Source organism: Lepus europaeus, chromosome 18, assembly GCF_033115175.1.
Source record: "Lepus europaeus isolate LE1 chromosome 18, mLepTim1.pri, whole genome shotgun sequence".
Lineage (NCBI taxonomy): Eukaryota > Metazoa > Chordata > Mammalia > Lagomorpha > Leporidae > Lepus > Lepus europaeus.
This window is the reverse complement of record NC_084844.1, coordinates 24,074,296-24,644,601: the sequence shown is the minus strand read 5'-3', so window position 1 is coordinate 24,644,601 and position 570,306 is coordinate 24,074,296. Positions and strand designations below refer to the sequence as shown.

Here is a 570,306-nt window from a genome sequence, read left to right as displayed (position 1 = left end):
CGTTCTTCTTTCTCTAAAATACTCCTATTGGGCATTCGGGCGTCCTTTAAAAAAAAGAAAGAAAGAAAGAAAAGACACACAAAACCCATTCCGTTTGCTAGTCTCCTTCCCACGAAATCTCAGGAATAATTAAACTCTACGGGGGGCTTTCGTAAAAGGAACTAAAGGGACCTATTTTCCTCTTTTTTTTTAAGTTTTAGATTTTAGATTATTTATTAAAATTCTTTAATAGGAAAAGGGGAAAGTATTTATTGTATATTATTTTCATAGATTAAATAAATGTCTTTATCAAACGAAAAACGGGTGTGCGTGCGTGTGTGTGTGTGTGCGCCCGCGCGCCGGCATCCAGCCCCTTTCTCCGCGCCACCAAGGCCGGGCCTGCGTCCTTGAGGACCCGCGCGAGGTCCGAGGGCCGGCGAAGTCCGCCTGGGACAAATGGCCCCGCTGGGCGGCCGCCTCTCGGTTCGCGGCTCCGGGGAGCAAGCTGGGATCTGTTGGGAAACCGTTCACCTCCCTGCCCTGCGAGAGGCGGCCTTTGGCCCGCGTGGGTGTCCCCGGCCCCTGCTTAGAGACAAAGGTGGGCGGGCGGCCGAGGAGGGTGCGAGCGAAGGAGGCCCGGGGACGGGCTGCGGAGCCGCGGCGGGGCAGGGCTGGTCCGTGTCTCGCCTCCGTGGCCGGAGCGGGGTGGAAGGGCTTTTTCGCGACGCGGGAGGCCTGGGCATTGCAGGCCTGGGGCCAGTGGCCAGCACCTGGGGGCTGAGGGTGGCTAAGGAGTGGCGAGGGGGTTGGAAGTTTTCCAGCGCCTTGGGATGGCCACGGGCCTCCAGGTGGCCACTAAGAGAGGTCAGCCGAGAGACCTGGTGCGGCTGGACACCAGCACTCGGGACCCGCGGCCACCCCGGGGCTCCTGGGCGTGGGTGAGCATCCGGCCCAGGGAGGTCCCGGCAGCAACAGGAGACGCTGGGTCTGCCGCCGGGGAAGGAGGAGCGAGGAGAGCGGGAGGGAGACAGGGACGCCAGGAAGATGCTCAAAATGGCGCTGGAGTCGGCGGCGAGCAGGGCGCGGGAGGAGAGTGCGGCCGCCATGACAGCTGCCGCGGGACGCTCGGGGTGCGGCCGCCGAGGTCGCCCCGCTTCTGCGCGCCGGGGCTTCCCGAAGCCAGGGAAGAAAGCGCGCCTGGACGCCTCGTGTTAGTTTTCATTTTTATTTTCTAATTCTCATTTAAAAAAAAAAATTAGTCCAAGGATGCTGAGAACGCGAAAGAGAGCGGCGTGGGTGGGGCGAGGGGTAGGGGCGAGCCGGGGGGGTCTGCGGGCTGGGTCTGCCTCGCCGAGCCTGGCCAGCGGACCCACCTGTCCTGGTCGACAACTTCATTTCCCGTCTCGGCTCGGCTTCCTTACCCCCACGGCACCCTGCCTGGCTCCTGGCAAACCCGATAAGCGGGAAGCAAGGATCGATCTTCCCCATCTGCCTCGTGGTTTGTTCCCGGGAACGTGGAGATTTAAAGGGCCCTGGAAAGCCATCCATCCTCCTTAGGTTTATTTAATATTTCTCCGGCTCAGAAACAGACGCCGCAGAGCTGCCTCGCCGGCAGATGCTGCTGTTCTAGAAAACTGTTTATTTCCTGCGCTTTCTCGGACTTTCCCGGGTAGCAGCAGCAGCTCGGGGACCTGAGTGCCAGGCACCGAGAGGCTGCAACTGTCAGGATAAACCTGGGGCCAACACGGATCGTGACATACAGGACTAGACAGCACAATAGCGTACTAAAAAACCAAACCAAAAAAACAACAACCCAGTGCCTCAGTGTGGGGAAGCATGCATATTGTATTCAGCCGAAATTTAATCCCTTAAACTGCCTTAATGTAGAATTCATCCTGTGCACTAAATAATCTTATGTCATGTTAAATTGCACTTATTTCTCTCATAAATAAGTTAATATGGAACAATTAGATGTGCTATAATAATATCGTGTATCTTATTAGTTTATTTTCCCTCATAAAGTATATAGGTATGAAATAAATTCAATATATTAAAGTAATAATACACAGCTTATTGGCTTGTGTGTTTATTTTCCCCATAAATAAGTGGATATACAATATATTAAAACCACACTATACATCTCATTGGGCTGTGTGTTTATTTCTCCATAAAATATGCCCGCTGGCAGTGTTTAACGTCTTTTTTAAAAAAATCACAGCACAGAAGCCATCTCTACACTAGCACAATGAAAGAGACATTTCAGCTGGGGCTTTGATGGCTATGGACAGCCACACTAGATGATTTGGTCTAATTAAAGATGCTCTTGCAGGTACAGCAGATTGTTACAAAGCTCGAGACCTCCAGGAGGAGATCGCTAATTGCCCACCCTCCAGCTTTCCATGGTCAAAGGAGAGCACCCGTCCTCCATGCCAAGACGCCAGAATTCCCTTCCTAGCATCACTGGCTGCCGTACTCGCTGCAACCTGTGAGCTAGTTAGTAATGAAGACTCTTAGTCACGGCCCCTGCTACTGAATCAGAATCAGCAATTTCACAGATCCCCACACGATTTACATGCACGCGCTACTAGACCATCGTGCCACCGTGCTTCCTGCGAACTTAGGGCTCTTTGACCCACTTTACCAGATTGCTCTCTTCCAGTCCTCCCAGTGCAAACCAGTGGCTCAAAAGGGCAGGAAAGCTCAGCTGCTGTGTTAGGTGTCTGTCCTCATTGCTCCCTGCCAAAGTGAACAAGGAGCCAGGAGGGTGCAGCCAAAGGCTCCACCTGCCAGTTTAGATTCATGTGTTCAGGCACCCCCAGGCAGAAGCTGACAATCTGGGGAACCAGGGTGTCCAGCATTTCCCTTGGCTGATTGCTCAGAGGAGTTGGAATTCTTTTTATAGGAAGCACACAAGACTTGCTCACTCTCTCCCTTCCCCAGTTTCCAAACTCACCACCTCTGATAACACCATAGTGGGACAAAGAGCTAGTGCCTTTGCAGAAGGAAACAATGCTTGTCTTCCATCTCTCCGAGACTCAACTTGAAATTCAAGGGAATGCCTGGCTACTTGGGGTTTATAGGGATTGGGATGCAAGGTGTCCATGTGCCACATTAGCTCCCTTTCCCCTTTTCGTCTCTGGGTCATCTTTCGTAGCCTGAGTTTTCCTAGCTGGCCATGGAGGAGGAAGGGGAACAAGAGTGGTTCTCAGATGGGACAGCAGACTTCCCCCAGTGGAGGCAGGTTGGAGGGCAGCGCCAGGCAGCTGCACCTGCTTTTCCCCACCCTGACTGCGGCTGGGCTCCTCCGGGGTCAGGACTGAGTGTGAGTCTGTTATGTGGCACAGACTGGTTATAAATCAGCTCAGGTTGGGATGGGCAGGTTTCAGTGCAGCCCAGAAAGCTACTGGTCAGTATGCCCTGCTCTTGGCAAATCATTCTTTTAGGAATGGCACAGGGGACGGTGCTGTGGTGCAGTAGGTTAATCCTCCGCCTGCAGCACTGGGATCCCATATGGGTGCCGATTTGAGTCCCTGCTGCTCCTCTTCCAATCCAGCTCTCTGCTAAGGCCTGGGAAAGCAGTAGAGGATGGCCCAAGTGCATGGGTCCCTGCCCGCATGAGGAAGACCTGGAAGAAGCTCCTGACTCCTGGCTTTGGATTGGCACAGCTCCGGCTGTTGTAGCCATCTGGGGAGTGAACCAGCGGATAGAAGGCCTTTCTCTCTGTCTCCTCTCCCTCTCACTGTCTGTAACTCTACCATTTAAATAAATAAATAAATCTTTTTTTAAAGGCGCATTAATATCACGGTGAAAGCAAAGGACCATTAGAATGAGGAATTACTTGCAGTCATGATAACCCTGAATCATTAAAAAAAAAGTTAACTTATGTCTGGGCAAGTCCCTTCCCCTTTCTGGACCCCAGTTTCTCTATCTGTGAAATAAATGGAGGAATTAAATGCCTCTAATGTACTTTGCATTACTGTATGCCAAATGCATACTCATTCGTCTTCAGAACCAATGTATTAAATATTTATTATGGCTGGTGTCATGTGTTCTCAAGTGATTCTTAGTGTTGGACAAAAACCTGCCTCCCACATTTTAGTGGCACCATATTAACAAAGCTTAATTTGTATCTTTGCCCCAACAACCATTCTCCCAATCACTACTTAAACGGGGAGCAAGAGAGATCTTTACAACAGCAGGTCCCTGGGTGCAGTGCTGTGTGCCAGGTGCCAGGTATTTCATAAACAGGAGCATTAGGTAGTGTCCTTGCCAGCTTTCCCTCTGGCTTTTGTCCTCTGCCACTTTCCCCAACATTTGGCTATGTTCACTCTTGTTTTAAAAAAAAGAGTGGGTGTTTTAACATAAAAGAGCCACCCAGCTTCTTCCTGGGCTCAGTGTGCTAGACTTTCAAAGTCCAGTTTAGTCCCTCTTTATCTGGCTCCTGGGACATCAGAGCAGAGGCTCCAAGCTGAGTTGCCCTAAATCCCATAGAGCTGCGGAATTCCCTGAGTCCTCGGTCCTCTGGCCCCACCCCACATCTTCCTGAAAGGAGTTCAGCCCAAGGCGTGGCCTTGGGGCCCCACTGCATCCCTCCAGGCTGGGCCAGCCAGGGTCCTCCCAGGGCCTCCCCCATCCCAGCTGGGTCTGCCTTCCCTCCCTCTCCCTTCTACCCCATCTCTCTTCACACTCAGTGTGAGGCAGATTTTAGACCTTAAGGAGACCACACAGGACCCTCCTTAGCGGAGAGGGTGAACAGAGAAGCCCTCTTAAGAAAAATCAGCCTGGACAATCATTCAGATCCAGGCCCAGCTTGGTGAGTGTCTGATGAGGTTTCCAGAGTGGATATCTTGGCCACAAGTGTCATACCCTTCCTTTTAGAAAGATCTCAATCAGGATTTCGTCATGTCCCCTAATTGTTCATGCCAGACAAAAGCTTACAGCTTGTTGGGCCATCCAGATCCAGTAAGAGAGGGTTCTAAACTACACTCCTCCAGGAAGAAGAGGCAACATCCTCTCTGGAAAGCCTTCTCCAAATACCTGGAAAATCGGCAAGTTTCTTTCTTTCTTTAACTACCCAAAGGGTTTTTTTTTTTAAAAGATTTATTTTTTTGGGCTGGCGCCGCGGCTCAATAGGCTACTCCTCCGCCTGCGGCGCCGGCACTCCAGGTTCTAGTCCCGGTCGGAGCACCGAATTCTGTCCCGGTTGCTCCTCTTTTCCTCTTCCAGTCCAGCTCTCTGCTGTGGCCCAGGAGTGCAGTGAAGGACGGCCCAGGTCCTTGGGCCCTGCACCCCCTGGGAGACCAGGAGGAAGAACCTGGCTCCTGGCTTTGGATCAGTGCGGCCATTGAGGGGTGAACCAACGGAAAAAGGAAGACCTTTCTCTCTGTCTCTCTCTCTCACTGTCCACTCTGCCTGTCAAAAACAAAAAAAAAGATTATTTATTTATTTGAAAGGCAGAGTTACAGAGAGGGAGAGAGAGAGAGAGATCTTCCATCTACTGGCCCCAAATGTCTGGGCCATTCTGAAGCCAGGAGCCAGGAGCCTCTTCCAGGTCTCACATGTGGGTGCAGGGGCCCAGGGACTTGGGCCATCTTCCACTGTGTGCCCTGGCCATAGCAGATAACTAGATCAGAACTAGAGCAGCCGGGACTCAAACCAACACCCATATAGGATGCTGGTGCTGCAGGGTTTTAACTCACTGCACCAGCCCCGGGAAGTTCTTTCTAAAATCCAACCTCAAATCTTTTTTTTTTTTTTTTGACAGGCAGAGTGGACAGTGAGAGAGAGAGAGACTGAGAGAAAGGTCTTCCTTTTGCCGTTGGTTCACCCTCCAATGGCCGCCGTGGCCGGTGCGCTGCAGCCGGCGCACCACGCTGATCCGAAGGCAGGAGCTAGGTGCTTCTCCTGGTCTCCCCATAGGGTGCAGGGCCCAAGCACTTGGGCCATCCTCCACTGCACTCCCGGGCCATAGCAGAGAGCTGGCCTGGAAGAGGAGCAACCGGGACAGAATCTGGCACCCCAACTGGGACTAGAACCCAGTGTGCCGGCACCACAAGGCGGGGGATTAGCCTGTTGAGCCACGGCGCCAGCTCAACCTCAAATCTTAATACTGCAATTTTTATCATTTGGGTCCTTTATGGATTATAAAATAATCCTGGAAGAAAATCCTTTGCCTAAACAGAACCAACCTTCTCAACTGTCGATGAAATTTCCATATGATAAAGTACATATTCTATAATAAATGGTGATATGTTACATGAAAATACCTTCATCGGGCCTGATGCTGTGTTATGACGGGTAAAGCCACTGCCTGCAGTGCTGGCATCCCGTATGAGCTCCAGTTCGAGTCACGGCTGCTCCACTTCCGATCCAACTCTCTGCTATGGCCTAGGAAAGCAGTAGAAGATGGCCCAAGTGCTTGGGGCCCTGCACCCATGTGGGAGACCCAGAAAAAGCTCCTGGCTCTTGGCTTCAGATCGGTGCAGCTCTAGCCGGGAAGTGAACAAGCATACGGAAGATCTCGCTCTGTGTCTTCCTCTCTCTGTAACTCTACATCTCAAATAAATAGATCTTTAAAAAGGAAAGAAAAGAAACAACACTAAAACAATACTGATTCCATCCTTTTCTCCAACAAGAAGTCATTGCCTATAGTGAAAAAATTATAACCCTGAATATCCTTTTAGTTTTTTTTTTTAAATTACTTTATTTGAAAGAGAGCCAGACATAGAGAGACCTTGAATTCACTGATTCACTCCCCAAAGTCTAACAACAGCTCCCAAATGCCCACAAAGATCAGGGCTGGGGACAGGTCAAAGTCAGGAGCCTGGAGCTCAGTCCAGGCCTCCCACGTCTGCGGCAAGGGCCTTCGGGGGCTGCCTGCCAGGGTGCACACCAGCAGGATGCTGGATCTGAAGCCCGAGGAGTCTGGAGTTGAAGCTGGCACTCAGCGTCCTAAGAAGCAACTTAGCCACTGCGCCAAGTGCTTGTCAGCCTTCCAGCTCTTAAGCTCCCACTTTTGATCTTGGATTTGACCTCCCAAGATCTGGACCTAGGAGAGCAGATAGAGACACTGGAGGCCCAGGGAAAGAGCTCCGATTGCTTTGCAGCTTTCTCCAAAGAAAGGCCCAGACGGGGGTGTCAATGCCCATGTGTCTCCATTCTGCTGAGAAGGGCCCACTGCCTGCCCTCTCAGTGTGGTGCGGACCAGCACCTTCAAAAGTGATTGCACTTGTAGACACGTCCTCGCGCTCTTCCACATCCAAGCAGGAAACCAACTTCAATTCTCTGGTGTTGGTCCACCCAGACTCTTTCTGGTGAATTTAACTTGATCAGCAGGAAAACCCTGTGGTCTTCAGGTGCCTGCAGCTGGTGACATATTTTTTTTTAAAGATTTTATTTATTTATTTGAGAGGTAGAGTTACAGAGAGAGAGAGAGAGAGAGAGAGAGAGAGAGAGAATCTTCCACCCACTGGTTCATTCTCCAAATGGCTACAATGGCCAGAGCTGGGCTGATCCAAAACCAGGAGCCAGGAGCTTCTTCTGAAAGCTTCTTCAAAAGTGGAGCAGCCAGGACATGAACCAGCACCCACAGGGATGCCAGCATCACAGGCAGTGGTTTTACCGGCTACACCACAACAGCAGCCCCCGGTGAAATGTACTTTAAGGAGGAGGAAGCTTGCGCACCTAGGAAGCGAAGTTTCTTGGTTCTCTCGGTCCTTTCTGCTGGAGCTGGGAGAGCCAGCAGGAATTTGGGGAAGTTGTTTTTGTTTGTTTGTTTTTTGTTTTGAAGAGTTATTTATTTATTTGAAAGTCAGAGAGGGCAAGGTAGAGGGAGGGAGAGAGAGACAGAGAGGTCTTCCATCCTCTGGTTCACTCCCCAAATGGCCATAACAGCCAACGCTGGGCCAGGCTGAAACCAGGAGCCAGGAGCCAGGAGCTTCACATGGGTGCAGGGGCCCAGGCAGAATCCAGGAGCCTGGAACTCCATCTGGTTCTTCCATGTGGGTGGCAAGGGCCCCAGTACTTGGGCCATCTTCCACTGTTTTCCCAGGCTCATTAGCAGGTGGCTGGATTGGAAGTGGAGCAGCGGGGACTTAAACCGGCAGCCATATGGGATGCTAGCACTTCAAGCAGTGGCTTTACTTGATACACCACAGTGCTGGCCCCTGGGGAAGTTTTTAATATACTTGCTACACAAGCACCAAGACTCAGGGATGAACTAGGTGGCATAGTGAATTTGGAGAGCTCAGGCCAAAATAATCATTACTACTGATGCAAGGCGGGGACTTAAAAAATGCATGGAAAAACAGAATTAAAAGGTAAATTTATTGGGGCCAGCTTTGTGGCATAGCAAGTTGAGCTACCACTTGCCACGCTGGCATCCCATATAGGTATGCGTTTGAGCCCCCAACTGCTCCACTTCCAATCCAGCTCCCTGCTAATGAGCCTGGGAAAAGCAGTGGAAGATGACCCAAGTACTGGGGCCCTTGCCACCCACGTGGAAGAACCAGATGGAGTTCCAGGCTCCTGGATTCTGCCTGGCCCAACCCCAGCCATTGCAGCCATCTGGGGAGTGAACCAGTGAATGAAGGATCTCTCTGTAACTCTGCCTTTCAAATAAATAAAATAAATCTTTTTAAAAAATGATAAAGGGCCAGCACTGTGGCATAGTGGACTACACCTCCACTTTCAGTGGTGGCATCCCATATGGGTATCAGTTTGAGTTCTGGCTGCTCCTCTTCTGATCCAGCTCTCTGCTATGGCCTGGGAAAGCAGTAGAAGATGGCTCAAGTCCTTGGGCCCCTGCACCCACATGGGAGACCCAGAAGAAGTTCCTGGCTCCTGGCTTTGGCCTAGCCGAGCAGTTGTGGCCATTTGGGGAGTGAACCAGAGGATGGCAGACTTTCTCTCTGTCTCTCCCTCTCTCTAACTCAGCCTCTCAAATAAATAAATAAAATCTTTTTTAAAAACAATGTTTATTTTGGTGCAAAAAAAGTGAAATCTATGTCCAGTTTCTTCCTATAAGCATTTTCCATGAACTTTTTGAAGACTTCTTGTATAACCAGAGGCACTTTTCCCCCAGCCTTTTCTTCCTGTCATTGATGATAGACTATTGGTAACTTCAGCTGTTACAAGGGAAACATCTTCCCAATTCTCAGACAGACTCGTGCTTGGTTTTTAAACCCCTCCCCCCTTTTTTTCTTTTATTTGAGAGGCAGAGAGAGAGAGAGAGAAGGGGAGAGAGCTCTCATCCACAAGCTCACTTCTTAAATCGCCCCAAAGACCCCTGGCCGGACCTAAGCCAGAAGCTGGGAACTCCATCCCGGTCTCCCACGTGGGTGGCAGGGACACCCTTGCTGCCATAACCTGTTGCCTCCCAGGGTCCATACTAGCAGGAAGCTGGAATCAGAGTGCAACTGGGATTTGAACCCAGGTCTCCAAGATGGGATGCGGGTGTCCCAGGCAATGTCTTAACCATTGTGCCAAACACCAAACACCTAGCCCCTGTGCTGTTTTCCTAAACTGGATTTGCAATTGACCAAGTCTTCCTTTAGACCTAAATAGGCCCTTCACCAGGAGTCCAGTGATAGGATGAGGAGGTTCTCCCTGAGATGAGGGAAAGGTGCAAGGTGAAGAAACCCCAAGGCTCTGGGAAGTCCGCAGCCAGAGCTCCAGAGGTCTCAGCCTCTGGGGAGGACTTTGTAAAATGAGAGGGGAAGGCTGGGAGCATCTACCACCCCCCCAAAAGGTGAAACAGAACGGTCTTGAGGCATATTTCTCAGTCATCCTTTTGTCTTCAGTGTCCCCCAACCCCCCACCATTTCAATTCTTTCCTTTGTCTGCCCTTTGGCAAGTGAAGGGTCTGTCACCCTCCCCCACTGCTTCCCTCTTAAAGAAGTTGCTCTCTGGTCCCCCTCCACCCAACTTGTCCTAGAGCGGAGAAGGGAGGGGACGGGGCTCTGTGGAATGCTGTGCGCTCCTTCCTAGGTGGAGGCATGGTTATTAGGGAGAAGAGAGGCCTCGTGATTGCAGACCCAGAGAACAAAAACCAGGAGAGGTGGCCCCGGGGCAGGACTGGACACTACACGCAGGGGAAGAGGGGAAGAGGAAGGGCGGGCGGCCACAGGGGCCCTTGCAGAGGGAAGAGTGCTCACCAGGCCCTTTGTAGGGGTGGGGCGACCTGAGCAGCTTTCAGGGTGCTCCCTGGACCTGTCCCACCTGCTTCCTCTTCCTCTCCTGAGTGCGATTGTTTACAGAGCTCCTGCTCTGAACTCTTGCCCTTGTGGACTTGCCCTAGCCCCTGCCCCAGGCCTCGGCCAGGCAGACACCCTGACAGGTTACAAATGAGTGTGGGTGTTGGATTGCACCAAGCTCTTGTCCTCAGAGTCTGGAGGAGGAGGATCAATGTATTCCACCTAAGAGCTTCTCTTCCAGGCCTGAGAGCGAGAGGAAGGCACTTCCTGTTCCCCTCCCCCAACCCTAACAACACAGCAGACACACACACAGCAAAGAGGGGTGGACTGCACCCTGAGCCTGGGCATTCAGACGGAGCCTCGGGGCCTCAACACTCACCTGCCTGTTCTCTGAGCAAACTCCCTTTACCTCTTCTAGAGAAGTCCTGGGACTTTTGAGGGGTCTTTAGGATTTCACTGTTATTCAATGTATGGATTTGAGGCCTGGGGTTTTCTGCTTTTGGGAAGGGGAAGGAGGGTGATGAAAGAGAGAGGGGTGGGAGGGAACCAGGGGAGCACAAGGGTTCCATTGGTTTTGAGCCCTTGGGAAAGTGAGCAAAAGTCGCCCTCCTCGCCTCCCCCCTCCCCCTGCAGACATCACCTAGCTCTCTGCTCATTGTGGTTCTCTGGAGAGACATCCCGGAGTTATTTAAGTCTGAGTGAGTGAGCCAGCTACAGCTATGGATGGCTAGAGAGAGGATAAATACATCCAGAGAGATGAGTTGATGGATGGGTAGGGACCGAATATAAACATGGAGAGAGATGGACGAACAGAGAGATGGATTGAGACAGAGAGAATATAAAGAGAGGCAGAGGGAGAGAAATGGCTGTGGGAATGAGGCCTGAGTGCTTATGCAGAGATGGAGCGAGGAACCGGGGAACGGGGCCTCTCTCGTGCTCCGGCCACCGTTCTGCAGCCCTGCCTTGCTCCTTGACATGCCATTTCCCACCCCTGGCACACTGAGTTCTCCTGGAGATCCCAGGCCCGGCCTCACACCCTTCGGGTGTTTTTGCATCCCCCCCACCCCCTTCACAGTCATCCATTTGGTCCAAGATAACAGACCTCACCCGGCTGTCCCAGCTCATCGCCCCAAGACAAATTGGGAGAAAGAGACCCAGAGTGGGAGTTCTGGGCCAAGTGAGGAGGCCACATTCCCCACCCCAGGTCTACAGCCTTGGGGGAAGGCTTCTTGGAGGGGTGGGAGGAGTGAGGGACAGCTGGGTTGAATTTGTCCAAATCTAATAACCCAGGAGCCTATTGAAGGCCTTGGGGGCTGGGAAGGGAGGGAAGTCTTGAATATTCTTCCAACTTCCCCCCACCCCCTCTGGTCCCTTCTTTCCAAAAGTCTTTGAAGAAAGATGTTTTGAGGCGACCATGTCTCTCTCAGATGGATGGGCTGCGGGTGATTGAAGTGGCTTTGTCATGCTAATGCTTGGGGGGTGATGGATGGGCGCTGGGCTGCCAAACTCTGGCCGCTCAGCCCATTGGCCTGGGAGAGATCACATGTGCCCCCCTCACCCCCACGCCCTACCCCCTTCCTAGGGGAGCGGTGGCCCCCAGCAAGCTGGGCCAGGCCATGGACGCGAGCCTCAGCGCTGTGACATACTGCCGAAAGGTTGTAGGGCAAGAGGGTGTCTCCCCCAAACGGGCCGACCCTCCTGCGGCCTCCACGCATGGACTATAATAGGATGAACTCCTTCTTAGAATATCCATTCTGTAACCGGGGACCCAGCGCCCACAGCGCCCACAGCGCCCACAGCGCCCACAGCGCCCCGACCTCCTTCCCGGCGAGCTCTGCTCCCGCTGTTGACAGCTACACAGGAGAGGGCCGCTATGGCGGGGGTCTGTCCAGCCCGGTGCTCCAACAGAGCTCGGGCTATCCCACCCAGCAGCCGTCTTCAGCGCTGGGGATGCCTTTCCCCAGCTCCGCACCCACGGGGTACGCCCCGGCCGCCTGCAGCCCCAGCTATGCGCCTGCTCAGTACTACGCTCTGGGGCAATCCGAAGGAGGAGATGGAGGCTATTTTCATCCCTCGAGCTATGGGGCCCAACTAGGGGGCTTGTCCGACGGCTACGGAGCGGGTGGAGCCGGCCCTGGGCCGTACCCTCCGCCGCAGCCCCCGTACGAGCAGACGGCGACCATTGCACCGGCTTATGCTGCTGATCACCTGGAGGACAAGGAACCACCCTGCCCGTCGGAACCTAGCAACCCCGCAGCCCGCACCTTCGACTGGATGAAGGTCAAGAGGAACCCACCCAAGACAGGTAGGGCTCAGGCGTGGCCAGGCCCTCTGCCTGGGCGGGATTCTTTTCTCTGCACCGCTCGGGTTGAGGCAGGTAAAACGGCTCCTCCGGGTCTCGTCTCGGGCCAAGCCGTCTCTCCCTGCTTGCTTACACGTCCAGTCACCCCCAAGAATAAGTTTTCACACCCCTTCCAAGTCGGGATCTGTGCTCCCAGCACGTGCCCAAGATCTGGTGCGTGGGTGTGTGTGTATGGGGGCGGTGGTTCCAGATTTGGAGGTTACGTGGATAGGGGGTTGCCTTGTGGTGCCCGGGGTGGGGGTGGGGTGGCTTGGGAACTGAAATCCCCACTGGGGGGTTACAGAGCTGGTCTGGGAGGAAGGGAGGGGACGCGGAAAGCGGTGAGCGAACTGACGTGGCCTTTCTCCCCGCCCCGCCCCTAGCGAAGGTGTCGGAGCTGGGCCTGGGCGCGCCCGGCGGGCTGCGCACCAACTTCACCACCAGGCAGCTCACCGAGCTGGAGAAGGAGTTCCACTTCAACAAGTACCTGAGCCGCGCCCGCAGGGTGGAGATCGCCGCCACCCTGGAGCTCAACGAAACGCAGGTCAAGATTTGGTTCCAGAACCGGCGCATGAAACAGAAGAAGCGAGAGAGGGAGGGAGGCCGGGTGCCCCCCGTCCCACTCGGCTGCCCCAAGGAAGCGGCTGGAGACGCCTCCGACCAGTCTGCGTGCACCTCCCCGGAAGCCTCGCCCAGCTCGGTCACCTCCTGAACCGAACCTCCCACCGATGGGGGTGGCACTGGAGCACCCCTTGGGCCAGTCGCCACCTAGGCTCTCCCCAGCCCGGCCTCGAGGTCACCGTCCTGCGGATCCTCTCCAAGGACTCCCGGCATCATTTCAGACCTACCCCAGGGGTGCGGGGGGAGGGGAAAACAGTCTTCTAGATTTGCAAGGGGCACTGATGGCCGGGGACCCTACAGGACCAGACAGAGGCCTGGGAAGTCTAGCCCGCCTTTGATCTGGGGGATCAACTCAACTTCAACACGTGGCTGGGAGTGGGAGCCAGCACACCACCCCCGGTTTCTCCTTCCCCTTCGACTTCAGCTCATTATGTCCAGTGCCTTTGAGCTTGGAGAGTTCTCCCCCACACTCTCCTCGAGGCCCAGGGCGGAGAAAGCCTTGAACTTTCTTGTGTGGGAGGTGTTTAGGTGCAGGAATATTACTATCAATCCTTAATCCAGCCACCGAAGACCTTACAATAGCACCAGCTGCCTTGTGCCAGACCCAAAGCCCCCCCCCCCCATAACCCTATTAACCCTCTCCTGGCACATTTGTATTGCACTAATGCAGCCTCCAGAGGTTGTTTTCTGGGACCGGCCTCCTCCCACCAGTGACCGATCGTCACCAAAGCATTTTGGAACTCAGTACGCGAGAGACTTCTAGAACCCTGTGCAAGGCGTGTTCCTGGCAAGCCTCAGCCAGGAAGGCCCAGGCATGCACTCCCTACCTCCTCCTCTATTTATTGGCTCCTGGATAACACAGGACCCACTTCCCCACCTCCACCCCTGCCCCTGGGAGCAGCCCAGGGAGGCCCAGATGCTGCAAACATCTCTGGGAATCTTGGAGATGGTGGTGACACCTCTGAGTTCTGGAATTCTCACGCAACTACCTCATTTCAATAAAGCTCCTTCCTCCTCCCCTGCTTCAGCTCCTCCATCCAGCCGCAGAGCAAGTCTCCCCCTCTAGGAGCACGGGGTGAGAAGTGGGGACAGAGTGGGCACTGAGCGGTTGGGCTGGAAAGAGCTGAGCTTTAGGGTCTCAGCTGGATAAGGAGAGGGACTTTCAGCGTGTGTGGGGGGGTGTATTTTGCAAAATTGGGCTCAAGGCACCCAGGCCTGACAGTGGTCCCTGTGCTAGTCACTAGGGAATCCCCATAGAAAGGGACAGAGAAGCCCTTGGGGGAGGTGGCTTCCCAGAAGGAGAGGAAGTCTGGAAAGGAGAGATGTGTTGGGAGAGATGAAGGTGTAAGAGGAAGAAGAGCAGGAGAAAGAGCCGAGTCTGCCCCCTCCACTGGCTCCCTCCCACCCAGAGCAAGTCCCTAGCTGCTAAGGCAGTGATGGAGGCCCGCAGGGATGGGGCTGGGTGACGCCCTCGCCCTCAGAGTCGGAGGATGGAGCTCTGACAGACTCCAGACCCGCGCAAGGGTGCCCCACCCCACCCCCAGCCTGCAACTCCACGGGGACATCGGGCATCCGAGAGAGCGGCTGCGAGAGCCGGGGACGCAGCCGGCCGCCTCCAGATGCCTTTTGGCCCGGCTTAAGGCGAACGCCCTCAGTGTTCCAGGCGCTGGACTACAGGGCGGAGGTGGTCGCGCCAGGGCCCAGAGGCGATGGGGTGGGCACGACGTCTGGGGGAAGGGAAGGAGGCCGAGGCAAAGGCCCGCGCTGACCTTTTTACCTCGCTAAGAAGCCGACGGCGCGCCCCGGGGGGTGACATTGTCCCTGCGGGTTCTCACTGGCACAACTTTGGTTGGCGGAGGCAGGGGGCCCAGGACTCAGGAAGCTGGCGGGAGGCCATCGCTCAGGGTCCCCGCTGTGCCATCGAGCTGACGCACACCCCCCCACACCCTCCCCCCCCCCACTACCCCATCCCCACCCCCGCGCGCGGCTGTGCTCTGGTCCTGGCTCTTGGTTTGCAGTTACCCTGGGAATCCATATGCCCGGGCCAGGAGGGAGACCACGGTGACCCAGGAGGGACGTCTTACCCACCCCCCACCTCGTTTATTTCATAGTCTTTCCAAGCCCCTGGTGCCCTTACAGGGAGTGATGCTGCTCAGTTCCGGCCCAGCTGGAGGGGGAAGTGTGTTGCAGGACGAAGCCTAACTTGCCCCCTCTGGGGCAAGTGGGCAGGAAGGCCGGGAGGCGGTGGGGGGGAGGGAGCAGTGCTTAGAGCAAAGTCTGCCTCTCTGGCATGGTCCTGGCACTGGGGCTGACAGGTCCTGGGGGAGGGGTGACGGCAGGGCCAGGTGGAAAGGGGAAGCCTGGCCCATTTGATTTTTGGTCACCGAAGAAGGAACCATCAGATTTCCCCCCACCCAGGGAATGGGGTCAGAATAATTCTCGGTTAGCAGGAGGGCAGGTTCCAAACAACCCCGAGGAATCCGAGCTTTCCGTTTCTTCAGAAGCAAAGAGCCTTCCCCACCATGCGTTTCCCCGACTTGAATCCACTCTGAGGTCCTGGGCGGGTCTACACCGAAGGCATTTATTCGGAAAAAGAAAAGATCACTGGGTATTTTCCCATTACATGATGACGATGGAGAGGGTGGTAAACAAACAAACAAAAACACCTTCTGTTCCAATTGGACTAAATTTGTCCTCTTCTTTTAAACTTTCCAGGAAGCTTTTCTTATTCATAGCCTGTGTGTGTGTGTGGTGTGTGTGTGTGGTGTGTGTGTGTGTGTGGGTGTGTGTGGGGGGTGGGGGTGTGTGTGTGGGGTGTGTGTGGGTGTGTGTGTGGGGGTGTGTGGGTGTGTGTGTGTGGTGTGTGTGTGGGTGTCTGTGTGTGTGGGGGGGGGTGTGGGGGTGTGTGGGTGCACGCGCATGTGCATGCTTGTGGCTGGAGGAGTTACATTTACCTGGAAATCTAAGAGGCACTTTTTACAAAATATGAAAGCTTCTACTCTTATGCTTCATTTCATTTATCAGTTCTCAGAAAATACCTCCAGTTTTGAAAATAAAAATCTTAAAGAGATTTTTTTTTTCTTTCTCTTCTTTGTTTTGCATTTTCCCTGGGAAGGAGGAATCTCAGGGCTGGCTGAAAGTGTGTCAGGGTTTCTGCCACGCTCTGCTCCCCAAGCCCCAGCCGTTGGGTTGGGTGGGGGGACAATGGAGCTCCCACTCCACCCAACCATCTGCTAAAGTCTGAACTCTACCTCTTTCACTTGCCCCCCCCCCCAGTGTTTGCTCTCCCAACACGGGCCTTTGATCTCCTGCACAAGAGAGAAAGAAAGAGATTCTTAAAACCCTCAAGTTCTACTCGCTGTGATGCAGGCTTCTTTGTTAGGAACAGTCCTTATGCCAATGCCACCAGACTGTGGGGAAGGAGTGGGTGGGATGAGGCATAAAAGGGGGTGTCCTCCCAGGGAGGAGGGCCCAGGAGCTGGAGAAGATACCCGGAATTCTTGGGTTCAAGTCCAAGCCCTGCCTCTTGCTCTCCTTATGGCTTTGGGAAAGTTGCCTAATCCCTAGTGCCGGTTTTCATTAGGCACAAAACAGGGATAACATTGGTCCCTAGTTCATAGGGTTTGTGTCAGAGCAGAATCGGTTAGTCTGTGCAAAATGCTTGGGAAAGTCCCAAATAAATAAACAAATGTGCACTATAACGGTTACTATCATTATTAAGTTACATGGCCTCTTTCCTTTCTATAGTCCCCAGTCTAGCTCAGGTTGTAAATGGAACATGCCCACTTCTCACATTCACGTCTTGTTTGTTCCTGGATAGTTGAATGGGGCTGGAGACAGGTAGAAGGGCTTCCCTGCTTAGCAGCTGAAAACACCTTGGGTGCATCTGGCTGAGACTTCTATATCTATCTATGTATCTATCTATGTAACTATCTATCTATCTATCTATCTATGTATGTATCTATGTAACTATCTATCTATGTATCTATGTATCTATCTATGTGTCTATCTATGCATCTATCTATGTGTCTATCTATGCATCTATGTATCTATGTAACTATCTATGTAACTATCTATATATCTATCTATCTATGTAACTATCTATGTATCTAGCTATGTAACTATCTATGTATCTATCTATGTATGTATCTATGTATCTATCTATGTAACTATCTATGTATCTATGTAACTATGTATCTTTGTAACTATGTATGTATGTATGCATGTATGTATGTAACTAGCTATCATCTATCTAATCTATCTACTTTTGGTCTCAGCCTCCCCCTGCCCCGCCCCATCCAGTCTCCCTACACTCCCTCCCTCCCTGCTCTGCTATGGGAAGATGGGTGAGAAGTCTTGAAAGCAGGCACTTGAAGCTCCCGGCTCTGGAGTGGCAGAGAGCGTGGGTTTTGTAGTACAGAGCTGAGTTTTCAGTGTGTCCTTCCTCTTAACAGTGGGGTGAACCTCATGCCAATTTCCTGGTGTTTTCCCTGAGCTTCCATTTATTTTGCAGTAAAATGGAGAATGTTGAATGAGAAATGTTACATATTAAAAGTGCTGAGACATGGTGCCTGGCCCATGAGGCGTGTTCAGCAGGGATTCTCTGGCTTAGGTGTTCATTTACATAAAGACACTCTTCTAGTCACTTTCTGAATTGCTCTGGGTCTTGGCGTGATGGAAACAACCTCCAGCCTTGACCACCCTGCTATGGCAGCTGACGCACCTGACACCACGACCGTGGCATTGCTGTCAGGTAATAAAGCAATGATGAGTGGAAGGGCTCAGGGGAGTCCCATAGGACGCCACCTACAGCTTCACAGTGAGGGGTGCTCTCCGCCAGGCAGCCTCTGGGAGCACATGCACGCTACAGTCCACGAGACTGGTGCCCCCTGGAGTTGTCCCAGATTTTTTTTTCCTGATGACTCAGTCCTGGCTCTAAGGACTTCCTTGCAGGATTCCAGATGCCTTAGTGCTGGCTATTTCCTGAGTTCTCTATACTCCCTTGATGCAATCGGAGTGCGTCCTGATTGGAGATGCACACTGTTCCTGACTCCTGGGAGAACAGCGAGGCTCAAGCAGCTGTGAGCTGCAGCTCGGAGGCTGACCTGCTGGCCCTGGTCCTCTTTCATTCTCTGTATCAGGAAAGAATTTCTGTGGGAAGCCAGGAGAGCTGAGTGCACTCTCTGTCCTTGGGTAAGTCACTTAACCTCTCTGGGACTACTTTCCCAGATTTTAATAGAAGGGGACCTATTTCACTGCAGCTAAACCTGTCCTCTTTTTTCTGAGGCTAGGAGACATAGGTAAGAAAATGTAAACTTGGCAGAGAGGTGCATGTGTGGGAGGATGGGTAGGGCAACAGGCTATTGGGTGTGTACTACGGCTTAATTCCAGCTACAATCACTCTTTCTCTACCCCCACTCTCCCATCACGGGCCAGGGTCCCAGCAATTTCAATGCCACCCCCAGCAGCCTCTTTCTGCCTGGAGTGGAACCGAGTAGAGACGGAGCCCCTCCAGGCATGCGCCCTCTGCTCCTTGGAGGCCAATGCTCCCTTTAGTTTATTCTGGCCTGACAGCTCCATTTCGACCCCCACCCTGGAGACAAGGCCGCTCCGTATTTACTCAGCCAGAGAGGTTGGCCTCCCCAGCCTGCCCCTGCTGGCTCTGCTCTGTTGCCCCTACCCTTTCCCTTCCTGGTTCATGGAGAGTTCAGCCCTGAGATGGCTGGCAGCCCCCCATTCCCCAGGCGTGGCGGAGCCGCGGGTGCAGGGGCTTGCTGAGGCCAGAAGGGCGGGGAGGGGGAGGTGAAGGGCCCTGGTCCCGGGGTCATGCCCTGGTCTCTCCACTCTGGCTGGACCAGCAGTCTGGGCTTCCCGGAGGAGGGAGGCCTCGGCAGATGATTGTCTTTGGGGGGGGGGGGGGCGGGAGGAGATTGGCTAAATGGGAGCTGCAGGACTGCGGAGAGGTCAAGTGCCTGTTCGGAGTGAGCATGGTGAACCCCGTTTTGCGGTGCGGGGACTCGCACACTCCTCCCAGGTGGGACTGTCTTCCCAAAGCCACTGAAAGTGCTAATGCAATGAAGAAGTGGCACTAGTGTTTCGAGCAATCACGTATTGAAAACCCATCTCTCACCTCCTGTAACATCTAGAATGTAAGACCCATGAAGACAGGACTTTCTGTCTGTTTTATTCATTGCTCCCTTTCTAGGACCCACAGTAACGTTCAACACCTAGCAACTGTTCAGTAAATGACCACTGAAGCAAAATTCTCCCCTCCAGAAGAGAGGCACCCCAAATGCAGTCTCCTGAAATGGCGTTAGCTTCAGCTATTTGATCAGCCCAGCAGTGTTCTGATGACCCATGTATTCGTGTGAAAATAAAGCACTAGACACAGAAGGCAGCCTTCCGCTAATGACGCACTCACGGGGTGGCTTTAGGGCCAGTCTGATCCGAGTGTTCTCCCAGGGAGTTTTTGTTTGTTTGTTTGGTGTGTTCTTCCTCTACTTTAGCAAATGTAAACCCAAGAAAAGACTCAACTTTAGAAATGCAAAGGAGTTGAAGCTCCAGCTGAGTGTTTCCATAGGTAGAAAATGGACAGAGAAGCCATGTCGCTGAGAGCCCCAGGGGAGGTGCACCTGACTCAGCCTTGGAGGCAGCTTCCTTCACAGCAGAGTGCCAGGCTCTCACACAGGGTTGGGAGTCACTGTAGTTGGAGACATAAAGGAGACAGGGAGGAGAAGCGTGACTTTCGATGCTTAGTGGAACTAGAGGGCGAGAATAGCCACCTGCTGGAAGATCCCCTGGGGCCCGAGACGATGGCCCAGTCTGGTGTTGCCAGTCACCAGTGCTGGAAATCATTGGGAAATCGTGACGTCCCTGTGCTCCGTCTTCCCATAGAACTGAACACATGGATCCTGTTACCACGGAAACAGAACCCAGAAACTGGCTCCTCTCTGAGGTTAGATTTCTACCCTCTCCTGCCCCCTGGGGAGAAAGAAGCTGCAGAAGGGAATTGCTCAGCGGAGCCTTGAAGGAAAAGTTCCAGGAGCCAGGACGCAGACCTAGCGGTCTGGCCAGCGTTGTCTGATTCCACACTTCAGGCCGGCCCAAAGCCTCTGCCAGGAGCTGTTACTGTTTGGAACGGGGAGTCTGAAGAGGAGAAATTTGGACAACAAGCTGGGCAAGGGAAGCCTTCCCTGCCCCGAAATTCCCTTCTCCCGTGGCCTCCTGTTATCCCATTCTCTGATTTATACTCAGTCTTTATGCAGATCTCAATTATTTTTATTTATTTAAAAGACAGAGCTACAGAGAGAAGTAGAGCCAGAGAGTGAGGTCTTCCATTCCGCTGGTTCACTCCTCAGATGGCCGCAATGGCTGGAGCTGCGCCGATCTGAAGCCAGGAGCTTCCTCTGGGTCTCCCAGGTGGGTGCAGGGGCCCAAGGACTTGGGCCATCTTCTACTGCTTTCCCAGGTCATAGCAGAGAGCTGGGTCAGAGGTGGAGCAGCCGGGACTTGAACTGGTGCCATATGGGATGCCGGCATTGCAGGCTGGGACTTTAACCTGCTGCGCTGCAGCGCGGGTCCACAGATCTTTAAAAAGGACTTATTTATTTATTTGAAAGTCAGAGCTATAGAGAGAGGGAGAGATCTTTCATCACTGGCTGGTTCACTCCCCAGGTGGCAGATTCATTTCCCAAGTGCCCACAATGGCCAGGGTTGGGCCAGGCTGAAGCCAGAAGCCAAGAGTTTCATCTGAGTCTCTCGGGTGGCTGGCTGGGGCCCAAGCACTTGGACCATCTTTTGCTTTCCCAGTTGCATAACAGTGAGCAGGATCATAAGTGGAACAGCTGAGGACTCAAATCAGCAACCATACGGGATGCTGGCACCGGCTTTACCCACTACATCACAGTGCCAGCCCCCAGATCTCAATTTTCAACCCCCACACTTGAGCTTGGCTGCAGGTTGCTGGAGCTGGTTAGAAAGAGCCAGGAGGCAGGAAGCCACCAAGCTCCCCAGAGGCTGGGCGGCGGCGGAGTGGCGCGGGGCTCTATTCAGGACATTCAAATTCAGTAATTTAGAAATGGAGAATTGCAAAATAACCTTGAAAGGGTCTTGGGGCTTGCAGGCTCCCACCTAGGGCGCAAACTTGTCAAATCCCAGTGCGCAACCCATTGAAATCCACACCTTGACACAACCCCGCTGCGGGAATGCCTTTGGTCAAAAGTGGCTAAAAACTCAGGGGAAAATCAAGAATCAAGATAAAGCAAAGCAAAAACAAAAATCTCAAATAGGATCAGCCTTCCACATCTTCTTCCCAGAATTCCAAAGACAGCTTATTTCCCCGCCTCACTTTCACGGGGACCCAGAGTTTAGTAGGATTTACCCGAGTCCTCCTGCCTTGAGTCGGAAACGGGAAGAACTCGTCTTTGTCCCTAGAATTACATGACAAAGAACAAAGGTGCAAACACAAATAAAAGAAAATTATGGCCCAGTTAGTGCCCAACTCCATTTTTAATACGGGTCCTTCAATCTCCTAACCTATTTTGAAAAAAAAAAAAAAAAAAGTCAAAGGCATGTTAAATAAATCCACAAAAAGTGATCTTTTAAGTATCTTTTAAAAAGCCTCTCCTTATGAATATCTCCCTCTATTTCACTGGGGAAATTGTTTTTAAAAATATTGAATAACAATAAGAGTTTATCTGCAATGACTCCTTACTTCTGGACAAAGGGATATGAGAGGGAGAAAAAAATTCAGTGAAACTTTTGTTTTTCTCTTTCTTTTCCTCCTGCTCCCTTCTTTAAAAAAAATTACCTGTTTATTTGGTGATGGGAGCGGGGGAGATCTCATCTTCAAATGCCCACAACAGCCAGGGCTGGGTCAGGCTGCAGCCAGGAGTCAGGAACCCATCCAGGTGTCTCATGGAGTGGCAGGGACCCAAGAACTGAGTGTCTGAGACTCAAGGACTTGAGCCTTCGTCTGCTGCCTTCCAGGGTGCATGACAGGAAGCTGGAGTCAGAAGTGGAGCCAGGACTCTGATGTGGGGCGTGTGCATTTGAGAGGAGTCTTAACTGCTGGGCTGATCACCCAGCCCCTCCTCTGGCTGTTTTGTATCACGATTTCTGGAGAAATGCAGGGCCTCAGGTTTGAATACAATTTATTAGGAGTCATAGCCTCTTGATGGGTGTGGCCTCTGCACTGGGCAGGTGCCCAGCTGCTCCCAATATCAGATTTCTCCCTTAGGAAACAGGAAAATATGTGGCCCCTTTCTTTCTCCTTCCCAGAAACCTCAGGTCTAATTCTCCATTTTATTTTCAGTGACAAGCATAAATGTTTGCCTAGCCTCTGAGAAAGAACTCAGATTCTTGTCTTGGGTCACATAGAAGCCTGGAGGAGCCCCATCTTCCTCTCTCTTCACCTGAGAGAGTGAACCCACTCTCAGGACGGTTCCTGCCATCCAGGGTCTCCTTCAGCATCCCTGGAGCCCCTTCCCACTCCAGCTCGGAACTGGGCACGGTTTGCTGAATCACAGGGTCCACCCTCCAGCGAGGTCTGACACCCGCATTAGCAGCGGAGGGAGGGGAGAGAAAAGTCCACAGGTTCCTACTGGGTCTGAATAGGGTCCTTTTCAAAAGGTGTGTTCAGAAAGAAAGGACTTTCTCCTTCCAACACACACAAACACACCTGCCAGCTTCCTAGAAATGGGGACAGAAGGGGGTTGCCATTCTGCTTCCAGCCACAGGGAGAGGCGGTCTCCTCCTGGCCTTTGGGAGAACTCTGTGCCCCCAGAAGTGCACGCTGACCAGCCTCCCAGCTCAACACTGACTTTGGACTGCGGCTGACCCTCTGCCTGCCTCTGCAGAGCGAGCTGAGGAGAGTGCCACCCTGGACTCTCTTCTGTTTCTTCCTCCCCTTCCCCTAACACCTTCGAATTCTCATTCAGGTGAATGAATTTGCCAAGACGTTCCAATGTTCAAGGGGCTACCTGCTGGGATTGCCTACTTTTCTCAAGTTCACTGTTGCCCAACTGAGATGGACTTAGAGGCTGAAGGTGGAGCACATGGAAGCAGAAGAACAAGTAAACTAAACGTTTGATTGGCTGATGCAAGGAACAGAAGGACCTGAACCTTGGTACCCTCACCCAATCCTTGCTACAACATCCCACGCTCAGACGCCTCTGGGGTGGAGAGGTCACTGCAAGGAAGACTCTCCCAGCGCTGGACTGCTTTAAATGATAGAAAATCGTTCTTGGTGTGGGATAAGAGCTTAGTGTCTCTCAACTGGCATTCAGTGCTCCTACTTCTTTGCTGCCTTCTGGAGCCAACACAGTTCATTCCTGCCCCGCATGCTGTCTCTCCAAATATTTGAAGACCGTTAGCATGTGTTGCTGTCTTTCCTTCTCTAGACAAACACACATTCTCAATTTCTGCATTTGTTTCTTCCGAGACCTGATTTTCAGATCTCTCTCCATTTGACGCTTCCTTCCTTAGCTAATATTTTCCATAAAATGAGGTGTCCAGGACTGAACAGAAAATATCAAGTGTGAACACATCAGTCGGTTATTACATGTGGTCACTCTATGCAGAGGCTCTGAAAAGTTCATGGAAAATGGGATTAAAATGTAAAGCCTCTGTAGGGAAAGAGGGAGAGACAAGATGAGGGAGAGACCTGTGGTGAGAACTGGAAGGGACTCTCTTGCAAACTGTGATCACCCACTTGACCTTGAGGGCTTCAGCGGTCACTGATATCTTAATCCACACCAATCCCCAAGCTCAGGAGGAGAGGGGCCACACTGGCAGCCATGCGGATGGAGCAAACATTGGCTGAGCAGGCTGTGTAATCTGGGAGCGGGGCAAAGTGGCGTCAGGGCGGAGCAGTGGCACGGAAGGTAAGAAGGAGAGACCCTGTGATCTGCGGGCAGGAAGTGCAGGTGGCCTGGGTGCGCGGCTACTCCAGTTGCGCCCTTCTTTATCTCGCCGTCCAGGTAGCTGTACTTCCTTCCCGAGGCTTTGCCCTGACCTCCCTTCTTGGAGGCAGCTGTTACTAATTTGGCTATCATGGCTGTTGCTACTGCCATTTACACAGCACGTCGCTATTGGCCCTTATTCATCTGCACATCACGAAAAGGTTAGAATGATCGTTAGTCTCTGTGGATATGAAAAGCCTGAGGCTTGCAGAAAACAGACACGCACCCAAGACCACAAGTCTGAAAAGCGGTATATACTTTTCTCCCTTCCTTTCTTTCTTTCTCCCTCCCCCTCTCTCTCTTTCTTTCCCTCTGGTTCTCAAGAATTTGTATAAATCCTCATGTATGGAATATGGGATAGACTGGGGGTGGTGGCCTCTCTTCCTTCCTCACCCTACCCCCAGTCCCCATCCCCAACAACCAGGTCCTCAAGCATTGTTCAGGGTCTGAGGCCACTGCCACCTCTTTTTCCTTCTAGAAAAGAGAGATCAAGCAGGCACCCCAAATAGCCAAGGCCACCAGGGCCAACAAGGCCACATCCCTCCCTGAGTAACCCCTGCTGAGAATCCCTGCAAATGGAATCCGACTGATACTGGTCGACTCACAAATTTTGTGAAAACCTCTTATGGTCCAAAATTTGACCAAGATGAGAGGTTTTATTTTGGAGATCTTCTGCTTGGGGTGGTATCCTCCAAGTCTGGAAGGATGTAGGCACTTCCAAAGTATTTATTTATTTGAAAGAGAGAGAAGAGAGACTCTTCCATCCACTGCCCTCCCACCCCAGATGCCTGCAACAGCTGGGGCTGGGCCAGGCTGAAGTGAGTAGCTCAGAACACAATCTGGGTCTCCTACATGGGTGGTGAGGACCCCGGTACCGGAGCCCTCATTTCTGCCTCCCAGGATGCACACCAGCAGGAAGCTGGATAGGAAGTGGAGTGAGTAGACAGTTGAACCTAGGCATGCAGGCATCCAAGTGGGGATCTGGTGCCACAGACCTGCCCTGAGACGTAGGCTGCTGTTGAAGTCGAAGGGCTCAGGTTTGTATATTAGATAAACCTGGGAAAACGGGGAGGGTCATAATAAAGCGAATTTGGAAAGGTTCTCTTCGTGGACACCTCCTTCCCAATTCTTTTGAAGGCTACGGGAATGATAAGACCTCCTAAGCGGGAGTCGTGCTGCACGGATGGGTAAGAGGTGGAGCGTTTTCAGCGCTGCCCAGTTGCCTCTCGCCATAGCCCGTGCTGGATGCCGCTGTCATGGTAGACATAAGGGTTGGAGCTCTGACGAGTTTCGGGAAGAAACAGATCGAAAGTTCTAAATCGCCAACCTCTCCCACCCGTGAGTCTCCCAGCACTGGTCTGCAGAGCCAGGCAGAAGACCAAAACCTGGAGGCCACAAGCGCTCTCCATCCATAACTCAGCTCAGCTTCTGGGGGCACAGGGAGTGTCCCTCACAGCATCATTAACCTGATGGGGAGTTTGGCAGGGGGTGGGGGAAATGGGATGAAGAGGGGGCGGGGCGCAGAGCCAGAGGAGGGGCAGTAGATCAAGGAGCTCTGACATCTGCTCTCCTGCTTTATGCAAATGTTGCTTTAGCCCCCAAAGAAGTCACATTCTGGGACCAGCTCGGTGTTTATTTAAAAATCCGCAGACTTTGCAGCTTGTCTGGAAAGCTCTGGAGGGGCTCCTGATAAGGGCAGCTCGTCATACCCCAGCAGCAGGGCAGTAAATCGAGAAGATGCAGAAACATCAAAAAAGCCTTGCCTTCATCAGATGTTGTAAAGAATTTGCCAAGTCTGCAGATAAGGAGATCACAGGAGAGAGTGCTTGTGTGAGTTCCGCAGAGAAAGGCCATTTATTTTCTCTTCCCCTTTCCCTCTGCTCTCTAGGTGAGCGGGGCACACACGGGGAGGAGGGAGGCTGGCAGTGTGGCCACGAGGCCAGCCGGTGGCACACCAGGCCTCTCCCCACCCAGGGCTTGGAGAGAACAGCGTGGGAGGATGGTGCCGCTGCTTATCGGGTTTGAAATACTAGGCGCAGAGACTCTGTGGCTGCCAGGGTAAAAGGCTATCACGGAGCAAATACCTAAATATGAGAGACATATGTGAGAAAGACCAGATAGCATTCCCAACATATTTAGAGATCCCAGCATCCCCTCACCTGTGTGTTTACCAGGAAGAGGTGTCAAACAGATTAAACGGTTTGTGGGAAGGCAGGAGCCAGGCATCTCACCAGTCCTCTTTGCACGGGTCAGAGACGGTCTGGAGACAACCACACGGACATAATGGGTCTTGGTCATTTTCGCGAGCCATCGGGCTCCAGGGAGGCCATATTTCACTTATTCCGCTCATGGTCACTCAGCCCCCTGACCAACGGGAATATCAATGTTTTGCCGAGAATAAATAAAAATCGTTAAATCATGGGTTCCTTGTTAAAAGGCCACATTTAAGCGTCGTGATTCTTCCTGTCCATTCTCACTTTCACCCCTCCCATCACCAGCCCTGGCTATTAGCTAAAGAAATGGAGGCCAGTGTGGGGTGGTGTTTGGTGTGGTGCGTCAGATGCCACTAGGATGCCCACAGCCTATCAGGGTGCCTGGATTTGAGGCTTGGCTCTGTTCCTGATTGTGGCTTCCTTCTAAGGGCCACCCTGGGAGATAGTGATGATGGCTCATGCATTTCCTTCTTAAAAAAAAACCACTTTTTTTATTTACTTATTTTCATTTTATTTGAAAGGCAGAGAAGGGGGGAGCGGAGAGAGATCTTTCAGCTGATGCTTTATTACCCAATGCTCACAAGGGTCAGGGATGGGACAGGCCAGAGCCAGGAGGGGCCTGGAACTCCTTCCTGATCACCCAACATGGATACGGGGGTCCAAGCACTTGGACCATCTTCCACTGCTTTTCTAGGCACAGAAGCAGGGAGCTGGGTCTAAAGTGGAGCAGCTGGGACTGGAACTGGTGCCCATATGGGTTGCCGGTATCTCATACCTTGGCTTAATCCGCTGTGTACAACACTGGCCCCTGTCTTTTGTTCAAATTGTTTTAAAGTACACAGTTTAATTTTCAAATGTAGGGTTCAGTATTGTTGGGTACATTCACGTAATTGGGCAGCCAGCCAGTTTCCAGAAATCTTTTCATCTTGAAAAACTGAAACTCTGTAACCACTCAACAGCTCCATATTCCTGGTTCACCCAGTCCCCAAAGCCACCGCTTTCCTTTCTGTCTCTAAGAGTTTGATTATTGTAGGTGCCCTGTGTGAATGGAATCCTATAGTTCTTGTTTTTTTGGGACTCACTTATTCCACTTGGTGCAATGTTCTCAAGGTTCATCCACATTGTAGCATATGGCAGAATGCTCTTCATTGCAGACACACTACTTGTTTAGCCATTCATCGTGTGCTGGGCATTTGGATTGCTTGTGTCTTTTGGCTATCGATACTAATGCTGCTGTGAACATGGGTAAACAAAAGTCTGTTGGAGTCCCTGCTTTCAATTCTTTTGGGTATACACCGAGAGGTGGAATTATTGGATTATATGATAATTTTATATATATATATATTTTGACAGGCAGAGTGGATACTGAGAGAGAGAGACAGAGAGAGAAAGCTCTTCCTTTTGCCGTTGGTTCACCCTCCAATGGCCGCTGCGGCCGGCGCATCTCGCTGATCCGAAGCCAGGAGCCAGGTGCCTCTCCTGGTCTCCCATACAGGTGCAGGGCCCAAGGACTTGGGCCATCCTCCACTGCCTTCCCGGGCCATAGCAGAGAGCTGGCCTGGAAGAGGGGCAACCGGGATAGAATCCGGCGCCCCAACCGGGACTAGAACCTAGTGTGCCGGCGCTGCAAGGTGGAGGATTAGCCTGTTAAGCCACGGCGCCGGCCAATAATTATATTTTTAAATTTTTTTTTTAAAGTTTTTATTTATCTATTCATTTTGACAGCAACAACGTCTTTTTTTTTTTTTTTTTAAATTTTACTTGAAAGTCAGAGTTACACAGAGAGAGGAGAGGCAGAGAGCTGGATGGGAAGTGGAGCAGCCGGGTCTTGAACCGGTGCCCATATGGAATGCCGGTGCTTCAGGCCAGGGCATTAACCTGCTGCGCCACAGCACCGGCCCCTAAATTTTTTTTTTTTTGACAGGCAGAGTTAGACAGTGAGAGAGAGAGACAGAGAGAAAGGTCTTCCTTCCGTTGGTTCACCCCGCAAATGGCCGCTACTGTCGGCACTGCACCGATCCGAAGCCAGGAGCCAGGTGCTTCCCCTGGTCTCCCATGTGGATGCAGGGGCCCAAGTACTTGGGCCATCCTCCACTGCCTTCCCGGGCCACAGCAGAGAGCTGGACTAGAAGAGGAGCAACCAGGACAGAACCGGTGCCCCAACCAGGACTAGAACCCGGGGTGCTGGCGCTGCAGGCGGAGGATTAGCCTAGTGAACCGCAGCGCCTTTTAATTCTTTGAGGAACTGCTATATTGTTTTTCATAATGCCTCCTCCATTTTATATTCTCACCCAGAATACACAAGGATTCCAATTTGTTCACATCCTTGCCAATCCTGTTATTTATTTATTTTTTGGATAGTAGTCATCCTTGTGAGTATGAGGTTGTGTATCATTGTGGTTTGGATTTGCATTTCCTAATGACTCAGTGAAGTTGAGCATGTATTCATGTGTTTATTAGCCATTTGTATATCTTCAATGTCCATTCAAGTCTTTTCCTCATTTTCAGTGGGGTTCTTTGGTTTTTATTTTGTTCTTGTTGAGTTGGGGGAGTTTGCTATACAGTCTGGATATTAACCCCTTATCACATATATGATTTACAGATATTTTCTCCCATTCTCTGGGTTGCCTTTACGCTCAGTGTATGGTGTCCTTTGATACATAAGGATTTTTTTTGGCTCACAATGGCTTTACTGCAGCTAAACTTCACAGCTTTCTGAGTTCCCATCCCCGCCAAGAGGCCCTGCTCCCTTCCTCTGGTTTAGATGACCCCCATGCATCCAGACACCTCATGTAAGTCAGGAGCCCCGGAGCAACTAACATGCACACCTGGACCATAGCTTTTACTCCATGCATTATAATCCTCTGACTACCTTGAAGGCAGAGATGATATGGTTAGTCCTTATCTTCCCAGCACCCAGCAGAGTTTGGCTCATAGATGCCACCTGAACTAACGAATGCTCTCTGAAGCTGAGCATTCTGAACGAGGGAGAGCCAGAGGAAGTCGCCAGGATGGAAGAGAGTGATGACGATGGTAACAGAACCTACGTACAAAGATTTGTTAACATCAACTCATGCAGGCGTACACCGTCTCATTGAACCCTCTCGGCAGCACGTGAGGTGTGTGCATATTTAATCTTCCTATTCTGGAGGAGGACAGCAAACCTCAGAGAGGTTAGAGGACGTTCCCAAGGTCACCCAGCTGGTGACTGGTGGGGTTCGAACTTGAACTCAGGCCTTCCAACTCCAAGTTCATTGTTCTTTCCCTGTATGGGGAACTGTTGAAATAACCAGCAATGCTTAGCTGGGAGGAGAGAAGATCCAGTGCACATTCTAGATATTCTCAAAGATCTAAAGGAACGTACGTGGGATTCTTGGAAGAACTTTCGTTCGTCCTGCTCTGCATCTGTGAGTGAACTTAGGAAGCCAATAGAAAGAACTTTTCAAAACTGAATGAGCTGCTGAATGAGCTCCCTGTGGCTTGAGGTATGAAAGGTGTGTGACCGTCTCTCAGTGAAATGATAGCACAGAGTCCTGGGGCAGCTTTACAAGATGATCCCGCGCTCTCAAGGACTCGTTCTGAGTGTCCGCTGGACCTGGTCATGTGGACATCTGCAGGCCCGGCTTGACCACCCCCACCACCTCCAAAGACGGCCCTCACCTCTTTGCAGAGAGTAGAAAGCTCTTGCTCCTAGAAGGAAATAAAGGAAACAACTTCGAAGTAGAAAAAATGAAGACTTGCTCCCACCGTGTTCCTTCCCAGGGTGATGCTTGGGATTCCAAGGCCAAGAGAGCCCTCATCCCATTTGAAACCAGCAGCTCAAGAGCTGGAAAACTCAAAGGCATGACCAAATGGGAGTCGGGGGACAGGGACGCTGGGGTCAGGCCAGAGGGGGCTGCTGGGCAAGACTTCCCATCCGTGGGCCACATCCTTCTCTTGGAACTACTTTTTTGGAAAACTTGGCACTGTATTCTTTCTAGGGGAAAGCAGAAGGCAGGAACTAAATTTTTAGGACATGACCCAACTGTCAAATGTCCTCAGATCCCTCTGACAGCATAGAGTCCAAGCTTCCAGGAAAGCGGGAGCCCTGACTGCTCGGGGCAGCCCGGAGCCCCCGAGAGGAATGGGCGCCGAGGAACTCTGATGCCTGCGTGTCCAGGATTTAATAATCCAGACGCACCCTGCGCTAGCTCTGCTGTGAACTCCGACCTTCCTTTCAACTCCTTGGCTTCCGTGTTCATTAAAAAATCAGATCACCCGACCTGGGCCCTCGTGCAGCTGACCCCGCCCTGGTCCTTTCATTTCTGCCCTTGCCCTGGCGTGCTCCAGGGATGCAAACCAGCTGGGGCTCGGTGGTGAGACAGTCGCTGCCTGGAGAAATCTATCTGCAGCAGGGCTCTCAGTGTGGCGCGAGGACAAGGGGACAGGACAGCTGGAGAGAGGCGGTTTTGCCCTGCGGAGCAGGAAACTATTGTTTTCATGGGCCACCAGGAGGCAGAGGGTGGGACAAGGATGAAATTCTGAAATATTCTTCCCTGGAAGGGAAGAAAAACAAGAGAGAAATAGCTGTCTCCCGGTACTGCAAACATGGGAGCAGGGCCAACCCTGGGATCAGGCCTCCCCTGTCACCCCCATCACAGCTTTAAATTCTCTAAGACTTATCTCCAAATTCTTTTTTTTAAAATATTTATTTATTTATTTGAAAGGCAAAGTTAGAGAGAGGTGCAGGCAGAGAGATAGAGAGATCTTCTGTCTACTTGTTTACTCCCCCAATGGCCACAAAAGCCAGGGCCAGGCCAGGGCCGGGCTAGGCTGAAACCAGAAGCCGGGGTTTCCCATGTGAGTGCAGAGGCCCCAAGGCCCTGCTTTCCCAGGTGCATCAGCAGGATTGGAAGAGAGGCAGCCAGGACTCAGACCGGTGCTCCTATGGGACGCCAGGATGCCGTAGGTTAGCCCACTGCACCACAAAGCTGGCCCCTCCGAACACGTTTTGAACAGGTGATTTGGGTTGCATTCAACACAGCTTCTTTCTCAATATGTAATTATGAGATCTTCGCCAACCAGCTCTGTAATTCCTGCTCTGAACCTTAGTGGAGACACAGGGCCGGAGACTTTTGACATGATTTGACATTGTCCAGACAACTTCCTTGGTGAGACAGGATGTGCATGTGGAGGGGCTGTGTCGTGCTGAGCATCCACTCTCTCTGGCCTTGATTGTCTTAGTGGCCACAGCTGCAAAAGGACTACCTAGGCCTAAGACATCCACCCGCTAGGCCTAAGATACCCAGGTTTAAAAAATTTTGAGACTGTGGGGGTGGAGGGATGATCCAGTTCTTAACAAGGACCTCAGTAGATGCTCATTGAGTGCATCCTTGGTGCCACCCACAGGGGGAGGTGGGGCACTAACCAGCCAGCTTTTCTTAGCACTTCTTTTTTGGGGCCATTTCACAGGTATCTCACTTCCTCTGCCCAAGGCCTTGTGAAGTCTGTGTGGCAACTTCATTTTGCAAAGAAAGAAGCAGAGAATCCACAGTTAAGTGAGTTGACCAAGGTTCTCCAGATAACCAAGGATGGATCACAGTTTTATACTCTAAATCCCACGTTCCATCTCTTATAAGAAAATACTGGGGCCAGCGCTGTGGCATAGCAGTTAAAGCTGCCGCCTGCAGCACTGGCATCCCGTGTGGATGCTGGTTTGAGTCTTGGCTGCTCCACTTCCAATCCAGCTCTCTGCTATGGCCTGGGAAAGCAGTAGAAGATGGCCCAAGTCCTTGGGTCCCCACACCCGCATGGGAGACCCAGAAGAAGCTCCTGGCTCCTGGCTTTGGATCGGTGCAGCTCTGGCCATTGCAGCCATCTGGGGGGTGAACCAGCAGATGGAAGACCTCTCTCTCTCGGCCTCTGCCTCTGTGTAATTTTGCCTTTAAATAAATAAATAAATAAAGCTTTTAAAAAATCTTCTCTCATCCTCATAAGTATTGGCCAGTACTTGGCCTCTTTATTAAAAGAAAGAGAGAGAGAGAGAAAGAAAAGCAAATATCTACACTATGGCCCAAATAACTAGTTCAGAATAGACTTTGTGCAGCGGGTAGGAATGATATAACTTGGCCTTGATGGATCATTGTTGAAGCCAGATATTCGGTATGTGGAGTTCATGAGTTTTTCCAATGTGCGGATATATTTGAAATTTTCTAACAATTAAAAGTTTAGAAAAGAATTGACTTGTGTTCTGTGCTCAAATTCTACTCCTTTGAAGCTTTCTTAAGTCAACCCTGTCTCCAAGTGTGTGTGTGTGTGTGTGTGTGTGTGTTTAAGATCTATTTATGGGAGCCAATGCTGTGGTGCAGCGGGTTAAAGCCCTGGCCTGAGGCACCGGCATCCCATATGGGCACTGGTTCTAGTCCCAGCTGCTCCTCTTCTGATCCAGCTCTCTGCTATGGCCTGGGAAAGCAGTAGAAGATGACCCTTGGGCCCCTGCACCCATGTGGGAGACCCAGAGGAAGCTCCTTGGTTTAGCTCTGGCTGTTGCAGCCATCTGGGACGTGAACTAGCAGATGGAAGATCTCTCTCTGTCTCTACCTCTCTCTGTAACTCTGTCTTTCAAAATAAATAAAATAAATCTTTTTTAAACATCTACTTATGTATTTTAAAGGCAGAGCAACAAAAACAGAGGGGGAGACACAGAGATGGGAAAGATCTTCCCTCTGCTGGTTCACTTGCAAAACATTCACAATGGCCAGGGAACTTTCTCCATCCAGGTCTCCCACATGGGTGGCAGTGACCCAAGTCCATGTGCCATCATCTGCTGCCTTCCTAGGCACAATAACAGGAAGCTGGGTCAGAAGTATAGTAGCCAGGGCTGGAACTGGCACTCTGATATGGGATGCCAGCGTGACAAGCAGCAGCTTGGCCCACTGGACCAGGACGCCAGCCCCATTAGAATTTTCTTTGACTGGTTGAGAGTCCATTACTGGGCATTGATTGTATCACTGGGCACTGATTGTGTCTGACCACTTCCTACAACCACCCTGTGACTAGGTACTCCCCACCCCCCCCCACCCCTGCTCTGCAGATAAGGAAACTGGAGCTCAGCCAGGTGGCATAAGGTGCCCAAGGTGACGCCTTCAGGAAATTCCAGAGCTGATACTGAGCCCTGGTCTTGCTGGCCTGAAATTCTGAATGTGGAAGTGGAGACATGCCCACGCTCACGGCTAGAAAACCAGGCTACGGCCAGAACGGTTCATTCACTCCTCCAGGCCTGGCGGCCCCCGCTCTCCCCTGGGAATCCAGCACTTGATTTGTTTTGTCCTGGTAGGTTGACGGAGCTAGCATCCATCCACTATCCTAGCACAAGAGTTCCCGGCAGTTTTTCAGTTCCCATAAGAAAGGTGGGAAGAAGGGTGGGAAGCAGGGGAAGTGGGAGGGAAGCATCGCCTTCGAAAGGGATTTCAGTTCCATTTCTCATCTTGGATTTTTTTAAAAGTTTTTTAAAAATTATTATTTAATTATTTGAAAGTCAGAGTTAAATTATTATTTATTTATTTGAAAGTCAGAATTACAGAGAGAGAAAAAGAGACACTGAGAGAGAGGAGGAGAGGGGAAGAGAGAGATATATATATATATAGAGAGAGATATAAATATCTCTCATCCACTGGTTCATTCCCCAAACGGCTGCAACGGCCAGGGCCAGGCAGAAACCAGAAACCAGGAGTTTCTTCCAGGTCTCTCATGTGGATGGTAGGGGCCCAGGGACTTGGGCCATCCTCTGTTGCTTTCCCAAGGAGCATTAGCAGGGAACTGGATGGTAAGTGGAGCAGCTGGGACTTGAACCAGTGTCCAGATGGGATGGCAGCACTGCAGGTGGTGGTTTAAGCCCTCGCCTTGGGTTTTTACGGAGGACCAACCTTGGGTGAGAAAAACATTTGCCCCTAACTGGGCTGGAACGCCGCTGCCGCCTCCAGTCCTGGTTGACCTGAGCCCAGTCCAGTGGGGCTGGGCCGCTCTCCCCTCTCTGGGGGCAGCTTTCTCAACGGCCTGGGAAGAGCCCTGGGCTGTTATCTGATGGAGCATCAACTATTTAGCTGGAGAACCTTCAGAGCGCTTCAGGGACTGTTTAGATATCAGATTCTCTCCTGCCAGGTCAAGCGAACCCCCTGTTGACGAATGGCTGTGCTTCCTCAAGTGTCCAGCTATCTCGCGTGCCTTTGCCTCTCTGTCCAGCTGAGAGGCCCCAGGCCTGCAGAAGCTGTTCCTCTAATCCCTGTCTCCGCCTCGAGCCGCTGCAGCGGGCGATGGAAGGTTGTTTACAGAGGAGGAAGGCTCGCTGCCTCGCACCTGGTTTCTGTCTGGCCCACGCTGATGGGGATGAAGGATCCTTCATTTATCTCGGCCTCTCTTCTCAGGCAGCTCCCGCTGTCACGGCAAGCTTGGGCCAGTGTTTCATTCCCTGATAAGCAGCTTTCTGAGGAGCTGGGGCTGGGAGGGGGGCCTCTTACAGGCCATCCAACCCTCCTTGGGAGCCCACCCCGTCCCAGTTGCCAGGGGCAGCAGGAGTGGGCGGGGCATGGCTGCTGCAGGTTTCTTTTCTTTTCTTTCTTTCTTTTTTTTTTTTTTTAAAGATTTATTTATTTATTTGAAAGGCAGAGTTACACAGAGAGAGGAGAGGCAGAGAGAGAGAGGTCTTCTATCCAATGGTTCACTCCCCAATTGGCCACAATGGCCGGAGCTGCGCCAATCCGAAGCCAGGAGCCAGGAGCTTCTTCTGGGTTTCCCATGCGGGTGCGGGGACCCAAGGACTTGGGCCATCTTCTACTGCTTTCCCAGGTCATAGCAGAGAGCTGGATCAGAAGTGGAGCAGCCGAGCCTTGAACCAGCGCCCATATGGGATGCTGGCATTAACCTGCCGCGCCACAGCGCCGGCCCCTGCAGGTTTTTATAGAGGAGTTAAGTGGACCTTGCATCCCAGCAATCTGGTGGCCCCAGGTGCATTTCGCTTTCCTCACATACAGATTTTGGAAACAGGAAGTAATAAAAAAAAGATCTTTTTAGGCTGGCGCCGCGGCTCACTAGGCTAATCCTCTGCCTAGCGGCGCCGGCACACCGGGTTCTAGTCCCGGTCGGGGCACCGATCCTGTCCCGGTTGCCCCTCTTCCAGGCCAGCTCTCTGCTGTGGCCAGGGAGTGCAGTGGAGGATGGCCCAAGTCCTTGGGCCCTGCACCCCATGGGAGACCAGGAGAAGCACCTGGCTCCTGCCATTGGATCAGCGCGGTGCGCAGGCCGCAGCGCGCCTACCGCGGCAGCCATTGGAGGGTGAACCAACGGCAAAAGGAAGACCTTTCTCTCTGTCTCTCTCTCACTGTCCACTCTGCCTGTCAAAAATAAAAAAATAAATAAATAAATTAATTAATTAAAAAAAAAGAAAAAAGAAAAAAAAAGATCTTTTGTTGTTTGTTTGTTTGTTTGTTTGTTTTTGTCTCCAGGGAAAGAAGAGAGGACATGTGCTGGGCAAAGCGTATCAGAGATAAACCTTGTTTTATGAAGAAGTGGGACAGACAGACCAAGAGAGAAGGGTCTCCTGGAACAGCACAGCCTTCTGAAAGGATAGAGTGGGGGTGGGGTTAGAGTGGGAGGAAGCTCCCTCCCTAAAGGTCCCTAAAGATAAAGAGAAGCTGGTGATAACAGCTAACATTTATGGGGTGTTTACCACGCATCCAAGCCCTATGCTAAGCACTTGATCTCATTTAATCCCAAGAGGTAAATACTCTTGTTACATCCATTTAACATATGAGGAAATAAAGGCTTAGAGAGATTAAGCACATAACGAGTTGGAAGATGAGCTGAGATTTCAGGGCAGATAGCTGGGCTCCCGGGTCCCAAGCCCTGCACATCCTGGCTGTAGTAGAGCCACACCACGGCCGGCAGAGTCTGAGGCCCGGAGTTGCATGGACACTGAGGTGTCCCTTGGGGGCCCTTGTCCAACTGGCTCCAGGTTTTCTCTTGTGCAGTCTCAGGACATCATACCCTGTGTGTGGCTTGGTGGAGGTTCGGGATCCCGACCCATCCACCTCCTCCTTTTTTGCATCTCCATGGCTGAACAACTGTGACATGAGCCCAAGACAGTTGACCCTGACGCCCAGAGTGGGCTTCCCTGGCTTCTTCTGGAATAGCCTTTTTTTTTTTTTAAAGATTTGTTTATTTACTTGAAAGTCAGAGTTAGGTAGAGAGAGAAGGAGAGGCAGAGAAAGAGAGAGAGAAAGAGAGAGACGTCTTCCATCTGCTGGTTCACTTCCCAAATGGTCACAAAAGCCGGAGCTGGGTTGATCTGAAGCCAGGAGCTTCTTCTGAGTCTCCCACACAGGTGCAAGGACCCAAGGACTTGGGCCATCTTCTACTGCTTTCCTAGGCCATAGCAGAAAACTGGATGGTAAATGGAGCAGCCAGGACTTGAACTAGTGCCCATATGGGATGCCAGCACTGCAGGCGGTGGCTTTACCCGCTATGCCACAGCACCAGCCCCTGGAATTTCCTTCTTATTGCTTTAATAACGATAAAAATTTTCGATATGTCCAGCCGAGAAAAGCCCACATGTCGTGGAATTCACAACCTCACCCCTCCAAGGATTTTGCTGCTGAGGCCTTTGAGCCCAGCTGCCTCCCGGCCAAGCTATTGCTTCTCCCTCTGCCGTGACTCTGCCCTCCACCTGGGCACACACACTTGTGGCCACTTTCTCTACTAGGGAAAAGAAAATGGCTGGTCTTGGAGACTCGCAGAATTTCTCAAGAATGTGGTGCCTGGTTTCATTTGATGACAACCCTGGCACTTGAAGCTGGAGGGAGGCAACAAGCCCAGGTGGTGGGCTAAGGGGACACAGATAGCAAAGGCTAGGTGTGACCTGGCTCCTCAGACAGCTTGAACTTGAAGGTTGAGGTCCTCAGGGCCCTGGTGGCTTTGGAAGTTGAAGAGGCAGATTTCCGTAAAGCAACCTAAACAAATCCACTTTCTGCCTCCCACCTTCGTGGGGAAAAGTGAATGACCCCTTGGAAAACAAGCCCAACAGTAGGTACAGTGGTGGTACTCCTTGGAGAGAATACAAAGTCTGGAGAGTAGAGACTTGATTGATTCAGTCTTTTGAGTTTACTCCACATAATTGAATAATGCCCTGACAACCCAGGAAGGTGTCTTCCCCCCCCGGGGCAGGTGTTTTGGGTCGTTTGGACAGCTCACTTCCCACCCTGGAAGAACACTGGGCCTCTGAGCCCACGCAGACACCTGGAAACCCAGGTAGGAGCACGCAGTGGTGTAGGGGACACATCTCGGTTATCAGACAGTTCTCCTAAGAGCAGCTTCGCTTTTTAAAGCTGGCTGTAATCCCAGCAGCTGAGTGGAGAAGGACTGAGGCCCTTCTTCAGGGCCCAGGAGGGACTGTCCCAGGATCAGGGTGTGTCCCCTTGTTGATTCTTCCACTGTGTTCTTGTGCGCTATTAAGAAAGAACCTTGGCCGGCGCTGGCGCCGCAGCTCACTTGGCTAATCCTCCGCCTGCGGCGCCGGCAACCCAAGGTTCTAGTCCCAGTTGCTCCTCTTCCAGTCCAGCTCTCTGCTGTGACCCGGGAAGGCAGTGGAGGATGGCCCAAGTCCTTGGGCCCTGCACCTGTGTGGGAGACCAGGAGAAGCATCTGGCTCCTGGCCATCTGGGTTGGTGAACCAATGGAAACCAACGGAAGGAAGACCTTTCTCTCTGTCTCTCTCTCTCTCTCTCTCTCTCTCACTGTCTAACTCTGCCTGTCAAAAAAAAAAAAAAAAAAAAAGAACCTTACCAAACCTGGGCCTCCACTTCTGAACTTCGTCCTGTTCCCTTCGTGAATGTGTGACAGGTACAAGTGGAACCACTCATTACGTGTCACTAACATTCCAGGTAAGGTGGCTTTGATACAGGTGCGTCCACGCCTCTTCTCCCCTGGCTTCCCTCTGCTGTGGCCTGTGGTGCTGCACTCTCCACAGGGCAGAAAGTGCGGACAGCGGGCTCCAGGCTCCTCTCCTGCGCTCACACTCCTACCTGACCCCTGCAGATAGAGGTGGGAGGAGGAGAGGGGACACTCGGTTTCACACCCTTCCAACCTGACGCCGCCAGGGCTGGGATGGTGACAGGCCCTGGCCTCGGCGTGCAGAGCAGCTGACTCTGTGGACAAGAAGCAGATAAACTGCACCAGGTCTCTTAATGAACCCAGCGCCAGCCTCAGATAAACTGTCGCCACTTACTCCTCCCGGCCCGCCCTTCTCCAGGCAAGACTGTGCTTTGCATCAGCAGTGGGCTTGGCGCAGAGCTGGGGCCCTGGTGCCAGGGAGTTCTGGAGAGAGCACAGACCCCAGTGAGCTCTGATTAGAACCTTGTTTGATTCCTTTGAACTCCGATTGACCCAGCTCTCCAGTGCCAAAGCGAAGCAGGAAACCAGCGACTGTCTGGCCCCCACTGGTAGAAACCACTGGGGCGAGGTTAATGTAAAAGACTCGGTGGATTTTCTTTGCTTCGTAGCCTTCCGGTTTCTTTCCCAGCGTCTTTAAGTTGTGCATTCCTTCTATCCACAGGTGTGTGTGTTACAAGCAGGTGGACTCTGCTTAGCGGTACGGAGAGCCTCACCCCTGATCAGTAGGACAATGGCAAAATCAGATTAAACTCCGGAAGTCCTGCTTCCCACCCACGAGTATTTCATGATACTATTTCCCTCTCCCATGCTATCTCAATAATTGCTTCAATTATCTGTTTGTTTTGGCCCTGGAGGCCGCTGGTGCAGGCTGTAAGGAATGGATCGTCTCATGGAGGGCATCTGGGGCAAGCGGACTGAAGCTTGTTTCTTCCAGGTTGCGCACTGCTGGGATAACCCCATGAGCTCATTTCAGCGTTCTATAAATGGTGACTAGTTAATATTCCTCAGGGCGCGAGCCGGTGGCTACTTCTGTCAGGGAAGGGAAGAAGCCTTTTCCCAAGGCATTCGAGAGAAGAGAATCCCTCACATCTGGGGTCATGTCATTTGCCAGAAGCAGGTTGAGATGTCATCAAAGGGATCTTCCAACACTAGGATAAGGCCCAGTCCTCTCCACCCTCAAGCATATCTGTCCCGATGGTTTTTTAAAAACCATTTTAAAATTCATTTGAGGCCGGTGCCGCGGCTTAACAGGCTAATCCTCCGCCTTGCGGCGCCGGCACACCGGGTTCTAGTCCCGGTCAGGGCGCCGGATTCTATCCCGGTTGCCCCTCTTCCAGGCCAGCTCTCCGCTATGGCCCGGGAAAGCAGTGGAGGATGGCCTAAGTCCTTGGGCCCTGTACCTGCATGGGAGACCAGGAGAAGCACCTGGCTCCTGGCTTCGAATCAGCGCAATGCGCCGGCCACAGCGGCCATTGGAGGGTGAACCAACGGCAAAAAGGAAGACCTTTCTCTCTGTCTCTCTCTCTCTCACTATCCACTCTGCCTGTCCAAAAAAATAAAATGAAATGAAATTTCATTTGAGAGGCAGAGAGTGCACACAAGTGAGAGATCACTCATTTGCTGGTTCCCTCCCCAAATGACTGCAATGGCCAGGGCCAGGCCAGGCCAGGCCAAAGCTGGGAGCCAGGACCTCAATGCAGATCTCCCATACGGGTGGCAGGGACCGGCTGCTTGGGCTGTCCCTGCTGCTTCTTAGGGTCTGCGTTAGCAGAAAGCAGGAGTCAGGAGCCAGAGCCGGGGGTCAGACCTTGACAGTCCAGTGTGGTGATGCAGGCATCCTAACCGCTGGGCTAGAAGCCTGTCCCTGTCCTCAGGGTTTCCAGGCTGTGTCGGAGAGTAGCAGGAGGCAGCTAGGACGCCCAGGGTACACTCTAGCAGGACCAAAGCCCCTCTCACTGTTAGCTTGATGTTTTAGATCCAGGGTAAATGTTTTCAACTTAGGAAGAGAGGAGTTCCAAATCTTTATTTCACGTCTTGACTAGTTGCTGTTTGGATGGATTGGTATCATTCTCTAATGGTTTCACTTATGTAAACAAAGACCACGCCATACATTTCTTCTATGGGTTGCATCATGGCTGCTCAACACAGCTCTGACCCCTTACAGGGTTCTGTTGAGTTTTGAATGTGTTGTTAATGTTTACTTGGTGGTGCTCGTGGATACTAACATCCTTTCCATTTGACCATAGCCATCCACTCAGAGCGTGGTACAGGGACCATCATCAGGAGCATCTCCTGGGAGCCTGTCAGATATGCAAGAGCTGACATTGCATTAAGCCACCACTTAGGATGCCTGCATCCCATATCAGAGTGCCTGGGTGTGAGTCCTGGTTCCATTCCCAGTTTCAGTTCTTGCTATTGTGCACTCTGGGAAACAACAGGTGATGGCTCAAGTCCTTGGGTCCCTGCCACCCACGTGGGAGACCCAGACTGAGTTCCTGGCTCCTGGCTTCAGCCTGGTCTGCTCCTGGCTGCTATGGTTATTTGGGGTAGTGAACTAGTGGATGGGAAATCTCCCTCTCTCTGTCTCTGCTTCTCTACCCTTCAAATGAAGATAAGCTAATGAATTAGAGTAAAAAAGAAGTGAAGAATCTCAGGTTCATCCAGATCTACTGACTCAGACTCTGCCATTTAACAGCATCCCCGATGTGCACATTCATTTCTGAGACGCACCGGCCTATGTTACATCATCCCAGCCGAGTCTCTCTTCTACCTAGGAGGTCGGCTGTGCAAACGTTACCATCTCCACGTCACATCACTGGCAGCTGAGACTCTGAGGTCAAGCGACTTTACACAGTGCAGTGGAGGAGTTGGGATTTGAACCCAGTTCTTTTGATTCGTGATCCCAATATCTGTCCACTATGTCATGATTCAGAAGGAGGAGCGACAAGCTTCCGACTCGATGCAAATGATTTCTCCTCGCGCTGAGAGGATCTCTCTGCTTCTCTTTCTCAGGCGAGGCTGCTGTCTGGAAGAAGGAGAGCTGTAAGGATGAGCTTGATTCTCCCTTTACTCCTTTTTTTCCCTAGCCACCTAGTAGTGTCCTTAACCCTGGCCAACGACTTCACAAGTGCAGGCTGTTAGCAATTCTTGCCAGCACCTGTCACAGTGCCTGGCATTTAGTAGGCACTCAACAAATGTTTGCTGAGCCAAATAGAATGACATAGCATTAGCACAAGCTCTGAGCTGTTGATTACCAAGGGCGCTGGGTAAGAAGTGTTCTGGGTCCTTGTGACTCCTCTCTGGTCCTAGAGAAGCATGCAAACGACAGGTCCTCCAGACGAGAGGCAGATTTTTCAAAACAAATTCCACTGGTTGTGCCTGTCTTCTGAGCAGGGCTCAAGCCAGGAGCTGCAAAAGTCTGAAGCTGATGAGCGGGGAATGTACATGCTTCCTTGGAAAGCAGGCTGTGCTGCATCTTCTTCTGCTGTGAGCACAGAGTGTGGGAACAGTCAAGGACATGGACAGAGCCAAGGTTGGATCCAGGGGTCAGCAGGAGGAGACGACTGTGTGGCGGTGACTGGGGTCTGTCTGAATGCTGGCCCAAGTGTGGGGCTTTCTCTGAGACTGTTGAAGATGGGAAAACCTGAAGTTAACCAGGCAGGGGGTTTCAGTGCCTCCAACTGGACACAGGGCTGAAGGAAACGCCCAGCGTTGCTGCTTCCTCCTAGAAAGTAGAAAGGACGCAACACTAGGGGGGCTGTATTATGAACGCTGCAGGCGACCTGAAGTCCTGAGCTAGGAAGATGGAGCCCATCCGCAACCCTGTCAGCTACTCCATTCCTCCTGGCATCTTAGCATCTCACACCACAACATAAATAAAAGGAGTATGCTTAAAAAAAAAAAAAAAGAAGCGGTCACGTCTCATCCTTGCCAAGCAGGCATCGATGTGGGGTCCTTCTACCTGGGCAGGGCTGGTTGTGCCACTGTCTGACCCACATGTCCTCCCCCAGCCCCCTTGGTGCCTGGTGAGATCTGAGAGCCGTCAGACAAATCTATAGCTGACTTTCTTCGGGTGCATCAGAGCCCAAGCTACAGCACAAGAGTCCCACATGCAACAAGAGGCTCCGCGGCCTTTGATCATGGGGAGAGTGGAGAGGCTTGCTTCATCCTGGTCCAACTCCTTTAGAAGCCAGAACAGTGACAGTTCTCCTGCCATGGAGCAGTCCAGAGAGGCAGGGAGTCAGCTCGTCTGCGAGGGGTGGGAGGAAGCCCCCCCTTCTGCGCCTTCCCCACACCACTGGTTTCGGCCGGCACATGTGCAGCCTGGGGATCTTTGAAGAGTTGGATCAGAAAGCAAGCCCCAGCTTCAGGCTGTGTCTGTCTCCAGCTTCAAGGGGCTGTCTGCAGGAATGTAGAACCCTACGCCCCCTTCCTGTGGCGTAGTTTGTTTTTCTCACAGCACTGGTGCAGGGGGCGGGAGGGGTAGGGAGGCTTCTTTCCCTTCCTGCTATCCCCTCACACTCAGATCTTTTTTAATTGTTTTATTTATTTGAAAGGCAGAGTGACAGAGAGAAAGAGAGAGGGAGAGACCGAAAGAGAGAGAGAGCGCTTCCACCCTTTGGCTCACTCCTCAAAAATCTGCAACGGCCGAAGTCAGGCTGAAGCCAGGAGCTGGAAACTCCATCCTGGTCTCGGACGTCTGGGCAGCGGTAACTTGAACCAGGAACTCCAGCAGGGGATGCTCATTGCAGGGGCTGGCTTAACCCACTGGGCCGCAACGCTGGCCCCCACACTCAGAACCTGGACTGAGGGCTGCTCGCTGGTTCATTCGCTCATCTTCTACCAACAGTGTGCAGACACCGTTCAGACACGCGGGAGAAGCCGCGGCTTCCTCCTCGCCACGCCAGTGTCCCCTTCACAGCGCTTGAGTGCTTTGTTGCATGATTTCATGCGTTTTCATGCGTCTCCCCTCGAAATACAGTCAGCACCTTGAGCGAAGGCGTCTTGGTGGTATTTGGTTTTATGCTAAGCATCCAGGCAGGCCGTGTGGCACATGGGAAATAGTCACCCTGTGCCAACCGAATGGAAAGAACAAGGAGGGCAAAGCTGAACTCAACAGAGAGCTGCGGCTCTCAGGAGGAAACACAGCAGCTCTAAGTTCTTCTGAGCAGCCAGGATCTGGGCGAAACCTCCAGAATGATCTTAGGCTTAGACCTTTGCCGGGCCTGCCCTCTCTAGCTTGACATTGCTACAGCCGTGGTGTGATGGCTGTGCTTTTAATAAAGTGTCACAAAGAACTTTGTCCGGACGAGGACAGCTGATCACGCAGAGCTCATTTATCAAAGATGGAGCCCTGCTCAGAAACTGTCGCTGCAACGTATTCTGTTAATGAGTTGGTCAAGTTCACGATATCCCTATCAGTGTTCATGTTCACGCCTGCATTTAGAACGACGCTGCACTGAGGTACGATGGACGTACGAACAGCTTTACTTAGCTAGTGGGCCCGACTTGCTGAGTTTGGAGCCAAGTGTACACCTGTGAAACCGTAACCACGGTTGATGCCATAAACACGTCTCCCCGAGTGCATTCTGGGACAGAATCACAACGTGCCGAAAGGGAAAACATTGCAGGAAGAAGCTTGCCCCTACTTTTTATAGACAAGGAACCGAAGCCACAGACGGAACGAGGACTGTTACCAGCTAACGGGAGAGCAGGGGTCAGAACCAAGGCCTCCCAACTGGCCATCACATGCTTGGAAGCCACAGAGAAGGCGGCGGAGACTGAGCGAGAGTGACTTCTGTCTTACTCAGGGGACCTGAGCAGTTTGCTTGTTTCTGTCCTGCGGCTCTTCTCCCCTGTGCCCCTTGCCCGGCCGTTCTGATCTCCTCCCGTTCTTTCTGTGGCTCACATCTACTGGGCCCTTCCTGTGCCCCAGGAATTTGGTAAGGGTGTATTTGCATTCTCTCATTTAATCTCTGCTGCGACCCCGTCATAAGAACCGGACTGTTTGGGTTTTGCAGAAAAGGCTTGGGGAAGCGAAAGAGCTTGCCCACCGTTCCACGTTCGGGAAGGCGCAGAGTTGGAATTCCGACTCAACTCCGTCTTGCCACAGAGTGCATGCTCTTGACCATGGCTGTACAGTGTTCTCACAGCCTCACTCAGATGTCAGCCATGCCCCGCAGCGCAGAGCTGAGCTCCCTGGCTAATAAAGGGACCGCCCTGGCCAAGCAGGCACCAGGCTCTGTTCTGTAGCTCTCCGGAATCATACGTGCCTACACCCTTCTCTTACATGTGAGTGGAAGCTGAAGGGACTGAGTTATTCATTTTATTCCCAGCACCAAGCACAGTGCCTGGCACGGAGACTGTGCTTAGCAAGTTCCGAATAAACACACATGAACACAACTCTGAATTAGCTCCCAAGGTTGTTCAGGATGGACAGAGCGACCTAGGGCCCTCGGATTGGGGACTTGATCCACTGGAGCTGGACTCTCTGCTTGGTTACCTGTGGGAGGAAGAACAGCCTCTGTCGTATCTTAAAACCAAATCCCAGATGCTGGTGGGTAACCTTCCCGCCTCTGGGGCCCAGTGTGTCTTCGCTGGTGCCTCCTGGCATCAGGCAGGTAACAGCAGTGAGGATCCTCTTGCTAGAACCCAGGGACTGTAGGGCCTGACGCGTCCTCAGTGCTTCCTTCCATGTGGGCAGAAGGCTCTGCTCTCCGTGCAATGCAGACCTCTTGGGGAAAAGGGCAGCGTTGTGGGGGGAGGAGGGGCGCCCTTGTCCACTTCAGCACTGCTTTGATGTCTGGAGCCAGGAATCCCTTCCTATCCTATCCCCAAACCATGAATGGCCTAGGCTAACAGCAGGAGCCCTGTAAGAATGTGAAAAGGTTCCTTGCCTGTTGAAGGCTACCTTGCTATGTTCTCACAAGGCCCATTTCCCCAAACCCATGTTTCCAACTTGGGAGAAGGGACCCGGTCCCTGGTGGGAGACTGCTGAACTGGCTCAGGTGCCTGGTGCACAATGGTGTCCCGGTGGTCGCCTGCCTGCTGGCTTTGTCACCTCCACCTCTGGACAGCGTGCCAGCTTCTACTCAAAGCCCAGTAAGATCCAGTGCCTGCTCCTTGTCCCTCTTCCTGCCCAGGGAACTGGACTGACCCAAGCCTGGCTAGAAGGCAGGTTGCCATCCAGGTCTTTGCCCTTCTTAAGGGCCTTTCACACTCACCTTGGGAGGCAGGGCTGCCCTCCACACCCCTCTCCAAGAGGGGCACTCTCCCATGGGAATGCACGGGACCCTTCCACCCTGAGCCCCCAAGAGAGGCCCAGCTGCCGCACGAGGGAGACTGAAGGTCCCCATACTATAAATATTTCTCAAACGTCTCCTGTAAATCTGCAGACGTGTCAGCGAGGGGGAAGAGCGCTTGAGTTAGAGCCGATTAGAGACCGTTCTCTCCAGGAGGGCATGCCTGCCCGTCAGCGGAGCCCCGCGTGGGGCGGGCGGGCCCACCCCGGGAGGAAGCGTCTCCCGACAGCTGTGCGGGCAGCGGCCGGTGCCCGATCCCGGGTGCTGCGGGCTTCGGGAGGGACCGAGCCCCGTCCCCTTTGCCCCGCTGCCCTTGGGGGGGAGCGCTCTAGAGTCGTCCCCGGGTGTGCCCTCTTCCGAGGGGAGCGGGGGTGGGCCACGGGGAGGGTCGCCGAGGGAGAACCGAGACGTGGCAGAAGCAAACGGCCCGGGCCGGTGGGTGATTTATGAAGTGCTGAAAAGCATCGTCGAAGCTGTCATTTATCTTACAGCTCTCAGCCTAAATAAACACCGAATCCGCCTAATTATAGTTACGGTGGAAACCCAACACCCGAACCTCGTCGCCAGCGCCGCCGGCCCCCGGGCTGCGCGCGGCTCCGCCCGCCGCTCGGCTGCGCACCAGCCCACAGCTGCACCCTAGCGGCTGTCCGCGACGCCCGGGCCTCGCGCTCTCCCGCCGAGCCCCGGCTCGGCTTCTCCCTGGGCGCCGGGCCGCCCTCTCCTCAGCGTTCCCGTCTCCCGTCTCCCCTCCCTGCCCTGACTCCACGCAGGCACCTCCCGAACACAACCTCAAGGCACCTGCTGGGAAATTGCACCTGCTGCATCCATCCATCTGCAGCAGGGGCTGGAGAGGACCCTTGATGGGGGGTGTTGGGGAGAGGGTTCCCCCTTTTTGCCGGTCCTGGGAGCTTCCATGGGTTGTGGTCGCCTGGCCCAGCTTGGCCCAGGAGTCTCCTGCAAGGGCAAGAAGACTCACCCTGGCGTTGGCCAGATCAGGACCGGCAGTGTGTCCTGACGGATGATCCTTCCTTTGTCTACCCCGTTCCTGGGCTTGAACTTGGGACCTGTCTTTGGCATAGGGGAGGCTTCCTGCCTTTGGAGACCTTTCTAAGTTGGACTTTGAAGCAGAGAGGCAGCTGTTTCAAAAGCAACCGGGACAGAGATACACAGGGTGGTTCTGAAGGAAGCCCTCACCTACTAGGTGCCCTCTTAGTCTTGATCCTGGGGACCTGGAACTTGGGACCAGGGCTATTTGACACAGCTAAAGAATCCAGTTATTCTAACAACCAAGGGAATCAGCCCCGTGGTTGATAAAAAACATAGTCCCCGCTAGCTCTGCGGAAACCAGCTCCCTAAAGAGGAGAATTTCAGAGCCCAAGGCGGTGCACCAGCAGAGCAGCTCTCAGTTTCACCCACGTGGGGGTAACTTACACGCTAGCATATACATTACGCTAGACAGATAACTCACCCCTGAATTACCGCTGTCTTTCTGTGTGTGCAGGATCTTGTTCTTGTAGACAAATTTGAGGATCTAATAACAAAGGGAGGATGGCTCAAGGGCAGGTGTAACCTGAGCCGGCCCCCTGAAGGATGTGGACTTTGGGAAGGCGCATAAATAAAGAGATGGTTGCCACCTCCAAGTTGGATGGAGGGGGGGGGTGGGGGAGGCAAGGGGAGAGGCACCGGGAATGCACACAGAAGACAGAGCAAGAAGCAAGACGCAGAAGGGACTCCCCTTGCTCGTGAGCTCGTTACGAACAGCATAGGGAAGTCTCCATCCTGGTTTTGGCTTGCTCACTCAGCCCTAGCGTGTTCTATCAAAGGCAGCTATGGAATGTGGTCCTTCCTGCTTCAGTTCCAGAGCAACCAAGCCGTGGACCCACAAAACCATGAGGGACTTGGGCAGCTGGGTTCAGGTGAGAGGCTCTGGATTCAGGCTTTGTGATGGCACCCAGCAGCCTCCCTGCCAGCCCTGGGGGTCCCTCTCCTCCCTAATCAGCAGGATCCCCGCTTCCCCGAGATCCAGGCTGCCCAGCCTGGTCTCCGCGTCCTCCTCGAAGAAAGGAGACAGAGCTTTTTCCGTAGCACTCAGAGGAGTGTAACCAAAGAGAGATCCATTTTTTACTCGTTACACCACTGCTTATCCATTAAAGTAAGATAAAAATACCTGTTCCCTGCCTGGCTCCCAGAGCACCAATTCAAATGAATGAGGATGTAAAAGCTCATGGTAAGAAAATCTCTCCCTAGGTAGTTCCAGATGAAAGAACAGCTCTTTAGCACTTCTCGGGAGTTAGACAATGAGGCCTCTCCTTATAGCTCGGCTGGGGTAATCGCCGCATTTTTTCCCTTTTAAATAAGAGAGAGGCGTAAAACCTCAGTACCAGTTGAGTGGCTTTCCTGAAGTCACACAGTAAATCACTCTGGAAGATTTGATGCTTTGTTTGATCACAAATAAGTTTTAAGAACAGTTGGTTTGTGTTAACCCTTTGGTGGCCGACACAGCAGAAAAGCCCAATAAAATTGTTTAGTTGTTGTTGATTTTCACTTTATTGGAGAGAGAGAGAGAGAGAGAGAGAGAGAGAGAGAGAGAGAGAGAAATCCATCTTCCATGTGTTCACTCCACATAGGCCTACAACAGCCAGGGCTGGGCTAGGTCAAAGCCAGGAGCCCAGGACTCAATCCAGGCCTCCCATATGGGTGGCAGGGGCCTGAGTACTTGAGCCATCACTGCTGCCCCCTAGAGTGCACAGGAGGAGGTAGCTGGATAGAAAGCAGAGGAGCTGGGTTCCAGCCTGGTATAGGATGAGAGCATCCAAGGTGGTGTCTTAACTACTACACCAGACACCTGTTTCCAGAAATGCACATTTTAAAGTGGTGTAACCATGGGTGGCTGAGAAAACACATTTGTACCAGAAGGGGGAAGAACACTGCTTTGGGTTTCGCTGAGTCCTCAGGATCTGTGAAGCTCTATCTCTTCCCAGCTTCCCCCTCTCCCATTTCCTCTACTCCCTCTTCTTCCCTCTTACTTCTTAGCAGTCTGCACAGCATAGCTTTTTTTTTTTCCTGCCAACCAGCCCTTTCCTGCTACAGGGCCTCCAGACCCCTCTCCCCCTCAACTTCCTCAGTCGATCCTGTGCAGAAGTTGATAGCTTATCTTCACGCAGCAGCAAAGAACGTGAGATAGTGGGCTCGGAAGCCTGCAGCCCCAGAGCCTCTTGGGAAGCAGCCGCCACTGTGGACTGCTCCACCCTGGCATCCCATCCCATGCCCAGACCTACCTCTTGTCCCCCACCCCCATCTACTCTGTGACCCTACAATCAGATGGGTCACTGGATTAGGGAAGACCAGAAAACAGGCTCTGGTCAGCTGAGGGTGCACCTTGTCTCCCTGTCTTTCAAATGCTCAATTTCAAAGGAGTTCCAATCTCTGATGTGCCGAGCTAGTCTCTCTGGGCTGTAGCTTCTGCAGACAGGCGGGACCTAACCCGAGTGGACCTTCGTGTATCTGACCCCAGGTTCAGAGCCCTGACAGGGTGCATTGGGGAGTGGAGAGGAATTGTGGCTTCTGGTCACTTGTGCTGGGGCTCTCACTTACCACTTCCTTCTCTTGCCAGTTGGTGTTACACCCCAGTGATCTCCCATGGAAGTGTTGTCCCAGGCAGGGACCCTCTCTCGGGGGATTCTTCCTGTTTGCAGCCCTTGCACAACACAAGTGGCCTGCCAAGGGTTGAAGAAAGAGAAGGGAGCCTGGGACATGGTGTTCTCATCAATACTGGCATGAGAGGCAGGGGGCCCAGGACTTGATTTCTAGTTGTTCTGCCAAGAGCTTTAGACACATGAACACATTTCTTACACAGTGTGACACAGAAGAAACAGGCTGAAATGGGAAACAGTGCATGTATCTACCTAATAAATACTGAGCACCTACAATGTGCAGTTGCTCCGAACTTACGTGAGGCATTTATTAGTTTATTCACTAGCATCTATCCAACACCCATTGTATGCCTGGCACCATGCTAAATGCTTAGGATACAGAAATAAAACATGGTCTTTCACTTCAAGAGTCCAGTAAGGGTCATTTCTGAAATTTCTACCATGCACGAGGGCTTGAGCCAAGAGCTGCATGGACACAATTTCTTCAGTACTCACAACCATCTCAAGCATGTTTTATAGATGGGGAAACTAGAGGCTGCCCAACAATTTAAGTCAACAGTCTGGCGTCTGCACCAAAAATCAGACCTAGAGTTACTGTATGATTCAGTAATTCTACGGCTGGATATTTACCCAAAAGAATAGAAAGCAGAGTCTCAAAACGATAGTTGTACACCTGTCTTGATAGCAGCATTGTTCACGGTAGCCAAAAAGGCGGAAGGCACCCGAGTGTCCATCGTTATATAAATGCATACACAAAGTGTGGTGCATCTACGATGGAATATTATTCAACCTTCAGAAGGAAGGAAATTCTTTTTTTATTTTTTATTTGACAGATAGAGTTAGACAGTGAGAGAGAGAAAGGTCTTCCTTCCGCTGGTTCACCCCCCAGATGGCTGCCATGGCTGGCGCACTGCGCCGATCTGAAGCCAGGAGCCAGCTGCTTCCTCCTGGTCTCTCATGCAGGTACAGGACCCAAACACTTGGGCCATCCTCCAATGCCTTCCTGGGCCACAGCAGAGAGCTGGACTGGAAGAGGAGCAACTGGGACTAGAACCCGGCGTCCATATGGGATGCCGGTGCCGCAGGCGGAGGATTAACCAAGTGAGCCACGGTGCTGGCCCCAGAAGGAAGGAAATTCTGACACTTGCTGCAACAGGGATGAACACTGAGGACATCAGGTTAAGTTACAAGGAGACAAACACCGTGTGGTACCACTGATGGAAGTTGTCACATGGCTGGGGACAGACAGCATCATGGTGGTTTCTGGGGCCTGGGAGGAACAAGGAATGGAGATTGTGGGTTAGTGGGCACAGAGTTGTAGTTTCCTAAGATGACAAGAGATCCAGAGATTGGTTACACAATAATGTAAATACACCTAACACTACTGAACCACGCACTCTAAAATGAGCAAAATAGTGACCGGTGCTGCAGCATAGTGGGTAAAGCTGCCACCTCCAGGGTAGGTTTGAGTCTTGGCATCCATATGGGCCCCTGCCACCCATGTGGGAGATCTGGATGGAGTTCTGGCTCCTGGTTCAGCCTGGTCCAGCCCCTGCCTTTACAGCAATTTGGGGAGTGAACCAGTGGAGGGAAGATCTCTCTCTCTCTCTCTCTTTCCCCCTCTCCCCCTCTCCACTCTCCCCCCTCTCCCTCTTCCCCCTCCCCCTCTCCCTCTCTGTCACTTTGCCCTTCAAATACATCAGTTGTTTAGAGAACCAGTGGCAGCTGCCTACTGCTCCCTCCCTCCAGTCTTGCTCAGGAAGCTCTTCTTTCACAGCCAAGAACAGAGCTTCATGCCGGTGGACCCAGATCTGCGCTAGGTGGGAGGCGCCAGCTCCTGGCAGGCTCGTGAGGCAGGCGAGGTTTGTCCTTCAGGCCGTGGCCTTGCTTCTGCAGCTGGCTCGGGGCTGAGAGCCAGGAGCCCCACGTTCTGGGTTCTGCTGCCGCTGACGTGCTGGGTGTCCCTCTGCCTCTGGGCTTTGTTTGCAGCGACAGGAGGGGCTGTTCCGCTCGGCCTCCGAGGCTGCCCATCCAGCGCCAACTGTGCAGGAGTGCCGACCCTTTGCACCCCTGAACGCCACCCTGAGGACGCTGGATTTGCGGGATGTTGAGGAGCAGCTTTTCGCCCTCCCAGAGCAGCGAGGCTCCTGCGGCGGAGGGGCCTCGGACGTCAGCACCGTTAATGTGCAATTGTGAAAGGGTTCCTGGCATCCTGTGCTCCTGGGGCCTGGAGACAGGACAGGGGTGGCTTCGGAACACAGGGGAGGCCACGCAACAGGACAGGCATCCTGAAGGAGCCTCAGTAGCCAGCAAAGCACTGTCTTGGAGGCCCTGAGAGCCAAGACTTCCAGAAAGTTCTCACCTCTCAGGAACCTGAGTGTCTCGTGGGAGAACCAGGGAACTCTCCCCACCAGAAAACAAGTCCAGTGTAACACAAAACAAAACCGGCGGACAGCCAGGCCGGTTCACATGCATGTGTGGCAGGAGGAGAGAATTAAAAAGAGGTAGACACAGGTTGGTTTTGACTGGCTACAGAGACTGGCTAGAATTCCAGAAGGCCCAAGTTGAGAGCGACTTAGATCTGGCCTAGCGTTCGTATTTTCCAGATGGAGAAACGCTGGGAAAGGCTTGTCTGTTGTCTACACCGGGGATGAGATTCACCGGGGGGAGGCGTCTTCCGGCCCTCTGCATTCAATCACTGAGCCTCTGCTCCGCCCGATATTCTAGCACTCCAAGGGTCGCCATGTCTTGCCCTGCCTCCCCTGCACCCGCCTCCTTCCGTGTCCTCTGAGCCAGGCTGGTAAGTAGCCAACTCTTACACCAAGTCTGAACCCTCCCCTCGAACGCCCTCTCATATCTTCTCTGCCATAATGAGGTCAGGAGAAACAAAGGGCCCACACGGTCCGGAAGGGGCTGTTCGAGCACTGGAAGCAGCAGTCAAGGAAACAGCGATGGGGCAAGGTCCCGGGGTCGCTCCTCTCAGGCTAACACTGCTCGGCCATCGGCCATCGTCAGGGCTCAGCTCAGATTAGGCTTAATTTATAATTAGGATTAGGACTAGGAGTAGGGTTACGGTTGAGTTTCCAGTGAGGTTTCCCTTTTGAACCGGGATTCAGGTTTTGCTTAGGGTTAGAGCCGGGGTTGGGAAATCAGGTTTGGGTCATTTTAAAGTTAGGGTGAATACTGGTTTATTTTTGAGCTAGGTCAAGGTGACAACAGCCACGCTTCATCTTGACACGGGGGCAGGGTAGTTCTGCTACGATGGGGGTGCTCTGTGCATCTTAGGGTGCTTAGTGGCTTCCCAGACCTCCTCAGACTGGGTTCCCACAGCACTGGCCTTCTCTCTGCAAAGCAGGAACCAAAAATATCTTCAGTCTTTGTCAAATGTTCCCTGAGGTGCAGGTGGGGGGTCAACCCTGAGTGGGAACCCTTGAGTTAAAGTAAGGATTAGGGTTAATGTTAGGATTACGTTGGAGCTACAACTAGGGGCCAGGATCAGGTTATGTTTAGATTTTGGAGTTGGGTTCACATTTAGGATAGGATTAGTATAGAGTTAGTGTTGGGAAGCTATTTAGATTGAGGGTTGGGGTAAGGGGAAGGCTCAGGTTCAGGTCAGGCTGGGTTTAGAGTTTGTATTTTGGTTCGGTTATGTTAACACCACGCAGAGACAAATGCATTGCAGAAATGTCACACAAAGAATTTCAGGTCTAACCAGGAACAATGGCGGGGCTGTCCAACCACTGTTTCTCTCCAGCAGCAATGTGGGGGAGTGGCTGTGTTGCTGCACTACTGGCTCCAGGGCGGTGCCCCGCATTCCCACTGCACCCCACTGAGTCAGTGGAGAATGACTTCCTGCTGGCCTTCAAGTGTAAGCAAGGTGATAATCTCAGGTTCTTTTCTTTTTTTTAAAGTAAGTTTTTTAAAAGATTTATTTATTTATTTGAAAGGTAGAGTTACAGAGAGCCAGAGGCAGAGAGAGAGAGGTCTTCCATCCACTGGTTCACTCCCCAGATGGCCCCAATGGTCGGAGCTGTGCCCATCCAAAGCCAGGAGCCAGGAGCTTCTTCCGGGTCTCCCATGCGGGTGTAGGGGCCCAAAGAGTTGGGCCATCTTCTACTGCTTTCCTAGGTCATAGTAGAGAGCTGTATTGGAAGTGGAGCAGCCAGGATTTGAACCGGCACCCATATGGGATGCCAGCACTGCAGGCAGCAGCTTTACCAGCTACACCACAGTGCTGGCCCCTGGGGTTGATTTCTACTCTCCATGTGACATCAAGCCTGCTGGAAACTGACCCATGAATGTGCACTTGCACACACACACACATACACACCATACTCCTTCAGCCAACAGGTGATTTACATGTGATTCTGCATTATTATTTGCATACAAACACAAAGGCCCTCATGCCTCAAGATAAGAAACCAACATGTACATATGGAAGTTCTTCTTATTTTTTTATTTTTATTTATTTATTTATTTTTTGACAGGTAGAGTGGACAGTGAGAGAGAGAGAGAGACAGAGAGAAAGGTCTTCCTTTTGCCGTTGGTTCACCCTCCAATGGCTGCTGCAGCTGGCGCATCGTGCTGATCCGAAGCCAGGAGCCAGGTGCTTCTCCTGGTCTCCCATGGGGTGCAGGGCCCAAGCACTTGGGCCATCCTCCACTGCCTTCCCGGGCCATAGCAGAGAGCTGGCCTGGAAGAGGGGCAACCGGGATAGAATCCGGCGCCCCGACCGGGACTAGAACCCGGTGTGCCGGCGCTGCAAGGCGGAGGATTAGCCTGTTGAGCCACGGCGCCGGCCTTCTTCTTATTTTTTTAAAAGATTTATTTATTTATTTGAAAGTCAGAGTTACACAGAGAGAGAAGGAGAGGAAGGGAGAGAGAGAGAGAGAGAGAGACAGAGAGATCTTCCATCCACTAGTTCACTTCCCAGTGGCTGCAACGGCCAGAGCTGTGCTGATCCGAAGCCAGGAGCCAGGAGTTTCTTCTGGGTCTCTCACGTGGGTGCAAGGACCCAAGTACTTGGGCCATCCTCTACTGCCTTCCTAGGCCATAGCAGAGAGCTGGATTGGAAGAGGAGCAGCCGGGACTCGAACTGGCACCCACATGGGATGCCAACACCGCAGGCAGCAGCTCTACCCACTATGCGATAGCACTGGCCCCAGGAGTTCTTCTAGCAATCTGTGGGGGTGCAAGGAAGCACACCTGGAGGAAGGGGTTTGCAGGAATAGTGCAAAAAGATGACCCAAGAATCTTAGGCATGAGGAAGTCTCGCATCAGGAAGTTGAGACACTGACTTAATCTCACCTTTATTGTCCTAGCTATGCACCTGCAGTTAAGTTCTCCCTGCCTTGGTTTCCCTGTCTATAAAATAACCAGGATAAGCCAAACTTGAAATCCTCCACCCATCTCCAGTTTAGGCAGAGCTAAGTCCATTTCAATAGCTCTTAAGTTGTTTGGGAAGGAAGATGCCGGGTCGATGGCCGATCTTTGTAGGCGTCTCTGTTTGCAGAAGGAAGGGGTGCACAGAGCCTTGACTAGCACAGCACCCATCTGCCCACCTCTGCGAACACAGGAGGGTGGGGAGGCTGGAGGCAGATGCAACCGAGAGAAGCCACGCTTCACCAGCTTGTCAACGTGTCATCAGGGTGTTCCTGTGGGAACCAGGAGCAGAGGCAGGAGGCAGGAGACGTGGGAGGGAGAGGAGGGAGGGGAGGAGGAGGGAGGAAGGGAGAGGAATGGAGGAGATGAAGGGGTCCATGCCAGTGCTACATTCATCCCTGTCACAGGGAGAGCTCTATCAAACCAAGGCCAGGCCTATAAATCAGGCCATAATTAGTTGCAAAGAGAAAGCTTTAACATCCTCATCAAATTGATTAATACATCTTGCAGCTCAGGACAGGCTGGCCCTGCTTTGGAAGGCTGCAGGCTCGCCCAGCTAGGTGGGAATGGAGTGGGGAGAAGGGACATCTCGGGCCTGGCGGCGCGGAGCCAGGGGAGTTCTGCTCCTCTGTGTACCCACCGGAAGAAGGCTCTGACAGGTGGCAGGCGACACCAGCCCTTAGGCCAGGAGGTCCTCAGGAGTCTGGAGGCTGGAGACTCAAATGGGAATGAGTGTGTTGGTTTTCCAGGAAGTAGCCCTGATGCTACTGGCAAGTTTTTTTTTTTTTCTCCCTTTTGGGTCTCAGTTTTACTATCTATAAATGGGGCGTGTTGGGCCAGAGAAGTTGAAGTTGTCTTCTAGTTCTGACGTCATGAAGATCTGTGGGTCCAATGGACACGGATCTGGGGGATCATTGGCCCTGGCCTGCAGTACCAGCATCCCATGTGGGCGTCAGTTCTAGTCCCAGATGTCTGCTATGGCCAGGGGGGACCCTGACTAGAGGTTTAATTTCCAGGACATCCAACAGGGGCTCGAGAATTTGGGGTAATTGGAAATAGTTTATTCTTGTCCCAGGCTTGAGATTTCCACGCATGCCCTGTGAGTCCCCTCCTGAGACCTGAGCGGCAGATGGCCTTCATTTTCTGAGGCAGCAAACAGAGAGGACAAAAGGCCAACCTGGGTTCAGGTCCCGACTCAGGTTATTAGGGATGTGTTTTGGGAAAAATGATTTAATATCTTCAGCTTCCTCCCCTGCAAGGCAGGTGTAAAAACACTCACCCATGAGGATAGATAAAGGTTGCATGAAGTGCACAGCTTAGTGCCTGGCACAAGGGTAACCCGTGTCGTCATCGTGCACGTAGTTCTTGATGTCTTCATAAAGGCATCGCAATGATGTGGAGACTGAAAAAGCAAAGCCCAGGAAACATGTCAAGCCCTGGTTCCTTACAGAATGTCCAACTGGTCACCCTCCCAGGAGGGTGGCCTTGGGGTGTCACTTAGGTTGCTGTATCCCACATCAGAGAGCTTGGTTCAAGTCCCAGTTTCCCATCCAGCTTCCTGCTAATGCACCTGGGAGGCAGTAGGTGATGGCCCAAGTTCTTGGGTTTCTGGGAGAAGCTTCAGCCTGGTCTAGCCCCAGCCATTATATGTAGTAAAGGAGTGAAGCAGGGGCCGGTGCTGTGGCACAGTGGGTTAAAGCCCTGGCCTGCAGTGCCAGCATCCATGTGGGCATCAGTTCTAGTCCCAGCTGCTTCACTTCTGATCCAGCTCTTTGCTATGGCCTGGGAAAGCAGTGAAAGATGGACCAAGTACTTGGGCTCCTGCACCTGCATGGGAGACCCGGAAGAAGCTCCTGGCTCCTGGTTCCTGACTTCGGATTGGCTCAGCTCTGGTCACTGCAGCCATCTGGGGAGTGAACCAGCAGATGGAAGACCTTTCTCTCTCTCTCTCTCTCTCTCTCTCTCTCTCTCTAACTCTTTCAAATAAATAAAAATAAATCCTAAAAAAAAAAAATAAAGGAGTGAAGCAGCCCATGGATGATCTCTCTTTCTCCCTCTCTCTATCCCTCCACCTCTCAAATACATTTAAAAAGAATAAAATAAAATCAAATAAACTGGGGTCAGTGCTGTGGTGCAGCAGGTTAACACCCTGGCCTGAAGCGCTGGTATCCCATATGGGCACCAGTTCGAGACCCGGCTGCTCCGCTTCCGATCCAGATCTCTGCTGTGGCCTGGGAAAGCAGTAGAAGATGGCCCAAGTCCTTGGGCCCCTGCACCTGCATGGGAGACCCAGAAGAAACTTCTGGCTCCTGGCTTCGGATCGGCACAGCGCCGGCCATTGTAGCCAATTGGGGAGTGAACCAGCGGATGGAAGACCTCTCTCTGCCTCTCCTCTCTCTGTATAACTCTGCCTTTCAAATAAATAAATAAATAAATAAATAAATAAATATTTTTTAAAAAATCAAATAAACTGGACTTGAACCTGCAAGACTTGGGTTCAGATCTGACCTTTGCACCCTGGGAGTTGTGTGAACTTGCACAAGAACTTTCACCTCTCTGAGTCTCACTTCCCCAATGAGGAGTGCTTCTGGCATCTGATCAGATAATGTGTATAAATGGTCCCTGTAAAACAGAGAACATTATCCAAACACAAAGCATCTTACCAGCATTGTTCCGGGTCTCAGTCCCTCTCAGCTGCTACTGACTTCTGCTGAATTCTCCTTTCTGGAGAAACAAATACAAAACTTTTTTTTTCCAGGCCCTAGGACATGGTCCATTACTTGAGGGATTTCTGTGTCCCTGTGTCCCTTAAGGATGGTGCCTCTTCTTTTTCCTGCTTTAACAAAAATTCTGACCTAACTGCTCATAAGAAAAGGTGATCCTCTCCTAGGCGGTGTTTGGGTCACATATAGGTGGATGGAATGACACTCTCCAAATTCCATTCCTTCTTTCTCCTATCATGGTTGAAGTTTGGGGCACACAGGTGCCCGTGTGTATGTTTCCCAGCCTTCGCGGCCATTGGGGCGGCCATGTGGCCCAGTTCTGGTGATGGGATGTAAGCAGAAGTGACATGGGCTACTGGGGAGCTGGGACCTTAAGAAATGAGTGTGCTTTGTCCACCCTTTTTATCGTCTGGAGACCCAGGACACGTTGTGTACCTGCACCCTGGCTTGGACATGCAGACAAGGCCACACCCCAGGCGACAGGGGAACAGTAAGATGGGTGGGACCTGGGTGCTTGGATGACAGCAGCAGAGAGCGTCCTGCCTCCTGTAGCTTGGACGGTTGCGAGAGAAAAGTTAGCCCTCCACTGAGCGAAGCACTGCGCCTTGGGATTTCTTCAGTACAGGGCTGGGCCTTCCATTCTAATGAATTACTTCTTTGCACTGAATGTCCCTCCGGAGTCTGGGAGTTTTCAGGCCTATCCCACCATCTCTAGATCACATCGCCAATCCATGCCAAATAGACGCATTACTCCCTGGCTTTGGGGGTGGGAATTTGGTGTGGCAGCTGAATCTCCACTTGGGATGCCCACATTCCATCTCAGAGTGCCTGGGTTCGAGTCCTGGCTTTGCTTTCGACTCCAGCTTCCTGCTCATGTATGTCCAGGGGCACAGCAAGCGACGGCTCAAGTAGTTAGGTTGCTACCATGCGGGTGGAATGTCTGGATTGAGCTCCAGGCTCCAGGCTCCTGGTTTTGGCCTGGCCCAACCCCAGCTGTAGGCATTTGGGGAATGCATCAGTAGATGGGAGATCTCTTTCTTTGCCTTTCGAATAAAATAAACAATTTTTTTTAAAAGACATTCTCCAATTTTTTTTAAAGATTTATTTATTTACTTGAAAGTCAGAGTTACACACAGAGAGAAGGAGAGGCAGGGGGTGGGGGAGAGGTCTTCCATTCGCTAGTTCACTCCCCAATTGGCCGCAATAGCTGGAGCTGAGCTGATCTGAAGCCAGGAGCTTCTTCTGGGTCTCCCACGTGGGTGCAGAGGCCCAAGGACTTGGGTCATCCTCTACTGCCTTCCCAGGCCACAGCAGAGAGCTGGATCAGTAGAGGAGCAGCCAGGACTAGAACACATCAGGCCAGGGCTTTAACCCGCTGTGCCACAGTGCCAGGCCCCCAGAAAGACTTTTCAAAGACTGATTTCTGATGCTTTTCATCCCCAGGAAAACTGACCCCCCATTAACTGACCCATTGGCCCCCTCATCAGTTTGTCATCATCAGTAAGATTTTGGGGGTGGGTTAAGCTGCACTTGGGATGCCCACAGCCCATACTGGAGTGCCTGGGTGTGAGTCCTGCCTCCATTCCTACCCAGCTTTCTGCTATTGCACAACCAGAGAGGCGGCAGGTGATGGCGCAATGACCTGCATCCCTGCCTCTCCTGGGCGAGACCCAGATGGAGCTTCTGGTTCCTGGCTTCAGCTTGGCCCAGCCCTGGCTGTTGCAGGCATTTGGGGAGTAAACTAAGTGGATGGACGATCTCTCTCTCTCTCTCTGTAGCTCTGCCTCCCAAATGAAAAAAAAAAAAAAAGGCTTTGCTGGGCCCCTGACGTCATCCTTTTCCCTTTGGAATGTGGGTCTGGGCAGACTCTGGAATTGCTCTTAAAAATGTTTAACTGAGCAGAGGGTTTGGAATGTGAGGACCCAGCACCTCCTTTCAAGGGCAGCCAGGGAATCGAGGGAAGAGGAGACAGGCAGCAAGGACAGGATGCCAAGCAGCCACAGGTGGGGAGCGGGGCCCGCCTCACTCCTCACACCACTGGCCCGCAGCGCAGGGCAGAGCCCGAAGGGACGCGCCAGCTGCAAGTGCTCCCGCCTCATCTCACAGCTCACCAAATATTACAGCCCAGCACATAAAAGCCAGGGTGCTGAGCCGCCGGCAGCGCTAAACTCAAGGAGCTGTGACCAGAAGCAGGCGGGCTCCGGAGACACGATGGGGAGGCCCCTGCAGCAGCACTGGCGGCTCCCGGTACCCCCTCTTGGCTCTCAGGCAGTGACAAACTAAGCAGGAAGCTTGCTCCTCACCCCGAAATCTGCCTCTTGCCTCTCCCCAGTGAGAGAGCATTTAGGGGAGTCCCAAACCTCCTCAGCAGGAGCTGGGTGGCCTCCGAGCAGAAAATAAATGCCTCCAAGCCGCATAAATCAGTGAAAATTAGTAGGAGTCAAGGTAAAGATCCATTCTCCACCACTTGCGTGTTTCAGCCAAGGTTCTTCGCCGTGATTTAGAGCCGTGTAATTGAGTGACCTGATCTTGTTTTTTTTTTTTCCTTCCCAGCCTCCCTTCCCTTTCCAGACCAAGTCCTCTCCCAAGAGGCAGGTTCCTACTGGCCTCCCTCTCCTCCAGCTCCAGGCAGGTGTGTGCACCTGTCCGCCTGGCTCCCTGATGGATTTCTGCCTCTTTCCCGTCCGCCCCGGGCAAGGTAGGAGTTGCGGGTGGAGACCCGTTCTTCATCTGGCTCCCTGCCCTTCTGGCAGAGGGGAGAGGTGTGGCTGCTGACCTCCAGGTGAATCTCGGCATCATTCCAGTGGTGGAGGAGCGGGCAGGAATAGCGAGGACCTCTGATCTCTGACCTGGGTGGGGGGTGATGATCGATGGTGGCATGATGGTTGCCCAACCTTGTTGACCCCTGCCAGACAGGGAAACACAAGCCAGCAGTTGATGTGAGCTGGGGGCCAGAGATGGCAAGGACCTGCGTTCACATAAAAAAACCCTTGAGGCCCAGAAGGACAACATAGTATGGGGAAAGGAAGGTGGGATTAGAGTCCGAGGAGACACAGTTCAAATCCTACCTCTGTCTCCTATTACCCGTATGACCTGGAACAAGTCTTTTTAGCTATTAGTGCCTTAGTTTCCAGATTAACTTTATTTACAATGACTGATCCTATCTCACAGAGTTCCAGTGAAGATTAAATGAAGTAATCAGTATAGAGTTCCCAGTATGTGGTGCTGGGAACACAGCCTTTTTAAAAATGATTTGTTTATTTGAAAGGCAGAGAGAGAGAGAGAGAGGAAGAAAGAGGTCTTGCATAAACTGGCTCATTCCCCAAATGGCTACAATGACTGGGGTTGGGCCAAGACAAAGCCAGGAGCCAGGAACTACACCTGGGTTTCCCGCCCTGGGTAGCAGGGACCCAAGCACTTGAGCCATCATCTGCAGCTTCCCAGGCCATTAGCAGGGAGCTGGATTGGAAGCAGAGCAGCCAGGACTTAAACCAGCACTCAGATACGGGATGTAGGCATCCCAAGTGGCAGCTTAATCCACTGTGCCACAATGCCCACCCCTGGAACACAGCACACACACTCTGCCTCTTGATTGCCCCTCTTGCTCAAGGCTGCACAAAAAAAGCTACGAAAAGGATCAGAACTAACTTGGGTCTCCCAGCTCCTGACATGTAGCTTGGGAATGGACCCACTAGGGACTCTTAGTCTGATAGCTAAGTGAATGGGCAAACTAGAACTTACCCACCCTGGGGAAGGAAGCAGCATGCAGCATAGTGTTGTGCCAGCTGCACAGGCAGGTTCAAGTACTCACTTATAAGCCGGGAGCCTGTCACTTCCCCGGGCCTCGGCAGCCTCTGCTGTGGATTGGTTATGACTGTACTTGTCACAGGGTGGCTCTCAGATGCAAAGGAAATAGTGGATGGGAAAACCCTTTGAAAAGGACTCTGTATGCATCATGGAGTGGGAACAAGTTCACCAACAGGAAGGGAATTCTGCTTAGAAGAATGCCTGGGAATACACTTATCCTGTGGCAGAGGCCATCGATTCTTTACAGAAGGGAGAATATTGCTGTGCGTTGACAGAGAAGCAAGAAGACAAGACGGGGAAGGAGGTGCTACCAGGATGGAGAGGGGCCGGGCGGGCAGGTGCATGGAACTCCACGCTGTCGGGCTGGCTACGCCCACTGTGACCAGTCAAGTTGTGCTTCGGGATCTGAGCTCTTTCTCTGCACCCCCATACAATCCTGGCACAGCTCTACCAATCTCCCCACGTTTGGAGAACCAGTCACACAGTTTGTTGTCTGATACACGTCCTTCCACGTATTCCTTCCGTGATGTTCCAAAAAACTGAGGCTCAGGAAATGTGTCCCAGGTCACACAGCATGGCTAGAGGGGAAGGAGGGAGTTCAGGAGCACTTAGGTCTGGACACTGGACTGTGGCACCCCACTGGGCAGTTTTTTGAGGTTAAAAGGGTCACTTAGCCTCCCTGGGGCCCCCGGTTCTTCTATCTTAAAGAGCGTGTCTCTACTGCTTCTCTCCTTGGTCACTCACATACTTGATAGATGAAAGTGGTAATAGACGTAAAGTGCTTTGAGAGCTTTTAAGCAAACAACCTCATTGTGGAAGCGAGCTACTATTAATACACCATCCTGCATGGTAAGAGGGCTGCTTCATCCACCCTGCACTAAGGAACCAAAGGATTCCCCACCTTCCCCACCTGGCTTACCCTTTCTAGTCAAGTGTCAAGTTCTCTTCCACTTTGCTTCCTCTCAGTAGAAGCCAAGCACACGGACCTCTGCTGAAGCTATCCAGGTCCCAGCACCAGGATCATCTCAAGGACTCCCTCCTGTTCATCTCTCAGTCCCTCCCAAAGATAGAGTCTTTCCAGAAATAAAATTTTCACAGATCCTGATTTGTAGTCTTGGCCATTTTCCTTGGTGTAAATTCTCCCAACCTGATTTCAGACCATCTTCATGACATCATAGACAGCAGAATTGGCAAGAGATGGACAGCAGCACACCATTATATAGTCCTCCTACCACACAGGTGCAACACACATACATGACCCCAACAGGCTGGGGTAGTAACAGTGACATAATTAGGAAGAGATGATATTTCCTATCTATTCTGTTTTTCAATAAGATTTATTTAACTATAACTGCATAAGTTTTTTTTTTTTAAAGAAAACTATTTTGCTACTGCAGGTTAAGGCTTCATTCCTCATAGGGCAAGAATATAAAGACAAAGTTAGCTCTGTTCCCAAGCAGGAGGGGGCAGCCGTGCCTTTGTTTTGCTCTTGGACACTCAGTCTGGGAGCTTGGTATAAGAAGAGTTTATTTTAGGGATGTCATAAGCGCCAGTTGTGACGCAGGTGTGTGCACTGGTGGGTATGCGTGTGCGACGCATGTGCATTGGAGGGGGGACAACAGGTGAAACTGGAGAATGGGGCAAGGTGGCTTAAACACAACTTCTCCTTAGGAAGTGACAGTCTTCGGACAGGGCACACAGCAAGGAGAGCAGCAAGCACACCCAGAGCTCTTGAGACTTTCTTCTTTACTGCCTTTACCTGTGACAGTCCCCATGCGGGGTGATTTCCAAGCACGAGTCCAGGAAAAAGAGGCCCATGGTGCGAGGGTTGCCCAGGGATGGCTTGTGAGGAAGGTCAGCAGCAGAGATTCTGACCCCGCTAGAGAAAGACCCCCCCAAGGGAAGACACGAGTCCAGCAGCTGACAATCCCACCTGCTCCTTCTCCCCAGACGGCAGGAGACAATGCGGCCCCAAGCTCCTGGCTAGAGAATGAGCCAGCCCATGATACTTGCTGCACCATTTAATTGGCACCTACCATAAAACTGCCTGCCACCCATAGGAGACTAAGCCTCCACCCGGCGCCAGCATCCCATACGGGTGTCAGTTCTAGTCCCAGCTGCTCTTCTTCCAATCCAGCTCTCTGCTATGGCCTGGGAAAGCAGCAGAAGATGATCCAAGTACTGGGGCCCCTATACCTGGTATAAGGGAGACCCAGAAGAAGATCCTGGCTCCTGGCTTTGGATCAGCTCAGCTCTGGTTGTTGGGGAGTGAACTAGTGGATGGAAAACCTTTCTGTCTGTCTCTCTCTGTCTCTAACCTACCTCTCAAATAAATAAATAAATCTTAAAAAAATACCTGCCACCATAGAACAATTTACAGCTTATAAGGCATTCTTCAATAACATTATTGCCTTTTCGATTTTTACAACAAACCTGTGAGAAAGCGTGAGGTGGGTTTACCACCACCCTACACACCAGAAGCTGAGGTTCAGCGAGGGTAAATAACTGAGTTCAGGTCACCAGACTCTTAGGTAGCATTGCCAGGACTGGAGTAGGCAGCAGGGTTCCTGCCTCCCACTGCCATGTCCCTTCCTGAAGCTGCTGTCCTTCTCACACACTTGTCTAGAACCGCATTTGGTTATTTCTGGTTTTGTCCCCTTCCAAATGTGTCATGATCGGAGGGCATGGACTTTGTCTCTCTCTAGTTCACTGATACTTCCCCAACACCCAGAACAATGCCTGAGATGTAGCATGTACTTAATAAAATGATGCTGAATGTGTGAATAACAGCTACCAGAGGGGGCTTTACCTTGAACTTCGCATCCCTCTGCATACTTACACAGTGGGAGAGTAAACATTACTGATAAGAGAAACAACCTGCCATCCAGGGGCCCCATAACTCCTGCCCTGGAGGAAGAGGGTCCCTGCCGTGGCTTCCAGAATTCTGAGCACTGGGAGTGCTTGCCATTACCTCCAGGTGCCCCATCACCCTCAGAGTCGGACAACTGCCCCCCACCCCCACCCCCAGCAGGCTGCCCGCAGTCCGGGCCCTTGTCACCCTGATTTAACAAGGAGACGCTCGTGTCTCCTTACGCTCCCGCTGCCACCAGCAATAATAACATGGTTTGTTTCTCTCGGCAGCCTCCACCCAACAGTTCCCCATGTGTGTGTTGCTTTCTTCAATTTTCCCCTCTACAAAATCTGGTCATGTTTAATAACAATAAATCAGAGGAGAGATTGCAGCCCGGAAGAGAAGTCTGGGGCGGCCAGGGTTTCCACATCTGGGGCCCATTCGGGTTGAAGTGATGACAATTCTTAATAAATGTTAATGGACAGCCTCCTCGGATTCATACACTCCAGCCATAATTTAGCCTGTCTCCATGCCAATGACCTTTTGAACATCCAGAATACACCCGGCCTCGCAGCAGCTACAACCCTGGATTACTTCCGGCATAGGCAGTGGAAGAAAACAAGGCATGTTGTTATTGATGACATTTCTCCATTTCCCCGTCCCTGGGTTTTTCTTCAAAGGCTCATACGAGGCCTCGGGGGCCCCCAGCCACCCAGGCGGCGAGAGGCGAGGGAGCCTGGTTAAAGGATGTAAGTTTACGTTCCTGGAGGAGAGCTCCCTAAGAAATGTGACAGCCAGCTGCTCCATCAGACAGGCCTGCACATCACAATCGCCCCCTCGCTTGGCTTCAGAGACGCTTTGCTGTTCCTGTCTGCTCTGCTCCCTTCACCGGCCCCTCCCAAGCAGGCAGTGGGCAGGCTGAGTCTGCCTCCACCATGTCACCTTCGTCAGCCTAATGACCATGGGGGGCCTTCCCAGTTGTACCTGCTCTCCCAAGCCGCGGCCCTGAATTTCTTTCTTTTTTTTAAAAAAAAGATTATTTATTTATTTGAAGGTCAGAGTTACACAGAGAGAGAAGGAGAGGCAGGAAGAGAGAGAGAGAGAGGGAAAGAGAGAGAGAGGTCTTCCATCCACTGGTTCACTCCCTGGTTGGCCACAAGAGCTGGAGCTGTGCCGATCCGAAGCCAGGAGCCAGAAGCTTCCTCTGGGTCTCCCACACTGGTGCAGGGGCCCAAGGATTTGGGGCATCTTCTACTGCTTTCTCAGGCCACAGCAGAGAGCTAGATCAGAAACAGAGCAGCCGGGACTTGAACCGATGCCCATATGGGATGCCGGCACTGCAGGCAGCGGCTTTACCTGCTATGTCAGAGTGCCAGCCCGGGTCCTGAATTTCTAACTTGTGGGCTGGGCATTTTCAGGTGACAAGCAGCCATGGTCTCAGGTTCTCCTTGTCTGACCTAAATGATCACCTCTTCCAAACACAGCTGGTCCCTTCTCCAACTCCTGCATCTGTGCTAAGCGAACATCCTCTGCTCAGCTGTGCAGGTATGAAATCATGCTTCCTCCAACGCTCGCTCTCCTGCTCCCTTGCCACAGCTCATAGGGTTTTTGAACCTTCCATGCCAATTTCACTCCTTTAAAAAAAAAAAAAAAAAAAAACACAGGCTGGCGTCGCTGCTCACTAGGCTAATCCTCCGCCTGCGGCGCCGGCACACCAGGTTCTAGTCCCAGTCGGGGCGCCGGATTCTGTCCTGGTTGCTCCTCTTCCAGGCCAGCTCTCTGCTATGGCCCGGGAGTGCAGTGGAGGATGGCCCGCGTGCTTGGGCCCTGCACCCGTGTGGGAGACCAGGAGAAGCACCTGGCTCCTGGCTTCGGATCAGCGCGGTGCGCCGGCCACAGCATGCTGGCCGGAGTGGCCATTAGAGGGTGAACCAACGGAAAAGGAAGACCTTTCTCTCTGTCTCTCTCTCTCTCTCTCTCTCACTGTCCACTCTGCCTGTCAAAAAAAACAAACAAAACCACAAAGATTTATTTACTTGAAAAGCACAGTGACAGAGAGAGAAGGAGAGATAGAGGGAGACAGAGATCCTCTGTCTGCTGGTTCACTCCCCAAATGGCTGCAACAGCCAGAAGCCTGAAATTCCATCTGGGTCTCTTACATGGTGCAAGGACTTGGGCCATCTTCTGCTGCTTTCCCAGGCGCGTTAGCAGGGAGATGGATGGGAAGTGCAGCAGCCAGGACTTGAACCAGCACTCCAGCATGGGAGACGGTGGCTTACCCTGCTGCGCCACGATGCTGGCCCCAGTTTCACTCCGTTTACCTCCCACTGCCACCCTATACTTCAGGACCTTCCTAGTTCGTCACTTTGAAATTCCTTCTAGCTGGTGTGTCCCTGCTAAGCCACCCCAGGACACAGCACTCCTATCCACCACCCCAAGAAGCCGTCCTGATCATGTCCTTACTTGGCTCAAAAATCTGTCTACGACTCCCAACTGACTTATTAGTATTCAAAGGTTTTCACCAGGAGATGCTCATTTGCTGTGGCCTGAATGTTTATGTCCTGCCCAAATTCAAGTCCTGAAATCTTAGCCACCAAGGTGATGGCATCAAGAGAGAGAGCCTTTGGGAGGAGATCTGGTCATGAGGGCAGAGCTTTCGTGAGTGGCATTAGTTCCCTTACAAGAGAGGCCCCAGGGAGCTGGCCCACCCCTTCCATCAGGTGAGAACACAACGAGGTGCCACCTCAGAGTGGGTAAAGCAGCCGCCTGCAGTGCCAGCAATCCCGAATGGGCATCAATTCAAGTGCCAGCTGCTTCACTTCTGATCCAGCTCTCAGCTACGGCCTGGGAAAGCAGTAGAAGATGGCCCAAGTCCTTGGGCCCCTACACGCACGTGGGAGATCCAAAAGAAGTTCCTGGCTTCTGGCTCCTGGCTCCCGGCTTCAAATCGGCCTAACTCTGGCTGTTGTGGCCATCTGGGGCGAGAACCAGCAGATAGAAGACCTTTCTCTTCATCTCTGTCTCTTTGTAACTCTGCCTTTCAAATAAAAATAAATAAATCTTAAAAAAAAAAAAAAGGCGCTACTTACAACCAAGCAAGCCTCTACCAGACACTGACTCAGCAGGCACCCTGAGCTTGTCCTTCCCAGCCTTCGGAACCATAAGAAATAAATTTCCGTTGCTTAGAAGCCACTCCATCTACAGTATTTTGTTACAGCAGTAGGAACAGACTAGACACCACTGAGCTGTCAGGTCACATGGGTGTTGAAGCCAGATTTTGAGATTGTAAATCTCATCCCTCTTCCACTATTTCTCCCAAAGAAGGCATAGTGATATGCCTTACTAGAGTTCAGTTATTTATTTAATAGTATTTGAGCTATTGTTATGAGCCAGCATCTGCTAATTACTAGAGGATAAAGCAGTAGACAGGACAAAAGTTGTCCCTGCCATGTGACTAACTAGTGGGGGAGATGAACCAACCGAAAGAAGACAGCAAGTGAATAAAATAATTGCAAACTGTGATAGCAAAGAAAGCTAAGACAGCATAAGGGAGTTCTACAATATCTTAACCAGGTTCCTGTACTACTGCCTCCCATGCTGCTGGCTTCTCCAGTTCTTGAAGATGACTACTTCTTGGGGTCCCACCTTCCAATAGCCCCAGTAAAGACAAGCGCAGATGAGGCTTGGGGTATACAGATCACACTCCGCGTGCATCCCTGTTATACTGGCCTAAGTAAATAAATATTCAGCAAGCCAAATGACACTTCTCGGGCATTGGGAATCTAGGGTGTAATCTAAGGACCCCTTGTTTGAGACACAGATGGCACAGGTGTTTACATTAATGGATGAGGGACTTAGGCTAGCCAGAGTGGAGAACTTGCTGGTAAGAGTTCAGTGGAACCGGTGCCTGAGGGAGCACATAGGTCCACTTTGCTACAATTATGCTGCAAAACAGATAACCCAGACATCTCACAGGTCTACAACGGGCATTTCTGGCTCCCATGGTTGTGTCCTGGCTTCAGGAACTCTGCTCCAGGGGGTGGATCTTATTCGGGTCTGCTTCATATAGACGTTTGTTCTGGGACCCCAGCTGAAGTGACAGGGAAGGCTCTTCCCATTGGTCAAAACAAGGCACGTGACCAGACTCACCCTCAATGGGATGGGGACGTTCACCTCCCCTATGGAGGGGCACAGAGGAAAGTGCTTGTTTGCTGAACGATCGGGAGCGGCAGGCAGGGAGGTTATGGAGTTTCCTCCGCAAGTGGTCTTTACAAAGAGAAGAGATTGTTGTCTCTCTGGGCTCCTCTGGGTGCCATCTTACCTGACGTATAGCAAAGGAGGAGCGGAAGACACGATTTCTTAAAGATGCCTGTTTTGGTCCGAGGGCCATGTAATTTGTGTTTGCTGTCTGGTTGCCACTGAAGCCCCTGTCCTTTTCCACCAGAGCTGTGCCAGGGGGGTGATTTCCAGGCCAAGTCTCAATATCAGAGTCTATGTGTGATTGTATACAAGTGACAGTCACACAGCAAACATAAATACAGAAGAGGCTCTGATACCATCGGGGAGCAGTATTCCGGCCGCCGGGCCAGCTTTGTCTGCCACTGCCGTGCTGTTAATGCCGGAATGAGATTGGAAAGCTAACTGATGGTCAGAGGGGAGTGGGAAGATGTTCATTTGTAACTCAGACAGGTGGGGCTCCGCAGAAGGAGAGGCAAGAGCGGACGTTCCATAGGCTAGAACAGCTCAATCGACACTCATTCACACCTTGGATTGACTCACTCGCTGGTCTTGAGATCTGAATGTATTCAAAAGGGAAGACACAGCTGGTGCCGTGGCTCACTTGGCTAATCCTCTGCCTGCAGCGCTGGCACCCTGGGTTCTAGTCCCGGTTGGGGTGCCAGATTCTGTCCCGGTTGCTCCTCTTCCAGTCCAGCTCTCTGCTGTGGCCCGGGAGGGCAGTGGAGGATGGCCCAAGTGCTTGGGCACCTGCACCCGCGTGGGAGACCAGGAGGAAGAACCTGGCTCCTGGCTTCTGATCGGCACAGCGCACTGGCTGCAATGCACTGGCCGTATCGGCCACTTGGGGGGTGAACCAATGGAAAAAGGAAAACCTTTCTCTCTGTCTCTCTCACTGTCTAACTCTGCCTGTCAAAAAAAAAAAAAAAAAAAAAAGGAAGACACAGGCACAGCCCGAAGCTCACACCCTCAGCATACACTGCCCCCCTCACTCACCCTTGCTAACAGCCTCTCCCTCTCCTTGTCCCCCAGGGTCTCCTTCCACTACCTGCCATCTGGAGCCCTTCACTTAGGTCTTTACTTAGGTGCTACTCAAAGTGCAGTCCCCAGGCCAGGTGCCTCACCTGAGAGACTGTCAAAAATGCAAATTATTGGGCCCCTCTCCAAGACTTCTGGAATCAGAATCTCAATGATTGGGGTGGGGGATGAGTGGTTGTTCCAGGAAACTGTGTTTTCATTAACCCTTCAGGTGGTAAAATTTAACCACATACACTGAAGTTTGAGAAACCCAGTGATCGCCCCTGGTGGAACCCATGAGTTGCCTTTCTAACAAATGTGTGGATAACGCTGACGCTGCTGTCTGTGGGCTGCCCTTAGAGCACTACATTTTTGGAAGTCAAGCACATACACAGGAAATGGTGGCCAACCATTAAAAGCCTGTCTGGTCCTGAATGGATAGGATCAAAGTCTTGGTGGAAGAAATGAGACACTAATGGTGGATCTTCAGGCAACAGGCACCAGATTTTATTTTATTTTTTTTTAAGCATGATTTGGTTAGAGAATGGACCTGGGGCCTCCGAAGGCACAGCGCATGGGACTCATTTTCTTCCCATATGCAGAGCCAGCCCTGTCTGTGGATGATCAAAGAGAGAGAGAGAGAGAGAGAGAGAGAGAGAGAGTGCTATGGGGGATGGAGAGAGCACAGGACTAGGAGCCAGGAGGTCTGGGTTCCAGTTCTCGCTCTGTCGTAGAGTGTGGCCAAGCTTCAGTCCCTCATCGCTCTGATTGCCATCAATAAACTGAAGAAGGTAAGAGCTGTACAATCTCTAGCATCCAAACCATTTTAAAATTCCAGAAGAGGGGTGGGCATTGTGGCACAGTGGGTTGAACTGCCACTTGTTTCCCCTGCATCCCAAGTCGGAGTGCCTGTGGTTGGGTCCTGTCTCTGCTTCCCATTCAGCTTCCTGCCAGTGTGTCTGGGAGGCAGCAGAGGGCAGCCCAGGTGTTTGGTTGGAATTCTGCCACCCATGTGGGGGACCCGAATGGAATTTTTGTCCTGGTTTTGACCTGGCCCAGCTCTGGTGGCTGTGGGCATTTGGGAAGTGGACCAACAGATGGAAGATCTCTCTGTCTCTTTCTATCTCTCCCTCTCTCTGTCACTCTGCCTTCCAAATAAATAATTTTTTAAAAAGATTTATTTATTTATTTGAAAGAGTTACACAGAGAGAGGAGAAGCAGAGAGAGAGTGAGAGAGATCTTCCATTCGCTGGTTCACTCCCTAATTGGCCAAAATGGCCAGAGCTGAGTCGATCCAAAGCCAGGAGCCAGGAGCTTCCTCTGGGTCTCCCACGTGGATGCAGGGGCCCAAGGACTTGGGCCATCTTCTACTGCTATCCCAGGCCATAGCAGAGAGCTGGAACAGAAAGGAACAGCCAGGACTCGAACAGGCGCCCATACGGGAGGCCAGCACTGCAGATAGTGGCTTTACCCACTACACCACAGCACCGCCCCCAAATAAATAAATCTTTTCTCTAAAACTCCACGAGATTAGGATTGCCTTAGCAATGATTTTCTCTCTAGGGGCATAAGGAGGGGTCTCAAACTCACGGGAACTCCCAGCTGTGGGACTGCAGACACACAGAGTATGTGGCCCCCAGGCTCTGTGACACACAGTACAGTCGGCACTGGCTCTAACCATCGCACCCTCCCCTCCTTAGAGTATGGCTCGAGCATCCAGGCTCCCACTTCTCCAAATTGGGAACCTTGGGTAAGTTACTTTTAGGGCTGCCAGGATTTCCACTTCATAAAAGAGAGGAGACAGTGACACCTACCTGATAGGGTTGTTGTCAGGCGATCAGGGAAGCGCTTGGCGCGAGGAAAGCATTGGAGAAACGTCAGGGCCCATCAGAAGGAGGTCCAGGGCCCCTTCGCGCGCGACCCCGCCTCAGAGCCCCTGCCTTCGGCCGCGCAGGCTGCAGGTGTCCCTCCGTCCTGTAGGTGGCGCCTGCTCTCGCCGTGCGGGCCGCCCGCGGCCGACCGCGCGTAGAGGAAGTCGGGAGAGCGAAGTTTTCTCCTGCTGTTCCGCTCCGTCGAGGGCGGCTGGAGCGGGTTCTCCTGCAGCGCCCTGAAGCTTGCGCCCGCCACAGCCAGGTGTGGGGACCCCGACTTCCTCCCTGGATGGGCGCTGAGTCCGCGCCCCGTCCCGTGGGCGCCTCCCCGCACGTGCGACCCGGGGGGCCTGGCCCTGGCAGGTTCACAGCCCGCACCTGAGGCCGGCAGTTCTGTGGGAGTTTCTTTCCTGCTCGGTTAAAATGACAAATTGGTACATGAGCGCTTAATGAAAGATGCTGGAAACGTCCGTGGAGATCAGAAAAATCGCCGCTCGGAGCTGACAGCCGGGCCATCTGCATTCCCGCGTCCCTATTAATTCCTTAACAATAAACGACAGGAGCGCCTAGAGGGTTAACAGCTTAATTTAATCTCTGAGATGTCTTCCTGGAGCATCAAGAAACGTTATCTGCACACCTGATTTTTCCCCACTTGATGTGGCTCCAGGGTGGCCACACAGCGGCTCCGCCTGCCTCTGGCTGAAGGCTAATTACGCCCCCACGGACCCCGGACCGTGGCACTGGGCTCCTCGGGGCTCGAGATCTGGCTTCTTCGCCGTCACCCAAATGTTGCCTTCCATGGTTTCCAAGGACCTCCTGGGACAGAGCTGGCCGCCCCTGCTGGGAGTGACCTTCCTGCCTTGGAGGGAACCAAGGCCAAAATGAGGAAGGTCCCTGGGTGGGAGCAGGACCCAGGCTGCAGAGCTCTGGGGTCAGGCTTTGAGAGCCGCTGGCAGATCAGGAACTTCTTTGGAGATGCCCAACTCGGAGGCCAGGCCTCTGCCTTCCTAAGTAAGGAAACTGAAGTCTGACCATCTGTAATAGTTTGAGGCCACATGGCCAGCTGATGTCAAAGCCTCGAAGTGGGACTCAGCGCTCCTTATTCCTGGACACATGTCTGTTCAGCGACAGGAGTGGCAGATCCCACCCTTGGTGGGAGCTGCCCAGAGCCCTGTGGGCTTCTCAGCTGTGTCCAGGCTTAGCCAGGGAGGCCTCCGTGACCACTTGGAGATGGCTTCCAGGAACAGGAGCCAAGGTGCCAGGTATTTGCTCTCCTTGCATTTTTCAGGCTGTTTCTTTGGGTTAAGGCATTTAAAGGCTCTATTAAAATGGAATGTTATCTGGGAAGGGTAATGCATTAAGCCATTATCTGTCATTAACACCTGGGCTAGAATGCATTAGTTTGCTAGTTGCCCTGCAGGTCCCTACGGGGATGAGAGTTTTGACCCAGATACTGGCCTAGGAAAGGACACAGGACACTGCCCTAGAGGGGTGCAGTGTTTGGGGACCCAGGGAAGACAGAATAAAGACACTGGATGTCCAGTGGGAGGAGCTCTGAGGGGCTCAGTTATGGGACAGGAGTGACCCTGAAGCCAGCTTTGCACAATCCCTTCTTGGTCTGCCTTTGCATAGCATGGCTTGTACCAGTCACACCGCTTGGCCCTGTTTCCCCATCTGAAAAAGCAAAGCCTGGACTGGATCGGACGTTCCCGAGCTCACACGTTACAGCTGTGTCGGGAGGTGTCCTCTCTTCCTTAGGTGCCAGTGCTCGGGTCCTACCCCAGGCCAGTTAAAGCGGCCCGGCCGGGAACAGGACTCTGCTCCCTTTTCCCAGTGCTTCTCCACATGTCAATGGTCGACCGTCACACTGTCGTCACACACTCGTGTATTCTATATGCTTACAATCCCAGGTTCTGTATTTTATATTTTGGACACGTCACAGTGCAGGCACAGGAAAAATGCTGACCTAAAAGCCTCAGCAGGCAATTTTACGCTCTCACAAAATAAGGAGTACGGAGTCCCCATTGCAGCTCGTAAGCTGAACAAATACTGCAAGTGACTAAACTCCTTTCATCTTTTAATTATTTGTTCTTTAGCGAGAACACTCCTATCTACTAGTTCACTTCCGCAAATGCACCCAGTTGTTAAGGCTGGACGAGGACAAAGCAGAGCTGGGAACTCAGCCCAGCTCTCCCATGTGGGTAGCAGGAACCCTATCACTGAGCCATCATCGCTGCCTCCCAGGGTCAGACCAGGCACTCTGAGATGGGCGGCAGGCCTCCTTAACCGGTGGCCTAATTGCCAGGCCAAAAACCTGCCCCTTAACCTTTTGGGTTTGGGGCTGGCGCTGTGGCACAGCGGGTTAACGCCCTGGCCTGAAGCGCCAGCATCCCATATGGGCACTGGTTCTAGTCCCAGGCGCTCCTCTTCCAATCCAGCTCTCTGCTATGGCCTGGGAAAGCAGTAGAAGATGGCCCAAGTCCTTGGGCCCCTGCACCCGCATGGGAGACCTGGAAGAAGCTCCTGGCTTCGGATCGGCACAGTTCTGGCCACTGCAGCCAACTGGGGAGTGAACCAGCAGACAGAAGACCGCTTTCTTTCTGCCTCTCCTCTTTCTGTGTAACTCTGACTTTAAAATAAATAAATAAATCTTAAAAAAAAAAAACCTTTTGGGTTTGTTATTTTACCCTCAACCAAGGGTGCCTCTTGGTCTCTAAGCTTGTTGTGGCATGGCTGCTGTAGTTGGAGAAATCATGCGCCCATACTGTGTTCATAGATGAGAAGGACAGGGTCGGAGCCTCTTGTAGAGCCATCGTTTACAGGGAGGAAAACTGTTCCCAGACATCTCCCAGAAGCCTTCCTGCTACCTCTCACTGACCAGCGCTCGTCACGTGGCCGTTCTTAATCAGAAGGGACCCGGAAAAGCAAGAATCTGGTGTTTGCAGCCTCTGTCAGGAGAGGCAGCTTGGCCAGGGGTGTATTTGATAAGCAGTAAGTATATTTGGCAGGGCATAGGAGATAATTACATATCCATAATGTCAGCTGAAGGCTGAAATGCACCCGCCACTTCATATCCTACTTCCTTTACCAGCTCCAGCCATCTTCTGTGTATCTGCAGCTTCAGCTCCTGAGACCACATCCTCCTACCTAGGCAGGAAGTGTAAGAGAAGATCAAGGGCATTTGATGTGTCTGCGCTAGCTTATGCGCTGACTGCAAGTGTCTTCCTGAACAGCAGCCCCGTCGTCAGGGAGTGGATGCCTCTGCCCCATCTCGCTCCCTCACCCTCAGTGCCTGTTCAGACCTGGATCGTATTCTCGGCTGAGGGAGACCACCCACTTGATGGCAGGGCCTTCATCGCCAGAGCCCCACAGCGTGGGTGTCTGTCCATCCGTCTAGGCCATAGCAGAGAGCTGGATTGGAAGTGGAGCAGCCAGGTCTCCAACTGCACCTATATAGGGTGCTGACACTGCAGGTGGTGGCTTTATTAGCTACCACTTTCTGGCCCCATGAAAAAAAATTTGAGAGCAAATACCTCAAAGAAAAATCAATAAGAGGTAGAACAAGTGGGATCAGTGCTGTGGCGTAGTGGGTTAAGCTGCTGTCTGCAGTACCTGCATCCAATATGGGTAGCAGTTCGAGTCCCAGCTGCTCCACTTCCAACCCAGCTCTCTGCTAATGCACCTGGGAAAGCAGCAGAAGACGGCCCAAGTGCTTGGGCCCCTGCACTCATGTGGGAGACCTGGAAGACGTCCTGGGCTCCTGGCTTCGGCCTGGCCCAGTCCTGGCTGTTGTGGCCATTTGGGGGAGTGAATTAGTAGATGGGAGATCTCTCTCTCTGTGTCTCTCCTTGTCTCTCTGTAAATCGGCCTTTCAAATAAATAAATAAATGTTTTAAAAACAAATAGAACAGGGGCTGATGCTGTGGTGCAGCAGGTTAAGGCCCTGGCCTGAAGCACCGGCATCCCATATGGGCGCTGGTTAGAGACCTGGCTGTTCCTCTTCTGATCCAGCTCTCTGCTATGGCCTGGGAAAGCGGTAGAAGATGGCCCACGTGCTTGAGTCCCTGCAGCTGCACGGGAGACCGGGAAGAGAATCCTGGCTCCGGGCTTCAGATAGGCGCCACTCCTGCTGTTGTGGCCAACTGGGGAGCAAACCATCGGATGGAAGACCTCTCTCTCTCTCTTTCTCTCTGCCTCTCCTCTCTCTGTGTAACTCTGACTTTCAAATAAAAATAAGTAAATCTTTTAAAAAAAGAACAATTTATAAAATAAGTAATATACAAAGTTCATCCTTACCAATAATCAAATAAATACTAAGCAGTTTACCAGTTCTGTCAAGTGGACAAAGGTTTAAGAAGGTTCTAAAGGATAGAATATCTATACTACCTAAAATTCACTAGCGCTCGTGTCTGTTCCCACCGTGTCTGGCGTGCTTTTCCTTTCTTTGTGCTGCAGAGCCTGGAAAGCCAAAGGCCACGTTTTCCAGGCTTCCTTGCTGGTAGGATTCTGGATGTGAATATGATTTCCTAAGGAAACATGCTTTCCTGAGACCTGGGGGAGGCTGCTCGCCGCCGTCCAGATGCCTTGGCCACGTCTCCTTGGGTTGGACCTTCAGACTGCTCAACCCTGGGGCAAAGAATAACTTCTCCATGACTACCATGGGTATGGTGCTACAAGAATCTTAAATAAAGTGAGTGTCTCGAGTATCAACTCCAGGAAGTAAGGTGAGTGGCTCCAACCCTGGCTCTGGCTTCCTGGCCTGGTCTCTCTGCATCTTCCAGTTCCTCTTCTATACAGTGAAAAAGGTTGATTTGATGACTTGCTGCCAAGACCCATGCTGATCAAATACAGCACTGGCTCCTTTCTCCTTGGGAGAATCTGTCTTGTAGGTGACCTTAACTTGCCTTGAAGATCGCCAGGGAAATCCCAGGTCCCTGCGGCAGATCAAAGTTCGTCTCTTTGGTTTCAGTGTGGCTGCCTGCATGCGTCACCTCCTGTAGCTCTGCATAGTGGCTGGGTGACCCGTGGGGCCCTAGGTGGGGGTCCTTATAACTCTCCTGCCAGCTCTTTCCCTCCCTCATCCCACCCCGAATGCTGGCACACTGCACTCCCCATCAGGAACGGCCCCATCAGGCCTAGGAATTGTTTCTTGTTAAGGTGAAAACTCATTATCCAAAGAAGTCATGCATTCATTATATTAACCCCAGCTAACCTCAGGAGCACCTGATACACCTGAGGTTAGCCAGCTAGTCAGCAGCTCATAGGGCAGAGAGCAGGCCTGGAGAGGGGAGTGTAGGACCAACAAAGTGGGACGGGGAGAAGGGGGTCCCACAGAGGGCACGATTAGGGCGTGTGCCTCAGTGGGTCACACTGGGAAACTTGGGGGCAGCATGAAGACACTTCATTCGTTCATTCACCCAAACATTTGTGAAGCCTCCATTATATCTGGGTACTATGATAGCTGTTGTGGATACAGAGATGAATACTAATTAGTCCTGGTTCCTGAGACAGATGAACTGGTTAGGGAGAGGGAGGATTAATGTAAAATGGGCAAGAAAGTATCACACACACGCGCACACACACACACAATGTGTATATCTTCTGTGCACGCACAGAGGAAGGAGTGGTCACAGCTTCCTCAGGGCATCAGACAAATTTCATGGAAGCTATGTTGCTCTTTCCTGGTGTGAAAAAGGAGCTGCCAATAGATTGACAGGAGCAGGTGAACAAACTGCAATGACCTCGTCATTTTTCTGATTAACTGATTAATTTGAAAGGCAGAGAGAGAGTCCACACACAGACAGAATGTGTTCCCGTCTGCTGGGTCACTCCCCAGATGCCTGCACCATCTGGGGTGGGCCAGGCTGAAGCTGGAAGCTGGGAACTCAGGCCAGGTCTCCCACGTGGGTAGCAGGGACTCAACACCCGAGTCATCACTGTTGCCTTCCAGGGAGCACGTTAGCTTGGGAACTGGAATTGGTGGCAGAGCTAGGACTTGAACCCAGGCACTGCAACATGGAGTGCCCCTCTGTGGTTTGGATCCAGGGCCAGCCTTGATGAGGGACATGAAAAATCTTTGTGATCACATAATAAGGCAAAATTAATTTATAGAGGAATTGGAGGCGGGGTCCCATTTGAATCCCTTGACAATTGGAGGGCGGGCGAGCTGCGTACCCAGGAACTTGGGGTTGTGGGCTGGGATTGGGCCTTGGCTCTGTGGCCTTAGGCAAAGACCTTATCATCCTTATCTTATTTGTAAAATGGGGAGAAAAATCCTACCTGTCTCCCGGAGTTGGGAGTATTTAATGTAGTAATGCATGAAAAGCACTTGGCAGTTACGGCAATTACCATGTATTTTCTAGATGGGTTCTGTGACACAGAAATGACCTAATTAAATGGTAGAGCCCAGTAATTCTAGTGCTTTTACCTCACCGATGAAACCAGCGGCTACTCCGTGGTGTTCCAGGAATCTTGCAATTTTGTTTAATCACCCCTTTGCCTGTCTGAGGTTCCCATCCAATTCTTTTGTAATTACAATATGCCTGATGTTCAGAAAATTCAGGACAGGAAAATCTGAGTGTGTTAAGCAGCTACATCTAGGGGTTGTTGTTCTTATTACAAAATAATTATTTGTTTGAAAAGGAGAAGTAAGCTTTATGAGGTAATTTTCCTATGTACATGTAAAACTGAATGCAGACTATAGAAACTTATCTCACACACACCTTAGAATCATAGAGTTGTGAAACATTCAAGATAGAACCGGCCCCAGGAGTCACTGAGGTCACCAATTTTCATGTTTTTATTGTATCAGCCCTATTTCTTTTTTTAAAAAAAGATTTATTTTATTTATTTGAAAAGCAGAGTCACAGAGAAGCAGAGGCAGACAAAGAAACCACTGGTTCACTCATCAATGGCCACAAGGGCTGGAGCTGGGCAGATCCGAACCCGGGAGCCAGGAGCTTCTTCCAGGTCTCCTACATGGGTGCAGGGGCCCAAGCACTTGGGCCATCTTCCACTGCTTTCCCAGACCATAGCAGGGAGCTAGATCAGAATTGGAGCAGCCAGGACTTGAACTGGTGCCCATATGAGATGCCAGCACTGCAGACGGCAGCTTTACCTGCTAAGCCACAGCACTGGCCCCGTAGTCTTGCATTTCCTAGATGCACAATGCAGAGGAAGGTAGAGCCAGTCCCATTGGGTCAGGCTGGGGAGGAGGCAGTGCCGCTTCTTTGCCCACTTGCCCAGGGCTTCTAGACCTGGTCACCCTCAACTATCTCATTTTCTACATTTTTTTTCCCAAAACTTGGTATTCCTGCATTTCTCTTGATTCAAGTGTCTTCTTTTTTAAATTGTAGAAGGCAAGAACAGTTTTGTTTAGAAGAAAAAATTCTTAGTGTACTTTCTCTGCATATTAGTGAGTAGGTAAGGTCTTCTGAAAATTTTCCTGGGGGCTGATGCTGTGGCAAAGCGGGTAAAGCCACCAGCTGCAGTGCCAGCATCCAATATGGGCACTGGTTCAAGTCCTGGCTGCTCCACTTCCAATCCAGCTCTCTGCTATGGCCTGGGAAAGCAGTGGAAGATGGCCTAAGTCCTTAGGCCCCTGCACCTGCGTGGGAGATCAAGAAGCTCTTGGCTCCTGCCTTTGGCTCGGCCCAGCTCCAGCCATTGTGGCCATTTGGGGAGTAACCAGCAGATGGAAAGACCCCTCTCTTTCTCTCTGCCTCCCTTTAACTCTGCCTTTCAAATAAATAAATAAATAAATAAAATCTTTTTAAGAAAATAAAATAAAAAAGCATTTATTTAAAAAAAAAGGAAAATCTTCCTTTTAGTGCTAGAAATAACCAGAGATTGTAATTATATGGAAACATTCTTTATTGAAGCTTTGAAAAGTGATTTCCCAGGGGCCAGCGCTATGGCGCAGCCGGCTAATGCCCTGGCCTTAAGTGCCAGCACCCCATATTGGCGCTGGTTCTAGTCCCAGCTGCTCCTCTTCTGATCCAGCTCTCTGCTATGGCCTGGGAAAGCAGTGGAAGATGGTCCAAGTGCTTGGGCCCTGCACCCACGTGGGAGATCCAGAAGAAGCTCCTGGCTCTTGGCTCCTAGCTCCTGATTGGCACAGCTCCGGCCGTTGTGGCCAATTGGGGAGTGAACCAGCAGATGGAAGACACCCCCCCCCCCGCCTCTCCTCTCTCTGTGTAACTCTTGACTTTCAAATAAATAAATAAATCTTAAAAAAAAAAAAACAACACTAAGAAAAGTGATTTTCCAGAATCATAGTGTTTTCAGCTGGAAGGGGCCTAGAGAACATGTCCCTTACTGCTCTGGTTTTCTGTGTGTGGGAACAGGAGTCTGGATAAGTGATTTGGCTGCTGTTCTGTGGCAGGTTCATGGGAGAGCCAGGATGAGAGTGCTGGCTGCCTGACGCCTGTGTTCAGGTTGTTGCCACAGGAAGCTGCTCTCACAGTGCTGGCGTGTTATAGCCTGTGCTCCTGAGAACACACTTCAAAATCTACAATTCTCTCTGCCCGCTAGCTAACTCAGAGAGGCATCTGTGTAATCTATTGTCTGTGTCTCATTAGTTATATTTTAAAGGTTTTTTTGGTAAAGATTTATTTATTTATTTGAAAGTCAGAGTTACACATAGAGAGAAGGAGAGGCAGAGAGAGAAAGAGGTCTTCCATCTGCTGGTTCACTCCCCAGTTGTCCACAACAGCGGGAGCTGCACTGATCCGAAGCCAGGAGCCAGGAGCCCCTTCTGGGTCTCCCACGTGGGTGCAGGGGCCCAAGGACCTGGACCATCTTCCACTGCTTTCCCAGGCCATAGCAGAGAGCTGGATCAGAAGTGGAGCAGTCAGGACTTGAACTGGCACTCATATAGAATGCTGGCACTGCAGGTGGCTTTACTCGCTACGCCACAGTCCCAGCCCCAATATATTTTAAAATTTGTATTTATTTTAATCTACTTGAAAGGCAGAGAGAGAACTCCTCCATTTGCTGGTTCACTCCCCAAATGCCCCCAACATCCAGGCCTGGGCCAGGCCAAAGCCAGGAGTCCAGAACTCCAACTGGGCTCCACTCCAGGTGGGTGGCAGGGGACCATCATTTGCTATGTCTTAAGATGCCTTAGCAGGAAGGCTGGATTGGAAATGGAGCAGCCAGTATTGCAAACAGTACTCTGCTATGACATACAGATGTTCCAAGCAGCAGTTTAACCCGCTACGCCACAACACTCACCCCTACCTCATTCTTTTTAACTACTGCACAGTGTTATAGTGTATATACATCATAATTTACCTAATCTCTTATTGACAGCATTTAGGTCAGCCCCGATTTTTCAAAGAACTGCAGCGAACTTCCTCAGGCATGCATCCTTTAGTATGCATGTAAGCGTTTTTGTGGGGCAGAGTCTTAGAAGTAGAATTGCTGGCTCAAAGTTTTGAGACAGTATATCACATTCTTTCTCAAATTTTTTAATTGTTGCTGAACCAAAAAAAAAATAATAAGCTCCAGCATCTGTACATAATTTTGTAGTTTATTCAGGTTTCCACATACATGAAGCTGTTTGGAATTCTAAACAACCACGTTTATAGTTGGGGAGAACCAGGCTCAGCTTAATGAGTAATAAGTGCAGGTCCTGTAGCTGCAAAAGGGGCAGGCAGATTTGTAAAGTAGGTCTTCCTGCTTCCAGTGCAGGGCTGAGTCCCAGAGATAAACTGGGATGAGAGTGGGAAGCTGAACGCGTTCTCAAGCAGCAGAGACCACTACCTGGTGTTTCTGGTGGCCATCACTTGGAGCAGAAACACTGTCTGGCCCTCAGCCTGATGCCCTGTTGGAGAGAGCACCCGCTTTCCTCTCTGAGGCCATCTTCACAAGTGCATCTTTCCTGCAGTGTATCCTGGGAGACCAGGTGTCCCTGCCCATCTACAGCGCGATGCATTTGGTGAAATGTGGGGCCAGTGTCTGAGACTCTGACCGAGAATGGTTCGATTGCGTCTCTAGGAACCAACCCCGTCACAGTCCGCCCTGGCGAGGACAGCTTCCACAGGGCTTTGAGAAGATGCAGAGGAGAGAAGGCCCAGGCTCGCTAACCAGACTCCCTGCACAGACCTTTATGAGCGGCAAGTGGAGTGTATGTGTGTGTGTCATAAGGCACTTTTCTCCTGCAGACGGAGGGCTCTGTTCTGGAGCCCTGCTGCTCTGCCTTGCGCCAGGTCTGGAGTTGGGCCCGAGAATGCTGGAGACGGTGACTTCCTGGGATAAACATCCTTTTCCTCCACCAGGGCCCTGTCCACCCTGGCTTGTTTCAACTTTTCAAACCAACCATTGCTGCTATAGCAAGTATCAGGTCTTATATGGCACACTCGCCATGGATTGGGCACCAACTATCTGAAGGCGTTGGGAACAAGAAGCTAAGTAGTACAGGGACCCCTGAAGAATGGGCCGCCGTCGGCAGCACCTCCATTCTCAGCCACCCAACCCCACCATCTCTTGGGAGCAGAAGCTGATGACGCCGGCAGGGGCCGGGTGAGCTAAGGCTCGTCCTGTCATTCCACTGCCATGGGCTAGAAGCTGTAGAGGGGCCTGGGTGCCACCTTGCTGGTCTTGCCTGTGTTTGGCTTAGCCTCCTCTTCTGAGACCTCACCCCTCCTTCCACGATGCGCCTGTGCTACCCACAGAGATTTGTTCGGTGACCCTTCCGGATGCAGAATCCGAGCAGGGGGAGGGAGAGAGTCAGCTCCGAAGCGGTTAATTTTACTGGCTTCTAAATTGATAAGCGGCGAGGACGTCAGTCTGAAATGAACTCGCCTTGTTCGACGGGGTTCTGAGACAGCGGAACTCAATCAGCAGCGGGCCGCACGGTTCAAGGCTGCAATTCATCCCGCCGTGCCTCTGAAAAATGGGAGGTGACAGTTCATTTTGCCAGTGACAGTCTGTCGGTCTCGCTCGCTGCTCCTCGTGTCGATTGCCTGGCTGAGGTGCAGCGCGGCTCCGAGACACCCTCGTTTGGTATTCCGCTCAGCCGAGCAGGATGGTCCCAGGACCGGAGGTGTGCGGAGCGGACGGCCCCCGCGGCTCGTCTTCTCCCCTGCTCGGAAGTTCTGAGCTGCTCGCGCGTGACGGAGCGTCCCCGGAGCCATCTCCCCACTTCCGCTCCCTCGCGGCGCCCTCCAGCTTTCACTTCCGGGGCACTGGGCCTCCCGCGCTCTCTGGGACCTTGAGAAACAAAGCCGCCCTGGCCGGGAGGCTTCCAGACTCCCCGCAGAGGACTCAGGGCGAGGAGAGCTGCGGACGACGAAGGTGGGGAGAAGTTACTGGTGCCACTGGGGCATGGCTGGCACCCCAGACACGACCGGGAAGGCACCGCTTTCCCAGGCGCAGCGCGACTTTTTGAGGATGGCCCTGCACGAGGAGGGCAGACAGAAGGGGAGAGGGAGGTGACCGGGTGAGGGGCAGCGCTGATCCCAGGTGCCACCCTTCCCCGCCACTTCCTGCTTCATCAAAAACTAACACCCCAAAACAACACACTTTCAAATAGAATTCACGCATCTTCCCTTAACTTTCTTCATTTTGTGAAACTGTCCTGTGTGTTTCTTTTTAAATAATGTTATTCATTTTTATTTATTTGAAAGAGAGAGATTCCAACTGCTTGTTCACTTCCCAAATGCCTGCCGTAGTCAGAGGGTTGGGCCAGGCCAAAGCCAGGAGCCAGGGTCTCCATCTGGATTGTGCACATGACTGGCAGGGACCCAACTCTTAGAGCTGTCATCTCCTGCCTCCCAGAACTCATCAACAGGAAGCTGGATTGGAAGTCGGAGGCAGGACTTGAACCAGGAACTCTGATATGGGATGTGGGCATCCTAAGTGGTGGCCTAACCACCCCCCCCCCCAACACCTGCCCTTCTGGGTATTTTTTTAAGGCAATGCCCTTAGGAAAGATTACTGCAGGTTTTTTGTTTGTTTGTTTGTTTTTAAATAGGAAAAAGACTGGTGTCTGTAATTTGCTCTCAAATGGTTAAAAAAAAAAAAAAAACTAACTACATATACATGGAAAATAACCAAGCAAATGAGGCCAAAGTTAATGACTGAGAAATCCAAGTGAATGGTATATAGGAGTTCTAGATACTATGGTAACTTTTTGTAAATTTGAGATATTTCAAAATGAAAAGCATTTTAAAGCAGTGGACTTACTTTACAGCCCTTAATAGGAATTTGTTGAGGAGCTGGGGTGTTCTTTTGGTGCGGCAGTTAAGTCACCACTTGAGATGCCTACATCCCATATTTGAGTCCTTGGTTTCAGTCCTGACTACTCTGCTTCTGACCAGCTCCATGCTAATGTGTAGCCCAGGAGGCAGCAGATGAAGGCTCAAGTGCTTGGGTCCCTGCCACCCATGTGGGAGATCCTTGGCTTTTGCCTGGCCCAGCCCTGGCTGTTGCAGGCATTTGGGGAGTGAACCAGTGGATGAAAGATCGCTCTCTGTCTCTCTGCCATGCAAACAGAATGAAAATAAATAGGTACAAATTTTTTAAAATAATTTTTTTAGGATCCACTGTGCACCAGACACAGTAGGTGCTGGGGGATATAATGGTAATATAAGATAGGAAAGATCTAGACCCTCAGGGAGCCTACAGTTGGGAAGGGGAGACAGGTGGTAGGTAGACAAGGAATTACCAATGGGATATGCAGGTCCTAAGGGCTACTGGACTGTATGACAGGGCAACATTCTGCCTCCCAGAGAGCCGCGGCTGGTTACCTGAGGAAAAAACATTTAAATAGAGACTTGAGGCATGAGTAGGGGTCAGCTGAGTGAAGCGGAGGGGAAGAATGTTCTGTGGCAGACAGAGGGAACAGTAGCTATGAAAAAGTGAGAGTGGGAGAGTGTGGTGTGGCTCATTTGGAAGAATTCTGCTTACTGAAGATGACAGAGCAGGGAAGGGGCTGGGAGAGCATTGGGAAGTCAGCTGTGGTGGTGGTGATGGCCGTGGGGCTGCTGTCTGTACTGAGGAGCTATGAAGCAAAGCATTAGGAAGCACCTAAAGTTTTAATTAGGGGAAGGACATGAACGGAGCTTTTTAAAGGGAGCACTGGCCATAGTTTAGTGGGGCAAAAGACAAGAGGACTGCAAGGTGAGAGGCAATGGTGGCAGTGGGGCTGGAGAGTGAGAAAGAGGAATGACGGATGGCCCCCACGTTTCCAGACTGAGTAGTTGGATTATCCATGGTGCCATTTACTGAGCTTGGGAGCTGGAAGGAGGGAAGGCTTGGCCAAGCCGGGGTGAGTTGTTATTTCTAAACATTTCACAACCAGCGAGTAGAGCAGATTCCAGTCAGGCTGGAGGAAAGACTCCTGTTAGTCAAATAAGGATCTAAACTTATTTACCACATCTCTGATTTGCAAGGGCTCAGAAGTCCTGTAAGAAAGAATTTGGGCTTTTTCTGGGGTGATCCAGGCACATGCAAGAAAATCTGAAGACTAGCGCGAGGTGCTGGATGCGTCACGTTTCCTGTTCAGCACTTCTGCCTACTTGGAGGCATAGCAATCTGTGTTGTCTTGAAGTTTCTTCTCTCCCCCACTCCACCCACATGGTTTCTGTAGCAGCTGCTACAGTCATACATGACACAACCCCTCAGCCACACCTAACCCAGGGTGAGCCAGTGACGACCTGACCCATGGCCCAAGAAATTATTGAATGCAGAGACTCAGAGCCCAGTTGTATTTAAGGCTTCATTATAGTCCTGCCCCTCCACATTTAGTTATTCAACCTTTCCTTGGAATCTTGGTGATGATTAATATCCCTTTTTGCCTAAGGCTATTTGATTTGGGTTTCTGTCTCTTATAATCAAAAGAGTCTTGATTCATACAAGGGCCCTTAATGAAGCCAGGTTGTTGGCAAGACAATGAGGCTATTGAGATAGAAAATCTCATAAGTAGGGATGGAATCTGAAGATGGGCAAGACTCCGTGACAGAGTTGGAGTGGAAAGCATGATGTGGGTGTTCGTAAGCCCTCCTCACCCAGCTCCTAGGGGTACTAGAATCTCTCTATCAAGTGAAGATAGATAGTGGGCACACGACAAGAGTAGGCACTTTCAGAATGAGCCCAGAGAACAAGCAAGAGGCCATGGGAGGGCAGAGATAGAAGTAATGCGGATCTGTGAGATCACCCTGGACATTTCGGAAAGATACGAGAGGACTGAGATAATCCCATTTGACAAATGGAGGCTTTCAATACACTGGACTCAGTGTCAAATAATTAAAGTGATCTCACCTGGTAGTATCGGGGAGACAATCCAGACCACACTAAAACCTTTATTAGCACAAAGAGAAACTACTGAGGAAGCCCAGATCTGGGCCAGGAGTTTAGTAAGGTTGGTCAAAGAGGAGATGATTTCAGAGGGCAACAGTCAGAACTCACAGGGAAAAATTTTTGAAATAAACTTTGCTGGCATTCAGAATCCTTTTTGCATTTCCTTTTTTTTTGGACAGGCAGAGTGGATAGTGAGGAGAGAGAGAGACAGAGAGAAAGGTCTTCCTTTTTGCCTGTTGGTTCACCCTCCAATGGCCGCTACGGCTGGCACGCTGCAGCTGGCGCACCGCGCTGTTCTGATGGCAGGAGCCAGGTGCTTCTCCTGGTCTCCCATGCGGGTGCAGGGCCCAAGGACTTGAGCCATCCTCCACTGCCTTCCTGGGCCATAGCAGAGAGCTGGCCTGGAAGAGGGGCAACCGGGATAGAATCCGGCGCCCCGACTGGGACTAGAACCCGGTGTGCCGGCACCACAAGGCGGAGGATTAGTCTGTTGAGCCGTGGTGCCGGCCTTTTTTGCATTTTCATTCTTCCTTAGCACCAGGTCCTTCAAATTGATTTAAATATTCACCAGGCCTGAGTTCTCCTGGGTAACATTCAGTGTCCCAGACATTTCTTGCTTTTGTGTCCCATCAAAATGGACTTGTCTTTATCTTGTAGCAGCTCCATAGGGTGGCTACTAATCTAATAGACTGTTGTGCGTTAATGGGATAAAGAGCATGAATGCAGCGACACGTTAGACATCCAGCTAACTCATGTCTTATTTATTTATGAATTCTTACTGCCTGACACTGTTCTTGGCACATGCCAGGCATTATGTTAATGTCTGTTCAAATGAAATTCAGGGAGTGTGCTCCTTTTCACTCAGACTTTCTGGAGACAATACCTTGTTCAAAGTTGAGGCCCTTGTGGTAAGAATTCCAAGCATCATAGCACACCAGTATGTAGGAGGTTATTTGGGATCAGATGGTCTGTGGGCATTCCGCAAACCACACCATGAGGCCATTGGCCGATCCTGGCTCTGTATGGGAAGGACTTGGACCTTCGCCTTCTGGTCCACATAATTCTCTAACTGAACATTTACTCTGAGAGCCTCTGTTTTGGTACTGGCTGTCTTTGGAAACCCAGTTAATAGCAAGGCATTACACAGACAAGAATGTTGGTCTCTAAAGAGCATTGTGTTGGCCGGCGCCACGGCTCAACAGGCTAATCCTCCACCTTGCGGCACTGGCACACCGGGTTCTAGTCCCGGTCGGGGCACCAGATTCTGTCCCGGTTGCCCCTCTTCCAAGCCAGCTCTCTGCTGTGGCCTGGGAGTGCAGTGGAGGATGGCCCAAGTGCTTGGGCCCTGCACCCCATGGGAGACCAAGAGAAGCACCTGGCTCCTGGCTTCCGATCAGCGTGGTGTGCCGGCCACGGCGGCCATTGGAGGGTGAACCAATGGCAAAGGAATACCTTTCTCTCTCTCTCACTGTCCACTCTGTCTGTCAAAAAATAAAAATAAATAAAAATAAAAAAGAGCATTGTGTTGCCATCTCACATGAAGATATTATCAACACATTTGTAGGTCACGTGTTTGAGTACAATCATGAAAGTGGGAATATACAATAATTATTAGGTAATATATTTCTTGAGGGCACCAAATTGTCTGCATCCCAGTGTTTTGAACACAGTAACTGGTCAATAAATGTAGGATAAATGAAGGAATGAAGGAATCCACACTGTATTCCCGGCTTCCAGGACCCAATACTTTTTGGAATTAAGGTTAATGAAAGTTACAAGGAACACATATGCTTCATTCTTTTTTTTTAATTTTAATTTTTTTTTCTTGAATGAAGCTAATGGAAACTCCTTGTCTCCCAACAACAGAGTGCCCTGTATCAAGCTGTCCTATTAGCTGGAATATTAACAGCCTTGACTGGTATGAATAAAACATAATTGTTTGCCCCTTCCTCCTTAAAACGCTAGGAAGAAGTTCACTGTATGTGCCTATTTGGGCCTGAAGTCTGCAGGAACCCTAGGAGGGGGCTGTCCTCTTGGTGTTTGCCACACTGATGATGCGAAGCGTGGGGCAGGGGGAGCGAGCGGCTTGGAAGATGTGCATAATTAAATGCTGAAAAAAGACACTGGAAAAGGCTGAGGAAGTCTCCACTGTTAAAGATCATGGGATGTGACATGTCAGAGCTGGGAGGAAGCTTATTTCCTCATTTATAACCGAGGGACTACATCCTTTAATGAAAAGGAAAGACAATTAAATTACCTGTTCTAGGTAGTTTAGTTCCTCAGCAACCAGAAGACACGATGCCAGACCAGATGTTCTCTTGAGGTTGCTGTACAACCGAGTATTTTTTGATTTTGTGAGTCTGTGCTGGACACCAAATGATAAAGCCACTGTGCGGTCACATCCATGCCTGCCCAATGGCATGAAAGAGTGTGGACTGAGCGGGGCCGATGGTGTGGAAGCCCACAGTCTTGTCATTTGCCTGCTTTCTTTTCCAGAACCTTCCCTCTTTTGGCATAAGCTGATACAGGAAGTGGTAAAGCTATTATCTATAGATTCAGCCAAATCATCATTTCCTGATTCTAATGTTGAACAACCAGTTTTGAATCTTCCCCCACTTCCTCTCTATTTCAGTTTGAGGTTCAAAACCACCCAGGAGATAAATTAGTCCTGGCTGAGCAGAGTGGGGCCCTGATGCCCTTGTAGCTCCGCAGTGCCGTACCTGAGGCACATCCCTCCTCCAGGCTGGGCCTCAGGTTTTCCCCTCTAGGTCCAGGATTGCTAAAGTCCCTTCCAGCTCTGAAATTCCCAAAACTCTCTATTGAAAGTCTGGAAAGGAGACTTATGGACCAGTTCCCTCTGGGAAGAGAAACGTGTCCTCCAGCCCTCCAGGTCTGTCCTTGGCCCAAATCCTGTTGTTGTTGTCGTCTTTTTCCTAGAGTGCTGTGCCAGAACCGTAAAAGAATCAAAGAAGCAGGGTAACTTGGAACTGAAGTGTAGCAGTGTTTTCATGTGAGTTAGAAATGGAGTCTGAGGATGCCAGCAAGCAAGCGACCAGAGACTCTGCTGAGGCTGAGCAGAGTTGGGAGGGAACAGGTTTTGGGGTTCTCCTCGGATGTTGCTACCTTTCTCTAAGTCTATGTTTCCCATTACTTTAGTGCAAAACTCTAGTCTCCTACTCCAGGCCAGCGTAGAAAAAAATTGCATCCTGGTTTTGTTTGCAAATCAGGGTAGAGGTGAGGAAGTCCTGCGGAGCCCTGTACTCTCCTTGGTGGAATGACACCAGCGACCCGGCACTGGTGAGACTGAAAACTTACTTCCTGGGGTGAGCCTCCACCGGGGTGGCAGAATCCCCCCCTAAGCATCAACAGGCAGCATCCTCTCCCAAAGACTTTCCTTCCTCCAGGCATTTTCCTCCTAAGGTGAAGATGTTGAAAGCTGGAGGTTAAATGACTTGCCCAAGGTCACACTATTGGTGGCAGAGTAAAGATGAACACATTGGCCTATCTTGGGCGTCCTTGGTCTGGCTCTCATGCCTGAGCTGTTCCTCGCATAAGGAACAGTCCCACCTGCTGGGGATGCTGGGCAGGGACACCAGGCGTTGCTATGAGCACCATTCTGCTCCCCAGTGACCTTTTCCATTCCACAAGCTGCTCAGATGTGGAGGAAGCAGCTCTGGGGCAGAGGGGATTGCCATGTGCAGAGCTGCCCTGGCGAAGATAACAGGTTGTCTGTCAACATATGAAGCCTGTGTATGGCCTGGACCACAGAGCTTCCACGGGAGGAGAAATTAAACCTGTCTCACAGACCAACCCCTGTGCTCTGATTACATTTACAGAGGTCATGGCCTGCATTCTGTCACCATGGAAACGTCTCAGGCTGCCAGGGTGTTGTCTGTGTGTGTGGTTGATATTTAAAGGCAACGTCGCAGGCCGTGTTGCTGAACTATCAGCTGCCAGGGGCGACTGCCCTCCTCCATCAGGCTACATCCTGGTGCTTCATCCCGGGGGGAAGGGGCCACCTGTCTCTAACAGGGAGGTGGTGTTTTTGTTTTGTTTTTTAGCAGGGCCAGGTTTGCCAGGAAGAGGGCTTTGGGGTGGGGGCTCTGGAATGCAGGTTAGAGGGAACCAAAAAGGACCCCCATAGGGTGGGGCTCTGAGCAGCTTCTCCCAGGCACATGGGCCCAGCCGGTGAGAGGGGTCCCTTTTTTCCCCCCTCTGCTGCTTTCCCCAGCTCACGGCACACATCAGAGCAGCCAGATGGAGCCAGCAAGCCCCTTTTGCCTGCGTGCCCTTGGTGGTTTCGATTTTGCACATCTGGTAGCGGTGTGAATTGTGCTGATAACAATACGGATCATGGAGGATCCCCACTTCTTCCAGAGACCCCCAGCACTGTCCTGGAAAAAGCTACCAGGGGAGTGACTTATCAGGAGTCCCAGGTGTTGGAGGAGGTAAATAACACCTGATTCAACAGAGTGAGGAAAGAACACAAGTGCTGACTCGGCTCGTGACCATCAATTTTTTCTTTAGTCTCAAGACAATTATTTCCACACCATTGAATGGAGTGTAGATAACACAGGCACCTTAATAGGCTGGGAGCAGAGGCTGTTTAGGGGAGATTTTAAGCACTGTGAGCATAAAATGAACATGAATATTCTGCAATATGCATCTCACAACTTGCCATTAAGTGGATAGCCTCAATGATGTGGTGCAACAGGCTTTGATTGGAATATTGAGCTCTGAAAAAGGAAATTCTGCATCAATAGGCCCGCGATGTGGAATATCACATATTTTTCAATAAGACATGTCATCGTGTTGGTGGAGTGTATGCTAAACAGGGCGGCAGCAGCTCAGAACGGCTTGGATTTTCACAATGCACTTTTCTTTAGGAATTTATAGGTGCTCCCTGAAGCTTTTCCGTGCCCTTGGGGGTGGAACATGGTATCTCCTGAAATTGCAACTCAGGAAATGAAGTGGGTCTATTTGATTTAGTTTCTAATCCTCCAAACTATGGCAACTGCTTTATTTTCTGCTATGTCTTCTTTTTATTTCTTCATTTTTTCCCCCATCTGGTTTCACACCCACTATCCTCTTTTCCCTTCTCCTTTCTCACTGGCCTCATCCCAGGTGATCACTCTGCCCTGCACTCTCTCCCACCCACAGCCTGCCTTTCAGTAACCTTAGCCCTGCTCGGCAGCCCTCCAGCCTAAGAGGTTACTGACTCATGGGATGCAATTTGCTCCCTGATTGGGGATCTGTTTTTAGAGTGAAAACTTGGTTTGTGACACAATGAGTGAGAAGAGGAGTTAATATCTCACACCTTCCAGATCAGTGTGAGTCCGTGAGTCCGTAGCGGTTTGGAGAACACTGCACATACTCTTGAAGAGATCAGGCAGGGAGGGGAAGGGAGAATATGATAACCCTAATTTGTTAAGAGTCTGGTGCCAAGAAAGCCAAAGCTACTTTCTTTTTCTTTAAAGGCAAATTAGCTTCATAAAAAGGAAAACTCTCATCCTTAGGACCAATGACGCCCATGTCTTGGCGAAGCACTCTTTAAATATATCTGTAGGCCGGCGCCGTGGCTCAACAGACTAATCCTCCGCCTTGCGGCGCCGGCACACCGGGTTCTAGTCCCGGTCGGGGCACCGATCCTGTCCCGGTTGCCCCTCTTCCAGGCCAGCTCTCTGCTGTGGCCAGGGAGTGCAGTGGAGGATGGCCCAAGTGTTTGGGCTCTGCACCCCATGGGAGACCAGGAGAAGCACCTGGCTCCTGCCATCGGAACAGCGCGGTGCGCCGGCCGCAGCGCGCTACCGCGGCGGACATTGGAGGGTGAACCAACGGCAAAAGGAAGACCTTTCTCTCTGTCTCTCTCTCACTGTCCACTCTGCCTGTCAAAAAAAAAAAAAAAAACATATCTGTAATGAGCAAGGAGGATCAGTGAGAGATGATGTACAATGTGTGTGTGTGTGTGTGTGTATCTATGTATCTACAAAGGTTGGCACCTTTTCTTTTTATTGATTTATTTTCATTTTATTTGAAAGGCATACACACACACACACACACACCCCGAGAGAGAGAGAGAGAGAGAGAGAGAGAAAGAGAGTGAGAGAGAGAGAGAGGGAGAGGAAAGAGATCTATTTCCTGGTTCATTCCCCAAATGCCCACAACAGCCAGGGCTGAGCCAGGTTGAGTCATCCTCCACTGCATTAGCAGGAAGCTGGATCTGAAAGAGAGGCAAGACCTGATCCCAACTACTCCAGTATAGAATGCAGGTGTCCCAAGATACACCAAACACCTGTCCTGGTTTGCATGTATATTTATTGAGAATCTACTGAGTGCCCATGGTTGCCGAAAATACAAAGATCATAACAGTAGCTAACATTCATGAAGCACCTACCATGTTGCAAGCAGTTGTGAACACTATAGACAAATATGTACAGCCTCTCTGGGTCTTCACAACACCCTTGAGGAAACTGTTAGCATTGCCATTTTACAGTTGAGGAAACGGAGGTGCGCCGAAGGTCAGTAACTTGCCTGTAGTTGCTGCAGGCAGGCTGAACATGGCTCTGTGACGTCGCTCTATTCTATCGCCAGTCCGATGGCATCAGGACTAAGCCTTGGAGTGTGTTCCCTGAAGCTTGTATGGCAGGTAGCATGGGATGGTAGGGAGATTAGACATAGGACACTGGTGGAAGCCATTTCAATATCACTTCTCAGCAAAGATAATTAGAACCTGAACCAGAGTGGTGACATTCAGGATGCAAAGGAGAGGAAGGATTCAAAATCCACTGGGGTAGGGGGAATTTGGTTAAGAACAAATTTGGAATTTGGTTACTAATACCACTTAGAAGCCCACATCCTGTATCAAGGTGCCTGAGTTCAAGTCCCAGGTCTGCTGCTGATTCCAGCTCCCTGCTCATGTACCTGGGAAGGCAGCAGAAGATGGCCCAAGTACCTGGACTCCTGCCACCCACATGAGAGACTGGGATGGGGTTCCTGGGTCCTGGCCATTGTGGCCATTTGGGGAATGAACTGGCAGATGTCTGTTTCTGTGTGTCTTTCTCACTCTTGCTCCTGCTCTGCCATTCAGATATCAGATAAATAAATACATCTTAAAACAAACAAAAAGAATGTAGGGGCTGGTGTTGTGGCGTCCTGCAGCATTGGCATCCCTAATGGGTGCTGGTTTGAGTCCCAGATGCTCCACTTCGAATCCAGCTCCCTGTTAATGTGCCTGGGAAAGCAGCAGAAGATAGCCCAAGTGCTTGGACCCCTGCACGCATGTGGGAGACCTGGAAAAAGCTCCTGGCTCCGGCCTGGCCCATCCCTGGCCATGCAGCCATTTGGGGAGTGAACCAGTGGATGGAAGTATATGTGTGTGTGTGTGTCTTCCTCTCTAACTCTTCCTTTCAAACACTCAGGGGTATGCATTTGACCTAGTGGTCAAGTTGCTAGTTAGGATGCTGGCATCCCACACTGGAGCATTTGGATTCAATTTCTGGTTCCATCTCCTAATTCTCCTTCCTGCTCATGCAGACCCTGGAGGCAGCAGTATCAGTCCCAGTGATTGAGTCCTTCCAGCCCTGGGAGAGACCTGAATTGAATTCCTTGCTCCCGGCTTCGCCCTGACCCAGTCCTCACTGTTGCAGGTATCTGGGGAGTGAACCAGCAAATGGGAGCTCCTGCTCGCTCTCTCAAATTAATTAATTAATTAACTAAAAAATTTAAAAACGGTTTAGGGAGCTTTCACTTTTTTACTTTTTGAAATAGCAGATGAAAGGAAAGCAAAGAAACTCAGCTGAACTTTATAGAATTGCTGTCCTTCTATTAGTTTCCTTCAATTTATTTCATCCCTCCCACCCAAAGGGATGGTTACTTACTGCTTCCATACAGTTTCCCAAAGTTATCATGTCTGCAGATATCTAGTCTATAAAATTGGCCTTAGCCCCATCTGTCTCTCATGTAGATTAAGCACATGGATTGGCCCTGTGTCACACTCGGAGCCTGTACGGCCTCATCTGGCCACAGCTGACACACTCCTGCAACCTCCAGCCCCCTGCAGACTCTCAACAGAAGCGATTAAAGACAGAGAACATCAGAGTCAGCAACCTCTTGGGTCTTCACGTCTCTGCCAGGCAGTGCCCAAGGGGGATGTCTGATGTGGTCTAAGGGATAGGTAAAGAAACAAAAATAATAGGAATCAGGGAGCATCAGAGAGGGAGTGCGAGAAAGAAAAAGTAAACGACAAAGAAACGTCACTATTTAGACGGAAGAGGACCAGTAGAGATTGTTTCACAGAGCAGCCCAGGGGCCCCAAGGCTGTAACTACCCATCTCGCCATTGTTAAGTTCAGCAAGAGCTTTGGATCAGCACCAGAGAACCAGGATTCTAACTCTAGCGCCAGCACAGCTCCTGTGAGCTGGAGTGGAGGGGCCCTGGGTGGAACACTGGATCTGCTCCTCAGCTTGAATTTGATCTCCCTTTGAAGACTGAGTTTTAAAAACATTATTGTGTTTAACATTTTTATGTATTTATTTGAGAGGGAGGGAGGGAGAGAGAGAGCGAGCGAGCAAGCGAGCCCAGCCAATGGATCACTCCCTAAATGCCTGCAATGGCGGGTTGGGCCGAGGCTGAAGCCAGGAGCTAGGAGCTCAGTCCAGGTCTCCCACCTGGGTGGCAGGAACGCAGTCACTGGAGCCATCACGGCTGTCTCCCAGAGTGCACGTTAGCAGGAAGACAGAGTCAGAAGCCAGAGCCAGGGACCAAATCCATGTCCATTATGGGACTTGAGCATACCCATTTTTGACCACTTGGCTAACCTGCACTCCGTTTTGAATTGTAATAGTCCCTCACTCTGTCCTGAGCTTGTGCCTCACTGAGAACCTACTATGGGAATGTTCTCTGATTTGAGCTGAGCATCTGCTTACTGTGTTGTGTGTTAGGACAGAGGGTCTAGAAGTGTGAGCTGGAAGGGGAGACCATTGGAAATGTTTGGTGTGAGAGTGAACATAACAGGACCCTCCTAAGTCAAAGGGTCAGTTAATTAGCAAGAGCAAGGCTTCCAGCAAGCAGCAGAAACCCTGCACTTCAAGGCCACTGATGGGATGCACCCAACTTAGCATCTTCTCCATGTCCTCTGCCCCTGGGTGACAGGAGGCTTGGCTTCTGGGGCCTTGCAAAGCACGCAGTGAGCCTGGTTCTTGGCATCGACAGGAAGCATCATCTCTCCTTCCACATCCCTTAATGAAGTGTGCAGCCCTCATCCTCATTAGGCTCCAGCCTTGTCAATAAAAGAGTCAATAAACCCAGTTGATGGGGTTGGGACCAAGAAGCAGAGGCCACACATCCACAGGGCAGGCGTCAGCTCCGCCACGTGTCGTGACCCAACATCGAGGGATCAATAACCAGCCCGGAACACAGTCTCAGAGCCTGCCCTCCGCAGTCTCTTCGCCAGACCCGATCCAGCCAGAATGGAGCAGTGCCTGCTGGCCCCTGCTTTGCTCGCAACTGTTCCCACCCCATGCCACTCTGGGTGCCAGGTGCTTTTGCTTCTTCCTGATTGGACCCTCTGGACGCCCCAGGGGTGCATGTTTAACAAGAGCCCACCTGGCATGAGAACGCGTGGACAGCAGCTGCAAGCAGCCAGGAGGCCGGCCTGAGCCTGGTTTTCTGTGTCTTCTGTCTGCTGAGAGTGTGTGACTGGCCCCAGAGGACAAGGCGGCCCATTCCCTGCAGCCTGTGCTGCCCAGCTCCACGCCTGGCTTCCCTGCATCTCTTCAGATACCCTTATCTTATCTAATTACAAGGAATTTCAGATTAATTTCATGGCCTCTGCTCCCAAGGACCTCTTATCTGTGAGGGCCTTGTATTTTAACCTTGTCATTCTTTTGTTGTTTGCCTTTAAGGGGTGAGCAGCCCCAAAGGGGATGCTGAGATCTTGCAGGAAGTGGGGCTGGGAGGAGGGGAAGAAGAGGGAGGCAGGCAGACCTGGGATTTGTATGTTCTGCTGGTCCGCCTGCCTGTGCGCAGGGACAGCTGGCTGCATTCCTCCATGACAGCCACATGGTGCCCAGCCCCACAGAACAGAAGCTGGGCAGGGGCTCATCTGCTGCCAACCTCTCCAGATCGCTTTGATATTTCCGACAGAGCAGTAAAGGACTCTTGGCTATCACGTTTTGCCTTGCCTCTCTCCACCTCCTCCAAGACTCCTCGGTGTGGTTTCCATGGCTACCCCCAATCAGATTTGGCTTCCTGCGAAATTGGATTTCAAAGAAGGACAAGGCTTCAAAGGAATTTGTCCATTTAACAGAATGTCATTAGGGGTGAAGCTGACGGCTGCACCAGGGTCCTCAGATGATTAAGGAGGGGCCGTGCTCATGTGAGGAGGCAGGTTTCTGTCTGCAACGAGGAACCTTGATGCAACATGACAATACCGTATTGGAATCTGCCAGTCACTACGCATACTGCCTACCTCTGCACCCTGCTCTGCCTCTGTCTCTCTCCAACGCAGAGCTTCGAGGGCCAGGGGGCAGGGCGAGGGAAAGATGCAGAATACCCAACCCGCAAGTATCAGCTGTTCCCCGTGGTGTAAGTACGCCATAGCAGGCAGAGAGGCCTGTGAGTACTGCTCTTTCTCAAACAACTCATTAGCTCCTAGCCTGTGACACAATATCCTGGAAGAGGGGGAGGCTGGGGAAATTTCTCCCATAGCTGAGAAGAAAACCGAGGCAAAGCTTGAAGTGACATATGGGGGTCACTATTTCCCTTGCTGTTGCTTTTTTTTAATATCAGCTTTAGATTTGCAAAAACAACTGTGGCTGTAACACAGAGTCCCCAAATATTCTCTCTTGGTTTTCTGTTAGTCTTTATATATTTGAAAGAAAAAAAAAAAAAAGGAGGGAGAGAGAGAGATAATTGGTCCTCTACCTACTGGTTCACTCCCCCAAACGCCAGCCACAGCTTGGACTGGGCCAGCAGCCAGGAGAGCCAGGAACTCCACTCAGGTCTCCCATGTCAGTCACAGGGACCCAAGTAGTTGAGCCATCATCTGCTGTGTCCTAGGTGTGTTAGCAGGAAGCTAGTATTTGGAGCGGAGCTGAATCTTAAACTCAGGCCCTCCAGTTTAGGCTGCAGGTGACCCAGGTGGAGCTCTACCCACTGCACCACAATGTCCACCACTTCGCTGCTTTTTAACGTGCATCCTAGTACTTCAAAAATGACTCCAGAGCAATGACAATTTTATAGTGGGGAGATGGGGTTGGCAACGTTGCCCAAGGGGTACATGGTACTTGCTCCACTGAGCCCAGAAGGGGCAGCTTGCTCATTGTTCTACTTTCCCCCACAGCGAGGAGGATGAGCAAAACCAGAGTCCCCTGAGACTCATGCTAGCCCCTGTCCCTTCATCCCGATTTGCTGCAACTGGTAGGTGGGTCATGTGATCCTGACACCAAGGCACCATTCCTTCCAAATGCAGGATATGATCAAAATCACTGCATCGGGCCCGGCGCTGTGGCGTAGCAGGCAAGACCACTGCCTGTGATGCCCGTTCATGTCCTAGCTGCTCCACTTCCAATCTAGCCCCCTGCTAATGGCCTGGGAAAGCAACAGAAGATTGGGCCCCTGCTATCTCATGTGGGAGACCTGGAAGAAGCTCCAGGCTCCTGGCTTCAGTCTGGCCATTTGGGGAGCGAACCAGCAGATGGAAGACCTCTGTCTCTCCCACTCCCTTTCTCTGTAACTCTGTGTTTCAAATAAATAAATATTAAGAAGCACCACTGCATTCCTTAAAGAACCAAGCCCTCACCCTGAGGCTGTGCCAGGAGGCAGGCACTGCCACCACCTGTCTTCTGGACACTTTCTTGGTGCTACTCCTGCCCTTTCTCCCAGCTTGAGCCCATCATCATTTCTGCTGAAACTGCTGTTAAAAACCATGTCCTCTGTCTCCCATGTATCCCCTCTTAGCATCCCAAATCCTTCCTACATGTTCTATAGGTGGTCTCTGAGAACAGAAGCGTCGTTTTCGGGGCCAGTGTATGGCACTGTGAGTTAAGCTGCCGCCTGTGATGTTGGCATCCCACATGAGCGAATCCTAGCTGTTGCATGTGTTCCTCTCTCCCTGCCGACACGCCTGGGAAATCAGTGGAACAAAGCCCAAGTCCTTGGGCCCCTGCCACCCATGTGGGAGCCCCAGATGGAGTTCCAGGCTCCAGGCTTCGACCTGGCCCAGCCCCAGCTGTTGTGGCCATCTGGGAAATCAACGAGAAGACAGAAGATTTCCCTCTGTGTCTTTCCCTTTCTCTCTGTAACTCTGCCTTTCCAAGAAATTTTTAAAAATTAAAAAAAAAAAAACTTTTGGTAAAGAAGGAAAAACAGTAGCGGTAAAGAGATGTGTAAGGCCACATGCCACATAGGAGATCTGTTTAGGTCACTCCCCAGCTCAGAGATTGTCAGCGTCTCCCAGTTGAGTTCAAAATCCCCCACTCTGTTTTGCAAGCTCCTTTTATCCCCACACCAGTTTCCTTTCGTCATTGCCTGAGAGAGGCTCCCACGCTGTTCCTCCAGCAGCGGGGGCTTTTCCATCTTTGCTGGTCCTGTTTTTCTCACCGGAGAAGTTCCTCCTGCCCCTTTAAATCTGGTGTGGCCTTTGAGCTCATCTCAAAGACCACCCACACCTCTCTACTTAGAAACATCCGGTGTTGGCCGGCGCCGCAGGGTTCTAGTCCAGGTCGGGGTACCGATCCTATCCCGGTTGCCCCTCTTCCAGGCCAGCTCTCTGCTATGGCCCGGGAAGGCAGTGGAGGATGGCCCAAGTCCTTGGGCCCTGCACCCGCAAGGGAGATCAGGAGAAGCACCTGGCTCCTGGCTTCGGATCAGCAAGATGCGCTGGCCGCAGCGGCCACTGGAGGGTGAACCAACGGCAAAAAGGAAGACCTTTCTCTCTGTCTCTCTCACTATCCACTCTGCCTGTCAAAATAAAAAAAAAAAAAAAAAAAAAAAGAAACATCCAGTGTTGTCTCAGGACAGCAGGTCAAGCCACTGCGTGGGATTTGGGCATCCCATACTGGAGCACCAGTCTGATTCCCAGCTACATTTTCTGATCCAACTTGCTGCTAATGGAGGCAGTGGAAAATGATCCAAGTACTTGGGTGACCTGGATGGAGCTCCTGGCTCCCGGCTTTGTCCTGGCCCAGCCCCAGCTGTGTGTCCATCTGGGCATTGAACCAATGGGTGAGAAAATCTGATTCTCTGTCACTCTGTTTATGAAAATAAACGTTAAAAAGAAATAAAAAACAGTCGTGTATTTTAAAAAACTACACCCACTGACACCTCCATCACTTTCTTATATTCACCTCCCTTCTCTGGCCACCTTCCACCTTTTCATGGCAGTTGGTCTATTGTGCTAAAAAAAAAAAAAAAGCCACTACGTTGAGCTCACTATAAAAATCACAGCGGTGAGCCAACGGACGGTCCCAACCCTCCGCACTGACCTCAACCGGGGCGCTGAGCCTTCCCCCACAGACTCCTCCCTCCATCAGCTCTCAGAGGAGCGCGCTCTGTTCCCTCTCCCTTGCCTCCTGCCCACCTCCACCCCCCAGGCCACTCCTTCCTGCCCTGCGAGGACAGGGAGGGACACCTGGGCTCCCGTGTCCAAGGCTGTGGCCGCCCCATTCTCCCTCACACTGTTTCCAGGAGGTAGGGGGCGGGTTGGGAGCCCCTCTCAACCCGGTGTCTCCCCTGAGCGAGCGCCCGCCCTGCCGTCATGCTGAGCTTGGGCGCGGGAACCGAGCCGGCAGTTGCGGGGTGCGATGCTAAGCTCAGCTCCCCGCGCCCCGTGTCAGGCGCCCCCGGTGCAGCGATTAGGATGGAGCCCCTCGGAGCCGCGGCTCCTGGGCGCTGGGCGAAGGCGACGGCTCCGCAACCTTTGCACTGGGCCGGGCGTGGGCGCCACGCGCGCCGCGCAAGGCAGCCCCGGTGCCCCCCGGGCGGCCGCGCGCCACTTCCTGAGCGCGCCCCGCTGACCCCGCCCTGCGGCGGCCACCGAGGCGCAGGTGCCTGAGGCGCGCAGCCCGCGCCCGCCCGCCCGCCCGCCCGCCGGCTGCCTCCCGAGCAGGGCCCACGCCCCCTCTCCCGCCCCGCCAATGCAGGCCGTCGCCCTCCCGGAGGAGATCCGTTGGCTCCTGGAAGGTAACGATCGCCCTGACCCCTCTGGGAAGTCTCGCTGGGCTGAAGGCAGGAAAGGAGGCCCGAGGCCCGCCCGAGGCCCGGCGTTCGTGTCAGCTGCACCGCGCACCGCCGTGGAGAACCCGCAGGCTTCCAGGTCCCCTACCCCGGCCCGGCGGGCCTCCTCCACTCGGGGGTCTCTGGCTCCTTGTGTGCCACACCTGGGCGCCTCCGCTTAACCTCCCCGGCGTCTGAACTCCGTCCGGCCAGGTTCTCGGTGATGTGCGGCCTGTCCCTCGTTCAGGGCTGCCGCCGCCGGCATGGTTCTTCCTCCTCAGCCCTGAACTCATCACCTTTCACAGACACGCACCTGGCTGCTTGGAGGACCTCCAGGGGGCTGTGGGGGCTGCTGGGTGCTCCGGGCCCGGGCCTGTGAGTTTTTGTCGGTGTGGAAGCCCCAGCCTCCGCCCCTGCCGCCTTTCCCAGCCTACACCCTCCCGGGGATGTCCATATCCAATCCAGGAGGTGCACCCTCGGCCTTCCATCTCCTCCATCGCGCCTCGGCCTTCCATCTCCTCCATCGCGATGTATTCCCCTTCAGTCTGCAGCGGGCACGCAGCCCTTCGAGGAGTTAAGGCTGCGGGCAGCTGTTTGGCCTGCCCTTGGGATACCCCATCCCCTGTCCGAGTGCCTGGGTTCCGGTCCTGGCTCTGCTCCGGATTCCAGCTTCCTGCTAACGCACACTCTGGGAGGCGGCAGGGAGGATGACTCAAGTAGTTGGGTTCCTGCCATCCACATGGGAGGCTTGGATCCAGTTCCTGGCTCCTGGGGGTGGCACTCATTTGGGGAGTGAACCGGTGGATCTCGATCTGTCTCTCTCTCCCTTCCTCCCTTCCCTCTCTTTCTCTCCCTCCTCTCCCTCCTCTCTCTACTCTCTCTCCTCTCTCCCCTCCCCCTCCTCCCCTCCCCCCTCCTCCCCTCCTCCCCCCTCCCTCTCTCCCTCCCTCTCTCCTCGCTCCTCTCTTCTTCTCCCCCTCTCCCTCCCTCCCTCCTCTCTCCTCTCTCCCCCCTCCCTCCTCTCTCCCTCCCCCCTCCTCTCTCCTCTCTTCCTCTCATACTCACCAATACTCTGAAGAGGCTTCCCTAATGAGCAGTCTCGCCTGCTCATCACACTCTCCTGAGCGTTCACACGTCTCATCAGCAAAGTCCTTTTTACTTCTTCTCTGTAATCGACCTTTTACGGGGGCAGAGGCCTGGAATCTGCAGGTACAGGAGGGTCCCAGGAGGAAGCTGTCCAGAATGAAGCCTTTTGGCAACTAAGTGACATATTGGACACATATTTAACAGATGGCCTGCTTTGGGTAGGTCATATTTTTGGCAAGCTGCATTTTTTTTTTTCAGTTTCTCTCAATTTAATTGGTTTTATATCTCCATTACCTTGTTATCTTGGTATAAATGCCTCCTAATCAGATATTTGGCAAGTCCTTTTGGTCTGTGTTTGTGGCACTGTTTCCATTCTGGATCGCCTCTATATAAAAACTGTCAGCGAAGTATTTCTTTTTGAGGTGAGCTTTCCAAAATCCACTTTACTTATGACCTGACTCAATCTAAGCTGTAGGAGTGGAAAACAACTTGCAGGCTAAGAGAGAGTTCTCTGGGTGTCTGAGAAAAAGCAAGGCAGCCTCTGCCCGTGCGGTGGGTGCCCTGTTAGACTTGGGAAGGAAGGCTGCCATTGTCTTTGGCTTCCAGTACAAAAGGGCCTGTGGCAAAAACCTGAATTCTGCCTTTGCAGGTAAAGCTCTGAAGTGATTTTATGTTTATTGGGAGATGGAGGGATCCTACTTTACAAGATTGGTAGGTGGTTCTTCAGTGGAAAATCCCTTTTTATTTTCAGAGGCTTGCAATGAAATCTACTCCATTTTTGATGCACCGTGCTTTATTGTTCAAAACTGACACTTGCGTAAACAACTCATTTCTACACCTGCCACCTTCCTTTAGCTTAGATTATTTTCTTGTTAGCTGACTGTTTTTAATTGAAGTCTTCAGATCTCCTTCTAAAGTAGCACCTTTGTTTGCTGACAAGTGGAGCAGGGTATGAATGGAGATTAATTGCATGTCACATAACTTCTGTATCAAACCTGCTGTGTCTTAACAATCTCCATTGCTGCTCAGGTCTTTAGAATATCAGAGGAGTCGGGGTTTCAGTTTTAAGGTGCTTCTTTGGTTTCTTTAAAGCTGTTTTTTTTTTTTTTAAGTTTGTAATTAGAGTCTTGCATCTGAAGTAGAGAAGAAATATGAAGTGGGATTCAACCGATGCTTCTGTTGAAAAATGTTTGAAGAGTGTGTTTTTGAAAGGTGTGTGTAGTAATAGCAACATATTGGTTATTGGTTTTATTTTTAATGGAACGCAGTCTCTAGAAATATGGAAGAATTATTCACTGTGTTACAAATAATTTGTGGATATTAGAAGCCCAAAATGGCCATCAATTTGTCATCTGTTACAGTTTGCTTGTCTCTCCTGCCACATACTTTTTAAGGTTAACTATTGACAAACAGAAAATATGTAGGTCCTGATCTCTACACAGTCACACAGTGGGAGGGAACCATAGGATGTGAGAGCTGCAACCCCAGGGCTGCCACGTGGCCGAGGGGGCGGGTTTTCCCCAATGAATTACTACTTTCATAAACCAATGCATAAGCATTTGCACAGTGATTTAGCGCTGGCCATCATAGCCATAACTTAAGCATTTATTTATTTATAACTACACGAGAGTGTTTTTTTTTATCTGATGTGTGTGCTTTTAAAAAGAGTATGTGCAAAACATGGTAAAAGGTTTATATCAACATTTTGCATCATGAAGGGCACAGAAAGTCTGAATGACTAAAATTAATTATGTTTGAATATTAAAATTGTAAACATTTGAAAATGTTTTATTCGACTCAGAAACTCCACTTAAAGCACACCGAGTACATACATGCACTCGGATCCACCCTCAGAGTCCGTGGGTTAGGAATAGGGAAGCAGTGGTAGAATGTTTTGGCACATCTGTCTTATGGACTAGTTCGCAGCCATTAAAAAGGATCCAGTGGGGTGCAGGTTTAACTTGGCAGGTAAGGCAGCATGTAAGACACCCGTATCCCATGTTACCTGGGTTTGATACCAGGCTGTGGCTCTTGACTCCAGCTTCCTACCAATAGAGACCCTGGGAGGCAGCCATGATGACTCAAGCAATTGAGTCTCCTGCCACTCATGTGGGAACCCTGAATTGAGCAGCTGGCTCCTGACTTGCCGGGCCCAGCCGCAGCTGTTGTGGGCATGTGGGGAGTGAACCAGCGGATGAGAGCTGTTTCTCTGTCTCTCTGCCTCTCAGATAAGCAGATAAAATTAGATAGATAAAAGGTTGTAGTGGGTCTATATGAGGAGTCTTTAAAATGTTCAGGGAGGGCAGGCATTGTGGTACAGTGAGGTAAGCCACAGCTTAGGATGCCTGCATCCCATATCCAAGTGCCTGGGATCAAATCCCACCTTTGCTATCCAGCTTCTTGCTAATACGTCTGAGATGCTCCAGATGATGGCTTGAGTACTTGGGTCCCTGCCACCCACAAGGGAGACTCAGATGGACTTTTGGGCTGCTAACCTTGGCCTGTCCCAGCCCTGGCTATTGGGGCCCCTGAGGGAGTGACTCAGTAGTTGGAAGATCTCTCTATTTCTTTCAAATAAATAAAATAAACTTTAAAAATGTTCGTGGAAAATACATATTATGAAAAAACTATGCAAGGATTTCAGTTTTTAGTGCACTGAAATAAACTCATCTCTCTCTCTCTCTCTCTCTCTCTCTCTCTCTCTCTCTCTCTCTCTTTGACAGGCAGAGTTAGACAGAGAGAAAGGTCTTCCTTCTGTTGGTTTACCCCCCAAATGGCTGTTATGGCCAGTGCGCTGCGCAGATCCGAAGCCAGGAGCCAGGTGCTTCCTCCTGGTCTACCATGCGGGTACAGGGCCCAAGCACGCGGGCCATCCTCCACTGCCTTCCTAGGCCACAGCAGAGAGCTGGACTGGAAGAGGAGCAACCCGGACAGAACCTGGCGCCCCAACTGGGACTAGAACCCCAGGTGCCGGCACCACAGAAGGAAGATTAGCCTAGTGAGCCGCGGCACCAGCCTCTTATTTTTTAAAAAGTATTTATTATTTGAAAGTCAATTACACAGAAAGAGAAGGAGAGGCAGAGAGAGAGAGAGAGAGAGAGAGAGAGAGAAAGAGAGAGAGAGAAAGAGAAAGAGATCTTCCATCTGCTGGTTCACTCCACAAATGGCTGCAACATCTGGGGTTGGGCCAGACAGAAGCCAGGAGCCAGGAGCTTCTTCCTGGTCTCCCATGTGGGTGCAGGGGCCCAAGTATTTGGGCCATTTTTTGCTGTTTTCCCAGGCACATTAGCAGGGAGCTGGATCAGAAGTGGAACAGCTGGGACTTGAACTGGCATCCATATCAGATACTGAGACTGCAGGCAGAGGCTTAATCTTCTACACCACAGAGCTGGCCCCTAAACTCAGCTTTTAATTCCATTTTCCATGAACTTTTCGAAGTACCTTCATATATAGATATGTGTGTGTGCGTGCGTGTGTGTGTGTGTACGCATGTGTGTGTGTGTTTACACATACAAAGAGAGGGAGAGAGGAAAGAGAGAGAAGCAAGTGCTTGGAAAATGCCTGTGGCACATTTTTAAGATTAAAACAAAATGCACAGTAGTATGTTTAATGTCCCATTTTTGTTTGAAAAATAAAACAGAACATCCAAAAAAAAAAAAAAACCACCTCCATATGTTATTTGAGCATATGTTTGTATAAGTCTAGGCAGAAGTAAAAGTGAATGTATACCAAGGTATTAACGTTGGCTCCCTTAGGAGGAGAGAGTGAGTTTGGGAGAGTGGTATTTTTATTTCATACATCTTCATGTTGTGACAATGACCATGTATTACTTTTGTAATCAGGAAGGAACAACCAGTAAGGTTATTTAAAAGAAAAAGACACAAACAAGAGACAAATGGAAGCTCAAAGAGGTCGGAGTGGTTGCAGGCTTATTGCCTGTGGTTGTGATGATGTCTTTCTCTTTTTAGCCCTGGGAGACGAATGTGGGGAATTTAAAAAAAAATGCTCTGTCAGGTTTTTGGCAAACGTCAAAGCAGTGAGACTTCCAGGCTCGCTCAGGAAATGGCTTCTTCAGATAGACTCTGTCAAGCTCTCATTTTCAGAAGCAGTAACTGGGCCCCTATCAGCAAATGAGCACGTTACAGATAAGTGAACTGAACGGCATCTTCTGGCTTACGGAGAGAGGAGGAAATATTCGGGTCTGTTCTCCAATAATCGGGCTTCAGACGCAGAAGTTATCTTTTTGTTTTTGTTTTGCGATAACCAGCCTGAAAACAAAAAACAATGGCATGCTGGCAGTTTGCATAATCTTTGTTCCACAGATGTAAACATCACCAGCTGCCTCTTCCTGGTCTTCCTAGCCCTGCTTTTGAAGTCAGCAGAAGAAGCTGCTCTGTGTGTCCCCCATGGTGGGCGGGGACTGCTGACTCTCCCCTGATGGCTCATGGTGCCCCATGCCTACCTGGAGCCTAAATCCTGCGTGTAATATGGATTGAAGCCAACATAGCATCAACAACCTAGCTGCGTGTGGCAACAATTGCTACGCCAATGTGGATTCTGATATGCCCACGGTTACTTTATTTTTAAACTTCCTTGGAAAGAAGCAGTCATTAATCATTTCCTTCCAGATTGTTCTCCAGATCTGTATTGGTCGACACAGCCAACCGTAAAACCCTTTTCAATACAGTGAAACCCCAACTGTGGGGAACCTGCAGGAGTGAGTTGCTCTGGGTGGCTAAGGAGATTCTCTGTACTCACTCTTAACTTTTTACTGTAGACATTGTGATCAGTCCTTTTATTAGGAACTTTTTTCCCAAACAGTTTATATTCTTTTTTTTATTATTATTTTTTATTTATTTTTATTTTTTGACAGACAGAGTGGACAGTGAGAGAGAGAGACAGAGAGAAAGGTCTTCCTTTGCCGTTGGTTTACCCTCCAATGGCCGCCACGGTTGGCGTGCTGCGGCCGGCACACCACGCTGATCCGATGGCAGGAGCCAGGTGCTTCTCCTGGTCTCCCATGGGGTGCAGGGCCCAAGCACTTGGGCCATCCTCCACTGCACTCCCTGGCCACAGCAGAGAGCTGGCCTGGAAGAGGGGCAACCGGGACAGAATCCAGTGCCCCGACCGGGACTAGAATGCGGTGTGCCGGCGCCGCAAGGCAGAGGATTAGCCTAGTGAGCTGCGGCGCCGGCCCAAACAATTTATATTCTGGTAGAACTCTTTTGAACACTTGTAAGCTCAGGGTTGTTGTAGTGAATGTCTATGATCAGATCTTGTGGATCTATATGGAGTTGTTTATGGGTAGTTCTGCCATAGTTGCTCCTCAACTCCATCCTGAGTGTCTACGGCTGCCTGTACATTTTTGTCTTTGTTATAAATGCACACATGGCCTTTGGCTTACACTGGTGTTCCATTCTTGCTTTTCTCCATCAAAGGAGACTTGCAGGGATTCTTTCAAAGTCTCCTCTGCTTCTTTTCATTGGGGACTAGTGATCATTTGGCTTTTTGTTTTTTTAATTTGGAATTGTCATTTCAAAAATGTATTTATCTTTTTTTATTTGAAAGGCCAGATTGTCAGTAGGAGGTTGAGAAATGACGGCCTAGACAGAGGCTCTATCAGTTTGCACAGGGCCTGTTCCTACAAAAATCCCTGTTTGTGTAGAAGACATCAGAGGGCCAGGGACACAACAGGAGGAGGCGGGGTCTGCATTATAGTCACGCAAGTGATTGACAGTGGGAGCATGAGCAGCCCTGTTCCTAAACACCCTCCTGCCAGCCCAGTTAATCAGGGTACCCTGGGCCTTCACCTGATTTAGTGCCCAGCCTATGCCATCTCGGTGCCACTTTCTCCCTTTCTCCTGTATGGAGCAGCTGCCACCAGCCATGCCAGTTTTTTCCCACAGGAAAAGGCTGTTTAGATTCCTACCAATACACAACAAAACATCATTTTTAGGAGCCAGCATTGCCAGGATCCCACATGAGCACTGGTTCGAGTCCTAGCTGCTCCACTTCCGACCCAGCCCCCTTCTAATGCGCCTGGGAAAGTAGCGGAGGGTGGCCCAGGTACTTGAGCCCCTGCCCACCCACTTGGGAGACCAGGGTGAAATTCCAGGGTCCTGACTTCAGCCTGGCCCAGCCCTGGCTGTTCTGGCCATTGAGGGAGTAAACCAAGGGATGGAAGATCTCTCTCTCTGTTTCTCCTTTTCTCCCTGTAACTGTCTTTCAAATAAATAAATAGATCTTTTTATTTTATTTATTTATTTTTTAAAGACTTATTTATTCGAAAGAGTTACACAGAGAGAGGAGAGGCAGAGAGAGAGAGAGAGGTCTTTTAAGAAGTGTCATTTTGCTAAACAATGATTGTTCTGTCCCTAAGAATTCTAGTGCTATTAAGATATTTTTGTCCAATTTCTTAACTATAATACTTAAATAGCTTTTAATTATGTTACATATAGGAAAAAGAAGGTAAGTTTCAAATTTGACCATCATCTGAGAATCTTAACATATTGACATAAGTATCGTAGATCTAATTTTTTCATGTTATAAGCCATTACACCCACAGAAATCCTATAATTTCTGCTACATTTATTCATATTTATTTCCCCTGTGTTTCCAAGTTCATTGCTTGCTTTTCCAGTTTGTCAGTGCTGCGTTATAGGCTAGGTGATCATAACAGATGGCTTTTCAGGTTTGGAGTCTTTCCGTTCCACTTTTTAATTTTACTATCCAGTTTTTACATGGAAGGTGGGACAGATCTGGCTCAGGAGCAGAGTGGTTTTAGCATCCAGAGAGCAAGCTTTCCTGAGGGCTGCTGGCTTTGATAAAATAACTTACAAATTGCTCAAATTCTTATGTAGGGTCTCTTCCTAACATTTTTTTAAAGATTTATTTATTTATTTGAAAGTCAGAGTTACACAGAGAGAGGAGAGGCAGAGAGAGAGAGAGAGAGGGAGAGAGAAAGAGAGAGATCTTCCATCGCTGGTTCACTCCCCAGTTGGCTGCAATGGCCGGAGCTGCACAGATCTGAAGCCAGGAGCCAGGAGCTTCTTACAGGTCTCCCACGTGGGTGCAGGGGCCCAAGGACTTGGGCCATCTTCTACTGCTTTCCCAGGCCATAGCAGAGAGCTGGATTGGAAGTAGAGCAACCGGGACTGGAACCAGCGTCCATATGGGATGCCGGTGCCTCAAGCCAGGCCGTTAACCTGCTGCACCACAGTGCCGGACTCTCTTCCTAACATTTTCGACAATCCAATGTTAGTGTGTAATGGGAAAATAAGTTTTTAGTCAGATACTAGGAGATTTACAAGATGTACCAAGTAGCATATGTTTATACTTTTTTACACAAATATTGTAGTGGAGTTGGAATCTATTAAGCTACTGTATAATATAAAGCAGGTATGAGACATATGTTTGAGTACCTAGTTAGCTAGAGAAAATATCCCTTACCTACATTTTAAGAAGCTACATTTGTTTTTAAATGATTTTTCCTTTCTGATAACTTTTTGTGAGAGCTTCTTTATCTGTCTGGGGAGGAAGGAAGGAACATATATCCCTTAATGACTGGGTGTGGAATTTCTGATTAGAGATACATTATATTAGAGATACATTTATATTGGTGCAAAAATATTTGAAACCCATGAATATGAGGGGGCCTTAAAAAGTTCATGAAAATGTGTATTATGAGAAAACTATACATAGAATTATTTTGCACAGAAATAATCTTTTAATTCTATTTTCCATGAACTTTTTGAATTACACTTCTCCATTAGGTCCTTGACTTTTTTTTTTTTTTTTGGACAGGCAGAGTGGACAGTAGAGGGAGACAGAGAGAAAGGTCTTCTTTTTTGCCGTTGGTTCACCCTCCAATGGTCGCTGCGGTAGGCGCGCTGCGGCCGGCGCACCACGCTGTTCTGATGGCAGGAGCCAGGTGCTTATCCTGGTCTTCCCATGGGGTGCAGGGCCCAAGAACTTGGGCCATCCTCCACTGCACTCCCTGGCCACAGCAGAGAGCTGGCCTGGAAGAGGGGCAACCGGGATAGGATCGGTGCCCCGACCGGGACTAGAACCCGGTGTGCCGGCGCCGCAAGGTGGAGGATTAGCCTGTTAAGCCACGGCGCCGGCTAGGTCCTTGACTTTTTAATATAGCAGTGGTGGAGACTTTTCCATGTGGATGAATCAATCAGTCTACCTACCTACCGACCTACCTACCTATCTATATTTTTCCTTCCATCCATTCATATAAACTGCTGCACAGTATTTCACAATTTTAGCTACTCTGTTGATGGGTGTTTAGACTGTTTCCAAATTTTCAGTATTTCCACAGTACTATAGAGCACATCTCCATATATACATCTTTATGTACACGTACAGATATTTCGACAGGAGAGATTCTTAGACTCTCCATGAAGATTGTTTATCCTGGATTTCCAGGCAGGTGATTGGTGCAGCGTTAAGACACTGCTTGGGACACCTGCGTGGGAGTGCATGGGTTCAAGTTCTGACTCTGGTTCTAACTCCAGCTTGCTGCTGATTTGCTGCTGATGTGCATCCTGGGGGCCAGTGACGACGTAGGAGGGTGGATCCCTCACCACCCACATCGGAGGCCCAGACTGAGTTCCCAGCTCTTGGTTTCAGCCTAGTCGGCCCCAAATGTTATAGGCATTTGGGGAGTGAAACAACAGTTGGAAGATCTCTCCGTGGCTGTCTGTCTGTGTCTTTACCTTTCAAATAATTTTAAAATGTTTTTTCAAAACCTTGTTATGTATGAGAGTATTTCAGAAAGTCTAGAAAATGGAATTAAAAGACAAGTGTGTGTTTTTTTTTTTTTTTTTTTTAATTCTGGTGTAGTGCTATGGTGTAGTATAAAAAACCACCACCTGGGATGCTGGCATCCCATATGTGGGCCATTTGTGTCCTGGCTGCTCCACTTCTGATCCAGCTCCCTGCTAATGGCCCGGGAAAAGCAGCAGAAGATGGCCCAGTGTTTGGGCCCCTGATACCCAGCAGGGAGAAGCTCCTGTCCCTCTCCCTCTCCCCCTCCCTCTCCCTCTCCCTCTCCCCATCCCCATCCCCATCCCTCTCTCCCTCCCCCTCTCCCCCTCCCTCTCCCCTCCCCCTCTCCCTCCCTCTCCCCCTCCCCTTTCCCCTCCCCCCCTCTTTTCCCCTCTCCCTCTCCCTCTCCTAACTTTCAAATAAATAAATACATCTATTAAAAGAAATCCTGGTTTTCAAGGGTGGCCACCAGTACTTATACCTTTTTTTTAACTTCTATTTTTCATTTTTAGTTAAAACTTAAAGCACTCTCTATGTTTTAATTTCTGGTTTTTGTTCTGTGTTGTGACTATACAACTATTTTCATCTTTCCTCTCTAAGAGGTGGAAGACAAATTAAAAATACAAATAGCACACATTTCTTGAGCCATGGGGCAGAAACAGTCAGCAGGTTGAAGCTAACCACACCCAAAACATGCTGACAGTTTCTCTATTGTGTACTGACAACTTCCTGCAAGTCAAAACAAAGCAAAGCTGGTAGGTATGATTTTAGCCTTGCCAAGTTTTACCTCTTAACAAAAGGCAAAAAATATGTGCCTTCAGGATGATAGCTAATTGCCAGATTAAAAATTAAATGCAAGGCTTAAAACACATTGTTTTCAAAAAAATTTATTTATTTATTTGAAAGGCCAGAGTTAGAGGGAGGCAGAGACAGAGAGTGAGAGATCTTTCATCTGCTGGTTCCCACCCCAAGCAAAAGCTGGGACTGGGTTAGGTTGCAGCCAGGAACCTGCAACTCCATCTGGGTCTCCCATAGGGGTGGCAGGGACCCAAACACTTGGGCCATCTTCTGCTGGCTTCCCAGGCGCGTTAGCAGGGAGCTGGATTGGAAGTGGAGCAGCAGGAGCTAAAAGTGGTGCTCATATCAGATGGCGGTGCTGCAGGCAGTGGCCTAACCAACCATACCACAACGCCAACCGCTAAAACATTTAAAACAAACTGAAAGTCGTTTTTCTCCACTATGACACTTTTATTTAGTTGGCCTGAAAATAGAGAAGACAAGCTTTTCCTGAAGGCTTCCATTAATAGGGCAGGAAAATTAAACACTGAAGTGTTAGGGATTTGATTTCAGTGGGATAGCTAAGAGTGACGGCCGAAATCTCAGTGGTCTGATAGATCCAGTGTGCCGGTGACAAGAAACCAGGAATTATTATTTTCGCTTCTACCAGAAGCTGTCAGTGAGACTTTGTGGAAAAGCTGGATTACCAGCGAGGCTGGTTTCCTGTGTCAGACAGCAATATATAACTTACAGGGCAGCTGCGACGTTGAGTTAGACGGATAGCCTGCTCAGGTGCTGTGTTCTCCAGTGAAATGTGGTTTCCTGCTGTTTCCAAGGTGGAGATTGTTTTGACTTCGTGGGTGTGGTTTGCCGGGCTTGGGAATGGGGGCTGGGGTGGTGGTGCTGGTAGGCGGTCTGTGGGTGGAAAGGATGTCTTGGGGCCAGCATCATGCCATAACAAGTAAAGCCACCGCCTGCAATACTAACATTCCACGCAGGTGCCTACTCCCGTCCCGACTGCTCCATTTCTGATCCAGCTCTTTGCTAATGGCCTGGGAAAAGCTGTGGAAGATGGCCCAAGTATTTGGGCCCCTGCCACCCATGTGGGAAACCTGGAAGAAGTTCCTGGCTTTGGTCTGGCCATTGTGGCCATCTGGGCAATGACCCATGGAGTGGAAGATTTCTCTCTGTTGCTCCCTCTCTCTCTTTTAAATAAATGAATAAATCTTACAAAAAGGAAAGAAAGGGCAGCGCCGCTGCTCACTAGGCTAATCCTTTGACTGTGGCACCGGCACACCGGGTTCTAGTCCTGGTCCCTCCTCTTCCAGTCCAGCTCTCTGCTATGGCCTGGGAGTGCAGTGGAGGATGGCCCAAGTGCTTGGGCCCTGCACCCGCATGGGAGACCAGGAGAAGCACCTGGCTCCTGGCTTCAGATCAGCACGGCGCGCCGGCCGCAGCGTGCTGGCTGCAGCGGCCTTTGGAGGGGGTGAACCAACTGAAAAAGGAAGACCTTCCTCTCTGTCTCTCTCTCACTGTCCACTCTGCCTGTCAAAATAAATAAATAAATAAAAATAAATAAATAAAAAAAGAAAGAACATATTTTAGTCATATTTTGCTCATGGAAGGCCTGGGGATGTTGCCAGCAGATGCTGGCCCCCTGTCCCTTCATCAGCATAAGCAGAGAGCCCTGGGATGGGCGATTGAGAGCCTGTCCTCCCCCTGCCTTCCCTCCCTCTCCTCCACAATCCCAGCAAACCCTTGCTACTCTCTCACCCATCTCCACACAGGGCCCCTCGCCACCCTGGAAGCATCTTCTGATTGTTGAGGCTTTAACGGCTTCACAGAGTGTTCAGAGTGAAGCTACAACAAGATACACATTTTCTTCTTAATTAGAACGAAGTGCTAGGTAGGCACCACTGAAGATTTAGAAGAAGAGACTGCAGTAGCATCCTGCTCCTAGCATTTAAAAAAAAATCAGTAAATGGATTATTTTCCAATGTTCACTTGGGTATTTTCTTTTCTTTCTTTTTTTTTTTTCTTTTTGACAGGCAGAGTGGACAGTGAGAGAGAGAGAGACAGAGAGAAAGGTCTTCCTCTGCCGTTGGTTCACCCTCCAATGGCCGCCGCGGCCGGCGCGCTGCGGCTGGTGCACCGCGCTGATCCGATGGCAGGAGCCAGGTGCTTATCCTGGTCTCCCATGGGATGCAGAGCCCAAGCACTTAGACCATCCTCCACTGCACTCCCTGGCCACAGCAGAGAGCTGGCCTGGAAGAGGGGCAACCGGGACAGAATCGGTGCCCCGACCGGGACTAGAACCCGGTGTGCCAGCGCCGCAAGGTGGAGGATTAGCCTATTGAGCCACGGCGCTGGCCCACTTGGGTATTTTCTTATAAGAAAGAGTTTTTATGGGAAAAGAACCAAGTTTATTTAAATTTTTAAAAGATTTTATTTATTTGAGAAGTAGAGTTACAGACAGATAGAGGGAGAGACAAAGGTCTTCCATCGGCTGGTTCACTCTCCAAATGGCTGCAACAGGTGGAGCGGAGCCCATCTGAAGCCAGGAACCAAGAGCTTCTTCCAAATCTCCCACATGGGTGCAGGGACCCAAGCACTTAGGCCATCTTCTGCTTTCCCAGGCCATAAGCAGAGAGCTGGATCAGAAGAGGAGCAGCTGGGACACGAACTGGCGCCCATATGGGATGCTGGTGCCACAGGTGGAAGCTTAGCCTACTATGCCACAGCACCACTTCCCCCCCACCTTCAAGTTTATTTTTTAAGATTGATTCCTGTATCAGCCCATTCCTAACAACTGTCTTATGACTTATAACTGTGTTATACCTGGAGGAGAAGGCTATGGACTAATACTGATGGGGGCTGATCTTCCAACCTGGGCCTCCCAGAACTTGCCCTGTTCCTCCTTGTGGGTCAGGGGCACTCCATCTTCATCCCCCTCTTCCTCAACTCCAAGCTCTAGGGGGTGGTACTTGTGAGCAGGAAATGACTATAGTGGGCAGGGCTAGGGAGGACTGAGATACTGATGGGAGCCAGCATGGGGTTCTGAGGATTAGGGAAGAGACCATGTGAGGTGACAGAATGAGGGCGACAGGGGGTGTCCCTGGGGAGAGATGAGACCCGGTGGGGAGACCCGCAGGAGAAGGGCATCAGGATTTCCTTTCCTCTCATCGCTCTCTCCTTTTCCTCTCCAGCTCCTCCTCTTTTAGAGTGTGGCTACCAACATGCTTGGGGTGCTATGCTGAGAGGAAGGGGGTTAGGGGATGGAGTGAGGAATGATGAGAGAAGTCAGCAGAGGGCTGTTGAAGCACATATGAGAATTAAATCAGCAGCAACCAGAGAAAATGGGCATTTCTGCGGCGGTGCCCAGCCAGGACAGCCCTTCACACTGAAAGAGTATTTGCAAGTGCTTGGAGACTTCTTTGTACTGAGAGAGGGCCTGAGACACTGCTCAGCTGTATGCTCTATGGAGTTAATTTTGTAGGTCATTTTATCCTGTGCTAACCCTTTTGCCCATAGACAAAAATCTCAGATATTTCCTTGGGTATAATGCTAGTATAGGCAGAAATTGATGGCATTCTTCTTTTCAGAAATGTGAGTTGTGCCTTAGTAGCTCAAATACTTTTACAAAATATCCCCTCCAGGAACACTTTGATTGGTAGCTGGTTGGGGGAATTGTTCTCAGCAACATTTGCCCATTCATCCTGCTGCCAAATGAAAGGTTGATTGAAGCAAAGTTTTGAGTTTTAGAAACATGTATCAACAGAAGCATTCTCGGAGGTTAGGGAACACTGACTTCAGTATTTTTTTCTTTCGTGTGTTAGGAGCATTGCTTAGAAAGCAGAAGGGGCACATTTATCTTTTAGTAGTATGAAAAAAAAGTGGCCCATAAGATGCCATTCTCCTGCAAATAGAGAGAAGAGGAGCCTTGTCAGTGCACAAGGTCAGAGTCTTCAAACTAGCGGTCTGGGTGCATCCTTCCCAATCAGTCTTTTCAGCTAGCCTGAAATCCTAGCGCAGTCATCTGCTGGGCTGTGATGACCTCACGTCTGCAGTGCTGGGTACACCCCCTCTGGTCCTTGTCCTTCAATCTCGTCTTCCTGCTTTCGCTTCCTACTCTGACTTGCTGGCGTAGATGTCTGCAAGCTGCCTGGAAGCTGAGGAAATGCTTATTCGAGGACAGCTGTTTGTTTGGGGAAGATGCATCTTTACCAGAGCTGTGTTTAGTTTTTTTCTTTTCTTCTTCTTCTTCTTTTTTTTTTTTTTAAGATTTATTCATTTATTTGAAAGTCAGAGTTACACAGAGAGAGGAGGGTCAGAGAGAGGTCTTCCATCCGATGGTTCACTCCCCAGATGACCGCAATGGCCAGAGCTGCGCTGATCCAAAACCAGGAGCCAGGAGCTTCTTCCAGGTCTCCCATGCGGGTGCAGGGGCCCAAGGACTTGGGCCATCCTCTATTGCTTTCCCAGGCCATAGCAGAGAGCGGGATCGGAAGAGGAGCACCCAGGACTAGAACCGGCGCCCATATGGGATGCCGGCGCTTTAGGCCAGGGCGTTAACCCGCTGAGCCACAGCACCAGTCCCTGTGTTTAGTTTTTAAGTATAGGACTTCAAATTATTGTATATTGTAGTACAAAATACTGTATATTTCTACAAGTTTGCCTTCAAAATAATCCTGTTCCATGTTCCTATTGCTCTGGAAATTTATGTTTTGTTTTAAGATTTATTTATTTGAAAGGCAGAGGAAGAGAGGGAGAAAGAGAGGCAGAGATCTTTCCTTCACTGGTTTATGCCCCAAATGGCTGCAACAACTGGGGCTGTGCCAGGCTGGAACCAGGAACCAGGAACCCCATCCAGGTCTCCTATATGGGTGGCAGGGACCCAAGTACTTGTGTCATAACCCACTATTTCCCAGGTATGTCAGTAGGGAGCTGGATCAGAAGCAGAGCAGCTGGGACTTGAACTGTCACTGTGATAGGGGATGCTAGCATCGCAGGTGGCAGCTTAACCTGCTGCACCACAATGCCAGCCTCAGTTTTCTGCTCTCCAAGTTGAAATTATTTCAGTCCCTCCAAGTGAACCTGAATCTCTCACCTCAGGACCTTTGCACATGATGCTCCCTGTGTGGGCCATTCTTTTCTTCATCCTACTAACATCACCTCTCCCAACCTCATTCCACATCGTTGGGCTGCTAATTTAGGGTTTCAGATGACAGATCACTTCTCTGAGAGGTCTCCCTTGATCTGCCATCTCCTCTATTCTAGGTACCTCTACCATGAACCTGCACACCCATCATTTCCCTTATTGTAGCTTATATCACAACATTTTCTACTTATTGAAGCCTGTGTCCTTTGCTAGAGTGTAAACTCTTAAGGTAGAGATTCGATGTATTTTTGCTCACTTGCTCAGTGCTTAGTATGTAGTAAGTACTTAGCTAATACTGATTGAAGGATAAACGCATTTGGACAGTGTGGCATTGTTCAATGGTGTTGCCTGGGGAGTTCTGGCGTCAGTGTTGTAGCAGTAGCAGCAGAAGTCCTGTGCGGTTCAGTCTCTCCGGCTTGCATCTTGTCTCAGAGAGATGTGGCAGATTCTTCATCTCACGACCACAAAGAATGAGGCACAGGGCCGAGGAAGGCATGAACAAAGCTCTCTGGCAAGGGGCTGGATGCCCTGCAGGGCTGCTTACACCTACCTGCCTTTCAAGACTGCATGGCTCAGAAATTCTCCCTGATTGGTCAAGGTAAATGCTAATAAGGCATGCTTACATGAGCCAATCAGGGAACTAACATTGGAGTAGCCTGCGTACAAGTTTGCAGAGTGGGCAACAAGTCCATTTGGCAGATTCAACAGTAGCTGAAGATTACATTGTGTCTGTTTCTCCCTTCTCTCCATCCCTCAGGGCTCCTGGAGAGATACCTCCTACATGTTCTTTCTTTCTAGGGGCCCCTGAAGTTCCTATCAGTAGGTTTCTGATTTTGCCTTTTCTCTTTGATGTGCGGGGTATTGCTCCCTCCCCAGTTGAAGGTAGCTGGGAGGACCCTGCAGCGTCAGTGTTGTGAAATTGGAGGCCCCTCGGAGATGTTCTCACAGGGTCAGGGCTGCTTTCCACACCAGGTGTTGAGGTTGCAGGAGACGGAGGCTTCCTGGTGTGAGTAGAAGTGCTGTATATAGTGGAAGGGTTCTTGCTAGTAAAAGGTCAGCTAATAGGAAACCCAGCAGAAAGAATGGTGACCTTGTTAAATGAGGAAGTAACACATTGAGAGAACTTTTTAAATCCCTTCCCTGTCTAGTGAGAAGTTGTGTGTTCCCAGCAGGGTTACTCAGGCACTTTGGGTTATAATCACATCTTGTTTTAAATAAAGGAGCAAAAGATTTATATATCGGCCTGTAATTTTTTCTCCTCAATGTCTTTATCATCTTTATCAAGTTTTGCTTTGAGGGTTATGTTGGCTTCATAAAATGAGTTGGTCTGTGTAGAGATACAATCCCTCATATAACCTTTGCTATTTTTTAAGCTTTATTTATTTATTTATTTGGAAGGTAGAGTGATAGAGATAGAAAGTGATTTTTCCATCCCCTGGTTCACTCCCTGGCAACGGCCAGGACTGGCTCAGGCTGGAGCCAGGAGCTCCATCCAGGTCTCCCACAGGGGTAGCAGGGTCCCAAGGACTTGGTCCATCATCCTCTGCCTCCCCAGGTGCATTAGCAGTGAGCTGAGTTGGAAGCAGAGCAATTGTGACTCCAACCAGTGCTCTGATATGGGATGCTAGCATTGCAGGCGGCTGCTTAGCTCACTGTGCCACCTCGCCAGTCCCTAACCCTTGTGTTTGATTCCATTACACTTTCCTGGTGATATACTTATTCCTTTAATAAGTTTGTGGGTGTATTTTTTTTTTTTTGACAGGCGGAGTGGACAGTGAGAGAGAGACAGAGAGAAAGGTCTTCATTTTTGCCGTTGGTTCACCCTCCAATGGCCGCCGTGGTAGGCGCGCTGCGGCTGGCGCACCGTGCTGATCCGATGGCAGGAGCCAGGTGCTTCTCCTGGTCTCCCATGGGGTGCAGGGCCCAAGGACTTGGGCCATCCTCCACTGCACTCCCGGGCCACAGCAGAGAGCTGGCCTGGAAGAGGGCAACCGGGACAGGATCGGTGCCCCGACCGGGACTAGAACCCGGTGTGCCGGTGCCGCAAGGTGGAGGATTAGCCTAGTGAGCCACGGCGCCGGCTGTGGGTGTATTTTTACAGCAGCTTTAAAAAAATGTGATGAGACAGATGGAGGAGGTTATCTTTGTGTCTTTCTATTCCCCTGAGTAGATGACACTTGCAGGTGAAGGAACAAATATTTGAATTAACATGTGAACTCCTAAAGTGTTTTGAAAGGAGGACTTTCAAGAAATTATTTTGAAGTGAAACTTAAAAAACCAATGTCATAATAAAAATATCAGCTTGTCCTTAGTGACATCATTGGGGGACAATTATGTCCTGTTAATTCCTTTTTACTGATTGATTTTAATATACACAAATGTGATTGTGTAGGATATTTTATTTGTTAAGAATTTAGTAAAGATGTTTGTTAATGAAATCTCATTAAAGTTTGGTGGAGGGGTATAATTTAGTAAGGATTGTTGAAGTACAAATATATTTTTGTGTCACCTATGGGAATTAAGTGTGCACTTTGACACTCCATCTGTCATTGGATCTTCTTTATCCTCCTCTTTCCCTCTGTCCAGGGAGCCTCTTTTCTAGATATCATAAATATCTGAAAATTGGGGCCAGCACTATGGCATATGGGCTAAACCTTCGCCTGCAGTGCCAGCGTCCCGCATGGGCACTGGTTCAAGTCCTGGCTGCTCCACTTCTGATCCAGCTCTCTGCTCTGGCCTGGGAAAGCAGCAGAAGATGGCCCAAGACCTTGGGTCCCTGCGCCCGAGTGGGAGACCTGGGAGAACTTCCTGGCTCCTGGCTTCAGATTGGCTCAGCTCCAGATGTTGCAGCTATTTAGGGAGTGGACTAGCAGATGGGAGACCCCCTCTCTCTCTCTCCCTGCCTCTGCTTCTCTGTAATTCTCCCTTTTAAATCAATCAATCAATCTTTAAAAAGAATCTGAAAATCAGCTCAGTCCACTACCAACAAGTGAAGTGAAGGTGGGGAGTGAAGTCTGTCTAAGCCAACTGTGAGTAATATTACCTCATGCTTGCATAGTGATTTTGATCTTACTTTTTCTGATTCTAAAGCACATTTTTAGAACATTTAGAGATATAGAGAGTTCAAAGAAGATGATATAAATGGCTATAATTTCACTGTGTTGTTAATATTCTGATATTTATCATAGTACCTAACTGGCATGTAAGAAGGACTCAATAAAAATTAGGTCAATGAATGGATTGGACTCACTTTTTAAGTTTGAGAAATAATAAGATTATACCATTTGTCAGTTTTTAATTAATACAGTTAATTTTTTAAATTAGTTTTAAATTTATAGAAAATTAGAGCAGATACTACAGATTCCCCTGTTCCTCCTCCTCCCTGTGGCTCCCTTCGTTATTAACATTTTACATTATGATGGTGCTTTCATTACAATTAATGAGCCAATATGGACACATAATTAATGAAAATCCTCGATTCATTCAGTTTCCCTGCCTTAGCTGATACTCTTTTTCTTTGTTTCCCAAAAATTTATTTACTTATTTATTTGAAAGAAAGAAACAGACAGCTATTCTTTCTGCTGGTTCACTTCCCTCATTGCCCACAACAGCCAGGACTGGGTCAGGCTGAAGCCAGGAGCCTGGAATTCAAGCAAGAACTCCCACATAGGTGTCAGGGACCCAAGCACCGAAGCCATCGCCTGCTGTCTCCCGGAGTGCACATTAGCAAGAAACTGGAATTGGAAGCGGAGCCGGGGCTCAAACCTGCGTGCTCTGAGATGGTGTCTTCATTTCCGCACCCACTGCCTGCCTCACCTAATGCCTCTCTCTCGTCCAGGATTCTACTCAGGACACCTCGTGTAATTTACTCTGCTCAGGCACCTCTTGGCCGCAGCCATTTCCCAAACTTCCCTTGTTCTTCATGACCTCGGCAATTGTGAGGGTTGTTGGCCAGGAATGTTGTAGAATGCCCCTCTATTAGAATTCAGTATTTTTCTCATGAGTAGACTAGGGTTATGGGTTTTTGGGAGGAAGCTCACAAAGGAAAAGCACCATTTTCATCACATTCTATCAAGGGTTCATTCTATCAGTGTGATTTATGACTGTTGGTCTTGACCCGACCACCTGGCTGATGCAGTGTTTGTCAGATTTCTCCTTGGTGAAGTGACTCTGTAGTCCTGCTTCCCTTACTCTGCTCTTTGCAGGGAAGAAGCTGTGTGCAGCCCAAATTAAGGACTGGGAGGGCGAAAGCTCTTAGAATTCTGCTGTATCAGAGACTTGGCTCATTTTCCATTTAATTTATGGCATCATTTATATCAGTATTTATATCAGTATGGACTCATGAAGTTTTTTTAAAGATATATTTATTTATTTGAAAGTCAGAGTTACACAGAGAAGGAGAGGCAGAGAGAGAGAGAGAGACAGAGAGAGAGAGGTCTTCCATCCGACGGTTCACTCCCCAATTGGTCGCAACAGCTGGAGCTGTGCCGATCCGGAGCCAGGAGTTTCTTCCCGGTCTCCCAAGCGGCTGCAGGAGCCCAAGCACTTGGGCCGTCTTCTGCTGGTTTCCCAGGGCACAGCAGAGAGCTCTTCAGAAGTGAAGCAGCCGGGTCTCGAGCTGGCGCCTACATGGGATACCGACACTCCAGGCCAGGGTGTTAACCCGCTGTACCACAGTGCCAGCCTCTGGACTCATGAATTTGAATAACTATACTTACTGTAGACTTCAGGTTATAATCCAGTATTACTTAATATTCTTATTAAAATTGTTCCAGCTTTGGTCATTGTGAGCCCTTTCAGCTTACACTGGTTTCTCTTTTGGTATGTCCTGTGTGTGTGTGTGTGTGCATGCCCTCCTCCTGGTACTGCAAGATGCTCCAGGCTCATCTTGTGTATTTCCTGCCCTGGTCCTAGAATCAGCCCCTTTCCAGGGAGGTTGGGTTCCTTTTATTGCAGAATGGTGCTAGCAGCCAGCATGTGGGTGCTCGGTGTGCTCCTTGTTACTGTGTGTCATTTATTTTAGGTCTCCTGAGTTGAGGAAGCAAAGCAATATATGTGTACAGGGGCCTGACATAGATGCACATCTACAGATATTTCTGGATGTGTTCATCTGTACCTGTTTAAAATCAAACATGAGTTCTTGTTGATGTCTCCAACTCTAACTCCTTACTGCATAGATCAGTCTAGATTCTTCTTGCGACTTGCTGTCTCCCTTCCACTCCAGAGGTGAGAAAGCTGGTGCCCACCATTTCCTGTCCCTTTCCTGGATTGTCCAGCTAGAGCAAACACGTATGGCGATGTGAGAATTGCCCACGTAGGCATGGCAGAGCCCAGTGTTCATATGCGGTTCCCTTGGCTTTCGCTCATTTCCAGAGCCACTTAGCGCCATTGTCCCACGCCCTCCTGGGAGTTTCTTCCGTTCATTGTAATACAGTTAGATTCTGTTGTTTCGGTCCGCATTCTTTCATGAGATTTTCCATCCTCCTAAATTATTTTTTTTTAATTTGCAGACATCACAGTTCACCTTTATGTTATAAAGTTTTACAGATTTTGTCAGGTGCATGACATCATGTATTTGCCACTACAGTACCACATGGTTTTACTGCCCCCCAAATGCCCTGCATGTCCCCCGATTCACTGTTCCTGCCACCCTCTTGAACCCGTTGCCAACCGCTAATCTTTTAATGGACTCCACGGCGCCGTGGCTCACTAGGCTAATCCTCCGCCTCCGCATACCGGGTTCTAGTCCCGGTCAGGGCACCGGATTCTGTCCTGGTTGCCCCTCTTCCAGGCCAGCTCTCTGCTGTGGCCCAGGAGTGCAATGGAGGATGGCCCAGGTGCTTGGGCCCTGCACCCCATGGGAGACCAGGAGAAGCACCTGGCTCCTGCCATCGGATCAGCGTGGTGCGCCGGCCGCAGCGCACCGGCCGCGGTGGCCATTGGAGGGTGAACCAACAGCAAAGGAAGACCTTTCTCTCTCTCTCTCTCTCTCTTTCACTGTCCACTCTGTCAAAAAAAAAAAAAAAATTAATGGACTCCAAAGTTGCCTTTTCCAGAATGTCAAATAATGGGGCTCCTACAGTACTTGTCACCCGAGCTTCTTTGGCTCAGCAGTATACACTTAAGGTTCCTCCATGCCATCATAGTTCATTAATTTGTAACACAATAAAATTCCACTGTCAGGATGTGTCACAGTTTGTTTATCCATTCTTACCTATTGAGGGACATCTTGATTACTTCTGGTCTTTGGCAATTACAAATAAAGCTGCTATAAATATTCATTGTGGGTTTTTGTGTGGACATGTCCAGTTTTTTTTCTACTCAATTGGATAAATATTTAGGAGCATGGTTTCTGGGGTTTGTGGTAAGACTATGTTTAGCTTCATAAGAAACTGCCACACAGCCTTCCAGAGTGGCTGTTCTGATTTCTTCCAGTCGATCCCGTCCGTTCTCCCACATCCTCACTGGCCTCAGGTCGCATCAAGGTTTTACCTTTAACTATTCCAACAGGTGTGTGAGGATACCTCATTATTGTTTTAACTGACAACTCTCTAGTGATGTGTGGTGAAACACATCTTTTCATATGCTTATTTGCCATCTGTAAACCTTCTTTGATGAGGCATCTCTTCAGATCTTTGGCCTACTTTTTATTATATTGTTTTCTCACTGACTTTTTTTTTTTTTTTGACAGGCAGAGTGGACAGTGAGAGAGAGACAGAGAGAAAGGTCTTCCTTTTGCGGTTGGTTCACCCTCCAGTGGCCACCGCGGCCGGTGCGCTGCGGCCGGCGCACCACGCTGATCCGATGGCAGGAGCCAGGTGCTTCTCCTGGTCTCCCATGGGGTGCAGGGCCCAAGGACTTGGACCATCCTCCACTGCACTCCCTGGCCACAGCAGAGAGCTGGCCTGGAAGAGGGGCAACCGGGACAGGATCGGTGCCCCGACCAGGACTCACTGACTTTTAAGGAGTTCTTTCTGTATTTTGAATACAAGTTGTTTACCAGATGTGGGTTTTGCAAAGATTTTGTTCCAGTTTACAGTTTGTCTTTTGTTCTCTTAGCATTTTTCACAAAGCAGAAGTTATCCATTTTAATGAAGTCTAACATGCCGATTTTTAATTTTATGTATCATGTTTTTGATGTTCTATCTGAAAATTCAGTGTCAAACTTAAGTTTACCCAGACTTTCTCCTATGTCTAAGTTTGTATAGTTTTTTGTTTTACCCTTAGGTCTATGATCCACTTTGAGTTAGGCTAAGATGCTGGATTGGGATTCTGTTTCCCATTTCAGAGTGCCTAGGTTTGCGTCCTGGCTCTACTTCCAATTCCAGCTTCCGGCTAATGTGCAACCTGGGAGGCAGCAGAAGATGGCTTAAGTTCTTGAGTCCCTACTACACACGTAGGAGACCTGAAGTGAGTTCCAGGCTCCTGGCTTTGGCCTGGTCCAGTTCTAGCTCTTGTAGGCATTTAGGGACTGAATCAGCAAATGGAAGCTCGCTCTCTGTCTCTGTCTCTTTCTGTCTCTCTGCCTTTTTTTTTTTTTTTTTAATTAATTAATTTATTTGAGAGGTATAGTTACAGACAGAGGGAGAGTCAGGGAGAAAGGTCTTCCACTCCCTAAATGTCTGTAACGACCAGAGCTGGAACGATCTGAAGCCAGGAGCCTGGAATTCCAACAGGGTCTCACATGGGCGACAGGACCTAGCACTTGGGCATTTCCACTGCCTTCCCAGGCACATTAGCAGGGCGCTGGATCAGGAAGCAGAGCAGCTGGGCCTCTAACCAGCGCTCCAAATGGGATACTGGCATCACAAGTGGCAGCTCATCCTGCTGTCCCAGTGCCAGGCCTTGTGCTAATACGACCTTTCACTCTTCATTTACAACAAGACGACACTATTCTAGAGTTTTTCCACTTCATACTACTGATTATTGGTTACACATAGATCTATATAATATTATGTAGTAATTTGAAAATAATATCCAGGAAGAAAATTTAAGGAATGCAAAAAACTCTCACAGCACATTTTTAACACAACACTGAAGGAGGAGGAGGAAGAAAGCCAGGGGCTGACGCTGCTGCTCTAAAGCTGTGGCGACTGATGTAGAGCAGAACTGTTGAAGGGACAGAAATGGAGATCAATGAAACAGAACGGAAAGCCCCGGAAGAAACCTGCGCAAACACGGTCAACTGATCTTGGACAACAGAGCAAAGGAAACTCAACGCAGAGAGGGAAGTCTTTTAACAAGTGGTGCTAGAACAGACATCCGGGCAGAGAGACACAGGGGCTGGCGCTGTGATGCAGTAGGTTAATCCTCCACCTGCAGTGCCAGCATCTCATATGGGCACCCGTTCTAATCCTGGCTGCTCCACTTCTGATCCAGCAAGATCTCGCTACGGCCTGGGAAAGCAGTAGAAGATGGACCACGTGCCTGGGCCCCTGCACCCACCTGGGAGACCCGGAAGAAGCTCCTGGCTCCTGGCGTCTGGGGCCCAGGCACTAGAGCCATCTTCTACTGCTTTCCCAGGCACATTAGCAGAGAGCTGGATTGGAAGTAGAGCAGCTGGGACTCCAACTGGTACACATATAGGCCACCAGTGTCACAGGTGGCAGCTTAACGTGTTGCACCACAATGCCAGTCCCTCTTTTTAAAGTTCTTAAAGTGAAAGATTATTAATTTTTAAAACACCTTCTCTAATACATGCATTTAAAGCTATGTGTTTCCTTTAGGTGTGGATTTAGTTGCATGCTACAAATTTTGATTTTTTTATTAACATGTAATACTTGTACTTTTCATGAGATTCAGTACAATATATCAGTACGTGTGTAGAGCATAAGGTTTTCAAATTGGCAGTGTAATTGTGCTGTATTTTATGATCATTAAGCTTGAAATACTCAGTGTGTTCAGAGAAAAATATTTCTTCTTTGATCTATGTTACTTCAAATTGTTGAGGCTTTTTAGTTATCTCATTGTTATTGATTTTTAACTTAATTCCTTTGTGGTCAGAAAATACACTCTGTAAGGTTTTCTATTTTTGACATTTATTAAGACTTATTTTTGGGGCCGGCGCTGTGGCGCAGTGGGTTAACCCACTGCCTGTGGCACTAGCACCCGTATGGGTGCTGGTTCACGTCCCTGTTGTTCCACTTCTGATCCAGCTCCCTGCTAATGCACCTGAGAAAGCAGCAGAAGATGGCCCACGCTTGGGTCCCTGCTGCCCATGTGGGAGACCCCGATGAAGCTCCTAGTTCCTGGCTTCAACCTGACACAGCCTGGGCTGTTCTGGCCATTTGGGAAATAAACCAGCAGATGCAAGATCTCTCTGTGTCCCGCCTTCTCTTTTTCTGTAACCTTGCCTTTCAAATAAATAAATAACTATTTAAAAAAGACTAATTTTTGAATCAGAGTATGGTATGTCTTGGTGAACACTCCATGTGCCTTTGAACATAACCTGTGTTCTTGCTGCCATTGGATGTAGTATTCTATGAATGTCAATAGGTCTGAGTGAGTGATAGTGCTGTGTGGGTCCTCTGTGTCCTTATTCTTTGTCTAATTGTTCCATTAGTTTCTAAGAGAGGGTGGCAGAATCCCCAGAATGATTATAGATATGTCTTTTGCTCACTTTAGTGCTGTTGGAGTTTGCTCCAAGTGTTTTGACACTCACTCATTATGTGCATGCACGTTTATTATGATTTTATCTCCCTCATGACTTGTCCTTCTTATCATTATGAAATAACTCTGTCTCTGGTAATACCCCATCTTTAAGTCTGGCAAAGATAACTAAGTCTATGTCTGACTTTTTTTTTTTTTTTTTTTTGACAGGCAGAGTGGACAGTGAGAGAGAGACAGAGAGAAAGGTCTTCCTTTTGCCGTTGGTTCACCCTCCAATGGCCGCCGCGGTAGCGCGCTGCGGCCGGCGCACCGCGCTGTTCCGATGGCAGGAGCCAGGTGCTTCTCCTGGTCTCCCATGGGGTGCAGGGCCCAAGGACTTGGGCCATCCTCCACTGCACTCCCTGGCCACAGCAGAGAGCTGGCCTGGAAGAGGGGCAACCGGGACAGGATCGGTGCCCCGATATCTTCCATCCAATGGTTCTCTCCCCAAATGGCCACAACGGCCAGGGCTAGACCACCCTGAAGCCAGGAGCTTCCAGGTCTCCCACTCAGGTGCAGGGACCCAAGCACTTGGGCCATCTTCTACTGCTTTCCCAAGCCATAGGAGAGAGCTGGATTGGAAGTGGAGCAGCCCATATGGGATGCTGGCAATGCAGGCGGCAGCTTTACCCACCATCACAGAACTCAAATTACAATCAGAAAGAAAATTAAAATCACATATTTCATTGTCTTTTCGTTTTTCTACTGTTGCTCCCTTTTATTCTGCCTATTTTTGTACATTTGTGCTTTGTCTTCTTTTTCCTTGATTATATTTGCTAATGGTTTATCAATTTATTGGGTCTCCCCCCTCACCTCTGAAAAATCCTGGCTCTTACACTTATTTTAGCATTTCTCATTTTCCCCCTAGTTTTGAAGTTAGTGGTTAACCAAAAACCAATGGAACTCTTAAATGTAAGATTTTGTGTGAAATCCCTGTACAAAGTGGAGAAAAGTCAGGCACCTGTAACTAAAGCAGGGGAGAGGCTGGGGAGGGAGGGAGCTTCCCAGGGCCCCTCCCTCTGCCTTCCACTCTCCTCCTTCCTGGTCAGGGGCTTGTGCCTCCGGAGAGCTCTGTGGGGAAACCACTGCTCTGATTCACTCATTTCTGCTTTCACTTTATTGTTTGCTTCTTCCTCTTTTGCAGGGGCTTGTTCTACTGCCCTCTTCTGATTTCTCGAGTTCAGTAGTTATTGCATTTATTTTTGTTCTTTCATATTTGACATGGAAAGATTTACATCTGGACTTCTCACTGTACAATGCTGGCCATATGTCTTGTAATATTTTGTGTAGATTACTTTCTACAAAGGAAGTGATTATAATTTTTGAGTTTTTCTTGGACCCATGATACAGGTAGCTGCTGTGTATGTTTTCAAAGTTCAAATGGAGGGATTTGTTTATTCTTTTTAAAATAATGATTGATTCATTTATTTGAAAGGCAGAGTTACAGAGAGGATGAGAGAGAGATCTTCCATCTACTGGTTCACTCCCTGAATGGCCCCAACACCTGGGCTGCTCTGGGACAAAACCCAGAGCCAGCAGCTTCTTCTGGGTCTCCCGCATGGGTGGGAGGGCCCCAATTACTTGGGCCAATCTTCACTGCTTTCTCAGGCACATTAGCAGGGAGCTGGGTCAGAAGTAGAACAGCCGGGACTTGACCCAGCGCCCATATGGAATGCCTGTATTTCAGGTGGTAGATTAACCTGCTGTGACACAATGTTGATCCCTGTTGACTGTTTTTAATATTAAGTTCTGGTTTTATTTCATTGTAGTCATAAAGTCTTTCTGAGGCCAGCACTGTGGCACAGTGGATTAAGTTAATGCCTGCAGTGCTGGCATCCCATCTGGGCGCTGGTACAAGTCTTAGCTGCTCCACTTCTGATCCAGCTCCCTGCTAATGGCCTGGGAAAGAAGCAGATGATGACCCAAGTGCTTGGGTCCCTGACACCCGTGTGGGAGACCCAGATGGAGTTCTGGCTCCTAGCTTCTGTGTGGACTGTCCCAGCTGTTCCAGCCATTCGGGGAATGAACCCGCAAATGGAAGATCTCTCTCCCTCTCCCTCTGTCTCTGAACTCTGCCTTTCAAGTAAATAATTAAATCTTTTAAAAAGAATAATATGCTATGAACATTTGTGTACTTTTTATTTTTTGAGCACCTGTTTTTACTTCTCTTGGGTATATAACCAGTAGTGGAATTGTTGGATCATGCTTGTGTGATATAACTCCATTCAGTCACTTAAGACTTTTTCAAAGTGGCTGCACCATTTGACATTCCCATCACTAATGTATGAGGGTTCCAGTTCCTCTGCATACTCTGCATGTTCATTTTCCAGCATTTTGATTGCAGCCATCCTGCGGGATGTGACGTGATATCACGTGGTGTTGATGTACCTTTCCCTGATAGTGATACGGAGCGTCTTTTCACTTGCTTGTTGGCCACTTGCACATCTTCTCAGTTCTTTTGCTCACTTAAAATTTGTATGGGTCTTTTCATTACTGAACAATAAGATTTCTTTATATATTCTACATACGAATCTGTTGTCAGCTTTATGATTTGCAAAAATTTTGTCTTACTCCATGGGCTGTCTTTTCACTTTCTTGATGACATTCCTTGAAGCACAATAGTCTTTCATTTGGATCAGGTCCAAGTTACCTGTTTTTTTTTTTTAATCTTTCATTTCTTGTTCTTTTAGTATCATAACTAAGAAACCATTGCATAATTGAGAGTCGCAAAGATTATGCTTGCTTCTAAGAGTTTTGTAGCTTTAACTCTTATGTTAGATATTTGATCCATTTTGAGTTAATTTTTTTAAAAGCTATAAAATTTTTTTTGAGAAGCAGAGAGGGAGAGAGCACACAAGCACACACACTTCCATTTAGGGCTCATTCCCTAAATTCCTGCAATGGCAGGAATACCAAAGCCAGGAGCTGGATTCCCAATCCAGGTCTCCCACATGGGTGACAGGAACCAGTCATTTAAGCCATCACCAATGCCTCCCAAGATCTGCATTAGCAGGAAGCTGGAGCCAGGAATTGGAGCTAGAAATCAAACCCAGACATTCTGATATAGGATGCAACCGTGCTAACTTGCATCTTATCTGCGTGGCCAACTGCCTTTGCTTCCCATTTTTATATATGGTATAAGGTCAGAGTTCAACTTATTTATTTGTTGAGGGAAACTATTCCTTGTTGAGTTGTCTTGGCATACTTGGCAAAAATTTACCATAGATGTGAAGTTTATTTATTTTTTATTTTTAAATTTTTGACAGGCAGAGTTAGACAGAGAGAGAGAGACAGGGAGAAAGGTCTTCCTTCTGTTGGTTCACCCCCAAATGGCCGCTATGGACGGCGCGCTGCGCCAGTCTGAAGCCAGGAGCCAGGTACTTCCTCCTTGTCTCCCATGCAGGTGTAGGGCCCAAGCACTTGGGCCATCCTCCACTGCACTTCCAGGCCACAGCAGAGAGCTGGACTGGAAGAGGAGCAACCGGGACAGAACTGGCGCCCCAACTGGCACTAGAACCTGGTGTGCCGGCGCTGCAGGTGGAGGATTAGCCTAGTGAGCCGCGGCGCCAGCCATGAAGGTTTATTTTAACATGCTCATTTTTTCCTTTTGTCATATGTCCATCTTGATGCCTGTTCAATTTTTTTTTTTAAAGATTTATTTATTTGAGAGACAGAGAGAAAGAGAGAGGTCTTCCATCCATGGGTTTACCCCCAAAATGATCACAACTGCTGGAGCTGGGCCGATCCGAATGAAGCCAGGAGCCAGGAGCTTCATCCACGTGTCCCACTCCACTGCTTTTCCAGGCCATTAGCAGAGAGCTGGATCAGAAGTGGAGCAGCCAGGACATGAACCTGTGCCCAAATGGGATGTTGGCATGGCAGGTGGAGGCTTAACCTACTACACCACATTGCCAACCCCTCCATATTATCTTAATTGCCAAAACTTTGTAGTAAGGTTTGAAATCAGAAAATGTGCAAATTTGGTCTGTTTCAAAAATTTTGGGTATTCTGACTACTCAAATTTCAAAATGAATTTTAGCCTCATCTTGTCAGATTATGCAAACCAAACCAGCTGGGATTTTGATAGGAATTGCATTGAATCTTTAGATAAATTTGGGTAGTATAACCATCTTTACAATATTAGGTCTTTTGATCCATGAACATGGGATATCTTTCTATTTATTTGGATTGTCATTAATTTCTTTCACCAATGTTCTGTCATTTTCAATGTTTAAGTTTTGTTCTTTTGTTTATTTTTAGGCTCTTAAATCCTTTTTAATGCTATCTTAAATGGAATTTTAAAAGGTTTGTTTTTTGTTACATAGAAATAACAGCTGATTTTTATACATCGATCTTCTAGCCTGCAAACTTGCTGAGTTCTTTTTTTTTTTTTTAGTTCTAGCAGTTTTTTAGTGGATTTCCCGGGGTTTTCCATATAAAATATCATGTCATCTGCAAATAGTTTTAGTTTTACCTTTCTAATATGGATGCTTTTAAATTTCATTTTCTTTCCTAATTGCCTTGGCTAGCAGCACTAATTGGTGCTAACGGCAGGATCCTTGTCTTGTTTCTGATCTTAGGAATAGGAGGGATGCACAATCTTTCACCTGTAAATATGATGTTATTGTGGGATTTTTGTAAATGCTTTCCATTAGACTGAGAAAACTTTCTTCTATTCCTAGTTTGCTGGGTTTTTGTTTTTTATTTTTAATCATGAAGCATTGTTGAATTTTATTAAGTGCTTCTTCTGTGTCTCTTAAGATGAGAATGTGGTTTTGTCCTTAATCAATGAATGTGATGTATTACATTAGTTGAATCTTGTATGCCATTTATTTTTTGCCTTTTAGTTCAGCTTCCCATTTCCTCATTCTTTAGAAGTCAAATGACCCTGGAGGAACTCAGTAAAGGAGTTATGCTCCAGATGCAGAGTTTGGATGTTGATGGTGGTCCCTTGTGAAAATTTCAACATCCAGTGCTTTGTACACCATCAAAAGTCCTAGTAATGGCTATCTAGGATTTTTTTTTTTTTTTGGTTTGTTAAATGGTGTGAATGGAAAGCAGTTTCTTCAGGAGTGCTGTGTAACCCAACTCTTTAAATTCATAACATTATTTTGATAGTATGTATTGACACAGTTTTACATTACAGGTATTTTTGTAGGTGGAACATTTTAACCATGTCATTTATATAATGATGATAAACCTTTTATGCAGAAAAAAGTGTGCAGCTAGTGTTTCTGGCAATTGTAATTATCATCAGTGTACTTTTGTCTTTGAAAATTGGTAGAACCCTCAATTTCTTCCTTCAGCAGAAGATGATTTGTTTTGTGCTCTGTATTTCCATCATGTCTCTATTTTATAAAGTATGTTCACATTAATTGCGGTTTCCTTATCTTGGACACATTTTTCTTTTCCATCTGAGTTCCTTCACTTGGCTGCATTGTCATTTTCATTGATGATGTATCTGCTAATTAATGCTTCTTCTTTGAATGCCTGCCCTTTCTGTTCTTGAGTTTGCATTCAGCTCTGTTTCTTATTTCAGCTCTATTTATTGGTATTTCTTTCTAGCTTCTATTGGCCTGTGACCTTCTGTAGCTTATTTGTAAAATTTATGTGTCCATGAGGTTGACAGTGTATCTTCTGCTATCAGTGATAATTAATATGTAAATTTTTCTTTAGAATGGTTTAAAAAATGGTTATTTCTTATGGTTATGACATGCATAGCTTTCTAAATTCAGAAGGTCTTGGGTTATTAGAACATGTCATTGGTAGATATATAGTTTAGTCTTTTATTCTGATAAAATCTACATAATATACAATTCACTATCTTAACTATTAAGTGTACACTTCTGGGCCGGCACTGTGGCTAATAGGCTAATCCTCCACCTGCGGCGCCGGCACACCAGGTTCTAGTCCCGGTTGGTTTGCCAGATTCTGTCCCGGTTGCTCCTCTTCCAGTCCAGCTCTCTGCTGTGGCCCAGGAAGGCAGTGGAGGATGGCCCAAGTCCTTGGGTCCTGCACCTGCATGGGAGACCAGGAGAAGCACCTGGCTCCTGGCTTCGGATCAGCGCGGTGCACCGGCCGCGGTGCACTGGCCACAGCGGCCATTGGGGGGTGAACCAACAGCAAAAAGGAAGACCTTTCTCTCTGTCTCTCTCTCTCTCACTGTCCACTCTGCCTGTCCAAAAAAAAAAAAAAAAAAAAAAAAAAAAAAAAAGTGTACAATTCTGTGGCATTAAATACATTTATATTTTTGTGCAACTATAGTTTTTTAAAGAGAAAACAATACCCATTTCTTTTTTATTTTTTAAGATTTATTTGTTTATTTGGAAGGCAGAGTTGCAGAGAGACAGAGAGACACACAGAGAGAGATCTTCCATCTGCTGGTTCATTCCCCAAATGGCCACAATATCTGGGGCTAGGACAGGATGAAGCTGGAAGCCAGGAGCTTCTTCCAGGTCTCCCACGTGGGTGCAGAGACCCAGGAACTTGGGCCATCCTCCGCTGCTTTCCCAGGCGCATTAGCAGGGAGCTGGAACAATCAGGACTCAAACCAGAGCCCATATGGGATACAGGTGCTTCAGGCCAGGGCTTACTTAGCCCACTGCACCACAGTGCCAACCCCTAGTATCAATTTCTTAATCCTTTGGATTTTCCTCTTTTGCCCTTACTATCTTTTCTTTTCTGTTGACCAACTTTGCTTTTCTTTCAGATACTGAAGATTTCCTGGCAGAAGGTTTGCGGAATGAGAACCTCAGTGCTGTGGCGAGGGACCACAGAGACCATATCCTACGGGGCTTCCAGCAAATCAGAACTAGGTTTGTATAAACTCATCCCCCTTAAGCTTTACAACTGTTCTACTCAATACCTTGTGAATCATCAAGGTGAGGCATGCCTACCTTGATTCTTTATACCTGGTAGAAATTTAACTAATATTTACTGAATTGGAGGCAGGCAGCATAGTTAGTTTACAAAAGTAAAAATGTTTTGATAATCATCACCTTAAATAATTATTCTGCTTTTTAGCTTCGAAGTTTTATGTTGGCCTTTATTGGATGATTTTATATTTAAGAAAAAGAAAGCTAGGCACTGTGCTTGTCCAAATGGTGTGAGATCTTTTTCATTATGATTCTTTGGTGCTGATTTTACTTCCACATCTCTTTCCCTAACATAAGACCTCCTAGACTTACCAATTGATTCTCTGGCCATATTGGAACATTCTAGTACTGGACTGGGTTGGGATATCCTGCTCATTAAGTTTTTTGTGTATAAGGCCCTGACCTAATTTGTGCTTTTTAGAATGTGATATACACTTGCCCGGGGAGAGAAGAAATCACAAGTTTCCTTTACAGGGTATTTTTTTTTACCACCTCTTGCTTAAAACGTGGCAGTTGAGCAAGAGTTTGGGGATAAGTGGGTGCTGCGTGAGCCTTTTCATCCTGGTGCAATGTGATTCAGGATAACTGAGCTGAGGACTTAAAGAAGAGCAACTACAGGATTATGGTTGGAATTGAACTTGCGTGGCTGACCATTCTTTGCATCTACTTTAAAAGCCTTATGGAAATGCCTTAGAAGCAGAGAATTTTATCCTTTGGAAGGGCACAGGCAGAATCTGTTCCCTCCAGGAATGTGAGAGACCCTCACGAGACGCCCTGCTGGATCTTAATCGATCTTTCCTGCTGGCTAATTAAGCATCACTTTTACTCAGCAACTGGGGACTGTGTAATTATCAGCCTGGGTTGCCCTGAATAATTGAAACAAACAATGCAGAAGATGGGAGCTTTTTTGCAAAAGTGGGAATATCTATAATTTTTGATAGGCTAATGGGATTTTGAGAACAAACTTCTGTGTAATGTTAACTTTATTAGTAGATATATTTAGGCTTAGTTTTTGTACCTGGTGGCTTAGTTTGTAACCCACGTTTGCCTTCATGTTATGGATTTCTGTAAAGATAGCATGAAGAATAAAGGTGGGATTATTTTAAATTGTATTGTAGAGAAAACGTGTGTGTGTGTGTTGTGTGTGTACGTACAGTGGCTCTATTGGTCTAAATCCGTGAGAGGAATGCAAAAACAATCTCACTGCTTCTGCATAGACAGATATTCATGAGGAGGAATTCCTCTTTCCTGTATTTGTACTACAACATTGGGAAAGATCTAAATTTCAACCTTATATTAATAAACAAAAGACAAATTATGGTTAACTCATTGTGGTCAGCTGCACATGACCTCCTGAGCCTGCTTTTACAAGCATGCGCACACCAGCACACACACAGATGCTGTGTTTGCTGTGGGGTGGAGAGGGTTCCTTGTGCTCAAAGAACTTTCTGTGTGGTTCCTGGGGTCGACACTCAGGAAATAATCAGTGCAGCTTCGGGAAACCCCTGCATTGCTGACGGGAGCTTTCTGCTCATTGCATTGTTGCAAGAAAGATGACACTTTATTTAGAATTTCATGATTATCAGATCGCTGAGGAAATGAAGAGTCAGAAAGAAGATACTGTACAAAAAACAAAAAGGAAAAATGAAGCTTTCCTTTGGCAAACTGTTTGAAATTGCTTTGCATCCGCCCATTCAATCATCATCCTGTTAACGTGGCCCTTGTGGGGCTGAATCCTCCTAAAAGCCGCCTGCTTCGGTCGACTCATTATGCACTCTGTGTACTGATCCAAATGAGTTTGAAAGTACCAAAAGCTTGCAAGACGCCAACTATATTTCCCTGTGCTGTGTGTTGGTTGTATCTCCCCCAAAAAGCTGGGTAGGAAAAGAAATTTGGAAGTCATCAAACTTGAGAGTTAACTGTGTTGTAAACTGCTGACTGGAGGCCAGCGCCGTGGCTCAATAGGCTAATCCTCCGCCTGCTGCGCCGGCACTCCGGGTTCTAGTCCTGTTCAGGGCGCCGGTTCTGTCCCGGTTGCTCCTCTTCCAGGCCAGCTCTCTGCTGTGGCCCGGGAGTGCAGTGGAGGATGGCCCAAGTCCTTGGACCCTGCACCCGTATGGGAGACCAGGAGAAGCACCTGGCTCCTGGCTTCGGATCAGCGGGGTGTGCCAGCTGCAGCGGCCATTAGGGGGTGAACCAACGGAAAAAGGAAGACCTTTCTCTCTGTCTGTCTCTCTCTCTCACTGTCCACTCTGCCTGTCAAAATAAAATAAATAAAATAAAAAATAAACTGCTGACTGACAGGAGAAGAATTATCAAAAGTCACTTAGGAAGTGTCATCTTTAATCATTAAAGCAATTTTATCATAAGGGTATGTTACGTTTTAAGAGGTAGGAATCCATCTAAAACTCTAAGTTGATATATTTTTTTAAGATTTACTTTATTTTTTGAAAGATTTACAGAGAGAGAGAGAGAGAGAGAGAGAGAGATCCTCTATCTGCTGGTTCACTCCCCAAATGGCCACAACAGTCAGAGCTGAGCCAATCCGAAGCCAAGAACCAGGAGCTTCCTCCAGATCTCCTACATGGGTGCAGGAACCCAGGCGTCCAGGCCATCCTCCACTGCCTTCCCAGGCACATTAGCTGGGAAATGGATCAGAAGTGGAGCAGCTGGGCCCGAACTGGCGCCCATATGGGATGCCAACCCTGTGGGTTTGGGCTTGGCCTTTAGCCTGCTGTGCCACAGTGCTGGCCCTTGTTTGGAAGGTAGGTAAGAAATCTGTAGCAGGATAATCTGGGAAATCCACTATGCATATAATATAGTATAATATAATATAATATATAAATTATTTATTTACTTGACAGGTAGAGTCACAGATAGTGAGAGAGAGAGAGAGACAGAGAGAGAGGTCTTCCTTCTGTTGGTTCACTTCCCAAATGGCCACAACGGCCGGAGCTGTGCCAATCCGAAGCCAGGAGCCAGGAGCTTCTTCCGGGTCTTCCATGTGGGTGCAGGGGCCCATGCACTTGGGCCTCTTCTACTGCTTTCCCAGGCCACAGCAGAGAGCTGGATTGGAAGAGGAGCAGTTGCGACTAGAACTGGCATCCACATGCATGCTGGCGCCGCAGGCGGAGGATTAACCCACTGCACCGGCCCCGGTGGCAGGTTTCTTAAATGGTTGATTCAGCGGAGGCTGTCCGGCAGCAAAGATACCTTGAGGGGGGGGAAGGGACAGAGAAAATAGAATACTTTTATGATCGAGGTAGGGATAAATTCTCTCTTGATGGCCCTTTTTGGGACAACAAGTCATTTATGCTCCCTGTTGGAAATGAAGGCCGGAGCCAATGGAAACACACTTGGAGTACTGTTTCCTTCTGTGAAACTTAATAATGCTGGAGGAGCTCTGAAAACAGACAGGGAGATTTATAGCACATTGAAATGGAGAGAAATAAAGAAATCACTCTGTGGAACAGGGTTATGGCACTAAACCCACAAACCCAGGGCATTTAAACTCCAGGCTGAGCTTGGACGTGTCTCCTTGTGGGTGGCTAGCGTGGAGCCCTGCTTGAAACATGATACAAGAGGACAGATCTCATAAAAGTAATGCTGACTTTCTTGGAGGAATTTTGGGTTTTCTTTTTAGCTTAACATGGATTTAGTTTTAAAATAAAATTTAGCTTAAGAATGTATAATTCTGGGCCGGCGCCGCGGCTCACTAGGCTAATCCTCCACCTTGCGGCGACGGCACACCGGGTTCTAGTCCCAGTCGGGGCATCGATCCTATCCCGGTTGCCCCGCTTCCAGGCCAGCTCTCTGCTGTGGCCAGGGAGTGCAGTGGAGGATGGCCCAAGTCCTTGGGCCCTGCACCCCATGGGAGACCAGGATAAGCCCCTGGCTCCTGCCATCGGATCAGCGCGGTGCGCCGGCCGCAGCGCACCTACCGCGGCGGCCATTGGAGAGTGAACCAACGGCAAAAGGAAGACCTTTCTCTCTGTCTCTCTCTCACTGTCCACTCTGCCTGTCAAAAAAAAAAAAAAAAAAAAAAAAAAAAAGAATGTATAATTCTGTTATCTTTGTGTTACATAAGGGAAAGACAAGGAGTGAGTCTGGCAAAACTCCGGAGGGCGAGAGTTTTACAGGAGTATGCTGACAACATCATTATCATTGATTATAGAGTTTTACTTTTCCTAAGTGTTGGCTGTGGAGATTAGAATCCACCCCCTCTCCAATGACAGAAGCAGGCAGGGACTTGGCACAGCGTTTAAGCTGTCACTTGGGACACCCACACCCCATATCAGAGTGACCTGGTTCGAGTCCCAGCTCTGCTTCTGATGCCAGCTTCCTGCTAATGCACACCCTGGGAGGTAGCAGATGAGGGCTCAAGTGCTTGGGTTCCTGCCACCCACGTGGGAGACCTGAACTAGGTTCTGGACTCCTGGCTTTGACCTAGCTCAGTCCTGGACATTGTAGGCATTTGGGGAGTGAACCAGAGGATAGAAGATATCCCTCCTTCCCTCCCTCCCTGTCTCTCTCTCTCTCTCTCTCTCTCTGCCTTTTAAGTAAAAAATAAATAAATAAAAAATTTAAAAATCCCAAATGCATTCAAATGAAAGGCAGTTATCCGTATAATATGTTACTAGTAAGTTCAGAGAATTACTCATAGCATTTCTTTAATTTTGTTACTTATTCTAGAGCTTCAGTGCCAGGACATTAAAAAAAAAAAAAAAGAACGGAGGTACTTGTATGTCTTACTCCAGTTTCAGTGGCTCTGAAAAGGCTCGAAGGTCATAGCAATAATTTGCCCACATCTTAAAGATGAATAATTCACTTCTTCCTTTTTCAGACCCTTTCCATGTCTGCCATCCTTAAAGGAAGAAAGAAAACAGAAACCTGCAGGGACATCAGGGTGTCTCTCCACCCATCAGTTTATATGCAAATTTCTGAACTAGTTCAGTGTTATTCAGCGAATATATGTTGAGATTTCATAATTTTTTTTCTTTTTTTTTTTGACAGGCAGAGTTAGACAGTGAGAGAGAGAGAGAGACAGAAGGAAAGGTTTTCCTTCCATTAGTTCACCCCCGAAATGGCCATTACGGCCGGCGCACCACGCTGATCCGAAGCCAGGAGCCAGGTGCTTCTCCTGGTCTCCCATGCGGGTGCAGGGCCCAAGGACTTGGGCCATCCTCCACTGCCTTCCCGGGCTACAGTAGAGAGCTGGACTGGAAGAGGAGCAACCGGGATAGAATCCAGCACCCTAAATGGGACTAGAACCCTGGGGTGCTGGTGCCGCAGGCAGAGGATTAGCCAAGTGAGCCGAGGCGCCAGCCGAGATTTCACAATTGTAGTCAAGAGTTTAGGCAATGCTACTTCTCCTGCAGGAGGGGCAGCGCTCCTGTAGTTAGAAATGCTCTGCAGGCGAGCTGAGGCTGATGTGATGTCATCTGCTGTCGGTGCCTTGGCTGGACGTTTAAGATGGGAGTGGAACGTCCAGCCTGAGGGCCATGGAAGGGCCTTCAAATCATTTTGTCTGGCCCTGCCGAGGGAATTGCAGGTGAGACTTGCAATTCAATAAATCTGTAGCAGGCTACTTTGTAAGCTGATAATTTTGTATGTCCTGCAAATGGTGATACTAATATCCAGATGGCCCTTGGCAGGTATAAGATGTTCCCCAGCCCTGGTTTAAGACCTGGAAAACAAGTGTGCATTCTTTCATGGCCAGTCTCCTTTCAGAGCAGCCTTGAAATAGGTAGCTCTCCTTTTGCTTTTATACTAATAAATTACTGCATTTATTCCTTCACTTATAAGGGTACCAGGATTTGGTGCAAGTTCCAGGATTAGCTTGATCCGTTGTTTTTGTTTGTTTGTTTTTTTACACTCAGCTGTTTCGGTAGTAGTGGTGGGCAGAAGCATCTCACTTTGGGATCCCCCCAAATATTTTATGTAACTCTGAATTATAATAATATGTTAGTACTTTTATGCTAATGGGTAGATTCTTTTGAAGAAACACTTGAATGAATAAATTTCTTTTAAACAACTTTTTTAGGCTAATCCTCTGCCTTGCGGCGCCGGCACACCAGGTTCTAGTCCCGGTCGGGGCGCCGGATTTTTATCCCGGTTGCTCCTCTTCCAGGCCAGCTCTCTGCTATGGCCTGGGAAGGCAGTGGAGGATGGCCCAAGTCCTTGGGCCCTGCACCCGCATGGGAGACCAGGAGAAGCACCTGGCTCCTGACTTCGGATTGGCGCAGCGTGCCGGCTGTAGCAGCCATTTGGAGGGTGAACCAACGGAAGGAAAATCTTTCTCTCTATCTCTCTCTCTCACTGTCTAACTCTGCCTGTCAAGAAAAAAAAAAAAAGAGAGAAAATTGTCTTAGTTTTTTTATGTAATAATAAGCCCAGCCCTTCGTGGTTCAGAGTAAATATTTAATAATACAAATGTGCTAATGATATTTTAAGTTTTGTAGTTGTAAGATTTTAGATTGATGGTCAGAAAAAAAATGCATCTGTTTTTTACTTGAGAGGCAGAGAGAGAAAGAGAGAAACAGACAATCTGACAGAAACAGACAACTTTCATCCATTGGTCTACTCACCAAATGCCCTCAACGGGTGGAGCTGAGCTAGAGCCAGATACAGGAGCCCAAAACTCAATCCAGGTCTCCCATGTGGGTGCAAGAACCCAATTATTTGAGCCACCCTTCAAATAATTGCCTTCCAGGGTCTGCAATGGTGGGAAGCAGGAGAAGGGGCCAGAGCCAGGCACTCTGATATCGGACGTGGGCCTGTCACACGTAGGGTAAATGTCTGTTCTGAAGATGCACTTTTTTTTTTTTTTAAGATTTGTTTATTTATTTGAAAGGCAGAGTTATAGCGAGGGAGAGGCAGAGAGAATAGTCTTCTATCCACTGGTTTACTTCTCAAATGGCTGTGATGGCTGGAGCTGGGCTAGTCCGAAGCCAGGAGCCAGAAACTACTTCCAGGTCTCCCAAGTGGGTGCAGGGTCCCAAGCACTTGAACCATCTTCCATTGCTTTCCCAGGAACATTAGCAGGGAGCTGGATCGGAAGTGGAGCAGCCAGGTCTTGAACCAGTGCCCACATGGGATGCCTGTGCTGCAGGCGGTGGCTTAACCTGCTATGCTACAGTGCTGGCCCTGAAAATGCCCTCAGAATTTTACTTCACTTGTGAAACTGGGTCATGTATAATTCTTCCTAGTACGAAGAGTGAAAAGGAATTTTGAAACGTGACCTAGGAGGCTGACTGGTCACTGAGATTGCACTGTTCAAGTCGTGCTAACCAACCCATTAGTTATCTTTAATCAGCTCGGCACTACTCCTTCACCACACAGTTAGGTCACGGAAATTCGCCTTACTCCTAATAGAGTTTTTGCCATCATTATCACTTGTACACGTTCTCATTGTCTTACTCAGTATGGATCTGTCCTGGTCTCAGAAAGTCCTTACCACACGAATCTTTTCTGTTTGTTATTCAGACATTGTATGGAAAGATCATTTGTATGAAATCACTGTCTTCGTTTTTACCACCATTCGATTTGGCTTTGATTCTAAGTCTCGTTTGATCCGAGCGGGTCTTTTTGTCCCAGAGCTATGCTATTTTCTCTGCTTACAGAAAGCCAATGAAAAAATGCCTCCCTGTACTCATCTGTTTGTGGATTCCCAGGAACCCTGTGGCTTGGGGCCTTCCTGGCTGTGGTTTTGCTATGGTTTGCATGTTTTCTCTTGTTTCTGATACAGACCCACCCTGTATCCTCTTTCTGGGTTACAGTGAAACTGGAGCAGAGGGAGGAAAATGCCAGAGCACTGGGTCAGCGGTCAGCAGCCAGGCTCTTTGTTCTGATGTTATTTCTGCAACATTGAGTCACTTGAAGATTCCCCTAATGATGATCTTACGTTTCCGTTTTAAATTGCCTCCCCGAATGGTATTTGGAATTCTTTTATTTTGCTTTATAGATGTTACGAAAATGCAAACATTACCAACCAAACCTTGAAACCTCTATTAGGTTTGTTTTGTTGTGTTGCTATGATTTTGTTTCTTATTTGGAAAATGATGCAGGAAGCTTCATTTCCTTGGGTATTTATTTTATTTCATGGTTCTGTTGAAAATGCATTGGGCCTAACAGGGGATTTTACCATGGCACCATGTGAATTGCTTCTTCCTCGGATGCTGGCTCTTGTCTCCCACTGTGCAGCCTCATCCAGTCTCCCCGAAGTGCAGTGCTAGCAGGGTTGATAATGAAATGCGGTCCGCTTATCACGCTCGGCAACGGGCTCAGAGAAGACGGGAGAAAAATCAATCCCACAGGAACTTCTCGAGTGCTGGATTTCCATGTTTAACTCCTGTGCATTTAAAATGGAAATGAGCTATCTTAGGGCTGTAGTTTTCGATCTACACAAGATGTCACTACCTCCTTGGCAATGGGAATACTTTACAGACCGACTGCTGACCTGTTGGAGAAGCTCTCAGTCCAGCGCCCTGGTTTGATGTAGTTTCTTCATATTTCTTTCAAAACTCTCAGCAGTGCTTTGCAGTAGCTTTGATTCTTGAGGCTTCAAAGGGTGGCCCCTTGCAGGGCCAATCTTCCAAGAAAAAAAAAAAAATCAGTGTAGGGAAACAAGCTGCTCATAAAGGAAGGGGCAGCTCTTACTGTAGACAGACAGTTACCAGGGAGTTGATAAACCAGTGATACCACAGCACTGCAAACCAGGAAAGTTCCAGTCTCAAGCAACTACTTTGGAGTGACCCCATCGTAGATAGTCCGGGTCTTAGTTTTTATCGTAGGTACAATGTGGCTGATGTAAGAAGTGTTATGATTTAAATGTTCAAGGTCAAGCTCCCTCTTGAGTTTGTGAGCTTTGTTGAGGTTTTCATTCTAATTTATAGAAAACTTTATGCCTCTCTAGTCTCCAATTAGCTGTTTCCCCAAGTTATATTAGTGAGTGACTTTCCTTTAGGAAATCTGCCGTAACCACAAAGCCCCTTTTACTGTTTGGTAATTGATATCTTCTACCATGTCTTCCAAGTGCCTTTTTTCTTGTATTGATGGGAAAACGAACATTTAAAAATTACTCAAAGGAACAGAATTAATAAAATATTAGGATCTATAATTCACAATTGATTCCTTAGTTTACTTAGCTAAGCCATTAAAAAAATGAAGCAGCATCTTTCAAAAATTATTGGTTTATGATAACTTAAACACATATTGAAGCCTAGTTAATTACATGCTTACTGAAGTGTTTAGGGTTGGAGTATACTAATGGGTGTGGTTTATTTTGGAATGTATCAAAAAAATAAGGTGGATGAATGGATGGATGAGTAGGTAAGTATGTGATAAAGCAAATAGAACAGCATGTGAGTCCTAGAATCTCAGGTGTGGGTATGTATAGGTGAGTGTTCTTTTAACTTCTATGCATATTCGAAAATTTCCTTGACACATCATCCCTCAGGGGTTCCGGGACCCCTTGAGGATACCAGAATCTTTGGATGCTCCAGTTCCTTATATAAAATGGTAAACATTTGCATATAACATACACACATCAACTCATATACTTTAAATCATCTTTCGGTGACTTATAATATCTGAACAATGTTCAGGCTATGTGAATATTTGTTACATTATATTGTTTAAGGAATGACAAGGAAAAAAAGTCTAAACATGTTCAACATGGATGCATTTTTTTCTGAATATTTTTTCTTTTCTTTTTAAAATATTTTACTTATTTATTTGAGAGGTAAAGTTATAGGCAATGAGAGGGAAAGACAGAGAGCAAGGTCTTCCATCTGCTGGTTCACTCCCCAGGCGGTTGCAATGGCTGGAGCTGGACCAATCTGAAGCCAGGAGCCAGGAGTTTCTTCCGGGTCTCCCACATGGGTGCAGGGACCCAAGCACTTGGGCCATCTTCTGCTGCTTTCCCAGGCCATAACAGAAAGCTGAATCGGAAGAGGAGCAGCCGGGACTAGAACCGCTTCCCATGTGGGATGTGAGCATTGCAGGAGGAGGATTAACCGACTGTGCCCCAGTGCCCACCCCTTCTGAATGTTTTTCCTCTGTCATTGGTTGAATCCTTAAGTGCAGAACTCGTGGAAAAGGGGGACCAACTCATAATGTTGCCAAAACTATATGATTGGCTTGACTTTGCATTTCCAAAACCGTAGACTTCCTCAATTTGGAAATACAACCATGCATTCATATTTGTGGGGTTTTCTAGGATGATTGTTTTCTAGAAATAACCTTATTTTTGTGTTTTACTGACCTCAGGAACACTCCTCCAGTTTTTTGTTTCTGACGAAAATAACAGGAAGTATCTAACTTTATACTTCTTTAGAACTTCTAGGCCAGCAATTATTGAGAGCTGAAATTCAATTCAAACATTCTACCCAGGAGATCCTGAAATTTTGATTTTTTTAAAGGAAAGGCAATTTCTGACTTTTCTCATAAATTTGATAAAAGGAAAGCTAATATGAGATTGGTAGTCCAGTAGGAAATGGAACTCAATTTTACATTTTTTAAATCATTTTATGGTATTAAAAATGACAGAGGTTAGAAACAAAGCTCTTATTCTTTTATTGAACTAGAATTGAAAGTGGCAGAAAATCATTTTGGCCCTAGTGCAGTAAATGTTATCACTAAAACATGTTCAGGGGATATTAGGACAGTCTCTCAAGCACTAGAGACAAAAGTTCACAAAACAAGAACTGATTTTTCTGTCCTTATCTTGAAATTATTAGATGTGCAGGAGATGAAAGTATCTGAGCTCTCAGAAGGCAGGAGATGGAGAATGTGCCGAAGCTGACGACGTCTCCATCCTGGGAAGCTGACATGGGGAGGATGTGGCAGCCTGCGGAGGGAAGGGAGTCCACAGGGGCAGAAGGGTCAGCCCCTGAACTAGCCCCGGGGCTGCGGAATCCCGGGCCAGGCAGGGCGGCGCTCGTGCAATATTGCAAGCCACTGAAGAAAACGGTAGAGAAGCCAGAGATACTATTTGTTAAAGGAAGAACTGTTTGAAGATTTTATTTAACGAGGAGATGGAACAGGAGCTGTCAGCAGCTACTTTATTTGGAGTATCTGGTAGGAGAGAAATTTCAAGTCCACTGGGGAAAAACCAATCATTTTTGAGTGTGCAGTGTGATTATGCTTTGGAATTTTGTGTAAATGGAGCAGGTTGGTAGGCATATGCTTGCTGATCCTAAAATGATTAAAATTCAGAATAAGTAAGACTCTAGTGAAATTGAGTTTTCAAGTTCCGGCCAGTGTTCTGTACTGCCATATGGCATAACTAGAATTAATTGGCGTTCCTACTCTCTTATTCTTTTACTGAATACTTAGGTGCCCTCTTTGAAGTATTCGAGGTTCCACAGAAGCTTTCAATCACACAGAATAGGTGTTTGACATGCTCATGAAAGCAATGTGGACGGCTAAGAGTTACTTAAACGAACAAGCCCCCTGCGAGGTTTTCCGACCTCCTCCTCCCTCAGCCCTACCTCCTGCATTGTTGTTGTTGTTATTATTATTAGAAAAATGGATACTGGGTAGGAGGGTTAACAAGAAAGAGGGGGAAATTTTTCAGGACTCTGTAGGGCACTAGGAATAAAAAAGATAGAGCAAAGAATCTATTTTGCTAGGCTTTAGCTTTGTGGTACTACCAGTGGAATCTTGGCATGGACCAGCCACAGCAGCAGCACCGAGACCTGTTAGAAATGCGGACGCTTAGGCTCCGCTGAATCAAATCCACTGAATCAGAATCTGCATTTTAGGAAGGTCCCACGATTATCTGCGTGCACATTAACACTTGAGAAACACTCCCTAACACATCAGACACATCGGATTCATGTTCAGTTCAAGTTCTTGGAACTCCAAATACATGTTCCTTAAAGGCATGATGGTGTCTTATTTGTGTGTGTGTGTGTGTTTGTTTAAGAAGGTCAAGCCTGCTGCCGGCATTCAGTGTGGATTCAAGGATGTTAATAGAATGGATAGTGAAAAGCTGTTAAGTATTTTTAGGTCCCAGGTTAGACCTTGGAATAATGAAAAGCCCTCCATATTGAGAACGTGACTGTTCAGTAGCTAGCCCCATATATATTATTTTCCAGACATTTGGAACTTTCTTTTTACTGAGTGTGAGGGGTTAAAAGCCATTTGTATCCATCTCTTTAAATAGCTCCTATAATAACGTTCTAGTTAGAACTGTGATCGAAGGCTGCAGGACTGCCGACGCACACTGGAGTCCTGCTGGAGCGTGGGTGCTGTCATTCTGGCCGTCTTGGTGACCCATGCACCCTTGGCCGCCGTGCTCCCTGTCGTTCTGCACCTCCTCATCTGGGCCGTCTCAAACCTTTCCTGACAACCTCTGTTTCCTACAACCCACGTCCTGTTGCCGTCAAGCCCTCTGTGTCCTCAGCCTCGCCCAGCTCCAACGTGGCCCTACCGCAGGATGCTGAGCTGTTTGCAGTCAGCTCACAGAGCACGTGCTCATTTCCCAGAAGTGCTGTTGGCCTTCTTCATGCTCCTTGCTGCTGTTCTAGACTTTTCCTACTCAGCCTTGTCCCGAGTCCTTCCCCTTTAAGGGTTGTCTTTGTGGCTTTACAGGCCTTCGGCTCCAGCCCATCTTTTGAGTCTAGAGGCCCTCCCCACACTAGCCATAGGCTATAGTGTAGACTCAACAGTTGTCATCTTCACTCTTACCGCTGCCCCACTGTCCTTTTTTTTTTTTTTTAATTTTTGACAGGCAGAGTGGACAGTGAGAGAGAGAGAGACAGAGAGAAAGGTCTTCCTTTTGCCGTTGGTTCACCCTCCAATGGCCGCCGCGGCTGGCGCGCTGCGGCTGGCGCACCACGCTGTTCCGATGGCAGGAGCCAGGTGCTTCTCCTGGTCTCCCATGGGGTGCAGGGCCCAAGGACTTGGGCCATCCTCCACTGCACTCCCAGGCCACAGCAGAGAGCTGGCCTGGAAGAGGGGCAACCGGGACAGGATCGGTGCCCCGACCGGGACTAGAACCCGGTGTGCCGGCGCCGCAAGGCGGAGGATTAGCCTGTTGAGCCACGGCGCCGGCCCCCACTGTCCTTTCTTAAATGTAACTTTTCCCTCCGTATTCTCTCTCTCCACTCATTATGTAAATGTGCATGGTGTCTCTAATGTTAAGAAAAATATAGTGTCCTATGCAGTGATATTCTCTCCAGAGTCTTGTGTCTCATCTTTGACAGATAGCATGTTGGATAGGCCGGCGCCGCGGCTCACTAGGCTAATCCTCTGCCTGTGGCACCGGCACACCGGGTTCTAGTCCCGGTCGGGGTGCCGGATTCTGTCCTGGTGGCCCCTTTTCCAGTCCAGCTCTCTGCTATGGCCCAGGAGTGCAGTGGAGGAGGGTGAACCAACAGCAAAAGGAAGACCTTTCTCTCTGTCTTTCTCTCTCTCACTATCCACTCTGCCTTTAAAAAAAAAAAAGATAGCATGTTGGATAGCCCCCTCTGGGTGTCTCACACACACCTCAAACTCACCCTTTTACTAGCCCCTGATTGATAAGACACTCTGCTTGGCCAGTGGTTTTGGCCAAAGAAATAGAAAGAGAAGACTTATTTTATTTATTTATTTGAGAGCTAGAGCTGCAAACACAGAGAGGGAAAGACAGAAAGGTCTTCCATCCACTGTTTCCCTCCCCAAATGGCCACAACAGCCAGAGCTGCACTGATTCAAAGCTAGGAGCCAGGAGATTCTTCCAGGTCTTCCACACTGTACAGGGCCCCAAGCACTTGGGCTATCTTCTACTGCTTTCCCAGGCCATAGCAGAGAGCTGGATCAAAAGAGGAGCAGGTGGAACACAAACCGGTACCCATATGGATGCCAACATCCTAGGCAGAGGCTCAGCCCACTTACGGCACAGCACCGGCCCCAAGAAGACTTCTGATCACCTCCTGCGGGACAGTCTTACACGCGGAAGGTAACAAACAGTATGTTGATGCAGCAGCCCCCTTCAGACACTGCTCAGTTTTAAGGCGTTAGAGCAGAAAGCTGGGGAGTCCTGGGACCTTCTTGTCATGGTTGGATTCCACATCATCTCTGGAGCCGCCTGTCTCTAGCTTTTCCTATTTTGTGGGAAAACTCAACCTCCACTTGTTTAAAGCCTTGTCGTTCAGGTTTTTTGTTGCTTGTGGCCAGAGGAGTCCTAACTTGCTCAAGCTGAGCTCAGGTTGTTCACGTTCCGCTCATCTCTGAAGTCTCCTTCTGCTTCCCCAAGCCCAGGCCCCCAAGGCAGGATCCTGGGAGTCATTCCCGGTTCCTTTCTCGTCATTCCCTGAACCATCAACAGGCCTGCTCAGTCTTCATCCTGAAGCAGGCTTCTCACTTCTGTTCTGATTGTTCCTGGCTCAGCGTCCGCCGCCCAGGGTTTCACCTGAGCACCGCAAAAATTCGCTTTTCTCATTCTCTGCCTCAAGTCTGTCCCCGTTGCAGTTTCTTCTCCTACATCCTGTTGAGAGAGCACTTTTCAGTTTAATCATGCATGCTGTCAAAGATTTGTTGATATGGGATATGGAAAATACTAGAAATGGAAAGCATGCTGCAAAATATACATAGAGTCTCACAGAGAAAAATGCCTGAAACACATACGCCAGAAGAGCCGGCACTGTGGCGTAGCAGGTAAAGCTGGCGCCTGCAGTGCCAGCATCCCACATGGGTGCTGGTTCGAGTCCTCGCTGCTCTACTTCCAATCCAGCTCTCTGCTATGGCCTGGGAGAACAGTGGAAGATGGCCCAAGTCCTTGGGCCCCTGCACCCATGTGGGAGACCCGGAAGAAGCTCCTGGCTCCTGGCAGCTCCAGCTGTTGTGGCCATTTGGGGAGTGAACCAGCGGATAGAAGACCTTTCTCTCTCTCTCGCTGCCCCTCCTTCTCTTTCTATGTAACTCTGACTTTCAAGTGAATAAGTAAATCTTTAAATATATATATAATATAATATACAATAAATTATATATAATATATAATAATAATATAATATATATACATAATATGTTAAAGGCAATGATTCCTGTCAAGTGGAGTTTCAGTTATTAAATTAAAAAAGCATTTTAACTGATTCATAGAAGTTGTACATATTTATGAGGCCCCATGTAATGTTTTGTGTATGCATAGTATAATAGTGAAATCAAAGTAAATATAACTTTCCTCAAATAATATTCGTTTCTTTGTGGTGGAAAATTAAAAATCCTGCCTTCTAGCTTTTTGGTAGGAAAACGTCCAGCACTTCATCAGTGTCTGTAGTCGCCCGGCTGTGGGGCAGAACACCACGGCTGCTTCCTCCTCACTGTAGCTGGGTTCCTGTTCACCAGCCTTTCCCAGTCCTCCCTTGAGTGATTGTTAACTCCTCCTCCTTGTTTATTTGTGTTTTCCAACCCTCTACAGTGAATTGGTATTCACTCGTAACTTACTGATATCGGAGTCTTAACAAGGACCAGGGATTTAAGAGCCGAAAGGTGTTTGATTTCCAGGAGTTGGCACCGAATGGAGGAGAGACGTGGAAAGAGGGGATTGGGCTTTAATTCTGCAGCCTGGCCTGGGTCACATCTGCACAAATAAACAGCTGTATTCAGAGGTGTTTTATGCTATGCCTAAACACAGGCGCACAGAAGTGAAGTCATTTTTGAGCTATTTGAAATACAGCAGTCCTTTGAGTAATTGATGATTTTTCTAAAAAAAAAATTTTTTTTTTGAAACTAAAGGAAGTTCACTCTCAAGGTCTTCATCAGATGAGGTATCACTGACTGAGAACAACTTCCATGTCTTAGCTGTTGTCTCTTTGAACCGCACTGAGCCGACACAGGACGGATGCTTCTTTAGACAAGGATTATCTACACGCTCTGTGTGCACTCAGTAAAACATTTGTATGTGTCGGACCACTTTCCCCAAGTGACAGTGCTTGAGTAAACCGTTCACTTCCTCCTCAAAACATCAGTCACCGTGATTGATTTTTATGTTGATCATAAAGAGAAATGGAGTCAACTAAAAGCAGAGTGAGGATCACAGACCGGAAGCAGTTCATTTACTTAACTAATATGTATTGGCCATTTGTCTATGGTGGGCACACAGCCAGGTGAAGGAAACAGTGTCACAGAGCTTGTATCCGTATTTTTCAAGGAGTGCCTGGGCCGCCGAGGGACCGGACTCATGAATAGAGCCAGCATGGAGCCCATGGCCCACAGATATCTTGTCCAGAGGGCCTAAAGTGTTTGATTTCAGTTTGTTACATGCCTGGAGTTTCACCATTGAGAGAGTTCTTAGGCCCCAGATTCTCTTAAAATACACAAGTTCACCTGGACAGTTCAGCAATATTAGTCCTCGTCAATGGTTTCCTTCGAACTTTTGATTGAAATGGTGCGCTGAGGACATTCAACAGCCAGTATGCTTGGGGAGCCACTGGAATGGCCAGTGCTAGGACACTGAGGCTTATAAAAGTAAGAGAGGGGGGCCGGCGCTGTGGCATAGCAGGTAAAGCTGCTGCCTGCAGTGCTGGCATCCTGTATGGGCGCTGGTTCCACATGAGACCCAGAAGAAGCTCCTGGCTCCTGGCTTCGGATCGGCACAGCTCTGGCCGTTGCAGCCAACTGGGAAGTGAACTAGTGAATGGAAGATCTCTCTGTCTCTCTCTCTCTCTCCCTTCCTGTCCTTCTCTCTCCGTGTAACTCTGACTTTCAAATAAATAAATAAATCTTTTAAAAAAATAAGAAGAAGACCTTTCTCCCTGTCTCTACCTCTCTGTAACTCTGCTTTTCAAATAAAATAAATACATCTAAAAAAAGTAGCAGAGGATCATTTTCCTCAGGAAGATTGGTGGCTTCTGAGACTGTTGCCGCTGCAACTTCAGAACAGCAGTCACCGTTAGCATTCATCACTCACGTACCACGTCCACCCAGTGCCAAGGACTTTACAATTGTCTCATTTTATCCTCAAAACAGGTATGGGAGGTGGCTTCTGTTGTAATCCAGTGGCTGAGGATAATGGGGATCAACTTGCTGAGGGTTACACAGCTCTTGGGGTTCTGGAATTGAGATTTCAACCCTGGCAGTTTGTTGGGCAAGCTCTCGTATTGAGGCTCAATTTCTTCATAAAAATAGTGCCACTTTATTCATTCACTCATTAATAGGTTCAACAAGTGTTTATTGAGCCTATACTATGTGCAAAACATTTTTGTGATGAAAATGACTTAGGTCCCATAGTTTTGAGCAAGACAAGTCAAAAGATTATATAATATACTCACCTGTAGGGTTATTGTTTTGTACATAGAGCCTAATGCAATACACACCACATAGCAGATGCTCGAGTATTCCCAAGGACCTTACAATTGGATGGGCAAGATTTAAAAAGCTTATACAAATAACTGTATTTTAAGATATATTACGATAAAAGCATTAGAAGAGGTCCACATAGATAGAAGTACTGCGAAAGCCCAGAAAAGGGAGTCACTTCTGGTTGGTGGGCTATGGGACACCTTCATGTGTGAGTTGGCATCATGGGTTGAAAGGAATGGGTTTTTGCTGAGACACTTTGCATATAAAAGTGCCATGTGCAGGCCGGCGCCATGGCTCAACAGGCTAATCCTCCGCCTGTGGTGCCGGCACACTGGGTTCTAGTCCCAGTCGGGGCACCGGATTCTGTCCCGGTTGCCCCTCTTCCAGGCCAGCTCTCTGCTGTGGCCCAGGAGTGCAGTGGAGGATGGCCCAAGTGCTTGGGCCCTGCACCCCATGGGAGACCAGGAGAAGCACCTGGCTCCTGGCTTCGAATCGGCGCGGTGCGCCGGCCGCAGCACGCCGGCCACAGTGGCCATTGGAGGGTGAACCAGCGGCAAAGGAAGACCTTTCTCTTTGTCTCTCTCTTTCACTGTTCACTCTGCCTGTCAAAAAAAAAAAAAAAAAAAGTGCCATGTGCAGCTATGCAGAGAAGATGAAGCGTAGGTGTGTTTGGAAACCAAAGGATGATTTCTATGTAGTGGGTAGAAGGGTAGAAGGGAATAATGAGAGCTCTGTCTAAAAAGATGGGATAGAAGCAGGTAATAGAAATGAGTGTTGACTGGGTTGGGGAAGACAGGTAGGTAATTGGGGGAGTGGGTAAAGCAGGATAGATAGATAGGTGAAGCAGAAGAGAGCTGAGGAGGGGTATGCTAGCAGGGGGCTGTGGACAGCACATAGGTCTTTGGCACCAAGACTGAGGCCTCCAGGAAGCAGGAGATGGTTGCTACGCAGGGAAAGATAACAGTGTCAGAGTTGCTCATGTTCTCTGCCCAGAGAAGGAAGACAGATCTCCTGCGCCTTATTTTATTTTCCAGCTTTATTGAGGTGTAATTGTATGCAAAGTTCTGCATGTAGGTGATATACACAATTTGGTGACCAAACCACTTTTCAGAACTTTATGAGAAGAGACATTCTAAATGGCTGGCTTTATGCTTCAACTTTTGAAATGTGATTGATTTGTACATTAAAGACTGTATTTACTATTATTCAGATATTTAACAGCATTTCATAGATTTTTGAAGCTGGCCTAGGCAGTTTGTCACCATCCATTATTTTGTTTCAACAGGGAAACGTAGTCTAAGATCCAAACAATTGGAAATGAACTTCAGGAATATGGTCCGTACTTAAACTGGGGGCTGCCTGTCTAGAATTTTCTTAACAGGCAACCATTGGTAAAATATTTTTCTTTATAGTGTTGTCCAACCTTGTCCCACCACTTGAGTTACCTGGGGAACCTTGTTTTAAAAATACAGATTGTTGGCCGGCGCCGTGGCTCAACAGGCTAATCCTCCGCCTAGCGGCGCCAGCACACCGGGTTCTAGTCCCGGTTGGGGCACCGGATTCTGTCCTGGTTGCTCCTCTTCCAGGCCAGCTCTCTGCTGTGGCCCAGGAGTACAGTGGAGGATGGCCCAAGTACTTGGGTCCTGCACCCGCATGGGAGACCAGGAGAAGCACCTGGCTCCTGCCATCGGATCAGCGCGCCAGCCGCGGCGGCCATTGGAGGGTGAACCAACGGCAAAAGGAAGACCTTTCTCTCTGTCTCTCTCTCTCACTGTCCACTCTGCCTGTCAAAAAAAAAAAAAAAATACAGATTGCTAGGCCCCTGCCCTGGAGATGCTAATTCACTAGGTCTGGGGTGTACCTGGGAGTTCGTGTTTTGATAGAGCTCCAAGGGAGTCTTAAGATCAGGAAAGCATGTATAAGTCTTTATCAGGATACCTTGTTTGTTTTTGGAAGCAAGAGGCTAATTTGGTTTTCAGAAAAGCGATTTTACGGAGTAGTGTGAGCGGAGGCTGGGAGGCAGGCTGGTGAGGATGTCTCCCGGTGTGACTGGGATGACTGAAACAGGGCTTGAGAACTGCCAGTAGCTGACAACATTTCAGCCTAATTAGCTCCTAGGGAGGCGGGGCATAGTTCACGGGCTGTGCTTTGTGCTTCTCGATGGCCTGGCAGCATCTTAGGATGATTCTGTTGCTGGAGAATCCCTCAAAGTAGAGAACTGGAAGTCCTGGCCCTAGGAAGGGCCTGGGATCGACTGGTTCATTGTTCAAGAACTGGGATGAGCCCGACCCGTGCTGGAACAGCCAGGTCTCACAGCAGTTGAGAGGCGCGTGTCCCTTATTGGGGTGCCTGGGTTCAGTAGGCGGCCCTAACTCCTGACTCCCACTTCCTATTAATGCAAATCCTAGTAGGCAGCAGATGATGGCTCAAGTAATTGAGTTCCTGTCACCCACGTGAGATGACTGCATTGAGTTGCTGGCTCCCAGCTTTAGCTGGGCCCGGCACTGGCCATTGTGGGCACTTGGGGAGTGAATCAGCATATGGGAGTTTGTCCGTCTGTCTCTCTGCCTCTCAAGTAAAAGAAAAAAACAAAAAACAAAAAACCAACTGATTGCCTCGTCATTAGCCTTGAAATCATATTCCACTCCTTTTTTCAGATTTGTAAGAGTTTGACTATGACTGCTGTAGATATTTTATAGTGAAATAAATTGGAGAAAACACGACTTTGGTATAGAATCTGATAAAATTAGGAAAAAAATAGAAGGCAAAAACAGTAATCTAGAGTAAGGTTATATGCATTTAGGAAAACTAAAAAATGAGTTGAAAGTGATTTCTCAGTTTCTCTGTACATTTCAGTTCTTAACTGGAAGAATGTGTACACATTTCAGTAATTCCTTGTGGTTGGTAGAGTGGTTGCTGATAGAAACCTGCTTTCTGCATTCTGTTTTTATTTATTCAGATTTTGGCACAGTGTGAATGAGTGAAATAATATTATGTCTTTAATTAGGACTCTGTTGTTATTTTTCAATTAATCTGTGTCAGTAGCTTTAGCATTTGTATTAAATCATTTTCTTCGTGAAAGCTTTTAATGAGGAAACAAATTGATTATATTTATATATTGGACTCTTGCCACTGTGGTGTGTATTCAGTCGTATCTTTTGATGTATATTTTTGTCAGTTATTTTGTGGTTTGTCTTTGAAGCCAGGCTTTGGGGGAGAATTTTCTTCACTTAGATGGAGGTTTCAATTGAACAAAGCTTTCTTGTTTTTCTTTCTCTTCTCCCCTTTCTTTGATTCTCTCTCCTTCTTTCCCTCTTGCCTTGGTGTGTAGTGCAGAGGAAATGAAGGCATACCGTCTCTGTGCTCTCCGGAGCAAAATCCATACCCCGCAGCATCACTTGGAGCGCCTTGTCCTCTGCCTGCTCCTCCAGCCTTGTCTCCCCCACTCCTTGATACACACTCTGTGCTCTGCTCACAGCAGACTCAGCCCTTGCTGTTTCTCATCTGCATTTGCAGAGTTAGCAAGCAGGCATCGATCCCGGGTTCTGTACTGCTTCCCCTGGAGGCTCAGTGGTGTCATGAGATGAGAAGAAGACAGTGCAGTCTTCTAGATGTTACCGAGAGGTGTGCACAGGTGGGAGACTGAGCTGAACCTTGAAGGACATGAAGGGGGCTGGCAGAAGGAGCAGCAGCACGTGAGAGCAGGAGCAGCCCTCCCCGGAGGGCTGGGGAAAGTCATTGGGGGGTTTTAAGCAAGGCAGTAAGACTGGGTTTGCCTTGTGGGTCATTAAAGCAGTGATGGTGCCCGTGATGTGAATGGCTGCTGTTTCCTGGAGGCTAACCAAGTGCCAGGCCCACGCTGTGTTCTTTACGTGCAGTACCTCTGCCAGTCCTCTCAAGGACCATGTGAGGTAGGTGTGGTTCTTGTTTCCGTCTTAAAGATGAAGAAACAGAGGCTGAAGTCAACGTCTCACAGCCAGCAAACGGAGGAGCTGGGCCTCCAGCCCAGACCTGTCTACAAAGCCTTTGTTCATCATGGCCTCTGTGCTACTTCCATCAGCACCAAGGAGGATGGGTCTGAGTGACAGGTGATGGCAGGTGGACTCCGCAGAGCCTGGGCCCACTGATCTGTGGGAAGTGTCTTGAGGGCTGGAATGAAGTCAGCATCTGCAGTCATGGAGGACAGAGAGATTAAACAGATTCTGAAGGGAATAGAATCTACAGGTTCTTGGCGATTGATGGGATATACACAGTGATAAAGACATAAAGGGGCCGGTGATATGGCATAGCAGGTAAAACCACAGCCTGCAGTGTCGGTATCCCATATGGGTGCCAGTTTGGGTTCTGGTGCACCACTTCCAGTCCAGCTCTCTGCTATGGCCTGGGAAAGCAGTGGAAGATGGACCAAGTCGTTGGGCAGCTGCACCCTCATGGGAGACCCAAAAGAAGCTCCTGGCTTTGGGTTGGTGCAGCTCCGGCTGTTGCAGCCATCTTGGGAGTGAACCAGCAGATGCAAGACCTCTCTCTCTCTCGTTGCCTCTGCCTCTCTGTAACTCTGCCTTTAAAATAAATAAATAAATCTTTAAAAAAGAAAGACTAAATAGAGACACAAAGAAATGATTCCTAGGTTGTAGTTGGGTGGATGGTGATGCCATCCATTGAGAATGGAAGCACAGGAGTAGGAGAGGCTTGGGACTTATGGCCCAAAAGACAGTTATACTCCTGAGGGGGAAGGCTGTAACCATGATATCTCCCGATTTTGAACATTTTAACTGATTTTTTAAAAAAATTTTTGACAGGCAGAGTGGACAGTGAGAGAGAGACAGAGAGAAAGGTCTTCCTTTTGCCGTTGGTTCACCCTCCAATGGCCGCCGCGGTAGGCGCGCTGCGGCCGGCGCACCGCGCTGATCCGATGGCAGGAGCCAGGTGCTTCTCCTGGTCTCCCATGGGGTGCAGGGCCCAAGGACTTGGGCCATCCTCCACTGCACTCCCTGGCCACAGCAGAGAGCTGGCCTGGAAGAGGGGCAACCAGGACAGGATCGGTGCCCCGACCGGGACTAGAACCTGGTGTGCCGGCGCCGCAAGGCGGAGGATTAGCCTAGTGAGGCGCGGCGCCGGCCCATTTTAACTGATTATTAAGTGTTTGATACACACAGGCCCTATAGTCAGGTCTTTGGCCACTGGTTTCTTCCCTGGTGAATCTAAATCCCATGGCCTTGTCCCTCCAGTTTTCTGTCCTTTCATCCAAAAAGCCTGGACAAATATTAACCGTGGATCAACTCAACTGGCTAATTTCTCTGCTCTTAGTACCTGGGCAGCTCATCAGTGCTAGAGAAAAACCACACAATTACATTCTTACTCTCTGACTGCAGCCGAACCCCGAGTGAGGCTCGGGAGTGAGTTTATGTGCCTCACGTCAGTAACCTTTCCAGCTTCCTTCAATGTTATTTCTCTTCACACCTTTATTGGTCTTTACCTCATCATCCTGCCCCACCCTCAAACATACGTGCTTTGAGTGCTAGGCTGGGCGTCTGTCACCTGCTCTACCAATGGGCCTGGCCTCTCTGTGGCCCTCCCCTTCCCCTGCCGTGCGTCTTCTATGTGATCAAATCCTCCTTCAGCATTCCTTATCTGTAGGCGCTAAGACAGGTTCTGGCACTGTACAGACCTGGGCTCTCCCAGTCCTGGTATTGACCATTTGTGTGCTCTGGGCCAGGATTGCCACTTCACACCGTTTTCCGGTTTTAGGCAAGCTGATGTACTGTTTGTGTTTCTGTGCACTTAGTCCCTCACAGAATGTTTGCAGATAGTGGCGATATATTCGTCTCACCATTACTGAGAGCGTGAATGCCATCCTCATAGCCTGAGCTACGGCGGATGTGCTGGCACACTGATGCCTTGCCTGGGTGAGCTCAAATAACTGGTCTACCTTGGCATGTTCTGAGTAACATTTGTTCCTAAGGGAATAACGTGACCATGTTCATAACCGGGCAAATCTCAAAGGCATGAGAGTTGAAAATAATTTGTCCAAGGGAGTTTAAAATGTTTTCACAGACACCAACCCACTTTCAGATGATTCTGGCATTTTTGAGTCTGTCCCCAGTGCAGCACAAGATCAGCTGTGGGGGTTCCACGGTGTGGACTCTTCCATTTCTGTGGTGGGGATGGATAGCCTCTTTGCATTTCATTTTTCTCATCTGTAAAGTGAGGCCTGAACAACCGGAAATGTCCTTCCAGCTGTAAAATTCTGTGTGTACATGGGCCACAGTCACAGCCACACAGCCATCAGTTATTTGCTAATCAGGTAGCCAGGAGTCTCCATGATCAAAAAGTAGCTATTAACCTGCAGAAAGCAAAAAATAAAACAAAATCACATCTGCAAGCCTCAGTAGTGACAAAAATGACAGCAGTGTAAGGGACAGTGATCAGTTAGGGCTCTCTCCCTGTGTGACCTGGTTTTCCCCCTTGTGCTAGTCTGGAGCAAAAGGTGTCTCTGCCTTTCCTTTCGCCCTGCTCCCAGCCTGTCTCCCAGTCCCTCATCACGTCTCTCGTCCCCTCTCTTGCTCTCGGGCAGCTTCTTAAACTGACGCCCATCCTTCTCCTTCCACCCACATTGAGAGTCTGCTGGATTTGATCACAGTGGACATCAGTCTTTATCCTTAGAAACAAGCAGACAAACAATCAGACCTTTCCATGGAGTCCTACTGGAAAAAAAGTCTAAATTCTGACCCAACATTCGGAGTCTTTCATTTTGCTACAATACACCTAGCTTTTTTGCTTTTTATTCATTCATTGATATAGTTGGTTTTCTATTATCTGCAGGGAGTATGGGGATTGTGTAGACATACAACCGAGACTGTACAGTGAGGGGACTGTCCTCAGTCTGGGAAGTAGGGGCAGGAATGTTAGCATGTCGGTCTCCAGACTTGCAGTGGGAAAGCTGGCTAGTGAAGAGGAGCTCCCAGGTTTTCTTACTGTTCTTATCCAGAATGGATGTTCGATTGACCATAGCAGCAATTCCAAGCAGCAAAAGGGTCATAGAAGACTCTAGCGGTAATATGGTCTTATTTAACGTATATTTTAAATTTAAATTCTTTTTTTATTACCTAAGAATGCATTTAATATATTTTGGAGGAGAATCGTGGATTATACTGTTGCTTGTTAATTATTTAATAAAAATTTAGTTGTGACCATTGTATTTTGTAAGTAGGGGAACACTGTGTTGTTTATCAGGGTGCGTTTCTAAAATTTATGGATGTAGACTCAAGACCACAGAAGTATCACATCCTCCAAACAACTCCAGGACCTTCTTATCACAGGTGTTTATATATATATAATATAAAATATATAAAGATATTGTTATATACAATACATAATAACAAAATATATAATAATATATAATATTTATATATTATATAATATATACACATATATATTTTAAAGACTTATTTATTTATTTGAAAGTCAGAGTTACACAGAGAGGGGAGAGGGAGAGAGGGGAAGAGGGAGAGAGGGGGAGAGGGAGAGGGAGATATTAATCGAGTTGCATGCATCTTGTCTGTTGTTACTGTAGTACTTGTATTTGTTGTGTACTCTCTTATTAGATTGTCATCTATCTATATAGCGGTATCTCCTATTTTAACTAGATTAGAAGCTCTTTGTAGGCAGGCACTAGGTATTGTACTTTTGATGACATTGAAGGAATTAAGATTGGATGAGGCACCAGCTCCCCTCTGAGGACCTTCCCTTTGCTGCCCAACTGTTCTAAGACTGATATTGGGACCCCTGGGTCCCAGTCCCGACGCTTCCACCAGAGACTTCCACCAGATGGTGCTCTTTTCCCATTTCTGTTCTTGGGTGTCACTGGCCAAATTACCTTTTGTCACTTGTCCACTCCTGCAAGGCACTAAATGGGATACTGGTAGTAGACAGAGAATTCCCAAAACCAATGGGAATCTTTCCAAGGGAGAAAAGAGGTTACAGGAATAGCTGCAGTAGACAAGTGCTTACCATTGCTCACCAAACGCATTTCCTTGGGCATAAATCTGCCCCTGCTATGTGGCTCGCTGCTCAAGGTCAACTGCAAGGTGTTTTCCTAGTCTTACCAACTTGCTGTTGAAACCTTGCTCAACTAGGTGTCCATCTGAATCCTAAGATTCCATTTTTGATGCCAGAGCAGCACTTCAGTGTTAGTCTTGCAGTCTGATTGGAGACAGCCACTACCACGGAACACAGATGGCCAAGAGGGAGATGGAAGACTCCCTCTTGGGACTCTGAGAATTGCAAACATCATTTGTATGCTGCTTGCATACAAAAATGAAGTTCCTTAAATCTCCAAGAAAGGATTTGATTTTGTTCAGCAGGTGGTTTACCAAGGCAGGCAGTGTATTGTGTGTCTTAGAATTTCATATGGGTTAAATAACACTTTAATACTTAAGTTGCAAAAAACCACTTCATCTAGATGTTCTAGATTTACAACATCCCAGATGTCGGCCTTTCTGGATAGCTAGTTTTTATAATGTCATTACATCCCTATTTGTCTAACCCAGTGGGTCTTATTTTTGGTGGGTAGTAGTGGAGGGAGGGGAGTTACAGACACTAATGAAGTCTGTGTACTCTTCAAGGATTAAGAAAATATGTATTACTTTTTAAAAAGATTTATTTATTTATTTATTTGAAAGTAAGAGTTATATATATAGTTATATATAATATATGTATGTATGTATATATATGCATATGTGTATATATATATATATATATATATACACATACACATAGAGAGCATGCTCTCTTCCATCTGCTGGTTCACTCCCTAAATGGCCCCAATGGCCAGGGCTGGGCCAGGCTGAAGCCAAGAGCCAGGAGCTTCCTCCAGGTCTCCCAGGTGGGTGCAAGGGCCCAAGCACGTGGGCCATCTTCTGCTTTCCCAGGCCATCAGCAGGGAGCTGGGTCAGAGGTGGGGTGGTTGGGACTCAAACTGGCTGTAGTATGGGATGCCGGCATCAGAGGTGGTGGCTTTACCTGCTATGCCACAATGTCGGCCCCTCATGTATTACTTTTAACTCAGTTTTAGGGAGTTTATGAATCCCATGAAGCCCAGCTATGAACTCCAAGCTAAAGACTTCTGATCTAACCACAACCCAATATCAATAGGCCATCTAGAAAAATAATTGCACCTTCCATTAAGTACTTAGAGGTACTTTCTGTATTACAGCTAGTAGGAAAGCAGTTAACATGGAATTTAAAAGCTTGGGCCCTTGAACCAAGCAGACACGGAAACAAATTTTGGTTCTGCTACATAATAGCTACATGATCTTGGGTGAGGAGTTTCTTCAGGTTTGATTTCCTTCTCTGTACAATGGAGATAATAATAGCACTGATTTCCTAGGGTATAATATAAATATATATATAAATAAATATATATATAAATAAAATAATACATGTGAAAGGTATCTATAGCACAGCGCCTAGCATGTGTTGAGTATGTTAATTATTTTATCACTAAGAAATGGAATTCGTTTTCCTTCTTAGGCACGTTCAACAGTAGGAGGACAGTTACAGTTTGTGTCTTACCTAGTTCACCAGGATCTATTTATTTAGCTGGAGGGGTTTAAAACTCTGAGTACTTTAATACCAATAGCCATTTTCTTTGATTAATTCCATGGTTGAGAATTTGATACCACTCCACCAAACTAACGATTTAGAGTCGCCCCATCTCCAGCAGAGCCTAGTATTCTGTGAGTTTCAGGAGGCAATCCCAGAACAAGGTGTTTGCAGTTGGAAGATACCGAAGTATTACCTGTGGATGGAGCATGTCTATTCTAGTCACTGACCCTCAGCACCTCAGTGAAGGGTGTCCCACAGAAGGCATTCAGCAACTGCTTGCTAAGAGACGGAACTCTTTCAGAGTCAGTTCTGAGGAGTGTTTCTGTTGGGTTGTATTTTCAAGACACTCCTCCCTGTTTTCTTGTTAGAGTGCCTGTTCTAAAAGCAGTTGCTGGAATCGGAGACTTGTCTGCCTCATTTACTGGCCGGGCCCAGTTATTTCATCTCTTGACACCTCAGCTCCCCCATTTAGGAAACGGGCTTCCCAGCAGGGTTATGGCGCGAGGGCCGTGGGTTAATATCGGGACGTGCTTCGAGCGGCTCCCGGCACCGCGTTCAGCCGACCGTGGCGCCTGCCACTCGCCAAGATCTCCCGCACGCGATTTATTTGCTGAACCTTTCCCCAAACTAAAGTTCAATTTAAACATCCTTACGTTTAAAAAAAAAAACCAAAAAAACAAAGTAATGGAGTTTGGCTCCCACAGAACGAAGTCCTAAAGTTTCCGGGCTCGGTTCAGCAGAGCAGGCTCCGCGTCGGGAAAGCTTTGCTCTTCTGTCTGGGCCAAGAGAGGCTCGCGCCGCCTGGACGTGCCGGCGGCCAGCATCCCCGCCGGCTCTGTGCCCAATGGCATTGGCATGGACCCGATGATGTGCAGCGTGAGTACTGCAGAGGAGTGATGGCCTCCCTTTCCTATTGAAGCCGAGGCTTCAAAGAGAAGATTGAAGAAGTGTTCGTTATCTGTTTTCACAGGCCTGGTAGGGAATTCTCAGAGGCCTTTAGGATACACAGGCCTGTGTGTGCAAGCATGGGCTTTTCCTTCTGTGTGCTTCTCTTGTGGTCTTTGGATTTCGGTTTAAATTTTCCAGTTGCAGACGTGTTGGGGACTCTGGCTAAATGAGGTTTGCTTTCAGAGGGTGAGAACTGGAAGCTGTTGGCAGGATTTGACTAAAGGGTTCTGAAGAGTAGAATCATCCGGCGTGGAGTCACCTTTACGGAGGTGAGGAAGGGCCTCCGTAAGATATGTTTAGCAAGATAAGATTGAGACCTTGGAGCTGTCCCCCAGAGAATAATCCATGGTGCTGTCCACTGAGAGATGAGACTGTCACCTCTTGCACTTTCCTTTTTAAAGTGTCCCAGGAGCCCACGCTGTGGCTCAGTGGGTTAGGCCACTGCTTACAATGCCAGCATCCTGTACCAGAGGGCTGGTTGGAGTCCAGGCTGCTCTGCTTTTGACCCAGCTCCCTGCTACTGTGCCTGGGAAGTCCTTGGGCCCCTGCACCCATGTGGGAGACCAGAAGAAGCTCCTGGCTCCTGGCTTCAGCCTGGCCCAGCCCCAGCCATTGTGGCCATTTGGGAGTGAACCAGCAGATGGAAGATCGATCTCTCTCTCTCTCTCTCTTTGTGTGTGTGTGTGTGTCCCCCTCTCTCTCTGTAACTCTGAGTTTCAGATAAGTAAATAAACAAATCTTTTTTTTTTTTTTAAAGTAAAAGTATCCTTGTTGGGCCTGTGTTGTGGCTCAGTGGGCTAAGCTACTGCTTGCAATACTAGCATCCCATATCAGAGAGAGATAAATAAATGAACCAATGTATAAAAAGAAGGAAATAAATAAATCTTTTGAAAAAGTAGTACCCTCTGTGTGCTGTGGGGGTAGAGATGTGTCTTTACCTCTAATTTCTTCATATGGTTTTCACTGATAGAATTTTTTATAATATACAATAAAATTGTATATATATAAAATATGATTTAGTATATGTACACATTGTGAAATGATTACCATAATCAAGTCATCTGTCATCTCATATAATTACTTTTTAAAAAGATTTTATTTATTTATTTATTTATTTGGGAGATAGAGTTATAGACAGAGAAGGAGAGACAGAGAAAAAGATCTTCCATCCACTGGTTCACTCCCCAAATGGCCACCACGGTCAGAGCTAGACCGGTCCAAAGCCAGGAGCCAGGAGCTTCTTCACAGTCTCTGACACAGGTGCAGGGGCCCAAGCACTTGACCATCTTCCACTGCTTTCCCAGGCGCATTACTAAGGAGCTGGATCAGAAGTGGAGTAGCCAGGACTTGAACCGGCATCCATATGGGATGTTGGTGCTGCAGGTGGTGTACTAATCCACTGTGCCACAGCACCGGCCGAACCAATTCATCTTATAACTGAAATTTTGACAGAAATTTTTAATTACAGTACTATTAAGAATAAAGCAAATCTGCTATTTAATATCAACTAGATAAAACTGCTACTTTATTTGATACTGTTAAATTAAATTCTTTCTCTATAATCAGATATCTTAGGATATAGCCACTATTGGCAGAAGCAATAATCTTTATTTTTCTAAGATTTATTTGTTTTAAAGGCAGAGTGATAGAGAGAGAGAGAGGAGAGACAGATCTTCCGTCTGCTGGTTCACATCCCAAATGGTAGAAGCGTTACTGTTAGTATACATGAAATTTTAAGACCATCTTTCTTCTTCTTTTTTTTTTTTTTCATTTGACAGGTAGAGTGATAGACAGTGAGAGACAGACAGAGAGAAAGGTCTTCCTTTCCGTTGGTTCACTCCCCTAATGGCTGCTACGGCCGGCGCTACGCCAGTCCAAAGCCAGAAGCCAGGTGCTTCTTCCTGGTCTCCCATGCGGGTGCAGGGGTCCAAGGACTTGGGCCGTCCTCCACTGCCCTCCTGGGCCACAGCAAAGAGCTGGACTGGAAGAGGAGCAACCAGGACAGAATCCGGCGCCCCACAGGACTAGAACCCAGGGTGCTGACGCCACAGGTGGAGGATTAGCCTAGTGAGCCACTGTGCTGGCCAAGACCATCTTTCTTCTTGACTAACAGGAGAAATCAGGAAACCAGGGCACTTTATAGTAGGTAAGGAGGGAGCTAAAGATAAGAGTTGGAGTGGGGATCCCGGAAGAGGAGGGCACATGAGAGGATGAAATCCGTCATAGATTTTGCCTCGTCAGCGATCTCCTGGAGCTGGCCTTTGCACAGGAGTCTTATCTGCAACCTGATTTTCAGTTTTCCTGGGCCAATAAACGAGGACAATGTTGATGAGCAAAGGATCTGCTGCTGCCGTCATTAACATTTTGGAAGAAAGAGTGATGTGCTTGGTTATGTGTGTGTGTGTGGACTGTGCATGTGTATGCGTGTGTATGTGACGTGTGTGTATGGTGTGCATTTGTGGTGTGTTTGTACTGCATGTTGTATGTGGTGTGTGTGTGTGCTTGTATATGGGGCATGTGTGATGTGTGTGTATGTGGTGTGTTTGTACAGTGTGTGCTTGTGTGAATGTGTGTGCGCATTTACACCTTAATTTCTATTTACATTGGGTAATGATTGGAACTGGAGGTTAGGGCAGTGCCTCAAGAGAAGATGAAAAGCCCTCACCCCTTTAATGATAAGCTTGATTAGCTATGCTTTCCAGAAATGAGTTCCACAGAAAACTTTACTGTGGCCAGATACATGGGAAGCTGCACTGTCTGCTGGGAGGAGCCTGACCCACCATGCTGTTAAGCATAGCTTGTTTCAGTGTCAGTCGGTTTCTTACACTGATGGGGACAACACTTCTCTGAGCTGTTGAAGCTTTCCTTTTCCTAGCCCTTCCTCTGCGCCTCCCCGCTCCCCTTTTTCCACTGCAGATGTCAAAGCTGTCCTGGACTTTCTGTCTTTTAAGCCAAGTATCTTACATTTCCCTACAGCCGATTCCCAGCTCAGAACTGTTCTGGTAGAAGACAACACAGTCATCAGATTTGTTCTCCACCTTCCTTTCCCCAACTCAAATTTTTACCCCCAAATTAATTTCTGGGTAATGGAGACTTCCTCCCCACTGATCTCCTTCCTCTTCATTTCTGAATTTGCATCTCATAAGGCTGATGTCCCCCAGGTAGCAGCCAGATCTAATGTCAGTCATGGTTGTACTTGAAAACACACCACTAACACCTATGCATCACCCTTGGGTTTTGGACCATTTTAAGAACTTGTTAAACACTATAGACTCTCTCTCTCTCTCTAGGAAAAAAAAATGCTCAGATGCATATATACACCCCTGAGAAGTCAGGGTGAGACAGCAGAAGATACCCATCTGTTTAGTAGCATGGACGTCTTTATGTCCATAGCAGGAATTAAGGTGGAGAGAGTGTGAACGTGCTTGAGTGTGTGGAAGAGGGAGTGTGCGGGGGGGGGGGGGGAATAAAATGAGCAAGTGCAGACCACGCTTTTGAAAATTTCACTGTGGTGTGAGAGGAATCAGGACAGCAGGTGTAGGGTGTGAAGCGGGTGAGGGAGGGTTCACTTTATTTTTATATGAGTAGAAATGTGCAGGGGAAGGGCCAGGTTGAGAGGAAGAGGCTGAATATTTATGAGAGGAGAATCAATAGAGGATAATGCAAGGTTCCTGTGAAGGCAGGAGGAAATGGCATCCGAAGGATAAGAGACCTTTGTGGGTAACCACCGTGCATAGCCTGTTTCTGTGGGGGAAAATGAAAGTTAGCTTGCACAGAGTGACTTACAAATGATCCTTTTCACCACTGCCATTTCATTAAAGACGTCAGAAGTTATCAGTTTTGCTCATCATTTCCCGAAATAAGGGAGGAGAAGGGGTGGTACGGTGGGCTGCAGGAGCCTTCTATTTTCCGCAGACATGAAAATGTTAGGCAGCCTTGGGTTAGCTGTTCATGCTTCACCTGGAAAATGCAGACTGCACATGTCACAGGCGCTTGAGGGTGTGTTGGCGGTGGTGGTGGGATTTGGTTGTCATAACAACTCGGGGTGCCACTGGTACCTGATGCTCAGGACCAGGGTTGGGAATGGACAGGTTGTCACAACAAAGAACCATCCTACTCAAAGACGATGCCCTTCTGGTGAGAAACCCTGGACCACTGTTCCATCTTGGGACCGTTCTATGTCTCATGTCAAAATTATGTAAGGAGTTGCAGGGAGTTAAAAGCAGCTGTTAAGCTTTTGAGATGCTTGGAAATCTCAGGGATGATTCTGTTTGCTTTTCTCAAAGTCAGCTTTGTAGCATGCTGTCTGGACTTGGTGCAAGAGCAGTGCGAGTTTGACTCATCGCCACCTTTTCCCTTGTATTTCAGGTACTACTGGGACTTCCAGCCCCAAGGTGAGTCCCCTCTGCCCTGTGCAGTGTTCTTCTGAAATGTGTCCACAGTGTCGTTTCCTTCTGCCTCTTCTCCGTTAAGCTTCTCCACGGAGTGGCATTCCCCCTGCCTGAGCAAAGTTAGTGAAGTGTTTAATTAACCTTCCCCCTGCTGGGCGCCCCCTGCCCTTCTTTTTAGCAACAAGAGACTCTTCTCCTCTGCCATCTGTGGGGGGCATGGCTGCGTGAGTGTACAGAACCCGACCCATTGCAGCTTTCATTCCTTGAGCTGTTGGAGGCCAACGGGAACCAGTGGCATCCAAATAGCATGGCGGCCGCGTCCATCCTGAAAGCCCTGGGAGAGTTCCAACTTAGTGAATCCTTCATTTACTCCAGAAATAAATTCCAGGAAGTTACCTCCTCCATCACAGTGCCCTTCCGCTCAGCCTGCCTGGCTGGCAGCAGAAAAATGTCAGACACGGAGCAGTGTCGAAATTCCCACTAGAACAGTGTTATCACATTTTAATATGAGCCTCGCCGCAGCCCCCGTGCTGCTAATTGCTTTCGTACCATTGTTTTCCTGCTTTTGCTTGATGAACCCAGCATCTGCCATGATTCTGAAAAGTACAGCAGACAGCTGTGTGCAAAATTGGATAAAGAGAGGCAGGAGTAGAACACATTTCAAAAGGTTCAAGATGGAAATATTTTTTTCCTGAATTCAGTTTAAGGGAGTACCTTCAGAGAACATGCATCTTTCCTTTTTAGTACTCTGAGAATGTCAGAAACATCATCTGAATATTAATTAATTTATTATAAAAGGCTGGTTTTAATTTCCCCAGAGAATCACATAGTTTTAGATCAAACTTTCAGAAAGCTGGATAAGCAGGATGTTTCTCAGCTTTTACAAACCAACATAAACTTTTCTGATACTTTTTATTCTCTTAATGTTGTCAATGTGTCCAACCTCAGTGAGCAGTAACACCTTAAGGAAATTTAAATCGTGAGTGATATACTAGTTTTATTAAAATTTTTATGTCCATAGCTCATATTTTTTTCAAGTCTATATAAGGCTTTCTTTAAAATCCAAATTGAAGAAATAAAAATCTAATATTTTTAAAGCTTTTGACTCTTGTAAGTTAGAGTACTTATGTTATATTTAATAATGTAGTGTGGCATCATTCTGTATTTCATTATCCTAAAGCACTTATAGCTGAAAACATGGACTGAGCAGTAGAAATTCATATGTAATATTGTCACAGTTTGCTTTGCAAAATGTGAAATGCACTATTTAGGGAATGGCCTTATAGTTCAAGGTTTAACAGATGTTAACCCAAATCCACAGGGAGCAGAACATGATTGTGAACTGGCAGAAATGAATGGAATTGGGAGAGTAGAATTAATTACCTAAAGGAGAAATAAAGAATTAGTGTCAGAGATGTGGTATAGCAATGTGCTGAGAAGAGAACGTAATTTTGGAGCTCCACACAAGAGGTTATATGGGATTAGACAAAGGCCACCTCTTACCAGCCTGCTGTGAGGGTGACATTGCAGTCACCCTCAACACAGGGCAACTTCTACATGCCTGTTCTCTCCTAGGGGGAGGGCAGAGGTGGAGCAGCCAAGGGAACAGCAGAAAGTAGTTTATTTGCTCGTTTGGAAGCAAACTAAGGAAAGACCAATTTGAGAAGTGCATTCTCTTGCCCCTACCCTTACTCCTCTACCCAGAGACATTTTTTTTTGGGGGGGGGGGGTTGAAGGGAAGAACTTTTACCTTGCTCTTGTGTTCCTCTCTTAGCTGACTGTGCACTTGGGAAACTGGTGAGCTGGGTGAGAGTAGTAACCGGCCTATTTGCTGTATTCTAAGGACAATTTAGGATGATGAGAAGAATGGAAACATGTAAGAAAGAACAATGGGAGAAGAATGTTGAAAGCCCTGGAAGATGAAATAGTGTTGGGATGGGGGGTGAGAATGGACAGAGCTGATGGCCCTAAACTTTCCTAGACCTTAGGAAAGGACCCTCTATGAAGGAGGGTTATGGGATGAATTTTGTTAACTCTGCATATGCCTGAATACACACCTGTGTTCTTCAGGATATTTGGGCTAAACGGGGTCTGATACCTGGAAGGAAAACAGTATTTAATTATTAAACAATGTCTTATTTGTAGATTCCTTTAGTAGTACACATTTTGACAAATAACAGCTTTTTTATTTAAAAAAAATTTTAAAGATTTGTTTATTTTACTTGAAAGTCACAGTTACACAGAAAGAGGAGAGGTGGGGAGAGAGAGAGAGAGAGAGAGAGGTCTTCCGTCTGCTGGTTTACTCCCCAAACGGTCGCAATGGCCGGAGCTGAGCCAATCCGAAGGCAGGAGACAGAAGCTTCTTTTGGGTCTCCCAAGTGGGTGCAGGCGCCCAAGGACTTGGGCCATCTTCTACTGCTTTCCCAGGCCATAGCAGAGAGCAGGATGGGAATGGGAGCAGCCGGGACTCGAACCAGCACACATATGGGATGTGGGCACTGCAGGCTGGGGCTTTACCCACTACTCCACAGCACCAGCCCCAATAACAGCTTTTTTTTTTTTTTAAAGATTTATTTTATTTATTTGAAAGAGTTACAAAGAGAGGTAGAGGGGTCTTCCATTTACTGGTTCACTCTCCCAAGTGGCCACAATGACCGGAGTCGAGCTGATTCGAAGCCAGGAGCCAGGAGCTTCTTCTGGATCTCCAATGTGGGTGCAAGGACCCAAGAACTTGGACCATCCTCCACTGCTTTTCCTGGCACATTAGCAGGGAGCTGGGTTGGAAGTGGAGCCGCTGGGACTCAATCTGGCGCCCATATGGGATGCTGGCGCTGTAGGTCAGGGCTTTAACCTGCTGCACCACAGTGCTAGCCCTGACAAATAACAGCTTTATCAAGATATAATTCACCGACCATAAAATCCACCCTCTGGAAGTGTACAAGTGAGTGGTTTTTAGTATAAATCACTGTGTGGTACAGCCATCATCGCTGTCTAAAATTTTGAAACATTTTCATCATCCTAATAAGAAACCCCATACCCACTGCAGATTGTACACTCCTCAGTGCTGTATTTTATTCCCGTTGCAAGGCTGTTGGGGATTAATCATGTCTGTAAGCATCTAGTACAGTACCTGGACAGAATAAGCAGTTTATATTTATAGTAATGTCATGTTAATAGTAATTTTTTCCCACATTTTAACCCCAGTTCCTTACTGGTCTTCTGTCAATTTCCTGAATGATGTTTATTTCAAAAGGAAATATAAGGAAGATAAAACATAACCCAAAGAATGCCATACTTTGATACAGAGGGGACATAAATGGAAGAGCTCTTTTAATGAGCTCAAATATAGCTGGAGAATATGAAAAAAGATGTTTTAATTTTAACATAAGATGTAAAGATTTTCATGACAATTCAAGTCCTGTTTACTCTAAAACCTTTTTTTCTGTTTAATTTTTCACTTAAAGTCACAAAGAAACCCACTAAAATCTTTGCCATGGAGTTTTTACTGTTTCAGGAATCAACTGTCTAAAAGATGACACCCATCAGCCATCAACAATAGGATCAGTTTTATTCTTTAGAGTTCGTGACAATGTCCCTGAGTCATTGAGCAAACTGATTCCCTTCATTTCGCTTCAGCTCCCGCTTTCATAAAATGAGTTAATTATTGACAGTTTCAGTTTATTCAAGAATGTCAATTAAAAGGTATAATGGGGGGCCGGCACTGTGGCGTAGCGGGTAAAGCCGCCGCCTACAGTGCCCGCATCCCATATGGGCCCCAGTTCATGTCCTGGCTACTCCACTTTCCATCTAGCTCTCTGCTATGGCCTGGGAAAGCAGTAGAAGATGGCTCAACTGCTTGGGCCCCTGCACCCTCATGGGAAGACGTGGAGGAAGCTCCTGGCTCCTGGCTTCGGATTGGCTCAGCGCTGGCCATTGCAGCCATCTAGGGAGTGAACCAGTGGATGGAAGACCTCTTTCTCTCTCTGCCTCTCCTTCTCTCTGTGTGTAACTCTAACTTTCAAATAAATGAATAAATCTTTTTTTTAAAAGTATAATGTTTATAATTTAGCTTACTGCTATAAAAACATAGTTGTGAATATTAAATAGAATTTTCTATCATGCACACAGAGTCTAAAGCAAATAACAATATTTAAATAAAAATGTAGGGAAAGACCTTGGGAATATTACGAGTATATATAATAAGATCATATCTTTTTTGTCCACTGTTCACTCACATAACACTTGTAATCATGGTAAAAATGGGCCAAGGAAATTTCTTGCCATCTTGAAGATTCTCTGAGTATCCACACAGGTGACATAGAGGATTTCTGAAAAAATTATCCAGAATATTTCAATATGAACAAAAATTCTACTTTGTGAATCTTAGAAATCTCATTTTGAAATGACAAACCTATTTCCATGTCAAAGTAAACACATGCCTAATTTTTTTTAAAGATTTATTTATCTGAAAGGCAGAGTGACAGAGACAGAGACAGAGAGAAAGAGGTCTTCTGTCTGCTGGTTCTCTCCCCGAATGACCACAACTGCCAGGCCAGGGCCAGACCAATGCCAGGCACTCAGAATTCCATTGGGGTCTCCCAGGTGAGTAGCAGAGGCCCAGACACACGAACCACCCTCTGCTACCCTCCTAGGCATAGCAGCGGGGAGCTGGATCAGAAGCTGAGCAGCTGGGAACTGAACCAACACTCCAAACAGCTGCCTATTTACATGGCAAAAACAAAGAGAGTAGAGTTAATAAAGAAAACTTTATGGCCGGCACTGCGGCTCACTAGGCTAATCCTCCGCCTTGCGGCGCTGGCACACCGGGTTCTAGTCCCGGTCGGGGCGCCAGATTCTGTCCCGGTTGCCCCTCTTCCAGGCCAGCTCTCTGCTGTGGCCCGGGAGTGCAGTGGAGGATGGCCCAAGTGCTTGGGCCCTGCACCCACATGGGAGACCAGGAGAAGCACCTGGCTCCTGCCATCGTATCAGCGCGGTGTGCCAGCCGCAGCGCGCCAGCCGCAGCGGCCATTGGAGGGTGAACCAATGGCAAAGGAAGACCTTTCTCTCTGTTTCTCTCTCTCACTGTCCACTCTGCCTGTCAAAAAATAAAAAAAATAATAATAATAAATAAAACTTTATTATAAATCCACATTAACTATAATTAATAGGGATTCAAAAGGTTGCTCAGCTGGTGTATGGACTTGATGTTCACCCTGAGACAAACTATAAACAATTTCATCTACAAAAGAATTAGAAATTTGAATGCTGACTGGTTATTTTAGCTTATTGAGAAACTAGTTAATTGTTTTAAATGTGACAATGACATTATGATTAGGTTTCTAAAAAGCAGTCCTTATTGTAGCAAAATATGTTGCAGTATTTTAAGGCAGTCTGACAAGGAATAGGGGAAGAGGTATTGGCGAAACAGGTGGACTGCAAACGAAACAAGATCACCACGAACAGCAGCTTGCTGAGGCTCCATGATGCGGACCTGACGCTCGGTACCCTGTTTGCCTGCATTTGCACATGTTTCAAATTCTCCAGAATGCAAAGAGAAAAGGAAGTCCAGGTTGAGATTAATTAAAAATGGGATGTTACTCTTTTATTTCTATCACAAGACCTAGTACATTAAGAAACAAGAAATTTTACATAGCTGGATGTAAAATACATAGAGCGCTGAACTGTCTTCTGAACATTGTTGTCTCGGGTTGGTATTTCGTGATGCAAAGGGCATGAGCTTTGAATTAGACCTCATTTGGAATCCCAGTTCCTCTACCTGTAAGCATCGTGAGCTACAGCAAGTGACACAACCTCTTGGCGCTTCAGTTTCTTCATGTGTAAAATCCCACTGTAATAGCTGCTCCACTGTTACTACGACTGTTAGAATGAGATAACTCACCAGGGGTGCTTGCCACGGGCTAGGTACTTATTAAAGTGGTAACAGGTATTATTTGATGTCTCAAAGTAGAGTGAGGCAGGTAAATGCAGGGAATGTTGATATCATCTAGGTTATTTCACATATTTCACTTACCTTTCCATGAAAGTCATCCATTCCAGTGGAACCAGTGTAGGGCCACGTCACTCACCACGTGTGCATTTGTAAGGTTGGTGTATGTAGGGTGCCTGCACAGAATTTTTGCTGGTGGGTGCTTCTGAGGTTAGATTTATGAGCTTATTGCTATATGACGTCTGAGTTATGTCGAGTGGAAGCACAAATGTCACTCGACGTCTCATCCCTTACCATCACATACTTGGAGGATGTAGTTATGACAATTACAAGGAGCAAAACATTGAAGCAGCAAAGAAACACTATCTTTACGCTAAGAAAAGGGGGGGGTTTCCTTTGAAGTGGACGAAAAGTGTTTTTGAATTAATGGAGTGTACTGTGATTTTACTGAGTTTTATTTATGAAACTACTCTTTGCACTCATGCCAAGAGGCTTTCACACAGTTCGAAGTAGGATTTATACAAAGAAACACAGCCCAAATTCATGACGTGTTTGCAAATGTAAGAAAAAAGTCTGAATTTACAATATTTGTAATTTATTGTTAAGGATCTTTCTATCACTATTCTTGGAATGCTAATATTTTATAAACACAAGTGTTGGTTATGAACCTGGAATTTACTAACCTATACTACATTTTAAAAAGAAATCTCCCAGCAGGTTTTCCACGTCTTTGGGCAAGCGGGGGACTGAGGAGGGGAGAAATGTTGTAGCACGAACCCTCCAGCCTTTGGCTTCAGCCCAACCTTTTAGCATCAACAATCTTGACAGGCGCCTTCATGGCCCCACTTCCTTTCGGCATCCCTCCCTTTCCTTATTTGCTACATTTTATACAAATTCATCTGCCCAGAGTGGATACACACACAGAATGTTTTTGAAGTTAATTACAGACTTTGATACCTTTTCAAATAGTTCACTTCCCACAGTCTTCTAGTTTGGGTTTTGTTTTTGAAGAGTAGAGTAATGCATTTTTAAATTCATACACTCATTGTTTTACAGCTACTGTCAAAGAGGTTGTTTTTTTTTTTTAAGATTTTATTTATTTGAGAGGTAGAGTTACAAACAGTGAGAGGGAGAGATAAGAGAGAAGGGTCTTCTGTCCACTGGTTCACTCCCCCAAATGGCTGCAACGGCCAGAGCTGTGCCAGTCTGAAGCCACAAGCCAGGTGCTTCTTCCTGGTCTCCTATGTGGGTGCAGGAGACCAAGGACTTGGGCCATCTTCTGCTGCTTTCCCAGGCCATAGCAGAGAGCTGGATTGGAAGAGGAGCAGCCAGGACTAGAACCAGAGCCCATATGGGATTCCGGCGCCACAGGTGGAAGATTAACCTACTGCACCACGGCGCCAGCCCCAAGGTGTTTAATTTTTTAACATACTTTTTTACTGCTTAAAGCTGAAATTTTGTAAGATTTCTATGTCTTTTCTAAATGTGCAGCCCTGAGGCTCAGCCTCTGGCCTAGCAGTTAAGGGTGACTGCAGCCCTCACCAGAGAGCCTGGGTTTGAGTATTGGCTCTGGCTCTCTTTTTTTTTTTTATGGTAATTTGTGGACTTTTTTTTCTCCACTTTTTCCCCTTGATCAATCTTGCCAAGGATTTGTTTTAATAATTTTATTCCAAGGTTTATTTATTTATTTGAAGAATCAGAGTTATGCAGAGAGAGAGAGAGAGAGAGAGAGAGAGAGAGCTTCCATCTGCTGGTTCACTCCCCAAATGGCCACAATGGCCGGAGCTGTGCCAATCCAATGCCAGGAGCCAGGAGCTTCTTCTGCATCTCCCACATGGACCCAGGGGCCCAAGCACTTGGGCCATCTCCCACTGCTTTGCCAGGCCATGGCAGAGAGCTGGATCGGAAGAGGAGCGGCCGGGACCCGAACCGGCGCCCATATAGGATGCTGGCACTGCAGGCCAGGGCTTTAACCCACTGCGCCACAGCATTGGCCACCTCCCTGGCTCTTGACTCCAGCTCCCTGCCAGGGTGGGGCGGAGTGGAGGTTTCGAGCATTTGGGGAGTGAACAACAGGATAGGAGTGCTCTCTCTCTCTCTCTCTCATTCACTCTCTCAATCTGCCTCTGCCTCTCAAAATTTTTTTCCTAATATGCTATTCTTGAGTAGATAATATTGAGGCATAAGGAAAAAAAAATCTAACTTGCAAGTAAAAGAAATCCCTGGATTCAGATAGTGCCACCTTTTGTATTCCCTACACAATATATTACGTACAAGCATGCTCATTATAGCTTTGTTTGGAATAGCAGAGACTCCAGACAGCCTAAGTGTCCAGCAATGGGAGACTAGTTAAATAAATTACACTATAGCCATTTCATGGAAAGCTATATGGGACCAAAAGAAACTGGTGTCTGTGTGTATGTGTGTGTACGCACATGTGTAACACGGAATATTCTCCAAGGAGTATTGCTAAGTGAAAAGGGCAGCTTGGGAAATATACAGTTTGTTTCTATTGTGTGTGTGTGTGCATGTGTGCATGTACTTGTGTATGGTTTTTGGAAGGTAACAAGAGTTTATTACATTTGTGCAGGGGATATGGGCATGAGTGGAAGACAGAGTCTTACTGTGTAACCCTCTGGAAGCATTTGATGTTTCACTACGTATGCATGTACTGTTTTTGAATTTAAAAAATTAGTTAAAGGAAAAAAATGAGATACACCTACCTCATCTGCTGATACAGAGCAACCACCAGGATTAAATGTTTAAGAAAAGCAGGATACAGAAATGAACAAGTGTTCTCTTTTGTTAAAAAAGAAAAACAAGACAAACACTATGCACACAGGCACTTGCTATATATTGAGGTAGGAAATTCATGGAATACCCAAAAAGCCTCTCAAGGGTTGCCCCTGGAGAGAAGGAACAAAAGAACGGAGGGGAGATGAGGTTCCATCGCACACCTTGTAATGTCTGACATTTTTGTTCTGAGCACACTTAACTTTTTTATTCAATGAAGAAACTTGACATGGGCTGGCACTGTGGCACAGTGGCTTAAAGCCCTGGCCTACAGTACTGGCATCCCATATGGCCACTGGTTCAAGTCCTGGCTGCTCCACTTCCAACCAAGCTCCCCGCTAATGCTCCTGGGAAAGCAGTGGAGAATGGCCCAAGTCCTTGGGCCCATGCACCTGTATGGGAGACCTGGAAGAAGCTCCTGGCTCCTGGCCGTAGATCAGCTCAGCTCTGGATATTGCAGCCATTTGGGGAGTGAACCAATGGATGGAAGACCCCCCCCCTTTCTCTGTAACTCTTTCAAATAAATAAAATAAATCTTTAAAAAAAAAAAACTTAACATTATAAGGAACTCTCTTCCATAGGATCATTCAAATTTTCCCCTGCAAGTCTTTATTTCCAAATACAAGTTTAAGGACAAGGCCCTGGAGATGCTATAAAACAGCAGCATTCTGTTTGAGAACCAGCAGGATGCGAGTACTTTAAGAAGTTTGTGGAAAATGGAATTAAAGGAGCTGTTGAATTAAAGGGGCTAAGCCACTGCTTGGGATCCCAGCATCCCACATGGGAGTACAGGAGTCCTCACTACCCCTCTTCCAGTTCAGCTCCCTGCTAATGTGCCTGGGAAGCAGTCAATGATGGCTCAAGTGAGTTCCTGCCACCTTAAGGAATATCCAGATGGAGCTCCTGCCACCTGACTTCAGCCTGGCCCAGCCCTTGCTATTGCAGCCAACAGGGGAGTGAACCAGAGAATGGAAGATCTCTGTCTGTCCTGTCTCATTCTGCCTTTTAGATAAATAAAAAAAAAATTTTAAAGAAAGAAAATGGAATTAAAAGACGTTTATTTTAGTGCCGAGTTTTTGAAATCTGTGCATATATATATTTTTTTCATAATACACATTCTCCATAAACTTTCTGAAGACACATTTTACAGGTAGGTGTATTGAGTTGACTTATCACTGTAGGTGGATTTTAAAATAATATTAAAATAAGATTTTATGTATTAGAGGGAGAGAGGCAGAGACAGAGAGCTCTCTAATGGTTCACTCCCCAAAATATCTGCAATGGCAGGGCTGGGCTAAGGAACTCAATCCAGATCTTCCATGTGGGTGGCAGGAGCCAAATTACTTTTTTTTTTTTTTAAGATTGATTTATTTATTTAGAAGTCAGAATTAGAGAGAGAGAGATCCTCCATCTGCTGGTTCACTCCCCACATGGCTACAATGGTCAGTGCTGAGCCAGGCCAAAGCCAGGAGCCAGGAGCTTCCTCTGGGTCTCCCACATGGGTGCAGGGGCCCAAGCACTTAGGCCATCTTCCGCTGCTTTCCCAGGTGCATTAGCAGAGAGCTGGATGGGAAGTGGGGCAGTCGGGACTCAAACCAGTGCCCTTGAGGTATGCCAGCACGCCACAGCACCAGTCCAAAGCCCAGTTACTTGAGCCACCACCAGTGCCTCCCAGGCTCAAACCAGCAAGAAGTTGCAGTCAGGAGCCAGAGGCAGCTGCTGCACCCCAGCATTCTGGTGTACGATGCCTGTCAGAACGCCCCCAAAGTAAAATTCAAAAATGATGAAAAGTGCTATAATACCCATGATGACTGATAATATTTTCTTGCCTCTCTTGGTCTTTCTTTGCACATATGCTAATTAAAAGTTTATAGAACCTCTGATTTTTGTCTTCATCTAGTTGGCAAAGGGCACTAAAGTAACTGGTAAATGACTGCTTTAGGTTTATTTAATCAGACTGCGGGAATTTTGTTGGAAAACACACATAAATTATTCCTCTTGAACAGTATTATGCCTGGACCAACGCAGAAAATCAGTTAATGAGTACAGCCTCTGACAGAAATTTGGCATAAGTATCTCTGCCTCTAACAAATTTACATGTTTTGAATACAAAACATTGAGAGCAAAGAATGGATACTTTGAATACGAACCTTTCTGGTTCTTCTGCTTAAAACCCTTTTCTCAATAGCCTAAGCCTTCTGGCTTGAGACCTGGAGAATGTGCTTGGTGTCTGGAGGCTGACTAACGCGGTAGGCATACCCACTCCTATCAGGAAGTATGCAGTTTTCATTATATTTCTCATCAACACTTAGTTCTCCCAGAGCCTGTCCATCACAGTGGCTGAGGTATCACTAGCAGGAAGAGCACTGCCGGGGGATTCACCTGATGTGTCAAATGAGGTCTCAGTTGCTCCTGACGCTTTTGAGGCATTAAAGAACCACCTTGCGAAGCCTCTGTCCCTGTCAGCTGATGTGAACACAGCATATGCTGACCACTCTGGACAATCCTGAATCGTGATTCATCTCTGAAAGATTTTTTCCCCTTTTATTAAAAAATCTATTCCTTATCTTTTTTTTTAAAATTTATTATTTGAAAGGCAGAGTGATAGTGATAGAGACATAAAGACAGATCTTCTGTTCACTGGCTTACTCCCCAAATGGCCGCAAAGGCTGGGGCTGAGCTAGGCCAAAACTAGGGGCTGGCAACTCTATCCAGGTCTCCCACAAGGGTAGCAGGGGCTCAGCACTCGGGCCATCCTCCACTGCGCTCCCAGGCACTTTAGGAGGCAGCTGGATCAGAAGCAGAACAGCTGGGCTCTAATTGGCACTCTGGGATGCTGGCATTGCAGGCGATGCCTAGCCCACTGCGCCACCACTCCAGCCCTGAAAGATATTTTGTTAAACTTAAAAGTGATACCACTTACTATTAAGATTTCTACACTTGTATTAGTGATGCCGAAAGAAAATAAGGAAAAATACATTTTAAAAATGAGATACTCTTTGTGAAACTTTTGTTCCAAAGCACCAGACGTTGAACTGAATTGTGGACAAAGAGAGGTTTTTGCTGCCGATAACAGTGTCCCATACGTGTTGTCACATTTGTGAACGGGAATCTCTGGGGTTGGATGTGGCAGGGACGGCTGAGTCTCATCCTGTGCCATTGCAGCCTTTGGTGCTGTTGGAGGTCTATGCTACAAAGAAAACTCAGCCTGTCTTCAGTACGCTAAAGACAGGCTCCCTTTGTCAGGCCTGCTAATCTTACTATAATCCTGTCTACTCTTTACCATGTATTGATTTTTTTTTAAAGATTTATTGATTTATTTGGAAGGTAGAGTTACAGAGAGAGGCAGAGAGAGAGAGAGATTTTCCATCCAGTGGTTCACTCTCCAACTGACTGCAGTGGCCAGGGTTGGGCCAGGTTGAAACCAGGAGCCTCGAGCTTCTTCCAGGCTCCCGAGTGGGTGTGGCTTAAACGACTATACCACAACACCAACCCCCTATTGTCTTATTTTACTTCTCGGAATTTTGGAAATATCATTCTTCTTTGGTAGATGATTTCAGGATCCAACAAGCCTTATAATTTCTCTCAGCAAGTTTCTTAAGGAATGTTGGTATACCAGTTGGGTCATAACAGAGCCTAGAGTACTTCAGGATTAGAAATGGGTGCTGGGGCCTGCATTGTTGGCGTAACCAGTTAAACCACCACTTGCAGCACTGGCATCCTGCGTGGGTGCCAGGTGGAGTCCTGGCTGCTCCACTTCTGATCCAGTTCCTTGCTAATGAGCCTGGGAAAGCAGCAGAAATGGACCAAGTCCATGGACCCCTGTACCCACATGGGAGAACTAGATGAAGCTCCTGGCTCATTTGGGGAGTGAACCAGTAGATGGAAGATCCCTCTCTCCATCTCTCCCTCTCTTTCTCTGTCACTCTGCCATTCAAATAAATAAATCTTGGGGGAAAAAGTATTTTATTTAAAAAAAAAAAAAGACATGGTGCTAAGGTCTACTACAATTTTTTTTTTTTTTTGGGTGAAAGGAAATGAAAAGGTATGAAGAGAGGAAGGTGAACCAGTAGTACTGAAACTGCCACATTTATGTGGTATTATGGCTTTTTCAAAGGATTTTCCTGCTCTGAGACTGAAAGCATGGTGGTGCCAGAAAGAAATGCTTTTTTTTTTTGGACAGGCAGAGTTATAGACAGTGAGAGAGAGAGAGAGAGAGAGAGTGACAGAGAGAAAGGTCTTCTTTCTGTTGGTTCACCCCCCCAAATGGCTGCTATGGTCAGCGTGCTGCACCGATCCGAAGCCAGGAGCCAGGGGCTTCTTCCTGGTCTCCCATGCAGGTGCAGGGCCCAAGCACTTGGGCCATCCTCCACTGCCTTCCCGGGCCACAGCAGAGAGCTAGACTGGAAGAGGAGCAACTGGGACAGAACCTGGTGCCCCAACCAGGACTAGAACCCGGGGTGCCAGGGCCACAGGCAGAGGATTAGCCAAGTGAGCCGCGGTGCCAGCCAAGAAATGCATTTTTAAAAATTATTTGTTTGAAAGGCAGAGAGAGAAAGAGGTCTTCCATCTGCTGATTCACTCCCCAAATGGCTGCAATGGGTGGAGCTGTGATGATCCAGGGCCAGGAGCCAGGAGCTTCTTCCAGGTCTTCCACATGGGTGCAGGGGCCCAAGCACTTGGGCCGTCTTCTACTGTTTTCCCAGGCCATAGCAGAGAGCTGGATCAGAAGTGGAGCATCTGGGACACTAACTAGTGCCCGTGTGGGATGCCGGCACTGCAGGTGGCAGCTTTACCCACTAGGCCGTAGCGCCAGCCCCAGAAATGCATTCTTTAATCATGCCAAGTGAAGGCTATATTTAAGGGTGGAACATGTTGGTTCACTTTCTGTGGAGCAGGGTCAACATACCTAGGACCCAACAGAATCAAACTGAAAACACTGAGAAAAAATTTGATGTGTTGATTTAACTAAGCCCCAAGTCATTGTAGTACATTTTGCAAGCACGAAATTCATGCCACAAAGTGATTTTTTTCTTAATTTATTTGACAGACAGTGAGAGAGAGAGACAAAGAGAAAGGTCTTCCTTCCGTTGGTTCACCCCCAGATGGCCACCATGGCCGGAGCTACACTGATCTGAAGCCAGGAGCCAGGGGCTTCCTCCTGGTCTCCCATGCGGGTGCAGGGCCCAAGCACTTGGGCCATCCTCCACTACCTTCCCGGGCCACAGCAGAGAGCTGGACTGGAAGAGGGTCAACCGGGATAGAATCCGGCACCCCGAACAGGACTAGAACCCGTTGTGCCGGCGCCACAGGCAGAGGATTAGCCTATTGAGCCACGGCACCAGCCCAACAAAGTGATATTGTAAACTCCATGACAACAGTACTACTGTAGTAAGTTTGAACTGTGAATTTAACTCCTTCCTTATTGACCAAATCATTGGCCGCATTTGGCCTTGTATGTTAATTCCATATCTAATGTGACTACTGTCTCTACTAATAATAATGATTTATACTTTTGATTATAGATTTACTTTACTGAAGTAAAGAAACACTAACAGCACCCACCGTAAATCGAAGCTGTTGGCTGTCACTCAGCGTGCTTTGCCTCTGAATAACGATTGTGATTATGAAGCATGCAGATTTGGAGACTCCACAGCTCAGTGGATTAGAACAAGAGCTTGGTAATCAGACAAGGTGGAGTCCATACTTGGCTGTGCCATGTTTGAGTCATTTATACAATTTTGAGTAACTTAATTAGTCTCTGTGTCTCAATATCTTCACCTGCATCTTTGGCATAATAATATATCACAAGATTGTTCTGAGGATTAGTTGAAATAATACATGAAGAGCCTTCACTCAAAAATAAGCTATTAAATATTATTATTATTATTATTATTATTATTATTATTATTATATCTGACTTTCTCCTGTGAGTCAACACAAGCTGGAAATTAGTCGAATAGCTTTATGAGAATTACGGACTCAGAGTGGACCTAAGAAAACAGTGCTGTGAACTAGTGAGTCCAGGTTTTGATGGCCTGGTTGACACACGATCAGTGCATTTGCTTTATAATATATTTATCCATATACTATTAGTTACAAAGGTTTGCATGTTTTGAATTGTCAAAATCTCATTACTATTGAAAATATCCAACTCAGCAGGTTCCATTTTAGTAGCAGTTGAACAATAACAGTGGTGGATGGAATGTGTTAGTGTAAAGCCGGAATGAGCACTGACAGGCTGTGGTTTGCTTTATGAAGTGTGCGTTGTCACATAGACAATTATCTGGTTTATATTTGTTGCCGCCAGCCTCCAGTTTGTTAATATCTAGAATTTGTGCCTTTCTGTGGAATCTAAGACGGGTTAAAAATTCAGCATTTTCTGGAAGGAAGTGAGGGGAAGTAACAGAAGGGTTCACATGTTAGCCACTTTTTTCCCTTTATTATTATTTTTTCCTTTAAGAACTAGAAGGATGCTGCACGCTGCAGCTCGCCCTACTGGTCAAAGTGAAAAACTGCACCACAAAGAATCATTTTCTAGAGAGGCAAGGGAAAATAAAACTTTCCTGTTGACTCCCATCAGCATTTCTCTGTCCAGCCCACCACCGATGCTATGCTACTCTTTGGGCTGTTGGACTTACATGTGTTGTTGTAGTGTTTTTATTATGAATGTCCAATCCATTTATTTGCATTTCTGATCATTTAGACTGTGCCACTCTCCTCAAATGTCCCTAAAGGTATTTAAGAAATCTGTTGTTACATGATTATATAATTAGCAAGCAGTGCCCCAAAGCTAAAAAACTTTGCCTTAGGATCAACTTACTTCTTGTGCATTCAAGATCTAGTTGGAGCAACTTTTTAAAAGATTGATAAATGGAAACCTTCTTTACCTGCCTATCATTTGTTCTGTAGACTTAATGACATTCAGCACTGTTACTTACCCTGACTGCCAGGGCCTTGAGGGAAAAAAGGAATATTTACACACAGTTATGGATAGATGCAGAGTTGGGGAAGAGATGGTCCGGAAGTCAGTCTGTATAGCACAGAGAAGAATTTGAGACCTTCACCGTACATGGATTAATCACAAGAAGTAACCACGCAAATCCAAATGGATATTTAAAAACCAGTGAAGCCTCTAAGATATTCTGTGGGAAACACCATACACTCTCTAATGTATGAGTCTGTGCAAAATGGTGTGTAATTTATAATGGACCTATTGGTAGGACTTCGGCTGTGGAGCTGCAAACATGCTCTAGAATATATTTACACAGGAGTAACGTTTCACATATATGGCAGTGTGCACTCACCACCTTTCACTGCTGTTAGATTCAGTATCTTAGGTGAATGGTTATAATAAGGAGTAATAAGCTGCAGTTTTGCCATTATTGCTGAAGTTCAGCTTTGGGAACTACATTACTCTTATATTGGCCCGTGAAAATTGGGCAATATTGATGCTATCAAGCATGAAAAGTAGTTGGATTTGGATCAAGGACCTTTATTTATAGCATTCTAGTGATGATTTATTACAGAGGCAGCTGGGTGTCTCCTGGTTCTTAAATATCAAACAAAGTAGCAAATCATGATTTTACATTAGTTTCAGTTTTCGGATGTTATCCAAAGATACCCACTGAAATAATGGCAAAGTCTAGAAAGTTTTTAACCATACCACATAGACAATTGGGTGCAGTGCATATGAATAGTCTTTAGAATATAGCTCACAACTAATTAGAACATAACTGTAACATTAAAAATGCTGAGACTTTATGTACTGAATGAACAAACATGTATGTAGGGTCTTCAGAAAGTTTATGGAAAAAGCGTATTATGAAAAAACCATGCATGAACTTCAAAAAAATTTTTTGCACCAAAATGAACTTAGCTTTTAACTCCATTTCTTAGAAAAAAATTGTTTATTCAAGAGGGAGAGTTATAGACAGAGAGAGGGAACAGAGCTCTTCCATCTGCTGGTTCACTCCCTAAATGGCTACAATGGCCAGAGCTGGGCTGATCCGAAGCTAGGAGCTTCTTCTGGGTCTCCCATGCAGGTGCAGGGGCCCAAGCACTTGGATCATTTTCTACTGCTTTCCCAGGCCATAAGCAGAGAGCTGGATCGGAAGAGGAGCAGCTGGGACACAAAGCAGCACCCAAATAGGATGCTGTCACTGTAGGCAGAGGCTTAACCTACTATGCCTTTGTGTCGGCCCCTTCACTCCATTTTTCAATGAACATTTTGAAGTCCCTTCATATTGATATGTTTTACTTGTTATTTGTTTGATCGTATTTGTAATTTTTTTAATGCTTCAACTATTTTGTCGTTTTTCATTTCATGGGTGAAACTGTAATTGGGGTCCGTTTTTGTCCCTACACAGTGCCTGGGAGTTTAGGTCTGTGCGAGTTCGCTCTGAGTCAGATAGTTACAAAGGGCTCATCATCATGGTTCATTTTTTCCCCCATTTTATTTGGAATTGAATTAGTAAATGTAAGTTTTGAGCAGTTTAATTCACGTATCCATAAAGTTTATGGAGCAGCAACAGCTGGTTGAGTTTGTGGTGGAAAAAGCCAACTTCTAGTGGCCAAGCTATTGTTTCAGAATTAAGGGGGAAACTCATTAACTGTTAATGAAAACGCAGGGAATAAAAACAAACAGCACAGAAACCCTGGCAAATAATTACCTCACACCTGACACAAAGCTGCTTTATCTTTCTGTTCCAACCCTCAGAAATCCCCAACTTATCACTCTATGGAGCGTGAATGAAATTGAGTTTGACTCTGAGAAAAGAACAATAGAGAAATCATCCTGCTTATGGGCCCCTCAGCACGATGCTTTGGAGGAGAACCTGCCACCAAATACACTAAGGAATGTATCTAGCATCCAGCTCTTATGACATTTAGGATGGAAGAGCAAATTACCAGCTAATAGCAGGTGAACCCTTGATATAGTTCCCCCAGATCTTGTTTAGAAATACAAAGAGAAAGGACTGAGGGGAGCAGATGTGATTAATGGAGATATGGTGTGTTAGAATATATATCTGTATAGAAATGTATTGATTCCAAGCAGGTTGCAGCGGGAAAGTGTGTCTCCAGTGGCAAGGGGTCTTGCTCGTGAGAGAGCCACTCTGAGCGGACAGAGTTCTAAGCCCTAATTGTGGAGCTGCTGAGTGGAAATGCCTGTCACTATAGCTTGTGATCATTTATGTCTGATCCCACTGGGCTGCAGTCGTGGCCACTTGGACCTGTGATTGTCAGAGCTACAGATGAATCCAGAGAACACATGCAGTTATGTTTTAAGGAAAAATGATGTTCTAAACTTAAATCCAAAATGACCACAGTAATTGCTGGTTCTTCTATAAAACTTGTCACCCATGCATCTTGAGTAGTTGTAATCATTCTAATTACACGGGAGTGTCTATTTATGTAGTGTTATAGGCTAGTATCGGTGTGTGCTCAAGGGAGTTGGGCCACTTGATATGTCATAAAAATGCTTATAACAACATCTCCATCATCAGGAGCTAATCGTGCTTGAGTTGAAGCGTATTTTTAAGTGTTTTCCCCATGACAACCATTTGTAGTATTCACCCAGGCCCTGTTCTGCCACACTGAGTTGTAGACCTTGGTTACAGCAAATTCTACAGAGGTACAGGCTCGTGTTTGGCACGGGGATGGCTGGAGCCCATCTTAGGTAGCTGTACTCAGAAGTCATAGGAATCACATGGAAATGGCTTTTCCATTTCAAGTTAGTAAAGCAAGCGCTGAATCCAGGCACTGTTTTGGGGGAGACTTTGCAAACAGAAGCTGTAAATGCAATGAGATATCCTGGATTGCATTTTGGAACAACAACAAAAATGGGAAAAGTGGTGAAATCCAAATATAGTCTAGTTGAGTTCATCATGGTGTACAAGTGTTAATTTCTTGGTTGTGGCAGATGTACCATGGTGATGGAGGAAGTTATCAGTAGGGAATAGGGTGGAGGGTATATAGGAGCCTTCTGTTCTGTCTTTACGACACTTAATATACATCTAAAATTCTTCCAAAATAAAAAGAAATTCACCAAAAACAACACAACAAAAGCCCTTCCTGGTCTGCGTATTTTTTAAAAGCTCACAATGCTACTGGCATGTGTAAGAGTGGGTTCTTTTCTTTGATGGTAGATCTGTCAGCTCTCTGAAGCAAGTGGAAGACTTTGTGTCCAGAATGACAGCTGATAAATGATGTTCAGTACATTCTGCAAATGTGCACTTTGGCTTGGCACCCTCAACTACAACCCCCTCTTTTTTAAGGGTTTTGATGTGACTCAAAAAGTCCTTCTAGCCTTGTAGGTCACTTTCAGGTTACCAGTCAGGTGATCTGTTTAGCTCACAATAAGATTTTTTTTTTTTTTTTTTGGACAGGCAGAGTGGATAGTGAGAGAGAGAGAGACGGAGAGAAAGGTCTTCCTTTTGCCGTTGATTCACCCTCCAATGGCCGCTGCGGCCGGCGCATCGTGCTGATCCGAAGGCAGGAGCCAGGTGCTTCTCCTGGTCTCCCATGCGGGTGCAGGGCCCAAGCACTTGGGCCATCCTCCACTGCCTTCCCGGGCCATAGCAGAGAGCTGGCCTGGAAGAGGGGCAACCAGGACAGAATCCCGTGCCCCAACCGGGACTAGAACCTGGTGTGCCGGCGCCGCAAGGCAGAGGATTAGCCTGTTAAGGCACGGCGCCGGCCTACTCACAATAAGATTTTTGCGCATTTGTGGTGTTGTACAATATGAACATTCTAACCCTCCGTCCAGTATTTGAGAAATTTTCTGGTTGTGATGGTAATTACACAGTGATGCTTTAAACACGACTATTAAGCTTTGCATCCTGATCAGTAAACTCATAAAGGAGAACATTTTTTTCTGGTTTTCTCCAGCAACTGTTGCATGGGGTGTTTAAAATTTTTGCTCTTCTTTTCCACAATAAGCTGCCTGGTCTATTTCTAAAGTTCCACGTCTGCAGGTGTTCAGCTCAGAAATGCACATGGACCATGGAGCTTTCGAAGAAGACTCCAGATCTGAGCGTCTGTGCAGGAAGAGAAGGCCCCGGCCATTCTCTCTTTCTCATTTTATATCCCTCCCATCCTTCCGGCTTAATTGTAGGAAATAAACCTTTAAAGTGTGGCAATACAGATTCTATGTAGGCTGTTTGGTTTCACTGCTCCCTAGTTGAAATCCAGGGCCAAAACTCTACAGTGTTGACTGAGATTAGCACTGGTGATTTCCTTTGGAAATTAGTATTTGAGATAATATTAAATTCAGTTGAAAATCTCCTTTTCATGCTTGTGAAATGAACTAAGCAGCTGTTGGTGTCCGTTTATCAGCAGACTGTACCTCTGTTTGGGGGATTTTAAGGAAAGCCATTTGCCATGCAGAGCCTTTTCTTCCGCTCCGAATGAGCTAACATCTTCCTTCTGAACCTTTTAACGTATCATAATAGCATTGGCCACTTCTACAAAATACAATCCAATGTAGGTTGAAAACACCCAAAAGGGATTAGCATTGTTTTAATTGCATAATTCAGTATTGTGTATACATTACCTTTTATCAAAGTCATTTTACAGAACAAATATTACCTTCTTAGGGCTTTTAGAATTCCTAAGAGGTTGGTTGCCTGGGCTGTAAACCAGAATTACAAAGAGAGAACTTTATTAGTGTTGCAAAACAAGTCATGATTTAAATAGGAATAGAAGCCAGCCCAGTTGAGGTTCTCCCTCTATTTTTAACTTCTCTTATTTTTCAGAGGAGGAAAGAATATTGACCTTGCTACATTCGCTTGTGTATAGGAGGTTAACCCTTTGTGTCATTCCTTCTGTTTCATTGGGAGCTATAAGCAGGCACTCAGGGTGGAGGTTGTCATTCATGGAGATGCAGTATAGATGAACACAAATTCACGTAACTCTGTTGTCATGGCGAGTGTAAGGGGGACATTTCCCTCTGGTAGCAAGAGGTCTTCCTGCTCCAAGCCACAGTGCCCAAGTTCTAGTGGGGAGTTATTTGAGTGGAAAAGTCCCCATCCAGTTAAGTTGGTTCCTGAACTTACTCATCTGTTTCTCACACAGTAATGGGTGTTGGCCATGTTCATCAGGTAAAAGACATCCTTGTATGTATGTGTGTGTTTTCAGGTGTGTGCATGCGTGTGTGTGAGAGTTTGTGGGTTTGTGTGTGTGTGCCTTTCTTAAAATGCCCAGAGGATGACCCTGCTTTCCTTTCTGTCTCTCAGGAGGAGACCTTGCACAGGATAGCTCTGATGATAACCAGAGTGGATCCCGTGGTGCATCATTCCCGGCAGATGCGCCCTTTTTGTCAGACTATCGGGATGAGGGTGAGTACCCCAGTCCTGGATCTGGGGTGACAACTCTATTTTGTTGCCTCTCGTCCTGACTTCTTTGTCTTCGGTCATTTTGTGTCTAGCAGCCTTCAGTGGGTTCTCTGCACTGGTAATTACTGGCTTGCAAAGAACAAACTGTTCATTTCGTTGTGGTACCGATCCTTCTGGGTAATTCAATATTTCTGAAGTTCATGTATTTAGGGAAACACTAGTTCCATCTTGCAGCACGAAAGCATCATTATTGATCTTTTTACAAAAACAGTAGCTCAAAAGCTACGAGGGCATTTTAAGATCGTGGGGTATAGGCTCTATCCTTTTGGATTTATTAGCTTCACTAAATAGCATGAGAATTGGAGCTTTCATTTAATGATTATTGGATTATTAATTTATTGTGGATCATTGGAGATCCTTAAGCTCATCATATCATAATGAGACAGCATTTCACCTGTGCCTCTGACATACCCGTGGCTATATTAGTGTTGTTCAAGGGGAAGCGGAAGCCACAAGAACCACAGTGCAGATCTTCCTGGAGCATTAGTGTTACTTGAAGATTTGGGAAGGAGAGGAGTTAAATAGCTAAGTGGTTATGAATAGTATTTTTATATTAAAAATGCAGTGGCATGTAATAGAACAGAATGCAAACTATACAGTAACTTCTAAGATAAGATACATGAATACAAAGACTTTGGCCTGGTGGTTGCCAGCGTCTGGCTCGAGCTCGGATTTCCCCAGGGTGGGTGGTTACTGTGCCTCTCCCGGCATCTGGTCACTCAAGCAGAAGGCTTGATCATCACCGACACACACGCTTTTCTTATCAGAGTCTCTGTTGTGCCTTTCCAGTTGGGGAAGAAAGTGCTACTAAGCTGGACATTGAAACATACGATTCACTTAGGGACTGGGAATAACGTGATAAATTATCCCTTATTTCTCTTTATTACTCTTCCTCTTTCCATTTCTTTTTCTTCCAAATTTCAAGAGTTCATAATCCCTATTTTCCCCTCTGTTCTTATTTTCTCTGTTAATTCTTTTCGTTAGCCCTTTTGATGGTCAGTATCGTCTCCATTTTATTGAATCAGTAACCTCCACATCAGAACCATGAGTTGAATCACACAGAAAGGTTTTGTTTCACTTGAGCTTTGTGTACTAGCCAGTTAGTAATTCCAGTGCTTTAAAATTTGAGGCTTTAATGTAAGATCCGTATGTAGGTGCAGGTATTACACTAAAAACATTGTTCAGATTAAAGCTTAATAATTACACTGGTAGCTGATTAATCATTGTAGAAAATTAACAGTGCAAAACATGAAGAAACCGAGTTTTCATTTGTTTTTGATTAATCTAATGCTTGGCAGAATTAGAACAATGGTGCCTCATTAATCCATAGGTCACTTATTTGGTATTTCCCACTTACCCAAATGCAACTGAGAGCACCATGAATAAGCCCCAAAGATCTCCAAGTGGACAAAAATGTTACCAAACCTGACTTAACATTTCTGTACCTCGTTCCTGGGAGAGCCCCTGATGCCTTCACTGGGGAGACCTCCTCTCACAGCTTTCCAACCACTATCGTATTTTGGTTTGCCAGCTCACAGTAAGGTAAACCCACAGATGGAAGAAAGGTTGTTGTAAAGGCATCGATGAACAAAAAACATGGAGGTAAGAAGCTGGAAAAGAGTTAGATTGCCAATAAAACAAAATCTATAAATAAAACTTGTGTAGGGATTCAAAAAATATATAGCAGCCTGGGGCCATTTGTGTTGTAGAGAGAAATGGTTCACACTCTTCCCCTAAGAGCTCAGCATCTCAGTAAGTTAAACCTTTTCAAAGCTAGCATTTATTGAGCACTCACTGTGTTCTCAGCACTTTGCATAGATTATCATTTAATCCTCAGAGGTAGGTAGTAGGGTTGTCCTCATTTTATAGCCCCCAGGAGGGTTGGTACCAGAGGTCACATCGCTAGGAGGTGGCAATGCCAGCACTTAACACCTTTGCAGCTTCGTTCCAGAACCTCTGTCCTTTTTTTTTTTTTTTTAAGAGGCAGAGTTACAGAGAAGCAGAGGGAGAGAGAGTTCTTCCATCCACTGGTTCACTCCCTAAATGGAGGCAGTGGTGGAGCTCTGCCGATCTGAAGCCAGGAACCAGGAGCTTCTTCTAGTTCTCCCATGTGGGTGCAGGGGCCCAAGCATTTGGGCCATCTTCTACTGCTTTCCTAGGCCATAGCAGAGAGCTGGATCAAAAGTGGAGCTGCTGGAAGTAGAACTGGCACCCATATGGGATGCCAGCACTGCAGGTGGTGGCTTTACCTGCTACGCCACAGCTCTGGCCCCAGAACCTCTTTTCTTAACCACCCTACTGTCCTCACCACTCTCCTTCATGTGAGTCATCAAAGGAAACGGACTCATATTCCTTCCATTTCGGCAAAGACTATGCAGATACAATAGCATGTTAAAAAGATATACGTTAAAACAGTTGAAAATTTTTAAGGTGTTAAAAAGATAAATCTAGCATCTGGAGAATTCTATACTGGATAACAGTTTTAAGAGTTAATTGTGGGCCGGCGCCATGGCTCAACAGGCTAATCCTCTGCCTGTGGCGCCAGCACAACAGGTTCTAGTCCCGGTCGGGGCACCGGATTCTGTCCCGGTTGCCCCTCTACCAGGCCAGCTCTCTGCTGTGGCCCGGGAGTGCAGTGGAGGATGGCCCAAGTGCTTGGGCCCTGCACCCCATGGGAGACCAGGAAAAGCACCTGGCTCCTGGCTTTGGATCAGCGCGGTGCGCAGGCCGCAGTGCGCCAGCCGCAGCGGCCACTGGGGAGTGAACCAACAGAAAAGGAAGACCTTTCTCTCTGTCTCTCTCTCTCACTGTCCACTCTGCCTGTCAAAAAAAAAAAAAAAAAGTTAATTGTATTAGTAATATTAAACTCTTACTTAGTAGATTTTTTTGTTTTAGTCCTATGTACAAAAGTTAAAAGAATTCCCCAAGTGCTACAGTCAATGGTAGAGGTAGGATTAGATCCAGTTATGTGTTAGAAGCTCGATTGTAAGGTGATGTAATAATGTTTAAATATGAGTTTCCTGAGTGGCTGATGTATAACAGGCACTATAAATGTTTGTTTCCCTCCCTTGAAGTTTAAGGATGTATAAATTTCCTGTGAAATCGAAGAGAGGGCTATAAAGGTGCTAAAATTTTGTGCAGACTTTATTTATATCCTGTTTAATTAGACTTCACCATCAGAGAGACTTGAGGGATATGCCACATAGCATTATGTTAACAAATACTTCCATAGAGATTCCAAGTCCCCATGTGCAGGCTGTAAGTGAGATATGCAGAGAAAAAGCAGGCACAGCCCTGCCCTCGTGGAACTGACCCTCTCCCTGGGAAGCTCCCTGTTAATAAGCTGGAAAATGATCAAGTGCAAAGTCAGTGTCTTTTTTTTTTTTTTTTTTTTTTTTTTTTTTGGTGAAAAAGCTAAGGCTGTTCTCTAGGGAGGAAAGACACTGTCCTTTAACTCTCTATGCAGTGACCGTTTCTTCAGGCATTTGGAAGTTTTATTAGAAAATATTAAAATATTTCAGTTGTGTTGTCCTCCACTCCCCACTGGAGCGGTGTCTTTCACTTAGTTATTAAAGGACACGAGGTTAGACCCATCCACCCATAACCTCAGGAATGAGAAACTGTAACCATGGTGCATTTCTTGTTTGGGTCAAGCTTTTGTGAAAACTACAAAGAGACTTGGAAAAATATAGAAACCTGACCAGGTGCACAGCAGAAAATGAAAACCAAGGTTACAGGCTAACCCATGCATGAAAACGAGAGCAGGCTACTACCTCATCACAATTCCTTCTCCTTTCCCTTGGTAAACCTCATGTTCCAAGGCAGGCTGGAGCCTTGGGAGAAATACCTGGAAATGCACAGCTCCATGGGGGGGAATGCACACTTGCTAATGAGGACCAATGCTTAGATTTCTAAGCTAAAACTGCAGCTTCTGCTGTATTGCAGGGGAAGAAAAGCAGAAGGGAAAGCTGAGCACATTAACTGTACAAAAGCCAGACAGCTGTGAAGCTCCAGATCTGATTGTTTTCAGTGTCCAAACTAGACACTGGATTTTAATGCATCTCTAAACTTGTTTCATTCGTATAATGAATAACTCCTGTCTACGTACTCTTCGTAAAAGATGGGTTGGGGAAAGTGATTGTGCAATAAACAGAGTATAGTGACTCCTTCTGGAAGAAAGAGAAAAAATACAACTATTTTAGAATGGATTACATTGCATTCTGTTAAAGAAAGGGGGTGAATGGACATTGGAAAGAAGGGGGAATGTATTTAAAGCTAATTTTTTACATCAGGATGTCAAAGGTTGGGAAGGTTCTGATTCTCTAGCGAAATGTGGAACAGAATTGGAAAAGTGAGGGCCTGTAACTGACTTTGGGGAATAACAATAATGAATAACTGAAGGGCTGAGGGTTGACAATCTTATTATATACCTGCTGATTTAAAAGAAATTACAAACCTATTAAATACCAGTAGTGGCTATTTTCTACTTCCTACCTCTTCTGAAAGATAAACTCAAAAACACACAGAATATTCTAGAAATAAGGAGAATTAGTTTTTCAGATTGTTATTTTTAACAGTTTTTGGACATTGCTTTCATTTTAGTTCTGAAATACAGGTTGATTTTAGATTTAAGATTATGAATAATAACATCTGCTTTTGTTGATCATTGTGGGTTTTTATTTTTATAATAATGGCAAGAGGACATTAATTAGATCTGAGTGTATTTTAAACAGAATTCTTTTAGTGCTGTGAAAGGAAAATGAAGGTTTAACTTATTGATGAGATTTTGGTGGCGAGAACTCAAGTTTGTCCTACGCTTCGTTGTGCCAGAATTAGAATCCTGGGACCTGAGAGTGGAAAGGGATGATAAGAGAGTTTTCTGTGGCTAATCTCATTTACTTCTCACACCAGCTCGGAGAGCAAAGTGCTGGCAGCCTCATTTTGCAGGTAGAGATGAGGCTTAGAGAAATTAAGTGCCATGGCCAGGGACAACATATCTAAGAGACCAGAGCCGCTGCCTTTGGAAGCTCTGCTCAGCTGGGCGGCGTCCTCCATTGAGGCTACCCTTAACGCCGCACCTCATTCTTCTTGTTCCCTTTTTTCCCCTGAACGTGATGTTGATTTTTAAAAAGAAATAGAGTCAGAGCTAAAAAGTATCCTCTAAATAGTACTTTAATAGCATGCCACAAAACTTGATATGTACCGCTCTCGCCATAATTCATAATCCTATCTGAAGTGTTTTGTCATTTCCTGTATGAAATCCCATCTCACCTCTGTGTTATTTAGGAATCTTTCTGAGTGTGTGTGTTTTTATTTTCATTACTTTTGCTGTTTCTAAGAATTTTTTAACTTATTTTTTTTCTTATTGACTTCTAATTCTATTGCATTATCATCTAAGAACATACTCTATATTGTTTTGATTCTTTGGACTTTGTTGAGATTTCCTCTGGGGCCTAGAAATGATCACTCTGTGCTTATTTGCTACTTGTACTGCTGAAGTATTTATTGAATGCACTCTTACTATTTTTATATTTGTCAGCGGTATTCCTCAAATCTTCTCTGTCCCAGATTTTCTTATTATCTGTTTATTGGATCGTGTCCGAGACTCCAGCTGGAGTTGTAGATTCATCTTTTTTTTTTTTTATGTTTTGTTTTTAAGGTCGTATGATTTGGAACTTAAAAGAGGTCTAATGGTTTAAAAAGCTTTGCTCTTAGTGAGTTGCTATTTACCCCCAGCACATCCACTGTGCAGTTAGTTTTGTCGTCTAGAGCTTTGAGAGTACCCCGAGAGAATACACTCAGTAAGTGTAAAAGCTGTTTCTTCACCAGTCAGTTTGGGATCCCAGTCGTCGTGAGTTTGGGAGCAGGCCTGCTTTTCGTGTATTAATTAAATTGTTTCACAGCGCGAATGCTCTGTGCCTCTCACAGTGTTTACTGCGGTTGTGAGTTAATGGTGCTGGGATTAGCGGTAAATGACTTCATAGATCAGGGTAAATCTGAGGTAGAATTCTGCTGACAGCTTTGGAAGAGAGGTGCATATTTTAGGGCAGCTTTCCTTGGAATGTTAGACATGTGTTGCTGTTGGTACCAGTTTTACCCAGGACCCCAGCACCAGTGGAAGAATCAGTGGTCTAGCAGTGGAGAGCCCCCGGCTACCTGCTCACTCCTGCTTTCTCTGAATGTATTTTTCACAAATCACATAAAGTCTTTAGAGTGTTTAGTTCTTTGGCTTCTATAACATGAAGATAAAGTGACTCAGTCTCTCTCCAGAAAGGTCCGTAAGTAAACACACATTCACACCTATGCACATGCAAACAAGCATTTATCTCACTTTCTTTTTATTCATAAGACAATTGTCAGCATTTTTGCTGGTAGGTAAATGGTATATTTTTCTTTAATAAAGGCACACGACTCCTGTCGACACTAATGGGAGTTATGTATGTGTGTTCAGAGGTGCACATGGTGGAGAAACATAAAACTATTTGCGTGTCTGTGTTTTGGGGAAAGCCGGAGAACAAATTCCACAATAAAACACACATTGAGATGAGCAGGGTGGATTTCTGAACAAATTTTGGGAGCTTCAGGTGAGTCCATCACGTTTCAGGTCATCAGGAGAAATTAAGAACTACATGTTGTTGAGTTAACTGTGATAAGGGTAAGTAAACTGTCACCCAGGGCCGCAGTGGCCTCCTTCATGAAGATAAATGTCTTATTAGATCTAAGACATCATGTCGTTTATATAGTCTGGTATAAATCAGAGAGGAAGATGACAGACTGGGTTTCAAAGTTGACAGTAATTTATATAACTTAAACAAATGATTACCAAGGATTATACATGTTTTGTGAAGAATTAAAAAACAATAACAATTATCTGTGTATGAACAACCCATTTTTCATTCCTCAGCCCAGCACATTTGGCTGTGGGTGTGTGTGTGAGCTAGCTCCATCCTTCCGTCCAGTGCTCAGTGAGGTGCTCTCTCATGTGTTGCTTGTGGCATGTTTTCCATAATGTTTCTTGCAAATTTAACCCAAGTTTATACCTAAAATCATGAAGCTTTAGAACTAAAAGAGACTTGGCAATCACCTAATCTACTCTCTGTGATACCCAAGAGGAAACAGAATTTCAGAGATGCTACATGGGGCAGGTGTTTGGCTGGGCGGCTTGCATGCTGCTCGGAACATCCACATCCCTTAGAGCACCTGGTTCCAGCCCAGATCCACTCCCAGTCTCAGCCTCTGTAGCGCACGCCCTGGGAGGCAGCAGTGATGACTCAAATGGCTGGGTTGCTGCCACTCACAAGGCAGACCCGGATGGAGTTCCTGACTCAGCTTTGGCCTGACCCAGCCCCAGACAATGGGGTTATTTGGTCAGTGAACCAGCAGAAGGAAGCGAGCGCTCCCTCTTGTTCCCTGTCTCCCCCTCTCTCCTTTTCAAATAAGTAAAATAAATTTTTTAAAATAATGAGGAGGCTAAATATCTCTGTCCTGTGGCTAACAAGAGACAGGGCCGATGACACACTCAACACGACGTCTTTGGGAGTGGCCTCTCCCAGTTCACACTCTGTCCCTCCTCTCCCCTGCGTGATCTCAGCCTGATCCTGACTCTTAAAACATTTCTCACAAGCTTCAGTTAAGTGCATCTCTCTTGCCTACCTGTGTTCTTATCCATTTCCCAGGATAAGTTGGGTACAGTGCATGTTAAAGAATTTCAGAAGACTCCATAAACTCGAACAGTTATAGTTATGAATAAAATACAATAAGTTCCTTAATTGATTTGATCTAGAAGTAATCAGTTACATTTTTTGGCTTTCTTGTCCATGTTATAGATTTTAATATACTGCAAATGAAGAGTTAGTTATTGAATACCTATAAGGAACGAACTTATTCAATCATGAGTTCCGAGGCTGTGTAGATGATGCAAAAGAGGAATAAGATGTGACTCTTTTGCTTAGCAAGAAAATAATGCAGTTGAAAAGAGAAGATTTAGACCTCACCACAAAGAACACCGTATATGACTGAGTACTGATGACTGGGGCCAGAGTTGGCAGAGAAGAGCAGTGGGTTGGATTTGCAGTAGTTCAGAAAAAAATGTTAAAATAATACTAAACCTGGGTTCTAGCCAATGTGGTTTTGAAAGTGTTTTCCAGACTGGAAGCGTAAGTGAAAGTCCATTCTTTGAAAGGTCAAACATTTATTGAGCTTCCACTGTAATTCTTGTTGGAATGAGAGTGGCTGTTTTTAAGTGGAAACAGTTGATTTTTGAATGAGTGGCTTGGCAGACGAAGTGAAGCTTTTTCGTAATAATTTGAATAGTCTTTGTTTCCAAATTCTAAACTAGTCAGCGAGGTTAATGGCAATGTGATGTGATTATTGAAGATGTCTGTGCAGTTCAGTGGTGGCAAAAAGATCTGTAGTGCTTTGGTTGCTAACGTTGCACACACGTGCTTATACACACATGCACACACACATGCAGGCTCACTTCTGATTGCTATGTAAATCAGTCAGAGATGGAGGGGTTCTGTATCCTGCACGCTGTTAATTAGAAAATCTTACACACCATGCTTAATTACCTGGTTCTTAGATTCTGTAAATGGATCAGAATTAAACGCAGCACCTGCCTTGTGGATGAATACTGAACCACACTACGGTCGCTCCCTTACTTAAGGCAGCCTAGAGTTCTGGACTCGTAGGTATGATTTTAACCACCGCACTGAGTTCTTCAAACACCAAGGTTATTGGACATTTTTACCTCAAGGTCTGATATTCAGCTGGATTTGAAAGAACTTTGTTTAAGCATGAAATAACTCTTCCAGGCCAAATATATACACAGGTTTACTTAAGGACAGCCTTTTTCATGTTGAGCTCTTGGATCCACTAGTCTAGCAGGAAAGAAAGATTATACAGAATGGATTTTCTGGCTTGTAAGTTATGGGTGAACTTATGGAGGAATTGTACCTGAATGGAAACTTCACCTGTAGAAGCCTCATCCAACCTGAAGACCCATTTTTATAAGTGAACTGAAATTTATGTAGTTTGGAAAAGTGAAGACCCTGGGGATAAATACAGAATATAGCTTCAGTGTTATCACACATTTTCATGGAATGGTCTGAAAAGTAGACACCATTGTGTCATAACTAATTCTAGAATTACGTTATTTCATAATAAACCTGTGGATTTTACTTCAGCCAGCAGAACATAGGGTTAACTGGGATCATGAGCGCTCCTCTTTACAAAGGATCATTATCGTCATTGAAAGACATTTGTGAATGACCAAGAACATAGTTAGACCTAGAGACTGTCAGAGCTTAGGAAAAAATTACTTGAGTTATCTAATCTAGCCCTTCTAATGAATTCACATCACTCTCACTAATATCTCATTTAATGAGTTATCAAACGCAGCGATTATGCTTTGGAGCCTTCCTCTGTAGGACATCTTCCCCGCCCAACTGTTATTACTAATTTATTCTTCATGTCCAACCTAAACTTTCCCTTCCTTGGTTTCAGGCCATTGCTCTTTCCTATACCATCTTGTGAGACTGAATAATTCCCCTAATTCATTTATAGTGTTACCTTTAGCATGTATTAAAACTGAACATTCATCCCCAGAGTCCTCACTTTTCCAAACTACATAAATTTCAGTTCACTTAATCCTTACCTCACTCTGCCCTGCCATGCTCTCCAGTCCTCGGGTATTTTATCACACTCCTTGATATTTTCCATTCCAAGGGGATCCCCTAAGCCTTTTGGGGAGGGGGAGTCCCAAAGAGTCACCTCCCCTACAAGCCATGGGAAGAGGCCCGAGTATATATTTGACACTGGTGTTGGCAATCATCTGTTGGGCACGCCAGTGCAGCACTTGCCTTGGCATATGTGGGGATATATGTGTGTTTTAATGCCTTAATGTATTATGGCCTGTTGTAATTGAACGTCTATAAACTAGCACTTAAGAGGGTTTTATAGACCTTGGAAGAGATCAGAATTCTCTAGCCCCCTCTTGTGGTGAAAGAAAATACTACTTCAGGACTTTTCTGGATTTGTTTTTGTTTTGTTGGTGCGACCAGGAAGGCTAAGTCTGTTTCAACATGTGAGCATAGGAAATGAATTAAATATTACTTAATTATTATATATATGTACACACACATTCAGACTTGAGAAAGTCCTATTCTTTATTTTACTAATGCCTTTAAACCTCAAAGAAATTGCCTTGTTACAGTCATCATTTCAGTATATTCTTATTAGGCAGTTTAGTGGGAGGACAAATAAAGCCATAAGTGTGAGGGTTTTATGTTTGTAAATAGATAAAGAAGGGAGCGCTTAGACATGCATTTGAATTCAAATTAGCAGGTAATTTTTTATCAGTTATAAGGGGATGTGGTTAGTATTCCTAGCAGTTTAATCAGATCTCCTTTATTTCCTAAATCATGAATTTGGCCAGTTTTGCAGGTTAGTGTTGTAGCATTCCTTCTACGGTGGCCACATTTCAGATGCTCATGAGGTTCTAGCAAGGAGCAGATTGCTGAAGGCAGACTGAGGCGGTGAGCCAGGGAGCCAGCGAGCCCTGGGTACTGCCTGGGGGAATAAACGCCTACAGGTAGTGCACAATGGCTCCTTTTCCTGGAGACCTTTCAGAGTAACCCTCTGCCTTGCAGCAATGGATCTTGAGACAAGAACCAAGGAGGGTTGCTATTAACATGCTTGACATGCAACCCAGGAGGCGCAGAGATTCCTGTTAGATCCTATCCCTATGTTTGTTTTGTTTTAGGTTGCTCAGAAGCTTGGGTTAGGGTTAGGGCAGATTTCCTTTATGCTCAAGTCACCTTCTAATGAAGATAGTGAGTCCTGTTCAGAAATTCTGGAAACTCTAGATGTAAATTTGATGCTATGCTTTTAAGTATTAAAAGTTGCCTCTGTTTCCAAAATATTGGACACTTTATCAATTGAGAAAATTCAAAAGAATAATGGCATAGGCATAGCAGAACCAAATGAAAAGGGGTTGAGTGGGAATACACAGTCATTAAATGCTAAATAGGAAGCTGGTAATTTGACTGACTGGTTTTTCTTTTTTCTTCCTTACCTGAACACGTAATTATTGTAAATAGAGAAATCAATGTGCTTTTATTAAGCTATATGTTTCCCCCTTAAGATTTGTGAGTAAAGTTTTAATCTCAACTAGTTATTAATTTTTAGTATTGACATTTCTATGATAATCCCAAGACAAGATTCAACAAACCTGCAGATGAAACTTATTAATAACAAAACATGTATGGATCTTCATGAGAATCATCCAGTTTCCCAACTCTTGAAAAAAACAATACTTTGATCTGACATTTTTGAGGATATAGCTATAAGCAGGTTAGGCGATCTTATCACCCTTCTTGATCCATGTCAGATTTCCCAGACACCTGCTGGCCCTGACTTCTTTGTCATATAGAAGTTGGACTTTTATGAGACAGACTGAATTGTCGATTTTCACAGAAACTCTAGAACATTCTTAGCCTAATAGAGGAGAAAATGGTCTTTAGTTATACTTGGGCTGTTCACTAAGATGTATTTTCCTTGGTTTGTCACCAAAATTGTAGCCGCTTTTAGATATATGTTCTCTGACTGTTGGTTTTGAATTCCTTGTGTTTGTTTTCACAGAATTCTCTGAAGTATAGTTTTCTTCTGTAGGGATCACTTTCCTTGGCTGTTGAGAAATGATTCATTCTAGAATACTTATTTTTCAAACAAAATTTATTAATCAGTGTAAGATTTTATATTCTTTATTTTAGCACTTAAACTGGGAAAATTACAATGAATAGTTTATTTTGCAATTAATAAAGTTAATAGCGGTATTATAGAGGAATTTGCAAAAGCTTAGCTTTGGTAGCCGTAGGGATTTTCAGGGTCTGGCGGAGTATCGCAGTGGTTATAACTACCAAGGATCTGACAGAAGAGATTTTCCTACATTCTTGTTAAGTTTCTCATTCTAAATAATTCTTTATCATATCATGAAAGCTACAAGTAAAGGGATTTACGTCTACTTTCCTTGCCTTCTTGCTGTGTGTGTGTAAGTTCCTTTCTCCGAAAGACAAGCATCATCCTGAATTTCCCTAAAGAACCCCAGGATGAGTCAAGAGCTCTTCATGTGGAACCTTTTGCACGTTTGCTTCTTCGAAAATAACAAATTTATGCAACACTGGTAGTATTTTAAGTGTTTTCCCTCTGGCTTGGATTCATGAACATTCTCTATTTGCTCCAGATGAGACACATTAAAAGGAGCCAAAGAGGGAAAAGTTTTCACTGCTTTTGTATTTGTTCCATGGATGAAGTTTCAAATTGTAATATAATTTCTTAATGCTAAATATGTTAGTTTGTTTGGATATGTTTCTTTCAGTGCTAAGGGGCAATATGTATAGCTTGTCTCACCAGTGGAGAAATGTTTTTTGCAGTAGGTGTCTCAGCTTTGTCTCAAGAGAGAAAGACAGGTGCAAGGATAATATTTGCCTATCAGAGGCAGAGAAATTTAGAACAAGTGATAGAAAAGTTGATATTAACTCCAGTTCAGTTAGGAAGGCTTGGCTACTCCACTAAATAAATCTAGGAAACAGTAAGTGGGCTTAACGCGTGAAGGCTTGGTAATTATAAACTTCTAGGGTGTTTGCATTCTGTGTGTAATGCTGGCCTTCCTTCAGCATTTCTGTTGCATGTTAGGTTTTCACATTTAGCTGTATTTGCTGGCTTGTTTGTTAAACGTTGGTTGAGGGAAATAGCTGGAACTGCATAAGTGTTGATTGGGTAGAAAACTGAGGCACGTTTTATAACCCGCGTGTGAGTGTGGCAGTGAGACAGACAGGCCGTGTGTGGCATAAATCACTTAGAGCGGCGCAGGGGTCCTGCTCAAGAGCTGCGAAGCCATGACTTAGGGAAAAAGTTTCACAACTTGAAGTTTACTCTTCTTGTACAGAATAGGCAAAAACTGAGTTCTGTCTGATTTAGTTTTAATGCTCTTTAAACTCTTACCCAAGTTATCACTCATAATAATTCTAACATATTATGTTTTTGAGTTCAAGTGATATAAGAGCATGCTGGATATGATTTTCAATATATGGCAAAGGTATAAAATTAAGAAAAGATTTCTATGAAATTTTTTGCACACTCTGCTAAATGATTATTGAAATTCCAATAAAGAATTTTTTAAAAAGCTAAAAAGCAGCAAGGGTTTTATTTTTCCCTCAATCCTTTCAGCTCTCATAAATGTCTCCATGAAAGCGCTATCTGCAGAGTTAGAAAAGAATATATCCTATAATATTTACCTCCTCAGGAAGATTTTTAAAGCACGGCGTCTTGATGTGAGATATTGACTGTGGCGGACTGACAGCTTTACTGGCCTGGCAGGTTCACAGTAAATCCAGGAGGTAAAAATCCCTGAGAAGTTTTTGATTAAGAAACTTTTACTATCCTTTTAAAATGAAATATACTGGTCATTTTTCAATTGATAAAAGCAGATATCTTATGTTGTTGTCTGCATCTCAGTTCCTGAAATATATTTCAGTAAGTTTGCTGTATCCAAGTTCCTTCCCGGGTTTCTTGGATGCTAACTTAAATGGTCACTTCCTAGCCCAGCATGTCCAGAGAGCAGTAAAGAGAGACAATAAAATCAGCCTGCTTAGCAAAAACAAGAGAAAACTTCACGTCTGAAATAAAGAAACCTGCATTCAGAAAAAGAATTGAAATTTTTATTCCTTGGTAAATGTTACAGGGATTTTAAAGCCAGAATAACAAAGTAAATTGTATGTGATGATAAAACTAAAGAAAAATATTTTTAAAATAAGAAGTGCAGTTTTTAAAAATAGATGTGCTTTTAAAAAAAAGCTAAAAGCGTGAAGTGTCTTTAAAAAATGTATTATAGATTGCATTTCTAATTACAGTCAGTGAGAGCAATGATTAATTTAGAATATAATGTGGTAAGACTGTATTAAAAGGCAAACAAACTTTTACTAGAAAGATGAGCTAAGCAATAATATTTTATATAGAAGCTCACAGTGAATGTGTACAATTTGTTGAGAATTAAATTTTGGAGATGGTGCCTGCCCATTCAAAAAGCCGCGTGCTCAGCGAACACAGACCTCTTTCCTCAGGTGTTTCATTAACTAGCTTCAGAGTGAAAAGGCCATGCATGGCCCTTCTTGAATTTTGCACAAAAGTTAATGCTTAACCCAACTATATTTTTTAAGTTCTTATATGATTATTTTTCAGCTTTTTAATTGAATAAAGCAAGACCAGATGTTCCAAGAGATCTATGTCTCAAATTGATTTCTGACTGCTGTTGGTGTAGCTATGTGTCTATACACTCTGCCAACTTAAACTTAACCTTGCAAAAAACTCACAGCCCCGCAGTAACGAGAAGCACTGCGCGGTTCCCGGGGACCCTGTGTTCTGCTCCACCATCTCAGGAGCAGCGGAAACAATCGGCACCATCCTTCACCGAGATAATGCTTTCTCTGGAGCTAATAGCTCCTTGTTCATCACGGAAACGGATGTGCATGGAGGTGACAGGTTCTTCACCCACTGCTCTTTGTTCTGGGGTCCCTCAGACCGATGATATCAGCCTCAGCACTGACAAATATCCCCCCAAACTTTAACACTATGTTCAATTGAGTTATGAGGTTTGGAGGTTACACTCCTCTGGCTGAAGGTTGATTGTCTCCAGGAGATAAAGGAATCGGGTGTTCCACACTAACAGAATCCTTGCCATGGGATAATCCCAGTTAGTGAACTTACAGCTCGCTTTATGCCCACCTGACCCGCTCTTTGTGTCTTTTTTTTTTTCTCTTTGTCTTCTGGCTTTATTATTATTATTATTGCTACTAAATTGAGATTCACCATTCCTTACCCGGCTCCCCCCAAAGATATCAAAATACCTAAAGACCCAGAGTATTCAGGCACCTGACGGATCAAGTTGACCCAAAGATATGGAACCACTCCTTAAAACGCACAGTCAGCTTAGGGTGTGCCGGCCACCAAGGGCAAGAGGGACTCGGTGGTAGCATGAATGCATACGGGGTCTGAGCCTGTAACACGCTGACCCCCTTCCCCGGCCCGCCAGGGCCCCCTGCATATGTTTAATCTCGGGTGGGTGGTTCTGAGCTGTGACTTTTGGATTACGCTCTGGTGGCAGAAATTTCAGACTTGCTGTCCAGGCAAAATTTTAAGCCGCAGCCTTTGTTGGTGACCGTGATGGTGACAGTTGTTTATGCCAATCTCTGCGGTTATCTCGCCTGCCACTCCGTAAATGCCTTTATCGTAGTAAAAACTACTGAGCAGTGGTAAATTGAAGCCTGTCTGATGAATTGGGAGCACTCTGTTTTTTTCCCTCCATATCATCTAAATATAAGAGAACTGTGCTAAGTGGAATTGATAATACTACACAGAGAAAAACTTTAGCTTCATCGTGTGAATACTGGAGAAGGACCTGTTGAGGGAGAAGTGTTTAAGCAAATGCATAAACACCATCCTACAAGAGATTTATTAGCCTGACCTTCATTGCCAGCAACAGCCATCACTTACTTAGTACATACCTACGCTGCACACACGGCGCTCTGTAAGGTGAATTAATAGTACCCGCTTTCTCTAAGAAATTTACTGAATGACTGCCATGTGCCAGGTACCACACTTTACATTCATCACCTCTACTCATCACCACGACTGTGCGATGCAGGTGTTAATAGTCCCATATTACAGATGAAGAAACTGAGCATCAGGGAGATTGACTTGCTCAAGGTCCTCGTTTAATACGGTGGCAGAGGCAGGGTTCAAACAAATCCTTTTTGTTCCAAAGCCTACAGTTTTTCCAACGTGCCGCTCTGCCTCAGAGAAGAGGAAATGGCATTTTGTGTTACTCCTCCAGGTACCCGTGTTCTCTGCTGCAAGGAAAAGGTGGGGGCTCTGGAGCTGCTTGAAGCTGTGGTGTATGAATGATGGCTGCCATGGTGAGAACACCTCTGCTGGGCCCTCACGTAACTTCTTAGAGCCACCTTTTAAGTCCAATACCCAAAAGCTAAAGGGCATCTGATTTCAGAGCCCATATCCCTTCCACTCTACCACGTTGTCTTCCAAGACTGTGGAGGAGAGGGAGAGGAACAAGGGGCTCCTGGACAGTGCCGGCCACTAGAACTTACCGTGAGGACAGGAAGGTACTGCAGTGTTGGCACTGTCCAACAGAACACCTGCTACCATTTGCGGTCCCTGAGCACTTGGAATGTGGCTGGTGCGACTGAGAATTAATTTTGTTTCATGTAATTCTTAAGTTCAATAGACATCTCAATAAACCACATGGAGCTGGGTGGCTATCATATGGGAGAGCACAGCTCTAAGGAAAACATGGCTACTTCTTAACAAGAGAATCAAGAGCACTACAAATAGGGTTTCAGAAACTGCTTGAAAGACACACACAGGATGGGCGTTGGGTGGGTGGGGTGGGGGAAGGAAGGCTGAGGCCCCGGCTGTCAGGGAGGAGGGCAGAGGTGTGAGGGAGGTGAGGGGGCAGAGAGCCCCCCAGTAAATGGATGGGAGAAGCCCAGAGAAAACAGGATGTGGAGTGGGAGAAGGGAAGTGACCTGGTGGAGGGCTTTGAAGAAGAGCATTAGAACCCCTAGTTAATGGATTTGCACAGATTGAAAGGTAAATACAAATCAGCATTTTTTTTTCTTTAGTGTCTCCCCTGCTGTAAATCATGACTGGACATTTTGATGAGTGGCTGTAGGGTAAGTTGTTTAAGTTGTGGTGTTTGTGTAGAGTAGAAGCCTACAAGGCTCTCAGCCGCCAGACTCGCAGAGCTCCCGGGTCGAAGGGCCGTACGTTGCAAGGGTGTGCGTCATTTCTTCCTTCACATGTGTTCATCAGGTCGTATAGATCATCCCCTCGTGTCGAGTCAGGGCCATAGCTAACCTTTCTCAAGAGATAGATTCTCCAGCACATTAGAATATTTTTTCATCGTACAAGTATTTAAGCCGCTGCTCTTGAGTAATGCTGTCGCTAATTTATACACTTTATAGCACTTTGCCGTTTAAAAATCTTGGTGGGCTGCATCACCCCAGGTAACCTCCCTGCTGTCTCCTGGGGGGGTAGGGCGGTCCTTGTTCTTGGGATTCATCTGGGATCACGCAGCTCACATGGAGCAGAGCCGAGACCCAGACACTTGCAAGGTCTGGGTTCTTGGATCCACTCCCCTCCCGCCATGGTGGTTCTCTCAGCCCTGTGATCCCTCTGTGGTAGAAGTATAGATATTACACACTTGGCATTTGGTGCAGCAGTTAAGATACTGCTTGGGGCACCCAAATCCTGTGTTAGTGTGCTGGGTTTGAGTCTCAGTTCCATTTCCGAAACCATGGTCCTACTAGTGTGCACCCTGGGAGACAGCAGGTGATGGCTGATGGCTCAAGTATTTGGGTCCCATTTGGGAGACCTGTATTGAAATGCTGGTTTTTGGCTTCAGCCTGGCTCAGCTCTGGCTGTTGGGGACATTTGAGGGAGTGATCCAGCAGATTAGAGATTCGTTGTCTCTCTCTCTCTGCCTTTCAAATATTAAAATTTAACATTTTAGAAGTATAGACATCACGATAAGCTGTGCTACTTTCATGTGTCAGTAAACATTTTTCAGAATAAGAAATTGAGGCACGCAAAGGTCAAACAGGAGTTATCAAGCCTCTAGGTCCAACTGCTAAGTTGCAAGTACAACAGGACAGAGCACAGCAAACCACCCTGCCCCGTGAGTGTGCAACCAGCCCAATGCAGACAAGTGGGAAACGCCAAACAGAGAGTCCATGTTCTTCACCAGATAAACTATAAGGAAAAGAAAGAGATGAAGGGTGATGCACAGACTAAAAGAGGATTTAAAAGCCTTACAGTGGGCAGTGTTGTGGCACAGTGGCTCAAGCTGCTATTTGGCATGCCCACATCCCATACTGGAGTGCCTGGAATCTGCTTCTGATCCAGGTTCCGGCTAATGTACTCCTGGGAGGCAGCAGACTTGGAGCCCTGTCACCCACATGGGAGACCTGGATGGAGTTCCTGGCTCCTGGCTTCAGCCTGACCCATCCCCAGCTATTGCAGGCATTTGGGGAGTGAGCCAGTGAGTAGAAGATTCTCTCTCTCTCTCTCTCTCAAAAACTTTTTAAAAGTTTAAAAACTTTAAAAAATGTAAAATTTTTTATGTGATCAATATTAAAAAAAGAAAGAAATTAAGGTGTTAATGTATTGGAGCCTCAATCTTCAAATTGTGATTTTTTTTTTTTTCCAAATTGTGATTTGCTTTCTGCTTGGTCACTCAGTCTCTTCAACTTTATACTTTCTTTTATTTATTTATTTTTTTTGACAGGCAGAGTTAGACAGTGAGAGAGAGAAAGAGAGAGACAGAGAGAAAGGTCTTCCTTCCTTTGGTTCACCCCCCAAATGGCTGCCATGGCTGGCGCGCTGAGCTGATCCAAAGCCAGGAGCCAGGTACTTCCTCCTGGTCTCCCATGCAGGTGCAGGGCCCAAGCACTTGGGCCATCCTCCACTACCTTCCCGGGCCACAGCAGAGAGTTGGACTGGAAGAGGGGCAACTGGGACAGAACCGGCGCCCCAACTAGGACTAGAACCCGGAGTGCTGGCGCCGCAGGCTGAGGATCAGCCCAGTGAGCCACAGCGCTGGCCAACTTTATACTTTCTTTGCTGAAATTGACAGAAAGTGTTCCATTGGTTTAATATTCAGTGATCATTTAAAAAATACATATTTGGGGACTGGCGTTGGCATTGTGGTACAGCACGTTCAGCTGCTGCTTGCAACACCAGTATCCCACATCAGAGTGCCAGTTCAAGTACTGGCTGCTCCACTTCTTCTCCCACTTCTTGCTAATGTACCTGGGAAGGCAGTAGATAATGGGCCAAATACTTGGGTCTCAGCCACCCACATGGGAGACCCAGTGTGGTAGAATGAGGAGGTGAAAAGGTCATGCCAAGATGGCCACTGAGGTGAAAAGGTCATGCCAAGATGGCCACTGACAACAGAAACTGCCTGGCAACAGGCCGTGATTGGATGGCTTCGGAAACCACATGACAACAGAGCCTGACTGACAGCAGGCCGTGATTGGATGGTTTCAGAAACTGCCTGGCAACAAGAGCCTGACTGGCAACAGGCTGTGATTGGATGGCTTTGGAAACTGCCTGGCAACAGGCTGTGATTGGTTAGGGCATAGACTGCCCCTTGACTGGATTGGCTGCTTTGGCTATATAAGCAGCTGTAGCAACTGAAATAAATGAGCCTGTGGGCTGCTCACCTCTGGCCTGCTTTCACCCGACTCCCTCCCGGGGTCTGTGTGGTGACTCTGCGCCTCTTGCCTCCACCACGCTCCTCCTCTCAGAACGAATCCACTTCAACAACCCAGACCGAGTTCCTGGCTCCTGGCTTTGGCCTGACCCCAGCCCTGGCTGTTGTGGGTATTTAAAGAGTGAACCCGTGATGGATGACCTTTGTCTCTGTCTCTCTTGTTTTCTCTGTTACTTTGCCTTTCAAATAAATAAATGTTTTTTTAAAATAATTAATTAAACATTTTAAAACAAAGCAAGCATTAGTTGTTCCTTAGTGTATTAACCCTAAGTGTCCCCTCTGATTGACATAAACCTTTTGCCCACTCACTTTTCTTACCACACACCTACGGTCACCACTTAAAATGGTTCTTTGGAAAGAAAGATTGGAGAGGTTTACAATAAATTCCTAATGTTCTGTAAATCTCGATAATACTCAAGATTCAAGTTTCCATGGTGATCAAAACAAGGAATAATTCAGAAAAGACGGGGTACGGGGAGTGGTCAGAAATTTTACCAACATCCTGCTCTGAATTCTGATCTGCAATCAACATCAGAATTTTTCCTGGAAGATTTCAGACATAAAGGAATACACTTCTGTGGCTGTAACGCTCAAGTGTCTGAAGTTGGCCCCAGTAAACCACCGAAGACAAAGTCAGTTTCTCACTTACAGAGGTGCTGAGCTTACAGACCAAGAAAGATTCCAGTGAGAGGCAGCCTTGCAGGTACGATTTCCAACCTGAGAAGAACCCGAGGCCTCGACATAGACAGTTTGCCACAGGCTGTGCAATTACTTTTTTTTCTTTTAAATCATCTCTTTTCCCTAGCTTTGAAAAATGAACTTTTCAACATCTCAAAAAGATTGCTGTAGGGGGCTGGCACTGTGGCGCAGCGGGTTAAAGCCCCGGCCTGCAGCACTGGTATCCCGTATGGGCACTGGTTTGAGTCCTAGCTGTTCTACCTCTGACCCAGCTCTCTGCTATGGCCTGGGAAAGCAGTAGAAGATGGCCCAAGTCCTTGGACCCCTGCACCCATGTGGGAGACCAGGAAGAAACTCCTGGCTCCTGGCTTCGGATTAGCTCAGCTCTGGCCATTGTGGCCATCTGGGGAATGAACCAGTGGATGGAAGACCTCTCCCTCTCTCTCTGTGGCTCTACCTCTCTCTGTAACTCTGTCTTTCAAATAATTAAAATAAATCTTTTAAAGGACAGGAAGATTGTTGATAGACATTTTAATTAGTTCAGCCCAGACCTAAAACAAATGAATGTATTTCCCTCCCTTATGGGGACAGTTCTAGCAGAGAACAAGATGTTCACCACTGAGTTGTTTATAATAAAGGTTGACGTATAGAGGCTTTGCGTGCTTGCAAGGATTGCAAAGTGTTGTTATGTACTTTGGCTGTTTTTAGGTATTTTCTTTTTTTTTTTTTTTTTTGACAGAGTGGACAGTGAGAGAGAGAAAGGTCTTCCTTTTGCCGTTGGTTCACCCTCCAACGGCTGCTGCGGCCGGCGTGCTACGGCCAGCGCACCACGCTGTTCCGAAGGCAGGAGCCAGGTGCTTATCCTGGTCTCCCATGGGGTGCAGGGCCCAGGCACTTGGGCCATCCTCCACTGTACTCCCGGGCCATAGCAGAGAGCTGGCCTGGAAGAGGGGCAGCTGGGACAGAATCCGGCGCCCCGACCAGGACTAGAACCCGGTGTGCCGGCGCCGCTAGGTGGAGGATTAGCCTGTTGAGCCACGGCGCCGGCCTTATTTTTAGGTATTTTCATATCTGGATTGTAACTTGCTTGCACACACAATTTACCTGTTTGCACAAAAAAAAAGTGATCTATGTTCACATCTTTGACAATGTGAAGTATTTGTGTGAATTAATGAACAACATTCCTGTTCAACCACTTATTAAATTTTTCTTTGCTTGTAAATAATTGGAAGAGCTCTTTCCTTCTTTCTTTCCTTCTTTTTTCTTTCTTTTTCTTTTATTGCCAAATATTCTGACAGGTAGGAAGGTAAAAGTTCAGAGAGATATGCCTTGTTTCCTCTTCCATAGAGATTACTAAGGAGCGCTTCTCTCTGGTGTACAGCTGCCCCTTGGCTGCCAGAGGGAGTTACATCCCAGTAAGCTGAAAATATCTTCAGTCACCCCACCTACTGAGCATCACAGCTCAGCAGCACCATACACTGGGGAGTATCGGTTGTGTCCCCTGTGATCATACTGCCCGGTATTAGGAGAGTACCCTACTGCACAAGCTGCCAGCCAGGAAAAAAACTCCAAACCTGGTTCCTCCTGAATGTCTATAAGCCATTGTAGGGTACAAAAATCATAAATCATGGGCATTTTTTTTCATTTTTTAACTCTTGGATTTTTTTAAAGATTTATTTTATTTATTTGAAAAAGTTACAGAGGTAGAGACAGAGAGAGAGAGGTCTTCCATCCGTTGGTTCACTCCCCAGATGGCCACGATGGCCACAATGGCCAGAGCTGAGCTGATCCGAAGCCAGGATCCAGGAGCTTCCTCCAGGTCTCCCACATGGGTGCAGGGGCCCAAGCACTTGGGCCATCTTCTACTGCTATACCAGGCCATAGCAGAGAGCTGGATTGGAAGAGGAGCAGACGGGACTAGAATCAGCACCCATATGGGATGCTGGTGCTTCAGGCCAGGGCTTTAACCCGCTGCGCCATGGCACCGGCCCCATACTTATGGATTTTTTTACAGCATATTATATTGTGAATTGAAATATAAAAACAAAGCTTGCCATATTTCTATAAGAAAACATGGGAGGCCAGCGCTGTGGCTCACTGGGCTGATCCTCTGCCTGCGGCACTGGCACCCCGGGTTCTAGTCCCAGTTGGGGCACTGGTTCTGTCCTGGTTGCTCCTCTTCCAGTCCAGCTCTCTGCTGTGGCCCAGGAAAGCAGTGGAGGATGGCCCAAGTGCTTGGGCCCTGCACCCACATGGGAGACCAGGAGGAAGCACCTGGCTCCTGGCTTCGGATCGGTGCAGCTCTGGCTGTAGCAGCCATTAGGGGAGTGAACCAACGGAAGGAAGACCTTTCTCTCTGTCTCTCTCTCTCTTTCTCACTCTCTAACTCTGTTGTCAAAAAAAAAAAAAAAAAGAAAGAAAGAAAAGAAAAGAAAACATGGGAAATTCTGATAGCCGTCTGTACATTCATGTAGTAAGCATTGTTGGTGCCTGCTAGTGTGGGTCAGACACAACCAGGTATGGTTGTGTGAGATGAGACATGACCCGCACAAAGCACGCAGTCAGGTTGGAAAGGCAAAAGGTGAATGAGTGATTTGACTACTGAGTAGTAAGTGGTGAAAGTGAGGAACAGAAATGATGTTATGAGGGCATAGTGGAGGGAACAATCACTACACCTGGAAAGGAAACTGGAGGCCAAGGGAGGCCTCGCAGAGGAAGTGATATGTGCATTAGGTCTTCAAAAAGCAACAGGACTTCATCAGACGACCAGAGGTAGGCAGTAGTAAGTGAAAATGCTCCATGTTGGGCAAAAGCGTTGCAGGAGGCCCCACGCTGCAGGTAGGTAGATAGGTTGACGTACAGTCTTTTTGAGGGAAACTGAGAAAACTGTAACAAAAACCATAAATGTAAATGCCCATTGCACTTAGCAATTCAACTTTAAGAAGATATGCAAGGAGCAGGTGTTCAGCCTACTGGTCAGGAAACCTGCATCCCATATCAAAGTGCCTGGGTTCGGTTCCTGGCTCTGGCTCTGAGCTCCGCCTTCCTGCTGATGCAGACCCTGGAAGACAGTGGTGATGGCTCAAGTGATTGGGTTCCTGCCGCCCTAGTAAGAGATCTGGACTGTGTTCCTGGCTGCTGGCTCCAGCCCCAGACAAACCATGACCATTGTGAGCATTTGGGGAACTGGCCAGCGGATAGGAGCACTCTCTCTGCCTCTCAAGTAAATAAAAATAAATGAATATACATAATGATATTATAGATGGCGATTGCAGACTTGTTTACAAAAATTGGAAGCTGGAGAAATAACTAAGCTACTACCAAATGGAATCTATGCAATCACTAAAAGTAGTGTTTGTGGAAGAATATTTAATGATTATGGAAAGATGTTTATACATTATTAAGTGAAAATACAAGGTTATAAGATAGCACTTTTAAAAAAATATATGTATACATAGAAAAAGACTATAATGCTCTTCATCAAAGTATTTTGGATGCTTTTATTTCTAAGTTTTGAATAGTAAACATATTATCTTTGTAATTAAAAGCAAACAGTGAAAATTAGTTTTCAAGACCGTTGAAAATGTACACAGCTTTAGACCCAGAAGTTTCACTTCCAGGAATTTATTCTAAGGAAATAAGCCGATGTAACTCCTAGAACATCAAGTAATTGGAAACAACCTAAATGTCCAATTACCTGGGCTTGGTTTGATAAATTAAAGTACATTCAGATGATGGAATGCAGTGCAGCCATTAGAAGTCACGTTGTCCGTAGAGAAGCCATTATTGTCACGGGAAAATGTTCATGATACATTAGAGGGAAGAGGCAGGGTATGAAACAGCATGGAAAGAGCATATCCCAAGACGCTGACAGTGGGTTCTTTGGGGTTAGAAGATTATGGGTGTTGTTTCTTTTTTCTTTTTTCTGCATTTCCTAAGCTTGCTGTTCTGAGCATCATACTTTTTAAAACTGAAAGATCATTTTAAATGAGTGTGCTAGAAGTTGTGACATTACATAAGCACTGACTAGCAGCTATGGAAACACGAGAGTCTGACATGAGTTCATATTACAAGGAGCAGGCCACACGTATTTGTAAAGATACCCTTATAGTATGCCAGACGCGGGGCAGGCACTGTGGCATAGCAGATTAAGCCTCAATGAGGATGCCAGAACCACATTCCCAAGCGCCTGTGATGGAGTCTCCCCCTCTTCTTCCCATCCAGTGTCCCCCTAATGCACAGCCTGGGAGGCAGCAAATGAGGGCTCAAGTGCTTGGACCCCTTCCACCCACATGGGAGGAGACACAGATGGGCTCCTGGTTTCAGCCTGGTCCAGCTCTCATTGTTGCAGCCACTTGGGGAGTGAATCACCAGATGGAAGATCTCTCTGTCTCTCCAACAAATAAATAAATCATTTTAAAGTTATATATATATGAGCCAGACCTGAGAAGACCACCCCCCACTCCCCGCCGCCCATCCTGGAGGATTGTCAGAGTAGCAGGCATTCCAACATCACCATCCTGTTGGAGATCTGCCTGTGCTCAGCGTCGGCGCTGTCATCCCTCTTTTTTGAGCCTTCTCATTATGATCTCTGTGTCTGATTCAACTTTGTGTTCTCCCTCTTCCAGTCTTGAGCACCTCCATGGAACTTTTCACATAGGAATGCCTCCTAAATGCGCTGATGATCATTATAGGTGCTTATCAAGTGGGCATGGAGGGAAAGGTTGGAGTGCTGTCTATCAGAATGCTCTGAGTTTTGTGTCCTCTTTGCCCCGAGCAGCCCGTTTAACTAACGTCTTCAAGGATCACTTTGTAATGATCTAAGTGAGAAACTGTTCTTCGGATTTAATTGTTGAGTGTCTATAATCCATTAAGTGTAATTTAAATTCTGTAAATAAAATTTCTTGCGTGTTTTTCCTAGTACTGAAATACATTAACTTCATCTGCCATTTCCCTGCACCGTGATTGATGCGATCTTTTCTGCCATTTGTCCACATTAGCTCGGCTTCTTTTTCTCTAGCTTTCTCTTACTGGGGCCTGAAAACTTAGTGACTGCACTGTCTGCCCTCTTCCAAGCTGTTCTAGGCCCTGTCAATCAGCTATGAGCTTCCAATCCACCTCCTGTCTTACTTACAGAACCCTGATTTTGTTCACAGTGGCCATGTGCCCTGCTGAAAATGTTTGCGCTTCTTGGACAAAGCCTCTAATCTTGTGGCCCCAAGATGCAGTTCTGCAGCTGGTCTGGGGCTGAAACCAGGAGCTGGGAATTCCCCCGGCTCCAATCCAGGTTTCCCACAGGGTTGATAGGGACCCAACTATTTGAACCATCATTGGCTGCCCCTACTCCCCTAGGGTCTGCATTAGGAGTCAGGAGCCAGAGCTGGATATTGAATAAGCACTCCAATATGAGATGCAGGCATGGGTAGCTTAACCAAGAGGCCAAATGCCTGCTGTCTATATGATTTCTTAAGGGACCATTCTCTGTTTCGGGATAAGTGGAAAACATATAGCAATGATAACTCCTTCTATATTCCAGCTGGGTTTTAGATTATCTAAGTCTTTTGCTGTTGTCACTCCTTCCTGTTTACCAATGAGTGCTACTGCTGCTTACTCTTCCTGTTACCAATGAGCGCTACATCCTCCAAAAAAGTTGGAGAAATTCTGAGATCTCTTTTGCCAAAGTCCCTGTTGTGTGAGCGCCTGCCAGAGGCTCCAGTGGACTCTGCCTGAATGTGCAGCATGCCACTAGAAACAGAGAACACTGGGTACGTGATGACTTTGCTAACCACGGCCTTTTACTCCTCCCTGGCCAGCATGTTAACAGTTAAGTGAGAGTTCTGCAGCATCTCTGAATTTTATTATTGCTCTTTTTAAACTACCATTATTACTGAAACAATACGCACTTTTCTCTTTTGATAAAAGTTTACAATTTTTTTCCTTTCTGTGTTTCTTCTGCCTTCGTCACATTTTTTTTTAGAGATGTGGGCTTTCTTTTGTATAACTGAAGTAGCCATTACTACTTTTACAAGTTCCAAAGTTCAACCCCAATAATTTCTCTTTATTTAACATTTGTCTGTGTGCTAGGCACTATAGTTTCTTCCACGTTACAGGTTTTTATTAGCAACTTATGTACAGAACAGTAAGGAAAACTTTCACTTTTAAAAGACATCCTCAGCCAGTGCTGCGGCTCACTAGGCTAATCCTCCAGCTGCGGCACCGGCACCCTGGGTTCTAGTCCCAGTTGCGCCTCTTCCAGTCAAGTTCCAGTCTCATTTTCCCACTCACCCATCCACCTGGCGACTCATTTAATTTTCTCTGCTGTGGCTCAGGAAGGCAGTGGAGGCATATGGCCCAAGTCCTTGGGCCCTGAACCCACATGGGAGACTGGGAGGAAGCACCTGGCTCCTGGCTTTGGATCGGCGCAGCACTGGCTATAGCAGCCATCTGGGGGGTGAACCAATGAAAGGAAGACCTTTCTGTCTTTCTCTCTCACTGTCTAACTCTGCCAGTCCAAAAAAAAAAAAAAAAAATCCTCATTTAGAAATATCAGTTTCGTCTTAAGATATTATTGATTTATTGTAGCTCCCAGAATTGACTTAGAGGCTTTTTAAGGTCTACAGAGAATCAATGATATCAGTTAATTCATACTGAAGACTGTGTTTCCTGATGACATGTTTTTGAATCGTTTTTTGGTTATTGTGGCTCATGAGGAAGTGTTTCTTGATACAACAGACATCACTGGCAGGAAATCCATTGTCTTTTCCTTTTGGCTTTATTTTTGTTCTTGGGTTATCTTGGACACTTTGGGCCTCTTACATCATGAAATAGCCTGATAATTTTGTTGATTACTAAAAGCATGGGGTTATTTGTCTATTTGATAAATGGTTTTCATATAAGAGATATTTTAGGTGCTAGATTATAAGATTTCTTATCAAGTCTTAAAAGTTATGATTAAAAGAAGTCATCTCAAGAATAATATTTAGAATTTTAGTATTAGTTTTTCAATCAGACTGTGTAGTGTAACCACATCATGACCACCATGCTGATTCTTTCTAATATCTGTTTATTTGTTTTCATTTATTTGAAGGTGGGGGCGGTACAGGGAGGTGAGTTCAGACTTCTAGCTGCTGGTTTATTCCTCAAATCCCTGCAAGAACCAAGACTGGGCCAGGTTAAAGTCAGGAGCTAGGAACTCCATTAGGGTCTCCCATGTAGGTGGCAGGCACACGAGTACTTGACCTATCACCTCTACCTCCTGAGATGCACATTAGCAGGGAGCTAGATCGAAAAGGAGGAGCCAGGACTTTAACCAGGCACTCTGATATAGGATGCAGGTATCCCAGCTGGCGACAAGCTGCTGTGCCAGACACCCACCCCTATTGCTGTTTCTTATGTCCAGAACACACTGGTGGAAAAAAATCAGAACACACCAGTGGAAAAAAATGAATGGCTTCTCTAAGTTAGCCATTATTTTCCTGTTGGGAAAGGCTTCCCCCATTCTTTCATATTAATCTACATATCGTTCTAGAAACTCTAATTTAAAAAAAAAAGATTTATTTATTTGAAAGGCAGAGGTAGAGAGAGAGAGAGAGAGAGGTCCTGCATCCACTGGTTCACTCCCCAGATGGCGGCAACAGCCAGAGCTGGGCCGATCCAAAGCCAGGAGCCAGGAGCTTCGTCTGGGTCTCCCACGCAGGTGCAGGGGCTCAAGGACCTGGGCCATCTTCTACTACTTTCCCAGGCCATAGCAGAGAGCTGAATCAGAAGTGGAGCAGCCAGGAATCGAATTGGCACCCATATGAGGTGCCAGCACTCCTGGCAGTGGCTTTACCCATTACGCCACAGCACTGGCCCCAAGAAACTCCAATTCTTAAACTGTCTGCTCCAGGCTGTGGAAAGGATGTGGCAGGTGAAGCTCTGTGATTCCTCTGGAAAGGGGAGATCTTGGGATCTATGACTGAGGGGCTTGTAGAACGGACATGGGACCAGTAGGGGACTAGAAACTGCTGAGACCCAGCCCTGTTCACACTCCAGATTGGTGCCTGTCATTGTTCCAGTCTGTGTCTTGTATTCTGTTCACTCCATCAGAACCATCAACAACAAAACGCAAGGCCTCATTTGTTCTAGAAAATGTCTGTCAAAAGGTTGTTCTTACCACTATGTGGACTTGTAGTGCCTTTCAAACTTTGAAGGTTTGTGTCTTCTTTTTGATTCTACTTCAAGATGTTCGTTTCTGTTAGATTGGGAGTTTTTATTTACTATGCAATAGAATAGCTTAATTTTTAATAAAGCAAACAATTTTAAAGGACGGTTGCTAATACAGATCCTGCCATTTGTATTACGCTACTCAATTCAAAAGCCACGAGCCTGAGAGTGATAGTAGTGACAGCAAACCCAGCGAGTGGCTTAGTGTCCGGAGGCCCCCTGCCAGGAGATAGCAGCCTTGATCCAGCTTTCAGTGAGAGCTCTTACGTGGGCCGCCCTGCATGAGCAGTGAGCCAGTCTCCTGCTTTGGGTGGGAAGAAGATAATTGCCATCTGAGGTCAGAAAGAAATTATATTCTTGATATAGTATTGCACCATTAGGTGCGTTATTGGATTTGGGTTGGTGAGGGTAGAGCTTTCCTCGGAAACATCTGTTCACTGTCAGGGCAGCACGGCAGAGTGGGAAGACCAGTGGGCTGTTTCAATAGGACAGTTCCTGCATGGAGAAGATGGAAATAGGCGTGCCTTCCTCGCGCCGTGTGTGAAGCCTGAACATCGCACTTTGCTGGCGGGTCGCGGTGCGAGCTTGGGTGCCTCACTCTGTGGCCACGACCGTGTCTTTTTTTTTTTTTTTTTTTTTTTTTTGGACAGGCAGAGTGGATAGTGAGAGAGAGAGACAGAGAGAAAGGTCTTCCTTTTTGCCGTTGGTTCACCCTCCAATGGCCGCTGCGGCCGGTGCATCTCGCTGATCCACGACCATATCTTTCACAGTACTTTGCTTTCTAAATTGTTCCTTCTTACTGATGCTAGTGTTCTGGATTATTCTTCTCTCAGACCTGTTGATTGCATCTTTTCTTGATTAGATTCCATTTTATTTAGTTTATTCTTAATGTACTTCTCTGTGTTTGCTGACTTCTGTTTATCTTCTAAGCTAGTGTCTCATAAGAATGTAATACGTGCTCTTATCTCAGCTGTTAATAAGCACACAGCACATCCTGAGAAGGTCCCAGCTAGAGTTTTACTTGAATTGTTTTAGACATGAAAGAGATCTGAAGACATTTTTTACTTCAGTTCCTTCACTTTACAGATAAGGACACTAAGCTGCCCATTATCGTGTGTTCTCAAGTTTTATTTAATTTGAGGCAGATGAAAGTTATTTATGCCCAAGTGTATTTGAGTTTACTCCTAGAAGAGGCTTTTATGGACATTTTGTGTGACCAGTGACTCTTCTAAATATGGAATCGTGCTTTGCTTGGCCCAAATCTTTGATCACTTTCCTTCTCTTATCCTTCAAATGGTTCTAGTTGTATAACTTGATTTCTTAACTTAATTCAGTGCAGTATATGTATGCAAAATTATCATTTAAGTGTCATGTTTGTGATCTTTCGAGATCTGTTTGGGAATTGACCTCTAAAAAAGCAAGCGGAGGTCACTGGTAACTTTAGTCTTTATTTGTGATCACCATTCTCTTGTCATACCCACACTGAGATCTTTTTTTCCCCCTCATTTTCATACATGGAATTGGTGATTTTTCATAGGATTATTTCCATGGGAGTCTTTTTTCTTCATTCAGCCTTGTCAACAGATGAGTGCCCATGAGCATCCATCCGAGTGTGGAATCCAGGGTCATCATTCACCACGACTCCGAGGGGCTGGCACCCCATACTCCTGCATGAGTAGCTGAGCCTCGGTTTATCATGGCCAGGAGGTGACTATCAGCCCCCACCCACCAGCAGCCCAGGGGCGAGCACCTGCTACGTGTTGGCTGTGGTGAGGGAGGAGACGAAGGATCACTTTGGGATTGTTCCCACAAAAGCTTCTAAGGGAGATCTGTGTGCAGGCTGCAAGGAAGCAGCACACCGGAGATGCAGTAAGGGGCACTGTAAGGAAGGTGTGGCTGCAGCATTGCAAGAGTTGAGGAAATAGAGAGCTAGGTTTTATTTTAGACTTATTTTGGTTTTTAATTTGAGAGGTGGGGATACAGAGAGAGACAGAAAGAGCTCCCATCTACTCACTCCTCAAATGCCCACAGCAGCCAGAGCTAGCAAGGGCCAAACCTGGGAGCCAGTAACTTGATGCAGTCACCCACCCACGAGGGTGGCAGGAACCCAGTCACTTCAGCCGCCACTGCTGCTTCCCGAGGTCCGCGTTAACAGAAAGCTGGAGTCAGGATCTGGGGGCAAATCCAGGTGCCCCAGTGTGGAGCTCAGGTGTCTTAACCACTAGGCTACAGCCCCACCCCAGAGCTGATTTTTAACTTGTTGATAGGTAATTTATCTTCATGTGGTAGCCTCTCTGAACAATTTTTTTGAGGTTCAGTTCCAAATGACTAGCAGGTAGCATATCTGTCAGTTGCTTTTACTATTCTCCATTCATTCATTTAACATTGAGGACCTACTGTGTGCTAAATTTTAGAGTAGGTCTTGGGGACATAGAGATGAAAACTGACAACATCTCTAGCTATAGAGAGACTTCATTTTACTGAGGGAGACACACAGTGTGATGTCAAGCCAGGGCAACTACTCTGTAATAAAACTAAAGACTGAAGGACAGAGAGAGAGAGAGACTAAGAAGGGTGAGGGGGGCCTCCCTGTGGTCAGTGTTCAGAGGAAGCCCCTGAGCAGAGCCCTGAATGAAACGAGAGATCCAGCTATGCACTGACCTGAGGGAGGGGCTTTTCATTTGGTGGAAGTAGCAGGTGCAAAGGCCCTGGGTAGACAGCCTTTCTTGGAAGGCTCAAGGACTGGTCAAAACACCTGCAAGGCTAGAGCTAAAGGGATGAGACATAATGCTAGGAAATGAGGTTGGAGAGGCAGACCTGAACTATGGAGGCCCTTTTAAATCTCGGTAAGATATTTGGGTTAGATTTTGAATGTTGTAGAAACAACTAATGAGTTTTAAGCAAGGGACTGGCATGATGTGATTTACATTCCTAAAAAAAATTTTCTAATTATTCTTTGTAAAACTGATTTTAAGAGGGATAGGAATGGGAAAGGAGAGAGACAGAGTGATCCATGGCAGGTGCATGGTGGTTGTGCATCCACATGAAACAGAAAGTATGATTTCTACTATGAACAGGTTAGTAGTGTTACCTGTTTTCTGATTTATAAATTTACATATATATATATATGATCGTTATAACAAAAATTTTTGAAATTGGGGCTATCAGAATTTCAGAAACTTTGAAAAACCCCTATTCTATGAGAAATGATGATGACTGTTAGCATCCAACATCTTCTCTTTGGAAACTGCAATAATTATTTTTTGTGCTTTTATTCCTTTTCTTATCACTATGTCGCAGTGGTTCTTCTTGCTGTAAAAATGAGCAAGCACGCATGCCCATTTGCATATAATTTCAGGATATTCACAGAGACCACATTAGGAATCTCCACGTGGAGGATGACTCCATGGCTCCCACCACCCCCATGGGGCTATACCATTTGTCCTTTTCTCTGGATACCCTGTTCCAGCATTTCTATTCCTGTCTGCGCCAATCCTAACATCATCATCTAAGTATACATTTGTCATCTTTTCCTCAAGCCTGGAATCCCGAGCGGCAAGCGAGGGCAGTTCCTCTGAGCTACCTTCTGTTACCATCTATTTGTCGTTGAGCTGTGGGGATGCTCAAAACAAGCAATGCCAAATCCACCCATTTTCCCTCTTTCCTGGATTGGTGCCTGGTGTCCCAGTATTCAAACAGAGTGATCGCCAAACAGGGATTGGAGACAGTGGCTTTAGAACTGGTGATGAGTCTGGAACACGGATCCCAGCCATCGGGCCGTGTGTTGCTGGCCTCACTCAGGCCGGACACACCTTGGGACCTCTCTGCTTACACCTCAGGCCCTTGGGTAAAAGTGGCAGCAGAGACCAAGCATTTCCCCAGTGCTCCTTGGAGTTCTCTCAAAGTTTTGTGCTTTTCTCAGTGAAGGAATGTAGCAAGTGTGACCTCCCCCTCAAAAAACTCCACCTAATTACCCAGCATCGTGAGGCTCCTCCAGCCAGTTTTGTGATGTCTGGCCAACCCTGCTTACAACCAACATCATAAAACATTAACCTTTTAAAGATTTGCCTCAGTGCACATTGTGGTCATTTCCTTCTTAGAGAGTTTGGCCACATTTTTTTCCCCTTCCTGTTTGCTTAGGCCTTTGGTTTCAAAGTATAATTAAAACTAGCTGCTGAGAATAAAATTCAGGACACCCATCCACTTGTGGCGGTCCAATGAGGGGGTTACCTTTCTTTCTGTCAGTGTCATTTAGTTTCTCTAAGAACAGAAGTGGCTCCAAGCAGGTGATCTGCCTTTACAGGTGTGTTCCTTCCAGGTCTCCCGTCTCCTTTCACTTGTGATGACTTTGCGTTTGGAGACAGTGGTGATATGATGCAAAAAGGATATAAAGGACAGTTGGCTGTCATTTCACTTCTGAGACAACCTGATGTCCCCGCATATAACCGAGACCTACAGACGTGAAAACAGTCTGTGTTCTGTTTGCTCTTTGTGGTTTAACTTTTGGGATTCATCTTTATTTTTCAAGAGAATAAGACAAGATCATGAAAATCCTCTGTGGTTTCAGTTTATTCCTTCTAAAAATTAACTTGAGGTAGAGAGAAATACAGATTCATTTTTAAAAAGTCAGCTTACATAGTTTCTTATCAATCCCAGTTTTGCTTTTACATCACTTAATTTATTTTTAAAAATGTATTCGATGATTTTAGTTTTCTTATGAAAGGCTTTGCTTGAGATCTGTTGACTAAGCAGACAATCTCTTAAAAAAGAAAAAGACAATCCCCTACAGTTTAAATTGATTCCAGTGGCTCTATTGATACTGCCTATGTCCGTTTTATAACCTGAAGTTTGTAAATTATTAGGAGAATCTGAGTCACAATAGATTGATGCTAAAAAGTCAGGTAATTTCCAAACCTTGTGGGAACTTGCCCCTCTTTTATCTCCTCGTAAGACTTTTCCATGAAAGACTGGGATTAGTGCTGACTTTCTAATGCAGAGTTTGTCTTTCTTTCCTTTTTTTTTTTTTTTTGTTTAAAAATGACACTTTGAGCACGTAGTACACAATGCATTTGAAGGTCTGTTGCCAAGCAGCTTGAAACCTAGGGGGCATTGTTGGATCTGAAGGAATACTGGGTTCAGGGAAGGGGCCCAAAGAAAACTTGAGAAAAATAGAGTAAGACTGAAAGTGTTTTATGATAATTAGAATAAAAATTGCATATCAGAACTTCACGGGTCAGCTTCTGTTCACACATTTAGCTTTCACCTTGCAAAGAAAGGGATGTATCAGATAATTAGGTCAAATCAATGATTATATATCTTTAACTCAAGTGGAAGGGACTGTAATTGTGATGAAATTTGTCTGAAGGGCAATGCATGGGGAATCTTGTCAAAGGTCACAAGTTCAAAGGGGAAATTAAGTTCAAGGTTCGGTTCCTGTTCACACACCCCCACCCCCACGAAGAGTGCAGAGCAAGAAACCAAACAAGCCGTATTTTTTTTATAAGCAAGTTGTTTTATCGTTTTGGAACAAGAAGAATCTTTCTCATTCAGACCCAGTTAGGGAGACGGAATCTAAGCTGCTATGCCTCCTTAGGCCAGCGTTTTCCCCTGATGTAGACACAGCGAAAACCTTGAATATTCTATTTCCTGCTTGTTGGTTTCTCCTGCTTTGTTACTGTTCCACACAAGACACCCAGCTGCATGGAATGCAAATAAACAGCCCATCTCCAAGATATCACGTGGCCACGTGGCCCCTGATGCAAATTCCTGACTTGTCCTACAGGATAACAATAAAATAGTGCGCATCTCGGGCAACAACCAGGAGACAGATAAGAACGTTGTTTGGGGGTTTCTTCTCTGTCTCCCTCTCCCTCCTCTGAATTCAATCTCCCCTTAAACTTGACAAGTGGAGCCAAAACCCACCCCTGTCTTGGTCATTCTTCTGAAACAAAGCATCTATTCTCTTTGAAGGCATGTAGAGCTTCCATTAAGGTTGACCGTAAGCACTTGCATGGAATGAAAAAAGAAAAAGCCTTCAAGTCTTTTCTTCACCCTGGTATTACATTTAGAGGACAGACAGTAAGAACATAGTTTCACAAAGTGGTAAAGAAAACCCCGGCTGAGGACACGCATCCTGGATCCCAGGCACACCCCTCCAGATGTCAGGTTCCGTGGGGGTTGTTCTAGTAAGTGTCAGAAAGAGATGCAAGGGGACCATTACCTGGTTGCTTAAAGCCACAAGAAAGTTCTTTGATTTACTGCCCCCAAATTTCCCCACCCAATTTGATATTACATCTGCAATTCACATGGTGACACTATTGCTGATTGGAAGGGAGAAGGATAGTTGGTAAAAGAAAAACTGGCTGCTCTGTTTTCCCCACTCTGCAGCGAGCTCGGGTGTGTGGACACGCAGCCACGCCCGCACCGGGGCCCGAGCCAAACTGAGCTCAGAGCTGAAAGTCTTTCACTGTTAAATGTGATTCATATAACAGAATACAGAAATATTTCAAATATAAACACAAGTAACCAAACCCCATATGTTTGTGTCCTCCTTAAAGATTTTCATAGAAATAAACTCCTGCCATAAAACAGAACAAGAAGGCATTTGATGAAAGCCTGCTCATATTTTTGCTCATGAATTTTCTTGTATTTATCATGTCCGGTGCATGGATGGGCCATTATCCTGGATTTCTTCTTGAACAGCTCCATCTTTTTGTGTCAGAATGTACGTGATTTCTGTCCGTAAACTCTAAGGTACTTGCTGAATTTTGACAACAACAGCAACAACAAAATCTCTGACACAGATTGTGATTGATAAACTATTTTTGGAATAAACAGCCCTGTGAGTGGAGAAGGTTCTAGAAGGCAGGTGCCTCGCCGAACTGAATGGGTTTGGGAGGGAGGGGTAAAGGGCTGGAGCGGTTTACACATCGGTTAAACTCTAGCAACTAAAATTTCCAACCTGGTAAAATTTAGAAGTTCAAGGAACAGCACGGCCATGATATTAATGACCTTTGAGGCCATACAGAGTTCAGAGTTCATTTTCTATTTACAATATCCCTTGACGCTCCACCTCTTACCCTTCCCCCTTCAGAAAAAAAAAAAAAAGGGCAATTATTTAGCACATGTGACATTCAGCTTGGCTAATTTTTATACAAAAAAATAAAGACAGTGGGAAATATCACAGTGAAGTATTAGTAATGGATAGAACTGGGGTGCCCAGTGTGGGGAGAGGGTATCTCCTGAGCAGTTCAAAGTTCATTCTTTGTTCCCATCTAATGAAAAGTCTTCAGTTATCAGGTATTTAAACCCAAATCAGCAGTTCCATATCCGTAACCTGAGCTGAGTGTTGCTCCGTCTAATGGCCATGCTGCTGTCGTTTGCACTGAGTTGGGTGACACTCGATTTGTACTCCGAGACGGGAACAGATGGGCTTTCATTGTGAGACTCCGCCTGTATGCAAATGTGAACGGAGTTTCACCCGATCGCGGGGTCTGACCTGACCGTGCACATGCATTTACTCAACGTGGCTCAGCCTGGGGGGGCGGCGGAGGGGGAATAAAAAATGGCAATCGGATAGTACCAGCGGCAGGTCAAGTTTACCATCCGTCTTTCAGCGGGACTGAGGTGGCAACACAGTTATTTAGTTTCAGTGTTGATGTGCGTTGCAATAAACTCCATCATTTCACCTGTTTATGAACCCAGCCTCGTATGAGATCTCTGTGAAATCAAACAAAGCTGGCAATCAACTCTCTTGTTTCCCGCAGAATGGGGGATTATGGACTTTTAGAGAAAAAAATAAAGCATCTTTATTTTTTCCCCTGCTTTACTCACATAAATCAGTATTTTTTCCCTCTATCCCTTTTTGTTTCTTACATTGGATTTATTAATTTCTTATTTGGAGGAAACAAAATACATTTTCCCCAAATGCTTTTTGTTTCAAATTAAGAAAGATGATCATTAACGTCAGAATAAACAACCAGCATTTTAGATGTCGATGAACTGTTTTGCATGTACACAGTGATATACAGTCTCTAATAAATCTTACAATTAAACATGCAGCCTTTCATTAGAGTGGAAATACGAACAGCTGTAATCATACACATTCTATGGACAGAGAAAAATTTGGTTTCGTTTGTGATTTTTCACATTGGGAAAGAATGAGAGATGGATTGGAACTACGATTGTCTCGGTAACTGTGGGCTCTTTCTTCATGCACAGAAGGACAACAAGCCAGTGTCTCCGACTCCAGGGTCTAACAGCAGTGACTTGCCTCAATTTTCTTCTCTCATGAAAGTAAATTTCTCTTGGGAAACATATAAGCCTTTGGCAAAAAAAAAAAAAAAAAAAAAGGCAGACACCCCCAAACTGTAACAAATAACAAATTGCTGCATTTCTTCAGTACATCTGTTCTTTAAGGGGTTCTGTTAAATGACGTCTGGAACTGGCAGAAAGGAAAGACTCACTAAAGATATAATGAAAGGTGATGCTCCCAGCAAAAACTGCTCTGGCAACAAAAGACACTGCTTCTGGTAGCGCGTAGGTACACACTACTCAGAATGGAAAGAGGGCCTTTCAAAGTTGGATTTGTGCAAATGCTGGCAAAGCCAAGATGGGTTTCCCTCAACAACAACGACAACAACAAAAAAGATGCCAAATTGTCTTCTGCCTGAAGATTCTCTCCACCTCCCCTTCTTCCAGTCCTTGTTCCGGGGTACAAGGCCAACAGAGCAGGACAGCATTGTCTAGCAGTTCTAGAGAGTTAGGCCTGAAATCATTCCAAATAGAAATAAATGGTCCAGACTAGAGCTAGCATTTGTCTACTGGGCACCTAGTAGTCGCTGACAGAGATAATAAAGAATAAAGAGTTGCATGACAGTATAGCAGGTATTAAAAAATGCCACACTCCTCTCCTTGGCTGTTGAAAATTGATTTGATTATCTTGCCTGTTCTCTGAATATATATTTCCAAATAGATGGGAGGTTTTAAGAGAGCATCTATGTGGACATATATGTATATATACATACTGACACATACATGTATACTTTTATTTATGTATATAGAGCCTTCCTTATACAAACAAGGATTTATGTGAATGCCGGATTTTGTGTCCACATAAACCTTTGCTCATGGTTGAATTATTATGGGCCAGCTTAAGTTAGGGATATCATTTATACCCTTAGAAAATTTACTTGAGAATTGTCAAGCAGTGCTTACCAGGGAATTCAAAATGTTTATTTACGTTAGAAGCAGGGGACTCATATGTTCTAAGTTTAACAAGAAGCTTAACAAAGTTGGATTCTGGCATGAGTGAGATCCCGGAGCCTTTTTTTTTTTTTCAATAGAGTGGGAAGGAAAATGAAAATATTTACAATATGAATATTGTAACTAAGTTATTAGAACCAGCACTTACAGTTGTTTGTTTTAGTGAAATGGTGCATTTTCTGACGTATTATCTAAAACAACCTGAAGATCTGGAAGTCAGCGCTTTCTTTTTGAAAAATGTAGCGTTGAGAGTACCGCCATGAATTGGGGAAGACAATGCTTGAGTATTTTCTAAGTTCTTGAGGAAGGAAAAGCCCAGACAACATCAGTTATCCCTTATGAGAGTTTCCTGTATCCAGAAAATGATACTCTTTATGCCTTTACAAAATCCGTGGAAGTTCATTTTCCCTAAATGATTGTGTCAACAAGTACTGAGCTCAAATAAATAATAATAACAGCACACATTTCTATGGTTCTGATTACGAACCAAGGACTCTTGTAAGTGCTTTACATATATTAACTCATTTTATCCTGACAAAAACCTCGTGAGGAATGGGCCCGACTTGTATCTCCACTTTACAGGTGAGGAAGATGAAGCTTGCCCACGTAGCTTCTCCACAGAACAGAAAATGGAAAATGTGGGAAATCAGGACTCAGCATTTTGGAAAGACCTTCCACGAACTCATAATTGGACAGATGATTTCTCGATGCCTATTTCATCTGTCGAAAATTGTGATGTACGAGTGGTCCGTAAAAACCACATTGACGAAAACAGGCAACCTGTTTGCCAGGCAGCAAGAAGGAAATGAATAGCATCTCTGGCCCCGTGAAATCCCAGCTCCAGTGGCGATCACTGTGCTTCCTCCAGGGCGCCGTGCTGAACTCCTGAGGAAGCACCCCCAAGTTCTTCCCGACACTCTCGCGGGGACAGGATCAGAGCCAGGAGGCAGGGTCCAGTTGGGGAATAAGCTGTCCATGTTTCCTAAAACTTGACCTTGTCTAGTCTACGACTCTGGCGTTTCTTCTGGAATGTTTCATCATTTTCTTTCTTTTTCTTTTTTTTCTTTCCCCCTCTAAGGTTAGCTCAGTTGCACCTTTGGGAGGATGCGTGAAGAGAAATTAGGCAGAAGACAAAGGTCTTTTCCTTGATCTTCTTTTTAAAGACCAATTTTGCATGGTATCTTAGTGGACCAGACACTGGGTTGTGATCCATTTGATTCACAATGAAAATAATGGCAGTCAGAGGTCATAATTAGCCTCTGATTCCCAGTGCGCCAGAGCACTCAGCCGAGGTGTCCACCCAGTGGGCTGGAGAGAAGGGGCGGGGGGAGCCACCTTGTGGCTGGAAGACGACCCAGCAGCCTCCAGGATCTTTGCTCTGTCTTACGTAGGAAGGAATGGAGATGAAGGTAGAAGCCCAGAGATAAATCAGAAATATCAATCACTAAATATTTGTGGAAAATGGTTAACGGATATAAATAGAATCTATAACTACAATAACACTGAAGCTGTAGTTGTAAATATACATTATCCTCTTTAATATGACATAGAGTAGATTGAGAACTGAGAAATTATTAAGAGCCCCACCAAAAAAAAATTGGAAGAAAGAATGAAAACATTTAAGTTAAAATTATGTTCATTTTGTAATTCAATAAAGAAATCCCAGAGACATATTTTTAAATTTAATGTTGTTTTCTAAAGCACAGAAAAAGCCCCACAGACATCTGTTTGCATACATTGTGTGTCAGGCAACATCAGATTTGAATGGAATTTATCTAAATTTTATATGCATGGCTTGATGTAAATTGAAATAAATTGTACAGCATACTCTGCGTGGACATATTGGTTTTTCCATCGCTGCTTGAACTTTTAACCCCAGGGCCTGAGCGGTCACACGTTGACCTGTCTGAACTCTGCTGGTAGATCCAAGTGTGGAAGGCTGACCTTGCATCCATGGCAACCATAAAGCAGGGTCCATGACTCTTCTCTCCCTTTCTCTCGCTTTTCTCCACACTCCAAACAAAACAAAACAAAACAAAACAAATTAGTATATTCCCGCACAGTCAGTCAGTGTAATCTTGGAATAGTTTTGCCAAAATGCGTTTTTGCCCCTAACTCAAGCTCTAAGCAAAGCTTTTTCAGCTTGCTTGTCAGATGTTAATGAAAGTTTGAAATGAAAGCCTTTATAAAAGTTAATGGAAAAGACCCCTTCCTGGGACACATTCAGTTTGCTTGTCTACTATTATAATAAAATATATTTCCCATACCCATATATTAAGTAATGTTGCTATAGGTATGTTATGCATGCAGATGAAAATTATACTTGGGTGGAATTTCAATATAGTCCTTAATTGGTGGATTTTAACACTTAGATAAGGTTTCACCCTTATGTCTTACAGTGTCCACATCAACTCTGACATTTTCCAGTGTTGTGAATGTGTCTGGAAAAACGAAGCATTAGGGATCTAGAGTCAAGATCTGTATTGTAGGTTGTAGTCCCCCTTATAATTAAGGTACTTTTATACTCCTGATTTGTTTTAATTTAGATGATAGATCTTTAAATCCATGCATTAAGAAATTATCACTTTCATAATCTTGGTAGCATTATTCTTTTCTAAAGTTTAAATTCTGTTCTTAGAATGTTGTTTGTAACTTTTCTTAATGTTGAATACTGTATAAGTAATTTCAACTAAGTACTATGGGGTGATACCAAAAAAGAAAAAAAATGTGTTTTTGGCCTTAAAGAACTAGGGTGTTGTAATTCCTTAATAGGACATATTACTTAGAAAGAGAGAAACTAGAGAACAATTAGACAGCAGTGACAAATGCATAATTGTTTCAAATTGTGTATCAGCTGACAAGGAAACATGAATGGAGTGACCAGTTGGGTATGGATTTAATGAAGAAGGACAAAGCCTTGGAAGAGTAGTTGTGCAGGGCCAGCAGGCAGCAGACAGACATTCTCAGTTTGTGAGGTTTCATAGAAGGAGCAAAACCTGGGGTGGTGCTGGTAATGTGCAAGGATAGATTAGGGGGGAAAAGTGACCAGGGGGAAAAGTGACCAGCGACAAAAGGCTGCCTGATAGGGGGAACAGCAGATGTCTCCAGCTCATGGACTAATCTGGAGTCTATATGCTTACCTCAGGCATTTCTTCCAGAAGTGATAAAGTGGAAAAAAAAAAAAAAATAGACTGGTCGGGTTTAGTTTATAGGGACTAATACTGTCTTTTTTTTTTTTTTTTTTAAAGAAAGAATGAAGAAAACCTTAATTTTCTAGGAGTTTGAGACAGATACTTGAAAATCTCCAGTGTTCCACAAATCGCCTTTGGGCAGCTCTGGGTCTGATAGGGGAGCAGTGTGACTGGAATCCTCATTTAGAGAAGTTCCCATTTAAACCATGGGGTGGTTTAGAGACAGCAGAACTCCACAAGGTTTTTCTTTGTCAGGCAATATTGAAAATGAAAAGGCAGCAAGGTGTAGGCAAGGAGCGTGGGGATGTGCTCCCAGTCTGCCTCCGGGAAGGCCCGTGACCTTGTGCAGTCACTGTGTCTCTTTAGGCCAGCATGTCTTCATACACAAGAATAAAAACTCAGTCCTTACTTGATACCAGGCACCAGTGTCCTAAACACCATCTCTTTTAATTCTCACGACAACTTATCTCAGGTAAGTCAGTTTTCAGATCAGGAAACTGAGGCAACTCTCTTTTCCAGAGTCACGCCCGGGTCGTCCCGCGGTAGACCATGTTCAGTGATTCTTCCGCTGCACCAGAGGTCAGCAGACTTTTGCTGTGAAAGGCCACCTCGTCAGTCTCAAGAGTGGCAGCTGAGCACCGCCCTGTGTCTGCAGCAGCCTTAGACAACATAACTATGGCTATGTTTCATTACAACATTTTTAATAGACATTCAAATTTGAATCCCATAGAATTTTCATGTGTCATAAATATTAGCTTTATTTTCATCAGCCGTTAAAAAAGTAGAAAAGCCATCCTAAGCTTGCAGGACCAGCAGAAGCAGGAGGGGATGGGGTTTAGCCTGTGGGTCCCAGCAGCCCATGTCCTGCATGATCCTGCCTTTCAGGGTACAGAGTGAGGAGCTGCAGTACTACTGTTACCAATGTTCTTAACTCAATAACGTTCTAGCACCAAAGGTAAGGTGACCATTTTTCATCCAATGCTGTATAACTTAAACAACTACAGGCTGGGGCGGCTTTTGGCTCAGCAGTTAAATGGTGGTCAGGACACTTGCATCCCGCATCTGGGTACCTGGGTTACCTGGCTGCAGATCCTGATTCAAACCTGCTAATAAGGCCCTGGACAAGGCAGTGGTGATGGCTCAAATGACTGGGCTCCTGCCAACCATGCAGCCTTGGCTGGCTGTATCCCTTCTCTTTGAGAAAAACTATATTTAAGCTATTTCAGAAAGATGGGCAGTTCCCTCTGTTTAACTGATAGTTGGAGAGAGAGATCTCGTTATCTCCTTTACCAAGCCCTTTTGCAATAATGACTCCTCCTATTGGGGGTTGTAGTCCTTATATCGAGCATGACTCGTTCCTGATGTGGCTGGAGCCCGTTGGCTCCACTGTTTAAGAATGGAGATGAACTTCCCTCTGTCCTCTACCCAATTCTACATCACCTTCCACAGCTACTGTGTCACCTTCTGCAACAGAAGATAAGAAGTTCCCATCCTGGGGCCAGCGCCGTGGCTCATTTGGTTAATCCTCTGGAGGCCTGCGGCGCCGGCATCCCATATAGGCGCAGGGTTCAAGTTCCGGCTGCCCCTCTTCCAGTCCAGCTCTCTGCTGTGGCCAAGGAAGGCAGTGGAGGATGGCCCAGGTGCTTGGGCCCTGCACCCGCATGGGAGACCAGGAGGAAGCACCTGGCCCCTGGCTTCGGATCGGTGCAGCGCCAGCCGTGGCAGCCATTTGGGGAGTGAACCAATGGAATGAAGACCTTTCTCTCTGTCTCTCTCTCACTGTCTAACTGCCTGTCAAATTAAAAAAAAAAAAAAAAGAAGAAGAAAAAGAAGAAGTTCCCATCCTTCAGGCCTTCACTGTTTACCCATCTACATGGGTTTCGGTTCTGCCAGCTGTGATTGTAACTTTCAAAAGAATCCCTCTTGGGGTGCGGTAGGTTAATCCTCTGCCTGTGGTGCCAGCATCCCATATGGGCACCCGTTCTAGTCCTGGCTGCTCCACTTCTGATCCAGCTCTCTGCTATGGCCTGGGAAAGCAGTAGAAGATGGCCCAAGTCCTTGGGCCTCTGCACCCATAGGGGAGACCCAAAAGGAGCTCCTGGCTCCTGGCTTCTGATCAGCTCAGCTCTGGCTGTTTCAGCCATTTGGGGAGTGAACCAGCAGACAGAAGACCTTTCTGTCTCTCTCTCCCTCTCACTATCTGTTAACTCTGCCTCTCAAGTAAACAAATAAAATCCCCCCCCCAAAAAAAAGAGAGAGAATCCCTCCCCAGATGTCTTTATCCCCCCTGAGATTTAAGACCAAGAATTGGATGGGTTAGAGGCATTTTCTCTTTGTAAAAGTTGAGTTTCCAAAAATGCATGTACAAAAAAAAAATCCCTGTCATTATTACACAAAATAAGTGTTTTTCAGGATCCCATATGCTTTGCTCATAACTGCTGTAGTCCTTTGATACTTGGGTATTATTGTAGATGTAGCAAATCATCTCTCGCTTTCAAATCGAGTGATAGGGCTGATTGTGAATTTCAAATTATTTTCTTTCTTTAGCTCTAAAGCCCACAGCCATTACACAGTGTACTTGTGTTTCCTTAGTATCTGTTGAGGTGATGTGATAAAAGCAAAACATAAACTCTCTCAATCAGCAGGATGCTCCTACATATTATCCCAGTCACAGCCTTAGCATTCAGACTCGTGAATGGTTAACTGAGCTGTATACCTTATGGTTTTCCAACTACTGATAATTTATTTTGTAGATGCAAGAAATTATCCCCGTATTATCTAACAGCCTTCTATATATTCTAAGTATGATCAATTCAGAGGGCTGTATTTCAGTCTCTGAAATAACAATTAGAGTAAGTTGTTAAGGTTTTCTCCCCAAGCAGGCATTGTTTTTTTGTTTGTTTGTTTGTTTGTTTTTAAACTAACGTTGTTTTGTGCCAGCATTGTGGCATAGTGGGTAAAGCCACCACCTGAGATGCTGGCATTCCATTTTGGTCACTGGTTTGAGTTCTTGCTGTTCTACTTCCAATCCGGCTCCCCAGGCTAATGGCCTGGGAAAACCAGTGGAAGATGGCCCAAGTGCTTGGGCCCCTGCTATTTCACAGGTGACACCTCAATGAAGCTCCTGGCTTCTGCCTGCAGCCTGGCTCTGCCCTGGCCCTGGCAGCCACTTGCAGAGTGAACCAGCAGACAGAAGATCTTTTTCTCCCTCTCTGTTAACTCTTTCAAATAATAATAATAATAAAAAGACAAAGCACATTTTTTTTAACATAAGATGGTTCTATATTCTCAAAGTTGGAGGAACATGAAGAAGGTAGGCCCGTAAAAGCTTTTCCTGTGTGTATATTCAATATGATCTTGGAATATTCTCTCCACAACTCTGGACATATAGCTGTGGTGAGACCTTGTGAACAAAGTGTTCTTTGAGAGTGGAACGCTCATCTATTTATGCTTCTGAGACTCTAGAATAACATTTGGCAAATCACATGAGTACTAAGGTAAAGGGCTACTTACAGGTTATTGGGAGGGGTTGAGATAAGATACGATTGGAACAGGACTGTCTAGGGAAAGAAAGACTTAGAAAGGGAAGGCGGTACCAACATAAGATCTCCTTCCTACACCAGTGTCACCGGAGAACAGCACTGGATTACCTCATCTGGTAACTTTTTAACATAACCAAAAGATGAATGTAAACTCATTGGTGAAGTGAGACTCTGATGTCTCTTTGTTCCTACTGCTACCATACAAACAAACAAACAAACAAACAAACAAAAAACAAAAACCTGTGCTGTCTTCAAAGACATTTCTTTTAAGAACAATCTGTTCAGTGACAACCTATCAGTATGTCTTTGTTTTTTTCTTTCACTTTGTACTTGATTTATTTACTTTAAGTGATCTTTAAAAACTTAAAATACTTTGTTTTAAATTTAAGCAATTCTTTTTCTTAAGATAAAGAATTACCCAGATTTCAAACTTAAAATTTTAAGATAAAGTTTAAAATGCAAAAATGCCCAAAACATAATTCATTGTTATTTTTTTTCTCAGTCCCTGCGATCTGACTTCTCAAATCACTGCCAATCCTCTGTTTACAAACCTGTGTCCTTCACTGGCCTCCACCTCCTTGAAGGCCAGCACCATGCCTGTCACCGCGTACTTGCTTCCCGAGTGTGTGTTGACCTAAGCTGTTGGGCCAAATAGTGACAGGGGATGGATTGTAACTGATGTTAGAACTCAGAAACTCATGGATCCTTTGGACTCTGGATGGTTAGGTCCATTTTCAAGAACTGCTACAAGTAACCAAGTATAACAAAGCAGTAGTGCTGGCTTCCTTGGGCATTTCGTGTTGCCTGCAATAAAATGGGCAGCCGCAGGCTGAGAACTGGCAGGTTAACTTCAGTATACACCTGTGGGGAGGACGATGCGTAGCATCTGAGCTGCCCCTAACGGTTCTTAGTGAAATGGGGGGGGGGGGGGGATTGTGAGGGATAGGAGAAGGGACCTCCACCGCCTGTTACTCCATGGCTGTATAAGATATCCATGGGCAATACAGTAGTAAAACAGCACCCTTACAGCCCACTGATCATCTTCAAGCTTTGGATCTGAAGTGAGAGTATGTGTTCTACTCTGCAGAAAGGAAGCATAAAGATGTCGTATCAGTATGTTAGTGGTGACTGGCTCAATTCCTGGGTGTGGTTTATTTTATGTTATATCTCAGCCGCCTGCAGGACTTACTGGGAAAATGCTCAATTACTATAGCTTATTGAGGAATACAAGACTTTCTAAGATAGTTTATGTTTGGGTCAGCTGGAGTCTCACTTGGTAACTTTAGCAACTCAATGTTTCTCGGGTCCTTCATTTTTGAGTTGTTGAGTACCGCCATTTACCATTATGACTTACATTTTATGTCTGGTATTTATTGTTGGTTTCCTATCATTTTTAAAAAGATTTATTTATTTGAAAGAGTTACACACAGAGAGAAGGAGAGAGAGAGAGAAAGTCTCCTATCCATTGGTTCATTCCCCAATTGGTCACAATGGCTGGAACTCTGCCTATCCGAAGCCAGGAGCCAGGAGCTTCCTCCAGGTCTTCCCATGCAGGTGCAGGGGCCCAAGGACTTGGGCCATCCTCTTCTGCTTTCCCAGGCCATAGCAGAGAGCTGGATTGGAAGTGGAGCAGCTGGGACTTGAACCGGCACCCATATGGGATGCCCACACTGCAGGCAGTGTCTTTACCTGCTATGCTACAGAGCCAGCCTATCATTTTAAAACAAAATCAAGTCGGCGCCGTGGCTCAATAGGCTAATCCTCTGCCTTGTGGCGCCGGCACACCGGGTTCTAGTCCTGGTTGCCCCTCTTCCAGGCCAGCTCTCTGCTGTGGCCCAGGAGTGCAATGGAGGATGGCCCAAGTGCTTGGGCCCTGCACCCCATGGGAGACCAGGAGAAGCACCTGGCTCCTGGCTTCAGATCAGCGCGGTGCGCTGGCCACAGCGCGCCAGCCGCGGAGGCCATTGGAGGGTGAACCAACGGCAAAGGAAGACCTTTCTCTCTGTCTCTCTCTCTCACTGTCCACTCTGCCTGTCAAAAAAAAAAAAAAAATCAAAACATACTTTATGGTAATTGAGAATTTTTAAATAATTCTGTTGCCTACAACTAATGGGATGTTCCTTAATTCTGTAAACTCACTATAGAAAGCTACTGCCCAATGCCAATTGTAGTGTCTAAGACTGCTGCTAGGTTCCTATCATGAAAGAAGATTAAGAGTCATGAGACCCAGAAAAGATTTGGAGAAATCTAGATTCAATTATAATAAACTCGCACATCACTTAATGATGGGGATCCGTTCTGAGAAATGTGTCATTAGGTGACTTTGTCATTGCGTGAACATCATAGAGCATACTTACATCAGCTTAAGACAGCTACATTGGACATCCAGGAAATGCAATCCTGTAGGATCACTGCCACCTACGCGATCCATAGTTGATGGGAATGTTGTTATGCAGGGCATGACTGTGCTCATTGAGTTTCTACTGTGTACACAACACCATGCTAGATGTTGGGGAGTAAATTGGCAACCACTCCTTCCTGTTTATAAGTTATTGAATAGGAGGCTGGCGGAAAAAGAAGGGAAGCCAAATAAAGCTTTGCTGATCTTTTGGGGAACATTTTCAGTAGCTTGGTGAAGAGGAAGTGTGATGCTAGAGATCCAGGAGCAAGTGAGTAGAGAGAAGCTAGAGGCTGCAGGCGTGTGTTAGCAAGAAGGGGATGACTAAGTAGCAGGAGGGAAGAGGAGCTGTCCTGGTTGTTTTTCTCTTGTTTTAGGAGAGGATTGATCCGAGCTGATTCTCCAGCCGCCGAGAAGGGACTGGCCGGAAAGGAGAAGTGAAAGGGTAGAATCAGGTGCTGGAAAAGTGGAAATGGATCAGTTAATACTATTTAAGGTACAGTCCTGGGTAACAGGCAAGGCATTCACGCCTCAGAGAAAGGAATTAAGGGATGGGGGGCTGAAGATACGGATACGTCTTTGCCAAGAAGGAGAAGACAGCAAAGTCACTTGCTGAGAGTAAGAGTGTGGAGTAGGGGCTGGCCCAGGGCTTGTGGAGAATGGGAAGTGGAAGTTTCGGGTAGCCACCAGAGAAACGAAATGGGCTCAGGAAAAGAGGAGTTACTGCCAAGCAGTAATTGATACGCAGTGAGCATCATCTCGATCTAGTCCACAAACATTAATCATTAATGGAGAATTTATAGAGGAACAAGATGGCGGAAGATTCCGACGCACTTCACTTTCAGCACCAGCTCACCCTTGGTATGAGTGAGGGAAGGCCTCAGGATCTCACTGCACTGTCCCCAGTCCCGCAGAGGTTTCACTTTGACAGAAGCATAGTGGGTAGGCGTTTCTGTCCTCAAAAATACCTGAAGCACATTTTTGCAAGGCAGCTTTGCCCTCCTGCTTTCAAAATCCACACAGGTCCCTAAAGCCTTCTCTCCTGCACCGGATAGCTCTCAGGCACACACACTGCATCCTGCCCCATCGCACTAGATCCTGGGAGACGGGGGCAGGGGGGCCTCTGCTCTCTGTGGCTTCTGCTCGCTACCTGAGTGGCTCCCATCCTTTCAAACCCCAACCTTGCTCTCATCATTCTCCCCACACTGCATCACAAAACACCAAGACCCTTGTCTGAGCACAGCAGAGCCCACCTTGAATGAGGGCGGGCCTGGGAAGGAACTGGACTAATGAAGCCAGAACCTCTTGAATGCACACAAGTGAGAATCAGCTGGTTACATTCATCATTAAGAACCATTGTCTTGGCCAGCACCGCGGCTCAGTAGGCTAATCTTCTGCCTGTGATGCCGGCACACTGGGTTCTAGTCCCGGTCAGGGCACCAGATTCTGTCCCGGTGGCTCCTCTTCCTGTTCAGCTCTCTGCCATAGCCCAGGAAGGCAGTGGAGAATGGCCCAAGTGCTTGGGCCCTGCACCCACATGGGAGACCAGGAGAAGCACCTGGCTCCTGGCTTCAGATCAGCGCGGTGCGCCCGCCACAGCAGCCACTGGGGGGTGAAGCAACAGAAAAAGGAAGACCTTGCTATCTCTCTCTCTCTCTCACTGTCTAACTCCTGCTTCATGGTCTGAGATTGTTTCAAAGAGAGTTTGAAACCATGACCAGAAATATGAGTTCTACAGGTAGTTCTGAACCTACCTTCCATCCTACCTCCTACATTCAGAACTCATGCCATGGACTCCAGCCTCATGGGGTCATTTACCTAGGCCCAGACCTGTGCCTTTCACTTACAATGCCTTTCCCATCCTCTCCCGTGCACCCACTCATCTTTCAAGGCCCTCCTCAAACTCCTCCTTCTCTTTACAGCCTCCTAGTTGTCCCAGGTTGGGCCCAGCCCCTCCCTGTCTTGCACTTGACCTGTTCAATGCCTCTAATTATAGCCATTACCATCATTTGCCTTGCATCATGCCATTCATGTACTATGGCTTCTCCAATGCACTGTGGGCTCCCAGAAGCAACAGTTGTCTTAATTATTTTTGTGAGCCTCGTACATTTTAACACATACTAGTCATTCAATAAGTGTTTGTCAAACTGCTTCCCCCCAGAATGTGATTATATGGACCAGACTTTCAAATTATATATATCTGTCGGTCATGTCCCACAGACCCTTTAAAGAACCCCGAGTTAACAGCAGTCTGTCGTTCTCCCCTTGCTGCTCCGCAGTGACAGCCTCCTCCTCCTCTCCCTTCCCTGACACCAAGAGGCTTCCCTCCCTCCGACATCTGAAATACTGAGGGTGGAAAGCAGTCCACCAGATCCAAGATAAACGCCCACTTCCTTCAGTGGTGTGGTGAGGACACAGGCAAGCAGTGGACAGGGCAGTGCCACCACAGGACAAACGGAAGAGACAGGAACTCTTTTTTACAAAAGGGAAGGAGGCCCTGGCCAAGGGCATGCTCCACGGTGCATGGTACACCCCAGAGAAGGGAGAAGGGCGGAAGACCAAGTGCGCGTAGAGCTTGTATCCCTCTGACTGCTGAAACATGGCTCACGCTGAAATGTCACCAGTCTGTGATCACCCTCACGCAATGAAAGTGCGCAGACCTCTGTGGTGCTTTTCATCCAGGGAATCCCAAGGTGCTTCATAAATAAGAAATGTGAGTGCTACTTCCTTCTGTAATGCCCTCATGGTCTCCGTGCACTCTGATTCCCAGAGGCTGAAATCCCCACCACCACCACCACACCACCGAATAGTAAGCATTTTTATCAGATCACAATTTTTTTTTTTTACAAAAACCTGCTATATTGAAAGGTCTACAATTTATACTATTTGTCTTCTAACATATGCTACATTCCTCCTACCCACTTCCCTTCCCCCACTAACATGGAAAGTGAATTCAATTAGATTTAAGACAAAGAGTAATTGCATTGGAAAATAGAAAAAATATCTCATCCCAGAGTGATTAAGCTCTTTACCTTATAGAAGGGGTTTAACTCTTTCGTGAAAACAGGATTCCGTGTAATAAGTGAAGACAGAGATTTGCTAAATTAAAGTATGGTATCTTGAAGCTCATTCTCCAGGCCTCAGGGAGCTCTTTGCTTCAAGAGAATGGTTTACTCCTTGTAAGATTGCGTAAGGATTATAAAATAAAGACTAAAACAATTAAGAGTTGTAAAATTTTATCTTTTAACTACGCTTATTTTACAGCAAGTGTCTAAAATCTGAAACTTATTCTGAACACTTAGATTCCTAAAAATAAATTTAATCCTCTACTTTCCTAAAATTAGTTTGTGTTTCCAAAAGCTTAATTTTGGGAGCCCCTTCCACGTATTCCACCAGAATTGATCTAATCAACCTGCATTACTGATGCTACCGAAACTTCTTCTCCAGCAGCTTGACGAATTGCTCGTTGGTATTCCTTGTGATTTTGCAGAATGATGATAAGGTTCCCTAGAGACACAGGTTCTTTACAGAAGTCTCAGAACCTCAGGAGGGGGCTGGCGCTGTGGCACAGTGGTTTAAAGCCCTGGCCTGGAGCGCTGGCATCCCATATGGGCACCTGTTCTACTCCCGGCTGCTCCTCTTCCGATCCAGTTCTCTGCTATGGCCTGGGAAAGCAGTAGAGAATGGCCCAAGACCTTGGACCCCTGCACCCACGTGGGAGACCCGGAGGAAGCTCCTGGCTCCTGGCTTTGGATCAGCACAGCTCCAGCTGTTGTGGCCATCTGGGGAGTGAACCAGCTGATGGAAGACCTCTCTCTCTCTCTCTGTCTCTACCTCTCTCTGTAACTCTGTCTTTAAAAAAAATAAGTTAAATTAAAAAAAAAAGAACTTCAGGAGGCCAATAGCTGGAGGTAGCTTAGAGGACTGTCATTTCAGAGACATACTTAAGATGGGGAGAGTTGTGTCAACTCCAGGGGAAACTTAAAAAGACAAACACCGGACCATCTTGAGAGACTCTGGAATGGACAAGGTCAGATGTGCAGGTGCAGGCTACAGCAAGCAGAAGCAATCTCTCTGAGGTAGGGAATAGGTTCAGAGGCTTGGATCTATGACATCTCCCTTCTTAGGCCCTTCCTGCCTGTATTATTGAGACATTTCAGACCTGTCAGTGTGGTGTGGCTTAATTTCGGAAGCTGGTCCTGTTCTAACATCTCGGCTTGTGCTTTGTAAGGGAGAAGGTCCATAAGTCCAACCTCACAGCACCTGCTTGTTCTCCTTAATAACCAATGAACAGACGACACATTTGCAAAAACTGTAGTACCACTGGGCACTGGCAGCAGCATAAGTTTCTCTCTGTCGAGTTGGGCCTGCCTTTGACCACTGATGAGACCTTATTTTTAATTGGCTGAAGTTTAATAGGGTGGTTGGTCTGATGCTAAAGGGTAAAGCAAGGGAATAAAAGTTACAATCTTGTCTTGGAAGTTTTGTATCTCTGTCTCACCATGTGAGCTTGCCTTTTCCCCTTCCTAACTAGGCCTGATGTTGGCCATAACTATTTATTAGATCATATATCGTTCTTTGAGATCTGCTAATGAATGGCTGGTAAATCCATCCCAGTGTTACTGTGTCTATATTTTTACCCATGCCTTATGAAACTTGCCGTACATAGGCTAGATTCATTTATTTATATGTGCTTAGTTTGTTACCCTCAGCACAATTTGTGTCATGATAAATACTTTAAAATAATTATATACATTAGCCAGGGATTAGAGAAACTGATGTATAGACTTAGAGTAGGAGAGAGTAAAATAAAGCCACCATCAGTTTAGACCATGGAATCAAGTAGGTTTAGAAGTTCTTAGTGGAACACTTTGTCAGTCAACACCACAGGCAGGCATACCGAAAGGAGCATTTATTCCAAATTTTTTTTTTAATCTAGAAATATGCAAGTTAAGGAAATCTGTGGTTCTTCTAACTCCTTGGACAGAGAGTGAGCCTTTCAGGTTTGAGGAAGGGCGTTGAGGGCATTTTCAGGGCAGCCTCACAGTGGGTTTTCTGAAGAGGACCAGTGGAAAGCTGCTGCGCTTTATCTTTTCTACTGAAAGATGATGAAATGCAAATGAGCACCCATATTCTGAGTATTCTATAATAACATGTCATCTTTTTCTCCAATAAAATAGAACATTGCCGCTTTTCCCAAGACTGGAATGGGCGAGTACCAGCTGATGGTGCGAGGCAGTGAATGTGGGGCCGTGTAGCACTCCCAGCTGTAGATGTGTCTTCACGGCAGGATTTGAACAAAAATGTCCACTTAATTGAACAGTTCACACACCACTGAGGAGGATGTCTGAGTTCGACCTGCATGTTTGTGCACTTGTGTGTGTGTGTGTGTGTCTTGGCAGCATGCACAGTATTTGGACACAGCTAACAGTTTTGAAGGAGTCTTCTGTGCTCTTATGTCCATTGTGGACATGACTTGTTTAGGACTTTTGTACCATAGCTGGTTTTTTTTTAAAGAATAACAACAACCTTGCTCCATTTTCCTTTTTATTTTTGAGCTGTTTGCAACCCCTTTCTGAATAGTGAGAAACAATGCAATTAATTTTCGCCAGCGCAATCATGCATAGATTTAATAAGCATCCGAAGGTAGATCCATCTGTAAAATATGCGTTGCATGCTAAATTACTTCTCTTCTGTGGTTTTTTTTTTCTTTCCAAACCTTAATTAATTGAAGAAAAAAATGTTTATTAAAGTGGGAACAGGCTGGGCTCTGGCTCTCCGTCTCTGGTTCAAAAGTTCATAGAATTCCCTGAAGGCTCATCTGAATGTGTGTGTCTCCCTCTCACAATCTTTCTTTCTCTGTCTCCACAACAGGGATGAATGTCTAGAAAAGGTGTATGATTTTACTCCCAGGATCAATGTTCATAATCTGAACTTGAGCAAACCAACTTTGTGTGTGTGTGTAGCTAGGTACGCATTATATATGTTTACATAAACAGTGTATACACACAGCCACACAAATGTGTTGTTTACCCATTGTTCTATTGCTAAGAATAAAAATATTGTTATCCTTTCAGTGTCATCTTTAAACAGAACGTAGATGGAGGGCAGGAAGTGTAATTCTACAGGTGGATCTCCGACAGGAAATTAAAGGAATTGCATATGAAAATAAGCAAGGTCTTTAGGAATAAACTTGAACCCAAAGGAGAAAATATGGAATCTATCCAAAAAGAGAAATATTTACCCATAAGCAGACAAATGAAATCATAAGAAAACAGTAAGAAGAGACTCACTTCTGTGAGATGCTTTGGAAGCCGAAGACATTTCCTGATCTGCAGCAAGCTTTATGTGACCTAGGTGAAAAACAGCAAGTTTATTGTAGGAGAAAAATACTGTCTTTAAAGATGGACAATATTTTCAGTTTTTTCAGTTGCTTACCTAGGATGTCATAATCTTCCTTTTGTTCTCTCAAAGTCCTGCTTTTTTCTCCTTAATCATTTGCTATGATTTCTAAATCCTTGCATCCTAAAAAAGGAAATATGTGTTGTAGTTTTCATCCAGATTTCTAGTTTCTTTTTTTTAAGATTAGATTTCTCCTTTAACACAAACAAGGTTTGCACATTCCCGTGCGGATTCAGACGTCTGTGTAATCGCAAAGCAGTGCTGAACTTGATGGTGATCTTGCTAATTCCCTTGCCCAGTGGTTTCTCACAAAACACAGTGCTCATGTAGCCTGGCGGAGGGCTTCCTACAGGTTGTTTCCGAAAAGCGCCAGCCTGCTGGTCATTTTAGCTTTTTTAAGTAGACATTTAAGTTGGGGGAAAAAAAATAACCAGCATGGGAGGCTCTTTTCATTTTGTATAAATGCAGCCTTGGTCACACCGGCTTGTTTTTGTTAGCTGAGCCACAGGGACACTCCTGGAAAGAATCTGAGGGACTCGACATTACATATTTTCCTCCCAAGTGTCCCGCTGCTATTACCTATCCACACGTGCACATCTGGGCCACTTTTGAAAACTCGTGAACCGAATCACCGGGAGGTGATGCGGAGCCAAGATCACCAAGTAGCACAGACGATGGATGTCTCAGGAACCCGAGGGCCATCCCGTGTAGGACGTGTTCCATGTGGGGCACCTATGTGTGTGTACAATGTCTCATCATCTCCCCACACCCAAAACTCTGTGACATGGGGATGAACCTCACCGATCTTCGTTTAGACTTCTGCAGAAGCCTGGCCCGTCCAGCTGTGGGCTTCACACATGACATGCATGTAAACAACATACCTTTGAAAGGAGGCTGCGTGTGCCCCTTCTCCCACATGCTTATGTCTCTGTTGTCGCAGACTGGTGTCCTTTGTGAGCTATTCTGTGACATTTCAGAACCTTTGCGCTCTGCAGAAAACCCCACAGTTGTGTTTCTTTAGCTGACACCGTGGCACTGGCAACTCGAAATTGCTAGTTAGAAAAAAAAATGGTTGAGGCCAGTGGTTGTAATCAGGGTTGTTGCTGTCTGTTTCCTCAGACTAATAGCGGAGTGATCTGAGTCGGAGAGTTCACACAGAGGTTATCTTTCCCAGGTAGCATCTCGTCCAACGAGAATTTGATTTTTTTCTATAGGACTTTACTCCATTAGATTAATGAAATTTCAATGAGAGCCTGGCGCCCCCTGAAGCTTTGTTAAGAAAACAAATGGTGATTCTGTAGGTGTGACAGCTTGCTTGGAGAGTTACGAGAAGGTGAATACGTGCCCACCATCCAGGCAGCCTGGAACACATTGATCTCTATTTAAAGCACCAATCGGATTTTTGTTAATTATAAATGATTGATCTGCAGTTTTTCCCTCCCTCTCCACTTAGATGTGTGGCTCCCCCGCCCGCCTCCGCTGCTGACTTCTTTGCATGCTGAGTGCCGAGCTTTTTGTTTAAAGGGACAATCATAGAGAGCAAATGACAGCAACACCCAGCAGCGATGCTATTGTGAATGGCACTGTCAGAGCGCTCGCTCTTCGGCCGAGCGAGGGGAGCCCTGAACTGGATTTCACACCGACTCCATGCTTCCCCTTTGCTTGACTCACTGCTAAAATCCGGGATTATTTTAACGAAAAGAAAGCCTTAGGATTATTAATATCAAAGGGACTACCACTGTGATATTCCAAAACCTGACTTGTCAGCTTTCTCTACCGATTCCCCAATTTTAACTCTGCATCAGAGTGTGTCCCTTGTAAGAAGCAAAGTGTGATGTGTGACCAGCCACCAGCAGGGTGGACAAGGGGACTACATCTGACCTTAATCCTAATTTATAGGCAGTTGGGGGACCCATCCACCTTTCGGCATGGAGGTAGAATTGTTTTGTAATAATGTTTGGAATTGATCCTGTATTCAAGACCTGGCTGTGGGTTGCTGCTGACTACTGCTCACCACACATGGTTCTGGAGAACATAGGAAAACATCTATAGCTTCTCTGTGGATCTACCTTCCGTGGAAATGTCTGAGCACTAAATGTGTTTATTTAGTGGACACAGAAGCATAGTTGCTTCTCTGTTATTTCTAACATGGCCAATATTTAAAGAAGATAACTTACCCAGCTCTTTGGAAACATTTGCAAAAATTATAGCTTAAGGAGTATGGGTATTAGTATATTATTTTGAAAAGCATGTTGTTTTCACACTTCTGACTCAAAGTGGAGTTTATGAATGTGTCATTTGTTAAATTTGAATCCTTAAATCAGTTTTAGAACATATCTCTTCAAGTTAGAATAATGAACTTGCCCCAAAGGGTTGTTAGTTGTTGTTAGATTTGAGGATTTGGTTTTTGTTTGTTTGTTTTGTTTTGGCAAGTGGGGGGGGGTGTTTGGAGTTCTAAATAATCGATGCAATGCACAAGAGAATCTTCTAGAGCAAGAATCTTTTATTTATTTATTTTGGCAGGCAGAGTGGACAGTGAGAGAGAGAGACAGAGAGAAAGGTCTTCCTTTACCGTTGATTCACCCTCCAATGGCCACTGCAGCCAGCGCGCTGCACCGTGCTGATCTGAAGCCGGGAGCCAGGTGCTTCTCCTGGTCTCCCCTGTGGGTGCAGGGCCCAAGGACTTGGGCCATCCTTCTCTGCACTCCCAGGCCACAGCAGAGAGCTGGCCTGGAAGAGAGGCAACCGGGACAGACTCTGGCACCCCAACCAGGACTAGAACCCGGAGTGTTGGCGCCACAAGGTGGAGGATTAGCCCATTGAGCCTCGGCATCGGCCGAGGAAGAATCTTAAAAAGCCATTTATAGTTTGCAGTGGCAGTGGTCTACAAAGTCCTGTAGACATGAAGAAGCATTGTCTCCTTTCTTTGAACGTACTGCAACTTTGCTGAACTTTGTTAGGAGTTGCTGTTTTGTCATTGCACAGGCTCAACTCCCAACAGCATCAGAGCAGTCCCGCCTTTCAAACAGTCGCGTGAGATGGACAAGGACCTGGCGTGTAATGTACCGTCTGTCCCCTCACTCACGATTCTGCAACTTCCAGAAGAAGCTCGCTATTGCTCTCCAACAGGTTCTAAGTTGTAATACTCACTCCAGTATGAAAGGTGGTCTGGCAGAACTTCCCCAGGAAGCAGTGGTCTGATGATCCCATGAGGACTCTGGAAAACCAGATTTAAAATGCAGTGTTGGTGGTGTAGCATTTGTTCCTCTTACTCAAAGACATTTATTCTTTTTCTCTTCATTATCGCTTATTTTAAATCTCAATACTTTTAAATTAGCAAAGTCATTAAGGCACATTTCTAAATAATTATAACTACAACTTGAAAACTAGATTTTGAATTAGGAAGAAAGCACTGTGACTTTTTTTTTTTAATGTTAGTGTTTCAGAATAGTTATTAATGTCAGTAACTAAATGAAATGAGTGACCAACGACAACAGTAAGAAATGGGTAAATTCACCAAGTTACTTTCATAAAATACTTCCAGGGGGTTGATTTTTTAAATGTTTTAATTTTATTCCTATTAGGTATTTTTGTGAATAGGCTAATTAATGATTTTCATTAGTGCATTTGTAATTTATGTGATTTTAGTAGGTTCTACCAAGGTTAAATAATTTAAAGAAATAAGCCCTGATCTGATCTAAGACAGTTAATGAAGTGTGTTAGGTCCTAGCCCTATTGCTGCACGGAATGGACCTCCAAAGCTAGCAAACAGCTTTCTGCGGGAGCACAAATCTCTATATAAATAGCCAAATGTAGCAAGATGTTGCAAATTTTTAAAGATATGCCATAAAAATAGATTAACACTAGTATGCAGTCCTGTTCAACTGAATTACAAAGGGATATCATGGGATTGCCAGTGACATTCACATAAATAAAAAATCAATTCTTAATGATGAGGCAGACTTGTTTTAGCGCATTACCCAGGTTAAATGGGAGCACACAAAGACATCAACTCCTATAAGACCAGTGGAATCATTGTATATTAATATGATTTAGGGAGCTACACACCTCGATGGAATAATTGTTATTATATCTATAGAGCCAGATGGCACTTGGTGTAAACAGCCATTGAGCACCTCAAACACCAGTGTGGCAGGTGATCTTTAAGATGTTCTTGCATCCTGCTCACTCATCTTATCATTAGAATCTGCGTAGCTGTTTGCAAAATGGCTTGACTACCAGGACGCAGATTTTTCAGAATGGTCCTTGTTGTTCGGGAGGAATACAGAGTATAGGATGTCCTTAGCTGGAAAATGGATGAGTCACAAAGACTAGGAATAGATGCCCCAGCTACCTGGATTTGTGTGGGTTGAATGCTGTGCCTTACCAGAAAGACCATGGAAAGAGTTTTATTTCTTTTTTCCCCTGTACCAATGCCCCCTCCCAAATGGTAGTTTCTGGAAAAAAAATTTGTTTTAATCAATTCACAAATTTTCATGAACTAGGCTTAATAGTTACTATTGTCAAAGTAACCCTGTGAAGGAAGCCAAAAGGTTTGAGGATTTGTGCTTTCAAAGTTAGAGAAATCCAAGTTCTGAGCAGAAGTATCTTTAATTTCTTGCAAAATGTCTTTCTGTGCTTTCAGTATTAAAAGTTGACTTCAGCTAACCCTATATATCCAGTTAAAGAAAACTCATTCATTTATTCAACAGACATTTGCTGGGAACCTACTATGTGCCCGGCATTAGGAAGAAAACCTGCCATGCGGCGTTTACATTCCTTGGAGGGAGACAGATGGTGTGATGTACCGTATGATGTAATATAAAATAAGGAAGAAATGGAATGGGGAAGAGAGAGTGCCTAAGTAGAGTGTAAGAGCTTAAGGTTTGCCTTTTCTCCCCTTAAAAATATTTTAAAAGATTATATAACAAGAATACAAGAGACAGGAGAGTTCCTGTTTATCTTCCAACTTTATCGATCTTGTGAATTTCTGGTGGGCTGTCTGCTCACACACCTGCTGCTATACCCTCAGCCCAGAGGCCAGCGTTAAGCAGTTGGAATGACTGTTTAGTGGAAGCTTAGATTTTCTTGGCTTGAATTAAATGTAATAATGGGACCTAATTTTCCACTGGCTTGGTTTCTGTCTTCTGATAATAGCATTAAAAAGCGTTATCATCTCTAGTTACAAATAATTCCTAAATTGCTCCTTCCAATCCCAAGTTTTCTGGTTTCTGATCATTAAGGACACAAACTGGCCTCATCACAGAATTTTTCTTAGTGGATTTAGTGACTTTAGAGAGCCAGCTAGATAACATATCTGCCATATATCTAAAATAGAGGAATCTCTTCCAGAGTCTGAGACTTCACAAGTTAAACTCTTTTTATCCCCAGTGACGAAATTCATCCTAAACCTAAGAATATACACACCACTCCACTCTGGGGATGCTCTTAGATAACTAACTCTTGAATTTTAACCTAATTTTCAGTTCTTCAATAGATGAGCTTATCATATAACTGCAGCTCCTACTCTTCAGGTGAAACATAGAATATACTATGAAATACTCCTTCAGGTTGGGTATAAAGGTAAAATTCGTTTTATAATATGACATGGTCTTCATTCAGGTTTATTTCTGGTTAAATATCAGTTAAAATATACACGTTTATTGTATCAATAAAAACACTGAAAAGGTGTATCCCAAAGTATTAATACTGGCTGCAGATTGTAGCATAATATAGAGATAATATTCTCTGTGCTTTTAATTTTTTTCTACAATGAGCTTGTATTCTTTCTGTGATCAAGAAAAAACTCTCAGCCGGCGCCGCGGCTCACTAGGCTAATCCTCCGCCTTGCGGCGCCGGCACACCGGGTTCTAGTCCCGGTCGGGGCACCGATCCTGTCCCGGTTGCCCCTCTTCCAGGCCAGCTCTCTGCTGTGGCCAGGGAGTGCAGTGGAGGATGGCCCAAGTGCTTGGGCCCTGCACCCCATGGGAGACCAGGAGAAGCACCTGGCTCCTGCCTTCGGATCAGCGTGGTGCGCAGGCTGCAGTGCACCGGCCGCGGCGGCCATTGGGGGGGGGGGGGAGTGAACCAACGGAAAAAGGAAGACCTTTCTCTCTGTCTCTCTCTCTCACTGTCCACTCTGCCTGTCAAAAAAAAAAAAAAAGAAAAGAAAAAACTCTCAGTGTTACTTTCTGAAAGCCAATAGAGCCTAAAATTGATATTTTTTTTCGCTTAACACGAGACCTCACAGCTGGCAAGTAGATGCCAGTTCTGCAAATAATAGAAATTAGCAAGCATCAAATTTAAATAATGCCATGAAATTACTAATTTTACTTGTTTATAGTCATTGTACTTGAAAAATACCCTGCACATTTTGATGAGTTTATCTGTTCTTTCAGTTCCAAGACATCAGATATATATATATATATATTTTTTTTTTTTTGCAAAAAGAGTAGGCAGGGATATTTCTATAGCAATGTACCAGATCCACCAGATTTCATAAGGAAACATGTTTTTAATTTCAGGCCTTTGCATGTGGTGGTGTTCATAAGGGTGAGTGTTTATGAATGCAAAGGAAAAATGGGGGCTTGAAAACTATTTCTTTTAGTAGTCAACAATTTTTAGCCTATCAGAATGTTTGAATGGATAAACATTCCTACTGTTTTAATTTTGAATATAGATTGTCTCGTGCTGATGGGAAGTATTGTTAATTTTAATAAAATTAACTTTATATTGTTATTTCACCGCTTTATAATAATTTTACATGGTGCCCTGGGGATGCCTCTGTTTTACATTATCAGGTGTCACATTTGCCATTTGGTTGGTATAGCAGCGTTCAGCTTCACTTCTCTATTCAATTGCCTGAAGCCACACCATCCACGTTATATTACAAGGAGCTATATTGCTATACACTGTGCAAGTTTATATACTTTTATTTTATATGTATATATCATTTTTGTATTTTCTTAAAATCATTGTTTTGTCCTATTTCCCAGCATTCCTGTTGCTTGCCTTTAGGTAGACAGTTATGATAACAAGTTGGCCAAGATACCTGGCAGGATGCCTCCAGTACTAAAATGTTTAAGTTTATTTTCATTCTGATAGTCAGCCATTATTTTTATACAATCTCAGTCAGTCTCTATTTTGATATAATCATTGTTTTGGATGAGTTATAGTTTGATAAGCCCATTAACACATAACTTTTTATACAGAGAGAGTTATTGCAATTTTAAAATAAGCGAAAATTATTGATGACTTTCATAACTCACTGTATGTCAGACAGATCACTCAGAGATAATTAATCAGAGCGTGTCTCTGTTAAAGGTTACCGTTGGCTTAAATCCTCCCAGCAATTCGCAGAAATCAGACAGACTAGGAAATACTCTGTACAAGAAGTGAGTATTTGTCAAATTAAAGATATACCAAGTTCCTCTTGAGTTATTCCATGTTTTCACTGTTTACTCTTTTTTTAAAAATATAAATGTATGGCTTAGCTTTACATTTGAGTTCCATCTACTTTGCATTGTTCTATTACATGTTTTCATCAGGCCTCTATTTAAGGTGTAAGAGGATGCTAAAACATATTAGTTAGTTGTGTCAGGTATGTATTGAGGACAATTTAAGATACACGTTTTAAACTGGACGCTCTTGTCCACCTGAGCGTGTGTGTAGCTGTTGACAAGCAAGCTGGCCTCCTGCTGGAGACCTCTGTGCAGCTGGCTGGTATTTGCTTGATAAGCTGATGATCCCTAAAATCTGAGGAGCATTTAACTAACTGATAAGAATTAGACTGATCAACTTAATCTTGTTTTAGTAGTTCATTGTCAGAAAGTAGTAAACATGAGTGGGGACAAGTTACTATACAAGCATACCTTATTTGGCATTTTTGCGTTCAAGCAACCGCTCTTTTTTGTTCTTTCTTACCAAAAATTTCTGTGGCGAGTAGGACCCATGTCTCTGCTTTGAATTATATCACTCTTCCACATTATTAGCCACCATCTATCACATGTTTCACACCTTCAAGTTTAATATTTTGTGTACATTCTTTCTGTTAAAATCTTGGAACAATATAAAATAGTCACACCTTTGGTCCTACTCAACAAGTGTAATTAGCCGACCATTCTCTTATGGTTTAAGTGGCTTATTAGATAAACTTTTTTCCTGTTGTGTAATTTGCAGATTTGGGTAATGTCGCTGTCTAGGGGTAGTGAAAATGGGGGGACGAGCTGAGTCACTCTGGGTTCTAGTTGTGACACAGGTACTGGTTGCCAAATGGCTTTGATGATGCCGTTGAAAACATCTGGATGATTAAGATGAAGAGGAATTATTTTTTTTAAAAGGCAGAGAATAATTACTACTCTGGTTTGAAACCTGGGAAGGCAGGGACGCGCGTGGAGGGGCTGCGGTCGCTGTCAGGAGCCTGCTGAATGCGTCCCTAGCTGAGGCGCTCAGTGATTCCAGCTGGTTGTCTGCGTCTGTGCGGAGCTCGCAGAACCCGTCGTTGCCTTCCTGGTTCAGATACTTAGACATCCTGTGCTGCCATTTCAGAGTTATGCTATTGCAACAGCAATATTGCAGAAAAAGTTCTTCTAAAAATTTAACAGGACGTAGGGACAATTCAGGGGCAAATAGTTTGCTTAATCTCCATTCTGAGCCAGAATTGGAGGCAAATAACCCACAATGTGCACCACAATTTAATGGCCATCAACACATTTCTAAAGTTTTAGAGGAAAATTTATGTGAAAAGGTTTTATGAAGTCTCTAAATGCAGGTAATTTGGATCATGTTTATAAATATTTTACCTGCCTTGAATAGATGATTAGTTTTATCCAATAACAATTTCAGAGCAGCTAATGTGGCAATATAAATATGAATATTTAGGGGACATTTTCTCTTTATATAGTAAATATGTGATTAGTAATGATTTCTTTTATAGAAGAGTTTTTTTAATGGCACATTGCTTATAAAGGAAACTTGAAGTTAAGTCTGAGGAATTACATAATGAAATCTTCTGGGAGTATGTGGTTTAGGTATAATTACAAAAGTGAAATTGTATAATTTATACTTGCATAATGCTTTTCATTGAAGGTTATAAAAATAAGTCTTTTGACGTACTTGGGCTTCACATTTCTTATCTTTCTCCTGATTTAATTGAAACAGCCTCCCTACCATGGTCTAGAAATAATCCCACATTCAAGAAGCACCTAAAAGTCAGGCTCATGCAACAGATTCTCTCTATGCGGTAGAGTGAGTGATGCCTCATTTGTCTTTCTTCTCTAGTTAATTGATGGATATTTCCTCCTTCAACAAGCATTTGAGGTACGCCCCCCAGCCTGCTTGTTTGCAGACTTGCACCCATACTCAGCCACTAGTAACTATCAAAAATTAAAGTTGGAACTATTTATTGAGAGCCCTAAATGGGCCAGGAACTGTGCTGGGTGCTTTCCACATACCTAATTTTAACTCTTGGAGTAAGTCTGTAAACCAGATCTTACCATCCCCATTTCACAAATGAGAACATCAAGACTCAGAGAGGTTAAGTAACCTTCCCAGGACCATCCTGCTCAGCTGTGGCACAGCAGAAATGCGAATTTACATCCAGCTCCGAAAGTAGATGCCTGGGAACCAAAGGGACAGGTTAAGGAACGTTACTCACAACCCCTGCCTCCTGTTCTCACTACAAAATTACACGTAAGGACTGCTACGATTTCTGGTGGAGAAAAGAAATGAATGATAAAAATGCAACATTTGTTTGGAGCCAAAGGATCAGAAAGGGCTCTAGGGAGCACTGATCTACCGGCTCCTTTTCTTGCTAGGCCCAGGACTGGCAGGAGGAAGTTGGCACATGCCAATAAACTGCTCGCTCCTGTCCTAGGCTCACTTTTCCCATCTTTACTGCTGCTTCAGAGAGTGGGCAGATATTGTGCCAAACGCGTCTTTCCTCATCCCATCCTGACCACGGAGCGAACACCTCAAAAGAGTACATAGAGATGGCTGTGAGGAGAGGGAGCGCTCGTAGAGTGAACGCACCCCAGGCCCACAAAACGGCCCTCTCTGGGCATCAGAGGAGGCCGGCGGCTAGGCGTGCGATAGGACGCCCCGTGTAGTTGCTTTGTAGACTAATCCACACCCCGATGCCTCTCAAGATGACTTCCATCAGTCTCCAACAAAGAGCTTCGGTGTGCATGGCCTGGCTTCCTAGGCTGAGAACCGCAGGTCTGATACCCTGGTCGAATCTCCCACCACCGTGGGAGAATTTTGTTGAGTTGTGAACCAAATTCAAGCACTTTCGGGCTTATCATGGATGTCCAGGCCAGGTCCGTGGCAGCCTGTGAAAGCCAGGCCCTCCCTGGCTTGGCTGAAGCCCAGTTTCCTCTGAGATTCCCAACCTTGTAGGGCTGCTACAGTGTACGCCGCATAAGACGTATCAGGTCTTCACCCAGTATCCAGGTCCCTGAGTTACTGATGGGAAAGCCAGGTACACGATGTGAGCAGATTCTCCCCACACTGTGCCAGCTGTGCTTTTCAGAAGCTGTTTCTGAACACGACGGGATTGTACATCTCAGCACAGAAGTCACCTGTGGACTCACATCAAAGCCTCCCCAGGTCACCACCTTCAGGATGGCAGACCGGGCCCACATGCCTCCTCCACCCGGGGAGGAAGGCCATTTTGTAGGTGATCTCTGCTAAGATGGTAAAATAAACTGATCAGAGGGGCCAGTGCCATGGCTCACTTGGTTAATCCTCTGCCTGTGGCACTGGCATCCCATATGGGTGCCGGGTTCTAGTCCCAGTTGCTCCTCTTCCAGTCCAGCTCTCTGCTGTGGCCTGGGAGGGCAGTGGAGGATGGCCCAAGTGCTTGGGCCCTACACCCACATGGGAGACCAGGAAGAACCTGGCTTAGGATTGGCACAGCACCGGCCATAGTGGCCATTTGGGGAGTGAACCAGCGGAAGGAAGACCTTTCTCTCTCTCTCTCTCTCACTGTCTATATCTCTACCTGTCAAATAAAAAAGAAAGAAAGAAAGAAAGAAAGAAAGAAAGAAAGAAAGAAAGCTGATCAGACTGGTGCTGCCTACAGTGCTGGCATCCCATATGGGCTCTAGTGCGAGTCCCAGCTGCTCCACTTCTGATCCAGCTCTCTGCTATGGCCTGGGAAAACAGTGGAAGATGGTCCAAGTCCTTGGGCCCCTGCACCTACATGGGAGACCCAGAGGAAGCTCCTGGCTCCTGGCTTCGGATAGCCACAGCTTTGGCCATTACAGCCTCTCTCTGCCTCTGCCTCTGCCTCTGCCTCTCTGTAACTCTGCCTTTCAAATAAATAAATAAATAAATAAATCTTAAAAAAGAAAAAGAAACTGATCTCCACACATCATTTCATATTTGTTTCTTCTGTTTGTGACCTGCTTTTCAAAATCAGTATTGAAAAGGATTATTCCCATTAATATCAGAACAAGTCCCGATGCTCATTTGCAGTTTCCAAGCTGCATCCAGGGCATTCAATAGGACTAGGTGAGGAATGGCACTAAAATAGGCTGAGTAAACGTGGTGTTCAAAGAATGGAAGTGACAGTCCAGGACACTCTTTAGGAAGGCCCCTGTGGGACAGGACGGAGGTGGAGTCAGGTCTCAGAGCAGGAGGCTGGCAGGATTCCTCCTACAGCCCTGGAGACCAGCCGTGTGCAAGGTGCCCAAACGGAAGGGTCCATTAAGCCAGCTGAGAGCATATTGTCCTCCTTATGCCTAAGTTATTTCCCCAGCCCCAGGGACCTGGAAGGGAACAGGAGCTGGCACTCAGCCCTGTGCAGGGACCCATGTCCATCACTGGAACATTCAGGAACAGTGAGACCCTGCTCCCTGCCTACACCACATTACAGGTGGAGTCAGCCAAGTTTGCAGACAGCTAGCTGATCTCCCCGCTGTGGGTTCTTACTGAGCCCAGCCTGATGCCTGCATGGACAGCAGAGGTTGTTGTAGGTGTGTGGACCCACGCTGAGTCTGGAAGGTTCAGTCCCTTGCCCGCGGTCTCAGACCCAGAGGGAGGGGAACTGTGGTGTGAACACAGGAGGTCTGATTCTTTTCCTGGCTTTCCCCACCACGTTATGCTGCCTTACTCAGCTGCATCTGAATCTTAGGATTTTAAGCCTATGTCTCAGAGGAAACTTTCTCCAGTTCTCTATCACGGTCCACCCTCATCACAACCAGCCTCTGTATTCTCTCAGCAATTATGTGTTCTAACAGCTCTGGCTTCTTGTTTTCACTGTTGTTAATCCTTCTTTGGGAACCTTATCAAGTTCCTTATAAGATAATTATGTTTCTTTCATTGACAAAATTGTGAGGTCCAAAATGGTGTAGGCTGTGACTTGTTTCTGGTCATCACCCTTATTTGTCGGAGATACAAGCAGGAGTAGGAGAGCAGCCCTGCCTGCTCTTAAGGGGCTACTAAGGACTTTTCTAGAAGTGTGGACAAGCCACAGGTGCCATGCTGTGTGGGGGAATCAAGGAAGGCTCACCCCAGGCAGAGAATCCCAAATATTAGATAGCTTGGGCAACTTGATTATATTCCATAGTCAGTGATGGATATCAGGAGGAAGCTCGTTTGTCCTTGAACTTCCTATGAGGGGACTCAGGGCGGGAGCCTCTTGATTGCTTACCTATGCTTTAGAAATTGCCAGTGTGCCTGAGCCAAAACTTTATGGGTATTTCTGTGTTCAAAATTCAGTGTTAAATTGTAATCTGTCCTTAAAACAGGAGCTGGACTCTCCCAGGAATCTTGTTAATTAGAAATTTCACCAGTTTATGGCTATTTCAGAGGCCAGAAAGTGTTTGTTCCTTTTTTTTTTTTTTTAAGTTAAGTTGAGAAAATAATCACATGGAATTATAAAATTGCTAAGAATGAGTCGACTTTTATGGTGATCAGACCCTCAAGCAGGTGGATTTGCATTCAGCAAAGGAGCATAAAAATATGGTGCTTCTTACACGAAAAGAAAAGCAGTTTCTTAGTTTTGATAGTTATTTGTGGTTATGTAATATGCTAGCACTAGAGAAGCTAAGAGAGAGAGCTGCAAACTATGCGATTCTTGCAGTTTTTCTGAAGATCTAAAATTATTTCAAAAGTGGGGGGGGGGGAAGAGGATTAATTTGGAAGGCAGGAAGTAGTGCCTGGCAGAGTAGTGGACACACCCCGAGCCGGCGGTGCTGAAGTCGGGAGGCACAGGGGAGGCCCTTGGGTTCTGTTCTGTATATTTGTACAGGGCTGAGATCTCTGATAACTGTTTCATCTAATAAAAAGTAAAGGCATAAGAATCACATGCAGCTCAAGTTTAGGCAAGCATAAGAGTTTTCCAGATGGCATTGTTCACTGAGACAGTGATTGTTAGATTTTTGCCTTCTTTTACATTCTCATTATAAGAATCAACTATAAGCATCTGCAATATTCTAAAATTCTAGAACTGATTTTCTAAGTTATATTTAGCTATTCTTCAGATTTTCTTTATAGCTTCCGTGCTAAAAATATATGTATAAGGTATGCTAGAATTTTCTTAAAGTCTTCTTCCCTGCCCGTAGACTAATAAATATCAACATTTATTTTACCAAGTCTGTTTTTTTAATTTTTTAGGGTTTTTTTTTCCCTGAACAATTTTAATTGTGAAGTCATATCCATTGGCAGAGATTTTTCCCATCATTTTTGTGATTTATGCTGTTCCAAAGATAATAAATGATACGAGGGCCACACTCATGAGGAAGAGAAGTTTTAGGTGCCACATTGGAATTCAAGCCATGAACCGCTAGAGGATGGCAACAGTGTTAATTTCTTCTTTTCTAAGGCCTCCCTTTAAAAGCCCCAACAGTAGAGAATTTCCTTACAAGTAAATTCCCTTTATTGGTTTGGGAATACAAAGATGTTTCTTTAAAACACAATCTAAAGGCACGCGCTGCCTCCGTGCACCAGCCTCAATTCATGGTGCACGGTGTGTGGCCAGGGAGCCTCACTTGGAGAACATCACAGCACTGGGAGCAGTTAAAAGGCGCAGCGAAGAGTGCGTGATGACAGCAAAGAGCTTCGTGTTTCCTTATTGGGCACCGGTGGGCCGGAATGCTTTGAAACTTGCACTCTGGGTCCAGGCTGCCTAGATCTGAGCACAGGCTCAGCCTTGAGTGTTTAGGGCAGCTTCCTTCACAGAGATCTCAAACTGAAAACAACCCAAGGAGCTATCAACTGGTAAGCCGATAAGTTGTGGTATATCCATATGATAAGATGGTAGTCAGCAATAAAAGGAGATAAACTACAACAGTATGGATGAATCTTGAAGGCTTTGTGCTAATTGAAGGAAACTAAACACAGAAGATCAGATACTATACAGTTTCATTTATTTAACATCCTTTAAAAGTCAAAGATATAGACAGAAAATTAGATCGATGCTTGCCAGGGCCAGTGATGGAAAGAGTAAATTGACTACAAAGGGGCACAAAGGAACTTTTTGGTGGTGATGGAAATATTCTGTATCTTGATTTGGTAGTAGTTGCACAACTACTCTATGTATAACATACATAGCTTACCTAATATGTATGTGTTTGTCCAAACTCATTAAATTGTGCCATTAAAAAGAATCACATTTTATGTAAACTGCCTCTCAATAAAAAAATTGAAACCCAAACACATAAAATACATTTTCCAGAATGCTTTGTGATTTGTCTGGCTTGCATGAGCAAGCTAATTGTTACAGCTGTAAGTTATATGTCTCTCTAGAACTTGATAAAAACTGTCTGACAGCAGTGCCCAGGGCACAGCAAAAGGCACTCTGGCCATAGGAGACACTCTTAAAAAGAACTGTTGTGGGCATAGGAGAGAAAGACTCAGGAAGTGTGGGAACTGGCCAGGCCACAAAGAGAGGAAGACCAAGAACAGAGTGTTGATGGGTGATAGGAAAAGGGGGAGGGGGTGAGGTGACCTTGTTGGGAACAGGGAGGCTGAGGGAGTGAGATGAAATATACCTCTGTAGGTATCACAGCCCTCAAATTAACATGTTTACACATTCATGACACCCAAGTGGCTTCAATTTCTCGGCAGTGGAATTTCTCATATAATTAAGCTTTTAAGGAAAAAAATTCATTTTTTGCCATTAAAAAAAAAGTGACAAATGGTCCACATGTATCATTTGGACACAGGTCACATTACCCAGATAATGAACTCTTTCATGTAAAATTTCCAGTAGATTTTTAACATGCAAAGTCCTCCTCATATGTTATCCCACATTGATCCGATTGGAGCTGTTAGTGTCTAGTGGATCAATGATCAGCAAACTAAAAAGTCACTTAGTGACCACGACATCCATGACAGTGGTAGAATCTATTGTGTCAGGAATCCGTGTTTTATTAACTCTGTAATTACCTGTTCAGCTGAACCGGTGAATTTTATTACACATTTACTTTCACCTGAACAAGACCTTTACACTTCCACCAGTGCCCTAAGGAGCCTCCTTTTTTTTTTTTTTTTTTTTTCCTGCTCTGTGTCTTTCTCCAGCGCCCTATGACTTAGCTAAGCTGTGTGTGAAGGCAGGGCTTTGAGAATACCACCGCCTTGCTCTGGAAGCTGCTGTTCAATGGCTTCGCCTTCCAGGATGGCTGTCTTCTATGAGACACACTTAGTCCTCAGGAGGAAGAAAGCCAGAAGTCCAGCTTTCTTGCAGTGCGTTGATGCTCTTTACACAAAAGATCATAATGCTGGGTGACTTGGGAGTTAGCAGCATGGACCTTGGAGGCAGGGCAGGGGTGCAGTTGCCAAGTTATGTAAATTCTCCCAGTCTTGGCTTCCTGGTAAATAAGAGGGAAGGGCAGGAATAGTTCCTCCTGTGTCGTAGGTGGATGTTTCTCCAGCACCTGCTTTAACATGTCTAAGACTGTTTTCTCCCCTTACGACTTGTACCTTTTTTTACTTTCTCTTGGCAAATGCTGCTGTCGTCTTTGATCTCTCTCACTCACCCACCACGATATCCAGTTACTCACCCGGTCCTATCAGTTCTGTTTCCTGCGTGTTTCTCTGATACGCCCACTACTCCACATCCCCACCATTTCCACCAGCCCCAAGCCTTTACTGTTGCTCTCTGATCTAGTCATCCAGCTGGCCTCCCCACTGGGCCTCTTTTAATACAGTCCCCGTGCTGCCATCCTTCAGACTTCTTCTTCTTCTTTTTTTTTTTTTTTTTTTTTTTTTTTCTGACAGGCAGAGTGGAGAGTAGAGAGAGAGACAGAGAGAAAGGTCTTCCTTTTGCCGTTGGTTCACCCTCCAATGGCCGCCGCGGTAGGCGCGCTGTGGCCGGCGCACCGCACTGTTCCGATGGCAGGAGCCAGGTGCTTATCCTGGTCTCCCATGGGGGTGCAGGGCCCAAGCACTTGGGCCATCCTCCACTGCACTCCCTGGCCACAGCAGAGAGCTGGCCTGGAAGAGGGGCAACCGGGACAGGATCGGTGCCCCAACCGGGACTAGAACCCGGTGTGCCGGCGCCACAAGGCGGAGGATTAGCCTGTTGAGCCACGGCGCCGGCCCCATCCTTCAGACTTCTGTTGTACTTAGCAGGAGTTTCCACACTGTGAGCACATCCAAGAGACTTTGCATGATTTTACCCCTTCGTCTTCTCTACCCTTAGGTCATTCCTCAGGGGCTATTACTGCACCAGGATTACATACAACCATATATAGGTGTGATTTACTTTTCCAGGGATTCACCTATTCACCTAGCATGATTTGGGCATCTAGTGTATGTCAGACATAGCGCAGGAGCTGAGAATACAAGAGTGAAGAGAGTCTGGTCCCTGCCTGGAGGAGCCCAGTGCCTAGAGGTACAAGGAAATAATTGCTATATGTAACATGGGAGCAGGGAGGAGGGAGTGATTAGCTTTTGTGTTTAGCATATCAGACAGTGTGGTTTTCATTTAGGTTTTTCATTCTAAAAATATTTTAGGAATATAACACAAATATAAAGCAAAATTCTTCTTTAGCATATGTAGAGGGTACTTTCCAGCATAATTAAAATTACTTACATAATTGCTAACTATTGGTGATTTTTCTTGGAACAGATATAGCTGATGAGACATCCTTTCTCCTCATTGAGGAATTTTCTGTTGCCTTTGTTAAAAATGTTTCCACTTGTTTTTTCTTTTTTAAATTTAAATAAATACCCTTTATTGAAGAAAATAGGAATATTGTTAAGCACCAAAACTTTATTTTGTTACATTGCTTGCACATAAGAGGAAGGTGACTGTGATACTTGGTGTACAAATACGTAACCCTGAAGTCATGAGTGTAAAAACAGGAAGTACAAAGCAGTACAACCATTACAGTGCTACAGCATTGCACTAAAGAACAAAAGGCAATGGTCAAAACAGTTACTGGCAATTTTATAGCATTTTTCTTATTTTTAATTTATTTATTTTTATTATTTATTTGAAAGGCAGAGAGAGAAGAGAGAGATCTGTTATCCACTGTTTCCCTCCCCAGTTGCCCATAACAGCCAGGACTGGATCAGACTGAAGACAGGAGCCAGGAACTCGGTCAGAGTCTCCCAAATGGGTGTCAGGCTATTGGAGCCATCATCTGCCGCCTCCTAGGGTGCTCATTAGCAGGAAGCTGGAATCAGAAGCGGAGCTGCGACTCAAACCCAGGCACTCCAATATGGGGTGCAGATGTCTCAAGGGGTGTCTTAACTGCTACAGCAAATGACTGCCCCTCCATCCGTTCTGAGTGACCAACCCAGCAACCCCAAAGTATCACTTTTTGGAGACATATCTCCAGTAGGGATTTTGAAAGAGCTGATTGCAGAATATGGTCAACATCAGCAAAAAAGAAACCAATTCAATATCTTCAGAATTTGAGTCTTTTGCAGGATTTCCTAGCAGAAACATCCCAAGTACTCAGATCTTCTTAACATTTATTGTCAATACAGAGAAATTAAACTACCCATAAACAACAGTGGTTCTATCATGCAGAGGTTTTGTGGCCTCCCTAAAGCAGAAATCAGGTATAAAATACCTTGTTTTCTAGAAATGCAACTTTGTTGGGTTTTTTTAATTTTTAAAATAATATTTATTTATTTATTTGAGAGGTAGTGTTACAGTCAGAGAGAGGAAGAAATAGAGAGAAAGGTCTTTCATCTGCTGGTTCACTCCCCAAATGGCTGCAATGGCTGCAATGGCTGGAGCTGGGTCAATCTGAAGCCAGGAGCCTGGAGCTTCCTCAGGGTCTCCCATATAGGTGCAGAGACCCAAGCACGTGGGCCATCTTCCACTGCTTTCCCAGGCCATAGCAGACAGCTAGATCAGAAGAGGAGCAGCTAGGACTCAAACTGGTGCCCATATGAGATGCTGGAGCTGCCAGCAGAGGCTTAGCCCACTACACCACAGCACCGGCCCCTAGAAAATGCAGCTTGGATACTCAGTTGCTTGAGTATTATGAGCGGCCACTTAATAAATGTAAACGGTTTCCTTTAGAAATCTAGTCTTCTGATTATATGTTATTTCCAAACTTTCAGAAAATCTAAAGCATTCTCTTTATTAATTTTTTAATGTACTATGTAACTGAGATAATTTTCAAAATGTAAAAAAAGAAGTGTCCTTAAGGGAGGACCTTCAATCTCCTCTTATACCAGGATGCTGGTTGACTGTTCCTGTTACCCTGCAGACATTGCATGAGAGTATTTTGACCACAGGGAAACTGATTCCGAACTACAGACGCTGTTTCCATTGCTGGAGATAAGACCCTGTATCTGCAGTCTGTCGCAGACAGATCTCAATTCACTTAGGGAGTACGATATTTTAGCCTTCTTAGTTTTTAGCTTAGTGTCTAGGATACTGAGAAATGCATGCAGCTCGCTCAGTCTGTGCTTCTGAAAGAAACATTTATCAATTAAGCAAAATTGAATTGCTCGTGAGACCTCTGAAGGTACTGGTGACACCTCAGTTGTGAAGAGCAATGGAAACATTACTCTCGCCTTCCTTCTGTAAGGGATAGGAAATAAGAAAAGTTACCTGACCCAGAGGGCTGTTGACCTAGAACTCTATAGACTGGTTTATTTGAAATGATTAGGAAAGTACAGTGTATGGAACAAAAGAAATTAAGCTGAAAAATGTAAACCATAAGTTAAGAGACCTCGTCATTACAGCAACATCACCTCTCCTGTTTCCTAATTCTTCCTTAAAATGTGCTTACTGGTGGCGACTCTGAGATATAAAGATGAATAAGACCCAGTCCCTGCCTTCAAGGAACTAATAATCCAATAGAAAACAGATGTGTACAGCTAACCATAATCATTAAGATCTATTAGTGTTTCCAGAAAAGTACTAAGTGGAGAGAGAGCAAAATAAATGATGAATTCTGCCCAGGGCATCAGGGAAGACTTCACAGAGGAGGTGACATAACTGAATCTTAAAAGAGACATAAGATTTAACCAATGAAGGAATGAACATAGGGATACCCTAGAAAGAGAAAACAGCAGATAACAGAGACAAGTTGTATGAAAATACTTGGAGGGGCTGGCACTGTGGCATAGAGGGTTAAAGCCCCGACCTGCAGCCCCAGCATCCCATATGGGCACCGGTTTGAGTCCTGGCTGCTCCACTTCTGATTCAGCTCCCTGCTGATGTGCCTGGGAAGGCAGTGGAAGATGACCCAAGTCCTTGGACCCCTGCACCCACATGGGAGGCCCAGAGGAACCTCCTGGCTCCTGGCTTTGGATCGGCCCAGCTCTGGCCATTACAGCCATTTGGGGAGTGAACCAGCGGATGGAAGACCTCTTTCTCTGTCTCTACCTCTCTCTCTAACTCTGTCTTTCAAATAAATAAAAATAAATCTAAAAAAGAAAATATTTGGAATGTTGGAGAGCACAGGGAGAGTGTCTGGGAGATAGGTTAGGATTCATCGTGAAGAATGCAGGTACTCCTCCATCTTGATGCACTCCAGTCACTCACTGTTGGCAGTGTAGACTCTGGGGCCAGTCAATCTTAGCATTTTGTGGTAGGCATATCTCATTGTAGGCTTTTGGGGCCAATCAATATTAGTATTTTGTGGTGGACGTGTTTTATTGTTTGGTCATCAACCTCTCACCCTTTCTAATAACTGTCTGACTCCCCTTTGATGTTTTTCTCCTCCAAGTGTGTTAGTAATAAGTGAGAGTGATCCCTCTGCTTCCAAATCCTTCTTCAATCAATTCTGTTGTTGCCCGGGTCCAACCACGTGGTCTGAGCCCTCTCTCTGAAGATTTCAGATTTTGATCAAGTGATACACAGCTGGGAGGACATTTGGCAATTGTTTTCATGAGGGCAGCTGCAGCAATAGTTAGCGCCCTGGGGGAGTTTCACCTTGGGAGTTCCTCTGATTCTGACCTGGAGTCAGTTTCTGCCTTGCATCTAAGAACTGTAACCCAACAAAATACATAACCAACTATCATTCACGTTCAAGTAGTTAGACTCTTAAACATGGAACCACAAGTTGAGAACTTCAAATGTAGGCTTTTTAGAGAGAGACAGATCTAAGATCTTTTTTATTGAAGCTGAGAGTTAAAAGCCAAGAGATCACCGAGGGAGAGATTTTGGAGGAAGAAAACAAGAGGACCAGAAATAATTTGGTCTTGGTCAAACGGACAGCCCCTTTTTGACAACTTTAAATTTTGAGCAAGTGATGCAAAGACTAGAGGACATCTAGCTATCATATTGGTAGCAGTACAGGACATGTGGGATGTCAGCGTGTGGAGAAGCAGACAGAGGAGTAGCAAGGATCTCTAAAAAGATATCCAAGTTGAAGAAGAACCCAGGAAAGAAAGAATTTCAAGGAGGAGATCAGCAATATCAAATACTGCAGGGAGATCAGTGAGAATAAGGACTGAGAGGAGGTCATGGAGATTGGCAGTGTGTGTGTGTGTGTGTGTTTGGGAGGGGGTGGTCATTGGGTACATTTGAAAGAAGAATAAATGAGGAATGGCTTTGCAGCTGGAAGTCCCAATGTTTTGATTAAGGAAATAACAGGAGATGACAAGACGAAGCAACGGTATAGGTTAAACTGGAAGTCTGTGAACTGAATGGGGATGAAACAACCATGGGGAATCTGGGGTTGAAAGAAAGTTTTACACTAAAAGAAAACTGTGCCTTTTCTAGAAGAGTTGGTGGAGGAGGAGAGGTAGATGGTGGAGTGCTTGCTATCTAAGAGAGTACAGGAGACGATGGAAGTTGTAGCACACTCTAATGGTTGGCCTTGGAAGGAGTGGAGCTGCTTTTCCTTTGGAAATTGGATGGAAAGAGGTAAGAAAAGATGAAGGTTGAGGCTACTGGCATTTGGCCTAGCAGTTAAGATGCTGTCTGGGATGCCATGTCTCTTATTGATGCACTTTCTCAAATGCCTGCAACAGCCAGGACTGGGCGAGGCCAAAGCGAGGAAACTGGGACTCAATTCAGGTCTCCTATGTGGGTGGCAGGGAAACCAAGTACTTGAGCCATCACTTGCTGCCTCCCAGGGTACACATTAGTAGAAAGCTGGATCAGAAGCAAAGTAGCTGAGACTCAAACCATGTGCTTTGTTAAGGGATGCAGCCATCCCAAATGGTGACTTGACTACCAAATGCCCACCTCTGTTTACTACTATTTTTGTAACAATTCTTCTTTATTAAATAGCCAAAGAACAGAGTTAGCTGTCATACATTTGTCCAGGAAACTGTTGTATATATTTACCAAGCTCAAGCCCTTTAACAAACTTTGGAATTTTTTTTTTTTTTTTTTTTTTTTTTTTGACAGGCAGAGTGGACAGTGAGAGAGAGACAGAGAGAAAGGTCTTCCTTTGCCGTTGGTTCACCCTCCAATGGCCGCCGCGGTAGCGCGCTGCGGCCGGCGCACCGCGCTGTTCCGATGGCAGGAGCCAGGTGCTTATCCTGGTCTCCCATGGGGTGCAGGGCCCAAACACTTGGGCCATCCTCCACTGCACTCCCTGGCCACAGCAGAGAGCTGGCCTGGAAGAGGGGCAACCGGGACAGGATCGGTGCCCCGACCGGGACTAGAACCCGGTGTGCCGGCGCCGCAAGGCGGAGGATTAGCCTGTTGAGCCACGGCGCCGGCCCAAACTTTGGAATTTAAAAGGAGTATACCTTTCTACCTTTTGTTGGGTAGGGGTATATCAACTCACTTAGGAAGACAAAACATAAATTGCTAAAGTATCTAGAGTCGTAGTTCTCAGACAAGAATTTGAGTAGAGGTGAAGTGGGAGGAATGTATCAGAATCCCCATGAGAACTTTTTCAGACTATAAATGCCCTCACCCAGGTCGAATCAGGATATTGGAGAAATTAGGTATGGTGTGAAAAAGCTCCAAAAAGGATTTTGCTATACTTCCCACCAACTCTCAAAAGTCATTAAACTATAGAATAAAATCAAGTAATAAGATATTGGTGTCAGGTTTATTGAATGAATAGTGCTGTTTTATTAACTTTTAAATATTTATACAAATACCCTATTTACAAATTGTTGATACTGATTTTTTTTAGAAATATAGTATTTAGTGTTTGTGTTCTCAGACCAGCCAAAAAGGTTACGTAGTTACTCATGTGGCTAATTTTAAGCCACTAATCTATTTTCTGGATTTTAAAAGTAGACATGTAATAGGAGGAGTTTTTGCTTATTTCCTAGGCACAGGGCCAGCCATAGAACATAATTTAGAAATAAAAGAAAAAAGCCAACATTTCCTTTGGTGCTCCACTGTCAGCTCTCCTTTTGGGACTTCTCTTCTCCTGCTCTACTCCTATTCAGACCTACCGTAAGCTTGTGCACCCTCCTGAAACCTACATTACCTTTAAACATATTTCCAAATTCATTTGTACAAAAATCGAATTCCAGAATTAATCATTACGGTGAAAAATTGAAAGCAAGCTGAGTGTCTATCAATGGAATTGTCCAATAAAGTATATCTATCCAAATCAAGGATCATGTGTCATAAACACAGAGATTGCCATCTACCTTTGGGGGGAATATGACTGAGAGCTTTTAGAAGGTAAAAACAGCATATTATAAAGCAGTGTGAAGATTGATTTGATTGATTTTGCTAAAATTAGGTGCAAGGATATGCATGGATATAAAGGAGGGCTCTGAAAGAAAGACCATAAATGTTGAGACTTGAGGGATGATTTTTATTTATGCTTTTTACATTGTTTAAATTTTTACTATATATTTCTATTATTTTAAGACTGAGAAAATATGACAAATTTGTCTCTTTTATTTTTTTCATTAAAAAATGCTCCAAACGCCCAAGTCCTTACCTTTTCTGCATGCCAGATAAAAAAAAACTCGCTTTATCTTAGCATGGCTTATCTCGGCAAGATGTAGGAGGACGTTGAGCTGATTAAATTAATTTGTGCCAATTTGTGAATGATTGGTATCTCCATTATCCTTCAAAACATATTTGTGTTCTCAAAATATAAATGAATCTCTAGATGATGATATTCAAGGTGGAAGAATGATGAAGCATAATAATTTGGACCATGAGAGTAGAGGTAATTTTGAACCAGAATAGGAGCCCACAGCCCGGAAATATGCATCCCTCAGGGGCAGCTCCCCGAAGCTCTTCCCGCTGTGCCACATCCCCTAGTCCTGGTGCAGATCAGCACTTGTATACATGGAATTTATCTCTTGTGTTTTTTAATGCGATTATTTATTGATTTTACCACCTCTAGCTTGGAATATCTTTTTTCTCCAGGATTTCTTAAACATTCAGTTCTCTCCTAGCATTTCTATAAGTCGACATTCCTATATTCATCTTTAGTTCAAGTGGAATTTATTTTGATATCTAGTGTGACATGAGAGTCTAAGGGAATTCTATTCCAAATTACTTCTTCTCTCAAAATCACTTACTGAGTCACCGTATCTTACTCGTGGTGCCCTATTTATTATATACGAATTTCTCACCTCTCAAGTGAGCGCTTTGTTGTGTGATATGGGTCTCAGTATTTTGCACTGGTCCTAGGACTGTCACTCTATATTGTTTTTATCTGACGGAGTGTCAGTCACTACTTTTCTTTTTCAGAATTTCAAAAAACCATGTCCCCCCTTTGATTTTTTTTCCTGTAAGTTTTAGAATTTTTTTATCAGGTGCCTTTAAAATCTGATCATGGCTTTAGTAAGGTTCACATTAACTTTGTTAACTGACTCTGTCCGCCCCGTATCAACACATTCTTTTCCAGCGTGTTTTCCCCAGAGGCCCTGGGTCGGCAGTGGCAGCCATGGGTGTGTATTTTACGCGGTAACTCAGGGTTTCCTAAGTCAGGGTTGCCGGTATCCAAGTAGGAGGAAGCTGTCACTGAGGGCTTTGGGCTGTGAAGCACCGCATGCGATGCAGGTGCAGAGACCTCTGTCATCTTACTATGTCCATCTGCTGTTCTGAGCCTGACCTACTCCTTGCTGAGTTGCCCACCACTGACGTACTTTGCAGCTTCTTCCAATTCTTACATTTGGCCAATTTATGTTAGTTTTGAAATCACTTCAGGTTTTCTTTTCTGAAACTCTGGAAACTAACAGCTGTCTTTTGAGGATTTTGTGAGATTCATTTTATAAAGTAGCCCCCAAAACCTAGCAGGGATTATTACCTGAACTACCTGTAGGATTTTAGGGAAGTCATTTAAGTTCTCTGAATTCCGGCTTTCTTACCTGTGAAATGGGCACGCTAACACATCCCTGAGGTCATCACAGGAAGCACCTAATAACTGTCCCTATGGAATCATTCAAGAAATGATCGCTCCCTTCCCTCTTATATCTGAGTTAGTCCTCCACACTTGTGGTTCCATAATTACCCTTCCAAAGGGGTCCCCAGACCTCCCTGGCTCAGTACTGAAGATCAAATGGCAAAAGAATAGAAATATAAATAAATGAAAAAAAAAGAATAGAAATATAGCAAATAACTTTGTAAACAATCTAGTATTAAATTAATTGATATTAAATTAATCACAAATCATTTTAATATTAGCATATGAGGCTGTGCCAGTGTTCATACCCTTCCTTTCAAAAAATAATTAGAAAATTATCATCTGCTAAGTTATTCATGATTAATACACGGCAATAATTTGAGAGTTGACCCTAAAGACTTACGTATAGAGTGTCTATTAGTGCCAAGTGGTAATTCTAAGTATAAATGCTCATCATGTAACCCCAGAGCCAAAATCATTGATTAAACAGGCATGTTCAACATGAAAGTGTGCGTGTGTTTAATTAAAATTGATTTTGGAAGAATTCTTCAACTACTGTTCCTTTTGCTCAACGTTATTTTTTGATTGTGAGAACGAAGTAAAACTGAGGAATTGTTTAGGTTAAATTGTACGTGATGCGGAGGATCTAATTGTGTTTTTTCTCCTTAAGGTCCAATAACTTAGATATCTACTTCATGTCTTAATTTCACTTTATCCTACAAAAGGCTGACTGATATTCGGGACCCAGAAGCTGGGTGTTTATCTGAAGAAGATCTTAAATGTGGGAGCATTTAGGGCCCCGAGGCTGGGGAGGGACATGGAGACAGATCCCCCCGCTTTCGTGGTGAAACCCATTGCCTGCGCTGCCTCTGTGATCGGCTCCGTCCTCTGCGCTCTTTCCTTACAACCGGGGAAGCAGCCTGGGTTTCGTTGTCGGCTGTTCGGAGACAGACGACTTCGTGTATATTTGAAGATTTACACTTCATTCACTTAAGAATTCTCTCTAGTAATTAGAAGGCAGAACTGTCTTTTGTTGTTTTTTATTAAATTTTAAACAAGACAAAAGGGAAACTGGAAGTTTAAAAATTATGTTGATTCCAGGCACAGAGCTGATATCTAACCCTTTGAATGCTGTGTTTCTTGCCATGCGTGGTAGAATTAGTATCTGATGGACAGCAGCCATCCATCTGTCCCGACAGGTGGAAACCACCTCCGTGTGGCACAGGACGCCCTGTCTGAGACAGTGCTGCCTGCCCCCGGACGCCAGGTAGAAGCACGCAGCCCGAGGTCGGCTTCAGCCTGTCAACCACCATCTGACCGAACTGATCACAGCTTCTAAAGTCTATTATTTTGGGTAAACAGTTCCATTGCATAGCCTAGGTTGGTTTTTATTTTCGGTTTTCCTCTGTGTTTCGATGGGCCCTAAAAATGTTTCCAGCTCACTCACAAGTTAATAATCAGACACTGATGTCAGCCAAGCTAAGTGCTGACAAGGAAATGGGAGCCCTGCTCAGCGGAGAGATGAGTAAATATCCCAAGGGAGGACTCAAACAGCGAGCAGCCGTTTTTCACAAAGAGAAAAATCACTAAACTAAAAGAGAGAGAGGTTTAAAAAAATAAGTTTTACTAAAAACTTGGACACTCTAAAAAGATGTGCAGATGGGAAGAGGCATTAGGGAGTACGCGTTCCACCTGCCACAGAAGTTTGCTTGGAGCAGATGGAACTCCCGAAGCTGTTTTCTCTCTAGTTTGGGGAGTGGGGAGGAGGGAATAGGTGGAAAAAGTTGGAGTCCAGGTGCCTTGGTCGCACCCCTGGCCAGAGTGGTGGTGGTGAATTATTCCCAGAGTGGTGTTGGTGCTGGCAACGGCACTAGGGAAAAACTACAACGTGAAAGCTGTGTGTTGACTTTTAACTGCCACGTCAACGTACTTTAAAAACAGCCTGAGGTTTGGTGTGCCTGTTCTGAGTCCACAGCGATCCCACACCCGGGTTCATAGCTTTCTTACTAATAAGACTCGCCATTTGTCATAAGTTAACTTCATTTTCGAGTCTTTGGGGCTTCAATCTGAAGTCACTGTCCACGTGAAACCTGGATCCAGGTATTTTTCTCTTTAACAGATTGGGATCCATTAAATCCCACCACAGACGAATCCCATAAAGCGTGCGCATGGTTTCGAATAGCTGGAGAGGAGAGCGGCTTTCCCATCACTCCCCCGAGCTGTGGTGCAGCCCGGCTGAGCCCTGTTTGCTGCAGGATTCCTGGGGGAGGCCTGTTTGTGAGAGGAGCACTCGTGATTCACTCTCCAGCTCCCGTGCCAGCTTCAGAAAGTCAAACAGATGTTTCCTGGTGTACCGCAGCATAGCTCATCACTTATCCCAAGAGGCGAATCACAGGAGGCTGGGGACAAGCACAATTCTATCAGCCACAGCCACAGGAAAATGGAGACAGAGGGCTTATATCTGCCTGTGTGTCTGTGTGTATGTATTGCAGATTGGATTAAATGTAAATGTAAATTTTGCCTTATTTAAAGATGGAATGATTCATCTACCAAAAAAACTGTATCCTCCTCCTAAATTTCCTTTTTTATTCCCCTTTCTCTCCCCTTTTCCTGGCCATGTTCAGTGCCTTTGATGAGTCTCGTTAGAGTACAGTCCCCGTGCCTTTCAGTTTTGCTTTGGATTAATAGGCTACTTGGGAGCAAAGCTTAGCTCCTGATTTGTTTTGTATAAATAATAAGATCAAAAGTTATTTTTTTGTTCACACATCAGAACCCATACATACAGAAGAAAAGAAAGCAAATAAAATGTATTTCAACTCTCGAACACCACAGCCACGTGGCCTGGGAATTATTAAATGCATTATAAAGAACCCAGTAGTATATAGTGGAAAACCATTTTGCATTAACCCTGCAGTGACATTAGTTGGGACATAGTAAGACTTTCATTTCTGGTGTGTATATTGAAAATATAATAACATTGCTGATTTTGAAGCTAGAAATCAAATGCTTTAAAAAATACCCAAAAAATCCATTTTAAGCATTCCTATGCTTTTGTGTGGGACATATACATTAGATGTCTTCTTGCCTAGTTGTAATCCAGAGTCGGATTTTTTTAATGGATGTTTTTTCCTTTGGAAAAACGATCTGATGTCTCTTGGCGTGGAATGAATTCCACCAGCCCCAGGCCCTGAGCCAGAGGCAGGGCTGCGGCTGGGTGAGAAGCTTCTCTGTGATGTCTCTGCCTTTCAGACGCTCTTGTCCGCCTTGCTCTCCTGCTCTGTGCGCACGCAGAGTGGTGTCTGTGTTTCAGGAAAAGAATGTGTGTTAAAAGAACTAATGGTCCGACTGTCCATCAGACTGGGCGGCAATGAGGTCATCCAGCGGTCAGAACCAAATAATTTCAGCCTGTTCCGAAAGCCCCCGGAGCTGTTGACGCGAGGACTGGAGTTCACCGCCTCTTGTTGCTTCTGTATCCTCTGAAACCTGGGAGTTTTATTTTTGGAGACAAGAACGGACATATTTTCTCCCTAGCAACTGTGTGCGCACAGTGCCCACATTCAGCCTGGGCTCAGGTTAGCTCGGCCCAAGTACACAGTCAGGGCTCCTTCTGGGTACATGTCTGCCCTGAATAGACAATAGAGCAGATTCTAAACCTCGACACCCCCAAAACAGGAGAAGAGTCTGAGTGTGCGTGCTTGTTTGAAGCTCGTTGTTCTGCACGCAATTTAAATATTTAAAAACAGAGAATACTCTCTGTGCTTTCACAAAGGGCTCCAGTGTTCTCAGTGTGGAGCTCTCTCCAGGGCCATATTCTAAGGTGACTTCCAAGTTTCCACATTCATATGGAACAGATGGGGATGGAAGTGGTTTCAGAGTGCTGACAACTCCATTAAAAAGGTTTTAAAATCCATAATCCATAAATCTGAACCCCATATTGGTTCTTTTCCCAGCGCTTTCAGTGTTTCTTGTACCCTATTTGGGAATACCACCACCTGCTGGTGGTTCATGACAAGCTTGACTTCACTGAGGGATCCGTCTCAAAGTTAGTTTTAAATAAAATTTAAATGTGGTGAAAAATAGATATATTTTGGTGCAAAATCTATTCACTGCATGCGTTTGAAACATTCCAGTCCCCACTAATTTACCAAAACTTTTTTTAAGGGCATTAGAAAGCAATGCACATGGAATATTGCTCTGAAATCACAGCTATTCCAAAACTGATACCAGTTCCCTACTAGCTTTCTGCTCCAACTCCTCTTTCCTTGCTACGACATCTCAGAGTGGCGTGAGAAGCTTCCAGGTCTTCAAAGTCTTTGATTGTCAAAGTGTCCGCCCACTTCCTAAAAGAAGGGTGCAAGCACAATTAAATGCCTAAACATAGAAAAGAGGGAGGGAAGCCTGGAGAACCCACAGGCCCGACAACTCCAGTGTTGACTTCTGAAGATTATGTCTGTGATGGAGGGATTTGCCGTTCTGATTTTGGTGTTGACTCATAAAACATATGTTCACAAAATCTGTTTTATGGGCTTTTTAACAGGGTAAGACATTTTAAATGTACAATAGCATAGGAAAACCAAATCTCCGTGCAATGAGATTATAGTATACATTGTTGATTTTTAAGTGGTCCTTGCTGATCAAACAGAAATACACTATATTGGCTTATAATAATACAGGCTAAAACATGATGTCACTGTTGCCCAATACAGTAGATGACACAATTACGTGGATTACTATAACACAAGACTGCAGTTTTCCAGCCAAAAAAAATGTGTGGTTTTTATTCTGAAGCCAAACTCTGAGTTTTCTGCCATTCTGAAAACTGCATACAGTTCCAGTTTTAATATATGCCTTTAGCTGGCTTGCTTTTATTATCTTGTAAGAGTCTTTAAAATGTACTGGTTTGGGGCCAAACTCAGAAAATGATTCTTTCTTTAATCTTCTCTTGGAAGCTCGTGGCTGGGCGCTGTCCCACAGGTGGGTAGCTCTCCCCAACTCCAGCCTGCATGGATCTGACAGCTCGGCTAGGCCCCGCTCCTTCGTAGGCAGCCACGCTCCTGGTATTTTCAGATGTTCACAGCATTATGTCCCAATGCGCTCTGTATTTCAGGCAATTAGAAGTGTCAGGTATTTGGCATCAGGAAACAAGCTTTGCTACCACTTGGTTGTATGTGCAAAGCCTGGTGCTGTTTTATGTGCTAGCTGGAAAAGAATGAAATGGCTCCAAAGCCTCTCCAAGAGGAAGAACGACTTCCGGGATGGTTTTCTCTCGCCGGGGAGCCTTTCTAGAACTTTCTCGATATTCTTTCATTGTGTGTGTGCCCCACTACCACCACCATAAAACAAAAGCAACCTTTAATACCATAAAGGAGCAACAAGAGCAGAGGAAACCCACGCCAAATCTCTCCTGACGCCAGAAACCAAAGTTAACAAACTCGGCTCATCTGGCACAAGAAATTTCTCCCTTAATTTCAAAATTCTAGGCCAGGGTGGTCCTTGCCTTTGGAGTTTTTAGGTTTCTTTTTCGCCGGTGCCTCCAATCACTGCAGGCAGGCCTGAGGTTTGCCCCCTGCCGCTTACGTCTGAGGGGTCACCAGGAGAAGGAGTAGGTTTTCTGCAGGCTCCACCCATTACACGGTCTGGGAACACATCTTCCACCAGGATCCTCAGCTGTAAAACGCCCCCTACTGTTTCCAGGAGGCCAGTTCACTAATGATTCTCAGGCCTGCATTCCTAGCAGCCGGCTTGACCCTGGAGCTCCCTAGGACTCCTGCGTTCATAAGGAGAGGGAGGGTGAAGGGTTGGTGCCACATATCATCTCTGGCTTCACTAAACTCTATTCAGGGTGAGCCCCAGGCATGCTGCTGCTCTCTTGGTCAGCAAAACACTGAATCCTTACTGTCTAGGGCGTTGAGACAGGTCGTCTTTCGGGAGATGGTTTTAAGTAGTCCTTTAGGCTAATTCAGATGGAAACACTCAAAGCATTCTCTCCTTGGAGAGCAAGGCACCCAAAATGTTGCCCAGAATTACCAAGGAAGGACCCGTGCCCCTTGGGATTTGCAGACTTGGTGAGCGTCCAGACCAAACCACAGATATAATAAGTCTAGTACTAAAATGTGAAAATTATTCTAATAGAAGTTAAGAAATGCAAGCACACTGCAGGAGAGGGAGAGAGTAATTCCACATCATGAATTCTGAAAGCTATTGTTGGAGTAGCTGCATTGTGAATGGAATCTTAAAAAATGAAGAAGAATGTTCCAGGCCAAGGGCAGGGATAAGACAGTGGCACTACGGGTGTGATGTTTCACCAAGTCTGGTTCCTTGCCTACCGGTTGCCTCTGTTGTTAATTGAGCGGTTAACCAATTAAGACAAGGCGAAAAACTGAGCTGAGATCATTCTGGTGTGAAAAAGCTTTGATCTGATCACTCTCCTCTCTTTGCACATAGCGATTCTGATACAAATGACATCGTTAACGTCCTTGTTTTCTTCTTACTATTTACCTGTTCCTTTCTGTTTCTTTTTACACACACACACACACACACACGTACCCCTGCCTCTCCAGAGTTTATTCCTGGGCACTTTCCAGCTCCTACCATGATGTCCACAAGTCAAATTTCTTAGACTGAACTGATAATGCACCTTAGTGACACAGCTTGTCTTTGCAAGTAAACTTGAGAACCGAATAACTCTAGCTGCCAACTCCTTAACCTCAAAAGACAATTCAGGTGGGTTTATTCTGATGTTTCTGGTGTGCGTTTAGGGCTGAACACACTTTAAATATGCCTATGTTGTTTAATAGCCTCTTGTTGTGCACAGTTTTTTGATAGACTCAATAGATATCTTCATTTAAGACCAGATCCTTCTGAGTTCATTTGCCTTCCTCTCAACTTCACATTCAAACGGGAGATTTCTGAATGGCTCCTTAAAATGCTGACTTCCCCGTCTTCAATTTGTGTGTTTCATGCTGCCAGCCACTGAGTTTCCTGTCTGCCTCAGGTTCCTAATTCTTATTTTTAGCATTGTGGGGAATATTCACCCAACCTTTCTCTCTTTCCAATTTTTCCTCTAATTTTGTCAACTGCACTGCTCGCTCCCCACGCTACGGATGTCTTCATTAAGGGATTGGTAGGATTTGGGTCCCCAAGGACAAATATTTTATTAGCTCTTAATGGTAATCTGCTATGGAAGGTTACATTTCAGGACATTATTTATTTAAGTATGTTTGTAACTTGTTTTTAAGGAGATTTTTTTTTCCTCCTTTTACATTTCCAACTGAGAAAAATCAACCAGAAATGTCTCCACTGCCACCTACTTGCAGTTTGGAAATTTACATGCACCTGGCTTTTCAAATAAAGCTGATTTTTTTTTTCCTGCCAAGGCAAGATTACTATCGAGAATACTGTAGGTGGCATTGTGGATGCTTCTCATGTTTTGAAAAGCATGGTTTTTGTGAAATTGCTAGAAAAACATCTACATTATAAGATTTTTACTAACATCCGTGAAAACGGCTCTTTCTGTAAATGTGGTATGTCTTCTCCTATGATAATTGTATTGCTACAAATTATATAGGTAACAGTCTAAGTGAAACTATCATTCCTAAATGCTTTATTCATATTTATATTAGGATTACGTTGCTATAGTCATAATCCTTAATAACTTCTTATAAAGCACATTACATAATGCACTCATGATTATGCTGTGGGAAGCTGTTCCCTAGCACATTGTAAAAGGCAGACATTTTAACAAACAATCTATGTTCCTACTTAATACAGAGAGATGAGGTATCAGACACCGTGTGTACCTGTAATTTCATAAATAATAATAAGGTATGCATAAATGGCTCTTTAGTGCTGAGTGTTATGCAGAGAAGAAAGTGAACTATTCTAACATAATAATAGATATGAGGATTTTGAATTATTATTATTTTTTTTTTGCTTCTCATCATGCCGGTGACCACTCTTTGCCTAGTGATTCCATTTTATTGCAGATTCTCTGGTTAAGAACTTAAAGATTTGACATTGTTATGTGCTTTTTAATATAGGTTATTCTGTGTTTTATTCAGCCCACTAAAAGTATATTGCTGTCTTAGCATATTTAACTGGAAATCCTAGCCTGAGTCATTTTTGTAGCATTCTTTGTAGATCTAGTCTCCCATTTAAAAAAAATTATGGACATCCAAACATCTGTCTAAAATTTTAATTATTCCCCAGACCTTGTCTACCTAATTTTTCTCAATTTCCATACAGTTTAACTAGACTCAGTGTTTAAGATTATCTTGGAAAGCGTTAGCTAACCATTCTGAATCTGATAAATCGCTGGGATTGCATTAAAGCCATATATCTCTATACTTGAAAACATATATGACTACTGTCGAAGCATATTTTATTCTTGAAAGCAGAGCAAGGATTTCAGAGTACAAGGCTGGCCCTTTCCCCACACCATCCAGCACTAATTTCCCATCTATACAGTTTGTCCCTAAGTGACATTTTAAGAGCAGCTGTAACTTTATTGTTGTTTATGTTCGATGACTCCAGAATAGTTGTCTAAGAGAAGCAAAACAAATCTTTGCTGTGTGCGTTCCATGACTGGTACACAAGCAGTATCATGGTCGTACTTTTAAACAACTTCTAATGTCATCTGATTTCATTTGTATGCTGCACACCCTTTTTAAGATTTTTTAAAATCTCATCTAGAGAAACTGCAAGTCATTCAAGCTTCCTTAACAGCACCAGTAATGTCTATAAATCTCGTTAGCATGCAGTGCATTACAGAGTGGAGTGGCATTAAGATCTTTTGTTGCACAGTCATGCTTTAAGGAAAGCTTCCAGATCTGAAGATGAACTGTGAGCTTGGTGAAGCCACTTCATTTCCAAGTGTCTGGTAGTACGTAATTTGTCTTATAAGGGCAGTCCTTCCACATAATATAAAAGCAGGTGGGTTCCTGTTAAGCACGTGGAAATCTGTGCACCGGGATGAAATAAAGCTTTACCTTTTGCATCCTTTCCGCTGAACGAAATAGAAGAATATATTGGACTTTATGAGAGAATTCATTTATGGCTGCTGTTCAGGTGAGCACAGACCTCTGAAATTTTGGTATGAAAACACCACCAGACAACTGTGCTGTTTGGAAGACTCTAACGGGCTAAGCACCCTGAGTTCTTGGTGTAGGATGAAAAAGCACCCATGTGTCACCCTCTTCCTTGGCACTTGGAATGAGAAGCCAGGTGGGCCAGCAGGTGACTGTCCTCAGCAGACTCGGGGTGTGGACCACTTTCCTCCGCCACATGGCCCATACCTGGAGCAACTCTTCCTTTGTGAGCAGATCAGCCTCTTGCATGCATTCAGGAGATAAATGGACCGCCTCAGAGGCTCCAACTGTCAGCTTCTTTTCTGCTTCAAGAAATGAAGAAGCTCCATCCACTACAGTTATTTTTTAAAGGACTGTAATAAGTTACAGTTATAGGTCATGGTAGTTTTTTCTGTAGGGTTATTACCATTATTATCTTCTACAGCAGTAAAAATTGATTGTTGAGATGAGCAGTGTGAGAGACCCTCAGATTCAGGCTGCAGGACTAAATCTCCCATCTAGATAACAACAAGAAGAAAAAGGAAAAGAAAGGAAATAAGAAAAAGAAGGAAAAAGGCAAGAAAAGAGCATATAGTAAGCTATTCATCCTTTTCCTCCTCATGGCATCTCTTAAAAGACCTTGCGAAGTGAAACTGCCACCTGTTTTGATCATCTTCAACCGTATCTGCATTACAGCTGTCAGAACTTCCTATGAAGCTCTGCATGTAAGATCTGTGTTTGTAATAAAGTTTGCATACATATTCGGAAATGCAGGGAGACCTAAAGAGGCAAGCATTTCTGAGCCCCAGACTATGTTAACAGAGAACACAGCCAGTGGTTAATAAGAATAATATGTCGAGAATCCTTGAGTTCCCTCAAGCTGAAGCCAGCTAAAGTACTTTGCAGACTCTGTAGGCAGTAAGACAGTAAGACTTGTTTTTAAGTGTTTTAAGACAGAGCTTTTGAGATAAAGCAGAATATCCTTAAATGACAGTATGCCGGTTCTCATGCGACTCTCAGAAAAGCATTTTGTGTTTCCAGTCTCCTTGTTGCTCGTCAATTCTGTGGCATCATCCCTGAGCTAATCCGGCACACTTGGAGCCCACTTTGACTTTTGGGCTGTTTCGCATCCTTCTGCAGCCAAGAGAGCATCAGCAGTGTTTGGACCAGGTGTCTGGCTGTATTCCTTCTTGAGATGTGGCCACTCTCCCTCCCACATTGAGATATAGTCCATGGTTTTGTTTTGTTTTTTTGTTTTGTTTTTTTTTGACAGGCAGAGTGGACAGTGAGAGACAGAGAAAGGTTTTCCTTTACCGTTGTTTCACACACACACCCCCCATGGCCGCTGCGGCGGTCGCACTATGGTCGGCGCACCGCACTGATCCAAAGCCAGGAGCCAGGTGCTTTTCCTGGTCTCCCATGCGGGTGCAGGGCCCAAGCACTTGGGCCATCCTCTACTGCACTCCTGGGCCATAGCAGAGAGCTGGACTGGAAGAGGAGCAACCGTGATTCCGTCCGGGACTAGAACCCGGTGTGCCGGCGCCGCAGGCAGAGGATTAGCCTATTGAGCCACGGCGGCGCCGGCCTGTCCATGGTTATTAATAATGCATCCTCCACATACCATTTCTAGAAGTATCCTTTATTTATAGCTGGGCTCCTTCCTCCCCGACCTCCAGATGCTGCAGGAGCCCTCAGAGCCTCCTGTCCCATGCTGCCCCTCTTCCCTCACACCGTAGGCATCGTCCTTTATAGGACTTCTGAGTGCTCCTGCTCCTCCCCAACCCCAGTGGTCTCCACAGGGTCCAGGGGGGATTTCTCTGCAGGAGTCTCTGAGGGCACTGCCTCACAGCTGTCCTGAGCAGCAGGATTTGGTCCTGGGGGAGGTCAAGGGTCTCTCATTGCCAGGGCCAACACATGACCGTGTGGTACCACCGACTGAAAGAGACATACGCTGTTAAAAGACCCTAAGCACCTTTGTTTCTGCTTAGGAGTACACTTGTTATTAAAAATTGCCCTTTTGCTAAGCATTTCTATCTTTAAATATTCCATTTTCACTGATAGTCATTTTCAGCCATGAATATCAATTTTTTACAGTTTTTCATCATTCAGCAAGTATGTAATATCACACCATTAATATAGTTTATATAGGATTGATTTACTTGACTTTTCCTCTGCTCTCTGAAGCTCCTTTCACGTGTAAATTCCTAACACACACACACACACACACATACACACATACACACACTTTGGCAAACTAAGAAAATATGTACTGTGAGAAGGGAGACCAGTGAGAGGGTGACAAATGCATAGGGCTAACAAACAAGGAAGAAAGCATGCTAAGTCTGCCCATTTTATAACCTCATTTATATTGATTTAAAAATGCATCTTTGCAGAAGCTTTTTGCTTTGCTCTTTTGCCTGCAAAGCTGAACAAGAAGGGGAAACCAGTGATGGTCAGAATGTTGAGCAGAGCACAGACGGTAGCGATTTAGTAAATATTGCGGTGTCAGTTTTATTTCATTTATACAATTTATTTCATTGAGAAATATTGGGGAAAATAGATTTCCAAAACAAACGTTATGACTTATATCCTCCTAGGGTGAGCATGCTGCATTTCTCACAAGCTGAGGCTGCAGATCTCTTCGAAGGAAAAATTATGGGGGCTGATATTTCCAAGCCCCTAGATAGCTTTTAGGGTGTGGCCTTTGAGATGAGGACACTAGAATATTTTAATAAGTCAGAATTACTGTACAACAAAAACTACTATCTCTAGCCACATTTTGTGTAAATTAGGAAAGATTTTAACATTCAAAATTCTGATTGAAAAGTTATTTTGTGTTGCCAGATTATGATTTGAATGTAATGATTACATAATACATCAGAGGAAAGTCATCGTTTTTTTTAAAAAATCAATTATGTGCTATATTATACTGTATTCTTCATCCTAATGTGCAGTACAAGTGTCTCTGTACATATATTTAATAAGTATTGGTGCATAAACATGCAAAGCATCCTTTTCTATATAGCTCAGAAATTAAAAAAGAACTTGTCTATAAGTAGAGAGGAAAATGGGAGACCCGGAAAGTAGCACAGGTCACCTCTAATGAGTGCAAACAGATGACTGCAGTCTCCCTGTTAGACATAATTCTGATTTAAGATCCAGTCATTTTGTCTGGCTTTAATTTTAATTATATTCTGTTAATTAAAAAAAAAAAAACAAGCCCAAGAAGAGGTTTCCCACTCTTCCTCTTCATTTCTTCACAAGCATGGAGCTTAGCGCCTCCTGCCTCTCTCTCCCAGGGTGCTTGCCTGTCTCTCCTGTGGTGAGGTCCAACGTGTGAGGGAGGGGTACTCGCCCGTCCGTGGGAGGAGCTTCTGATTCATTTTAGTCTGTACAGGCATTTCCATGAGAGGCAGAGGAGGAATCTCAACAGCGCACCCAATGAAAAAGGCCAGCGCAGACCCAAGCTCCGCAGCTTTCAGAAAAGTCAGGTCTCCCGGGGTGGTGTCAGGGATTTGCAGCCCACTGTTGTCGGTGGTGCCTGGATGGTTGTTTGCCCGCATGGTGGCAGTTCACATCCTTACTGCTGTGAATGTACAGAGTTTAGTGGTGGTTCCAGGTGATAGAAGTCTAGGGGAATCCTTGTTACTTTAAGGAGGAACAACACCGTGTTTAAGTGAATGGACTTTTCTGCCAAGAAAAAGTACAGAAGAACCTGCATACCTTGGGTCTGATAGGCCCGCACAAAAATGAAACAATGAATGCATAACCATGAGCACCATTAAAAAGCTAATAGGGGCCAGCGCCGCGGCTCACTTGGCTAATCCTCTGCCTGCAGTGCCGGCACTCCGGGTTCTAGTCCCGGTTGGGGCGCCAGATTCTGTCCCGGTTGCTCCTCTTCCAGTCCAGCTCTCTGCTGTGGCCCGGGAAGTCAGTGGAGGATGGCCCAAGTGCTTGGGCCCTGCACCCCATGGGAGACCAGGAGAAGCACCTGGCTCCTGGCTTCGGATCGGCGTGGTATGCCGGCCGCAGCATGCCAACCATAGCGGCCATTTGAGGGGTGAACCAATGGAAGGAAGACCTTTCTCTCTGTTTCTCTCTCACTGTCTAACTCTGCCTGTCAAAAAAAAAAGCTAATATGTTGTCCAGTTTTCCAAAGTAACATGGCAACAATGTATTGGAAGTGTGGATATAAGTCATCCTTGCATTTGTCTTTAATCATACAGGTATGTATATGTGCACTTAGAGTTTGTTACCCATGCAGACACGATTGCGCATAGCATGTACCAGTAACTAGTTTAAATTGTTAAAAAATTTTTTATCTTCCATAGAAGTAAGAATTATATCTAAATCAATAGGGCCAGTAGCAGTAGCCATTAATAACATGCACATTTTGTATATTCCATCCTAGCTTTATGATGAGGAATGAAAGTTACTTTATACCTTGTGTGTTGTGATCTGACGGGGGGGAAAAAAACAAAAAGAAAACATCTCCTGAAAGAAGTTTCTCTTACCAAAAGTTTTCCTAGTGTTATTTTTATAGCCGAGTGAGAGAGAATTTACAGGGAGCTGAAATCATTGAAGCTAATTAGTTGAATGGCCCTATTATTTATCCAGGGACACGTAGTACAATAATTGCTATTGCAGGTTTGAAGCATCTCAGGGATATTAATTCCAGAGCTTTCATGTCATCTCAGTACAGTAAAACTTCCTAATGGCACCCTGAAGGTGCATAATCTCATTTTAAAACTACTTTTTCTTATTTTTTTCTGAAGGAACTGGCAGAATCTCCTTCCATAAAAGCTGAAAAAGGGGAAGAACTCATAATATTTTCCTCATAAGAAAGCAGTTATATTTTCTTTTTTTTTTTTTTTTTTTTTTTTTTTTTGCCGTGTGACCTTTCCTACCTTCTAATGAAGGGTTGGCTATGGCACTTTATCAAAAGTTTATCTGAACTCTGCCCCTTCGCCTCCCCTTGGAGGCAGCCCAGGCATCTGTTGACCTCACAGAGGGAGACAGGGAAGCTGTGAGGTGGCGGTGGCTCCGGTCGCTTCCACCGTCATGAAGAGAACGCAGCAGGGTCTGGGTTAGGTGGGGAGAGAGGCATCTGGCACACGTTGCCTAAGAGAAGTCTCTGGTAACCATTGTGACCCACACCTAATCCAGGTCCCCTTGGAGAAAACAGCAACCATGATATGATCTCTATAAAACTCACACCAAGAAATGCCACTTGTGTAATTTTAGAGGGAAATGAAGCCATTGCTCATAAAACTGCTAGCGCTGTCTGGAGTCAAGCGTGGTGTGGGTTGTTTGGCAAACACCCACGCCCCCTGTGGAAAACTATCTCAGTTCTTACCCTTCTCTCTCCTTCCAGCCCCTCCCTTCTCTCGCTGTTTCCATCCTGGCCTTGCCAAGACCCAAGTTTTGACCCAAGGACAATAATCCAGTCAGTCCTAAGAGTTGGACTCAACAGGGTCCCAGTGGACTCTGGGGGGTCAAGAGGACCTGCAGGAAACATTTTGTCCCTGCCTCGGCTTCAGGCCTCTGTCTGTCTGCTCTGACCTCACAAATCTCCAGAGAGAGAAGGGATCAGACATGAAGCCTCTCACACCTGCTTTCTGTTACAGTTCTCCACGCACACAGAGGACCACAGTGATGTGTTCCCGCCGTGAACCAGATCCATGCCACTCAATCTGGGGTCTCAAAACCTAAGCAGCATTTTCTATCCAGTGGGTCTGGAAAGCAAATGCAACTCTTACTGTCTCATTAAAACCCAACAGAAGTTCTATAGTGTCTATCCCGGCAATACAGCAGCAAAGACCTCCAGGGAAGCTGATGCCATTGGGAAACCTTGACTTAAGTACAATATATAGATCTGAGTTCTTCCCTCACGTTGGCTAGGGTTGGAAGCAGCTAGATGTACACATGCATGCTTTCTCACCCTTGTACACAGGCACATACCCACACACTTGTCTTAGAGCTTTGGACATTTTTATTATGATATCTTAAATCATTTTTTAAGGTTTCATTGAATTTCTTTTTTAAAAATTTATTTATTTATTTATTTATTTGAAAGTCAGGGTTATACACTGGCTCACTCTCCAGGTGGTCGCAATGGCCAGGGATGGGCCAAGCCAAAGCCAGGACCCAGAAACTTCCTCAGGGTCTCCCATGTGGGTGGAAGGGGCCCAAACACTTGGGCCATCCTAGGCCACTAGCAGGGAGCTAGATTGGAAGTGGAGCATCTGGGACACAAGCCAGCACCCATATGGGATGCTGGCCTCACAGGCAGTGGCTTTACCCACTATGCCACAATGCCAGGCCCCCATGAATTCCTTTAAAGTCAATGTAAACTTTTTTGAGTTTCAGTTGTATTTATTAAAGTCCTAAGTAGAACAAGACACTAAGATGGTAACATACTATCCCAGTCTTCCTTCTCTTAGAGTTCTTTATAAGGATGATGGGTTCTCCCAGAAGTATTTGGCCACCTTCTCAGATTCACCTGTATATACAGACAAGTAACAACCAGGTCATATCTAATCCAAGGCAAAACAACATATGCCAGGAAATGCCATGGAGCTGCTGTAGAATCAGTCTCTCTCTCTCTCTCTGAAAACAGTACATCTCCTTACCTAACTTTTGGTCTTGAGAACTGCTGAGTTGAAAAAACTGAGATCAAAATCAAGAACCCCGCCTTCCTGTCCTAGAACAAGCTAGATCACTCAAGTGTACACTTCTCCCTCCCTCTCTCTCCCCTCCCCCATCCCCATTCTCTCTTATATACATTATTTACTCAAGAATGTATGCCAACCTTTGAGAGCTGTGCAAATCTATTTTAGAGTTTGTTGGTCACTGACCTGGGAAGTCATGATCACTCAGAAAGCATCATCCCAATTTTCTCAGGTAGAAGCAGCTGCTGCACAGGTACATTTACGTTTAAAAATCTGTGCAGTGCCCTGACCTCAGAATCAGCACTTAAGGCATTCGGATCTGGCTGAAGAGCCCATGAGAGTATTGTAGGCATGGAAAGCCAAGATACCATGGAAAAAAAAAAAAAGACCTAAATGAAAGATCTCTGTGAGTGAGATCCCAGTGGAAAGAACGGGGCCATCAAAGAAGGAGGTACCTTTCTCCGAAGGGAGGAAAGAACTTCCACTTTGACTATGACCCTATCGGAATAAGATCAAAGTCAGCGAACTCTAAAGGCTTCCATAGCCCTGACAACTCATGACTAGAGCCTAGGGAGATTACTGACGCCATGAACAGGAGTGTCAAATTGTTAAGTCAGCAACAGGAGTCACTGTGTACTTACACCCCATGTGGGATCTGTCCTTAATGTGTTGTCTAATGTGAAGTGATGCTATAACTAGTACTGAAACAGTATTTTTATACTTTGTGTTTCTGTGTGGGTACAAACTGATGAGGTCTTTACTAATTATATACTGAATTGATCTTCTGTATATAAAGATAATTGGAAATGAAAAAAAGCAACCTGGTGTTAAATTGGAAATGGCATAGAAAATTAATTAATTTAAAAAAATATTATGTAGGATCTCTGTCTTTAATGTGCTGTACACTGTTATTTAATGCTATAACTAGTACTCCAACGGTAGTTTTTTCACTTTGTGTTGCTATATGGGGCAAACTGTTGAAATCTTTACCTAATATATACTAAACTGATCTTCTGTATATAAAGAGAATTGAAAATGAATCTTGATGTGAATGGAAGGGGAGAGGAAGCGGGAAAGGGGAGGGTTGCGGGCGGGAGGGAAGTTATGGGAGGGGGGAAGCCATTGTAACCCATAAGCTGTACTTTGGAAATTTATATTCATTAAATAAAAGTTTAATAAATGAAAAAAAAAATCTGTGCAGTGGGCTGGTGCTGTGGCACAGTGGGTTGAAGCCCCAGCCTGCAGCGCCGGCATCCCATATGGGTGCCAGTTCTAGTCCCGGCTGCTGCTCTTCTTCCAATCCAGCTCTCTGCTATGGCCTTGAAAGCAGTGGAAGATGGCCCAAGTCCTTAGGCCTCTGTACCCGCATGGGAGACCTGGAAGAAGCTCTTGGCTTCGGATCGGCTCAGCTCTGGGTGTTGCGATCATTTGGGGAGTGAACCAACGGGATGAAAGACTCTCTCTCTCTCTCTCTCTCTCTCTCTCTCTCGGCCTCTCCTTCTCTCTGTGTGTAGCTCTGACTTTCAAATAAATAAAATAATTCTAAAAAAAAATTTTTAAAAATCTGTGCAGTTATTTTTTTCCACAAGAAATGTTAAATGAATGCTTCATGCATGCATTGAGAGACCATCCACTCTCACTCTGAATTTAGCAATGGCATTTTAAAAGAAAACATTGCCAGCCATTCAGAGAAAGAATCACAAAGAGAATTTTGGAATTGTTTATAGTCCTACCCGTATGTCACTTTGATACCCTCATAATTTCCCCATGTCTGAGTCTCCATTGCAAGAAAAGTGACAGGAGATGGGAAGATTGACACAAATGAAATTTCTGATATTTAATGTCTGTCAGAAAAATCCAAGCACACAGAGAATTTCTTGGTTTATTCAGTTTTGAATGCTATCCTTTAGAAAACCAAGAAAATCCCAACCAAGCGTCTTAAGCCTTTAGGATGTCTCTGTCTTTTGCCTTGAGGTGGACTTTGAGAAGTCATTGACAATAAGCTAAGCTCATCTGGTTTAAAGTTTCCTCTTTTCTCTTTTTCATTTTCTCCTGTCCGTCTCAAGTTATAAACTTGTTCCAAACAAGGCTTTGCATGAAAATGCTGACAGACCCTTAACTATAACAATGTGAATGGTGCTACTTTCACTTTAATTTAGCTTGATTTAAATGAAGAGAATGTAGAGTGGAAGAGGGTATACATTTGGAGGTGATTCTCTATACTCGGTTTTAACCAACAGACTTTATAAGTGTTCATTAAGAAACTCCACTAGGCATGTTTCCTGCTGCAGAATAGACTTTAACGGAAGAAATAAAGCTGTGCAGATTCCGTTTTCACTTTGTTTCTCGTAAAGACAGTCAGGATCCAACATAAACAACAATTTACACCCAGCATTTATTCTGGAAATTACAGGATCGCGCAGTTAACGCACGCAGATAAATAACATTTTATGGGATGCTGTGGAGTGCTTTCAGGGTAGCGGATGTTTAACCGAATTAAAGGATTTTGAGAACTCCAAGCTCTCGTTTTCAGCAGGTTTAAACAGTTAATATTACAAAACACGAGCACAGAGGAGCTGGCCCAGATATATGTTTAATGCACAGTTATTTTATTTTCATGATTTCCCATTTTGGTTTTATTACCACTTGGCACCTTCCGTTTATACTAAGTTACTCGTCTCCCAGGCCCTCTCCCTCAGGATGTAGCTTGCTTTATGATGACGTTTCTTAATCCACTTTTTAATCCCCTATATATCTGCAGGTGTGGAAATATCAGAAGTGGAACTATAATTCCTGATAGATGGAGTTCTATAACGGAGAGGATTATAAAAATAAAGAATTACGATTTTAAATAAACAATACCAAAAAGCTACTTCTTCGAAACAGGAGAAAATTGCATATTTAGGCTAATTTCTGACCTTCCGTGGATGCAAGGGGCAGTTTAAAAACCAGGGTAGAAAATAAAATCATCCCTCAAATTGTGATGGGGTGTACCACTGTCTGGAGTCACTTTAATACAAGATGTATTATCAAATGGCAGCAAAGCAAAGCAGGTGTGACTGTTAGGGAGCCATGGAGGAATGAGTATGGGAGAAAAGGCGGGAGATGCTTAAGTGGCAGCCGTCGGGGAAGGCGGGGGACCCTAGACAGGACGGTTTAGGTCAAGAGCAAGAGCTCCAACCAGCAAGCTTCCGGGACGCTGGCTCCTCCTGTGCTGCTTATCCATCGCAGCTGTAACAAATCCGTGTCATTTTCAGAAGATTGCTCCCTTTCCGTGCTGTTAGGCCTCCCCGTCTCCGTCTCGCTGGCTTATGAGGCCTCTGTGCTGTCCCAGACAAGCCATCTGTGTCAGCAGCCATCAGTGAGCCATAATTTGTAGTAAAATTCAAGTTGTGATTTTAAATTTTGCGAAAATTCTATTTTTATACAACCTCTGAAAAGAGTGATCAAGCTTTAATCTTCTCGTTTCATCCTATTTTGTACAAGGTATGATCTTTAACACTGTTATAGCGTTAGTTTAGCGGTGGTTAAGGTTAAGTGGGCATTGCTACTCTAAATCACTTTTTTAAGCTATCAAAAGTTGACCTTTTAGATTCTGATGGGACTGACGCTGAGGGAGTTAGACCAACTGAGTTTGATTAAACTTATGTAAAGCCACTAAAAACCTTCTATGAGGGCCAGCCCAGTGGCCTAACAGAACTATTTTTGCATTGACAAGCTGCTATCTATTCAAGGATCTCAAAGCATTTATATTCATTAATTAAATTCTTTCCTAGGGAGAAGCGTTGTGGCACAGTAGGTTAAGCTGCCCCTTGCCACATTGGCATCGTTTATCAGAGCGCCAGTTCAAGACCCAGCAGCTCTGTTTCTGAACCAGCTCCCTGCTAATGTACCTGGGAAGCAGTGGAGGATGGCAATGTGGGAGACTCAGATGGAGTTCCAGGCTTTCGGCTTTGGTCTGGACTAGCCCTGGCCATTGCAACCATCTGGGGAGTGAACCGACAGATGGAAGATCTTGTTCTCTCTGTCTCTCCCTTTCTATCACTCTGCCTTTCAAATAAATAAATTTTAAAAATTCTTATCTAAGTTGGGATATGTTGAGAAATATTGCAGTTGTGTGATATTTTTTAAGATTTGTTTTATTTATTTGAAAGTTAGAGAGCAGGAGAGACAGATCTTCCTTCCACTAGTCCGCTCTCCAAATGGCCACAATGGCCAGAGTTGGACCAGGCAGACGCTGGGAGCCAGGAGCCTGCTGTGAGTCTCTCACATGGGGTCATGGGCCCAATGTCCAGGGCACCTTCCACTGCTTTCCTGGGCAATCAGCAGGAAACTGGATTGGAAGTGGAACAGCTGAGACTCAAGCCGGTGCACATGTGGGACATCTGCTGCCTGACCTGCTATGCCACAGCACCACCCATGTGATTTTTTTTTTTTTAAGGCCTTCTATTTAATCCTTTTCATTGGTAGAAATACAACTTATCTCCAATTCAAAACCTTGCCCACCCTGGGGCCAGTGCTGTGGCGCAGCAGGCTAACGCCCTGGCCTGAGGCGCGGGCATCCCATATGGGCGCCAGTTTGGGACCCGGCTGCTCCACTTCCAATCCAGCTCTCTGCTGTGGCCTGGGAAAGCAGTGGAAGATGGCCCAAGTCCTTGGGCCACTGCACCCCACGTGGGAGACCCAGAGGAGGCTCCTGGCTTTGGATCAGTGCAGCTCCAGCCGTTGTGGCCAGTTGGGGAGTGAACCATCAAATGGAGGACCTCTCTCTCTCTCTCTCTCTCTCTCTGCCTCTCCTCTCTCTATGTAACTCTTTCAAATAAATAAATAAATCTTTTAAAAAATTATTTAAAAAAAACTAATAACTCCAGTCTAAGAATTTCTCCTTCCTTTGACTGAAACCTCATGTTGACTTCATTCCTTTTTTGCATTCGCCACTTGCCATCTTATGTTACTTTATATTGTTCTAATCACTTTAACTTATTCAGGCAAGGATTCTGTGGTAAATGTCTTAGATGTTTTTTAATTTTTAATTTTATTTATTTGAAAGGCAGAAAAACAGACAGGCATCTCCCATCTACTGGTTCATTCCTGAAATACCTGCAACAGCTAGGGCTAGGTCTGGGCCAGGCCAAAACCAAGAGCCCAGAACTTAATTCAGGTCTCCCATGTGGCTGGCAGGCACCCACGCACTTGAACCATCACTGGCTGCTTCCCAGGATGTGTGCACATCAGCAAGAAGTTGGAATCAAGAGCAGAACCAGCACTCCCATATGGGATGCAGGTACACAAGCAACATCTTAACTGCTAAGCCAAACAGTGCTCCCACCCTCCTCCCCACTACAGGTTTTTTTTTTTTTTTTTTTTTTTTTTGACAGGCAGAGTGGACAGTGAGAGAGAGAGAGACAGAGAGAAAGGTCTTCCTTTTGCCATTGGTTCACCCTCCAATGGCCACCGCGGCCGGCACACTGCACTGATCTGAAGCCAGGAATCAGGTGCTTATCCTGGTCTCCCATGGGGTGTAGGGCCCAAGCACTTGGGCCATCCTCCACTGCACTCCCTGGCCATAGCAGGGAGCTGGCCTGGAAGACGGGCAACCAGGACAGAATCCGGCGCCCCGACCAGGACTAGAACCCGATGTGCCGGCGCCGCAAGGCGGAGGATTAGCCTATTGAGCCGCGGCGCCGGCCCCACTACAGGTCTTAATGCATTACCCTTTACAGGGTGTTGAATGGAAACATTCAATAATGCTTGGTGAAGGACTGGCAAAACTAAGGGGACTTACTATGTAGGTCTAAGAAAAAATGGGTTTAAGAAACAGCTACTCAGTTCTCTGTGAGATCTGCTCTTCGGCCTTCTTTATCCTTAAACCTGTGTTCCTTAATAAAAAGTCTAGATATTGATCATTCATGCATTGATTCAGAAATTTCTTACTGAATGCCTGCAATGAAAGAACAAGATCAGAGCTGGCATTGTGGTGCAGGGGGTTAGGCTTCCACTCGCGACACTGGCATCCCATATGAGTGCTGGTTTGAGTCCCAGCTGCTTCACATCTGATCCAGGTTCCTGCTAATGCATCCAGGAAGGCAGTAGAAAATGGTCCAAGTGCTTGGGCCCCTGCCACCTTTGTTGGAAACCTGGGTGGAGTTCCTGGCTCTCAGCTTTGTCCTGGTCCAGCCCTGGCTGTTTCAGCCATTTGGGGAGTGAACCTGCAGATGGACAATCTCTCTCTCTGTTACTCTGCCTTTCAAATAAATAAATAAATCTTAGAAAGAAATGGGGGAGGAAAGGAAAAGGAAAGAAGGAAGGAAGGGAAGGAGGAAGGGAGGAAAGAGAGAGGGAGGGAAGGAGGAAGGGAAAGAGAAAGAGGGAAAGTTAGGATAGACCAGGTAGAAAGAGTTCCTTGGGATTCTATGTACTACTAGGAGAATTATCAGGGAAGACTGACAATAAAGAATTAAACCAGTAAGTAATGTAATTACAGATTGGTTAGTGTGATAAAGGAAATAAGCAGGGTATTGTAACAGAGCTACGTCTTTTTCTGATTTTCTCCCTTCGGGAAAATCATGAAGACAGATTCTAGGAATAAAGTAGAATAATGTTACAAAATTGAAGTATAGTTCTTACGCATCAAGAATACATCTTAGGCTGGCGCCGCGGCTCACTAGACTAATCCTCTGCCTTGCGGCACCGGCACCCCAGGTTCTAGTCCCGATCAGGGTGCCAGATTCTGTCCTGGTTGCTCCTCTTCCAGTCCAGCTCTCTGCTGTGGCCCGGGAAGGCAGTGGAAGATGGCCCAAGCGCTTGGGCCCTGCACCCACATGGGAGACCAGGAGGAAGCACCTGGCTCCTGCCTTTGGATCAACACGGTGCGCCAGCCGCAGCGCGCTGGCCAGAGCGGCCATTGGAGGGTGAACCAATGGCAAAGGAAGACCTTTCTCTCTGTCTCTCTCTCTCTCACTGTCCACTCTGCCTGTTAAAAAAAAAAAAAAAAAGAATACATCTTAGGGACCAGCACTGTTGCATAGCGAGTAAAACCACCACCTGTCAGCACGCTGGGTGTTGACAGTGCCGGCACTGGGTGCCAGTTCGAGTCTCAGCTGTTCCACTTCCAATCTAGCTCTCTGCTATGGCCTGGGAAAGCAGTAGAAAATGGCTCATGTCCTTGGGCCCCTGCACTGGCATGGGGGCCAGGAGAAAGCTCCTGGCTCCTGGCTTCAGATTGGCCCAGCTCTGGCCATTGCAGCCATTTGAGAGTGAACCAGCGGATGGGAGATCTCTCTCTGTCTCTCCCTCTCTCTGTCTATAACTATGTCTCTCAAGCAAATAAATCTTTTAATAAAATAAAATCTTTTAATAAAAAAAAATTGCGGGATTGCACATTGGCCTACCAGTTAAGATGCCCGAATTCTGCTCCTGATTCCAGGTTCCTGCTGATACACATCCTAGGAGATAACAGATGATAGCTTAAGTATTAAGTCCCTCCCACCCACGTGGGAGACCTGGATCGTGTTTCTAGCTCCTGGCTTTTGCCTGGCCCAGCCCCAACCATTGTGGGCATTTAGGAAGTAAATCCACAGATAGAAGCTTTCCCTGTCTCTCTCTCTCTCTCTCTCTCTCTCTCTCTCTCTCTCTCTCTGTGTGTGTGTGTGTGTGTTTGTTTGTGTGTGTGCTTCTCAAATAAATAAAAGCACTTTGAAAAAATTAAACATTGTCCGTATATTACTGCTGTCTCCAGGTGGAAAGGTACACATGCAGTGATATTTAATCAAACTCTGGTCAGCATCTAAAACTTTCATGAGGAAAGAAAAGGAGGCTATCCTTAACTCATTGAGTATAGGAAACTGAATGATCAAGTTTGGGGAATAGTTTGCCAATTGGAGGCCCCTACAGGAGACATGCCGCATGGTCTCGGCCGCTTGCTCTGGCACCTACACCACCTTACATTCCCTGTGTCTCTTTTTGCGCTATTTGCCTTCATTGTCGCATGCATCCTTTCGCAGTGCTTAGTTAAGATCTGTGGTTGTGTTGTATGTAGTTCTTCCCAGTGGAATGTGACTCTTCCAAAGGCTGCCTTTGGTCTCCTGCTTCTTTGGTGAAGGGGTAGTCCATGACTGCCAGAGCGTGCCTTGTAGCAAGCGAGGGGCACACAGCAAGTGCTCAAAGCGAGCGCTCAGAAATTTCTGGAGATGAGTTGGTGAATAATGTATAATGATACTTAATTCCTTGCTAACTATGTGGGAATGAAGGCATTTATTTGTTGTACCCTGGAATTGATAGTTCAGTTGATAGTTGGGTTAAAAAGCATTTTGATATTATAAGAGGTAAGAGTTAATGGAATAGGAAAGGTTGTTTAACTCTCTCTTTTTTAAATCCATTGCTCTGTAATTCAACAAATGTTTATTACTCTGGGTCTCCTGATTGTGGGCTGTGTCCTAAGCTTCTGGGGTTGGAGATGGAGGTGTCAAAAGTACATGAAACATGGCATAGGAGTTAAGATGCATCCGCAAATAACCACTGGGAAGGACTCTGTGGTAAGTGCTGTAGGTACTACAGTGGCTCCACCGGGACCAGCCCGTTCAGATTAGAGAGAGGAGGAGCACAGGAGGCTTGGGCAACCTGCTGTCAGGGCTCTCTCCAGTGTTAGGACTCCCAGGCTGGGGCTTGCTATCTTTCAGCAAATCACTTATACTCAGCAGGCCTTGGTAGAAGCAGAAATTAGACCATTTGGTTTCTAAAACTCTTCCACCTCCAGAGCTCCATCATCCATTTAAAAAAAAAAAAAAGCCTACTATATTTGAATCCTTGTAGGATAGAGAGAAAAATAAAATAAAACCTCATTGTTTGAAAGAGAGATCTTCTGCCGTGCAATGATTTCAGCACATAGAAAAGGGCAAGGACAGAAGTGGGAATGCAAGCTCCAAGGGCAAGGGGCTCCGTCCACAAAGGTGCAGGAGAGAGGACATGTGGGGTGTTCCGTAAACACCAAGGGTTTCTTAGTTGTGAGAGGCAGATGACAGAACTACACAGGGAAATCAGCTTAATTTATGAAGACCTTTGAGTGCCTATAGGATGTCTAATATTCAGCTTAATTGAGTCTTTTAAAGAATATAACCAAGAGTAGGGGTTTAACTTCACAGATAATATGCCAGCTAAGATATCCACATCCCACATCAGAGTACGTGGGTTTGATTCCCAGGCCCAGCTCCTAACTTCAGCTTCCTGCTCATACAGGGCCTGAGAGGAAGCAGGTAATGGCCCAAATAATTGGGCCCCTGCCGCCCACGTGGAAGACCTGGATGGAGTTTGGAGTTCCTGGTTTCTGTAATCACGCAGGCTGAGTCTCAGCCATTGCAGCCATCTGGGGAGTAAAGCCATGGATGGGAATACTGTCTCTCTCTCTCTCTTTCTCTCTTTCACACACACACACACTTTCAAATAAAATGAAATAAATTTAAAAAATATAATTAATGTCTTTGCTTTAGATCTCTTCCAAGCCTTCCCTTATACATGTGAGTTAATATATACATAGTCCGTACCACATGCCAGGCTCTGTTCTCAATGGATTACATATATTAATTTAACCCAATGAGAAACAGGCTATTATTATACTTATTTTAGATAAGGAAATTAAGACACAGAGGGCTCAAGTAACTGTCCCAAAAGTCTTACAGTTATATAAAGTAACAGCACCAGGACTCAAACGCATTTGGTATAACTACCATAGAAAACGTAAGGCTATCTTCATGTTTCTTTAAAGTCACATGGTATCTAAAAGCACATGGGAACATCAAAAGATTGAGTCAAATAAACCAGTGCATATTAGCTATGCTCAAAGAGTAATAGAGCATGTTAACCCAGCTCCTATCTGAGCAAGGTCCTACTTCTTGTAACCCACAACAGCCTATCACTAGCATTATTAAGAAGTCTTAACTGTTTATGAGAATCTGTTCATAAAAATACTGCTTGCTAAAAAAAATAGATTCTGACTTGTGTTTGAAAAACAGAAATCCTCCAGAAATTCAAGAGGGGCCATTGCTACAGCCAAGCTGAGGAGGAAGATGCCTGCTGTCTTCCAGGGTCTGCCCATTTCAGGTTACATCGTTTCAGGGCTGCCGTCAGTCCCTTGGACAGATGGTTTCCCAGGCGTAAACCTGCTTGACAGGAACGAAGGAGAGCCAGGTCCAGAATCTGGAAGTAAAGGGTGGGGGCGGGGGCATTCCTCCTGCAGCCTCTGTCCGGAGCAAGGGCTTGGCGTGGGTTACTACTCCCAGCATTCTTGTTTCCCTTATCTGTGATTATGCCTCAGATTCCTGACCCATGAACAACTGGAGAGAACCCATGCATCATTGTGGATGTTCTAGAAGAAAGAGCAAAAGCCCATGAAACTGTTCAACTCTTTCATGTGCTCTGTGTGTCAGTGTAATATGTAACTGATTCCTTGATCCATCTTTCCTGTGACAGCATCCCCTAAGTGGATTCTTCACGTTCTTTCAAGCAGCCTGCTCATTTCTTGGTCTGCCCAAACCACTCCTCTGAGGTTCCGAGCTCCCAGCACTGCCCTGGAACTGTGTGGCATCAGCAATGTTTGCAGGTTTCTCTCCCCCCCACCCACTCCCTTGTAAATGTTTGCTGAAATGAACCCTTAACAGGAAGTAAACTTGGCTGGCATGGCCCAGCTGTGAGTGAGGCTTGAGTGAGAGGTATTTATGACCTGACAGGAAGATAAAGATAAAGATAAAGATGAAGCTGACTGGGCGGCTGTTAGCAAGAGGAGAAGGAAATGTTTATGACCCCATCTGCTGGCGTTTCAATAGGATAGAACTGCCTTTATGGCGTCAATCTCCCCTGTGACTTCCTTCCATTTGGGGAGCGATATCTTATTTCAAGATGTTCCCACCGAACACACTGTTGTCCTCTTTGTTTAGGAGCAAGGGAGGAAGGAAGGACTTTGTTACTGGAATGTGGGGATGGGATAGTATTTATGGTTATGACTCCAGCTGGAGAAAAGACTCCATTGGAGTTGATTGTATAGGTCCAGGAAGGCGGTCAGGCATTCTGCTTCCTCAAACGTTGTCCACTCTGAAAGCAGAGCCGCGCTGGCCCTGGTCATCATCAGGCGTTAGGGCTGACCATGTTCTACACTACTGTAGCTAGAATCGTCATTGGTGTCTGATTCCTTGACCACTGGAGGAGGGCATGGACTAACTTTGATTTTGCTCATCCCTCATCCCTTGTTTCTTGTCTCTTATTTGATGCTCTTCTTTTCCTTCTTTCTTAGCAGAAGGAGCACTTAAAACCAACAGGTGTGCTGTCTGCTCAGCTCAAAACCTATGGGCATATAACAAAAGCAGAATGAAACAATCCCTCCTCAATACTAGCCCAGGTTAGAAGAATCTATGGGTAGACAGATATAGTCCTTTGTGAGGTACTACGGTTTTAAAGTGCCAAAAAATTCCAGAATATTCCTATAATGCAAAAGTTGGTATATCACTGAAACCTGCAGTTATATATTTATATATATTTCATTTTACTGCAAAATAAGCATTTATTTTTTTTTAGTTTTATTAGTTTTATTTGTGCTTCCCCCAGGCTCGTTAGTACAGATTAAATTTTATGTTAAATTGCTCAAATAATCAGCACAATATATGTAAATCAGGAACTTTAACTTCATTGGCACTGTTTGTGAAGAGATATGCGGCCATATTCAACATGGTCTTTTTTTTTCCCCTTTGCAAAGCAGTGCTAAGATCCTGTTCTAAAAGAAGAACTGTTTACCAAATTACACAGACACTAAGCTTTGAAATTACGAAGGGAATGATGCTTCTGTTGTCATTGGGTTTCCTTGATTTAAACGACAGCGGGAAGAATTTCTGTCCATCACCCAGTAGTGGCTTACCTCTCTCCTTCAGATCCTATCCTTCTTTGTGTGGGGGCAGAGAGGATGGAGAGGGGAGGGATGGAGGAGAAGGCCTGTTCAAGCATTTTCCCCAGAGAATTCTGTAGTCGGAGTTTTTGTGTATTTTTTTTTTTTCTAAATGGAACAGTTCTATACTTAGTTTGGGCAAACAAGTGATAACCTTTGTATCTGATGACCTGGAGACTGGGCAGTAATAGCGTGTGACAGCCATGCCTTACACCACAGCCCAGGTAGAGTCCTCCACAAAGCGGGTGTATTTGGGTGGCAGCGTCACTTCAAGGGTTAGAGCCATGACGGAAATCAAACCTCACAATCCCAAGAGCTGAGTTCTCACAATCCCAAGAGATGATCCTGGATTTTTACAAAAGTCCCTCCACAACAATTCTACCAGTCCTGCTACAGTACAGGCCCAAGTCTTGGTACGTCCCATAGGCCAGGAAGACCAATGCCAGCCATGTTGCTACAATGCGATTCCTGAGAATAATTCGCTAGGCCTTTTTAGGGGCGAGCCTATCATACCTGCAGTTTTCTAAGGCTTTCTTCTGAGCTACAGGTTATCAGGCAGCGTTCCTATGAACAAGGGTTCAAATCCCACCGTCCAGTGGTTCGAACCACGTAACCTCTTGTCTTGGGAGCTAGGCTGGCTTCCTAACCCTTCCTCGCAGTGGTTAACTCCACTGAGAAGCGTTCTATCAGCAGTAATAGCTTCAAGGTGGGAAATAAAAAATGGAGAGTGTTTAAATTGTTAATGGGTTTCATGTTCTTGTCACTGTTGAGGGTTTGTTCCCTTTTATAAACTCATAGTTTTTGGTTGACATTGCTTTTATGCGAGCCATCAGCCAGTTGGTGATGGTGTTGCTGTGTTAGACCATTACTGCCGGATTGTATTTGCAGTAAAGAAGGAGAATGGAGGCTGTAAATCTGCAACTGGAGATTTAGGGCCCCGTTACTCCGCAGTTTAGGCCCATGTGCCGGGGAGTCCATTCTCCTCCGGCAGAATTATACCCTGCGAACATGCCTTCCCAGGCACTGATGGACGAGGCTCATTCCCTGGGCTACCAAGGCACTTAATACGGCTAATTCAGTTAAAGAAGCCCGAGGGGTGAGGTGGATGAGCCTTTCTCCCTGCTGGAAGCCAGATGCCAGGCAGGTTAGCGATTCTGCTTTACCCCTTCCCCCACCCCGTGAAGCTCCAAGGAGAAGCCGTTACCGCCAACACAAAGAAAAATAATAAGAAAATGCCGCTGATGCTGTTGGGCTCCATTCTCCTCCAAGCAGGAAACGCTGCCTCACCCGCCCTCGTTAACCCCTTTGGTACTAAACCCATTATCAGGAAGATCCAGGAAGCACATTCTTCCAGGACTCAGGATGTGTCCGGAGCCTTGATATCTTGACGCAGTTTTTACAAAACCATCACCGAAGTATGGAAGGCAGGAGAGCCGCTGTTTGGGGACGAGCAGCTGGAAACAGGGGAAACGCCTGGTGTTTTTCAGTCAGGTGGTTTGGACTGGAGACAGTTTGGAAGATAACGTCTGGCACCGCGGGGTTCGGAAATATTTTGGAAAGCCATTGGTACTCCGTCTCTTTGGACTCGCTTTATTAAGCGTGTATTGTTTCTCCTACCAGATGTTTAATAGCGAAGAAGCAGGCTGGAGTGTTTGCCTGGACTGGCAGAAGTCTTGAGCCCGGTCTGAGGGTGGTGGTGCTGTCTTCCCTGGCCTTCCCCAGGGAGGAAGGATGTTAAATCGACTCATCTGCGTACTCCGGCTGAGGCATCTGGATCTGCTGTCTGTGTCAGCTGTGCCACAAATGTGCGTGATTTACCCATGCGGCTAGTGAACCAGCGCCGGCCTAGGAAGACTTCAGATGATCTGTTCATGAGCTGTCAGCCCAAACTGAGCCTGAAGCCTGCTGTCAAAGATCTGATTTTCATAATTATCCAGAACCTTCACACCCTCGTCCCCTTCGGCACCACCCACCTCCGCACAGGCACACAGAGGAGCACATACACACACACTGGCGCACAGCAGCACCATCCCCGGGGAGTCATCAGGCCCCTTGCCCGAAAATGCACCGGGTTCATCCAGGGGTCAGGCCTGGCTTTGACTTCCTGTTTGAGGAGCCCCATGTGTGGTGTCACAGCATCGCTAGCGGCTAGGGATGACTAAGTAGCCTTTTCCCACTCCAGCCTCCCACCAAGAAACAAGGCCCCTTCTGAGCCTGAACCTGGAGTGATTAGGCCGCAACAAACGCGTTTTTAATATATAAGGTGGAACTAATACCAGCTTCCATTTATACAAAGAGGGTGGGGCTGCAGTCTTTGAGGGTGAAGAATTTTAAAGGCAACCTGGTTTCGTCTCAGGGTACCCCGGAGACTTGCTGAAGGCTGCCTTTGAGCTCTTCCTGACCCTGGCCTCCAGAGATTGTGGTAGTTTGTAGGGGACAGTGCAGCTGGCAGGACCCCCTCCAGGTCACCCGGCCGGCAATGGGGACCAGCGGAAGCTGGTGGCACTCTCAGGTTTAATCCTGCGCAGCACAAGGGGATAGGCAGCGCACGCTTCAAGGATTAGGTCCTCCTGGTGTCCCTCCAGCAATTCCTCTGGCGCCGCAGGGCGCCGCAGGGCACCGCAGGCCACGTGGTTTCTGGATATATGGCTCCTGTGTTAAGGGTAGCTGGGCAGCGCTTTACCAGGTTCTTCTCGTACAACCTCAGCTTTCTGAGGCTGCGGAAGCTTAGATGCCTTGTCCTAACATGGGACAACTGTATTTCTACACTGGCTGTCAATCGTCTTCGCCCTTAGAGGGCATTTGCTGCAACTCAGGGGTCTACAGTTAGAATAAAGGGAGTTATTTCTTGCCTTCACTGCTTTTTGTCTTTTTTTTTTTTTTAATCCTGAGTGGAGACTGGGTCCATTACTCAAACCTTGGCTTTTCCCTGAAGTCCGTTGTTTACAGAGAGACATTCGGGTCCCTGGGGCTCACTCCCATAAAACCTTATTATCATATATTTCAAGGCATAAACCTCCCTTGTCAGCTCAGGAGCGCAGTTGTGAAAGCCACGGCTGCTCTTGTTTTCCTTCTGCTTCACTCTGCTTGATTTTTCTTCCCGCTTTGAGGTGTTTTGTTTTGTTTTGTTTTTCTCTCCCTCCTTTCCATCATCTCAAGCAATGCTCAGTTCCAAGCTGGCTCGCTCCTTATTCCATTAATTAGACAAGAAGTCCAGAGAGGCCATTATTAGATTCTGAGAATCTTTATCAGAGCCCATTATGGCCTTCAATACTGCACAAACATTTTACTAACCGGACCCAGGAATATTTTACGCGACCCCTCTTTGGTCTTTAAAATCCACCTTCTTTTGCAACTATGGAGTTGTGTTGCTTGTGATGGAGGTTCTTAGCTGCTTATTTTTCTTTGTATTAATTTTCCTGGAAGCAGTGATTCAAGTTCAGCGTGTGTGTGTGTGCACACACATATGTGTGTGTGTCTCGTGTTAATTACTCTTGGGGTAGGGAGAGAGTCTGAGAAGCCTGGGTTTCCTTCGTGGGATATGTGAATGTGTATAAATGTCATCCGTGCTAATGTCACCAGCAAGGAGGATTCATGGTTGCCTGTTTTCCTCTCATTTTCTTGACTGAGCCAGGGATTATTTGTATGGACCAATGGTCTCCCTTCTCTTTCAATGGAAGAATAATCCTGCATTATAATATAGTAACTGCAAAAGAAAGCTCTTTTTCTATTTCATTCTTTTCTTTCTTAATTCACTGTCTAGTGAGTTTCTGATTGACTCACAGACCAATTAAAGTAAAATTTAATGGAAGAATAGATTAACTCCCTGAGGTTTCCCTACCATCCATCACATTTTTATAGCAGGAGCTGTGAGGAAGCTCATAACTTCATGCTGTGAATGTGATAATAAAGAGGGCACGGAGAGGATTCCGATTTACTGCCAGGCTGATGTTCGCCAGGACAGAATTTACTGCCCAATCCCCTTCCCCTTTTTATTCAGGAGGAGGTCACTGGATCTGCCCTCGGCCTGGGTCTGAGAGACTGAAGGGCAGGCTGTCAGGTCGGGATTCTTTCCCTTTAATTGGGGTGGCGGGGGAAGGGAATGTGAGTTTCATTGTCCAGAGATGGATATTGTGCTCAATTCATTTCTGTCCTCAGGAAGCTGCTGTCACTCTAAGTGTTCATATTTTTAAAGGGAGCATTTGATTTGTTACTATTCACTGGCACAGACTGTCAGGAGGCAGGCCAGATGTGTCTGCTGACTCACTAAGTCATTATCTTTGATCCACCAGCTTTTCTGGCTAACTAAAGGTACCTCTTTCTACATCTTCTTAGTCAGCGTTAATGTATTCTTCTGAACATCTTTCATTTGAGGATCTCAAAGCACTTTATAACCATTAGGTTGGCCTTTCTGATAGGTCTGGCATAACCTGCTAGCCTTCCGGACATTTCTCCAGCTCACTGTCTCTCTGATTCATCTCCACAAGCATTGTGATGGGCAGTGATCACGGTCCAGTTGCACTCAGTTGCCATGTGCTTGCCTGAGGTTAATTTTATACACTTTTTTATTAAGGTTTGAATATTTAAGTATATGTCATTTCAGGACCACACTGAATTTTGTTTTTCCAAGAAGCTTGGTGAGATGGAATCAATATTTAAAAATCATGTTCATTTGATTGTCCTTGAAATTAGAGTACTTATAAACCAAAAGCATCACCCATCTTCCCCTTTACCAACCCATTCTTCTTTATGTTTCCAACACCTTAGGAATGGGTTCAGCCCTCACAGTGTTGTAGGTGGGAAACTTGGAAATGCTCCTCCATTCTCTCTCCTGCACATGCCACACCTCATTGGTCACCACACCCAGTGAATCTGCCTCTTCAGTGTCTCTCGGAACCAATCCTTTCTCTCCAATCTCTTGCCCAAGCCCACCTTGCAGGCCCTCAGCCTGGATCTTGTGATGCCTTCCAGCTGATCTCCCTGTCTTCACCCTGACCCTCCTCCAATCCATCCTCAGCACTAACAGAAGAATGATTCCTCTAAAATTGAAATTTGTAATTTTACTGTTAAAAACACTTGCAAGACCTCTCATTGTTATAATCTGTCGCATACCTTATTCAGCCCTTAGTAAGGCAGCATAGCTTCATGGCCAAAAGCAGTGATTCCCAGATTTAGAGAAAGGTCATAGGATTGCCAGTTTTCAGCGTTGACAAAAGAACATTTTAAAAATTACTACCACTGGGGCCAGCACCATGACATAGCAGGTTAAGCTGCCATCTGCAGCTCCAGCATCCCATACGGGTGCTGATTTGAGACCCAGCTGCTCCACTTCCATTCCAGCTCCCTGCTAATGAGACTGAGAAAGCAATGGAGGATGGCCCAAGTCCTTGGGTCCCTGTGCCCATGTGGGAGATCTGGCTTCTAGCTCCAGCCTGGCCCAGCCACAGCCATTACAGCCATCTGGGGAGTGAACCAGTGGAAGAAAGATCTATCTCTGTCTCTCTTTCCCTCTATATATAACTCTGTTTTTCAAATACATAAATAAATCTTTTTTAAAAATTATTACCACCTTCTATCAATGTAATTTCATAAAAAGGAATATTTTGATACCAGAAAATGGGAAAAACTTATTTCAGCATCGTCTTTTTTTAAAAGATTTATTTATTTAAAATGCATAGTTACAGAGAAAGGGAGAGAGAGAGAGATATCTTCCATCTGCTGGTTCACTCCCCAAATGGCCACAACAACCAGAGCTGGACCAGGCCAAAACCAGGAGCCAGGAGCTTCTTCAGGGTCTCCCCACGTGGGTGCAGGGCCCCAAGTACTTGGGCCATCTTTTGCTGCCGTCTCAGGTGCATTGGCAGAGAGCTGAATTGGAAATGGAGCAGCCAGGACTCAAACTGGCACCCATATGGGATGCTAGCAATGCAGGTGGAGGCTTGGAGGCTTAACCTGTTACACCACAATGCCAACCCCAGCATAAAGTCTTATACTGAGTAACTGTATAACTTATTTTGGAATAAAACAAGTTATTTATTCTCAAAGCACAGAGCAAGGGTCTGGGCAGCTATCACTTAATTCCAGGGCTCCCCAAGGGGTTGGGGGTAAAGGTTCTTGCAAATTGAAGTTGGGGCTAAGAAGTGCATGTTCAACTCACGACCGAGTTCCTGCTTGGTCAGTGATGCTCCTGGCTTTCCTTTGATTGGTGAGCAATGTCCAGGGAATGTCAGTGATGGCCAGGAGGGCTTCCGTTGGTGGGACGGGGTGGGGTTACATGAAGGTGGTAGTTAGGTTCTGTCCCAGACCTGGAAGTCCCCTAAACAGAATCCCTCCATGAATAACTATATAACTTTATGGGAGAAAAAAAATCACTAGAGAGACCTTATTTTTCTCATTTTACTATAGACCAGAATACCTTATGATGTTCTCTTACTGCATTGGGAACCTTGAGTGGTCAGGGCACCTTTTGAATATGTAGGGTGGCAGTGATGCTGGTTAAGTAGATGGTTTCCGGTCTCCTGTAGCTATAAGACGGAGATAATGATGTTATACACACACACACACACACGTTATTTGGAATATTACGTGCTGTAAAGCATGTGAAGTGCTTGGTCCAAGCCTGGCCCACAGGAGGCACCTGGACACACCAGGTATGACTGTTCTGATCTCTGGCCTCATCCACCCTCACTCCCACACAAGCACCCTAATTCTCCACGTAGGCTAAATGACTCACCAAGTGTAAAACACACTCTGAGACATCTCACCAGGTGCTTCTCTCTGCCTGGAATCCTGCTCCTTCCCCCTTGTCAATCTAGTGAGCTCCCACTCTTCCTCCGAGATCCAGCTCAAACCTCACAGCCCCAGTTAGCATCCCTATCACTGCCATTTGGTCTTCAAGGTCTCGACATCCTGTGGCTTGCCAAGCTCGTAGCAGCTGCTTTACATGTCTTCTTCTTTCCTTAAATTTCATTAAGTGATTAACAGTATTACACAGAGGGATTTGTATTTAGGGGATGATCGCCTTTTACCCCTTGGTGCAATGAGTACTTGCTGAGAGCCTACTCTGATACATAAGCCTGTCCGTAGTGTATATGCCAATAATAGTACCACAGTATTCAAGGTCGGGAACAGCTCCTCTCCTCTGTGCTCCCAGAGGAAGCCTTCGTACGAGTGATCGTTTGTAGCAGCATCATTTGCTTACCTCTGTGCCTGTTCCTGAAGACCGAGCTCTTGGAGGGCAGTTATCATCCTCATCTTTGTCTCTCCAGTACCTAAAAAGTTGAGAATGTTCAGTGAATGCTTATTGAATAAATGAAAGCATTCTTAACTTCAAAGAACTTTACCTGGAAGCGAGTGTTGTGGCAATAGTGGGTTAAGCCACCACCTGTAAGGCGGGCATCTCATATGAGCGTAAGCTTGAGTCCCAGCTGTTCCACTTCTGACCCACATCCCTGCTAACGTGCCTGGGAAAGCAGCAGAAGATGGCCCAAGTGTTTGGGTTCCTGCCACCCACATGGGAGAACCAGATGAAGTTCCTGGCTCCTGGCTCCGGGTTATCCCAATCCTGGCCATTGTGGCCATTTGGGGAGTGAACCAGTGGATAGAATATCTCTCTCTGTCTCTCCTTCTATCTCTATAACTCTGCCTTTCAAATAAATACATAAATTTTTAAATTAAAAAAAAGGTTTATCTAACTGTTAACTCTGTGTATGAGTATGTTGTTTTCCCTTGACTCAGAAATGACATCATTATCATCCCATGTCAGAGTAACTATTTTGAAAAGTCCCAACATCTGTTCTGATGGGTCCACATGAATTTTATCCTTCAAATTGTGTCTGTAGCTTCATCCAAGCATCTGGGAATGGTTACCCTCATACATCAGTAGATCATCCTAGGTCATTTCTCAAAAAAGGCAAGTGTGCTTCATTGCGTACCAGTCTGTTGTAGGAAAGACAGGTTTTCTAGTATTTTCTGCTGGTTGACTCTAGGCTCATAATGACTAATGCAGGAGCCAGAGCTTTGATCACTGGTCCAAGTGCACATAAGATTTACTTCTGGGTGATGTTCTGGGAGTGGAATAGCATCTCACACTTGGAAACGTGTAGATTTGGAAAGGGAACACTGCCATGTCCTGCCGTCCTGCCATCCTGAGCTCTGCTCCGTTACTGAAAGCTGTGCTTCGTGGGGAGTTCAACATCTCTCTGAAGGTGCCTGCCGGCTTCGTGCAGCGGCGTCTTGCTGCCCATAGATCCCAGTTCCTTAGCACAGGAGGAAACGTTGGCACTCTGCACGCCGGAGTTTGACGGTAGTTGATATTATTCTGCACCGTGTTGCTATATAAAGTCTGTGAACAACATGGATGGACTCACCGGAAGAATGAGAGCTAACTTTTGAGACCGTCCAAACTTCAGCATTTTATGGCAAGTTGGACACTTGCTTGCTTTACAGACCTTCAGCTGCCATGATGCTTAATTACTCCCTGGTTATACATTCTGTGATGCTCCCTGTGTCTACATTCTTGTTAATTCACCCTTTTTTACCTAGATCAGTGCCACCTTCCTATCCTAATGTCCCTGGGCTGCACCTTCCTTTTTATATACCAGCAATACCAGACTTCCTCACCTTTTCACATCTTCCATATAATATTTCTTTATTCTTAGAGAACTCCTGTTTATCCTTCAAAACCCAACTCAGTCTTTATCTTCTCTGGGAAGCCTTCACATGTATACACAAGGAAGAATTCTAACACATCTTGTGCTTCTGCCAGGAAACTCACACCGGGAACTATGTTTGCAATCCATTAAGAGGTTTTTACAGATCTAACCTTGCTTGATCCTCTCAAAGCATTTCAAAGTAGGTGTTATCCCCATTGTCAAAACACAAAGCTGAAGGGGCCGGCACCGTGGCTCACTTGGTTAATTCTCCGCCTGCGGCGCTGGCATCCCATATGGGTGCCAGGTTCTAGTCCTGGCTGCTCCTCTTCCAGTCCAGCTCTCTGCTGTGGCCCGGGAGTGCAGTGGAGGATGGCCCATGAGCTCTGCATCCGCATGGGAGACCAGGAGGAAGCACCTGGCCCCTGGCTTCGGATCAGTGCAGCGCCGGCCATGGCGGCCATTTGGGGGATGAAACAACTGAAGGAAGACCTTTCTCTTTGTCTCTCTCTCTCACTGTCTAACTCTGCCTGTCAAATAAAATTTAAACACACACACACACACACACACAAAGCCGAGGCTAAAAACAGAGCTTTGTGGCAAGCAATGGAAACGCCTGGGTTTTAAAGCGGGGTTCACTTCTTTTCAACACTACTACTTCTTCTGCTGTATCACACCGCTGCTGGTCTCCTTTATCTGCATATTAATGCAAACGTCTATGATGTTGCTTTTCATTTGAGTCTTTTCTGCCAGAAAAAAAAAATTCCTTGAAAATAGAATTTATTTCTTATTAATCTTGGTGCCCCCAGGCTCTCAAAACATTACCTGACACATGACATACACCAAGTAAAGGTTTATAGGAATGCGCTTGGTCTCACTGACATGGAGTGGAACTGAGCAACATGACCTTGAGTGGCAGAGCTCTGACTTTCTGATGATATCGTGGTCTCTTAGTGCCGCTGGCCTCATGCTGGGTGCCATGTGGCCTCAGTGGTCTTCACAGTTGACTGTGTCTAGCCCTGCACCAACGTCATCCTAAACAGTTGCATGTGATATAATCATTAGCATTTATAAGTTCTTAGAGAACTGTCTTCTATCTCATATATTTATTGTAGTCTGTGGATTATACTCAGTCTTTTAGGAATAATTAAAATATTCTGTGACTCTAATTAAAGGAGGCTGGATATTATAAAGAAACCTATATATAAGAACAAGCTGAGTGCTGACATCAAGTTAATTGTGTTATTTTTAGTGGCGCTATCATTGGAGACAGCAGCATGGCACCCAATGCCTTTTTAATCCTTATCTCTGGACATAAAATGTTAAATAACCAGCATCTTGAGCTCTTAAGAGGAAAGGCATTAAAGCATAAATAAATAAAGCTGTGATGAAAACTTAGAAAATTATTTAAATGCATTTGAGTAAGAAGTCATGTTATTATTAAATTACTCGCAATGGAGATAAATGCCTTGAACATCTTCCACTGCCAAAAAAAAAAAAAAAAAGCAAACAACTGGGAACTCTTGTCATGTAAGGGCAGAGGAGACAGAGAGAGAGCAGTTGAGCTTATGTTTTTACATTCTACGGAATACATTTTTCTATAAATACATATTTTCTATGGTTTATATAATAACATTGTGTAGTATTGTATTTGATCTGTTTAAATTACACACTGCTCTTATTTTTACCAGAAGTCAGAATTTGTACCCTTCTTTCTAGTCCCAATCCTTGGCCAACTAGGGAAGACAGAGTCCAGCAAAACCACACATTCTAGCACTGTCACTCTTCTATTTTAAAAAAAAAAAATGTGAAAGTCATCACTATGTCCTCTTAATATTCTCCTTCATCTCTCCCAACTGAGCACTGAATCCCATTGTACAGTGGCTCCATTTAATTTGCTGTAGTGGAAATTGAGTGTTTTTGGATGGGCTGGTGACCTGCCCAGATTATGGTGCCCATTAGGCACAACTGCTTCACAATTCAAGTGGAGGTGGAGCATTTATTATGGAAAAGTCACCTGGGAAGCACTCACCCAACCAAGCCTCTCCAGTCTCTTGCTGTTTCCCATGACCAGGACTGGCAAGTGTGTCTCTCAGAAAGGCTCAGTGCCTAACACGAGGACTCAGTCAAGGTTGTGAATCCACCAGGAATTCTGACTCTGGATCACCCAAGAAAAGAAAGATCAGGAGGTGAATTTATTTGAAAATAACAGAAACTGTTGGTCGGGTTTTGTAGGCTGAAGTTCTGGAGTTAATCATTATTCTGTAGAATCCTGAACGATGCTGCTTGTAGCTTTCCTACGCAGGCAGCATCCCCATGGGAGTCCTACTAACGGTCTTTTGTCAGGCACTATGAGCAATATTGAGCCAACCTGAGCACCCTATTATTAATCCTTTTCTCCTACTGACATGACAGCGATCGATGTCTGAACAAGCTATTGAAACTGTAGCAATCAAGTGGACTCCAGTTAATCCAGCAGGATACTCACTCGGAGCCTTTGGGAAGGGCAGGGAATTTGTTTCTAACTCCATAGTGTTCCCATATCCATACACATATGCCGCCATAATCTGGGTAAAGGTTGACATTTACCCAAGCCTGAAAAGTACACAACGGAGCCCTCAGCGATGACTCACATACATTCATGTCACCTTGGCAGCCATCTGCTGCTTCCGCAAATACGTAAACCCGTGATAAATATTTGTGCCTCTGCAAATGTAAAGCAAGGACATGGAAACCTTTCCATGGGAAGGCTCCCACCTGGTGATGTTTTTGGTCTCAGAGAAATCAATCAGCAACATATAGTTTATAGAATACAAGACTATCAGGTTTCCTGCCCCTTATTTCCAGAGAAAGGAAGCCCAAGGGGCGTGGTGGCCAACCCAACTGTGCATGCAGATTCCGGGGCTCCATCCCCACAAGTTGTGGCTGAGCTCATTAGGTGGAATGCCCAGGAATCTGCCCTTTTTTTTTTTTTTTTTTTGACAGATAGAGTTAGGAGAGAGAGAGAGACAGAGAGAAAGGTCTTCCTTCCGTTGGTTCACCCCCCAAATGGCCAATCCGAGGCCAGGAGCCAGGTGCTTCCTCCTGGTCTCCCATGTGGGTACAGGGCCCAAGCACTTGAGCCATTCTCCACTGCACTCCCTGGCCACAGCAGAGAGCTGGACTGGAAGAGGAACAACCGGGACAGAATCCGGCGCCCCAACCGGAACTAGAACCCTGGGTGCCGGCGCTGCAGGCGGAGGATTAGCCTAGTGAGGACTAGCCTAGGTAGCCAGCGCAGAATAGCACTTGGCAGGCTGTGTACCAAGATGCTTTAGGGCTCGCTAAAGGGCACCTGCTTTGTTTGTAGAGTAGGGCAAAGGAGGACAAGGGAGGAGAAGACTGGCAATGAGACCTGTTCTCCGTGTTGCTAGCCAGTGTGTCGCTCCTGGGAACTCACCTTATCCTGACCTCGATTTCTCTCACTGTGAAAGCTGTGTCAGTAATGTGTGCCTTTCTTTCTTTTCCCTAAGCATTTTGAGCAGAGTGACTAGGAGAGTATAGCAAGAATGTAGAGAATGACAGAAGGTAAAGCCAACTCCCTAGTCAGTATAGGCATCTAATGAGGTCATTCACTCACCGCTGACCCCGGCAGTGAGGTGGGGCTTCCTACCTCACTGCCACCATTGTTCGCCAGGGCTGGGGGCAGGAGCTCTCCAAGGTCTGAGGGATCTTTCTTGGGCTGAATTTAACCCTGCCTTTCATTAGTTTCCGTTCCCACTCCTGCTACTCCCCGTTCTACAGGCCAGCCCTTCAAATGTTTGGAGATGGTTGTCCTTTCCAGGCTAAAATCCTTTGCTTTTTGAAGCTGTTCTTTGATGAACTCATTTCCTGAAACCCTCTCACCTACATATAGTGTATAGTCACCTTCCTCAAATTATGCATTGTTAAATTCATTTACATTTGCTGTCTATACCTAAATTTCTCTGTTCCTGCCTCAAGCCCTGTTCTTTAGCACAATTTTTTTGCAACATATGCTAATGCAACAGTTTCCGCAATAGGTCCCACCCCATTATTGCCTCTGAAACAACAAGCTAATTACTGGTCTCAGAGAACACTTGGTGTGGAGCTGCCTCTCCAGCGAGGCTAGGATAGAATCACTGCAGGGAGTTTGTTAGAAACGCAGATTTCCAATCCCCTCAACCAGAAATTCATTCTGCAGCCCAGTGGGACAGGGGCCAGGCTCTTGGAGGGTTTTTTTGGTTTTTTGGTGTTTTTTTTTTTTTTGAGATTTGTTTATTTATTTGAAAGAGTTACACAGAGAGAGAAGGATATGCAAAGAGAGAGAGGTCTTCCATCTGCTGATTCACTCCCCAGTTGGCCATAATGGCTGGAGCTGGGCTGATCCAAAGCCAGGAGCTTCTTCCAGGTCTTCCATGTGGGTACAGGGTCCCAAGGATCTGGGCCATCCTCTACTGCTTTCCCAGACCATAGCAGAGAGCTGGACTGGAAGCAGAGCAGCTGAGACTCGAGCCAGCGCCCATATGGGATGCTGGCACTGCAGGCGGTGGCTTCACCCATTACGCCACAGCACCAGCCCTACAATGTCTTTTTTATGGGAGTGTATTTTTATGTGGAGGCCAGTCACGTTATTTTATCATGCCCCTATTCTATTCCATCTTTATATACTTATCTAATCTACATATAATCATATATGCATATTCATAAAACAGATGTGAGAGATAATATCATTTTTGTGTATGTTTTTGTTTATTTCAAGTTGTCAATCAGCAAATCACTTTTGGCTGGGCATGATCTTCTCTCTCCTCCCCCAGCAGTTCTAGAAGAATCTGTGGAGAGAGGCCTTTGAGTTGTGTCAATGCCCTAACCTGACACGGACGTGAGGAGACATCCTGGAAGGCTCCCACGCAGACACCAAGTTCTAAGAAACAGGTTGTGACAAGAAAATTGCCTGCTTTCTTATTTCTAATGGAATGACTCTTGTTCCTGTAAAAGTTGCAGGGTAGATATTCCAGGAAATAAGCATCTTTTTTTAGCCCTGGAGCAGACAGTCCAGTAGTAGCCACGGCTGGACAAGTATGTCTGACCTGTATTCCGACCCAGAGGGGCACTGTTGAAAGTGAGAAGGATTTTTCAGTTCAAGGTCTAAGCCTGGGTATTCTACAGACACTGCCGGCCAGGAGGCAGATTTCGAAACTAAGTTTTGTGACGTCTATGCTTTCCACTAAAAACTGGGCCAGGCCCAAGACTCATTTCTCAGAGCTCCCTATCCGAGCACAAGATGAGGAATGGGCTTTGGTCATTAGCGCTGGGTTTGGAGTGGCCCAGAGGTGAAAGAGCTGCTATTGGATTTCATTAATCTGAAGAAGAGTGTTTAAGTTAAAACCTCCTCCTGCTGTTTTAATTGGGGAGGGTAATGTCGGTGTCCACGAATCCAAAGTCTGTAAACCGAAGACCAAGGGGGAAAGTTGTGATAAGCTGAACCCGCGGCAAAAACCTGTAAACGTTTTATGATGAGAAACAAAAAGCCCTAGTCCGCCAGCCGGCCTGATGCTCTGAGCCGACTGATGAGCGTCGTTCTCTTGCTTCCCTTCCAAGTCTGTGTAACAAAAAGATTTTTCTTATTTTTATAGGAAAATTTCTGAAGCCTAAGCTGAAAAGGCAGTATGGCCATGAGCCACGTCTATTTGTGTGGCACGGGGCAGGGCTGGGGAGGAGGGGAGTGTGCCTGCAGCATGCCTGACACTGTGCTGAGTGTTGGGCATACAGAGGGAGATGCAGATCTCGGTCTCCGGGGCGCCTGGGCAGAAACCCAGCTGCAAGGCCACCGACACCTGCGGGCACGAGGCCAGTACCGAGAGACAGTGTGCCAGCTTTCCCTCTGAGACACGTGTCATGTTTTAACCTCTGGTGTCTTCCCTAACCAGCCCCGGCCCCTACCCCACCTGCCTAGACAAAGCCCTTGGCCACCAAACACAGAGGTCTGTTAGGAGCCCCACCACACGATCCTGTCCTCTAACCCCATTGCTGGGGCCTAATTCTCCTTCCAGTTTTCCAAAGTGGCTGAGACTGGTCTTCACCCCCAGCCAGTAAGCTGAAGGGCTTGACTGGGAGCTCTGCTCTCACCTGCTGGGTACCCTGGGCAATGCACTCCATCTGTGCACACCTCAGTTTCTTCATTTATAAAATTAGAGAGCATCTGCTTCATGTTAAGAGGAGGCCCTGAAGGAGCCGACGCTGTGGCGTGGTAGGTAAAGCTGCCGCCTGCAGTGCCAGCATCCCATGTGGGCGCCAGTTCAAGTCCTGGCTGCTCCACTTCTGATCCAGCTCTCTGCTATGGCCTGAGAGAGCAGTAGAAGATGGTCCAAGTCCTTGGGTCCCTGCACCCACGTGGGAGACCCAGAAGAAGCTCCTGGCTCCTGGCTTTGGATCAGTGCAGGTCTGGCCATTGCAGTCAACTGGAGAGTAAACCAGGGGATGGAAGACCTCTCTCTCTCTCTCTCTCTCTCTCTCTCTCTCTCTGCCTTTCCTCCTCTCTCTGTGTAACTCTGAGTTTCAAATAAATAAATAAATCTTAAAAAAAAAAAGGAGGCCTGAACAAGTTACTACATGTAAAGCCCTTAGAACAGCAGTTGGCACCAAAGTGGAGTCTAATAAATGCTCTCCAGCCCGTGTCTCCCATCCCAGCACAGCATCAGGTTCAGGGCTTAGGTTCTGCCTACCTTGGGTGTGTTGGGTATGATTTAGGAATCTAACAGAGTCCTGTGGCAGTATGTGAACGATGCTGCCAAAGCCAAAACCAACCTGGAAGCACATCTTTGCTCAGCTCGGCCAGATGTCAGAAAGCACTCAGCCCGTTCCATGCCAGTGCTCCCTACAGGAGGTTTATAACAACACAGGCATGCTATGTCGTGTCCTTGAACTAGGCTCAATACAAAATTAAGAAGTATGTTTGAGATGTTTACATAGTTCTAAGAACGGCATAGTTCTAAGAACTATTCAAACAGTAACTCATTTTATCCTTGAAACAACCTTCTAAAGTAGAGTCAGCTTACAGATGAGAAAGCTGAGGTGAGTCTCGCTGGCAGTGCTGCAGCCTGCATCCAGAGCAGGCCGCCTAGCCCCAAAGCCCATGCCGTCACCACCCTCTGCTGCGGTCACACTCCCTTCTCCCAGCTCCACAATCAAAATAAAAATTAGCTGCTCTTTGAGGCTAGCTTCTTGAGTCTCCTCTCAGTTTAAATTTCCAAAGTGCCAATAGTCTGCATTCTTTAAAATTCTAAATTTTTTTTAAATATTTACTTATTTATTTGAAAGGCAGAGTTACAGAGAGGCAGAGAGAGAGAAGTCTTCCATCTGCTAGTGCACCCCTCAAATGGCCACAACAGCTGCAGTTGGGCCAATCTGAAGCCAGGAGCCAGGAGCTTCTTCCAGGTCTCCCACATAGGTGCAGGGCCCAAGGACTTGGGCCATCCTCCACTGCTTTCCCAGGCCATAGCAGAGAACTAGATTGGAAGTAGAGCAGCCAGGACTCGAGCCAGTACCTATATGGGATGCCGACACTGCCAGGGGTAGCTTCACCCACTACAACATAGCCCTGGCCCCAGAATGCTAAAATTCTTAACACAGAGTGTTAATACTCAATTGGCCTTAATTAGTGGTTATTAATTATTGATGCACACAATTAAGTGTTGCAACTTTTTCCAGTCCCTTTCTCTGTCCAGCTGACTCCCAGGAGACAGGGATCCCAGGTAGAAACCAAGAGGATCCAAGAATCTTTGACCTGGGAAGGAGTCAGGTGTTCGTGTCCAACCCTCCCATTCTGCAGACCACAGTGCAATGCATCATCGATTGCTCATCGATTCAGAACTTGCTGGTGGCTGTGCCAGAAGAGGAGCATGGAACCAGAGTAAACAGGACAATAGAGGAAACAGTCCTGCTAGAAACCTAGTTTCTCCTAAGCCAGGGCTCTTTCTGTTGTACCGTGTTCCTTCGCCATTCGCAGAAACTGAAGTAAAACTTGAGAAAGCATGCTAATCCCAAAGGTCGGAGAGGGGAAGGGCCAGAGACGGAGTTAAACAGGACTTGACGAGTTATCCTGATGGAATTCAAAGCAAGGCTGCCGCCCAGACTGGAGAGGCAGGCCAAGGTGAGGGCAAAAGGAAGGCACAGGGAAGTGTGTGAAAGGCAGGTAGCCCAAGATCAGGCACACCGAAGGCAGAGCGTTAAGGAGTCACTGGAATTGTCACAACGTCCCCATTTCTTTTTTTTTTTTTTTTTTTTTTTTATTTTGACAGGCAGAGTGGACAGTGAGAGAGAGAGACAGAGAGGAAGGTCTTCCTTTTGCCGTTGGTTCACCCTCCAATGGCCGCTGATCCGATGGCAGGAGCCAGGTGCTTCTCCTGGTCTCCCATGGGGTGCAGGACCCAAGCACTTGGGCCATCCTCCACTGCACTCCCTGGCCACAGCAGAGAGCTGGCCTGGAAGAGGGGCAACCGGGACAGGATCGGTGCCCCGACCAGGACTAGAACCCGGTGTGCCGGCGCCGCAAGGCGGAGGATTAGCCTAGTGAGCCGCAGCGCCGGCAACGTCCCCATTTCAATCCCCTGATGCCTAAGAACGTCTGCCACATCCCTTTTGAGTGAAAAGCCTCAGCTCCAGCAGGCGGATTATGTGGAATTTTTCAAGGGTCAAAAACACCAGAGTAAAGTTTAATATCTTCTTTGGGAGAAAAAAAAGGGGTGAGATTATGAATTACGGCGACCCATCCGAGAGATCTGTGCACAGTAAGCTTCTCAGTGCCTAATTTATCTGCAGAGAAGACTGGAGGACTGGCCGATTCAGCTGGGAATTGAACCTGTGGTTCCAGGAAGTCTAGATATTTCAAACCTCATACTTAGTCCATTAAGATATCTCCTCCAAGAACATAATGTAGTTAAAGTAGACTTAGATATCTTTAGTACAGAGAGTGGGTTTTATTTCCACTTTGGGAATTTCTGATCCATAATAGGGAGAGATATGGCTGAAACTCACCTACAGTAGCGCCTATAGAATAATGCATGCATGTCAACGTACACTGTCACTTTCCTGATTTATGGTTAAGAAGAGAAAAACCATCTTGGAGGAAGAATAGATTACAAATGCATTTGCTAAATGGAAGCTTCATACATAACTCCTCTTATTCTTCCTAAAGACACACTCTTGCCCCTATCGATAAAGTAGAATAAATTGTACTTACCCGAAGAATCTGAAGACAGACTACAGATTTCCCACATCTGTCAGGTGGGCCCGTTTACTTGGGGGACAGTCAGGGGACATCCTGTACCATCGCAGGCTGTCAGCCGCCCAGAGTGTTTACTAATAAGCCTCACCATTAGGTTGGGTTGGTGATGGATGGTCTGTGTGCCCCTGCCCTGGCCTGGCATGTGCTATGATACTCACTGACCAGCAGCAGCTGTTGTCCTAGCTGCCTTGTTAAGGGTCTCGCCAAGTGACATCAGCTATACATCACCCTGGCTGATACCTTTGATTATTTGGACAGCTCCTGGCATGATGAATCGTTGGGATTGATCTGTCTTTCCTTGTACATCCCGGTCAGTGTTCTTTACCCACCTCTCTCAACTCTTCATTTGTAAGGTGAGGGTCCTTCTTACTGCTCTTCCTACCCTCTCCCATGGAAAGGACGTTCTTGTTTCAGAATCCATAATGAGAAATTAGGATGAGGCTGCATCATAGTTAGGACAGGCAGGTGGGTGCACAGCAGTCGCTCTCTGGCAGCCGGAAGACCAAGGAGAAAAAGCTGTTTTTTTCCCTGCGTATCCAGGGCTCGGCAACTTTCATTACTGAGGTCAAGGGTCTTCCACATATTCCATGTGGTACAAATTAAATTTGAATGCTGTGGGTTACCTGAACAATGCCTTCTATTTATAAGATCCCTTTCATCCAAGGAATACAAATCATTTTGCACACAGTATCTCAAGCATCGCCATATTTCTATAAAAGAAGTTTTATCATCTTGATTTCACAGAGGGGGAAAAATGAGCCCAGAGGGGCTATATGCCCGAATCTGCTGGATGAATAGGTGTGCAGCAAAATCAATAACAAGGCCTAAAATCCCTACTGTAGTCAGCTCCATAATTTATTGATTTCTAAATTGTTTACTAAGCACCTACTGTGTGAGCCAAGAGCTGGGGATACGGGGAGCTTGCGTGTGTGTAGTGTGTGGGGGCCACCAGACTCACTCAAATGGATTTTCTCTAAGTCAGTATTAGTGAAGGGGAAGCATCCAGAAATGTACTATTTTACTTTACAGAATTTCTGTGTATGTATTAGAGATGCAAGAACTATTCACTTGACCGTGAATTAGCCAGAGGCCGTAGTAGACTGGCCCGTCCCTGGTATATCATAAATTCCTGTTCCCTATCGTTCTTCAGAGTTCTTTCCGACTCTGTTGAAATTGAATAGATTCAAAAATGGCTATATAAAAGCCGTACTTCTCAAAAGGTTCTAGTATGCTTGGCAAACCTCATTAAATATATGTTTGCTTCCATTACATCAATAACGCTACTGATATACGATGTGGCCATTTTATATGTATGCAATGTAAAGCCAAAAGGAGGGGCCGGCGCTGTGGCACAGCAGGTTAAAGCCCTGGCCTGAAGCGCCAGCATCCCATATGGACACCGGTTCTAGTCCCGGCTGCTCCTCTTCCGATCCAACTCTCTGCTATGGCCTGGGATAGCAGTAGAAGATGGCCCAAGTTCTTGGGCCCCTGCACCCACATGGGAGACCAGGAGGAGGAGCCTGGCTCCTGGCTTCGGATCGGCGTAGCTCTGGCCGTTGCAGTCATTTGGGGGGTGAACCAACAGAAGGAAGACCTTTCTGTCTATCTCTCTCTCACTGTCTGTAACTATACCTGTCAAATAAATAAATAAAAATCTTTTTTAAAAAATGACCTGTGGTTTAAGAGAAAACTAAAAACTATGGAGGAAAGCTTAAATTTGACAAATGTCTTGTTGATTAGCTAGGTGTAGATATGCCACACAGTTCTAGAAAGAATCTAAGGCAAGAGCTATTTTATTTATTAAGAACTATTATTCCATTTGAGAAATGGAATAGCTCAGCCAATAAGATAGTGGTAGAACAACTATATTTAGATGGTTTATCACTAGAAAAACATTGATTTTATCATGTCATTTCCAGACCAAAAACCTCCACTAACTCTGTGTAACTCAGAGAAAAATTAGATTATTGGAACCTCTCAAGCTCACCTTTCAGGTCTGTAAGTAAATGTCAAGCTTATTTCCTGGAGCACAGACACACCTGCAGTCTAGCAAAAGCTCTAGGCTTCAGTCGGCCTCCTCCTAGACAAGAACTCAGCGTCGGCTTGGTTCAAGTCCTGGCTTGTGCCGCTCCCTGTCTGGGAAATCGATCCTCCCCACCTCTGTCTGCCATCACTCAGAGTCCAGCTCAAGATACTCTTCTCCACAGTCCCTGAGCACCACCTTCCCTGGACTAGAGCTATTTATGTTGGTGCCTAATTAGATGTTTTCTAATATGGAATTTCTTTGCGAGAGAGACAGAGATAGAGAGCTCCCATCAGCTGGTTCACCCCCAAATGCCTGCAACAACCAGGGCTAGGTCAGGCCAAAACAGGAGCTGAGAACTCAATCCAGGTCTCTCACAAGGGTTGCAGGAACTCAATTCTTTGAGCCATCACGGCCGTCTTCTGGGGCCTGCCTCTGCAGGAAACTGGAATCAGGGGTGGAGCCAGGACCCAAACCCAAGCACTCCAGGGTGGGAGATGGGTGTCTTAACCACTAGGCTGAATACTTTCTTATGTTGTTCACTTACAGTTTCAGGTATTCAGCTCAAGGCCGACTGCTCTTCCTTTCAGTACTTAGCCCAGTACTTGTCTTTTTTTTTTTTTTTTTTTTTTTTTTTTTTTTTTTTGACAGGCAGAGTTAGTGAGAGAGAGACAGAAAGGTCTTCCTTCTGTTGGTTCACCCCCCAAATGGCTGCTATGGCTGGAGCTACGCCGATCCAAAGCCAGGAGCCAGGGGCTTCCTCCTGGTCTCCCATGCGGGTGCAGGGCCCAAGCACTTGGGCCATCCTCTGCTGCCCTCCTAGGCCACAGCAGAGAGCTGGACTGGAAGAGGAGAAACCGGGACAGAACCGGCACCCAAACCGGGACTAGAACCCGGTGTGCCTGCGCCGCAGGCGGAGGATTAGCCTAATGAGCCATGGCGCTGGCCTTAGCCCAGTACTTGTACTCAGAACAGGCCAGTAAAGTTTCAAGTGACTTTAGAGTAACGCCAAGCAAACAGCTAACCACGGGTCACTGTGATTTCATGAAAGCTGATTAATTTGGCTTATTTACACTAAGTGGTTATTTTTTTCAAATACAGCAAATAGTTCTTGTCGATGCAATTGGTAGAAATCTGCAGGTGTTTCTATGCCCAGCCTGATTGGCAGTTCTGTGGCCTGGTTCCTAGAGATCTATGCACACAGGTCATTTGCCCTGTGTCTCAGTCTTCAGCAGCTCCTAGGGGCTTGCCAAAGGGATATTGCCATGCATTGTGCAGTATATAATTGCAGCGTATAATGTGGAAATTTTGTAGCAACTAGGTCGTGTCCAAAATATAAGGGATTGGTCATATAATTCAGAGAACTAGCTCCGCCGCCACAGTTATGCCAGAAAGCCATTCCAGAGACGTTAGAAGCCTGAAATTGAAAGAGCCTTAAATTTCCACGCAATTATTTTTATCTTACATGGGTCTTTATGAAGCATAAATCTACTTCTGATTCTTCAGACCTTAGTCGCTATAACTCAGTTTCCATTTACCAAGCAAGAATCAGCAGTTTTTAGAATGCCAATATCTCAAAAACCACAGGGGAATTGAGCTAAAACCCTGGTAGCACTTTAACACTGACGAGCTTGACTTCAAACCATGCACCTTTCAAGACATTTTAAGAAGCATTAAAAATGTGCTTCTGTATGCGTCTCCTGTTTTAGCTACACGTCTGCAGATACTTCAGAAATTTCATGGAAATTTGAACTAAAGAGAAGTTCATTTTGATAAAGAAGGTTTTTGAAATTCATGCATGGGAAGTCTTCAAAAAGTTCATGGGAATGCATATATGTGAAAAAACAATGCATGAATTTCAAAATCTTGGCACCAAAACAGACTTTTTGAAGTGCCCTTGTGTTTTTCAGCAAAAATAAAATAAAATAGTTCCCAGGCAGTTCAATTAGATCTCTTGACTATGTGGTTTCTTTTAGAAACAGAAGAATGTAAGCCTAGGAAGAAAGAGTAATCAATGGGAAAAGAAGTTCTAGAAAATTCTAGATGATAACTAAGCTCTTATTGATCTGCATTTGCTTGAAAAAAAATGTTTTGCCATATTCTCTAAGAGTTTCCTCTAGACCTAGCTCCTCTGCCTCAGTTTAGCCCCTAGGGGCCCTTTGGGAATTCCCCTACTTGTCAGATCCTGTGTGTGGCTGTAGCACAGTGCTGAGAGTTCCAAGTTACCACTTAAGTAGACAGTTCCAGCACCATTCATTTTGCAGTTCACCAGGTTTATAATAATAGTAAGTCTTTGTATTTGCACATCATATTCATCACAGAGCCATACATTTTATGAATGTTAACCAGTTGGGCTTCCTCCGTCCTTCACTGTCAGGAATAGCAGGTGATAGAGACTTCCAGAGAGAGAGAATAAACTAGGAATGCTTCACTGCGAATAAGTTTAAGGTAAGAGCCCTAAAACCAACAGTGTTCTCTGTTAAGGGTAATTTTTATTTTATTTTTATTTTTATTTTTCCAAGCAGAGTTAGACAGTGAGAGAGAGACAGAGAGAGAGAGTTATAGACAGTGAGAGAGAGACAGAGAGAAAGGTCTTCCTTCCGTTGGTTCACTCCCCTTAATGGCTGCTATGGCCAGCGCTGCACCGATCTGAAGCCAGGAGCCAGGTGCTTCCTCCTGGTCTCCCATGCGGGTGCAGGGACCCAAGCACTTGGGCCATCCTCCACTGCCTTCCCGGGCCATAGCAGAGAGCTGGATGAAAGAGGAGCAACTGGGACAGAATCCGGCGCCCCAACTGGGACTAGAACCCAGGGTGCCAGCACTGCAGGCAGAGGACTAGCCAAGTGAGCCACGACGCTGGCCTATTTTTAATTATTTTTAAACTCGCTGCTAATTGCAGAGGAATTACTCTTTTTATTTTAGTTTTTTGTTGTTGTTGTTGTTGTTAGTATTATTTGAAAGGCAGTGAGACAGCACAGAGCTCTCCCATCTGGTGGTTCACTCCCCAATGCCCATGACAACCAGGGCTGGATCAGGCCAAAACCAGGAGCCTGCAACTCAATTCAGGCTCCCAGGTGAGTGGCAAGGACCTGACTACTTGAGCCACACCTGCTGCCTCCCCGGGTGCACATTAGTGGGAAGCTGGAATCAGAAGCGGAGCTGGAACTTGAACCTAGGCGCTTGGAGATGGGAAGCAGGCATCACAAGAAGAGTCATAACCGCCGCACTGAATGTCTACCGCAGTCATTTGAAATCATTCCACCACCGCCCTGTTGAACTGAAAATCACAGCTGAAGGAGCTCAAAGGATCTTGTGGACCAGTCCACCTGCAAAATTGTCTTCTCTCTTTTTTAAAAAGATACCCAGCAATTCTGATTCCACAATCATGTAACTTCTTGCACCAGAAATTCCTCCTGACGTCTGGCTGAAAGTGTTTCTCTTTTGATTTAAGCCAATTTTCTCTTGCTGCCCAAACAGAATAGCTCCTTAGCACCCTCCTTATAAAACCTTTGATACAATGCAGACTATATAATACCTGAAGGATCAAACCTCATCACCATTAACATTATGAGCTCCAAACCAAGTACCACAAATTCCTTTAACCATGCCTATGTCAGTTCTGTGGAATTAAAAAAAAATGATAATTCTGTAGGGAATACTACTCAAGGAGAAACTGCTTAGTCACTCTTCCTTTGTTTCCTAGTATTTCAGAAGTTGACAAAGCCATTAGTAACAACCTACACTGATAGATCTGTTGGTGAACTTTTTACATTGCAATGTCATATATACAGAGAGGTACACAAATAATAAATGTAGAGCTCAATAATTTTAGTTTGGGTTTTTTGAAGGATGCAGGAAGAGCTAGAAAGATGATTCATTCTCCAAATGCCCACAAAAGCCAGAGATGGGCCAGGCCACAGCCAGGGGCTGGGAATTCATTTCACATCTCCCACATGGATGGCAGGAACCTAGCAACTTGAGCCATCACTGCCTCCCAAAGTCCACATTTAGCTGGAAGCTGGAGTCGGGAGCTAGAGCCAGGTTTTGAATCCAGGTACCCTATATGAGACACAGGTGTCTTCATGTAAAAAGATTTTATTTGAGAGGCAGCATTACAGACAGAGAGAGGGAAAGACAAAGAGAAAGGTCTTCCATCTGCTGGTTCACCCCCCAAATGGCCATGATGGCAGAGCTGGGCCAATCCGAAGCCAGGAGCCAGGAGCCACGAGCCTCCTCCAGGTTTCCCATGTGGGTGCAGGGGCCCAAGGATTTGGGCCATCCTCTACTGCATTCCCAGGCCATAGCAGAGAGCTGGATCGGATGTGGAGCATCCAGGACTCAAACCAGTGCTCATATGGGATGCCAGCCCTGCGGGCAGTGGCCCTACCAGCTACACCACAGCACCAGCTCCCCCCAATTTTTTTTTTTTTGACAGGCAGAGTGGACAGTGAGAGAGAGAGAGAGAGAAAGGTCTTCCTTTTTGCCGTTGGTTCACCCTCCAATGGCCGCTGCGGCCGGCTCATTGCACTGATCCGAAGCCAGGAGCCTGGTGCTTCTCCTGGTCTCCCATGGGGTGCAGGACCCAAGCACTTGGGCCATCCTCCACTGCACTCCCTGGCCACAGCAGAGAGCTGGCCTGGAAGAGGGGCAACCGGGACAGGATCGGTGCCCCGACCAGGACTAGAACCCGGTGTGCCGGCACCGCAAGGCGGAGGATTAGCCTAGTGAGCTGCGGCGCCGGCCCCCCCAATTTTTTAATAAATGAAACATACTCCAGGCTGACATTGTAGGGCAGTGAGTCAAGCTGCATCCCACCTGGACGCTGGTTTAAGTCCCAGCTGCTGTACTTCCTGCTCCTGGCTAATGCACCCAGGAGGACAGCAAATGATGGCCCAGTTACTTAGCCCCTGCCACCCACGTGAGAGATCTGGATGAGTTCCTGGCTCCTGACTTTGGCCTGGCCCAGACCTAGCTGTTGCGGCCATTTGGGGAGTGAACCAGCTGGTGAAAAATCTGTGTGTGTGTGTGTGTGTCCCTTCCTTTCCCTCTCTTTTTGCTGTTCTGCCTTTAAGTAATCTTAAAAAAAAAAAATAGCAACATCTCAGAAGCTTCTCTGTGTGCGCTCTCTCACCTATTACTCACCAAAAGTAACTATTACTCTGACTTCTGTCACCAGATTAATTTGCCTGTACTTGTACTTCAACTTCATATGAACAGAATCACTTCATGTACACTTTTGTGTGCCTGGATTCTTTCATTCAGCGTCGTGAGAACCGCCCATGGTTTTTTTATGTAGTAGTGCTTCCTTCATTCTCATTGCTATATAGTACTTGTTCATTTTACTTCATTCCATTGTATGTGAACATTTTGGGTTATTTCTGCTTTGGAAATGTTAGGAACAATGCTGCTGTGGACATTCTTAGGCTTGTCTTTTGCACACATCACATTGGCATTTCTGTGGTGTATGTACCTTGGAGAGAAAGTGCTGGGTTTGAGGATATTTGCATGGTCAGCTTTCATAGATTCTGCCCACTTTACAGGCCTTTGTACCAATTTACAGTCAGGCAACAATGTGTGAAAATTCCACATGGGGCCGGTGTTGTGGCGTAGTGGGTAAAGCTACTGCCTGAGTCACTGGCATCCCTTCTGTGCCACAGTGCGTGTTCTGGCTGTTCTACTTCTGATCCAGCTCCCTGCTAATGACGAGAAAAGCAGTGGAAGATTGCCCAAGTGTTTGGTCCTCTGTTACCCATGTGGGAGACCCAGATGAAGCTCTTGGCTCCTGGCTCCTGGCTTTGGCCTGGCCCAGCCCTGGCCATTGTGGCCATCTGGGCAGTGAACCAGTGGATGGAAGATCTCACTCTGTGAGTCTCTCCCTCTCTCTGTGTAGCTCTGACTTTCAAATAAGCAAATCTTTAAAAGAAAGAACAGTCTCTTCAATAAATGGTGCTGGGGAAACTGCATGTCCACATGCAAAACCACATGAAGCAAGACCCCTACCTTACACTTACACAAAACTCCACTCAAAATGGATAAAAGACCTAAATCTATGACTCAGTGCCATCAAATTATTAGAGAACATTAGAGAAACCCTAAATGACATTGGCATAGGCAAAGAGTTCTTGGAAAAGACCCCAGAGACACATACAATTAAAGCCAAAATTGACAAACTGAGAAAGGAACAATCAGCAAAGAGGTAACCAACAGAATGGGAGAAATTATTTGCGAACTATGCAACTGATAAAAGACTAATATCTAGAATATATGAAGCGCTCAAGAAACTCAACAACAACAAAACAACTCAGTTAGGAAATGGACAAAGGACTTAAGCAGGCATTAATCAAAAGAGGAACTCCAAATGGCCAACAGACACATGAAAAAATGCTCAGAAATGCAAATCAAAACCATAATGAGGTTTCACCTCACCCCTGTTGGAATGGCTTTCATTCAGAAATCAACAAACAACAAATGCTTGCGAGGATGTGGAGGAAAAGGTACCCTGATCCACTGTTGGTGAGAATGCAGACTGGTACAGCCACTGTGGAGGTCAGTATGGAGATACCTCAGAAATCTGAATACAGACCTACCATATGACCCAGACATCCCACTCCTGGGAATTTTCCCAAGGGAAATAAATCAGCATCTGAAAGAGTGATCTGTACCCCTACGTTTATTACAGCTCAATTCACAATAGCTAAGATATGGAATCAACCCAAATGTCCATCAGCTGAAGACTGGATAAAGAAATTATGGGGGCCGCACACCATGGAATACCACACAGCAGTAAAAAAAAAAAAAAGGGAAGGGAGGGAGGGAGGGAGGGATGAAGGAAGGAAATCCTGTCATTTACAACAAAATGTATGCAACTGGAAAACATTCTATTTAGTGAAATAAGCCATTCCCAAAAGGACAAATACCATATATTCTCCTTGATCTGTGGAGATACAATAATTTTAAACAGCCCTTGTCTTGACTATTGAGGAAGAACTTTTTTTTCTCACACTATTTTTTGAACTCTTTACTTAGTATAGGGTTAATATTATGTGTATAAAGTTAACTGAAGATAGGTCTTAGTAAAAAATTAAGAATGTGAATAGGAGAAGGAGAAGGAGAAGGGTGAGTGGGGTGGATAGGGTGGAAAGAATCACTATGTTCCTAAATTTTTTTTTTAAGATTTATTTATTTAAAAGTCAGAGTTACACAGAGAGAGGAGAGGCAGAGAAAGAGAGAGAGGTCTTCCATCCAATGGTTCACTCCCCAGATGGCCGCAATGGGCGGAGCTGCACCGATCCGAAGCCAGGAGCCAGGAGCTTCTTCCCAGTCTCTCACGTGGGTGCAGGGCCCAAGGAGTTGGACCATCTTCTACTGCTTTCCCAAGCCATAGCAGAGAGCCAGACAGGAAGTGGAGCAGCTGGGTCTTGAACCGGCACCCATATGGGGCGTTAACCCACAGTTCAGGCCAGGGCATTAACCCACAGCACCAGCCCCTATGTTCCTAAATTTGTATTCATGAAATGCATGAAGTGTGTATACCTTAAATAAATTAAAGGTTTCCAGGTTAAATAGATAGATAGATAGATAGATAGATAGATAGATAGATAGATACAAAAAAGTAAGGAAAGAACTAGAAAAGGAAGGAAGAAAAAAAGAAGGAAAGAAAGAGGGAAAAAGAAGAAAATTCCATGTGCTCCTGGTGTTCACCAACACTTGACATTGTCAATTTTTCTTGACTTTAGCAATTCTGGTGGGCAGCTGCAGTTGTCTCCCAGCGAGAATCAGTGAGCTGCCCGGATGGCTCAGATCTCTTAATGACACCTTTGTTTCTACTGTCAACCTGCATTTTCCAGTGAATCGTAAAAATCTGCTCTGTGAGGAACAGAGTATAGCAAGGTCTTCATTTGCTTGACTTTGAACTCTTATCTGTGGCTGCCTTACACTCCAGCCAGAGCGGACAGCCAGATAACCTTCTGATGTTCATTAGGAACCCACTTAACTCTCACTGGGGCTGCAGGAGCCAGCCCGGAAAAGCAGGCCATGACTCCATGACTCCATAACGCTGACCTCATTAATAATCGTTCTACGAGAGAAAAAACAGAACTGAAAGAATGAGGTTGGGGCCAGAACTGCGGTGTAGCGGGTGAAGCTGCTGCCTGCAGCGCTGGCATCCCATATGGGCGCTGGTTCTAGACCCGGCTGCTCCACTTCCAATCTAGCTCTCTGCTATGGCCTAGGAAAGTGGTGGAAGATGGCCCAAGTGCTTGGGCCCCTGCACCTGCCTGGGAGACCCAGAAGAAGCTCCTGGCTCCTGACTTCAGATTGGCTTAGTTCCAGCCATTGTGGCCATCTGGGGACTGAACCAGCTGATAGGAGTGTGCATGTGCGCGCGCTCTCTCTCTCTCTCTCTCTCACTCTCCACCTCTGCCTCTCTGTAACTCAAATAAATAAATAAATATTAAAAAAAATAAAAAAAACAGAAGGAAAGAAGGAAGGGAGGAAGGGAGGAAGGATGGGGTTATGGGACCAACCCATGAAAGGAAGGTACAAGAGCCAGGTTGAAGATAGCTGTACTTGGTTTTGCAACATGCATGTGATTGACGTGACCCCATTCTCCATGTGTATTCAGAGAGACGCAGAAATCTGGAGGGAGAAGATTCGTAACCTGAAGTGTTCTGAAAACACTAACCAATGCACAGTTCTGCCGGAGGCAGTTAGGCATGTCCTTGAGCTGAGGCTGGGCATATTAGAGTTTCAAAAAGGGTTGTGAGGGGTTGGCACTGTGGTGCAGCAGGTTAATGCCCTGGCCTGCAGTGCCGGCATTCCATATAGGCGCTTGTTCTAGTCCCGGCTGCTCCTCTTCTGATCCAGCTCTCTGCTATGGCCTGGGAAAGCAGTGGAAGGTGGCCCAAGTCCTTGGGCCCTGCACCCACGTGAGAGACCGGGAAGAAGCTCCTGGCTCCTGGCTTCGGATCGGTGCAGCTCCGCCCATTGCGGCCATCTGGGGAGTGAACCAGCAGATGGAAGACCTCTCTCTCTGTCTCTACCTCTGTAACTCTTTCAAATAAATAAAATAAATCTTTAAAAAAAGGGGGGGGTGGATTGTGAGTGAGAATTCCTCTCCTTTTGTTAGCAATAAATGCAATCATTTTTTGCCAGTGAGAAGTAAATTGTGCAGCTATCTTTCTTAAGAGCCCTTATCTTTTTTAAAAAAGATTTTTATTTATTTGAGAGGTAGAGTTACAGAGAGAGGGAGAGAAAGAAAGGTCTTTCAACCACTAGTTCACTCTCCAAATAACCACAATGGCTGGAGCTGGGCTGATCCAAAGCCAAGAGCCAGGAGCTTCTTCTGGGTCTCCCACGTGGGTGCAGGGGCCCAAGCACTTGGGCCATCTTTTACTGCTTTCCCAGGCTATAAGCAGAGAGCTGGATCGGAAGAGAAGCAGCTAAGATATGAACTGGTGCCCATATGGGATGCCAGCGCTGCAGGTGGAGACGTAGCCTGCTATGCCACAGGGCTGGCCCCATATAGCTGGCTTTGAAAATCAAAGCAGCCAAGTCCACATACTTGCCACCTCAATCTGGTTTAATATCTTTACAATGGAAGGCCAGCGCCGTGGCTCAACAGGCTAATCCTCTGCCTAGCGGCGCCAGCACACCAGGTTCTAGTCCCGTTTGGGGCACCAGATTCTGTCCCGGTTGCCCCTCTTTCAGGCCAGCTCTCTACTATGGCTCGGGAGTACAGTGGAGGATGGCCCAAGTCCTTGGGCCCTGCACCCGCATGGGAGACCAGGAGAAGCACCTGGCTCCTGCCTTCGGAACAGCGCAGTGCACCGGCCGCGGCGGCCATTGGAGGGTGAACCAACGGCAAAAGGAAGACCTTTCTCTCTGTCTCTCTCTCTCACTGTCCACTCTGCCTGTCAAAAATTTTTTAAAAATTAAAAAAAAAAATGGAACAAAATTTTTAGTCAATGTAGAGGAGCAGATTGCAGATCCTGTCAAAGGAATCTCACCACCAGGAATCTGTTCTCACATTGGGAATCTGTTCTGCCCCAAAATTGGAAACAGGTAACCCTTAGCTGATAATTCTAGAGACTCAGAAATTTTTTAAAAGATTTACTTATTTGTTTGAAAGTCAGAGTTACACAGAAAGAGAAGGAGAGGCAGAGAGAGAAAGGTCTTCCATCCACTGGTTCACTCCCCAAATGGCTGCAATGGCCGGAGCTGCACCAATCCGAAGCTGGGAGCCAGGAGCTTCTTCCCAGTCTTTCACGTGGATGCAGGGGCCCAAGCACTTCGACCATCTTCTACTGCTTTCCCAGGCCATAGCAGAGAGCTGGATCAGAAGTAGAGCAGCCAGGACTCGAACCGGTGCCCATATGGGATGCTGGCACTGCAGGCTTCACCCACTATGCCACAGCGCCAGCCCCAAGACTCAGAAATTAAACAAATGCTATTCAACAAACACTGATAGGAAATAGGATAGTTCTGCTTTAAAAAAAAAAAAAAAAGGTTAACTTTTTCTCAATCTGCCTTTCTCCCATTCCCATAGGAAAATGCACGTGTTTGCATTCCTTTATGCTTTATGCTCTGATTTCACTTACCCACCCCACGAGGGGTTTTTAAATCTGTAACCTCCAAAATATTGGATTGTTATGGAAACAAGGTGCAGTATTTCAAGCGTTGTGCCACAATAAAAGTAACAGGATAATGATTTTCTTTCCCAGTTCAGCTATCAGAGGCCCCAGTATTGATTGCCTCTTTCTTTTGCCTCCTGTCCTCTGATGAAACCACACTTTTGACAGGCACAGTCCCCCGTGCCCTTTCCAGCGTGAGATCTCTGTAAACGCCATCCCCACAGTCATTGTTTTCTGCTTCTCCTGTTTTCATCCAAGTAGCCCAGAAGCCCCTTCCATGAATGGTGAAAGAGCACGAAGCATTTATATTTAGAATTCACTGGAACAAACAAGTTCCATTATTTTGCTAAGGGCGGCTGCTCTCTAAAAATAGGACTCCCTTTTCATGGTGTCTATGAAGTGACTATTATTAGAATTGGCTGAGTGATGGGGACTTTGACAACTAGAGGGTTCACACAGTGCTACTGGGAATATTGACGTTGGGTTTAGCAGGCAAAGTGAGGTTGTAAAATTGGGGTGAACATTAATGCTGTGGGGAGAAGCCTTGCTCAGTGGCATGAGGTGAAGCCCGGCAGGAGCCCTGGGGAATCGCCAGGCCCAACCCAGCTCACCAGGTAGTGCTCTCCTGACCTGCCACACACTCGCTGTCTCAACTCCAGGTCTCTGATCCCGGCAGCCAACGACTTGTGATCTTATTTAAGGAGAAATATCAGCGGTGGCCAAGCTTGAGGCCACCAAACTCATTTGCCTTGTGCCCTGCACCAAATTTGATCCCAAAGGTGGTAAGCTGGTGCATTAACACCGTGTGACACTATTCCCTTCCTCCCCCATGAAATCGGTTTATCTAAAAATACCTCCCGCAAAAACGAGCCCTACACAGCCCTACAAGACATTCGGCGATGTCTTGATGGATGGACGCAGCGCACCCAGGGCTTTGCGAGACGCCCTCGTGCAGTGACCCTCCGTTTCACGTGATGCGGCCTTTTTATTTACTTCCAGCAGCTTTCCAATCAGTCAGCACCAGCGTCCTCTTCCTAACCCCAGACCACGGTCTCATAATCTGTTTTGGTGCCTTTATTGACCTCAGAGGTAGTTTGAGCTGTTAAAATCTTTTCTTTAACAAGTTTCCCTTTGATAAGAGATTTTTTTTTTTTAAATGGGCTCCACGTCTCGCTCACCTTTGTCTAACCTTCTCTAGACAGACACAAAAGCGTGGGTGAGACGCACGCTGGCCACCATATCTCACCTCAGCATCACAGCTCTATTGAATGTGTCACCACCCGGAACTCCCAAAATCTCCCAGTTGCGCCTACAGTCTCTATTGAAGACTGCGTGCTGTTGCATTTTATGAAGGGTTAACGTGGCCGGTATGCTGGGGAGACTTATCTCTCGGAGACAGAATACAGGAAAGAAGACCAGTGTTTTTGTATGCGTTCTGCACCGTGTGTCAGTGCCTCCGTCTCCACCTCTCTAGTCTAGTCTAGGCCCCAGAGGGATAAAGCTGGCCAGTTGCCATTCCCACCTGGATGATCCCACACGTGGGGCGGTCGTCCTAGAAGCCATTTCTGGAACTCCTCTGTTGGCTTTGGCATCGGCCTGCCTGGGGACAGAGTCACCCAGAGGCCACCCAGAGGGCAGATGTCATTGTCGCGAATTCTGCTTACTTGCCGTCGATCAGCCCTAGAAGAAAGATCACCAATTTAAGGGATGGGGAAAGACTTTAGGAGACTGTAAGGGGGGAATGGGACCAGTGTGCAGAAGTTGATGACACACACCTTCCTCCAACTTGGCGAAAAAACACACAAGTTCTAAAGTATACCAGGTATAAGAGATACGGACGTGATAAAAGACAGGCTACCTGGGACAAAGGAAACTCAGGCCTCAGTTCCTTCTTACGTCCTCCCACCCTTTTCCACCCTCACCACTCAACAGGGGATATCTGCTTCCTGTGTTAGGAGACTTTGTTAGATTTCAGTTTATTAGAAAGTTTTTATTCCACTACATGGATTTGTTGCCAGTCTGTCAGCCGAAGAAACGGTGGAGAACATTGGACAAAACAAGGGCCAACACTGTCAACCTTAAGAATTTTTGGCGGGTGGGTACTGTGGTGCGGCTGGTTAAGCTGCCACTTGGGATGCCTGCACTCCCTATCAGCACGCCTGGGATCGCATCCACCTCTGATTCCAGTCCAGCTTCCTGCTAATGCACACCCGGGGAGGCAGCAGGTGATGGCCCACGCAGTTAGATCCCTTCCACCCACATGGAAGACACCAGTGGAGTTCCTGGCTCCTGGCCCAACCCTACTGGCTGTTGCAGACATCTGGGGAGTGAACCAGCAGATGGAAACCCTCTCTGTCTCTGTCTCTTTATCTCTCCATCTCTGTCATTCTGCCTCTCAAGTAACTAGGTAAAAATTTTAAAAATTTAAAAACTTATTGTTCATGGTGTTGGATTTTTGTACAAAGTCCCTATCGGGCACTAGTTGTTAAGGTCTCGCAGAGGTGTGTCATATGTTATTTCTATTTGATAGGCAAAGAGGGTAAGCATTGCTTGACTGTTATTATATGCTTTGGCTGCTGTCAACAGAGACTCTGACATAAGCTCTAATATTTAGAGTTTTGTCCATGAAGCCAGTGGCTTCCTGAAACTCAAGCAAAATCAAATGGCCACGGGCCATGCTAGGAGACAAGTGTCCCCACATGGAGGAACGGACATGGGAGTGGAGGGCTCCAGTAGCCTCCAGGGCTCTGCTGCATAGGGCCCTCGCCCTGCTGGCACCCACCTCACACAGTGGAAGTGTGTGAGAAGTGGCTCAAGTCAGACCCGGGAAAGCCGGTGGAGCCAGGGCCGCCGCTATCCAAACCCTGATCTCATACTGCTTCCCTGTGGAGAACACTCAGAACTGCAGCCTCCCTCGGTGGGTCCCTGCCTGTCACAGCCGCCTGTCCAGTGTGGTCTCAGGCCCAGGCTCAGGAGCACGTGACAACAGCAGAAAAAAAAAAAAAAAAGTTGTTAAGAACCTCAGTAAAAAGCATGGAAAAGTCACACGACTATGGTCCTGTCCTGAATCCAGGGGCACTCCCGCTGCTGCAGGCTGACCTGATGGGCCTGCAGCCTCCTGCGTCTCCCTTTCCACAGGCCTGTAAGAGCAGCCCAGTGCCTCTGTCCAGCCCGCAGGGCTCCTTCCACTCTGCTCGCAGACGCTTGCTCTGGCCTGCACCCCGGGACGTTCCAAGTAAACCCAGAGTCGCCCACTCTTTCTCAGAATATCTCTCACAAGAACCAGTCACCATGCTCTGGCCCACACAGAGGTCCCCACAATCATCTCTAGCTGCCATCACAACTCCCTGCCTTCCTCACACCCACCCAAGGGTGGGCTCCACGTAGGCACTAACTAGGAAATCCTGATCAGCCAGCTCTGGCAATTTCATGAAAACAACACAATTTCATGAAAACAACACGGTAGGAACATTTTTTGGAAATATTTATTTAGGAGCCAGCATCGTGGCAGAATGGGTAAGGCCACCACCGCCTGTGATGCCAGGCATCCCATGTGGGTTCTGATTCCAGTCCTGGCTGCTCCACTTTCCATCTAGCTCCCTGCTGGTGGCTGACAAGTCAACAGAGGATAGCCAGAGTACTTGGGTCCTTGCTGTTCATGTGGGAGACCCCAAAGGAGCTCCTGACTTCGGGCTTTGGCCTGGCCCAGCCTGGCTGTTGCCACCATTGGGGGAGTGAACCAACAGATGGAAGATCTTTCTCTCTCTGTGGCTCTGCCTTTCAAATAAATAAATTTATTTATTATTTAATTTAATTATTATTTAATAAATTTATTTATTATTTGAAAGGCAGAGCCACAGAAAGAGAGGGAGAGCTAGGGCAAGAGATCTTCCACCCACTGGTTCACTCCCGCAATGGCTGGGGCTGCACCAACCTGAAGCCAGAAGCCAGTAGCTTTATCCAAGTCTCCCACATGGGTGCAGGGGCCCAAGCACTTGGGCCATCTTCCACTGCTTTCCCAGGCCCATCCGCGGAAGCTGGATCAGAAGCAGAACAGCCAGTACTTGGACATGCACTCCAACATGGGATGCCAGCATCACAGGTGGCGGCCCAACCTGCTGTGCCACAACACCAGCCCTGGTGGGGAGCAGTACATTAGGATGGCTATTCCACTTCCGCATTTCTCTTTAATTTAGGGACCAAGGAACAGCTCCAATTTTCTTAATTAGGAAGACAGACAGAAGCTAATGGAAAGTTATAATAATTAGAGCCTGCTACTTTTTAGGGGAAGATGAAGAAAAAGGCAGTGAATCCTTTGGGCTGGTCAGCGGTATTTCCAGTGAGTCTCTGGGATCAGAAAGTGTACGGAAGTTGCCGATATAATTCACATTCCTCAGAGAACCTGTGATCCTTCCTCTTCCTCCCCACCTCTCTTGAAGGCAGCAGGGCGAGAGCTGTAAGTGGAAGAGGACGAGCCGTCAGCACCGGGTAACTTCTGAGGAGAACTGAAAATATTTGGATTAGCCCCAACACCACGCCGGGGATATTAACAGATTATTAAACTGCCATCCACATCAAACGCGTTTTCTTTTATGAAATACTAAGCCGGTACCTTCAGTTTGTTTCAATCTGTCAGGACCATTATTTGATGTCCCTCTTTGTTTGTTTATCTTAATTAAGATGTTGAATCAATCATTCTTACTTTCTCTCTCCACGAAGAGCAGCCGGCTCGGCGTGGGGGTGAGGGCTGGCCACCCTCGAGGGCCGGGCAGGTGCTGAGCTGCGGTTTGTTCACTTAGGGATCCAAAGCACATTTGTTCTCCAGGTTGTGGGGACAGACTGACAGATTTGGATAAGGAGGGAGAGACGTCTCCATCAAGGACATGTCCGAAGCTGTGGAAAATTCGTTCTCCTCACCTGGGCGGGGAACACCGAGGTGCGGCTGGAAACTGCAGGCGGGGCTGTGGTGACCCGGGTCCGGCCGGCCGGGGCAGGGAGTGAGGAGCCCTGAAGCCTAGGCCGTGAGGATGACGAGGATGACGGTGGTTCTGGCCACTCCGCCTTGCCTTTCCTTTCTGCTCCCGATGTGGCAGCTCGGTCTCCAGCTGGTGGGTCATAGTTACCGGTTGCAGGACGGCTTATTGTTGGAGAGACCATTAGCATCCTCTTTGTATCGCGATACTTTGGCCCATCGGCTCCGCCCAGGTGCCTTTGCAGAGTTCGTCCAACCAACAGCGCAGCGCAGTCCTGCATGCTCACACCCACTGTTTGCTGCTCAGGGCCCCTATGGAGAAGCCCATGTTCTTTCAGGACACTGGCCAGGGCACAGAAGCAATCACTAGGCCTGGGACAGAACTGTGCTCTGCACACCAGTAGGCCTGTCTAGGGATAAAACCTGTGACCGTGGTCTCGTTAGCACCATGCCCTGTCTAACTGAGCTAGCTGGCCTCTCAGTTCGACCAGCCAGACTAAAGAGAAATGCAAAGAAAGGAAGCAAGTCTATTGCATGATTTGGGGAGATCAGATCTGGGGGAGTAAGCAGCACTTTAGTCTAACACCATCCGAGTCAATGATGCAACCCTAACTCAGCCCTAGAGGTTAACAGATCTCTCTTCCATTAGATGCTTCTCGAGCAGAATTGTACCAGCTGTGCTCGGAAGATCTGTCACCAAACAGGTGGCAGTGGCGTTCTCTGTGACCCTCAGGCACTTGGAGCCCTAGAGTTAGGGAAAACATGCCCTTCTATAGAGCAGGATCTTCTGTAAGCACAGCAACACAGAACTTCTAGATGAAATTGGTGCTGACACCTCCCAGTTAGCACCATGAGCCCAGCAGCTGGTAAAAGTCCAAGGGTCTCCTAGGCTGTCCTGATCTTGTCTTGCAGTCGTGGGCTCTAGGGCAAGAGGGCTCACGTTCCAACTCTTTAGTAGGCAAGAGGTGGGCTCTTGAATCACATAATTCCAAGAGGAAATAGCGAAACACAGACTACCGCTTCATTTATTTGAGGCCTCTGCTAAGACTCGCAGGTCCTGAATAACAACTGTCAATGAATTCTCACTCTTCATTAGTGGATTACCCAGCACCTGGCATTAAGCAGGCCTCTCTTCCCATGGCTCATCTGCTTGCTTTCCGGAAAGATATCCTAAGTTTGCAGGGTGACCGCCGGGGCTTGTTCAGCTGTGTGCCCTTTCCTGGTGTGGCTACCCCAACATCCATTCTCCCCTTGTTCTGCACTTGCAGATAGCTCATAGCTCCCCATAACAATGCCGCCTCTCTCCACCTCCCTGGCAACTAGATTTGACCACATGACTCAGTCCCACCTGTGGAATGTAGAATGAATGCCAACTTCTAAGAAAGGTCGTGCACAAGTATTCTTAAGCAGGAAGAAAGAAGGTGATGTTGTGTTGCCCCTTTGTTCCTTCCTGCTAGCTGGAACTGGAGCCAGCTCAGACGTGAGGAAGAAATATAAGGATGGTGTGGATAGAGGGCTGGCATTGTGGCAAAGGGGATAAAGCCACTGCCTGTGACACCAGCATTCCATATAGGCACCAGTTTGTGTTCTACGTGCTCCTTTCTGAACCAGCTCCCTCCTAATGGCCTAGGAGGGCCAGTGGAGGATGACCCAAGGGTGTGGGCCCCTGTACCCACATGGGAGACCTGGGTGAAGCTCCTGGATCCTGGCTTCACCCTGGCCCAGCACTGTTCTTTGCAGTCACCTGGGAAGTAATCCAGCAGATGGAAGATTAATCTCTCTCTCTCTCTCTCTCTCTCTCTCTCTCTCTCTCTCCCTCTCTCTCCATCCCTCCCTCCCTCTCTGTAACTCTTTCAAGTAAATAAATAAATCTTTAAAAAAAGATGATGGAGACAAAGACTGAGGAGCCTGAAGTGCCCTCCCATGCCTGCACTGCCTCCTTCTATCTTTTTATAAGCTAGAGAAATTATTACTGTCAAGGCCTCCTTTGGGGTATAAGAGTTGGGAAAGAGACAATGAAGAATGAGATCGGAAAAGATACTACAGTAATGAAATGACACGAGACTTCTTCAGTCATTTGCAAGGATGAAATAGACCAGAGTTATATGAGCAGAGGTAATAATTTCCCCTGCGTTTCTTAAATGGTGTCATGCGGAAGTCCTAACTTTCACGGACTAAGGTTGTTTCTTCAAGTCTTAATAATAAGAGTCTGGGGTAGTTTGTCAAGATCGTGATATGTACAACTTGTCTTGGTTCTTTCCTGGGCCACCTTTGGTTGCCTTGTTCTTCATGGCACTGGTGTGGCCCATCAATGCCCGTTCTGGTACTCCGTGTCCAACCTCCATCCGCCCATCTCTCCTAGGCCAGCCAGCCAGCAGGGTGACCAGGACCCAGCGTGCAAATTTACCCTGTGCTCCGCCCCAGCTGAGCATCAAAATCATCCTCAGAGTTTTTAAAATAAGCCTGCCTCAGCCTCACCCCTAGATGACCCTGACTCGGCATGCCTGGTGTGCTGCTTAGGCACCCACACTTTTGGGTCAACAAGTGATGTGCAGGCCAGCTAACGAGCACTGCTGTGAGGTGTTGATGACTGACAGGGGCTCCCTGTAGTACTGTAAGCCACAGACCCCTCATGGGTGTCCCTGCCAATCTCTGCTCAGCCGCTGTGCCTCGTTGCGGGGAGAGCCGGAACCCTGCGCCTCCCTCTCCCGATGACCTGGGAGGCCCCCGTTTGTCACCACATTGTGCCCGAGAAGGCCTCAGTGTGCCACCTCTCCCAGAAGCATTCGGGGCTCAACAGGAAGTAATGCTCCAATCAAAGGGGAAAAGCTCCTGACGGTGGAATTAAGGAAGTCAGTTGATCGCTTCTCGGCCTTTTGGCTAAGATCAAGTGTAAGGAAGTCAAGCTGAGGAGCTATTCTGGAAAGGGGATCTTTTCCACCTCCCTTAAAGGCATGCTATTTAAGCAGCACCAATTCTCCTTCCAAAACAACAACATCCCCTGGGCCTGTTTCAGAAGATGCTGTCAACTTCTGGGAGAAAAGCAGGCCGGTGCCGTGCCTCAACAGGCTAATCCTCCGCCTTGCGGCGCCGGCACACCGGGTTCTAGTCCTGGTCGGGGCACCGATCCTGTCCCGGTTGCCCCTCTTCCAGGCCAGCTCTCTGCTGTGGCCAGGGAGTGCAGTGGAGGATGGCCCAAGTGCTTGGGCCCTGCACCCCATGGGAGACCAGGAGAAGAACCTGGCTCCTGCCATCGGAACAGCGCGGTGCGCGGGCCGCAGCGCGCTACCGCGGCGGCCATTAGAGGGTGAACCAACGGCAAAGGAAGACCTTTCTCTCTCTCTCTCACTGTCCACTCTGCCTGTCAAAAAAAAAAAAAAAAAAAAAGCAGAGCCCCGTTTCTTCGCTGCCCTTAGTCCGTTCGTTTGGGATAACCCCAGCCCTCGCACTTGCTCTTGCCCCTGTGAAGACAGTGCTGTTCATCCCTAACTCAGTCACAGTCAGAGGACACTGTTCCGGATCCTTCCATACCTGGGGAAGGATGTTAGAACACAGAGCGGCCGGCCACTGAGAAACCAGCCCCCTACTGTAGCACAGGCACAGCCAGGCTGCTCGGGATGTGCCCTCCTCTATAAATCTGGAATAATTTAGATTTTCCAGTGTTGGGAGGGGAGGGTGGGATGAATCACTATGTTCCTAAATTTGTATATATGAAATGCATGAAGTTTGTGTACCTTAAATAAAAGGTTTCTAGGTTAAAAAAAATTATCCAGTGTCTTAGGTAGTCCTTAATATTTCATTGGCTTTCCTTCTCAAGTGTCTAAGCTGTTTCTTTTTGTATCCTCTCCTTCCAGATTCTATAAATACCTACCTCACAGGGCTGTTATAATAATTAAATTAAATAAGAGGTTTGGAAGTGCTCTAACAGCTTTAGAGCTCTGTCTAAACGTGTATTAATGTTTCTGCAGTAGAGCATCCTCTGAGTAGCAGTACTTCAAATCTTTGATGGGGAGAGAAGGGGAAGATGAGGAGACGCAGAGAGGTTAGTGCTAAGGAGTGGCATGAGAATTCCGCATCTCTGTCCTTGCCTTTGTCTGCTTGCCAGCTGGGAGGTTTGAGCAAGTCACCTTAATTTCATTTCAGAAAAATGATCATGTTTCTTTTGTTTTTTTTAAAGATTTCTTTATTTATTTGAAGTCTTGAGAGAGAGAGGGAAAGACATTGAGGTCTTCTGTCTGCTGATTTACCCCTAGTGGCTCCAATGGCCGGGGCTGACCCAGACCAGGCCAGGAGCAAGGATACTCTTCCGGGTTTCCATGTGGATGGGAGGTGCCTAAGCACTTGGCCATCTTCCATTGCTTTTGCCAATCACATTAGCAGGAAGCTGGATCAGGAGTGGAGCAGCCAGGACATGAACCAGGCGCTGATACAGGATGCTGGCGTCATAGGCAGTGGCTTTATCAGCTATGCTACAACACTGGCCCCTCATGTTTCTTATCATAGAGAACTATTCTTAGCACAGAGGTAGTAGTGAAGATTAATGAATCAAGGTGTATTAGAGGATTTAAGAACCCATGGATTTAAAAATCCTACAGAAAATATCTGGAAAAGGGGCCAGCACTGTGGCGTAGTAGGCTAAGCTTCTGTCTGCTGCACCGGCATCCCATATGGGTGCTGGTTCGTGTCCCAGCTGCTCCACTTCTGATCCAGCTCTCTGCTAATATGCCTGGAAAAGCAGTGGAAGATGGACCAAGTGCTTGGGTCCCTGCACCCGCATGGGAGACCCAGAAGAAGCTCCTGGCTCCTGGCTTCGGATCGGCCCAGCTCCAGCCATTGCAGCCATTTGGGGAGTGAACCAGCAGATGGAAGACTTTTCTCTCCGTCCCTCTCTCTGTGTGTTACCTTCCTCTCAAATAAATAAATAAAATCTTTAAAATAAAAAAAAGAAAGTAAGTATCTGGAAGGGAGATCGATCACAAGGCAGATCCAAAACCAAGTGCTGAGCCCGGCACGGAGCCCTGGCATCCTGGCACTCACTCAGGTCAAATGAGCACACTTCCTCCACTCGGTAGGATAAAGGAAGAGCTTTCTGTCCTGCCTACTACAAAATGCACTGAATTTTCTACGGCGATTATTTAGCCGTCGCAGATTGGCTGCCCTGGAAATAAGGGTTTGTAATGCAAGCATTCTCACACCTGTGTTGATAGGACCTGTTCTCCAGGAACAGGTAGAGAGGAAGCGAAATACAAACAGGAAGTGAAACACACGACCGGCACAGAATTGCAGCCTCCACTAATTGCTTATTTTCTTTCCAAAGTGGCAGGAGTTGTTGGGTCTTCATACTTCATTTTATATACAAATTGGGATCCCCCGGGGTGAATATTCTTCATGCGCACAGCTCTCCTGGTTACAGGAGAAAACTGAGTAACAATAAAACCCTCAGGGACATCATTTAGTATCTCTAGCATCTCACGTGAGCTTCTGACACTCGGGTCTTCCAGGGGAGAGCTGATTTATACCTGCAGTCGTTAGACAATGTAAAGGTGAGGTCAGGCACAGGCATCCTTCATCCCCTTCCCCGGTGCTCCCCGGTCCCCTGGGCAAGGTGGAATCAAAGCATTTCAAACGGTGGAGGTCACAGGAGTGACGCTGTGCGCAGGAGGAGCACACAGCCGCCTTCCTCCACCAGTAGGTCTGGCGCCCATCTATCTTCATACTGCCAGCGTTTCCACTTGAGAAATTACATGCAGTTGGTTCTACTTTTCTTTCCCTTCCTAGTCTTAAGACATGGTTCCCACCCCCAATCTAAAGCGTAATTTATGTCAAGAATAATGATTATGTGTTTCTGATTATTTTTTTAAAAGGAGAAACCTTTCACATAAACGTGGAACAACAGGTGTCTTGTTTTATGGCCTTGTACCTTTCCAACCCTATAAATTAAAATCATGCCTGCCCTCTCTCTGCCTTTGCGCCGATCTGAAGTGGGCTTCCCAGGCCATCCCTGGGCTTCTGCGCTCGCTGCCGCTACGCCTCCCATACAGTAGCATCCAAATACATTTTTCTCAATTTGATTTGATCTGCAGGTACTTTATCCAAGTCTGGTCATGCCCAGTGATACAATGAAATTCTGTAAATTGCAGCCCAAGCTTGTACCCTGAGCTTCTGACTGCAAATTTCGTAATGAGATTCCATACTTTGATTACTTGGGAAATAAAGCAGATCTCCAGGAGAAAAAGACCTCCTGTTTTGTGGGTCCCTTGCAGCACGGGAAGAGCTTAGGCAAATTAGACCTGTGGCACAGAAGACAATATTAGAATCGCAAGTGTGTCTTGAAATTTCAGAAAGGCTGCAGATTGTTAAAATGTTCTTGAAGTGATACCTGATTCAAACAGAACTTCATGAAACTATCGTAATAAAAATGTTCTCTTTATTCTCCACTGACTTCTTCTTCCTTCTCTGAATTCCTTTGCCATAAACTGTCCCTGCCAAGCTTAAAAACTGTACATAGGCTGGCGCTGTGGCTCAGTAAGCTAATCCTCCGCCTTGCGGTGCCTGCACACTGGGTTCTAGTCCCGGTCGGGGCGCCGGATTCTGTCCCGGTTGCCCCTCTACCAGGCCAGCTCTCTGCTGTGGCCCGGGAAGGCAGTGGAGGATGGCCCAAGTGCTTGGGCCCTGCACCCGCATAGGAGACCAGGAGAAGCACCTGGCTCCTGGCTTCGGATCAGCGCGGTGCGCCGGCCGCGGCGGCCATTGGAGGGTGAACCAACGGCAAAAAGGAAGACCTTTCTCTCTGTCTCTCTCTCTTACTATCCACTCTGCCTGTCAAGAAAAAAAAAAACTGTACATAATCAGCCACTCAGAATGGACACCAATATGTAAACATGAAGACGCGTGGCCTTGCTACACAATAGTTGTAAAACTGTGTTCTCCATTTTATAATTGTTTTTATCTAAGTCATGTGAGCAAATAGTTTTTATAAAATCGAATGATACCACCAGCAGCCTCCCCTTCCTGCCCCAGCATCCTGCTCCATCCCTGCGTCAGTTATCCATCCATTCTGGTGAGCACCATACCCATTTCTAAAGAATATGATTATACAGCTATTTTTTAATTTTCCAATTTCAGACATTATCTATTGATTTCTTATTATGGCAGAGGAGGATTTAACACCCTTCTCTCCTCTCCCACCTGTCACTTCCCCCTCCCTCCATCCTCCGAGTGTGGTAGTATCATAATTTTTAGTTAGTCAATATTCAACGGTTACATTATTTTAACTATGGAAATATATTTCTTGTCAGCCCTTGTAATGCTATAAATCACATTTTAGATCTTGCTTTTCCTAGAGTTGGCAAATGCCTTGGCTTTTATTTCTTACTTGGCTATCCATTTTCCAAGTCACCACCCATAGTTCTGCCCAAACTTTGTAGCAGAATTGTGGGGTTGCACTAACTACTCTTCTTCCACACAGGATCCGTCAGTTCCATGGTTCCTGGAGGACTCTGGCCTCCTCCTGCACTCACTCGAGGCTATTCCCCTCCACACACAAAGAAACCTTTTATTTAAGGAATACAGACTTCACATATTTACTAAGTACAACTTTAGGAATATAGTGATTCTTCCCACCACACCTGCCCTCCTACCCACTCCCCTCCCCCTCCACCTCCTCCCTCTCCCATTCCCAGTCCCATTCTCCACTAAGATCCATTTCCGATTAACTTTATACACAGAAGAAAAACTCTTTACTAAATAAGGAGTTCAACAATTTTCACGGGGAAAAAAAAAGAAAAAAAAACTCTTCCTCTACAGTTGAGGCAAGGGCTGTTCAAAGTCATTGCGTATGAAGTTAATTTCACCTTCTTCTTTTTTTAGAAACTTATTTAATTTTAACGAAACACCCAAGAATGATACATCTTTTGGGAGCACTTAGACATAGTTATAATACAACTCTTTGAGGACAGAGGTCCTGCATGGGAAGTTAGTGCACAGTGATTCCTGTTGTTAATTTAACAGTTAACACTCTCATGTATAGACCAGTGATCACCCAAGGCTCTTGACATGAGCTGCCTAGGCTATGGAAGCCTTTTGAGTCCATGAACTCAGTCAGTCGAGGCTGCTCCGGGCGCCTCCTGCCCAGCTGTCCCCCTGGCGTTTGCCTCTGTCCCTCTCCTCTGCCCGGGCCCCAACCTTGGCTCTGGAGCCCCCTTCTTTCTCGGCAGACATCCTCATTTGGAGAAGCACACGTCCCAGTGACTTCCTAGGGAAGGCTGCCCAGGAGGTCAGCTTCCTGAGATGCTGCAGATGGAAAACCCCTTCATTTGGCTTTACACTTTACAGGCCGTTTGGGTATAAGAATGGAAGTCGTTTGCCCTTGGAACCTGGAAAGTTCCGTTTCCTTGGCTTCCAGCTCCAGTATTGCTATGGACAAGCACAGTGCCGTTCTGATTCTTGCTTCTGTGTACATGGCCTGTTAACCCCCCTGACTCAGAAGCTCTGGGCTCCTCTTCGTATTCATTGTGTTCTGAAGTTTCCCAGGGATCACGGAAGTGCAAGCCTCTTTCCATCATGTGCTGGGTGTGTGGAGGACCCTTTCAATCAGAATACTCAGATCTTTCATTTTGAGAAATCTTATTGCTTCCTTGAACATTTCTTTCCCTCTCATTTCTATATCCTATGGGTTTTCTTTAATCTTTTCTGTTTTCCTCTTCTTGGTCTTTTTGCCTTTATTTAAAATTTCCACAATTTTATCTTCTAAGTCACCTACTGATTTTATTTTAGATGTGATGTATTTCACTTCTAAGTATCCTTCTCTGTTTTGTGATTCTTTCCTTTTCTTTGTTAAGGATATGCTTATTTATGTGAAAGGCAGAGTGACAGAAAATGAGGGGCAAAGAAACAGATCCTCCATCCGCTTGTTCACTCCCCAAATAACCACAATAGCCAAGCCTAGGCCAAGCTGAAGCCAGAAGCCAGCAACTCTATTCAGCTCTCCCACATTGGTGGCAGGAACCCAAGTTCTTAGGCCATCATCTGCTGCCTCCTGGGCACATTATTTTTTTTTAAGATTTTTATTTATTTGAAAGGCAAAATTAGAGAGAGAGAGAGAGAGATCTTCCATCCACTGGTTCACTCCCCAATGGCTGCAATGGCCAGGGCTGGGCCAGGCAGAAGCCAGGAGCCAGGAACTTCATCCAGGTCTCCCACGTAGGAGCAGGGACTCAAGGACTGGGCTCATCTTCCACTGTTTTTCTAGGCATGTTAGCAGGCAGCTGGATTCGAAGTGGAGCAACAGGGACTTGAACATGGCACCAATATGGGATGTAGGTATTGCAGGCAGCAGCTTTGGCCAGTAAGCCACAATGGCAGCTTAACCTGTTACAGCATAATCCCGGCCCCCTCCCAGGTACATAAGCAGGAAGCAGAGTCAGAAGTAGCCAGGACTTGAGCTCGGTACTCTAATACATAATGCAGGCATCTCAAGTAGCAGCTTAACCCACTGTCCCACAGCACCCACCCCCAGCTGTTCTTCTTCAGCACCCTTCCTCATGGATACAGTGTCTCTCCATCCTTCCTGGAGTCTTTAATAATGACTTGGTTGGTGGTTGGTTGGTTCTCATTCTCTTTTCTGCTCCCTAGATTACCTCTATTTCCTATGAGTTCCTTTTGTTTTGTGTTTTGGTCTTGGTCTTTGTTGGAAACTTTTCTACAGATATATAGCAATCCTTGGATGCCTGCTCCTATTTAAAATCAAGGCACTGAGAAGCAAACAGAAACTCTATGCCAAGGAGGAACATAGCAGCTGATGGGCCTCGCTCAGACTCCAAAGTCTGGGGTGACTGGGGGACCAGCCATTATGCTTGGTGTCTTCTAGACATCAGTGTCACAGATCTGTTCTCTGAATTCAGTTTTCCAGAGAAGGAGCTGTGAGTCTCCTGGTGGTGCCACTGTGCGTAACTCCCAGGGTTCTTAGAGCCAACCAACAGAAGGAAGCTAGGGGCCTCAGTGTTCACAATTACTATTTATAATTTGCCTATTTCCAGGCCGGCTTCTCACGCCCCACTGGAAGCCGTGTCCCAAGATTTGGGTTAATTTGAGTTCATTTCCCCACGGAAGTTAAACCCCCTGTGCCACGGTGGGGAAAGGATGGTTGCCAACTGGGGGAGTAGAAGACTGACATTGTGCTGAATGGGAGTCTAGAAACTTCCTTTCATTTCTCAACTCCACAACGAATTGGTCACCTTGCCTCGGGTGAGTCACACAGTCCAGCTGGCCAGGCTCTGGTTTCCCCAGCTGCAAAGTGAGTGGCTGGAGTTTTTGCTGTTCACAGCCAGAGAGCTTTATAAGGGCTCCAGCGGAGAGTTCTTCGCTCCCACAGCTCATGGAGATGCTAAAATTAGTGATGAAATTATATGTACAAAGATTTCTTTGACAAGTGTTACCACCTTCCTAAATAAGCGGTGTTTTAGTGCTTGGTCTTATGGAGCTCTTGGCTTTGATGATGGGGGATGGCACAGCTTCTGCGTCAGAGCCTCGCTGGGCCTTCCTTGCCTGCTCTCCGCACAGTCTGGCCCCAGGGAAGCCCAGCACTCCTCTCAGAGGCTAAGGCTGACCATCCCCATGAAATTCCTACAGAGCAGCCCAGGTACCTTCCTCTTCTCTGGCAGTGCCAAAGAGCAGATCCCATTTCAAAGCTGAACATTCTGGGCTATCCCCAAGCATGACTTCAATTAGCAGGATAGTCCATGTAGGCATTCTTAACCCAGTGGGGCTCCTAAAAACCATAAATTCTGGCCTGAGAAATCTAGAATTAAACATTCTCCATCTTGACTTTATAGTTATGGCTATAACAGTATGCATTAGATAAAATGTTTATGTAAATGGTGTAGCAAAAAAATAAAAGTGCTGGATTGGAGATTTTAAAAATCCTGGGTTTCAGGACTGGCATTATGGTGTACTGGGTTAAGCTGCCACCTGCAGCACCAGAATCCCATATAAGCACTGGTTCAAGTCCTGGCTACTCTAATTCTGATCCAGCTCCCTGCTAATGCACCTAGGAAAACAACAGAAGATGACCCAAGTGCTTGGGCCCCTGCACTTACATGGGAGACCCAGATGAAGCTCCTGGCTCCAGGCTTCCAGTTAACCCAACCCTGACCTTTGTGGCCATTTGGGGAGTGAACCAGTGGATGGAAGATTGTTCTCCCTTTTCTCTCCCTCCCTCTCTCTCTCTGTATTTCCCACTCAGTAACTCTGCCTTTCAAATAAATAAACAAATCTTAAAAAAAAAAAAAAATCCTGGGTTTGGAGCCATTGTTCTGGTACAGCGGGTTAAGCCTCCATTATACCTGCATTCCATATCAGAGTACCAATTCAAGTCCTGGCTGCTCTGCTTCCAATCCAGATCCCTGCTAATGTGCCTAGGAAGACTGTGTTTGATGGACCATGTGCTTAGATACCTTACCTGCTTGCCCATGTTAGAGACCTGGATCAAGTTCCTGTTTCCTGTCTTTGGCCTAGCCTAGCCCTGGCTGGTGCAGCCATTCAGGCAATAAGCCAGACGATGAAACCTCTCTCTCCCTCTCTCTCGCTCTCCCTGCCTCCCTCCCTCTGTCATTCTGCCTTTCAAATAAGTGAATAAGTCTTAAAAAAAAAAAAAAACTGGGGCTGGAGTTGTAGCACAGAAGTTAAACTACTGCTTGGGATGCCCTCTTCCCATATACAGGTACCTGGGATTGAGTCCCACCTGCACTTCTGATCTGGCTACCTGCTAATGTACCTGGGAGGAAACAGATGATGGCCCAGTAGTTGGGTCCCTCCTGCCTACATGGGAGACCCTGTTCCTGGCTCTTGGCTTTGACCTGGCCCAGCCCTGGCTCTTGCAGGCATTTGGGGAGTGAACCAGTGGGTAGAAGATCTCTCTCTCCCTCTTTCTCTCTCTCTCTCTTTTTCTCTCTCTCTCTAACAAACTTGTTTTTAAGCCTGGGTTGATGTCTTGGCTCCTCCTCTTTCCAGTTTCAGCTTCTGAGGATAGGCTATAAGGCTTTTCTGTCTGTATCAGAATCGAGGAGGTGCCAGCTAGGAAAGTACTTTATAAACACTATATAACATCCTATCCAAAAATACAACATTCACATTGTCATGTTACTGTTGTGATTACTGGATTAGAGAAGCTTGCATTCCACCCTGTCTCCCCTGCCTGCTTTGTGACACCCAAGCAATTTCACAATTAGAGTTGACTTTCAAAGAAAACACTTTAATTCTTTTTTTTTTCTCGAAAACAAATGAATCCGGAACCAATCTACCTTAACCATCCAATATGTGCAGCCTTTTTTGTTCATGAACAACCTTAAGGTAATCAGCTGGTGTGCCCTGTGACAGAGAAATGTGTTGGAGAGAAATGGGTTTCCATCACAGGCTTCCAAGGTGCTACACCAAACAATAACATGGGAAAAATTATCCAGCTAAATGCACCTGACATGCATTGGCATCCAATATGCCACCCAGCTCTCCAGGCATTATTACTTATATACCTGCCTCTGAGAAGGGCTGCTCGGAAGAGCTACTCTGCTTTTGTCAGACATACATTTTAGAGACTTTTAAATAAACTTATCTAGCAATACCGAGCCGCGTGTCTTCTAAACTTTGCTATTTCATCCGTCTATACCAAGTGCCGTGAAGCAGAATGGATGTGCCTTCAGCTCTCTACAGTCCTGGAAAATGAACCAGTCCACTTAACAATAAATGGTGGTTGGCTCAAACACACATGACTGGTCTCGTGGAGAAGAAAAGAAAGTTGAGCTTAATGAAGTCCAGGGTCTGTGTCCCTGTGCACGGACAGGAAAGGACGAGTGTTTTATAACTGTTTATTGGAGTTAATGGTAATAAATTCCTCACTTGTGATGCATTAACTTTAATGTTTTCATTACTTGGTGATTTAGGTTTTCCCTTTTCACATTGTAAATCATGCTGTCCCAGTAGCCGTGCAGGTCGAGTGCCTGCCATAATGTTCAGTGGGGAAAGGAATGTTCTTTCTCTCTCCTGCGCGGGCTGGCAAAAGATGCTGTGTCTCATCCCAGTTTGCCACATTCTAAGCAAGCAATACAGACGGACAGATGGACGGGTGTGTCCGACGACAGCCTGACAGCATGTGGCAGGCCCTAGGGGAGAATGGCTCTCCAAAGTAACTTTCCCAAATGTTTTTGACACTGAAGTTTTTCTTTTCTTTCTTATTTTTCTTTTTCCTTTTCTTTTTTTTTTTTTTTAAATTCGCTGAGTGTGAGCCCTTAGTTAATGAGCTGTGCAAATAGATATTGAGATTTAGTGTTTTTATTTTGCAATTACAGACTTGGTGATTTGCTTGGAAACTTTGGAAACATCACCCTTATTTTCTTCTCCTAATTATTTTTCCTAGAAAACTTCAGCTCACTTTAAACTTGGTTACATTCTATCAGATGAAGCAGAAGACTCAACAAAGACTTTACATCTCAAAATTTGTAACTGTTTTATAAAGATTTATTTATTTATTTGAAAGACAGAGTTTACAAAGAAAGGAGACAGAGAGAGAGAGAGAAAGATCTTCCATCTACTGGTTCATTCCCCAAATGGCTGCAATGGCTCAAGCTGGGTGGGTCCAAAGCCAGGAGCCAGGAGTTTCTTCCAGGTCTCCCACACGGGTGCAGGGGCCCAAGCACTTGGTCTATCTTCCACTGCTTTCCCAGACACATTAGCAGAGACCTGGATCAGAAGTGGAGCAGCTGGGACTTGAACCAGTGTCCATATGGGATGCCAGCATCTCAGGCAGCAGCTTTACCTGCTGTGTCACAGTGTCAGTCCCGAAATGTATAGCCTTTTTACAAAAGAATAAAGGGCAGGAATTTAGCCTGGCAGTTGAGATGGGTTAGGACACCCACATCCCACATCATAGTACTTAGGTTCAATATCCTAGGAGGCAGCAGATGATAGTTCAAGTAATTGGGTTCTTGCCACCCACGTGGGAGTCTTGCATTGATTTCCTGGCTCCTGACTTTGGTTATTGTGGGCATTTGGGGAGTGAACCAGAGGATGGAGCTCTTCTCTCTCTCTTTCTTTCTCTCTCTCTCTCTCTCTCCCTCCCTCCCTCCACCCCCCTTCCCACCACCACCTTCTCAAAATTTTTAAAAACAGGAGGGGAATGATTTCTCTCCTATAGCAATCTTAGGGTAATTGACATCATTTTTCTGTCTCCAAGGCCCTGCTGCTGCACGAAGACTCTCAGGGAGCCATCTCAGAGTGAGGTTTGGCTTGGGAGTGGCCCTTTGTCCAGTAGATGACACGTACCAGGTCACAACCACATTGCAAAGATCATTGCTTTCCCATCAAGTTCTTCCCGATGGGGTGTGAGAGTTCTCATTAGATCACCCACCCTGAAATACCCCCAGAGAATCACGATAATTAGTTCCTGAGTCTTCTTTTTTGTTTTCTGCTTTGTTTGCTTTAAAAGTTTTCTCAGTGCTGTGCTCTGATGATATCTGAATGTCTTTCACTGGTGAGACATAGAGAAAGCAAAAGAATTATCCTTTCAATTCCGTCCTGAAATCTCGTGCTTTGGAGACTAAGATAGACTCGAGGATTCAGTGGTGCTAATCCCCACGTAGCCTTCCCCGTCAACAGTATTAAATGCGAGATGCAGGTAAATGCACCTGTAGGAGTTCAAAGAGAAAATGCCATTTCTCAGAGAGGAAAGCAAAAGAACAAGACTGGGAAACACCACCACGGGGAGCCAAGTTCTCAACCTCGCTCCGAAACTGCTGTCAACAGCTCTCTTCTGAAAAGTCATCCGTTATTCACTCAAGTTCAGATCTGGCTCAAACCCTGTCCCCGTATGGCTTTCTCGAAGCCCCGTTCTTTGATGGTTTCCTGAAGATGGATAAGGTCCAAGGTGAAGAGAGCTGGTCTCCCAGGGACTTGAAGACATGACATGGTTCCCTCTAGTTGGAGTTCACGCTATTTTTCCTAACTTTTCCCCCAACATCCTTTTTGCCCCTTTTCCTATCATTTTCACTACAGCTGTTGCTCCTAACTTTGGTACCCTGACTTCCTCCTTGCTCTTTTGTCTAAATCCTTTCTTTCCCTGTTCTTTTCCCTTTCTTATTTCACCTTACCAGCTCCAAATTAAAATAGAACAAAAATTACTCTTTGGGCTTAGGTGAAAATGATTTATCTAGCAAATAGTCACTCCCACATCGCCCTGTTAGACCTCAAGTCCCATTAGGCCAGAAGTGGCTTCAGTTCACTTGAGCAAACGTTTGTCCAGCACCTACTGCGTGTGCTACGCCCCTGGGGACACAGAGGGAAACAGATGCACAAGTAATGACTCCCACTGCCCTCTGTGGAAGGGACCGCAGCGTTAAGCTTCAAGAAATTCAATCGTTAGCACCGGACCCATTATACTTTATTGTATGTGTTTTGGGGAAGAATCCTTCTTAATCCCACATCAATTCAGTAGCTAATTAAAGAACAGGCATGTATTGCAGTGGGCCTCAGCTATCCTTATGGTCCAGTTCCTCCTCAGTCTTACTCTTGCTCTCCTTACCTGGACTTCTGTCATGCCCACCTTGGCCCTGCCCCCAGGTGCACAGCTGGATTGGATTATTCTTTGTCCCCATTCCCATCCAAGCACCGTGATGTTTTGTTCATTTAATCCATGGTGTCAACGCTGTTCCCATGAATGCAGGCTCTGCTCTCACCCTCCTCCGCCCTACCTCCCATGCAGGCCCAAACCCAGATTGCTTTTCCTAGGAATATCCCCTTTTCTAGTTCCTTGCTCAAGGAGCCCAGCAGCTGTCCATGTAAGCAAGATCTTATGTAAACTCAAGCAAAGAGACAAGAACAGGGAGGACTGCGGAATCAATGTAGCGTCCCTGGGAGCTGAGACGGCTCTATAGAAATGCATTGTGGAAAATGAAATTTGAGTACAGGAGGAGGAGGATGTGATTCTCCATGGGGAGCCCAGAGAAAGAGTCAGAGAGGATGTGGCATTGGGACCGAGTCTCCCTCCCTGGAAAATGGGGATAGAGAAAGGAAGTTCCAGACAGGTGTAACAGCGTGGGCCGTGAGCAAAAGCTGCATTCCAGAAAGCACACGGATGCTTTTTTCTGCTGGAGAACTGGGAGGCAAGGGGGTTGGGGCAAATGAGAGTGGAAGACAAGATGAGACGGGATGTGTCCTGGTTTTCCCACGCTGGAGAGTGTGATTGTACCCTGTAGGTGGTGTAGAAACGTGACCCGATCAGACCTGTGTGTCAGAAGGATGACTGCTGGCCACAGCCTAGTGGACAGGAGGAAGGTAAACCAGTAAAAAGGGCCTGCAGACCCAGGCAGAGCGCTCTGCTCTCTCATTCCTTTTCCCTGTATTCTTATCGCAATCCGGAGACGTGGTAAATAGATTTGAAAACGATATTCCGTCATTCGTCTTTAAAGATATGTTCTCAAGTGACACATGCATAATAGCCATCTGCCTCGGGATGGGGGAAATACATCGCTCCTGCGAGGCTGGTGGAAAAGACAGTGTGGCATTTTTTAAAAAGACTGGTTTATTTGAAAGGCAGAATGACAGAGATGGAGAGACAGAAAGAGAAAGAGGTCCTCCATCCTCTGATTCACACCCCCAACAGTTAGGCCACAACAGTCAGAGCTGGGTCAGACTGAAGCGAGGAGCCAGGAACTCCATTCAGGTCTCCTCATATGTGGATGGAGGGCCCCCATACGTGGACCATCATCCACTGCCTCCCAGGATGAGTTGTCAGGAAGCTGGATCCAAAGTAGAGTAGCCAGGACCTGAACTGGCACTCTGATATGGGACTTGGGCATCCGGCCACGGCCTAGCTGGCTAGCCTGCTGCGCCACAATGCCAGCCCCCAAGGAAGGCGTTTTTAACTCTTCCCCACCTCCTCTTTAGAGTCACAAGGCCCTGGGAAGGACCACAGCCTGGATTTGTATCCAGGGTCCCTCTTTGCACTGTTGCTGCTCATTGTGATTTAGCTGCTAGAGAGACTCCAGATCACTTGTGTTTCTATATTAAAGTTGGATTCCTAGGACAAAAATAAAGCTGAGGCGGCTGGGGTCCAGAAGTGCGTGAAGTGGGCAGGTTGTATTGTGGCACAGCAGGTTAAGCCACCTCTTGTGGCACCAGCATTCCATATCAGAGCGCCGATGCAACTCCCAGCTGCTCTGCTTCCAATCCAGCTCCCCGCTAGTGCACCTGGAAAAGCAGCAGAAGACGGCCCAAGCGCTTGGGCCCCTGCACCACGTGGGAGACCACAGGCTTCCCCCTGGCCCCGCTCAGCTGTTGTGGCCATTTGGGGAGTGAACCAGCAGATGAAAGATCCTCTCTCTCCTTCTCTCTCACTCTTCCTCTCCCTCTCCCTCTCTGTAGCTCTTTCAAATAAAATAAATAAATAAATCTGAAAAAAAGATCCCTGAGTTTAATGAAGCCGCAGTGAGACTCGACAGATGCTCAGTGTTTTCCCCACAGGGACACATGTCCACCAGCATTGAGAAGCCCAGCCCACTTCCACAGAACACCTGTGACTTTGAAGGACACAGTTTTTTCAAGGAAATAAAGCACCGTGGGACTTCTCGGTGGCCACAGTTAGGATAGCACATCAGATTTGTTTAGTCGTTACAGACTGCAGCAGGAGAGAAGCTCTAAGTTATTTCTAATTGACTTTTCTCCTTAAGAAAGCATGCCGGGTCTCAAATGAGATGTAAAAAATGCTTGATAAAACACGGATTAAAAACTTGCTGGGTTTTTTTTTTTTAAACATTTTTTTAAAATGTATTCATTGTTAATTATTTTGTTCATAATTATCTGCTTGTTTCTCTCATTGATCCAGAACCTATCAGAATTTTTTAAATTAACTTCTTAAATTTGTTTAATTGAAAGGCAGATTACAGAGAGAGAGGAAGAGACAGATCTTCCATCCACTGGTTCACTCCCCAGATGGCCGCAACAGCTGGAGCTGGGCCGGTCCAAAGCCAGGAGCCAGGAGCTGGGTCTCCCATGTGGATGCAGGGGCCCAAGAACTTGGGTCATCTTCTGCTGCTCTCCCAGGCACATTAGCAGGGAGCTGGATTGGAACTGAAGCAGCCAGGACTAGAACCAGTATCTATATGGGATGCCAGCACTGCAGTTGGTAGCTTTACCCACTAAGCCATAGCACCGGCCCTAGGTTTTTGTTTTTGTTTTTGTTTTTGTTTTAAGATTTATTATTTTATTTGAACGTTAGAATTATAAAGAAGAGAGAGGGAGAGAAAGAGAGAGACCTTCTCTCTTTGGACCATCTGTCTGCTGGTTCACTCCCCAAATGTCCACAATGGCCAGAGCAGAGCCAGGACAAAGCCAGGAGCTTCATCTGGGTCTTCCATGTGGGTGATGGAGGTCCAAATACTTGGACCATCTTTTCCTGCTTTTCCCATGCCATTAGCAGGGACCTAGATTAGAAGTGGAGCAGTTGAGACACGAATGGTACCCATATGGGATGCCGGCATCACAGGTGGGAGCTTTACCTGCTGTGCCACAAAGCTGGCCCCATGGGTTCTCTTTAGCCTCAGTATAATAAGGCTTCCTCCACAGACTGTAAATACTCCTTGATCTGTTACCTGGATGAGCTGATTTTTTTTTTTTAATTGCAGGGGCAGCATGAGTCCAAAAGGTCTCACAAATGTTTTCTTCCGTGCTATTTTGCTAACTACACATGTGTCCTCTCCATTTAACTCCTCAGTCTCACCCCAACTACTTGTCTGTTTCCTGGCTTCTTACAACACAACCTGTTGGAAAAACTTAATTCAAGTGCATCATGTTCACTCCCTCGCTTTTGTCTGCTACCAAATATTTTTCTCCACAAGCAGTTCCATTCAGTTAGTTTAAAGCCATTGGTCTGAGTGATTCTTGAAACTTTTAGGCCCTAAGTCTATTAGCAATGATTTCAAATTTTTAACTTTCCGTATGTTTGTCTAAATCCTTTAATACGTGAAGCACAATGACAGAAAGGTATACGGAGGGAGTGTGAATGCAGATGGATACTGAATAAAGTCACAGAAGTTAAAAAGTATCTAGGCCTGTACCAACAGACTGGGAGAGCCCGAGTCACTGAAACCAACTGCCCTGTTAGCCTGAGAAGATGAGCCCTTGTGGTCAGACACTGCCCTCTGACCATCATCTATCAATAAGTTCCTGAAAAATAGACAGAAAGGCAAAAATGTAACCCAGAAAAGCAAGAGCTAAGGAAAAGCAGTAATGAACTTACTAAAGAAAGCCAAAGAGGGGCCAGTACTGTGGCGTAGCGGGTAAAGCCACCATCTGCAGCGCCAGCGTCCCATATGGGCACCGGTTCGAGTCCCGGCTGCTCCACTTCCAATCCTGCTCTCTGGTATGGCCAGGAAAAGCAGTGGAAGACGGCCCTAGTCCTTGGGCCACTGTACCTGCGTGGGAGACCCGGAAGAAGCTCCTGGCTCCTAGCTTCAGATGGGCCCAGCTCCCGCCATTGTGACCATTTGGGGAGTGAACCAGCGGATGGAGGACCTCTCTCTGTCTCTCTTTGAGAGACCTCTGCCTCTCAGTAACTCTGCCTTTCAAATAAATAAATAAATCTTAAAAAAAAAAAAAAAAAGCCAAAGAACCCAAATGCAAAGGAGAGAGATTCATGAGCAGATTTGTGATCAAGAACCAACAGACTAGAGAAATCTAGCCCATCCCACCCTACCCACAGCGCCCTCTTCGCCTCTGGTCATTGAGGCGTCGTGAAGTGTGTGTGTGCACAAGTCTGCAGGTCACACACCCCTGTGATCTGTGAGTGAACCAAATTGCAGATGGAACTTGATTACCCCCGGCCTCCAACTATTAGGTGTTCTCCAGCCTCTTCCACCCAAACCGCCAGCTTTTCCACATGCTACTTTAACAAAGGAACCTGGTAAACGCACTCGGCCTGAGGTTCACAATGCCTAGGCTCCAGTGGGTTCAGTCCCTTTTTTTCAACCGTTGAAAAGAACCTGAAAGCAAAGGAAGGGAGACGATGGGAGAAGCCCACAGTTTGAGTGGGGGCTGGAGCGAGGTGGAGAAAGGATTTATTTTTTTAAGAAGTCATTGATTTTTCTCTTCAAGTTGACTTTGCGAGAGGCCATGTCAGCTGCCCATAGGGAATTTGGCCGACACCTGGTTTGTTCTTCAGGGGCTGCAACCTCTTCGTAGTGGAAATTGCTTGGCCCCCTGTGCTATTAGCTTTGTGCTGTGGTGTTGCCAACCGATTTCTCCAATTCTCTTTTCTCAGTGGGCTAGAACGCAGCTGGTTAAATAGGCCGTGACTCACATAAGCTCCTGTGTCTTTTTTATTGACTGCTTTATGGAAATGGCTCGCACTCCAAAGGGTCCCCATTGTTGTGGCTGTGCATAGCTGACTGTGGCGTCACGTTTAGCGCTGAAAGATGGACTCCTACCCTGTCGGTTTTTATTGCAGAGTTGAGTATGGGCGGAATCCAAGAGTTTAAAGGAATCTGGATGAGGAGAGAAGGATGTCTGAGAATTTCTTTTATCTTCATCTGCCATGAAAGTTGGGCAGCTGCCCCTGCAGGAGGACCCAGTTCTCTGCTGATCTTATCTTGAGGGTCTCCCGTCCCTCAGCTAAGTGAATGTTTTCTCTGTGTGGTCTCTCTGAGAGATTTCTTTAAGTGCAGAGGTAGAGAGAGATGACGTCACCCACGTGATTCTGTTTTGTGCTGATATAACGTGATACACCTCTAGGTTTACCCAACAGGGTCGTTTGTTCCCAATACATTGAAATCATTTCTGTTTTTTCATTACAGGGGAGGGGGTGATATCTTTTTTCAGGTAATGAGCAACATGCCTCTATTCTTTTAATTGTATACTTAAATAAAAATGTTTTCACCTTGACACCTTATATAATTGTTTATGGCTTTTTCCATTTTTGTTATCCTACAAAGCATGTGCATGACTTTCAGTTATGGGTTCGATGGCTCTCTGCAGATCTGTTCGTTTGCTGGTAGGTATGGAGTCAGGCATACAGAGTTTTTCCTGCTAGTTACCTGACACTGTGGTTGATGTTGTCCATTCTCAAGATCACCAGTTCATCATCAGGAGACCCCTGAGCTGACACGGAAAGAAAAGACAGCTTGAATGTCACGATGACTTCCATCTCAGCGTGTGGATTTGTCAGTAGATCACGGAGCTAATGAGATTGAGCTCAGAGTCTACTCTACATGAAAACAACGGGTACCGTACTCACCGCGCTGTGCCTGGTACATTGAAGACAATCAGTAGAACAGAAGCTGTCTTATTTGGTCTCCTAAATTTGTTTCGATAGCCATCTTTTCCACTGCCCATACAGGGAAACCAGACAACAGGGTTCATCAATAAAGATTCCCTCTAACAAGTAAGAAAGCAACATAAGGCATCCTATAGACTACATACAAAAACACAACATAAAAAACAGTTTCCAGCCATGCTTGTTATTCACATTGGTGGCGAATGACCAGGTGAGAAAAGTCAGCAACTCATACAGTGCTTGATTTCAGCAAACTGAGTCCAGCTCCTGAGGAGAGAGGCGGTGTTGGGGCTGCCCCTCCTCTCTCCCAGAAATGAGTGACTTGGAGTTCAGACATTTCTGCCGCATTAAGTCTTTGTTTTCTTGGTGGTAGCATTCTTGGGTTTCAGTTGGTGGGGAGAAAATGCCTCATGCTGATAATGTACTGAAAGTAAATGAAATTAAATAAGCGGAGCAGTGCTCATCACTACTTCCTCCCCCCTGGGTAATTCGATTCAAGCTCTCTCTCTGATGGCAACTCACAGGGGCTGTCTCTGTCACCCCGCTGGGGCCTGGAGTCTTAACATCTAAATAAAAGTTTCACTCAAGCATTTTTTATGCCCCTGCCAGCAGGATCAGTGAGCTGGTGTGAGCACATTAATGTAATATTCATACTCCAGACTCTCCCCGCACACAAGGCAACGTCTTCCCATTTTCATAATTATAGATGTTCCATAAAATGGCATATAGATTTGCATTAAAAAGGGAGGTTTGAATTCTAATAGAATGTTTAACATGTCTTTTATGACTCAGACTCTTGGCGTCTTTAACAAGAAGCTGTGTCTCTTAAGTTTCCCAAAACCTGAAAAAAGGGGGTGAACAAACTTGTGGGAAGAAGACGTGGAAAGTCTAAGCTTAGGGGATCCTGCTTTCCCTTCCCCTGTGTCTTTAATTTTTAAGCCTCCAGGAGCAGCTTCGCTTCAGAGTCACTTTGGAGACGATGCCCTGTCCCTTCAAGGGGTCTTCTCCAGGGTGCCTCGTCCTCCCCTCACCCAGAACTCTCTCCCTTCCTCCACCCCCAGAAGAATCTATTGCTGTTTTCTTGGAGAATGTTTTCAGAAAATTTCAGAGGAGTTAGGGGAAATGAAAGAATCCCAGACAAATGAACTTTCCTTTGCTGCTGTTCATGTCATGCGTGCACCCTGAGACGCATCTGGGAGGATTGATGGCAGCCACGTAGTTCGCCACCTGTAAAACACACCAATGGAAATGGTCCCTGAACAAGGCAGCTGATAGTAAGGACTAAGTGGATAAACGTCAGACACACAAACACACAGAACAGCAAGAGAGGCTCTTCTGAGCCACATTTTAAAAACTAAGCTTGGAACAATTAACTGGGAAGCAAAAGGTCTTTTACTTGTATAGTGTTTAAGGTGGTTTTTTTGTTTTTTTGTTTTTTTGTTTTTTTGTTTTTTTTTTTTTTTACAGGCAGAGTGGACAGTGAGAGAGAGAGACAAAGAGAAAGGTCTTCCTTTTCCGTTGGTTCACCCCTCAATGGCCGCTCTGGCCAGCGTGCTGCGGCCAGCGCACGGCGCTGATCTGAAGCCAGGAGCCAGGTGCTTCTCCTGGTCTCCCACGGGGGTGCAGGGCCCAAGGACTTGGGCCATCCTCCACTGCACTTCCGGGCCATAGCAGAGAGCTGGACGGGAAGAGGAGCGACCAGGACTAGAACCCGGTGTGCTGGCACCGCAGGCGGAGGATTAGCCTATTGAGCTGTGGTGTCGGCCTGTTGTTTTTTTTTTAAGATTTATTTTGTTTGAAAGGCAGAGTTACAGAGAAAGAGGGAGAGATAGAGAGAGAGAGAGCGCGCGCTTCCATCTGCTACTTCACTCTCCAAATGGCCATAACAGCTGGGGCTGGACCAAGCCAAAGGCAGGAGCCAGGAGCTTCATCCGGGTCTCCCATGTGGGTGGCAGGGGCCCAAGCACTTGGGCCATCCTCCGCTGCCTTCCAAGGCACATTAGCAGGGAGCTGGATTGAAAGTAGAGCCACTGGGATTCAAACCAGCAACCATATGGGATGCCAGCATTGCAGGCAGCGGCTCAACCCATTATACCACAATGCCAGCCCATTACTTACATTTTAAATTGTTCTAAAATATTATTTTTAAACAAAAAAGGTAGAGCGCTGAGCAAAGAGCCAACTCATTGACACCATTGAATAAATATTAGGTATTGTAGAAGTTCAAAAAGCAATTGATTGCTCAATTGAAAAAAAGAAAATTCTTTCACCCCAAAGTCTTAAGATACTATATAGATGGTCCTATTGATGTCTATGTGATTGTGCCTTATTTTGTTTTGTATTTGGTTTGCTTTGTAAATGTTTTAAGGCAACCAACAGAAATCTGGGTTTGGGATTAGCCTACTCTTCATGTTTCCTAGTTAAAATGTATTTGTGTTCCCTAGAGAGTTTTGTGTTGTTTTGTACTTGATGTTTGAAGAGTAGGCTCCCTTCTCTTTGTCTCTGTCCTTCGCCCCCCTCTTCTCTAGAGCAAGCCTAAACCCCAGTGGGAGAAGCTGAATTAGGATCTTGACTTCCCAATACATTTGTATCTAACAAGGCTTATTAAACGTCAAGAATGTTAGCAGCATACACTTAAAAGGTTGACATCAGTTCCAGGGTCTTGTCTTTGTTAAGGCCCCTACTACCCTAAGACTCTGTTCCGTGCTCAGGAAATCAGGATGTGGCTGTTATGCCAAGCTCAGCTTGGATAACCCTTCTTTGTGCAAACTTAACAAAATCTATTTTCACAAAGGTGGCTTTCTTTTTGTTTAAAAAAAAAAAAAAAAAAGAGTGTGTGTTTATTGCTCCCGCTGAGGTGACTGCATTTATAGTGGAGTCTATCACTCATTAAAGCTTGTCTGTGCTGGTAGCTATTCATTTGACTTGTGATTATCTCAATGTGGGTTTTCCAATTTGGAGCTTATATCCACAGCAAAGTCTCCATTCCCTGGAGTCCTTTTCCTGCCAATCAGTACATATTTAGGCTACCTCGCCCTTGCCACAAACTAATGTATATTTGGATCATTGTAAGCAATTTTAGCATTAGATATCATTAGGAAGAAAGAAAATTAACTGTTGCTTCCCAATCATGTAGAAATTGTCTTGTTTTGCTCTGCGGTTCAGCAGTTGGCCCTCCGCACCGCATCGTTACTGTGGATTATCTAAAGTCACCTAAATAAAGGAAAATATCACCAGGTTTCCACAAACCGTTTTGCTGTTGCTTCTTTTAGGAGTGGAAGACGTGGTGAGAGGAGCCCAAGAGCTTGATAACATCATCAAGCAAGGATACTTGGAAAAGAAAAGCAAAGGTATGGATCAGACTTGCAGGCCTCAGGACACTGCAGCAAAGGAAGGGAAGCTGGGAAGAAGAGGGCCGAGATATCAGGGCCTTCTGAGTGCCCAGGACTGTGCTAGGCACATGTAAGGTAAAAGCAGGGCAAGGCCAGGAGAGAGGTCTGGTGTTTATGTGACAGCTCAAGAGAGATGGCCCAAATTTTCAGCAGACTGTGAGCTTTGTCAGGGTAGGGATGGGTTCTGCCTTGGGCACTGCTGTATCCCCAGTGTCTGGTACATGACAGGTGCTTGATAAAACTTGTTGAGCGAATGGATGGATGATACCCTTGTTGTCATTTCTTCGTGTGCTCCCAGAAGGAGTGAGACTTCTGCTAGGAGGGTATTTATATATCACACAGACTTGCAAATTTCACACAAGCCCAACTCTTGACCTTTTTCATGAAATGAGAGCAGTTGCTACTAGGGTTGGGGTCCCAGGGTTAAGCTCAGCAGGCAAATTAACTTAGCACACACACACACACACAAAAAAAAAAAAAACAAGTTTTTCTCATGGCCATGACCAGGAGCATCATTTTGGTTTGTCAAAGACAACATGTAGAGATACCATGGAGAGTTTTAAGAAGTACAGGATGAGATTAGGACATGAAAGACACAAGGGAAGGCAAAACAAAAGACAGCTACGCAGCCACAGAGCAGGCAACCCTGCTTAGAACTTAGACCTTCAACAGGGCGAGTGCTGTGTATTCTGAGCCAACACCGGGTAACCTGTGGGAGTGAGAGGGAGGGGTTTACAGTCCATTAACCTGGGGAATGAAACAATAACACGCTGGACCGTGTGTGTCAGATTTCACAGACTCTTCAGCAATTGTAGTTACCTAAATTTATGTCCCCTCCTTCTGTTTAGATCATAGTTTCTTCGGCTCGGAGTGGCAGAAGCGCTGGTGCGTTGTTAGCAGAGGCCTCTTCTACTACTATGCTAATGAGAAAAGTAAGTGTTCTTCATCTGCCCAGCAGCTTCTCACTCCCGGATGCAAGCACTTCGTAAATTCTCAAGCACTTGGATCTCAAGGTAGCAGTCCTTAAGGAACACCCACAACAGGGACGTGCTCAGGAGAGAAACGGGCCTGAGTAAAGAATGCCTTGCCCACCACCAAAAGCAGAGGCCAACTGAAATTATGTCACCTTTAGTCACTATGAAGGGGTGGTCAGCCTATCAAAGAGCTCTCTTTCCTATGACCAATAACACAATCTTGTCAAAGTGAGACACTTTGGCCTTCTTTTGTTTTGTTTTTTTAAGGTGTATTTATTTATTTGAAAGAATTACAGGGGGAGAGGGAGAGACAGAGAATCTTCGATCCACTGGTTCACTCCTCAGTTGGCTGCAATGGGCAGGGCTGGGCCAGGCTGAAGCCAGGGGCTAGGAGTTTCATCCGGTTCTCCCACATGGGTGCAGGGGCTCAAGCACGTGGGTCATCTGCTGCTCTCCCAGGCACATTAGTAGGGAGCTGGACCAGAAGCTGAGCAGCTGGGACTAGAACTGGCGCCCATATGGGATTCCGACATCGTAGACAGCAGCTTAACCTGTTGCACCACAACGCTGGTCCCATTCTTTTGTTTTTTAAGCAGAACTTTGAACTGTATATAGGTATGAGTAGCACAGCTAAATTGTTGAGAACTTTCATTCTGAGAAAGACTTAAACAGCTTAACAATGACCCATAGATAGAACCCCGGAGTTCAGACTCCCTAAGCACACGCTCCCAACTTTAGCCTACTCACTACTGAGGTGTAGTCCAGTGGACATCCCGACAGCCACCCAGTGTTGAGACCAAGGACTTGCTGAGCCCAAGAGACACCCCTCAGGCAGACAGCAGTGACCGTGAAGTGCTGGCTCTGCCTGTTCATGAGCCACCACTGACTGCATCAAGCACAACGCTCACGAGCTCACCCGAGATGCGCTCCCTCCACGTTCAGCACAGCCATGTCACTCATGAGAAGGAATAGAAGATACAAGCATAACGGGAGGCAACCACAAATAAGTGCAAGCTAAAAACTGCTACTGTAAATGAATGCAGTCTTTCAAACGGGGGATACCCTCCTGCAGCACCAGACTGCCCCGGAGGTGATTCTAGGAAGACAGCGATGCCACGAATAAAGCCTCCACGCTTGTGTGGCCTTCCTTGTTCTCTGCCGCCTTTGCACAGAGACCGGAGATACGGATACAGAGCACATCTTTCTTTTTCCTTCCAACCATGATCTGTTTCTCCTCTTTTCCCAAATGTATCGCTCTCCAGATGCCCAGGTAGCCAGACGAGGGAATAACCAGATACCCACCCAGTGGCCTTCGGACTCCTGCCCCTCTGGTACTAAGGTAGCAGAAAGAGCTGTAGCTTTTCTGAGGGACTTGGAATCCTTAAGATTTACCCTGGGGAAAGCAGTAGAAGATGGCCCAAGTCCTTGGGCCCCTGCACCTGTGTGGGAGACCCAGAAGAAGCTCCTGGCTCCTGGCTTTGGATCGGCATAGCTCCAGCCATTGCAGCCATCTGGGGAGTGAACCAGTGGATGGAAGACACCTCTCTCTGTCTCTACCTCTCTCTGTAACTCTGTCTTTCAAATAAATAAAATAAATCTTTAAAAAAAAAAAAAGATTTTCCCTGGGGCTCTGTGGCAGGTGCCTGGCCGTGCCTCTCTTCCTACAGCAGATTTTGCTGATCTTCAGATCCTCATCTTCCATTCATCGTGCTGGGTGCCTCAGAATCATTCCCATTTTGTGGGTGAAGTGTGGAGCCTTGGGGCTGGTGTGATGGCACAGTGGGTTAAGCCAACATCCATGACACCCACATCTCACATGGGCACTGGTTCGAGTCCTGGCTGCTCCATTTTCAATCCAACTCTCTGCTAATGAGCTTGGGAAAACATCGGAGGATGGCCCAAGCGCTTAGGTCCCTGCCACCCACATGGGAGACCCAAGTGAAGCTCTTGACTTCAGCCTGACCCAGCCTTAGCTGTTGCAGACATCTGGGGAGTGAAACAGCAGATGGAAGATATCTATCTGTCTGTCTGTCTATCTCTATCTCTATCTTTCTCTCTGTGTGTCTCTATCTCTATCCCTCTCATTCTGTCCCTTTATTCCTGTAACTATGCCTTTCAAATAAATCTTTAAAAAAAAAAAAGTGTGGAGGCTCATTTGGAAGTGATAACAGCATAGTTTAAAAACAGAGCAACAAGCCCCTGTGTCCTTCCTGGCTTCAGCCCACCCTCAAGTACAGCAACCACAATTCCTCCTCTGGATTTTCACAGTAGACGCCAGCCAGGTGGTGTTTTCTTACGTTAAACCGTCCATTTAATATGACATTGAGTCAGGATTTAAAAAAAAAAAAAAAGTTCATCACTTCCTATGCATTTAAATAAATGGATGGCAATTCTGGAACTAAGACCAGGTCTCTGGCCTGTTCATTCAGAATTCTTCACGCTCACAGTGAGAGAGGAGGGGGAGAGACTTTTATTGACCATTTTGCCATCAGGGTGACATAAAATCCAATGACCAAAGAAACAACAAAACATTTTAGTGGCCGGCTAGAACAGGAGAGATACTTTACGAAAACAGATTCCGGTGTGAAAAAGCACCCGAGTGGGGCTCCCTTCTTGCCGGTTACTACTTCTTGTGCCCAGGACACTTTCTTAGCAAGAGTCTGTGTATTTCTTTAGCTCAACTAGGGAAGTACAGCGTTTTTGCAGTGTTGTTGCCCCACTTCCATCCATCTCATCAGCAGCATCAGAAAGCCCATGTTAATTAAGCAGGTGCATTCCACGTGACACAGGGCAAGAGCTTCACCCAGACGCTGCAGTTCCACTCCTCAGTGCTTCCTGCCTGAACTGTGCAAAAAGGACACAAAACTGGCCAGCGCCCTGGCTCAATAGGCTAATCCTCTGCCTGCAGCACCAGCACACCAGGTTCTAGTCCCGGTTGGGGCGCCGGATCCCGTCCCGGTTGCTCCTCTTCCAGTCCAGCTCTCTGCTGTGGCCCGGGAGTGCAGGGGAGGATTGGCCCAGGTGCTTGGGCCCTGCACCCCATGGGAGACCAGGAGAAGCACCTGGCTCCTGGCTTCAGATCAGTGCGGTGTGCCAGCCGCGGCGGCCATTGGAGGGTGAACCAATGGTAAAGGAAGACCTTTTTCTCTGTCTCTCTCTGACTGTCCACTCTGCCTGTCTAAATAAATAAATAATTAATTTAAAAAAGGACACAAAACCTTGGAGAGCCACCTCCTCTTTTCCTGTTTCTTATTTTTTGTTCTGTTTTCAAAGATTGATTGACTGATTGATTTGAAAGACAGAGTTACAGAGAGGCAGAAGCACAATGGCCAGGGCTAGGCTGATCCAAAGCCAGGAGCCAGGAGCTTCTTCCAGGCCTCCCATGGGAGTGCCAGGGCCCAAGGACATGGGCCATCTTCTACTGATTTCCCAGGCCATAACAGAGAGCTGGATTGGAAGTGGAGCAGCCAGAACTCGAATCGGCGCCATATGGGATGCCAAGGCTGAAGACGGCGGTTTTACCCACTACACCACAGCACCGGCCCCAGTATTTTATTTTTTTAAAAAGGGAGTGACACAGGGCCAGTGCTGGGGCATAGAATGTTAAGTCTCTGCCTACAATGCCAGCATCCCATATGGGTGCTGGTTCAAGTCCTGGCTGCTCTGCTTCTGATCCAGCTCCCCTGCTGATGCGCTTGGGAGGGAAGCAGAAGATGACCCAGTGTTTGGGCCCCTGTGCCCACATGGGAGACCCAGACGAAGCTCCTGGCTCCTGGCTTTGGACCAGCCCAGCTGCAGCCATTGCAGCCATTTGGATAGTAAACCAACAGAGCTCGTGCTCTCTGGCTCTCTCTTGCTCCCTCTCCCTCTCCCTCTCCCCCCTTCCTCTCCCTCTCCCTCTCCCTCTCCCTCTCCCTCTCCCTCTCCCTCTTCCTCTCCATGACTGTGGCAGTGCCTTTCAAATAAATGAAAATAAGTCTTTTATAAAAAAAAGAGTAACACAGAGTAGCCTTTCCTTTCCTTAAAATCCTCCTCTTTTCTATTTTTTTTACTTATTTTTATTTGAAAGGCAGAGTTACAGAGAGGCAGAGAGAGAAAGAGAGAGAGAGGTCTTCCCTCCGCTGGTTTACTTCCTAGATGGCCTAAACAGCCGGAGCTGTGCCAACCCGAAGCCAAGAGCCAGGAGCTTCTTCTGGGTCTCCCATGCAGGTACAGGGACTCAAGCACTTGGGCCATTTTCAGCTGCTTTCCCAGGCCATAGCAGAGAGCTGGATTGGAAGTGGAGCAGCCGGAACTCGAACCATCACCAGTATGGGATGCTGGCACTGCAGGTGGTGGCTTTACCCACTATGCCACAGCACCGGCACCAAGGGTCCTCCTCTTTTCATCTCCTTCCTCATCATTTGGGGATACTCAAGAGCACTCTGCCATGTCCCAGGAGGACCTCTGGGTAGAAGGAGAAAACACAGAGTTTTAATTATTCTTCCTGGGGCTGGCGTTGTGGCGTAGCAGGCAAAGCTGCCATCTGCAGTGCCAGCATCGCATATGGATGCTGGTTAGAGTCCTAGCTGCTTCACTTCCAATCCAGCTCCCTGCTATTGCACCTGGGAAAGCAGTAGAAGACGACCCAAGTCCTTGGGCCCCTGCACCCACACAGGAGACCTGGAAGAATCTCCTGGCTCCTGGCTTCGGATTGTCCCATCTCCGGCCATTGTGGCCATTTGGAGAGTGAACCAGTGGATGCAAGACCTCTCTCTTTCTCTCTCTCTCTCTCTCTCTCTCTCTCTCTCTCTCTCTCTGCCTCTGCCTCTGCCTCTGCCTCTCTGTAACTCTGCATTTCAAATAAATAAATAAATAAATATTTATATCCTCTTGCACAAAATGCTCACCTGAGCAGCAGGAGGCAGGGGAGAGAGATTTAACCCAAATACAGCAAAGGGCATGAGAGGAGATGCCAGGACCCTATCCCACCCCCCAGTGCTGCTGTCCCCTCCCTCAGATGTGAGCTCTGCTGGCCTGATAATAATGCATCCGCTCTTTAATAGCCGTCAAGAGCCTCAGGTTCACAGCCACACTGTCCCGGCTGTAATAATTCCTTCTCTCTGTTATTATAGATCTCTTAACATTCTAATAAATTCCCTGTCTCTGTTGGACCTTTCGCGCTGCATTTCCCTAGCTTGGCAGTGATATCTGCCTCTTCTTGAGCTTCCCTAATAACCTTGCCCGGGCTGTTGTGGCTCCTCAGGGAGGTAACGTGACATTCCAGCGCAGGTGCGTTCCCCAGGCCTCGGTCTCTAGGGATCCAGGGAGCTTTCTTGTCTTGCAGGCAAACAGCCCAAAGGGACCTTCCTCATTAAGGGCTACAGTGTGCGGATGGCCCCCCACCTGCGAAGAGACTCCAAGAAGGAATCCTGCTTTGAACTGACCTCCCAGGACAGGCGCAGCTATGAGGTAGGTAGGCGCATCCCCACCCCCCCACCCCCACCTCCCCACCCCACCCACCCCCCGGGTAGCGGATGCATCATCCCCTGTTGCACGGGAGCTGGCTTCCCCCTTGCTGTGTTACCTGGGCTTCCTCGCCAGACCCTCTTTGTGTGGACATGTCCCCCTTGCTGTGTCGCATCCCCGCTTTGGCTTCTGCCGCCTCTTCCCTCCCCTTCCAGTGAGAGTCCAGTCTACTGCAGTACACACGGTCCTTTCCTTACAGCCTGGATCCTTGGCTTTCATTCCCATTCTCTTTTTTTTTTTTTTTCAACTGATGGTCTTCATTCCTGTCCGTGAAAACCAGAAAAGGGAAAATCTAAAATGTAGAATGAAGATAATTTCCTTTCTTATGTCCATCTTGCTGTCTGAAACAACCTTCTTGAACTGTACTGCGCATCTCCAGAAGAATTTCCAAGGTCGAGGTCACCGTGCTTACTGAGGGACTGGAGAAATAGTCAGGGCAAGACTTGCGCCTCACTGTGCTCATTCCTACATCCAAGGAGTCGGAGACGATTCACGGAAATGTATACTGTGAAAGCACCACGCGTGGATTTCAAAAACACTTGCACCAAAATGCATTTCTCTTTTAATTCCATTTCCACAAACTTTTTGAAGTGCACTTGTATTTTGAAGGTTTGCCTCATGCATTTACTACCTATTATGAAATTAATTAAAACAAAAAAATCTGATGGTAGGTATATAGTGATTTTCACGCAGTGTTTTTTATGTTCGTGTATTTTGTTTCCTGCTTTTGATAATTTTTATTTTGTCATAGTTTCACTGAAACAACAGAAAAACTTTAGCCAACTTACATAATAGAGAAAAAGCATCCTAAGATTAACCACTTGAGTAGTGACTTTTAAAATTTTTTTTACCATTCATCTTTTTGTATTTCTTAACTCTTATTTTGATAAAAATTACCTAGATCTTATTTTGATAAAATTGGGACTCTTTTTCAAATTTTTAAAAATTTGAACTAAGACTTTCCTAAAAAAATTTTTAAAATCTATATAATACAGATGTATGCACTGAGTATGTTTCTAAGTTAACTTTATTATTAAATTCTGGTAGTACTATATATCCAGAAAAAAGTTCATATGAATTTTTTTGTTGCTTAAGTAATGTGCTTTTAAGAGACTAAAAATGGCAATATCTGTTAAGTAAGTATTATGCAAAAATCTAGGCTTCTTATATAGTGTGTATCTTGACCCTTGACCCTGACCTAGTGGCCAGATCATTAAAGTGTTTTTCAGGGATAGGTCTTTCAAGCTGATTCATTTACAGTGAAAACTGACGGGGGCTCGCTGCTAGATGGTGTGTTGCGTGAGTCAAGGTGTAGTTGACTTGCTTTTTCTTTTCTCTGGCCCACTGAATCCAAGTCATTAGCACGGTCTGTGGGTTCTTCCTCAACAGTATCCTTCAAATATTTCCCTTCTTATTTTATTTATTTATTTTTTTGACAGGCAGAGTTAAACAGTGAGAGAGAGACAGAGAGAAAGGTCTTCCTTCTGTTGGTTCACTCCCCAAATGGCCACCACAGCCGGCGCTGCACCGATCCGAAGGCAGGAGCCAGGTGCTTCCTCCTGGTCTCCCATGCGGGTGCAGGGCCCACGCACTTGGGCCATCCTCCACTGCACTCCCGGGCCACAGCAGAGAGCTGAAGTGGAAGAGGAGCGACCGGGACAGAATCTGGCGCCCCAGCTGGGACTAGAACCCGGAGTGCCGGCACTGCAGGCAGAGGATTAGCCTAGTGAGCCGTGGCGCCGGCCCTTTTTTTTTTTTTTTTTTTTTCTTATTTGGTCCCTTCTTATTTATTCCTGCAGCCATCACAATGGCTAAGTCCCCACAGCTCACCCAGAGGACTGGTTGAAGTGGTCTGGTCAGTCCTCTGTCTCCACAGCTCTCTACCCCAGTGCCTCCTGCGAACAACAAAGAACCACCCATTCCCTTTGCTGGGATCGGGGTGGCCGTCCTGTTGCCCCAGGCGCTTGGATCCCACTCTCTGTGGCCCTCAGTGCTCCAGCTGCACCTGGGGCTGTCCTCCTGCCAAGCCCCTCTGCCACCTCCCCCGTGCCAGAGGCTCTCATCACGCGGCTTCTCCTGCCTGTGGTTTTCTCCTACACGGCAGCTCCCTCCGCCAGTCAGTTTCTACCAGCTCTTCTGTAAGTTCCAAGCTAGCAATGTTCCCTCAGCAAGCCTCCCCGACCTGCTGCAGGCGGACGGAGGGAGCGCTCCCTTCCCCTCTCAGCACCCACCTGCCATCAGGCGCGTCCCCTGTGGCACTGCCATGCCCGTGAACGTGGCTCAGCTTTTTGTTTTCCCTGTGAACTTTTCTCAAATACACATCTGATGATGGACTGGACAACCAAATGAGTGAAGGTACATGGATGTGAACGGGCTCAGACGGCCGTCATTTCTGGGTATGCAAGATTGCTGGGAGAAAAAAGCCACCTGGAGTGAGACCCGTGGTCTCTCCTAAAATATTAAGCAGAGTTCCAAGCTTTAAACTTGACTCTGAAACTGGCAGGTGCCTTTCCTGGAACCTCCCTCTCCGGATTCCTGGAAACGCTAGTGAAGGTGACAAACTAATGCACTCATTTTTCTCTAGTTTACAGCTACCAGTCCAGCCGAGGCCAGAGACTGGGTGGACCAAATAAGCTTCTTGCTGAAGGGTAAGCATCATCGTCGCAGAAAGACTCGATATTTGAGTCCATTTGCCACTGCTGTCACATTGCGTAAATATCTCTAGGCGTTCAGATGTGGCTTCTCTGCCCTTTCTGGCCTCCCCCTACCACACGCCCCACTTGGTGACAACAAACAGTACCATTCTGTAAGGTGAAGACGTCAACGTGGAGCTGGCTTCAGGTGTTACTGCTCCTCCACCTGCCTGCAGGCCAGCCTATAATATCCACAATCACTAGAAAAGGGGATCTGAAAACCAGCCCAGCTCAGGATCTTTTAAGCCCTTAAATTCCGGAAAGGAAATCTATGATATCTAACTCAAAGTTTTCCAATGCAATTGAGGTCCAAAACCTTCTTGTTTTAGTCTTAGTAGGAAGTAGAAACCTAAACTGATCTAGGTGGCCTTTGGCACATTAGACTTTAAAAAGTAATCACTGTTTCCTAAGCCACAATAAAAGGCTTCTTGCTCTGGGATGGGATGAGCCCTGACTAAGGATGCTACATGACTGCTCTTAGAGTACCCTCTGCTGGCCAGCCTGCAGGCGCCGCCACGACCGTGGCCCAGGAAGCCTCCTCTGGGGGCGGAATGGCAGGTGGAAGGAGCTGGCCTTGAGTGAGGCACCTCCAATCCCCCACACCCCCACACCCCCGGCATCAGAGGGTGCTCACAGCCTCCGTGGCAGGCCCCTGCCTCGACAGAAAGGTAGAAACACCAGCGTTACCCTTGGCTCAAGACCTGGCGAGGAGCACACCCACCAACAACCCCAAGCTTTTTCATCTCAGTTTGTTACTCTGCTATAGGATTTTATGGTGGATAAGAAGAAAAAAGCACCAGAGCTTTAATTACAAGAATTGCCTATTTTGCTCAGTTATGCCTTTGCTCTCGCAAAAACAAAACTATTGCATCTACCAACAGCGTCCCGTATAATAGACTGCAGCTAGGCAAACATGAGCATTGATGGCGAGGCTACAGGGTACACTCTCATCTAGGTGCCGTGGATTTATGCGTGTAATATACCCCTAAGTGTGTAAACCTCCATAAAACTCGAAACAGCTTTATTGAGCTGTACCCTGTGGTACTTTCAGAATCCCACATTGAAGAAATTATTCATTCCATTTTATTTTAAAACAAACAAAATAATAACATATGGCTGAAGCCACAAATGCGTCTTTGATCCTTTCCTCATATGAGGTGGCACCGGAATTCAGATGAAAATCATCACAGAATCTTTATTAAAAGCCTAATCAAGCCGAACAGTTTGAGTGGGTTTGGAAATGAACGTCCGCTCTCTCTGCATCCTGTCCTCCCCTGGAGGACACTGGCTGTACACACCCATCCTGCAGAGGCCGCTCCACGGAGTTTCTCAGAGCACTCTGTATCCCATGGCAGAGAAGGAACCCTCCCAGACCCCCAGCAAAATAAAACAGCGGCACCCCGCCCCGCCCCGCCCTGCCGCTCCCCTTGACTGCAGCCAACTTGAAGGGCAGCCTGACCGTGGTTGCAGAAGGACCTAGTAACTGCATCGCTCAGCCGCCCCCTGGGGTCTGGTCTTACTGTCTGTTTTACTCTTCCATTCCCCATTTTTTTTTTCTCTCTTCCACTTTGACCCATGTTTTTCCCCTCTCCCTTTCTCCAAACTTGTCTGCAATCCTGCAGTAAGATCAGAGGGGAGACCAGCTTCCCGCAGCTCAGTTCCCCTGGGGAGCCCCCTGGGTGCCCCCTGCTGCTGGCGCCCGGAGGACGAGGCCCATCCCTCCCCCGCCCAGTTTTCTGCTTGATGAGCAGCGTGTGGCACGCTGGCATTTTCCTCCTCTCCTCTGCGCTGCTTTCTTCCCTTCGCCTCCTGTTCTTATGCACACACCCATGCTTTCCAGAGCCGCTTCGTCCTGATCAAGTTTTATTGCAGGGAAGGATTTATGTTGATGGTTTAAACCTGATGCAGTGCGAGCCTGGCCTTTTCTGTAGATTTCCTGCCACCAAGGCCCACATTAGAAATAACAGCACTTAACCTAGCGTTTCATTTCCCTGTGACAAGTTTTATTCTCATCCCTCCTTCCGCGCCTCCTCCTCCCCCCTCTTTCCTTCTCTGCCCTATTCTTTTCTTTTTCTCGCTGGTGGTTACATTCTCATCTTTGCCCTTGCAGATCTGAGCTCCTTAACCATTCCATGCGAAGAGGAGGAGGAAGAGGAGGAGGAGGTGGAGGAGGAGGAAGAGAAGGGGGACGAGGAAGAGGAAGCAGAAGAGGAAGAGATGTATGATGACATTGATGGTTTTGACTCCCCAAATCCTGGTCCCCAGTGCAGGCCCACTGTCTTGCCGGGGGGCATGGGGATCCATGAACCTGCAGAGGAGAAAGAAGACGACATTTATGAGGTCTTACCAGGTGAGAAACTTCGTCTTCTAGTTGTCTTGCACTAGTTTCAGAAACTCTTGACCTGGTGGAAGACTAGAACTTTGAAAACGCCAAAGGAAGCCAGGTCTCACCTTCATCCTCTGCAGAAGAGAATGCGGGGGAATTTTCCACTCCTGGGATAGAGGCTGTGCCTGCCTCTGGGAGCCAGGCGAATTTGATCAGGGTGTGTCTTTCATCTGTGCGTATGGAATAACTTATTGCATGCATCAACAGGTTAAAGAGCCATGAATACTTGGGTTGGTTTCCATTGGTTTATTTCATTGGTTCTAAAACTCTAGTTTCCACTTTTTTCCTGTGTAATTGTGAGAATACTACAGAGTCGCCTCCCAATCCAGGATGTCAAAGTCTGCAGTACACGGTGGTGGCTCACCTTTCCAGTGCCGGAAAACCCGACAATTCATCACCACTTAGTTCAGACATACCGCACATCAAAACCACATCTCTTTTTTAAAAAAGATTTATTTATTTATTTGAAAGTCAGAGTGACACAGAGAGAGAAGGAAAGGCAGAAAGAGAGAGAGGTCTTCCATCCACTGGTTCACTCCCCAATTGGCCACAATGGTTGGAGCTGTACCAATCTGAAGCCAGGATCCAGGAGCTTCTTACTGGTCTCCCACGCAGGTGCCGGGGCCCAAGGACTTGGGCCATCTTCTACTGCTTTCCCAGGCCATAGCAGAGAGCTGGATCGGAATCGGAGCAGCCAAGACTCGAACCAGCACCCATATGGGATGCCAGCACTGCAAGCGGTAGCTTTACCTGCTACACCATAGCACCGGCCCCAAAAAACCTCATCTCTTAAAAATGAGCCTAGCATCCTTCCTCAGCCTGCCACAGTGGTCTGCTCTCTGCATTTCCTTGTTTCCAAAGGCATGATCGCCGTCACCTCAAGAAAACGCACAGTCATCCAGGCTCCTCGTCACCCCCGCCAGTGGGATACCAGCAGCTGTGATGGGTGCAGAGCGCAGTGGGGGTCAAACTGGGAAAACTGACGCTTGCACCTTGTCATGGTGAGGGAGTTAGACCACAGGAGTGCTGGACTTTGTGGTCCGTGCAGAAAGATCGCTCCCGTGGAAATTTGCCAGGACTTCTGTGCTCTGCTACAAAATGCAAATTAAGCCTAAATTTATGGCAATGTAAGCCTCCGTCCCAGACGCTCCCAGAAACTAAGGTGAACCCAGTACTCAGGCCCCTGAAGACAGGGCTGCTTGCTAAAAGCATCCTCAGCTTTTAGCCTCAGCGAGTAACGTGCACTGAGGCTCTCTCGGTGCTGCGTTCTGCATTGCTCCTTCCTGGGGGAAAGCCACGTCATTGGTTCCTGAGCCAAGGAGCAGGGCTGTGGCCACACACATCCCTTTCCTGCTGGGGACGACCAGGGGCGGGTGCATCTTCTCCTAGCGCTTCCTTCCGGATTCTGCCAGTCCCGACTTCCCCAGCCTTTTTGTTGTGTTTTATTATGCAAATGATATCTTGGTTGAGGTCGAACCATTTCTTGTGTCTGAAGTTAAAAAAAAAAAATGATAATTTCCTCAGCAAGTCATCGTCGTTAATGAAGTTTTACAAAAACAGATACAACCAAAGGAAAATAAAATTTCACAGGTGATAAATTTTTCCAATTTCCCTGGCAGAATTCGATAGGATTGTTAAATTAAGAGTGAAGGTGTCTGTTAGAAAGCAACGAGCAGTGATGGGTAATTTTATAGAGTGGAAAATTGAATCAAATTGCTACATTAAAACACAGCTCCTCTGAGAATCTTCCCTTTCACAGTCTGCTCCATTGCAACAGCAGGGTGCAGAAATGGATCTAACTCACAACACTCCCGAAAAGGAGATGCACGCCCCAACCTGGCCAGCATCTTCCTAGCGAGCTTGCGTTCTGCTCACTCCTGCCCAGGCTTGGGGAAATATCCCGGTGACATTCCACTTCGGGCTACAGCTGTGGAGAAACGGCCACTGAGCCCTCTGGGGCACCCAGAAGGGGCCTTTTATGGACCATGTTTGGTTCTCAAAGGAGTCACGGCTGATGCTCAGAGACACAGCACAACGGAAGGAAAGGGCAAGAGGCCACAGAAAAGAAGATGAGTTTGGCACCATTGCTGTGTGCTAGGTGGGGGTGATGAATGCTGATTGGCTTCTTAAGGACCCTCTTTCTCTCGCCTCCATAACTCCTAACCTTGGCCATGGTAACACAACCCAGAATATTAGGGCATTCCTTCAAATTTCCCAACAGCTTATATGCTAGGGTGAACCCAAGGGCATGGAGACGGATCTGCCTTCTCAAAGAAGCCACCTATGCTGTGGCCACAGCAGCTGTCCCTTGGGACTAAGAAAAGCCACCCAGCAGCAGAGCCAGGATCTCTTTCTGCTTGTTAGGTAACTTGCCCATAGGTTTTCAAAGGACAACGCTGGGTTCAGCCAACAGGTTCTCTCCCAAGAACTTGCATCCGTCACAATGCTGGAGGCGGGACACGTTGGCATTTAATTCTGATATGGAAACTCAGCCTCCAGCTTCCACCACCCAGCCTCCTGTCCGCTCTACTCAGCTTGCTCCCTCTGAGACTGCTTTTTGAGTTTTGCGTATGCCGCACCACCATGCATGGAGGAGCTGGGAGGGAATTTGAGGGCGCCAAACTTTGCTTCCCCTCTGCCACCAGTCCCCACGACCACATACTTGAGCAGCAAGTACTTGAGCTGTGTGCGAGACACAGCATGCGGGTACAAGTACTGGCTCTAAGTCAGGACGAATCTGTTCTGCCAGCTGTGAGGCCCTAAGCCAGTTACTTGCCCTCTCTAATTATCCTGCCTGTAAATGGGGAAAAGAATAATGGCGATGGTGGAAGGATGCAGTGGAGAGTCCAGACCTGATGCATAGAAGGCACTTAACTCAGAGCCCTGGCACATAGCAAGCACTCAGGAGATAAGGGCTGTTGTTAATGCGCTGGGTTACATGGGAAGCATTACCTCCATGAAGAGCTGGGGGGTGGCTGGGTCCCCGCCCTCACCAAGCAGACCTGAGACAATCCAGCTGGACACTTCCAGCTATGTGTATGAAGCAGGTGAAATTGAGAATCCCGGCCAGCGCCGCGGCTCACTAGGCTAATCCTCTGCCTTGCGGCGCCGGCACACTAGGTTCTAGTCCCGGTTGGGGCACCGGATTCTGTCCCGGTTGCTCCTCTTCCAGGCCAGCTCTCTGCTATGGCCCGGGAGTGCAGTGGAGGATGGCCCAAGTGCTTGGGCCCTGCACCCACATGGGAGACCAGGAAAAGCACCTGGCTCCTGGCTTCAGATAGGCGCAGCGTGCTGGCTGCAGTGGCCATTGAGGGGTGAACCAATGGAAGGAAGACCTTTCTCTCTGTCTCTCTGTCTCTCTCTCTCTCACTGTCTACTCTGCCTGTCAGAAAAAAAAAAAAAAAAAAATTGAGAATCCCGAGCAGATGGAACGTGGAGCGCACCTTCTGCTCAGGCTCGTTTTTACTGCGAGGCCAGGTGCTGTGCGGAGGGACAGCCGATAGCAACGCTGGCTTGTGCTGACATTGCATCCTCATCAATAGTGCAGTGACTTGGGCCTCTGACATTGTCTCACTGTAACAGGTAAATGTGCGTTGTAGAGGACATTTGGCATTGACAGTTCTTCCCGTCTTCCTCTTTGAGTTGGGGCCTCCATAAGCCCTCACTCCATGGGGAACGTGAAGTCAGTAGATATCCCCTCCGGAGTTTAATTTAGATGGGCTTCACAGTACAGAGAGAAGTGTATGGAACATACACCACGTCAATAAAAAAAAAATTTTCCTAATGAAAATAATGTATGGGCCATCAAATTAAACACAGTATATCGCATTAATCATGGGATAATTAGCATTTGCTCTGTGGCTAGTGCTTTCTGCCCAGGAGGGAAAACCAGAGCACTCAAGGTTTCCAGCCAGACCACAAAAATGCTAGTCGTGGATCGCGTGGTCTCAGAGTTGGTATCCAGTGGGGTTTCTGAACATCCGTGTCCCGTGTATGGGGGCCCTTGACGTTTAGGATCTCCTCTGCAAGAGGTGAGACTGCAGGAAAGCACCACAAACAGTGCCGAAGCAACGTGTAGCAAATGGGAGGCTTCTCCGGGCCCCTCTCACCTCCCTGAAGTTATTCTTCAGGCCAGCACAGGCCTGGTTCCATGATTCAAGGTTCCATAGAAGGACAGCTTGTCTCAGGGTTCTCTCAGCCTGGGACCTCAAGGCTGGAATCAGTAAGGCACCTGAGACCCTTGGAGAACCATAACTGGGGCCTTGTAACAGCTCCCGTCACCACGCCAGGCTGTCCCAGACCCAGAACCCAGACTGCTGTACGAGAAAGCATGTAACTGGCTTCGCAAAATCTGAGTCAAATGCAAACATTTGACTCATTCTGTGGAACTGCTTTTCCCCCTACAGGAAAGGGAAATGGTGATAGTAAGAGAGAAAAGAAGAGACCAAAAATGCCAAGTTCATTTCAGAAAGAACACCAAGGATGAGTCAGGGCCATCATCCAGCCTCCTCCAAGCCTCCTGGCCTCTTCCCTGGCAGCCCTGTGCTCACTGAGTCCCAGCTGCATGGCGCTGCATGGCCAGCACCAACACTGGAATCGTGCAGGCTGAGCCTCTCCTTGGGACACCCGTATCCCATATTGGAGTTCCTGGTTGAAGTCCTGGCTACTCCACACTTCTGATCCAGCTTCCTGCTAACGTACCTAGGAAAGCAGCAGATGATAGCCCAAGTACATAGGTTCCCGGCACCCACATGGAAGACCAGATGGAGTTCCTGGCACCTGGATTTGGCCTGGGTCATCCCTGGCTGTTGCCAGGAATGACATTTGGGGAGTGAGCCAGCTGATTGAAGATTTTTCTCTCCCTCCTTCCCTCCCTCCCTCCATTTCTGATGCTCTTTCAAATAGATAAAAATGAATAAACATAAGGAAAAAAAAACACAACCCCCCCCAACCTCAACCTTACAATATACTACAGATTCTGCTAAATGTATCTCGTCAGTGACACTCAGATTCTCAACTAGAGTTGAGCTTTGCTTTAGCCCCAAACCACAGTGATTTAGAGACAGGTCTTTCTCCCCCTTTAGTAAGTGCTTGGTTACTATTTCTGAAATTAAATCCAGTGCATTCCAAGTGTTGCAGTTAACACAAATTGGTTTAGTATCTTGCAAGGCCATGTCACAAAGATTGGTGGCAAATATTTTAAGGTAACAGCTGAGATGGCCTAACGCAAGGCAGAGAATAAGTGTGTCCTTGCATCTTGCATGTGGTTTGCATGTTGTCCGAGGAGGTGCTGTAGAAACCGCAGGTTTATCCCCATGCCACAGGACAGTTGGTTCCTACTTCTGTACATGTTCCCCGTGCACTTTGCGTCTGTTTCTGCCGGCTTCTGTCAGCAGCACACCTTGACATCTGGTTGCACATCGATAGAGCCGGCGTCATGTAAGCTTGTGGCCCTTGGCTGTGCTGGGGGGAAGCGATGTCCTCTCTTCCGCGTCTGGTCATGTTTCTGGTCTGGCTGAGGGTGGAGGGTGTCAGGGCGGCACTTCAGGCCGGAGCCAGGAGCCGTGAGAAGTTGGCTCCTCGCTGTCCCTCTGAGGAGAATTCAGTGTCCTCTTCCTCTCAGCCTCTCATTAGTGTCCCTGATGCTGTGCCAAGAATGTTGACTGCAGCCAACTCTCTGGATACTGTTGCGCGCTTGTGGTACCTGGTGGCTCCCTCGCATGTTCGCACAGCTCACAGACTCTTCTGCAATGGCTTTCCCAATTGAGATGAGATATTTGGGAGTCAACTAGAGCATTTAATGTAATAAGTGGGCAGTAATCTTTGGAGGTTAATTTGTTTAAAGCCTATGTAAGGATGGGGGTCCCATATGCCCCGTTAGGAGCAAGGACCATTACAATATATTACTGCTTAAAGTTGAGCTAGCACATAAATTTTAATTCTGTCTTAAATGAAGATGTATTTCTGTTGATGTAATGCCAAAATGCCTAATAACATTCTTATGAAGTTCAACAAGCTCTTTAACCTAAAAAATGTTTTTCAAAATACTCTCTTAAAATGAAAGCTTCCTGCTACAGATTCATAAAAATGATAAATTTAGCTCCTAATCCACCCCCTTTTGTGAGCATGAAAGACTTCTTTCTGTTGCCATGTCATCCGTTGTCTTGACTTTGGAGTTTGAAAGGTACCAGTTTGGTTTCACGGAAGGACCTGAAATAAATTGGACGCCCCTCTGTGTGCACCGTGCCCTCTGCCGCTGGGAAGGTGTGCATCACCCAGCCAGCTGCAGGAGGCGTTTTCCTTCACCGGGTGACAGTGCCCCACACGCCGTCTCCCCAAGGCCCCTGAGGCACAGCACCCGGCCCATCAATAGCCAGCCTTCTTGATTCCACTCTCAGCCACCCAGGAAGGACAACGTTAGGTAGAACAGATGTGGGGAGCGGAGCTCCCCCATCGCCATCCATCACTATGGAGCTCAGGAATGGCGGTGAATGATCTATAAGCTCTGTGGCCAGTGTCTTTCTTTCTGTCTAGGTGACTCCAAAGGCGCAGTGGAAATCAGAGAATCTGGTCTGGAATTGAACTGCATAGAACAGATTTCTCTTTCTTCCATTTTTGTAGCATGACTAGATTAAGTGCAGTTGCCTGAAAGGAATCAAGTTTTAGCTTTCATTTTTATCATTGCAAATACATTTACATTCTGCTTTTTTACAAATGCAAAGAGCAGGCAAGCCACTTTCAATAATTTATTTTAAAATCAATGCTAATGAGGTTATGTCTCGTCAGTGGCCGAGTTTTACAATAAAGTCTGATTTATTTAGAAAAGATCTTTGGTGTAGCTTCCCATCTAATGGTGGTGGAAGGGAGGTGGAGTAGCAGGCACAGTGACCCTCCAACTTCGGATCCAATTTGTAATTCACAGTGGAGATCTGACCCAATTTACATTGATTAGAATTGGGAGGAAGAGACAGCTGCGCGCAGCCAGCAGAGGTAGAATAGCCCCCTCTGCACAAGTGCCTGCACACAGCGAATTATTGGGCTTTGTGATCAAGGAGTTTGATGTCAGCAAAAGCGCTGCTCTCTGTCCAGATTGTTGGTGGCTCCAAAACCGAGGAGGCACCAACTCTTGTTCTAAGGTTTTCAGTCTTGTAAGATCAGCCCACGTCAACAAGGGAAAGCTTCACAATGGAGGAAGGAGGGGAGGAGGGCACAAGTGCCAAGAGTGATGCTTCGTGGGATTTGTTTCAGCGTGATCTGGCGTGATCTAGCTCCTATATGTGATTTCACTCTTCTGTTATCACACGTCTTTATTACTCATGGTGGGGTTGAGGGGGTTCCCTACAGGTGTTCAAGTAGGAAGTTCTCGGCTCCCTGATCATACACGGAGAAAATAATTGAGTCAAAGAGCGTCTCGCAGGATCAATATATGTAACTCACACATATGCACACACACACACACACAGTTTAGCTGAAGACTGATTCCCCAGAATACCACTCCCTTAATTCTTATTTTTGCAAAGAACAGTATTATTTTTATGTAAAACGAATTACTTCTTTGATGTTTGGTGGTATCTTAATATATTTTTGTGTTGTTTCTCCTAACTTATGAGCTTGATCTTTGCTTCCCGTCCTCTGACATACTGGGTCTCCACACCTTACAAAGTTCCATTTAGTGGCATAGCTAGGGAGAAGTAAAACCAGAAAGTGCCCTGAGACCCAGAAAGTACAGCCAGGAGAAACCGAGTACTCAACCCTCAAAACATGGCTTGTTCAATCCCATCCATTGTACATATGCATGTACGTGTGTATGTGTGTGTGTATGTGTGTACATGTATGTATGAGACGAAGGAAGTGGGGATGACAAGAGCAGCAAGTGTATTTTTGCTTGTGTTGCCCAATGTATAAAATAGCTAACTATGATTTCGGTACACATGCTTTCTTTATAAAGGCCCAATTCCCATTTTGTCAGGTAGTATCAAGCCTGAGATGAAGTAAGTTAATGAGAGTAAGAAACGTGGGCCAATCATGTTGTGACTTTGACCATATAAACACTTGACTGGAGTTAGACACTAGCATTGACTTAGAACCCATTGTGAAGGTACAGCAATTAATTAAAAGGCCATTCCAACTGCCCTCGGGAGCTTATACTCTAATGAACAAGGCAGGCTGAATAAAAAAACAGTAAAAAGATAACGACACACCCCAAGTACTAAGAACATAAAATTCTGTACATGACCAGCCTTCAATACAGCTGACCAAAGACGGACACATTAAGGACTAATTGATCACACAGGCTTTGACACCCACTTCGATACAGAGACACCCCAGCAGCCTAACCCTGGAGTGCCTAAAACCAGAGAGAATGTGTGCTTAGAGATAACAAGCTATAAAGAGAATTCCAGAAGGAAGGAGAAATAGGGTCCAAGGGAAAGGACCAGGCGTCCAGTGACAGGCACCTCCAGCGAGCAGGAGGCTCCACGAGGACAGGGACCCAACAGCCCTGTCCCCCGTGCGTCCCCAGGTTCTGGCGCAGCGCCTTGCCCATGGGAAACACTTCAAAATGTTGGTGAGTGCAGGCAAGGGCAGCAGGCGAGGGCCATTTGAAGGTGAGAGATAACTTTTTTAAAAAGAACATGATGGGGCCGGTGCCATGGTGTAGCAGGTAAAGCCACCGCCTGTGACACCAGTATCCCATATGGGCACCGGTTCGTGTTCCGACTGCTCCACTTCCCACCCAGCTCCCTGCCAATGGCCTGGGAAAGGCAGTAGAGGAGAGGCCACGTGTTTGCTTTCCTGACACCCACACGGGATACCTGGATGAAGCTCCTGGCTGCAGCCAGCCTGAGCCATTGCCGCCATCTACAGCGTGAGCCAGCGGATGGAAGTTCTCTCCCTCTGTAACTCTGACTCTCAAATAAATAAACAAATCTTTAAAAAAGAGAGAGAACATGGTAATTAAACTCTCCTTAAAAACCGAGTATGATGAGCTCAGAGAAAGAAGACCCCTGCAGGTCCTCTATATAAACAACGTGAGGCTGTGGACCACTGATTGCTAACACTGCTCCTTTATGCCCTTAGATGAAGAGCATGGCCCAGAAGATGACGAGAGTGGCACCTGGCGAAAAGGAGGTACGAGAGCTTTGTAAATGCGCCGGCACCGGGCAGGGCTTTCAGGCTTCTAACTGGAGAAAACACTCTCCCTCTCTCTCTCTATCTCCTTCTCTATCTCTATCTCCCGACAAGCCTAAAGCCAGTTCTTGATTGACTAATTAGAGTCCTGGTGTATGGTCCCCAAATCCCCAAATAAAGTGACCAGAGAAGGAAATACCTTGACTTTAGAATGCAGCCATCTATTCACTTTCACTAATGTCCCGAGAGCCACTGCGCTTCATCCCAGAGAGGGTAGGGAGCCAAACCAGATATTTATTTTTCCCTATCAGTATTTCTTAAATCAGTTCAGTGGAAATAGAATTGCCTCATCTCTAAGAGATCAGAGGATTGAGGATGGAAATGATGGCGATGTCTCCTCTCCGAGGGGCCGGGAGATTGGGAGTTGGGAAGGGAATGGAAATGTGTCAGATCTGAAAAGTGAACCTGGGGTGAGGGATAGAACTGCCTGGTGAGGCTGACTTCTGATGGGCCGCTTGGATTCCGGGCACATTTGGAGATGAATATGTAACAGGTCTGTTGAATACCAAATTGCATCTTATTCATCCCACACTGTTAACCATGCTTCAGGCTGTTAGCAAGCCCATCCTTTGCGAGGTCAGACACCCCTCCAAAGCCTCCCTAAGTGGACCAAGGGCCTTCGTGTGTCGTTGTCAGTGAAGGAAGGCTCTGCCTTGCCATGGCCACCCCAGGACGTCTGTCCCGTCAGCAGGGCCAGATCAGGGCTGATGGAGACGCTCGCTGATTTGTCCTGAGGCTGTAAAACTCTGCAGCCTAGGAGTTGCTCCCTCCTTGCCTCCCTGCTCCCTCTGGCCCCAGCTCTTCCCATCCCTGCCCTCAACTCCTTTCCTTGTGCCTTTCTTCTCTTCCCTCATCCGCTCAGAAGGCCCCTTTCCTAGGTCCCTTCTCTGTAGGGAGTGAGTGCTCAAAGGGCTCCCGGAGGACCCGCCTTCCTCAGGGTCCAGCTTCTCCCAGGGGAGAGAAAAGGCAGCGGAAGAGCAAGGGAGGAGGGAAGACGTTAACGTGGCGGCCAAGGCCTCGTCAGAAGCCACCAGGCCATTAAGTCCTTTCTGAGAGCTGCTGTCCCCTGTTTTCCGTGTGTGTGCAGAATTCCAACAGAAAAGACGTCTTTTCTCAGCCAACGTCCACAACCAGTGCAGAAAACACAGCTTGGGTGGGGTGGCCGCAAGCTTCCTAGGGCCACCTCTGTCTTAAGCTCCGTTCTTCTAGTAAAGACTGAGAATCCACTTCAGCTCCTCCCACTCCTCATTTCCTCCTCCTGCCTCGCTCTCGCTAAGGGTCTTTCTGGGAGGTGAGAGGAGTTGTATTTCCTAACTATTCCAACAGCCATAATTCAAGCAAGTTAAAAAAAAAAAAAAAGAAAAAAAAAACCCACCACTTCTGTTCCCCATGCCTCCCGCCTCACCACAAGAGTGTTGTTCAAGTACAGCGAGCTGTAAATAAGTTTCTCTGGCCTACGCGTCCCACCAGTTATAATGATCGGTGACTTCATGATTAAAAACAGAAGGACGTTTTGCTCTCTCTGCAGAATCTGAGGCAGGAATTTTTCTTATTTGTGTTCACTTATTTATTTATTGAATTTAAATAGCGCCTTTTCTGCAAAGGAGCTAGAGAAACAACGACAGATATGCAACATCCAAATGTCACCACTTAGTTTTATAACAATAAAATCTGGAGGGCTGGGGGGAAGGGCAGGCAGCCCCAGTGAAGACATTCAGAAGGAAGGGAACTCTTAAGGGTGAATCCTCATCTCCTAGGCCGGCTGCACAAGCTGGCTTCCCTTTGTCTCTCTCAGATGTTAATGTGCCATTGAAGGGGGGAAAATGAAGCTAGTTGACCTTCCTCCAAAATTATATATATGTATATACATATATATATATATATACACACACATACATGCATGCTATGGCTGGCAGGGTTACCTTTAAAATCCAAATACCAAGCTAGTCATTGTGGCACAGCAGGTAAAGCCTCTTCCTGGGAAGACCACATCCTATATCAGAGTGCCAGCTCAAGTCCTGGCTACTTTGTACAGCAGGTGATGGCCTAAGGACTTAGGTTCCCGCCACCTACATGGAAGACACAGGTGAAGTGAAGCTCCTGGCTGACCTACCTCCTGCTGTTGTGGGCATTTGGGGAGTGAACCAGCAGATAGAAGATCTCTCCCTCCCTCCCTCCTTCTTCCCTTCCTCCCTCCCTCCCTTCCTCCCTCTCTCTTTCTCTCTTTGTCCCTGTCTCTATCACCATGCCTCTCAAATAAATAAATAAGCCTTAAAAACAAAGCTCCAGGCCAGCGCCGTGGCTCAACAGGCTAATCCTCCGCCTTGCGGCGCTGGCACACCGGGTTCTAGTCCCGGTTGGGGCACCGATCCTGTCCCGGTTGCCCCTCTTCCAGGCCAGCTCTCTGCTGTGGCCAGGGAGTGCAGTGGAGGATGGCCCAAGTGTTTGGGTCCTGCACCCCATGGGAGACCAGGATAAGCACCTGGCTCCTGCCATCGGAACAGCGCGGTGCGCCGGCCGCAGCACGCTACCGCGGCGGCCATTAGAGGGTGAACCAACGGCAAAGGAAGACCTTTCTCCCTGTCTCTCTCTCTCACTGTCCACTCTGCCTGTCAAAAAAAAAAAAAAAAAAAAACAAAGCTCCAAGTACTTCCTCTACCACCCAGGGATCCTGTTCCTTGAATCGCGTGCTTTTCCCTGATGGCATTGCTAACATTCTAAGACCCAGACGGATCTTAGCAGGAGGAGGGGGGAGGAAGAAGGAATTCTGTTTGCCTTATTGAGTGTTAATGACCCTGTGCGATGTAATTTCTTCTATTTTATTCTGTTACCTAGAAAATCTATCACAGCCTTGTAGTATTGATTGTTCAATCCATAAGGAGCTGGGTGTGCAGCGTGACTGTTAGTAACAGGGTTGTTTTAACGAGTGACTCTTCAACACCTCAGACTTGCGCGAAGTTCCCAGCCCTTAGCCTAGCGGTCTGACACAGCTCCTCGCTCCCTTTCCATGGAAAAGTAGAATCCAAGTAACCAGAAATAAGACGTGTTCTGTACTGTTTGTATTAAAAAGTCCTGGCCATTTGCTTGGATGTGCAGTGTCCAAGAAAAAGCAGCTCTGGGGGGGCGTGAATTGTCCTCACACATGTCAAACCCCTGAGCAAGGAGGACCTTAAACAACAGGTTTTTGGACACCGCATGCTCTGAAATTGTGGGCAAACTAAGTCAAAGAGGAGACAGACCACACTATTATGGTCTTAGCCGCATTCAATAACTCCAGGAGGGCAGAAGGGTGCTTGCGTCTGCGCATCCCATCTCTGCAGCTCTCCCACCGCTCCTGTCCACCAGGAGTGAGCTATCACACGCGGGGAACGGAAGGAAGTCGCAGAGGGGTGGCAGCTCCTAACCTTTGGAGATCCGCGTTTCAACACGAGCTCACCAGCAGGGAGGCCAAACTGTGGCCCAACCAAGAGGAAAATCGGAATCAGCGAGTGGCCCCCACTTCCAAGTCGTCCCTACAACGTGAAGAACTGTTGTGACCCCAGAGCTCCCGGTCAGGGAGCTGCAGGAGCAAGCGAACAGGGTTGTGGGTCACTCTTCTTGCTCTCCTGCCAGTCAAAGCAGATGCAATTGATTTTTTTTCAGGCCTTCTTTTTGTTTTTGTTTTTTTTTTTTTTTTTTTTTTTTTTTTTTTGACAGGCAGAGTGGATACTGAGAGAGAGACAGAGAGGAAGGTCTTCCTTTTTGCCGTTGGTTCACCCTCCAATGGCCGCCGCGGCCAGCGCATCGCGCTGATCCAAAGCCAGAAGCCAGGTGCTTCTCCTGGTCTCCCATGGGGTTCAGGGCCCAAGCACTTGGGCCATCCTCCACTGCCTTCCCGGGCCATAGCAGAGAGCTGGCCTGGAAGAGGGGCAACCGGGATAGAATCTGGCTCCCCAACCGGGACTAGAACCCGAACCCGGTGTGCCGGCGCCGCAAGGCAGAGGATTATCCTGTTAAGCCACGGCGCTGGCCTTCAGGCCTTCTTTCTGAAATAGACGGCATCCACTTGAATGGACTGGAACGCGGCAGCGGTCCTGGCCTGTTTCAGTTCACCTCCACTGGGTCACCTCTGGCCTTTTACATACGTATATGTAAATGCATGGTCAAGTGCCTCCTTTCACTTCTCTTCTCCATCAGTCAAGTGGTTGTACCCAACTCCAGGCCTCTTTGACAGTCTTCATTCATCAAGAAAATATAAACAGGTGTCGGCGCTGTGACACATTGGTTAAAGCTCCAGCCTGCAGTGCTGGCATCCCATGTGGGCACCAGTTCTAGTCCCGGCTGCACCACTTCCAATCCTGCTAATGCACCTGGGAAAGCAGTAGAATATGGCCCAAGTGCTTGGGCCCCTGCACCCCTGTGTGAGATCCAGAAGAAGCTCCTGGCTCCTGCTTTCTGATTGGCTCAGCTCTGGCTGTTGCAGCCATTTAGAGATGGAAGACCTCGTGCTCTCTCTGTCTCTACCTCTCTCTGTAACCCTATCTTTCAAATAAATAAATCTTAAAGGAAGGAAGGGAGGGAGGGAGGGAGGGAAGAAGGAAATGTCAACAGCATGCCGACTTGCCTTTAGTCTCTTCCCTGGTCACAGCTTGGATCCTGGAGCTACACATTGTTCCCCAGACAAACACAGACAGGTTCTGTCGTCCTGAGAAGCAGAAAGGTGCCCCATCCTCTCACCTGAGAACTTTCCACATCATGGAGGCTGATTCTCAGCCTTTGGCTGTCAGCAATAGCACCAACTTGGCCTCAGTCACAGGAAAAATAACCATCACTCGTTCTAAAAACCCGGCCTGCAATGACAAATGCTTTACAGTAAAAAAAGAGAAAAACCAATACTGTGTTTTAAACCTGGTCTGTTACTATTCTCCCTGTGATGTTTTGTTTGGTTGGAGCTTAGCTTCCTTTACATGGGATAAAGAGAATAAGCTGCTGCCCCCCCCCTTTATTTTCCTCTAAAAAAATAAGTGCTCTTCAGCTCGGCTAGCAATTTAAATGCAGTGATCATACCCATTAGCTTCTCCATCATTGTAATTGTTGTTAATTGTTATAACTGTTTTAGTTATTAGTGGTGTCATTATTGCTCTAGGTCCTCTGTCTGTTTTATGCTGAATATATTAGAGCTTTGCTTTTGAATTACCAGGCTTTATTTAGTGCAGAGTTACGTTTTTTTTTGGAGAGACATTGAGAAATGCTGGCATTAAGCTTTATTCTTTTGTTTTTCATTCCAAATGGACAGACTGGAAAAAAAAATAATTAGATGGAATAATGTCCTCAAAATGAGAATGGGGATGTTTTGAATTAATTAACTGGTCAGGATTCTGCGCCATTCCTGATCTCAGCCTGTTGCCAGAGGAGTGTGAAGCTAAAGGAACTTAAATCTAGCCTCACTGCCCCGTCCAGGGTTACTCTCACCGCTCTCCAGATCAGACGTGCACGCGCCTGTTTGGATGGTGCTTCGGCACGTTTAGGGAGGTGCTAGCCCTGCGGACTTTGGGGCCTGCCTGTTTCTCCCCGGCCAAGCTTCAGCACTGAAGCTCTCCTAGGCCTTATCTCTGCCTCTCTTCAACCAAAGTCTTCGAACAACACCCATTTGGTCGGGTTTCTGTCCTACCAGCAGACCCCTCTGACTCTGTTAAACTCCGTCTCTCACAGCAACCTCAGCTTCCCCTTCACACACGTAATCGCAGTCATAAACAAAGAAACACGTGTGCCACTGTCCATCCTGCAACACCTCCCCCACCAGATGACAGCCTTGAGAACAGGGGTGTGAGCGGCCGCAGCAGAGTCCCCAGTATCCGGCACAGTCCCTGGTCTTCAGTCGGTGCTGTGCATATGTTTGTTGAATGCTGTGGAAAGAATTAGCAATGGCGCACGCGCACACCCACATAAATGCCGATCGTGCGTGGTTAAGCAGGGAGTCTGCAGTGTGCAGTCCAGCCTCGTCCGGCTCTCACTGATTGCCTTATTTCCAGGAGCCCTCAGCCCAGAGAGCAGGGCCAGCCCTTCTCCACTGTGTCACCATGGCTCTGAATCTTAAACCAGCTCCAAGTTCCTGGACTCCCGTCGTCTTTCAGCCTTTTATATCAAAGGCCTTTCCTATCTGTTCTTTCCTGGAAGGCTTCTGTGTTCCTACTTGCTTCCTGCCTTCCCTGGGATCTATTAGGCTTTCGGAATAGGACTGTTTCCAGGTGGTCTCCCCAGATGCCATACATACCCAGTACCAAATCACATTTTTCCTGTACGAGGACTCTGTAGAAGTTTGTGGAAAATGTGTATTTTTGAAAAAACTATGTATGAATTTCAATTTTTTGTATCAAAATAAACTTATCTTTTAAAATGATTTATTTATTTGAAAGTCAGATTTACACAGAGAGCAGAAAAAAGAGAGAGAGACAGAGACAGAGAGAGATCTTCCATCTGCTGGTTCACTCCCCAGATGGCTGCAATGGCCAGAGCTGGGCCAGGCTGAAGCCGGGAGCCAGGAGCTTCATCCAGGTCTCCCACATGGGTGGCAGGGGCCCAACACTTGGGCCATCTTCCACTGCTTTCCCAGGCTCAGTAGCAGGGAGCTGGATTGGAAGTAGAGCAGCCAGGTCTCAAACTGGCACCCATATGGGATCCTAGCACTGCAAGCCGAAGCTTTACATATGACACCACAATGCCAGCCCTTAAACTTATGTTTTAAATCCATTTTCCACAAACTTTTCGAAGTTCCCTCATCTATCCAAAAGATTCTCACAATCTTAGGAGCTGTCCCACATCCAGACACACTGTGGGGAAAAGCATCTGCTAGGCCACAAAAAGGCCAAGATTACTTTATCACTCTTCTTCTTTTTTTTTTTTTTTTTTTTTTTTCAATATGGATTCCCCAATTCAGGCTGGGCTGCCACAAAGACAAAGTGCAGGGATTTTTCTTTTGCATCTTCCATCCACTGGTTCATCCCCCAAATGCCTACAACATCCAGGGTTAAGCCAGGCCAAAACCAGAAGCCTAGAACTCGACCCAGGTCTCCCACATGGTGCCAGGGACCCAACTTCTTGAGCCATCACCTGCTGACTCCCAAGGTTTGCATTAGCAGGAAGCTGGAGCCAGAAATGGAGTTGGGGCTCAAACCCAGGCATTCTGATATGGGATGCAGGTGTCCCACACAGCATCTCACCACTGCACCAAACATTCACCCCTCAAGTTATGGGTTTGTTGTTGTTGTTGTTGTTGTTGTTGTTGTTTTTAAGACTTATGTATTTATTTGAAAGTCAGAGTTACAGACAGAGAGAGAGAGAGAGAGATTTTTCCATCTGCTGCAAAGGCCAGGGCTGTGCCAGGAGCCAGAGGTTCTTCCTGGTCTCCCACCAGGAAGACCAGGTATAGGGACCCAAGCACTTGGACCATCTCCACCACTTTTCCCAGGCCAGTAGCAGGGAGCTGGATCAGAAGTGGAGCAGCTGGGACTCAAACCAGCGCCATATGGAATGCCATCATTGCAGGTGGCAGCTGTACCCACTATGCCACAACACCAACCCCTCACATTATGGTGTTCCTTTTAAAGATTTATTTATTTATTTTTATTCAAGAGAGTTACAAACAGAGAGAGGAAGAGACAGAGAGAAAGAGATCTTCCATACACTAGTTCACTCCCCAGATGGCTGCAGCAGCTGGAGCTGGGCTGATCCAAAGCCAAGAGCTTCATCCTGGTCTTCCACGTGGGTGACAGGGGCCCAAGCACTTTGGCCATCTTCGCTGCTTTTCTCAGGTCACTAGCTGAGAGCTGGATCAGAAGTGGAGTAGCCAGGACTCAAACCAGTTGGCCGTATGGGATACTGGTGCCGCAGACAGAGGCTTAGCCCTACACTACAGCAGCACCGGCCCCCTTCACATTATGGTTTATTTTATTTTATTTTTTTATTTTTTGACAGGCAGAGTGGACAGTGAGAGAGAGAGACAGAGAGAAAGGTCTTCCTTTTGCCGTTGGTTCACCCCCCCCCAATGGCCGCCGCGGCCGGTGCAATGCCGCCGGCGCACCGCCGCCGGCGCACCGCGCTGATCCGATGGCAGGAGCCAGGTGCTTCTCCTGGTCTTCCATGGGGTGCAGGGCCCAAGCACTTGGGCCATCCTCCACTGCACTTCCGGGCCACAGCAGAGAGCTGGACTGGAAGAGGGGCAACCGGGACAGAATCCTGTGCCCCGACCGGGACTAGAACCCCGTGTGCCAGCACCGCAAGGCAGAGGATTAGCCTATTGAGCCGCAGCGCCAGCCCACATTATGTTTTAAAAGTCTATGTAAGCCGGCGCCGCGGCTCAATAGGCTAATCCTCTGCCTTGCGGTGCCGGCACACGGGGTTCTAGTCCCAGTTGGGGCGCTGGATTCTGTCCCGGTTGCCCCTCTTCCAGGCCAGCTCTCTGCTGTGGCCCGGGAAGGCAGTGGAGGATGGCCCAAGTGCTTGGGCCCTGCAGCCGCATGGGAGACCAGGAGAAGCACCTGGCTCCTGCCATCGGAACAGCGCGGTGCGCCAGCCGCAGCGCGCCTACCGTGGCGGCCATTGGAGGGTGAACCAACAGCAAAGGAAGACCTCTCTCTCTGTCTCTCTCTCTCATTGTCCACTCTGCGTGTCAAAAAAAAAAAAAAAAAAAAAAAAAGTCCATGTATAAAAATGTTATTTTCTCAGGAGTGTGTATTTAGTCTAGCAGTTAAAACACCCACATCTCACATCATAGGGCCTGGGTCCAGTTCCCAGCTCTATTCCTGACTCCAGCTTCCTGCCAACACAGACTCTGAGAGGCAACCATGAAGGCTCAAATCGGTGGGTGCAGGCTCCCTCTGAGAGACCTGAACTGAGTTCCAGGCTCCCTGCTTCAGCCCCCGCACAGCCCTGGCCATTGCACGAGGCATTTGGGGAGTAAATCAAAAGAGGAGAGCACTCGATTTCTCACTCCTTTCTCCCTCTCTCTCTCTCTCTCTGCCTCTCAAATAAAAAAATTTTAATTCTTAATTTATTTTCTCTACCATATCTAAGTCTATGAAGAGTATCAATGTCAATTACATTCCTAAGCTCAGTCAAAATCTTGGGGTGATTAATCAAGTCCATTACAACTGAAAATGCACTAAATATGTCTGTGGGAAAACTGCTTGTCATGCTGTAGGGGCTGATATTTCTCTATTATTCCACACACTGATATCCTCCAAAATACATGCTTTGTCTTTTCAAGAGTTAACATTTTTTCCCCAAAGTATTTCTCTTCCAAACATTTTCTTAGTTCAGTGGCAGAATGTTTTCTCTGTCATTATCTCCTTTGCTGCCCTCTGTTGTCTGCTGAATATACAAACAATTTTCTCTGTAAAGAAGACAGGCCTGAGCTTCTAGACAGCTGATGTTTTCACTTTTTCCTAAGGCAGTCAGGATTTTTTCTTTTTAGAGACTTATTTATTTATTTATTTATTTGAAAAGTCAGAGTTACAGAGAAAGGGTAAGAGACAGAGAGAGAGAGAGGTCTTCCAGCCACTGGTTCACTCCCCAGATGGCTACAACAGCCGGGGCTGGGCCAGGACAAAGCCAGGAGCTTCTTCTGGGTCTCCCAGATGGGTGCAAGTGACCCAAACACTTGGGCCATCTTCTGCTAGTTTCCCCAGGCCATCAGCAGGGAGCTGGATCAGAAGCGGAGCAGCCTGGACAAGAACCATTGTCTATTGGGATGCTCGCATCGCAGGCAGTGGCTTCACCCACCACACCACGACGCCAGCTCCGCATTTTCACTTCTTAACTACATCACTACATCCCTCCTTTCTTTTTGTTCACTTTAAGATCCTTCGTTCTTTTCCAGAAACATGTAGAGATTTTGCTTCCCTTGTGCCTTTTTAGTGTTTGAATTGCTCATAAGTTAGGAATAAGTAGAAAACAAGCAAATGTGGCCAGGATCTCCATATCCCATCTGCCTACTTACCCTCCGTCTGTTCCCGTCCTTATCACTGGCCTATTCTCCCAAGGGAAAGGTGGAAATCTGGAGAATCCACGTAAAAGTCCCCCAAATAGCATGACTTTTAATTAGAACACAGGGCTCCTGAATCCCATCAATCAAATTCCATCTTTGGGAGGTGCTTTGTTCACAGTTCCCACTGCATCCTAAGGAAGAGAGCAGGCCTGGTCCAGGGGCCGTGGGCTCTCCTGCCATTCAAATCCCCAGATCCTCTCCCACTTTGTACTCTAGTGTTTAACCTTTCCCGTAGAAGAAGATCAATATGAATTCTTCATTGTTGAGAATCGATGGCTGTCCTGTGGCATCGCTGCCATCTCGTCCTGCTGAGCAGCCCAGTAAATCTCTCCCGGCTGCTTCTAAAGCTTGGTTTGTCGTCTTCAGTTGCTTTCATTTTTAATGCAGATCACTTTGGTTTCTGCTCCCCTGGGGGCTTACAGATAAATCTTGGCAGACATGTTCGGGGTCTAGAAATGAGATGCTGGCAAAAGGCCAGCCCACCCAGAACTTGGTTGTCATGGATGGGACGCCCCCCCTTGGTTCCACTTAAAGACCGGACTGTTCGTTTCCGTGTTTAGTGGTGATTGCCTCATATAGGACCTGGGTGGGGAGTGCCCAGGAGGCTGTTCCTGTGGAACTGAAGAGGCCAGAATGTGAGCCGTGCTGCAGAGGCACGCTGGCCAACCCGACCTCTGCCACGAGTGGGCAGCATTCGGAGACGCGCCCTGATCTTTCCATTATCCAAAGAAGAGAGGCACTGGGCAGTTTAGCTGAGCCTGGCTGGGTCAAGTGAGGCTGAGAACCTCTGTGTGCTGCTTACTTACAAACCAAATGAAAAATTACCTGCCTGATTTTTCTTTTATTAATAAACACATTTAGTACATTGTTGAACAGCACCCTACTAGGGGTGATCGGTAAATATTTAATGTTAGTTAATGATCTCTGCCTCCCATAGTCCTTTGCTCATGCAGGCTGTACTCACATCTCATTTCGAACTCCCTGAATCTGGGGTTTCCTGGGGATACCATCAGAATGCTGGTCTGCTTGTGCAGCAAAAATGTATGCTCCTTGGGAAGGACAGAGTCTTTTTTGTAGGTTTTATGTATTTATTTTCATATGTTTGAAAGGCAGAGCAACAGGGAGACAGACATAGACAAAGAGAGCTCTTCCATCCACCGGCTCACTCCCCAAAAGCCCACAAAAGCCAGGGCTGGGCCAGGCCAGGCCACAGCAAGAAGTTCAGAAGGCCGTCCAGGTCTCCCATGTGGGTGGCAGGGACCGAACTACTTGAGCCATCATCTGCTGACCTCCAGGGTCCACATTAGTAGGAAACTGGATCCGAAGCCAACTGGATCAAACCAGGCCCTGTGACATGGGATGCTCGTGTCCCAAGAGGTGATTTAAGTGCTGCACCGAATTCCCTCTCCAACAAGTCTTTTTGACTCTGGTTTTTCTTTTTCTTTGATTAGTGGACTATGCCAGTTATTACCAGGGCCTATGGGATTGCCATGGTGACCAGCCAGATGAACTGTCCTTCCAACGAGGTGACCTCATCCGCATTTTGAGCAAGGTAAGGACACAGAGGACGGGGCTTGCATCGAAGGCAGACTTTTTTCATTCTTAGTAACATGGTCGGCATAACCAGAATTGTTCCAGTGTGTGTTACATGGCTGTCGTGCACACATGATAAATTCCCATTTATTTGGAATTGCTAGGGGAATTCTTAAGCGAAAATTCAGAATCAGGAACCAATTTTCAAATTTAAAAAACACAACAAAGTAGATACTAAAACAATACTAATCAAAATTGATATTTTTCAGGGGCTTATGGTATTTAAAGTACATCAATATGTACATAATTTATTATCATATAATGCTATTGAAAACATTCTGGCTAGGTAAGCTGCCTTCTTATTTCATTTATAGATAAACAAGACTGTAACATAATTACACATGGGGGAGGAGTCAGACCTAGTTAGCTCAATTGGTTTGAGCAAGTGCTGATAAGGCCAAGATAGTGAGTGAATACAATCCCACACAGGCCAGCTAACTTTATCCTCCTCCTCAGTCGTAAGCTAACCCCTAGCCCAGCCAACCATCCCACAAATAGTATCGTTGATAGTAAAGGAATGACTTTAAAAAAAAATGGGAATTATTGCTGATCCATCACTGAATGTGAACATTCAGGACTCATGGGCTCCAGTGGAGGGGGCGGGGGGGTGAGTGACATCATTTTGTAGGGAAAGACCACACACATTCTATGGGCAGGCTAAGAAAATGGGTTCCTGTACTATAAGAATGTACTAAAAAGTCCTATGCAGTCAGTCAATATCTACAAACACATTTTTTAAATAGGCACAATTTGCTCTTTAATTGCTGAGTGTGTGGATTCCATAAAGGAAAATTGAAAACCCACTACGTTATTAACCCACCATTTACCATTTATCTTTATTCTGCAAATGTTACAGCCTTGGCGCAGGGTTTGTCTGGCTCAGAAACATACCCTAAACTCCTTGGGAAGCAGACCAGGTCTGACCCAAAGTACCTGTGAGTGTTCCAAAAACCCAGGCTCCTTTAAACAGGTCTGATTTCAGATCCAGCCCTTTGCGAGAGAAGAGGGGGCCCGTGGGCCCTGCTGAGTGAGATCACAATCTTCTAATGATTTCTCTCAGATCCCTAACTCTGCGCCGCCCTAGTGCCATTTCGGTATAGCTCCAATACACCAAGAATAAATTGGAAGCAAAGAAGGGAGTGGACATTGGCCTGATTGGTATTTCAAATGCCCGAAAGCAAGGTTTGCCGTGTAATAGAATTTGTGTACATTACCACACTGGCATTAGGGGGGTAATCGAGTTATCCACTCAGGTGTGACCAGGCCTCTGTTTGCCCAGAGCCTGCAGGTGAACAAATTAACTGTTTACATTGTCTGGAGGTGCCTGCAGCAGGAGGGGGAAGAACAGAGCCAGACTGTCTGCTGGCCTTTTCTCTCCGTCTTGATGATTTTGTTTGTTTTGCATGTCTTTTGCCTTTGTTAATGGCTTCTCACTGGGGGTCCCTTCCCTCCAGTCAGAAGGGGCTGTGCAGCGACCTGTCCCACAGTACGGAGTTGTCTGTGGTTACCACGGCTGTTGTATTCTTAGGAGATGCCAAAGATCACGGGGAGTCAACCCCACCATTTTCTCTCCTCCCTCCATTTCTAAAAGTCTACATAGCAGAGTTTCATTCAGTGAGAATATGTGTGCTGCCATAGTCCTATCAGCTTCTTTCTTCACTCTTCTGGAAGGTTCTGAGTCTATTTTCGGTCCATAAAGCTAATCCCTGCATAGCCGAGGAGCAAGTGCGACACTTTCCCTGATAAAGCTCCAGTCCAGTTGCTGTTCATTGGGGGAGCCCTTATGATTGGGTTTACCTTTATATCTTCCTTAACATACCTGGACAGAAAGGGGCCTTACAGGCCACCCAGTGCATTCCCTGGCCTCTCAGAAGCACAAAGGAGCCCATCCAGACAGATAGGAAAAAAGATTCCATTACTGTTCCCAGCCTTCTGTCTCTGCAGAGATGCAGTCTTCCAAGCTCTCTGGAATGTTCTCTCCACATGGATCCTAAATTCATTCCGCTTTAGTCTCAGCTGGCTTCCTCTGCTGGACTCAGAGGGCAGCCTGCCTCCTCTCACACCTGGGTGGACAGAACTGACCCCAGTGGAGCCTAGTCCTGGAAATGGCGTCTGGAAAGTTCCATCTGTCTTTTCTTTCCACCCAGCAGAACTCCCGTCAGGCAGGGAAGGCCTGCCATTTAGGAGGCTGAGTGAGACTGTTTTCCTGACGAGTGCAAGATACAGCCCTGTGCAGCTCGGCTTACCCGGACTCGTCTCCTGCCCCGGAACTCCCTCACTGTCTACCTCCACCATTCCCACTCTAAATACAAGTAGGCCTGACGCTCCAGAGCAGCTAAAGCATTTCCACCCAAAAATACGTTCTTTGCTTTAATACTTACTCAGCTTTGTAAAAAAAAAAAAAAAAAAAAAAAAAAAAAATCCCATTACCGGCTCTTTTGTTGGCCTCGTAAATGATGCATCAGGTTTCCCCTCTCTACGTCTTATAAAAGAAATACTCTCAATATTCCTCTGGTCGGGAAGTGGCAGGGAGGAGGCAGGGGAGCAGGAGGAGGATAGCTTTAGGCCGGGACTCCTGTCGTTTCTTCTTTCTTCTTTTCTTTCCCCTGCTGTTTCTTAATAGTCACCCAAGTATGATCCAAACTCAAATTCTAGAATCCTAGGGCCAAACTCAGGAGAATCTTCTAGTCTTGCCTTTGGGCAGGAATGGTACCAGAAAGGGAACTATTAATTAGTTTTTCTTTCTTTCTTTTTTTAAGATTTGTTTTATTTATTTGAAATACAGAGTTACAGAAAAAGGTAGGGCCAGAGAGAGAGAAAAGAGGTCTTCCATCCACTGGTTCACTTCCCCAAATGACCATAATGGCCAGAGCTGCACCGATCTGAAGCCAGGAGCCAGGGGCTTCTTCCAGATCTCCCACGAGGATGCAGGGGCCCAAGGACTTGGGCCATCTTCTACTGCTTTCCCAGGCCATAGCAGAGAGCTGGATCGGAAGTGGAGTAGCTGGGACTCAAATTGGCGCCCATATGGGATGCAGCACTACAGGCTGGGGCTTTACCCTACTGCACCACAGTGCCAGCCCCCATTCTTTAAAAAAAAAAAAAAATCTCCAGAGAAGACAATTTGCTGGACAAGAAACATGCAACCTCCAGTTAACCAAATACCCATCACATCTCCTCGTCTCAAGAAAATAAGCAGCGGCTTATTTACGTGGCCCTGGGCAGTATCGCTTAATCTTGCTGATCCTCAGTTACCTCATCTGTTAGAAACTGGGATAATCTCTATGCACAGGGCCATTGTGATTTGTGTAAATAAGTGCCCGGATGGAGGAGGTCTGTTGCTCAGTGGTAAAGATGCCACTTGGGACCCCTGCATCCCCTGTCAGAGTGCCTGGGTTCAGGTCCTGTCTCTGCTCCCAGCTATGTGAAATCTGGGAGGCAGCAGGTAATGGCTCAAGTGCTTAAGTCCCTGCCATCCACATGGAAGACCTGGACAAAGTTCCAGGCCCCTGTCTTTGGCCTGAGCCAGCCCTGGCTATTGCGGGCTGAGCCAGAGGGTGGAAGATCTCTGTCTCTCTGCCTCTCTGCCTCTCTCTCTATGTCTCTCTCTCTCTCTCTCTCTCTTTCTCTCTCTGTTGGTCTCTGCCTTTCAAATAAATAATAAAAATTAATTTCTTTAAAAGGTGAATTGCAGGCATCATGACCTTAAAAAAAAAAGTCCCTGGCATCTTAAAAATGGAAACTATTGGCCAGTGCCACAGCTCAACAGGGTAATCCTCCACCTGCGGTGCCAGCACACTGGGTTCTAGTCCCAGTCAGAGTGCTGGATTCTGTCCCGGTTGCTCCTCTTCCTGTCCAGCTCTCTGCTGCGGCCCAAGAGTGCAGTGGAGGATGGCCCAAGTGCTTGGGCCCTGCACCCGCATGGGAGACCAGGAGAAGCACCTGGCTCCGGGCTTCGGATCAGCACGGTGCGCTGGCCGCAGTGCGCCAGCCACAGCGGCCACTGGGGGGTGAACCAACGGCAAAAGGAAGACCTTTCTCTCTGTCTCTCTCTCTCTCTCTCACTGTCCACTCTGCCTGTCAAAAAAAAAAAAAAAGGAAACTATTATGGTCCCTTCCTTTCCACTAATAAAGTAAACCTTTTGGATCAGTGTTGAGCATGCACTAGTCAATTACTGGTGAATCGAGAAAGAAGGAAAAGTGGCCTATCTTGCCAAGAACTTGTCACAGAGACGCCCTATAGCACAAAAGGTGCTCACCTGGAAAAAGAAAGCCACCTGGTGAGGAGGCCTACATGGAAATCTACCCAACGGATTCTCCAGAAGTCTCTTCCAGGAAAGGCTGGAGCCGTAGAGCCACACTCTGAAGCAGTAGCCAACGGCGCAGTGCGCGGCAGAACCCTGCTGTCTGCTGGACAGCGCCTCCACACATCCACCTATCCCGGGCCCGGGAGGCTCCATGCCCACTTAATTCACTGAGTTCCAATTTAGATCTTAAAACACATTAAAGGGAGCCTTCAACAACGAAGCCAATCTGAGCATCCAGCGGATGATCCCTGAGCTCCTTTTGGACCCAGATATTTCTGACTGCTTTTTCCTAGTGCGGGCCTGAGCCTGCCTTCCTCCCCAGAGCCAGGACACAGCGAAGGCCACAGCGGGGTGCTTAGCGCTCTTCAGTGGCTCCAGATTGTGGGAGTGGTGCAGGTCTCCTCAAACGTAACGGATGGCTCCTGAGAGCCCACCCTTATAACTTACTCCCCACCATGCCAGCGACCACTGCAGAATTCAAGTTTGAATAGAGCAAGGAAAAGGTGTTTGAAAGGCCTGTTCACTTAGCTGCATTTTAATTTCCTTTTCAATCTTGTCCCAATTAATTTCACAGAAGTAATCTCACAGAAGCAAACCCGGCAGCACCGAGGCTGCAGTTTTAGTGTGGCGGTCGCTCTGCCTGAACATGAAATAGGAGCTAATATAAAAATCCATCTGCTGTGTGTGAAATACACGCCGGCTGCTGCTCCGCGCTGTCTGACATTCCAAACATCAACAGCGGGGGAAAGCGATTTGGGGGTTAGTGGCCATCAGTACTTGGCAGGGGTTCAACAACAGGTGTACTCCAAAAATCCATTCAGCCTGGGCACCAGGCGTGACAGGGCAGGTGCAGTAACACTGTGCCCCAGCCTCGTGCCTCTGATCTGAGGAGCCCCAGGTGTTCCATGGCCCAGCACGCTCTGGTCACTCGTTAGGAGTGGGAAGAAGAGAGCTAAGAAGCCTCTATTTGGATAAGACAAGTCCCAAGTCCCAACTTTCAGAGGAGTGACCTGTCCTCCTAGCTCCAGACTCTCTTACTAGGGAGCAGTCTTTCTAAATGTCCCCTTTGCCAGATAACCCTTACAGGCCCACTTAAAAAATAAACCTCCTGTTTTCTAGAAGGAATTTACAATGGTAACATCAGCTATCCAGCCGATAAGCCAAATTCAGGAGCTCTGTCTCGAATGGCTAGAAGGAAGAGACCCCTGGATGAGGTCTGTCATCTCAGGTAGACTGCGTCGGGAGACTGGTTCCCTCGGGCTTGGACATATGCCCCTTGACTCGGCCTTAAACTCCTCTAGGGCCTCATCCAACACCTTACTTCCATGCAAATCAGCTCTGGAGCAACAAGTTGGGCACTGCTTAAGCTGTGTGCTCACTCCCATGCTGTGGCTTAGCCGGCACAGGAGACGACCGACATGGCCCAAGCACACCAGGCTGGGGCTGTTCTCTCCACTGATGGAAACAGGAGCCTTACAAAGAAGGTCAAGTTTAATGTGAAACATGCGACGCTGTCAGATGGCCACGGGCCTCCTAAAGACAAGAATGGACAGACTTTGTCACTGTGGGTGGGAGCTACTCGAACACAGACTGAATCTTGGCTCCAAACCCGGCTCCCCGGCCCAGTGCATGCAGCCCTGTCCTGCCTCCCCCTGGCAGAGGAGCCGGTACCTGCTCCCTGGGACCCTAGAACTCCGCTTCTCTCACCTCCACTTGAGAATGTGGACCTTTCCCCTCCGTTGACCCCTTCCTTTCCAAGAGATTTGTCTGCTGTAGAAATGATCTGAAGGCAGCCCTACTTCCTCTGTTAAGTGCGCTTAGTTGAATGCGACGACAAAACTCATAAAAGCAGAGAAGTTAATTTTTTCAATTGCTTTAAATGAGGGCATTTTTTTTCCTTTTTTTTTTTTTTTTTTTTTTAATTTCAGGGCTCTGAGGGAAAGGAGGCGTTTGGTGACATCTAGTGTCCATTCAGGACTTCCTCAGGCACTGTCCCCTCGCTTGGCTGGGTGGGGGATGGGCAGGGTGATTTGGGGGCAGTAAGTGGGGAGATAGGGGCCTAGGGCAGAGCCTGCCCAGACTCTGATGAAACTGACCTGTGCCCGTCAAAGACCTGTGATTCACCCCTGACCTAAGCAAAGGGGGTGGGAGAGGGGACACTATCGGCCAAATTATCTTTTCTTATTTATGACGGTGCGAAGGAGGAGCAGAAGCGGTCCCCACACCACATCGCATGTTAACAAGCGGGTCAACACCGTGCTGTGATGACGAAGGTGATGGTGGTGATGGCGTTTGCTCTCATCAATAACCCCCATGGGAGGCTGCAGACTTGGGAGGATGGGGCTGGGGTTTGGGGTCAGCTGGAAGGCAACGGTCACACACCGGTCAAATTCAGTAGAGGCCATTCCTTTCCCCCAGACAGGAACCAATCGTCTAGAACAAACCCTGGCAGCCTCATTCCTTCCAGGTAATTTTTATAAATGAGCAGACACCCCTTCCAAGAGAGGACAAAAGGGAGAGGGTGTTTGTGTGCGCGTGCAAGTGCACGCATGTACACACAAGAGGCCTCCTTGCTTATCAACCCTATCTGGCCATTTATTTTAAAATCCATTAAAAGAGAGAGAGAGAAGGAGAATAAGATTGGCATTTTCCTCTTTAATTTCCTTGTTCCTGGACAGGACTCTTCACTTTCTACACATACACACACACACACACACACTCACACTTTGCAGTCAGGTGCAAAGTCCCAGGCCAGATCATTAAGTAGGAAGCCCAGCCAGGAATGTTTACCTAGAACCATGTCCGCCTTGGCAGGGCTAGGTTCATGCTCAGAACCGCCCTGTGCTTCGCAAACTCCAGTGTGAAAAAAAAACTCCAGCCATTTATTTTGCAGGGAATTTATAACAAATGCTGTTAAAGGCTTCGTCTTTTGACAGAGGTAATAATAAATTCACTGTTAAAGACGGTAGTTTAATTCCTTATACCTCCAATACTGCACAGAATAAACCATATTCATCACTGAGTAATTTTTTACCACATAAATCTTTAAAACTAACCGGTGAAGGCTGTTGAGACTGAAATATTGTGAATTTATTAGATATGCCCATGTAGTATTGGATTCAGAGGTTTCCGTTCGAATATATTATGGGGGAAATTTGTGTCTTTAACTGTAGCAGTCCCTCCATTTCCCGTCGCCTGTATTACAACAGACAGCTCCTCCAGAGTCAACTGCACGCTTATTAGACAGAGATTTAGTAATAAACTCCTCACTAATCTGCCAACGAGGCTGGCTGACATTTCGGTGAGATGCCCGATTTACAAGGCGTCGCAAAAGCTTTGTTTCTGTGTAATTATTTTCTCAAAAGGAATTCAGCCTTCCCAGACCGTCCCTGCCAGTGCTTCTGGGTCCTGCACGGGTTCAGCTCTCCAGCCAAAGTAGCAAGATGCTGACGAAAGCTGGGACCTCACTGGGAACACACGGGGTGGTCACTGCTACACAGGAGACAGCATTAGTTGTGGGGGGTTGGGATAATCGATTAGAACACAGAAAACCTGGGTTTTGCAGACATTCCCAGACATAATGGTATTTAAGGCAATAAAAAGATCATATTGATTCTCAAATTAGAAATAATGGGCGATGGTTTCCGAAAACTTGCCCTTCGCAAACTTTCATCTTGACGTATGACACATTAAAGATACAATTAAATCCTCGGATTTGAACAAAAACCCTTCCGCTCTACCACATTAATTCTGAGTGCAAACCCGCACCTGAGAGTACCCTGAAGCTTCCCCGCGATCTGCCGGCGGAGTGACATTTAAACGAACCCATTGGTTATGTCAAGTTGTAATGCCCTCTCCAGCTTCATTAAGGAAACACTCAGATTTTAATATTTATGAAAACTTTCTTTTCTTTCGGACGCAGAGATTCGGCAGCTTCTCCATCCCCACGAATCTTCTGTATTTGGGAAGAGTTCCAAATACAGAAAACTTCCGTGGGCCATTGTGAACCGTGCCTTTTTTAAAAAAATAAATAAATAAAATAAAATTGGTTTCTAACTGTTCAACAAAGGAGAAAAATCTGGCAATGCAAGACCGCAGCCCATCAGGATAATTGCTCAAAGACAGCACCCGGCTAGAAAGATAAGCGTAATACTAGCAATTAATATTCAGCATTTCACATTCCAGTCAAGAGGATGCCTCTCTTTGTGATGTGGATCGTGAGCTAAGAGTGTGGGGAGCCAGACTCCAAGCTCCGTCTTCCTCTCTGTGCGTGAGGATTAAGGAGAAAAAAAAAAGCCCCGACGACAACCCTGCTCCATCTGTAAATGAACAAACATCTTGATTTTATAGCTATTTGCTTTGTAAAACTGAGGAATGAAACAAAAATTACTGGATGCCTAAGTAACACTTTAATTCTGAATTCATTTACGCTGTAGCTGTGGAGTTGTCACAAACCATAATGCAGTATTTAATTAAAATAACAGAAGTGCATCCAGATATGTCCTGGGGTAGCTATCACCAAGTTAGAGTCTATGGCATCCGTATTTTATTTATGAAATGGCAGATTCTAAGGTGCAACTAGGCTGATACGAAAGCATAAACATTTTAAACCTGCATTTGTAGAAAGGCTCTGTTTGCTTTTTTTTTTTTTTTTCCTGATGCATGTTTAAATTTTTTCTTCCTTCTGTGGTTGGGGAAGGGGGTTCGCGCGATTGTTTTGCTGTGGATAAAGATCTCTCTTTCTGACTCTTGCCTTTCAACTATTGACCTCCCAAGTCTTCAGGCTGTGAAATCCCAGTCTGTTGTCATGGAAAGCCTCGTGAGAGTCACAGGAGCCCCGGCAAGCATGGGGCATCTTGGGCGGAACTTGGATGTGGATTTTCAGGAGGGGGGCGATGTGCAAACGTTTCCAGGCTCTCTGTGCCTGGTCCTTGCACCTGTGTTCCCACCTACAAATACCCCTTAGGGTTTGCATGCTAGCTTGCTTGCTCTATTCTGTGGATGTTCCCAGGCAGGCATACTGCTCCTTTTCATAAACGCCTAGCATCTATCTTACACGCACCCGCCATCTATCTCCTCGTTCACACGGGCTGTCCCATCCACCTCCTTGCCTGTAGAATTATGTTCAGCAAGGTCCCGATTTATAGGAAATAAATAATGAAAATGGAACGGACTGGGAAAGATAATCGAAACATTCAAATTGTTATTTTTCACTGTACTTTACACAAACAGGGCATCTGTAAACACCTAGAAAAGGTGTTGGCTGGTTCCTTAAAAAAAAAAAAAAGTGTCTTCTGGAGCGTGCTGACCACATGGGTCTCAATATCCTCTTTTTCCTGTCCTGTCATCTCTCTCCTGCTTTTTGATGCTGCGAGATCTCGCCGTGTTGAAATGGCAAAGGATGCCGGGCTTTTGCTTTCGTTCTCTCTGCTGCTTGTTCACCCTGTCCACAACAAGTTTTTTGTCGTCGCTTAGCCTTAATGAGCTAAGCCTAAGTCTTCTAAAACAGAAACCGTAATCACCATCAATGTTAAGGCAAAAAGCCCTCGCCGAGGCAGTATGGAGGTCCCCTGACAGGGGTCTCCTTCCCACCACAGCTCGATCCTATAGCGAGGGTCTCCTGAAGACAGGGCTGCTTCCACGCACTTGTAATTATTTTAGCCCCTTTCACAGGTCACAGAAAAAGTCAATTTCAATCGCAGCTAATTTCCGTCCAACAAGAGTTCGGTACTTTAAACCGCCCAAAATAATTGGATTCCAAACAAATTTAGGAAATTGAGTGTGTTGGAAAGCAAATAAAAATATCCTTTTGGTAAGGAGGAGGGTGAAAGTAGTAAAAATGGCCTTTTTCCCCCCCTCCCTTCTTTCCCCTTCACAACTTTGCCATTAAAGTTGCACCTACAGCTAGAAGTTTGTCCGTGAAAAATGGTCATTTTGTTTCTCTGCTCAAAGAATGTTATTAAAATGCTAATTTAAAAGAAAAAGGAGTTAAATATCTAGCGATGGTGCATTCTAATTGCAACCATAATGAGCTCTCTAAATGTGCGTGCCCCTGACACACACAGAGCATAAACTGCAGTAAACAGATCATTAGTACCCACGTTCATTTATTCTGGCGACCTCACCATGACCCCACCGAGGGTAGGGTGAAAAGCAGGTGGATCTGGCTGTGACACCCCCTAGAGGGATCCAGGAAATGAAGCTCTAAGCGGTTGTCATGGAAACGCCTATGTGTGCAGATGATGTAACACACCGACAGGCTGTAGGCTCCGCAACTGGGACGTTGCCTTTCCCTCGCCGGAACGATCCTGAGGATTAAATTATTCATTTCTTTAATTCACAAAGCAAAAGGCATCCTAATTTCCTGGGTGATGGGCAACTCTCTTGCATTTGTCTGGGGTCTGCCAACATGGTGACCTGTCATCTTCTCTTTCTCCCCCCAAAAACCCACCCTTGCATCCTACAGCCTTCACCCCAACTCCCCGGATCAGGCACAGTCAGGGCAGGGAAAGATAGCGGAAAGCCGACACCCAACATCTACACCTACAGAGGGGAAGTCTCAGACAGTAAGCTAAAATCAAGGACGGTGCCCTCTCCCGATGAGAAGGCGAGCAGCAGGGGCCAGATGCCTGCTTGTCCTGAACAAGGTGGCTTTGTTTAGGGCAGGGCAGGGTCAGGGCTGGCCCTGGGAACTACCAAGCTGGGACTCGGTGCTATGGCCCCAGACGAACACATCACCCCAGCAAGGTGCGAGAAAAGGAGAGCAAGGCAGCATCTGCTCACGCCTCCCACGTCCAATTGAGGGAATCGAGATTAATAAAAATAATTCTTTGGAGAATGATTCCGCTCTATCCTACCCTGTTTTGCACCAAACAACCTCAATAACCTTACGGCAACAGTAGAATAACTTTTCTCCTTTTTTTTATTTTTTTTTTAAAGGAAGCAGAAAAGACGATCTCTGGAAATTATTTTAAAATAAAAAATCTCCCAGCCTGTGCCTCCCCCCACCCCCCCTCCCCGTTGCACTTCAGATGAACCTGTGATATTGTAGCAATGGCCCTTGAAGTGCGGTGGGGAGGTGATTTAGGAGAATATTAAAGGCAATGTGGAGATTCGAGGCGCCTCTCTCAGGGAGATCTGGAGAAATACGCAGCACAGATGGGCCGAGCAGATTAAACATTTCCGTCACATTGTTTCCAAATTGTGTTGTGGTGCCTGAGGCTGGTACTGCGGTCAGAGCAAAACAGCGCAGTGCAGAGCTACGAGCTGCACAGTTTATGGAATCCATATTAATACGGCCGTCTCACATGGTCTCACAATCCTATCAGCTCGGAAATGGTGCTATTGTTCCTGAATCCTGCACTTGGCACCTTGTTTGTGCCCATCTGCAAAGTGTTTCCCTTCCCTTTCTCCTTTCTCTCTTCCTTAGGTAGAGTTCAAGTTGTTTGCTGCCTCCTTGCCTGTCGCGCCTCCCCCTCTTCCCTTCATAGCGGGTGACCTCTCTGTCCCGTAGCCCTGTGCGGCCGCTCTGTGTTTTGTTCACACAGCCGTCACCGACACCGTCCAGTGCATGCATGGACCCTGGTCAGTGTGTGAGCTTCAGACCCGAGGCTGTCCATGGCCTTGCCCTCCAAGGCCTGGGGACTCTCCATGTGGAGAGCAGCCTTCTCCCCAGGCTTAGGCGGTGGGGTGCGCTTTGTAGAGTCGGCGCCCTGAGCCCCCATCCGCTTTGGCTGACCACCCCGGCCTTTCCCCGTCCCCTTCCTTACACTCGGGTCTGTTCCCCCCAGCATCCAGGCCTATCCATCTCCAAGGTTAGCAAGTACCCTGAAATTTCACAATAAATAAAACTGGCTCAATTGAGGCAAATTTAATGATTCATTTTTATTATGATTTATAGACCAAAACTCTGAATAATGGAAAAAGAGAAAAGGATTGCCAAGAACTTAAAACACAGTGCAAACCAGCCCGGAGAAGCTGCCAAGCGGCCCGGGGTCGCAGCCAAGCGCCGAGCGCGGATCCTCTCACAGGTTCCAGCGCCGCTAACCCACCAGCCACCCAACTGCTGTCTCCTTAGGAAAACCTCTTCATAGAACTGCCTGTCCTGACAGGGGCACCTGTTTGTCTTTGGCGAGCAATTCCCACGCTCAGCCTCGTTTTTCAGTTGGAAGGGTGCTGAGTTGGAGCCTTCAGTTTATTTAATAATTTATATCCTGAGAAAGCACAAAATGTCCAAAACTGGATTTAAGAGTAGAGGACTTGTGGGCCCATCTAGAGTAAAAATATAACGTTCTTTGGCTGATCCTGGAGTATTGCAAAGCTACTCTGCTTAGGAATTAAAATCCCCACCTCCCACCCCCATTTACTAATGATAATGTATGAGGCACAAGCACTAATAAGATAAATAAGCAATCATAAACCAATAATTCTGTGATTGATTGGCTTTTCCCATTCATATATCAAGCTTTTATTGATCATTCACGTTAGGGACTGATTGATTGTCCTCTTGAAGAGGAATCCGCTGGCTTACAAGCACTCAGGTGGCTGAAGGAGCCAACGTGTGAGCCGTCCTCTGGGAACCTTGTTCCTCGGAAGCCCACGGCCCCTTCCAATGTTTCCATCAGGAATGTTCTCAGGGGACATTGGATTTGGATGGAAGCTACGAGAGGCCACCACAACTTCTAAGTCACAGCTTAAAGAGGTGGTGCCTTAGAGGGGGACAGTCACGTTCGGTCAGCCTTTGGAGAAGGGGCGGACCCCGCCACCCGAGGGCTGAAGCCTAGAAGAGGATCCTTGTTTCTTTCAGTGTATTGTTTTAAAGGGGTGCTGAGGGTGTGGCCACACTGGGCCCAAGCGCAGACAGGTCCAGGCCAGAAAGACCGTTGCGTTTTCCCCCGACAGTGCTGGCTCACAAGCAGCAGAGAGCTCTTCCACCTTAGGGAACCTGACCAAAACCTCAGGAACAAGGCTCTTGTATGCAGGTGCAGCAAACTAACACTGATTTCTGGGGGTCGAAGACCCTTCCCCAGCCACCTGCATACAGGCCAGAGGTCCCGACTCCAGGTTTCAAGAATCTGTGCCCTAAAGGGTGGCGAGTTCCTTTTGTTGCAACAGCCTAGGATTCACTGAGCCTAGAAATTGAATTCTCATCCCAAGACGGGATGGTCATTCCAGGTCATGTCTGTGCTACTCCAGGGGAGCCATGGAAGAGCTTATACAAATAGGAACCAGCAGGGAGGAGAGAAATTAAAATGCAGCAATCATGGAGTAGGGGTATTTAATCTCTTTTAAGGCTTATGATGGGCGCCCGCTGGTCTCCCCCCATACTCCCTGACACCTACTGACAGGGTATGCGCAGCACCACACAGGGACTCAGGGCCCTGTGACAGGAGGAGCGCCGAGGAGGTCCGTGATAGTCTTGAAACCATAAACAGCAATGGGAAGCCACTGGAGGCAGAGTGCCGCTGTGAGCTGTCCCAGCGTTGGTGGCCACACTGCTTTTCATTTATAGAATTCGCTGTTCTTTTTATGGAAGGTTTGGTAGGGCTGTTTTTTGTTTTGTTTTGTTTTGTTTCCTTGTTGATGAAGATTAGCAGCATAAATCCTTTTACAGCAGTGTGCAATCCCCCCCATAAACACTTCTGGTTGTTGCCACATCTATTTCCGGTTCCCTCTGCACTCCGCTCAGCCGTGCCACCGCCAACATCTCCAACCGGAAAATGCAGTCCAAAGAGCCAACTTCTTCCTTTATAAGACTTCTTCATGGTGGGGGGGGGGGGGGGCGTGGAAGTTCAAGGAAGAGGGGCAAAGTTGATGTTGAGAGAAACAGGTATCTAAGAGAGCTGTAAAATAGGTACAATGGACATCTCCTATACTTTCAAGTGACAGGCATCTGAAAAGATTGTGTGGCCAAAACACAGGCCGACATGAAGGCTTATTGTGGGTTTGTTTTTTTTTAATAGCTTTTTATATTCTCTAAAGCGTCTTCAGTTAACAGTCTCACATTGTTAAAACCTCAGCTCCGCCGCCCCCCAGTCCATGCCGAAGCTGGAGCGCTTGTGGCATTCTGAGGTCTAGCACTGTCATTGCAGGGGAGCCCCGTCACTTTGGAAGTGGAGACGCTGCCGCCTGGAGAAGTTTCCTGCCTCCTGGGAACTTCACAGCACGCTCCCAGTCCTCCCAAACATCTGGCCCTGGAGAAGTCAGACTTTATGGAAAACAATGATCCCAGAAATGCGGTTCTCTCTGCCATCCTAAAACTAAAATCCAAGAATCAGCAACTTAATAAAAATGCAGTAAATTAGCTCCTCTAGACAAGAGCAGAGTTCATTCAGAGCTGGGGTCTGCCTGGCTGAGCCAGTACTCTCTCCATTTTAATAGTTTAATAAAAATTAGCATAATTAACGAACATCTGTATGATCCAGAGTGGTGCAATTTGGCACTTGGAAACGAGGGCTTAAACATGATTGCTGTGAGTTTAATGTTGTTTTAATTCTTTCTGGCACTGTGCAGTGAAATAAACGTTTGGTGGTGATGGTTCTCGGCCGGATCTCATTTGCATTTTTCTCCCTTTGATTATGAGCAATCGTGGACTCCCCAGCAATTCATCAAAGTAGAAATTATTTTAAAATACCTCGTGGTGTTCAGATTGGGCTGGAGCAAGGCATGGGGGATGGTAGTGGGAGAGAAGGCTAGAAATTTTCCATTCATGCTTTAAACATCGCAGCCCTGTAGCCCTTTCACGGGGATCCAGCCAAGGGAGAAAATCTGGAAAAGACAGATCTCGGGACCTGTAGGTGCTTTGATTGAGCTCCCAGGCACCCGCAGCAGGAGACATATGGTCTGTGAGCCGGTGCCATCCTCCTTCCACTTCTGCCCGCTCTTTTGTTTTGAAGGGCAGAGAGTTGATTTCTCTCTTTTTGGCTCTCACCACCGTGGTGAGGCCACGGCGTCTGCAGTCCGCAGGTCGGGGTTCCCCTCAAGCAAGAGTGAAGTCACAGGGAGTCCGGCCTTCGCAGGTGCCCCGCGGAGCCTCATTTTGCTCCCTCTTGCAGTTGGCAGAGAGCACCTTCCCAAGGCCTGGTCCCTCCTCCTGGCGTGAGGGCTAACGGGGAGCAGTGTGGAGTAAGAGTCAGAGTCAGGAGTCCTGACAGCCCCCAGGGAGCAAATGCCTCTGCAAACCTCTGCAGGCATGAAGCCGGGGCAGCTGGCAGGCAGAAGGCCGCACTTGCCACGTGTTTAAGCAAATTGACTTTGAGCCAAAGACTGGGAGCCGGCCCTGGGCCTCCCCTCTGCCTGTGGGATCGCAGAAGGGCGAATGCCAGATTTTCTGAGTTACAGGGAGAGGGAGACACAGCACGTGTTTCCTCTTCCCAGCGAGGCCCCATCGACTTGAACAGTCCAGAGGCTCAGGCAACATAGGGCAGCGCTGAAAGAAGACTTAAGGGAGAACCTGCCCTCACTCAGTGTTGGGAAATGGGCGGCAGTATAACTGGTACCGAGCGGAGCTTCAAAATGTTCTGACATGAATTTTTAAAAACAAAAATAAAACGTAAGAGATGGGTGTTTGGCACTGTTAAGATGCCATATCACAGGGCCCGACTGAAGCCCTAGCAACACTGCTTCCCATCCAGCTTCCTGCTAAAGCACCTCTTGGGAGGCAGCAGGTGATGGCTCAAGCGCTTGGGCCCCTGCCACCCATGGATCTGGATAGAGTTCCAGGCTCCTGGCTCATCGCTGGCTAAGCCCTGGCCGTTGTGACCATTTGAGGACTGAACCAGAGGATGGAAGATCTCTCCATCCCTCTGTGTGTGTGTCTGTCTGGCTGTCTCTGTCTCTCTGCTTTCCAAACAAAAATGAAAATAAAGAAAAAAAAATGTAAAATGTCCTGACAGTCATAGGCTAAAGGATCCTGGGTAATTTCCCATAAGGCAGTGCAAACAGCATGAAGAAGTTGCCCTGGAGAAAGAAGGGAATGAGAAAGTATAGAATAGGAGGAAGTGGAGGGTGCATTCCAGTATTTATTACTGATTTTTTAAAAGGCAATTCATGGGGTGGGTGTTTGACCCAAACGTTAAGCTACCTGCATCTCATAGTGGAGTGCCTGGGTGCTAATCCTGGCTCTACTTCCAATTTTAGCTTCCTGCTGATGTGCACCCTGGGAGACAGCAGGAGTGATGGCTCAAGGACTTGCGTCCCTGCCACCCAGACTGAGTTCCGGGCTATGGCCTTTGGACTGGCCCCCTGCCCTAGCTGTTGCAAGCATTTGGGGAGTGCACTAGCAGACAGAAGACCTCTGTGTGTGTGTGTGTCTGTCTCTCTCTCTGTGTCAAATTTTAAAAAGAAAAAGGCTGCTTGCTGCTCCCACAAGGATCAGGTCAGTAGCCTTACGTATTGTAGCATTTGAGCCTCTCCTTGGTATTTAGGGCTCCATCTGGGGCGACTGTCTCCACAGGCAGTTGATCTCTTCCTGCCACAACCATCTCCATCAGCAGGGAAATAGCTTGGAGTTTGTTGTAAATAGATCTGCTCTACTGAGAGCACCAATTCCCACTGCCCCCTTCATTTCATCATAACCTCATGTAACAAGTATTTGGCCCAGCCTGTGCCGGGTGCCACACTGGAGCTGAGGACGCATCAGCAAACAAACGGCCCTCAGATCTTTCCATCTCACGGTGACAGCGAGACACAGAGGCAGGTGTTAGGCAGCACGAGGAACTCGTTCCCGGAGGAGGGCCTGGCGCTGTGGGCCCTGTGGCCCTCAGCAGAAAGTGGGGAGAAGAGGTTCCTGGAGAGTAGGTGGCTGCGGAACTGAGATCCAAAGGCTGCTGGGGAGTCAGGCCGAGGGAAGGCGCCAAGGTGAGAGCGCCTGGGGCTCATGGGAGTGGCTGAGACCAGTCCTGTTTTCCCAAGGGCTCGCCAGATTAGGCTGTGAATGACAGTCCTGGCTGGCGAGTGGGACCAAGTCATGCTGAGCCTTGTCTGTCTTGTCAGGAAGTTGAGTTGATGGTTAAGACACCCACGTCCCACATTGGAGGCACCTGGGGAAGACCTTGCTCTCTGTCTCTCTCTTTCTCACTGTCCACTCTGCCTGTCAAAAAAAAAAAAAAAAAAGATGCTTGGGGAATAACAGTATTGACGTGAACTCTGAAATGACCTTCCGAATAGCGGTAGTGTTCTCTGCAAAGGGCCTACTCTTCTGTTTGGTTAAAAGACATACAAAGCTCCTTAGGTTCAGCCCTGGCGTCCAATATGCTAAGGTTGTGATGTAGACAGGAAGCCGGCACCACGCAAACGTTTGCTCTCCCCTCCAGATGACGTCTGTGAACGGAGTGATCCCCTCAGGGTATGAACTGCTCATACCGATGGTGCCAACGGGGGAGCCACCCAGCAGTGTGTCCGTGTGATCATGGTAACAAACAGACCGGAGAAGGCCCAGACTCCAACTGAAACTGCCCTCTCTCCCTCTCCAGGAGTACAACATGTACGGCTGGTGGGTAGGAGAACTCAACAGCCTCGTTGGCATTGTTCCAAAGGAGTATCTCACCACCGCGTTTGACCTGGAGGAGAACTGAAGTCCAGGTTCCGGAACGTCATCCCGGAACCGCCCCGGTAGGCTGGAAACTGTCGGCCCTGACTGACGTTCTCTGTGAGAGCTGGGAGGGGAGTGGCTTTTCTGCGGTTTTCAGAAGTGAGGCTAACACTTCACCATTGAAAGAAAATGGGTCTGGAAGTGTTCTTTCCTGGTTCAGCTTAAAAAATGACAGAAAATCTAAAATAAGGGTGACTTACTTAGCACAGAAACTTTTTTCTCTCTCATCTGTAAACTGTGGAGGTGCAGGTCCCGGGTACCTTCTCTTCCTGCTCCACTGTGCATGCCCAACATTCTCAAGGTTACCTCATGGTCAATAAGGATGCTCCAGCTCCAGCTAACACATCTGCATCCTACCCAGCAAGAAAGAAAATGAAAGGAGAAGGGCGTCTCCTTTCCCTTTAAGGACGTTTTTCAAATGTTGCGTGCCCCCCTCCACTTTGGCTCACATATTAGAATTTGGATCTGCAGACATACCACACTGCAAAGATGGCTTTATTCTAAGTTTCCCTGTGCCCAGCTTAAAAGTAGGGGGTTCATTAGTACATACGCAAAAAGAGAAGGATGGATACTGAAAGGCAAGTTCCAACTTCTGCCACAAACTCTGGTTTCTGTGTCCTTAGACCTAGGGAACCATTTTGCTCAAACGGTCACACACTGCAACATGACTGGCCAAGAGCAGGAAGCCAGGATGAGGGATGCTACAGGACATAATCATATTAACTTTGAAGTAATAAAGAATACGGTTTGTGTCTTATGAGCAAGAACCGCACTATGTTTTAAAACAGTGGGAGTGAATGTTTGCTTTGGGCGCGATAACAGTAGGAGCCACTTTGGTGCGGAGTGGGTTTTGTTTAGGATTCAAACAGTGATGAAGGGCGCCCAAGACCGGCGCGATGTCTTGCGCTTCGTCTTCCAGCCGGAAGTGGGGGCAGCCCCCGTTGCTGGGGGCGAAGGATGACAGCCGTGTGGCAGTGATACAGAGCGTCCTTGGAGTCCTGCAGGCTGGGGCCCACGCCAGTGTGCAGCCACAGCTGAGTGAGTTCATTTAGGAGAGTACATAAGGATAGATCTTCCTCTCCGGTGCCCTTGTACACCACGGAGCATCATCAGCCCGGGCCTGTTGCTCAAGGTTTGCCTTTATGACTGTCCAGATGAGGGCTCTGCTTCCTGACCATGAAGGAAGAAGAGCTGGAAGTTTTCTATCAAATCGAAACAGCTTCACCCTGCTTCTCTCTGTCATTTGTTTAAAGTTGTTTATCTCTTTATTCTCCTTAGCCCGATAATTCTACTTGGAGGAGTTTCTCCTGCAGCCATACTTGCACACACGTGAAATGCTATGCATGGAAGGCTACTTGTTTGTAGTAACAACTGATGGGAAATGGCCTAAATGTTCAAGTAATTGTAACACATTCATAAACTTGAATTCTATGCAAAAGTTAAAAAAAAAGAAATTATGAAATACATTCTGAGATATGTTAACAACTTTAAAAAAGGGGGCCAGCGCTGTGGCATAGTGGGTAAAGCCGCCGCCTGCAGTGCTGGCATCCCCTACTGAGTCCCAGCTGCACCACTTCTGCTTCAGCTCTCTGCCATGGCCTGGGAAAGTGATGGAAGATGGGTCTATGCACGCACTTGGGAGACCTGGAAGAGGCTCCAGGCTCCTGGCTTCGGATCGGCCCAGTTCTGGCCGTTGAGGCCAACTGAGGAGTGAACCAGTGGATGGAAGATCTTGCTCTCTATCTCTGCCTCTGCCTCTCTATAACTCTGCCTTTCAAATAAATAAATAAATCTTCTAAAAAAAAAAAAACTTTAGAAAAAAAGAAACAGCAGCAACAAAAAAAGAGCAGGCTGAGTCTGCCCCATTTGGGAATGGAGGCTACATACACCTTTTTTTAATATATGTATGAGCTGTTTCCAGAAGGAGAGAGAAAGGAGCACTGGTTGCCTTCAGGGACAGAAAAACTCTAAGACTAAGACGGTAACGACGGGAGACTTTCCACCCGGTGTCCTTTTAGCCTTCTGTATTTTGAATCATTAAAGCAAATGTATGCATCTCTCCCCCTTTAGGAAACGTATTCTTCTCTCTACCCTGCCTTTATAAAGAAACTGATCGAGAGCCTCAACTCCTGACCGCCACCACCCCACCACGCCAGCCAGAGACCCAAGCCACCTTGTGGTGACTGTAAACCACCAATGAGACAAGTGGGGAAGCCACACTCCCCAGACCTGTTCCTAAACCAGCCTGGTGCTGACTCGGCCCCCTCTCTCCACGCTGCCTTCTCCACACACCTGTCAAAAAGAAGGTGCAAGAAAAGCCCTAGGAGGAGAAGTTTCTTGTTGTTTTGGCTGATTTGAAAAGCACAAATAAACTTCAGATTTTATTCTTTGCTGTGTGATGGTATTCAGTTCTTTTGTTGTTGTCGTTGTATAGGAGACGAAGACATTAAGAAAGGCAGCTCTCGTCCAGGGGTTCACTCCCCAGGCGCCCACTATGGCTGCGACTGAGCCATGTTAGAGTCTGGAGCGGGAACTCCCCCGGATCTCCATGGCTGCTAGGGACCTAGCAGGCTCTGCATTAACAGGAGGCTGGAGTCGGGGGCCAGAGCCAGGGATGGAAGCCAGGCACTCTGACATGAGAAGTGGGCGCCTTAACTGCTAGGCCAGAAGACCCCGCTGAGCTCCTTTTTGTAATGGAATCAAAATGCTGTCTCTGGAAGTCTCACTCACCACGGCCGAGCAAAGTGGGAGGGGACAGACAGAAAACAGAAGCGCAGGCCGGCACTGTGGCACAGTGGGCGAAGCTGCCACCTGCGACACTGGCATCCCATATCAGAGCGCTGGTTCGAGTCCCAGCTGCTCTGCTTCTGATCCGGCTCCCTCCTAATGCACCTGGGAAGGCAGCAGATGATGGCCCAAGGACTCGGGCCCCTGCCACCCATTTGGGAAACCGGGAGGGAGCTCCTGGCTTCAGTCTGGCCCAATCCTGAGCATTGCAGCCATTTTGGGAGTGAACCAAATGGAAGATCTCTCTCTCTCTCTCTCTCTCTCTCTCACTCTTTCAAATAAATAAAATAAATCTTTTTTTAAATAAAATAAATAAAAAAAGAAAGAAAAGAAAAGCCCAGAGAGAGCAGGACACTGGCAGTTGTTTCTCAGATCAGAATCAGCGCTGAAGCCCAGGCCTGCTGGTTTCCAGCTCACATCTTGGATTCCCTTTGGTTGGCTGTGGTTGGCTCCATAGCTATGGGTTCTGCATGCTTGGACGCAAGCAACAGCAGATAAAATCGTGTCTGTGATGAACATGGGCAGCCTTCTTTCTTGCCATTATTCCCTACACAATAGAGCATAGCAAGTCTACATTGTCTTCAACATTGTCAGTAATCTGGCGATGACTTAAAATAGACAGATGTGTGTAGGTTCTATTCAAATACTACAGCGTTTTGTGTACGGGACTTGAACATCCACGTGTTTTAGTATCTGATGGGGGCCTTATGGGGAACCCATCCCCACTGATATCGAGGAGCAACTATTCTTGCTTATCTTTCAGAAGGATGTATTTATTTATTTATTTATTTAAAGCGGAAAGTGACACAGAAAGAGAGAGTAATGGTGGGGCAGATCCAGGCCAAAACCAGGAGCCCAGAACTCCATCCCGGTCTCCTATGTGGGTAACAGGGGCCCAAGCACTTGGGCCATCAGCCACTGCTTTCCCAGGTGCATCGGCAGGGGGTGCTGAATCAGAAGCAGAACAGGGGCCAGCGCTGTGGCATAGCTGGTAAAGCCACCGCCTGCAGTGCCGGCATCCCATATGGGTGCTGGTTTGAGTCCCGGCTGCTCCACTTCCAATCCAGCTCTCTGCTATGGCCTGGGAAAGCAGTAGAAGATGGCCCAAGCCTTTGGGCCCCTGCACCCATGTGGGAGACCCGGAGGAAGCTCCTGGGTCCTGGCTTCGGATCAGCCCAGCTCCGGGAGTTTGGCCATCTGGAGAGTGAACCAGTAGATGGAAGACCTCTTTCTCTGTCTCTGCCTCTGCCTCTCTGTAACTCTGACTTTCAAATAAATAAATCTTTAAAAGGAAGAAGAAGCAGAGCAGCCAGGACTCGAACTGATGCTCCGACAGGGGCTACAGCAGCTCAGCTCACTGTGCCACAGTGCCAGCCCTTCCTTGATGGCTTCTTATGGACTGAATCTCCCTGAAACAAGAAAGAGCCAGAGGCAAGGTCCTGGAGTCAGCACGTTGGAAAGCTTCTCTCCAGGCCTTGGGTTGGTTAACTATCCCACTGTGTCCTGCGCCCCAGCTAGGGGCTGAAGGAGGCGTTTGAGGCAGGCTAGCGATTACAGGGCTCCCTGTTCCCCTTTCCTGTCGCCTGTTCCCACCACTCAGGCCATCTGAGTGCTGAAGACACAGCAAAACGTGGCTAAGGATGGAACTCCAGAACCAGCTCCCAGATCACTGTGTTCTCTCGAGTCAGATGTTTGACCTTTTATGCCGCAACTTCCTCACCTTAGAAGGGGCAGACCCTGTCTCACTGGGTCACTAGGTGATAGGAAGACCAAAGGATTTAACAGGTGTAACACTCTCGGAACAATGCCAAACAGAGTAACTGCTCAGTGAAGGTTAGCTGTTGTTACTGGCTGACTCTCTCCACGAGAATTTTCCAGATAGGTAACAGAGCAACGACCGAAATGTCATTACGACACAATGTCATTCCTGAAGCTGCCTGCTCAGAGCGGTCCTGGATTGGTAGTAAGCTTCCTCGTCTCTGTCGCAACCATACTGAAGCCTTGGAGTAAGACACGCATCTCCCATCACTCCCAGAGAGAAACCAGGAAGCCAACAGGGGCGTCAGTGGGCTCCAAGTCTCTCAATAAAGTATTTTATGTCAACTATTCACTTACAAATGTTCTGACCCAGGAGTTTCAAGAGGAAACCTTTTTTGTCTATGATAGACAAGGAGGTAAGAGAAAGGGACAATTTAGAACTGGGTCATGGGGGGAAAAGCAATACAGACGTGTCCATAATGTCCCCTCCACTTTACATGGGTGCTACAGGAGAACGAACCACTAGGTGGCAGCATACGAGCAGATGAACCAAAGCGAACCAATAGCCTCCTGTGTTGGGCACCTCTGCACCAATCCCAGCCCACAGGTAAGGACAATGGGCATTGTTCTGAAGGGTTTAGCAGAGAGAGCAAACACAAACCCCTCTATGTCCCACACCCCACCCTTCCCTGGAGAAGTCCCAGGAACCCAAGTCTGGAAGGCCGAGATCCATGGTGTCCCTGCCCTGTGCCTGGGACGCTAGAAAAGGGGATACCAGAAGAGGAAGAGCGGTATCTGGGTGTGTGTGTGTGTGTGTGTGAAAACTGGGTTCCAAAAGGAACAGGGTCAATGTAACTTCTTGGCTCTGAACAGCACGATCATTGGCTTCCAGCCTTTACAACAGAATCCCCGAGTGCCATGGCTTCTCTACCTGTGGACCACAAGAACCATTTACCAAATGGGCACCAAAAGGTAAGCACCGCACTCAAACCTCTCGCCCTTCTAGCTGAAGGGCAAGAAATTAGCAGTGCTAAGCAAATGGACTGATCGGGAATCTGGCCTGCAGCTGTCATGGCCGTGCTGACCTTGTTACCATGCAAGAAAGGGTAGAGTGGGGCGGCGCTGTGGCATAAGTGGTCAAGCCATAGCCTGCGAGACCCGCATTCCATATGGGTGCCGGTTCGAGTCCCAGATGCTCCACTTCCAATCCAGCTCCCTGCTAATGCGCCCGGGAAAACAGCAGAAGATGGCCCATAGGAGAAGCTCCTGGCTGCTGGCTTCAGCCTGGCCTAGTCCTGGCCATTGCAGCCATTTGGGCAGTGAACTACAGATGGAAGAGTCTCTCTCCTCTCTAACAGAAAGCAAGGCTTTTGAGTTGCTTGAACTGTCTATAAGCTCAAGGACATTGTTGGTGCAGAGTGCTAAAGGAGACCTTTGGACGCTGTGAATTCCTGCATTCCCTTGGAAACCCAGCAAATCTGCTCCCCTCTCAATTTGACAGCCACCGGCTTAGCCAACAGCCTCAGAGGGCAACTGGCTAATTAGATTGCAGCTTCCCCGTTGGACTCTCCTAACCAAATCCCCAGCTCGCTGCCAGCCATTAACTGGATAGTGGGCAACGGAGCACTCAGCTAACCCCATTAAGTGTGGGCTGGCTTCTTATCACCCACCACACGGCTGGTGGGTGAAACAGGAGACAGCTGAAGAGGAACGGTGTTTTCCTTTCTTTATGTTACGTAATCAAGGAGAACCTAAGAAACTAAGATCCCTTATACGGAACTTACCGACCGCCCATTGGACAATCCAACTTGGGGCTGCACTGTCCAAGCTGAGAATATTCGGTGCTCTGAAATACTAAATGTAGCTGAAATACTTCAGCCATATGGCATTTAAAAAGACATTTTTCTAGTGTGTTTTGTTTTCCGCATAGCTAGCAAAATAGCATAGGTTTTGTTTTCCAATGACCTCAACATTAACTTTTCCCATTTGATGACCTGTTAAACCTCTTAGAAATCTGTTTAATTCAAAACCAAATACATCTTTCCCTCTGGTGAATAAAAATGGGAAAGTGGAGAGAATTCCTGTTGTCTCATTCTCTAAACCCAAGGTGATCCCATTTTCCAGAGATTTTATCCAAACATAAGCAAGAGCCTTGACCTTACTTACTACAGGGAATCTTCAAAAAGTTCTTGGAAAAAGGAATTAAAAGATGTTTACTTTGTTGCAAATTTTGTTTTATTTACTTGAAAAGCAGAGACAGATACAGATCTTCAATCTGCTGGTTTACTCCTCAAATGCCCACATCAGCTGGGGCTAGGGCCAGGTCAAAGCCGGGAGCCCAGAATTCAACCAAGGTCTCCACAGGGGTGGCAGGGAGCCATCACCTGCTGCCTCCAAGGGTGCACATAAACAGGAAGCTGGAATCAGAAGCAGAGCCAGGACTTGAACCCAGGTACTCTGATATGGGACACAGGCACCCCAAGCAGCACCTTACCACCGTGCAAAATGCCTGCCCCATAACGTTGTTATTGTTGTTGTTGTAAAGATTTTATTTATGTATTGGAGAGGTAGAGTTACAGAAAGAGAGAGGAAGAGACAGAGAGGTCTTCCAACCGTTGGTTCACTCCTCAGATGGCTGCAACAGCTGGAGCTGCGCCTATCTGAAGCCAGGAGCCAGGAGCTTCTTCCAGGTCTCCCATGCAGGTGCAGGGGCCCAAGCACTTAGGCCATCTTCTACTGCTTTCCCAGGCAATGGCAGAGAGCTGGATCGGAAGAGGAGCACCTAGGACACAAATGGGCACCCAGGAGAGATGCCAGCGCCCCAGGTGGAGGCTTACCCCACTATGCCACAGCGCCGCCCCCTTGTTGGTTTTATTTTTAAAAGTATGTTAGCATCCCTACTTGCACCACCTTATTAAGTCAGTTTTTTGCACATGGAGAAACTGAGGCTCTGGGAGAGCGTGAGTGCTTGGCCAAAGTCTGCCGTGGCAGAGGAAGAGCAATGGAAGACCTTGACATTCCGCAGCAGCTGCTTGGCGCCGGGATTCAACACTTCCAGTGAGGCCCACACTTCCTGTCAGTCCCAGGCATCACAGCCAAGCAGCAGCTACCAATGCAAAGCGCAAGCTTCCACCCGTGCTGGGCGAGGAAGAAGACCCTGCCCAAGGCAGAATGCGTTTCTCTTTCTTGTATCTTAAGAGCAAACCTCTCAGAAGCCAGGGGCCACGGTGCCTTCAACTTTAGCTTGCAAACAGGAAGGGCCCTCCCCGCAGTGTCCGGCCAGGAGCAGCTCTGGAAAGATACATCTTGAATGTTGCGAATTTGTTCACTCCCAGAGCCCCAGCAACACCTGCAAGGCTCAGTGTGCAGAAGGCAGGCTCTGTACAGGGCTTCGCGGGGCGGCACAGCCCACTGACTGCGCTCATTTTCCACTGTGTGGATTACCGCACCCGGCTCCTCCCCCGCGCCGCCTGCCCAGCCACTGCCTTTCCCGTTAGAATTGATGGAGATTGGGTAGGGAGTTTGAAACAACTGCGGAGAGATTTTTTTTTTTTCTTTTTCAGGGGATTTGAATTTTTCTCCCAGCTTCCCTATCAAAAACTGTTCAGAAAACATGCTGTTCTGGCCGGCGCCGCGGCTCACTAGGCTAATCCTCCGCCTAGCAGCGCCGGCACACCAGGTTCTAGTCCCTGTTGGGGCGCCGGATTCTGTCCCGGTTGCCCCTCTTCCAGGCCAGCTCTCTGCTGTGGCCTGGGAGTGCAGTGGAGGATGGCTCAAGTGCTTGGGCCCTGCACCTGCCTGGGAGACCAGGAGAAGCACCTGGCTCCTGGCCTTCGGATCAGCGCAGTTGCGCCGGCTGCCGCGGCCATTGGAGGGTGAACCAACAGCAAAGGAAGACCTTTCTCTCTGTCTCTCTCTCTCACTATCCACTCTGCGTGTCAAAAAAAAAAAAAAAAAAAAAAAAAACCATGCTGTTCTCCTTAGTACAACTTGATGACCATTCTTTGGGATTCAATTAATGATACTTTTTTTTTTTTTTTGATAGGCAGAGTTAGACAGTGAGAAAGAGAGACAGAGAGAAAGGGTCTTCCTTCCGTTGGTTCACCCCCACAAATGGCCGCTACGGCTGGAGTTGCGCCAATCCAAAGCCAGGAGCCAGGTGCTTCCTCCTGGTCTCCCATGCGGGTGCAGGGCCCAAGCACTTGGGCATCCTCCACTTCCCTCCGAGGCCACAGCAGAGAGCTGGACTGGAAGAGGGGCAACCGGGACAGAATCCAGTGCCCCGACCGGGACTAGAACCTGGTGTGCCGGCGCCACAGGTGGAGGATTAGCCAAGTGAGCCGTGGTGCCAGCCTAATGATACATTTTTAAGATGTAGTCCATTTGGTACAAAACTCCTTTATAAATATGATGTACTCCCCCCAAACAAATTCCTACTGTATTAGAGGAAACTAAGATACAATGAACAGGGTGACCATGTGATTTATTTTCTGAACGGAGACACTTCTGAGAGTGAAGGGGGAGTTCTGGGTTCCAAATAAACAGGAGTTGATTTGGACTTGCGGTCAGGCTAAAAATAAGACAAAACGAGTTGCCCAGTCACCTGGGGAGTGGGCAGGACAGAGAGATGACCTGGCTCTCCTGGTATGAGGCTTGGCTACATCCTGCTAATGAAGTCCTCGCCCCTGCAGGCCCGGCTTCCAGGCCAACCTGCCAATTGGGCTTTCTTCTCCTGCTTGCCCGGGCTGTTCGGAGAGGCCTGCGTCCCTGGCATGGAGCCGCCTGTGGGGCTGGCTGGCTGGCTGGCAGCAGCTGTGTGTGTTCGCTCCCTCACTGGGGCCCTGCACAGTCCAGCAGCCCGGCCCTGGCACACTGCCAGTGTTTCTGTGGTGCTGGGCAATAGGACGCCGCGTCCTTGCCTCCCGTGGCGGGAGTGAGTTCCAAGAGGCTTCCAGTGCTGGTCCTCCAAGAGGGCATCTGCTTCCAGACGCGCTCCACCTGACGGCGAGCAGCTGGCCACCTGTCACCCCACGTCCTCACGGCACAGCGCGCAGCCACCGACCGTCACACCCACCGAGGTGGCACCCACACGCCACCTCCGCTGTGGGCGGGCACCCTGCTGGGCCCTTCACTGGCCCATGCCACCTCTGGAGAAGCACCAGGCCCCTGGAGACCTGAGGCCATTTCTTCAGAGAGGCAAAGCCTGCACCTAACTCCTCACCCCGCTAGCCAGGGGTTCTCACCTCTCGGTACTAGCGCCGGGGCCAGATAATTCGCTGTTGCTGGGGACGCTACAGGAAGCGCCGCAGCAGCCCTGGCCGCTGCGCATGAAACGTCAGTCACACGCTCTCAACCCCAAATCCTGACGACCAAAGGGGCTCCAAGCATGGCCAAAACGCTGCTGCCACCTCCACACGCCCCACTTGAGTCCCAGCGTCTCAGGGCATTTGTGGTGTGCTCAGGGCCAGGGCCAGAGAAACTGCGAGTTTGTGTGTTTAGCAGAGAGAGAGAGAGAGAGGGGACAGCGGGCTGGGGAAGATGGGGCGTAGCAGTGCCAGGAACCTCGCTGGGTTTCCAGCCAGCAAGCCCGCCCCTGCGCTGCACCTTGGAGACCGGCTCGCCTGGGCGGAGCGGCAGCTGAGTTCCACTCGGAAAATGATGTGCTTGGATGAGTAAGGCCATATTTGCCAGTCCAGAGAGCCGCGTTACAGCGAGTCGCTCATGTCCACGGCGCCCTGGTGACGGTCCCTCGTCTCCCCTTGCCGTGGCGCAGATCTAAAAGGGGAGCGCTGACACTCTCGATGCCGTCTCAGTGAGAGCCAGAAACCACCCAAAGACAGCCGCCCGCAGCTGACAAGCTCCAGCCCGGGCTCCCTCGGCTTCGCCCGCGTGTTTGGGTGCGAAGCCCGCAGCTCCCAGGCAGCGGCAGTGGGGACACTCGGGTCACAAGGCCATCTCGTGGCTGTGACTTTCTTGTTCCCTTTTCTTGTGAATTTCCTGGGGTGGGGAACACTGTCTTAACACAAAATGATTCCCTAAGAGTTCGGTCAAGAACCAGAGAAAGTAAAGCAAAAACCAAAACCAGCCCAAATCCACTGGCTCCCAGGAGGCCACGGGGGTCCCGGGCCTTTGTTGTCTTAGCCTGCACCCTGCCAGACGGGAGGGCCGCCACCGGCTCTGGTGCCAGCCACAGCCCTGTCGACACAGCCTCCCGTGGGCCCTGAATCTGAGGCACCTGGAAGGGTTATTAGCCGGACTGGAACTCATCCCTCTGCTGGGACTGCATCATAATCACAGTAATTTTCTAACAGAGCTCGGCAGTAGGACTGTTTAATCAGCATCTAACTCCCCTGTGCTCCCAGCCCTCATCACTCAAGGAGAGGAGTGGGATGGCTCTTAAAGAGACAGTGCCCACCTTTCAGCGTTGGTGAACAGATGTGCCCTAATTGGTAGAATACATCTAAGTCTCGTAGCTTCTAACAGGCAGGTTGCGTGGCCTCCTGCCCGAGGGACTGAGCCAGGCTGCCGATGGGCCTGGATTCCCACGCCATCACGCCCCGCCCCGCCCCTGCCAGGGGAAGCGGCACACCCACAGTGCTGGAGCACTTACAAGGGGAGCTGAGCTGAGTGGATCGCTCGGACCTTAGGAAAGAACAGGTGCTTGGCTGAAGGAAGGGGGGATATATACACGTGACAGCCGCACACACAAGGAAATGTTGGCTGGTGGCTTCCCACACTCCCAGGTTACCGAACCTCATGTCTCGGCCCTCCCGGCGGGAAAAGCCCTAGCCTTCCCAATGCTCTCTTCACTCTCAAAGGCCCTGCCACCACCAGGAGAGGGAGGGCACCCGCACTTCTCTCCGCTGCTTGTGGAGGTCCACCGGTACTGGTCGGATGGCCCTGAACCCAGGGAAGTAAACGTATCCACTCTGCTCATTGAGTCGGGCGCATTCGGTCTCCTGAAGACCTGCTCTTGTGACCCTTTGACCCTTCTGAGCCTAAGCTGTCTGTTTGTTCCAGCTTGGATCCGAGGCCTGGAGCTCCCGCCTGCACATCGCCTCGGCTGAGGCAGGGCTGTTTTCCCCCACAAGTTGTTTCTCTAGAGCCAGGACTGGCTCCTCCCACTCTGTTGCTAAGCCAAATGAAGACCTGAGGCAGGAAGCAGAGTAAGAGCCGGCGGGGACTTCAAGCCCTCAGGAAAGGCGGCGCAGGGCCGGGGCTGGGAGAGCAGGGGCTGCTCCTCCACAGCTCCACGGCCACCTGGAGCCAGGCCCTGTGCCTTCCTCAGAGCTGAGCCCTGCGGGCAGAGGGCAGCCCCTCGCCCGGCGCTGGACCAGGAGGAGCCGCGACACGGCTGTGCTTCCTGCTTGCCTTGGCACCTCAGCTGGGCTCGTACAGAAACCCGCAGGGGCCACTCTGCTGTGGGGTGAGGAGCCTCTGTAGCAGGCCGGCACCTGCCCTGCTCGCAGCCTCACAAGCCTTGCAGCACTGTCTGCCCCACTCCTACGGTGTTAAGAATATTCAGGAGGCCGGTGCTGTGGCATGGTGGGTTAATCCTCTGCCTGCAGTGCCAGCATCCCATAGGAGCGCTAGTTCGAGACCCAGCTGCTCCATTTCCTACTGAGTTCCCTGCTAATGTACCTAGGAAAGCAGTGGAGGATGGCCCAAGTCCTGGGGCTCCTGCACCAGCGTGGGAGACCCGGAAGAAGCTCCTGTCTCCTGATGGGCCCAGCTCCAACTGTTGCAGCCATTTGGGAAGTGAACCAGCAGATGGAAGACTTCTCTGTCTCTCCCTCTGTCTGTAACTCTACCTCTCAAATAAATAAATAAAATCTTTTAAAACAAACATTCAGCGGGAGTTTTTAAGCTGTTTTTTTTCTTATAAGATTTTATGTATTTGAAAGATAGAGTGAGAGAGAGGGAGAGACAGGCAGAGACCTTCCCTCTGCTGGTTCATTCTCCAAGTGGCCACAATGATCAGGGCTGGGCCAGGCCAAAGCTAGAAGCCTGGAGCGCCATCTGGGTCTCTTACATGAGTGGCAGGGGCCCAAATTCTTGGGCCATTAGCAGGGGGCTGGATCAGAAGCAGAGCAGCCAGGATTCACACTGGTGCTCTGAGATGCCGGTGTTGCAAGTGGCAGTTTAACCCACTGAGCCACAATGCCAGTTCAGGAACATATGCTTAGCCTAGCATTTGAGATCCCAGTTAAGACACTCACATCCCTCACCGGAATGTCTGGGTTCATGTCCTGACTCGGGTTCCTGGCTCTAGCTTCCTGCCGAAGCAGAACCCGAAAGGCAGCTGTAATGGCTTTCAAGTGATTGGGTCCCTGTCACCCAGGTGGGACACGTGGATTGTGTTCCCAGCTCCACCCAGGCCCAGCCCTGGATGTTGTGGGCAGTGGAGAGGACCCAACAGATGGGAGCTCCCGCAAATAATTTTTTTTTAATTCAAGGAAACAAAAAAGCATTCAGCAAGAGCTGAAATAAAGAAACAAGCTTACCAGCATGAAGCTAACTTAATGCCCAGAGTGTTAAAGTCACGGTCACCTCCCAAGCAAAGCTACCAGGGAGCAGCCAGGCACCAGGACTCAGTGCAGATCAAAGGCCTCGGCAGCCAGAACGCTCAGGACTTCGGGAATGAGATCTGATTGCTGAGGACAATGCCTTGAAGCTCTGCAGGGGATTTCTTTCCCCTGGGATGGTAACTGTGGACTTTTTTTTTTTTTTCTTTAAGACTTATTTATTTGAAAGGCAGAGTTACAGAGAAGTCTTTCATACGCTGGTTCACTCCCCAAATGGCTGCAACGGCTGGAGCTGGGCTGATCTGAAACCAGAAGCCAAAAGCCTCTTCCCGGTCTCCCACGAGGATGAAGGACGTGGGCCATCTTCCATTGCTTTCTCAGGCCACAGCAGAGAGCTGGATCGGAGTGGAGCAGCCGGGTCTCAAATGAATCAGCGTCCATATGGGATGCTGGCACAGCAGGCAGCAACTTCACCTGCTACACCACCGCACAGGTCCCAAGGGCTTAACTTTTTATAAAGAAGTTTTTGAAAAAGATCAACTTGTTTCACAGAGCTTTGAAAGCACCTTGCATATGAATATACTCTATCGCCATCTAAAACCATACTTTTTAGAAATTGCCCCCAGCTCAGTTTCCTGCCTTCCCCCTCCCTATGGGCGCTGAGGTCACATACAAAACATGACAGACATGAAGCTTACTGTTTCTATCACACACACACACACACACACACTCCTTCTTCCAAATAAAACACCATCCACAAGCCTGGGGTCACTGATCCTCAGTAACAGGAGCTGACCAGACTCAGGCCATGAAGGCAGCGGTCAGAAGAAAAGCAACAGAACCAGGCCCAGAACCTTCCTCAAACCTAAATCCCGCTGGTGCCATGGCTTACTAGGCTAATCCTCCACCTGCGGTGCCAGCACCCAGTTCTAGTCCCGGTTGCCCCTCTTCCAGTCCAGCTCTCTGCTGTGGCCCGGGAGGGCAGTGGAGGATGGCCCAAGTGCTTGGGCCCTGCACCCCATGGGAGACCAGGAGAAGCACCTGGCTCCTGGCTTCAGATCCCTGCAGCACACCAGCTTTAGCGGCCATTTTGGGAGTGAACCAACGGAAGGAAGACCTTTCTCTCTCTCTCACTGCCTAACTCTGCCTGTCAAAAAAACAAAAAACAAACAAACACAAAACCTAAATCCCAAAGGGAAAAAAATAAATGTTCCCACTCTAAAACGTGGCTCAGCGTGCTACTCCCCACAACTAGCACCTTGTCCTTCAACCCAGCCATGGTGGCCACACCTGAGCACCCACAGGGAGGAGAAAACCTAGGAGGGGGACACGACACTGTCTGGGTGGACAGGAAAAGCCATCTTTGCTATTTTTCTGGTAACTCCAGGGCTAAATTAGACGGCGTCTCCCACCACCTCCACCCAGCTCAGCAAGAGTGAGGGGGGCTGGTGCCTGGCCTCAGATTAACCGAGGTGCTGTTGGATGCACTGCTAATGGCTCATTTAAAAAGCTGGGAGTCAGAGAATCACATGCATGTCTTTGAACGGCTCCTGCTGTCCCAGCAGCCCGGTCTGCTGGCAGACCTGGCTGCTGAGCACCAACCCCGGGTCGGGAAGGCGCGCGCGGAAGGCGGCCAACCAGCTTGCTGTTTTTTTGGCTGAGTAGGGAATTGACACAGACCACCTCCGGCTCCTGTCTGGAAGTTTCGAGATCAGAGAGCTTCAGGCACAGCTGGGTTCACAGCTGCACCATTTGGAGTATTGGACTCATTAATATTCATGAGCCATCCCCACCAATCGGCAGAGCGGATGCCATTAGCTTAGCATCTGTCGGGTTTTTGTGAGGGTTGTGTATGGAGTTTTTTCCCCTCTTAAATGAACTTCTTTTGACATTTTGGATTTGCCTCTGTAGGTTTCCGTCCTCGCCTTGCTCTGCTGCCTCATATGAAGGAGAGACCCAGGGGAGGCAGGCAGGAAGAGGGATGGATCCCAGCCAGGGCTTCGCATCTGCCTGTTGACAAACTTTATTTCTCTTTCAGCACCTGGCACCTCAGACAGGCTGCGAGGGTGGAAGCAGCATCAGGTAAATTACACCTAACAAGGTTCATGCCCAGCACCGTGCACGGAGCTGCAGCCCGGCTCTCTGGAAGACAATACTTCCTCCGGTGGCGAACTGCAGCCACACACGGAACGCAGGAGAGCCGCAGCGCGCGGTTCTCAACCATTACTTCCACACTGATAAATTCCTGATTTATGGACGTAGCTAGCGCCAGCCCTCACTCCCTCCTCCTCGGCTACAGCTTGTTAGACACACACTGCAACGACAGTCTTTAATGCTTGCGTTTTATTTCGGGCCAGAGCCCCTCAACTCTGAACTGAACACCACGACCGGCCCTCCCGCGCACAGGATGGTAGCAGAAGAGTCCACGGACGAGGTGGGACGGCCGAGGTGGCGGGCAGCGGCGAGCGGGCGAAGCGGCTCACACACGGCTGGAAGCAGAGCCATGCAGGGTGCCCACGGCTCCTACCAGCGCTGGCTCTCTGCACAGGAGGGATAGCAGCAGAGGGCAGAAGGCCTCCTCGTTGTCGCGTGGAGGCAGCAATGTGCTTCCTAGCCTCGCGTCTCCAGAACTCCTCTTCCAGGCAGAAACAAAGCCCTTGCACCCCATGAGACTGAGCACACGGCCACGGCCACGGCAGAGGACCACTGTGGCCATGGGCTCCCTGGGGCAGGGAGCTGTTAACTAAAGGAGAAGCAAAGGAATTAAAAAAGGAGCCCACTCTCACCCTTCAGAAAAGATAGCCCCGGCTCCGCTGTACAACCAGAGGACAAGGGACAGCCCGGGACAGCCTTTCTCAAAACCAAGCCCACTGGCTGCTTCTTTCCTGCCAGCTGTGGCCAACCACCCCCTCTCCATGGATGGCCACGAGCTGTCGCTCGGCTCTCAGGCCCCACTCTGCCAGGCTGAGGTCCTGGGGTATGCCGGAAACCCCAGCAACAGGAGCCGCAGCACCAGGTCCGTTCGGCAGCGGCACAGCAAGGAGATGGGAGGGTAACCATGGGCCACGCCGGCCGGGCAAGGAGGTGGGCAGGCAGCCAGCCTCCCAGAAACAAAGCGCCCCAGGGCTGCAGGAAAACAGAAGCAGGCCAAGACGGGAGGCCAAAAAGGGAGCGGTCCTACTGGAACAATACTCAGGACGGTGGCTTAGGATCTGCCACTTCCCAGTCCCCACAACCAGCTACCTGCGACAGTGTTCCTAGGCACAGACACAAACACCCAAAGAAACTGAGCTCCCCGAGAGTGGATATGGGCTCTGTTTAAAACCAACAGCCCCAGGGCCATGTGCCGCACTTACAAACACCTGCATGGTGTTGATTCCTAAGGAAGAGGCGCGGGGAGCAGTCGCCCCCACCTCTGTGTAGCCAACCTGTGCAGGGCTGACTGCGAGCCACTAAGCAGCTCGACCTCCCCCTGACCTGGCCTGCATCTTCTCTGCCCACCACGGGCCGAAGTCTAGAGCTCAGAGCTCATTTTTCCCGAAGTGTTTCTAACTGACCAGGGTCCAAAGGCACAGCGCAGTCCCCTCCCACGGGACCGGAGGCTCTGTCAGCCCGTCTCGCCGAACCACAGCAGGACGGTGAGGACAGCGCAGCGACGCTGGCGCCTTCCAAGGATGGGGCCTCGGAGTCCACGGCGGGAGCCCACCCTGCTAGGCGGTCCTCTTCCTCACTGGGCGGCGACGGGGAGCTCCTCCTGCCCGATCTTGGAAGAAAGCAGCAACTGGAAGAGAGGGGAAGGAGAGGGTGAGACCAGATAAACAACCACCAGCCACGAAGATGGGAGGCTGCTCGTCCGCAAGGGGAAATGAGTACCGACAGACGCACACTACTTGGTGGATAACCTTTGAAAACACGCTAAGGGAAAGGAGCCAGCCATAAAAGACCACACACTGCGTGACTCTGTGAATTTTCTAGAACTGGCCAATGCACAGACCCAGAAGGCACTCGTGGCTGCCAGGGGCTGGGGATTCGGGAGGAAAGGGCAGTGACTACTCAGGAATACAGGGTTCTTTTAGGGCAATGAAAATACTTTAAAATTGACTGTAGTGACTGACAGCTGACCAACTCTGAATATACTAAAAACTACTGATTTGTCTCCTAAATAAGTTTTATGGTGTATGATTTTTATGTCAAAAAAGGGGAGGGTAAAGAACAGAACACGTTAGAGAGCCTGCCCAGCCTGCCTTGTCTTTCTTCACACGTTTCAACAGGAGTCCCTACAACCACACGATGGGTGAACACAGACCCACGTCGGGAAGGCTGCCGATGCTGTGATGTTACCTTCCCTACGTGGATGCCCCACGGTACCGGCTACAGGTGCATCAAAGAGTGTTTCAGTTACCTCTTGGGCTGGTCTCCTGTCGCCAGGTGAGAAGAGCTCTGCCTCTCTTCTTGGGCCCAGCCACAGTTTGACATAGCATAGCGCAGAATGGCTTCAGAAACCGTCACCGAGCTCCGACCTTGGACGCAGGCTTCTATCTCGGGCACCGAGAGCTGGCTTTGCAGGAAGAGGTGCAACTGGCTGTCTGACAGGAGGACCACACTCTGCAGGACCCTGGGAGCACGACACAGAGCGTCACCTGAGGGGCTGCCCCAGCTCCTGCAGGGCTGCTAGCTTGTATGTGCAGAGCCAGTGCCAGGCTGGCAGGTCCACTCACTTTTCGAGGAAGTGCTGCAGACCTTGGCGTCGCTTCTCAATGAACTCATCTGAGCTGCCAAAGAAGGTTGACTTCCCAGGAAGTTCAGGTACAGGCCTGTGGAGTCACATGTAGGACCCAGGATAAGTCTAACACCCAAAACAGTCACTCCAGCCCCTGATTGAAGAGGCCCAATCAATACAATGACCTTTGGCCGGCGCCATGGCTTAACAGGCTAATCCTCTGCCTTGTGGCGCCGGCACACCGGGTTCTAGTCCCGGTTGGGGCGCCGGATTCTATCCCGGTTGCCCCTCTTCCAGGCCAGCTCTCTGCTATGGCCCGGGAAGGCAGTGGAGGATGGCCCAAGTCCTTGGGCCCTGCACCCGCATGGGAGACCAGGAAAAGCACCTGGCTCCTGGCTTCGGATCAGCACGATGCACCGGTCACAGCGGCCACTGGAGGGTGAACCAACGGCAAAAAGGAAGACCTTTCTCTCTGTCTCTCTCCCTCACTATCCACTCTGCCTGTCAAAAAAAAAAAAATACAATGATCTGGCCGGCGCCGTGGCTCAACAGGCTAATCCTCCGCCTTGCGGCACCGGCACACCGGGTTCTAGTCCCGGTCGGGGCACCGATCCTGTCCCGGTTGCCCCTCTTCCAGGCCAGCTCTCTGCTGTGGCCCGGGAGTGCAGTGGAGGATGGCCCAAGTCCTTGGGTCCTGCACCCCATGGGAGACCAGGAGAAGCACCTGGCTCCTGCCATCGGAACAGCGCGGTGCGCCGGCCGCAGCGCGCTACCGCGGCGGCCATTGGAGGGTGAACCAACGGCAAAAGGAAGACCTTTCTCTCTGTCTCTCTCTCTCACTGTCCACTCTGCCTGTCAAAAAAAAAAAAAAAATACAATGACCTTTTACTAAGGGGGAGGTCCCTTAGTCCCAACTCTGGCTGGCTGCATTCCACGTCAGGCCCTGAGTAAATGTTTATGTTTACTCCTCCCTAAAACCCCATGAGAAACACATTAGTGTCCCAGCTTTAGAAGATCAGAGAGGTTAAGTAAATGTCCCATTGTCAAACAGCGAGTAAGGAGAAAAGTTAGTATTTGAATCAAAACCTATGCTGTCATACGACATTGTCTATGACATCACTCCAAAAAGGTAAAAAACTCCAACATGGAGAATCCTGGTACTTCTTTGTCAATTACAACTATCTACTTCAGTCCCAGGAGCTCATAGGCGGAAAGTGGTTGGGTCGCTGGAAGTCACCCTCCAACTCTAAACATCTCTTTCTTTAAAACAAAACATACACTTTACACACACACACACACGCACACACACACGCACGCACACACACAGGTAAAGTGACAGAGAGAGAAACACAGAAGGCAATCTCCCTCTAACTGGTTCACTCCCCAGGCGCCTACAACAACCACAGTGGCAGGAACCCACATCCTTGGGCCATCACCTGCTGCCTTCCCAGGCGCGTTAGCAGGAAGCTGGATCTCAAGCAGAAGTGGGACTTGACCCAGGCATTCCGATATGGGATGTGGGCATCCGAGTAGTGGCTTAACCCATTGTGCCACAACACCTGGCCCTCCCTAACCTTTCTTATAAAGTACAGAGCAACATCTTAAAAGCCAGGCCAGGCTGAAGAAGCCAGGATTTACCAGAGGAAACAACAGAGTTTCCACCAGCTTATGAGGCCCTGCCTCGCGGCTACGGCCTCATCAGTCCCACAAGTCAGCCAGCCGGCTGGGGCGCTCCTCCAGGCTGCCGTCAGCACCGAGCCCTCAGTGACCATCGTGCAGTAGAGTCTCTGCTCCCAGGTCTCACTGAGGAGTGTGAGTGAGCAATGAATAACAGCCTTGCCTGAGGCTCTCGGTATGGCTCTGCAGAAGGAACTCTGTACTAAAAGGGGACAAAAAAAATCACAATTTTCACATGTCAGATGGGTAGGAACATTACCTACCAAATAAGTTCAAGTGCTTAAAATTTTTTCATAACCAGTGATAAGCACATTTAAAATGCTAGCAGTATATTTATTAAGCACTAGACTAAGATACGTTAAAAAATTTTTTTAAACATTTTTATTTACTTGGAATGCCTTTGTGCCTTTGTTTGTTAGGTTTATTGTTTTGAAAGGCAGGGAAATAGGGGCCAGTGTTGTAGAATAGCAGGTGAAACCGCCGCTTGCAGTGCTAGCCTCCCATATGAGAACTGGCTGGTGTCCCAGCTGCTCCATTTCTGATCCAGCTCCCTTCTAATGGCCTGGGAAAATCAGCAAAAGGTGGCCCAGGTGTCTGGGCCCCTGCCACCCACGTGGGAGACATGGAAGAAGCTCCTGGCTCCTGACTTTGGCATGGTCCAGCTATTGCAGTCATCTGGAGAATGAACCAGTGGATGGAAGATTTCTCTCTCTATGTCACTCCCTCCTCTAACTCTTTCAAATAAATGAGAAAATCTTTAAAAGAAAAAAAAAAAAAGTAAGAAAGGCAGGGAGATGGAGAGAGAGAAAGAGAAAAGGTCTTCCATTTGCTGGTTCACTCCCCAAATGCCCACAACAGCCAGGAAAGGACCAGGCCAAAGTCAGGAGTCAGGAGCTCAATCAAGTCTGCTACATGGGGGCAGGGACCCAAACCCTTGAGCTATCACCTGCTGCCTCCCAGGATGCACTAGGATGACCCAGAAGTGAAATTAGGACTTGAACCTAGGGACTCTGACATGAAATACAAGTGTCCCTAGCAGCATATATCCACCACACCAAACACCCACTGCTATTTTCTTAAAAAAAGTATTTATTTGAAAGGCAGAAAGAGATCGTCTATCCATTGGTTCACTCCTCAAATGCCAACAATAGCAGGGGCTGGGCCAGGCCAAAGCCAAGAGCCAAAAACTCAACTCAGGTCTCCCACATAGATAGCAAGGATCCAACTATTTAAGCCATCATCTGCTGCCTCCCAAGGTGTACATTAGCAGGAAGCTGGAATAAGGACAGAAATAGGACTCAAACCCATGTGCTCCAATATGGAAAGTGGGTGTCCCAAATGGCATCTTAACCACTATACCAAATGCCTGCCCCAAAAAAGAAAAAATATTTTTGATGTTTATAGGGCTTTGTTAGATCAAAATATTAGAAATGAGAGCTCTATCTTTACTTTTTTCATTTGCTTTAAAAACATGACTTAAGAATGCATTTCCTAGGATGAGCACCGTGGTGTGGTAGGTTAAGCCTCGACCTGCAGTGCTGGCATCCCATATGAGTGCTAATTGGAGTCCTGGCTGCTCCACTTTCAATCCAGCTCCCTGCTAATAACCTGGGAAAGCAGTGAAAGATAGCCCAATCGCTTCTCGGCCTTTTGGCTAAGATCAAGTGAAAGCCCAAGTGCTTAGGCCCCTGCAACCCATGTGGGAGACCCAGGAGTTCCTGGCTCCTGGCTTCGGACTGACTCAGCTCTAGTCATTGCAGTCATTTGGGAAGTGAACCAGCAGATGGAAGACGTGTCTGTAACTCTGCCTCTCTAATAAATAAATCTAAAAAAAAAAAAAAAAAAAAAAAAAGATTGTATTTTCCAGGGCCAGGACTACAGAGCAGTGGGTTAAGCTGCTACTTGCTATGTCAGCATCCCATATGAGTGCCAGTTCAAGTCCCAGCTGCTCCACTTCCGGCCCCGCATATGGGACAGCAGCAGAAGTTGGCTCGAATGCTTGGGCCCCTGCCAGCCAAGTGGGAGACCCGGATGGAGTTCCAGGCTCTTGGCTTCAGGCTGGCCCAGTCTCTATGAGTCTCAGAGCTGAGAAGGAAGAGTAAACTTACACCAAACCAGCGTTTCTCTGTAGCTGCTTCCTCAGCCACACAAACTCACGGTAGCGGCGCCGCACACAGGAAGTCTTGGCGGTGAAGGCCTTGCTGTTGGTCTACAAGAAGCACACAGAAAGGGTTTAGTGGGAAAAGACCACGTTTACGTGGCTCCTCCATCATCACCCTCACTGAGGAGCCAAGCCATCAGGCCACAGTCCTCAACACAGGCCCCACCTGGCACCTGGCACCAGGAAGCCCAACAGCAGCCCACAGGCACAGCTCTAGCTGTCTTTCCTCCCTTCCCCCTCCTTCGCCCAAGTCTTCGGTCTCCATCTTGCCAGAAACACCCACAAGCAGGCTCCAGCTTGGCATACACCCTCAGCCCTGGATGCTGCAGACCCCAATACAGAAGCCTGATGCACTCACGTGAAGGAATATCTTATAATCCACGTAAGAGTTCCAGGAGCCCTCATTCTGCACACGGGGGTCCTGAACCCGCACTGTGATCACCTCCTGGGGGTAAGAAACGCCGCTTCAGCTCAGCCGTACGGCTTGGCAGCTTTGGTGATGCAGGTTGCCAGACTGTCCCACTCAGCACCAACTTTCATCCCTTTGTTCATTCATTCATTCAATTCAACAGGTATCTATTGCACGCTCACTATGTGCCAGGCACTCTTCTAGGCACTGGCAATAGACATAGAAAGAAACAAGAGTCAAAACCTATGCCCTGGCGAGCCCTACAGTCCAGTACATTCCCACCACCGACAGGAGTCAAGATGGAACCTCATTACCCAGCCACACCTCTGCCACTGACAGCCTTCTCTGGGCTTATTCTGAGCTCACCAGAACCACTAGGGTGTAACTGAGCACGGATTTGTCTCTGCCCTCCCACCTCCTCGAGCCCCTCTCCAACGCCTACCCACCTGCTCCTGGAGACTACTCTTACCTCCTGCTCCTGGGTCTCCGACATCTTACACGAAAAGCCCATTGGAAGAACACATCTGACGAGGGACAGAGGACACGGGACAATCAAGGTTAGCGTGCCTCTATTCTTAGCACTCTTGGCCTGGGCAGACGTCTTCCTGGGGACTCCCCGAGAATGTTTTTCATTCTTATAAAATGTAAAGAGGAAACAAACAAACAAAAAATGCCCCACAATAGCTGCGTGCCGAGCCCTGGGGGATTTGCCTTCCTTCTCAGACCGCTGTCAGGACCCTTCACCAGGTCACTTCCATGCAAAGCACCGTGGGGCCTGAGGAGACTTTGTCCCAGGCAGCCAGAGCAGGCAGGCTCAGTGATAAAAGTTTTGCCTCTAGGGCTGCGGGCACAGCAGCGTGTCCAATGGGCACTGAGAGAACGCAGCTTTGAGAGGGAGCCTAACAGTGCCCCCTCCCGGCTGCTCGGAGACAACCATGTCCCCACCGGTGCTCCTGCGTCTCTCTCTGTTTTGCCAAGTGCCGTCCAGCTCCCCAGGTGAATCACAGAGCCAGAGTGCTTCAGGTGGCCCCTGAGTGGGCCGCTCAGTGGTGACCCTGCCTTATCGAATCCGCTCTCTGGAACCTGGGCCAAGAGCTGTAATGATTTCCTCCCTCGACACGCCATCCGGTCTGTAGCGCTGCCCCAGCGCCCCACAGCTGCACAGGTCAACTCAGGATGCGTTTCGCTCCTTTGTAAAGATTCATTAAAGACTGAGCTCCTGATGTCCCCCAGTGTGGCAGTTTACATGGAGAGCGACATCGCCCACTCCGCCAAGGGGACCATGAAGGTTGCAGCACAGGGTTACTCAAGTCCAAGGGGGCCCATGATGTCACCTTCTGTTAAAATACAGCACTAATCTTGTTACTCCTAGAACCACTCCAACAGCAGCCACCCCCTTCTCCTCTCCGAAGAGCGGAACAATAAGGTTTAATTTCCCTTTCCAATTTACCTTGAAATGAAAACTGATTTCAGCCAATATGTACTGCCAACAAACGATCCCCGCTGGCTCCTGGGAAAACAAGACTATCTCTAAGCGCTCCCTCTCCCCCACCCCGCCCCGTGCCCATTCGCAGACCCACTCATTCTTACAGTCCCACAATTAATTTTAAACACATTCTCTTATTAGTTCTGCCTTACCATTAGAAGGGTGTGTAATGAGTTTCCTCTGTTTTATGTTTTGCTAACACAAGGCTAGCGTCTCAAAAGAAGGGGAGCTCATTTATGCCCTGAAATTAGCAGAGCAAACAGCTTTTCCGATTCTTTCCAATATACCAGAAGGTCTCTCTACAGACAAACACTGTATGCAGAGGCAAAGCTGCACAGTGTATGACAAAACTGGGCCACGCCATGCTGCAAACCCCAGGTTTTGCAACTTCAATGCCTTCTTAGACAGCATTCTTGCTGACAGTCGGATTGTTCACCTGATACAGTCTCCACCTCCAAGAGGTCCCGAATAGAAAGTAGGGAATTCCAATTCCGTAACAACCCATGGATAATATTCCAGATGTGAGCAAACGGCCGTGACCAAGAAGAGCAAGCTGACTTGCCGTTAACAATTAACCTTCTCAGATTAAAAAAAAAAAAGTCTTTTTTCTTCTCTTTTCAGGCATTTGATAGACAGCAGAGTGAATTATTCTAAAGTGTCTTCTCACAAAAGTAACACCAGGAAAAGGTGATGGCAAGAAAATCACAGTTCCCCACACTGCTGGTGCAGTGTACACACACACACACACACACGCACACTCAGGCCTTTAACAATCTGACAAATTCAGGACCATAACTGAATGGTCATATCTCTGATTTCAAAAAGGAATTTGTATAGGGTCCTGCACTTCGCCATACAAGCCCTCCTTTCCTTTGGGGCCGACACCACGAACAGCTATACTGTGACTTAAAAAAAAATAAATCCCAGGATCCTGACAATGCTGTATCCTTAAATCTAAGGTTCAAAGGCACTGAAGAAGTTTCTGTTGTAAGTTTCTGTTGTAACACTGGGACAAATACAAAAACCTGGACTCCAAGCAGTAATTTCTAGCAGCCTCCATTCTCCAGCGGCCTCCTTCCCCTGGAAACCACGTCTCAGAAGAAAATAAAGCTCTGTTGCCTTCGGAGGACAAGCAGGAAGTTCTTCACTTGGACATCTGTGTGTCATGCAAATCACGAGCCTGTGAGCGATCCCCTCCACCAGTTACAGGAACAATCGCTAACTACATTTCCTGGGCCCTTCAATTACATCCGAAGTTCCTTCAACTTTCTCCACCTGCGCCAACACCAACAGCTCAGGTGAGAACCCGGGAGTTTGCTGCTGCTGACAAAGGTGGACCTGCATCAAAGTTTTCTAACGTCATGCCAATCCAAGGTAGCAATCGAAGGCTTAGCATGTTCTCTCCCGTTTAAACCCCGTCGGGAGGCAGGGTAAAAAGCAAATCAAGTGCTGAAAGTAGATGGAGCCGTGAGACGCTCATCCCTTCCGACTCCTTCTTGAGCCCTGGGTGCCAGACGAGAGAAGGCAACCCAAAAAGCTCTCCTTCCTAAACGCCCACGGGGCTGGGGGGAGCTCCCAGCGTGATGGAGCTCTGTGAGAGTCGGAGGCAGCAGCCCGGCCCATCCATCGGTCCCGCAGGTGACCTGCTCCCTCCTCTTGGAAGGTAAGTAACAAAGACCACAACCTAGCCTGAGTCTGGTGTCTGGGTAAAACACCTGCCATTACCGCCTTGTCCTAGTCGCTTGAGTAAATGCCCCCCAAGCTGTCTGTACGACGGCCACACCCCCTCCATTCTCTAACGAAGTAGGAACTGAAGAGCACCACAGCTTTCTGCTCCTTTCCGGATGAAGCCGGGGAAGGGGAAGGAAAGATGCGCTATACTTTACAAGTAAGCTGAAATGTCAGGTTTGCTTCCTGGGATCTCGGGCGCGCCCTCGCCTTCATCTCCCTTCCGGGATGTCAGGCACGGCCACCTCTCAGGTGCCACGACGGACGCTCCAGCCCGAGCCCCCGCGCCTGAGGGCCGCGCCCACGCCCCCTCACCTGAGAGCAGCACCCGCTCCCCACGGCGACACTGCCAGCGCCCACCATACGGCAGAGCCGCGGCTTCTCCTTCCGGGTGAGCCGCCGGGCCCCGGTGCACGATGGGAAGCGGCTCCCGGCACGCCCCGCCCCTCGGGCCCGGGCTCTCGGCGGCGACTCCCGGGCTCGGTCCGGGCGTCGGAGGGTGGACGAGAGCGCGGGGTGCGCGGCGGGGAACGGGCCCCGACGTCCAGTGCAGGCTCGCGTCCCTCCCGCCGTCTCCAGGCCCAGGCAGTCAGCGGCCAGGGAGCGTGGTTCTCGGCGCGCGAGTGGGCCCGGCAGGCGCGACGCTGGCCTGCTGCCCGGAGCGCGGGAGCTTCAGTGAACCCGCTGGACTCCATCAGGGAGTGTCCAGCTCAGATTGAGTGCCAGAGCGAAAAGCGGACCGGAGAGTTGCCAGCAAGCCCAGAGAAGGCGCGTGCGGCCGGCGGGGCGGCGGAAAGCAGCTGAATATGTCGAGGTCGCTGGCGGTGTTTTTTGTTTGGTGCTTTTTTGAAATGCAGAGTTACAGAGAAAGACCTTCGGTCCTGGGGTTCACTTCCCAGATGGCTGCAAGGCCAGGCGGAAACCAGGAGCTTCTTCCGGGTCTCCACGAGGGTGCCGGGGTCCGACCAAGCACTTGGGCCATTACCAGGGAGCTGGCTTGGAAGTGGAGCGGTGGGACTCCACCCTGGCGGCTTAGCCACGGCACCCCCGTGGCGGTGACTCAACCAGTTTGAAGATGTTAGCAAAAATATTACCAAGGAACGAGCCTGGAGTGCAGCACCCAGCAGTACACCCACCGACCCTGTGTCCTTGGATTAGTCCTACATCTTTGTAAGACCGCGATGAAGAACAATGGCGGTTTCTTCATGGGGGTAGCTCAGGAACTTCCTGGTCTCAAGATCCCTTGGTTTATTATACTTGCAAAAAGTATTGAGGGACCCGCAGCCTTTTTTTTTTTTTTTAGGATACCAAAGTATACTTGTTTACAGTAGGAAAGGACAACAGTTGTGTACAAACTGGCAAATAAACACAACAGGGCCAGCAAACACCCCACTGAACCCAAACAGTGAGATGAAGGAAACATGAACATATTCAGCAAGATTTCAAACAGGCCGGAGAAGCGGGCTCATTCGGCCGACTATAGAAAGGCAGAGAAGGCCGCCCAGCAGCAGTGGGTCTCTCTAGAAGGTGGACAGGCAGAACCATGAAAGTTTCCATGGGTCTATATCCCAAAATTATTCACAGAACTGAAATCACCTACTAACGCATAAATCCAGGACATACTTGGAAAGCAGCATAGCACAGATCCATAGGACGTGAAGTCCTCTTCCCATGGGCTACCTTTGGTGTTGTTTTTTTTTTTTTTTTAATTTTTAAAGATTTATTTATTTATTTGAAAGAGTTACACAGAGAGAAGGAGAGGAAGAGAGAGAGAGAGAGGTCTTCCATCGCTGGTTCACTCCCTAATTGGCTGCAACGACCAGAGTTGTGCCAATCCAGAGCCAGGAGCCAAGAGCTTCTTCCAGGTCTCCCACATGGGTGCAGGGGCCCAAGGACTTGGGCCATCTTCTACTGCTTTCCTAGGCCATAGCAGAGATCTGGATCAGAAGTGGAGCAGCCAGGTCTCAAACCGGTGCCCATATGAAATGCCGGTACTGCAGGTGGGAGCTTTACCCGCTATGCCACAGCACCGGCCCCCATTGCAACCACCCTCGAAAGTGGCTTTTTATACAATAGCAAAATGTAAATTCAGCAATACTTAATCTTTTTTAAATAGAGACCATAACTGTTCATCAAAGCAAATACTAGAAGAAATCTGAGACCACAATACTATTAACAAAGGAGAAAGGAGGCAATGACTTTCTTCTATGTTAATAAAAGGGAAAAAGCCAATTCTTGCTGTGCCAGGCTTTGTCCACATACAAATCACTGGCTGCTGAACTGGGCTGGGGCTGCTGGGCCTCGGACCCGAGGGGCCACACTCAACAGGGCAGAGAGCACTTGGGCCATTTTACTAAAGGACTTGGTTTTTTGTTTGTTTGTTTTTGTTTTTGCTTTTTAAGAAGCATTCCAGATTTTCCCTTCCACATTACCAAACTTGACAAGGCTTAAATTTCCACTGTTCAGCATCTCAACAACCCGTGCCGACAGGTAGTAAATGAGGTCCTGTCTTCCACCCCCGGACCACGAGTTCTGTCCAGGATCCAGGCGAGCCTGGCACGGGGGAGCCAAGGCCCATCCTCGAGAACCCACACTCAGGCCACAGGTTTGGGGAGCAGAGGAGGGGACAAATAAAAATGAAAGGAAAAACAAACCCCCAAAACTCATTTTACCTAAACAAAGTTAACAATTCTGGCTGGCCCCATTTCAGTTGCGGATTCGTCCCTGCAGAGAGAGTTTGAGTCAGAGAGGAAGTCACTTCTATGCAGGTCCTGGAGTTTCCCCAGACTCTGCGACTGCAGGGTCTCAGGCTTACTATTCAACAGCAAATGACAGGATGGAAAACAGGGTGTCGCCCTCCAGGCCACACCCCCTGTCTGCTGCTGGAACAGGTCAAGGATGTCCCTGTCCTCTAGTTCCAGCTGCGCAGGTGTGTCTGCTTTGTTAATTGGTTACCCATTGAACCTGAATCTAATTTGCCTCATTGACAAGCCCTACCACTCCTGCAGGCCTTCATCAGCTTGCTCAGTGGGGTGTGCCTCTTGATTTTTTTTTTTTTTTTAAGATTTATTTATTTATTTGAAAGCAGAGTTACACAGAGAGAGGAGAGGCAGAGAGAGGGAGAGGTCTTCCATCCACAGGTTCACTCCCCAATTGGCTGCAATGGTCAGAGCTGCGCCAATTGGAAGCCAAGAGCTTATTCCAATCTCCCACATGGGTGCAGGGGCCTAAGAACTTGGGCCATCCTCTACTGCTTTCCCAGGCCATGGTAGAGCTGGATCAGAAATGGAGCAACCAGGTCTTGAACCGGCGCCTGGAAGGGATGCCTGCTCTGCAGGTGGCAGCCTTCCCTGCTACATCACAGCAGCAGTCCCTTAAGCTATTATATCTTAATATTTTTATAAAACACAACTTTTCCAAATGAAAAAAATAGTATACAGTGGCACTGTATTAGAATTTTGCAAATCTTGTTCATGACTGGCTGGGTTTAAAGAAGGCAGTGGATTCTCATATTTGCTTTCCCATTTTCTCAAAACAATGACATGTTGTTTGGGTAGGTGAAAAAAATCCAAGTTGGGCAGGCTTTGGGGGGTTAGGTAGGGGGTTGGCATGGCATGGTGACCCAGCAGGTAAAACTGCTGCCTGCATTGCCAGCATCCCATATGGGCACGGGTTCAAATCCCAGCTGCTCCACTTCCTATCCAGCTCCCTGCTAATGTTCCTGGGAAAAGCAGAGGAAGATGGCCCAAGTGCTTAGACCCCTGCACCCACATGGGAGACCCGGAGGAAGCTCCTGGTTTCTGGCTGGCCCAGCTCTGGCCATTGTAGCCTTCTGAGAAGTAAACCCAAGATGGGAGATTTCTCCCTCTCTCTCTATAACTCTTTCAAATAAATAAATCTTAAAAGAAAATCCAGGTCAACACAGATACACAATTGGAAAAGGGAGGAGTATTTTTAACTTTTTCTGACAATTGTGAATACTCTTCTTAGATACTACCAAAATTCAACAAATAGTAGTTTCTTTTTTTTAATATTTATTTGCAAGGCAGACTTATAGACAGAGAGAGATCTTCCATTCTCTGGTTCACTCCACAAATGGCCCCAACGGCTGGACCTGGGCCAATCTGAAGCCAGGAGCCAGGAGTCTCTTCCGGGTCTCCCACATGGGTACAGGGGCCCAAGCACTTGGGCCATCATCTGCTGCTTTCCCAGGCCATAGCAGGGAGCTGAATTGGAAGTGCAGCAGCTGGAACTCTAAGCAATACCCATTTGGGATGCTGGCATTGCAGGCCACAGCTTAACCTGCTACACCACAACGCCAGCTTCTGCCCATCTCTATGTTTTTAAAACAGTAGTTTCTTTTTCTTTTTTTTTAATTTTTCGACAGGTAGAGTGGATAGTGAGAGAGAGAAAGAGACAGAGAGAAAGGTCTTCCTTTGCCGTTGGTTCACCCTCCAATGGCCGGCGCACCGCGTTGATCCGATGGCAAGAGCCAGGTGCTTCTCCTGGTCTCCCAAGGGGTGCAGGACCCAAGCACTTTGAGCCATCCTCCACTGCACTCCCTGGCCACAGCAGAGAGCTGGCCTGGAAGAGGGGCAACCGGGACAGAATCCGGCGCCCCGACCAGGACTAGAACCCGGTGTGCCGGCGCCGCAAGGTGGAGGATTAGCCTAGTGAGCCGCGGCACAGGCCAAAACAGTAGTTTCTAACATTTCATATGAGCTCAAGCCTTATCACGTCTAAAATGCTACCTAGTGACGTAAGTGCCTTTCTAGCAGTGATGCCTTCGCAAGAGAAAAACCAAGCAAAGTGAGGGCTTTGAGCACAAGATGTGAGGAGTGTACATTTTAATTAGAGTCTACTTCCTACCAGGAGATGGCCTTGGAAATCTAAGGAGTGGAGATAAGAAAGAAGAAGGCCCGCGCCCTGGCTTAACAGGCTAATCCTCCGCCTTGCAGCACCGGCACACGGGGTTCTAGTCCCCGTTGGGGCGCCGGATTCTATCCTGGTTGCCCCTCTTCCAGGCCAGCTCTCTGCTATGGCCCGGGAAGGCAGTGGAGGATGGCCCAAGTCCTTGGGCCCTGCACCCGCATGGGAGACCAGGAGGAGCACCTGGCTCCTGGCTTCGGATCAGCGCGATGCGCCGGCCGCAGCGGCCATTGGAGGGTGAACCAGCGGCAAAAAGGAAGACCTTTCTCTCTGTCTCTCTCTCTCACTATCCACTCTGCCTGTCAAAAAAAAAAAAAAAAAAAAAAAAAAAAGAAAGAAGAAATGAGTGTTAAGAACATTTGCATTTTAAAAGATGATGCTTGTTAACCTCAAAGGAATAAACTTAACAATAGGATTTTTAAGTAGTAGTCAAAATGAAAGAATCTCAGACCCTGTGGAAGAAAATATTTTAAAAGATCTGTACTTTCCCTGCTCCTTAAATCACATCTGGGGAGCACGGTCTACTGTACTGAAAATAGTTATTTTCCACTGAGTGCCAGCTAGGTGTCATTCCCTTTATTCAATTACTGTTTATCCCACAGAAATGCTGCAAAGCAAGTCTAAAGCTCTGTTTTCATGTTTCCAGATTTGCGTGGAGGCTGTGGCTCAGAGAAGTTAAGCAGCTTGTCCAATGTTCCGCAGCCGGCAAATAGCAGAGACAGAAGGGAAGCAGTTCAGCCTGCTTGCCAAGCCCTTGTCCTGTTTTGCAACATCACACTTCCCTACCCCACATGATGGCACAGAGACATTTCCTGTGGGCATGAGCGATGTTACTTCAAATACTGTCTTGAGCAGAATTATTACAATTATGCTGTTAACCTTAACAAAGGATGACTCAAGGGTCTGAATAACTTAAAATGTCACTGCTCATATGGGAGAAGAACTAAGCCCATTTAGTTATTCTTAATTTTCACATTAGATATATTTGTTTGTGAGTTTGATATCCACCCCAGCAGAATTCAGGATTAGCATAAACCAGTGGTGCCTGGCTATTTATAAAGAGAAAATACTCTTTGCTTTCCTTAATTCAAGAATGGCAGAGAGTACCAGGGCCGTGATGACTCTATGCTTGGAAACACGGACCTAAGTCGAAGGACTTCAGGTCAGAGCCACAGATCTTATTGGCTCTAAGCTGAAAAGCACTTCCCTCAGCCCAGCTTCCAAAGTGATCACCGCAGCTGAGGGGACGGCCAAGTAGGGTCAGTAACATTGCAGGCAGAACTGTAAATTTCCTGTTAGAGATGCCACCTGCCTTTACCTGGCCAGCTCTCCTCCCAGGCCAGGTAGGTAATGGAAGTCAACAGGGTGCCTTCCCCAGGAGGTTCACACCTCCCTTAGGATGTACCCCATGTGAAGAGATAGGTCTGGGCCTCTTAACTTACAAGGCCTAAAGCCCACCGGATTGTTATCAAGCCCCTTCTGTCAGGTTCTATTTGCCTCTCAATCAGAAAACCTTGTTGTGGCTTAGACAGCACCTTTCTTGGGTCCTCTAATAATGACTCTGTCCTTTGTTCTAGACCCTGTCTAGAACACTTGGGTCTCATTCCTTTGTAATCATAGCCTCTACTCTAACATTAGTGGCTCTGCTCCCAAGCTGTGTGTACTGATGGTCCTCTGCCCCACATAATGTTGTATGATTATTCAGAATTTCTCTACAGACAAACCCTCTACCTACAAAAGTTGAGTGGCCTTTCTCCTGGTCTTGGCTGGGATCAGATTTAAACCACATCCATCAAACAATCCTCATAAGGGTCCAGAGACACCCCCCCCCCATTTCCCCTCCTCTATGAAATCCTTTCATTACCTAGTTAATGCCACTCTTAGGATCATTGGTTGCTATTCTCATCCTGACTTGTATATTACGGTGTCTGTTTAAGTGTTTACAGCAGGTGATAATGGAATGAACCAAGGCCTTCAGCAACCAGGCAGTCAACGAGGTGCTTCTCCATCCATACATGCCTGTCCCTGCGGAGCTCCAAGAAACCCCCAGAAAGCCCCTGTAGATGTCATCCCCAGTCAGCAGGAAGTAGCCAGAGAGACTGACTCATCGTCGCCCCCTTTCCTATCATCAAAAGGTCGAGATGGTAGCTTTGGGATTCGCAAGGAGGGAAGGCCTACACTTCCGGGAATGGAGAATCCCTACCTGTACTTGTGGGGAAGAAAAGTCCTTGTCAAGGTCCCTGCGGGTGCCTAAAGGTCAACCAATGAGGATCAGACCCACCTCAACCTTTAACCCCTATGCCCTGAATCTATAAAAGGAGCTCTCCCAATCTCTGACTTGTGACTTCCCCGGCCCCTGCTCTGTTGCTCTGTTGGGACCAGGGAACCTCGCCCGGGAGCGGAACTCCAATAAAAGCCTGTGAATTAATTGATTCGTCTGCCTGGGAAGATTTGTTGTGCCGGACACCTTGCAATATGGTTTAAGAAAATGGTGACAGAGGGAAAAACAGAGAGAGAGGTCTTCCAACTACTGGTTCACTCCCTAAATGGCTGCAATGGCTGGAGCTGGGCTGAGCTGAAGCCAGGAGCTTCCTCTGAGCCTCCCACATGCAGGGGAAAAACAGCAGAAGGTGATCCAAGTTCCTGGGCCTCTGCCACCCACGTGGGAGACCCAGAAGAAGTTCCTGGCTTCGGCCTGCCTGTCCTGGCTGTTGCAGCCATTTGGAGAGTGAGCCAGCAGATGAAAGACATCTCTCTCTGTCTCTCTCTGTGTCTGTCTCTGTCTATTCCTCTCTCTTTCTGTAACTTGCCCTTCAAATAAATAAATATAACTTTAAAAAGGGGGAAAAAAAAGAAAAAGAAAATGTGACTTTATGCCTAGTAAATCAAGACCTAGGGAATATGAAGGCTGAATTTCAGTATTAGATCATAAAAAATAGGGATTTAGGTTATTTATTTATTTATTTATTTGAAAGACAGAGTTTCACAGAGAGAGATTGAGAGATCTATCAGCTGGTTCACTCTTCAAATGGCCACAATGGCCAGGGCTGGACCATGCCAAAGTCAGGAGCCAGGAGCTTTTTCTGGGTCTCCCAAGTGGGTGCAGGGGCCCAAGGACTTCCTGCACACCAGCAGGAAGTGTACCAGCTGGGATCGAACCAGAACCCATATCGGACGCTGGCACTGCAGATGGTGGCTTAACCCACTGCGCGGCAGCACTGGCCACGGGATTTAGGTTTATCTCAGTGTGGTTACAGAAGCCAGAATTAAGGAAAATAGGGAAGCAGAATTCAGCTCAGTATGGGGAATTAGGGATGGCAACATTTTATGCAGGCACAAATATGGTTTGGGAGTTAGAAATAAGGGCTGGCGCCATGGCTTAACAGGCTAATCCTCCGCCTTGCGGCGCCAGCACACCGGGTTCTAGTCCCGGTTGGGGCACCGGATTCTATCCCGGTTGCCCCTCTTCCAGGCCAGCTCTCTGCTATGGCCCGGGAAGGCAGTGGAGGATGGCCCAGGTCCTTGGGCCCTGCACCCGCATGGGAGACCAGGAGAAGCACCTGGCTCCTGGCTTCAGATCAGCACGATGCGCCGGCCGCAGCGGCCATTGGAGGGTGAACCAGCGGCAAAAAGGAAGACCTTTCTCTCTGTCTCTGTCTCTCTCACTATCCACTCTGCCTGTCAAAATAAATAAATAAATAAATAAGGTCAAGCCTTGGTTCTGCTACTTATTGGTGAATGTCATCGGACAGGTTGTACAAACTCTGAGCCGTCTCTGAAATTGGAAACAGTAATTCTCATCTCCCCATATTGTTGTGAGGATTAAATAACATCAATCAGGAATTTAACATAATTCCTAGCACTGGGCTAAGAATTCAATAATAGTAGTTAATATTATTACAACTCATTTTCTCATTATTAAAGTCATTTAAAACGGTACAGTTCAGTAGATTAATTTTTGCTTCTTCATGGAAACACAACCCAAATGTCTCAGAAAGATAAGCTGTCTTCTTTGTGCTCTTGAAGCGCTTTTGCTGGGCTGGATTTCTTACATGGCAATTCTCTAGAGCCCTGCACAGTGCCTGTCTCAGCAAAACTGTTATACACAGGCAAACTTGTGCATTCTGGGTAGTGTAGCTTTACTTTCCCCTTTGCCCCTGAATGGGATGCTTTAGTGCTGGTAGTAAGGTAGGGAGGACGCACTTTCTCCTGGTGAAAGTTCTGTTTAGTCCCTGACTCAACAGAGAAAAGGAGAATTAGGGAGAGAGTAAAAAAAAAATAAAATTCTGGAACTAGCATTGTGGAACAGCAGGTTAAGCCACTGCTTCTGATGCCATCATCCAATATATCTGCATGCAGTTTGAGTCTTGAAGTTTCACTTTTTTTTTTTTTTAAGAGTTATTATTTGGAAGGCAGACTTGAGAGAGAGAGGGAGAGGCAGAATCTGGGAGATAGAGATCTTCCTCCTGCTGGCTCACTCCCCAAATAGCCACAATGGCCAGGGCTGGGCCAAACCAAAGCCAAGAACCCGGAATTTCATCCAGGTCTCCCACATGGCTGTGTGGGCCCAAGCACTCGGGCCATCTTGTGCTTCTTTCCTAGATGCATCAGCAGGGAGCAGCTGTGACTTGAACCCAAGCCCATATGGGATGCAGGAGCTTCAAACAGCGGCTTAACCTGCCACGCCACAGTATTGGCCCCTAGTTTCACTTCTTTTTTTTTTTTTTTTTTAAAGATTTTATTTATTGCTGGCACCGCGGCTTACTAGGCTAATTCTCTGCCTGTGGCGTCAGTACTCTGGGTTCTAGTCCTGCTTGGGGCGCCGGATTCTGTCCCGGTTGCTCCTCTTCCACTCCACCTCTCTGCTGTGTAACTCTGACTTTCAAATCAATAAATAAAATATATATATATATATATATATTGACAGGCAGAGTTAGTGGGAGAGAGAGACAGAGAGAAAGGTCTTCCATCCACTGGTTCACTCCCCAACTAGCTGCAAAGGCCAGAGCTGCGCCGATCCAAAGCCAGGAGCCAGGAGCTTCTTCCAGGTCTCCCATGTGGGTCTCCCATGTGGCTTGAGCCATCTTCTACCAGATGGCCAAGGACTTGGGCCATCTTCCACTGCTTTCCCAAGCCATAGCAGAGAGCTGGATTGGAAGTGGAACAGCCAGGACTAGATCCGGTGCCCATATGGGATGCCAGTACTTCAGGCCAGGGCGTTAACCCACTGCAACACAGCGCCAGCCCCACCCTAGTTTTACTTCTGATACAGCTCCCCGCTAATGTGCCTGATGATGACCCAAGTACTTGGGCCCCTGCATCCATGTGGGCAATCTAGAAGAAGCTCCTGGATCCTGGCTTCAGCCTGGCCCAGCCCAGGCTGTTGCAGCATTTGAGTGTGAACTAGTGGATGGAAGATCTCTCTCTCTGTCTCTCCCTCTCTGTAATTTTGACTTTCAAATAAATAAATAAATAAATGTTTAAAAAATAAAGAAATTGGAAACGTGTGGGGTGGGCACTGTGGCGTAGAAGGTTAAGCCAGCTCTTGTGAGGCTGGCATCCCATCTGGGTGCTGGTTCATGTCCCAACGGCTTCACTTCTGATCCAGCTCCCTGGGGTCCCTGCCTCCCACATGGGAGACCCAGATACAGTTCCTGGCTCCTGGCTTCCTCTGGCCAAGCTCTGGCTGTTGTGGCCAGTTGGGGAGTAAATTAGCAGATGGAAGATCTCTCTTTCTCCTTCTCGCTAACTCAAGTAATTTTTTATGGCCTTGTGGCATATCAACCAAAGTTACCATTTGGAACTCCTGCACCCCATATCCCAGGGCCTGGTTAGAGTCATGGCTACTCTGTGCTTCCAAACCAGCCCTGGGCTACTCCATGCTGCTCACATAGCTGTCCACTAAGGAGCCTGCAAGGCAGATGAAATCCAAGTACTTGTGATCCTTCCACCCTCATGGGAAACCCAGATGGGATATTTCTTTCCCACTCTCTCAAGATTTTATTTATTTATTTGAGAGGTAGGGTTATGGACTCCCCAGATGGGGACAACAGCTGGAGCTGGGTGGATCCAAAGCCAGGAGCTTCTTCTGGGTCTCACACATGGGTGCAGGGGCCCAAGTGCTTGGGCCATCTTCTACTGCTTTCCCAGGCCTTAGCAGGGAGCTGGATAGATTAGAGGAGCAGCCAGGACCAGAACGGGTACCCAGATGGGATGCCAGCACTGCAGGCGGAGGATTAACCTACTGCGCCACAGTGTCGCCCACCCCCTCTTTTTCTTTAAAGATTTATAATGCAGTTGCAGAGAGAGAGGGAAATCTTCCATCTGCTGGTTCACGCCCCAGATGACCCCAACCCAGGGCTGGGTCAGGCAGCAGCCAGGAGCTGGGAGTTTCTTCCGGGTCGCCAGGGGCCATCTTCTGTGACTTTCCCAGGCAGGCGCATTAGCGGGAAGCTGGGTTGGAAGTGGGGCAGCCTGGACTCCAACCAGAGCCTGCATGGGATAAAGGCTTCCCGGGCCACAGCAGGGAGCTGGCCTGGAAGAGGAGCAACCGGGACAGAATCCGGTGCCCCAACCGGGACTAGAACCCGGAGTGCCGGCACCGCAGGTGGAGGATTAGCCAAGTTAGCCGCGGTGCCGGCCTACTCTTTCAAATAAATTATATTTTAATAAAAAGGTCAGTATTAAAACTGCATGTTGGCTCAAGCAATTAAGGGGAGAAATTCAGGAAGTGACGACGAATGGGAAGTAATCACTGAGGAGTAGGAGCTGCAGATTTGAGGAGGCAGAGATCGGAGATTACACAGGTTGAAAAATTTGAGACAGATCTGAGAAACTCTGGCGAGGGATTTAAGATTCAGAAATTTCGAGGCTGTGACTCGTAGAACTGTGCATAAGTGGCTGATTTTTGAGACCAAGCACTAAGGACTCCCCGCCTGCAGCGTTCTAAACTACTGTCTCTCTGCCTGTGCAGTTTAAAAACTAAAAGTCCCGCACAGCCGCGCAAGCCGGGCGCGCGGAGCGGGACCCGCACAGCCCTTCGGGACTTGTAGTCTTGGACGGGCACCGAGTCCCATGGTGCCTTACGGCGGGTCGCCGCGCCTGCGCGGTGCAGACGGCGGGCAGCGCAGAGTGCGAGGCTCTTTTGTTCGGCTGAGGGGAGGGCCGTTGGCCGGGGCCTGCGGTACGCCGCTTCAGTGAGGGGCTCCACTGCGGCCACTCGGCTTGTTGCTTTCTGGGCGCCACTCCCCCCCCCCCGGCCGGCCCGACGCGACGCGCCAGTAGCGCGACCCCGATTCTTCTCGAGCTCTTGGGCGCTGCTTTGAGGTAAAAAGCCCGCTAGAGGCGGGGGGAGGGGGCGCGGCGGCGGCGGCGGCGGCGGGAGCCCGGGTCAGGGGCCGCGTTTTCGCCGCGGTTGGGAGCGGGGAGCGCGCTGCGGTCCGGCGCCCTATTCTCGTGTTCCCGCGCGGAACGCTCTGTTTGGCGCGGAGGGGCCGGACGCCCGCTGCGTGAAAGATGGAGAGGGCGGGGCAGTGAATCCCGAGCGAGAGACCGGAGAGGTTCGCGGTGGGCCGAGCGCTTGAGGGGCGCTTTTCCGGGCCTGGGTGGGTTGAGACAATGCGTCCGCGGGTTTGGACTGCAGAAGGGAAAACTTTGGGCGACTGCGGAGAGGACGTGGTTGGTGTTTGGATTAGGCGTCGGGCGGGGAGGAGGGGACGCCTGCGGGACCTCGGGGTTTGCAAATGTAACCTGAGGATGTTGGGCTGCCGGAGGAATTTGGCTTGCGGGGCTGCGGCGAAGTAACTTGGCATACATTGGACCAGGGGACCGGGCAGCCCAGGGTGTGCTAATGGAGGAAGATTCGTGGAATCCATTGGGGGAGAGATCCCAGAATTGGGAAAGACGGGTGCTTGCCGGGAAGCGGGGCGGGGGGAGCTGTTGGGGTAAGCAGGGCGACGTCCTGCGAACATTTCTGGATAGTGTGGAAGAGAAAAGGGGCAAACTGGCCGCCCTTGTCTCCTGCTGGGGCGTTGCAGTGCAGGCCCGTGAGAGTAACGTGTGCGGAAAGCACGCAACACTTGGCCTGCTTCGCCGTCCCAGCGTCTCTGCTACTTCCCCGAGTTTGTGTTTGGGATTGGTTTTAGTCTCACAGAGCGGGAGAATGGCAAGAATGCGTGGAGATGTTAACAGTAAGGAATGGAGTGAGGTCGAGAGAGAACTTGTGAGATGGGGTGGGAGAAGTCAATATGTGAGGACATTTTTTTCCCCCTTAGGGTCGGGTCGTGTGTTTTTAGCCAGCCTTTCTTTGTTGGAAATTCTGAATACAAAGCAGTACTTTACCCCTTTTTCAAAGCCTCATGTGAGGGCTTCGTGGATTGTTGCTCTGTTTAGGCATGTATTGGCTTAACCCAGTTGAGGTGGAATTTTTGTTTTTTTAAGATTTATTTATTTTGAAAGAGATACAGAGAAAAGAGAGAAAAAGAGATCTTCCATCCAAGTGGAATTTTTCTTATAATTTTTAAAAAAGATTTATTTATTGAAATGCAGAATTACAGATAGGTAGAGCCAGAGAGAGGGAGACAGAGGTCTTCCATCCGCTGGTTCACTCCCTGAATGGCCGCAACGGCTGGAGATGCGCCGATCCGAAGCCCGGAGCCAGGAGCTTCTTCTGGGTCTCCCACGTAGGTGCAGGGGCCAGGGGCTTGGACCATCTAATGCTGCTTTCCCAGGCCATAGCAGAGAGCTGGATCGGAAGTGGAGCAGCCGGGACTCGAACCGAACCGGCGCCCGGATGGGAAGCCGTCGCTGCAGGCCTCGGCTTTACTCTCTGCGCCACAACGCCAGGCCCCGAGATGGAGTATTTTTTAAAAGATAAGTTATACTAGAACCTGTGGCAAGAGGTAAGCTATCTCCTCCGTTGTGTCAAGAATTAATGTCAATAGTTTGGAATAGTTCTGAAAGGTCCATGGTTTTTGGAATTGATTTCAAGAACACAGAGGAAATTAGTGCCTAGTGCCTGTGTTCCTCCCTAGATACCTCACAGGCGTTTACATGGAAAGTATGATTGAAAAGCACCGGTGTTGGAACTGGTTATACCTTAATGGAGCTTCCGGGCAGTGGAGAATCTTCAGTCATTTCCAGTTTTCCCTGTGGTGATATTTTTCTTCTATGACTGCTGTTTTAAATCGCCTTTCATTAAAAATGTAAATATTGTGTAGCCTACTTGCTTCTTGCTTCTTCTTTATTAGAGGCGACCAAGTAAGGGTACCCTAGCCTTCTACCTTTTTTTTTTTAAATACAGGAATTAAAGGAAGTAATGTTGTTTTTTCTTTCCCCATTTTAGGGACTAGGAAAATGGTTTTTTAATTTTTATTTATTTATTTATTTATTGTTGACAGGCAAAGTGGACGGTGAGAGAGAGACAGAAAGGTCTTCCTTTTGCCATTGGTTCGCCCTCCAATGGCTGCCGCGGCCGGCGCACTGCGGCCGGCGCACTGCGGCCGATGCACCGCGCTGATCCGAAGGCAGGAGCCAGGTGCTTCTCCTGGTCTCCCATGGGGTGCAGGGCCCAAGCACTTGGGCCATCCTCCACTGCACTCCCTGGCCACAGCAGAGAGCTGGCCTGGAAGAGGGGCAACCGGGATAGAATCCGGCGCCCCGACCGGGACTAGAACCCGGTGTGCCGGCACCGCAAGGCAGAGGATTGGCCTATTGAGTTGTGGCGCCGGCTGGAAAATGGTTTTTTAAAAGTGCTTTAAAGGGGCAGCGCTGTGGTGTAGTAGGCTAAGCCTCTGCCTGCGGTGCCAGTGTCCCATATGGGTGCCAGTTCGTGTCCCAGCTGTTCTGCGTATAGCCTGGGAAAGTGATGGAAGATCGCTCAAGTGCTTGGGCCCCTGCATATATATGGGAGACTCAGAGGAAGCTCTTGGCTTTAGATTGGCCCAGCTCCGGCGGTTGTGGCCATTTGGGGAGTGAACCAGCGGATGCAAGACCTTCTCTCCCTCCCTCTCTGTAACTCTACCTCTCAAATAAGTAAATAAAAAAAAATCTTTAAAAAATAAGTGCTTTTAAAAGAGCGCTGATTACTTTTTGTTATCTTCTAGTAGTTTCTCCTGCCAGGTTTCTTTTTTTCACACTGTATCTGTCATGATATAACAGATTTTGTTAAAGGCAAATGACTATATTGGTAGTCTGCCATAAGATGGGGCTATACCTCTTGTTCATCCTGTGTTTGGTACATAGTATGCCATTCAGATTGTTGATGGAAGAATGAATAGGGCTTTGAGATCCTTTCTGAGAACTTCATGTGTCCGTCAACAGAATTATGGTGCAGTTACCTGGTAGCTTGCCTGTCTTCCTTTTATGACGTTTGGCAAAGTAAAACTCTTGTCCTTGGGGTGCATGTCTTAGCCTCAGTTTTTAATGTACTCTCCCTGATATTCAGTACAGAAGAGGTTATGCAGACTGTGCAATTGGCTGTTGTAAATACCTTAGGACTGGGGCCGGTGCTCTGGTGTAGCAGGTAAAGCCGTCTCCTGCAGTACCGGCACCCCATATGTGTGCCGGTTTGAGTCTAGGCTGCTCCACTTCTGATCCAGCTTTCTGATGTGACCTGGGAAAGCAGTAGAAGATGGCCCAAGTCCTTGGGCCCCTGCACTGAACGTGGGAAAACTGTAAGAAACTCCTGGCCCCTGACTTCAGATCAGCGCATCTCCAGCTGTTGTGGCCAATTGGGGAGTGAGCCAGCAGATGGAAGACCTCTCCCTCTCTTAAAAAAAAATACTTTAGGCCCTAGGTCCTAAAGTTTCAACAGTAAGTTATTATCTAGCTTGAATATTTTCTGCTTTTGTTTGTTTGTATTTAGATATATTTATTTGAAAAAGTTACACAGAGAAGGAGAGGCAGAGAGAGAGAGGTCTTCCACCTGCTGGTTCACTCCCTAATTAGCCACAATGGCCAGAGTTGCGCTGATCTGACAAAATTCAGATCCTGTCAATATTTTTAAATTCATTTTAAAGGGAGAGAGAGTTCCCAGCCACTGGTTCACTACCATCAAATGCCCACAGTAGCCTGGGCTGAGCTAGGCTAGAGCAAGGAGCTGGGAACTAAATCTAGATCTGCCTCATAGTGTGTGTTAGACAGGAGTGAAGCTAGGAGTTGGACCCAAGTACTGGATAAGGGGATGTGTGCTTCCCAAGTGACATCCTAACTGATAGGCCAAACACTTGCCCCTCCCCCACATCAGTATTTTGAATTATGTAACTTGTGTTAACCCTTTCCTGCATTTAGTGTTTATGGCTTGATGACCAGAAGGGGCATGGCTTAATTTGTCTATAAAATTGTTACTTTCTCATTAATAGAGAACTAAAATCTTGAGGGCCTAATAGAACTATGGTATTTGAGAGGTTGATGTCAGTGAGCAGGGTTTATTTTGTTAATCTGCAGACACTTTGCTCTCTGCTTTTAATGCCCCCATAGTCATAATTTTTAAAGTTGCTGGAAGGCAGAGTTACACACTGTGAAGGAGAGGCACAGAGATCTTCCATCTTCTGGTTCACTTTTCAAATGGCTGTAACAGCCAAGGCTGGGCCAAGCCTCCTGAGCCAGGAGCCTGGCACTCTGAGTTCTTCCATGTGGGTGGCAAAGGTCCAAACAGTTGGACCAACTTCTGCTGCTTTCCCAAGAGTATTAACTTTATTTTTAATTGAAAAGTACAGAGGCTGGCATTGTAGTTTAATGGGTTAGACCACTGCTGGCAATGCCAACATTCCATCTGGGCATCAGTTCAAGTCGGGGCTGCTCCTCTTTTTTTCTTCTTCTTCTTTTTTTTTTTTATTTTTATTTATTTATTTTTTTTAAAGATTTATTTATTTGAAAGGCAGAGTTACAGAGGGAGAGGTTGTCCATCTACTGGTTCACTTTCCAAATGGCTACAATGGCTGGAGCTGGGCTGGTCCAGAGCCAGGAGCTTCTGGGTCTCCTTTGTTGTTGCAGGGGCCCAAGCTTTTGGGCCATCATGTGCTGCTTTCCCAGGCACAGTAGCAAGAAGCTACATCAGAAGTGGGGTAGCCAGAACTCGATTGAGTGCCTGTACGGGATGCCAGTGTTGCAGGCAACTGCTTTACCCATTATACCACAGTGCTGGCCCCTGTTCAACTTCTGACCCAGCTCCCACGACCATTAGCCTAGGAAAGCAGCCAAAGATAGACCAAGTGCCTGGACTCTACCACCCACATGGGAGACCCAGATGGAGTTTCAGGATCCTGGCTTCAGCCTGGCCATTGTGACCATTTAGGGAGTGAACCAGCGGATGGAAGATCTCTCTAACTCTGTCTTTTAAATAAAATAAATGTCTCAAAAAATACTAATTGTGTATATTCAAGGAGTATATTTTTATGTGTCCAATATAGTCATAATTCTGTTGCAGCTTCCTGTTCCATTTTATTTCACTTGAAACCTTTGAAAGATTTGCTTGAAGCATTACTCAGGTGTCCTAACATTTGCAGATCTCTGAAACTTCTCAACCAAAAGCTATATCTATTGTTAAATTCATGTCAGCACACTCGGGATTAGCCAAGTTTCTGAACACATCTCAGATAAAATTCAAAAGATATTCATACAATAGTATTCTAGCAGTAGATCCTCTGGAATTCAACGGCAGGGGTTCCTTTAAAAATGAAACTCCAGGACACTGTGTATGTGGCACAAGTTCTTATTTTCTGCTCAGTCAAGTTTTCCATCTGGAAAGCATTTGCTTCACAAGCAGCCACAGCTAACAAACAGACTAAAAGCAGTTCAGAAACATGACTACCACCCGATATATTGCACACATGCCTTCACCTGCCCTTTGATGACTGATGGGTAGTTGCTGATTCTTTCAGCAAAGGTACTTCTTCCTTGTTTCTGTTTAGGACTTATCAATCAGATTCATCTTGTTAATAATTCCCTAAAAAACTGATGGCTTTAAACTTCTAGCCCCTATTTTCTGAGCCATCATCCTTATTGCTCATCTGGGGTTCAACAGTTTGCACAGGACCCAGTCCTACCTTTAACTGAGTGTCCAAGTAAAAATAGAAGCAGAATGCTTTTGGGAATCCTAAGGAAAGGAGAAAGAATATTTGGCTAGGTTACATAAGCTTCATGGAGGAAGTAGCAGTTAAGCCAGGTTTTTAAAATTTATTTATTTGAGAGGCAGAGTTACATAGAGAGGGAATGACAGAAAGAAGTCTTCCATCTTCTGGTTCAATTTCCAAATGGCTGCAATGGCTGGAGCTGGTCTAATCTGAAGCCAGGAGCTTCAGCCTGGCCTCCCACACAGGTTCAGGGGCCAAACCAAGTCCTTGGGCCATCTTCCACTGCTTTCCCTGGCCACAGCAGAGGTGGATCAGAAGTGGAGCAGCTAGGACTCGAACGGGTGCCCATATGGAATACCAGCACTGCAGCTGGTGGCTTTACCTGCTATGCCACAGTGCTGGCCCCTTTAAGGGGTTCTTGTAATGCAGTAGAACTTTCAGTGCTTGAACTAGGGTAACATCCTGTTTTCCATCTATGCTCCTAGTAAATGTTTACTAATTTAATTTGACTTTTTAAATAGATAGCATTAAAAGCTAACAGAACTTCAATTATAAACTTTTATAGCCATTAATTGACTAGGTTTTAAACTTAAGCTAGAGGGGAAATCGGGAATGGCGAAAAGGAATGAAGTAGGGAGTGATGTGCACAACAGTTGTCATCTGGTTCTTGCCTACCACTCTATCCGTCTAGTCACTATTTTTAAAAAAAAATTTTTTTAAGATTTATTTTATTTACTTGAAAGAGTTACAGAGAGAGGTAGAGACACAGAGAGAGGTCTTCTATCCGCTGGTTCACTCCCCAGATGGCCGCAACGGCTAGAGCTGTGCCGATCTGAAGTCAGGAGCCAGGAGCTTCTTCCAGGTTTCCCACATGGGTGCAGGGGCCTAAGGACTTGAGCCATCCTCTACTGCTTTCCCAGGCCATAGCAGAGAACTGGTTTGGAAGAGGAGCAGCTGGGACTAGAACCTGCCGATATGGGATGCCAGGGCTTTAACACACTGTGCCACAGCAGCAGCCCCTATTTTCTTTTTTTTTTTCTTTTTCTTTTTCTTTTTTTTTTTTTTTTTTAATGGCAGAGTGGACAGTGAGAGAGAGACAGAAAGGTCTTCCTTTACCGTTGGTTCATCCTCCAATAGCTCCTGCGGCCGGCGCACTGCGCTGATCCAAAGCCAGGAGCCAGGTGCTTCTCCTGGTCTCCCAAGTGGGTGCAGGACCCAAGGACTTGGGCCATCCTCCACTGCACTCCCGGGCCACAGCAGAGAGCTGGCCTGGAAGAGGAGCATCCAGGACAGAATCCAGGGCCCCGACCGGACTAGAACCCGGTGTGCCGGCACCACAGTGGAGGATTAGCCTATTGAGCTACAGTGTCGGCCTCTTTTTTTTTTTTTTTTTTTTAATTTTTAAAAACAATTTATTGATTTATTTGAAAGAGTTACAGAGATAGGAGAAACAGTGAGAGATCTTCAGTCCACTGGTTCACTCCCCAGATGACTGTAATGGCCAGGGCAGGGCCAGGCAAAAGCCAGGAGCTGCATCTGTGTCTCCCAAGTGAATGGCAGGAGCCCAAAGACTTACGCCATCTTCTGCTGTTTCTCCCAGGCCATTAGCAAGGAGCTGGATCAGAAGTGCAGCATTCCAGATGTAAATTGGCACCCATATGGGAGGCCAGCATCGCAGGTGGTAGCTTTACCCACTATGCCTCAATGCCTGCCCCTCTTTTTAATATTTATATATTTATTTGAAAGGCAGAGGGAGAGAGAGACACAGAAAGAGAGAAATATTCCATCTGCTACTTCACTCCCCCAATGGCTGCAAACAGGTGTTGGCCAGGCCAAAGCCAGGAACTCCATCATAGTCTCCTTCATGGGTGGTAGGGGCCCAAGTACTTGGGCCATCTTTTGTTGCCTTCCCATGGCATTAACAATAAGCTGGATCAGAAGTGGAATAGCCAGGGGACTCAAACCAGTACTCTGATAGGGGATGCTCGTGTCTGAAGCAGCAGCTTAATCTGCTGTGCCACAACATACAGTCCCCACCAGCCACATTTCTTTTCCTCACACAAAGCAAACTAATTTCCTTTAGGACTTTGAACCTAAAGTTGGAGTGCTTTTCTGATTGTTGCCAAGGTGTCTCCTTACCTTTCTTGTCTAACATCATTAATATTTTTGCTTATTGTCTGTGCTATGCTGTGCACATGCACACGTACAGACATACCCACTAATGCTCACTGACTTGTCCACATTAGAATGTAATGTCTAAGAGACCAAGGATTTTGTCTCTCTTTTTCAGCCCATTTTCCCAACACATCACACAATAGGTACCCACGGATATAATTTTTAAAATATATAAATACCGTAGGAACATGTGAACAGAATTAGTCAAGAATAGGACTTCAAGGAAGGCCTTCTAAGGAAGTGACAGTTAAGGAAATTGGATTAAGTGAAAAATGGGTCAAACGGCAAGGTAATTGTGATTGATAAGTTAGATGCAGGGGTCTTCAGCTCAGATGCCCACAGATCATATGAAGAGATCTTCATTTTGAAATCAGTAGGTACTGTTGAGAATTAATTGAATTGGGAGTTCTCTAGCCAAGAGATGATGGTAGTTTTAAATAGTGTGGAAGCAGTGGGGAATAGAAAAATATGAATTGGAAGATATGTAAGATATAAAATTAACAAAATTAATGAGAGACTAGATAAAGGAGAATGAGGAATCGAGGATGACTACCATATTGTTGTTTTGAATGCAGTATGAATTCTTTCAGTTGGGTGAAAACATAAACACAAGGATGCTTCAGACAGGTCATGGACCAGCTGACCCATGTGGCAGTGTGGCGCTCGGGCCAGACCTAAGCTGCCCCCGACGAGGAATGGCCATTCATGGCAAAAGCTGCTGATCTCTTCTTGCCCCTCCCTCCTTTCCTACTTGTGGGTGATGTGTGGGGGGCAGGGGTACAGAAACCTCTTGACTTTGCCCCCTTGTGGCATTGCTGGGGTCATCTTCTGACACGATGAACACCCCTCACTCTTGCCCTATTGTTGGCTGTTCCTGAGTGGGTGGACCCCTCTGTGGTGCTGGGGGACCGTCTGACAGTTTGCCCTTGCTTGAACCTTTGTGGTGTCCTGCCCCCTAGAGCCGTCCAGGTTGTTTTCTCCTCAGGTGCCTGAAGCTGAGCGGAGGTGTCCATTCTTGCCCCCGCTGCTTCCTCTGGGTGTGCCGCTGCAGTGTCTGCATATGCTCCTCAGGAGTGTTAGGGGGCCAGGTGATGAGAAAAAGAAGCATGCCGGCCTGCCATTGTCTCGCCGTTCCCATGCATACTGGGGAATCATTTGGCTTAGTGTGTGCATGCCCGTTTGCTCATTCGCTAGGGTGATGTGTGCAGTTGTGTTGAGTGATTGCGGTGTGATGCAGTCCGGCTGCTGGCTCTCTTTTGCAGGTTGCCCTCCTGGGACGTCCTGCATTTAGGCATGGACGAGGCTCAGGCGAGTGTAATTGGCAAGCCCGGTCAGCCTAGCCCCTCGGCCATGAACACCGGAGATGCCATTTCTTTCTTTCCTCCTTTCTTTTCCTTTCATTTTTTTTTTCTTTTTTAAAATATTTATTTATTTATCTGAAAGGTAAGAGTTACAGAGAGCGAGAGAGCCGCTGGTTCACTCCCAGACGGCCCCATGGCCAGGGCTGGACCAGGCCAGAGCCAGGAGCACCCTCTGCATCTTCCACATGAGTTCAGGGGCCCAAGCACTTTGGGCCATCCTCTGATACTTTCCCAGGAGCATTATCAGGGAGATGGATCAGAAATGGAGCCGCTGGGGCTCGAACCTGGCGCCCATATGGGATGCCAGCACTGAAGCACCCCCCCCCTCCAAAAAAAAAGTTCATGGAGATTTTTCAGTATATTTTTATTAAAAAGTTTATTTTATTTACTTGAAAGGCAGAGGAACAGAGAGAGAGAGACTGATCTTCCAGCAGCAACAGCCAGGCTGGACCAGGCTGAAGCCAGGAGCTCAGACTCTATTTGGGTCTCTCACATGGATGGCAAGGGCCCAAGCACTTGAGCCATCACCTGCTGCTTTCCGAGGTTCTTTAGCAGGAAGTTTGGTTGGCTGTGGAATAGTCAGGACTTAAAACTGGCACTCTAATATACGGTGTGTATGTCCCAAGCAGTGACTTAACCTGCTGTACCACAAAACTAGCCCCCACAATATCTTTTTTTTTTTTTAAGATCCATCTGTGGGGCTGGCACTGTGGCGCAGCTGGTTAAAGCCCTGGCCTAAAGTGCTGGCATCCCATATGGGCGCTGGTTCTAGTCCTGGCTGCTCCTCTTCCGATCCAGCTCTCTGCTATGGCCTGGGAAAGCAGTAGAAGATGGCTCAAGTCCTTGGATTCCTGTACCCCGTGTGGGAGACCTGGAAGAAGCTCCTGGCTCCTGGCTTTGGATCAGCCCAGCCCTGGCTGTTGCAGCCCTCTGGGAAGTGCACCAGCGGATGGAAGACTTCTCTCTGTCTCTACCTCTCTCTGTAACTATCTTTCAAATAAATAAAATAAGTCTTTTTTTTTTTTTTTAAGATCCTCATTTGAAAGGCAGAGTTACAGAGAGAGAGAGGTCTTTCCATCTGTTGGTTCACTTCCCAAATAGCTGCAACAGCCAGAACTGGGCTGATCCAAAGCCAGGAGCCAGAAGCTTCCTTCAGGTCTCCCACACAGGTTCAGGGGCCCAAACACTTGGACCATCTTCTACTGCTTTCCCAGGCCAAAGCAGAGAACTGAATCAGAAGTGAAGTTAGCCAGGACTTGAACCCGTGCTCATATGGGATGCCAGCAGTGTAGATGGTGGCTTCACCTGCTATGCTACAATGCCTACCCCCTCCCATTATCTTTTTTTTTTTTTTCTATTTATTTGACAGGTAGAGTTATAGACAGAGAGACAGACAGACAGAGAAAGGTCTTCCTTCTGTTGGTTCGCTCCCCAAATGGCTGCTGTGACCGGAGCTGCACTGATCCAAAGCCAGCCGCCTGGTGCCACCTCCTGGTCTCCCACAGGGGCACAGGGGCCCAAGCACTTGGGCCATCCTCTACTGCCTTCCCGGGCCACAGCGGAGAGCTGGACTGGAAGAGGAGCAACCAGGACTAGAACCCAGCGCCCATATGGGATGCCGGCGCTACAGGCGGAGAATTAACCAAGTGAGCCACAGCGCCGGCCCCTATCTTTTAATTTAATTTTCATGAACTTTTTGAAGCCCATATAGGTAAAGGCTGATTCTGAAATCATAACTTTTTTTTTTAAGCATTTATTTATTTATTTGAAAGGCAGAGTTACAGAGAGAGAGGGAGGGAGGGAAGTCTTCCATCAGCTGGTTCACTCCCCAGTTGGCCGCAAAGGCCGGAGCTGTGCCTGTCTGAAGCCAGAAGCCAGGAGCTTCTTCCTGGTCTCCCATATGGGTGCAGGGTCCCAAGGAGTTGAGCCATCTTCTGCTTTCCTAGACTGTAGCAGAGAGCTGGATCAGAAGAGGACAGCCGGGACTCAAACCAGCGCCCATATGGGGTGCCCGCACTGCAGGTGGCGGCTTTACCCACTACGCCACAGTGGCGGCCCCATAACTTCATAGGACTGTACTGTTTGAAACAACAAAAATTATTTTTGTCCATGTTTTGGTCTTAAGAAATCTTAAAAGTTTTTTCATAGATAAATTAGTTTGTTAAAAATTTCCATTGTTTTTCTCCCTTATCTCTTCCTTGGAAGATAAATCCTTTTGGCTGTTTACTACACCAACTTTGTTACTTTATTTTCCTGCCAGGACCACATAAAATAACATGAGAAACTTCTGCACTTTAGGCTTATTAGACATGATTTCTCAGTTTCTGATAGCATGTCTGTTTTAATCTTCCAAAAATGAGATCTTGGTTTCTCTGTTTTATAATTATTTGCTCATTTACAGTAGCCATACCTGTGGTCCTTGTGTATATTCTGAATAACTCAACTCTTTAGAGAAACCTAGTCATGAATTTTGGCCATACACATAGGACAAAATTGTTTTTTCTCATTGAGTTTTCAATGCACTGAGTTTCAGAGAAGAGAGCTGTCCTTAAACCAGTACTTAAATATAATGAGGAAGCAAGACATTTATCCAAATATATAAAGACACAGTCAGCCCTCTGTATCTGCAGGGGATTTGTTCCAGGACTCCCTGTGGATACCAAAATCCACAGTTATTCAAGTCCCGTAATACTAGGGTACTTGAAACAATTTGTTATATAAATGTTATACTGTATTGTTGAGGGAATAGTGACTAGGGAAAAATGTCTATATGTTCACTACTGATGTAATTTTTTCTCCCAAATATTTTCCATCATGGTTGGATTGCAGATGCAGAACTCACAGATAAGGAGGGCTGCCTGCAAGTAATTCCAGAGCTCATGAAAGCTGACATCACAATAATCCTGGAAAAACAAAAGAAAAAAAAAAAGGAAAAAAACCCACAATAATCCTGTGAGAATCTTACATCTGTTTCGTGGAGGAGGAAACAGAGTTTACTGTAAATATATATGTGACTGCCTGTAGACATAAAGTTGTTTCGGAAAGGTCAGAGAAGGGAAAGTTACTGGAGGCTAAGCTTTGGAGTCATGCAGGTTTTGTTTTGCTTACACTGGTATTTGGGTGAGCAGATCTTTCCTTGGGTAACAGATCACACAGGAACTGTAATCATGTTTCTGGTGCTGCTTTTGGCTTCTGGTAAAAGGGACACCAAGGATCCTTCAGTTGCTTTTCCAATTTTTGTTGCTGCTCAGAAATGTTCTAGAGTGAATGATAAAAATGAAAATTCAAGAATATTGATTGGCTTTTCTCATTGCTCCAGCCTTTTTCTAAATCTTGTGGAGGATATAAGATACCTGACTTTTAGCTAGCTTTGAGAATTGATTGATGCTTACAGTAAAGTATGTAATTTTGCTTGTAGTATGTAGTTTTTGCCAATCTTGTAGCAGTGGCTTTTATCCAAAGATGTGAGTCAATCACCTATGAACCTATGAATAAAAGGTGCAGGTACCATGGTCAAAGCAGCACTCTTTGCAATAATAAAAAATAGGAAACAATCTAAATTTTCATCACTAAGTAGAATGATTATTAAAATATGGTTGTCTATATAGTGGAACACTATGGCAGCAGTAGCTAGATATCAGCTAGAGTCTGTACTGACCCTTGTGATTCATAGTAAGAGGATCAGATGGGTAGTATTCAGTGGTTAAGTGTAATTACTTGAAAGAAGAGTTTCTGGGGGGACGGTTACCATTTTGGGGTAGTCCATAGTCATTGCTTCCCTTCTGTCTATTGAGAAAGGGAGTATTTTCCAATTTCCAGGTCCAGATTAATGTAGGGAATTGTGGTGCTTTTTACCTAAAGGTGGTTGTCAGGTTTTTTTCTCTGTACTATAACCAAAGATTGACATGAATCTTGTTATCCCTTCAACTGACAGAAAAGTACTTGTCATTTGCCAATCAGAATTCTGAAAGTCTGAAAGTGTCTCCAGGAAGAACAGTCCTTAAATCAGAGGCACAATAAAACTAGCCAAGAATTTAGCCAAAAGTTACTGCATTCACAGGGGCCAGCATTGTGGTGCAGTGGGTGGTGCTCATCCCATAATCCCATATCAGAATGCCAGTTTTTGAGTCCCAGCTGCTGCTGCCTTTTTTTTTTTTTTTTTTGGCACATTTATTTATTTATTTTTTTATTTTATAGACACATTTTTTTTTATTTTATAGTTTTTTTTTTTTTTAAGATTTAATTATTTATTTGAAAGTGTTACACAGAGAAGGAGAGGAAGAGAGAGAGAAAGAAAGGTCTTCCATTTGCTGGTCCATTCCCCAATTGGCTGCAAAGGCCAGAGCTGTGCTGATCCAGAGCCAGGAGCTTCTTCCGCATCTCCCCACACAGGTACAGGGGCCCCAGGGCTTGGGCCATCTTCTACTCCTTTCCCAGGCTGTAGCAGAGAGCTGGATCAAAAGTGGAGCAGCTGGGACTCGAACTGGCATCCATATAGGATGCTGGCACTGCAGGTGGCATCTCTACCCGCTATGCCACAGCGCTGGCCCCTGCTCTACTTCTGATCTAGGTTCCTACTAATGGGCCTGGGGAGGCAGCAGAAAGTGGCCCAACTACTTGGGCTGCTGACACCCATGTCGGGGACTAATATGAAATTCCTGGTTCTTGAATCCAACCTGACTCAGACCTGGTTGTTGCAGCCATCGGGGAGTGACCCAGTGGCTGGAACAATGATCAGTCTCTCTCTTTCAAATAAATAAATAATTTTTAAAAAATTACATTCAGTACTTACCCTAACAGGTTAAAAAAAAACACAAGGGATTGGAAAGGAGAGGGAAGGAAAGCAAAGTATAACATTATGTGTATGGAGAGAAAGTGGTAGAAAGATGGCTAAATCTGATCTTGGCACAGGTGTGTTCTCTAGACAGGTTATTGTCTATGCTAAAAGAAAACATTATTTTGTGCCACTCTGCAAGAGTTCAGAATATCCTTAGTGGAGGATGAAATTACTTTTCTGATGGAGACCATTTCTTTTTCTTTTTCTTTTTGAAGATTTATTTATTTGTTTATTTTATTTTATTTTATTTTATTTAATTTGAGAGGTAGAGTTATAGACAGTGAGTGAGAGAGACAGAGAGAAAGGTCTTCTTTCGGGTCACTCCCCAAATGGCTGCTATGACCAGAGCTACGCCAATCCGAAGTCAGCAGCCAGGTGCTTCTTCCTGGTCTCCCATGCAGGCGCAGGGCCCAAGCACTTGAGCCATCCTCCACTGCCCTCCCGGGGCACAGCAGAGAGCTGGACTGGAAGAGGAGCAACCGGGACTAGAACCTGGCGCCCATGTGGGATGCTGACACTGCAGGCAGAGGATTAACCAAGTCATGGCGCCAGCCCCAATTTATTTGAAAGGCAGATTTTACAGAGGAGCAGAGAGAAGTCTTTTGAAATCCACTGGTTCACTCTCCAAATGGTCACAATGGCCAGCACTGCACCAATCCAAAGCCAAGAGCCTGGAGCTTCTTCTGGGTCTCCCATGTGGTTGCAGGGTTCTAAAGTACTTGGGCCGTCCCCTACTGCTTTCCCAGGCCATGGCAGAGCTGGATTGGAAGTGGAGCAGCCAGGACCCCAACCAGTGCCTGTATGAGATGCCAGCACTTCAGGCAGTGGCTTTACCCATTATGCCACAACACTGGCCTCACCATTTCTTATTCTCTTGAATCTCAAGTACTCAGCACAGTATCTAGAATTTTTTCAAATGTTTATAAAGTCAAAATTAATCATAGATACAAACAGGACTATCTGAGAGTATAACCCTAAGTATCTCTAAAAGTTACAAATGACTCATAATCCTGACATTAGTGAAAGGTTTGTTATCTCTTACATGGCCAATAAATATTCTCTTTCTAAAATGCATTTCTATATATGCCAATTTTAAAGTGTTTAGAATAATTCCTACTTGATTCCTTTTCCCAAGGAAGCCAGGAATGACCAGTTAAGCCTAAGTTAGTATTGTTTCAAACTCAAGCAGAGTACTGATTCCTTCTCCCTTGTCTTGAACTATCTGTCATTCTCTTAATTCTTTTGTATCTCATTCTGTGCAACTATGGTCCCTCATTTTTGTGAGATTTTGGTCAGTTTTACTGACCAGTTTTGTTTTATTGGTATCTTATGGCGCCATCTACTGACAAAAATTGGTAACCTAAGGCTAAACCCAGAAGTCAAAGGATGAAAGACTGAAATAAAGATTTTTATAGGGGACTAGAATTTTCTTTCATTTTGTTTGAAAGGCAGAGAGAAAGAGAGACATATATTAAGAGAGAGAACTTCCATCTGCTAGTTCACTTCCCAAATACCACCAGCAGCCAGGGCTGGGTCAGGCCAAAGCCAAGAACCCAGAACACAATCTGGGTCTCCTACCTAGTTGGCAAAGATACAAGTACTTGAGCCATAATCTGCTGCCTCCCAGGATGTACATTAGCAGGAAACTGGATTAGAAGCAGAGTAGCCAGGACACCAAACACCCAACCCAGGAGACTAGATTTTTAATATTGCAAACACCCCTAGGTGTAATAATATTTGTTAAAAGATTTATTTGATATGGACATACATATATATATATGGGATGGAGAGGGCATGAGAGAGCGAGTACTCCTCCATCCACTGTCCTGTTACCAAATGCAACAGGCTGGTCTGGGCCAAGGAAAAAGCTGAGAGCAAGGAGCTTAATCCAGGTCTCCACATGGTTGGCAGGAACCCAGTTACTTGAGCCACTGCTCCCTATGCTGGCTCACTTCCCAGGGTCTTTATTAGCAGAAAGTTGGAGGCAGTAGTGATCCCAGTCACTTCGGTTGGAGTCATAGATGCCTGCTCTATTTGGTTTTATGACTTATTTACTTATTTGAAAGGTTGAGTGACAGGGAGAGGCATCTTGCATCTGCTTGTTCTCTCCCCAGATGGCTGCAACAGCTAGGTCTGGACCAGTTGGAAGCCAGGAACTCCATTCTGGTCTCCCACATGGGTGTCAGGAGCCCAAATACTTGGGCCGTATTCTGCTGCAGGAAGCTGGCCTGGAAACAGAGCAGCTGGGACTTGAACTCATGCTCAGATGTGGGATGCCTTTGTGGAAAGTGGCAGCCTAACCCCCTGGCCACAATGCTGGTACCGAAGATGTATTTTGGTGGAGGGGGGGTGCTGTGCCACAGTGTGTTAAAGCCCTGGCCTGCAGCACAGGCATGCCATATAGCTGCCGGTTCAAGTCTCAGCTCCTCCACTTCTGCTCCAGCTCCCTGCTGATGTGCCTGGGAAAGCAGTGGAGGATGGCCCAAGTCCTTGCACCCCTGCATCCATGTAAGAGACCTGGAGGAAACTCCTGGCTTCAGATCAGCTCAGCTCTGGCCATTTGGAGAGTGAGCCAGTGGATGGAAGACCTCTCTCTGTCTCTGTCTCTGTCTCTAGCTCTCTCTGTAACTCTTTCAAGTAAATAAAATAAAGAAAAGAAAAAAAACTTAGATTATATTTGTGGTTATCACCTGTACACACACAGTTTCCAAGTTATTGCAGTACTCCAAAGAATTTCATGGTCATTCTGTCATTTTGTGAGTCTTTTGTCTTAGATCTAAACTGTAAAAATAAACTGAGTAGAATAAGAAGTTCATAAAGTCCATTACAGTGGTAAAATGGAAACCATATAGGGCAGATATTATGATATAGTGGATTAAGCAATGGCTTGGGGTGCCTACTGCCTCTATCTAGCTCCACTGCTTCTGGTCTTGCTTTCTGCTAATGCATCCTGGGAGGCAGCAGATGATGCTTGGGGCCCTGTCAAATGGAGTTTCGGGCCCCTGACTTCAGCCTGGCCCAGCCCTGACTAGGCATTTAGGGAGTGAACCAGCAAATGGAAAATCCCTCTCTCTCTTTCCACCTCTCCACACCCACCTACTCCCCCATCCCCCCATCACTGCATTCAAGTAGATGGAAATTTAAAAAAAAAAAAAAAAAAAAACTTTTAACAAAAGGAAAATAGAGAATAAGAGACAGTATGGATCAGAGAATTATCGGTATATAAGTTTGATGTGGGCATATTATTTTAAAAGGATTCCTATTTCAGTCTAATTTAGTATTTTAGGGACCATAGCATATAAAGTACTTTTTTTTAAAGTTTCTATATGGCTTTTTTTGTTTTTTGTTTTTGACAGGCAGAGTGGACAGAGAAAAAGGTCTTCCTTTGCCATTGGTTCACCCTCCAATGGCCGGTGCACCGCGCTGATCCGAAGGCAGGAGCCAGGTGCTTCTCCTGGTCTCCCATGGGGTACAGGGCCCAAGGACTTGGGCCATCCTCCACTGCACTCCCGAGCCACAGCAGAGAGCTGGCCTGGAAGAGGGGCGACCAGGACAGAATCTGGCTCCCTGACCGGGACTAGAACCTGGTGTGCCAGCGCTGCTAGGCAGAGGATTAGCCTGTTGAGCCACAGCGCTGGCCAATGTATTTTGAAAGAGCTACAGAAAGAGATTTTCCATCCACTGGTTCATACCCAAGATGGCCACAATGGCTGGGGCTGGTTCAAACTGAAGCCAGGAGCCAGGAGTTCCTTCCAAGTCTCCCGCATGGATGGCAGGTGCCCAAGCGCTTGGGCCATCTTTCACTGCTTTTCCCAGCCATTAGCAAGGAGCCGGATTGGAAGTGGAGCAGCCTAACTTGCACCCATATGGGATGCTGACCCATGTATATAAAAGTTTTTGAATGAATATGCAAGAATAAAAAAGTTTTGCTGTGAGATTTATCAGTGCTAACTCTGTAGCTGAACATTTCAGAAAAGGTTTTTATATGTTGAAAATAGGCATAACATTATAAGTAACATGCAGTATTAAAGTCCTCTCTGATCTCCATGATTTTCCGAACATTCAGATATTTAACCCTAATGCCCATTTCATTTCTTTTACCATTTTAGCAGCGTCACCCTTTACACCAGAAAGCTGGCGGGCACTATGGGGAAAAAACAAAACAAGAAGAAAGTGGAGGAGGTGCTAGAAGAGGAGGAAGAGGAATATGTGGTGGAAAAAGTTCTTGACCGAAGAGTTGTAAAGGGCAAAGTGGAGTACCTCCTAAAGTGGAAAGGTTTCTCAGAGTAAGTTTCATTGACACGGGTAAATTTAGTCATCAACTGTTTATTGGGAATCTAATGATACACAGCTGTGATAGATGCAGTAAAAAAATGAATCATGGCTTTCATGGCTTATGGTCTGACAGGAATATGACCTACATGTATAGTGCGAAAAAGCAAGATAGGGATTTCTTTGTAAAGAAAATTGATTTTGTCCTGGGCAAAATGTGGCTGTTCATTAATAGTAATTCCTCTTGTCCTCCCTGTATTTATATCCTTTGTATAAGTACACTTAATTTGAAGGAAAGTGACTTGCTGTACCTTGTGGTTGGTTTCAGTGAAGACAACACGTGGGAACCAGAAGAAAATCTGGATTGCCCTGACCTCATTGCTGAGTTTCTGCAGTCACAGAAAACAGCACATGAGACAGATAAGTCAGAGGGAGGCAAGCGCAAAGCTGATTCTGATTCTGAAGATAAGGGAGAAGAGAGCAAACCAAAGAAGAAGAAAGAAGAGGTAAGGCTAGAAATAAGGATTTTTCCTAGTCCAGAATTGATAGTACTGACAGAGAAGCTTCTGAAGACCAGATAATTAAGTTTTGTTAAGTCTCCTCAGATCTTAGCAAGCATTTCCTCTCAATCTCCTATGAAACCCTATGATCTACCCTCATTATCCAGGCTTTAGGAATAATAAGTATAATACTTTTTGAGGACAGATATAAGGGCAAACGAAACGATTCCTGTAAATAGATAGCTTTAATCATTTGATTAAGCATATGATTTGCGGTAATAGTTTTGATTTATCCAACACCTTAAGGTCAGTTGTCTTTTGAGGGTGAAGAGAAGTCCTGGAGAAACAGTCATGGTAAACATTTAGTCTGCTCTTTGGAGTCTATATTCCTTTTCATATATGGGAAACCTCAAGCATTCATACCTTGATGAATCACTCCAAAGGATTCCAAAAGGCCTGTTACTAGGAGCCGGCGCCGCAGCTCAATAGGCTAATCCTCTGCCTTGCGGCGCCGGCACAACGGGTTCTAGTCCCAGTCGGGGCACCGATCCTGTCCCGGTTGCCCCTCTTCCAGGCCAGCTCTCTGCTGTGGCCCGGGAGTGCAGTGGAGGATGGCCCAAGTGCTTGGGCCCTGCACCCCATGGGAGACCAGGAGAAGCACCTGGCTCCTGCCATTGGATCAGCGGTGCGCCGGCCGCAGCACGCCAACTGCGGCGGCCGTTGGAGGGTGAACTAACGGCAAAGGAAGACCTTTCTCTCTGTCTCTCTCTCTCACTGTCCACTCTGCCTGTCCAAAAAAAAAAAAAAAAGTATCGATGATCTATTAGCAAAAGGGTGTGCAATTGCACTAAGCAGACATGGGAGTGACTCCAGTCTGGATGACAGTTCCACATAGATCAAACTGCTCTACCTATCTGGTTTTTACAGTCAGAAAAGCCACGAGGCTTTGCCCGGGGTTTGGAGCCGGAACGGATCATTGGAGCTACAGACTCAAGTGGAGAACTCATGTTCCTGATGAAATGGTGAGTCTGCCAGTGGATCTGTGTGTTGTCTTTTTCTTCTCCCCATCTGTTCCATGCCAGAGGAAAAGAGCTGGACCTTCGAAATTCCAGTTGCCCAGGTGTGAAATCTTTAAGATGACATAGTCCTTCGATAGTGACCCTCAGCCTGACTGCCACCCTGAACTCATGAGTTACAGGTAGGGGCCCTTAGGATTCTCGATCTTTGCCTGGTTTTTTGAGGAGGTGGGAAAAAATCCAAATTGAGAGGGTGAGGGAAGAAATCACATTTCACTTTGAAAATGATGAAAGAAAATATGAAATGTGACTGGACCACCCTCCCCTTTACCACCTCCTTAAAGATCTGGCTGGCTGCAGGATCACAGACTCTTCCCAGGGTTAGGAAAGAATGTTTGTAGCTCTTCCTTTGTCCTTGATTGTTCAATCCTTTCCAGTTTGTGTAAATTGTGCAATTCCAGGATAAGCCAGCAGGGGTCAGCAGGACCCCTTTCCTGTTCATGAGCATAGTGCAAGGCTGCCTTTTCCATTCATTCTAAGTGTAAATATGGTTTTAGTAATGCCCCATCAAACTACTTAATGAAGACATTTATCTTAAAAATCTTACAATTTTTTTAAAGATTTATTTATGTATTAGAGGCAGAGAGCAAGAAGTCTTCCAACCACTGGTTCACTCCCCAAATGGCTTCAATGGCTAGAGCTGGGCCGACCCAAAGCCAGGTGCCAGGAGCTTCTTCCGGGTCTCCCATGCAGGTGCAGGGGCCCAAGGATTTGGGTCATCATCTACTGCTTTCCTAGGCCATGGCAGAGAGCTGAATCGGAAATTGAGCAGCCAGGACTCGAATCAGTGCCCGTATGGGATGTCACACTGAAGGTGGTGGCTTTACCCACTACACCACAGTGCCATCCTCAAAATGTGTCGCTTATGGGAGATTTGATACCAGGAATTATTTAGCTAGAATGCATGTTCTCTGCATGTGATCATGTGAATTAAAGTAGTTTATATTACTTAAGACTACATTCCTTTGGTTGACTCACTACTGCGTCTACAAGTTAAGATTGAATGTTGGGGGGCCGGCGCTGTGTCATAGCAGGTAAAGCTGCCCGGCTGCTTCACTTCTGATCCAGCTTTCTGCTATGGCCTGGGAAAGCAGTAGAAGTGGCCCAAGTCCTTGGGACCTCACACCCTCATGGAAGACACGGAATAAGCTTCTGGCTCCTGGCTCCTGGTTTCAGAAAGGCCCTGCTCCTGCCATTGCAGCCATTTGGGGATTGAACCAGTATATGGATGACTTCTCTCTCCCTCTCTTTTTTTCTCTTTCTTTTTTTTTTTTTTTTTAAGATTTATTTAATTATTTGAAAGAGTTACAGAGAGAAAGAAAGGCTCAGAGAGAGAGGTCTTCCAATTGCTGGTTCACTCCCCAGATGGCCGCAATGGCTGGAGCTGTACCATTCCGAAGCCAGGAGCCAGGAGCTTCTTCCAGGTCTCCCATTCGGGTGCAGAGACCCAAGGATTTGGGCCATATTCCACTGCTATGCCAGGCCATAGCAGAGAGCCGGATTGGAAGTGGAGCAGGCGGCGGCTTCACCAGCTACGCCAAAGCGCCGGCCCCTCTCTCTCTCCCCCTCTCTCTGCCTCTCCTCTCTGTAACTCTGCTTTGCAAATAAATAAAAAACAATTTTAAAAAAAATTTGGATAATGGAGTATAAAACTTTTTAAATGATTTCTTTGGAGAGCGGAAGTATTGGCCCATTTCCAAAAACTGCCAATATTCTTGTCAGTGAGATGACTGAACTTAACTCAGGGTGTTGTACATTTGTCAACAAATGATAGCATGCTTCAGGTCCACCATAGCTGTTTTCTTTTTTATTTATTTATTTATTTATTTATTTATTTGACAGGCAGAGTGGACAGTGAGAGAGAGACAGAGAGAAAGGTCTTCCTTTTTGCCATTGGTTCACCCTCCAATGGCCGCCGCAGTTGGCGCGCTGCGGCCAGCGCACCGCGCTGATCTGATGGCAGGAGCCAGGTGCTTCTCCTGGTCTCCCATGGGGTGCAGGGCCCAAGCACTTGGGCCATCCTCCACTGCCCTCCAGGGCCACAGCAGAGAGCTGGCCTGGAAGAGGGGCAACCGGGACAGAATCCGGTGCCCCTACCGGGACTAGAACCCGGTGTGCCGGCGCCGCAAGGCGGAGGATTAGCCTAGTGAGCCACGGCGCCGGCCGCTGTTTTCTTTTTTTAAGATTACGTTATTTATTTGAAAGTCGGAGTTACACAGAGAGACGAGAGGCAGAGAGAGAGAGAAGTCTTCCATCTGATGGTTCACTCCCCATTTGGCTGCAGTGGTTAGAGCTGTGCTGATCAGGAGCCAGGAGCTTCTTCAGGTCTCCCAGGCGGGTACAGGGGCCCAAGGACTTGGGCCATCTTCCACTGCTTTCCCAGGCCATAGTAGAGAGCTGGATCGGAAGTGGAGCAGCCGGGACTTGAACTGGTGCCCATATGGGATGCCAGTGCTGCAGGCTGGGGCTTTAACCTGCTGCGTCACAGCACCAGCCCCCCCCCCCCCCCCAATACCTGTTAATAGTAGTACATTTCCCTCCTGTTCTCTTGGGTCCATTGCTCAAAACTGCTTTAAGAGCTTACTCTTTTCTGGTTCATGGGGCTGTGTGGCTCCAGTTCCCTGGAGGTTTTGGGGATACCTTATCTGCTGCTGCCCTATACTGCTGCTTTCACCTAGGGCATTCTCAGTGACCTGAAGATAAGCATGTACTCATGATTCCATTATAATGAGTGAAATTTTCATATTTTAGAAACATTTTAGGAGCCAGCATTGTGGCACAGAAGTTTAACTCCCAGCTGCTCTGCTTCTGATCCAGCTTTCTCCTAATGTGCTAGGAAAGGCAGCAGAAGATGGCCCAAGTACTGGGGCTCCTGCCACCCATGTGGGAGATGAGGACAGAGTTCCTGACTTCCAACTTCAGCCTGGCCCAGACCTGGCTGTTGTGGAGGAGAGAACCAGAGATGGAAGATTGATCTCTCTCTCTCTCTCTTTCTCTCTGTGTCAGCCTTTCAAAGAAATATATCTTTTTTTTTTTTTTTTTGATGAAAACATTTTAAAATCCAGAAAAACATGAAGAATTATATAACAGCTCCTTATTTTCTGGCCATTTCAAAATACTTGGATGTTGCATGAGATGGGCATTTGGTAGTATCAGTAGTAAAGATCTCTCCATAGGCTCTTATCAGCTGGGATATGGCTTTTGGAAAAGTGAGGTAGCCCTCCTTTCCCCTAAGAGAATCTGGACAGTCATGCTTTTTTTTTTTTTTTTTTAAAGATTTATTTATTTATTTGAAAGTCAGAGTACACGGTGGAGGGGGGGGTCTTCCATCTGCTGGTTCACTCCCCAAATGGCTGCAATGGCTGGAGCTGCGCTGATCTGAAGCCAGGAGCTTCTTCCGGGTCTCCCATGTGGGTGCAGGGGCCCAAGGACTTGGGCCATCTTTTACTGCTTTCCCAGGCCACAGCAGAGAGCTGGATCGGAAGTGGGGCAGCCAGGACTCAAACCGGCACCCATATGGGATGCTAGCACTTCAGGCCAGGGCATTAACCCGCTGCACCACAGCGCCGGCCCTAGTCATGCTTTCTTTAGCCCTTCGCAGAGGTTCAGATAGAGTAGATCATCAGATAGCCTAGCTTCTGACAAAGGTATCCAGAAGGGTTTTTCAACAAGCGAAAATCTCTGAGGATGTCACTAAAGCTGCCAGTAAGTGCTGCTTGGGTCATGTTTTCACTCTTTTCCAGCTTGCTTTTTTTTTTTTTTTTTTTTTTTTTTTAAATTTAACAGGTAGAGTTAATAGAAAAGACAAATAGAAAGGTCTTCCTAGCCGGCGCCGCAGCTCAATAGGCTAATCCTCCGCCTTGCGGCGCCAGCACACCGGGTTCTAGTCCCAGTCGGGGCACCGGTCCTGTCCCGATTGCCCCTCTTCCAGGCCAGCTCTCTGCTGTGGCCAGGGAGTGCAGTGGAGGATGGCCCAAGTTCTTGGGCCCTGCACCCCATGGGAGATCAGGAGAAGCACCTGGCTCCTGCCATTGGATCAGCGTGGTGCGCCGGCCGCAGCGCGCCTACCACGGCGGCCATTGGAGGGTGAACCAACGGCAAAAAGGAAGACCTTTCTCTCTGTCTCTCTCTCTCACTGTCCACTCTGCCTGTCAAAAAAAAAAAAAAAAAGAAGAAGAAAGGTCTTCCTTCCATTGGTTCACTCCCCAAATGGCCGCCACAGCTGGCGCTACGCCGATCCGAAGCCAGGAGCTTCCTCCTGGTCTCCCATGTGGGTGCAGGGCCCAAGCATTTGGGCCATCCTCCACTGCCCTCCCGGGCCACAGCAGAGAGCTGGACTGGAAGAGGAACAACCGGAACTAGAACCTGGCGCCCATATGGGATGCCAGCGCTGCAGGCAGAGGATTAACCAAGTGAGCCATGGCGCCGCCCCCTCCAGCTTACTTTTTTGGAATCAGTATTTTTGAAGCAGTATTCCCTAGGTGATCCAAGTTAGGAAACTACTATCACCTGGTATCAAAATCTCTCTGTGCTTTGTTTCTACAGGAAAAACTCTGATGAGGCCGACCTGGTCCCTGCCAAGGAAGCCAATGTCAAGTGCCCACAGGTTGTCATTTCCTTCTATGAGGAAAGGCTGACGTGGCACTCCTATCCCTCGGAGGATGATGACAAAAAAGATGACAAGAATTAAGTCTCTTGAGTACCAGCCCCATCACATCCGACTGTGGGTTTCAAGTGAGGAGGGAAGAAGTTCTACTTGTCTTGACACCATAGAGGTGGCTTGAGAAGATGTCCTTTGAAGAGCCAGTATAGTTTCTGTGCCCTGCAGCAGCCCAAGTGCTTTAAGCTGTTCCAAGCTATGTAGTTCACACACCCATCCCAGTGGAGGGGAATGGGGAGAAGTGTTTCAAGGCAGCCCGTTCTGTGCTTTGCTGAGAGAAGCAAAGGGCCTTCTATGAAGGACAAAACTTGCAGAATTGGGTGTGTGGGAGAACAAAAAGATACTGTAGGTCTTCAAAGAGCATCTCCACAACCCACAGCCTTCTTCCCAATAGTGTTAACTCTGCGTTTTTACAGCGTAGCATGTGTGTAGTTTTTGGCTATTACTGGTGTATTATTTAGGGGTGGGAGGGATGGGATAGGGAGAAAGGGAAATGGGTTGGATCATTTTGATTAAAATTTGGGGCTTGATTGGGGAAATGATGAAACAGTAGAGAGAACAACTAACTGAAGATTCGGTTCTATGTCCAGGATATTTTACCTTTTCAAAAAAATGTCATTGACACCATAAATGGGGACTGCGAGAGACTGTTTAAAAGCTGTGAATGCCTGAAACCTGTAAGCCAAGGTGTTCCCTGCCTGAGCTTAATGTCCCCCACAGAGGACTAAGCCAGTTCACAAGTTACCAAAGCTGCCGTTTTGGAGATGGAGACTGACTGGGGAGGGAGAATGTACACAGGCAGATAGAGCATTCTGTCTCAGAGGTGCTAATTCTTGAAATTAGACAAGACCCTTTCTTTTCCAATTATGAAGTTGTATCAGCTTATCCATCCAAACCACTGGCTGAGGTATTGGAAGAGGGGAAGAGAGTGGTACAGGAGATGGCAGAGTAGGGAAGAACAAGGACCCATACTCCTAAGGTAGCAAACTCTTGAAGCCTCTGGTTTGTTTTGAATTTTGAACTCTGAAACCATGGGTGGCAGGGTTCAGTCACTGACAGCACAAGTTTCATTGAAACTATTCAAGGGTTGAATTTCAGAAGCCCTGGTCTCAGGAGAAGAATAATCATTCATACTGGGGCAGTGGTTTACTTTGAAACACCAAACCGTTTTGTTTTTTTTATCCTAAGAATTAACTGAGACCCAAGATGTTCCGTCTTGATTCCCAAGATCCATCAGTTCTTGACATGGTCTAGACCTGCATCTAGAGCTGCATTGTAAAAATCTCTGTAGGCATGTGTTAGGTTTCTGTGAAAACTTTGTTTAAATGTAAACTTCATACCACACTCAGTTTTTGTCTTAATAAAACTATAGATTTATATTCTCTGATTTCTGTCTTGATTCTTAGAAACCCTTCTTGCCCAATACTCCTTGTAGCTTCAGTCTATGAGAGGAGTGCAGATGGCTTCTACGTTGGAATGGTTTTTTCTTGGACATTGTGGGGTTGAAACTCTGGTGTCTGGCATACATGTTCAAGTGGTCTGTCTCAACCATATTAATTTACCTAAATACTGATTATTTATGATTGCAGTATAGATGATCACATTTTGTCTTCAGTACTGCTAAAAGTTTATAATTTATTGAGCAGTTGTAACCTCTTCCATTCTAGGAAACAATATAGGTTGAGTAGGTTTAGTTCATGGCTCTGATAGGTAAGAGACTAAAAGCAGCTTCTCCAGAATTTTCAGGAATTGGCCCTGTGTTACAGAGTTTCAATGTCATTCAATTTCTTAACGTCATTTTCTGCTTATAATTTTAGAGCCAAAATAAAATTCAACTTTTGTCGTGTTTAAAAAGGGAAGTAGTATTTCCACTGAAAACAATTTGGTGTACAGTTGAACTCTTACCAGCACAAAGCATTTGTTTCAGATAAGCCGATGGGTAGATAATTCTTTTAAAAAGCCTCTTAAGGGAAGTTTTTGGGAGGCCCAAGTGGAGCTTTATTAAAGGTCTGGGTCATGGAGAGGCCTCACTGGGCAGAGTTCTGTGTTTGCACTTGCAGTAGTTGGCGGCAGCAGCACAGCAATCAGCGAGTTGAGCGAGTTTGGGTGAGCTGGGCAGAGGCATTCTGGTTGTGTTCTATACCATAAGATACACTGAAAAAGATTTTCACCTTGGTTTATACCCTAAATGGGCTGCTATTCCATTTTAGCCTTAACCTTTACAACCAACTTCATTGTCATTTCTGAGCTGTGGCAAAAACCCTATGGTTTCCACCCAGGGAAGATAATAAAATTGATGTGCTTGCACCGGAAACTGAGGTGAAGACCGATATTCACAGTTTTATCTTGCAAAACTAATTATCAGGGATTCAAGGTTTAAGGATAAACTTTTCTTAAGTGGTGGTTGTGGTCACGAACGCAGAAATGTGAAAAGTAAGTAAGGATAGGTGCAGCAGATCTTAAGTCTGCTTCAGAAAGGGTTTGGAGAACACTTACTCAGCCAGTGCAGAAATGTGTGTGTCGGATGGCTTCCATGAAATACACTGTCATTGACTTCTCAACGTTGAAAGGGAAACAAGTTATTACGTATAGCTACTATTAGAAAAGGAGTTCTTAATAATATAATATGGTGACACCACCATTATCTGGAGGTGTGCCTGTACTGACAGAGCTGGTCAAAATCTTGCTCCTCCTTTGTTCTCATTTGGGTTTCTATTTAGTATCAGAAATGAATGGAGTACTTTTTTTTGGAAAGAATTTTTATTTATTTGAGAGAGTTACAGGGGCTGGTGCTGTGGCATAGTGAGTAAAGCCACCATCTGCAATGCCAGCATCCCATATGGGCACTGGTTCAAGTCCCTACTGCTCCACTTCTGATCCAGCTCTCTGCTATGGCCTGGGGAAGCAATAGAAGGTGCCCAAGTCCTTGGTCCCTGCATCCGCATGGGAAACCCAGAAGAAGCTCCTGGCTCCTGGCTCCGGATCAGTGCAGCTCCAGCTGTTGCGGCCAGTTGGGGAGTGAACCAGTGGATGGAAGACTTGTCTCTCTCTCTCTCTCTCCTTCACTCTCTGTGTAACTCTGACTTTCAAATAAATAAAAATAAATATTTTTTAAAAAGAGTTACAAAGACCAGGAGGTCTTCCATTCTGCTGGTTCATTCCCCAAGTGACCACAATGGCCAGAGCTGAGCTGATCCGAAGCCAGGAGCCAGGAGCTTCTTCCAAGTCCCCTACACAGGTGCAGGGGCCTGAGGACTCAGGCCATCTTCCACTGGTTTCCTAGGCTGGATCAGAAGAGGAGCAGCTGGACTCAAACTGGTGCCCTTATAGGATGCTGGTGCTGCAGGCTGGGACTGTAACCCTCTGTGCCACAGTGCCGGCCCCAAATGGAGTACTCTAACTGACAGTATGTAGGAATAGTGGTTTCTACACTTTACAAGTACTGAGTTTTGACCACCAATTTTAAATAACTTGTAGTAATTGAATCTTATTTCCAGGTGTTAAACTCAGTTCTGTGGTGGTCGTATTCAGACTGACTCCATTTGATTAAATCTCGACCTTGCGGTGTTTGTCCAGCACATTTTTGTGGTCTACGGCTTATGACATCAGGAATCAGCATTTCTAAAACAATCATAGCTCAAAGTCAGGAAGAAAATGATAGAGGAAATTGTTACACCAAAATTATTTGGCAGAACTAAGAACTCTGAAACCCGTATCTGGTTCTTTCTCCCAATAGCACCAGATCCTAAACTATGATGGAGCTGGAATTAATCTGATGTACAAGTTGGATCTTGTCATGAGGACATTGTTACTTTTTTTTTTTTTTAAGATTCATTTTATTTGAAAGAGTTTCAGAAAGAGATCTTCCATCCACTGGTCCACTTCCCAGCTGGCCGGAGCTTCACCAATCCAAACCCAGGAGCTTATTCCGGGTTTCCCACGTGGGTGCAGGGGCACAAGGACTTGGCCATTCTGTACTGCTTTCCCAGGTGATAGCAGAAAGCTGGATCAGAAGTGGAGTAGTCAGGACTCAAACTGGCACCCACATGGGACGCTAGCACCACAGGCAGCAGCCTCACTCACTACACCACAGCGCAGGCCCAAGGACATTTCTTATTTAAAACTAGAGCTGGGGGGCTGGCGCTGTGGTATAATAAGTTAAGCTGCTGCCTATAGTGTCAGCATCCCATATGGGCACTGGTTCGAGTCTCAGCTGCTCCACTTCCAATCCAGCTCTCTGCTGTGACCTGGGAAAACAGAAGATGGCCCAAGTCCTTGGGCCTCTGGACCTGTGTGGGAGATCCAGAAAAAGCTCCTGGCTTCAGATCAGCCGGGCTCTGGCCTTTGTGGCCGTCTGTGGAGTCAACCAGCAGATGGAAGATCTCTGCCTCTGTAACTGCCTTTCAAATAAATAAATCTAAAAAAAGGAACTAGAGCTGATAGTGAAGCCTTAGTATCTTACTCCATCCAGCGTTTGACTTTTGCATCACTTAATGACAGGATACTTTCTGAGAAATGTGTTGTTAGGCGATTTTGTCTTTGTTGACCATCATAGTGTACGTACACAAACGTAGATGGTATGACCTGGTATGACCCACTACACACCTACACTACTATATGGTATATACCATCATTCACACAACCTGTTGCTGACTGAACTAGACAGATACCGCTACAGCTCAGTGTTCGCATTAAGAAGAGTCTTGGCTTTTGGTAATGGGCAGCAATTATCAGGTAGTAGCATCCTAGTATTTTAGCAAGGGGACAAGAAAGTTTGATAAAAGGTGCTTAAGACCCAAGACAAATATCAGTCTACACAACCTTGGTTAGAATTTTCTCCGAAAGCTCCTGATTTCCTAGCCAGTATGTTTAAAGTTGTTTATCTCCTGTATATGGATGACTTTTAATTGACCTTGGCCATGTAAATTTCTGTTGAATAAATTGGAATGTCAGAAGCAAGTGAAATCTGAAATAGAACCACCCAGGAATGAAAAGTTGAGCCATTGAGCCTGCTGTGTGTGGACAAGCAGAGTGGTTCCAAGGGGGTTTTTGTTTGTTTTTGTTTAGGTCAGTGAGGTAGCAGAGGTAAGGCAAGGCTGAACTAAGTTGAGACTACATGCTAACAGTTCCACTTTTATACTTTTTGTTCAGCCTGTGTTAAAATATTCAGCAGGACTAGGTCTGCATTTGTGATCTTATGGGTATGGTTTGTGTTCGTACCAAAGCCCATTTGCCCCAGGTGGATTTTTAAATCCTGGTTGACTTTGATCAAGCCTACTATTTGCTTGCTGTTTGCATAGCCCGGGAGTCAGGGCAACATTGAAACCTGGCTGTGGGACACTAGCCCATTGTTTGAGTTACTGCCTTAGCCTGTAGCTGAGGACTGGAAGGTCTGAGTCGATTGTATTAACCTGAACTTGTATTTGAAATGAGGCAAAAGTGCCAGCTTGTGTTCTTTTCTACACCTCTCCCCAGGTGAACTTAGTTTTTTTTCCTTTGGTTGAAATAGCAACTGGAATCATGTACAAAGTGTTGTGCAGCCCGTCTCTATTCTGCAGTCTGGGAGCCAGCTCTAAGGCCTCAGAAGGAAAAGGAGGCTTCTATCCAGCTGACGTTGGAAACCGTTCTAGCAGGGCCCCATACTATCACTGCTCAGGGACAGTTAGAGCACTAGTTTGTTTCTCAGCTGAAGGAGGCAGACCTGAACTCCAAGCAGCTTTGGACAGAACAAGGACTAGAAATGGTAGGAAGGTGCACACGTGTCCCCAGGATCCACACATGCTCGTTCTCTGCTACAAAGTTCAGAACCAGAGGCAAGCAGGACTGACTGCTGGGAGAAGCCAGCGAACAAGCACAGGGTTACTCTTGCTTCCCTGACAAAACACAAAGTCAAAGCTTAGTGGGTCCCCTTTACTTACCAAACTCGTTAAGTGGAAAAAAAAAAAAAACAAGGTTTAGCCATCCATGAAGATGAAGCCCGTGGATTTTGCTAGAGTCCCACAGTTGGCTAGGAAATTGACTTCTGAGAGGCAGACAATCCTGTACCTATGTTTATCCATGGATAGCATCAACCTACAGACTTCTTGGTATCCCCCTTTCAGCAGGTCATGCTCTAAACTGGTTAGTCTGAGCTGCTAAACTTGCTTTCCATCAGTGCCCAAAGGATGAGGTAGGAGACTTTAGGGAGGTGGGTATTATTTTTTTCTACAAGGCACTTGGTTAAACTACTTGTCGAAGAATCCTGAAGAGCAGCAAGGTCTGTTTTAGCTGAAGGTTGTAAAATGGGATGAATGAGGCCTGCCCCCTCAAAGAAGCAGGGCTCTATGGAAAGTAGCCTCCCATTCATGCATTTAAGTAGGTCCTGCTTTGCTTCCCCCAGCCAAGCTGAGGGAGTCAGCCAGGGCGGCTAGGTCCTGACATGAAGTTATGTCTAGATCACTATTTACCCCTTAGCTTCATTGGGGAGATCCATACAGGGCAGAGGGTTAAACAGTGGGTCTACAGGGCTGGTGCTGTGGTATAGCAGGTAAAACCACCGCCTGCCATGCCAGCATCCCACATGGGCACCAGTTCGAGTCTTGGCTGCTCCACTTCCTATCCAGCTCTCTGTTATGGCCTGGGAAAGCAGTAGATGACCCAAGTGCTTGGGCCCCTGCACCCGCATGGGAGAGCTGGAGTAAGCTCCTGGCTCCAGGATCAATCCAACTCTGGCCATTGTGGCCATGTAAGGGAGTGAACTAGCAGATGGCAACCTCACGCTCTGCTTGTGTAACTTTCAAATAAATCCACCAATCTTGGGGCGGGGGGTGGAAGTCAGTTTAAATGAAGCATAGGTCTTCAGAAGCATAGCAGGTCACCAGAGTGCTTGGCCCTTAGTTACCTCGAAGGTCTGCTCCTCTCTGCCCCCTGCAGGACCTCACTCCCTGGGTGCATGCGTAGTGGCAGCAGCCCCTCCACAGGCCTTCCTGGAGTTCTTGTATCTTCTTGCTGCCAGAAAAAGCCTACAGGCTGCAACACTCACTCTACCTGCCAGCAGCAAAAGGAGGTCAGCCCCGCAGCAGTGCTGACCAACTTGGCCTGAGGCCCTGACTAATCAGTGCGATCCTGGACAAAGCACCTCTAAGGGGCTGGGAGCAGGGGCCCATACACTCAGCTCCAAGCAGGGAGAACATGAAGGGACTGTGTTTAAACCTAAATCTTCTAAAGTTACAAAACAAGATGATGAAAATCGCAGCCTAATTGTGTACTAAACAACAACAACAAAAGCCTACTCTACCCTTTATGAAGAACAGAAAACTATTACCTGAATTTTTACCCCTTTTTCTTCAAGTTACTGGCAGGAATTAGGGTAGTTTCTTTTCTTTTTCTTTTCAGTCTTTTTCCCCTTTAAGAATCCTTTCATCTGGTTTACATCAGCCAACTCCAAAATAAGAGAAAGCTATTTGACAACTGACCCTTCTAACCACGAGTGGGAAAACCCCTGTAAATTGAAGCATAGGAGTAAAAAGTGTTTTCTTAGAGTTCTGTTCCATCCCTTAGGACACTACTACGAGCATTAAAGGACCGAGACGAACCAGAGTACACAGGTAGCTGCAAGCTCACGATCACAGCCTGTACCTCTAGACTCTGCCGCTATGCCCAGGAGACTGCCAGGGCAGCACTGGCCACACACTCCCTGGGATGGGCACTTGGGACCTGCAGCATCCACCGAGAGGCACCACAGAGCCCCACAGCTTCTCACAAGCTGGGTTACTGCGGCTTCTTGGAGGGAGGAGAGTCTCGTCGCCAGAGCAGCTTTTCCAGGATGTCTCAACGCTGGCGCCTCCTGCTTCGCTCAGTTACGTCACAGTGCTTTCCAAGGGCTGGCTGGTCCCACTCCTCAGATTTTCATCATCTCTACACTCCAAAGGTTTGCAACCCTTTGGCAAGTGAGGCCACTACAGAAACAACAGACTTAAAAACGCGATGTGTAGCAGGTGGACGGTGACAACCCTCCACCTCTCCCAGCTCTGTGAGAAACAGGCCCAAAGGATTCCGAGTCCTCCCCAAGAGGATTCGGCCAGCAAGCCCTGTCAATACGGGAGGGTTCAGGGCAGGATTTGAGACTTCTCCTCACTGTCAACCCCTGCTCTCCACCCACCTTCCCCCAGTGGCAGCCTGTCCCCCTCGGAGCCCATTTCCTGTACTCTCACAGTGGGGAAAAATTGCACTTGAGAACCAATCATCCATTTTATTTTATTTTATTTTGTCATGTGCTCACAGCATCTCGCTCTCTCCTCTCCCTGGCAGGTCACAGAGATAAATTAAAAATAAAATCTACAAAGAAAATAATTTATAAAAGCACTCCCAGGCTCACGCCTTCTATCCCTACTGCTCAGTTAGGAACGGCCCTCCCCGCAGGGGGAGGGGCTCAGTGCTTTCCCCCCCAGGTCGCTCCTGGGCGTCTGGGGCAGACAGCACCCCAGAGCCAGGCCAGCGTGGGGCAGCAGTGGCAGGCAGAAATACAGTGTGGTCCTGGGACCGCCTGGCCCCCCTGGAGCCCTCCCTGCCCCTGCCTCTGCCTCCTCTAGGAGCCTGGGCCAAGCTGGGGCTGTGGAGAAGTTACTGTGGCAGAGCCCGGGGGAGGGTGCTCTTCAGCCCCCATTACATGCACTCCTCATTCTTCTAGAAAGAAACCCAAACAGAAAGCAGATGGAGACCTCGGGACAGAGGAGAACAATCCCAAGTGTCACACAGTTACACGGAGTCATTATGGCAAAGAGAACGTTTAGCAGCTTTGAATATTCGGGCATCTCTTTTTTTTCTCAACACAAAAAAAGCATTCTAGACCCTATAAGTGAAACAGGGCACAAGCCCTTAAAAAAAAAAAAAATCAAAGCGCAAGAGAGTCTAAGAGGACTAGCTTTACATAAAGATTCTTGTTTTGTCTTCTTCCCAGCGACAAGCCCCGCTGTCGGCAGGCAGAGGCCTGCGGGAAGGTCTACTCCCCAGTGTTGTGCTGAATACTGCTTGGAGGTTGTTGCGTGGCTCTTCCTCCACGTCGTCCCCCTGCCTCCACGCAGCCCCCAACAGGAAGGCTACAGGCCCAGCACCCTACCCCTGCTCCCGACACACACAGGATAGAGGAGGACAGCATTTACATGCAGGCTCTGATGGAAACAGCGGGAGCCTCACCTGCAGCTGGAGCCCAGAGGGAGATGGCAGTGGCAGGGTGGTGCGTGGCATGCGTGGTGTGGGGGCTGCTAACAGGGCCTCGTGACCCTTTCCTGTTTCCTCTGCCCTTTGACCCTAAATCTCCAAGCCAGTTGGGGTCCCAGTGGTTCCCATACGATTGACACATTATAGGCAATATCCCAGGCGCTCCCCTTCAGGGTTGCCAAAGCACAAGGAGCAGAAAGAGTTAACAAAGCCCCTCCCCAAGCCCGTGTGTGCATCCCCGTGGGGTGAAATGGGGTTTATCACACCAGTTGACACCTAGGCCCACTAGCGTCCCTCAAACCTGCTGCCCGGAATCCTGGCCAGAGCCAACCCTAACCTGCCCTCCGACTGTCTTCCCTCTGGTGTTGTCGGGTTTCCTCCTTTCCAGGAAGCAGACTTTCTCCTACTCCCTCCTCTCGCAAGTCCCTTCCCTCCCCCTTCGTCCACCTTCGCTCCGTTCACAGCTCTCTACCTTCAGAATACCAGCACCGCCCTTCCCCCACAGGAAAGGGGTAGCGCGGAGGACCCTGTCCACCCACATGGTCTGGCCACTCCCACTCCACCCCAGTGGGGGAAGGTGAGCCAGACAGCGCCCGCGCCTGCCTCTTCCTGTACACTGACCCGCAGTCATCCATCCCATCTGAGAAGATATATTGGATAAGAAGGCATTAAAGTCCCCTCGGTGGGTCCAGGTCCAGGCCCAGCCCTTCTCCAGTTTCGGTCTTGGTGAGCGTCAACCCCCTTCCTCCCCAGGTTCACTTCCTGCGGTCCTTTGGCTTCCTCTCCTGCCGCCGGGCCTGCTGGTCGGCCATCGTGCGGGGAATGAGGAGGACGCTGCCGTCCCCGGCGTACTGCAGCGCGTACTGGCTGGGCGAGTAGGGCCGCCCGTTCTCATCGCGCAGCCGCCCGAACACCTCTTGGTACAGGCTCTGGACTTTCTGCTTCATCTGCCGCAGGGAGCGCAGGAACTCCACCTTCTCCCGCAGCAGGCGCGCCTTGTCGCGCTGCAGGTCCTCCACGTCGCGCTCCAGGTTCAGGATGGTGTCCAGCTTGCGCTTGCGGCAGTTCTGGGCCGCCATCTTGTTCTTGCCCCGGCGCCGGATGTCTCGGATGAGGCTCAGCTGGGCCTCGCTCAGCTGGTATTTGGACAGCAGCTCGTTGAACTCCTCCACGGGCAGGTTGATGATCTTGTCGTTGGTGAAGGGGATCTTCATGGCTCGGGCCCGATGCTCATCCCGGCTCATCTGCTTGTCCAGAAAGTCGGCCTGCTTCTCTTTGCTGCCTTTCTTGAGCGCGCTGGGTGGCGGCAGATCAGCAGCGTCGAGGGCACTGGGCGCCATGTTGTACGTGTGGTTGTGACCCACATGCTCCAAGTAGGGCAGGCAGGAGAGCTGAGACGGATCCTGGTAGCTCATGCGGCAGAACTTGGAATACTCAGGCTGGTAGCCCACGGCGCCCTCAGCTTCTTCCAGATCCAGGGTCTCAGAGTCAGAGCTGTAGCCGACAGCACCTTCCTCGGAAAAAGAGGAAGAGGCGGAGGAAGAAGTGGAGGAGGAGGAAGAGGAAGAGGAGGAGGAGGAAGAGGAGGAGGAGGAGGAGGACGAGCTGCCTTCAGAGCTGCTCAGGGAAGATGGGCTATGGCTCGAGTCCAAGGAGAGGCCTGAGTCAGAATCAAACTCGTCCTCCAGCTGCGAGGCCTGCACGGGGTTGAAGCCTTCCTCGATGGCCAGGTCCATCAGGCTGATCTCATCCAGCATGGCTTCATCCAGCAGACCCCCGAGCGGGTCGGGCAGCTCTGGGCCTGCTGTGTCATTGGCTGTGCCGTTGAGCTGGGGTGGAAAGAAGAGCCCTGCCAGGTTGGTGGAGCCGAAGGTGGAGTTGAGGCTGGTGGAATTGCTGGGGACCAGCGGGAGCAGCGTGGAGCTGCCAGCCACAGACAGGCTCTCCACCTCGGGGCTAAAGAGCGAGAAGTCCTGGCTGCAGCCCCCCAGGGACGCCTGATGCAGGCTGACATTCTGATTGATGGGAGTGTTGGGAGCAAGGCTGTAGTTGGTGCTTAGTGGGTCTCCAGGAGGGGCACTGTACAGAATTTCACTTGCTGATGAGTTCACTTCCATGGCCTGGGAGGGGAGAAGAGCACCACTGTTGACTAGGAGCACACGCCCTCCCGGTGCTGCCGCGCAGGCTCCCTACAGAGGCTGCTGCACGGGGAAAGGCCAGAGCCTGGGAAGCAGAGCCTGTGCCAGCTCCGGGCCCGGCTTGGTCCACCAGGCCTGGCAGAGGTAGGGTCTTTGCTGTGGGCTCCACCCCAAGGCAGGACTGACCAGCTCTGTGCACTAAAAAGACCTCTTCACTGCCAAGTCGCTGCACTCACAGGAACACCCAGACCAGAGTCAGACACCCGGCCGCACCAGCTGGGCACAGCGCTCCCGGGTTCCTATCTCCCTCTTGAGATGATGAAGGGCTGGCCTGATGACCCTGAGGGCGAGTGAGCCGGCGGTGGCTGGAGAGCGCTATGTGAGTGACTGCTATTACCAGTGCCCAACCCAGGACGCAGCCACAAAGCGACACACAGAAGCAGGCTCGGTCCTGGGTCCAACACAAACCCCACTCTGATTTGATCTCCCACTACTCCAAGACATGTGGGTAGGTTGCCTCTAAATGTACCAAATTTCCTATGGGTCAAAAATGTTACTCTCACTCCCCCTACAAGTGCAAAAGCAACCAAGTGTTAAGACGCTCCATGCACAATGTTAGGCCTGCACCGGCCTGATGATCCTACCTGCATTTCCATGATGGACATGAGATCTTGCCACTGTTGTTCCAAATCAAATGGTGACTCCGTGCCCGTCAGGAGGGGAGACAGGAGGTTGTTCTGAAGAGCTGGGGGCTCACTTTCAGTAGGCACGGCTTCTGTTAGACTGGAAACATCTGCTGGGAACTAGGGCAGAACAGAGGCTTTAAGGGGGACAAGGAAAGACCACCTTCCACTTTCCTCCCAGAGACTACCACCTGCTTCTCTCTTCCTTCCTCTGAATTCTCCACCAGCAGCCAGGACAAGGCCAGAACCTGGAGCCGGCCCCTCAGCCAGCCACGGAGGGACCGCGCAGGCTGCCCGGCTCGCTCGTGGGCTCTCCCTGGCCCTGCTCACCTCAGCATTCTCCCCAAAGGGGCAGGTGGCCTCCAGCAGCCTAAGGCACTCTTCCAGGGACAGGGCCGTCTGGTCCTCCCCACCAGGCACCTGTGGCAACAGCAACTGTAAGTTGACTGACCTGGCCTTGCTGCCTGGGGCTGAAGCCTCTTCTCCAGCACAGCTGCAGGTCTGCAGTCTCCCTCCCATTCCTGGGCCAACGGCTGGCCTCGACTGGGAAGGATCCTGGAGCAGGAAGGTGCTCTGCCGCGCCGCCCCACCCCCCGTCTGTTGCCAAGGCCTGGCCCGTCTATCTGCTGCCCACCTATGCTCCCTCTGCCCGTCTACACCTGCTGCCCTGACTTGTAGACCTCAACCCAAAAAAGACATTCCAGTCTACCCCACAGGCACAACCTGCTTCTCTAAGGGAAAGTTTCTGGAAGAAAGCCAGCCTGGCTTGTGAGTTTTGGGGGAGTGGGGAGGTAAGAACAGGCAGAGGTGTGGGTACCTGTGCAGGGAAGCTCTCCCCAGTCTCTCCATCCACTAGCAGGTTCCGTGCCAGAGCTTCCGCACCCTCGCCTGCCCAGGTGTCCTCCTGCTCGGCTCCATCTCGCAGATCCTTATCCACATCCTGCTCCTTCTGCCGATGACTATAGTCAAAAACCTCACGCCCAGCCCCCAGATCAATATCCTGTCGCCAAAGGATGTCAATCAGATCTATGTCCTGAAAGATAGATCACCATGACTTTAGCTCTCAGGTCCTAAGAGGCCCCTCCAGGTCCCACCCCACAAAGGCCCCTCTCAGGATCACCCCAACTGATGCTGGGGGACCCCTCCCAGCCTTCCACGTGCCAGCCTTCCCCTCAACTCCTCTGCACCAGTAGGGCTTCATTCATCCACTTCCAGGTACTACACCTCCCTCCCCCCCAGCACAACCATCCCCGTACTTGGGCTCTGCACCAGGGACACACCCAGGCCACGAGGCAGGGCCACCTCACCCCTATCGAAGAAGGGAGAAGCAGGAATCACATCTCATTTTAGGGATGGGAATCCCGTAAAAACTTGGTTTTGTGGGAAGCTGGCCACACAGCAAGCAAGGGCGAACTCTCAGTGCAGAATTGCTTAGCAGTGCCGGGGCTTGCATCAGCCTGTGGTGCCGTTTCATTTGCATACAGGGGTGGGGTGGGGTGGGTGGGGAGGAAAATCCCTGCATTTCCAACCACCTGATGCAACCACTGACACGGGCAGGCCTTCCGAGTCACGCCCCGGCCCTGGCTCACAGCAGAGTAAGGCTGAGCGCCCCCAACTCTCAAACCCAGGCTCACCTCGAGATCCGTCCCTGCCAGAATCCCCATTCTCAGCTGCTCCGATCCCAGGGGAGCCTCAGGCAGGCAGATGATCCCCACCAAGCACCCCACCCCTACCAGGCCAGCCCCGCGGCAGCCCCTCACACCACTCTTCTCACGCCTTCCTCACCACACCCCAGGACTTGCCCACTCCACATCAGTCAACCCACTCAAGGACATAATCCCCATCACTGCTCAGCTCCCACTCCACCTTGGGTACCAGAATGCCTCCGGCCCGCTCTACCCTGCACCAACTGCCACCCCTACTTGCCACCAGTGTAGCACCCCAATAAATTGAGCCATTTGGGCTTTCCATATATGCCACCCCCATGGCCGAGCCCTACCCCACAAGCCTAGAGAAGCCCTGAAGTGTTGCCTTTCACTCAGGGCTTAAAAATCAAACACTTTCCAGAAAGCAACATCCTTAGCTGCGACTCACCCCCCTAGCCCCAAGCAGGTATCCCTTCCCAACCGTAACCCTCCCAGACCCCAAGACCTCCCGGAGGTACCTTTCCCTTCAGTTTCCCACATACACCAACCTGAACAGAGGCCCTGGACCCCGGAGCAGAGAGGGGCTGGGCCACCCGGTGACCAGCCAGCAAAGAGTTAAGGGGCCGGCTGCCTTTGGCATGGCCCCCACCACTGTGAGAGCTGCGGTCCAGGCGGGTCATGGTCTGCGAGAAGAGCCCCAGGGCAGCCGGTGCCGGGAAGCCGGACAGGGGGCTGCAAGGAGCTCTCGGCTTGAAGGGAGCACACCAGGCTGGAAGGGTGGCCCCTTGCTAGCTCCAAGGGGCCCGAGGAGGGTGCCCCGCCCGTGCTGCTGCCTGGGCGGCCCAGCCCAGCCCCCTTCCTCCATCCTTGAGCAGCCCCCTCCCACCTCACAACCCCAGCTCCACTCCGGCGCCCGGCAGCCCCCACCCTGAGCTCACCGCAGAGGCTGCAGTGAGATGGGACTCCCACCCCATGCTCCGTGCTCAAGCTGCAGAGGAAAGCAAGCTCCCGCCTGGGCCTATCCTCCCGCTCCTCCCTCTCCCCCTCCCCACGCCCCCCAAACTTGTTACCTAGGCTGCAGCAAGGAGCCAATCCCCTCCCCCTCCCACCCCGCAGGTCACTGCTGAGGCTGCAGAGAGCCAATCCCCTCCCCCAGGTCAGCAGCTGGGCTGCGGAAAGAGCCAATCCCCTCCCACTGTCGTTACCTAGGCTGCGCCGAGAGCCAATCTCCTCCCCCAAGTCTCCGCTGGAGATGCGCAAGGAGCCAATCCCCTCCCACCGCCTGTTACCTAGCTGCGCGCTGCAGCCAATCTCTGCACCCGGGCGCTGGAGAGGCTGCCGCAAGCACCAGGCCCAGCCCTGGGCCGCCTCCGTCTCCTTGAGGAGATGCACCCAGGGGCGGGCAGCCCCACCCAGCCCAGTCAGTCAGCTGGGGTGGCGCAGTGAGCGAGCCCTGGGGGAAGGGGTGCCGCTGTCCTCCCTCCTGTCGCATCTGCTCATCCAGCCCCCTCAAGACTAGGCAGACACTCCTCCCGCAGCTTCTCCGGGAACCTAAATTCTTTGCTGGGAAGTAGAAGGAGTTTTCCTGTTCCTGAGGCTGTGGCTAGTCCTCCAGGGATCACAAGCCGGGCTGGGCAGGAACCCCCCCCCCCACCCGGCGCCCTCCCAAAAGCCGGGAGCCGCCTTTGTCGCCCTAGAACAGGCTAGACCAGAAGTAAAGGGAAAGGCATTTTCACACACGTGCAGCGATGTCAGGTGCTGGCCAGGCCCAGCCACACTCAAGAGCCAGAGGCAAAACCCTGAGGCCCAGCACTAAGGCAGACAAGCGCTCAGCAACACCCTGGCCACAAATCATGTCCCTCGCTCCCGGAGTCACCCCAGTTTTGTTCAAGAACATTCTCTGACCTCTGGACCACACCTCTCCAAGCAGGAAAGAAACCCTACAGAAACCTCCCTGGATAGCTCCCTCCTCAGAGCTGCTCCCTGCAGCCTAAGGTCAGGGCAGAGACAGTATGTTCTCCCTGGTCTCCGCCTGCTCCCAGCCGGCAAAGAGCTGTAAACAGGCCACCCCCTGCTCCGGGCACAGTGCCAACCTTGAGGGGAATCCTATCCCTGACAAGGGCCCAGCGATGGCTGTCCATCGAACAGGCCTGGCAGCGGGGAAGCACTGCCACCCCAGGGCTGACGCCGGCTCCAGCAGAGCCTGTCACATGCTCTGGACCGGGGGTATTTTTATCCCTGAGCTGCTGAGGAAATGTTGTCCCAGACACACAGTGATCCTCCCCTTCCCCCTGATGCTGACCCACCCCTACCTCCCAAAGGGAGTGATGGAGGCCTGGGCAAACACAGAGCCCTCACAAGGGCCAAGAGACAGGGGAAAGAGAGCTCAATCCCATTCCACCCACTGCTCCCGGGTGTAGCTAGAACACCCCGCTCCAGGACAGGTATCCCAGGGGCTCCCGAGCACAAGTCCAGTTGCACCCACTCCTGAGGCCACAGGACGGAAGCAGAGCCTGAGATACACTTCTACAGACCACTGGCCCAAGACCACAAGCCCACCTGAAAGACAGCGGGAGAGAAAAAGAAGTCAAATCCTCAATGTCACTACAGGATCTCAGACAACAGACTCGAAAAGGGAAGAAACGCTCCGGGCTCCCGTGCGCAGAAAAATCCCAGTCTCCAGGCCCGGGATGAGGCAGCTGAGCTGAGGGCAGGGTTTCTCAACTCCAGCACTCTGACAGCGGGGTCACATCCCTGAGGCTTGGGGCTGTCCTGTGCTGTTCATGCCTGGATTCTACTCACTAGGTACTACCCCACCCCACCTAACAACTACAGCCGTCTCCAGACAGTGCCTGGGCGGAAGTCGCCCCCAGCTGCGGACCACTGCCTGGCCGAGAAGCAGCCACACTCCCTGACAGTCACTGCCGATCACAGAACTGAGCCCAGGAACAGGCTGCGACATGGAGGGAAGCAAGACGCAGCTAGAGCTGGCGGGCAGAAGGAGCCGTGCTCTGCGGCATGTCAGACCTCTGGTGTCCCCACCTTGGGAAACCCAGCCCAGCACGAGGCAGCGTCTCCCTCACCAACAGCCAGGGAAAGGCAGCAGGCCTTCTGTCAAGCTCCTAAAGGCTGAGTGGCAAGCCAGATCTGAGACAGGGCTCAAAGCAGTCTTGTGCTGGTGGGACAGGAGCAGCAGTCCCCATTCGCACCGTTAAGAGCCACGTGACAGACGCTAAAGATCTCAGATAGCTCCCCGCCAGCTGACCTGGGCACAGAACGCAGTTCCTCTTCTAGCTCCCAGCCCCCCGCCCTCCCCCTGCAGTGGGCCTTCAGCAAGAACAGGAGCCGTGGCCCTCTCCCGGCCAAGAATAACTGTCCAGATCTACCCCTTGGCTCAGGCCCAGGAGAGCTGAACTGTCGGACCTTACAAGAGGCCTGACCGCAAAGCAGGAGGGCTTTAGGACATATGTGTGTATTCGCATGTGCTGGGAGGTACAAGGCAAAAGTCCACAAAGTATTTGTGTCTTAGCAACAGATATACAGGCATCAAAGCCCATCACAACATGACTCCCTCCCCCAGCCCAGGCCTCCAGCAGTCATGTTGAAATCCAAGCAGTAAACACCCTGGCATGCTCTAGGAACCTCCCACTGCCCTGACAGTACATTCAGAGGTGGGTCCATGGTTCAAAACAGGGAAATGCTCCCAGCCCCCAATCCTAAGGCTGGACAATCCCGCCCATACCCATCCAAGAACAATGCCCTAAGACTTCCCTGCCCCACCCCACCTTTTCCCCCACCCCAGTCTGTCTGATTCTTTACAGAGCTCTGTGCCAGGACCAGAGTCCTTCAGGACCAGCCCACCCCCAGCCCCAGGCCCCACCCACCCACCACAGGGCCACTAACCTCTTTGGTTAAGTCTCCACTGACTGGAGGGGCCACGGCCCCCAGATCCTCCAAATCTTCACTGAATGCCTGCTCCGTCTCGCTCTCTCGCACCCCGTTGTCTGGGCCCGTCACATCCTGGAGGCCACTGGAACTCTCGAGGGCGAGGCCCGCGCTGGGCTGGCTGCCAGGGACAGACCCCTCTGGGTCCCGGTGGACCAGCCAGGCGCTCACCTCAGTGCTTGGCACCTGGAACCTGTCCAGGGCCCTCACCTGACTGAGGAGCCGCCGGGCAGTGAAGTAATTGTCCAGGTCTACGCTCTTGGGGTGGATCCCATAGCCATCCAAGGTATTCCTCAGGCTGTGGAACTGGGTCTGAGTATAGGCAGAACTGGGCCCCAGGATGATCTCCCGGAGCGGGGGAAGCTGTGAGGTCAGGTACGTATCCACGTCCACCCGCACCCCAACCAGACTCAGCAGAATGGTGAACTGGAGAAGTCCTTCCGTTAAGTATTTCTTCAGAGAAAGCATTGCTGAAGGACCAGAATGTTTATGCTTTTTGGTTTTTAAATCTTCCAAAAGACAAATCAAGGCCACTGCTCTGCCGCTCCCGCCTCAGGGCCAAACACTGCACCCCACCCTGGCAGGTCACCGGGGCTGAGCTCCCCCGACGGCCGCAGAGGACAGCACAGCCCGTGGAGCCAAGGCCGCACTCCAGACCACATTCACTTTTCCCTTCGTGCCACCTCACCTCTGAAAGCAAACGGCTCCTAACCCAGTCCAGGCCTCGGGGCCCACGCGACTTCCTCACTCACATCAGCCGGCCTCTCTGTAGACGCCACACTCCACTGCACGCTGTTCTCAGCAACAGCTGACGGCCTTTTTTTTTTTTTTTTTTTTCCTTCTCCCTCCTAAGGTTTATTTTCTTTGGCTGGAGCTACAGGCCTTTTGTCTTGGGTCAGAGTGTCCCGCCTCCGCCACACTTACCAGGGGGGTTTCCAGAGAAACCTGAAATGGGAATCACAAGAGTAACAGGATGAGGGTCCGAACTTCACACCATCGTCAGGGTCAGAGACTGCTCATGGGACAGGCTGGCACTACATTAAGAAAAAGAACTTACACAGGAAAACTTATCACTTGTATTCTCGGAAAATAAATAAAGAATAAAGCCACCTGTTAGAATGGCCACCAAAAAGGAGGGTACCAACCAAAAAGGATCTGTTCTGAGATATTAAATTTGAAATATCCTAAAAAGTGGCTTGCTTTGGAAAAGCAGGCGATGCCGGCGGCACCCAAATATCTCAAATATCATTCTTTGTCTAATATACCAACTCCCCCCACCCCCACCCTGGCACATTACAGCTTCTATTTTCAGCACGAGAAGCCCATTTCCTATCTTAAAGGAAAGTTCTCCCGGAGAGAAAACTGCCTACAACCTCTGGCCCTTCCAGTTCTAAAGAGGAGGCAGGTTATTAACAAGGGAGAGTGTGAAAGACTCCGGACCACACTCGGCCACCCCTTCACACCAAAGAATAGCGTCTTTTGTTCCCCAACTTAGAAATCCTATTTTTTTTTCTATCAGCCTCCCATTATAAAGAGGGGGGGGGGCACCAGAATTTGGTATCCCGAGGCTGCACAGGCAGGTTTTATCTTTATTCCTATGACCTTCTGAGCCAAGCTGAGGGTATGGCCAAGTCCTCACCCCAGACTGCCAAGTGGGGAGAAGGTTAAATCTGCCCTTTCGGTTTCTGGTCTCCATTAATCCCATAAACCAAGACATCCCCCTCTCCTCTACCCCATCCACCCGCTTCACGCTGAAGGGGAGGCGAGAGCTACAGACGCACACACAACGCACGCCCCTCTCCGCTCAGAGTAAACACAACTGCGACCCAGAATCCCTGCTTACGCTACTCGCCCATTCGCACGCCATTTAGCACTGAACTCTCCAAGGGGCCGATTAAGTTCCAGAAAGCGGACAAAGTCCCTTAAAGATCTCGAGGGAGGGCCAGAGGCCCCGGCGTGAGTCCGGTCCCACCCTGTCCCGGGTACCCGAGTCCGGCGGGGACCAAGTCGCCATGCCCACTCTCGGCGCCTCGGCTTCGAGCCTTCTGGGGCGGCGAGCGAACAAGTGCCACTTTGCTGGCCCGGACCCACCCTTAAAGGAAAACCTCTCCCCGCCCTCCGGCCCCGTGGCCCCACCCCCGCTCCCAGCCCGGGCCTCACACCACGCCTTCTCGGGCCCTCAACCCTCCCTGGTCCAGCCCACCCCAGAGCCGGCTCGCTCCTGGGCGCCGCGGCCCTTCCACCACAGGCCTAGGACCCCAGTCCCGCCCGACACCTGGCTCGGCCGCCCAGCTCCCGCCTCCTGCCCCTCACCCCATAAGCCTCGGCCCCGGGGCGCTGCGCCCCTCCCGTCAGGGAAAGGAATGTGCCCGATACCCGCTGCTGAGTTCAGCGTCCGCCACAGCAGGCCCTCAGCCTGAGTCCGAGGCCGCCGCCACCGCCGGCCGGCCTACAGCTCCCCAGCCTCCGCTTCCCTCCCCGCCCCCTCCTTCCACCTCACTCGGAAGCCCGCCCGCCACGGCCATCAGCAACAGTTTCTCCAATCAATTAGCAGAGACCGCGGCCGCCGCCGGATGTTGCTTTGATTGACAGCAGAGAGGACCCAATAGTTGAATGGGTCTCCTCCTCTCTGGGCCCAATTTCCTAAGACTGACATGAGCCACGGCCCAATGGGTGTCTAGGCCCGCCCCGCGTCCTGGGCCCACCAATGAGTGGGGCAAAGGCCGTAGTGTCCGGCATTCTGGACTACCCCGCGGCGTTTGCTTGGCGGGTGGTGTTGCAAGCTGGGCGCTTCTAGGGCATTCTGCGTTGAGGAACTGAGAGCCTGAGACAGGGGTCGGGAGGAAGTATCGCCACCCAGGCGCGGAATCTCTCCCCGCCAGGGTGCCCACGGTGACTTGCAAAAGTCCAGTGAGACCCGAGGGGGGTCGAGACAGGGCATGGAGCATGTGGTTCGTATGGCGGCGAAGCTCGTGCCGCCATCTTGAGTGCTGGCAGCGGAACCAGATCGTCCGGCTCCCCTTCCGTGCAGGCCTGGGCTCAGCCACCTGGGCAGGCGGGATGGTGCGTTGTATGGCCCAGGCGACGGTGCTGTGGGGACTCCCCGGGAGACCGGTGGTCCCCACCTTGGTGGAAAGAAGGCGGTGGTGTAATAGCGATTTTTGTCATGTTGGAAACATCTCAGAACTTAGTTTTGCTGCTCAAGAACTTTTTCCAGAGTTCTCCAGTGCAGTCTAGCCACATTTCAAAAACATGTTTGTGATTCCTCAACGTTTTTTTTTTTTTTTTTTAATATTTATTTATTTGAAAGAGGTACACAGAGAGAGAAGGAGAGGCAGAGAAAGAGAGAGGGAGAGAGGTCTTTCATCTGCTGGTTCACTCCCCAATTGGCCACAATGCCTGGAGCTGAGCTGATCCGAAGCCAGAAGCCCGGAGCTTTCGCCAGATCTCCCACACAGGTGTAGGGGTCCCAGGACTTGGGCCATCTTCTGCTGCTTTCCCAGGCGATAGCAGAGAGGGATCGGAAGTGGAGCGGGATTGGGGGGGGGGGGGGACTCGAACGTGGGATGCCAGAGCCACAGGCGAGGCCTAGCCTACTGTGCCACAGCGCTGGACCCATTAATTTACAACCCCCCACATCGCTGGAAGAGCTTGTTAAGCTTGCAAGTCCCAAGGCCTCTCTGGAGAGATTCTGATTTAACTGCGGTGGCTGCCTGGGTCCTGAGACTGTTTAGGTAGTCACTGAGTGGCGGTTTTTACTGTTCGCCTCCAAAGCTCATGGATAGTGGGTATTGGGAAAGGATCTTTCTGTGTATTTGAAAGGCAGAGGGAGCAATATTTATTTATTGGAAAGGCAGCATTACAGAGAGGGAGAGACAGAGAAATCTCCCATCTACTGATTCACTCCCCAAATGGCTGCAAAGGCTGGAGCTGGGCTGGTCCAAAGCCAGGAGCTTCTTCTGGGTCTCCCTCGTGGGTGCAGGGACCCAAGGACCTGGACCATCCTCCGCTGCTTTCCCAGGCACATTAGGAGGTTGTCTTACCCGCTGCGGCACAGTGCCGGCCCCTGCCCGTACTTTTTGCAGTACCCTGGTACACCAGTCTGCGCTCATTGAGTCCTTATGTTACCGGAGAAATTGCAGGGTTCTTGTCTTCGCGCAAGAAAGAATTCAGGCGTGAGACAGAGAGTAGTGGGAGGTAAAATAGCAAGGTTTATTAGGAAGGAACATCTGTGAGGACGGATGGGCACCTCTCCAGACAGGACCTGAGAGAGAGTGCCCAGTCCCTCAGACTGGGGGAGAGCGGAGCTGCATGGGTGAGTGGAGAGTACACCCGGCCAGGCCAGGCGGGCGGCTCAGCAAAGATGCAGAGAGCTGAGCGCGCAGTCCAGTTGAGGCTGGGGGTTTTAAGGAGATGGGTCTTGCTTCCCCACCTCTGCTCCTCTTGGAACAAAGGGCTTTTTGGATGTAAATAGACAAACTTCTCTTGAAGGTCTGAAACAAAGGACTTTATGGATGCAAATGTTATCAGACCTGAGGAAGGGAGCAGGGTGTTTGAGATGCAGATACTGGGCTGCACCTGGGAGATTGTGGAAGATTTATCAGGCAGGAAGCTGGAGGGGTGAGGGCCTCCACCTGGCAGGTTAGCAGGTAAAAGGGGGCAGGGCAGGCAGGATGCGAAATCTGGGCTTCCCCTGAAACATTGTTAGGATGACTTTGAGATGCAGATGCAGATGCATATAGATGTCTTCTCTTTAGGCCTGTCACACACACATAAGCTCATAACTGACTTCCTACCTAACACTTACAAAACTACCAGGTGGTTTACTGTATGAAAGACCGACTCAGGGGCCAGCGTTGTGGTGCAGCGAGTTTACCCGCCACCTGCAATGCCTGCATACCATGAGTGCCTGTTTCAGTCCCGGCCACTCCACTTCCTTTTTTTTTTTTTTTTTTTTTTTTTTTTTTTTTTTGGCAGGCAGAATTAGAGAAAGAGAAAGGTCTTCCTTCCGTTGGTTCACCCCCCAAATGGCCGCCATGGCCAGCACGCTGCACCAATCCGGTGCCAGGAGCCAGGTGCTTCTCCTGGTCTCTCATGCGGGTGCAGGGCCCAAGTATCTGGGCCATCCTCCACTGCCCTCTCGGGCCACAGCAGAGAGCTGGACTGGAAGAGGAGCAACCAGGACAGAATCCAGCACCCCAACTGGGACTAGAACCCGGGGTGCCGGCGCTGCAGGCGGAGGATTAGCCCAGTGAGCCACGGCGCCGGCCATCCACTTTTTTCTTTTAGAGTTACAGAGAGGAGAGGTTGGGGGAGGGGAGGGGAGTCTTCCCTCCGGTGGTTCACTCCCCAGATGCTGCATCTGCAGGAGCTGGGCCTAGCCAAAGCCAGGAGCCGGGAGCAGCTTCTGCGTCTCCCATGAGGGTGTAAGGGTCCAAGGACCTTGTGTGAGGAGTCAGGTGGGTTAATAGGGTGATCCCAGTGGAAATTTGGGGTGCTTTCCCCCAAAGATTGTCTTTAGCAAGGTCAGAAGTACCTGCCTGCCCACTCCAGGAATGCTTCCACTTTTACCATAAGAATAGCAAGGGAGTAGTGATTCCACCCTCCTGAGCGCACAGTTTACTGTAAACCAATTAGGCAGTCCCCCCTTTGCGATGGTTTTTTGTTTTATCTGATAGGGTAAAGGATTGTAAATCAGGTCTTGGTGGGTTTTGTCCCCACCTTGTAACTGAATGGAAATCTGATTGTCAAGATTTTTTTTCCCAAAATTGTGCTTAAAAACCCAGCACTTTGGGTTTCGTTTTGTGTTGTTGTTGTTGTTTTTCTCTCTCTCACTTGGAATCCCTCCTCCATGCCACTCTGGCTAGAGGGCTTTTACTCTAATAAATCTTGCTTTTTAAATCTCTGCTTGTCCGCTTGGAAATTCTTCCATGTGAGACACAGAACCTAGGTAGTAATATGCTCTCCACCGTTGTTTTCCTGTAACACTTGGGCCATCGTTCACTGCTTTCCCAGGCCATAGCAGAGAGCTGGATTAGAAGTGGAACAGCCAGCACTAGAACCAGTGCCCATATGGGATGCGGCACTGAAGGCGGCAGCTTTTCCTGCTAAGCCACAGCACCAGCTCTAGGCTCCACTTCTGATCCCTCTAATTGGGCAGATCCCTGCTAATGGGCCTGGGAAAGCAGCAGAGGATGGCCCAAGTGCTTGGGCCCCTGCACCCATGTGGGAGACCCAGAAGAAGCTCCTGTCCGCTGGCTTCAGATTGACTCTGCTCTGGCCGTCGCAGCCATTTGGGGAGTGAACCAGCAGATGGAAAATCTCTCTGTTCCCTCTCTCTCTCTCTCTCTCTCTCTCTCTCTCTCTGTAACTCTGCCTTTCATATAAATAAATACATATTAAAAAAAAAAAAAGTGGTTCAGAGAGCACGTTTTACTTATCCATCTTACTGCTGTTCTCCCAGTAAATAGAAGAATATAAACTCCATGAGGACTGGAATTCAGTGCATTAACATCATGTATCCTTAAAACAACAGTGAGTGAAATAGGCGCTCCCTAAATACTGAACAGTTGAAGGGGACTCCAGGAGACAGGCATGTGATTGGAAATTCCTGTTAAAAGCAGACATTCATCAGCCACACCTCGGAGCAGGGCTATCTGGAAGGATGGGGCATGCTGCAGTGAGCATTCAGCCCATGAGCGAATGAGGCTGTGAAGGGAACTATTGCTGATGGGTGAGAGAGAAGGAGAAGTTTAAGTGTGACCATTAACTCTAAGATCAGGGCAGTTAAGAAGAAAATACTGAAAGATACAAGATATAAGACTTTTGGGGGATGGTAGGAGGACAGATAGCATAGTAAGAGCAGTTGGTGGCCGGCGCCATGGCTCAATAGGCTAATCCTCCACCTTACAGCGCCAGCACACTGGGTTCTAGTCCCGATCGGGGCACTGGATTCTGTCCCGGTTGCCCCTCTTCCAGGCCAGCTCTCTGCTGTGGCCCGGGAGTGCAGTGGAGGATGGCCCAAGCGCTTGGGCCCTGCACCCCATGGGAGACCAAGAGAAGCACCTGGCTCCTGGCTTCGGATCAGTGCCGTGTGCCGGCCTCAGCGCACCGGCCGCGGCGGCCATTGGAGGGTGAACCAACAGCAAAGGAAGACCTTTCTCTCTGTCTCTCTCTCTCACTGTCCACTCTGCCTGTCAAAAAAAAAAAAAAGAGTAGTTGGTGTTAAATAAACCTAATTATTAGTATTATTTGTATTTATTTATTTATTTTGAAAAACAGAGCTCACACGCACTGGTACACTCCCCAAATGCCCACAACAGTTAGAGCTGAGCCAGAGCCAGGAACTCAATCCAGATCTCCCACATGGTAGCAGGGCCCAGTTACTTGAGGCATTACTGCTGCTTCCCAGGACCCACATTATCAGGAAGCTGGAGTCAGGACCTGGAGCCAGGAATTGAACTCTCCAGTGTGGTATGAGGGTGTCTCAACTGCTAGGCTAAACATCCTTTCTGGTTGTTTGACATAGCAAGTATGGAATAACTTTTTTTAAAGACTTATTTATTTGAAAGGAGGAACTAGATCTTCCATCTGCTAGTTCACTCCCCAAATGGCCACAAAGGCCGGGGGTGGGCCAGGCTGAAGCCAGGAGCCAGGAGCTTCCTCTGGGTCTCCCACATGGGTAGCAGGGGATCAAGGACCTGGGCCGTCTTCCTCTGCTTTCCCAGGCCATCAGCAGGGAGCTGGATTGGAAGTGGAGCAGCTGGAGAACTCAAACCGGTGCCCACATGGGACGGCAGCCCTGCAGGCAGAGGCTTAGCCTACTACGCTTCAGTGCTGGCCCCTGTTTGTGTTTTCTAAGCGGACCTGTTGTGTAGGGATGAAAGACTAACAAGAAATCATACATACACACTCACTAAAGTGAAATGCTGCAGCTGTACATGGGGAGACCACGCTGGGAAGATGAGGTGTGATTCTGTTACACTACTTCCAGAGCTTAACTCCATTCAGCACCTTTTTTTTTTTTCTTTTTAAAGATTTATTTATTTACTTGAAAGTCAGTTACACAGAGAGTGAGGAGAGGCAGAGGTCTTCTATCTAATGGTTCACTCCCCAGTTGGCCGCAACAGCCAGGGCTGTGCCGATCCAAAGCCAGGAGCCAGGAACTTCTTCTGGGTCTCCCACGTGGGTGCAGGGGCCCAAGGACTTGGGCCATCTTCTACTGCTTTCTCAGGTCATAGCAGAGAGCTGGATTGGAAGAGGAGCAGCCAGATCTCGAACCGGTGCCCATATGGGATGCCGGTGCTTCAGGCAAGGGCGTTAACCCACTACGCCAGAGCGCTGGCCCCCATTTGGCCACTTTTTAATGACCAATAAGCACGTTGGCTAGCTCTCTCCTGTCTCCTTTCCCTTCCACCTGGGGTCCTGGGTGTGGGTGGAGGGGCCAATGTTAGAAAGGCAGTAAGTTGAGTGGAGAGATCCGGTTTTGTCCACAGCATCCTGCTAACTTTCTTTGGGCTCCCAGCTTCGTTTACAGTATATAAGTGTGTGTTGCCATTATTTGAATGTTGAATTGGAGGGAGATGGACCAGGAACTGTATTATTGGGTTAAAGAATGCCTAGGAAGTAGCTGGGGAAAGTTTCCTGTTCAGCCATTTCACCCAGGTGAGGAGAAAAAGGGAGAGACCTAGTGGCAGGGCTGAGGAGCCCACAGTAGAGAGACTGCCTCCCTGGCAGCCACGGGGGATTAGGCCTGGCAGAGAGTGGCGCCCAGGATACTTAATGCTCCATGATAGAGCGTAGAGACCAAAAGGACTGCTTTCCAGTCTCAAGTTCCAGATCAAGCCGGAGCAGCTGCAGACCTTCCCCAAACCTGCTGATTAACCTTGCAAAACCCAGGGCGTGTCCTTCTTCACCCAGGAAGGCACCTTCTCCCTGCCCCAGGCCCTCCCCCACTCCCTTTGCCTGGGACAGCTGTTAATAGGACAATTACCCAAGAAGCAAAAGAAAGATCCCATGCTGATGTGTCATCGGTCCCGGTATATCCATTAAATCAGACTGAGACCGCTGGAGAAAGTGAGCGCATGCGCTGGCTCCCCAAGGGTGAGGCTGACAGCCGGCTGTAAAACCAGACCTTGCCCTGGCGACTCCAGGCTGCCCGGGAGAGAGGAGAAGGCAGCGGGAAACCAGAAAGGGGGTTGGCTGAAATGCACAGGGATTGGGGGGGTCATAAAAAGACTGAGCAAGCTCTAACACACACACGGATAGCCTCACTCCTGGCGGGAATATCTGTGTCAACTCAGCGCCCGCTATGGGAAAAGCTACTGCTGCCCCCAGCAGGCACCGCCACCGCCACCGCCAGTCCTCCCTGGAGGGTGACATCTGCCAGGAAATCAAAGAGCGGTGGGAGGGCAGCCGGGCTGGGCTCAGGTTTCCTCTGGACTAGCAGGAATTGCTTTCTCCCCTTAGGGGAAACCCAGTCTTTCTGCCATTCTGGTTGTCTTTTTCTTTTTTTTTTAAATGGGTTTAAATGTTGCTCATTTATATCAGTATTTCTCACTGTCCAGCCCAGCTGATCCAAGGGACTGGATTAGCTAGCAGTCTGAGATGTCTCCGGAGCCCTTCTGAGAGATTCTAGGATTATGCCCCATCTAGAGTAGATTTTGTCAGCACGTCTCGGGAGGAAATCCATCATTGTCCACCTAATCCAGACACCTGCCCCTTTCTAGGGGGCTAATACCACGCAGCCTTCAGCACACAACCTCTTCCCCATGCGCCACTGTCACACTGTCACACTGTCACAGAAGACTGCTTTTTAAAAAAGAGTTGTTTATTTGAAAGAGTTACAGAGAGAGTTGGAGGGGGTCTCACATCTGCTGGTTCACTCCCCAAAAGACCATAACATCTAGAGCTGAGTCAATCCAAAGACAGGAGCCAGGAGCTTCTTCCAGGTCTCCCACGTGGGTGCAGGGGCCCAAGGACTTAGGCCATCTTCTATTGCTTTCCCAGGCCGTAGCAGAGAGCTGGATCAGAAGTGGAGCAGCCAGGGATGGAACCAGTGCCCATATGGAATGCTAGTGTTGCAGCTGACGGCTTTACCTGCTTTGCCACAACATCAATCCTAGAAGATCGCTTTTCAACGTTGGCTACACATTCGAGCTTGTAAAAAATACCAATGCCCAGGTCCCCACCCCACACCAATTCCATCCAGTCTCCTACAGCAGAGTGGGAGCACCAGTTACTTGGTAAAAGCTCCTCAGGTGATCCTCCTGTGCGGCCAGAGTAGAGAATCACTAGCTTGGAGCAAGCACTGGAGCAAGGGGCCAACACTGGTACAGTGGGGTAAGCTGCTGCCTGTGACGCTGGCATCCCCTCTGGGCACTGGTTCAAGTCCTGACTGCTCCACTTCTGATCCAGCTCTCTGCTAATGTGCCTGGAAAAGCAGCAGAAGATGGCCCAAGCGCCTGGGCCACTGCCACCCAGGCAGGAGACCCAGATGGAGTTTCAGCCTGGCCCAGCCCCAGCCATCGCAACCATTTGGGAGTGAACAGGTGTTTGGATGGAAGATCTTCCCCATCTCTCTATAACTCTGCCTTGTAGATAAATAAATCTTGTTCTTTTTTAAATTAAAAACATTGCAGTTGACTGAACAAAAGAACAGCAGCAGGAAGGCATCGACCAGAATCATCTTCTGCTTTTTGGATGTGTGCTTTCTCAAACCGAAAATGCTCCCCGCCTCGACCTATCTGATTAAATGACCCATTGTTCGTTCATGTCTCCTTGTAACATTTTTTGAAGCTGAGTTCAGCTGTCCTTTGTGTCTTGCCATGTTGTTCCAAACAACATTGGGTAATTTTCTTTGTATAGCTCCCAGTGTGGCATGCCACAGCGAGGGAGGTGCCATAGCGAGGTGGGAAGAGTGGGTGTTTTGGGCTCATAACCGGCTTCAAAAATCCAGCCCCGTCACTTCCTGGTCGGACTATCCTGAGCTCAATGGAGACAACAATATATGCATTCACAGAACTGAAAAATCAGACGGCCTGAAGAAAGCCACTTGTGCACGGGGGCAGAGCTGGTGTGAGGCCCTTTCTTGGCCAACTCTCTCCACCCCCTCTACAACCTCATCCCAGAGAAAGCCAGAGGCAGTGAAGAAGTGACAGCTGGCTGGGGAGTGGTCAGACCCATCCAGCGGGCAGGCGGAGCACAGAGGCTGCCACCAGCACCCCCATCCACGCCTCGGATGCTACACACACCTCCCCCTCGTGACATTCTAGCAGGAAGGAGAGGGGCTGGTACCCAAGGGAGCTGTTTCTTCTTGGCACACAGGAACAGATGCTGAGATCCTAGGACAGACAGCGCGGAAATGTGGCAGCAGGAGGGTGAGTCAGAGGAAACCGAATGGTCTCCCCTCCAACACATCGCAAGGCCCACGGGAGAACGGGAGAAGCCCGTTTGAATCTCCTGGGCCACCACTGGGTCGCGTTCTTGGGGACCAGTTCTGGGTCCAGCTCCTGCACAGACTCCAGCCCCAGTGAGCCGCAGCCACCCTGAAGGGAGCAGAGGGTGGAGAAACAGGAGGGCCGAGTCCCTGCGCAGCCAGCTTTGGTGCCGCACTGGGAGGCCTCCAGCCGGTTCTCACTGCCGCACCTCCATGCTCCTGCAGCGCCGCCAGCTGGAACCCGAGTCCTCTTGCAGTGGTGCTCTGCAAGAGGACAAAGCTTGCGTTTGTGCGTGGAATCCCAGGAGAAGTGCCTCTCAGCCTGGAGAGGCTGCGGAGCACAGAGTCCTGGGCTCACTTTCGAGGCAGCTTGAGGATGGTGAGGACTCTAAATTAACTGAGTTGTCACTACTGCACCGAAGACACACAATCCCTGTGAGCCTAAGGACAGCACCAGCAGGGGCCAGCGCTGTGGCACAGTAGGCTGAGCCTCATCCTGTGGCGTCGGCATCCCATATGGGCACCAGTTCTAGTCCCGGCTGCTCCTCTTCTGGTCCAGCTCTCTGATACGGCCTGGGAAAGCAGTGGAAGATGGCCCAAGTGCTCGGGCCTCTGCAACAGTATGCACAACCCGGAAGAAGCTGCTGGCTCCTGGCTTCAGATCAGCCAAGCTCCAGCCATGGCAGCCATTTGGAGAGTGAACCAATGGGTGGAAGCTCTCACTCTGTCTCTCTCTCTGTGTAACTCTTCCTTTTAAATAAATAAATTTTTAAAATAGGAATCCTGTGAATATTTGCACACGAGCTACCTCACCCTGGATTATTCATTTATTTATTCACTTACTCAACAAGTGTTTATTAAACCTCTCGGTGCCAACCCCTGTGAGTGGCACCAGGGATTCGGTTGTGAGTAAAACAGGCACATGATCTTGAAGGGCTCAAAGTCTAATGGGGAGAAGGTACATACACTTTGTAAAGAAAAAAAAAAAAAAAGTAAGGGCCCGGTGCTGTGGCGTAGCGGGTAAAGCTACTGCCTGCAGTGCCAGCATCCCATATGGGCACCAATTCAAGCTCCACTTCCAATCCAGCTCTCTGCTATGCCTGGGAAAGCAGTAGAAGATGGCCCAAGTCCTTGGGCCCCTGCACCTGTGTGGGAGACCCGGAAGAAGCTCCTGGCTTCGGATCAGCACAGCTCTGGCCATTATGGCCATTTGGGAAGCAAACCAGTGGATGGAAGATTCTCCCAACCTCTGCCTCTCTGTAACTCTGCCTTTCAAATAAATAAGCAAATAAACTTTAAAAAATAATAAAATGATATTTAGCGATTGAGAGAAGAACAAGGAAGATGTAAGTAGGGTGCAGAGATGGGGAATCTGCCGAGCTTGAACAGTGATTGTCATTGTCACAGTGGGCCTTTGGATGACAACATTTCATCCTAAACCTGAGGATGAGATGGTTTGAGGCAGTTGGTGGGAGAAAACCCCACTCCATAGCCATGAGGCATGAGTGAATGGGTTAACCACAGAACAGGCCTCGAGGAAAAGAACAGGGAGGAAATTTCAAGTCCCAAATCTTGGATCCAGGGCCAGCATTTAGCGCACTGTTTAAGACACCAGACAAGGCTGTGTCCCCTATCAGACAGGGTACCTGAGTTTGATATCCTACTCCAACTCCTGACTCCAGCTTCGTGGGAAGCAGCAGTGATGGCTCAAGTGCTTGGGTTGCTGCTCCCATGTGGGAGACATGGATTGAGTTCCTGGCTCCCAGGTTTGGCCACAGCCCAATCCAAGCCATTGTGGGCACCTGGGGAGTGAGCCAGCAGGTGGGAGTGTGTTCTCCCTTCTCACCCCTTCTCAAATAAATAAAGAAATCTTAAAAGGAAAAAAAGAAACCTGGGGTCTTCCAAACAACTACTTATTAGCTGTATACGGTCTTTTTTATTTTTTTTAATTTTATTATTTTTTTTTTAAATTTTTTTTTTTTGACAGGCAGAGTGGACAGTGAGAGAGAGACAGAGAGAAAGGTCTTCCTTTTGCCGTTGGTTCACCCTTCAATGGCCGCCGCGGTAGGTGCGCTGCGGCCGTCGCACCGCACTGATCCGATGGCAGGAGCCAGGTGCTTCTCCTGGTCTCCCATGGGGTGCAGGGCCCAAGAACTTGGGCCATCCTCCACTGCACTCCCTGGCCACAGCAGAGAGCTGGCCTGGAAGAGGGGCAACCGGGACAGGATCGGTGCCCCGACCGGGACTAGAACCTGGTGTGCCGGCGCCGCAAGGCGGAGGATTAGCCTAGTGAGCCGCGGTGCCGGCCTATTATTATTATTTTTGACAGGCAGAGTGGACAGTGAGAGAGAGAGACAGAGAAAAGGTCTTCCTTTTGCTGTTGATTCACCCTCCAATGGCCGCCATGGCTGGCATGCTGCGGCCGGCGCACCGCGCTGATCCGAAGCCAGGAGTCAAGTGCTTCTCCTGGTCTCCCATAGGGTGCAGGGCCCAAGGACTTGGGCCATCCTCCACTGCACTCCCTGGCCACAGCAGAGAGCTGGCCTGGAAGAGGGGCAACTGGGACAGAATCTGGCACCCCAACCAGGACTAGAACCTGGTGTGCCGGCGCTGCAGGCGGAGGATTAGCCTATTGAGCCACGGCACCAACCTGTATATGGTCTTTTTAAGATTTATTTATTTTTATCTTTTAAAAAATTTATTTAAAAATAAATAAATCTTAAAAAGACCGAATACAGCTAATAAGTAGTTATGTGGAAGACCCCAGGTTTCTTTTTTTCCTTTTAAGATTTATTTATTTATTTAAAAGATTTATTCTATTGGCTGGCGCCGTGGCTCAATAGGCTAATCTTCTGCCTGCGGCGCCGGCACACCAGGTTCTACTCCTGGTCGGGGTGCCGGATTCTGTCCCAGTTGCCCCTCTTCCAGGCCAGCTCTCTGCTGTGGCCCAGGAGTGCAGTGGAGGATGGCCAAGTGCTTGGGCCCTGCACCCGCATGGGAGACCAGGAGAAGCACCTGGCTCCTGGCTTCGGATCAGTGCCGTGCGCTGTCCTCAGCGCACCGGCCACGGCGGCCATTGGAGGGTGAACCAATGGCAAAGGGCAAAGGAAGACCTTTCTCTCTGTCTCTCTCTCTCACTGTCCACTCTGCCTGTTTAAAAAAAAAAAAAAGAGAGAGAGAGAGAGCCGGCACCGCGGCTCACTAGGCTAATCCTCCGCCTTGCGGCGCCGGCATACCAGGTTCTAGTCCCGGTCGGGGCACCGATCCTGTCCCAGTTGCCCCTCTTCCAGGCCAGCTCTCTGCTGTGGCCAGGGAGTGCAGTGGAGGATGGCCCAAGTTCTTGGGCCCTGCACCCCATGGGAGACCAGGAGAAGCACCTGGCTCCTGCCATTGGATCAGCACGGTGCGCCGGCTGCAGCGCACCTACCGCGGCAGCCACCGTTGGGTGAACCAACGGCAAAAAGGAAGACCTTTCTCTCTGTCTCTCTCTCACTGTCCACTCTGCCTGTCAAAAAAAAAAAAAAAGATTTATTCTATTTATTTGAAAGGCAGAGTTACAGAGAGGGAGAGAGAAAAATCTTCCGTCTGCTAGTTCACTCCCCAAATTGCCACAAAAAGCCAGTGCTGGACCAGACTGAAGCCAGGAGCCAGGACCTTCTTCTGGGTTTCCTACACCGGTGCAGGAGCTGAAGCACTTGGGCCATCTTCCACTGCTTTTCCCAGGACATTAGAAGTGAGCTGGGGGCCGGTGCCGCAGCTCAATAGGGAGCTGGATCACAAGTGGAGCAGGTAGGCCTTGAACCAGTGCTCACATGGGATGCTGGCGTCACAGGTGGTGGTCTATGTCACAGCGAGGGCCCCTGTATGCTGTTTTGAAAAGTCGCACGAAGTCCGAATTTCTGCGCTTAGAGTGGGGATGACAGTCCCTATCTCACCGTGTGGGTTGTATTGCATAGTGCGCGTCAATCTGTTGGATGTGATGTGCGCACATGGCACTGGCAGAGTACATGCCTAAATACCATTAACTCCGTCTCTCTGGAGCATGACCTTGTCTCAGGCCATGAGTGCGTGTCCTCTGGTGTCCCCAGACGGAAGAAGCCACACCTGACTGCAAAGCCTGGTGCTTTCTAGAAATTTCTGCACTGGGCATCCAGTCTGCTTCATACGGATCAGTGGCTTTTCTCGGGAAACATCTGGGGAGGTGTGCCTGGGGTCCTGGCTTCCCCGCCCCGCAAGCAGTGCGAGAGGAATGGGAGCGCCCCTTCCCCACGGAGGGGTCACCCAGAGCTGGCCTCATCGGCCACTGCCGGAAGCCGCCGTCCCTGAGACCCAGGGGGTGACCTGACATTTGTCGCGACGGGACCTACCAAGGTGAGTTTTGCTCCTGTTTCCTGCGGGCCCCAGGACAGCCTGAGAAAGGCAGGAAGCCGCCAGAGGCTGCTCCTGGGACCACCTGAGGGTGCAGCGAGTTGGGCGGGACTTTGGGGAGCGGAGGGAGAGAGCGAGAGACGCGAGGTGGGGCAGGGGCGCGCGGGTGTGGGCGCAGGGCCGAGGGGGCGCGAGGGGACGGCAGGAGGCCGAGCAGGAGGGAGGCCAGGACAGCCCCGCACGAGCCGCGGGCGGAGCGCAGGGCGCGGGCGGCGCCGGGGGCCGGGCGCGGAGGCGGAGCGGCGCGGCGGGCGGCGCTGTCAGTGCGAGGCGCGAGCGGAATGCAGCGGCCCGAGGCCTGGCCACGTCCGCACCCGGGGGAGGGGGCCGCGGCGGCCCAGACCGGGGGCGCGGCGCCGCCCGCGGGAGCCGGGGAGCCCTCGGGGCCGCGGGTAGGGAGCGCACGGGTGCGGGGTCCCGGGCAGCGGGAGCTGGGCGGGGAGCGGCCGCCAACTCACAACTCGCGCGCGCTGGCGCTGGGAACTTTGTGTCGCCGCCGGGCAGCCCCGGGGAGGGGGCCCAGGCCCAGGGCAGGGGACGGTAAGTTCGTGCAGCGGCGCGGGCCGGCCAGGCGGGCCGTCCTGGGCCAGCCGGAGTGGGGCTGAAGTTCGAGGTCAACTCGGAGCAGCGATGGGGATGGGGATGACGGGGATGGGGGGCGGGGAACGAGCGTCCGCTGGGAGCCGGTAAGGAGTGGCCTTGGCGGCGGGGACTGGAGCGCCCACCCCCGGGGGGCTGACGCGCGTGCTTCTGGAGCCGGGGTCGCCGGCAAGCAGCAGGCTCGGCGCCGCTGTCCCCCGGCCCAGGTTCTGTGATACACTCCGACTCGGGCTCTGGAGCAGTCAGTGCATGACAGAACTTGGGCCCGGAAGGACCTTCTGCACCCAGCGGGCACGGCGCCCACCCGGGGCCTGCCGTGGAACATCCGCCGCCGCCGCGCAGTGGAGTGGCCCCTGCGGCGCAGGGTGGGGCGGGAACCAACGGTGCACCTTTGCGCGCTGGAGCCCCAGGAGGTGCCCCTAGGGCCGGCCCAGTCCATGGAGCCCACCACAGGGTGTCCGTCTGGGGCCAGGGGCCAAATGGAGCTCTCTCCACCCTCTCCTGTCAGTTGCAGGAACCTTCCCTCTACACCATCAAGGCTGTTTTCATCCTAGACAATGATGGGCACCGGCTGCTGGCCAAGGTAACCCCCAACCCGACCCCGACCCCGACCCTGAGCCCCCAAGTGCCCCAGACCCCAGAACACAGTACCGCTGGGATCTCTCAGGGCAGCTCAGCTGAGCCCCGGCAGGAGGTCCTTCTACACCCTCCTCTCCTAACTCCTGCTGGCGCTGAAGAGGGGGGGGTCTCCTTACTTCTACTCATCCTTGCACTGGCCAGCTGGTCCCTGGGCACGGGGAACCCCCACCCAAGGGCTGGGTGGGGTGTGCAGCCTGGGACCCAGGAGGCCTGGTCCCTAAACTCCAACAAGCAATCTGCAGCCTGGTAAACACTAAGGAATTACCCTAAGGGGTCAGAGGACTTAGAAGCCGTTGTGATGTCAGAGACCCTCTGACCCCACTCTTTCACATCACAGATGATGAACAGGAGGCACAGAGGAGCCACGTGCTCAGCCTGGGGTTACACGTGTTCACACCCTAGCAGTGCCTGGAGGCAGGCTCTGACTTGAAGGCCAGGGTGGTTTCCACCGCACCCCCATTCCGTGACCTGGTGCCTGTGCTAGAGTGCGCGCGCACACACACACACACAGCACACCAAGCGGGGATCAGCCAAAGCCAGATTTCTACCATGGACTCCCTCTGTAAGAGACCTTGAAACATTTACATTAGTGAGCATTGCGTTCTGGAGATTTCATTTGTGTGTTTGGGGCTGAAATTTTATTGCCTTCAGGACATTCAAATGAGTGTGTCCCTTGCAGCAGCGGTCGGCTGGGAGACTGCTAATTTGCCTGTGGATCGGGCACTGGGTGGCGAAATCCATGCTGAGAATTGCAAGCTGAGTTGACCACCCCTTGCACCAGCAGATGGTCAGAGGTGGATCAGTAGTGCCCAAGGGCACAGGGCCTCCTCCCTGTGGCACTCATCCGTGTTACAGATTAAGAAACTGAGTCTGGCCAGCGCCATAGCTCACTAGGCTAATCCTGCGCCTTGCGGCGCCGGCACACCGGGTTCTACTCCCGGTCAGGGCACCGGATTCTGTCCCGGTTGCCCCTCTTCCAGGCCAGCTCTCTGCTATGGCCCGGGAAGGCAGTGGAGGATGGCCCAAGTCCTTGGGCCCTGCACCTGCATGGGAGACCAGGAGAAGCACCTGGCTCCTGGCTTCAGATCAGCGCAATGCGCCGGCCATTGGAGGGTGAACCAACGGCAAAAAGGAAGACCTTTCTCTCTGTCTCTCTCTCTCTCTAACTATCCACTCTGACTGTCAAAAAAAAAAAAAAAAGGAAGGAAGGAAGGAAGGAAGGAAGGAAGGAAGGAAGGAAGAAAGAAAGAAAGAAAGAAAGAAAGAAAGAAAGAAAGAAAGAAACAAACTGAGTCGGAGAGCAAGGCTCACCAAACCCATAGTGGAACAAAAGCTGTACTTGGTTCTGGAATACGTGCCCAGAACTTGACTTCACCATAACCCCGTCTGCTGTCAGACTGTCCTCGGCGAACCCCAGCTCTGGTTCTGCCGACTGTGGGGGGCATCGCCTGACTCCGTCACACCCTTCTTCCCCTGTTGTCCTGGTGGTGGTTGCTTAGGAAGGACACCTGGCTGCATGGACTCAGGTGGCCGTCACACAGTGCCACCTGGTGACCCCCAGCCGTCCACCCCCTGCACATCTACAGAACGCTTAGAATTTGTATATGGGGAAGTGGTGAGGGGACCGGCCTAGGGGAGACAGCGTGGCAGCAGGGTCCCGCTTGGCCAGCGCCTGCCCACTCCTCCCTGCCCTGCCGCCCATCCAGGGAGGAGCCAGGCCGTGTGTGATGGCCACGGCCCCACCTCTTCCCCTTCCTCACAGTACTACGATGACACATTCCCCTCCGTGAAGGAGCAGGTGGTCTTCGAGAAAAATGTCTTCAACAAGACCAGCCGCACCGAGAGTAAGCGTTGGCCTCCTGCTGTCCCAGGATTCTCAGACTCACCCTGTCGCCTGCCCCATCCTGACACAGCTGTCCCTGTCGCCTTCCAAGCCCGGCCCTTCCCCTTCCTCCAGGGTCTTCTCCCCAGCTGTCCTCCACTCCCTGTCCCCAGCCCTTCACCCTGCGTGCCTCTCAACCCCTGCCCGCCCATGTGCAGGGCACCCCTCCCCCACCCTCTGTGTGTGGCTTCCCCACTCGGGATCTGGTCCCAGGGCACTGCATGTGTGTGTGTTGGGGGGGACAGGAGGCTGACCTTGAACTGCCTTTGTTGATTCCGCAGAATGAGGCTGCCTAGAAATAGCATGGCAGGTGGGGGGGAGGACATGGAGCCACCGAATGTTGGTGGCCCTACTGTGGGCTGAGAGCAGGGAGGCGACTGGCACCAGGCCGGTGGCCGCAATTCAGAGCCCCTATGCTCCTAGGTGAGATTGCGTTTCTTGGGGGCATGACCATCGTCTACAAAAGCAGCGTTGACCTTTTCCTGTACGTGGTGGGCTCTTCGCAGGAGAATGAGGTGAATCCAGGGGGGCAGGGCTGCAGGAGGCAATGGCCTGGGGTCTGGGGTGGAGGCTGGGCCCTGGAAGCTCACCAGGGGCCCTTGGGGCTCCCGGGGCAGAACGGTTCCTTCTGGGATGATGCGTGTCCATGGTGCCACAAGTGAAGTCATCACCCCCTCTGCAGGGAGCCTGTTTCTTTCTTAAACAAAACTGGGGAAGGAGACAGTCGGTGTCCCCACGCGGAGCAGGCCAGCGTGTCCCACCCTCTAGGGTCAAGCTACCCTCCAGCCCCGACCCCTCTGACCAGGGCACACCCCACCCCCACCCCAAGGGGGGCTCTGAGGCCCCTTTGGCCTTCTCCACCCGAGCTCTCCTGTTTTCCCCTCCTGCACCTGCCCGTCGCAGCTGATGCTTATGGCCGTGCTCACCTGCCTGTTTGAGTCGCTGAGCCACATGTTAAGGTGAGTGAGGTTCTCTGCTCCCAAGGCCCAGAGGTCCCTGCTGGACTGAGACTAGAACCTTCCGCCAAGGCCCCTGTCCCTTCCCTGGTCACCAGGGGGCCACGCAGAGCACGGCGGTGCTGAGGGGATGGTCGGATGACAAGGTCCGAGGCAGTTAAGCAAGTCGCTGGAGACCACGCGTGTTAATATCGTAGCAGAGACTGGAGCGTCCACACTCGCACGTTCTTGCCTTGACCCGCAGGCTGGTTTCCACTGGGCTGCCATTCAATTATCTGGCATCTGTCAAAGTGCCTGGGTGAACCCAAACTCAGATAATCCAAAAACAAAGGTCCACAGTCAACCTAATCACATGCAAGAGGACTGTAGCATCTAAACTAGCCATGAGCTTCATGGGAGGGTCCGGTGGTGGGCACAGCCAAGGCGGGGGAGGCCAGGCAAAGGGCTAGGGGACTTAAGGCAGCGATCTGCCCTCTGCCTGGGAGCCCCTTGCACAGGCTCCACCCCCACCACCCTTTCCACTTTCCTTCCTGGACCTGGTCGGGGAGGGGGTGGAGGAGGCGGTCTTTGCAGAGGGGCGCCTGCCTCACCCCTGCGCGGGGAGGCTCACGCGCTTTTCTGCCCTCAGGAAGAATGTGGAGAAGCGCTGGTTGCTCGAGAACTTGGATGGAGCCTTCTTGGTGCTGGACGAGATTGTGGATGGCGGGTGAGGAGGGGTGGAGAGAAGCGGGGGCTGGGGCCCTCCCCTGCAGGGCCCTCAGCTCAGATGGCTCACGGGACACCGCTGGGCTCTCAGGCCAACTTCCCTGCCACCTCCCCACAGCAGGGCCCCACGGATCCCATCCCACGATCCCATCCCACTGTGATGATAAGGCATACGTCCATGTCAGCCAAAACCAAGCCACACAAGAGGGGACTGTGGACGTCATGGGGAAATCCCGTCTGACCTCCAGAACCCAGGCGCTTGCCGTGCCTGGAAGGACCGCAGACCCTAACACCACCCAGACGTAGGACTCGGGCCAGGGACTAATTCTCCCTGAGCCTCACTTTTCCTGTCTTTAAAATGGAGATAAGGGACCCACTTCAAAGGATTGTGGAGACTACATGAAGAGCAGGCACGGGAAGCCTGGGGCTGCCAGGGACGGGGCCTGGAAGAGGCTCCAAGGAAGAATTTGTCATTTCCCAGTGGTAATAATGATACTAATAACAACAAACAGAAATACTTCCGCCTTGGAGGAGCCTCAGCGGCTGTCATCTGTACCCCCCGCCCCATGTCAGGCCCCGTGCACCCCCACTGATGGCTCCATGGCCGCCCAGAGCACCCACTGGCTGAGACTAGCCTCATCAAAAGGGAAGGCAGAGTCTGGCTTTGGGAGTTCCACTTCTCCTGTGGATGGCCTGACCCCCCGCACAAGCTAACACTGAAACAGGGCTCCCTTCCCTCCCTTCAGGGCCTCTGGGTCTTGGCACAGAGCTTGCACCCTTAGACCCAGAAAGCGAAGGGAACTTTGCAGGGCTCTGAGTCTGTGAGTCCCCGCCTGGGGCAACCTGAACATTCTAGAAGGTTCGGCTTGTACCCCAGCTCACAGTTTTTGCCCAGCGATGACCAAGGGTGTGTATGGACTACTGGGTGTGAAGTGTGGAAGAATCAGAGCTGGGGAGGGAGGGGTCTGAGCTGGGGAGGAGCCCTGGGAAAGCGCCCGCAGGGGAGGAGGCATCCCAGGATGCCCTGGACACAGGCAGGAGGTTTTGGCCGGAGGGTGTGGTTGGGAATCAGCACCGACTGTCCTCCTGGTTTCCCCTCCTCTTACAGGGTGATTCTGGAAAGTGACCCCCAGCAAGTGGTCCAGAAAGTGAATTTTAGGGTAAGGGTCTTCCCTGGCTCTCCCATCGGCTCCAGGGTGGCCAGGGCTGAGATGGCGGGAGCCCAGAGCCTCTGGCAGAAGCCAGCCACGGGGTCGTGGCCACTATGTGGGGTGGGCGGCAGTTTATCAGAGATCCTCCCGCCCTCTCCCCCTGTAGAGTCACAAGCACCTCTCCACCCTCCTTGGTGCTGCAGATCTGGGAATCAAGCAGGTGCTCCAGGGGATGCCGGGCACCTCCTCGGCCTTGAGCTTAGGGGCGGGGATATGGAGAGAATCTCCCTGCTCCACTGGGCTTTCTCCTATGTGGAGGAAGCCTTCCTTGCCATCTTTCTTCCCCTTCCCTCCCCCACCCCCCGGCACCACAGAGGGGTCTCAGGGGTCCTGGCCTCCCAGGACCTCCACTAACGTCATCCCCAGATCCCCCTACCCCACCTCTCCTAGCCAACGCTCTGGCCCTGGCCCAAGCCCCCTCTTTGACTCTGCCCCTCCCCCCCAACAGGCTGATGACAGTGGGTTAACAGAGCAGAGCGTGGCCCAGGTAAGTGCTCTGGGTCTGCCTTGGCCAGAAGTGGACCAGAAAGACAAGGAGAGCTGAGTGTCCCCAGGGAGGCTGCCAAGGCGGAGGACTGTGATGCGGGAGGGAAGGGCTGGGGCAGCGACAGGCCGGCTCTCCGGAAGTCGCCAAGTCGCCTCGAGCTTCCAGGTGTGTGTGTGGGGGGGGGGGGGGTTGGGGGAGAAGCAGGTACTAGAAGACAGATGGGCGTGTTCCCACCAGCCTGCCTAACCTCCTGACCAGGTTTAGTTGAATTCGGGAGGAGTTGCCCTCTCTGGTGACAACTGGGTCATTTGTCGTGCAGAGCCATCTGGGAGCCCAGACCCCCTAATGCTCCCCTTCCCTGGAAGGCAGGTTTGCCTCAGACCCCTGCCCTCCCCATTTAGGCTACACACTGGGATTTGCTAAGGGTCCCCTTAAACGCACGAGGGCATCTAACTTTCCCCACTCACCACCTGGCGCCTCACCCAGTGCGACCTGGCTGTGGAGAAGCCCACGCGCACCGCAGCCCTGCAAGCTCCCTTGTCGGGGAGGGTGCGTGCTGAGCGCGGGGCGGGGCGGGGCGGTGGACTCTGGCCTGCACGGACTTCCTGCGGGTCAGGCTGCCGTCTTGCCCTGTTCTGTCTGCCCGCAGGTCTCTCTGCCTACACTAATCCTGCTTTTTTTGGAGCTTCCCACCCTGACACTAACTACCTCCTGCTGTGATGGCTCAGCCAAGACGGGGTTGTGCCATCCTTAGTGGCCAGGGAGCCCCACGTGTGGTGGCCACTTTCCCGGCTTGCCTTTGGCGCTCACTCTGCCTCGCCCTCCCCTCCGGGGCCCCTCCCATCCTGCCGAAATGGATGCAACTGCCAGCAATTTGCAGGGCGGAAAGAGGTGAGCGAGCGGGCACTGAGCAGAACAGGAAAGACCATGGGCATTGGTGTGAATCAGCCCGGGGTGTGAACAGGTTCCACCTGAGCCCCGCGGGCTGCTCACCCAGAGAAAGTTACTCAGCCTCTGGGCGTCACAGGATACCAGGACCCTCCTTACAGAGCCATTAGCAGAACGCGATGAGCCAGCACACGGACAGCTCTCAGCAGAGCCCCTGGCAAATCTTGCTTGCATTGTCAGTTACAAAACTATCACTATTTTCCCAAAAGGAAAAGAATGAAGACAGCATTTATAGTAGAATTCTTGAGTCAAAACCCAGAATTGCAGGTGGCAGAGGACTGCTCAAATGAGGACAGAGTTAGATCCCAGCTTGGAGACGCGGGGGTGTCCAGGCCAAGCTGTGCCCGAGACAGACTCTGCAGGGGGCGGGGCCTATGCAGCATGGCTTCGTGGGACAGGTCTTCACCAGGAAATGTGGCTTCGTGGCTGGAGGGGCACAGGCAGGGCCCTGCTGGCTGGTACTGTGTGTGCATGGTGTGTGTGGGGGGGGGGGGGCGGGCGATTGTGTCAACCCAGCCTGAGACTTCTTCCTCCGCAGGGTGTGGAGTCCCCGCACAGCCACCCTTCGCCAGCTGTGCCACATCAGCAGGGGCGGGGGTGGGCTGGGGAGCTAGGGGCCTGCCGAGGGGTCAGGTGTCTGAGCACAGGAAGTGTCCAGTCTGGGCCCAGTCTCCTCCCCTAGGAGACACTGGGCAGGAAGTGGCCCGGCGTGGCATGGGGGAGGCAGGGGCGGCTGCCACACCCACAGCTGCTGGGGCAGGAAGCCCAGGGCTGGGCAGGCTCGGGCCTGAGGCCGGAGCTGGCCGCCAGTCTGGCCTGCCTTTTGCTTTCCACTTCATGGCCATTTAAAGCAGGCAGAGAAGCTGCTGCCACCTAGTGATCAGGGGTCCCAGGGACCCGTGGGAATGGCCACAGACCTCCCGCCATTGCTAAGGCACGGGGCATCCCCTCCTCCGCACCCTCCCCCCACCAGTTCTTTCTCTTCTGCACCCCCTCCCCCAGGTTCTTCAGTCTGCCAAGGAACAGATTAAATGGTCGCTATTAAAATGAAGGCTGCGGCAGATGCAAGGCCTCCTGCTCTTGGGACCCATCCTGGCACATGCCCAGCAGCCCCAAGGGACCTGAGCGACCCCCCTCTGCCAATCCCAGGCCCTCCCAGCACTGACCGCAGGCTTCTCGGCACCGTGGCTCTGAAAACCAAAGGCTAGACCTGGGCACTGCCTTTGGGCCCTGAGAGCCAGCCGAGCTGCCTAACTCGCTCTTCGGGCCTCTCTGGCCCCAGGGTCCTAATAAACCTGCCAAGGGTCTCCTCTCCTGGCCTGGGAAGCCTCTGTGTGTGTGTGTGTGCGCGCGCGCGCGGGGGGCCCTGCACAGCCTGTGGCACGTCTCGGGACACCAGCATGGGTTCCGGGCATATCCCGCGGGAGTGTGGGAAGACGGGTGGGTCAGGGGATCGGGGACTAGTTAACGCCCGGAGGGGGTGCGGCACTGACCCACGGGGCCCCGTGTGTGGGGAGGACAGCTGAGTATGGTCGTGCCACGTAAAGGGGGTGGAATGGCGCTCGACTCCCCACCACCGTGGGCACCCGAATTTTGCGCGCGCAGGATACACACGGGGGTTCCGCCGGGGACTTGGTCATTTTTTCCATTCCCAGTCTCCTCTGGGAGAGGAACGGCCTGACTGTTGTTCTTGGCACGCCCGGGGCCGTGGAATTCCTACCCGGGCACTAGGGCCCTGCAGGCGCGCGAGGCGCGGCTCGGAGGCGGGAGGCGACAGCACCCGGGGCGCGCTAGGTTGGAGGATGGAGACGAGTGGCCTTTCTGGGCGACCACGACTTCGCCTCGGCGTCCCCGACCCAGGAGCTCCAGTTTCTCCCTGTGGCGCGGACGCTGCACCCGGACTTCCCGCGCCTGTTTAACGCCGAGTCCCGGGACAGCCCCTTTCCCCCCCCCCGACCCCCAACGCCCCGCAGCCTGGTCGCACGCCCCGCCCCAGTCCCGCCCCTCGGCCGCCCTGGGCACCGCTGGAAGCCCCGCCCCAGGATGGCATCTGCGATCCTATAGCGCCACCTGGAGGGCAGAGGCCGGAAGCTCGCTTTCGCTGGGCCCGTCCCCAGGACCGACTCCGCCCATTAGGGCGGGACCGACTCGGGCCGGTTGCAAACACCCGCCACGAAGCGTTGCCCTGGCAACCAGCACGCGCGTCTTGTCCGGCCAGTTCCCCGCCGGCGTGGGCACAGGGATTTCCGCCAGGCGCTGCAGCCGGAGAGCGGCTAGCCCTGGACGGTGACAGAGGCCGGCCCTGCGGTAACCAGGCCCCACACCGCAGAACCCTCCAAGCTTATTTTTCATGGGCTTGACCACTTCTGTCATTAGAGGAAATGACCAGGGTGTAGTGACGTAAACACAGGCTTGTAAGTGTGCATAGCCGATTCCGGTAAATAATGCCAAAGGGAGAAAAGAGAGCAATGCAATTAAGCGGGTTCAGGGGCCAGCGTGGCGACGGGAAAGAAATCCTCGGGCAAACACGCGGCCACACCCGGCGCTCGGCTCCGGCCACACTGTTCCCAGGCGGCCGCAGGCACTGCAGCGGCGATTCGCTTCCTGGCAACCCGGGCCCCGCGCAGGGGCAGCACTGGGAAGGGGCGGGCGGGGCCGACGTCCAGGCGCACCGGGTCCCTCTCGCCACCGCCTGCCGAGGTTCGAGCGTTTTCCGACGGCTGCGGACAGGTGGCCCTGCCCGCGGGCCTACGCGGCCCCTCGCCCACACGGGCTCCGCGCCGAGAGACAGAGGGACCCCAGGGGACTCCGCCCCGCGCCCTGCCCGCCGGCACCGCTTCCCTCAGGCGGCCTCGGAGCCGGCGGGCCTCGCAGCCGGCCCTGCCTGCCCGGCGCCTCTCGTGCCCCGGGCCCCTCCGCTCTCTCCACAGCCCCCGCCCGGCCGTGTCCTCGCGAGCGACCGAGGGTCCCGCGTACACGCGGGGAAGGGGGCCTGAGGGCGCCGGGGCCACGTCAGAAACCCGGGCCCAGTCAGCCACCGCACACGGAGGTCCCGGCTCTGGGGAATCCGGCGCGAGACACGACCCCAACCGTACTCAGACCCCGGGCCGGGGACACAAAAGACACGGGAGTAGCGCCACCGGGCGCTCGGACCGCTTTTATTTGACCCGAACCGGTAGCCCCGCCCCCTCCGGCTGCGCGCGCTCCCCCGCCTTCCGGCCATTGGCTGGCAGGAGGACAAAGCTTGTGAGATTGGCTGGCGTCCAGACAGTGATGGATGGCTCCCCGCCGACTGGTCCGTGGCTGGGTCTTTGGAGGCGGGCACTGCGCGGCGGGGGCGGGGCCGGCAGGCCCGGGAGCTGGGAGGGGGCGAGCGGGAGGCTTTCGGTCCTCGCGACCTCCCTGTGAAGCGCCACGGGGAGCCAGGCCTTGCCTCTGAACCCCCAGTAGATACCCTCTTAACTCCGGAGCCTGGCTGCCCCCAGGCCTCCGTTCCCTTCCAGCCCGGGCCTCACTGTTGGTTGGTTGATTCATTCCAGTACTGGAGTGTGTGCCACAGGGCAGGCCCTGGGGAGAGACGGCTGCGATGGGGTAGGGGTGGGGAGGAGGCGAGGCACCTCCAGAGCAGCTAATGTGCTATGTCTGGATAGTGACACGAATTCAGAAGTCCTTAAGACACCATAGAATCAAGTGGCTGCCGAGCTATGTTGCAGCGTGGTTTCCTTATCTCATCTTCGTCTCTGCTACCTTAAATGGGAATATATGCTGCGTGATGGTTCAAAGACAGTGAAGGCAGAGAGGGGGAGAGAGGGGGAGATAGGGCGCTTCAATCCACTGGTTCACTCCCCAGGGCTTGGCCCAGGTGAAACCAGGGCCCCCCAAGGGTGCAGGGGCCCAAGCATCTGGGCCATCATCTGCTGCTTTCGCAGGCGCCTTAGCAGAGTGCTGAGTTGGAAGCGGAGCAACTGGGACTTTAACCGGCGCTCTAGGCAGTGAGAGAGAGAGAGAGAAAGGTCTTCCTTCCGTTGGTTCACCCCCCAAATGGCCGCTACGGCCAGAGCTACGCCAATCCAAAGCCAGGAGCCAGGTGCTTCCTCCTAGTCTCCCATGCGGGTGCAGGGACCCAAGCACTTGGGCCATCTTCCACTGCCCTCCCGGGCCACAGCAGAGAGCTGGACTGGAAGAGGAGCAACCGGGACAGAATCCGGCGCCCCGACCGGGACTAGAACCCAGGGTGCCGGCGCCGCAGGCAGAAGATTAGCCAAGTGAGCCATGGCACCGGCCCCTCTAGGCGGCATCTTAACCCTCTTTGCCACAGTGCCGGCTCCCACAAGACATTGTGGAGAGAGTATAGCCTTTACACTGTCCGTATCGAGGATGACAGCCCCTCTGGCAAAAAGAAAAACAGCAGTGTTGGCGATAATAAAACCAGCTCCTGTTTAGGCAGGAGTTCTTTCTGGGGACCCTGACGGGCTGGCTGCTGGGAGCCAGGCACCTTGCTCGGGGCTGGCAGGCGTTTGTTGGATGAACCAGGAGACAAGGTCCCTGCCCCAGAAGCTCACAAGACAGCGAGGAACAGATCTGATTCTGCAATAAAGGGAGCACAAGCATTCCCGGAGGACCTGGTGTCTTATGTCATTTGTAAAGAAAAAGCGGGGTGTCGGGAGGGGGGGCGGCTGGTGTTGTAGCCAGGGACACCTGCTGCCCGCTGGAGTGCCGGCTCCGGTTCCCGGAGACTGTGCTGCGATGCAGCTCCCTGCTGACGCCCCTGGGGAGGCAGTGGCGATGGCCCAAGTCCTCGGGCGCCTGCACCCACGTGGGACACCTGCATGGATGGAGTTCCTGGCTCCTGGCCTCAGCCTGGGTCCACTCTGACTGTTGAGGCCATTGGGGGGGGAGGAACCAGCAGATGGACAAGATGTCTCTCCCCCTCCCCACTCTGCCTTTCAAATACATAAATCTATTTTTTTTTAAATATAAAGAACTTGGCAAAACTGTTTAATGAACAGTAGCTACATAAAAAAGAAGGAACAACCAAAGGGAAGGGAAAGAGATTCTACAAAGGCAGTGACCGCACAAGCAAAGCAGAGGCCTAGATCTCCCTAAGGACCTGCAGGAGGCAAATGTGTGTGAATGGTGCAGGGTCTGCGGGGAGAGTCCGCACGGGGCGACTGGGAGCCGCACCTGCAGATGGAGAGCGTATGGCCATCTCTGAACAAGGCTATCCACTGAGTTTACCGCTTGTCCTCAAAGCAACCCAACAAAGTCAAAGTTGTTTGCCTTACTTTTACAGATGAGGGCTGAGGGCGGAGTGCTTTGCCTCAAGGCACAGAGTGGGGGTTCAAACCCATGAGGACCAGCTACCCCGCTGGTCCTCACCCAGCCGCAGGGCTCAGGAGTCGGGCTTGTTTCTGAAGGTAATAGGGAGCCACTGAAGATTTTTAAGCAGTTAGGGGATGGCTCTGTGATTCAGGGGAGGACTCTGACAGTAACATGGCACGTGGATTAAAGACAGGGTTAAGAGGGCCAGCACTGTGGTCTAGTGGGTAAAGCCACCATCTGCAGTGCTGACATCCCATATGGGCACCAGTTCAATTCCTGGCTGCTCCACTTCCAATCCAGCTTTCTGCTATGGCCTGGGAATGCAGTAGAAGATGGCCCAAGTCCTTGGGCCCCTGCACCCACGTGGGAAACCCAGAAGAAGCTCCTGGCTCCTGGCTTTGGATCGGCGCAGCTCTGGCTATTGCAGCCATCTGGGGAGTAAAGCAGCAGATGGAAGACCTCTCTCTCTCTCTCTCTCTCTCTCTCTCTCAGCCTCTGTCTCTCTAACTCTGCCTTTCAAATAAATAAATCAATCTTTAAAAAAAAAACTTTTAAAAAGACAGGGACAGGAATTCAGGGTCTGTTTATGACCCACAGAAGGAAATATGTATCTAAAACATCCAGCTTGAGGCCGGGCCATGGCACAGTGGGTTAAGCCTCCACCTATGACACTGGCATCCTGTGCGGGCTCTGGTTTGAGTCCCAGCCGCTCTGCTTCCAATCCAGCTCCCTGCTAATGTACCTGGGAGAGCAGTGGAAGATGGCCCAAATACTTGGGCCCCGCCACCCACATGGGAGACTCGGAAGAAGCTCCAGGCTCCTGGCTCCAGCCTGGCCCAGCCCTGGCCAGTTTGGGAAGTGAAGCAGCGGATGAAAGAGCTCACTCTCTCTGTCTCTCCTCCTCTCTCTAACTCTGCCTATCAAATAAATAAACAATAGATCTTTAAAATAAAATCCAGCTTGTTTACTGATCTCCTTCACGAAGCAGCTTACAAAAATCCACTCTTAGAGTTTGAAGAGCAGGGGCCAGCTTTGTGGCGTGCTGGGTTAAGCTGCTGCCTGCGACGTCGGCAACCCATTTGAGCGCTGGTTCGAGCCCCCGCTGCTCCACTGGCAGTGGAAGATGGCCTAAATACTCGGACCACTGCCGCCACACAGGAGCTCCGGAAGGAGTTCCAGCCCCCTGGCTTCTGCCTGGCGCAGCCCTGGCTGTTGCAGCCATTTGGGGAGTGAACCAAGGGATGGAAGATTCTCTCTTTCTGTCTCTCTGTCTCTCCTTCTTTCTGTGTGTAACTCTGGCTTTCAAATAAATAAATCTTAAAAAAAAAAAACAAATGCTTCAAATGAATTGGAACAGCTGATTGCAGCCTTTCCAAAGGGACCACTTGGTCAGGGACGATGACCTGGGTTCTGAAAAGTATGTTTGAAAATAATTAATCTTTGTGTCTCATAGTGTCCTCTTATCACTATCAAAACCCACCTCTCTGAAAAGAGGCACACACATACCCTAAGTGGAAGAAACACAAGTAACAAGAGAGAGCTGAGAGCCAGTGCTGTGGCATAGTGGGTAAAGCTGCCTCCTTCAGTGCCAACATCCCATATGGGTGCCGGTTCGAGTCCCGGCTGCTCCACTTCCAATTCAGCTCTCTGCTGAATTGCCCCAAGTCCTTGGGCCCCTGCACCCGCGTGGGAGACCAGGAAGAGGCACCTGGCTCCTGGCTTCGGATCGGCGCTGCTCTGGCTGTTGCGGCCAGTTGGGAAATGAACCTGCGAATTGAAGATCTCTCTCTCTCTGCCTCTGCTTCTCTCTGTGTAACTATGACTTTCAAATAAACAAAATAAATCTTTAAAAGAGAGAGAGAGCGAGAGAGAGAGAGCGCGCTGATCAGAGACCCAGCTCTTTCCTCACCCAAGCACCTGATTCTGAAGTCGTGCATATGGGGGCCAGCGTTGTGGCTCAGGGGTGAAACTACTGCCTGCGATGCAGGTATCCCATACCAGAGAGCTGGCTTGAGTCCCTGCTGCTCTGCTCCCAATCCAGCTTCCTGCTAATGTGCCTGGGAAGGCAATGGAAGATGGTCCAAGTGCTTGGGTTCTCACCACCCACAGGAGAGGCCAGGACTGTGTTGAGGATATTTGGAGAGTGAACCAATGGATGGAAAATCCGTGTGTGTGTGTGTAACTCTGCCTTTCAAATAAACACATAAATCTGCAACAAAACAAAACAAAACCTGCTGAGACCAAAAAATATCTCCTTGTTCTCAGGATGGGCAGCAAGAAGAGTCAGTTTTCCCAATTTGTCCAGAAGATGGCGCCATAGGACAAGCCCCACTCCCAGCCTCGGGCCTGACCCGGCTCCATCCTGGGACTGTTGAGTGGCTGTGGCACCCTGGCGGCAGCGGCGCGGGTTTTCTTGCGGCACTGAGCGCTGGAGCCCAGTGCTAGAGTGGTGCTAGACCACAGAGGAGAATGTTGGTGGGAGTGGGGGAGGAGATTCCACATCAGAGCTCCCTGCACCCTGGTGGGCAGGAGATGGTGCTCAACTCCGGGAACTCAGGACAGCCAATGTGCAGGGAGAGCAGGGCCCTTGGTCAAGAAACTGCCCAAGAAACCTTCTCTCCCAACTCCGGAGGCTTTTAAAAATATTTATTTTTATTTATTCGAAAGGCAGAGTGATGGAGAGGGAGATTTTCCATCTGCTGGTTCACTCCCCCAAATCTCACAACAACCAGGGATGGGACAAGCTGCCTCCCAGAGCCCGGAGCTCCATCCCAGTCTCCTGTGTGGGTGGCAGGGTCCCACGGATTTGGGCAGTCTCTGCTGCCTTCCAGGGAGCTGGATGGGAGGCAGAGGGTTGCAAGCCCAGGTACTTGGATGTGGGATGCAGGGGTCCCAAGCCGTGACTTAAACTGCTGCACCAGGACACCCATCCTGTAGCTCTGGAGTTTGAACCCACTTCCAGTGAGCTGGGAGGCTGGGCAGGGGGCCAGAGGCGGAGCTGAGCGCTCACCCCCCCCCCCCCCCCCCCGGGAAGGCAAAGGTGAGTAGTTGTGGATGTGCAAGCCAGAGGCCCCCAGATCTAAGCCAATGTCACACAACTCCGAGTACAGACTGGCACGGGGGTGAGAGCCTCCCGGCGCCCGCTCGCCGCCGGCTGTCCCCGTGTGCCCCCTGTGTCCTGCGGAGCATCAGACGCTCATGGTTGGAATCCCCTCGGGAGAAGGGCTCTCCTGGACAAGTTCTAAACATATGCAGGGCACCCAGTTGAAAACCCCAATTTACATTTTCTTTGCGAGTTTTCAATCGGCATTTATTTATTTATTTTTAAAGAGTTTTTTATTTGAGAGGCCAGCGGCTGTGGTACAGCAGGTTGAAGCCCCAGCCTGCAGCATCAGCATCCCATATGGGCGCCGGTTCGAGTCCCGGTTGCTCCTCTTCTGATCCAGCCCTCTGCTATGGCCTGGGAAAGCAGTGGAAGATGGCCCAAGTGCTTGGGCCCCTGCACCCACCTGGGAGACCCGGAAGAAGCTCCTGGCTCCTGGCTTCAGATCAGATCAGCTCTGGACATTGTGGTCATTTGGAGTGAACCAGCTGATGGAAAACTTCTCTTTCTGGCTTTACCTCTCTCTGTAACTCTATCTTTCAAATAAATAAAAAGAAAAAGAAAAAAAAAGAAAAATATAAAGAAAATAAAACCTATCATAATTTTATCTTTGAGATACCCTTCCAATTAAAAAAAAATTGTTTATTTGAAGGAGTTACAGAGAAGGAGAGGCAGAGGCAGAGAGAGAGAGAAAGAGAAATCTTCCAGGGCCAGCGCTGTGGTGCAGTGGGTAAAGCCGCCACCTGCAGTGCTGGCATCCCTTGTGGGCGCTGGTTCTCTGGAGTCTCGGCTGCTCCACTTCCAATCCAGCTCTGTGCTATGGCCTGGGAAAGCAGTAGAAGATGGCCCAAGTGCTTGGGCTCTTGCACCCACGTGGGCGACCCGGAAGAAGCTTCTGGCTCCTGGCTTCAGATTGGCACAACTCCAGAGATTGCAGCCATCTGGGGAGTGAACCAGCGGATGGAAGACCTCTCTCTCTCTCTCTCTCTCTCTCTCTCTCTCTGTGTGTTTGTGTGTGTAACTCAAATAAATAAATTTAAAAAAAAAAGAAAAAAAAGAAAAGAAAGGGAAATCTTCCAACCACAGGTTCACTCCTCAAATGGCTGGGTCAGGGCTGGGTCAGTCCAAAGCCAGGAGCCAGGAGCCTCTTCCAGTTCTCCCCCGTGGGTGCAGGGGCCTAAACACTTGGGCCACCCTCCACTACTTTCCCAGGTGCTTAGCAGAGAGCTGGATCAGAAGTGGAGCATCCAGGAGTCGAATTGGTGCCCATATGGAATGCTAGCACTACAGATAGCAGCCCAACCCACTACACCACAGCACTGGCCCCCGTCGGCTTTAAATATTTATCCATCCATTCATTCATTCATTCGAAAGGCAGCATTACACAGAGAGGGACGGACAGAGACAGCGACAGAGAAAGGGTGTGATCCTCCATCTTCTTAACCCGCTGCGCCGGCCCCCCCGCAATTCTTTTGGGAGGACTTAGGCACAGCTTTCCCCTCCACATCACGGGGGGAGACTGAGGCCGCTGTCTGGTCCTTGGAGCGGAAGCAGGAGGCCCAGGCTGCATGTGCAAGAGCAGTCCCCGGTCTGCACGGGAGCTGCCCTGGGCCTGCCTGTCGGCTCCCTCCGTGACCCAGGATATTGGCTAGGGCCCGAAGGATGGAGCATCGAGACTGCCCAGGTGGCTGGGATTGGGCTAGCGGGTGGGCGGTGGGCAGGCGGGTGGACGAAGGAGAGGGGGCAGTCACACTCCCAGACTCCAGGAGACACACAGCCTCCCCGCCCCCAGGGAGGAGGAGGAGGAGGAGGAGGTAGGCAGCCTGCTTTCACACACCAGGACCAACGCGTCGTGCACAGGAGCTGGAGAGGCAGGCCAGGGCCTGAGACTGGCACCGCTCTGTGCTGAAAACTGGCGAGGAAAACAAAGCAGAAGCCGGGGCTCCCGCCCTGCAGCCTCCTTTGTTCTGGGGGTGCATCTGGAGTCTCCTTAAGTTCCGGGTGAACCGATGCAGGGGAGAGGAAGAGACAAAGGGACTGGGATGACAAGGAGGGGGAGGAGGAGCCCAGGGCTTAGCGGCTCCGGCCAGCCCCCCCCCCCCCAAGCAACTCCCTCAAAGACGGGACCCTCCAGGGGCTGCTCAGGGCCCCAGCAGCAGCAGGGAGGAGGGACGGGAGGAGGGAAGGTCCCAGGGCCTTAAGGGACCTATTTGTAGAGACAGAGGCCCAGAGGCGGCGGTGTGCAAGCTGCTTAGAGCTCTGGGTCACAGGAGAAATAAAGCAGCATCTTTCTCCTCCTCCTCTTTCTGACGGTCTTCTTCCTTCCGCTCTCCTTAAACCTGCTAAATCCCTTAGGCAGCTGGGATCAACATAAGCTGGAGACTGATGCGTGTACAAGGGAAATAGGGGGGCCTAGAAACAGCAGAACCTGGGAGAGGTACCCGTGTACAGGGCAAATGAGGGGAGCCTGAAAACCGCTGAATCTGGGGAGATGCAACTGCCTAGTGAGAGAGTAAGGGGGTTCTGGAAACTGCCGAACCCAGGGAGGCCAATTTGTGTACGGGGCAATACGGGGGAACCTGGAAACAGCAGGATCTGGGGAGATAGTCCGTGTACAGGGGGGCAGAGAGAAAGGGAGAAGTCTGAAAACAGTTGCATCTGGGGAGGGCGAGTCGTGTGCAGGGGGTACAAGGGGAGACTGGAAACAGCACGGTCTGGGGAGCTGGTCTGGGGAGATGAGTCAGGGGCATAGCAAAAGCTACAGCCGTGGTGGGAAAACGGGCTGGAGGGGGCTGGATCTGCATGGGATTGCGGGGTGGGGGGAGCCTGGGGAATGTGATGAGGCAGGCAGGGCAGGGAAGACAGGCAAGCCCAGGAGTGCAGTCAGATGGTGGTGGCAGGGGTGGGTATGCAGTGGGGCCCCCTCCCAGCTCTCCCTCTGCCAACAGGGCAGGGGGAGGGGGCAGCTCGCCAAGGATTCCCCATGGCCAGGAGAGAAGGGTAGTTGCTGCTCTCATCCTAAAATGAGCAAAGCGTGCGACTCCCCAGGGGAGGCAGCCCAGGAGCTGGGAGAGGAGGGAGCCGTGGGGGTGGGAGGAGCAGTGCGCACCTCTCCCGCCTCTTCCCAGCCCCTCTGTGACCAGGCCGGGCCTCTTTCTCCCTTTCTGCTGACCAGGCTGACCTCTCCCCACCGCGATTCCCTTCTGAGTGACACACAGACAAAGACAGAGCCACAGACAATCGACTGAGGGAGGCCCCCCCCCCCCCCCCCCCCCCCGCAAAATCTCCCTCCCCTGCCCCAGGGCCAGGCAGGGCCAAAGGAGCTGTCACTCCAGTGCAGTCGCCTCCAGGGGACAGGCCTAAGGGAGACAGGGTGGCGAGGGGCTCCAAAGGCCTGAGATGCTTGGGATTCTGTGTGTGCTTCCTGGAAACAGTTTCCCGCCAGCTGCCTCTGAGCCAAGAAAGGGCACGGCACCCGCGGCCACCACTGCAGAAAAGCAAAACCGAGTGCCACCCGAGGCTGGCTGGGGGCGGGGGGGCTTGGACCAGCTGCAATCTCTCTCTGGGTCTCCATTTTGTCATCCACAAAGAGAAGGGTCCGGTCTAGACCCCTAAAGCCACTTACAGCTCCGCTGCAAGGATTCTCAGTGGACCCCAGAGGGAGCTGGGAGTGGCAATTCTTCTCATTCGCTCATCCGGCGAGCCCTGGGGGGAGGCTGGCGTCTGGGGCGTTGTGGAAGCAAGCCTTCCCTGGCACGGAGGCTCTGGGACGCGTGTGTTTCCACTTTCCATCGCTCAGAGCGGTCTCTCCCCTCTAGCAGAATTGCTTATTTACTCCAACCACCTGGGGCTTCCTGGTTTGTGGTTTAGGCTCTGCACCCCCAGTCTCCTCTCCCCGGCCTGCCCGCTCTGCCCTGCTTCCCCCCCTGCCCGTCTGTGTGGCGTCCCTGTGACTTCTGTTATGATCCACTTTCTCCTGAGCTGGGGATGTTTGCAAAGGGGGCTTAGGCTCGGGGTCCTGTTACCCAGGCCTCTGGGAAAGAGGCCCAAAGTGTCACCCCTGCCCAAGGCCCGAGTGGGTCCACAGTACACGCCTGCAAGGCTGGCGCCTGGCATCTGAACCGCCCACCAACAACCCACAGTTCAGCCCAGGAGCAGGAGGGGCCACAGCCTCCAGGGCCTCACTCAGGCCCGGCCTGCAGCGTTGGAGCTCCCAACCTGCGCTTGGCTGCGCTGTCTGAGAACCCGCTGGGTTTAGCACAAGAGCTGTAGCCGGGGCTGATGGTTCCAGAAGCCCCGCCAGCTCCGGTCTGGACAGAAGACACACTTCCCCACACTTTCAGAACCAAACCAGCAGGGGCCTGCCCTGCCTCTCTGGGGGACCCGCCTCAACATAGTCAGAAAAGGGTTAGGAGGAGGTGTCTCCAGGGAGCTGGACACACCCCGCCGGGGTGCAGGGCCGCCAGAGACGGCCTGCGGGACACAGAACCTCTTCCACCCACCGCGCACGGGATGCGTGCAGGGCGCCTCTGCCGCTCTCCCTGCCTGGCACCTCCAGGGGTGCCCGGGGCGGTTCGTAGTGAGTCTCAAGGATGTGGGAGCCGAGGGGTCTTGGGCCGGGCGGAGGAGGGGCGGGGGAGGGGATCTGATTAGAATCCGGGCCGTCTGGCGAGCGCCGCGGAGATGGAGCGGGCGAGACAGCGGGCGAGACAGCCCGCCCGGCGACAGCAGGCGGCCCGGCCGTCGCCATGGCAACCGCGGCCTCCGGGGCGCGCGGCGCGGCGCAGCTCCGCGGCCGCGGCCGAACATCTGCTCGGCGCGGGGCTGCCGGGAGCCGGGGGGCGCGGGCGCGGCGGCGGCCCCCACCGCGAGCAAAAGAAACAAATTAGGCCGACTGTCCAATGAGGGGCCGCAAATGTATTTATTAATGCGAGGGAAAGGTTGTTCCGGAGCGCAGTTTGATTAATGTTTGAGTCTTCAGCTTGTCAGTCTGGTTTTGTCTCCCGCGAAAGGGGGAGGGGGTGAGGCTGGGCGGGGGAGGGGGGGCGACAACAAAGCGGGAGGGGATGTTAATGGCCAAATAGGCTCTTTTTCATGTTGCGCTCAGCCTGCCACCCTTGATGGATGGCTCCGACAGACACTGGGGCGCATCAGGGAGAGATAGGGAGTGGGGGAGAGGGGCCGCCGCAGCCTGGCTGGGGCCCGTGGGGAGCGGACCCCCGAGGGCTACCAGGCAAGGAAGGGCCCTGGGACACTGGTGCCTCCTGGGGAGGCCAGGGGCAAGTCACACTCAGGGTACACGGGGTTCCTTTCTCCTCCTGTCCACCCATCTGGGCCCCGGAGGCTGTCGGGGGTCGCCGGGTGGGGGTCTCCTCCTCTGGATTCTAGGGAGGGGCGAGAGGCTCTCACTGGTGGGTTAGATCTGGGAGAGGGAGGCGGGCAGAAGATGAGGGTCGGAATTCTCCCCTTTGCTCGCTCTCAGGCCACTGCCAATCCCATCTTGGCTGTTTGCTCATCTCCTGTCCTTTCTCTTTGTGTCTTCTATTGTTTCTGTCACCCCCCCACCCCCCACCCTTGGTGATATCAGCTGGCAGCGGTAAGAACTGCCTTGTTGGGATGCCCACTCTGAACACTGAACTCCTGGAGTGCTTGTATTTTCTCTATCCTCTTTTCTAGGGTCTGCGGGGAGCTGAGGGTCCCACCGGAACCCCAGCCTACCCCCAGTTTCTGAGAAAAGACATGCCTGCCCCTTTTCCGTCCTCCCTGGCAAATCCTCCTCGTCCCCAGCCCGCAAGATCTGTGGGGCAGAAGCTAAAGCTTAGGAGTTTGGGAGGGGCGTGGTATCGTGGCGTTGTAGGGTAGGCCACTGCCTGTGATGCCACAACCCCGTGTGGGCACTGGTCCTGGCCTGGTTGCTCCACTTCCGATCCAGCTCCCTGCTAATGTGCCTGGGAAAGCAGTAGAGGATGGCCCAAGTGCTTGGTCCCTTGCATCCGCTTGAGAGACCTGGAAGAAGCTCCTGGCTCCTGGCTTTGGATAGGCCCAGCTCCAGCCACTGCAGCCATTGCGTTGGAAAATGATTCCAGTGCTTGTGTCCCTGCACCGACGTGGGAAACCCAGAGGAGGCTCCTGGCTCCTTGCTTCGGATCTGTGCTGCTAGGGCCATTGCAGCCAACTGGGGCGTGAGCCCGCGGATGGAAGATTCTCTCTCTCTCTCTCTCTCTCTCTCTCTCTCTCTCTCTCTCTAACTCTGCCTTTCAAATAAAGAAATGTTTAAAAAAAAAAAAAAAGGATCCCTGGGAGGCATGAGGTTCAGAACCAGAGGAGAGGGGCTTGAACCCCTCTGAGGTTAGCGCTTCCTTTATACTGTCCCTTGCCCAAAATATTAATAAAAAGAAGAGAGGGAGGAAAGCAGCACTTTAAAGCCCAGGTCAGGGGCTGGCGTTTGGTGCAGTGAGTAAGACCCGGCTGGGACGCCTTCGTCCCATGTCGGAGTTGCTGGGGTCCAGTCCCAGCTCCGCTCATGCGCACATGGCAGCAGTGATGGCTCAAGTGGTTGGGTCCCCGCCAGCCACGTGGGAGGTGCGGACTGAGTTTTGGGCTCCTGGCTTTGGCCTGGCCCAGCCTTGCCTATTGCTGGATTTTGGGGGATGAACCATAGCGGATGGAAGATGTATGTCTGGATGTCTCTATCTGTCTGCCTTTCAAGTTAATTAATTAATTAATTAATTACAATTTCTTTTAAAGTCCAGGCCAAATTCTGACGATTCTGCAGCTTCTGTTACCTTATGGAAGAGAGGATTGGAGTTAGGGATCTGAAGAGTCTTGCGAGAGTACAGTTATTAAATGCGACAACAGCTGCTCAGGCATAGCTCAGCCCCACTCTTCGTTGAAAGTTTGTATTTACTATTTTGAGTATCACAATTAATATTATTTAGAGTCTTGGGGTGGAGGGATGATCCTCCACAGACAGGGCCTGGCCTGCTGGTTAAGAACAGTGGCTTTGGAATCAGAGCCTTGGAGCTAACCCTGATTTCTGCACTCACCGGGGGATGTCTGTGAGCAAAGTGCCAGCCTCTCTAAGCCTCAGAGTCTCCCCATCAGTAAAATGGGCATTATACTTGTCTCTGGCTTACTTGATTGTGGAAGGGATAAATGAGATAATCCACGTAGTGTGCAAAGCACTGTGTCTGATGGTTGCTGTGTGTGCAATACCTACTGTTGTTATCAACGGGCTCAGGACCCTCTTCAAACCAGCTCCATGATGATGAGCCACGATTACACAGAATTGCCGTAAGTACAATGTGAAAAGAAATGTAAACTCAGCCCCTGTTTTTGGAGGGTTTACGGTCTTATGATAAAGAGTAGATCCCAGGCTGGTGCTGTGGTGCACGGGGTTAAAACCACAGCCTGCTGAGCTGGCATCCCGTGTGGGCGCCGGTTTGAGTCTACCCATGTGGGAGATCCAGAATAATCTGCTGGCTCTGGCTTTGGCCCGGCCCTGCCCTGGTTGTGGCCACTTGGGGAATGAACCAGCAGATGGAAGATTTTTTTTTTCTCTCTCTCTCTTGTTTTGCCTTCTTTCTCTGAAAAAATAAAATAAGAATAAAAAGAGTAGGGGCCAATTCTGTAGTGTAGTAGGCTAAGCCTCTGCCTGTGGTGCCTGAATCCCTTTGGGTGATGGTTCGTGTCCCTGCTGCTCCTCTTCCGATCCAGCTCTCAGCTATGGTCTGAGAAAGCAGTAGAAGATGGCTCCAGAATTTGGGCCCCTGCCACCCCCATGAGAGACCCAGATGGAGATCCGGGCTCCTGGCATTGGTCTGGCCCAGCCCTGACCATCACGAATGGCAAATGAACCGATAGATGGAAGATATCTCTCTCTCCCTCCATCTCTCCCTATCACTCTACCTTTCAAATAAGTAAATAAATAAATCTTCTTAAAAATGATTTTTTAAATAACATTGTCACACATGTAAAAATGCGTATATATGGGAGCTGGCATTGTGGCATAGTGGGCTAAGCCTCTGTCTGTAGTGCCAGCATCCCATATGGGCGCTGGTTCCAGCCCTGGCTGCTCCACTTCCAATCCAGCTCTCTGCTAATGGCCTGGGAAAGCAGCAGCAGATGGCTTAGCCTCTTGGGCCTCTGCACCTACGGGGGAGACCCAGAAGAAGCTCCTGGCTCCTGGCTTCGGATCAGCCCATCTCGGGCCTAGACTTTGGGGAGTGAACCAATGGATGGAAGACCTCTCTTTCTGTTTCTCCCTCTCTCTGTCTGTAACTTTGCATCTCAAATAAATAAATACATATTTTAAAAAATGTGTGTATGTGGGTATGTGTGTATACATATGTATATTCATATATATATATAAAAGACAAGGTTAAGGGGCTGGTGCTGTGGCACACTGGGTTAAGCCATCACCTACACCTCCCATATGGGCACTGGATCAAGTTCCTGCTTCTCCACTGCTGATCCAGCTCCCTGCTAATGTGCCCAGGAAAGCAATGGGGGATGGCACAAGTCCTTTGCCCCTGATACCCACATAGGAGGCTCAGAGGAAGCTCCTGGCTCCTGGCTTTGGCCTGACCCAGACCTGGCCATTGCAGTCATTTGAGCAGTGAACCAGCAGATGGGAAATCAATCTTTCTCTCTCTCTCACTCTCGCTCTTACTCTCTCTCTCTCCCCCTCTCTTTGTAGCTCTGACTTTCAAGTGAATACGTAAATAAAGAGATTAATCTAGTGGTGGTGCATAGAATGAACTGGTAGGGAGAGACTGGAGATTAAGAAAGTAGTGAAGGAGGAACTGAACCAAAATGGAGAGGAAAGAAGAAATGTAAACGATATGACAAAGTCTGGTGATGGAGTGGGTGTTAGGAGGAGAGCTAGAACAACAGGCACGACTTCGGACCTGGGTAATGGGAGGACAGCTACGGAAACCTTGCCTGGTCATTCCCACCCTGAGTTCTGGTTGGGGCCCGAGCTGCCCTGCTTAGCACGCCAATGTGAGGTCTGCTGCCACAGGCTTGTCAGTGTGGCTTCATATTTATTGGACGTCCACTGTGGGGTGGGCATGGGGGAGTCACCGGCCTCCAGTGCCCCTCAGTGACCTGTGTTTTGAGTTGTTGGGAATTGATTATCCTAAACATCTTTGCCCTCCTCCGTCCCCCATAACTGAGCTTGAAGGTTAAGGGTTCACCCTGTGGGGACTATAAAGAATCCTTTTCAGAGACTTAATGTGAGGCTCGGCTCTGTCCACCAAATACTTTTTTTCCTCTTTTTTTCTTTTAAAGATTTATTTATTTGAAAGGCAGAATGACAGCAAGATCCGGAGAGGGAGAGAGAGAGAGAGAGAGAGATCATCTATCAGCTAGCACTCCCCACATGGCTGCAATAGCCCAGGACTCCCTCTGGCTCTGCCACCCGTAGCACTTGGGTCCTCGTCCACTGCCCTCCCAGGCACATTAGCAGGAAGCTGGGTCAGAAGCAGCCAGGACTTGAACCAGTGCTCTGATATGGGTTGCCAGATTTGCAAGTGGTGGCTAAGCCCACTGCAACACAACGCCAGCCCCACGCCCATGCTTTAGCAAATGAGCCAAGAAGAATGCGCCCAGCACGTGGGCGCTGTCCTCCGGGCCCAGGTCTCTAAGAGGTGTGCAGTTTGACTTCCCAGTAATGAGGCCAATTTCTAGGCAGGTGCTCTAGGAGTCGTTCGTCTCTTGGAGGTTTTTCCCTTCAAAGCGCCTCCCCGGGAGGCCGTACTCGTTCCAAACGCTTCCTTGGCTTAAACCATTCGGGAAGGGTCCTGGGCCCGTTTGTTTCATTCTCCTTAGAGGTGCCACGTTTTCCTCCTTGGAAGGTGGGATGGTGTGACAGTTTTTCCAAAATCTCACTGCTTTTCCAAAAAATTTCCAGATGGCTTTCAGCAACAGCAACGTGTTGAAATGGGATCGTGGCCTCCTACCTCGCAGCTGTGACAGCTGAATGCCACTCACAATCCTGGGCTGGTCCTGCCCTGGGGGTGGGCTTGGAGGTTGGAGGGTGGGCATAACCATAAAGGCCTTACTGGGACGCTCAGAAAATACTCTTGCAATACTAAATTTCTTGGTTTTGATGAGGATGCTGAGGTTGTTCACGTAAAAGAATGTAAATTGTTCTTAGGAAATAATACTGAGGTATCGAGGGGTAAAGGGACACTGTCAATGTCTCCGACTTTCACTAAGTTTAGAAATGGGCAGGTGTGGTGGCACAGGGGGTTAAGCTGCTGCTTGGGGCACCTGCATCCCGTATCAGAGTGCCTGGGATCGAGTCCCACCTCCGCTTCTGATCCAGCTCCCTGCCAATGCACCTAAGAGACAGCAGAGGATGGCCCAAGTGCTTGGGCCCCTGCCACCCACATGGGAGACCCTGATGGAGTTCTAGGCTCCTGGCTTCAGCCTAGCCCAGTCCCGGCTGTTAAGGCCATTTGGGGAGTGAACCAGCAGATGGAAGACCTCTCTCTCTCTCTCTCTTTGAAAAATATGCATTTAGAGAAGGATGAAGCAAAGTGTGGGGGAGTGAGTGTGAATGATTGATGGATTTGAGGAAAGGGCATGGAGGAATTCTTTGTACTATTTTTTACATTCTTCTATAAGGTTGAGATTTAGCAAAATAAAAAGTAGCAAAGAGCAGACAGAATGAACCAGGTATAGCCCCCACTGGAAGGAGAGAAACCCATTTAGGTGTTGATCCTGTCAAAGGCCTTCTCCCAGGGGCTGGCGCCATGGCTCACTTGGTTAATTCTCCACCTGTGGCACCAGCATCCCATATGGGCACCGGGTTCTAGTCCCGGTTGCTCCTCTTCCAGGCCAGCTCTCTGCTGTGGCCCGGGAGGGCAGTGGAGGATGGCCCAAGTGCTTGGGCCCTGCACCCCATGGGAGACCAGGAGAAGCACCTGGCTCCTGCCATCAGAACAGCGCGGTGCACCGGCCGCAGCGCGCCTACCGTGGCGGCCATCGGAGGGTGAACCAACGGCAAAAGGAAGACCTTTCTCTCTGTCTCTCTCTCTCACTGTCCACTCTGCCTGTCAAAAAAAAAAAAAAAAAAAAAAAAAAAAAAAAAAAAAAGGCCTTCTCTCGGGACTTGCTTTTATCTGGGCTTGGCTGAGAGCCTTTAGAACGAACTCGGTTGGCCTCCAGGGTGACGCAGAGCTGGAAGAATGAGGAACAGGGAAGGTAACAGAGAAGCTTACACTCTCAGGGGAGCTGTTGGCTGCCTTCTAGACGTTTGCTTGGCCTCTGAACTGGGGATGAAGCATTGCACATTCTCCCTTGGTTTACCAGGGGAAAACGAGACAGCTGGGCGGGCCTTGCAGGGGGAGTTTCTGGTTTATACAGGAGAGAGAATTTTCTGAACATGAGAGCAGCCTGAAAATGGGAAAAGGTCACCTCGTGAGAGTGAGTTCCTGACCCTGCAAACGTCAAGCAAGGATATTATCCGGGCTGCTTACTAAGAGTCCTTGCAGCCCGCGGCGCCCGGGCTCACACTGGCCTCTGCTCTCTGGGACTCTGCAAGTCCAGGTAATCACGTGTCGTTTAGGAAAAAGCTGCCCCGCGGCCTCGCTTCTCTGCGGTCCACCTTACGTAATGTTACGGACACTGTGTATGAACCCGCAGGCCGTATAAAGCTTGGGAAGCCTGCACTTCCTTCTGAATTCCCTGCTTGCCAACTCCATGTCTTCTGCAGTCTCCCATCCTCCCCTTGGGTGCCTCTGCCCAGAACATTCCATGTCTGCCTGCAGACAGGATGTCCCTCCAGGGATCTGTCAAGCTGAGGAGTAGGGGAGGCCCTAACCCCCTCCCAGGGCTGACCCTGGCCCACGCCCTGGCACTGGCTCTCAGAGCACAGGACCTGCCCTGGAGGACTTTCAGTTGGGATCTGGGTACTCTGGGGGCGGGGTGTGGCTAGGGGTACACGTGAGTGGCCAACCCCAATTGAAACGCCCCTCTGCCTGCGCGTCTCAAAAGCACAGGAGAGCAGAGAACAGAGAGAAGGAGCAGGCGCCCCTCCTCCCTCGCCGTCTCGCCCATTCTTCTCTGTCTTAACCACGGGAAGAATGATTAGTCAGCCATAGAAGGACGGGGAAGAAAGCAGATGGGTTTTTATCTGGCTGGGGTCTGCCTGAGCCGCAGCCATGTGATTGCTGGCGGACCTGGGGTCTCCATCATGTCCCTGCCTGTCCACAAGCCGGGTCAGCCTCCCCTCTGCACCTCCTGCCCCTCCACTCCAGGAGGAGGCTGCTAGGATAGTCACATCCACTTGTCTCTCTCTCTCTGATTCCTTTGGGTCCGGACATTTTCTGCTTTCTCAGGGGACTAAGAAACTTCTTTAATGCTATGATAAGCTAGAATCTGGGAGGTTCCATCCAGCAGAAATACAACAGTACTTCAAAAAGTTCGTGGAAAACAGAATCAAAAGATAAGGTTATGGCCGGCGCCGTGGCTTAATGGGCTAATCCTCCGCCTAGCGGCACCGGCACACCAGGTTCTAGTCCTGGTCGGGGCGCCAGATTCTGTCCCGGCTGCCCCTCTTCTAGGCCAGCTCTCTACTGTGGCCCGGGAGTGCAGTGGAGGGTGGCCCAAGTGCTTGGGCCCTGCACCCGCCTGGGAGACCAGGAGAAGCACCTGGCTCCTGCCTTCAGATCAGCGCGGTTCGCCGTTGCAGTGTGCCGGCCACGGCGGCCATTGGAGGGTGAACCAACGGCAAAGAAAGACCTTTCTCTCTGTCTCTCTCTCTCTCACTATCTACTCTGCCTGTCAAAAATAAAAATAAAAGATAAGGTTATGACGGCACAAACATTTTTCAATTTTTATTTTGCTTATTTGAAAGGCAGAGTGACAGAGAGAGAGAGAGGACACACACACACACACACAGATCTTTCAGCCACTGGTTCATTCCCAAGTGACCCCAGCGGCCGGGACTGGGCCAGGTCAAAATCAGCAGCCAGGAATTCCTTTCGGGTTTCCCACATGGGTGCAGGAGCCCGAGCCCCTGGTCCATCTTCCACGGCTTTCCCAGGTGCATCAGCAGGGAGCTTGACTGGAAGCGGAGCATCCGGGACTCCAACCAGCACTCCAGTGCAGAACGCCGGCCTCAAAAGCGGCAGCTTAACCTGCTGCTCCACAACTCCGGCCTCCGCAAAACACATTTTGAAATCTTTGTATATGAAGGGGTCTTCGAAAAAAGCCCTAGGAAAGTGCATATTATGGGGGAAAAATAAACAGGCATGAGTTTTCAAGGCTTTTTTGAACCAAAAATATTTAAAAATTTTGTTTTGATTTTTATTTGAAAAGCAGAGACAGAGAGACAGATGAAGAGAGATCTTCCACTCTCTAGTTCACTCCCTTGGATGCCCACAGCCACCCAACTGCACCATCCTGAAGCCAGAAGCCTGGTTTCCATGTGGGTGTCAGGACCCAACTGGCTGAGCCATCAAACTTATCTTTCAAGTTCAATTTTCCACAATCCGCTTGAAGCCCCTTGTGGTGCGATTAACGTCTCCAAAGTTATGCTTTGCTTTTGCCCGGCTCTGTGCCCACCTGCCTCGAGATATCCGCCGGGAGCTGTTGCTTTGCCCTTCACTGCCCCACATCCCCAGGCCCTCTCTGGCATCCCCGGAGCTGCCCCTCTCATAACAAGCGGGCTCCCTTGCTGGAGATTGGAGTGAACAGACCTGGGGTTGCAAGCCCCGTGACCCTGGGCAAGTTGCAAAAATCTCTCAGAGCATTCCTCATTCCTTCTGGAAAGTGGGGAGAATGATACCTACTTTGCAGAATTTTGTAAAAACTCAGCAGAATAATGGACGTACGGCACTGAGTCCTTGCTGCTCAAAAGGTCGCTCTGGCTCTTCGGGCTCACATGTGCCTGTGCTGGGTGGACAACACCAAGGGACATGGCCAGGGTGAGGGAAAGGAGCTGGAGAGGAGACCTACAGGAGAGATGCCCAAAGGAGATGCACTCTGGAAACGTGGGGCGGGCGGCCGAGCTGGAGCAAGAAGACTGGGAGAAGCAGAGGCCCAGGAGGACCTGGACACTGGACACTGGCCTGGCAGAGAAAGCAAGCTAAAATGGACAGAAGGAAACAGAACCAGCAGAGGGATGGACAGACAGCAGATGGGAAAGGAAGACAGGACAAAGATTAGGGTGAAACCCAGCAGGTGTGAGACAGAAGGGAAAGAGAAAACCAAGGGGTGACCGGGTCAAGACGAGCTGGGGGCATCAGGGCAGGACAGACAGACTGAGAGCGAGCCGGGAAAGCCTAAGACGGACAGACAGATGGCAGGGACAAGAGGGGGCCCTGGGTTGCCTGCATTCTGCTGTGTTTACCAGCTAATTGAGTTAAATTGTTGTCAGAGATGTAATTAAAGGGTAGAGAGAGCTCTCTGGCAGGCCCGAAACAGATGGAGGGGGCTTTAATTGGTAATTAAATTCTTCCCTGGCAGCTGAGGAAGGAGCTCGTGCTGAAGCCTCGCAAGGCCACGGGTGGCCTTCCCCCCACTCCCAGCCCCTCTCGGGGGCTCTTTGGAGAGGGGGCCGGGCTCTGCGCACCAGCAGCAGGCGGGGAGGCCTGGTGACTGCAGGAGAACAGACGCCAAAGTCGCGCTTCTTCCCTGCCGGGGCTGGCTCAGCTCCCACGGGCTGATCCAAGCAAACCCAGCCCCGGGCCTGGCCCTTCCTGGCCTCCTCACTCCCCCGCCCCACCACCACCACCACCAAAGAAGCCTTGACCAAGGAACCCCTGCATGGCTCTTGTTGTTCCAGGGAAGAAGGGGGCTTAGCCAGGGGCCCCGGCAGGCCCCGCTGCCGGCATCGCTCCCATGAGCCCCTCCGACTCTGCCCTGGCCGGCTGACTGCAGCCCCGCGAGCCCACCCCGCAGCGGCCCCTACTGCAGGGAAGGGATGGGTGGCCCTGACGGGCGGGGAGATCAGTTCGTCTCTAAGACGCAGGTATTTAGTCTCGTGAGCTTGCCGTTCACTGGAGAAACACCCTTGCAATGGCCCATCTCCCTGAAGCCCACGTGTTCTCGTCCTGTCCCACATCCAAGAAAGAGAGAAAGCAAAGACAGAGCAGAGAGGCAAGGCTTTTAAAATGACAGCTGCAAGCAATGTGTGGACGGAGAGAAAACCCAGGCCAGACACCGTGGGAGGGCAATGGGTCAGCCCTGCTGAGCCCTCCCCAGAGGCCAGCTCCGCGCTGGGCTGGATGCGGACCCGAGGGACCCAGTGCCATTCTCCTTCCACCCCAGCTAACGGCATACAAGTTCTTTGCCTGGCTCTGGTCTCTGCGGAGCCCCGAGCGGTTTCCGGGAAGGGCTGTGGGTGTGACAGATGGCTGCATGGGGTCCGCTCGCTAGGCTGAGCCCCATGCGTGCTGAACGATGCTCCCAGCCCCCTACCCCGACTCCCTGCTACTTATCCCCGGCCACAGTCTCACCTTGTCTCCTCCTGTTGCCACCCCTCCCACCTCTTCCCAGCAGCCCAACCCCTCTGATGTAATCTGCTGTTCTCTCTCAAGGCTGCAAGTTCAAAGGCCAAGGGTCACCTCTTTTCACTCACTGCCCTCTGGCGGGGAGTAGGTGCTGACTTAAGGTTTGTTGAATGACTAAGTCCAGAACAGCCGGGGTGAAGGAGGCAAGTTCTGAAAGTTATCACACAGCTGAGGGCGCTGGAGACACAGCAGAGGGGCAGGCCAGCTCCAGGGAGGAGTTTTTCACAAATATCTTTCTGTACTTGTTACGGGGGAAGGAGGACAAAGTCCTACTGCTGGCCAGGCCAGTTGTCGCCCTCGGTCCCCAGCGCACACAGCCAGGAGCGTGGACGTGACAGTTCCCAAATCCCAGGCCCCCGCCCCACTGGAGATTTTCTTTCTTTTCCTTTCCTTTCCTTTCTTTCTCTCTTTCTTTTTTCAAGACTTCTTTATTTTATTTGAAAGGCAGAGTTAGAGAGAAAGAGCTTCCCTCTGCTGGTTCACTCCCCAAATGGCCACAACAGCCAGGGTTGGGCGAGACCAAAGCCAGGAGCCAGGAGCTTCATCTGGGCCTCCCACGGGGGTACAGGAACCCAAGCCCTTAGGCCATCTTCTGCTGCTTTCCCAGGTGCATTAGCAGGGAGCTGGATCAGAAATGGAGCAACTGGGACTCGAACCGGCTCCCATGGGGGATGCTGGCACCGCAGGCGGCGGCTTGACCTGCTACAGCACCAGCCCCTGAGATTCCCTTTTAAATATTTATTTCTTTGAAAGGCAGAGTGACAGAGAGGGAGAGGCAGAGAGACCTTCCGTCTGCTGGTTCCCTCCCCAAATAGCCTCAACAGCCAGAGCTAGGCCAGGCCAATGTCAGGAGCCTGGAACCCCATTTGGGTCTCTCATTTTGGTGGTCCCATTTGGGTGGCAGGGGCCCAAGAACTTGGGCCATCATCGGCTGCCTCCCCGTGCATTGGCAGGGAGCTGGATTGGAAGTGAAGGCAGGACTTGACTTCAGGAAGTCAGACTCGGGATGAGGGGCCCCCAAGCGGCAGCTTCATGCACTGCACCACAATGCCTACCTCTGGAGATATTTAATCCAGGGAGGACAAGGAATTGTATTTTACATAATATTCCAGATGGTGCTGGCTGTTCTTGTACCTGAAGGGACCCAAATATCACATCACATCTCTCCCCTGAGGCAGGCAGGCGGACAGATGTTGGAGGTGAGGCCAGGAAGTGGAGACGGCACCCCGAGAACCATTCTCCTGCCTCCCATGGAGAGATCCCCTAGTGAGAGGCTCTGCTGGGGGCCCCGCTGCCTCCTGAGACCTTGGGACCTTCAGGGTTGAGCAACTCTCCGAGCTGCTGCCTGGATCACCAAGTTGTCCAGGCCAAGCCTTAATCAGCCTAATAAAATTGCAAAACCCAAGCCTCTTTGTTCCCCATTCTCCTTCTTGGCTGTTACTTTGACTCCCAGGGTTTCAAGCTGGAATGGATCTCAGACTTTTGCTGTGAGAGCCGTCAAGTCCTGGGTTTGGGCAAAGCCTGGTGGGGAGAGGGGACGCCTCTGTGGGAACCAAAACTGTTCTGCTTTTCCGTTTGTCTACGTGTTGGGGCTCCGGTCAGGGACGTGTCAGCAGCTCTCTACCTGGGGTGGGGGTGCAGAAGCCCTCATCTGTAGCACTCCCTGATCTCTGATTCAAGCTAGCACGTCCCAGAGCCAAGGTGGGGAGTGTCTGGACCGCTGGAGTGCTCTCAGGACCGGGGCAGGTGGGCCGCAGTCCCTGCACAAAGAAGGGTGGGGGCAGGTGTTCGGTGGAGCAGTTAGGCTGCCTGCTCAGAAGCCCACAGGTCCTTGTCCGAGTGCCTGGTTCAAGTCCCTGACACTCTGCTTCTGATCCCGCTCCCTGCTGGTGCACAGCTGGGCAGCAGCAGGTGATGGCTCAAGGACTTGGGACCCTGCCAACCACGTGGAAGACCCAGACTGAGTTCCAAGCCTTGGCTGTCGCGAGCATTTGGGGAGTGAACCAGCAGATGGATGATGTCTCTGTCTCTCCATCTGTCTGTCTGTCTCTCTTACTTCAAATAAAATAGAAACAAACAAACAAAACACTGTCTACTTTCAAAAGACAAGGCAGCTGAGGCCCACGAAGAGGAAAAAAAGGTTACGAGGGCTTCACAGCTCACCAGGACCAGACTCCAAGGCTTCTGACCCCCAAACCCACGCACTGCAGAGTGCTGTTACAGGCAGCGGGCGGAGGGTTAGAGGGTGCAGGTGGCACCAAGGAGGGAGCTCTGGGATGGCCTACTCGCGGCCAGTATCAAAACAAGTGACCAAAGGCTCTGGTGGTCAATGTTTGCTGGGTACCCACTTAGTGCATCTTGTTACTCTTTAATGGGGCACAAAAAGGAAAGGAAAGAAAAGAAAGCAAAACCCTGAAGCTCTAAGAGCCCTATTTTCAACCTCATTCCCATCCTCAGCGAATAAATCATCCCCCACCCCAAGCCAGCACCAAACAGGAAGCCTCGTCCCTCTCCGCCCAAGTCCATCTCCTAAACCCACTGAAAATCCTCAGGCGACGCGTTGTGTGCAGGGAAAGCACCAGCCTTCCGGACTAGCGCAGGAGTGATAGTGTTAGCAGGTGTGGCGTTTTCTCCCTGGGAAAGAGCAGCGGCCCTGGGAGTGTGGTGCGGCGCGGGGAGTGTGGTGCAGCCCTGGGAGTGTGGTGCGGCCCTGGGAGTGTGGTGTGGTGCGGGGAGTGTGGTGCCGCGTGGGGAGTGTGGTGTGGCGTGGGGAGTGTGGTGCGGCGCGGGGAGTGTGGTGCGGCCCTGGGAGTGTGGTGCAGCGCGGGGAGTGTGGTGTGGCATGGGGAGTGTGGTGCGGCCCTGGGAGTGTGGTGCAGCGCGGGGAGTGCGGTGTGGCGCGGGGAGTGTGGTGCGGCGCGGGGAGTGTGGTGTAGCCCTGGGAGTGTGGTGCGGCCCTGGGAGTGTGGTGTAGCCCCGGGAGTGTGGTGCGGCGCGGGGAGTGTGGTGCGGCCCTGGGAGTGTGGTGCGGCCCTGGGAGTGTGGTGCGGCCCTGGGAGTGTGGTGCGGCGCGGGGAGTGTGGTGCGGCGCGGGGAGTGTGGTGCAGCCCTGGGAGTGTGGTGCGGCCCTGGGAGTGTGGTGCAGCGCAGGGAGTGTGGTGCGGTGCGGGGAGTGTGGTGCGGCCCTGGGAGTGTGGTGCGGCCCTGGGAGTGTGGTGCGGCCCTGGGAGTGTGGTACGGCGCGGGGAGTGTGGTGCGGCGCGGGGAGTGTGGAGCGGCACTGAGGAGAGGGCCAGGGTTCTGGAGCCTGGGCTCTGGTGCGGCTCCGCCACTCCTTTGGGTGGATCCCTTCCCCTCTTCCCCTCTTCCCCTCTCTCAGCATCTGTCTCCCCATCTGTACAACAAAAGGCTAGCACTGAAGCTTCACAGCATCTCTTTGTTTTAAAACTCCAAGATTCAGGGCGGACATCTAGCTAGTGGTTAGACACCCACGTCCCACATGGGGGGGGGGAGTGCCCGGGTTCCAGTCCCAGCTCCGACTTTGGCCCCCAGCTTCCTGCTAATGCACACCCTGGGAGGTGGGGGTGATGGCTCAAGCAGTTGGGTTCCAGTAACGTGTCTGGGAGACCTGGATTGAGGCTGCGTTGCTGACCTTGGCCCACTCCAGCCGTAGCTACTGCAGGCATTTGGGGACTGAACCAGCAGATGGGTGCATGCGCTATGTCACTCTTTCAAATAAATAAATAAATATTTTTAAAAGTTAATACAAATCCAGGAATCACCAGGGGGACAGATTAGAGAGAGAATGCATAACAACACTGGTCTCTGTGTCCTACTCTCCTACCTCCTGCAGCAGGGACCTGCTCCCTACAGCTCTGAAGATGCTTCCCCTCTGAAGAAACACCCCACCCGCCCCACCGAGGCTCCTTCCCTCCCCCTCCTGCGCTGTGCACCTGGCGGGAGACGCACGGAGTCTCCAGAGCTGACTCGGGGCTGCCCCAGCCAAGCAGCAGGTTCTTTGTGTCTGAGGTCAGTGCCAAGGAGAAGGAACCGGGGCTGGGGGGGGGGGGGGTCAATTCCGCCCCAGCTTCTTCCCATCGCCCCCCAGTCTGGTTTCCCAATGGAGTTTCTCCATTCTTTGGTGGCCCAAAAATCCCGTGACTCCCACAGCTGTCCTCGGCGTCTCACGTGACTGTCGTCTTCCACACAGAAGGAAAATGGTCACGCTCAACAAGGCCCCGCGTTATCACCAACCTGGCCCTGCTGCCGCCTGATACAGCCCGGCCCTCCCCCGCCAGATCTCATTAAGGGGTCGCCGCTTGTGCTTCCCAGCCGCCTGCCATCCATCTTGGGCCACGGATGACAGACCGGGCCTGGGGGCTGGTGTCCAGCAGGTGACAGGGTTAATGGCAGGAGAGGGCAGAGGGCAGAGGGCAGCCGACTCACAGGGGTGGGAGGGCAGCCTGGGGCAGTCTGGGGACGCCCTGGATCCATTCCAGTTGGGCAGCCCCTCAAATTACAGCACCTGGGGGAGGGATGAGTCCCAGGCCCGTGCAACCCCAGGAAAGCAAGGTGGGCAGAGGGTGGGAGGAGAATGTGCCGGCCTGGGAAGAAGAAAGAAGCAGAGCGGGGAAGACCCTGGCCAGCTGCTCCTCCGCTGCCGGGGGCTACGTCCCTATAAACTCACAGTGGGAGGAGCAGACGCACACAAAAAACGCATTCACCACACCTCACCCACGCACGTCCCAGCCGAGCACACACTGCGCCATGGAGTCCTGGCTGGTCACCCTCGGGCTGTGCCGGCTGCCACTGCCCAGCGTCACGAGAGAACAGCAGGCTTCGGATCATCAGCCCAGGAAAAGACCCAAATTCTCAAGTCCTAGCACAGCGTCTGTGGAGTGTGTGGCGCGTGGCTGACACTGTTGCAAAGTCCAAAAATCTTCAGCCGTCCCAGGAACGGTCTGCGTTGTGTGGGCTCAGGGAAGAAATTGCCTCTTGGGTGCTTGGATCCTGGGTGGCTGGCGCTTGGCCTAGCAGTTAAGACAGTGCTAGGGGGTCCCACATGGGAGTGGCTGGCTCCCCCTCCCCATTCCAACTTCCTGCTAACACAGAGCCTGGGAGGCAGAAGTGATGGTTCAAGTGATTGGGTTCCTGCCACCCATGTGGGAGGCCTGGCTTGAGTTCCTGGCTCCTGGCTATGGCTTGAACCAGCTTCAGCTGTTGCAAACATTTGGGCTGTGAACCAGGGGATGAGGGAGTCATCTCTCTCTCTCTCTCTCTCCCCCTCACTTTAAAATAAACAGAATAAATGAATTTAAAGTTCACAGAAAATGAAATTGAGAGAGAATTTTATTTTGGTGTAAAAAAATTTTTCAAAATCCATGCATAAATTTTTCATAATACACATTTTCCACAAACTTTTTGAAGATCCCCTCATATGCACGGATTTCAAAAATTTTCTGCACCAATATAAATTTATCTTTCAATTCCATTTTGCATGAACTTAAAAAAGGAATTATTTCATAGGCAGAGAGAGAGAGGACTCTCATCTGAGACAGCCTCCAATCGCTGAAAGCAGGACACCCATTTCAGGGACTCGTCCTATGAGCGACAGGGACCCAACTACTTAAGCCACCACCAATGCCTCCGAAGGTCCACACAAGTAGGAAACTGGAGTCAGGAATGGGAACTGGGGATTCAGTGAACCCAGGCACTCTGATGGGGGGTGCAGGCATTGTAACCAGTAGGCTAAATGCCCTCCCGCGCAGGTGTGGGTGAAGTCAGAGTGAGTATTTTGGAGATGGGGGCCCATGGCACATTCTGTTTCCTCCCACCCCCAGCTACCTCATACAGTGACCCAGCACTGTGGTAAGGAGAAGGTTCCAGAACAAAACAGTGTGGGTCTCAATCCTGTTCAGATCCTGGCCCTGTGACCCTGGGTACACTGCTGAACCTCTCTGGGTGGGATCCGTCCCAACGTCCATGTGGCTGTGCCAGCAGCTGCGACCTGGGACAAAATGAGGTTTCTAGAAGCCCCAGCAGCTCGGAGGCTACAGCACCGCGGTCCTCTCGGCTGCCTCTCCCGACCCCAAGCCTTTCCCAGGCCTCCTGCCCCAGGACTTCCCTCCTCTGACCTCCTCCGTGCCCAGCAGGGCCTGCTGGCCTGCTCGGCTCAGCCCCTGGGGGGGGGGGCGCTCAGTGCTGTTTGCCAGGGGCAGCTGCCGGAGGGGAGGCCCCACAGCGGCAAGGGTTAGTCCCTCTGGGCCTTTGAAGCCCAGGGAGGGTGGGGGAGGGCTGCCCTGGGCTCCTTGGGGGGGGGGGCGAGGCTCACCCTCCTACCGTGGGAGGACAGCTGAGGAACAATGGGCAGCCAGAGCTGGCTCCAGAGCCGGCCAGCTGGTAGGCAGGCGAGGGGTGGGGTAGGGGTGGGAGCACTCCCTCCCCAAAGCCAGCAGCAAGTTCCCAGCAAAGGGCCGGCAGTGGCTGGAGTCGCCCCACAGGGGCCCTGAGCTGCGGAGGGTGGGGGGGACTGTCGCGTGGCCTCCTGGACTGGATCGCCCAGAGCCCTCCTAGAGGGAGCACCGAGAGCTCCCCCTCGGTTCCAAGGACCCCCGCAAGTGCACCCCAGTCGCAGGCGGGGCAAAGGCAGCCGCGGGCACTGCTCTGCCCTCCTCCTCCTCCTCCTCCTCCTCCTCCTCCTCCTCCTCCTCCTCCGCAGCCTGGTTGGGGCTGCTCCCCCAGGGGCGGATGGCCTTCATTAGGTCCTCAGTCTTGCGAGGATAACGCCCGGCCCAGGCAGGGCTGCGGGAGGCGGCCGCGGGCCGGGAGCCGGCGGGCAGAGCACCGCGGTCCTGAGCAGAATACCAAGCAGCCTGGTCAGCCGGGTCGGAGGCCGCAGTCCCTCTCCGCGGCCGCTGCAAACCCAGAGAGAGGCATGGGGGCGGGGCAGAGGGGGTGCTGTCCCGCTCTGTGACTCCCGCCAGCTGCACCGGCTCCAACGGCCTGCGGCTGCGCTCACCCGGGCTTCCCTTGCCCAGAGCGCATGAGTGACAGGGACCCAACTGGGTGGTGCCAGGGGTTGGGGTGCCAGGACCCGGCAGCCGCCTCCCAGCTGACTGGACCAGAGCCCCACTCCTCTCTCAGAGCCTCTGGGCAGGGCCAGCGAGCTCAGCGCAGACCGCAGCCTTGATGGAGGTGGGGACACAGGGGGTTTCCGCCGCCGTCGCCGTCTCTCCGCCGCGGTCCGCTGAGAGAATGCTTCCTCCAAAGTGAGGGTTGCCAAGCAGTGACCTGCTCCTGGCTGAATTCAGGCCCCTTGGGGAGCCGCTCATCGCAAGGGGCTCAGGCTGCCTTGTCTTGTTTCGGGAGAGCTCTGACACCGCCCCCCCACTCCCACCCCCACCCCCACCCCGCGCCCCTGCACTCCTGCATAGGCTCATCCCGCTCCATCCTGCTAGGTAGCAGGCCAGGTGCTACTGCCCTGGAAGGCAGTGTAGCCTGCTAGGTAGGGCCCTGGGCCCTGGAGCCAAGTCCAGTTGTACATCAGCGGCCCTGCTCACCAGCTGTGCCTGGCCTTGGGCAAATTTTTCAATTTCTCGGAGCCTAGTGGCAGAGTCAGCTGGGATCTCCCAGTGGTTGTGAGAGCCTGTTAAATGATACGGTGCTAACATAAGGCACCTAGGCGTTTAGTGGCATGCTTAAAAACGGCAAGGGGAGAAAAGATTTGTTTTTAAAGATTTATTTATGTTTATTTGAAAGGCAGAGTCAGAGATCTCCATCCACTGGTTCACTCTCCAAATGACTGCAACAGCCAGGGCTGGGCCAGGCAGATATGAGGAGCCAAGAGCTTCAGCCGGGGCTCCCACATGGGTGGTAGGGGCCCAAGGACTTGGGCCATCTTCCGTTGCTTATCCCAGGCCACTAGCAATGAGCTAGATTGGAAGTGGAGCAGCTAAGACTCAAACCAGTGCCCCTATGGGATGCCAGTGTCGTGGGTGGTGGCTTCATCCACTATACCGCAACACCAGTCCTGAGAAAATGTGTTAAAAATTCCCATTTTATAGGTGAAAAACGTAAGATCCAGAAAGGTGAGAGGTGGGTCTGGATCACAGAGCCGGGAGCTGGGCCCAGGGGAGGTCCCCGGACCTGAGGCCAGGGTCCGCTCCATTGCCGCTTGTTCCCAGGGTCTCCTTTCCTGCCTCCTGCTCACGTCTGTCGTTCCCCCAGATTCTGCGGCTCAGAGGGCGGGCAGGCCCCTGCTCCAGCCCCTGCATGAAGTCCTCTGCCCAGGTCAGGAGCGGGCGGAAGGGTTGGCAGGATGGGGACAGCAGTCAGAATCCGAGGCCCATCACACACCAGGGATTGGATGGAGGGGAGGTACCAGGACACTGAAAGTAATAACCAGGACATCAAAAACAAGCAAGTGATATTCCCACGAAGCACGCAGGGCAGGGAGCGGGCAGTTTGTTTGTTTGTTTATTTTTTGCCCTCCAGGAGCGAGCAGGGCCACAGAGGGAAAACATTAAACTATCTCCCAAAACGGTTCTGGAAATGAGTGGGGCAGGTGAGGAGAGCCGTGGGCAGCTCCCACCGGCCCTCCTTCGACCTTCCTGAATTGCCGTCTCTCACTTGGCCTTGTCTGATACAGGGCCATGGGTTAGCCATGTCCCCCGTGTAGAGCTGCTGTCTATACTGGCAAAAAATGCGTTTTTTCCCATCAGTCAAGCAAGAGCAATCATCTTATACTTTTTTTTTTTTACCAGAAACCAGAATGTGCTTTGTGACATGGAAAAGAGAAGGGACTTGCAGGGCCAGTGGCTTTGAATATTTTTGAAATAAGCACTGTTCTGAAAAATTGGGCCCACAGAGACCCCATAATAAAAAAATCAATAATAATAAAATCTAATTCTGGCATGGTGTGGACAGTGAGGCAGGCACCTGTGCCGACACATTTGCCCGTCACAGTAAAGCTTTGCAGGAGGTGGATGATGGTGATGGTGATGGTGATGGTGATGGGGGGGGTGGGGGGGGATTCCTATCCTACACAGGGGAGAGGGAGCTCCCACAGCTCTCCCTTGGGAGGCTGGGATATAGGTCCAGTCATCGACTCCCTAGCTGGGGTCTCTACCCACAGATATTCTTCCCTGGGGTAGCATCTTCTCTCTCTTTAACCGTCTGAGCTGAGTATGGGGGCGCTCTGGCCTGAGCTCACTAGAAGATTCCTGACACCCAGGAACGCCTTCCTTCTGTGGGAGGAGCTATGGCCCCTGAGCAGCTCCTGCGAGCCAAGCACATGCTAAGGAACATGTAGGTGCAGGATCGCACAGAGCCATGATCACCCCCACTCTGAGCACAGCAAGCCACACATAAGCAAGCAAATACCACATGCGAAGTCTCCCCAGGCTCTGTTGCCTGCACGGCTTCTCCCGCTGTCCACGCCGGGATTTTGTGATTCTAATCCTCTGGGCTCAGGACTGACCAAGCCTCAGTGCCAGGATTTCAACCCACTTCTATGATGCCCGGATTCCCAAGGGTAGGGTCCTAAGCCAGGTGGCCCAGCCTGAGACAGGCAGCCAGGGAGGCACAGGGAGTCATTTAATTTTACATTAAGAGAGGGCCCCTCCCCCACTCCCTCCCTCTTTCCCCTGCCCCGGCTCCCTTCCAATCACAGCAGAGACCCCAGAGGGGGCTTGACCTCTGTCCTCCGGGGAGGTCAGCCAGGGTGACCCTGCCTCTGTGCAGGATCCCGTGAGAGAGGCCCAGCTGCAGGCCCTGGAGGGCTGGAAGCGCACCCGGAAACGGCCGGGGGGTCATGGGGGCTGCCCAGGCTGAGGGAGGGGCTTCCAGGCCCTTTGTGAGCTCTCGGGCAGGGGGGATTTGTTCCACAGGCAGCCCCTGTGTCTCCAGAGAAAGGGGCCATTATGGAGCCACTAAAAATACAGTGCACAGCCCACCCCCTCCCCTTTTATCACCATGGAGATGAGGGAGGGCTCTGGGAGGGAGAAGAAAGGCAGGTGAAATGGGGAGGGGCAGCAGGGGGAGGAGGGGAGCCCCAGCCTGCCTTTCTCAACCAGAGGGGCCTTGGGGGTGGGGGGTTATTTCAAAGTTATCTCCTCCTGTTCCCTCTCCGTGTCTGCTACCAGACACTGCCTGGGGCCAAGGCGCGTTTGCCCGCTACCCTGCATCTGGTCCCGTGACCTCTGAGAGTGAGGAGCATGGCCATCTGGGACCGAGCAGCGAGATGGCCACACGGCCGGAGGGCAGCTGGCACACAACTGCTGGGCGTCGTCCAGCCTCTGGACTCACCAGGAGCCCCAAATCTCTGATGCAACCTTCCACCCTCTGCTGCGTCCTGCCGGAGACTGTCCCCCACCCCACCCCAGCCTGGGACTGCACCAGGGTCGGCCCAAGGTCTGCAGTGAGGAGCCCGCCTACCTGGGCCCCGTGGATACCGTTGCTTGTCCGAAGGGGCTTATTTACTGGCGCCTTCCCACCTCCCCCGCAAGGGTTTGCACGGTGGAGTAAGATAGGCATTCGCCTTTTCAGAAAGAACAGTAATGAGTCGGCCGGTTCTGGGGCTGAAGTATTTGAAAGAAGCCCAGGAAGGGAACTCCAGGGACGGGTGCTGTGTGCCGTGGGTGAAGTCTCGGCAACCCATGTAGAGTGCTGGTCTGAGTCCTGGCTGCTGTGCCTCCTATCCGGCTTCCTGCTCATGTGTACCCCGAGAGGCAGCAGACTGTCTCAAGGACCTGGGTCCCTGCCACCCAAGCGGGAGACTCAGGTGATGTCCTAGGCTCCCTCCTTTGGCCTGAGCTAGCTATTGCAAGCATCGGGGCAGTGACCCAGCAAATGGAAAATCAATCTCTCTCTCTCTCTCTCTCTCTCTGTGTGTCTCTCTCTCTGGGCCTTTTTTTTTTTTTTTTTTTTTTTGACAGGCAGAGTGGACAGTGAGAGAGAGACAGAGAGAAAGGTCTTCCTTTGCCGTTGGTTCACCCTCCAATGGCCGCTGCGGTAGTGCGCTGCGGCCGGCGCACCGCGCTGTTCCGATGGCAGGAGCCAGGTGCTTCTCCTGGTCTCCCATGGGGTGCAGGGCCCAAGCACTTGGGCCACCCTCCACTGCACTCCCTGGCCACAGCAGAGAGCTGGCCTGGAAGAGGGGCAACCGGGACAAGATCGGTGCCCCGACCAGGACTAGAACCCGGTGTGCCGGCGCCGCAAGGCGGAGGATTAGCCTGTTGAGCCACGGCGCCGGCCTCTGGGCCTTTTAAATAGATGAAAGAAGAGAGAAAGAAGGGAAGGAAGGAAGGAAGGAAGGAAGGAAGGAAGGAAGGAAGGAAGGAAGGAAGGAAGGAAGGATTTTTACAAAGGTAACTTTGTTGCAAAGAACATAGGCTTTGTTTTTAAAAAATATCCACAATTAAGTGAAGGGACCGGAAGGGGAGGTGATTCTAGCCGCTGATCACAATGAGCGCACAGAAGGTGCGTCGAGAGACGCCGCGGTCCTGGTTGCCACCCTCATATCAACACAGAAGGTCACGGACGGGGCCTTTGCTACGTTTCAGTAAACTAGGCATTAGGTGACTACCCTGGCCACAGAGAGATGGAACCCAGAGCTAGAATTCGCTGGGGATGGTGGCAGTCTGTGGACATGAACCTCAGTATCCCTACTGCAGGCTGGAGAGACGCTCTCCCTGGCAAATGGGATGCTCTTGTGGAGGGGCCAGCTCCCAGCAAGGAGCCAGAGTCCCTGTGTTCAGGAATCAGCAGTTCCCCGGCTGAAAGAGCTGTGATTCCATGGTTTGGAGATATCCAAGGGTTCAGAATGGACTGGGATTTCCAAGACTGGTGAGCCTGGGGGCTGTTGCCATGGTACAGAAGGTTAAGCTGTCACTTGGAGTGCCCACATCCCATTCGGAGTCCCAGTTTGAATCCCAGCTCCTCTCTTCCAATACAGTTCTCTGCTAATGGGCCTGGGAAGGCAGTGGAAGATTGCCCAAATATCTGGGTTCTTGTCACCCATGTGGAAGATCCAGACAGAGTTACAGGCTCCTGGCTTTGTCCTGGCCCAGGCCTGGCTGATGCAAACATTTGGGAGTAAACCAGTGGATAGAAGACTGTCTCTCAGTCTCCCTCCCTCTATGTTGCTCTGCTTTTCAAATATAAAATACATAAATCATTTTTAATTATTTTTTATTTTTTTATTTTTTGGACAGGCAGAGTTAGACAGTGAGAGAAAGAGACAGAGAGAAAGGTCTTCCTTTTCCGTTGGCTCACCCCCAAAATGGCTGCTACAGCCAGCATGCTGTGCCGATCTGAAGCCAAGAGCCAGGTGCTTCCTCCTGGTCTCCCATGCGGGTGCAGGGCCCAATCACTTGGGCCATCCTCCACTGCCTTCCTGGGCCACAGCAAAGAGCTGGACTGGAAGAGGAGCAACCGGGACAGAATCCGGTGCCCCAACCGGGACTAGAACCTGGGGTGCCAGTGCCGCAGGTGAAGGATTAGCCAAGTGAGCCACGGTGCCAGCCAAAATACATAAATCTTTTTTTTTTTTCTTTATGACAGGCAGAGTGGACAGTGAGAGAGATAGAGACAGAGAGAAAGGTCTTCCTTTGCCGTTGGTTCACCCTCCAATGGCTGCCGTGGCCGGCGCACTGCGGCCGGCGTACCGCACTGATCCGAAGGCAGGAGCCAAGTGCTTCTCCTGGTCTCCCATGGGGTGCAGGGCCCAAGCACTTGAGCCATCCTCCACTGCACTCCTGGGCCACAGTAGAGAGCTGGCCTGGAAGAGGGGCAACCGGGACAGAATCTGGTGCCCCGACCAGGACTAGAACCCGGTGTGCCAGTGCCGCTAGGTGGAGGATTAGCCTGTTGAGCCACGGCGCCGGCCAAAATACATAAATCTTAAAAAAAAAAATTGGCAATATCACCAGGATCCAGCCTGCACTCTGAGGAGCCCGCCTGGGAGACCTCAGGTCAACCTCTGGCCTCCGTAAGACTCTCACCAAGGCCTGTCAGTTCAAGGCTGCCTGGAGCAGGAGGGGTGTGCGAGGGTGGGCATTTGGTGCAGGGATTAAGACGATGCTCAGGATGTCCGAACCCATGTAAGAGGGCCCAGCTCTGCTCCCCACTCCAGGTTCCTGCTAACCCGCACCTAGGGAGGAGGTGGAGACGACTCAAGAACTCGGGTCCTTAACGCTCATGTGGAAGACCCAGACTGAGTTCCCAGCTCCTGACTTTGATGCTTGGCCCAGCCTCAGCTGTTATGGGAAGTCAATCAGCAGGTGGAAGATCTCTTTCTGCCTTTCATTTATTTTTTATTTATTTATTTATTTTTTATTTTTTGACAGGCAGAGTGGACAGTGAGAGAGAGAGACAGGGAGAAAGGTCTTCCTTTGCCGTTGGTTCACCCTCCAATGGCTGCCACAGCGCACTGATCCGAAGGCAGGAGCCAGGTGCTTCTCCTGGTCTCCCATGGGGTGCAGGGCCCAAGCACTTGGGCCATCCTCCACTGCACTCCTGGGCCACAGCAGAGAGCTGGCCTGGAAGAGGGGCAACCGGGACAGAATCCGGCGCCCCGACTGGGACTAGAACCTGGTGTGCCGGCGCCGCTAGGCGGAGGATTAGCCAATTGAGCCACGGCGCTGGCCTCTTTCTGCCTTTCAAAGAAATTTTTTAAAAAAGAAAAACCTTTATATATATATATTATATATATATAATATATATATATATTTTTTTTTTTAAAAGGAACAAGGCAAACACCATAATTAAGAAAAAATTTGAGCTCTAGCTACCTTTTAATATGGCTACCCCACGACTGTGCTCCCACCACCCAGGCAGGCCTGGAAGCAGACCCTTAGGGCCAAGATGAGAACAGATGTGGCCTAGGTGGCAGAGGGTGCGCTGAGCTGTGGCTGCACTGACAGAGGCTGTATTCTAGGCTCAGGAGTAGTCACGTCAAAATGCCAGGCACCAGCAGATGTTGAAGACGACTCTGAGTCTTGAGAGAGTGGGGGTGGGGTGGGGAGAGAAGGGCGAGTCCAAGGCTCCCTGTTTGAACAGTGCTAATGCCAGGCTGTCGGGGAAGGCAGGTGCACCTGCTGTTGCCTCTTCTATCCGACGCCGGGGCGCCTGCCCAAACGCCAGTGTCCAGATTGTATTTATGACTGTTTTAAGAAGGAGTGACAGAGCCTTTTAATATCCCTGACAGCCCAGGATGTTTTAATAGATGGTGGAGCCGGGTTTCGGGAGTTGAGGAAAGAGAGCGGAGTTGCAGAGGGAGCTGTCAGGCCTGGTTTCCATGACAGACCTACTGATCGGCACGGCGACAAAATAAAATACGAGGCCGTGTCTCTCCTTGGCCGCGTCAGGCTGACAGACAGCCTGTCACCCTCGCACGTCATCGTTCACCTCCTAATCACTCAGGCTTAGGGGAAACCTGCGTTCAACAGGGAGTCCCGACAGGATTTCCACCCAATGCTGCAAAGCTGCCGCCAGGATCTTAGGCTTCCAAGCAGCCGGCCAGGGCTCCAGGCTTTTCTGGAAGTCATCTGTCGTTAGAGCCCTGCCTGTCATTGCTGCTTGTAACAGATCATTCTGGATCTCACAGGACGGCCCAGAATCCTTTAAAAACACCCTGGCTGCGGCCGGTGCTGTGGCTTAACAGGCTAATCCTCCGCCTTGCGGCGCTGGCACACCGGGTTCTAGTCCTGGTCGGGGCGCTGGATTCTATCCCGGTTGCCCCTCTTCCAGGCCAGCTCTCTGCTATGGCCCGGGAAGGCAGTGGAGGATGGCCCAAGTCTTTGGGCCCTGCACCCGCATGGGAGACCAGGAGAAGCGCCTGGCTCCTGGCTTCGGATCAGCACAATGCGCCGGCCACAGCGGCCATTGGAGGGTGAACCAACGGCAAAAAGGAAGACCTTTCTCTCTGTCTCTCTCTCTCACTATCCACTCTGCCTGTCAAAAAATAAAAATTAAAAACAAAACAAAACAAAAAAAAACACCCTGGCTGCTGGTGATGCGGGCACAAGGTGTCACTAAATTGTACCCTGAGAAAGGGTGAAAATGACGCGTGTGATTATGTGGATATTTCCATGGAAACAAAACCAAAACCCGATGCCGGGGAGGGGAAGGGACAGAGAAGGAAGTTTGGGCTCTTTGATCCCTTTTAACATCTGTGTTCTGCTGAGAATGCCCACAACCCGCGGAACCCGTGTCCAGTCCCGTGCCTGTCTCCACGCCAGCAGTCGCCGCTGCCCCGGCCTCCTGGCCTGGCTCCCTGGGCCGCTCCCAGGACTTGAGGTCTTTTCTGGAGATGATCATCCTTATGGGCTTTCTCAGCACCAGGTTTGGGGCTGGCCCGACCAGCTATCCAGCTCCTGGCTGAAGCCACTCTGGCCACACCTTTGGCATATTCTGAAAGGTGAGGTGTAAGGGACTCTCTCTCTCTCTCTCTCTCTCTCTCTCTCTCTTTGTTTGGGGAGGGGGGGGGAGGCAGCAAATCCTGGGACCACCAACCTCATTCTTTCTTGAGTGATCAAAAGAAACCCCAAGTCCTAGCTCCCTTCCCCTTAGGGTGAGGTTCTCTGGCTGGGCGCTCCCCTCCCTCTTTCCCTGCCCTGAGGCTCCCGGGCCCCCAGCGCTGCCCACACAAGTCCAGAGGAGGCGCCTCCCCTAACACCCACCGTCCAGGGCCCTGCGTTCAAGTCCACTGCCAGGAGAGAGTTAAGGGCCTGGGTTTAATTTGCCCGTTAATCACAGTTAAAAGAAGTAATGAGCGTCTCCCCAAAGCCTGGGTGTTTCTCTGCAGATTAAGCAGCAATTTGCATAGCCCCTTTATTCATTCCCACCTCCCCCTGGGGGGCGGCCGGCAGCGGCCGCGCTGTGACAAATGGCTATACCCAGCGCCCGTCGTTTGGGCAAGAGGGGGGAGGGGAAGGCTGAGAGAGAGAGGGCAGCTCCCGACAGTAATGGATAGCCAGGGCGTTAATAGTGCAGAACTTTTTATTAGACACACAGGAGAAGTTTAAATATTCAAACGGGTTTTCTTTGAAGCCCGGGGAAGGAGAGGAGGGTGGCAGTTTACTCAGAGAGACCCTGGCCCTCTCCAGAGCGGAAGGGCATCTGGAGGACACAGGCGGATCCGGGTCAGCTGGTGCTCCCCCCCCCCCCCACTGCCGCAGCCTGGACGCCCCCCTGCTGGTCCTGGCTCTGCCAGCCAGGAGGCAGCTCCAGGAGCCTGACCTCCCGGGGAGCGGAGCAGCTTGCTCCAAGCCCAGCACATGGGCAGCATTCAGCCCTGGGGGCGGAGGCCCGGGCTTTGGGGGCAAACTGGGGTCTGGGATGCAATGACGTCTCCAGGACGAGCCACAGACAGCCCTCGCTCTGCCTCTCCAGACAGGGAAAGAGGAGGAGACAGGAGGGGTCTCTCCCGGGGCAGCTGGCGGAGGGATTGTAGTCTAACCGACAGACCGCTTTTTCTATGCTTTTCTTTTCTTTCTTTCTTTCTTTTTTCTTTCTTTCTTTTTTTTTTTTTTTTTTAAGATTTATTTATTTGAGAGTCAGAGTTACAGAGAGGGGGATCTCCATCTGCTGATTCACTCCTGAACGGCCACTGTTAGTAATGGCACAGTCTTATCTGTGGCGTGATCTACGCCCCGGACACCATCCTAGGCTCTAGTCCCCACCGCCATTGCTGGCAGCCAAATGACCAGATGGCCAACCGCAGGTGTCAGCTCCACCCCTACCCTAACGGGGGATTCCTTGCTTCTACTTCTCTGCCCTCCCCCGACAGCAAAGCTGTAACAAGACCTGCTTCCAGCACAGGTGCACACTCTCCTGATCTCTCTGGGCCCCTTTCTCTCTTCTTCGTCCTTTCCCTCCAGCCTGTTGGATTTCCCCATCAATAAGCCCCTTCCCTGAACTCCAGTGTTTGGTGTTTTGTGGTGGCCTTACAGCCGCAACAGCTAGAGCTGGGCTGATCTGAGGTCAGGAGCCAGAAGCCTCTTCCCGGTCTCCCACCTGGTTGCAGGGACCCAAGCACTCAGGCCATCTTCTGCAGCTTTCCCATTAACAGGGAGCTGGATCAGAAATGGAACAGCTGGGACACGAACCGGCTCCCATATGAGATGCTGATGTCACAGACGGCTTTATCCACTATGCCACAGTGCTGGCTGCCCTCTAAGCTACTTTTTTTTTTTTTTTTTGGGGGGGGGGAATGCCAGAATCTTTTAAAAATTATTTTATTCATTTTTAAAATTTTTATTTTATTTTATTTTTGACAGGCAGAGTGGACAGTGAGAGAGAGAGACACAGAGAGAAAGGTCTTCCTTTTGCCGTTGGTTCACCCTCCAATGGCTGCTGCGGCTGGCGCGCTGTGGCCGGCGTACCACGCTGATCCAAAGCCAGGAGCCAGGTGCTTCTTCTGGTCTCCCATGTGGGTGCAGGGCCCAAGGACTTGGGCCATCCCCCACTGCACTCCTGGGCCACAGCAGAGAGCTGGCCTGGAAGAGGGGCAGCCGGGACAGAATCCGGTGCCCAGACCGGGACTAGAACCCGGTGTGCCAGTGCTGCTAGGTGGAGGATTAGCCTATTGAGCCACAGCGCCGGCTTATTTTATTCATTTTTAAGGATTTATTTATTTATTTGAAAATCAGAATTACACAGAGAGAGAAGGAAAGGCAAAGAGAGAGAGAGAGGTCTTCCATCCGCTGGTTCATTCCCCAATTGGCCACAATGCGGGAGCTAAGCTGATCTGAAGGCAGGAGCCAGGAGCTTCTTCCAGGTCTTCCATATAGGTACAGGGGCCCAAGGACTTGGGCTATCCTTCACTGCTTTCCCAGGCCATAGCAGAGAGCTGGATCCGAAGTGGAGCAGCCAGGACTTGAACTGGCGCCCACATGGGATACCGGCACTGCAGACAGCGACCCTACCCGCTATGCCACAGGGCCGGCCCCCTAAGCCTTTTTTAAAAATGTTTTTATTTGAGAGAGAGAGACAGAGATATCTTGCATCTTTTGGTTCACTCTCCAAATGCCCTCAACAGCTGGGGCTGGGCCAGGCTGAACCCAGGAGCCTGAACTCCTTCCAGGTCTCTCACATGGGTAGAAGGGACCCAAGTACCTGAGCCGTCTCCCTGGGTGTGCATTGGCAGGAAGCCGGAGTCCAGGCGCTCCAGGAAAGGTTGCAGGTGTCCCAAGAGGAGGCTTCACCGCTGGGCCAAACGCCCGCCCCTAATGATCAGGCCACCGGAAAAGCCGATTAAAGCCGTTCCTGGGTCTCTTCCTATTAGGCAGGAAGTTAGAAATCAGCCTGTGTGTGTGTGCGAGGGCCTGAGGAGACAGCTCTGCAGAGCTCACCTGGGAAGCAGCCCAGTACTTACACTCCAAGGTCCTGCCCGCACCCCAGCAACCTCCCAGGTGGTCTCAGCGCCCCCCAGGGGAAGCCTCTCTCCCCAGAAGCCTCTCTCAGTACCATGTGGGTTTCCTGGCCTGGACACACTGAGCAATGCAGCCTTCGCAGCCTTCCTCCACGGCGGGCGCCCTGGGGGAGGCTCTGCCCAGTGCAGGGGCGCTCAGTCTGACTGCACTGAGCAGTGGACCCTCGGGAGGAACTTTACCTGATTCACACTCAGCAAACTCTGTCCTGGAGGAGGGGACAGGAGGAGGGGAAGGAGAAATGGTGGGAAGAACTGGAGCCCTTCTGCTTAGAAGCCCCGGTCTGAGGACGGACTGTGCGCTCAGTACCAGCTCTGCTGAGCCGCCCGCCTGGCCTGCCAGGTGTATTCTGTCCACTTAACCATGCAACCTTGCTTGCCCCAGTCTGAGCGACTGGGCGCTCTCTCGGATTCTGTCCCATCCGTTCTGACAGATGCCCTTCCCTATTAAACCTTGCCGCCCTGCTTAACCACTGCTCTCTGTCTCACATCTGAATTCTTTCTTGTGTGAAGACAAGAACCCACACCACCCATCTCTGCTAACATTACTTTTTGCTAACTTGTGATCCATGTGATCAGAGTATCTTAGAGATCCTTAAAGACAATGACATCCAGAGAAGTTAAGATTGGGATTCCAAGGGGGTACAAATGGCACAAGTCCCTGCCCTCAAGCTGCTTGGTTTGGGTGGGACTCTTGGGAAAGGTGTTATAATGCCATCAGCGAGAGCTCCCAGGACAGCTGGCTGCTGGAACCAGGATGCTGCACTGGGACTGGTGAGGCCGGAGCCTTGTGCGGGAGCCCTGCCTGTTCTGAGCAAGGCCAGGGAGGAAAGGGGGCGGGGCTTTGGATGACATCACAGGTGGTGGCTCAGGCTAGAAAGGCAGGGGGAGGGCCAGCGATCCAGGGCTGACCTGTGACACAGAGGAATGTGGGGAGCTAAGGAGGCAACAGTTTCTAAGCAGGGAAACAATGAGGGCCAGCAGCAGAGTGTAAAGGTGGATTAAGAGGGGAGAGAGTTGGGGCCAGTGCTGTGGCATAGCTGGTAAAGCCACTGCCTGCAGCGCCGGCATCCCATATGGGCGCTGGTTTGTGTCCCGGCTGCTCCTTTCCTGATCCTGCTCCCTGCTATGGGAAAACAGTGGAAGATGGCCCAAGTCCTTGGGCCCCTGCACCCACCTGGGAGACCCGGAAGAAACTCCTGGCTCCTGGCTTCGGATCGGTGCAGCTCCGGCTATTGCAGCCATTTGGAGAGTGAACCAGCAGATGGAAGACCTCTCTCTCTCTCTCTGCCTCTCTCTAAACTCTGCCTTTAAAGCAAATAAATAAATCTTAAAAAAAAAAAAAAAACAACTGTCAGTACAGTTATATATATATGTATATATATTTTAAAAGATTTACTTTATTTATTTGAAAGACGGAGTTACAGAGAGAGGTAGAGGCAGAGAGAGAGGTCTTCCATCCTCTAGTTCACTCCCCAGATGGCCGCAACAGCCAGAGCTGTGCCGATCCAAAGCCAGGAGCTTCTACCAGGTCTCCCACGTGGGCGTGGGGGCCCAAGGACTTGGGGCTTCTTCCACTGCTTTCCCAGGCCATAGCAGAGAGCTGGATTGGAAGTGGAGCAGCCGGGACTAGAACCGGCGCCCATATGGGATGCCAGCCCTTCCTGCCAGGGTATTAACCCACTGTGCCATAGCGCCAGCCTCAGTAGTTATATATTAAAAAAAAAAGAGGGGAGACAGCAGGACTGGTGTTGTGGGGCAGTGGGTTAAGCCGCTGCCTGTGACACCAGCATCCCATATCAGAGCGCCTGTTTGAGTCCCAGCTGCTCAGTTTCCCATCCAGCTCCCTACTAACGAGCTTGGGAAAGCAATAGATGGCTCAAGTTTTGGGCCTCTGCACCCACATGGGAAGCCTGGATGGAGATCCAGGCTCCTGGCTTTGGCCTGGACCACTCCAGACCAGTGCAGCCATTTGGGGAGTAAACCAGCAGATGGAAGATGTCTCTCTCTTTCCTCTCTTCAGATAAACATTTTTTTTTTTTTTTTTGGACAGGAAGAGTGGATAGTGAGAGAGAGAGACAGAGAGAAAGGTCTTCCTTTTTGCCGTTGGTTCACCCTCCAATGGCTGCTACGGCCGGCGCATCGCGCTGATCTGAAGGCAGGAGCCAGGTGCTTCTCCTGGTCTCCCATGGGGTGCAGGGCCCAAGCACTTGGGCCATCCTCCACTGCACTCCCGGGCCATAGCAGAGAGCTGGCCTGGAAGAGGGGCAACCGGGATAGAATCTGGCGCCCCGACCGGGACTAGAACCTGGTGTGCCGGCGCCGCTAGGTGGAGGATTAGCCTGTTAAGCCACGGCGCAGGCCCAGATAAACAAATTTTTAAGAGAGAGAGACTGGGAGACTATCGCTGGAGCAGAGACAGGAAATCAGAGGTGGAGTGTGGACGGGAATGACAAGAGGTTTGACTGGGAACATGCTGGAGTCCTGGGACTTCTGGGTCAGGACCAGGTCACAGGGTTCGAGCCTCAGCCCAGGACATTTCCACCTGCTGGCCTTTCATGACAGCTAACAGCTGAGTCTCACTCTGCTAGGCCTGGCTCTGAGGTTGTGGGATCTTTGTCCTCATTCTACAGGTGAAGGAAACGGGGCACGGAGAGGTGCAGTACTCCATGAGGACCACACAGGGAGTAAGCACAGAGCCAGGATTTGACCCATGTGGCCCAGATCTCAAGAACACACCACGGCCACCACATTCCGTGGCCTGTTGGTTAACTACGTCCATTAGAGTTTGGGTGTGCACATACAGGAGCCGGGAGGCAGAATAAACAAGTGGCAATGAAAAGACCAAATAAACGTCTGTAATGGGCCAGGGACGGGCGGAGTGCAGGCCTAGGTTCCTGGGGGGAAGCCTTGAGGAACAACTAGAGAATTACCAAGGCGGTGCAGAGGCGAGCCGGGCCCCACACAGCCCCAGCCACAGCGCACTCTGGCAAGCCTGGGAGGGGATTCCCTCCATCCTCAGATCCCGACCGGTTCTCTGGAGCCGATGGTTCCCTGCCCCACACCGGGAGTGCAGAGTGAGTCCTGCCGGAACCCAGAGGAGAGATCCTCAGCGCTCGCTTGGCCCACATCCATGTCAGCTCAGGCGCCGCAGGCTGTGGGGCACGGGGATCCTGCTCTCTGCACGGTCACGAGAACCCGGGGCAGCTTATGCAGCAAGAAGGGCTGCTCTGGGCACGAAGGCAGCGCGTGGGGCTGGGGCTGGGAGAGAGGATTCCAGGAAGGTGACCAGGTGCCTCCCTGTCGGTCTTGGCTGAGTGACAGGCATGGCCCTAAATCCTCTGAGGCAGTCAGCCTGCCGGTGGGAGGGGCCGGTGTGGTGGTGCGGCAGGTGAAGGCGTGGCCTGCAGCGCCAGCATCCCACATGCTCCATTTCCAATCCGGCTCCCTGATGATGCACCTGGGAAAGCCAGAGGATGGCCCAAGGGCCTGGGCCCCTGCACCCTCGTGGGAGACCAAGAGTTCCTGGCTCCTGGAAGATCTCTTTCTCTCTGTTGCTCTACCTTTCAAATAAGTACATTTTTTTTTAAGTATAATGTTCTCTTGCAACAAGCTAAGGATTCTGAGGGTATAATTTTTTTTTTCATCAGACATGGGATGGCAGCATCACAGGCAGCAGCTTAACCGGCTGCGCCAAAACGCCAGCCCCGAGGGTGTCACCTTGGCCCATCACCTGCCCTGGACACTCGTTTGATCTCCACAGGAGGGCAGGTTAGGCCAGGATGGGGTGTCCTTGTCATAGCTGATGAGCGCACATCAGCCGCGTATCAGGCACCCAGCCAACAGCTCTGCTCCTCTGACTCATTTAACTCTCACAGCAACCTAGGGGGCAATTCTGAGACACAACAGGCACCTGAATGCAACCAGAGTGGAGCTAAGCAGAATCTGTAGCCGACACAGAGCTGCCCTTGCTGGCTGGGTGGGGAACAAGCGCGCTGTGCGGGGTCTTTCCATCTCCCCCAGCCCAGGGTCAGTGTGGGCTTCAAGTCACCGGACAAGCAGTAACGCGGGCCTAACGCTTGGCTGCCAAGACTCCTTTCTGTGTACACGCCATGGCCACAGCATGTACACGTCCCCCGTGGGCCCCAGGTGCGGCAGGGAAGGCGGCCAGGTGCTCACCTGCAGGGCAGCAGTGGGAGCTTCGGAGCCAGCCGAGGTCACATGACCCACAGGGGTGTTCCCTACAGCTCCAGCCCCGTAAGCAGCGGAGCCTGGAGAGCAGCTGGGGACTGGGCCAGAGGCGTCACAGTGCAGGGTGGTGAGCAGGTGGGCCAGCCGGCTGCCGGAGCCGGCAGCTGGATGGGGGAGGCGGGGGCTGCAGGGCACAGGCCATCAGAGGGAACGGCACCCAGGGCGGCAGCCAGCCCCCTAGGCCGAAGGCCTCCTAGGGCGAAGCGCAGAGCAAGGGCCACCCAGGCTCCTTTGTGCCCTTCTGTGGGAAGGACAGCACTGCCTCCACATCCGACCCCGCGAATTCTCCTTTTCAATTCCTGGACTCCTTAACTTCAGCCCGACTCCCCCAAAAGGAGGTGACCAGGCAGAGGTTGGGGGGAGCGATGGGTTGACGTTAATTGATAGGAGCGGCTCCGAGCAGTTCATGCTGCCTTATCGCGCTCTCCTCTGGACGGCGTGTGTCCGCCCGAGTCCGCGGGGTCGGTGATTAATAGGGGCCATCACTCACTGTCCGGGCCGGCTGAAAGGCAGCGGGGAGGGGGCGGCCCTCCCCAGAACTGAGATAACAAGCAGCAGGAATAATGAGTGGTGTCACTCCACTTTTCATTTTGATGGAAAGTCATTACGGGAGTCAACGCCAGCGACAAAGAGCCATGAATCAACTGCTCTGCTATGAAATTAAAATCGAATTGCTGGCCACCCCCAGCCCCTTCCCTTCCTGGGAAATGGGGCTGGCGAGAGGGGTGCTATCCTAGGGTGGGCTCTGTCCAATCACACAGCAGGCGGACAGGGACAGGCAGCTGGCGAAGGTGACAACTCCTGTCTCCACCTTGTTTGTCAGACCTGTACCCCAAACCGCATTTTTCCTCTGCCCGGAGGTGAGCTGTGATTAAAAGGAAAATGTGGCTATGCGGGCTCCAACAGGGCTGCCAACTGACTGCCCCCCACTCGCGGCCACTGGCCAGGGTGTGGCTACAAACAGGAAGGGGCCCAGCTGACTCAGCTGCCCCAGAGCCCCTCGCTGAGCCATTTGTACCTCCTGGTCTGGGGCCCCCCAGACCTGGGCCCCCCAGCAACTGCAGATGGCCCAGGGAAAGACCCCCAGGAAGACAGGTGCGTGGCCCCGGCTCCAGGCTCAGAGAAGCAAGAGTCACTGTCAGTAGGGAAGCGTCTGTCCTCTTTTATTAAGTCCGACTAGACAAACAGCAGGAGGAGCTGTGGTCGGAGGCTGGGGCTCAGGACCAATCAGGACAGCTCCCGGCAGAGCGCCGGGCCACCAGTTGGGCCCTTCCGTCCTCCCCGGGCCTGATGTCTAGCCCGGAAGGACCTTGCAACGTCAGCCCTGGCTGTCCCAACACCACTGGAGCCTGGGTAGACGGGCGGGCGGAGGCGGGGCGTCACAGCGAGGTGCCCATCAGGTTCACAGGGCGCCCGCCGTACCTCTTGGAGATGTCGGCTTCAATCTGCAAGACAGCCGTAGGACGCGGCCGCAGGGGCCTGGGTCTGCACAGCCGGCACCCCACCGCAGCCCTGGCCGCCTCGTCTCACCAGCTTCTGCAGCTCCTTGGTCTTCTCCAGCAGCAGGTCCAGCTTGGGCTCCAGAGCCGCCTGCTCCTGCAGCGCCTCCCGCTGCTTCTCCACCATCAGCTCCTTCTTCAATGCCAGCAGCTGGGACTGCTTCAGCTTCTGCTGCAGGAATTCGGTCACTCGGTCCACATACCTGGGCGGGGCACTCGGGTGAGCATCGGTGCGGCTGTACACTCAGAGCATCCCCGTCCAACGGCCAGGCTCAGTAAGGCTCGCTTGGGAAACCAAATCCCTAACTGTCCTCCCCCCCTGACATCCTTAAATCCTTTTGGTAAGAAATACCCACTCCTGGTTCCCTGGTCTTACTCGGGAGCATGCGTGCACTGAACCACCCCACTCCGTCCCAGGAAGTCCCCAGAAGCCCCATCCCGGCTGAAGGTGAGGGCACAGGAGGCAGGGAGGGAACCCCAGGGGCCACGGAAGAAGAGGAGGAATGCAAGGAGGCGGAGCTGGTCCAGACGGCACAGCCTTGTGTCCAGGGACGGCCAGACCTGGGTGAGGCCAGGATCATAAACAGGTGCTGCATTCGAAGGTTGGTGAGCCGGCCTATCAGATCCTGCAGTGTTGCCACCATGGTCACCATCTGCTCTTTGGTCTGGCCCTGCAGGATGGCGGGAGCCAGCTGGAACTGGCTCACAGACAGGATGTCCGCCTCCTCGCTCATCTCCACTGCTCTCTGGGACAAGAAGATCTCGAGCTAAGGACAGAAGAGGAAATGGTTCGAGTCGAGGACCCTCAGGATGCTCAAGCCGCAGGAATGATGGGAGGGCTGGGCGCTGGGCAAACAGGGGTCAGTCCAACACTTCTCTTGCTAGAAGCCCAACTGTGAAGTAAGGGCCTGCCCATTCCCACCTGCCTCAGGCCTGCCTAGCCCTGGGCCTCCCTCCCTCCTCATCCTGTGGACCAGGTCAACTATGAACACAGGGGTCCCAGGGGTCTCTCCACCCTACCGAAGGGGCTTATTTCCTCTCCATGAGGTCCAGGGATAGGACTCCCCGCTGGAGAAGTCCTTTCCATGAAGAAAAGATGACCAAGAGCAGGAGGAGGGCAGCACAGCCTGTCGCTCACCCTGCCATGGGAGCCCTGCACCTGTTGTCCCCTCTCCCCTGATGCCCGAAGAAGCCTCTTTGGGGAGAGAAGCGGGACTGAGTGAGGGCTGGGAGCTTGCAGGAGGCGCTCCCCAGCCTGGGAGGGAACACACCCAGAGGCTCACAAGGCAGGCTTCCACCGTCCCAATTTCAGAGAAGGGTCCAAGAACACTGGCTTCAAACTCTGGGCTGCCCCACACAGTCCTTGTGGGGAAAAGACTGAAACAAACCTCCAGCAGGGGGCGGCCCTGGTGGTGCGGTGGGTTAAATGGCCACTTGGGGAGCGTGCATCCCCATACGAGTGCTAGGATCCAGGCCCAGCTACTCAACTTCCGATCTGCCTTCCTGCTAATGTGCCTGGGAAGGCAGTGGAAGGTGGCTCAATTACTTGAGCCCTTGCCACCCACCAGGGAGAGACCAGATGGAAGTTCCTAGCTCCTGGCCTTGGCCTGCCCCAGCCCTGGACATTGTGGGCGTTTGGGGGAGTGAACCAGTGGATGGAAGATTTCTCTCTCCCTCTCTGTCACTCTGCCTTCCAAACAGATAAATCAATCTCTAAAAGAACAAACCCCCTCCAAGAGTTCCCTGGTTTTACTCAGAGTCAGAGCCATGGTTCTGTTTCTCTTCTCCCCTCCCACAGCTCAGCCACGGGCGAGGCTCACCCCTTCCCTGGCACCTCCGCGTGGCCCCGCGCTGCCTGTGCGCCGTCACTCGGTCACCTCCCAGCGAGGACCCTGCAGCCCCTCGCCACGTCTATCACGCTGAATGTGTCACTTACCCTCGGGGATGCCTGCCTTTCTCACTAGCACATAAGCTCTGTGACGTCAGGGACGCGGGCTGCCTTGCTGTGACTCAGTGTCTGGCACCTAGGGACCGTGCCAGGCACTTAGGTGGCGACGGTAAGGAAGAGGTGAATGAGTACATCGGGCTCCTGCTCCGGGACACGGAAGGCCTTCAGCACCCTTCACCGGAACAGGAGGGGTCAGGTCAGGGCCGGAGTGAGACAGTACCTCCATGAGCTCATCTATGAACTGATTCCGGGTCTCTGGGTACTCAAGCAGTGTCAGGGCGTCCGGGCCCCGAGCAACACCTTCTGGAGCTGCCGGGAAGAGACAGAAGTGACAAAGGTCTGAGGGCCAGAGGAGGAGAAGAGCCTCACGTCTGAGAAGCCGGGGTAGATTAATACGGACACAGGCTCACTGCACTGCAGCCACTTCCTGTCCCAGCCCAAGGTCAAGGGTACCCTTTCCCACAAGTCTCAGCCCCAATCAGGCACCACCAGCAGCCCGCTGCCTGCCAGGACCTCCAGAGCTGGGTTCAGGGCAGCCGAGGCCAGCTCTCGGCTCTGCTGGCAGCGGGAGGGAAAGTCTCAGCCTGCACTGCCCCCTAGTGGCTCAATCGCTGCTGCCTCCCTCTGCTGCTGGGGATGGCAGTCTGGTCACCCCGGGGAAACGGCTCATCCACATCGGATCCCTAAAACTGAGTTCGCAGACTTAAACTTTTTTTTTGCAGGCTTAATTTTCAGGACTTCTATGTTCCCTCTACTCCATTCCCCCTTAAGCCTTTGAGGCAGTTAAATGTGCAAGAAGTCCAATCTCAGCAACGCACTGCTTCCAGAGCCGTCTGCCGGGGCCGCGGGGATGGTGCACCTACCCTGGGTTCCTGCTTCCAGCACTGTGATCTGCAAGGCGGCGGCATCGTCTCCCCAGTCGATGCCGTCACCCCCCAGCGTCCTGCATGGAGAGACAGAAGCCCAGCGATGTAGGAACCTTCCCAAGCAAATGGAGCCGGAGTGCACCAGTGACGCACAGTCCCAGTGTACTAAGGACAGGCAGCCCTGATGTGAGTGGCAAAATAGTAGCATGGACCCATCACGCCACCACTCTCATCCCTGCTTTGTGACAGACACGACCACCTGCCCAGACCCCAGCACCACGCCCCCAAAAACCATGTCCCCAACACTGTGCCTCCCTCCGAACACCCGGTCTTAGAGCCGTGAACTCCAAGCAATTCTGTTACGTGCACGGCATTGCTTCTAAGGTGGAAGCAGCCATCGCAGGAGTCCTCGGGGACAGGAACCACGAGGCGTCCCTCACCTTTGGGTCCGACTCCAGGGAGATGCCCCAGTCGATTCCAGCGGCCTCAGTGGAGATGCCGGAGTCAATGCCCCTGGGGGACTGGCTCCGCCCCGAAGTCGCCCCAGTCGGATCTGTGAGGGGAAAGGAGTGTTAGCTTGAGGGGTAACAACGGGGGGCTCCTGCCCCACAGCCTCCACCACTTCTGCAAACGCAGCAGGCTGCAAGCTGCCCGGAAGGAAGCCACCTTCAGAGAGCTCTGAGCCCTGATCCTCCGTCGGCGCCAGCCAGCCTGCTGGGCCCTTCACCCCAGTCTCCACATAAACACCACTCCTCCTGGGCTCTGAAATCAGGCCGTGGGGTGCAGGCTGGGGAGCGGCTGTCACTCAGCTCCTGTTCCCGCGGGGGTAGGCGGCCCCTAACGAGGCTGTCTCACCGCGTCCTCTTCCACCTGCTCGGCGGGCTCCTCCTGGCGCGGCCGCTCCACCACGGAGGGCTCCGTCCCCGTCCTCCACTCGTACACTGTAGAGTTCCCCCCGCTCCTGCACGTGGCGCAGCATCGGCAGCACCTGCTCTGATGGGGCTTGCAACAGGGCGCAGAGTGACTCTCCTGCTGACCACGCACCAAGCCATCACAGGCTCAGCTTGGCCCTCAGGGTCAGATGGGCAAGACTCCCAGGAGAGAAGAGCCAGGGGACAGCGGGGCAATGGCTCCGTGCCGGAGCAGCGCGCGCGCGCGCACACACACACACACACACACCCTTTACCTTTCACACACGAAGCCCACGCAGTGCCTGGTACAGGTCAATGGCTTGCCCCAGCGACTGAGCCGCTGCCCCAATCTCAGCCAGCTGCCCTGGCAGGTCCTTCGCGAGGGCCAGCAGCTCTCTCCGCACATTGTCTCCCTGGAGAGGGCACCAGAGGAGGGCGACAGATCAAGGCAAGCATTTGAAGACAGGCGGCCGGTGAGGCCCTGGCCCGGGGGCTCACGCACCGTGATGCCGTACAGCTTGCACGAGTGGTGGAACTGCTCCCGCAGCTCGGCGGCCCCCGCCTGGCCCTCCTCCTCCTTGCGGCTGTATTCCTGCTGCAGCTGCTGGCACTTGGCGATCTGCTTCTTCAGTGAGGGGATCTCGTAGTTGACATTCCGAACCAGGAGGGCTAGAGAGCTCCACTGGGGAGAGCCCAGGAAATTCACCCTGGCACACCCACAAATACACCCTAGAGAGGTGCTGAAGAGCAAGTGTGGGGTTGGCCCCCAGCTTCTCCCTTCCCAGCTCTGGATGACAAGATGCAAGGTACACAACCTCTCTGATCCAACCCGCAGGTGTGGCACAAACACGATGGTATGTGGACGAAAGAGAGAATCCGGGTAAGACACCCGGCGCGATCCCTTCTACTGCTAGGTGCTCAGTAAAATACTCGCTATCATCGCGATTGTGCAGAACACGCACAGACACAGCTCCAGCTGCAGCCGGCCCTTGGTCTCCCTCTCAGGCCCCTGCGTGTCTCCCAGGATGACCCATGCCTCTGCGCCTGGCACAGCCAGGGTTGCAGAGCGGGGTGAGGCACCTTCCACCCCACCCAGACCTGCAAACGGCTGCTTGCCTGACTGCAAATGCCCCCACCTGCCTGGCCCTCCCCTCGCCGCACGCTGTGCAATTGCTTTTCCCACCCACAAACGGGAAACTTCTATACTCTGGCCTCTTCCCACAGACTACTGTGCCTCCTTTAGGCCTGGGGTCTCCGCACGTGGGAGTGGGCTTCCCATGAACGCCAGTACTCCAGGGCTGGGCCCTTTACCTAAGTAGGTGTTGTCTTTCTCATAGAGGGCTACGATCTCCTGCCAATCCTGCACACGAACGGAAAGAAAGAGCAAGCGAGTCAGAGGCGCACTCAGCAGCCACGTCCCAGCTCCGCCCCTGAACAGGGGAAGCGCTCCTAGCCTGCGCTTCCCATCAAACACAAACTTCTCACCCTCTTCCACTTACAATGCTGGCCTCCCACCCACTTCTTCATTTCAAAAGCAGAGTTACAGAGCGAGGGAGACAGAAAGAAAGACAGACAGAGAAAGAGAGATCTTCCACCTGCTGGCTCATCCCCAAACAGCTGCAATGGCCAGGGCTGTGCTATGCTGAAGCCGGGAGCCAGGAGCTTCCCCTAGGTCTCCCACATGAACGGCAGTGGCCCAAATACTTGGGCAATCTTTTGCTGCTTTTCCCAGGCTATCAGTAGGGAGTTGGATTAAAAATGGAGCAGCCGGGACACAATCCGCCACCCATATGGGATGCCAGCGACACAGGTATTGATTTTACCTGCTATGCCACAACACTGGCTCCTGGACCACCCACTTAACAGTGTGGGCCAGCAATCCCCACAGCAGGGGGTCTGAAAATGGAAACCCACGGGTACGATCCGCTTTTGGGCATATGCTATAGGGACAGGGAGAAAGTTCAGGAAATAGCCAATACAGGTGTCTCCACAGGATCCTGGGAGACCAGGCAGGCTCTGACCCGTTGCCTGGACACCCCCAGGGCTGCATTAGCAGCCCGCAGTCCCCCACTTGCCTTCATCCGCTGTGAAGAGTACCGGCCAAAAATATTTTTTGTGGAGGCCTCGGTTGCCTTTGAGAAGATCCACGATTCTTAGACAGTGGAAATAGTGAATGTCTGGAAGGCAAGGAGGCGGGCAAGGACTTAGAACCACAGTGCCCGCCTCGGCTCCTCTGGTCACTGCAGGTGGCTGACTCGTGGACTGCCAAGAGTTTCTTTTTTTAAAGATTTATTTATTTATTTAATTGACAGGGTTACAGAGAGAGCCAGCCAAAGGCAGCAGCCTGGAACTCCATCCATGTCTCGTGGATGCAGGGCCCCAAGGGCTTGAACCATCTTCCACTGCTTTCCCAGGCACACTGGCAGGGAGCTGGATCGAAAGTGGAGCAGCCGGGACTTGAACCAGTGCCCACATGGGATGCTGGCACTGTAGGCAGAGGCTTAACCTACTGTGCCACAAAGCCAGCCCCTTGCCAGTAATTTTGGCACATAGCTCTCTCCTTCAGCATACTGTGTTGGAAGAAACCCAAAATAAAATATCCCAAATAACAATCTCTCTCTGGAGTCAGCCCTGGGAGCTGCTCAGCTGGCAAAGCGCGCTCCAGGAAGGAGGAGACCCGTCGACAAAGCCCCGGGCACTCACAGGATCCCGAGAGCAGCTGGGCGATCTCCTCGTTCTCTGGCATGTCCTGGATGGCGGCATTGATCTTCTCCCGGATCGTCAGCGACCAGGCTCTGCCATTTCAGGTTGCAGTGCCTTCTGTCCACCAGCCAGTCTGCGGGGAAAACACCCATGTCACAGCCTTCCCATTCCCAACACCCCCCCCCCCCCCCAAGTTCAAGTGTCATACCCGAGAGACAGGCTAAAGTCGGCTTTCTGTTGGTTCAGGTACGGGGGTTGTGGAACACAGACAGGGGGATGGGAACAAAGGCCCGAGCAGATGCTAAACAGACTCCGGCCACCTGACTTCGAAGGCAGGGGGATTCTCATGGTGCAGCTGGCTCCCCAGGGACACGGAGAAACTACAATTGGTCCTGACATAAAAGTGCCACTTGCGACCACTATAAATTCTCCACAGCATTTCTGTGCTTCCCTGGGTAATCAGCTCTTTCCTGCTGACACAGAGGGATTAACCGTGACAGTGGGAAAACCCAAGGTGGGCTCTGCCAGCTGGCGGATGCAATGCCGCTAACAACCACAGCACCCAGAGGACCAGTGACCTTGAGTCCCGGGGGACTGACCTCCCATGGCCGGGGCCTGGCCTTGTGGTTCTGAGTTCTGATGAGCAGGTTTCTTGGGCAAGACCCTCTATCTGTCTCAGTCTCAGTTTCCCTCCATGTGAAATGGGGATAAGCCCACGCTTAGTCCAAGAGGGGATGGAGAGAGAACTAAGCTCACAGGGCCTGAGGCATGACAGGGCCTGAACACATCTTCGTAACTCTTACTTTTAGAATGTCAACTGTTGGAAACCGTACCTGGGATACAGCAAGCTCTTAAATGAATGCTTTCCCGGTCCTTTTCATGACCAAGGACAAGTTCACAAAAACATACGGGCTGAAGAGCCAGGGCAAATCCAAAGTGGAACTAAAGAAGCCCCCGGGGCTGGTGCTGTGGCACAGCAGGTTAAGCTCTGCCTATGATGCCGGCATCCCATATGGGCACCTGTTCCAAACCGGGCTGCTCCACTTCTCATCCAGCTCCCTGCCAATGAGCCTGGGAAAGTGCTTGGGCCCCTGTCACCCATGTGGGAGACCTGGAGTTCCAGGCTCCTGGCTTCAGTTAGGCCCAGCTCCAGCCACTGCGGAAGATCTCTCTCTCTCTCTCTTTTCTCAATTTCTCTGTAACTCTTTCAAATAAATAAATAAATAAATCTTTAAAAAAAAAAAAGGGAGGGAGGGAGGGAGATGCCTGCATCCCACAATAGAGTGCCTGGGTTTGATCCCTTGCTCCAGCTCCGTGCCAAGGCACATCATAGGAGGCAGTGGTGAAGGCTCAACTAATTAGGTCCCTGCCACCACATGGAAGACCTGGACTGTGTTCCGGCTCCTGTTGCCAGTCCTGACATTTGGGGAGTGAACCAGCAAATGGGAGCTGCTATCAAATAAATGATTTTTAAAAAATTTTAAAGCGGGGGAAGTTTCTGGTATAATGCAAAAAAATGCACAGACGCTGCGCCAGACTTAAGGACCTATTCGGATCTACCACTTAGGAGCTGACTGTCTTTAACGCATATCCTTCCCTGGGTGACATGATTTGACAACGCACGTTATCAGTGTTAAACGCAGCAGAAAACGCGGGGCAGGTGTGGCCAGGGGCGGGGGTCGGTGGGCACAGACAGGGGCAGAGAACAGGCCCCACCCCGGCGGCCGGCTGCGCAGCGCGCCCCGTCCTACCGAGCAGCTTGCTGGTCTGGATGTCGATGGGCACGTGCTGATGCTCCTGGAGGGAAACACGGCGGGCAGCGGGGCGTGAGCGCGGGGACGCGCCGCGCCACCCGCGCGCTCACCTCTCGGTCCCAACCGCCGCCCTGGGGGCCGGGGAGAGACGGCGGCCGGGGACCCGGGTCAGGGGTCCCCGGCCCGGTCCCCTCGTCTCCCTATCTCCACACCTGCATCTTTCTCCCACTTCCGCTTCCGGCCGGAGACCTAGGCCCGCCCCGCCCCACCGCCAATCCAGAGCCTGTGCGGTTGAGTTTGAGTTTAGGCACAAACCGGCCTCCTTCGGCCACGTCGCCGCTTTCCGCAGAGCCAATCGGGACGCACGCTCCACCCCCGCCTCAAGCCCCGCCCACCAAGAGAATCCGAATGGCGGAGCCCCGAGGGGCGGGAAAAGAGGGGACAGCCAATGAGAGACGTGAGGCGGGATTAGGCCCGGGGAGGGGCGGGGCGGACTGGAAGGGCTGCAGCGGCGGTGGGGTCGCGGCAGGCGGCGACCGAGAGCCGATCCCAGGCGCCTACCTCCCCAGGCGGGCGGGCAGCGCTCTCCGCTAGGCGGGCAGTCGTGGCACCTGCTGGGCCCGGGTTCTTCCGAGCCGGTTGAAAATGCTTTCTTCCCGCCTTGCCTCGCTTTCCGGTGTACAGCAATGTGCAGATCTCTTGTCACACTCTGCCTGCATTCAGTTTATCGGACAGACGTGCTGAGCACCTGCTTCGTGCTGGGCAGTTAGGGCAGGGGAAGGGAAGGGAGGAACAGCAGGCAGAGGGGTGATGTGGGGAAGGGTGTTCCGGAGGGACGCAGCGGGGCCCAGGGAGCAGCAGGCGTGCAGGACTGGCAGCATACTCTGGGGTCCAGTGCAAAGGGGACGTGCAGGGTCTCTTGTAGGACGCTGCGTATGTCTCACGCCCCGACCAGTGCAGTAGATAGTTTGAGGCAAGAATTGGTGGGAGTTTCTTTTCTTTTTTTAAAATATTTATTTATTTGAAAGTCAGAGTTACACAGAAAGAAAAGGAGAGGCAGAGAGACAGAGAGGTCTTCCATCCGCTGGTTCACTCCCCAGTTGGCTGCAATAGCCAGAGTTGCGCCGATCCGAAGCCAGGAGTCAGGAGCTTCTTCCGGGTCTCCCACGTGGGTGCAGGGGCCCAGGACTTGGGACATCTTCCACTTCTATTCCAAGCCATAGCAGAGAGCTGGATCAGAAGGGGAGCATCAGGGACTTGAACTGGCGCCCATATGGAATGCAGGCTTTTCCTGCTACACCACAGTGTTGACCCAGGGGGTTCTTTTTTTTTTTTTTTTGACAGGCAGAGTAAGTGAGAGAGAGAGTCAGAGAGAAAGGTCTTCCTTCCGTTAGTTCACCCCCCAAATGGCTGCTACGGCCGGCGCGCTGCGCCGATCAGAAGCCAGGAGCCAGGTGCTTCCTTCTGGACTCTCACGTGGGTGCAGGGCCCAAGCACTTGGGCCATCCTCCATTGCCTTCCTGGGCCACAGCAGAGAGCTGGACTGGAAGAGGAGCAACCAGGACAGAATCCGGCGCCGGCCCGCCCAGGGGGGTTCTAAGAAGGTGAGAGGGTCGTGGGAAAGAGAGCCTCTAGGGAAACTTGGAGTTCACCCCTGCAGACAGAGGAACCACGGAAAGGTCAGCAGGGCTTGAGGCGGGGAGGGGCCTGTGCAGAGCGGCTGCAAGGAGCATTCGTTAGAGGGAGACAGGACTGGAGACAAGGAGACGGGAGGGAGGTTCTTGTCCAGAGGTCAGGGCCGGACCTGGGACAAGGGGTGTGGAGGAGGGAAAAGGCCGGGTTGGAGACGTTTGGGAGGAAGACAGCCAGGACTTGGCAACCGATTGGCCGAGTGAGTAGGGGAGAGAGACGCCGAGGATGACACCTGGCTGGCTGGGTGGGAGTGCCAGCACCTGAGACGGGGATGCGGGCGTGGGGGGGGGGGGGGAGTAGATCTCAGCTTCCACCTTGTGGGGCGGGCAATGCTGGGAAACGCCCTGGAGGAAAATGTGCAGAAAGCACTTGGGTCTATAACTTAGGAGTTCAGGGGAGTCGCTGGGTGTGGCCACGCAACTTGGAGGGCCACTAGCTGGCCATCCTGTTGTCCAGAGGAGGACTTGAGTCCTGGCAGGAAGTGGGGAGAGCGAGGAGAGGGGGATGGGCTGAGCACAGACTCCCAGGGGCCTCACCGGTTCTCTTTCTAAAAATTATTTATTTTATCATGAGAAAGGCAGAGAGAGAAAGAGACTCCTCCCCCGCCGCCCATGCCCGAAACAGCTGGGGCTGGGTTAGGCCAAAGCCAGGAGCCAGGAACTCAGTCCCAGCGGGGCCCCAACTACTTGAGCCATGGCCTGCTGCCTCCCAGGGGCAGCATTAGCAGGAAGCAGAACCAGGACTTGAACCCAGGCACTCTGGTATAGGATGCAGGCTTCAAACTTCTGCCCCCTCTTTCTAAATACTGACCCTCATGCCCCCCAGCCCAGCACATGGGTCTCTGTGACGGAGCCTGCAGTGGGAAGACCCCGAGCTCCCTGACCCTTGGGATCCTGGACTCTTTCCACAACCTGTCTGATACCCACAGTTTCCTCAACAGGGAGATAACACCTGTCCTATCTCAGGCATTTCAGGCTTAAATAAATAAACACACACTAGACATACTAGCGCTTTACAGCATGCTTTAGGTTTATTTTCTCATGCTTTGTAAGCCACGATAAAACAGGTTTCCTCATTGTTGCTGCGCATGCGTTGGGAGACCTCCTTGCAAACGGCTCGCGGGCTGGGACGCAGGGCTCCTGGGGCTTCCTGACTCAGCCTGTAGGAATTGCTCCAGCTCCCCCACGATTAAACAAACACTTGCTGGACTCCAACTCTGCGCTCAGGGCTCTCTGGGGCGTCCCAAGGAGCACAACAGGGCCCCACCCTCAAGGGGTAGCTCTCCCTCCTCCTTAGACCAACAGGCTGGGCGGGGCAGAGAAGGGTGGGGGTGGGAGACCCAGCACCGTGCGCCTTCCCCCAGGCGCTCCCCCCCTACCTGCCGCTCTGCAGGTGACTCAGGAGGAACAGAGCGGTGTCGGAGCAGTTCTGCCAGCTGTTGGCCTGGGAGCAGTTCTGCCAGCTGTTGGCCTGGGACGAGCTACCCGGGAGCCCGGGCCTCGGGCAGCATTCCACGGGGAACTTCAGGGCCTGTAGGCGGATCAGCGGGTCTGGCGTCCAGGTCCAGGGGGGAGTCTGTTCATCGGGGCTGCCGGCATCTGGAAGGAGGCAGGGAGAGCCTGGGGGAGGCTTCTGACCCCAGTGTCTCAGGGCTCTGCTGACTTGGCAGGGGGGACACAGGGGAGGGCGCACACAGCCAGGCTCCTGTCGGCTTTGCACTGGGAAGCTCAGTGCCCGCAGCTGCTGTACGTGCCAGCTGCTTGGCCATCTTTTGTTGTTGTTGTTGCTGCATTCCTTAGTAAGATAACACTGACCTGCGTGCCAGGGTAGATCTAACTGTTTTATAAACCTTATCTGATTTGACCCTTCAAACAACTTTATGATGTAGGTACTATTATTAGCCATATTTTAAAGGTAAAGGAGGCAACACTAAGACAGTTAAGCAACTTGTCCAAGATCATGGTTGGAAGGGCTGGGATTCAAACCTGGGTCTGTCCGCTCCCAGCCTGCGTTCTCTTTTTCTGCCTTTGGTTCACCTCCGCCCCGGGCCACAGCGGCCCCAGGCCCCCTCCTTCCTTTTCCTCCTCCTGATTCCCACTTTCTCCCCAGCTGCTGGGCCAGGCACTCAAAACTCCCACCCCTGCGGTTCATGCCCTTTCCAAAGTTCCTTCTTGCCACACCCCATTCTGGGCAAAAGCACCCATTGCTTATCCTCCTACAAGCCATAAAAAGAAAGATTACCCTGGCCATTCAAATACCCATTTCTTTCATTCGCCATCTGTTTATGACTTTATGGTCTGTGTGTTTGTTCATGGTCACACTGACTGTGGGAGGGGTGTGTGTGTGTGCGTGTGTGTGTGGTGTGTCTGCCTGCTGGGCTGGAAGCCCTGGAAACAGCAGCCTGGAGAGGCCTCTGGCTGTTAGAGGTGTAACTTCTGTGTCGTTTCTCTCTCCAGCTTGTCTGTGAGCACCCTGGGGGCAGGGAGTACAGACTTATTGGCCCCTGACACCTGCCATGAAGTGTCAAGTGCTTAATGATGCTTGCACAGGAAGGAATGAGGTGGGGCGGGGCCAGGAAGGCAGTTAGTGGTGGTGGTGGTGGTCGTTGTCATGAGTAGGGGGATCACCCGGTGGGGGCAGGGTTGTGAGGTCCCACTCCTTTCCTTATCCCTTCCTGAACAGCTCAGAACTTGGAGTCAACGCCTCCCCCTCCCTGAACCTCCTGGGAGTGGAGAGAGGAAACCAGTGGGGAGAGATGAGGGCCAAGTTAAGCCCAGGCCAACATGGGCCCCGATGGTGTCACCTGGGCTGTCCTGTGGGCCACTGCTTGCACCCTGACCCTTGGCCAGCCACGTCTTCCCTGACCCCTCACCTTCGTTACTCACATGGGGTCGTGAAATGAGTCCCACGTGTCATTTCTTAAGGATGCCACTGCACTCATTTCGCCCTCATCAGGGCAGGGAGGGACTGCCGAGGGGAGGAAAGCCAAGTCCACTCCCAAACCACTGTCTTCCAGCCTCCCTTCCCCTGCGCCCTGGCGCCACATCTCTTCTGCTTGCCCAACACTCTTTGCCGTGGTGCTGGGGACCCTACACAAAGACATAGTCCCCGGCCCTCATGGAAAGTGGCGGTGTGTTGTGTGAGGGGCCCAGCAACAGTGCCCCCAGAGCCTAGCACTGTGCTCACGTGTCGCAGGGACTTCAAAAGCCCTGTACAAACCAAGCAGGAGGTGTGCTCAGAGTACATGCTGTGGGACAGAAGGGAGCACCCCGCTCCGCTCGGGGGCAAGCCCTTGGTGCGGGCAGGGCTCCAAGGCACGGGAGCTGAGTCTCGCAGGATGGGCGTGAATTGGGGCAGTGGTGGGTGTCATTCAGGCAGGAGGAAGCACCATGGGGAAAGCCCGGGGGTAAGAGCTTGGACGCCTCCAGGGAAAGAACTGAGGCTGGAGAGCCTGGCGAGGGGAGGTGGTGGGGAACGCATCAGCAGAGACCCTGTTTCCTAATATGGTCACGCTCTGGGCTTCTGGGTGGTCCTGGCTTTTGGAGGAGCCTGACAACGCAGTAGAGAAATGCGAGAAGGAAAGATGCAAAGGACGCCTCTGTGCTTCCCCCACACTGGTAAAATCTGACGTGACTGCGCCACAGGTTGTGTCCTGCAGGAATAGCGGGCATTTGGGGGCCAGGATGCTTGTTAGGGGTCACTTCCTGTGAGGAGACCCAGATGGCTGTAGCACCGGGCAAAGGCGGAAACCCAGCTGCACTGCGGGCCTGACGACGCTTGAGTCCATTTGGTGGGGGGCCCTGGGGTGAAGGTGCCCCCCCCCCCAGTGTTTCACAGGGCTGAAATCGCGGCACTTTTATTTCGCTAGCAATGGGCTGCCTGGATCGGCATGCCTTCGGCAGAGGGGCTTCCATAGCTGACATGGACCCGGAAGGACCTGACAGCTGGTGGCCCACGGTCGGCCGCACGCCTGGTCCATCCTCCAAGGAGGACCTGAGAGGCACCTGGCTGCACCGCGAGCCCCCGAGCAAAGCCGCTATGGCATCCCCAGAGCCTGTGAGGGTGGACTGTGTTTGGTAAAATGGTCTATTTACAGATACGATGAAGTCAAGGTTCTGGATTCGAGATCATCCTGTCCAAATGCCACCCCCGGTGTTCCTGTAAGGTAGAGGCTGTGGGGGGAGGGGCAGCCAGACGGAAGAAGGGGACAGGAGCCCAGAGGAGGTGGAGAGGGAGCGACCGCCTCAACCGGGACTAGAACCAGGGGTACGGGCATTCCAAGCTGTGTCTTAGCTGCTGCGCCAAACATCCTTCCCTGGGTTTCTGCCGTGTTCAGCCATCAAGTTTGTTATGGCAGCCACAGGGAAACAAGCACACAGGAAAATTGCTAATGGCGGTGCAAATTGTGGGGCTGCCAGAGGGTCTTCCTCCGGGCGTGGCTGAGAGCATGGAGAGATCCCACTGGCAGAACGTTTGGAGGAGTGCCTGGACCACAGTCCCCATAAACACCCCATAAAGCTCCTCCCACAAAAACAGGAAGAATGCTCCCCTCCGAGGCCAGTGGCAGCTCCAATGGATCCAGATCAGAGTGCAGCTTTTTTGTTTTTTTTAAGATTTATTTATTTATTTGAAACGCAGAGTTATGGGCGGGGGGTCGGGGGAAACAGAAATTTCATACCCTTAAATGGCTGCAATGGGCAGGGCTGGGCCAGGAGCCTGGAACTTCATCTGGGTCTCCCATGTGGGTGGCAGAGGCTCAAGCACTTGAGCCATCTTCTGCTACTTTCCCAGAGAGCTGGATCAGAAATGGAGTAGCCCAGACTTGAACCAGTGCCCATATGGGAAGCTGGGGTCACAGGCGGTAGCTTAACCTGCTGTGCTACTATTCCAACCCCCGGAGGGCAGCTTTTTCAAAAAAGGTTTATTCAGGGCCGGCGCCCGCCGTGCCTCACTAGGCTAATCCTCCGCGGCGCGGGATTCTGTCCCAGTTGCTCCTCTTCCAGTCCAGCTCTCTGCTGTGGCCTGGGAAGGTAGTGGAGGATGGCCCAAGTCCTTGGGCCCTGCACCCGCATGGGAGACCAGGAGGAGGCACCTGGCTCCTGGCTTCAGATTGGCCATTCAGGGGTTGGACCAACAGAAGGAAGACCTTTATCTCTGTCTCTCTCTCTCACTGTCTAACTCTGCCTGTCAAAAAAAAAAAAAAAATGTTTATTCATTCATTTATGTATGTATGTATTTATTTATTTGAAAGGTAGAAATTGGTGAGGAATGAAAGATCCTTCTCCTGGTTTATTCCAATAATGGCCACAACAGCCAGGGCTGGGCCAGGCCAAAGCCAAGGATCTGTAACTCCAGCCTGGTCTCCCACATAGGTGCAGGGGCCCATGGACTTGGGCCATCTTAACAGGAAGCTGGACCAGAGTGGAGCAGACAGGACTGAGCTGGTGCTCCGATATGGGATGCTGGCATTGGAAGTGGTGGCTTAGCCCTCTGCACCACAGTGCCAGCCCCAGAAAGCACCTTTTGCTTACCTCTGCCCTACTCCCAGCTGTACCTCGGGTCACTTGCCTAAGACCTATCTTTGACCTCACCTGGCTTGTCAACTGCGCCAGGCTGGGCACTCCAGGGACCTCTGGTCTCCTGGCCTTGCAGGGAGGGGAGGGGCAAGCTCCCCTGCCTTCCGTGTTCTGGGAAAGAAACATCACTGGAGTCAGGATGGAGTCTGGAACAGAGGTCAGCAAAATGGGAAGGGCGAGTAGGGCAGAGGGGATTTGTAACCCAATGAGGGAGCTGGTGCTATGGCATAGAAGATAAAGCCACTACCTGCAGTGCTGGCATCCCATATGAGCACCGGTTCGAGTCCTGGCTGCTTCACTACCGATCCAGCTCTCTGCTATGGCCTTGGAAGGCAGCAGAAGTTGGCCCAAGTCCTTGGGCCCCTGCACCCACCTGGGAGACCTGGAAGAATCTCCTGGCTTCTGGCTTCGGGTTGGCGCAGCTTTGGCTGTTGTGGCCAACTGGGGAGTGAACCAGCAGATGGAAGACCTCTCTCTCTGCCTCTGCCTCTTTCTCTCTGTACTTCTGCCTTTCAAATAAATAAATAGATAAATCTTTAAAAAAGATTGACTGTTCACTTAAAAACAAAAAAAGGAAACCAATGAGGCCCTGTGGCTGTGTCCCCCAAAGAGGCCCCCCAGTCCCTGAGGCTCCCTTATCCGAATGCTTTACAAGGACGGATTTCTGAGCGTGTGTCCACCACCTGCTGCACCTGACATATCACAATTGAACTTGTGGTAGCAAGGCGCCCTCACAGGTGAAAAATTCATAAAGCAATAAAGTGGCCTGTGCGTGGGGAGTTACATCCATAGCTCATAGCCTTATCTCCAGCTCCTCTCTCCCCACCCTGTTCCTCCCAGGGCCAGGGATTGGGCCTGACGTCCCAGCTCCTCGCTCCCCAGAGGATGGGCGGGGGCATCCGAGGCACCAGGTCCTGGTGACGCTCAGGGAGGGTGGCCTGCACAGGTGGACCCGCCCCAGCCATTCTCACTGGCTCCTTCAGCTGAGAGGATGGGGCGCTGCCCACCCACCCTACCCCCACCCCCACAACGGGCCTATGGATTTCAGAGGCAGGAGGACGAATGCCTTCAGGACAAGCCCCTTGCTGTACAGATGGGAAGTGGGACCTGACCCCCGGATCACAGCCCCTCACCTTCCTTCTGCTCTCTCGCCTACGGTTGAGCTGGGAGGAGGGCCTCACTTTCTCTGGTGCCTTCCGAACCAGACACCCCCCTCTCTAAGCAGACTCGGCTCTCAGAGAAAGTGACAGATCTTGGAAACCATGTGCGGGCACCTTCCTGGAATGTGCTAGGCTGGTTTGAGAGACAATGCCCTCCAGTTGGCCTCTGCCCCCAGTGGGGTGCTAGCATAAAAGCAAGCCGGCTGTCGCTGGAACCACTAGAAGTCACATCAATGAGTCTTCTCTCAAGTTCACCTGCTTCCAGGCAAGCAGGCCACAGCAACTGGCTGTACTGAGTTCCTTTGAGGGCAGGTGTTGTAGTACAGTAGGTTAAGCTTCTGCTCGCAATGCTGCCATCCCGTATCGGAGTGCCTGGTTCAAGTCCTAGCTCGGCTTCCATCTGCTGGTTCACTCCCCAAATGGTCACAACGGCCAAGTCAGCAGCCTGGAACTCCATCTGGAGTCTCCCAGGTGGGTAGCAGGGAGCCATGTGCTTGAACCATCATCCACTAACTTCCCAAGAACATTGACAGGGAGCTGGATCGGAAGTGTGGCAGCCAGGACGTGAACTGGCACTGCGATCTGCGTCACTGGTGTCATAAGCAGTGGCTTAACTTGCTGTGCCACCAACAGTGGGCCGCTTCTCCATTTCTTATTGCTGTTTTCAGACTTGCATTAAGCATCTGCTGTTCATCATTCTGTATCAATGATAGATGAGTCTAGGCTCAGGGAGCTACAATTCTGTAAGGGAGGCAGAGTGATGAATAGATCCTTATAATACTGTATGTATGTGTGTGTTTATACAGATGTATAGTCTGTCATGTATATAACATGTTAACCAGAAGTATATGAGTGGGCTGGCGCTATGGCGCAGTGGGTTAATGCCCTGGCCTGAAGCACCAGCATGGGTGCTGGTTCTAATCCCAGCTGCTCCACTTCTGATCCAGCTCTCTGCTATGGCCTGAGATAGCAGTAGAATGTCCTTGGGCCCCTGCAAGGACATGGGAAGCCCGGAAGAATCTCTTGGCTCCTGGCTTTGGATCGGCGCAGTTCCGGTCGTTGTGGCCAATTGGGGAGTGAACCATCGGGTGGAAGACCTTTCTCTCTCTCTGCCTCTCCTCTCTCTGTGTAACTCTGACTTTCAAGTAAATAAATAAATCTTAAAAAAAAAAAAAAAGAAGAAGTGTATGAGTGAGTGGCTGGCGCTGTGGTGTAGCAGGTAATGGCGCTGCCTATGATGTCAGTATCCAATATAGGTGCTGGTTGGTGTCCCGGCTGCTCCACTTCCAGTCCAGCTCCCTGCTAATCGCCTGGGAAAAGCAGCAGAGGATG

The 570,306-nt window shown here is 48.9% G+C and overlaps 8 protein-coding genes across 21 annotated transcripts in view; 5 read left to right on the top strand and 3 right to left on the bottom strand.

The window, feature by feature from the left end:
* Positions 1 to 291, top strand: part of HOXB2 (homeobox B2) — a 2,124-nt gene extending 1,833 nt beyond the window's left edge. The window contains exon 2 of the mRNA XM_062216110.1: positions 1 to 291. This exon is cut by the window's left edge and continues 798 nt beyond it. The gene's annotated coding sequence lies outside the window, so the exon portion shown is untranslated.
* An 11,594-nt stretch (positions 292 to 11,885) lies between these two features.
* On the top strand, positions 11,886 to 13,225 carry HOXB1 (homeobox B1). The gene is made up of 2 exons (XM_062216601.1): positions 11,886 to 12,477; positions 12,897 to 13,225. Exons 1-2 carry the CDS (start codon positions 11,886 to 11,888, stop codon positions 13,223 to 13,225), a joined length of 921 nt encoding a protein of 306 aa, XP_062072585.1.
* Positions 13,226 to 131,458: 118,233 nt separating this feature from the next.
* SKAP1 (src kinase associated phosphoprotein 1) lies at positions 131,459 to 401,181 on the top strand. Its single transcript, XM_062175070.1, has 11 exons — positions 131,459 to 131,477; positions 131,743 to 131,848; positions 164,117 to 164,142; positions 185,116 to 185,217; positions 350,814 to 350,891; positions 351,782 to 351,865; positions 357,234 to 357,358; positions 360,000 to 360,063; positions 362,219 to 362,458; positions 383,159 to 383,259; positions 401,080 to 401,181. Exons 1-11 carry the CDS (start codon positions 131,459 to 131,461, stop codon positions 401,179 to 401,181), a joined length of 1,047 nt encoding a protein of 348 aa, XP_062031054.1.
* Positions 401,182 to 416,595: 15,414 nt separating this feature from the next.
* Positions 416,596 to 426,845, bottom strand: SNX11 (sorting nexin 11). Of its 4 annotated transcripts, none has more exons than XM_062216522.1 (8): positions 426,765 to 426,845; positions 424,686 to 424,745; positions 423,705 to 423,869; positions 423,185 to 423,271; positions 422,774 to 422,874; positions 418,987 to 419,082; positions 418,671 to 418,883; positions 416,596 to 418,049 (listed from the first exon to the last, which is right to left on the bottom strand). In XM_062216522.1, exons 1-8 carry the CDS (start codon positions 426,810 to 426,812, stop codon positions 417,797 to 417,799), a joined length of 1,023 nt encoding a protein of 340 aa, XP_062072506.1. In that variant the 5' UTR covers positions 426,813 to 426,845; the 3' UTR covers positions 416,596 to 417,796. The 4 variants fall into 4 exon arrangements, with proteins under 4 accessions (XP_062072506.1, XP_062072508.1, XP_062072509.1 ...); XM_062216524.1 differs by having other exon boundaries at positions 423,705 to 423,759; positions 426,765 to 426,788; XM_062216525.1 differs by lacking the exon at positions 424,686 to 424,745 and having other exon boundaries at positions 423,705 to 423,759.
* An 11,661-nt stretch (positions 426,846 to 438,506) lies between these two features.
* CBX1 (chromobox 1) lies at positions 438,507 to 464,719 on the top strand. Of its 4 annotated transcripts, XM_062215805.1 has the most exons (6): positions 438,507 to 438,704; positions 440,108 to 440,278; positions 456,934 to 457,110; positions 457,425 to 457,602; positions 458,524 to 458,618; positions 463,218 to 464,719. In XM_062215805.1, exons 3-6 carry the CDS (start codon positions 456,971 to 456,973, stop codon positions 463,360 to 463,362), a joined length of 558 nt encoding a protein of 185 aa, XP_062071789.1. In that variant the 5' UTR covers positions 438,507 to 438,704; positions 440,108 to 440,278; positions 456,934 to 456,970; the 3' UTR covers positions 463,363 to 464,719. The 4 variants fall into 4 exon arrangements, with proteins under 4 accessions (XP_062071789.1, XP_062071788.1, XP_062071792.1 ...); XM_062215804.1 differs by lacking the exon at positions 440,108 to 440,278; XM_062215808.1 differs by lacking the exons at positions 438,507 to 438,704; positions 440,108 to 440,278 and adding an exon at positions 450,843 to 450,939.
* A 6,837-nt stretch (positions 464,720 to 471,556) lies between these two features.
* On the bottom strand, positions 471,557 to 483,417 carry NFE2L1 (NFE2 like bZIP transcription factor 1). Of its 6 annotated transcripts, none has more exons than XM_062175560.1 (6): positions 483,319 to 483,417; positions 480,901 to 481,887; positions 476,169 to 476,384; positions 475,682 to 475,771; positions 475,313 to 475,471; positions 471,557 to 474,650 (listed from the first exon to the last, which is right to left on the bottom strand). In XM_062175560.1, the coding sequence occupies exons 2-6, from the start codon at positions 481,408 to 481,410 to the stop codon at positions 473,286 to 473,288; spliced, it is 2,340 nt and encodes a 779-aa protein (XP_062031544.1). In that variant the 5' UTR covers positions 481,411 to 481,887; positions 483,319 to 483,417; the 3' UTR covers positions 471,557 to 473,285. The 6 variants fall into 6 exon arrangements, with proteins under 6 accessions (XP_062031544.1, XP_062031545.1, XP_062031543.1 ...); XM_062175561.1 differs by having other exon boundaries at positions 483,256 to 483,398; XM_062175559.1 differs by lacking the exon at positions 483,319 to 483,417 and adding an exon at positions 482,929 to 483,031.
* Positions 483,418 to 497,068: 13,651 nt separating this feature from the next.
* COPZ2 (COPI coat complex subunit zeta 2) lies at positions 497,069 to 505,561 on the top strand. 3 transcript variants are annotated; one of them, XM_062216711.1, is made up of 9 exons: positions 497,069 to 497,199; positions 497,916 to 497,990; positions 499,809 to 499,890; positions 500,352 to 500,443; positions 500,832 to 500,887; positions 501,513 to 501,590; positions 502,698 to 502,749; positions 503,249 to 503,287; positions 505,238 to 505,561. In XM_062216711.1, the coding sequence occupies exons 1-9, from the start codon at positions 497,089 to 497,091 to the stop codon at positions 505,283 to 505,285; spliced, it is 633 nt and encodes a 210-aa protein (XP_062072695.1). In that variant the 5' UTR covers positions 497,069 to 497,088; the 3' UTR covers positions 505,286 to 505,561. The 3 variants fall into 3 exon arrangements, with proteins under 3 accessions (XP_062072695.1, XP_062072697.1, XP_062072696.1); XM_062216713.1 differs by lacking the exon at positions 502,698 to 502,749; XM_062216712.1 differs by lacking the exons at positions 500,832 to 500,887; positions 502,698 to 502,749.
* Positions 505,562 to 552,003: 46,442 nt separating this feature from the next.
* On the bottom strand, positions 552,004 to 560,834 carry CDK5RAP3 (CDK5 regulatory subunit associated protein 3). The gene is given in 20 exon segments (XM_062216324.1): positions 552,004 to 552,310; positions 552,396 to 552,567; positions 552,926 to 553,131; positions 554,533 to 554,621; positions 555,176 to 555,255; positions 555,605 to 555,690; positions 555,692 to 555,731; positions 556,026 to 556,132; positions 556,134 to 556,180; positions 556,354 to 556,387; positions 556,389 to 556,502; positions 556,592 to 556,756; positions 556,758 to 556,771; positions 557,401 to 557,449; positions 558,165 to 558,218; positions 558,220 to 558,266; positions 558,793 to 558,874; positions 558,876 to 558,925; positions 560,544 to 560,589; positions 560,759 to 560,834. Coding segments are annotated over 20 exon segments (1,554 nt in total). The 5' UTR covers positions 560,765 to 560,834; the 3' UTR covers positions 552,004 to 552,244.
* Positions 560,835 to 570,306: the final 9,472 nt, after the last annotated feature.

Excerpts from the sequence above, each read along its gene's own strand:
- HOXB1 (XM_062216601.1), top strand. The coding sequence starts at position 11,886 with ATGGACTATAATAGGATGAACTCCTTCTTAGAATATCCATTCTGTAAC. Across the intron at positions 12,478-12,896 it reads GAGGAACCCACCCAAGACAG|CGAAGGTGTCGGAGCTGGGC; the intron begins GTAGGGCTCAGG and ends CCCCGCCCCTAG.
- SKAP1 (XM_062175070.1), top strand. Across the intron at positions 131,849-164,116 it reads TTCCAGCAAATCAGAACTAG|GTACTACTGGGACTTCCAGC; the intron begins GTTTGTATAAAC and ends CTTGTATTTCAG. Across the intron at positions 383,260-401,079 it reads TCATCCGCATTTTGAGCAAG|GAGTACAACATGTACGGCTG; the intron begins GTAAGGACACAG and ends CTCCCTCTCCAG.
- SNX11 (XM_062216522.1), bottom strand. The coding sequence starts at position 426,812 with ATGGTGGGCGCTGGCAGTGTCGCCGTGGGGAGCGGGTGCTGCTCTCAG. Across the intron at positions 424,746-426,764 it reads GGAGCGGGTGCTGCTCTCAG|GAGCCAGCGGGGATCGTTTG; the intron begins GTGAGGGGGCGT and ends TTGTTTTCCCAG. Across the intron at positions 422,875-423,184 it reads ATTATAAGATATTCCTTCAC|ACCAACAGCAAGGCCTTCAC; the intron begins GTGAGTGCATCA and ends TGCTTCTTGTAG.
- CBX1 (XM_062215804.1), top strand. The coding sequence starts at position 456,971 with ATGGGGAAAAAACAAAACAAGAAGAAAGTGGAGGAGGTGCTAGAAGAG. Across the intron at positions 457,111-457,424 it reads AAGTGGAAAGGTTTCTCAGA|TGAAGACAACACGTGGGAAC; the intron begins GTAAGTTTCATT and ends GGTTGGTTTCAG. Across the intron at positions 458,619-463,217 it reads CTCATGTTCCTGATGAAATG|GAAAAACTCTGATGAGGCCG; the intron begins GTGAGTCTGCCA and ends TTGTTTCTACAG.
- NFE2L1 (XM_062175560.1), bottom strand. The coding sequence starts at position 481,410 with ATGCTTTCTCTGAAGAAATACTTAACGGAAGGACTTCTCCAGTTCACC. Across the intron at positions 475,772-476,168 it reads GGGAGAGCTTCCCTGCACAG|GTGCCTGGTGGGGAGGACCA; the intron begins GTACCCACACCT and ends CTGTTGCCACAG. Across the intron at positions 475,472-475,681 it reads CCTTTGGGGAGAATGCTGAG|TTCCCAGCAGATGTTTCCAG; the intron begins GTGAGCAGGGCC and ends GTTCTGCCCTAG.
- COPZ2 (XM_062216711.1), top strand. The coding sequence starts at position 497,089 with ATGCAGCGGCCCGAGGCCTGGCCACGTCCGCACCCGGGGGAGGGGGCC. Across the intron at positions 497,200-497,915 it reads GGGAGCCCTCGGGGCCGCGG|TTGCAGGAACCTTCCCTCTA; the intron begins GTAGGGAGCGCA and ends CTCTCCTGTCAG. Across the intron at positions 500,444-500,831 it reads GCTCTTCGCAGGAGAATGAG|CTGATGCTTATGGCCGTGCT; the intron begins GTGAATCCAGGG and ends TGCCCGTCGCAG.